We start from the raw sequence: 576,716 nt of genomic DNA, 5'->3' as shown, positions 1-576,716 counted from the left end.
ACACTGCCTCACACTCCAGCACTCAGTTTGCCCCGATGCATTGTAATAAATGCAGTGCATGATAACACTTTCTTCAGTGTCAGGCTTTAGTTTTTCACCCTTGTTGGTGCAGCTGTCTATCTCTAGTCATGTGTTTCAGGATAGTTGTCCTTCTTTAGTAGAGAGCAACACTTGTCTAGAGATAACAGCACTACCTGCAGCAACTTTGAAAGTAAGCGTACTGTATTTACCAGGATGCAATGGGGTGAACTGTGCTGGGATGAGCGGCAGTGTGCTCCCTCCCCCCCTGTGTTCAAAAGGCTCCCTTGAGCCAACGCGCTGACGAGCTCTCCTGGGATGCACCTGTGTGCCTGTGTTGAGGTACTGTGATAACTTGGGCACCATTTCAGCAACCCCTGATGACTTTTCTCTGCTAAACCCAGAAATACCTGTCTAGAGATAACAGCACTACCTGCAGCAACTTTGAAAGTAAGCGTACTGCATTTACCAGGATGCAATGAGGTGAACTGTGCTGGGATGAGAGGCAGTGTGCTCCCTCCCCCCCTGTGTTCAAAAGACTCCCTTGAGCCAACGAGCTGACGAGCTCTCCTGGGATGCACCTGTAGAGAGGTACCGTGACCTGTGAAGACTTGGGCACCATTTCAGCAACCCCTGATGACTTTTCTTTGCTCTTTACTACTCTTTGCTCTCTACTGATGACGGGCTAAACCCAGAAACACGTGTCTATAGATAACAGCACTACCTGAAGCAACTTTGAAAGTAAGCGTACTGCATTTACCAGGATGCAATCCGGTGAACTGTGCTGGGATGAGATGCAGTGTTCTCCCTCCCCCCATATGTTCAAAATTGGTGCACTGCCTAAGACACTGACAGGATCACTGAGGGCATTTGCCCTGGGCGGTGACTGCCCTATCCTGAAAGAAAAAATGTTTCCCTTGAAACTGGGCTGTGATTCTTGAGTTGCGAGTGCAGCTCCACCGTGGAAACAACAAGAGCCTGCCTGTGAGGCTCAAACCGACACAGGGAGAAGACTCCCCTCTGGCTGGTTGTACAGCGGCTTCAATTTCCCCAAAGACTTATTTTTTGTTAATAGTGTACCTTTTTGGTCGTCCCATTTTCGAGGAGGAGCAGCCCTTTGCGGCTCCTCATCCTAATTCCTATGACCCTGTGTGGTCCTCCTGGTCCTTTGGAGCCAGGATTTTTTTGTAATAATCTGTCTGACTTCCTTAATATTTGCATTTCTTATAATGTATATTCTACACGAAAAACGTTTTTCTGAGCAATTGAAAAATGTTACTTTGCCCTTTCCTTGAATATGATTGATGTTCTAGCCCTCATGAAGGAAACACTGGAACAGTCTATTGAAAACATTTATTTTTTCTGTTTATGATAATAGTCATTACTCTCTCCTGTATGTTAATTATGATCCAATGCTCTGTTCCCTTTGTACTCCTGCTTATACCTTATATATACCCGCTTACTGAAATGTTTAGAATGAAAAATGCCCAACCTAGCAATTAATTAGGATATTGATAAAGTTAGGAAAATAAATGTGGAAATATTTTCTATGTTCCTACTGGATCATAGGAATGTCTGTAGCTCATGCTAAAAGTACCATCTGCCAAAGATTGCAGGGATCTGTTAGCATGAGCTGAAAGCCATTTTGTACTTGGCAGCCATTTTAGTTAGCCATGTGCTCGCCATGTGCTTTCTCCCTTTTCCAGAGCCTTGCACATGCTCAGAGAGGCCTAGCTATTAGAATGCACCTGCTCCTAGTATAAAACTGACAGGCTATTCTTACTGATGTTCTCAGTTTGGTCTCTCCTCCCACTTTGTTGAGCAAGCAAATCTTCTATACCCATATTAGTCAGTAAGCATGCTGTTATGAGCCAAGACCTCCTCTTGGTTTTATGCTGACTATGTAAACCTATGCATTTATAAGGTCCCTGTTCTCTGTACTCCTTAGAATGCCGCCTACAGTTATCTGAGGGTACTGTGTGACGTAGTCTCCCTCATCTGAAGTCAATAAATATATTACAGCTTCTGTGCCAATCTCTTCTTTGTTGGTTTAAAAGAACCAGGTGTATTCTGTGAACCCCTTAGGAGGTTTATACTACTTCAAGCGCATGTCGCCGTGAGTGATGGAGAGCCCCGCATGTGGCGGCACGAAGAGCGGAGTCCCGAGCAAGAGAGGACCGGAACAGAGTCCAGCCCACAGCCCGGGAGTGGGGCTGGGTTGATGCCGCTGAGGCACTGCGAGTGCCAGTCTTTGTGTGGGCTTTCAGCTGCACCACAAGTGCTGGCATCTGCATCAAGGGGGCACTTTTGTTATCCCAAGCCCCAGAGCTGGGCCCCCGCATGCCAGGGCCTCTTTGTTATTTACAGCTGCACCGCACCAGCGCGGGTAGCTGCCACGTGGTCACAGTGCTTTGGAGGGCCCCAGTGGGGGCCCGAGTGTACCGTGGGGGCAAATTTATTTATTTATTTATTTATTTTATTTTTGACATTTATTGAGCGCAACGAATACCCTAAGGCGTCTCGGCGCTAGACCATTCATTTGTTTCCTAGTTGTGCAGATAATTTCATTGGTTGAACAGCCATGTCTTTACTTGTTTCCTAAACTGAAGGAGAGAGGAACTCATCTTAATGTAATGAGGAAGTGCATTCCATAGCTTGGGTGCGGCTACAAGAAAACGACGATCTCCCCATGACACCGTCTTTGAACGTGGAACAACCAATTGATACTGCTCCGATGATCACAGATGTCTGCGGGGAATGTAAGGTTTTAATTGATCCTTAAGGGTATGGGGTCCTTGGTTGAGAAGGGTTTTGTAGACTATACATAAGGACTTGAACTTTATTCGATTTTTAATGGTGAGCCAGTGATATCGCCTTATTGTTTCTGCGATGGGGTGAAACTTGGCAGTCCCAGAAAGCAGGCGTGCCGCCGCATTCTGTATGGACTGAAGCTTGTTTATGACTCTAACCTGGGCGTCAAGAAAGAGTCCATTGCAATAGTCCAATGAGGACAGGACCAAGGAACAAACCAGTGTTTTAATTAATGCTTCTGGTAGGAAAGGTCTGATCTTCCTTATAATTTTTAATTTAAAATGAGCTGTTGTCGCAACTTTATTTGCATGGTCCATAAAGCTGAGCCCATTGTCAAAAATGACTCCCAAATTCCTGACCTTTGCAATTGGGATGGGGGGTAATCCAAGGTCCAGAGGCCACCAGCAAGATGGCCATTCTGGGAGAAGGGGACCGAAGATGACTACCTCGGTCTTCTCCGAGTTGAGTTTTAAACAATTTGTGGCCATCCATGCACTTATTTCCGTCATTCCGTTTTTGAAATTGTGGGCTACCTGTCTTCCATCCCCTTTAATGGCCAGGACCAGCTGCGTGTCATCCGCGTATGATGTTAGGCTCATCCCATATGCTCTGATGACATTTGCAAGGTCCGACACGTAGATATTAAATAGTGTCGGACTAAGGGATGAGCCTTGGGGGACACCACATGGCAGCGTGAATTGAGCAGACTGAAATGGTCCGAGGGAGACCGCTTGGGTTCTCTCGACAAGAAAAGAGGCAAGCAGGTCTTTAGCAGAATGACCGATGCCTAGCCTTCCGACACGATCGATCAAGGTGTTGTGATCGACCGTGTCGAAAGCTGCTGACAGATCAAGTAGGACTAAGATCGCAGTCCCACCTTGATCCCTTATGGCTCTAACGTCGTCAGCAGCCTTAATAAAGGCAGTCTCTGTCCCATGAAATCTCCTAAAACCATATTGCGAGTCATCCAGCAATCGATGTTTCTCGATGTAGTCTGAGAGTTGGGTATTCATCGCCTTTTCGGTCAGTTTGGCCAGAAACGGTAGGCTCGCTATAGGTCTGTAGTTTTTAAGTTCCTTTTTGTCGAGGCCAGGTTTTTTTAATAGGGGCTTCAGTAAAGTTTTCTTTAATAAATTGGGGTAGTTCCCTGAGGACAGGATGGCATTGCAAACTTGTGTCAGCGTTGGCATAATCGAATCCCAGACTGGTGGTAGCACTGACAGAGGGCAAGGGTCCAAAGCAGAGCCTGATTTAATTGTAGAGACTATGCTCGTTGTAAGGTCATCTGACAATTCCTGAAAGTTAGAGAAAGCGATAGTCTGATGTGGACCTGATAGCGCGCCATTCGTCCTAGATGATTTAGTTGTGAAGGCTTGAAAGATATCGTCCACCTTGGTAAAAAAAACAATTTGCCAAGTCCTCGCAGAGGGCTTGGGAAGGAGGGGGAATAATGTCAGGGGCGTTTCCTGCCAATGTCTTGGTGATTTCATACAGTCGTCTACTGGAGTTTTTTGCTTGCTCAATTTGGTTGGTATAGTATATCTTTTTTGCTTTAATGATCATGTCTTTATAAAGTCCTAGAGCATCTTTATAAACTTTCTTGCTTGCTGTATCATATGTTTTTCTCCAGCATCTTTCCAAGTTCCTATTAATTTGTTTTTGTTGTCTTAGCTCAATGGAGTACCATGGGGCAGTTTGTTTTGACCTATTCTTAGACACAGTTTTAATGGGGGCTGTATTCTCGGTGGCCTGAGCAATCCATGTGTAAAATTGTTGTGTGGCCACATTCGGGTCGGTGGAAATTACTGGACTGGTTTTGTCCAGTTGTATTTTCAGTTCAGTAGGATTAATATTCTTCCAGTCTTTAAAAGGAGCATGGGTTATTGTGGCAGAGTTCCTGTTTTGTAGGGAATTAGTGGTAATTTTACCGAAAATGGCGTAGTGATCAGTCCACGGCATTGGGCAGATGTCCGTTATTTGGAGGTCGTCCAGATTGGAAAATATGGCGTCTAAAGTATGACCAGCTACATGCGTGGCCTTAGCAACTAATTGTTTCAACCCCAAGGTTGCCATGTCCGCTATGAGAAAGGCTGTATCTGTCTGATCAGCCTGGTCTAGATGAAAGTTAAAGTCTCCTAAGACCGTTAGCGTTTGTTCTATAGCTAACGTTTCCATCATTGTAGTGAGATTGGCAAGGAAGCCAGTTTTTGTCCCAGGGGGGCGATAAATCAATAATCCCTTAAAACTGGATAGTGAGCAGAGCTTTATTCTGAACTGTAGGGCTTCACAATGGATAGAAGGAATGGGAGTAATTGTAACAGTAAGGCGGTCTCTAGCTATAATCGCTAGACCACCTCCTTTTTTCCTGGCTCTATCCTGCCGATAGGCTTTATAACCGCGGCAAATTCTGTTTTGAGTCCCGGGGGGGCTCCCCCAAGGCACATTGTCGGTGCCTGGAGACCTTGGATGCTCCATAGGGCACCGAGGTGCCCGTGCCTGTTCTTTGTGTACTCCCAGCTGCCTCGCCTGATAGAGGGCAGCTGAAATGTTTGGCACAGGTTTGAATAAGAGTCCCTGAGTGCGACAGGAGAGGGCACAGTGGTGCCAGGCCTTCTTTGCTTCACAGCTGTATGGCTAGTAGCATCAGCTGCAACGTTTAGGCTAAAATTTCTTTGGGGGAATTTTGAAGGAGATAGGAGTGAAATACGGGGGCGTGGCTTGGCGCCCGTCGGTGATGGCGGTATCTGTGTGAGGCTCCGTGAGGCTCCGGGAATTGCTTCGGACCTGTGTCGTCTCTCCCTGCGGAAACCCCGTGTCCTTGTGCTGTAAAGGCTTCTGATGCTTCCTCTCTAACTTCGGACCCTTCTCCTTCTTAAAATTAAGGATTTTTCCGATGTAATACGCTGAGAGCAGAGCGCCGGCGGCGCAGCCGCCATTTTGGATGCTGATTCCGAGCGCTCATTTCTCACATAAAAGCGCCGCTCAGACTCTTTTATGCATAAGAAGATTACCAAAGGTTTTTAGTGAACTTGGCAACTTGTTCTGTAATATTGGGATGTCATACTCTACCACCCAAGCATTTTGGTGAGTTTGTTCTTCATTCAACCGCCATTTTGTGCCCTACAGAGCTTATCCTCCTTCATTAACGCGTCAATTGTTTTTCTGACCTCATAGCTCGCATCTTACGACCTTTCCATCACCTCATAGGATAAATCTCTTCTTATGACTTTCTAGCCCTAAAGTTTCACTTATGCCCTAAGGTTGCAGCAGATTACTTGTTGTTACTACATTGGGTATTTCGTTATGGCTGACTTACCTGCATTACCTCTGCCCTGACTGGTTGTTCTCCTGTTCTTCATCTACTTATCACTCCTACGTTCACTGACGCTTGTTGGCCTTGTTCTGCTGGCATGGTCACGTTGTTTTTCAGTCATTAACCAATACTAAATGGTCACGTTTTTTCATTTTGGCATCTTTCTAGACTAATTTTAGTTACCTTCAGCAGTACCTCATTGGACTATTTTCTTCTCCTTCTCTATATGCTCTTGCGCATCCACCTACCCTGGAGCCCACTTGTTTTGGCAGGTACTGCATGTTCTGTGGGTTGTCATAGTTTCCTATATTTTATATGGGACGACTTAAATCTGTGTCACGCATGCATTCCAAATCTACGACGAAGGTGGCCTTTGTAAAGAATTCCAAACTATTCTCAGCTCTTTCTAAACTAGAGGATTCTCTTACCTCATCTGGCTCGGACACTGTCATGGATTCATCCCAGTCAGCATCGGGGAAAACCAACACCAAGAGACTCAAGAAAGACCCTCCTTCACCTCTCAAGTCTCCTACACCTGTTTCAATGGAACTCTTGCTGGAGGAAATTAGATCCTTCCGCCCTTTTCTGGAGGAGATCCGCACTCTGCGTCCTTTCATGGAGGAAACCAATGTCAAGCTTCAGACCCTTACGGATAATTGGTCGCAAATTGACGCCAGAGTCTCTTCAGTCGAGCAGTCTGTCACCTCATTTCAGGAGACAAAATCTGCGGCTTCCCATTTAACTTCACAAGTTGGTGTCCTCCAGAGGCAGGTGGAGGAGTTGGAAAACAGAAACAGACGTAACAACCTTCGTATTTACGGCTTGGTTGAAGGCCTTGAGGGCTCGGATGCAGTTACTTTCTTCAGATCCTTTCTTCCCAAGCTGCTTCACTTGCCAGAAGGTACAACCCTCAACATTCAGCGTGCACACCGTTTGGGTCGCTTACCTACATCTCCTTCTATGTCACAGCGACCAAGAGGCGTCATTCTCTACTTTCTGGAATATACTGACCTCCTGAAGGTTCTTGCAGCTGCCAAAGCTTCACCAAAATTAGCATGGTCTGGCTCCCCATTGTTCTTTGCTCAGGACTATGCTAAGGCGACTGCTAATCGTCGAAAGGCCTTTTTAGGCAAGAGAGATGTTCTACGTTCTATGGGGGCCAGATATGGCTCGTACCATCCCTGCTTGTTTAAAGTCACCTATAATAACAAGACGACCACATATGAAGATCCAGTGCGTCTACAGAGTTTCATCAATGCGAACAAGACCACCGCCATGGACTCATCCGGATCCTCTTCGTCTCATCCTGGCTGAACAGTGTCCTTTCTTGTTTATGCTCTCCTGATGTTTTTGCTTGGGTCATGTCTTTGCCTGTTTATCTCGCTTTGTTCCCTTAATTAGTCTAGTTGTTGTTTGCTGTTGTTTGTTTTCGAATTTATTTTGTTCCCCTACTAATCTTTGTTCCTCCTCTCCACTTCCGCAGGAATTTTTCCTCGTCTGCTGTTGTCTCCCCGGTTCCCCGCCTGGCCGACCTAAGATGTTTCGCCTCACCCGTGTGGTTCCATCCCTCCCCAGTTCCTCTTCATCATCCTCCTTTTTGTCTTCTCCTTTTGTAGGTATGTTCTCCCCCTATTTCCTTTTGTTTCTTTTTTCCCCTTTTTTCATGCTTCCCTTACTGTATTTTAGCTTTCATGTTGATATTGCCGTTATGACCTCTCTCTTTCAACGTTGTAGTTCTCTCCTTTCTTCCTCTTTCCTTTCATCAATTCTTTTATATTGCCTGCTATTTCTACCCTTGCTTTTTTTCCTTACAAGTTCATTAATTTTCGCTAATTCCTTTTTTCCCTCTCCTTTCTTCTTCTATATTGCTTCTCTTTCTCCTACTTCTTCCTTCTTAATCTTGGGTCTTTCTCCTATTGCTACATATGTCTTTAATGCACACTGTTCTCTTCTTGTTCCCTCTTCCTTCTCGCACTTTTTATCTCTTCTTTCTTCTCTCTTGACTTCCTCACTCTTATTGATTCCTTTATGGGTTTCTTACGTAACAAACTTGTTGCTTTAATGTACAAAGTATGTCTTTAAACATAACTTCCTGGAATGTTAAGGGTATTAATTCCCCAATTAAGCGACAGCGCATTTTATCCCACCTAGCTAAACTAAATGTTGACATTGCATTCCTTCAGGAAACTCACCTTTCTGACATATAATCTGCTAAGCTTAAAAGAGGTTGGGTGGGTGAAGTTTTCTACTCACAAGGTGATGGTAAGCGCAATGGTGTTGCTATTTTATGTCGTAGGTCCCTCCCCTTTACAGTTCTTTCGCAAGAATCAGATACTAACGGCAGATGGACACATGTCAGACTATCGCTTAGAGGTGTTCCAATCTCTCTTCTTAATGTTTATGGTCCCACCAACGGTGAACCCCTTTTTTGGGCTGAGTTTTCTCCACGCATTACCCAATTCATGGATGATAATTTCATCCTTGCGGGAGACTGTAACCACCCTCTTGAACCTTTTTTGGATAGGAAGTCTGATGCCACTTATATTCCCCCAAAATCACATAAACTTTTTACCCAAGCCATATCCCAACATAAGCTGATTGACTCCTGGCGTTTATGTAACCCGACTTTGCAAGAATTTACTTGTTATTCACCCTATCACCGTTCCCAATCACGACTTGACTATATTTTTGTTTCCCACGATCTTGCTCAATCACTCACTGTGGCGGAAATTGGTCCGATATTGCTCTCCGATCATGCCCCTGTAGTAGTTAGCCTTGAGGTTATCCCTAAAGTTGATGGACCCAGAAGATGGCGTTTTAATAATGCCCTCCTTTTAGATCCCAAGTTTTCCACTTCCTTCAAAACCTTTTTTGATGATTTTTTTCTTTTCAATGATGTCCCACCCATTTCAAAACACAATCTCTGGGATGCTTTTAAAGCAGCTGCACGCGACTTCATTATTAATTTTGTCACTAAAAATTGCAAGACTGCCCGCCAATTTACTAAATCCCTCCTTCATGACATTAAGCGATTGGAACACGCCTATTTCACTTCACACTCCTCAGATAGTCTGACAGCTCTGGTCGCTGCTAAGCTCAAATTTAACGAAAAGTCTACTGAAAATGCCTCTTTGTATTTGCTAAAGTCAAGTGCCAAGTTTTATGGTGGTAGGAATAAAGCTGGGAAAATCCTTGCTAATTACTTAAAGGTTAAGCACAATAAGGTGAACATTGAATCGGTTTATGACACTAATGCACACTTAGAAGAACGGTGTTCCCACAATGGCTACAATATTTCAGTACTGGTATGAATCCTATTCTTCATATAATATAGGTGACAGAGACACAACAATCCTTTTTAATTTTTTGAAAATATATAAAGCTTTTTATTTTCAATTTATCAATTCTTTAATATTTTTATATTTTTTCATTTACTTCATAAAAGAAACATTTTACTACATATTCATTCCATAAATATTTTCATGGTTCATACAATAAGAAAGACATGATCTAACAATAGATATATACATAAAACAACAATTTACCCAAATAATTATAACCCTGGAATCATACAATCAAGCACAACATACCAACACAATCATACTCATACTTCATTCAAAACCACAGTATCTGAAAAAAGGAGGACTGAATCTTAATTGGCAGGACTGCCCTGCCAATTAATAGGTCTCAAGGCTCAGTATGAGACCCCGCACTTGGTCGACGCGTGTTTCGGCGGCACAAGGTCACCTTCCTCAGGACCTCTTTCAGACAATCAAGCCCAAATATCCAGGGGACCTAGAATACATATAAAAAATATATTCTGTCATCATATACACTCTCAAGAGGAGAGAGAAAGCATCACAATATACATTATTAAATAACATTGCCCAAAGTGACACTGCAACTCATCACATGACCAAACACGAGCGAATCTTCAGTAAGTGTAAATGGACCATAATTTTGAGGAAGACAATCAAGAATTAATAGAGTACTGGAAGTATGATTAATGGTATATACATCTCATAAATGTCTATGACTATCTATACACTTTTCTAACAATAATACTGCCATCCATATGTCTGGACGTAATCTACATAAGATTCTGATAAGAAACATATTTCAGATTCATATTCGATGCACATCTACTTACGATTAAAACCAGTGTACTACTCTCAATCCTTGGGGGACGACATCACAAGGATGAACCATGTAAGGTAAAAAATCAGGAGAAAAGTGCTGCAGTTTCCTAAAGGACAAAGAATGACTCAGCTATAGGTGGTCAATAATAAGGCATGATTTATTGCAATGGAAGTGCGCTTCTCAATCATAAGTCCATCTTACCACACTGTTGAAAGTGGAGAAGAAATTTCCTAGACGTCAAATTGATTTATGGGTGAGCGTGCCGAGTATTCAACGATTCAATGTGCAATATTGTTAGCCACTGAAACAGAAATATACCACCACTTAGTGTAATCTGGACTATGCATAGTATTTAAAGTCTCTCTCATCTACATTGTAACATCCTTCGACAGGGAACCCACCTTAAGGTCAGGTCAGTGTATCCTGCTCTTCTATGGGATACTTCTTACTGTTATCCTGTAGTATTTTTGTACAGGCGACAATTTCCAATATTCACCAATTACCTACGATGTGAAGAAACCAACATCTCATTACCTATGTGTTTCTGTTACAATGGAGTTACTCGAGTACCTAACAATCTCGTACAGACCGATGATAATTCCGCAATCTATATATATGTAAGCCTAAATAAACGATTTACTACACTCAATCTACGGTCATAACGTTCAAAGTGACTCATGTTTAGTGGTTAAAGAAAATCGAGGGAAAAGAAACCGAGTTACGTTATCTGCATTTAAGTGTGCATTAATGCAATGACAGAGTTACATGCATGTATATTTAACGGTGCGTCCCTCCGGCTAAGCTCTACTTACTTCGATGCGGTACAAGATGTGAACCGACACGCTCCCCGACTGAGTGTTGTTTTTCCAAACGGCAAACACTGCTCGTGGCCATGTTTTTGAGTCCTACGAGAATGACGTAATTCTCGCGATGTTAGAAAGAAATGCCGGAAGTGAATCTCGAGCGGCAGAAGGGAACTAAAAATAAAAAGCGGACTGCGCTTGCAATTGCTAAACTAGCGGTGTAAATATCAAGTGCCTTAAATCAATAAAAAGTGATACCCATTGCGATACTTCCCCTTAGACAAATAAAAATAGTATTCTATGTAGAAAAAAGGGGAAAATATATATCCACATATTAGAATCTACACATATAGTGCATTCGAATAATAGAATTACGGGCAATGTATATAAAGCCAAATTTGACTAAAATTTTCATTGGTATTATGAGATGGAGGATCCTATAAAGGCATCTCCCATTAGATGCCAGAGTTACAATGTAGGAGAGGAACGAGATTGCTTATGTTATGCGATGAATTCTCGTATCCTCACACGGTACAATGCTCACAGCAACCTATAGAGTGTAATAAGAAGAAAATTATTTAGCATACAAAATGCATCAAGGAGCGAGGTATCTCAGATATAATGGATCAATGTCAGAACAGGTAATGGTCCACAGAAGAGCAAAATGGCATGACCGTTGATGTACACATAGCTCAAAGACTGGAATGACAGATGATAGCTACGTGTGGTAAAAGAGCATCTATTTCGTAACATACCAAGCTATTTCTTCATTAAGGCCATGTTTTACGCTATCAAGGTGATAAATCCAAAAAGTCTCACGTTTCTTACGTGTAATCTCAATTGGTTGGCCTGATCTAAGTTGCACTTTTTCTAAAATTGACCATTTAATTTCCTGTTCACTGTGATTCATATTCAAATAATGTTGGACTAGCGGTGCCATCAACTTTTTGGTCCTGATGGCGGACTTATGTTCGCTGAAACGAAGGCGGAATTCCCGGCCTGTTTCTCCTACATAAGCCAGCCCACAGTCACAGAACAGAATGTAAACGATGTTGCTACTACGACAGTTTGTTAAATGACGTAGTTTGATCTCTTTGTCATTATATTTAATAACCTCAGATATGATTGCTGAATCACAGGCATGGCAGGAGCCACATCTGTGATTGCCCAGGATGGCAGGTAAACCTGTAATAGAACTTTGGCCATCTAGGGGAGATCTTTTCACCTGACGAGTATGCACCAACATATCTTTAAGGTTTCTATTTCGTCTGTAGGCTAACAGGGGTAGTGGTATAGGAGGAACATTATCGTCTGAATTCAAAATTCTCCAGTTTTTATTTATAATGTTCCTAATTTTGAAATTCAAAGTTGAATGATTTATCACACATGTTATCCGATTTTGTTTTGGACGCTTCGACCCTTGTATTAGCGCAGCTCTGTTATAATATTTCGCTCTTTTATAAGCGTGCCGCACAAGTCGATGGGGGAAACCCTGCTTAAGGAGTCTATCTTTTAACGCATCTCCATGCAGTGGACGGCAGCCATATCCGGACAGTTACAGCGAATTCGTAAGAATTCCCCAAAGGGGATGGATTCCCTTTGATAATTAGGGTGGTAACTGTCAAACTTCAAAATGGTATTTTTGGCTGTAGTTTTCCTAAAGAGACTCACTTTTAATTGTCCGCTGGTACCCTCAAAGCTGATGTCCAAAAAGTCAACTTTGTGGTTGTTGTAGTTTACTGTGAATTTGAGATTTGTGTCGCTAGCATTGAGCCAAAGAACAAATCCTTGCAACATATCTACTGGTCCACTCCAAATAAAGAAAATATAATCTATGAATCTCTTCCAAATAGAGATATTTTCAAAGAACGGGGCCATGTCATTGTAAATGTGATGTAATTCCCACTCACCCATGAAGGCATTTGCCACACTTGGGGCGCAAGATGCCCCCATTGAGGTGCTCTTGATCTGTTTATAGAAAGAGCTAATGCACACTTACAACATAAGGATGCTGATATTCTTGCTACATTTTCCCATTTCTACGAGACCTTATATACTTCTGACACCCAATCTTCTCCTCAGTCTCTCACTCATTTCTTCTCCACCATTCAAACACCTACACTTTTCCCTCCTGATCTTTCCTCATTAGAATCTGACATCTCACAGAAAGAATTACTTACTGCCCTCCAACGTCTTAAACTCAACAAAGCCCCTGGCCCGGATGGTTTTACCGTTGAGTTTTATCTCCACTTCTCCAAATTATTGATTCCAAAGCTCCATTCCCTTCTCCACTCCTTTGCTGAATTAGGTACTTCCTCAGGAACCTTTTCAGACGCACATATTTGTTTAATACCCAAACCCGGAAAAGATGTCCAATATTGCAAAAACTACAGACCCATCTCCTTGGTCAATATTGACTATAAAATCTTTGCCAAATCATTAGCGATGCGAATGGATCATTTGCTCCCTGACCTCTTAGGTGACGAACAATCAGGCTTTGTTAAAGGTCGTTACATTACTGATAATACCAGACTCTTATTTAACATATTAACAAAATCCTCCCATCTTCAACATCCCCTCGCGGCGATAGCCCTGGACGCTGAGAAAGCGTTTGACAGGGTCGAGTGGCCTTATCTCTTTCATACTCTTAGATGGTTCGGGTTTGGCCCTAAATTTACCTCCCTCATCTCACTATTGTATTCTCGTCCACGAGCTGCAGTTTATGCTAACGGCCAAATTTCTTCTTATTTTGACCTTGGTAAAGGTGTTCGCCAGGGGTGTCCCCTCTCACCTTTTCCTTTCAACCTTGCTCTAGAACCCTTTTTGTCTAGATTACGCCAAAATCCCAATATCCATGGCTTTCAGACCAGGGATCTCTCCATTAAACTTGCTGCTTATGCAGATGACATTTTACTTTTCATTTCGAACCCTAAGGTCTCCATCCCAGCTTTCTTGGAGGTAGTACAGACTTATTCCTCAATTTCTGGTTATAAACTCAACCATGATAAATGCGAGATCCTTCCCTTGACGAAATTCACCTTTAAACCTGATTTCAGCGCCTCCAATTTCACCTGGAGCTCTTCCCATATTAAGTATTTGGGACTGCATATCACCCCTTCCATCCCTGATACTGTTTCCCTTTGTCTTACTAAATGCTTTCAGAAATTATCCGACCTCACAGCTAAGTGGCATCCTCTCTACCTGTCTTGGTGGGGTAGCTTGGATACTATTAAAATGATGCTTTCCCCTATTGTTCTTTATACCCTCTCCAATATTCCCGTTTCTATTCCAGCTAAGTTTTTAAAGAAAATTAACTCCGTCTTGTCTTCCTTTTTATGGCATAATAATAAACCCAGAATGCCCCTTGCTAAACTCATTCGCCCCGCTTCTGAAGGTGGAGTCAATTTTCCAGACTTCCCAGCTTATCACAAGGCTTTTTTGTTGCGTCAATCTTCTTTTTGGCTACAGGATCCCGACTCCCCTTGCCCTCTGTGGACTAAGGTTGAACGCCTTTTCCTTTCCCCTTTCTCCTTTGCTGAGTATATTTCCTTTTCGCGCAAGCCTTCCTCAATTCCTACTGCTATCCATAAATTCACTCTTAAACTCCTCCTATCCTCTAATCCTCCCCCTCCTGTAAGTGTTGCCGATTTCCTTTCATCCACTATTTGGCAAAATAAATACCTTTTACTCCGGGGTAAGCCCTTTTACTGGAAATCTTGGAGAACCAAAGGTTTGCTTTGGATATCACAGTTATTTTCACAATCTACCTTTTTGCCTTTCCACACTCTTTGTTCCACTTTTGATTTGCCCCTCTCCTTTGCTCCCAAATACCTCCTCCTTAAAGCAACGGTCATGGAAACTTATAATAGACTTTCCAAGTCGATCCCTTCTCCCATCTCACCTGATCCCACCATTCACCTTCATTCTATTTTACAAACCCTTCCTAAAGCCTCTGTCATTTATAAACACCTTCATGCGCATACACTTCCCAGATCCAAATCCAAGGTGGAGGAGCATTGGGAGAATGATTTTTCCATATCATGGCCGATATCTCTTTGGGATAAGATTTAGACAAAGATTCGTAAAACTTCTAGGGCTGCATCTTTAACACAATCTATATTTTATATATATAACTGCTTGCTTCACACTCCTTCTACCCTTCACAAGCGTTTCCCTGCCACCTCAGATACGTGCTGGTCTTGCTCTTCACCTAATGCCACTTTATTTCATTTGCTGTTCCTTTGCAAGAATGTACGCGCCTTCTGGTTACAAGTTGGGGCACAACTTAATGTTATTTTTTGCACCAGTATTCCATTCTCCCCTACTCATATCTTTTTGGGAAGTCTCTCCCCTTGTTGGGACAAGACTGATCTTCATGTTCGTATTATTGACTTATTGTTGGCTGTTGCATTTCAACAAATTACTATTAATTGGAAGTCTTCATCTACTATTACTTTCAAAGCATGGTGGTATAATGTTTGTCACAATCATAGACTTGATACTGCTTTTGTTTTTCCTGCCCAGTTGGCAGCTAAGCGTGCTGATTTATGGCTTCCTGTTACGATGTATTTAGATAACTGTACAACTCGTTCCTTTCGTCCACGACCTGCCCAGCAAGAGGTTTCCAAACCTCCTTGATGCCCTTTCTCATTCCTCATTCTCTGCTAAGATGTTTAACTGCATTATTGTAATTACATTTGCTATTATTGTATAAATACTGTACCCTTTCTATTTATTTTCCGATGCCCATGATTAGTTTATTATGTTTCTTATTGCTCATTTCACTCTGCAATGTATTTTGATTATCATTCTTATGATTTCCCTTCCTTACTCCCTTTTCCCCTATTGTTTTTCCTCATAACTCTTTAATTATATTTTGTATTCCTACCTTGCAATACAATTAATAAACTTATTTTGAACTGAAAAAGGAGTGAAATACACTCCTACGCCCCAGCGCAATGGCGCGCTTTTGGATTCTGCTGCATTGGAGGCCGCCCTGACATTTGGGACATAGTGCATTTAAGCCATTTGAGAAGGCCAGTTGGACAGGGGGACTGTGTGAGATTGATAAGACGCCAGGCCCTACTGCGATTTATGTGGTGCTAGGAAATATGATTTACGCACTATGATTTATGCCTCTAGTATTTATGTTTAGGAGGTTATTCCATAATCTAAGAGGTCTGCTTATGAGGGTACAGCATAATGTATTTATGCTTGTGAGGTTATTGTCTAATGTGTTTAGACTTATGAGATGATTGTATAATGTATTGATGCTTGTAAGGTTATTGTCTAATGCGTTTAGACTTATGAGGTGATTGCATAATGTGTTTATGCTGGTGAGGTTGGCTCAGAATGTATTTCATGACTAATGTGATGCTGCTTGCATAAAATGATTGATGTTGCAGAGATGATGCCAAGTACAGCATTTTGCCAGTAGTTACTGGTTGTGTTCTACATTTATTATTGGTTCTACATTTATTATGTGTACTTGTGATGGTGCTGACAGTGGCCCAATTGGCCCTGTTAGGTGTATAGGATGCCCTGTAGAGATTGCCCAGTGCCAGTTGGCACAGTTTAAATGTGTGATTAATATTCTATGTGTTTATGATAATACAAAGGCTATTTTTTATATAACCTTGTGTGGAGTTCCTTTTGTAGTGTGCCTAGTGGGTTGCTGCTGTGTGTGTGGTACGCAAACTCTTTACACATTGCCTCCGGGATAAGCCTGACTGCTCATGCCAAGCTACCAAGGGGGTGAGCAGGGGTTATCTTTGGCGTGTAACTCCCTTGCCCTGACTAGAGTTGTGGTCTCTGCCTGGCTTTGGCGCAAGCCTTAGCCAACCAGAGATTCCATTTCTAACACTGTGCATGATTCCCACCCTCTGAAACTCTCCCAACACACTTGTCAACACCCCCATAGACTGTGTGTTGTCGAGTGGATGCTTGGAACTGCCCAACCTAGTTCCCCAACTACCCTCCCACATCACCAACCCCAACTTGCCGTGCATGGTTCCCTCCCTCTTAACCCCTCCCAAAGTAGCTATGAAAACCCACACAATCTGCGTCACCGGTGACTCGAGTGGGCAATGCACCATCGATGCTGTGGATTACATAGCAGCAACAACATTGTGACATGCTTGTACAGTGACATGTAGACGCTAACAATAAGATGAGCAAATAGCGTTCGGGTCCCAGGGTCGCTGGTAACAGTTTCCTTAAATGTACCCAACAGACAGCAAAGGAGGCAACATCCTCAGAGTAAGATCCCCAATGATGGGGGGAAGGGGAGCACCCACGGAGACGTGTGCCCCAAGTGGCGTGGCGGCGCCTCCTGCACCATCGTTCCAAGCAGGAGGGGACCCCGAAATGCAAGTAATAGATCTTACAGGGTTCTCACTGTTCATATTCAATCTGACAATAGTTCCCGAGGTCAAACAATGACAAAATGTAATATCACCTGCTGCTCGGAGCTTGCGGCTATAACTGCAATGTCCGCAGTCAAACCTGCAGAGGGTGTTACAAATATGGTGCTTGCCATCACAGGTGAGCCAGAGACGTGCGGGATAGAGCATGGCATATACCACTCCTTCTTGCTGTAGCTTCTTTTTGATCGGCACACATTTCTTATGCGCCTCCTGGACATTGAGAGTGAATATAGTGATAGAGCATTGTTCTAAAAAAATTAACGTCTTTCATCTACCTTGCTTTACGTAGCACTGGTCCCGATAGTTGAGCAGTCTTGCAACTATGGACCTGGGCGGCGCACTCGGTGGGAGTTTCGGTGCAATCGTGCAATGCGCCCGTTCGACGATCAGCATTCTTGAAAAGATCTCCTTACCGAAGCATGTGGTGAGCAGCCGTTCTACGTAGTCTTCTAGCCGTCCTGGTTTGGTCATCTCAGGGACGCCAGTGATGCAGATATTGTTCCCCCTGGAGCGGGCTTTGATGTCGCGGCAATCACCTTCAGCAGCTTATCGATGTCTGTGAGCTGCCCAGCCGCCTGTACGTGGTCATCTTCGAGAGTGGAGATTCGCATTTCCACCTCTTTAATTCTGCCATCTTGCTTTTCGATCTTTTGGGTGATCTGGTCCATTCTGGTGCACATGGAGTCCATTTTTCCCTCAATGGAGGCGAAGCTAGCTTTCTTTGTGTAAAGTAGTGTCTTCATGTCCACTTCATCGGCGACTCTATTCATCTGGCCCACGCCATCTTGTTCCGACTCAGGTGGTTGTCCTCTGGGCGTCCTGCATGAGTTGAAAGTGAGCTTGGGTTTTTTACCGTCTGGCTTCCCCATTATGGCACCGATCTTAGCTGGGGTAGAGTCCCAGGTGGCTGCTGTACTGACGCACTAGGCGCCGATAAGTGCGCGCATGTTTCGGCAGCTTCAGAGGCTATGTCACTTACCAGGTGGGTTTGGGTACTGATCAAGCGGGCAGAGGCTTGTGAAATCCCTCTGGGACAAGTGCTACAGGCTCTCCAGCCTCCAAGTGGGGCTTACGTGCAGCTCTCTGTGCGGACCCAAGGATGTTGGGCCTCATAGTAGCCCCTGAGTGGCTCGAGTCGCCCAGTTTGGTGCCAGGCCTGGGTGTCGCCGGCCCACTCCCTCCGGGTTCTTGCTACTTTGGCTGGGATGGCGCCTGGGGGCATATTACCAACAACTAGCGATAATTATCGCTATGTTGGTTTAGCGGCGATATTTTTTTCGCCGAGCTGCGGCGATTTTTATCGCTTAGGAACCTTGCTATTATCAAGGTATATCTCCTAAGCAATAAAAATCGGCCGAAATGCATGAATATCGCTGAAAAGTCAGCGATATTCATGCATTACTGAGCTAATGCTCTTAGCCATGTTATCCACCTACCATTGGATAACATGGCTAAGAACTGCTCAGGGGCAGGTGTTAGCTTTTGGAGATATTCGCGCTTAGCGCGAATATCTCCAAAAGTTGGTAATAGGAGATAGCGATGTTAGCGACTGTTTCCAGTCGCTAACATCTTGGCACACCCACTTTGCATGTCATTAGTGATAAATATCACTGACATGCAAAGCGGGGCCCCAGATGGTCGTTATCTCCTACTAGCTGTCGCTAACTGGTGTTAGCGACAGCTAGGTAATACGGAGATAATTTTATCTACGCTTTCTTGGCTTTTAAAGCCAAAAAAGCAGAGATAAACCCCCTTGATAATATGCCCCCTAGTTTTGTCGCCACTTCACTGCCTCAGCCGCCCGATTTGTGCGGCATCAGTATATTTCTTGTACATACAACAAGACTTGTTCTCCGGCTCCACGCAGCCCGGGCGAGGGTAAGTGGCGCCTAGGAGCACCAGGGATGCCGATCAATGGGCATTGGGCACGGCACCATGGTGCTAGCTTTCCAGGCCTCCTTATTGTTGGAAGTGTCTGCCTGGCGGCAGAAGGCGCAGGGTCAACGTAGGAGCTACTCCTCCCGGACCCTGAGGCGAAGTGTCAACAAAGTCTCTGTTTGGGTGTGGCACTGTGGCTCTGGGTGCACCTTCAGCAAACTTTCAGATGTTTGAGAGAGGGTAGGCCCATAATGCACGCTGAGTGAGCAGTTCTGGGCACAGCGAGGGGCCAATCTAATTTCCAGTAATCGCACTCCCTCCCGCCGCACTGGTGCCAGAAGTCAGGGGGATCCAGCCAATAGCATCTGGGGCCCGGTGTGCCAGAAGCATGCAGCGTAGGTTGAGCATGCCTTACAGTGATTCACAGTGTTGGTAGCCAGTCGGCGAGGGGCTTGGGATACCGTGGCACAAACAGTGAGGCCTCAACCTCCTGATTCCGTACTCGGGAAGTGTAGGTATTTTCTTACCCGCCAGGGATGGTGCGTCTGCTGGATGTTGTAGCAGATGCTCCACCACTCCATTGACATATAATGAAAACAGAGTGGGAGCTAGCACACAGCCCTGACGGACACCTCTATTTACAGGAATTCGTGATGTTCTCTGACCCTGATTACCCCACCTGATCTGTGCAGTTATTTGCGTGGAATCTTATCAGCATGTCCAGTAAATATGGGGGAATGCCTAACGCATCGAGAACACTCCAGAGGTGGTTACGTGGGACGAGGTCAAAGGCAGTCCTTAGATCTATAAATGCAAGGTACAGACTGCCTTTGCCCAGTACAACCACTTTCCAAAAAAGCATCATCAACCGGAATGCTTGCTCGATTGTTCCCATGGCAGGTCTAAATCCAGCTTGGAAGTCTGATAAAATATTGCTCTCTTCAACCCACTGCAAAACCCTACCTAGAACCACTTTGCCTGCCACTTTCTGCGAAGAATCCAGGAGGCTTATAGGACGGTAATTGGCAGGGTCGTCCCGACTCCCTTTCTTAAAGATAGGGACGACCTCTGCACCCCTCCATGAATCCGGTAGGGCCGCACCAGCCAAACCACCATTCAATACGGAGGCAATAAGTCTCCCCCACTCAGCTAAGTTGACACGGAGCAAATCCCCCGGTAGGCCATCAGGGCCCGCTGCCTTGTTGGGAACCAGGCACTTAATCGCCCCTTCTACTTCTTTACAGGTGAATAAAACTTCCTCACTGGGCTCAAAGTTGCCCGAGGAATACTGTCCCAACTCGGTAATCTTGGGGTCCACGGCCACTGTATAAAGCTTGGTAAAGTGATCAAACCATACTCCCTCAGTTATGTTACATGTTATGAGAGAGTCCGTGGGTTTGTCCCTAGTTCTTCTTAGGTCCCAAAAACCCTTGGAATCCTTCCTCGAGCTAGCCACCAATAAATCTTGCCAAAACTGGTTCTCATGCTCGGCCTTCGCCTTTGCTAGGGTCTTTCTATAGCTACGCCTAGCGAAGCTAATCTGGGCCCCATCCTTAGCTTTCACCGCCCTGACCAGCTCCCTCTTGGCAACACTGCAGGCCGGGGAGAACCAACCTGCGTTACGCATGCGTCTACCATTAGGATTACCCCTAGGACCTGAGGAATGAGCGACGAACAGATCCCCTAATGCTTTTGTTGTTTCAGAGAACAATTTGGAAACCTCAAGATTGGTGGCTCCCAGGGAGTCTAACCGTGACGTGATATTAGACATATTAGATTATCTTATCTTGATCTTGATCTTATCTTCATTAGCCGCAAAGGTATTCCATTTTAGGCGTCTACCGCAATTAGTAGGGATTACTTCATGCGTTGATTTCCAGACATGAGGGATTTGGTCTGTGGAAGCGCCCGTCCAAAGGGAGGACAGGGACAGAAATAAAGGGTTGTGATCACTAACAGAAGTCTGAAGGACCTCCATATCTATTAAGTGGGCCCAAAGGCTATAGTTCAATAGAATAAAGTCAATACGTGAAGAGTGACCTACTCTATTGAACGTGTGCGCTCCTGCTGAATCTGAAACAGATCTACCATTGGTGGCCCTAAGGCCATGTTCCAGACAGAGGGCATTAAGATCGATGGCAGTTTGGGACCAACTTCTAATGGGGGCCAGTGAGAGAGAAGGAATGCCTCTCCTGGCATCATCCTCCATAGTACCCAGTATATCCTCCCTAGCAAGGGGTTCAAATGTGCAGTTAAAATCCCCGGCTAGTATAACAAGGGAGTCCGGCGCACAAGAACTGAGGCCCTCCTCAATGCCCGTAAGAGACAGTGTGGAGGACCCGCCCCTTGAACCTCTGATATAAATGTTAAAAATGTCAAGCCTCCTCCCCCCATGTGGCCCTCTAACTGAGAATCTCTGTAAGTCAGGTGATTTATTAACAATAGGCCTAAAAGAGAGACCCAGCGAGATGCTGGCCCAAATTAATAGGCCGCCGGAAGGACAGCCTTTCCCTCCTGGTGCTTGTATCGCAGGAACAAAGTAGGTGGTAAAACCCACCTTGTGGTATGGTTCCAAGCACCAGGTTTCCTAAAAAAGACACAACCCGAAGGAGTCAACAAATGTATTCCAATAGGGTAAGTCTACATTCCGTGCAAGGCCAGCTATGTTCCAGCTAAGCACCTTAATCCTTCACCACCAATTCCCTCTAGTCCCAACACACGATCATTAGTAGAAGGGACAGAAACAATACTAGAGGCCTCAGCCGGGGTCAAAGATAGCAGTTCCCTCCCAGAAACGACCGCAGGGGACCAGGCAAACTCCCCCCCCCCCGTAACCAACGGCGACTGTGAAATATGGCTGCTAGCCGGAAGACCCTCACCTCGGGTGGCTACTTCAGATGAAGGTGGCTCCGGGCCAGCCAATCCTTCTGGCGGCAACAAACATATTCCAAGCGGCTCCCTAAGAAGGGGACTACCCTTAGTGTTATGATCGACTGGTATTACATAACCAATTTTATCATTTAAAAGCTCAGGGACTATTTCACCAACTCGAAGTTCAGCCACATCACCCTCTATGTACAAGGCCATATTTACCAATAAATTGCAATTTTCAGGGGTACATGGGGATAGCACAGGGACAGGGCGGGATGAGGGGAAGATAAGTCATCAGGGCAAGATGTGCAAGGAGCCTTACAGATAAGTCAATCAACTTCCTCAAGACACCCAAACATGTTATAAGTGGGTGCCCCATTCCACCTGCCTTGAGTATCCTGCCAGCAATCAGCTGACCCACCCCGTCCACAATTTCTGGCCGGAATCCAATTCCAGTTCCCCCCGTTGTTGGAGCATGAAAGCGGGGGATAGAAGTAGGTTAGAGGTCTAGGTACTATGGGCGAGTTCCCCCCATAATTGTTCCATGAACATATGTAATGTGCAGTATTGGGGTCTTCAAAGGAAACAATAATGCAATCGCCTGAGATAGATTTGTGCGAGGTACCTATCCAAGGTACCCGTCGCACCATAAGGATTTTACTTCTCAGGTGATTGGCTAACGGCCTGTTTACATTAAGCCAATGTGTTACCTTGTTTTTCAATGACCCGAAATTTTCCTGCTGGTGGTATGCAATTTCCGGAACTCCTGTCAACACAACTACGTAGGGCCTTGCATCCAGGGGGAGATCAATGTAGCCCCTACGCTGATTTTCATTAAATTTTACCCTCTGCGGGATGGGATGATGAATCTTATGTTCTTGGACCCTAGGGACTGCCGTGACTTTCGGGGCTGGAAGAGATTGGACAGGCAATTGATTTGGAGCCTCCACCACTGCGTTAATAGTATTACTTGTAGCGGCCTTAGACCGGGGTTTGGGAATGGGTTTAGTCGCAGGAGTTATTGATGGACTATCAGCAGGTGCTGGTAAGGTATGAATTGTGCCAAGTGTACTATTCGGCTTATTTTCGACTATACTCATGGTTGCCAAAGTTAGGATACTTTTTTCTGTCTCCAGCAGCTGATTTTCTATACGCGATAGTCTGAGTTCCAAGGGGGTTAAAAGTTTTTTTAAGGTTTCCCAGACAGTCGACAAAAATTCCACATCCTTTCCCTCTATCACACAGAGTGGTGCCCCATCATTCTCACCTTCTATTACCAAGTTATCATGATCCCCCGCCGATTTTGCCAGGCTAGTTTCTACTGCAATAGGACAGTTAATTTCAGTAGGTGGGGGTACACGGGGGGGTAAATGAAGGGTTGTGCCACCCACCCCCTCATCAATAGGCTTAACCCCCGTGAAAAACTGGGCCTTCGCTACCTTCGCCTTCTTCCTAGAGTAGGCAGATGTGTTATTACGCTTTCGTTTTTGAATAGCTCCCTTTTGGGAGGTATACGAAATCCTCCCACTCACCCCCTTAGCATTAGGGGCTATCTCCGATGGGGCCCCCTCAACCCCAACTGCCCCACCCAAGGATGGACTAAGGGTGGGAGATGATGAACGGGGTAGCCCCACCATCGGGGCTGGGGCTGGAAAGAGGGAGTCTAATGACTGATGAACGACTGCCTGCGCCCAGATAGAAACAGGACCTAGCGGACGCTCAGGGGTTTTAGCGGAGGCAAAATAACCTAGGGAAGATTTTTTAGCCATAGTCAACTCCTGGGAAAGCCTTCTAGCTGCGTCAAGTTCCATGGAGACTCTGTGCTGCATTTTATTAATCTCCACGTCTATAGCAGTGTTAGTCCTGGTAATAAAGTCATCAAGGGTCCCAGTTTGCTGATTCCCTTTAACAGCCCTGCTTCTGTATTCACGCATGGCCATTGTCCCTTGGCTTCAGCAAGGGGCTAGTGAAACAAGGATTAGGATGACAAAGTTAGAGCCAAGGGGGGTAGCCCGGTCCGGTCTCTAACGGCCTCAAACGGCCCGCCCTTTGCCCGGGCTTCGCCCCGGGCGCTCCCGCGCGCTTCTGCGCTGCGGTCTAGCCAGTTATTAAAATAGAGCTAAGGCGGGGGGCGTGGCCGGCAGGGAGAGCGGCCCAGGTGTTGCTGGCTAATCAAGCAGGGACTCCTGGGAAGTTGAGTCCCTGCTGCACTGCTCGCAGCCCTGCCGGTGCGATGCTGCTTCCCCCGACGATGCTATAACCTGCAGCCCCTTTCAAAGTGCCGCGATGCCGTCCCTCCCGCAGGCACAGGAGAGGATGCGGGACCCGCGCAGCGGGTCCGGCGAGGCGTAGGTGTGCAACCAGGCACACGAAGAACAGACCAGCAGCCAAACCAAACAGCCCGTCCAGCGTCCACAAGGCGTATCCACAGCAAAAGGTGTCCCACAAGCAGGTGGAGTTGAGGCCAATTTGAATTCAAGGCGGGGGCGTGGCCGGCAGGGAGAGCGGCCCAGGTGTTGCGGGCTAATCAAGCAGGGACTCCTGGGAAGTTGAGTCCCTGCTACACTGCTCGCAGCCCTGCCGGTGCGATGCTGCTTCCCCCGACGATGCTATAACCTGCAGCCCCTTTCAAAGTGCCGCGATACCGTCCCTCCCGCAGGCACAGGAGACGATGCGGGACCCGCGCAGCGGGTCCGGCGAGGCATAGGTGTGCAACCAGGCACACGAAGAACAGACCAGCAGCCAAACCAAACAGCCCGTCCAGCATCCACAAGGCGTATCCACAGCAAAAGGTGTCGTTGAGGTAGTCCGCGGTGACAGCGCCCAGTGTCCGTCGCGCAACTTAACTTTCCCCCAGCCTCACCGTCTCATCTTTTAGGAGTGCGCTTGGTAACTCTTAGGTTTCTTGTGGCAAGAGGGATGGGCCCTCGGAGTTATATCAGCCCGGCCCGAAATCCCAGTGGTGGGCCCTCTCTTTATGCAGCCTGGGCAATTGCAGCCCGACATGCAGGCCCTTGCTGGTTCTCTTGAGTTCCTCAATGCGCAGCAATTGCCTCAACTCGAGGCACACCCGTGGCAGTCAGGTGTTGTGTGGGGGGGTGACTCGATGCATAGGCCGCGAGCTACACCCAGCGCTCTGATGGACTTCTGTGGCCGGTTCTGCGTCCAAGCAGGCGTGCTGCTTCCGCTGACCTTCCACTTTGGTGTGGGGGGGTCACACAGTGATATTGCTATGATTACGTATGGTAATCCCCATTACTCTTAGTCCTACTCGTCCTCGACCCAGTCATCACACATGAGGTATTCCACACGACAGGAAACAAAACAGGAAACGCTTTTAGACTCCACCCACCCTCCTGTCAGGTGCTATAACACACCTCACCACCAAAAGCAAATCCTGATGTACCAAGCACCAAAGGCCTGGAAAGGGAGGGCGGGCGGGTTGTATGACTGGGTCGAGGACGAGTAGGACTAAGAGTAATGGGGATTACCATACGTAATCATAGCATTACCTCTACGTCCCTCGTCCTCGACCCAGTCATCACACATGAGGCATACCAAAGCAACGCCCAAACAGGCCTTTGGCAACCCACACACAACAAGACACAGACCAGACACAAAGGAGTGCAGCAAGACAATGTTGCAAGAAACAACAGAATCACAGCGGAGGGGAAAACCCCCCCACAGCCAGCAACACCCCACGACCAAAAACCGGTCCGGTCGGACAAGGCACAACCCCACCAATAGTGCCGCACGAATGCGGACTCGGAGGCCCAGGACCCAGCCTGACAAATCCACGAATAGACACATCCAGGTAAACAGCCCAGGAGGCAGACACGCCCCGAGCGGAACGCGCCAAGAGACCCGTCGGACAGGGCAAACCAGCACCAAGATAGGCAAGAGTAAAGACCGCCATAAACCAGCGATCCAAAGAGAGCCAGGAAGCAGCCGCAGCCAAACCAGCCAAGCCAAAGGACACGGAGAGAGAGTCAGAAGAGCGAAACACCCCAGAACGAGCCACAGAAATGTACAAGGCACGGTCGAGGCCAAAAGAAAGAACAGAAAGCCACCAGCCATGACATAAATGCAAGGTCCACAGACTCCAAAGGGACAAAAGGGGAAGACTGCAAAACCCCCAACACCAAGGAGAGACCCCAAGGGGGCAGCGAACAGAAGGAGAAGAGAGAAACTCCAAAAAAAAAGGCGAGAAACCCAACAAGCCATCAGACGGAAGAAAGGAACCCGGGACCCGGAAGGCACGGATAGCAGCCTAAAGGCCCAACAAGGAAACCAGAGGAGGAACACCACCTCGAAAAGAAGACCAGCGCTCCGAATAGGAAGACAAGGCAGACAACCTACGAGAAGCCCGCAACACCAAACCAAGAGGGCGGGCAGACCACGGGATCCAAGAGACACCCGAACAACCCCCAAACCGCCAAGGAGAGGAGAACCAGAAAGAGGGATGGAGACCTCAGAGGAGAGGGGTGACGGGGCAGAAGCCAAGGAGGCCCCACCGTCAGGGCCAGCAGCAGAGGAAACCAGGACCTCCACGGCCAGCGAGGCAGCACTGCCACCACCAGAGCCTCCACCCGCAGAACCAGCAACAGAAAAGGAGGAATCAAGGGAAAGGGAGGAAAGGCAAAGAAAAACCAGGGAGGCCAAAGGAGAGACAAGGCAAACACCCCCCCATGCGCCCACCTCCGGAGACCTGGAGCAGAACAGGGGCACCAGGGCAAAGAACCCCGAGGCAAACAAGGCCAGAGCCGGAGTCCCGAACCTCAGGCAAAGCATCCGAAAGACCCGGGAGCCACACACAGGGACAGAGAAGAGGGAAACCACCGACTCAGGGAGTCCACCACCACATAGTCCACACCCTCAATGTGTGGAGCAGACAGGGCTAGAAGATGAAGCACCGCCCAAGCCGAGACGGAACAGGCCACCAGAATCAGGGATGAAAGGCGGGACCCCCCCCAGGCGAATCAGATACGCCACAGTCACCGTGATGTCCAAGCACACCAGGACATGGCAACCCTCCAGACGAAGACGGAAAGAGCGAAGCGCCCTCTCCACCGCAGACAACACCCTCCAGTTGGACGACCTGCGAGACTCCGACGGGAGCCAACGCGCCAGCACCACCCAACGGGCCAGAATCGCGCCCCAGCCCGAGGCGCTGGCATCCGTTGTCATAACCAGAGGAGGAGGGAGACGAAACAACACCCCCACGGAAAGCGGGATGGGACCAGCCACCACAGGAGAGCAGACACAACATCCAGAGACACAGGAACAAGAACCGCAAAATCCCGGACAGGAAAGAGGACCCACCGCTGCACAAGCCACAGCAGAGGCCCCAGATGAACCCAGGCTCAGGGCACGGTGAAAACAGAAGCAGCCATGAGGCCACGAACCCCCAGCCACTGAAGCAGGGGAGCCAAGGCTCGAGACAACAACTACCTCAGCAAGGACTGCAGGCGACGACTCCGGGCGTCCGGCAGGAACACCCTGCCCAACACAGAATCGAACACGGGTCCGAAGAAGGCCCTCCGGGCCGCAGGCTCCAGTAGACAAGAGCCAAGGAGATCAAAACCCCATGGTCCCTGAGCGTAGACATGGTCAAGTGAAGGTGGTGAGACATGACCTCCAGGGACGGAGCCCGAACCATCCAGTCGTCCAAATACGGGAACACAGACACCCCCAGGAGATGGAGATGGGCCACCAAGGGAGCCACCACCTTGGCGAACACCCGGGGGGCGGACTGAAGACCAAAAGGAAGGACGCAGAACCACCAGTGCCGACACACCAGGCAGAACCGCAGGAAACGCTGATCCGACACAGCCATCGGGACGAGCAGATACGCATCTTGGGGGTCGAGCGCGGAGAACACCCAACCCGACTGGATCAACGGAATAACCATCTGGAGGGCCACCATCAGGAACGGGAACTTCCGTACGAACAGGTCCAGACCCCGTACAACAAGGCCAGGTGGCGGGAACAGCGAGAACGTCCTCAAGGGCGGCCCAGGCAGGAACGCCGTGGACCAGACCCGGCACCCCTCTGGGAACATGAGAGAAAAACCGGAGGAAAGAATGTCCAGCGCCACGATGAGTCCGAAAGGAGGACATCCGAGTAGAAACGGCATCCAGTGAGACACCAAACAGACGGGCACCAGCGAAAGGCAGCCGCAAATCCATGGAACGCGGGGCCGTGGCCGAAATCCAATCCCGCAGTAATAGGACACGGTGGGCAGCAACAGAGGAACCACAGGACACAGCAGAAGTCTCCCATACAGAAACAAAGGCGACGGCCGACAGAAAGTCCAACAGGCGCTCCATAGACTCCAGCAACTCCGGACAACAGGCACCTGCCTGCATGGACGAAAACAGGGACTCGAAAACGGCCAGCAAAGACCGGTCAACGTACTCCCCAGAAATGCTAGAACGAACAGCCAGATGAGAAGCGGCAGAAGAAATCCACAGGGCAGAAACCACCCACTCGCCCACACCGTCCCTCAGAATGCGACCAGCAGCCATGGAAGGACGACCCACAAGACAGGCCACCTCAGAGTCCACAGGAACGGAAAAGGCAAAGCGACAGCCAAACCCATAACGGAGAAAGCAAGAACACAAACCAGGGCAAGGAGAAAGATCCGGGTCCTTCCACACCTGCAACAGAACCGAGGACACAAAAGATGCACCAGCAGAGAAGAGGCAACAGGCCCCCAGAAGTGCAGCAAGAGAATCTCCAGAAACGAGATGGGCACAAAACCCTCAGGAAACCCCACGGCAATCCACACATGGGAAAGGAGGAAAGGCAAGTGCACCCTGGAAAGGACATGCCCGGCAGCGCAACCGTAGGAAGCGAAGACCCACTAGATACATCAGAGGAAGAAATCCGACGAAAAGGCAGAAACCCCAACAGATAACAAAAGGACAACAAGAAGCCGGTCCCAGCACAAGAAAGGAAATAAATCCAGCATGAGCAATAGGCGTCAAGGCGCAGGTGTTCGGCAGGAAGAGTAAGCAAGCAAAAGCCCAGAGTCACATGGCGCTGAAGTAACCTGCGGCCAGCGCCGGGGAACGAACCATGAACCTCCAGGCCCGGAGGCAGGCGCCCAGGCCACTGCGCCACACCCCTCCCTCAAGCAAAAGATGAGCCCCAACAACAGAAAGACCCCAGAAGAAGACGCCCAATCCGGGCATCAGCACACCTCCAGGCACGCACCACAGGAGAGGGGAGGGGCCCCACCGGAAAAAGGGGATATGGAGGTACAGGAGAGAAACACCTTCCCTCATGACGGAGAATGCACACGACCAGGGTTCCAAGCGGAACCAACAGAAGAGTGGTGGCCAAACAGCCGGCGTGCAACTACCCCAGTAAAAAACATCAGAGGGCAGTACATAGCACAGTGAACAAAGTGCAAATCCACTCACTTCCAGTAAAAAGGGCACCATCAAGGGACAATGCGGATGCGGGGCAGGCGAGCAACGAACCGTGAATCCCAGCACCAAAGTCGGAAGCGCTAACAGCAAGGCCACATCCACATCCTCGGAAGAGCGCAGGCTTCGCATGGAAGAGGCCCCGGATGCAATCCCCGGCAGCTCCAGGAGTCTCCGCACAGGCACAAGGCTGAGGCTTCTGCAATGTCAAATCTTCAGAGCCACACAACCGAGAACAAACACGGAACAGGCATTGCACCGCCCAGCGAGGAAAGGCCCCAAGAACCGGAGCACCCGAGCCCACCCGGGCGCCCGCCCACACCAGCACCCGGCACACCGAACACTGCCGACGGGTGGAAAAGAGGACAAAGCGCATGCGTGCAAACCCAGGAGGACGCCGCCAAGACAGCCGGCAAAGCACCGCCGCCGGCCGCCCCAGTGCAGCAGGGAGAACAACTCGTCCCGCAAGCACACTCAGGAGCTAACGCCAGGGCCCCCACAAAACAAAGAGGCACTGGCGAGAACGGGGAATCCAAAGGGGAGGAGCGCGCTCCACAACAGCCCAGCGCTCACAGCCCCAAACCCCTACCTGCACTCCAGGAACCAGGCAGGAAAAGACATCGAGTAGCAGGAAATCCGGAAGATCCACAGCACATCCAGCAGCAGGAACAGAGACCAGGGCAGGAAACGAAACAGGAAGACCCATGAAGCCAAGCAGCACAGGTCACCTGAGCCCAGGAGGAGAAAGGGAAGCCCAGCAGCCCCACTCCAAGGAATCCCACGACGGTCCATGGGAGTCCCCCCAGAGCCCAGCAGTGGAGGATCCACAGGACAAACGAAGCAGGTAAGCGCCCGGCACTCACCCCAGCGTCTCCCATCAAGTAAACCACCGACAGGAAACAAAACAGGATTTGCTTCTGGTGGTGAGGTGTGTTATAGCACCTGACAGGAGGGTGGGTGGAGTCTAAAAGCGTTTCCTGTTTTGTTTCCTGTCGTGTGGAATACCTCATGTGTGATGACTGGGTCGAGGACGAGGGACGTAGAGGTAATGCCCCCGTGATTATAGGATAATTGCTCGATTGTGCCTCTGGGGCTGATGGAGCCTCACTACAGAGCGGCCATTTTGTCTGAACACCCCCTAGCGTCCCCAAGGCAGTGTTAATATATTTAAAAGCACAAATTAGCAAATCATTTAAGAGGCACCACGCAGCAGCTCATTTTTATTGGCAAACCGGCATAGTCAAACAGTTTCTCTCATTGTGCCATACGCGTTTCAGACCTCCTGGTCCTTGGTCACAGGCTGAGTGAGAACCACCTCTGCAGAGCAAAACGATTTGCTTCATTTTACACTCCAGTGGGGCCTCGCAGGTGAGTCCAATTAGTATTTCATTTTGGGACATGTAGTGTTCCCACTTATGGTGAAACCTTGCTTCATTTTGCACCGATGTTCCCAAAATTACAATTATGTATCCAGTGGGCCTCTGAATGTCAATGCCAGTTTTTACAATTATTTACCGCCCGTCCACTGCTCCGAAGAGAGGCTGGGAAAGTTCCATGCCCCTGCAGCTCCTCACATTGTAATGGGATGGTGCTGTCTTCGTAGCAGGAGAGACCGTGTTAATTGTTTTTTTTTAAATATTTTTTATTGCATTTCTTATTTAGATTGCATAACATATCAAATTATCTTCTATGAAAACATATCTTGACAAGTTGTAATCATACAAAAGTATACTATAGAGACAACAGTTCGCTGCGATGGTATTACTTATGTTCCTTATTTTACAAATCAAATGCGTAGCCTATGGCACTTATACCTATAAGTCAGTCTTCCAAGAAGAGGCGGGTTCATATAAAAGTAATAAGGAAGATACAATTAAAAAAAAAACAGTGCCACATCGTCTAAGGTGCCGAGAGGCGCAGAGGACACAGGAAACAAAGGAAGTGCGAGGTACATATGGCATCGCGATCCATCTAGTCATATGTTCCAGTGGCCAATGATTTTGTTTCAAAAGTGTATTCTCATTCATGCGCCTCTAGTAATGTGCATCTCCATATAGCTATAGAATCAGTGTAACGGAATCCACTCATATAGTCATCGGGACGAGCCCAAAGGAGTACTTGTACTATTCAATATTCAGAACATTATAACTTTCTTCGAAACTGCAACAATAACATGTTAAATGATAACAACATAAAATGCAAGAAATCAAAGGGAAAGAACAAAAAAAAGAGGCTGGTTGTCAGTGTTGCGCTATCGCTAATGTAAAGCATCCAGTGCGCGTTGTGGCTTTCCTGGGAGACAGGGGGATACGCAGGCGGCGCGGTCCGAGGGAGGGAGGGGGGGCCCAGCGGGGAGGCGCGAAGGGTCAACAACGGCCTCCGCGTCCGCAGCAGGATTCCAGCATGCCAGGAACCGGGCTATCGAGATGCAATGTGTGGGTACGTCAATATTGCTCCGTTTTTCCCCTTGACGGGATCCAGGCGCAAGACGATAGCACTGAACCACTTCTTGTGATAGTGTCTTGCTCGAAGGGTGGGTCAAAGGGAGTGCATCAATGTGATGGAGAGACCGTGTTAATATATTCAAAACAAAAAAATGCCCAAAACATTTAAGACACACTCCGCAGCAGATTATTTTTATTGGTGAACCGGCATAGTCAAACAGTTTCATTTATCGTGCCTTACTCGTTTCAGACGTCCTTTTCCTTGGGCACAGACTGAGTACCACCTTTGCAGAGCAAAGAGATTTTCTTCAGTTTACCCCCTTTTGGGGCCCTGCAGGTGAGTATGATTAGTATTGCATTTTGGGACATGTAGTGTTCCCATTTATGTTGGGCCCCAGGGGCACTTGGCAAAGCCAATGTCCCCCTGGGGCATTTCGCGCGAGGGACGACCTCACGCGACCTGATTGGGTGGTGGGAGGGACTAGGTCCAAAGGAAGGGAGGGGAGGGAGGGCTGACGTCACTCTGAGCGAGTGAGAGGAACGGTGGTGTCGCTTTTTGAGGCGGCGCTCGTGAGGCAATTTTCTGTCAGTGCTGACAGGAGATTTGGTGAGGAATTTCGACGTGTTTTTCCTCATTCATTGTTAGAATGGCGGCGGAGAATATTGCCATAGAGGCAGTGCGAGCATTGGTGGCGGTGGGACGGAGTGACCTGCTGAGGCCCGGCGCAGTGCTAGATACTTCAGTAGCTGTCAAGCGTCCGCGTCGCTTGGCGGCAGAAGGAGTTTCTAGAGCGGTGGCTGCCTGTCAGCCGGTTCAACATACTCTACATGAGGATGAAGGTGGAGCGAGGTTGACAGCGGCAAGAGCCAGGAGAGCGAGGTCCACGAGCAGAGGAGGTCGGGGTAAGAAGCTGCCACCCCCGCGCTCGTCATCGGCCCCCAGTGAGTTACAAAGGGGTTGTCATTTAATGAAGGCACCGGCAAGACGTAGGGCGGGTAGGCGCGGCGTCAGTGCTGGTGGTGTATTTGACACGCGCGTGTCTATGATTCAGCTGTCGGAAGGAGTGGCTGACAGGGAGTTTGATGAGCAGATGGCCAGCACGTCTCAGGAGCAGGGCAGTATAGCGCCACGACCCAGTAAGAAGGTGTCAGGATTGCAAATGAGGTCAGAAGGGCAGCTGGTGAGCAACAAGAGAATTGACATAGCACCAGAAGTGGATGCTGACAGGAGGAGTCAGATTTTAGTGAGCTACTCCAGTGACAGTGATTCTGAGGAGTATGACCAGTCAGGAGTTGAGGAAGGCGAGGATGTCAGGGGCGGTGCGATATTACTTGAGGAGCAACCTCAGCAGGATGACTTTATGGACTGCCAGAACATTCTTGTCCCTCAGTCTAGAGTCCCCACAAAACAATTTGTTGAGGAGGAGGCTAATGTGGATTTAACACATGATTTTCAATTTTTACAGGATGAACAGCAGCTGTGGGGTGTTATGTGTACACCTCGTGATAAGCATTTCAGGAGTGGGAGGTGGGGGGAAGTGGGTGGTAGGTGTGGGGGCCGACAGGTGAGGGATTCTAGTGCGATGTTTCCAGAAGAAAGGCCTCCGCCTGGGCGTCCCGAGGTAGTTTCTAACATGGGGTCTGTGATTCCGCAAGGTCAATGGGTGTGGGTGGAGCACACGGAGTTGCCAATGGCACAAAGGGCTGGTACCTCAGCTTCAAAGTTATCGGGTAAGTATGGTACGGGTCCTTGCTCGAGCGGTGAGTACCTTCAGGATGCTGCTGGTCTGGTACCAGATGAGCAGTTCAATTTCTCTCAGACGGCGCCGCAGATTGTGGTGCTTGGGAGGGGGGCGAGTTCGAGACGTGGATCTGGTGCGGATTTCACAAAGGCGACTGGGTGCTTTTCGCGGAGGCCTGAGTCAGATTTTCAAAATACACTTCTTAACTTGGCGCCTGGCTCTAGGCCAGGTATGAGTTTTACTATGTCAGGCAATGAACAACAGTTTGTTAGTAATGTTGATGAAGCAGATAAAGAAAATGAGTATTCTGCTAGACGTGGACTGTCCCATGGTGGGAGGCTAGGGGCTGGGAGGGGTGGGAGTCGTATAACTTCTGCCAGTGTATTTCAGAGTTCAGGAGCGGTTCTCTCACCGGCACGTATGACTCCGAGCGGACATCATCGGCGTGATGGTCTGGAGGATTTTCGGCGACGGGCTGCGCAGCTACCAGCAGGTAAGCCAGACTGGTGGGCTGCTTGGACACGGCCGTTGGCTGGGGGTTCAGGTGGGGCGCCTGCGGAGGGTGGTCAAGGAATGGGGGAGGCGGGGGACGGATTGGGGTCAAAACAAAGTGAAAGTGTGAAAACGGTGGCAGGGCATGGGGGGAGGTTGGGGAATGACAGTCCATGTTCATCGGTTACTAGTTCAGAACAGAGTGAGGTGACTACAGTGAGGGGTACGAAATTGCCTTTTATGGGGGTGTCCATGCCATTAGGCATACATTTGTCAAATAGAACTAGGCAGCGGATTTGGGACCATGAGTACGTGGATGTGTTCAGGCTCCTTCATAGGGAACTGCAAGCAAAGGAAGGTTCTAAGGAGGAGGAGGTTGAATTGTCCCGCCGTCCCAAAGTCCCGAAAACAATAGAGAACTGGACAGCGGCCTTTCTGATCTATGCCAGTGTCTATTGTGAACGCTACCCAGAGAGAGCAGTTTCGCTTTTCAAGTATGTAGATGTCATTAGACGGGCTCACTTGCAAGCAGGGGGTTATGCGTGGCTGAACTACGATGAAGAGTTTCGGGCGAGAATGAGTTTATTCCACGATAAGCCATGGGGTGAGGTTGATCAAGAGCTGTGGTTACAGTGGATGTCGGGTCATTCTTCTGCCAACACGATCCATACAGCAAGTGGGTTGCCGATTCCTTACCGGCCCTTTTCTCAGCGTCCCGCCACACAGGGGGCGGGTGGCGTTGGGCGGGGACAGTTGCCCGCAACTGGAGCATGTTGGAGCTTTAACCGAGGTTCCTGTGTGCGCCAGTACTGTAAATTTAAGCATGAATGCTCTCAATGCGGGGGCAGGCATGCTGTCTTTCAGTGCTTTCCCAACCAATACCCGGGAGAACATGTTAGGGGGCAGAGGGGGGGGAGAGGATCTGTACCACCTCTTATGCCAAAGGGCGCCTACTCCAATTAAATTACAGGCCATGTTGAGCGCATTGGAGGTGTATCCTGATGTTGGAGGAGCGGCTAAGTTGTTTTGGGGGTTTCGTCTAGGCTTTCGGATTGGTTACCAAGGACCCAGGGTTTCACGCTGGGCTGATAACTTGAAGTCAGCAAAGGAGATGGCGTCAGTGGTAAGGGTGAAATTGCAAAAGGAGGTGGATTTAGGCAGAGTAGTTGGCCCTTTTGAGTTTTGCCCCTTGCCAAACCTCATTGTATCGCCCCTTGGTGTCATCCCAAAGAAGGCAAAAGGTGAGTTTCGGCTGATACATCACCTATCTTGGCCGGAAGGGCAGTCAGTTAATGACTTTATTTCTACTTCTGATTCAGCAGTGACTTATGCGTCAGTGGACGACGCTTTGGAATTGGTGCGCAAGGCGGGGATGGGAGCTGAGCTGGCTAAATGTGACATACAGGCCGCTTTTCGCCTGTTACCTATTCACCCGGCGGATTTTGGTTTGCTGGGCATGTATTTTGAAGGAGAATTTTATGTGGATCGGGTGTTACCCATGGGCTGTGCTATCTCTTGTTCACTTTTCGAAACTTTTAGTACGTTTGTGGAGTGGTGTGTGGTCCAGCGTTCAGATCATGTGGCTGTATGTCATTATCTGGATGATTTTTTGTTTGTGGGCAAAGCAGGGACGGAGCAATGTGCTAAAGTTTTGGCCTGCTTTCAGGACATGGCGGAGGAATTTGGTATCCCCTTGGCGGAGGACAAAACGGAAGGTCCAACGGCCAGTTTGACATTTCTAGGCATAGAAATAGACACAAAAGAGATGGTGGCTCGTTTGCCCAGGCAGAAAGTGCAGGAGATCAGGTCTTTTTTACAAGAAATTTTGGGAGCTAAGCGTGTGCAGCTGAGACAAGTCCAGAGGCTTTTGGGCTATTTGAATTTTGCTTGTCGAGTTGTCAGGGCAGGCAGGACTTTTTGCAGGCGGCTGGGATTTGCGCTGGCTGGGGCGAGTTTGCCGCACCATCACATACGGATGACAGCAAAAATTAAGGAGGATTTGAACATTTGGTTGCGATTTTTGGATGAGTTCAATGGAGTGTCCATTAACTTCGTATCGGAAGACACTGTCTGGCCAGTGCAGATCTTCTCTGATGCGGCCGGGGCTTTAGGCTTCGGCTTATTTTGGGATGGACGGTGGTGTGCGGAGCAATGGCCTGCACAGTGGTTACATCAGGGTCGCAGCATTGCTTTTTTAGAATTTTTTTTCCCTTGTTGGTGGCGCTGCAGATTTGGGGTGAGGAGTTCAGAGACCGATGTGTGTTGTTTCATATCGACAACATGGCGGTGGTTTATCTGGTGAATGGGCAGCGGGCAAAGGATCTGAAAGTATTGCAGTTGTTGCGGGCTTACATGTTACGGGTGCTGCAGCTGAATATTGTATTTAAAGCGCAACACATCCCTGGTGTCAACAATTCAATTGCCGACGCTTTGTCTCGTTGTCAGTGGCAGAGGTTTCGGGATTTGGCACCGGGAGCAGACCATTACAAGACACCGATTCCGCCGAACATATGGGACCTGGGGAATTGAGAATGGCTGAGTTTGTCGAGCAATCCTTGTCAGAATCTACACGACGCAGCTATCAGCTGGCATGGTCTGGTTTTTTGGGTTATACGGCTCAACATGGCAGGGAGGGTACAGCGGTGAGAGATGAAAAATTTATGTTGGGCTTTGTGCTGAGTTTAATAGACAGAGGTTTGTCTCCGTCCACCATTGTGGGCAAGTTAGCAGGCATTTCTTTTTATAGCCAACTGGAATTGGGGTGTGAGGTTCAAAAAGGTTTTCGTTTACAGAAAATGCTGAAGGGTTTTGGGAGGTCTTTTGGTCAAGCATCAAGGTTGAGGGACCCTATTACTTTTGACTTATTACATAAATTGTTGGGTGTGTTGCCTTCATGCTGCTATGATGAATGGGAATGTTACAGGTTCAGGTTAGGCATGATATGGTTGTTTTTCGGTGCCTTTAGGATATCAGAATTACTGGGATTACGGAATCTGGGTGGGATACGTTCGTCTGATATTGTTCTTTTGGATAATGATATATTGCAGATCAAGTTGAGAAGGTCAAAGACGGATCAAGCAGGTAAAGGGTCATTGGTGCGTCTTGGCAGGAGCGGGGTGATGGGTTGCTGTCCAGTGGGGGAATGGGAGGCATTTGTGAGTTCAAAGGTTTTTCGGGATGGTGATATATTCTGCCATGGAAATAAAACGCAGTTAACTTGTTTTCAATTCTTAGCAGTTTTGCGGAAAGCATTAACGTTAGCAGGGGAAAATCCACATTGTTTTGGGACACATTCATTCAGAATAGGTGCGGCTACCGAAGCTGCGAGGTTGGGTTGGGGGGCAGAGGAGTTACAGCGCATTGGCCGATGGAAGTCCAATTGTTGTTTTAAATATGTTAGGTTTTAAAAAAAAAAAAAAATAAATAAAAAAAACACGGCAATGCCATCCGCTTTATATGGCCAGTTAGTTATAGTGTTTTTTCCATCACAGGTCGAGTGGCAGATTTTCCTCGAAAAAAGAGGACGTGGATCGTCGGCCATTCCATCGTGAAGTGGGCGGCGAACTTTGCCGAACAACAGCTATGTGGTAGAGGTTTGGGGTTGTATGGTAATGACCATGAGGTGATTTGGAGGGGTTTAGGGGGGATGAAATGGGGGGAGTTGTTTTCGGTCTTAAATAAAATGGCAGAGGTGTGGGGCATTCCAGACTTGTTGATCCTGCATTTAGGGGAAAATGACTTGTTGGAATGTTCAGGGCTGGCTTTAATCAAGCAGATGAAACTGGATTTGGCTGTCATCAAAGACAGATGGGAAGGGACCAGGGTAGTTTGGACTGAATTTCTTTACAGGAGCCAATGGAAAGGAGCCAGAGTTCAGACAGCTGTTGAGAGGGCCCGCAAAAAGGTTAATAAAGCAATGAAGTCATACTGCGTGGCAATGGGCATTACGGTCATTGCACACGAACATTTTAATGGTGACATGCTGCATTTGTTACGGAGCGACGGGGTGCATCTGTCACAGATGGGTCAGTCCTATTATTTAATGGAACTAAGAGATACTTTGGCAAACCTTTGGTGTGTTGACTTGTGGTGCTCCAAACCGGCAAAATGAGTTGCAATGGAACAGTTTTTCCTTCACAGTTATTCTTTATTGACTTGAGCAGTCCGTTTTTTCTAGATTTGGGAGGGATTTTTTGGGTGGGGCAGGAAAACTCAAGGGTTTTCCTGGGTGGCGTGTGTGATGGGGATTGGATAATCTAGAGCGGATTCATCCTTTCTCTAAGGGGGAGGGCTTGGGAGGGTAGGTGGGGAAGAGATGGAAAGAAGAAGGAAAACACAAGGATGGTATTAAAACAAGTTATGGTTATTGGAAATAGAAAGAATTGGAAAACGTTATGGTTTATATGTAAAAGGTTTGGAGAAGAAATAAAGATAAAGTTTGGTTGGAAAAGTTATGTTGCGGGTCTGTCTCTGGCTGTCCTGTAATAAAGGTGACCTTTTATACTATATTCAGAGTTGTGTGAGAGTCCTTATTTGCGCGATGGGCCCCCAGGGGCACTTGGCAAAGCCAATGTCCCCCTGGGGCATTTCGCGCGAGGGACGACCTCACGCGACCTGATTGGGTGGTGGGAGGGACTAGGTCCAAAGGAAGGGAGGGGAGGGAGGGCTGACGTCACTCTGAGCGAGTGAGAGGAACGGTGGTGTCGCTTTTTGACCCACCCACCCACCCTGGTTGCAAAATCAAAGGGGGGGTTGGTTTTTGTCGTCTGTCATGTCTTCATGTTAAAAAAAAAAAAAAAAAAAAAAAAAAAAGTATAAATAAAAAAAAAAAAAAAAACTAAAAAAATAAAAAAAACTAGGCAAGCATATATACATCTTGCTACAGGTCGAGATGTCAGGATGTCACCTCAGGACTACTCAGGCAGATTTTTTTTTGTTGTCTTCGTTGGCGTGTGTGATGGGGATTGGATAATCTAGAGCGGATTCATCCTTTCTCTAAGGGGGAGGGCTTGGGAGGGTAGGTGGGGAAGAGATGGAAAGAAGAAGGAAAACACAAGGATGGTATTAAAACAAGTTATGGTTATTGGAAATAGAAAGAATTGGAAAACGTTATGGTTTATATGTAAAAGGTTTGGAGAAGAAATAAAGATAAAGTTTGGTTGGAAAAGTTATGTTGCGGGTCTGTCTCTGGCTGTCCTGTAATAAAGGTGACCTTTTATACTATATTCAGAGTTGTGTGAGAGTCCTTATTTGCGCGATGAACCCTTGCTTCATTCTGCTCTGATGTTCCCAAAATTAAAATTATTGATATATTCCCTCCAGTGGGCCTTTAAATGACAACACCAGTTTTTACAATTATTTACTGCCAATCCGCTGCTCGATAGAGAAGCTCGCAAAGTTCCATGCCGCTGTGTCTCCTCACATAGTAATGGGATGGTGCTGTCTTTACTGCAGGGCAGTTATGGTAATATATACAAAACCGGAAATGCCCAAAGCATTTAAGAGGCACTCCGCAGCAGATTCTTTTTATTGGCATACCGGTGTAGTCAAAACAGTTTCATTCATCGCCTTACGCATTTCAGACCTCCTGGTACTTGATCACGGGCTCAGTACCACCTTTGCAGAGCAACGAGATTTGCTTCATTTACCCCGTGGGGCCTCGCAGGTGAGTGCAATTAGTATTGTATTTTGGGACATGTAGTGTTCCCACTCATGTTGAAACCTTGCTTCATTCTGTACCGATGTTCCCAAAATTACAGTTATTGTTATTTGCCCTCCAGTGAGCCTCTGAATGTCAATGCCAGAGTCCAGGTTCCTTCCAACCGGTCCCAACCGCAATGTACCCAGCTTTTCATGTCTTTCCGGTGCTGTACCTGATACACTACCAGCAACTCATGCACCATCGCGGACGACGTCACAGGTATGGAAACACACAATCCTGCCCACATCCACAACACACAACTCCAGGACTGATATGGTGTCCCTGGCCACACCAGACACCCTGGTCGGGACAGGAACACATCCACAAGTGTACTAACACATGTCCTACCTGTCACCAAATCACCCCTCCGCATTCGGGTCACCAAGCCACTCCGTTCTTGAAATAATGTCCCGGTCACGTCACTGCAGCGGTGAATCCGCGTGAAAACATGCACACAATGCAGAAGGCATGGCCGCCGCCAGGCTTGGGCAGTGCACAAAGACCACAGGGCCACACCTCCACCTTCCAGACACTAGCCCCCCCACATGAAGGGACATGCCATGTGCACCTCCAGTGCTCCCCCATGCACAAGTACTAGCCAGGTGAGCCCACACCCTGCACCACACACAAAACAACTAGGGAGACAGCCACAGTAGGAGTGGTTGAAGAGGAATACACAGCACAGAAGGACAGGGCAGGGCAACCCACAAACCACAACAACACTACACTCATGACAAGGAAACTGAGTCCAAGCACAAAATTAACAAACACACAGAAATTGAACATACACCCAACTGGACACACACCCTGCCAAGTCACACAGACATACCCCACATTGACACACAGCCACATACACAGCAGCAATGGAGGACAACAAATATGAAAGCCAAAGTGAGGTGCAAACAAATGGAAGGCCAACGAGACAACCACCATCACATGCAAGACAAGGAACTTATAACAACACCCTCAGCCCATTAAATCCCACATGGCTGGCACAGTGAGTGAAGTCAAACTACAGTCACCTCAGTACAACAACTCAGGGAGACAGCAAGGCAACCCATGTATATTCACAGGGATGAAAGGAAGGGAATGAAGTCAAACAGCGGACGGCCACACATTTGTATCCAACCACTTAACAGGAGTATGATTGATTGATTTTAGATCTTATATAGCGCGCACTGTCACCCTACGGTTATCCTGGTGCTTCTGACTAAAAACTACTAAGACCAGAGTGAAAGCAGGTCGCAGCAGAGAAAGGAGAGGTGCAGGAACTTAGGTCTTGGGATAGACCCAGGTTTTTAGGTTCCTATGAAACTCTAGCAGAGAGTTGACTAGTCTGAGGTTCTGAGGGAGCTCATTCCATAGACGGGCGCCAGCCATGCTGAAAGCCCTTCCTCCTAACCTGGCCCGTTTTAACCGGGGAAACGTCAGCAGGCCATCGCTAGAAGAACAGAGCTGCCTTGTGGGGTGATACCACATGAACCTTTCCTGTAAGGAAACGGGACCTAGCTTGTGCACAGCACGAAAAACCATACACAGAGCTTTAAAATGGACCCTTTCCCTAATGGGTAGCCAGTGTAGTTCTCACAGAGCCAGGGTAGTAGAGGAGCTCCGCGGCCTACCAAGGGTCTATTTGGTTGCTGCCGACTGGATTCTTTGCAGTCCCTGGAAGATGTACCCAGGGGCCCCCAGATATAGGGAGTTGCAGTAATCCATCCTGCTTCCCACAGTGCTACTTACCACCAGAGGGCGTCCCTCTTTAGGTAGTAAAGGGAGTATTTTCCGTAGCATGCGAATAAGGGCGAAGCATACGCTAGCGGTCTTATTTGCCTGTGATTCCATCTGAAGGTCGTCATCAAACATCAGCCCCAGATTACGAACTTTCCCGACCGCGGTTAGAGGTTCCTCCTCTGGTAAGAGTCTGAAGTCAGAAGGCAGTTGTCTGGACATCCTACCTAAAGAGCAGTACATTACCTCCGTCTTTCCGCTAATAAATTGCAGTGAGTTCCTTCAGTCGTCTGCCGCATGCATTGCTGGAACATGTCCATAGATAATGCATGGTCCCCTTCCAAGGAAAAGGCTAGTTGCTTGTCGTCGGCGTGATTGACTAAGTAGACTCCAGAGGACTTTATGATGGAAAACAGGGGCTGCAAGTAGACATTAAATAGGATGGGGCTGATCGCAGATCCCTGCGGCACCCCATGGGCGACTAAGGATTTACCAGAAGAGAAAGGTGCTAAAGTTACCACCTGCTTTCGACCTTCCAGATAGGACTGTAGCCATTGTAGTGCCCGGCCTTTCACTCCTATCTTCTTCAATCTTTCCATTAGTAAAAGATGGTTCACCGTATCGAATGCGGCCGACATATCGAGAAGCACTAGAACAGTGACATTCCCGTTGTCGGCATGCATACGTAGATTATCCATCATCGTGATCAAGGCCGTCTCGGTCCCGTGCCCAGAGCGAAAACCAAACTGGTCTTTATCCAGTAAGTGGTTCTCCTCCAGAAAGCACGACAAAGACCTACTGACTGCTTTCTCTAGAATCTTCACCGGATAGGGAAGAAGAGAAATAGGCCTAAAATTTGCTGGAATTGACTGGTCCAAGGAGGGCTTTTTAATCAGTAGGGTCACCACCACACATTTCCAGCATTCCGGGACCATTCCTTCCTCCAGAGACTGATTGCATATCTGCCTCAGCCATGGAAATGTATTTCGCCCAAAAGATTTCCACATTTTATGGGGAAAAAAATCAAGGGGAGAGCCAGAGGATACATTATCTCCCAAGCTGTCAAAAGCCACTTCTGTTAATGCCTGAAAGTTATCCAGGAATACAGGCTGTTGTGAGTCTGCCTCAATCCATTGTTCAGTGTTAAGTTGTTCGCCATTATCATTAGCGTGCAGAGTATTCACAATATTTGCAATCTTATCCTGAAAATGTAGATCAATTTCATCACATAACTTTTGGGATGCTGCCACTTTATTCTCCATACATATGGGGGAGGAGAGGTCCTTGATAATTCTAAACAGTGCTTTAGACCCATTAGGCGCATGTATAATAGAGCTGGCGTAGAAATCTGCCTTGGCCCTGAGGATTTCCTCTTTATATTGCAGTTGTATCCGTCTAAGGACTTTCTTGTCTTCCTCATCATACCATTTCCTCCATTTCCTTTCCGCCTTCTTGCGGAGCACGCAGAGCTGTTTCAGCTCCTCACTATACCACGGAGCCGAGATTTTGCTTCTGTTTTTTATTTCTTTTCTAGGGATTACTTGGTCCAAAAGGTCAGCTATGTGTTTAGTAAACACGTTGTAGTTTTCTTCTACGGTCATCGTGGGTGCAAAGTGAGTGGCACCCAGGTCAAGTGTAGGAGTTCCGATCTTATCCAACTTTGCCTATTCCCTGCCTCTCCTGTAGGACCTTTGCTGACCAGTCCTATCTCCAGTGTTTAGCATCCCAATGCTGAATTGGATAAGGTAATGGTCAGACCAAGTCTGAGGTGTTATATTTAATATCCTTGTAGTGGACTGGTTGGAAAATACAGATCAAGGGTATGCCCCCCTCGATGTGTTGAATCTTCCACCAGCTGGGAAAGATTTAGATTTGTGCATGTATGCCTAAGATCACGCAATTGGCTACTGACATTTCCATCTTTCCAGAGATTAAAGTCTCCTAAAATGACCATGTTGGAATGTGCCAGTGCCAAATTGTCAGCAGCACAACACACAGGGCCCATTGCAACACTCCATGACTGTCAGACACAAGTATGAGCCTTCACACTCACCCCTTCACACCTGCAGCACACAACACCAGTGTCAAACAAACAGAAGGGTGCCAATAATGTCCAGTCAATATACTGACAAACAATCACACTCCCTGGGGGTATCCACAAACATCACACCCACACAGGGAAGCCTGAACCAATGTGTGCATAAAAACAAAAGCCAAACACATAACCCAATAAAAACATACACACAACCACAACAAGACCAGATATGACCTGTGCGGCAAAACTGTGGAAAGGCAATGGGAGCACAGACACAACAGGAGTACAAAACCTCATTAGTCAGGAAAAATGCACAGACAACATACCACAACACAGACACGAAGCGCATCTACCCAAAACAATCATAGACACAAACTGGGAGAAATGGGCCTACAATGACACACAGATATACATACCTCACAATCCATAAAGTCAACATGGTGTCATAGTGTACCACATGCATACACATGCACAAGAATGACAAGAGACAGCTCAAATATGAAAGGAGGAAACACCATGGACGCACCAAACACAACCACAGGAACTCGAATAGATCGACGTACATGTGACAGACACACAAGTAAGGCACAACACACTGGCAAAAGATATCTGACTCAAACACACCAACAAAACACACACACCTGCATGCAAATACAACACCACACACAGAGCACCTGTCAACTGCAAGAGACAACACAGGCCAAACACTGCACACAGCCACATCAGACACACAACAGATGCACATGCCAAGAAATCCCATAGCAAACACAGCAGCACATCAGGGGATGCACATCAGGCAAGACAAGGCTACATACACTCACAGCACTGCACGCAGAACAAGCAGTGTGTGCACAACAAACATACCAGTTCCACACAGATATGAGTGACACACCATGAACACCCACGGCAACAAGCAAAACAGCACACAAACAACATCACACCCAGGAAGTCAAGCAGTCCTTCAGCAAACACACATACAGCTAACCCACCACCCGCAGATGCACAAGTCTAGAACCCCAAAGTGGATAAAACCGGATCAGAGGAAACAAGCCATAGGCAATGGTGAAGTGGCATATACTGCAAGTGTTACAGTAAACCATACCCACACAGAAAACCTTTTATTTAGCAAGGACACTGACAAGGCAGACAAATGGATTAACTTCTTTTTATTCACACCCAACACAGATAGGCACCAAATGTTGACAAATTTCCAGGGCAAAGTGCAGTTGATGTCCATGAGATCCTACACATGAAAGAGGCAAACAGCAGTGAACAACAAGGCCAGTGGCCAGGGCAAGGTGCCGTTGAGGTACATGAGAACCTGCACAGACAAGTGTCAAACAGCAGTGAACAAGGCCTGTGGGCAGGGCAAAGTGCAGAGTATGTCCATGAGAAGCTGCACAGGCAAGTGACAAACAGCAGTGAACAAGTAGGCCAGTAGCCAGGGCAAAGTGCAGAGTATGTCAATGAGAAGCTCCACAGGCAAGTGTCAAACATCAGTGAACAACAAGGCCAGTTGTCAGGGCAAAGTGCAGCGTATGTCTATGAGAAGCTGCACAGGTAAGGGGCACACATCAAGGCCAGTAGCCAGTCCAATGCACAGAGTAGTTGCATGAGATCCTGCACAGGGAATGTGTGTGACTGTACCCTGCCATGGTCAGCAACACAGTCAGGGTGGTAACAATGGGCAGCACAGGCACAGCTGTGGGCAAGCCAGGTGTGTGATGGGGACTTCCACTCATACCTGCCTGTCGGTCGGACTGGGAGTTGGCTGTGTGTCGGGGAAAGTTAGAGGATTGGACCCGAAAGAGAGGAAGCTGGAGGGCTGCTTGAACCAGGTGGTGTAGTGGCAAGTGGAGGTGGAGTCATGCTGCCATGAGACACAGTGTGGGTGGGAGATTGTGGAGGCGTGCCTTTACACTTCTTTGGGAGTCTAAATGGCTTCACTGTCTGGGGATTGATGGAAAGCGGTGTGGACACAACAGGCAAACTCACCACCAAAGCTGCATCTGGTGCAGCCAGTGCCCCTCCCTCTGGGGACATGCTGGATCCAGCAGGACGCTTTGCCTTGCCTTGCCTATGCCCCTCCATCCCCTGTTTACCAGGTGTACCCCCTATAGTGCCCTCCTTTCCCTGCTTCACAGGGCTTTGGATGGGAGTAGAACTTGTGGGTGAATCTGCCTTGGAGCTCTTCTTATGTGTACTCTTAGCAGACACCACCTTCTCAGCTGGCACGGAAACTGTCTGCTTGCCTCTGCGAGACGATTTTAGGACAGGAGAGTCCTGGGCTGGGGATGCCTCTGAGGCATGTGACCCTGAGGCCTGCTTCTTGCCTTTCTGGCCCTTGGTATCGCCTGACAGGCTTTTGCCTTTGCACTCTGGGGTGGGTTTGTTTTTCTGTGGGGGTGGTGTCTGTGCCCTGGACCTCTTGGGCTGCTGCTGCTGTGTGCTGTGTGTACTGTATCGAGCCCTTGAGGTCTGTGGTGTGTGGTCACTATTGTCAGATGTGGCCACCAGCAGGAGGGTGGACAAAGGGACTGGAGCTGGACCCTGAGATTGTGCCAGTTGAAGGACTGCCGTCACAGTGGAGGACAAAGACTGGACAGTCCGGTGTAGCCCACTCACGTCTGAATGAATGCCCTCCATGAAAGCAACCACCTGTGCCAACTTTTTTTCGTGGTCTAGAAAGGCATTGAGGAGGGCTGTCTGGCCAACACACACCTGGCGCAAAAGGTCCAGAGACTCAGCACTGATGGCAGCAGGGGGGACAGGGGCAGCGGTGCCTGGGGTGAAGGACACTCTTCCCTTCTTACTGGTGTGAACACGGTCATCACTAGTGGATGTAGGTGAGAGGGGGGCACAGTACACTGTGTGGTGGAAGAGGAGGCAGATTCCTAGTTCCCTGTGCCCGCCAACATAGATGAATCACCGCTGGCATCTGGCGATTTGAATTTACATTTCGACGACCCCAAGGATAACTCTGCGGTTGAATTGATTTCCAACCTCAACTCCTTCGACCTGGAGCTGGCAAATAAGGAAGCCACCCACAACAAAGGCCATCTGTTGGATCCGATCTTTTCCAACATCCCCCAGCTCGCAGCCAAACCCCCGCTGCCCCTATTATGGTCAGATCATTTCCTAGTACCTTTTTCGTGGGAATTTTAAAATGAAAAAACTAAGATCCCCTGTCCCCGCACACTTCAAAGGCCATGGCCAAGGCTGTCAGTAGAAAATTTGATAACTGCTCTCGAACAATCGACTCCCCCTGCAGAATCCGACGTCCTACAGGCAGATACAAATTTTCAAGACTGGCTGACCAAGTCCCTGGATTCGGTTCTGCCTCTTAAAGATTGCACTAAAAAGAGCAATACTTTTAAATCCCCCTGGTTCTCCCCAGAACTAAGAGAACTCAGAAAAGACTGTAAAAGAGCGGACCGCGTATGGCGGAAAGACTGGGCACCGATTAATAAATCTGCATATAAAGCTGCCCTAAAACTCTACAAATCAGCACGGCAAAAATCCAAAGCTGCTTTTTTTGAAGAAAAAATTCGTCTTTCTTCTAATTCTGCCAGAGAAACATTTAAAATTGTTAACCTGCTCCTTAAAGTCCCAGCCCCCACTCTGGTCCATAATGACCCGGTACTGAAATGCAATCAGTTAGCAGAATTTTTCGACACCAAAATTCGGAAAATCCTAGACAGCCTCCCTCAATCCTCTGCCACTGGTCCCACCGAGAGCCCTTCTCCTGACCCTGCCTGCCCTCAATTTGAGGCATTCAGTCTTATATCCAAGGAAGACTTTTGTGACATCTTCTCCTCTATAAAAAGTGGCTCCCCCTCAGACCCAGTCCCGATGCACATTCTAAAACAAACCCTTAACACCATTGCCCCTGTAGCCACCGAGCTACTCAATACGTCACTATCCTCGGGCATAGTGCCCCCGAGCTGGAAACAGGCCAGAGTCAAAACGCTCTTGAAGAAACCGGGATTAGACACCTCCGACCTGGCCAACTTTCGCCCAATCTCTCTTCTACCTGGATTGAGCAAAGTGGCCGAAAAAGTGGTGAATAGGCAGATTTCAGAGTATCTGGAGTCTAACCACCTCCTCAGTGATTCTCAGACTGGCTTTCGCCCGGGTCAGGGCACAGACACCGCCCTTTTGGCGGTGACTGAAGAGGTGAGATGCATCTTGGATTCAGGGGGATCGGTAGCTCTGATCCTCCTGGATCTGAGTGCTGCATTCGATACCGTAGATCATGCAGTCCTGGCCCAACGCTTGGCCTTGCTGGGCTTTACAGGATCAGCCCTCAATTGGTTGCAGTCTTACCTGGAGGAGAGATCCTTCAGGATCTGGGAAAATGGGTCCATGTCTAAGGCCATCCCTCTCCAGTGTGGGGTGGCGCAGGGCTCCTCCCTCAGCCCCACACTGTTTAATGTCTACATGGCCCCGTTAGAGAAGGTGGTAGCCCCATTCGGGATTAAATCCATTAGCTACGCAGACGACACCCAGCTCGTCGTCTCGCTGTCACAACAAGGGGGCCGCCCGGCCGACCTCCCGGACTGTCTCACAGCCATTTCCTCCTGGATGTCTAGCTCGAAACTTAAGCTAAATGGAACTAGGACTGAGATCATGTTCCTAGGCAATCAATTCACCTCTCTGCCCCCTGAGATGTGGCCCGCTTGTATGGGAGATCTTCCTCCCCCCAAGCAACAAATCAAAAGCCTAGGGATCTGGTTCAAACCCCAACTGACCTTCAAGACCCATGCGCAGAAGGTTGTAGGAGGGTGCTTCGGCCTGTTACGTGCAGCTCGGAAGGTTCTCCCCCTCCTTCCATTTCAATCCAGAAGGCTGCTAATCCAGGGTCTGATCCTGTCTAAACTGGATTATGGCAACTCCCTTTTCCTTGCTGCCCCCCGTGCCACTATTAATACTCTTCAGCGAGCCCAGAACGCCGCAGCCAGGCTGCTGATGGGGGCGCCGAGACGGGCCTCAGCCAAACCACTGCTGAAAGCCCTGCACTGGCTCCCCATCCAAGAGCGGATCACTTTTAAGTCACTCTGCATCGCCCATAAAACTCTGCAGGGCAAAGGCCCTCCGGCCTTGAGAGGACTGATCCGCCCCTACAAGTCGACCAGGGCCCTTCGCTCAGATAGAGAAAATCTGGCCATCATTCCAAGAGTGAGGAAGGCACGCACAGGAGGCCGCCGGTTCTCACTGAATGTGTCAAACAAATGGAATTCCCTTCCTAGAGAACTCCGAATGGAACCGGGTTACCTGAAATTCAGAAGAGCACTCAAAACCTTTCTCTTCCCTACCATCCCTTAACTCTGCCTCTCGCTTCAGTTCATTAAGTTCAGATTAGGATCAGCGCTGGGACGCTCCAGGGCAGCCATGCGCTCTATAAGTCCAAATCAAATCAAATCAAATCAATCTGATTACGCTGTGCTCTGCGTCTCTGGCTGTGATTCCTCAAGCAGACTACGGTCCCCCTCCGAGGCGCTGGTCACATCTGTGTCACTTTGCTCGTGTGCAGCAGTTGTGCTTGATGCCTCACCACTGGTGTCCATCCCCTGTCCTTCCGTGATCATGGGAGATGCTGCATGAGAGAGAGAGATGTAGGGTCAGTTCATTGGCATCAACAGAACATTCATATGCAAGCAAAGCATCACTAAAGATGATGAGATTTCCATGTTACACACCACCCTGTGCAAAAACATTATGTGACCTCAATTTTTGACTACAACCTTTGCATGTAAACGAGCTAATGGGGTACAAGTCAGCCATGTGATGGCCACACAACTCACTTCCCTTTCTAGGGCTGCATTCAATCAGACACACAAATAGCACTGTGCACACCTAGGGCCCTCAAGTGGGCAAAGATGTACCCCACCACATGTTGCCACTGCCATATCTGGGTCCTTCGGAAGGGGACAACACGGATAGAGATGACAAAATGACAGTCCACACTTGCCATGAGCTTATGTCATACACCATGTTGTACTGTGGGGAACAACTACTGTTGCACATTGGTGTCAGATGTCTAAACATCAACATACTGAGGTCAGGCAATGCACGCATTGATAAAAGCACACTCAGAATCTGCACACTGCCGTGCCCTTACATGGGATTTCCCACACTGACCCAATGCTGACGAGGCCTGAAGCCCATGACTATCAATGCAATGTCAATGCCCATTACTCAAAGGACATTAGGAAGTACAGGTAGTGCAAATGCATGCCAGCTGCACCCAACACTGAGGCCACTTACAAGATCCTGCATCACACTACCAACATCGCATTGACCAGCACTGGCACAGGATGTGAACACATGCAGAAACACCCAGCCAAAGTCACTCTTCCAAGAGTACCCACCCCTAGCTTGCTGCTGATGCTCCTTCAAACATGCCTCCAGCTCAGGCTGTGTCACGGCCAGGATGCGGGCCATTAGTGGTGTCAAGCTCTGCCGTGCCAACCTGCCAGTCTGAGGGAGCAGCCCTAGCGTCATCTCAGCCACGTTCTTGCTCAGCCGGCAGATGTCATCCCACCTCTTGTGACAGTGGGTGCGACGTCAGTTGGAGATACCCAGAGCCCGTACCTTGCAAGCAATGGCCCTCCACATAGCCTTACGCTGGTGTACTTTGAGCTGCAGCTATGGGAGACAAGAGGTGGAAAACATCAGTTACACAGTGTTATGTACCAAAAGCTCTCTGTACGAGAGCATGATACAGACTGATCCCAAATCCCCAGATATGTATTTCAGACACAAGAATGCTTCTCACGTGGTTCATCATCATGGGAGAAGCACACGTAAATGCATGCAGGTGTGAGGGGGGACACAGTACATGCCCATCTCATGCACATGTAGGATGCCAGCACAGAAAGCCATGGGTAGTCTGCTCACATCTACTGTCCATTTTTAGGTAGAGCAAGACATACATTGCAAATAAAACTGTGTTGAGGGCTAGACTCATTGTGTCCAACACCGTGAAGCTCTAAATGTCCTTGCCCTGTGATTGGCTCACTGTGTCATGGATGTCACACTGAGGGACATGATCTCACAAACCCACACCCTTCTCACAGGGCCTGTCATGTGCAATCTACAGAGCTCAGATTGCTCATTGATGGAGAGTAATGACAAAAGACACATGTGACACTCTGTACGTTCAGTGATGTGTCCTTGTCATTTTGGGCATTGACTGTGCAGGCCAGGTGGGCTCACCCTGAGGTGGACAACGGGGACCCACACAGCAGGCAACCACCATCTGGTGAAGGGACTGGCACGGATCTTCTCAGTCCTCGACATCACTGTGGCCAGGTGACAGCAGCAGTGGCAGTGGGTAGTGAGGGTTCTCAGGCAGCAGCCCCTGGAGGCAGAAGCAGGTGAGGGGTCACAGGCAGAAGGCACTGGGAGCTGTGGAAATGTGGGGTCCTTTCCCACACATATATAGCCCCCTGGGGTCATTTCAGTGGTTCTAAGCTGCTGCAATTGGTGGTCCAGGTCAGCCTTTTTCAAATGCATCCAATGACCGGCTCCGCAGTGGCAGAGCCCGCCTACCACGATTTTCAAAATTGCATTAGTCTACCGGGATTACGGTTCCCATTGGCTGTGAGGGCATTCCCCATGGCGGTGACACACCGCAGGGGCCAGGTGGTCGCTACCGCGGTGGTGCATCTTTCAAATGCATCCAATGACCAGCTCCACGGTGGCGGAGCATGCCTACTGGGATTTTAAAAATTGCATTTCGTTACCGTGAATGCAGTTCCCACTGGCTGTGAGGGCATGCTCCATGGCGGTGACACACCCCAGGGGCCAGGCTGCAGCTACCGCAATATGTGTGCCATACATTCACATGAGTTACCACGATTTGGGTGGCGGAGCATGCCAACCACCATTTGGGCATGTCTCTATGGCTATCACTACCGCACTTGTGTTTTGGGGATTGGCGGTGTCACACCGCTGGTGCCAGGCGGTAGCTACCATGATTTGTGTGCCACTGGATTCAAGCAAGCCCGGCTGAAGATGGCTGTAATGCCAGAAACCGGTCCTGGGAAGCTTGGTTTGGCAGTTCGGGCTGGACTGTTCCCATGAGGCACAGGGTCAGACTGATTTGGTGATGGATTAAACCCAGATCAGTTGACTGGGGTGAGTGTTTGTATTGTCAACGCTCCGTCCATCATCCCCTTTGGTTTTTCTTTGTTCGCCCTAAGTTGGCAGGGTATGCTCAGACGTGAGTCCCTTGCTCACTTTGCCACTGGATTCAAGCAAGCCCGGCTGAAGACGGCTGTAATGCCAGAAACCGGTCCTGGGAAGCTTGCTTCCGGTCCAGGGAAGACATGGCTTGGCAGTTCGGGCTGGACTGTTCCCATGAGGCACAGGGTCAGACTGATTTGCATATGGCCATGTCTGAACTGGAGTGGCGGAGTGAGCTAAAGAACGGTGATGGATTAAACCCAGATCAGTTGACTGGGGTGAGTGTTTGTATTGTCAACGCTCCGTCCATCATCCCCTTTGGTTTTTCTTTGTTCGCCCTAAGTTGGCAGGGTATGCTCAGACGTGAGTCCCTTGCTCACTTTGCCCCTGGATGCAAGCAAGCCCGGCTGAAGACGGCTGTAATGCCAGAACCGGTCCTGGGAAGCTTGCTTCCGGTCCAGGGAAGACATGGCTTGGCAGTTCGGGCTGGACTGTTCCCATGAGGCACAGGGTCAGACTGATTTGCATATGGCCATGTCTGAACTGGGGTGGCGGAGTGAGCTAAAGAACGGTGATGGATTAAACCCAGATCAGTTGACTGGGAGTGAGTGTTTGCATTGTCAACGCTCCGTCCATCATCCCCTTTGGTTTTTCTTTGTTCGCCCTAAGTTGGCAGGGTATGCTCAGACGTGAGTCCCTTGCTCACTTTGCCACTGGATTCAAGCAAGCCCGGCTGAAGACGGCTGTAATGCCAGAAACCGGTCCTGGGAAGCTTGGTTCCGGTCCAGGGAAGACATGGCTTGGCAGTTCGGGTTGGACTGTTCCCATGAGGCACAGGGTCAGACTGATTTGCATATGGCCATGTCAGAACTGGGGTGGCGGAGTGAGCTAAAGAACGGTGATGGATTAAACCCAGATCAGTTGACTGGGGGTGAGTGTTTGTATTGTCAACGCTCCGTCCATCATCCCCTTTGGTTTTTCTACATTCACATGAGTCACTGCGATTTGGGTGGCGGAGCATGCCAACCACCATTTGGGCATGTCTCTATGGCTATCACTACCGCACTTCTGTTTTGGGGATTGGCGGTGATACACCGCTGGTGCCAGGCGGTAGCTACAGCGATTTTTGTGCCATACACTCACATGAGTCACTGCGATTTGGGTGGCGGAGCATGCCAACCACCATTTGGGCATGTCTCTATGGCTATCACTACCGCACTTGTGCTTTGGGGATTGGCGGTGTCACACTGCTGGTGCCAGGCGGTAGCTACCACGATTTATGTGCCATGCATTTACATGAGTCACTGCGATTTGGGTGGTGGAGCATGTCAACCACCATTTGGGCATGTTGAGATTTGCTATCACTACCGCACTGCTGTTTTGGGGATTGCCGGTGACACACCGCTGATGCCAGGCGGTAGCTACAGCGATTTGTGTGCCATACATTCACATGAGTTACCGCGATTTGGGTGGCGGAGCATGCCAACCGCCATTTGGGCATGTCGAGATTGCTATGAATACCGCACTTGTGTTTTGGGGCTTGGCGGTGACACACCGCTGGTGCTGGTCGGTAGTTACCACGATTTGTGTGCAATACATCCACATGGGTGACCAGGTTTTGGGTGGCAGTTCACTTTGACAGCACATATGGACACATCATCCTGTGTCAATGTCCAATGTGCAGTTTTCAACAGTGCAGTGACCACATGATTAATGGAACGTCATTGTGCACACAATGCCAATGGGACCTTTTGCCCACTGCTGACTACACATGCCATGTTTGTGTATGTGATCTTGAACATTGCCATGTACTCCCTCACAAGTCACTTGTGATATTGATGGCCATTGATACTGAACAGTGTTGTGATGTACTCTGCAATGGGTACACAGTGCAATGTGTGAAAGGGCTGACAAAATCCCAGTGATGTATGTGTCAATGGACAATGAGCAGATTTGACTATCTACTTTTCGTGGCTCATGCACACACTTGTGGTTTGGGCACAGACTGTGCTCATTGTGTTGTTGATGTGTGCCCTGTGCAACCTACACATGAAGAAGTGGCAGGCACAGCAGCTATGTATGTGACAGTGGTGTTGCCATTTCACACATATGCTGTATGAATTACTCTCAGGGCTGCTCATGCTAGATGTGGCCATGTCCCTTTGTGTGTTTACTGGCCAGATTTAGTTTTGGAGATACTTGCTGGGTGAAAGGGGACAAGTGTACGAGTAGTGTAGCAGAGGGTGTCCCTACATGTAAGGTGGTCCATGACTCAATTGTGATGACAGTCATTGTTGGAGTTGTGTCACTCAAAACATGGGATGTTTATGTGGGGTTTGTATTGTGTTTCCTTTATTTTATTTATTTTATTTTAGTTTCTTCTATAGCGCAGGAATCAATCCCGTAAGGGTATCTCCGCGCTTTGCCAGCTATAGAGTTGTCAGGTAGTGCATCCCTGGAAGTTACATGGAGAGAAATGCTTCTTGATAAAGAAGGGTTTTTAATGTCTTTCTGAAGGATAGGTGATTGGTGGTTGTTCTTACATCAAAGGGAAGTTTGTTCCACAGGGCAGGTCCAACTGAGGAGAAGGCCCGGTCTCCTTGTCTAGACTTCGTTGTGGCCGGGGGTTTTAAAAGGGCTAGGTTGCTTGAGCGAAGAGACCTGCTGGGCTGATACAGCTCCAAGGATTGAGATAGATATTTAGGAGTTGCTCCATAAAGGCATCTATGAACCGTGCAGCAGATTTTGAAGTTAATGCGCTGTCGTATGGGAAGCCAGTGCAGTTCTTTCAGCAAGGGCTTAGAGGGGGTCCTGGCTGGTGCACCCATGACCAGTCTAGCTGCCGTGTTCTGGACTACCTGCAAACGACCTACTACATCAGCATTTGCTAGTGTCAGCAGGCCGTTACAGTAGTCCAGGCGGCTGGTCACCAAGGCCTGTACAAGTGTCTTTCTATAGGTGGCAGGAAGATATGGGAAAACCCGTCTCAGTAGGCCAATGGTGTGGAAACACAACCCTGCGATGTAGTTGGTGTGTTCCTTCAGGGTCAGCTTTTGGTCCAACTTCACCCCAAGGTTCTTTACATGAGGTTTGGATGTGGGTACTGGGCCGAGATCTATTGGCCACCAGTCAGGAGACCAAAGGATGCTTGCCTTGCCAAAGAGCATGACCTCTGTTTTTGTCACATTGCATTGGAGGCAGTTCACCATCATCCAATGTGACACCGCCCTCATACCCTCAGCGAAGTTCTCCTTGACTTTGGGGCCAAGGGAGCTGAAAGGGTAGAGGAGCTGGGTGTCATCGGCGTAGGAAACCGGTATGAACCCATATTTCCGCACAATCTCAGCAAGGGGGGCCACATATACATTGAACAATGTAGGGCTAAGGCATGAGCCCTGTGGCACCCCCTTCGTGAGCCCCCTTGAGATGGAACGAAAGGGGCCCAGGCTGATAGATTGCGATCTTCTGGAAAGGAAACTCTCCAACCATGATAGTGCTAAGCCTCCGATTCATACTCCCTGCAAACGGCTGAGAAGGATGTTGTGAGACACGGTATCAAAGGCTGCTGACAGGTCCAACAGCACTAGAATCATGGAGCCACCTCTATCCTGTGACATTTTGATCTGATCTGTCACAGAAAGAAGGGCCGATTCAGTGCTGTGGTTGGGCCTGAACCCAGATTGTGATTGGTCCAGGCCCCCTGTCGCCTCGATAAAGCTGGAGAGGATGGTATTGACGTGTTTCTCTGCCAGTTTGCTGATGAAAGGAAGGAGAGAAATCGGGCGGAGGTTGGAGAGCTCTGACCAGGGCAAGGTGGAATTTTTACGTATGGGGTTCACTACCGCTTCCTTCCAGGCTAGTGGGAGTTGACCCTCAGCATAGGAGAGATTAAGCAATTTCTGAATAGGAGGTCCTAATATCTCATTTAAAGGGGAGATTAGTTTGGCGGGTATCAGGTCAGTAGGAGAGCCAGTCTTTATTTGGTTGATGAGTGTAGTCAGGTCCTTGATGGTTATTTCTGGAATTGCCTGAAGAGTTTTTCCAGAGGTCAACATAGGGGAAATTTCAGGGGCCTCAGTTTTCAAGGGATCTGAAACTACAGTGATTTTTTTGTATATCCCTTCTATTTTGTCCTCAAAAAACTGAGATATTTCATCACATAGGACTTGGGTGAAGGTGTCTGGACTCTCACACACTTCAGGGTTATTGCCTGAAACTCAATAAAACAACGTTAACAAAAAAAAATGAGAGGTATACATGTCATGTTGTATTGCATTGATGCGTCCCCTTTCATCTCAAATAGGAGGAGACCAAATATACATCGTCCCTTCACAGTGCTGGCAGACATGGAGAAGGAGGAGATCTTCTGGAAATTCCGTCTGGATAGAGCCACCCTACAGGACCTATGTACTATGTTGAAGCCCCACCGCCAGCCTCAAAGAACAAATCCAACTGCTGTCACCCCAACATCGAAGGTGATGGGGGCCATGCATTTTTTTGCCAAAGGATCATTCCAGCACACGGTGTCCAGCACAGGTGGAATGACGCAACCCATGTTCAGCATGGTGCTACGTGATCTCCTGTCCGCTATGATGATCTACAGAGACAGATATATACATTTCCCCAGGAGTCATGAATTGGCGGCTGTTAAGGGTGATTTTTATCCCCTTGGGCACATCCCCCATGTTGCTCGTTCCATTGATTGCACACATGTTGGGGTGGTTCCACCACAAGCATGTGAGCACCTCTACAGGAATAAGAAACATTTCCATTCCATCAATGTGCAGGTGGTGTGCCAGGCTAATATGATAATTTCACGCGTGTGTGGCAAGTTTCCAGGCTCGGCCCATCACTCATACATCATGTGTAACAGCATCGTGACCCAGCTGATGGCTAATTTGCTTCCGGAGCGTGCATGGATTGTGGGTGAGTATGCAGAGTCAACTGGTGTGCTGTGTGTGTGACATGCTGTCCTCTGCCATAGATGTATTCTACAGTAGCTCTGTGTATCTCACACCTAGGTGACTCTGCATATCCCAACCATCCTTGGTTGCTGAGACCACTGCGCCATCCCCAGACACCGGCTGAAGTCTGCTACAACGATGCCCATGGGAGGACCCGTCATGTGGTGGAGCGTACTTTTGGTCTCCTGAAGTCACGGTTTCGCTGCCTGGACAAGACCGTAGGTGCCCTGATGTACCCACCCCAAAAGGTGTGGCAGATGGTGGTTGCCTGCTGCATGCTCCACAACCTGGCCTTGCGCAAAGAGATCCCACTGCTTCTGGACGGTGATGATCAGCCGAGACCCCCACCTGCATACCACCCCATGTCCAGTGACGAGGATAGTGGAAAGGAGGAAGGTGTTGACCTGCGTCGACAGCTCATCAACCACTACTTCACTCAAAGGTGAGTGACAGGGTGCAACAGGGCCATTGTCTGCTGATGTTGTTGGTGGTGAAAAGGTTGATGTGATCTTTGTGACAGCAAGCTGCTTTTGCCTCAGTGCTGGCAGTCAATGTTTAGGGGACACTGTAGTCATGCACAGCTATAGGATGTCTATGTCGGTTCTGTTGGTCATTGTTATGTGTGCAGATTGGTGTACCTTGATGACAACTGTTTTGTGTTGGCTGTGATGTCACCGCCTGACTAGTTACTATTGTTCTGTTGTGTTTTCCTAGGTCCCTTCAGCCCATCCTTGACTATAGACAATCCGTGGTCCGGTGACATTGTGATCATGGTTAACATTGCATATACTGTGATCAACATGGAGCAGACACAACAACATTTGTGTGTAAGAAGTGTTTAGTTACAAGGGATAGATGTGACAGGGGAGTGAATATTTACAGAAATGTGAAGGGTGAAGCAATGATTTCTCTGTGATGGTAGATGAGACAATTGGTTCCTCACCACACTGTTGTGGGACCCAGTCCAACAGACAGATGCCATTAACATGGCAATTATTGGGAAGGATAGTTGACATAGTCAATGGAAGTGTGGAGAGGTGTGCCATCATGGCTGGCCCCTTGGATTGCGTTTAGCAGGTGCTTTGCCATTTCTTTGGTCGACCCCTTGTTTTTTTGGCCGGGGGACACAGCTGCAGGGCCAGTGGGGTCTTGGGATTTAGCCCTCTCTGTGTCCGCAGTGGAGGATGGGGAACTGGCATCATGTAGGACACCGGAGGGAGGTGGAGCTGTTGTCTATGCCGCTGGCCTGATCCTCAGTTCTGCCACCAGCTGGCCCAGGTGGTCCACAATTTGGCTTGTGCAGTGGTCCATGGACCTCACCCCCTGTTGGAGCTCACAGGCATCTTGGTGGGCCTGGTCTGTTTGTCCCTGGACCTGTTCGTAGGCCCCAATGACTCTGGTGATGTTTGACAGGGCTTCGGTCCCATGGTGCTGTTCTCTCTGTGTGTCCCTTGGCCTTGCCCATGCCCTGCTGTCACAGGCCTGTTGGCTCACCACTGTCTGTACATGCCTACTCCCCCTGGCCTCTGCAGTTGTTGGGGTGGGGTGGACAGCATCTATAGCTGGGCGGGTGTTGCAGCCAGCACTGGGGGTGGTGGCCACAGGGGTTGCTCCAGCAAGGCTCGGCGTTGTAGTTGTTGTACTTGTTGCTGAGGGGGCGGATGGCTGTGGTGTCTTGGGACTGGTTGCACCCTGGCATACCAGATGGGCCGGCTTCCAGGTTAAAATCATCTGAATCCAGTGAGTCTGGCCCAGAGAGTCCATGTGCCGTGGGAGGAGACTGGCTCCGCAGGTTAGTATTATCGTCCTCCGCAGTAATTTCTTGGTCAGCTGTGGGACAGAGGGGAGATGGTCATTGATGTGCACACCTCAAGCTTGCTGTTCACTGCCTCTAATTTACAGGTAATGCAATGCACAGTTGACTATTTCACACATTGTAAGTTTGCAGAGTGATTAACATCATGACATCATGTGGGGGTACATACATTTTTTGGGCATGGGGTGACATGTCAATGGATACCATGTCCCACATGCATATGTCATGATTTTGATGAAAGGTTGTCATCTGACAACTGGCGGATACACAAATTGGTGGGAAGCATCTTTTCTGATTGCTCTGCCTGGCAGCCATTACACCTTTGCATGAACTAGCCATTGTCGTCTCATTCCTTCCTTTGTCCTGTCCTGTGCTTTGATTTCTTTGTTCAACAGACCATGCTTGTTTACTTTTCCTTTGGTCCTTCAGGGTCAGCCCCCATGGAAGTTACAGAGAGAATTCGTTGATGTGCATGTTGGTGCCCTGATTTGCTTCAACATTGGATTTTGTGAGTCACACTCCTGTTTCTGTCACAGTTACATACGCTTAGCTGTTTGCACACTGTATATTGAGATTGTATCTGTGTCAATTTTTGTGTGATGTGAGGCCTTGTGTTGTCATCTGTCTCCATGCTTTTCTGGATGTATGCTGAGGTGCATGCACTGACTGATTACCTGTCCTGTTGTCACATTGTTGTGTACTTTCTGGAACACAGTTCTGGGTGGGGGTGGAGTGCTCCATCCTGCTCAGGAATGGGGCAGGGGGCCTGGTGGGAGTCACAGTGCAGGCCTCACACCCCAAACAGCCCTCCCAAGGGAGATGGCTACCTACCTGTTAGTTTGAACTCAACAATGTAATGGCTGCCACATGCATCTGAGTGGGAAGGAGTGCTCCATATTGATGAGGATGGGGAAACAAGGGGGCATGGTGTGAGTTGTAGTGAAGTCTTCCCACCCACATACAACCCTCCCTGTGAAGATGATGACCTACCTGTTAGTTTGTTTGTGGTGAGGCAATGGCTTCCAACTGCTTCTGGGTATGTAGTGCTTTATCCTGCTCTGGTGTGTGCCTGGGGGCATATTGGGAGTTGTGGTGCAGTCTTCCCACCCCTAAACAGCCCTCCCAGGGAAGATGGCTACCTACCTGTTAGGTCAGGATGAACTATGCAATGGCTGCCACATGGATTTGGGTGGGGGTGGAGTGCTCCATCCTGCTCAGGGGTGGAACAGGGGACCTACTGGGAGTAGTAGTACAGGCCTCCCACCCACAGACAGAACAACCTTGGTAAATCGCTACCTACCTGTAAGTTTGAAGTAAACAATGCATTGGCTGCCACGTGCATCTGGGTGGGAGGGAGTTCTCCATCTTGATGAGCTGGGGAACAAGGGGGTATGGTGGGAGTAGTAGTACAGGCCTTCCACCCACAAACTGAACAACCTTGGTAATTGGTTACCTACCTGTTAGTTTGAAGTGAACAATGCAATGGCTGCCACATGCATCTGGGTGGGAAGGAGTGCTCCATCTTGATGAGCTGAGGAACAAAGGGGCATGGTGGGAGTTGTAGTGCAGTCTTCCCACCCACATACACCCCTCCCTGTGAAGATGGCTACCTACCTGTTTGTTTGTGGTGAGGGAACGGCTTCCAACCGCTTCTGGGTGTGAAGTGTTCCATTCTGCTCAGGTGTGTGCCTAGGGGCATGTTGGGAGTTGTGGTGCAGCCTTCCCACCCCCAAACAGCCCTCCCAGGGAAAATGGCTACCTACCTGTTAGGTGAGGGTGAACCATACAATGTCTGCCACATGCTTCTGGGGGGGGAGTGCTACATCCTTCTCAGGGGTGGGACAGGGGTCTGGTGGGAGCCGTAGTGCAGGCCTCATACCCCCAAACAGCCCTCCCAAGGAAGATGGCTACCTACCAGGTTGTTTGATGTGGGTAATATAATGGCTGTGACATGCTTCTGGGTGGGGTGGAGTGCTCCATACTGCTCAGGGGTACCTGGTGGGAGTTGTGGTGCTGGTTGCCTGTACACATGCCACCCTGTGAATGTTGTGTGGCTTTGGGGTGAATCAGATGGAGTGCATGTTACATCTGTGAGACCTGTGTTGGGTGTTGTGGTGCTGATGACTGGAATTGTGCCTAGGAGGTTGTGGTAAATAATTTAATATTACCTTATCTTAGAATTTCTATATTAGTAAAATACTTTAAATTAAGTAAAGAGAGGAGTCATTGGTATTCGAGTAAAGAAGGGTTTATTCAATAACTCGAGTTAAGGGAGAGCTCCAGCACCAAGCGGGTACAGGAGTGGTCTGATGTTTTATTCATACAGCAGGTTATTTATACAGTTCAGGCAGTAGGCAAAAAGAAGAAGAATAAGGAAGTGACAAACAGTAATTTCCAAACAGATGTGTCAAGGTATGGGCGTCTCTTGTGTCTCGTGAGAGTGCATGCAGTGTGTCGAAATGTGCTCCCTTCAGTTGAGGGTCCTTCCTCAGTGTCGAAATGCTATTTTCAGTTGAAGGCCCTTTCTCAACCGGGGATTATTTCTGGCTTAGAGTCAAGAACAGGAACGGTCTCTTAAAACAGGAACTATCTTGTTGGTTCTCGGAATTGGCAGAGCCACAAGAATGTGTGGTCAATGAACAGAGGGGCCAGGTGCAGGGTGTCTTGCTAGTGGGTTTGGAGACAAAATGGATGACACACGAAAAAACGAAAATGGTGCTGTCTGAATCAAAATGGCGGACAGGCGGAGAAGGGAAACGATGGGGCACAATTTCCAATTTTATTTCCTCATTCCCTCCTTGCCCCAGAGTGTACCTGTATCTATATCTCAATTTGCATGAGATTGTCTATGCATTCCTGTAGCATTATTGTCTCGTTTTCTTTCTGCTGGATATGTGGTTTAGGAATGCAGCTTGCGGCGCATAGCCCGCACAGGGCAGGGCCACATTGAATGCAAAGGCAGCATCCAGTTATTACCAGGAATATTATGCCTGCTGCTGACAGCAGTTTCCATCCCCATGATGATATTATTGTCCAAAACCAGTCAGACAATGTCCAAGTGCCAGGTTCTTGATGCAGGCTGGCAGCTGTCTTGTGTAATTTTGTTATAGCTGGATATACAGACGGAGAGTTATCAGGGATGAAAATACAGCAGCTAGAGCCGATAATTATACAGGCTCCGCCTCTGTCAGGCAGGATGACGTCAAGGACAAGACGGTTTTGGAGGGCAACCAATCTTATGGCAGACTGTTCCTGGGTCAAGTTCCCCAGGGCAGACGCCGTCTGATTTACAACAGCCTCCAAGGTCCTTGTCAACTTGCGTATGAGCTTGCTGTTCAGCACAGGGCCGATAAAGAAAAATAATCCTTTGTTGAAGTCTGTATACTGGTCTAAGGTAGTTTCCGTGTGATCAATCCCTGAGATATCGATCATTCTCTTATGTCTAACATGGGGCACTAGGAGGTCTCGGTGGTACGTGGATGGGGCCACAAAGACAGGAGGTAGCAGAAATGCTATATAGCACGTTCCTCCCCCAGTTCAAGGGCAGCCTCACATAGACAGTTTGCCCGCAGATGAAATAAGTATGGCAGGATGCTGGAAATGATGATTTTCCCCTGTCTTCAAAACTCACAGTGGTATGGCAGTTACTGTGTCCTAATGGGACAGAGCCATTTTTCCGGACGCACAGGTGCCCCTTTACTGTTGAGACCGAGATAGAAGGGGGTCCAGCATTCTTTTTAGGTTTGGTATTTAATATCCTGTAGGACATGCTCACGTTCCCCTGTTTGTACTCTTTGCTTTCTAGGACCGTACCTGTCGCCTGAGGATCTCCATCCTCATTCGGGTAGCAGACAGCATTAAGGACCCTATTTAAGTCCCCCCAAGGCATTCCTCCCTCCTTTTGATGAGGTGTGAGGCGGCCACATATCCAACAGTTTGTGATATTGCTGACCGGATGCGTATAGTGTAGCATCTGTATAAAGGTATTGTTTTGGAGAGCTAGCCTATGAGCTTGTTCATGAGGGGGCAGGTCGAGGTATGTGTGCTCTTGGGTGTTGTTAGGTGCAGGAGAGGAATGTGGTGCTGGTGGGAAAGCAATGTGGAGGGCCCAACCAAGACACGTCATGATTGTCATCAGGAAAAACAGTATGATCAAACATATGATAGGTCCGCTATGCAACTCCTTAACATTCTTCTTCAGGCGCCTCATTTTCTCTTTTTCCCACATAGTCAGAGTGTCTGAGTCGGCCCCCATGCTCCAACCGCTTTACCACGAGACCTGTGTCCGTGGGCTTAATCAGCCAGAACCCGGGTGGCGGACCTCAGTTTTGATTTATATTCTTGTTGTGGGGTCTGTTCCAAGGGCAATGAGGATTGTTCAGTCACAGTGTCACTGGATTTGGCGATCTCGCTGGCAAAAGAGTCTATTTCTACAAAGTATCTCTTACAATGGCTGGCATGCAGCCAGCCTTTTCGGCCCTCGATTTTGACGGCAGTCCGCGTAGTTAAGAGGACCAACTTCGGTTCCTTCCACCTGGGCTGGAGGGGATTTGTCCTGTCGAAGTTCCAGACTGAGACCCAGTCCCCGGGTCGGATGGTATGTTCTTCCGGGTTGGCTTTGTCTGGGAAGGCTGCAGCCACCTGTGAACGACAAGAATGGAGTGCAGACATCAAGGAAGCCAGGTAATCAGTCAATATTCTGCTATCTACATCAGTAATAGATTTTGGTCTAGGAACCCCCCACATGTTTGGTGGTCGGCCAAAGACCATCTCGAATGGGGCTAATCCTATTCGGGAGTGTGGTACCATTCGCATATAGAACAGGGCTACTGGTAAGGCAGTCATCCAATCTACGCCCTTTTCTGCTGTAATTTTGGCTAACTTAGTTTTAAGGGTTTGATTGTGTCTTTCTACCAATCCTGCTGTTTGGGGGTGTCTCACGCAATGAAATTTCCAAGTGTATCCTAATAGAAGGGAGACATGTTTCATTAGCTCGGAAGAGAAAGGTTGGCCATTGTCTGAATATATGACTCTTGGCAACCCATAGCGTGGGAAGTACTCTCTTACTAGAACCTTAGCAGTTGTTGTGGCGGTATAGTTAGAGACGGGGTAAGCTTCAGTCCACCTTGTTAATGCGCACACCACCACCAGTACATACTTGTAACCTCTACATCTCTCCATCTGAATATAGTCCATCTGGAGAGCTTCAAATGGATGGTCAGGGGGTTGGAATCCACCCTGCTCCACCTTTGTGCCTTTACCTGGGTTGAACTGGTTACAAATCATTCATGTTTTTACTTTTTGTTTGGCTGCAGCTCTCAAATGTTTGTTATGCCATATGTTCTGTATGCTATCTAACATTGCTTTTTCTCCCAGATGCGCTGGTCCATGTATGGTGTTTATTATAACCTGAACCATAGCATCTGGCAGTAGCCATACTGCTCTCTCAGGTGTCATCCAACCCTGGTCTGTAAGGACCCCTCCTTTTTCCTTCCATTCTAGCAGTTCCTGTGGTGTGGTGTGACTTTGGACATCCTGGATGTCAGAAAAGGGGTCTCGTATTGCGTATTGGCGGTGTAGTGTATTCAATTCTGTGTTCGCCGCCATTTTGACTGCATTGTCTGCGAAATCATTTCCTTTTGATATTTCATCTGTTCCTTTTGTATGTGCCTTATATTTCAGCACCGCTATTTTGGTTGGTAACTGGATAGCCTCCAAGAGGGCAGTTATGAGGGCTGCATGTTGTATTATGGACCCATGTGATGTGAGAAATCCCCTCTCCCTCCATAATGTGCCGAAATTGTGTACAACCCCGAAAGCGTATTGTGAGTCGGTGTAGATGTTAACTGATTTTCCTTTTGCCAAGTGACATGCTCGTGTTAGTGCTACTAGTTCGGCTGCTTGTGCTGACAGTATCTCTATTTTATGTGCTTCCAAAGTGCTTATACCATTTGTGACGGCATAGGCTGCTGCTAATTCTCCAGTGGGGAGTCTCATGCAAGACCCATCAACAAAGAGTGTCATCTCTGTCTCAGAAAGGGGTGTATCTTGTAAATCTGGTCTGGGTTTGGTCACTAAATCAATTGTATCAATACAATCGTGAAGGTGTTCAGCAGGGGAGGTAAGTGGCAACAGTGTGGCTGGGTTTAAAATGTTGCATCTTCGGATCTCAATGTGTGGCTGAAAAAGTGTCATCTCGTATCCTGTGAGTCTGGCTATTGTCAGATGTTGTGTTTGCGTTCTGTTTAGGAGAAGTTCAACAGCATGTGGAACCTGGACTACCAGATGGTGTCCTAGTACGATAGTGTCACTTTGTCTAATGGCTTGTGCTGTGGCAGCCACTGATTTGAGGCATGCAGGGAGTGCTTGGGCCACTGGATCTAATGTGCCTGGAAAAATAACCACATGGTCTATGCCTGTCTACCTGAAGTTGGATCAGGACTGACAGGGCTGTACCTGAGCTTTCGGTTACAAATAAGGTAAAATCTTTGGTGTAATCAGGTGTTGCCAACACTGGGGCTTGACACATAGCCTTCTTAAGAGACTGAAAAGCTTGTGTGTGTTCATCCGTCCAGGGTAACTTTGGGGTAGCGCCAGCTTCAAGTGTTGTCAGCTGCACTAATGGTTTTGCAATGAGGGCAAATTGTGGGATCCACTGTCTACAATATGAGGTAAGGCCAACAAAAGCTCGGACTTGTTTCTGTGTTGTTGGTTGTGGCATTTGTTGTATAAGTTGGATGCGTTCCTGTGTAAGCTGCCTACCCTCCTTTGACAGCAAGTGCCCTAAGTATGCCACTTGCTGCAAACAGAATTGGAGCTTACCAGGGGAAACTTTATGGCCATTCTCAGCTAAGAATTTTAGTACCAGCAATGATGCTTCAGCGCAGGCTGGGTCAGATCTTGCCGTAATGAGGATATCATCAACATACTGCAACAATGCAGTGTCAGGGGGCATTTCAATAGTATCCAATTGTCTTTTCAACGCTTGGCTATATACACTTGGGCTTTCGGTGAAACCTTGGGGAGCTCTTGTAAATTGGAAGCTTCGTCCTTGTAGGGAGAAGCCGAAAAGGTATTGGCTGTCTGGGTGAATGGGTATACTGAAAAATGCATTTTTTAAATCAATTACAGTAAAGTGTGTCACTTCTGCATCTATGGCTGTGAGTAACGTGGAGATGTCTGGGACCACGGGGTGTTGGGGAATGACACATTTATTAAGTTCTCTTAAATCCACCACTAGTCTATAGACAGGGGGTGTTCCCAGTTCCACTTTTTATGAACTGCTAAAACTGGGGAATTACAAGTATTAGAAATTGTTTCTTTAACCACACCTGACCGTATTAGATCCTGAATAATTAACATTAACGCCTGTTCAGCTTGAGGTGGAATTTTTTATTGTCTTATGCGTGGCAGTTGGGCTCCCTCCTTCAGTGTAACCTTGTGAGGTGTTATTTCCATACACCCTACTGTGGTGGAATCAGTGGCCCAAAGGGTATGTGGCAAATCTTTCAAACATTCGTCTAATTCTCTACTGGTGTAGTGGCCTTTAAAATCTCATAGGAATAATCTAACATCCTTAGGTGAGCAAACAATAACAGCTCCCAATTCTTTCAAGGTCTTGATACCAAGCAAATTTTCTGGACATAATTTTGTCAATATAAGATCTGTAGTTGACGTGAGGGGACCAACCTGTAAGGGCAGTGGTTTTGACGTGACGTTTGTCACAGGCTGTCCGGAGAAACCCAGAGAAATACTTTTTGAACCCGAGAGAGGAGCCTCTGGGACCTCTTGATGGCTTATTGTTGTTTTACTGGCCCCAGTGTCTAGTAGAAACTTTCTATCCTCCCCAAGAAGTCGGACCTCTACAAATGGGCCTTTCTGATCTACTGGGATGGGGATTAGGGGCAGTTTGTCATCTTCTCTCCCTGGGCAACATCATGAAAAATCTGGGTAGTATTCAGTACAGCCGTCATCTCCAATGTACATTTGGGTCATTTGTGTTGTGGGTGGGACTGGAGATGCGGTAGTGCCTTGTGTGGCATTCTGTTTTGGCTGATATGGATGGGGCTATGTCTTACCAGTGGCCAAATTGTGTTTTAAGACAGGACAGTCTTTAACGAAGTGTCCCGACTTTTTGCAATAATTGCAAGTACTCTTCGCGTTTGTCTGGCTACCTAGTGTCTGTTGGCGCTGGGGTGCCGGCTGGGCCACTAATGCTTTCATCTTTGTGTCTTTCATGCGCTTCTTATAATTTTCTTCTTCATCCCTAATGCGTTTTTGATGGTATTGTAGCATTTGTAACACCTGTGGCGGCGTATGGGCTTGCCAGGTACTTTCTACCTTCAGTACTCTTTCCCTTATAGCTGGCAAGGCGTTGTCTACTAATTTGGAAACAAACAGATGTGGGTAAGCTTCGCTTGTCGGCGTAAGACCGCTATTTACCGCACAACACTTTTCAAGTCTCGTATAATAATCTCCTATGTCTTCACCATGTTTCTGTTTGCAGGAGGAAATGGCATCCCAGTCCTCCTTTTTCACTGTCAATAACTGTGGTAACACCTTCAAAATAGTGCCAGGGAGTGCCTTGAGTTTGTCTCCGATACCTTGACCTGCTACCCTAGTATTTTCGTCATTCTGAAGTTCAGTCCATCTAATGTGTTCGCCTGCCACCTCCCAATCTTTTTCTCGTAATTTGTCATATATACCCGAGGGCAACAATAATTTCAGAATTGCTGTGATATCGGAAAGGGTATATGTTCCCATCATTAATATGTCTCCTAATTCCTTGAAAAATCCAGCAGGGTCTTTTGAGTGAGGGGGAACCATCTCTTTCATTCTTAGTAATTCGAGTTTTGTCAAGGTTACATAAACGAAGACGTGTTGTAACGCGCCATTTGCGCCAGCTCTGGGGTGAACCTCCCTCATGGGGAAGTGCCGTGTTTGAGGAAGTCTATTAACCGGTCCACAAGTATCAGTGAAAGATCTATTTTCAACCGCTTTCTGATATTCCTGTCTAAAGTCTATGAATCTGTTGAGAAAAACTGAAGCATTGCGGAGGAATATGTTATCAGCGAAGTCAGACAAAAATTCTTCTAGTCTTGGATCATGTTTTAATAAAGTGTCATTGAGAGTGATGAGATGCTGTACCATGTAGAGACTCGCTAATCTTTGATGTGGGCGTGGTAATGCTAGAAAAAGTTGGGCTATGAGATCATTGTCATATATCTTATATTGAGAGACCCATAGGGTCGCAGTTCTGGCTATTTCCTCCTCCTCAGATGTAAGCGGGGGTTCCTGGTCTAGCCAGTCGTCTAATGCTACTACCGTGGCTTGAAACAGTTCATCTGGAGACGGCCGCTCTGGATGGCCCTGGAGGAATGGGCGGGATGTGGGTTGTGACGTGGAAATGGAGTGTCTTACTGGTAGAGCCTTTACAACCGGTGGTGTTATGTTTTCCTCACCTCTGTTCTCTTCTTCCTCGGCCTGTACTTTTTGTCAAGTACGTGTCACCTTACGGGTGAACCTATCAAGTGCGTCATTTACCAAACCTACATCGGTATGGTCAGAAGTTGAGTCCAATAACTCATAAAATGACGTGGGTACATCTTTTCCTCCCACTTGTAGGTGTTTAATAAAACAACAAATAAGGAACCTATACATGTGTACCTTGATAGCGTAAAGTCTGCTTTTGGTTAATCTGTTAACAGCCTTAGAGTCTTCCCCGGTACGGAGAAACTCGGAAGCAGCCTCAAGGAGTGGGCTTATATCAGGTAAACCCTTGATCTCTATCCATGAATCGTGAAGTATTTTTGTTATTCGGCCCGCCTCCCCAGTGGTACTTGGGGCCGGACCATAGGGGCACTCGAGAATCGTGTTCCCTTTGGCTAGTCTGCACCTTCGTTATCTCCAGGTCGTGGTTGGACTTGTTTGGCATTCAAGGGCTGTTGTGGAGGTGCCTGAACTATTGGGGTGTCATATGGAGGCGGGGTGTCCAAGAGGAAAGTGGTGAAAGTATCCTCTGGAAATGGGGTGGTGGGTTGTGGTTTAGGTGGGACGGTCTCCATCTGCGAGGAAGTATTGGGTAATACAGGATAGAGACCGGTGGAAATGGCTAGTTGTTCCCTATTATTCCTTTCATTTTCTAGTTCTCGTCCTATTTCTTGTAATCGTTCATTCCGGACCTGTTCTGACATTCTCTTACTCTTTTCGACTTTGTTCAATGCTTTCTCCTGCCTCCTATAGGCTTCTTTTCTCCATAGTTTGACTGTGTCACTTTGTGACTGTCGGACCTTTCTTTTCCACAACTGTTCTTCTAGTTTCAGTACACATTCCATCTCAAAAGTCCCTGTCTCGGGCCACCTATATTTATATTCGAAATCTTTAGTGTAATCTACTCATAAATCACAATAAACAATTGCACCAATGCCATGTTTTGTATACATGAAATGTCCTAGAGTATCCTGAGGAGGGAGGGGAATCTCCTTCTCGAGAATACTTTTTCGAGTTCCCATCTTACGTATTTTCGAAAAAATAGGCATGATGGCAGACTTTTTATTAAAAATAGAAATGAGAAACAACAAACATATATCTTTACCGTACCCACAAAAGTTGTGGGTCCGTCCTTATACTTTCAGCAGTACTCACCGAGAAGCAAACTAGAAGGCCTGTTGATCTTGAAATGCGCGCAGCTTCTGAAACGGGGCTCACAAGACCTCGGACTCGTCTTCTTCACGGGTTGGGCTCTGGGTCTGGACGTTCCACAATCTTCCTAACCGCCTCGTGTGAATGACGGGCCGCAGTCGGCACCCCTCTTCATCTCGTGGGAGTTAGCAGGAATTCTGTGCACTTTGAAGTCCGTCGAAGGTCAGGAGGAGGCAGTACCGGGTCCGACATCGCGGGCGCGTGGGGGAGAGGGAACGTCCCTGTTCAGGCGCCAGAAATGTGGTAAATAATTTAATATTACCTTATCTTAGAATTTCTATATTAGTAAAATACTTTAAATTAAGTAAAGAGAGGAGTACATGGTATTCGAGTAAAGAAGGGTTTATTCAATAACTCGAGTTAAGGGAGAGCTCCAGCACCAAGCGGGTACAGGAGTGGTCTGATGTTTTATTCATACAGCGGGTTATTTATACAGTTCAGGCAGTAGGCAAAAAGAAGAAGAATAAGGAAGTGACAAACAGTAATTTCCAAACAGATGTGTCAAGGTATGGGCGTCTCTTGTGTCTCGTGAGAGTGCATGCAGTGTGTCGAAATGTGCTCCCTTCAGTTGAGGGTCCTTCCTCAGTGTCGAAATGCTCTTTTCAGTTGAAGGCCCTTTCTCAACCGGGGATTATTTCTGGCTTAGAGTCAAGAACAGGAACGGTCTCTTAAAACAGGAACTATCTTGTTGGTTCTCGGAATTGGCAGAGCCACAAGAATGTGTGGTCAATGAACAGAGGGGCCAGGTGCAGGGTGTCTTGCTCGTGGGTTTGGAGACAAAATGGATGACACACAAAAAAACGAAAAGGGTGCTGTCTGAATCAAAATGGCGGACAGGCGGAGAAGGGAAACGATGGAGCACAATTTCCAATTTTATTTCCTCAAGGTGTAGCTTTGTAGTTTTACAAGCCAGTACATATCAGTGTGATGGTATACATTTGTTTGTACTTACCAGCCTGCATTCCCCGGGCTATTCCTGTGAGACTCTCTGGATGCAGTATGGCGAGCACCTTCTCCTCCCATTCAGTGAATGTTTTTTGTGGAAGGGGAGGGCCACCACCAGTCCCTGTAGCCAGCTCACGGTTCTTGTTCCTATTTTCTTTCACAACCCTCTTCAAGTCACGCCACCGCTTCTCGATTTCCTGTTTGGAACGCAGGGTGGTCCCTACTGCATTGACCATGTCAACTATCCTTGCCCACATTTGTGTCTTGGTGGCTAAAGGTGTCTGTTGGACCAGGTTACCATACAATTGTGGTTCAACTCTGATTATCTCAACTACCATTACCCTCAACTCACTCTCAGTACATGTTTGCATTTTCTGTGGTGCCTTGGTGTGTGATGTGCCAAGGGGTTTGAGGTGTGGGCGTGGAAGTGGTGGTTGTGGTGGTGATGTGTATGTTGTGTGACGTGCAAAGTAGTTAGAGGTACAGGTGTGGAAGTCGTGGTGGTGATGTGTGTGTGGTATAATGTTTTGCCTCTCCTTTCTGATATGGTTTTAGGCCCTTCTCTTCTGGAGTGTTGCAAAGGATTGTAGTCAGAGATGGGGCTGGTTTTATACTCAGCTATGTGGGTTTGTCAAAATGAGGTAGTGCTGTCAAGTGTGTTGTGTGGGTTGTCCTGGGATTTCTAATTTTTGAATTTGCCATGGGGGTTTGTCTTTGGGATGTGTTAGGTGTTTTTGGGGGCAGGACTAGTTTGCTGTGTGCACTTGGTGGCCTTGTTGTGTATTTTTCTTTCAACCACCTTTTTTTTAACGGAGCGTTTGTAGTGATGGCTATGCTCCAGCCCTTCCGTCGTCTCTCCCATTCATCACTGTTTTCAACCACGGCGATCGGACACAGCGGAAGGCACCTCAGTCATATCGGGGATATGCTAATTTCAATGCCGGTGTCTCCGCTGTCCTGGTGGCGGGTTGGTGTGTTTCCGCTGCAAATCCGACCGCCGCGGACGGGTTTTCGCCTTATCCGCACGCGTCGTGCATTTTTTTTGTGGCTTTTTCAGCCGCAGTCGGATTTGGCGATGGATCCTAACCAGACCGCCGGTTTTGCAGCAGTGCCGGCGGACTGTGGTTTTCCACTATCATGACGGTCAGGGTGGTTTTCCGACCGCCATCCTAATAGGGTCCATAGTGTTCACACTTGTGTTGAAACCTTGCTTCATTCGGCGCCGGTGTTCCCAAAGTTACAATTATTGTTATTTGCCCTCCAGCAGGCCTCTGAATGTCAACACCAGTTTTTACAAATATGTACTGCCCAACCGCTGCTCCAAAGAGAGGCTCAGAAAGCTCCATGCCCCTGGGGCTCATCACATAGTAAAGGGATGGTGCTGTCTTCACGGCAGAACCGGCGTGTTAATATATTCAAAACCAAAAATGCCCAAAGCATTTAAGACGCACTCTGCAGCAGATTATTTTTATTGGCATACCGGCATAGACAAACAGTTTGATTCATCGTACCTGATGCGTTTCAGACCTCCTGGTCCTTGGTCACAGGCTAAGAAACACCATTGCAAAGCAACGAGATTTGCTTCATTTTGTCCCCCAGTTGGGCCTCACAGATGAGTGCAATTAGTATTCAATTTTGGGACATGTAGTGTTCCCCCTTACGTTGAAACCTTGCTTCATTCTGCGCCGATGTTCCCAAAATTACAATCATTATTATTTGCTCTCCGGTGTGCCTCTGAATGTTATCGCCAGTTTTTAACATTATTTACTAGACATACGCTGCTCCAAAGAGAAGCTCGGAAAGTTCCATCCCCCTGTGGCTCCTTACATAGTAATGGGATGGTGCTGTCTTCACAGCAGGATTGCAATTTTAATATATTAAATATCAAAAATGACCAAAGCATTTAAGACACACTCGGCAGCAGATTATTTTTATTAGCAGACCGGCATAGTCAAACATTTTCATTCATCGTGCCTTACACTTTCATACCTCCTGGTCCTTGGTCACAGCCTGAGAACCACCTTTGCAGAGCAACAAGATTTGCTTCATTACCCCACCCCCCAGTGGGGCCTCCCAGGTGAGTGCAATTAGTATTGCATTTTGGGATAAGTAGTGTTCCCACTTATGTTGAAACCTTGCTTCATTCTTTGCCGATAATCCCAAAATTACAATTATTGTTATTTGCACTCCAGTGGGCCTCTGAATGTCAATGCCAGTTTTTACAATTATTTACTGCCCATCCGCTGCTCCGAAGAGAGGCTCGGAAAGCTTCATGCCCCTGCGGTTCCTCACAGAGTAATAGAATGGTGCTGTCTTCACGGCACAACGGGCAAGTTAATATATTCAAAACCAAAAATGCCCAAAGCATTTAAGCCGCACTCCACGGCAAATAATTTTAATTGGCATACCGGCATAGTCAAACAGTTTCATTCATCGTGCCTGGCGCGTTTCAGACCTCCTGGTTCTTTGTCACAGGCTCAGTACCACCTTTGCAGAGCAACGAGATTTCCTTCATTTTGCCCCCCAGTGGGTCCTCGCAGGTGAGTACAATTAGTATTGCATTTTGGGACATGTAGTGTTCCCATTTATGATGAAACCTTCCTTCATTCTGCACCGATGTTCCCAAAATTACAATTATTGTTATTTGCACTCCAGTGAGCCTCTAAATGTCAATGTCTATTTTTTTTTTAAGTTTGAGTTTATTGAAGTATAAAGAAGCAAAGACAGAAAATGAAGAAACAGTCAAAAGTTTTTTTTTTTAAATGAAATTTATCTCTTACATAAAATATACATGGTTAATAAAACATAATAAAGAACAATATTAAGCAATAATGGCATAGACAAGGAAATAAATGAAGTCAGGACCTGGAAAGAAATTCATGTAATTGATATGAAAAACAATAAATGCAATTGAGAGAAAATCAAGGTGGTTTTTGGACCTCAGCAGTTCGAACTTGGGAAAGAGGTGGGAGAGAAGCAACCAAAGATAAATAATTGGTAAGAGGAAGCCATAAAAGATCGCGTTTGATTGCGAGGGAAATGGGGGAGACAAAATTGGTATCTAGACGGTGGTTAAAACAGACTGCGTTCCACCAAGCACGGAACGTGATTTCATTGGCTTGTTTCCAATTAGAGGTAATATGGTGGAGAGCAATAGCTATTAAAAGGTCAATTAATTTATATTGGTGCGGGGAACTGGTAAAAATGGGGGAGAGAGAACCGAGAAAAATGTTGACAATGGAGAAAGAAAACTAAAAATTGAAAATCTTCTGAAATTGGGACCAGACCAAGTGCCAGAACTGTGAAATGGGTGGGCAATCAAACAGCATATGCTTCAAGTCAGCTGAAGGGCAGGGACAGGACCAACAAGTAGAAGGAGTGTCTGGGGAAAATAACGATAAAATTAATGGAGTAAATAAAGTACGGTTATAAATAAAAAAATAAGGTTTGAGTAGTGTTAGCAGCTCTAGAGGTACTATGAATTTTTTACCAAATTTGATCCCATAAAGGGAGTGACCAAGTCTGGGAAAAATCATTTTCCCAAGCCAACTCAACCTTGGACTTGACTCTATCAGCAGTGAATTGAATTGATTTATAGAGAAAAGAAGCAGAGGGCGAATGATCGAGCGCATTAGATATGGGAAGACACACAGTAGGGATAGAATTTGCAGTAGGGAGCGAATGTAAGTATTGGGTAAGACTAGGGAGAAGTGAAATATATTGTGTACGAGAAGAGGAAGGTAAGGAGAATTGCTTCTGGAGATCAGGAAAGGGGAGAGGTTGATTACACGAAAGAAGTTGAGAAATCCATTTTAAACCATGAGAATGCCAGGTTTTCCAAAATAAAGAGCGATTACGAATTTTAAGGTGTTTATTATTCCAAATAGGTTGTACATGAGTGGAGGAAATAGATGGGTAAGAAGAAGATAAATATGGCTGAAGAAGAGCAGGGAGAATGAGAAATGATGGGAGAACGAAGAGAAGCCACATTAGAAGAAAAAGAGAGTACCTCACGAAAATCAAAAGGAGTGAGGAAGGAAGATTCTAGTTTAAGCCAGAGAGGAGGATAAAAGGGAAGGTCAGAAGAGAGCCAGCGCAAAGCTTGTTTCAGGAAAAAGCGCTATGATAAGTTTTAAAATTAGGAAACGTAACCCCTCCATGTGATTTATCCTTTTTCAAAGCAGCAAGAGCTATTCGGGATTTTTTACCCTTCCACAAAAATTTAAGCAGAATAGAGTCTATCGTTTTGAAGTAATAACCGGGAATAGGAATTGGGATCATGGAGATGGAGTATAGCACAAGGGGAGCTAACATCATTTTAATGGAGTCGAGACGCCCCCACCAGGAAAGGTAAAGTGGGTTCCAGCGGACGATGGCCTTATTTAATTGTGTAGAAAGATGATTGAAATTGAACTTAAGAGTATCTGAGAGACGAGGAGCAACCCAAACTCCCAGGTATTTAATCCTAGATGGTTGCCAGGAAAAGCCAGAAGAGTCAAAGAGGTGTTTTTGACAAAGAGCGTTCAGGGGTAAAATTTCACATTTGTCAATATTGAGACGATAACCGGAGACACTAGAAAATGAGGAGACTTGTTTCAAAAAGAAGGGGAGGGTGGATTGTGGGTCAGAACAGTACAACAAAATGTCATCGGCATAAACTGATAATTTAACTTGCTGGGAACCAAAATGGAAAACAGAAATGTTGTCATCAAGTCTAATTTTCGTCAAAAAGGGTTCTAAAGCTAAAACAAATAAAGGAGGGGGTAAGGGGCAGCCCTGTTGCATGCCTCTTTGTAGAGGAAAATAGTCTGACACCATACCATTTGCGAAAATTGATGCATGAGGACTGGAGTAAAGTAAAGAAATAAGAGAAATACATTTAGGAGAAAAGCCCATCCATCGAAGAGCTTGAAACATAAAGTCCCATCCTATCCTATCAAACGCCTTTTCGGCGTCAAGGGAAATAGCGGTCAAAGGATAGGAGAGTGAGGGAGCCCTACTTAAAATATCAAAGAAAACACGAGAATTATCGGACAAAAGGCGACCTTTAACGAAACCTGATTGTTCTGGACCAATTAATTCGGGTAAAAGGGGGTCTAATCTAAGGGCTACAATTTTGGCGAAAATCTTATAATCTGTATTTACATGGGAAATGGCGCGATAATTTTTACACAAAGTATGATCCTTGTCGGTCTTAGGAATTAAGCGGATTAGCGCTTCCTGAAAGGTTCCACGGGATGAGCCAGAGTCAGAAAAAGATTGGAATAATAGGAGTAGTTTAGGAAGGAGAAGAGAAGAAAAGTGATTGTAAAATTCAATAGTGAAACCGTCAGGTCCAGGCGCCTTACCACGCCGGAGCACGGAGACGGCATGCGAAATTTCAGTAATGGTGATGTCCGAATGAAGTGAGTGAAAATCAACATGAGAAGAGGGGGGGGCAGGAATGTTTTGAAAATAAGCGAAAAGATCAGCGGAATCAGGACAGGATTCGGGAGTATATAGATTTTGATAGAAAGAGACAAATTCATGTAGTATATCCTTATCTTTAAACAAATATATCCCAGCAGGGCCTTGGATAGAATCAATCTTTGTCCTGTCTTTCCGTATCTTAAGGTAATTAGCCAGTAACTTCCCCATTTTATTGTGGCCACCATAGTAGCGGGAATTGCATTTTAGTAAAGAATTGGAAGCAGCGGTTGTGGTGAATTTATTAAAAGTGAATTTAGCTCCGATGAGTTCTCGGAGGGAAGATTCAGAACCAGAATTATAATAAGTGTATACCAATTGTTTAATTTTATCCAGAAGTTGGGTTGACTTGGATATTGATTCTTTTTTCTTTTGGGAAACATAATTAATGACAAAGCCTCTGACAGCTGCTTTAAAAGAGTCCCACACCATCACAAAGGATGAATCAGGGAGGTGGTTAAGTGTCAAAAATTAAGTGGCAAAGACATTAAACTGTGTACAAGAAACAGAGTCAAGGAGTAAAGAGTTTTTAAATCTCCAGCGGCCAGGGTGAGGAGAAAAGGGAATGAGGTCAAGATCAACAAAAACGGGAGCGTGATCTGAGATTATTATTATTATTATTATTAAAAAAGTTTATAAAGCGGGTAGTCCCCCTGAGGTATCCCAGCGCTGAAAAATCCCTACAACTGTGGTTCCGGGCGAAGAACAGGGGGGGGGAGTGAAGACAGTAGAATCAGGGAATGCGAACGTGGCATTTAAGGGAACAAGTGAGCTTTCAGCCGTTTCCTGAAGCGAAGGTAGCTCGGTTCTGTTCTCAGGTCACGGGGGAGAGCATTCCAGAGACGAGCGGTGTGGACCGCGAAGCGTCTTCCCCCCGTGCGAGCTTTCTTGAATCTGGGAAGGATGATGAAGTTCTCTTTATCCGATCGGAGAGATCTTGGGGCCTTATATGGTTTTATAAACTTCCTGAGAATCGGGGGGCCTAGGTTCTGCAGTAGTTTGTGCGCCAGGCAAAGAGCTTTGAATATTACTCGTTCCCTCACAGGGAGCCAGTGAAGGAGCTTCAGTGCAGGTTTGACTGAGGCTCTGGCGGGGGTATCGGTCAGAATTCGTGCGGCGGCGTTTTGTATTCTCTGTAATTTATTCAGAGTTACTTCGGGGGCTCCCAGGTAGACGATGTTGCTATAGTCTAGCCTGGAAAGTATAAGTCCTTGGATGAGCAGTCTCTGCGACGTACGGGGAAGTAGGTGCAGGATCTTTCTCATTGATTTCAGTAACCCGAAGCAAGTACCGGCTACTCTTTTTGCTTGTGTAGTGAATGAGAGGTCGGATTCAATCCATACACCCAGGCTTTTTACTTCCTGTTTTGGGTCAGGGAGGGGGCCCAGACAGGGTGGCCAGATGTTCTGAGGGAGGGTGAGTCCTTTCTGACCCAGCAGGAGAATATCCGTCTTTGAGCCATTCAGTTTTAGGACTGAGCTATTCATCCACCCTTGTATCTGCGTCAAACAATTGAATAAATCCGCAGGTTGTTGGATAGGGTGGGAAAGGGAGACCACTAGCTGAGTGTCGTCCGCGTAGCTAACGATGCTCACTCCGAACGGGGTCACAACCTCCTCCAATGGGGACATATAGATGTTAAACAATGTGGGGCTCAGGGAGGAGCCCTGAGGGACCCCACATTGGAGGGGTGTTTCGGAGGAGCAGGTGTTATTTTCCCAAACTTGAAAGGATCGTTGGGCCAGAAAGGAGGAGAGCCAAGATAGAGCTGTGCCCTCCACTCCTACCCTCTTGAGCCGTTTAATCAGAAGTTGGTGGTTAACGGTATCAAAGGCCGCACTCAGGTCGAGGAGGATCACTGCCACTGATCCCCCTTCGTCCAAGAGTGCTCTGGCCTCCTCCACCGCCGCCAGGAGGGCGATGTCAGTGCCCTGTCCTGGACGGAACCCTGTCTGCGAATTTTTTAACAGCTTGTTAGATTCAAGATACTGGGAGAGTTTCTTGTTCACCAGTTTCTCCGCAATCTTGCTGGTCCCGGGGAGAAGGGAAATTGGTCGATAATTGGCCAGTTCCCCCGGGTCCAAGGAAGGTTTTTTTAAGAGTGCTTTGACAGCTGCCGCTTTCCAGCTAGTAGGGACGACTCCTTGTTGTAATGACACATTTATCAAGTGGGTGAGGGGAGGAATGATGACGGAGGCTACTTCCTTGAGGGTGCGTAGCGGGGCGGGGTCCCTGGGAGATCCGCTTTTGATGACTTTTAGCGTATCCTCAACTTCTTTGATGGTTACTTGCCCCCAAGAGGATAAGAGGAAAATGGATCCGATGTCCGAATGAAGGACGAGTTGAGCTAAGGATTTACTAAAGAAAAGGTAGTCGATGCGAGACTGGGATTGGTGAGAGGGGGAATAGAAAGTGTATTCTCTGAGGTCGGGGTTGCAAATTCTCCAAATATCCACTAATGCATTGTTATGAATAGATGCAGTGAATTGGGAGTGCATTTTGGAGGTAACAAATTTGACTTTGGAGTTCCTGTCCAAAATAGGATCAAATACTTGGTTGCAGTCACCACCGAAAATAACATATTTCTCATCAAGTGTAACTAATTTATCTGAAATAGCAGGCAAAACAATTTATCAACACCAGTAGGAGCGTAAACATTAAAAATAACTACAGGTATCTTATCTATATTTAGTTTAACAAGTACCCAACGTCCATGAACGTCACATTCTTGAGATACAACAGAAACATTTAACTTTTTATGGCACAATATCACGGTTCCATTTTTCTTACCCATAGCTGGAGAATGGAAAACATAACCCACCCAGCAACGTTTTGGCTTCAAAGCCTCAGTTTCCGAAAGGTGGGATTCTTGGAGGAGAGCTACATCAGCTTTAAGGCTAGTAAGATGCGTTAAAACTCATTGTCGTTTAATAGGGTTGTTCAAACCCTTAACGTTCCAAGTAACTACTCGGAATTTAAATCAAGAAAGGAATGATATAGGAAATTAGATAAAATAGAAAAAGGAGATGATGAAAAGAGATGAGAATAAGAGAAGTAGAGATAAAAAGGCAGGTAAGAGAAACAAAATGAAGAGAATAAGGTGTGGACCAAAGAAAAAGAAGAAAGAAGTAGAGAAAAAGAGGGAAAAAAGAGAGAAAAAAGTAAGAGATAATGGACAGAACAGAGCAAAAGAAGACATCTAAGAAACATACCAATGGATACAGAACGAAGAACGGGGATGATGACGCCAGAAGATGACGACATCAACAACAGAACAGACACCATCGAACATCCGAAAATCCAGCATAGAACAAAATGAATGGATAACACTGGGGTGAAGAGGAGGGGAGCATATCTGGAAAGAAAATGAAAAGACAAAGGATTAATAGAGAAAACAAGACATACTAGTGCAGGACAATATCAGCAAATAAAGAAAGAACAATAAAGTAACATGATGGGATGAGGAAAACAAATAATTAAATTAGACAAAATCAAACAGCTCTTGCAGTGTCCATGACATCAGCTCCATATTGGTGAAGAAAGTCTTGAAGGACAAGTGGATCCTCAAACGTCGTGGTTTTGTCCTTGTAGGTTACCTTAAAGAGACATGGGTGAAGTAAACCAAACGTGGCATTCAGAGCCCGCAATTGTGGTCTCAAATCCAAAAATTGTTTCCGACGGTCAGCTGTCACCTTGGCCACATCCTAGGAAAGATACAACCGATGGCCCTCCCACATAATTTGCTTTTTAGCCTTGGCAGCTGAAAGTACTTGAAGGAGATCGGTGTATTGCAGGAACAGCATGATGACGCCGCGAGGTTTGGCAGAAATTTTAGGACCCAGTCTATGTGCGCGATGAATGTTGAGCATAGAGGAGGGAGGAAGATCCAAAATTTTAGGCAGAAAAGATTGAAAAAATGCAGTAGGGTTGGATCCCTCTGTATGTTCAGGAAGTCCATAAATTCTTAGATTGTTTCTGCGATTTCGGTTTTCCAACTCCTCCGTCTGCCTCCTTAGAAGTGAAATGTCATTTTCCAGAACTGAAATCCGAGAACATGAGGCCTGAAGGGACTCCGTTGATTGTTCCACCAAGAGAACACTCGATTCAAGAGAGGACCATTTATCATGAAGGAATTGTAGTGTCTTTGTAGTTTCAGCCATGAAGGGCTTTAGCGCACGAATTTCCTCAAGAATGAGTTCCATTGAGGCAGAATGTGAAGAAGAACCTGGGGAGGGAGGATCTTTCTTTAGGCGTTTTGTCGAAGCAGATTGTGAAAGTTTACTGGAAGAAATCGTTTTCGGAATCGCCCCAGGAGTTAAGTCAGGTTTGTGAGGAGCAGGATCCTCCATATTTGGGATTGCTGAGTCAGAATCTGAGAAATTGCGTAGTTTGGCCGAAGACGAGAGCTTGAGGTTACGCAATTTCCCCATGTAGGAAGTGAACAACCAATGACACAGCTACAGTCCTCAGAAAATATTTCCGTGAAATTAGTGCCCAAAGAAGAGACTGAGGAATTCAAAAAGTTAATGTTCACACTGAAACGCGGTCAAAAAGGAGCCAAACAGTCATAGCGATGTCGAAGAAGTGCAATTCCATTCATTCAAGTGACAAAATGGCAGCCATCAGAAAACAGGAAATGAGGAAAAAATACGATGCTGACTGGAAATGCACCATATAGAATCCTGGTTATGGCAAAAGAAGGAAGCAGATGGCATGAACGACGGTAGAAAGCATAAATGGAAGCATTGTACTTGAAAAATCGGCATTCGCACAAAAATAGATGAAAAAGAAAATGGCGGCCGCAGTAAAAGCGGTCCGCGTCGCGGCAAAATTTACAGCATAGCCGCGAGTTGAAGAGAAAAGGAGCAGAGCGACTGGCTCACCTCATGCTCCCCCAAGTGGTGCTGGGCTTTGTTGTCGAAGTGCACCGGTAAAAACGGGTGAAATTTGCCGGAATCGGCGCTCGAGAAGCGGAGCTCCGCCGCTAAGCCGCCATCTTGTGCGGCGCTCAAGCCACACCCCTCAATGTCTATTTTTACAATTAATTACTGCCCATCCGCTGCTCCGAAGAGAGGCTCGGAAAGTTCCATGCCCCTGCGGCACGTCAAATAGTAATGAGATAGTGCTGTCTTCATGGAAAGACGGCTGTGTTAATATATTCAAAACCAAAAATTCCCAAAGCATTTAAGAGGCACTCCAAAGTAGATTTACTTTATTGTCACACTGGCATAGTCAAATAGTTTCATTCATCGTGTGGTAAGCATTTCAGACCACCTGGTCCTTCATCACAAGCTGAGAACCACAGTTGCAGATCAACGAGATTTGCTTCATATTACTCCCTAGTGGGGCCACAAAGGTGATTCCAATGAGTATTGCATATTGGGACATGTAGTGTTCCCACTTATGATGAAACCTTGCTTCATTCTGCGCCGATGTTCCCAAATATACAAATGTTGTTATTTGCACTCCAATGGGCCTCTGAATGTGAACGTCAGTTTTTACAATTATTTACTGCCCATCCGCTGCTCTGTAGAGAGGCTCAGAAAGTTCTATGCCGCTGCGGCTCCTCACATGGTAATGGGATGGTGATGTCTTTACTGCAGGACGGCTGTGTTAATATATACAAAACCAAAAATGACCAAAGGATTTAAGACGCACTCTGCAGCAGATTATTTTTATTGGCAAACCGGCATAGTCAAACAGTTTGATCCATCATACAGTACGCATTTTAACACCTATTGGTCCTTGGTCACAGGCCAAGAGCCACCTTGGCAGAGCACCGAGATTTGCTTCATTTTTCTCCCCAGTGGGCCTTGCAGGTGAGTGCAATTACTATTGCATTTTGGGACAACTAGTGTTCCCACTTATGTTGAAACCTTGCTTCATTCTGCGCTGATGTTCCCAAAATTACAATTATTGTTATTTGCACCCCAGTGGGCCTCTGAATGTCAACGCCAGTTTTTAAAATTATTTACTAGACATACGCTAATCCAAAGAGAGGCTTGGAGAGTTCCATGCCCCTGTGGCTCCTCACATAGTAATGGAATGGTGCTGTTTTCACGGCTGGACAGCCGCGTTAATATATTCAAAACCAAAAATGCCCAAACATTTAAGGCGCACTCCATAGCAGGTTATTTTTATTGGCACGCCGGCATAGTCAAACAATTTCATTCATTGTGCCTTACACGTTTCATACCTTTTGGTCCTTGGTCACAGCCTGAGAACCTCATTTGCAGAGCAACGAGATTTGCTTAATTTTACTCCCCAGTTGGGCCTCACAGGTGAGTGCAATAAGTATTGCATTTTGGGACATCAAGGACAGTGCATGGTGAATTTATAAGTGCTTGTGTTTTGGCGGAGTGATTGGATGAGTACATGGAACTGGCAGGTTGTTTGGAAGAGTGCATGGGTAGTGACAGGAGATGGCTGAACTGTGTTAGTAGTGCTCTGGGGATTGTAGCATTGCATGTTTGAGTGCCTGGGCCATTTCATGAGTACATGGGTGGTAAATGGATGATTACAGTAGTGCAAGGAGAGTGCATGGTCAATCTATAAGTGCTTCTATTTTGGGGAGCTGATTGGATAAGTACATGGTGGTGTCTGGGTGATTGGAGGAGTGTATTGGTAGTGACAAGGAGATGGCTCGACTGCATCGGTAGTGCTCAGGGGATTGCTGCAGTGCATGTGTGAGTGCCTGGGTCATTGAATGAGTACATGGGTTGTGACTGGATGATTAGAGTACTTCAAGGAGAGTGCATGGTGAATTTATAAGTGCTTGGGTTTTGTCAGAGTGATTGGTTAAGCGCATGGAACTGGCTGGGTGATTGGAGAAGTGCATGGGTAGTGACAAAGAGATGCCTGGACTGCATCAGTAGTCCTAAGGGGATTGTAGCAGTGCATGTGTTAGTACTGGGCAATTGCATAAGTACATGGGTACTGACTAGATAATTAGAGTACTGCAATGAGAGTGCATGCTGAATTTATAAGTGCTTGGATTTTGGCGCAGTGATTAGATAAGTAAATGTTGCTGGCTGAGTGATTGGAGAAGTGTATAGGTAGTGACAAGGAGATGGCTGGACTGCATCAGTAGTGCTCAGGGGAGTGTAGCTGTGCCTGTGTTAGTGCGTGGGTAATTGCATAAGTACATAGGTTCTGACTAGATGATTAGAGTACTGCAAGGAGAATGCATGGTGAATTTATAAGTGCTTGGGTTTTGGTGGAGTGATTGGATAAGCACATGGTGCTGGCTCGGTGATTGGAGGAGTTAACGGGTAGTAACTGGATGATTACAGTACTGCAAGGAGAGTGCATGGTGAATCTAGAGGTGCTTAGGGTTTGGTGCAGTTATAAGATAAGGACATGGAACTAGCTGGGTGATTGGAGGAGTGCGTGGGTAGTGACAAGGAGATGGCTGGACTGCATCAGTAGTGCTCAGGGGAGTGTAGCCGTGCATGTCTTAGTGCCTGGGCCATTGCATAAGTACATGGGTAATGACTGGATGATTAGAGTACTGCAAGGAGAGTGCCTGGTGAATTTATAAGTTCTTGGGTTGTGGCGGATTTATTGGATAAGCACATTGTGCTGGCTGGATGATTGGAGTAGTTCATGAGTAGTAACAAGGAGATGGCTGGACTGCATCAGCAGTGCTCAGGGGATGGTAGCAGTGAATGTGTTAGTGACTGGTCATTGAATGAGTACATGGGTAGTGACTGGATGATTAGAGTACTGCAAGGACAGTGCATGGTGAATTTATAAGTGATTGTGTTTTGGCAAAGTGATTGGATAAGTACATGGAACTGGCTAGTTGATTGGAGGAGTGTGTGGTTTGTGACGAGGAGATGGCTGGACTGCATCAGTAGTGCTCAGGGTATTGTAGCAGTGTGTGTGTTTGGTGCCTGGTCACATGCATAAGTACATGGGTACTGATTGGATGATTAGAGTAATGCTAGTAGAGTGCATGGTCAATTTATAAGTGCTTGGGTTTTGGCAGAGTGATTGGATAAGTACATTGTGCTTGCTGGGTGATTGGAGGAGTGCATGGGTAGTAACAGGAGATGTCTGGACTGTATCAGTATGCTCTCGGGATTGTAGCATTGCCTGTGTGAGTGCCTGGGCCATTGCATGAGTACATGGGTAGTGAAAGTATGATTACAGTACTGCAAGGAGAGTGCTTGGTGAAATTAAAAGTGCTTCTGATTTGGCGAGGTGATTGGATAAGTACATGGTACTGTCTGGGTTATTGGGGGATTGCATGGGTAGTGACAAGGAGATGGCTGACTTGTATCAGTAGTGCTAAGGGGATTGTAGCAGTGCATGTGTTTGGTGCCTCGGCAAATGCATAAGTACATGGGTACTGACTGGATGATTAGAGTACTACAAGGAGAGTGCCTGGGGAAGTTATAAGTGCTTGTGTTTTGGTGCAGTGATTAGATAAGGAAATGGATCTGGCTGAGTGATTGGAGGAGTGCATGGGTAGTGACAAGGAGATGGCTGGACGGCATCAGTAGTGGTCAGGGGATTGTAGCAGTGCATGTGTTAGTGTCTGGGTCATTGCCTGTTACATGGGCAGTTTTTGGATGATTACAGTACTGCAAGGAGAGTACATGGCGACTTTATAAGTGCTTATGTTTTGGCGCAGTGATTAGATAAGGACATGGAAATGGCTGGGTGATTGGAGGAGTGCATGGGTGCAATGAGATGGCTAGACTGCATCAGTAGTGCTCAGGGGATTGTAGCAGTGCATGTGTTAGTGTCTGAGTCATTGCATGAGTACATTGGTATTGACTGGATGATTAGAGTACCGCAAGGAGAGTGCATGGTGAATTTATAAGTGCTTGGGTTTTGGCGGAGTGATTGGATAAGCACATGGTGCTGGCTGGGTGGATAGAGGAGTTAACGGGTAGTGACTAGATGATTACAGTACTGCAAGGAGAGTGCATGGTCAATTTAGATGTGCTTGGGTTTTGGCAGCATGATTGGATAAGTACATGGCGCTGGCTGGGTGATTGGAGAAGTGCATGGGTACTGTCAGGAAATGGCTGAACTGTATCAGTAGTGTTCTGGGGATTCTAGCATTGCATGTGTGAGTGCCTGGGCCATTGTATGAGTGCATGGGTAGTGAGTGGATGATTGCAGTACTGCAAAGAGAGTGCATGGTGAATTTATAAGTACTTCTATATTGGCGAGGTGATCGGATAATTACATGGTGCTGTCTGGGCGATTGCAGGAGTGCATGGGTAAATCGTAAATCATAAATCATACGTTCTTATATAGCGCCTTTTCACCATAAGGTCTCAAGGCGCTTGCTTTGGGAACCCGTCCTGGCCTTTCCCTGCGAGACTACCTCCTACTGGGCATCCCCAAGGTGAAGACCAGGCATCCCATCGCGGTGGGGCCGTAGTGGAGATTAAGCAAGCTATTGCCCAGAGTTGCAGAGTGTGAACCCACGATTCGAGTAGGCACCGAGGCGAGAATTATTGAGTCCATGGACATTTTGAGCTCAAGACCCTGCCGCGTCGGGGATTGAACCGTGGTCCCGGGTCTGACCTCTGCATCAGGGACTGCCTCCTCTAACCGGTGAGCCACACTTCTGGCTGGACTGGACTGGAGATGGAGATGGCTGGACTGCATCAGTAGTGCTCAGTGGATTGTAGCAGTGCATGTGTTAGTGCCTGGGTCATTGCATGAGTACATGGGTAGTTACTGGATGATTACTTTACTGAAAGGAGAGTAAATAGTAAATTTATAAGTGCTTGGGTTTTGGCGGAGTGATTGGATAAGTAAATCGTGTTGGCTGGGTGATTGGAAGAGTGCATGGGTATGGACAAGGAGATGGTTGGATTGCATCAGTAGTGCCCAGGAGATTATAGCAGTGCATTTGTTAGTGCCTGGGCCATTGCATACGTACATGGGTACTGACTGGATGATTAGAGTACTGCAAGGAGAGTGCATGGTGAATTTATAAGTGCTTGGGTTTTGGCGCAGTGGTTGGATAAGCACATGGTGCTGGCTGGGTGATTGGAGGGGGTCATGGGTAGTGACTGGATCATTAGAGTACTGCAAGGAGAGTGTGTGGTGAATCTATAAGTGCTTAGGTTTTGGTGCAGTTATTAGATAAGTACATGGTGCTGTCTGGGTGATTGGAAGAGTGCATGGGTATTGACAAGGAGATGGCTGGACTGCATCAGTAGTGCTCAGCTGATTGTTGCAGTGCATGTGTGAGTGCCTGGGTCCTTGCATGAGTACATAAGTAGTGACTGGATGATTAGAGTACTGCAAGGAGAGTGCATGGGGAATTTATGATTGCTTGTGTTTTGGCGCAGTGATTAGATAAGGAAATGGAACTGGCTGAGTGATTGGAGGAGTGCATAGGTAGTGACTAGGAGATGGCTGGACTGCATCAGTAGTGGTCAGGGGATTGTAGCAGTGCATGTGTTAGTACCTGGGTCATTGCATGAGTACATGGGTAGTGACTGGATGATTACAGTACTGCAAGGGGAGTGCATGGGGAATTTATAATTGCTTGTGTTTTGGCGCCGTGATTAGATAAGGAAATGGAACTGGCTGAGTGATTAGAGGAGTGAATGGGTAGTGACAAGGAGTGGCTGGACGGCATCAGTAGTGGTCAGGGGTTTGTAGTAGTGCATGTGTTGGTGCCTGGGTCATTGCATAAGTACATGAATACTGACTGGATGATTAGAGTACTGCAAGGAGAGTGCATGGTGAATTATCAGTGCTTGGGTTTTGGCGCAGTGGTTGGATAAGCACATGGTGCTGGCTGGGTGATTGGAGGGGGTCATGGGTAGTGACTGGATCATTAGAGTACTGCAAGGAGAGTGTGTGGTGAATCTATAAGTGCTTAGGTTTTGGTGCAGTTATTAGTTAAGTACGTGGTGCTGTCTGGGTGATTGGAGGAGTGCACGGGTAGTGACAAGGAGATGGCTGGACTGCATCTGTAGTGCTAAGCTGATTGTTGCAGTGCATGTGTGAGTGCCTGGGTCATTGTGTGAGTAAATGGGTAGTGACTGGATGATTAGAGTACTGCAATGAGAGTGCACAGGGAATTTATAAATGCTTGTGTTTTGGCGCAGTGATTAGATAAAGAAATGCAACTGGCTGAGTGATTGGAGGAGTGCATGGGTAGTGACATCCTATCACAAGGACTATCGACTGTTTAATGACATTTCCAAGAACAGATACAAAAGAACAATAGGTAATGATGAGGTGGATCAGGCGGACACCGCACTGCAGCAATATGTTGATTTTAAGTTGGGGCTGTTCTTATTTGTTGGTGCTGAACTGTAAAGTAGGAAAATTAGTTTTTTGACCCGTGTCGTAGAAGCTGTGGCACTTGGAAACATCACAGAGGAACTACAGATTGCGAGGATTGTGGTGCTCCAAAACCGTATGGTCCTGGACGTAGTCCTGGCTGATCAAAGTGGTGCATGTCGCATCATCAGAAGAAGCTGCTGCGTGTACATTCCAGATCATGCCCCTTCAGTTTTTGATGCGATCTCTAAGTTGCATAGAATTGTTGCTGAGATTCACCCTGATACTGGCACATGGAATTTGGCAAGCTGGTTTTGGACATTATTTACAACCTGGGACTGGAAACTATTGTCAGTGCTGTGTATATTAGTTGCAATTCTACTGACATGCTGCAGATGTATACAATGTGGTCCAATGCTTTGCTCCATCTGTATCACTGCTTGTACACCTACCAGACGTTATGTTAAACAAATGAATGCCCAGCGTATACCAGACAAAGAAGTTGATGAAATAATGCAAATTGATGTACATGATATATACTTAGATTCTTCTAGCTTATAGATGTCTTCAGCTAACGCTAAAAGAGTCGTCTGTAGGAATTTGGCAGAGATCGCTGTTAGCATTTAGCTGAAGCCATCTTGTTTTCAGCAGCCATCTTGTCTAACCATGTGCTCACCATGTGCTTTTTCCTTCTTCGCTGTTGCTTGCCCTTGTGCTGTGCTCATGTAATGGCTATACTTAGCCTCTGCTACTCTGCACATGCTCAGAAGAGTCTGTAGCTGCCCATGCACCTGCTTAGGTTTGTCACTGTCAGGATGTCTTTACTAAAGTCAGCAACTGTTGGCTCCTCCTTTACTGTTGACTGTGCATTCTCTGTATGGCCATTTATGTAAGTACCTCTTCCTATGTGTGCTTCTACCGCCTTCTTTTGAGCTCCTGTGTGGGTATAAAAGACCCATGGTTCTTCTACTCCTTGTGCTACTTCATACACTGCCGAAGGGTATTGTGTGAATGTAGTTCCACCTCATTTCAGTTTCCGTGCCAACTTCTATCTGCTGGTCTGAGGACTTGTGTGCAGAGAAGGGAGAACCCCTAGCACTGTTAGGCCTTTCTGAGGTCTACTTCTACATACCCACACCAGTGAGGTACCATTTCTATCGGGAGACTTAAGGTAACACAGAATTCGAGAGCAACTGTTATTACCTATTGATTTTCGATGCATTTCTGCCTTACAAATGAAAGACGATGTGTAAAAAAGAAGTCACTTTGAAAAATGTCCCATTTTCCTGACTTCACTACATTGATACAGAGAAAATAGTTAGATTAATATCAACCCACCATACATTTATGCCAGGTGTGGCAAGGAAGAAATCTAGGTGGGCTTCTGTAGTAAATCTGGCACTTCTAGAGCTGTTCTGTCTTAATCTGGGATGTTTATCCCATCATATCTCAATTTAGTTATGAACTCATATCAGTTCCTGTATGCGTTTCTTAATCCTTTCTTTAAGAAATTAGTTTGCTCCTGGGCGACAGAGTAATCTGGCTCAGACTGAGTAACATTCAAATCTTCCACTGAAATGACACTTGCTGGATTTGCCACAAGGATAGTACTCATTCCTATTAAAGGAGTGGGAGCATCCACCATGGGTCAATAATATATTGTCAATGTTAAGTAATCTCTTTGTATTTTGATATGAGCGTCAATTACTTTATACATTTGATTCACATTGTATAAACTGAAAAATAATAACTGTAACCGCCGCCTCTTTCCTTTGAAGTCCTTTTGGTTTTGTCACCTTCTCCCTGACACACAGCTCCAGTGCTCCGTATATTGGGAAATACCGACCTCAGAACAGCTCCAGCTATAATTGTGAATTATCACAACTGCCACGATGGCAGGGCGTCTCTGCAGCCAGTTCAGCTCACAGACACTCGATACCTGGACTTCACCGAGCTCATGGTAATAGCAGGGCCCAGCCTTCTTAAAGCAATAACCAGTCCATGACAAGACACTAAACGAAACCCCACCCAACACCCCACATCTCGCCTGCTTTGAAAGGGACCCCAAGCAGGCGCTTAGCACCCCCAAGGACCTCATTCACTAACTTCAGTGTAAATACGGACACGGTTGTCTGGGAGAACCCTTGACAGCAGGGGACAAGGCTCTGCGGCTTCCAGCTCCAGCAACGCCGTCTCCTGCTGCGAAGAGGAGAATAAGATGCACCATCTGAAGCCAGCGAGGCACACAGAGCAGTGCCCTCTAGCGGTTGCAGAGCATACCACGTTTATTGAAACGGTCCCTGGCCGCATTAGCGGTCCCATAGCCAGATTACGGCTCTGAAAAGGAAATAAAACTGTAACAACCGTACCGCCCAGAGGCGGAGTACATAACATTCTAAGTCCCACGATATTAATGCATTAAACATAGTCTGAAAAAAAAACAACCAAGGAGAATAAAACACCTCTAAAGAAATAGCAAGGGCACTTAACTGGCAGCTGATCAGCCAAGAAAGAGGGAGTTTAGGCAGTGAGGAAAGACTATATGGGACCCTGAGTTATGTACAATAAAGAAGGACTAATAATCTGTTGATGTTTTCCCTGGTGTTCATGGGAAAATAGTTTTTGGGGAATGTTAAAATGACTGCTGTTTTGAGAAATTATATGAAAGCGAAAGCAGATCAACCATAATCCTCACCTCCAGTCCTGACATAGAATTTAATTTAGTTTTTCTGTTTACTATAAAGTTAGGGAGGCTGCTCCTAGGAACAGAGAAAAACATATTTAAACACTAACAGCGTTAAATATACAGTACAATTGTGTTGTATCCCCTTGTGATCAGTTACCATTGTTGTAATTCTGCAGGGTTACACTTAAAGGCCTCAAACTGAAATTTCAGAGAGGGAATCTGCCCTTTCCTATTACAATGAATGCAAAAAGAACAAATGATGGACAGAAGGCTGAACAATGCACACATTCACTACCACTCACAAAGATCTGGGTTTAAACCATCATGCTTTTGCTCACCACACCTCCCTAGTTTGGACACAGCCATATTCAAATCAGTCTTGACCCTGTTCCTCATGTGAACAGTCCAGCCCAAACTACTACGCCAGGTCCTCCCTGGACCCGAAACAAGCCTCATAGGACCAGTTTCGGGGTATCACCCCTCATCAACCAGACTGGATTAAATCCAGTGGCGCAGTGAGCATGGACTCACGTCTGGGCATACACTTCCCACTTAGGGCAACAAAAGAAAAAAGAATAAATGATGGACTTAATGCTGAACAATGCAAACATTCACCTTCACTAACAACAATATGGGTTTAATCCATTGCTCTTTTGCTCACCCCACCACCCCAGTTCAGACCCAGCCAGTGGTGCAGTGAGCATGGGACCCAAAGGAGACCTGGGAAAACAATGGATTTAGGCTCCGATCTCTGTACTGGGTGAATGTTTGACATTGTTCGGCATTTTGTCCATCAATTGTTATTTTTGTATTTGTCACCAAGAGTGGGACGGGTATGCCCAGACGTGGGTCCCGTGCTCTTCATGCCACTTGAGTCTATCTAGCCAGGATGCTTGTTTCCAATCCAGGGAGGACCTGGCCTGGCAGTTAGGGCTGGACTGTTCTCATGGGGAGCTGAGTCAAGACTGAATTGCATATGGCAGGTTTTAAAATGGAATGGCACGGGGAGCAGAAAAACTATAGATTTAGGCCCAGATCTCTATATTCAGGTGAATGTTTGACATTGTCCAGCATTCTGTCCATCAATTGTTCTTTTTGCTATTACAATGAACTACAGCTTCCCATATAGAAATAAAAAAGGGAAAAGGTGCTTGGTACATGTTAGGATGGCCTGCTGAATGAGGGAATTATCACAGTAGATATAGTGGTCTCCCCCTGGGCTTATGCTAGAAAAGAGTCCATTTGTAATCAATCAATCAATCAGAGCATTTGTAAAGCATGCTACTCACCCGGGAGGGTCTCAAGGCACTTGGGGGAAGGGGGTGCTGCTACTGCTTGAAAATCCAGGTCTTGAGTAGTCTTTCGAAGGTTAGCAGGTCCTGGGTCTGCCGTAGGAGGATGAGGAGGGTGTGCCAGGTCTTGGCGGCAAGGTGGGAGAATGATCTACCGCCGGAGGTCGTTCCTCGGATGCGGAGGACGGTGGTGAGGGCACGGTCGGCGGAGCGGAGCTGGCGGTCGGGGGGGTAGAAGGTGAGTCGCCTGTTGAGGTATGCTGGTCCGGTGTTGTTGAGTGCCTTGTGTGCATGGGTGAGGAGCTTGAAGGTGATCCCCTTGTTGAGGGGTTGCCAGTGCAGGTTTCTCAGTTAGGGTGTGATGTGGTTGTGGCGAGGGATGTCGAGGATCAGGCGTGCGGAGGCGTTCTGAATGCATTGTACTTGTTTCAGGACTTTTGGCCGAGGCTCCCACGTAGAGGGCATTTCTGTAGTCCAGCCTGCTGCTGACGAGGGCCTGGGTGACCGATCTTCTTGTTTTGGTGGGGATCCACCTATAGATCTGGCGGAGCATGCGGAGAGTTTTGAAGCAGGAGGACGAGACGGCGTTGGCCTGCTTTGTAATAGAGAGGGTGGAGTCATTACCTTTTCAATCCTACCTCATCACAGACCTTTCTTTAATGAGGTGGTAACACCTCTCAGGCACACACGTGTTTAAGTTTGAAAACTCTGTATCCATAAAATATCTCCCTTGTTTCCTCTCATATTCCACCCTTTCATGTGGAGTCAAAAGAGGAGAGAGACAGCACCAGGTCCTGTTTTTTATTTTTGCTTCCTATAATCAGACATCACCGTAGGCCATAGCAAAGCCAGATTCAGCCCAAGACAACATTGGTAGAGTCGGGCTACATTTAATGGGTTGGGGTGGCAGGTTAGGCAGAAAAGTGTTTTTTGGACTAGCAGGCAACATTTTAGAGAAGGGTATGCAGTGACTGGTAGCGTGAAGTAGGCAGGGCTGTTTTTAGGGCCATGCAGGCATTGGAGGCAAGCTGTGGAGGGATGGCAGACCCATGAGTCCTGGAAGCCATCCGTCTGTTACGGGCAGCGGCCCGGGTGGATCTGCTGATGGACAGTGCAGAGGCGTGGTAGTTGAGCGTGCACAGGATTTGGCTGGCAAGGAGGGACTCAGGTGGGTTAGCAACTGCAGTGTTTGAGGGCTCCTCCACCACCAGAGCCAGGGCTAAAATGTCAAAGAAGGGTGCATTTGGGGGGTAGGGCACCCGTGGTGGGAGCAGGACTGCACGGCGTGCATAGAATGAGAAAGTTTCCCTGATCAACAGAGACGTTGCGGTTGAAGTAGTTTAGCGGCATTATCAGGCATTGCTTGCTGACTCCCGCATTTTGAAGCTAGAGGGACGGAGCGTAAAACTGTTATCAAGTACCGTTTGCAGGGGCAATAAACCAAAAAATCAGCCCTCTACATATCGGAACTTAAAAACGAAAGGGAATGAAGAAACTAAACGCCGCGGTGATCAAAAAAGATTTAGGAACTTAATCAGGAACTGTTGGCTGAATCCCGCGTTTTAAATAATACAGGCGGATCTAAAACCTTTGTGCATTATCGTTTGCAGCGGCTATAAGCTTGAAACCAGGAGTCCATTTTCAGAAAACAATTTCCCGTCTTCCCTACCTACCCAGGACCAATATCCACTGTGTATCCATGTACTTTGTCGATCGGGTGTTATAATCTATATAAAGATTTTGTCGTGGCTTTTTCCTGAAGAAGGCGTGTCAAAACGCCGAAACACTCGTCGAAAAGAATATAACTGTATTATTGCCACTTTTTAAGTTTGAAACTGTTATGAAGTATATCTAACATAGTGACACTTCTCTCTTTTTATTTTTCTGTTTACATGTTTTGTATTGATGAATATATTATATGTATCCTTGTTTAAGGACTTTTAAATAACCCACTTAAAATTAAAAATTGTAAACCTTTCCTTTTTTGATAATCTGTTTTTATTATTATGACTGCCTTTTCTCTTCAATAATTGTTTTTCTATGGTAACTGATAATTTATAGTTATTCTAATTTTGATATAGATTGGTGCTATATTATTTTAATTAATCTGTAGATTGCCTAGGAATGATAAAGCGCAATTGATATATCCCTGTCCTAGGAATCATTGCATACATGGTTCAGGGGGTCCTTGTTACTCACACAAAAAATAGGATGAGAAAGTAACCAATGCAATGAGGGGCCAGGCAGATCTAAGGCACAGTGATGTGAGGGGGAGAGGCAGAGTGGTGCGGGCTCCATTTTGGAATTTTTATCTGAAGACTCGGTCCAAGGTTCAGAGACAATGGCAGGGGAAAGGCTTACCTCAGTTACAAGGGGGGGGGGGTCAGGCACAGATGGAGGTCAAAATGGTAGGGCATAATGAAATGTCCAGAAGTGCTTCTCCACTAGCAGAGTACTCTAGGGGACCAGGACAGCAAGGGGGACAGAGCCTGCACGCACTTTGGGTAATGCGCAGCCACAAGGGGGGCAGGAGTGGACAGGACAATGGGGGAGCTGGCAGGGGAGCAAGACGGATGGACCCAAACAGCGCTAGCCCCAGCACGGTTAGTTTGGAGTAAAGAAGAGAGATCAGATAAAGAAGTAGAAGAGAATGTGGATGTTGGGGATGGTTTTGAGGAGCTATTTGTGCCAAAGGCAATGATTGGGAAACCTGTGAAGGTTTTCCCAAAGCAAAGTAGAGGCACTGCAGCAGCCACAAGGGGAAAACATGACCCAGGGGCACTGCATACCACAGGCAGTTCGCAGGCAGGTGTAAGGGAAGAATAGGGGAAGGCAGTTACCTGGAGGGATCATTAAGAGGATGGGGACGGCTGTGTTTTAGACGAGATGTGAGATGTGGTTTTGGCGGGGAGAACAGGTGTGGGAAGGGCAGGTGGGAATGAATACCAGGTGGGATGTCAGATGCTCTCTTCAGGTAAGAACAGACTGCGAGACAGCTCCAGGGAAAACTTGAACAGGCTTTATTGATTTTTCATGCTCAGCGTGCAGAGTCCAAAGAAATGCTCGGCAGACACGTTTCTGCTTTAAGATAGCTTCATCAGTGCCCATTTCTCTGGCTATTCTCTTTCCTGGGGGTCACTTAAACTATAGGTGTTCACTGTGACCACTTCCTGCCAGATGGTTTCTTGCCCCTCCTCTGCAGTAAGTACTGCTAGCCACCTCGTATTCCCTACCCAGGCAACTGCATTCTGGGTGATGAAGTCCTCTGTGAGAGCCATACAGTTATGGGGCCTCTCATACACAATGTGATGTCCCAATCGTGGTGGCTGCTAACTTCCCACTTTCTGCAGTTCTCTGCAGGAATTCAATCCCATTCCAATCTCCCATTATCAGGCAATAGAATATTGCCTCCTCTCTCCCCATGTGCCAGATACCTTCTTATTGAAATGTGTAGCACTGGGGGAGCGATGCGTTGCAGACAGTGCTCCAATCCAACGTTGCAGGTGTCCCACGTAGCACCAGAACAAGAGGTGGTCTCGCTAGCCAGTACCTGCTTACTGGCAACACACAACAACCAGGCTCTCTTCAGGTAAGAACAGAGTGCGAGACAGCTCCGGGGAAAACTTGAACAGGCTTTATTGATTTTTCGCTCTAAGTGTGCAGAGTCCAAAGAATTGCTCGGCAGACGTGTTTCTGATTTAAAATTGCTTCATCAGTGCCCGTTTCTCTGGCTATTCTCTTTCCTGGGGTCACTTCAATTATAGGTGTTCACTGTGACCACTTCCTTTCAGATGATTTCTTGCCCCTCCTCCGCCGTAAGGACTGCTAGCCACCTCATTTTCCCTTTCCAGGCAACTGCATTCTTGGTTATGAAGTCCTCTGTGAGAGCCCATACAGTTACGGGCCTCTCATACATCATGTGATGTCCCAATCATGTTGGCAGCTAACTTCCCACTTTCCGCAGTTGTCTGCAGGAATTCAAGCCCATTCCGGTCTCCCCTTACAGGCAACAGAATATTGCCTCCTCTCTCTCCATGTGCCATATACCTCCTCGTGGAAATGTGTAGCACCGGGGGGGGGGGGGGGGGGCGACGCGTTGCAGACAGTGTTCCAATCCAACATTGCAGGTGTCCCACGTAGCACCAGAACGGGAGGGCGTCTCGCTTGTCATTACCTGCTCACTGGCAACACACAACAACCAGGCTCTCTTCAGGTAAGAACAGAGTGCGAGACAGCTCCGGTGAAAACTTGAACAGGCTTTATTGATTTTTCGCTCTCAGTGTGCAGACTCCAAAGAAACACTCGGCAGACCCGTTTCTGCTTTAAAATAGCTTCACCAGGGCCCGTATCTCTGGCTATTATTTTTCCTGGGGGTCACTTCAATTATAGATGTTCGCTGTGACCACTTCCTGTCAGATGGTTTCTTGCCCCTCCTCTGCAGTAAGGACTGTTAGCCACCTCGTATTCTCTTCCCAGGCAACTGCATTCTAGGTGATGAAATCCTCTGTGAGAGCTCATACAGTTACGGAACCTCTCAATCACCATGTGATGTCCCAATCGTGTTGGTAGCTAACTTCCGACTTTCTGCAGTTGTCTGCAGGAATTCAAGTCCATTCTGGCCTCCGCCTACTCTCTCCCCATGTGCCAGATACCTCCTCGTTGAAATGTGTAGCACCGGGGTGGCGACGCGTTGCAGACAGTGCTCCAATCCAACAGAACAAGAGGACGTCTCGCTAGTCAGTACCTGCTCACTGGCAACACACAACAACCAGGCTCTCTTCAGGTAAGAACAGAGTGTGAGACAGCTCCGGGGAAAACTTGAACAGGCTTTATTGATATTTCAGAGTACAAAGAAACGCTCGGCAGACGCGTTTCTGCTTATATATATATATATATATATATATATATATTACCTACTGGCGGTCGCCAGTAGGTATATATAGTTAGGATTTTTTCTCTATGGGTTTTTTGAAAATTCTATGTCTAATAACTTTGGCGTTTGTGGACGGAATTGGCTGAAATTTTCAGGAAAATGGCACATTTTGTTTCTGAGCAGCCCCTGAAAATTTTGGGGGGGTTCGTCAAGGGGGGGCCGAGAAAAAAGGGGGGTCCCAAAACGCGTTTTTCCCATGTTAATTTCCATAGGGCGGTTGGCCTCACTTTTAGCCCGAACGGCTGAATGGATTTGCACGAAACTTGGCAAAATTGTAGGGACTGGTAGCCCGATGTGCCTTTTGTAGGTCTCAATATATGTGCTGCAGTGGATTTTGAGAAATTAACGTTTAAAAAAAGATATATATCTGTAACAGCGGACTGGGCAGCGGCCCAGGACGCGGACTTTTCGCGCAACGGAGCTTTGTGAAGCGAAGCTGATTGGTTCTCCGGCGTCTGTCAACATTCCAAATAGTCCGTAGCGGCCGCCATCTTGTCTCTCGGTAGGATCGAGAGACAAGAGGAGGCGAAAGCGAAGGGGCAAATGACCATAAGGGGGAATAGTAGATCCTCGCTGACCCCCTAGGTTTGATGTGGAGGTTTTAAAAGGGCCCCGCGGGGCAAAAAAAAAAAATAATAATAATAATCGAACGGCTGAATGGATTTGCACGAAACTTGGTAAAATATTAGGGACTGGTAGCCCGATGTGCCTTTGCTAGGTCTCAATATATGTGCTCCAGTGGATTTTGAGAAATTAACGTTCAAAAAAAGATATATATCTGTAACAGCGCTCCGCTTCGCGTACTTTTCGCGTTACGGAGCTTTGCGAAGCTGATTGGTTCTCCGGCGTCTGTCAACATTCCAAACAGTCCGTAGCGGCCGCCATCTTGTCTCTCGGTAGGATTGAGAGACAAGAGGAGGCCAAAGCGAAGGGGGAAATGACCATAAGGGGGCATAGTAGATCCTTCCTGACCTCTTAGGTTTGATGTACCATTTTGCCAAGTTTGGTGTAATTCCGTTCAGCCATTCAGGCTGTAGACGTATGTAAATGTCCTATGGAAAATTGCATGGGGAAAACACATTTGAAAGTGTTGAAATTTAGAACCAATTAAAATGTTACTTTGGTTTTGTATTTGTGTGTGATGAAAGTTAATTGGTTATGTATATATGTCAAATGAGAGGAAACCACAGCCATTTTGTGATACTACTGTCTGAGGTACATTTGTGAGGAATTTTTGGTGGTGAATTTCTGGTGTTTGATTTACACAGTACTAACACTTTTCCTACTTTTGAAAAGGTGAGTTGTTAATTTGTAAGGGGAACTATGTTGTACCCCCGAAGATAATTTGAAAAATGTTTTCTGTTATTTATTTGCAGTCCTTCTGTTATACTAAATACTTGATAAAGTTAGTTTTATATTATGTATTACTAAAAACGATAAATGAAAGTGATTATTTTTTTCTGCAATTTACAGCAAGCAATTTCAAAATAAAATGGCTCACAATGAAGAGACCGTGGCAATTTCTTTTGAATTGTCCACTACATTGATTGAAATTGAGAGCACCAATAATGAAACATTGTCACAAGGAGGACATGACTTGTATGATTCCATTAGATTGATTGAAATGGACAGCACCAAGAATGAAATATTGTCACAAGGAGATGACTTGAATGATTCCACTACGTTGATTGAAATTGAGAGCAGCAATAATGAAATATTGTCACAAGGAGGAGATGACTTGTATGATTCCATTAGATTGATTGAAATGGACAGCACCAATAATGAAATATTGTCACAAGGAGGAGATGACTTGAATGATTCCACTACATTGATTGAAATTGAGAGCACCAATAATGAAATATTGTCACGAGGAGATGACTTGAATGATTCCACTACATTGATTGAAATTGACAGCACCAATAATGAAATATTGTCAGAAGGAGGAGATGACTTGAATGATTTTTTTGATCAATCTCTTGATGGCGAATTTATCGAGTGTTTGGAGACGATAGAGTTACAAGAATCATTATTGCAGACTTTTCATGAGGACATTGCTGATGAGGACATGTTACTAGTTCTTTCAAATTTAGAAAATTCTGAAGAATAAATTTATATTTAGAAATCAAAAATTGTTTGAGACATTATTCATTTTTATTTTTAATTTATGAGGTTGTAGCGAAGTGATTGTAGTATAAAATGAGACTTATAGTATAGAGTGCAACATTTTTATGTTACATGGTAAGTTTACTCATATTTACTTCCCTTCTGCCACTATATTATCTCCAATGTGTATTTGACATCTCTTCTTCATCTCCGGCCTCCTTTCTCTCACTGTGTGTCTCCGATGCATCTTATCGGTGCTATTTTGTGTAATTACAGAAGAGAGTAAAATAAAATAGTTCGGAACGTGAAAAGGGGGCAAAGTAGAGTACCCCTCACCCCCTAGGCCTTTTTAGGCGGTCCCAAAAGGATCAGTTTCTGCTTTCCTGAGAGATTATGGTATGAGTTCCATATACCACAATAACTTGCATTACAACATGCAAGATATCTATCTCCTATTACCAACTTTTGGAGATATTCGCGCTAAGCGCGAATATCTCCAAAAAGTAACACCTGCCCTGAGCAGTTCTTAGCCATGTTCTCCAATGGGAGGTGGATAACATGGCTAAGAGCATTAGCTCGGTAATGTATGAATATCGCTGAGTTTTTAGCGATATTCATGCATTGCGGCCGTTTATTATCGCATTTGTGATAAACTTTGATAATAGCAAGGTTTATCTTTGATAATTTCTGACGATGCTTAGCGGTAAAAAATTCGTTGGTAAGCATCGTTAGCGATAAATATCGCTTAACTTTGGTAATATGCCCCAACGTCTGTTAACGTTCGATTCGAAGGAAATGAGGAAGTGTTGAAAAACATTGTCTGCGCCATCTTGCCTTTTTTGAAATGCCACACTTTTGTCGTGCACGGCAGCCATTTTAGATGTCTTGACCAGACCCACTCTCTGCACGCTGTCGATTCGTAGCATGGCTCCTCACCCTCGCAAGCATCTTCCCCAGGCACTGGTCACCCCCGCTCTCTGTCTTATGCATGGGCAATAAACCTCCCCTCATCTGCGCTGCTCTTCCCTGAGAATCACACTCTGTGCCCGCCCGACACCTCCCTTTCGCCCTATTCACTACCGCACCCTCTGACACTCCTCTTCCTCTGTGTCCGATTGTCCAGGCTATCAGCTAGCCCTGCAGATGTAGTTTATGGCCTCAGCTGTAAAGAATCACCCCTCTTCAAAGGAGTTATAGTAGATCAAGGCCCACACCCGATGAGATCCGTCACACCACACGTGTTCCTACTATCTGAAAACTATCCTGTATTGTGATTGGGGAGGGGATCGAGCCTGAAGCGGAAGATTCCAGGAATGACTCTTTGTACATCAAAGTTTTTACAATTATGTCTCACATTAAAAATATATAGCACTCCAACAAAGTAGTAGGAATATAAAACTTTAATAACATATAAATATATACAACAAAACAAAAACAGTAAAAACATTTAAACAACGAAGAGACCGTGGCAATTTCTTTTGAATTATCCAATAGATTTATTGAAATTGACAGCACCAATAATGAAATATTCTTGTCAGTAGCGGTCTGTTGTGCGAATAGTTCCAAGGCAGCAGAACGCGCTGAAATCTAGATGGCACTAAAGTGATGTCTAGCAAGTTGCCGCCCAGCACATAACGGCGTGGGGCGCCGCGGGGGTGAGTGAGTCCAGTAGGCACCACAGCTATTCTTACCGGCATTGCAGAATTACTGCTGGGGACAATGCCTGTGCTGTAGCAGGGTCACAGCAGAAACAAAAAGGATTCTGTTGAAGATGTTGTTGGTTTTCAATTTGAAAACAGTTCTGGTGTCAACTGCTATGCTAATGTAGTGGTTAATGTTTTGTTTTCTCTAGAAAATGTAAAAGAGGGGGAGGCAGTCCAAAGTTCCGTTAAAAGGGCAAAGGAAAGGATCGGTGGTTTGAACTATCAGTCAAAAAGGGGAGGGGGTGCAACAATTTTTCCTACCGGGTCACACTGTGCTTTTACCGGAAGTGAGGTCTGCAGGATTCTAGTAATTCAAAGTGAGGCTGGCGCCGACGTCCCGCGAATACAGTTTCGTCACTCCACGGGTGATCATGGCAGTCATTCCCCATCGGGGGTCGGAGACTCCCGCGGCTCCTCTAGAATCTTCAAGGTCGTGGAGGACTACGGTGGTGGAGTCAACCAGTGACCGGGCCATTTCTTTATGCTGGGCCCGCTCTTGCCAGGTCGACCGCCATTTTGAGAGTTCGGTAGCTACTGGCGATCGCGGGGTCAAATGAGCGGACGGGCTCCAACCTGCCGGGCGAGGCGTTGCAGCATGGCCACAGTGGAAGAACTCTTTTCCGGGCGCCTGGAGCGCTGAGGGTGCAGCTGGGAAGCCTCCACTGGGGAGGCGGGAGAGGCCTGTTCGCACCGTCTCTCCCTCCCAGTGCACCCCACGGCGTCTCGCTTGATATTTGTTATGGCCGGACCAGGCGATGAGGACGAGGGGGGGGGGTCGGAGGCATGTGCAAGACATCCCCCCCCCCAGGGTTGTTGCAGCAATTATACAAGAAAGAAGAAGTGTCCCGTCCGTCTTCGGGCCGGGCTTCCGGTAGATGTCGGCCGGACGCCCCTGGCTCTGGCCCCATGAACGGGTTTCTTGGTTTATCGGCTGCAGCCGGATCCCGTCGGCCTCGGCCCCCCGACCGTTGGTGGCCGGACCGGAAGAGCATGTGGCGGGACTACCTGCAACTCTCAAGGGCCACCGCGGCCGGACTGGGAGAGAGAGGGGAGGGTCGAGGAGACATTCCCCCCCCCCCCCTGCAACTGTTCAGCGTTGTAAAGGCAATCCCCTGGCCGGGTCCCGCTGGTCTCGGCCTCTCCTCCGGCTACACCCTACGTTAGGATCTCCTGGCCGAGGCGTGGCAGCAGGACCTGCCTTATATGGGCTGCTCCCGGCTGGGCGTAGCCGGAACCCTGCTCCACCTTGGAAGTTTCCAGAGTGGGGGCGGATGTTCTACTGACTTGCATTTTCCCTAGTCTATCGATTTTTTTGGCGTGGCAGGCGGTGGGACAGCGAGGGGTGATTTGGTTTCTCTTACTGTTTTTCTGGTCTCTCACCAATGGCATATTTTAACGTTTTCTTGTTTCTAGGACATTAACAGGTTTTATCATTACGTTATGTTATCGTTTCTTTGTTCGTTGTTTAATAAAAGTTCATGTTCATCAGTGGCCTACTGATTTTCGTTTTCCTATTCTTTTCTTTCCAGGTTGTTTCATGCTAAAGTTTCTGTTAACAGGATACAGTGATCACTTCGTTATTATTGCATATGTCCTTTTCACTAGGGGTGCTCTCTGGTCGGGCCAGATGACGTATGTCTAGTAAATGGTCCGGGTGAAACAGGTGCATCAATCAGTGGGGAGTAGATAGGCATGACAGATTACAACGGGGGAGAAAGGTCCGCATTACGTACCCTTTCACTACTTGCAAAGATTTTCCTACGTTTATTTGCAAACAGGGAATACCTCCAAAAAGAACTAATTCCCAAACAGTCAATGTTCGGACAATCAATCAATCAATGAGGAATTAAATAGGTACGACGTGTTAAAGGCTTGCGTTACCTACCCTTCACTATCTGCAAAGGGAGAGAGAATATTCCTATTCTTCCTCGTTTGCAGGCAGAGAAGATCCTTAAGAGAACCAACTTCGAACAATTCAATGCTCGATTCAAACAATCAACAAGGGGTACTGTGAACACAAATGAACGCCGCTTATGTACATACGCATTGCTATTTTCAACAGGTTGTTCCTAATGTTTCTATTTTAGCGAGGTCAAAAAGAGATCCCATTAGTGGCCTACTGATTTTGCTCGATTCCTTTTGTTTTTTTACACGGTTTTTCGCTATCTGCAAAGACTAAACAGAGTATTGCGACTCTGTGCTTGTTTGTAAATAGAGAATGAACCAAAGAGAACAATCAATCAAATGGAGAGAGAAGCAGGCACGACGGATTACAAAGGGGGCAAAGGGCTGCGTTAACTACCCTTCACTATCTGCAAAGAGAGAGTACTCCTAATAGAAATGAGGGGTGGGGGGCAGCATTCAAAGCAGATCAGTGTGCATAAACACGAAAATGTTTTTACTTACCACGTACTTGACATTCGACAGCTTATGATATTTGCTATTAAAAAACCATTGAAATTCACTGAAAAAACCATAGGTTATAGACCATATATAGTTAGGAATTAGCATTTACAAAACCTTGAAAATTCACTGAAAAAACCATAGGTTATAGACCATATATAGTTAGGAATTAGCATTTACAAAACCTTGAAAATTCACTGAAAAAACCATAGGTTAGAGACCATATATAGTTAGCTGGACATTTTATTGACATAAAACCAATGAAATTCCATATATAGTTAGTTGCACTAACTATATATCGCGCACCCGCAATCCACTGCTGATGTCACATATTACATCATTCATGACATGGTCAGTGACATCACTGATGACATCACTGATGACATCTCAAATGACATCACTGATGACATCACTGATGACATCTCATTTGACATCAATGACCACATCACTGATGATATCATTCATGTGACAATACAATGCATCTCCTCACATTTTAATATAACCTCTGTTTCACCCAGTGTTAAAAAGAGTATAATTTTTGAAACCATTGACACACCAATACTAGTTACTACATACGCACTCACTGATTGCTACGTCTACACACACCTTCACTCATTCACCCATACAATCATTCATACATACAATCACTCATCTTTACAACACTATCATATGCACTCATACACCTATACAGACACTCACAGTCTGCCACTCATCCATGGAGTTACTTACACACCTAGTCAGTCCTGTAAAGAATCAATGAGACTTCCATTTTCTTGTCTATACAGTTAAACATAGAGCACCTTACATTTTCAAACATGTACTAACACATACTTAGTTTCTTATACAATCATTGATACAAGTACAGATTGATCTGCACAGAGTCACACACCTCCCAGCTAGCCACACACACACTCAGTCTCCCATACAAATACTTGGGCAATCAATCAATAACCCATATAGTTACTCATATAGCTACTGATCAACACATGCAGCAGTTTACAGAACAACAGACATAATGATGCACAAATTAAGACAGTTTAGTCACTAACCCATGCACTCAGTGAGACACATTTAATCACTCACTCATACATTCAGTCATGCACCTACTAAATCCTTCGTCCAGACACTTATACATCCACTAATTCTTCAATATGTAAGACATATTTTAACTTTACAGACTTATACAGTCACTGGATGTAGTCATCAGTGATGTCATTTGAGATGTCATCAGTGATGTCATCAGTGATGTCATTTGAGATGTCATCAGTGATGTCATCAGTGATGTCTCTGACCATGTCATGAATGATGTAATATGTGACATCATCAGCAGTGGATTGCGGGTGCGCGATATATAGTTAGTGCAACTAACTATATATGGAATTTCATTGGTTTTATGTCAATAAAATGTCCAGCTAACTATATATGGTCTCTAACCTATGGTTTTTTCAGTGAATATATATATATATAGCCAGTAAAGTAAATCTGCGTTTACAGACACCGTGCAGTGCAAGTCTTCTTTTCGTAAAGAAACAACCTATGATGGAGAATTTCTTTCATTTACATATACATATATATATAAAAGAACTCCTGGCCGCCAAATGCAAGGCGGGCAAAATGCAGGTGCGGACCTCTTCAGAAGTCCTTTTAATCACGGACCACCACACAAGATGAAAGTGCAATCAGTGTAGCTCATTTATTAGGCATAATGAGACAAGTGTCTTCCTTGACGCGTTTCACTCCACAAAGGAGCTTGGTCACATGATACATATATATATATGTGTATAGTCACTGAAAAAACCATAGGTTTCAGGGACGTTATAGTTAGTTGGACATTTCACTCATACAAAACCATAGAAATGCCCTTGTTATTGTTAGTTGCGCTAACTATAACTCGCGCCCCGCAATGCACTACTGATGACGTCACAACTTGCTGAGTAATAACAGTTGATTTACAAATCTGAATTACCCTAAGTCTCCTGATAAAAACGGTACCTCACTTGTGTGGTTCAGCCTTGAGCCTGCGACAGGAAACGGGGCAAAATGCAATGTGGTCATACCTCAATTTCGCAGTTAAAAATGTACCCTTTTTTGGCAAAGTGCCTACCTGTAGTTTTTGCACCCTAGCTCTGCTGGCACCTAGGGAAACCTAGCAAACCTATACATTTTTGAAAAATAGACACCCTGGGAAATCCATGATGGGGTGACTCCACTGCCTCCCACCAGGTTCTGTTACTCAGAATCCCTTGCAAACCTAAAAAATTGAAAAAAAAAGCATTTTCCTCACATTTCTGTGGTGGAAAGTTCTGGAATCTGCGTGGATCAAAAATTTCCACCCACCCCGCGTTCCCCAAAGTCTTATGAGAAAAATGGTACCTCACTTGCCTGGGTATGCCTAGTGCCTGCGACAGGAAACGGCGCAAAACGCAACGTGGCCGCACCTCAATTTCACAGTGAAAACTGGCCCTTTTTTGGCAAAGTGCCTACCTGTAGTCTTTGAACCCTAGCTCTGCAGGCACCTAGGGAAACCTAGCAACCCTATACATTTTTGAAAACTAGACACCCAGGGAAATTCAGGATGGGGTGACTCCACTGCCTCCCACCAGGTTCTGTTACCCAGAATCCCTTTCAAACCTAAAGAATTAGGGGAAAACGCATTTTCCTCACATTTCTGTGGTGGAAAGTACTAGAATCTGCGTGGATACTCCAATTTCCTCCCACCCAGCATTTCCCCTTGTCTCCCGATAAAAATGGTACCTCACTTGTGTGGGTAGGCATAGTGGCTGCAACAGGAAAAGGCCCAAATTGTACGGTGGCGACTTAAAAATATCCTATAGCAAAACTACCTTATTTTGGGGGGGCACCTGAGGTTTTGGCCCGGGGCTCGGTGGCCAACTTGGGAAACTACCAAACCCAAACAGTTCTGAAAACCAGACACCCTGGGGAGTCCAGGGAGGTATGGCATGCGTGGGCCCCCCAACGTTTTCCTACCCAGAATTCCCTGCAAACCTTAAAATTAGGTTAAAAAAACGCTTTTCCATACATTTTTACATTTCCTGTTGCAGCCACTATGCCTACCCACACAAGTGAGGTACCATTTTTATCGGGAGACCTGGGGGAACGCTGGGTGGGAGGAAATTTGAGGATCCACACAGATTCCACAACTTTACCACACAAAAATGTGAGACAAAACTTTTTTGGGGTAATATTTTAGCTTTGCAGTGGATTCTGGGTAGGAGAATGATGAGGGACCCACGCAAGCCATACCTCGCAGGAGCCCCCCGGGTGTCTAGTTTCCAGAAATGTATGGTTTAGGTAGGATTTCCCTACATGGCCGCCGAGCCCCGGGCCAAAAACTCATGGGAACCCACTTGCAAAACCAGATTGCTTTGTGATAGGTAATTTTGATGTTGCCTCATTAGGTTTTGGGCCCTTGCCTGTTGCGGGCCCTTGAATCACCCACGCAAGTGAGGTACCATTTTTATCGGGAGACCTGGGGGAACGCTGGTTGGGTGGAAATTTGTGTGAGCCCAGCGATGGCACACTTTTACACACAAAAATGTTTGAAAAAACTAATTTTTTCAGCTACATTTAAAGTTTGCTAGGGATTCTGGGAAAAGGAACGTTGGAGGATCCACACAAGCCATACTCCCTTGAAAGCCCCCGTGTGTCTACTTCCAGAAATGTGTGGGTTTGCTAGGTTTCCCTAGATGGCAACCGAGGAAGAAGTGAAAAACCCATGTGACCCCCCTAGCTAAACCAATTAGTTTCGACAAAATTAGTTGTTTACTTGAGCAGCGTGAAAATTTGGGCGCAATATTGCAAGGAAAATATGACGGACATTGCGACTTTTGCAGGATATTGTGGATAAAATTAATTGTTAGATTTCACCAGAGAGACATCACCATGTAGTCCCATGGGTTTTCAATAAGATCTACAATTGGCAGGTTATTCGTAGGCGGAATGTACACCTTGGCAGAGAGACAAAAAAAAACAAGATCCCTGCACAGCCATCTATTCCTCAAACACACACACATACTGGTTGGATTTGGCACGAGGGCGAGTGATGGTTCAGTATATATAATTTTATTAACGAGAGATTTTACAAAAATGAAATGCACTGTCAATTACATGGACAAAAAAACTGAACCAATGACTCGCAGCTCATGAGCGGTAAAGCCACTTCAAGGCACCAACCGCTTTATAGGCCATTCACACACCTTTCATACCTGACACACAAAAGACCATTCACACCACCAGGCACAAAAGCAACACATCACAACATTTACAAAAAAAGTGACAAGGTGCGTCCTGCTTCAAAAAAAAAAAAAAAAAATAAATAACTACACAGACATCAAGTCCTCAAACACACACACATACTGGTTGGATTTGGCACGATTGTGAGTGATGGTTCAGTATATACCATTGTATTAGCGAGTGATTTCTCAAAAAATGAAATACACTGTTAATAATGGAAAGGACGATCAACTGAACCATTGACTCACAGCTCGTGAGCTGTAAAGCCACGACAAGGCACCAACCACTTTACAGGCCATTCATACACGTTTCATACATGTGACAGATACAAAACATTACACCGCCAGCCGCGGACCCATCACATTACTACATTTCCACCAGCAGACAACGCCAAGCAAGGGCCCATCACTTTCACATGTCCACATTCCTGACACAGCAACTACACAAACTCATGGATTGCATGGAGTGGCTCTGTAGGAAGGTGGCTACCTGACTATGGTTACCCCAGATTTTTGCCCTGTGTTTAGCTGGTTTTTTTACTTAGTTGGCCTGGTTCCCTGCTAATCAGGGCCCCAGGCTATCTGCTCTCTCTGTAAAATGGATTCCATGTACCCTAGGTACATACCACAATTGGAAATGGACTCCTTGTCAGCCCCTGTACCATGCACTATAGGTGCTCAGGGCATAGGTGCAACCAAGGCCTACCAGGGGCTGCAGCATATCTTTTGCCACCCCTGGCTGGTTCTTAAACTGACACAACTGGCTGATCACTCAGCTGGGGCAAGGTGGTGTAATCACCCCTTGCTTAGATATAGTATACCTATATCTAAACCTATATCTGGACACATATAAACCTGTGAGCCACTCCTATGGAAGGCCTCATCAATCCTGGAGGCAGAGTGCGTGGTTTAATGTGAGATGGAGCTCTAGCATGAGCTGAGCCTGTCTGCAGCTGTCGGGAACAATTCCCTAAACTGTTTCAGGATAACGCCATACCATATACTCTTAAGTGCATTATAATCCTCGCGGTTATATAGCAACTTTGGTTTGGCTTTATCAAAACTGGTCGTGTAAGGTGTCATACGATTTGGAATACTATCCCCTCGCCAGTCCTGGCGACGGGGATAGCATTCCACCCCTCTAGAGGGTGAAGACATGTTACTTTACTTAAATGCGGTTAATTTCTAATAGTGCCTCAGATCCACAAAATGGATGCTTCTGCCACAGACACAAGTCTGACCCCCTGAAGCTGACCGAAACTCAGCCCAAGGGAGCCTGGACAAAGGGTTTCCTGTCGCAGGGAGGTGTCACACCCCCCCAGACAGGAGATAGTGGATTGTAGCAGGGAGGTTTGAAAGAAACCAGACACTGCTTGGGGCGCACAAGGCTGCCCCTTGCATAATCCGGCCAAACCGGTTCTTGGGCACACCAGCCCCCGTCCCAGCGCGGCCTGGATCAAAGGAAAGGGGTGTATCCACCCCCTTCCTGGGTCCCACCCATAGGAGGGGACCTAGCAGGTAATCCAGCCCCCTAGATTGGTATAAGAATGGGAGCAGTGCCAAAGCACTTGAGATTATCCTGATGAAACATAAGAAACAAAACTCTGGACCCTTCGACATCCTACTCGATGTAGAAGACTGAAGAATCTCCCTTGTGGTCAAGGAGTGACCACCCTGTGCAAACAGGCACCATCCAGCACCTCGACGTCTGCTTTGTTGCAGTTCCCGCCGGAACTCGAGCAACAAAGATCAACAAGATCACGCTTGCCTGCCTTCTAACAGCCCAATCCACAGTCCCTGCAGAGCTGAGACCCGTGGAGGCGACCGGAAGCGTGGGGCACGCCATCTTGGAAAGACCACGAGACGCTGACCGTGCAGCCCACGAGTGACCCTCGAAGCTGTACACCGGAGTTTGAGAAGCCCCAACCCTGAGCCACTCTTGCATCGAAGTTCAGCCCTTCACACTCGACGAGTGCTGCGTGGGGCCCTTCTGCTTCTTTTGGCTCAACGCGTTGGCCAGTCCCTTGCCACCCGGCTTGTGGCCCCTGTGCCGACGAAAAACGAAATACAACTTGTGATTCTGGTTGCTCCAGACTTGCACCAGCTCCCCTGAAAAGGAGCCCCCACTCTGACCCTCCTGGTCCGAGTGAGAAGCAATCTTCCGGTTCAGCGTGGATTGCTTTTGCCAAGTGTTGTTTGCTCTAATCTTGAAGCCGACAGCGCCGACGGCAAGAGCCTTTGTGGGACAGATCGTGTCCTGCTCTTGGACTTCGTAGATGCCCCAGAGCCCACGTGACAGCTGAGAGAAGCTCCTCGACAACCACCTGATTGCGCCCGACATTGCCTGGTTCCATCCTGGTTCCACCCTGGTCACTGCTGAGTGACCCAGACTCTGTCCCCTCTGCTTTCAGGTACTTTTCGACTTTGATCCACCCTTGGATCCCACCGGACACTTTTCCTTCCCAGCGCCTGCAGCCTCTTCAGCTTCAAGCACCAAGAACCAGCGTGACGAAACCCGACACTACTTCGACCTTGTGCACCCGCTTCCTGTGGGTGAGGTAACATTGCAACGCCGGTGTTCCCACACTGGTACACACCTCTAGGGTCTGTGTCTTAAGTTTTGTCTTTCTAGGTTCAGCGGAAGTGTCCTTAAACTCTATTTGTGTAACTTTTACGCACCATTGACTAACATTGGTGCATGCGTGCGCTTTCAGCGCTGCACCCGAATCCCGCGGGCTTTTCCCGACTTCAGCATTGCTTGTCCCGACTGCTCCAGCGATTCTCTAGGCCCTAGGCCTAACCACTGTTCGATTGGTATCTCTTATACCACTTGTTTAGTATATGGTTTGAGTGGCCCCCCGCCCTCATCCATAATTGTGCAACTTTGTATGTTATACTGTGCTTTTGATTTAACGGTTGTGCCCCTTTGTTCATAAAGAGTACTGGGGATTATTTTGAGTAATAAATACATATATTTTTATAATATATACTTGTGTGGTGTCCTTTCATTTGATATTACAGGACTGTGATTGGTAAAACAGCTCGCTTAACACGACCTCTTGAGTTGAGCCTTTAAGGCTGCTTAGTCTATGCTACCCTTAAGATAGCTTGTCTATAAGGTTGACTTACAACCAGACACCATAAGGAGATATTTGGACTGATACAAGGTGGTTCCAGAATTGGGAACATCATATATCAGGCCAACTTCTCACAGGCTCTCAGCTAGCACTATGTGTAGTAACCAGCATTAAGTCACTTCCCACACACTGCCAGCCAAGCACCAGTCCACGCACACCACCAGCCAAGCACCAGACCACACACACCGCCAGTCAAGCACCAGACCACGCACACCGCCAGCCAAGCACCAGTCCACACACACACTGCCAGGAAAGCACCAGTCCACAGATACCGCCAGCCAAGCACCAGTCCAGGCACACCACCAGCCAAGCACCAATCCAAACACACCACCAGGCAAGCGCAAGACCATGCACACCGCCAACCAAACACCAGACCACGCACACCGCCAGCCAAGCACCAGTCCACACACACCGCCAGGAAAGCACCACTCCACATACACTGCCAGCCAAGCACCAGTCCACAGACATCACCAGCCAAGCACCAGTCCAGGCACACCACCAGCCAAGCACCAATCCAAGCACACCACCAAGCAAGCGCAAGACCACGCACACCGCCAACCAAACACCAGACCACGCACACCACCAGCCAAGCACCAGTCCACACACACCACCAGGCAAGCGCCACTCCACACACACCGCCTGCCAAGCACCAGCCCAGGCACACCACCAGCCAAGCACCAATCCCAAAACACCACCAGGCATGGGCAAGACCATGCACAACGCCAACCAAGCACCAGACCACGCACACCGCCAGGCAAGCACCAGTCCACAGACACCGCCAGCCAAGCACAAGTCAACAGACACCGCCAGCCAAGTGCCAAACCATGCACACCGTCAGACAATCGACACTACACGCAAACCAACATCATATTTTAGTTTTTTTTTCAATATAAATAAAAAACAAAAACAAATTGCAAATTGATACAAATCTACTAACGCAACAACTAAATCTAAATACACTACACAAATGCCAACTTTGAAACTGAACAATAAGTTTTAAAGAATAGAGACCAGCCAGTTCACTTTACCACTCACGGATGCTCTCAAAAATTATTTTGCGTGTGGTACATTCTAAAACAAGCAGGTACACACAGCCCAGGGTTACAAGGACAGTCGGGGCAGTACATACGAACCTCCTTCCGCAAACCTCTTCGCCAACAGACTCTACATCTCCGACTGGGAAAGTCTTTTGAGTTTGTAGGAGGAATTTGATCAGGAAAGTGGCGATCTTTCAATCTGGCAACATCCTCCACCACTCCAACTCTAGGAACACTTGCCTGTTCCACTAAAACAAGGCTGCCTATTACAAACTCCTGAAACTTTACAAAAGTCATCTTTGACTGAGGACAAGATTGCTGGAACACAACAAAAGCATTAAAGGTTGCCAAGTGGAAAAGATGGATAGCCAACTTCTTGTACCAAATGTAAGCCTTACGAAGAGCAGCATACGGTTCCAACCTCTGATCTACTCTGTCAACACCACCCATGTGCCTATTATAGTCTAAAATGCACACAGGTTTGCGCGCTTCTACAACCTGACCCCAAACAGTCACCGGTTCAGTGCTTTCATCATGTATGGAAGTCAACATGTAGACATCTCTCCTGTCTGAAAACTTCACAGCTAGAAGCTCCTCACAACGCAATGCACTGCACTGTCCCCGAGCAAGCTTTTGACAAACAAGTTCTTTTGGGAAACCTTTACGGTTAGAGCGGATTGTGCCACAAGCAACAGTGTCCACTTTGGCCAATTCCCTGAACAACCGCACACCAGTGTAGAAGTTATCTACATATAAATGATGGCCTTTGTTAAAAAATCCTCTACCAAGTTCCCACACAATTTTCTCAGTCACTCCAAAAGTGGACAGACAACCAGGGGGGTTAATCCTGGATTCCTTACCGGTGTACACCCTGAAATTTGAGACATATCCAGTCCGACTGTCACACAGCATATAAAGCTTAATTCCATAGCTTTCCCTCTTACTAGGAATGTATTGCCTAAATACCAAGCGTCCCTTGAACAACACCAAAGACTCATCCACTGCAATTTCTTTCCCAGGAGCAAAGATCTCAGGAAATCGATCAACAATATGATCAATGACAGGCCGAATCTTGAAAAGACGGTCACAATCAGGGTGATCTCATGGCAAAGCTAAACCATTGTCAACAAAATGCATCATCCAAAGCAGAAGCAAATACCTATCACGACTCATGACTGCCGGAAATATAGCTGTTGCCATCAAGAGACTAGTAGATCAATATGAAGCCATTGATGGTTTCCTAAGCAAGCCCATCAAAAAAGTTAAACCCAAAAACTTTTTCATCTCCTCCAATTTGTTGGAGTCCACCGGGTAGCTCTAGCATGGGGCTTAAGGCTGACACTGTTCTCCCTCAAAAACTGTTCTGCATACAAATTAGTCTGCTCTACAATCTCTGCCAAAAACAACTAGAAATAATCAATTGGCAAAAAGTTTTCAGTGTTCGCCCTACACCCTGGAACACCAGTAAATTCAGGCAAGGCCGGCTGCACCATGCCTGGGGCAACCCAGAGGTCAGAACTTTCAACGACAAGTCTTGCAGCCTCAGGCTGCCGTCCAGCTGCCTCTTGTCTCACTACACCAACTGAAAAATCTAAAATAATTATTTTGCCCCCAGAAAGCAGCCCTTGCCCAAGGGGTCGCTTCCTTTTCAAGAACAAAACAATCCCTGGTGTCTAGTGGGCTTTTCTGCCCCCCCTGGGTCCAGATTTGGCAAAGAAACGCCCAATCTGCCCCCCGGGGGGGGGGGGCAGAAAAGTCTAAAACAATTATTTCGCCCCCAGGAAGCGACCCTTGCCCAAGGGGTCGCTTCCTTTGCAAAAAAAAGACAATCCCTGGTGTCAAGTAGACTTTTCTGCCCCCCCTGGGTCCAGATTCGGCAAAAAAACGCGCGATCTGCCCCCAGGGTGTGCAGAAAAGATTTAATTGATCCCCCTGGAAGCGACCCTTGCCCAAGGGGTCGCTTCCTTTTAAAAAAAAACATCCCTGGTGTCTAGTGGGGGCATTCCTGGTGCAGGATCGCGACGCTGTGCGCGATCCTGGACCAGGAATGCCCTGCATTGGGACATCAGGGGAGAGGAAACAGTGTTTCCTCCCCCCCGAAGCCTCAAGGCACCGAGAAATGGCCCCCGCCCCACCGGAGAGCAGAAACTTTACCTGCTCGCTGGACGCGCTGGAAAGAAATGGCTTCCAGTGCGTCCAGCACTTCCTGATGACCTCGGCGCGCGCTGACGTCACCAGGAAGCGTGGGGGGGCCCAGGGGTGGCAGTGGAAAGTCTTCCGCTGCCACCCCTGCTTACCAAACACAGATCCATGCCCCGGGGGGGGGAGCGCCAGCGCTCCCCCCGAGGGCTGTGCCGATGATGGAGCGGTTCCGTCATCAGCACAGCCCAACCGATGCTGATGACGGAACCGCTCCGTCATCAGCGTCGAAGGGGTTAAGATATTGCAAGGACTAGATACTTGTAAAGTGAGAAAATATACAAGATTGCAGGGTCTTTCTCTGGCTTGCTATGCAGAAGTTAGTAAAAAGATTGTACTATGTAGCAAAGTCACAGATTATGGTGGTGGGAAAATGCCCCAAGATCTTAAAGAGATGCTACATAACAAATGAAAAATTGTCTTATGTGTCGACCTTGTCATATTTAGGGATCTTGTTCGATCAGGGAAGTTCCTGGGGACATCTAGTTGAGGCCAAGATTAGGGGCTTCAACAAAAATGTGGAGGCCATTTTTAGGTTGACAAAATAATTAGGCTCCAGACCCATCAATGCAATCATCGATATCTATAAAGCCCGTACGCGTGCTGTCACTATGTATGGTGCTGAAGTTTGGGGCCCATGTAACATCAAAGGTCTACAGAGAGCAGAGAGCATGTTTATGAAACGACTTCTGACAGTTCCTACAAGTAGAGCTGCCACCATCTGCCATAGTAAATTGGGTGCGTTCCCATTGTCATTTTGTATATAATCGGCCCCTTTAATGTTATGGCATAGAATTTGGGCGAAAGAAGAAGCAGCCTTGAATTGTGCCCTTATTCTAGATTGTTTAAAATTGGATCATTTCAGGAAAATCCCTTGGATCTAATATATTAGTGATCTCCTGGAGAAACTGGGACTCCCAGACTGCTTCAAAAGCCCTAGTAATATAGGTAAAACACAGAGGGCTAGGTTGAAAATATACATTTTAACCCCCCTATACTTAGCTAGAGATAAATTGGAGAGGAATAAAAAAGGGTTGTCGACCACTCATTACTGATTTGCAAACCAGACATTGTGCCATACCTCTCCTTTCATTTTAGTCACACTAAAATGTTTTATTTGATAAGATTTAGGATGGGTACTTCCTACTTACTGGTGGCATACCAATGTGACGCACATTGTGATGCCAACTTGGAATTGTGCCCATGCGATTCAAAGTCAGTCCAGTGCACTTAGCATTTTTTTTGTAATCTTTATACAGAACCAAGATGTGCTTTTTTTAAACTGCTTTTACTATTTTTAAACATTTGCAAGTATTGGGCTGCGTTAAACCATCTTCAACCGCTAAATAATGAATTAATTTGTTTAATGGTGCACAAGTATATCTCCAAGGCTGTCCGGCAACTAAACATTGTTGGAAAATGATCATTTTGTATATGGATTATATTGATTAGATCATCATGCCCACCAATGATTTTTGCGTGGAAATATAGTCTGACATTGTCTCACATGTAATTTGTATTATTTTCAACCATCATTGTCACAGATTCACGATTATTTGCTGGTATTTTATTTTATCATGAATTGTCTGATGAAATGTTTTATTTTTTATGATGTTTTCTTTTATGGCTGGCTTTCAGCCGAATAAAGACTTTTAACTGACTGACTGCATGTTTCAGAATTGGATGTAAAAAAAGTTTCTGATGATATACAGTTTTGTTTCTTTGGTCCTCAAGAGGAGTGTAGAGGAAGTGAGAGTTTCACAAGTGTAGGTGTTGAAGAAGGGGTGGAAAATAGTACTACTGAGATGTTTGCAGAAGAAATTACAAAGTTTAAGGTAGTTTCTTGTGAAAAACCAAACTATGTTTGTATTTGTTGTTGACATACTCACTATAGAACTCAAACTAGGAATGTTGATGTGTATTTAAAAAGTGAAAAGGAAAACAATGATAAGTGGGAGCTATTTGGTGCTTATTTGTTGGTGGAAAGCTGTTTTTAGTTGGGTAGTGATCAACATATTTGTAAATATTGTTAAAAACAAATTAGAAGAGAACAAAATGCCAGCTAGAGCTGTACATAATATCCTAGAGTTGGTAGCTATTCCTTCGGAACTGGTAGATTTAAATACGTATGAGTCCATTCTTATTCAATCTGTGCACCCGTTTCAGGCTATAGTTCGTATAGATCCTAAAACAGGTAAGCTGCCTCCAACAGATTTACAAAGAGGTTTAAAAGGAAGAGTTGTGTATTTTCCTTTAAATTTTAAGAAAAATATTGAAACTGTTGGTGTAGAGAGAGAGGAAGGTTAACCTGTAGTTATTCTAGTTGATGGTGTACCAACAAAGAGTCGGAAAATATGGCAAGAGTTAGTAGATGTCTGTAAACTTCAAATGGCTACATTATATCTTATACAAATCAATATTTATTATAAAGATGTATATGTGGAAGGACAAGAAATATCTTTAGAAGATGATAGAGAAATTTCAACTTAACAAATTGAAAAAGTGGACAACTCCATGAGTGAAGACATTTACGAACATTACAGTATATATCCTCTACGTTCAAAAGAAGTGATTGGAAATACTATTGAATTATTCCAAATGAAGTGAGCGAAGGGAACTCCCATGAGTGTTTGGTAAAAAAGTTTAGAATCTTGTTGTTTTCCACACTGGAGAAGGTGGATGATATAATGAATGAGAGTACAGATTCCAGATTCAAAATACCGTACGACAAGATTGTACTCAGAAGATCCAAGATTTCGACAGTGTGTTCCATATTTATTTCATCTTCTGTTTGAAAGTGACTTGTTTAGACTTTCATATGCAGTGAACCAAATATTAAAAACAGGAGTTCATTTTACACATTTTTCTGAAAAGAAATTCTTGGACAAAGTTCAACAAAGAGATGATCAATTAGAATCTCAGTTAATTCATTTGATGGTGTGTCAACGTGATAGTAATGAGTATTTGTATTGTCATCACGGAGAACTTAAATGTATGTTAAGAAATTTAGGGACCCGTATATGGTTTGTTACACTTAGCTGTGCTGAATATGCATGGGACGATTTACTTGAATTTCTACGAGAAGCAAATTCAAATGTAAAAAACATTGATTTGAAGACAGCTGGAGAACTGTGTTCGTTGGATCCTGTAAATGGGTGCACATATTTTAATCATAGGTTTCAAGCTATGATGTCTTTATCTCAAATAAAAAGAATCCACCTATTGGAGAAGTTATTGATTTCTTTTGGAGAAAGGAATACCAAGCCAGAGGTGCTCCTCATATACACATGATATTATGGATCAAGAATGCACCTACATTTGGAACCAATTCTGATGAAGCTGTTTTGTCTTTCATTGAAGACTATGTTACCTGTACCATTCCATCGATGTAGAAACTATTATCAACGGAAATACAGATCAAAGGGAAAATTGTATACAAAATGTTGTTTTGGATTCCCACATCCAGTAATTTCAAAAGGAAGAGTCAACAGTTTCATGTCAGCAGTAAGTATTACTTTAGCTCGAAAATCTCTGAAGAATACTTACAACATAAAAAGAAATGAAGATGCAAAGTGTATTAATGACTACAATCCAGTCATGTTGACAATGTGGAATGCAAACATGGTTATCCAGTAAGTTGAAAATAATGTGATTGCTGTTGCTCATTATGTTACATCATATATAACCAAATCTGAAAAGACGGAGATGAAAGAAATGTGGGAAGATATTTCACAAAAGAAGACTCTTAGTAATAAATTATACATCTTTAGTTTAAAGATGCTTTTCCATTGTTAGATTGGCCCTACGAATGTTCGGATCAGTTGACATCTGCAAGTTTATATTCAAAGTCAAGAGGAATCATTTGGGTAAGTCTTGGTCTTGCTGAAACACAAAATCGAGTTTTGAAATCTCTATAAGAAATTGAATACTTACCTTTGAATGAGCCGGAAAGTACAGAAATTGTTAAAACAAATATGTTGGATACGTACTATCCCAAAAGGAGTCCACATCTGGAAAACATAATTCTCTATGAAGTACTGCAACATTATAGTTTTAAGCGATATGTTACAGAAAATATAAATGAAGAAACATGTGCCACAATTTGATGTGATGGACGTTCGGTAAAACATGCCATAGGAAATCCTATTAATCACAGGAAACTCAGTTGTGATACTCCAGATAAAAGGACATTTTTCTATTTAGCACTTCCGTAACTCTTCAAGCCTTGGCGTACTGAAATGGAATTATTTGGAGATTTTGCCTACTATGAAGATTCTTTTAATGCATGTAAAGATAGCATTGAATGTACAATTTTTCCAAATTATCTACAAATGTTGAATGTAGAGATTGAACAAGAAAGTACTATTGCAGCTTAAATAGCTAGAGACAATTCTCAAGAGAGCCAAAGTTCTGCTCCACTAAGTCAAGATCAATTAAGACAACCAATTCTTGAAAATGAAGCTGCTATAGCCATGAGTGAAATAGACACAGCAATGCAACACGCACAACAGAATATTATTGAGTTGGAAAAGTTAGAAGAACAACTAAATATTGAACAGAAAGAAATAGATCTACAACTGACACAACAGATACAGCCTGGTTTACTCCATGAAAAAAAAGATTGCCAATGCCCATCATTTAAACCTATTTGAATGTATATCAGTGGGCAAGCTGGAACAGGAAAATGTTTCTTAATTAAAGTGTTGACCAGTTATCTATACAAAACCACTGAGGGCCATATGTATCATACAAATTCGCATTCGCAAAGGCCGAAATTTGCAGAATTTCGGCCTTTGCGAATGCGAATTTGCTAAATGGGATGTATGAATGAAAATCCGGTGCAAAATAAGGAATCGCAAAATTTATGATTCCTTATTTTGCAATTGCATTTAAGGAATCGCAAATTGTGCGATTCCTTAAATGCAATGTATGAAGCTAAAATAAAATTGCAAATTGTCCCTAAGGAATCGCAAATTACCACCAACTTCAAGTTTGTGGTAATTTGCGAATTTCTTGAAAAATTCCCATTTTTGCATTTTTCAAAGTGCCATGTGATGCACATACAAGCCCTTAGGGCATGTATGTGCACCGCATGTGCACCCATGCTTATTTCAGGGGTGCAACAGGGTGTCCTTTGGACACCCCTGCACCCTTGAAATTATTCTCAATTTGCGATTCGCAAATTGCGAATCTCAAATTGAAAATAATTCCCATTCCTTCCTATGGGCCTCCTGGCCCATAGAAATGAATGGGAAAGTATTCCTTAATTGCGAATTCGCAATTTGCGAATTCGCAATTAAGGAATATCAAGAAATCACTAAAAAATTGCAATTTTCTAGATACATACCAATTTGCGATTCTGAATTAGCGATTTCTTAAAAATTGCTATTACAGAATCACAAATTGGTACCTTGATACATATGGCCCTGAATCACACTTATCTTGTTTTATAACCGCTCCAACTGGTTTAGCAGCACATAACATTACAGGGATTACATTACATCAATTAAGTTGATCATGAAAATAAGTTGGAATATCTCAAGCTATCTGGAGAAGCTTAATATGAAGTTTCAAAAGTACTCAAGAAAATGAAAGTTCTAATTATTGATGAGGTGAGCATAGTGGCAAACTTAATGCTTGCCTTTGTACATTTAAGAATGCAACAGATTTTAAAAACAGATTATGACGTTCTATTTGGAGAAAAACATGTAATTCTATTCTGTGACCTACTACAATTCACTCCTGTAAAAGGGCAATCTGTTTTTAAAACACTTGTCCATAAAGACACTAGGAAATCTTTGGGAAGTATTAGGAATGTCAACATGTTGTCTCATTTTGAATATAAAGAACGTATTAAGAATATGCGACAAGCAAGTGATGAACATTATGGAAACATTCTTCAAGATATAAGAATTGGTGTTTTGACAAAACATGGCAAAAAAGCTTTACAAAGTCGGCTACTAACGAACTTGTTTGCAAATGAAAACATAGCAACTGAAATAATGGGGAGAGGAGTTGGCCTAATGGCTAGGGCGGTCAACCTCAAATCTGAGGAACTGTGTTCAAATCTCAGCAAAGATGCTAAATATCCTGTGATTCTGGGCAAATCACTCAATCTCCTCGTGCCTAACAAAAATGAATGTGCCCTCATGTAACGCAACTGGTGCTATGTAAAGAGCTCTGATACCTTCGGGTCAAGTTCACACTATAAAAAACTCCGTTAAAAAAAAAGGAGAACAGAAGTCTATATTTTGCCTAATGCCAACACTGCAAGAGTGTTCTACATTCAATCAAGAATTTTTGAAATTGGAAAAACAACCAATAGTGAAAATGGAAGCTATTGATAAAATGGAACACGAAAGAGTTACTATTCTTCTCTCAGAGAAATTACAGTCACAATGGGATTCTTTGGAAAAGTAGGTGTCTAAGACTGCAGATTTAGAAAAGACTTTACATGTATGTTTAAATTGTCAGGTAATTTGACGGCGTAATTTGAATGTAGAAGAAGGTTTAGTAAATGGAGCAATGGGAAAAGTTGTTGGTTTTCAAAATTTTCAGAACAGAGATGGAATTGAATTTTTGAAGATTACATTTGATCAGATTGAAGAGGTAAAACAGATTGGACGTTGTGCTGTTCGTTTTTTGCTTGTAAAAGACTAGTATGTTCGTAGAAAACAGTTTCTTCTTTCTTTTGCATATGCGGTAACCATTCATAAATCTCAAGGTTAAAGTGTAGACGGCACTTTGGTAAATATTGGAAGTACAGTGTTTAAAGAGGGCATGGCATACGATGCATTATCTCGGGTAAAAACATTATCTGGTTTGTATTTGATTGATTTTGATAATTATTGTTTGTGCTAATTCTTATTGTATTTGTAAAATTCTGTTTGAAAAAAATTGTTTCTATATTTGATCTTTATATTATACGCGATGTAAATGAGAGTGTATATTTACAAAATTTACTTGGAAGAAGTAAAAGATTTAATGTAGTTTAAGAATGTAATTTACAAACTGTAGATAGGTAAACAGGTAGTTGCACTTGTAAATATTTTCAACGCAGATTTTAATTTTTTTTTACAATCTCATTGATTGAATTGTTTACCCCGCTGTTGATGATGATTTACATTGAAATCACTGAGTATGGTGAAATTCAGTATAATCTGAGAACAGCAAAAAAGGGAAACTGAATATGTTATGTAATTCTAAAATTATGTTGTGTTCTTAAAACTATAATATTATATGTCAATCAGTCAGTCAAATAACTTTATTTCGGCTGCACAGCCATGAAGGCACATACAATAATACAATTACATATAATACAAAGGACAAATACACAGAATAATAAAAAGTATACATAAAACCAAGGGTGGAAATACAAATGCAAATTTTACAATATTTTCTGACTGAGCATCGACTGGCCTCCCACTTATTAGCAACCTAAGATGTCTATTTTTGACTGGTAATCCATAAGCATAGTATTTAAAAGACATTAAAAAAACAATTAAGATATATGCATTAAAAGGAAGGAATAAGAAGATGGAGCAGCCCAAAGGGAAAAAATTCAGAACAGTATTTCTGGCTGAAATTTTGTGCAAACATGGCTTAGCAGCATGACTAATAAATACACACGATTATGTTTTTTCAAAGTTCTTTTTCTTTAAAATGGCCATGCGTATGCACCACATCGCAATTAGAAACCTGGAAATAGCAAACACAAATAATGGGTGTGGTTCATATTTAAGCAACCTTAAGGCCTTGGTGTGGTGCCTAATCCCCACATTTCTACAGAGCTGGAGCACCCACTTTGACCTTAGCCTTCTATATTCGGGACAAAAAAGAAGGACATGGAGTTCTGTTTCTTAGACCAAGTCACACCCTGGGCAATCTAATATTATGACTCCCTTCCATTTGTTTGTGAATGCTCATAGCGGGAGCACCCCATGTCTAAATTGGAGGAACAATTTATTTGCCAGTAAGGGTTTTATACTATCCAGAGCCGGCTCTATCTTATATTGCTGTTTGACATCCTGATACCTGGAGGTCAGACTGCTTGAGTTGATGCTCTGGCATAGTTGGGCAAATGTATGTTCCCTATAGGCAAGAAATAGTGACTTTTTGGGAATGGATGGACAGATCTCTTCGGGTCTTGTCCACATATTTGCCCTCCCCAACGCTTGGCATGTATTCCTAATGTGGGACAGCCATGGTATATTCCCTGCACCCAAGATAGTCACATCCTTCAGTTCCTCCCTATAATTGACTAGCTCAGGTGTGCTCCAAAGACGGTGCCCGAATAGGAGTGGTCGAGAGGCAAATATATCAGCAATGGGGCCAATCCCCAAATCCATCCTTAATGGTGTTAAAGGAGTGCTCATGGGAAGGCCCAACAGCTGCCTGAGGAACGTGTTCTCTGTCATGGATAATGTGTTAGATGGACAATGACCCCAGAGTTCTGCTCCATATAGTGATGCTCCCCTTGCCTGTATTTTGTATATTTCTGCTGGTTGGCCATTCACTTTCTGTGTGCAGTGTTGTATACTTTTATAATGCCCTCTGTAGACTGCGTCAATTTTAGGTTGGCTTTCTTTACTTGGGTCTCCCAATCCATCTTGCCATTAAGTGTAAGGCACTGCCTTCCATTTGGGGGTGTGGACAATTGGTAGTATTGGCATGGAAGATCATATATTTTGTTTTTTGGAGATTTATCTCCAAATCCCTCTCCCTACAGATGGTACAAAACTCCTCCAATACCCGCTGCATGCCCATGGGAGACTTAGAGAGTAGCGGTGTATAATCCGCAACAAGTTATCAGTTGTCTCAAGTGCCACCTCTGCTGCACAGTAGCTTGACAATGATCGGGACGAACAAAAAAATCTAGCCCCTTACCCTTTCTTTTTCGGTCTGGCCTCGCTAAATCATACAAGGCCTTGCCCGCCCAAAAATTATTTAAGCAAATTAATATAGCCCTAGGTTTCCCATCAGGTTGCCTAGTACTGTTTGACTTATGAAGGAAGTCAAACAGTACTAAGCAACCTGATGGGAAATATCATGCTTTTACAATATTATTTTATAATACTCTTCGTACTGTACGCTTTGTACTTTACCACAAGTATTAAGATTGCAGCAGTTCATTTCTTAGGCTTGAGAAAGAAGACTGTTCAATAAATACCTTCTAGTGAAAACGCCCATCTCTCTATTTCTCTGCACCTCTGGTGAAATGAAACATGCACGATTGACTGAGTGAAATAACTATCTATTGTTTCCGCGACTCTAGAGAAACATTCCTTATTCGTGTGGAACAAAATTGTCATGTTTTAAGCGGTTGTCAGAAATTAATCCCTTCTTGTTCATTCGAAAAAGTTTCTAGTGACCTGTGAGCTAGCTGGCACACACACAATTAAGTCTAGTATATTCGGTAGAGACCTAGTCGACTCCAGTCCTACGTCTAAACTACAGGATACACTATTCCAATGCGCAAAGCCTATTGGGAATATAGGAACTACACTACAGAATCTTGGGCCCCCCATGGAGCGATTCTGGCGAGACACCACGATCTGGCGCAACCTACCGCTGACACTGTTAGGGAAGGCAGCGTTGTTTAAAATGATGACGCCCCCACGATTTTTGTATGTTTTGGAGAATACTCTGTTTACTGTGCCATCGAGCTACTTCAGAACGATAGCTAAGGAAGTCTCCAGTCTATTATGGGGAAATAAACCAGCACACACTCAACAAGATAAATTGGTGAGGGGCTGGTATGATGGGGAATAGCTCTTCCAATTATACAGTTGTACTATTGGGCAGCTCAATTGAAAGTGGTGAATAGCTGGATACATGCCCCCCAGACTGACCCGGCATTCTGGGCGCATAGACAAGGATTGGGAGAGGAGGGGGACATGTCAGTGCTTTATAATACACGTATATCCAAACTATTGATGGGGCCAACGGCGCACACAGTGAGCATATGGTATGCGGCACATACCAAGCTGGGGTGGAGGGGGGTTATCACGCAAATGACAGCACTTTGGGATTCGCAGCGGCTAGGGCAACTCAGAAAGAGTAAAGGATTTAGCAAATGGGATGCAATAGGTATATCGGTGGTAGGTGATCTCGGAAAAAGGGCGAAATAGTCTTGTTTGAACACTTACGGGCACAGTATGAGCTGGCATCCTCAGAAAGTTTCAGATATATACAGATCAAACATGCAATACAGGCAGTTTTATCCCTAGGCACCAGCTTATCAGAAGCTACTCCTCTGGAAGATAGTTTGTTGACAGAGTATATGCAGAAAAGGGCCACATCCTCCACCTACTGTAAGCTGGTTAATAATTTACCTGATCCCATGGAAAAAACCTAGGCCAAAATGGTCCATGGATCTGGGAGACTTCGATGACTCAGATTGGCAGGGGGCACTTTCGTCCCCTCATGAGGTAGGGATACCGTCAAGATTAAGGTTTATACAACTCAAAATACTCCACCGCACATATTATACTAGAATGACCCTCTACAAAATAGGGACAGCTTCACACCAATTTTGTCTGCGAGAATGTGGGGAGGAGGGCACTTTCTATCATACTATATGGGAATGCCCAAAGGTTATGGCTTATTGGGTCAAGGTAATGAGGACGGTCTTGCAAACTGTGGGGGTGTCACTGCTTTCAGAGCCAAGGAGATGCTTACTTAATATGTGGGAGCCAAATGATTTGAGTCATCCTGCGCAGGATTGGGTAACGTTGGGACTAATGTTTGCTAAGCGAAATATTGCGAAGAAGTGGGGTCAGGAGAGTCACCTACACTGCAAGATTGGTGTAAAGACATGGATGAAGCCATGGTGGCGGAAAGGGCGGTGTAAGTACATCTGGGTGCCCTCAAAAATGGGGTGAAGTTTGGGGAGACTGGAACAAATTTAGAGGATATATTTGCGAACCACCTAAAGAGCCTCCAGGCGTGGAAATTGAGCAGTTGTCGGATTGAAGGGGGAGAGGGAGGAATGTAATTGTAGCATTGTTCCTGGGACCTTTTTTTGCTGCCACGGGTAAAAATGATGTAAGTGCTGTTACAGCTAAATGTGCCAAAGATTACTGAACACAATGTACCATATGTGATTTCATGATGCCCTAAGTTTACAATAAAAATATATATTAAAAAAAAGTGGCAGGCACGATTCTTAGGGGCCCTTTACCAGGCACTCCTAAAGTAGCGGAAGATTCCTCACTTCCGGTGTAAGCGATGCCTTCCCTCCACACAAACTGAACTTTCAGAGGTGACCCGGGGAATACGCAAGTGCACAGAGTAAGAGGTAAGCAGATTAGATAAAGTTAATGTGAGGGTAAAATGCAGCGAGAATAAAAACAATACTGATTAGAAGGTGGCAGGCACGATTCTCAGGGGCCCTTTACCAGGCGCTCCTAAAGGTTATACCTGGTGCTATGGCTGTTGTCTTCGCACGCGTCCACAGCACATTGCGACAGTTATCCGACTTTTAAGGGCAGGTATCAGCTGCTAGACTGCTGACCTGTGGAAAGTAACGGAAGATTCCTCACTTCCGGCGTATGCAATGCCTTCCCCCCACACAAACTGAACTTTCAGTGGTGGACCGAGGAATACGCAAGTGCACAGAGTAAGAGGTGTACAGTTGTCTTTGCGTGAGTCCGCGATTATGCAATCGCCCAGGCATTACCTATGCACTCCTTCTATCACTCAGACATTACTCGTACACTCATGCAATCACCCAGGTATCACCCATTCACTCCTCCAATCACCCAGACATTACCCATGCACTCATGCAATCACCTAGGCATTACCCATGCACCTTTTCAATCACTCAGGCAGTACCCATGCACTCCTCCAATCACCCAGACATTACTCCAGCACTCATAGAATCACCCAGGTACTAGCCATGCAATCATGCAATCACCAAGGCAGTACCCATGCACTCTTCCAATTACCCAGGCACTACCCATGCACTTATGGAATCACTCAGGCATTACCCATGCACTCCTTCAATCACTTAGGCGGTACCCGTGCACTCCTCCAATCACCCAGACATTACCTCTGCACTCATGCAATCATGCTGGCAGTACCCATGCACTTCTCCAATCACCTAGACACTACCCTTGCAGTCTTGCAATCACCCAGGCATTACCAATGCACTCCTTCAATCACTGAGGCAGTACCCATGTATTTCTCGAATCACCCAGACATTACTCCTGAACTTATGAAATTACCCAGGCACTACCCATGCACTTTTTCAATCACTCAGACAGCACCTATGCACTCCTACAATCACCCAGGCACTATCCATGACCCTATGCAATAACCCAGACATTACCCATCCACTCTTTCAATCATTCAGGCAGTACCCATGCACTCCTGCCAATACCCAGACATTACACCTGCACTCATGCAATCGCCCAGGCATTACGCATGCTCTCCTTCAATCGCTCAGGCAGTTCCCATGCACTCCTTCAACCATCCAGGCACTACCCATGCACTTATGCATTCACTCAGAAATGACCTATGCACTCTTTCAATCACTCAGGTAGTACCCATGCACTCCTCCAATCAACCAGACATTACTCCTGCACTCATGGAATTGCCCAGGCACTACCCAGGCACTTTGGCAATCACTTAGGCAGTGTCCATGCACTCTTCCAATCACCCAGGCACTTCCCCTGCACTTATGCAATCACCCAGGCATTAGTCCTGCACTCATGAAATCACCCAGGCATTACCCACGCACTCCTTCAATCATGCAGGCAAATCTCATGCACTCCTTCAATCACTCAGACATTGCCTCTGCCCTCATGCAATCACCCAGGCATTACCCATGCACTTACAAAATTACCCAGGCATTATTAATGCACTCCTTTAGTCACTCAGGCAGCGCCAATGCACTCCTCTAATCACCCAGACAGTACCCCTGCACTCATGCAATCACTCAGGCACTACCATGCACTTCTTTAGTCACTCAGGCAGTACCCATGCACTCCTCCAATCACCCAGGCACCACCCATGCAGTCTTGGAATAACCCAGACATTATCCTTGCACTTATGCAATTACTCAGGCACTACCAATATACTCCTTAAATCACTCAGGCAGTGTCCATGCACTCTTCCAATCACCCAGGCACTACCCATGCACTTATGCAAATACACAGGCATCACTGCTGCACTCACGAAATCTCCCAGGCATTACCATGCACTCCTTCAATCACTCATGCAGTACCCATGCACTCCTCCAATCACTCAGACATTACCTCTGCACTCATGCAATCACCCAGGCATTACCCATGTACTTACAAAATCTCCAAGTCATTACCCATGCACTTACAAAATCACCCAGGCATTATTGATGCACTCCTTTAATCATTCAGGCAGTACCCATGCACTCCTCCAATCACCCAGACATTACCCCTGCACTCATGCAACCATGCAGGCACTACCCATGCACTTCTTCAATCACTCAGGCAGTACCCATACACTCCTCCATTCACTCTGGCACTACCCAGATGTCTTGTAATCATGCAGCCATTACTCATGCACTTCTTCAATCACTGAGGCATTACCTATGCACTCCTTCAATCACTGAGGCAGAACCCATGCACTCCTCTAATAACCCAGACATTACCCCTGCACTTAAGCAATTACCCAGGCACTACTCATGCAATATTTTAATCACTCAAGCAGTGCCCATGGACTCCTCCAATCACCCAGGCACCGCCCATGCACTCATGCAATCATCCAGGCATTACCCATCCACTCCTTCAATCATTCACGCAGTACCCATGCACTCCTCCAATCACCCAGACATTACACCTGCACTCATACAATCACCCAAGCATTAAACAAACATGTATTCCTTCAATCACTCAGGCAGTTCCCATGCACTTCTTCAATCACCCAAGCACGATCCCTGCACTCATGCAATCACGCAGGCACTACCCATGCACTCCTTCACTCACTCAGGCAGTACCCATGCACTACTCCAATCACCCAGACAGTACTTATGCACTAAGCAATCACCCAGACATTATCCTTGCACTTATGCAATCACCCATACACTACCAATGCACTACTCAAATCACCCAGACACTACCTATGCACTTATGCAATCACCCAGACATTACCCCGCACTCATGCAATCAAGCAAGTACTACCCATGCACTTTTTCAATCACTCAAGAAGTATCCAAGCACTTCTCCAATCACCCAGGTACTACCCATGCAGTCTTGCAATCACCCGGGCATTGCTCATGCACTTCTTCAATCACTCAGGCATTACCCATGCACTCATGCAATGAACCAGGCACTACTCATGCAGTTTTTCAATCACTCAGGCATTACGCATACACTCCTCCAATCACCCAGGCAGTACCTCTGCACTCATGGACACCAGCAACACCAAAAACATTGACCTTGACATTCTTTGTGATTCTGCCTTGCTATCATTTTCAATATTAGACCCTAATTCGTATGTCAACGATCTTACCTCCCAATGCCTCTCCAGCCTTGCAGTCGAAATTGTTGCTCCACTTCAAAACAAAAATAAGAGGCCTATTCCTTCTGGTCCATGGTTCAATAAATCCCTTTATGCAGAAAGGAAGGACATAAGCCTCCAGGAGAAACAATGGAGACATTCACCATCCACCACTAATCTCTCTATTCTGCGCTCAGCAAGATCAAAATACCACAAACATGTAGTGTAGTTCCTATATTCCCAATAGGCTCTGCGCATTGGAATAACATAAACGATAGTTTAGACATAGGACTGAGGCCGACTAGATCTCTATTGAAAATGTTAGACTTAATTATGAATGCCAGCTATCTCAGAGGTCACTAGAAACTTTCTCGAGTGAACAGGAAGGAGTTAACTTTCCTGAATAGACAAGAAGGGATTAGTTTCTGACAACCGCATAAACATTACAACTTTGCTCCCTCCAGAATAAGGAATATATCTCCAGAGTCGTGTGAAAACAATAGATAGCTGTTTCACTCAGTCAATCGTGCATGCTTAGTTTCACCAGAGTGCAGAGAAATAGAGAGACGGGCGTTTTCAATAAAAGATGTTATTTATTGAGCAGTCCTCTTTCTCATGCAAGAGAAGTGAATTGCCACAATGGCAATACTTGTTATAAAGTAAAGTGCGTACAGTAAAAAGAGTATTATGAAATAATACTGGAAAAGCATTGATATGGTTTGAGCCATATGATACTTAAAATGGATAAAATGCATAAAATGCATACAATGATAAAAGGTTGACTAAACGTCATCAACTGGTGTTTCTAAAATACGCCTACCCCAGTGTACGTGACCTAAGCCTAATACGTGGGAAGGAGTAAGTAAATTAAGATAGTTTTGCCATGAATCTGCATCAAGAATTCTCCAAGGATCTAAGCAGCTCCGTACCTTGTTTATAGAATGAAGGAGGTCTTGTATCTCTCTCTCAGGACTCGATCTTCCAGAAACCTGCAAGGGTGACTGGAAACACTGGAGCTGGATTTCTCGGCAGGAGAAAAGACAGCGTCTCTCTCAGTGCGTCAAATGGGAGGGTCAGCTTCCTTCAGCACTCGCATCAGCTGGGCGTCGGGCAAGTAGATAGCCGCTCTGCTCCAAATCAACGTGTGTTTGCTTAAGGTATATTTATACCTGAAAGGTGCCGAGTTTGACGTAAGGTTGGACATAAGACGTCACTAAGAACTTACAGTTCTTTCTGGACTCCAGGAGTTCTTGGACAAATCAAAACAAAAGCAGGGGGGATTCCCGGGCTGCTGGAGGCTTGGGTTGTTTAAAGAATGCGTTTTACTTTCTAGGAGTCTAGGAGAGTATTTGGACTGCATTGGCTATGACTAAATATGGATATGATTCTTATGCCTTTATAAGGATATGATTCATTATGACCACATAAGGGCATAAATCAGGAATATTTAATTAGGGTCCTAGATACGTTCACAACACTCACTCCACGTATAATGTCCATCATTACTAAATACTAAGCAATATGTAAACATATAAGTATGCATGTGTTTTCCAGCCCACCCCAAAATACATCAAATGCATTTGAAATGGTATAGATACACAAAAAATGAGTATTATACTGTACGTTATTTAAGCAGTGGTATCATTCAGATAACATTTCTGTAGTGCATTATAATCTTCACTGAATGAATCACGAAATTTACATTTATGAAATGGCTCTTAATACAGAAGAGGTCGAGACCATTTCATCACATATTTATACCATACTGTACATGTGCTAGAGGCTAAGTCAGAATATTCAGGCACATGCATCATTATTGCATTTTGTGATTCCTTAATTGCGAAAAATAAGGAATCGCAATTAAGGAATTGCAAAATGCAATGCATCAAGAAATCGCTAAATAAATTGCGATTTCTTAATATTCCTTAATTGCGACTCGCAAATTGCGAGTCGCAATTAAGGAATACCTCCCCATCCATTCCTATGGGCCTAGAGGCCCATAGGAATGAATGGAAAGACATTCTTAATTTGCAATTCACCATTAAAAATTCGCAAATTAAGAATGCAATTTCAAGGGTGCAGGGGTGTCCAAAGGACACCCTGTTGCACCCCTGAAATCTGCTTAGAAGTACATTTTGCACACTCACATGCCCCAAGGGCATGTGTGTGTGTAAAATGGAACTTTGAAAAATGCACTTTAAAGTTTTTGCAAATTACCATGAAGGTCAACTTCATGGTAATTTGCTCCTCTTATTTGCGAATTCGCAAATTTTAAAAGTTTGATGCATTGCATTTAAGGAATCTCAGTTTGAGATTCCTTAAATGCAATCGCAATTTAAGAAATCGCAATTTTGCGATTTCTTAAATTGCGAAAATTACAAAATTGATAATTCATCTCAAAAACTGGAATTGCATTCGCAAACGGACGAATTTTGCGATTCGCACCATTTGCGAATGCAATTTTCTTTGATGCATGTGCCCATTAGTGCATTATCTTGTTCACTTTTTACTTGCACCTCACTCCATAACGCAGTATTCTTTTGTTGGCACCTGGAGAGATCTAGACCCTCCACAATGCTACTGATGAACATGTCCATTCAAGAAAAACATACTACAGGCATTGACAAGTGCAAAAATAGTTTATTAATTATCAAGCAGAAGATTAAAGGGGTGTTTGGGGCATGAGGTGACCGTCAGACTACACATGGAAAGGTGCCGGGGTATTTATCAAGCCTACTTATCGCCTTTTAAACAGAGTCTTTGTAGCCCAAGAAGACCAGTTCACATGGACACTTACCCTCTTATGTCATAAATAGCTGGCACATATCTGGCAAAGATGAGGGTAAGGCAGTTAATATCCATTAATGTTCACGAAAGATGGAAGCAGCAGTTAACAAATTCCTGGAGGGAATGACATAAGATTTCTGCTCACTGCGTAATGCAATCTACACATTGAATAATTAAGTCTTTGTGGTTGAGTGAAGATGCCCATGTCCTGTTTGTTTGATGCTTTCCACCTGAACTATGATCTTACCTTTTTGAGCAAGGGACCCCTACTGGTGGAGTGACCATTTCTTCCAATTTAGTCAATGGTTCTTCCTGTTTGCTTGAGCAAAGATCTCAACTTGTTAAGTGATGGTGACTTTCAGTTAGCGCCGATCTCTCGTCATTGATGTACGTTTCCTTACCTTTTTGAATAACAAGATGCCAACATAGAGTAGGGAGAGCCGAGAGAGGGAACACTGTTTTTGGCTTGTAAACGGTAGGCATAGGTTAAAAGCAGCTCGGAACAATCCAAACAACATTCAGTCTGTCGCCTAGCACTGGATGGCAAACTCAAGTGTGCACAGAAATAGCAGCTATTTACGCTTAAAAGTCTATTAAGATCTTCTGAGAAAAATTTCAAAGTGTATCCAAACAGATAGAGCATTTCACTGGGGCTTGGGCTTCCTCAGGCGAAACTGCAGTTCCTGCATCATCTGTGGGTGTGCAAAGCCAAACCTGGTGGAGAGAAATCAAGATTATTAGGAACGGTATTAATCAGACTGACTTAAACGTAACACTGGCCTAGCCTAATAGCTTGCCCTACAATACCACAGACCAAGCTCAAACACATGTCTTCATCATTACTTCAGAAGTTTGCATAGACATAAGTCAAATCTAGTCCTGCCCCAACATAACCCTCACTCTTTATTAATTCTGCACAACTTGAAACGTTCTAACTGTGACACAAATCTATTCAATCAATCAATCAATCAGGGGTTTATAAAGCGCGCTACTCACCCGTGAGGGTCTCAAGGCGCTGGGGGGGTGGGGCTGCAGCTTCGGATTAGTCGAAGAGCCAGGTCTTGAGGCTCTTCCTGAAGGTGTGCAGAGTGGGGGAGCATCTGATGTTGACTAGGAGCTTGTTCCAGGTCTTTGCTGCTACGTAGGAGAAGGTTCTCCGCCTGCTCTGGTTCTGCGGATGAGTAGGATCTCTGCCAGGGCGAGGTTGAGGTTCCTTTTGGGTACGTGGAAGGAGACTCTTTTGTTGAGGTATTTGGGTCCGATGTTGTGGAGGGATTTGTAAGCATGAGTGAGTAGCTTGAAGGTTACTCTCTTCTCGATGGGAAGCCAGTGGAGGTCTCGTAGGTGCTGGTTCATGTGCTCTTGTTGTGGGGTTCAGAGGACGAGTCTGGCTGAGGTGTTCTGGATGGTTTGGAGCTTGTGGTGCTTGTGGTGCAGGGTCTTGTTAATTCCGGCGTAGAGGGAGTTGCCGTAGTCCAGTCTGCTGGTTATGAGTGTGTGGGTGACGGTCTTTCTGCATTCAGGGGGGATCACTTGAAGGTCTTGTGGAGGATGCAGAGGGAGTTGAAGCAGGTGGAGACGACGGCGTTGATCTGGCGGGTCAAGGTGAGAGAGGAGTCTAGAATGATGCCGAGGTTCCGGGTGTGGACGGTCAGGGTGGGTGGGATTCTGAGGGCAGGGGACCACCAGGAGCTGTCTCACGCAGTGGGGGAGGGTCTGAGGACGAGGACCGCTGTCTTCTCTGAGTTCAGTTTTAGGCAGCTGTCGCTCATCCAGGCTGCGACGTCTTTCATTCATTCTTGGAAGCTGAGTCTGGTGTCTTCGGGGTTCTTCGTGAGAGAGAGGATGCGCTGAGTGTTGTTGGCGTAAGGTACTATGCTGAGCCCATGCTGCCTGAAGATGACAGTGTGGGGGGCCATGCAGATGTTGAAGATGTTGAATCCTTCCCAAACCAAATCTGACCTAACATTTATCCTTACCTAACCCAGAGAGATTTAATGACCATCTTTGACCTTGCTCCAAGCCCCTCTTCCCCCGCAAATGAGACCAGATTAAGGGATGTTACAGTGAGATTATGATAAAGCACTCTTGGTTTCATCTACAAGGATGCACCAATACTGATGACCATACACTCTTAGAAAAAAGATACACTTACTGGATGATGTCATCAGTGATGTCAGTGATGTCATTTGATATGTCATCAGTGATGTCACTGATCATGTCATGAGTGATGTAATACATGAGATCATAAGCCACAGGCAGTGTATTGCAGGGTCATAAGTTATAGTTAGCTCAGGTAACTATAACTTCTGAATTTCTCTGGTTTTGTATGAATGAAATATGAGCCTAACTATAACATTCCTGTAAGCTTTGTTTTTTCAGTGAATTTCTGAGGTTTTTTAAATTCTATTTCCTAACAAAAATGTCCTTGTAACCTTTGTTATTTCCAGTGAATTTCTACTGATATGTTAATTCTATCTCCTAGCTATAACGTCTCTGTAACCTTTGGTTTTTTCAGTGAATTTCAACAGCTTTTAAAATTGTATTTCCTAGTAACCTGTCACCTTTGAAAAAAGGTGTGTGAGTGGCTGTATAGGTAGGTTAGTGGGTGTGTGAGTCTCTGAGTGGATCTGTGAGTGGGTGCATGAGTGAGTAAGTCCGTGAATGGTAACTTGGGGTGGGTGGTAAACTTTGCTTCGCCGGCGGAGTGTCTGGAGTATAGCCACTCCACGCCCAGCTTGAAACACAGAGTTTGGCAAAAACTCCACCAACCCACCAGTGGAGTGGAGTTTAACGGTGCGCTCACCCCTCGTCACAAAAATCCTGCTGCAGGGTAGTTACTTGTGGCAACAAAAGGGGTTCCTGGATCCCAGCAACCCTCAGCAGCCAAGGGGACTTCATCACCCAACCAGTGATGCGCCATGAGGCCCCTTTGCAGAGTGGTTGAGACTCCAACGAGGTCTCAGCAATTCTCACCAAGCTTCGTTTTTAACTGTATTTTCTCTCTTTCTGCTAATTTCTGACCTTTATTCTGCCTCTTTCTGCTCGTTTCTGACCTTCATTTTGATATTTCTGCCAGTTTCTGACCTTTCTTTTGCCTCTTTCTGCTCGTCTCTCACCTTTATTTTTGCCTCTTTCTGCTAATTTCTGACCTTTGTCCACCCTCTTTTGCTCGTTTCTCAGCTTTATCTTGCCTCTTTCTGCTTGTTTCTGACATTTATTCTGCCTCTTGCTGCTTGTTTCTGACCACTATTTTGCCTTTTTCTGCATGGTTCTGACCTTTATTTGGCTTTTTTCTGCTAATTTCTCGTCTTTATTTTGCCTCTTTCTGCTCATTTCCGACCTCTATTCTGCCTCTTTCTGCTAGTTCTGACCTCTATTCTGCTCTTTCTGCTTGTTGCTGATCTTTATTTTGCCTCTTTCTGCTCATTGCTAACGTTTATTTTGCCTCTTTCTGCATGATGCTCACCTTAATTTTTCCTCTTGCTGATTGGTTTCTGACCTCTATTTTGCTTCTTTCTGCTCATTTCTGACCGTAAATCTGCTTTTTCTGCTTCCTTCTAACCTTTATTCTGCCTCTTTCTTCTCATTTTTTACTTTTATTTTGCCTCTGTCTGCTAATTTCTGACTTTATTCTGCCTCTTTCTGCTCATTTCTGACCTGTATTCTGCCTCTTGCTGCTCGGTTCTGACCTCTATAGTGCCTCTTTCTGCTAGTTTGTGACCTTTATTCTGCCTCTTTATGCTAATTTGTACCTTTACTTTGCCTCTTTCTGATTGTTTCTAACCTTTATTCTGCCTTTTCTGCTCATTTCTGACTTTTATTCTGTCTCTTGCTGCCCATTTCTGACCTCTATTCTGCCCCTTTCTGCTAGTTTCTGACCATTCTTCTGCCTTTTTTCTTCTCGTTTCTGACCTCTATTGTGCCTCTTTCTGCTAGTTTCTGACCTTTATTCTGCCTCTTTATGCTAATTTTTACCTTTATTTTGCCTCTTTCTGATCGTTTCGGACCTTTATTCTACCTTTTCTGCTCATTTCTGACCTTTATTTTGCCTCTTGCTGCTCATTTCTCACCTCTATTCTGCTTGTTCTGACCTTTATTCTGTCTCTTTCCGCTCGTTTAGAACCTCTATTCTGCCTCTTGCTGCTCGTTTCTGACCTTAGTTCTGCTTCCTTATGCTCATTTTGGACGTTTATTCTGCCTCTTGCTGCTCGTTTCTCACCTTTATGTAGCCTCTTTCTTATAGTTTCTCACCTTTATTCCGCCTCTTGATGCTCATTCCTGACTTTTCTTTCTGCTCATTTCTAACCTTTATCTTGCCTCCTTCTGACCCATATTCTGCCTCTTTCTGCTCGCTTTTTACCTTTATTTTGCCTCTTTCTGCTCTTCCTTTGGTTTTGAGGTTCCTCGCACGGTCCCAGCCGACTCCCCGCCTCCTGTGGGAGCTGGCATTGCTGGACTGAAGGGGCTGCTTGAAAGGCAGCTCCCTCTGTGCAAGAGCAAACAGTTACATCTCTTCACCTGCCTGTATGTCTGTGGGCAGGGAAAGAGATGAAACATCTGCTTCCAGAGGGTGGGAGCACTTTGACTGCTCCTGCCTGCTGAAACTGGAGTGTTTGCTTATGCTTGACGGGAGCTGTCAAAGCTCCTGCCAAGCATAAGCAAACAGCTATGTCTTGGGGGTGGGCACTCTGGACCATAGCAGGAGCTGGGCCCGGGGGGTAGCGGTCCACAGGGCCATGCATGGCTTCAGGAAGGGAGCCAATGAGGGGGTCTTGGCATTCCCCTCCTTTGTTGTGAATGGGCTGCCCCAGGTAGGTGGTGGTGCCTGGGGCCAAGAACGCAGAAGAGGGAGGCCTTGCAGCGCCTCTCCCATGCTTGGTAAATTGTATTTAGCCCCGGGGAGGGGTGGTTCCCGGGGCCCAGGAAGGACTGCAGGCCCCCAATTTTGTGTTATTTAGCTCCGCGGAGGTTTGGTCCCCAGGGCTCAGGAGGGCCACGTGACCCCCTAACAATGTGTGATTGCCCCTGGAAGGTGGTGGTCTCCAGCAATTATAGAGCTCATAGAGGGGGGCCCGTGAACCCCCCCTTTTCATTAATAAAGACCTGTGTAGGCGGTGTCCCTGGAGCTCAATGTGCCCTAAGAGGGGGGGCCTGTGCGCCCACCTCTGTTTTAAAAAAAATGCCCCCAGGGCCTGGCCCACCTGGGGGCCCTGTGCGCCCTCCTCCTATTAAAATAAAGGTGTCCAGGGCCCGACCCACCCAGGGGCCCCTTTGAAGATAAGCGAGTAAACACTGACTAATGTAATGTCATTTGTAATTTGTGCGCCTTACATTCCGGATGCTTTACCACTTCAAGAAAGTAAAGTTTCCAACACTGCTGTGCTGCACTCTGTTCACCTGATATGCCTATCTTGCTTCTCTCTTATAGGTCTGACTCTCATTTGAGAGGAATTGCTTCACTTCAACCATAGGCAAAAATCTGCTCTATTTTAGAGAAACATAGGAGAGTAAATGAGGCAACCCTGTATTTCATAGAACCTTGATATTTTTATAATCAAAAGTGGCTCCTTCACCATAACTTAGATCAAATTTCTATTTTGATTTAGCAGAACAGTTAGGGATAAACCCATGGCGCAAATGCAGTTTCTTAAGATACATGCATCGCTATGTTTTACATGGGAAAAATAGTATTGAAAGCTCAGACCGCAGACAGTATCATGATCATTTTTTAATATGAATTCATATATTTGTTAACATTGCACCTATAAAAAACAAGTGTTTGAAGATGTACAAATAAAAGATCCTGGGTGCTACAAAACAAATGGGTAACGGAGTAGTGCTTGTTTTTATTGCAATGTGAAATGAACAATGTATAAAACAGGAGTGTGCTGTATACAATATGACATTTCAGAGATATCTGAAAGGTAGTGTGTAGGAGAGTAGGGTCTGCTATACTATGGTCACCCCAAATTTTTGCTTTTTGCTTCACTGGTTTTCGACTACTGAGGCTGTGGGCCTGCTAATCAGACCCCCAGCCTGCTGTTCTCTCTCTAAATTAATGATATATGTGCTAAAGGTACATACCACAATTGGAAATGGACTCCTTGTCAGCCCCTGTACCATGCACTATAGGTGCTCAGGGCATAGGTAGCAAATGACAACAAGCGAACCGCTTGCCCTCTGCGCACTGTTGCAATCCACAGTGGATCTCTAAATTTTATACATCATAAATGAAACAAAATCATGTAAAAAAACTCTTAAGCCACAAAAGATTGCGTTTCATATCTGTTTTATATATGTTTTGTAATACTGATTTAATCTCAGTTTGATTTGATACTGGATCAGTACGTACAAATTAATAAATTCATTTGTTCATCTGAACACAAAAAGAACTCATGATTTATGAACAATATCATAAATTTTACATTCCTCTAGTTTCCTTTATCGAAATTGCCCTGCCCAATGCATTACGGGCCACATGGACCTTCGTCAGGGGCGATACCTGCAAGGATAAAAAAATGAATGGTTGTCCTTTTTTTTGACCGAACTAGAATGGTCTTCAAAATGCAAGGTACATAAACAAGCCACAGTTTTAACAAAAAACCTAACACAAAGGTTGTAGTGCAAAAAGACATATGTGACATACAAATAGTACTACTAACTCACTAATGAAAATAAACTCAGGGCAATTTCGATAAAGGAAACTAGAGGAATGTAAAATTTATGATATTGTTCATAAATCATGAGTTCTTTTTGTGTTCAGATGAACAAATGAATTTATTAATTTGTACGTACTGATCCAGTATCAAATCAAACTGAGATTAAATCAGTATTACAAAACATATATAAAACAGATATGAAACGCAATCTTTTGTGGCTTAAGAGTTTTTTTACATGATTTTGTTTCATTTATGATGTATAAAATGTAGAGATCCACTGTGGATTGCAACAGTGCGCAGAGGGCAAGCGGTTCGCTTGTTGTCATTTGCTACATATGTTTCTTATCGCAATTTGGACATTGCGTTATCCTCCGCAGCACGCTTATGTTTAAGTTTTCTAAAAAAGTGTTTTCACCAAATTGTTGATTGAGGTGTGCATCTCCCATTACTAACTATTGCTCAGGGCATAGGTGCCACCAAGGCCTACCAGGGGCTGCAGCATATCTTTTGCCACCCCTGGCTGGTTCTTAAATTGACACAACTGGCTGATCACTCAGCTGGGGCAAGGTGGTGTAATCACCCCTTGCTTAGATATAGTATACCTATATCTAAACCTATATCTGGACACATATAAACCTGTGAGCCACTCCTATGGAAGGCCTTATCAATCCTGGAGGCAGAGTGTGTGGTTTAATGTGAGATGGAGCTCTAGCATGAGCTGAGCCTGTCTTCAGCTGTCGGGAACAACTCCCTAAGCTGTTTCAGGATAAGGCCATACCATATACTCTTAAGTGCATTATAATCCTCGCGGTTATATAGCAACTTTGGTTTGGCTTTATCAAAACATGTCGTGTAAGGTGTCATACGATTTGGAAAACTATCCCCTCGCCAGTCCTGGCGATGGGGATAGCATTCCACCCCTCTAGAGGGAGAAGACATGTTACTTTACTTTACTGAAATGCGGTTAAATTCTAATAGGACCTCAGATCCACAAAATGGATGCTTCTGCCACAGACACAAGTCTGACCCCTGAAGCTGACCGAAACTCAGCCAAAGGGGCCTGGACAAAGGGTTTCCTGTCGCAGGGAGGTATCACACCCCCCCAGACAGGAGATAGTGGATTGTAGCAGGGAGGTTTGAAAGAAACCAGACACTGCTTGGGGCGCACAAGGCTGCCCCTTGCATAATCCGGCCAAACCGGTTCTGGGGCACCCCAGCCCCCGACCCAGCGCGGCCTGGATCAAAGGAAAGGGGTGTAACCACCCCCTTCCTGGGTCTCACCCATAGGAGGGGACCTAGCAGGTAATCCAGCCCCCTAGATTGGTATAAGAATGGGAGCAGTGCCAAAGCACTTCAGATTATCCTGATGAAACATAAGAAATGAAACTCTGGACCCTTCGACATCCTACTCAACGTAGAAGACTGAAGAATCTCCCTTGTGGTCAAGGAGTGACCACCCTATGCAAACAGGCACCATCCAGCCCTCGACGTCTGCTTTGTTGCAGTTCCCGCCGGAACTCGAGCGACAGAGATCGACGAGATCAAGCTTGCCTGCCTTCCTACAGCCCGATCCACAGTCCCTGCAGAGCTGAGACCCGTGGAGGCGACCGGAAGCGTGGGGCACGCCATCTTGGAAAGACCACAAGACGCTGACCGTGCAGCCCACGAGTGACCCTTGAAGCTGTACACCGGGGTTTGAAAAGCCTCAACCCTGAGCCACTCTTGCACTGAAGTTCACCCCTCTACACTCGACGACTGCTGCGTGGGGCCCTTCTGCTTCTTTTGGCCCAACGCATTGGCCCGGTCACTTGCCAGCCGGCTTGTGGCCCCTGTGCCGACGAAACGTGAAATACAACTTGTGATTCTGATTGCTCCAGATTTGCTCCAGCTCCCCTGAAAAGGAGCCCCCACTCTGACCCTCCTGGTCCGATTGAGAAGCAATCTTCCAGTTCCGCATGGATTGCTTTTGCCAAGTGTTGTTTGCTCCAATCTTGAAGCCGACAGCGCCGACGGCGAGAACCTACGTGGGACAGATCGTGACTTGCTCCTAGACGTCGCAGATGCCCCAGAGCCCACGTGACAGCGGAGAGAAGCTCCTCGACAACCAGCTGATTGCGCCCGACATTGCCTGGTTCCGTCCTGGTTCCACCCTGGTCACTGCTGAGTGACCCAGACTCTGTCCCCTCTGCTTTCAGGTACTTTTCAACTTCGATCCACCCTTGGATCCCACCGGACACTTCTCCTTCACAGCGCCTGCAGCATCTTCAGCTTCAAGCACCAAGAACCTGCGTGACGAAACCCGACGCCACTTCGACCCTGTGCACCCGCTTCCTGTGGGTGAGGTAACATTGCAACGCCGGTGTTCCCACACTGGTACACACCTCTAGGGTCTGTGTCTTAAGTTTTGTCTTTCTAGGTTCATCGGAAGTGTCCTAAAACTCTATTTGTGTAACTTTTACGCACCATTGACTTAACATTGGTGCATGCGTGTGCTTTCAGCGCTGCACCCGAATCCCGCGGGCTTTTCCCGACTTCAGCATTGCTTGTCCCGACTGCTCCCAGCGATTCCCTAGGCCCTAGGCCTAACCACTGATCGATTGGTATCTCTTATACCATTTTTTTAGTATATGGTCTGAGTGGCCCCCCGCCCTCATCCATAATTGTGCAACTTTGTATGTTATACTGTGCTTTTGATTTAACGCTTGTGCCCCTTTATTCATAACGAGTACTGGGGATTATTGTAAGTAATAAATACATATATTTTTATAATATATACTTGTGTGGTGTCCTTTCATTTGATATTACAGGACTGTGATTGGTAAAACAGCTCCCTTAACACGACCTCTTGTGTTGAGCCTTTAAGGCTGCTTAGTCTATGCTACCATTAAGATAGCTTGTCTACAAGGTTGACTTACAACCAGACACCATAAGGGGTTATTTGGACTGATACAAGGTGGTTCCAGAATTGGAAACATCATATATCAGGCCAACTTCTCACATAGTGCAAGCTCAAAAGATATGCAGTATTCAAAGTCTGCAGTGTTCCAATTTGTTATCCTTGTAGTATCTAAAGAATGTTGGTGTTTAATGTAGCAGCAGTATTATAAGAGGAACAAAAAGGATTGCCAACGCAAAGCCCACTCTCATTATTGCGTCTTCACATTGATGATACTTTAGTCCCACATTGATATGGTTTCTACATCAATCATTAAAATCCAATCCTGAGGAAGATGCATAAATAACCTATATGTACAGCGTGGACTAGTGCTTCTTAACCTGGGCTCCACAGACAATGGAAGTCCCCAACACCTATTCAGGGAATCTGTAACTATTTAATAAATGAAATAATTTTGGAAGATTAATACATTCTAGATATATAAAAAGAAAATATTACAGTGAAAACATTGGAAACCTCTGTAAATGTAATGGAATTTAAAACTGAAGGATTCAAATTAGGTTGCTACCCTTAGCTTAATTTATGGAAGCAGTGCACGTACAATAAACAGAATTTACTATGGAAATCTAGTGGCCTTAAATGAAGCACTCGTATGTGCCAACAAAAAGAGAAACTGCATTAAGAGAAAAAAATACTAAGTGGTATGCTACAGTCCAGCATATTGCTTTGTCTTTCAGATATAAAACCAAATATTTACATGATCCAACCTTTAACCTAAAATTCCAATGTTTGTATATATTTTCGTTTGTGAATTAAAAAAATAATAATCATACTTTGTAAATCTGTGTGATGTATACTTGTTTGTGCTTTTTGTGTACTGTTCTATGCTTCAAATCATATAAATTGCTTAGTTTGTGGTACCCAGCTTCCAGTAGAGATTCAGCGAGAATCCATAGAAGTCCACTGACACACTATCCAAATCATAGTTTGCAACTTCACAGTGAAGTATGAATTGTCCAACTTGTAGCTGCCCAATGCTATATGTGACACCTTCAGTTACGTCTGGCTTTTTAGTCAACTGAACGTTGCCTGCTGGGCATTTTTAGCTACACTTAAATACAAAAGTGAAACTACAATTGTCACAAAACAAAGAGTTGATGGCTAAAACACAAAAAACTGGCAGAAAGTGTGAAACATGATCTGGGGCCACTTAACAACTATGTTTACTTACGCACAGGTTGTTATACAAATAAATTACCAATTAATACAAATTAATTAACAATTAACAATTAATTACCAATAAATAAAAAATCAATACCAATAAACAAATAAAAATTATTTATTTAATTACAATTAAAGTACGTCCCACCCTATTCCCCTATAAACGCACAACCTGCTTCAGAAAATAAATTAATAAAATTAACATAATTATCAATTAATCAATTAATAAAAATTAATTACCAATTAAAAATTATTTAACAATTAATTCAAAATGAATACCAATAAATAAATAAAAATATTTAATTAATTACAATTAAATTACTTCCCACCCTATTCCCTATTTGTTTTCAAGACCTGCCAGGTTCCAGGATACGATCCGCAATCCACTGCCCTGTGCTCTGGTCCCTCTCAGTGCCTCAGAAACAGTGGTGTGGGAAGAAGGAGAATCACCTGAGATGGCCCCACAATGAATGTCGGATGCCCCAGCAGATCACCCTCCCTGTTTGTGCCACCCGGTGGGGTAGGGGGTGTGCCATCAGGGGCCCTTCTCTGCTGTATCCTAGCTCTGAGTGGGCAGGTCCACTGGGCGGTGACTAGGCTACTACCCCTGGGTGATTGCCTCCTGTTACACCCTTCTTCGCCCTGTTGGTCCTGTCACAACATTACTAGGTTCTCGCCTTAGGGTAAACCACCCCCCAGTCAGTCTACCCCCTCCAAGCTTTCATATCTATTGCTCACGGGATGTTGAATTGGGGGCACCTGATGTGTGCGCCCCAGCTTTCCTCGCATAGGGACCTTGGACCAATGGTTGGAATTGGAGGATAAAACACCACCTCTTGAGGTCAATTTTATTTTTAGGGTAGAAGAAGTACAAGGGTCGAAGACTAATTCCTGTTGGGACATTATGACAGTGGGTGGTAGAATTCAGTAGATTTCTAGCGGTGTTGTTTTTTTTTTTAAGTTGATAACTACACACTCCCCTGGTTCTGTTTTCTGACTATTTCCCACCCACCCTACTCTTCAGACCATGAAAATCTCCCCTGCTCTGGCATACTCAAAGTGTTTGTATCTTGCAAGCCAGAATAGACATTTGTTTCTAAGCTCAAGTTGGGTTTCCTCTGTGTTGGGTGTAATTGGAGGGGTTGCAGTCAGGATAGCTACATAAGGGGCGCAGACCAGGGGAAGGTTTATGTTGGGCAAGCATGTATTTATGCTCACATTCCTCTCTAAAATATAATCTTTCACTGGTTGCCTACCCTTTTTGCTTGTGGAATCCTGAACATGAGGGTTGGGATTGTCAAAACACCTGTTGTTGGGAGCTATGATCGCAGCGCTAGGCTCAAGGCCAGCACTCATGTTTCTCCCCTCCTTGTTGGAACTCAGTTCCCCTGCCTTGTGGCTAGTGGAGGGACCCTCGGGAATGCGCAGCCCCACCCCAAGTAATTGTGATATGCTTGGGATATCCACCTGACAACCTTTATCAATCCTTTCTCTTGGCTTACTGGTGGAGTGGTTTTGATGAAGTAATGTCCCTACATCCCCTGCTACCAGTGATTTCTCCAAATTGTCTAGCCGACTGGTTTGGGGAGCCAGTTCTTCTTTAATGATAGCTCTCAATTTATTGTGCAATTCTACCATCAGATTCAATGCCCACGGAGGGTAGGTTGTGTCTGCACTACCAGTTTGGGGACTACCCTGGTTTTGTTCTTGCTCAACGCACAACCCCCCCCTCCTTGATCGGCTGGGGTGCCCTCACAATATTTCTTTTTTTGGGACCAACCTAAGTTGTTGATTTACGTTTGCCACTCTTGGGGATATTGGTTGTAGTTCTGCCCTTGCGTGGTATTTTCTTTATTGGAACTTCCCGGGGTGGACGGGGGGGGGGGGGTGGACAGAATGGGATAAACTGGCTTTGATTGAGTCATGTTTGTCAGTGTGGGCGGGTTCACCGATGAAATGAATATATCTGGGGTGAGTGACAACCGCCTTTCCGTAAGCTCAATTTTGGTGTCCACCACCCCAATGGCCCTCTGTAACATCTTATCTATTGATATTGGGGGGAGAGAGGGAACACTTGTACTTTTGTTTCTGCCTGTACCTACCTTCTTTCCCATTTTTTTACCTGCAATCATTCTAGTATTCCTACGGTCTGCCCACAGGTGCTCAGCGTTCCTGTCCTACCTACACCGACGCAGTTGACTTAGAACTGGGCAAAGAGTCACCAAAACACCACTGTTAAACCGAGAGTCCGAGAGGCAGAACACCGTGTTCTCTCCCGATTTCAACATGCACGGTCTGTTCTGTCCTCGTTCTGTCTGTCCCCATTAATGGGGGTTAAGGCCAGTGCGTGGTTGAAATGTCCTAACAGAGATGAAAAGCCCGAGGAAGACTTACAAGGCAACCCGGAGAGAGTCTGGGGACCTGGAATTAATTCTTCTGAACCGGCAAGAGAGGAGAAATCTGCAATAGAGTGAAGTCAGTCAGGAAAGGGCTACAGGGATGCATCCAATTAGCTAGGATACCTGGGGGCCACTTACTTGAGAACCAGGATTAGTCAGGATTCTTGGAGAGTCAATCTGTCACGTCGGTGTAAACTTGAAAGTGAATCCGAAGGGTGCAAGTTGAAAGCGCCAGTCCTGGTTAAAAAGACGCGCGTGGGCGGCGCGCATGCGCAATGGAGAGCAGCTACGATATGGGACTGGAACCCAGAAGGAAAAGAAAACAGCCCCGTTGCGGCGGCCATGTTGGATGAGTGCATGGGGACAGAATAGTCATGGCAAGCTATGAATAAACCAGCTTTTCGGGCAAGAGGACTGTGGGAGTCAGAGGAGAGTCCCCAGGAGGGCATAAATAGTTTGTTTGAATAGTTTAAGAATACATATAGAAAGTTACCCCATGGTCACTTTGAAACAACACGACCCCTAAGGTATGCCCTGTGAAGGCCTTGAGCTCCCCACTAGTCAATATGCCAGGACAGAACTGCCTCATAAGTTATTATCCTTTTCTTTCCCAATGCAGTCTACTCACCACCGGGACGGGGGGTAGGGGGGGTGTTTTTGGGGGGTAGGTGGGAGGATGTTTAGAGGTCCGGTTCTAGGTTGCCGAACCTCTTCCGGGTTCTGTTTTCTCTAAATTCGCATCACTCATTTTGAGAGGGGTGTGTGGTAGAACCTGGGGCTATGTGAAGCTGAACCCAACACAGCTGACTGTTTTGCAACCCCGGAGCCTGCGCGCCCTCGGGTAGATTTGATGTCAACGCCCCTTTTGCTATGTTCTGCTTGATGCTCAATAAAAATAATTTTTGACAAAGAATACATATAGGGAAGATAATCAATTATATACAGGATAAAACCAGTGCATGTTATATACAGTGAGTTGGGCTATAGCAACTGGTGGGCTATTACAGACTCCTAATGAATCCATGTTGGATGAGTGCATAATAGTCATGAAGGTCGTGAATAAAGCAGATTTGGAAAGTAAGAGGACCGTTGGGAGCCAAAAGAGAGTCCCCAAGTGGGCATCAATAGTTAAATTGGATAGATAAAGGAAAAATATAGAGAGGATAAATAAATATATACAAAATAAAAACAGTATACATGCATGTTACATACAGTGGGCTATAGCAACTAGCAGGCTATTACAGAATCATGTTCCATTCGTCGAGCGTATTGAGACCGTTTTCAATGGAGCGACAATTAAACATCCATTTGCATTCTAGCCTATTGAGGATTACTTGAGGGTCGCCGCCTCTGCTGTGTGGACGAACAATGTCGATAATTTGCCAGCAAAGGTCTTGTTCTGAGTATCCTTTGTCCATGAAGTGCTCCACCAGCGGTGCAGTGATGACTTGGCAGCATATTCTGCTTTTATGTTGGCATATTCTTGCTTTTACCTTTTGGGTGGTCTGACCAACATATATGAGGTTACAGGGACATTGGATATAATAGTTTACATTAGACAAATTGCAGTTCGAAAAGAAATTCAGTTTGTGTGTGACAGTGCCAAATTCAAATATTTTTGTGTTTTTTGTTAAAGGGCATGCAGCACAATTTCCACATTTGAAATGGTCCACTACAGGTGGGAGACCTAGACATGACTGCAAAGTATTGTCATTGCGTGATGATTGTTGTGCTTTAACCAAATGATCCTTAATGTTGCGCCCTTATTTGAAGGAAAACAAGGGAGCCTCATTGGTAATGTTGATTGAGGTTGGGAGGGGTCAATGTTTTTTAATCAGTTTAGTTATTTTGTTGCTTGCAGGGCAGAACGTGGTGATGCAAGCAATGCGTGACATGGTTTTTTTTAGCTTCGGTTCCAGTAAGATTTCCCTATGTGAATACCATGCCCTTTTCATGGATCTTTTTACAAGGCGTCTGGGGTAACCTCTATTGTTAAGTTTTTCAGATAGTGTATCAGCTTCCCTTAGGTAATCCTCTTTGAGCTTACAATTTCTGCGTATCCTTACGTATTGGCCACAGGGGAGGCCATCCCTGAGTGCTCCTGGGTGGGCACTTTTGTATTGGAGTAGGGTGTTGCCTTCTGTGGGCTTCCTGTATAGAGTGGTATAGAGCCCTCCCTCAGCTGTTTTGACATTGACATCTAGATAGTGTATTTGTATGTTGCTTGAGCTGTAAGTGAATTTATGGTCAGGCTGGCAGCTGTTGAGCCAGGTGCAGAAGATGTCTAGTTGAGTCGTGGTACCTTGACAGATCATGAACACATCATCGATATATGGATGCCAGTTCTTGATTTTATTTCGATGTGGGTTGATCTGGTTAAGGACAAATACTTTCTCTATGTTGTCCACAAAGAGTATGGCAACATTCGGGGAAAAACTGCCCCCATGGGCGTTCCCCGTACACTGTTTATAAAACTTATCATTGAACAAAAAATAGTTTTTCGTCAAAGTCATCTCTAGGAGAGAGATGATAAATTCAGTGGGAACTTTATGTGGTCTGGGCCTGTTGTTGAGATGGGTATCAATGACTTTGGTACCCCTGTCCTGCGGAATGTTGGTATAAAGGGATTCTATGTTCAATGTGACCAGGAGTTCATGTGTGGGGGTCACATTTTTTGTGTTCCACCAAGTTGATAAAGTGTGTGGTGGCCTTGACATAGGCTATGGTGTCTGGTACCAGGTCATGTATACATGAGTCCACGTTCGAGGATGGAATCACATCCTGCAAGGATGGGTTAACCCAGAGGATTTTCAAGGTTTTTGTGAACCTTGGGCAGTGTATATACCACTGGTGTCCTTGGGTTTTGTTTATTGCGATAAAGGAACTCATTATGGCTAAGGTAGCTTAGTTCTTCAGCTGCTTTGGTGGTTGTCTGGATTAGATTTTTTATCTCAGCAAGGGGGTTTGTCTCAGTAGTTCATAGTGAGTTGTGTTACTCAGCTGGTGCATTATCTCGTTGTCATACGCTGTTATATCCTGAATGGCAATTCCCCCACTTTTGTCACAGGGCTTGATGAGGATTTTGTCTATGTTTTTCAATTTTAGGAGAGTCTTCTTCTCTTCTAGGCTGATGTTTTAAGGGATAACAATGTGCTTGTTTTTTAACTTTTCAATGTCTTTAAGGACTAAATTCTCAAAGGAGACTACTTCTGGGGGTAGAGAACCTGTGGGTGGATTAAAGGTAGATCTAAGGTGCAGTCCTGTGGTGTCATTGTTGGTGGGTGACTCTTTATTGAGAGAAAATCATTTTAGTCTTATTTTCCTAAAAAAATGGAAAATCTCTGTCTCTATTCTGAACCAATCAGGTTTTTCGTTGAGAACATAAGACAGTCTTTTACTGAGTAGGGAGATTTCAGTAGAGGATAGTTGATGGCTGGATAGGTTGAAAATAGAGATCTGTTCAGTATTGGGAGAGGAAAAAGTATCCTCTATCCCAATGGTGTTTAATATTGGTAACCCCATTGATAAAACTTCCATTGTGTCTGGCGCTCTCCTGGAGGGAAGATGTATTGTGGTTTTCCCCTCCCTCTCTCTGTTTGAAATGACTGACCTCTCCCTAAAAAATTAATGTTGTTGGGAGCAGAGGTGGGCCTCTGTATGAACCACGTGCATGCTGCCCCAGGAGATTGCCCAGGCAGCAGAGCAATAAACTACGCAACATGTGGCAGGCCGATGGGGCATTGCGCTGCTGGATAGGGTGGGTGCTCGTGGGGGCCTGGTGGAGTCCCTGGGCGCTGGCCTTACCAAGTGCAGTTGGCCCCCGGCAACCACCCCCCCATCGACACTCTCGATCCATAACAGCTTCAGACTCACCATAACAACCCAAGTGCAGCCTACTAGCTGGAACCGATTCATAAAGGGGGGGGTGGGGGTGATGGACAGAGCATCTGAATTAAGCAGAACACTCCTACCCAGTCAAGAGATCAGGGCTTGATCCATCACCGTTTTTTTAGCTCACTGAACCAACCCAGTTCAGAACCTGGCTACATGCAAATTAGTCTGTTCCTGGCCCAATGCATCATGGGAACAGGGCAGACCAAACTACCAAGCCAATTCTTTACTGGAAAGGAAACAAGCTTCCGGGGACCGGTTTCTGGCATTACAGCCGTCTTCGGCCCGGCTTGCTTGAATCCTGATGGTGCAGTGAGCTAGGGACTCATGTCTGAGCATACCCTTCCACTCCTATAGTGGCCAAAACGATTCATAAAGGGGGGGGGGTGATGGACAGAGCATCTGAATTAAGCAGAACACTCCTACCCAGTCAAGAGATCAGGGCTTGATCCATTACCGTTTTTTTAGCTCACTGAACCAACCCAGTTCAGAACCTGGCTACATGCAAATTAGTCTGTTCCTGGCCCAATGCATCATGGGAACAGGGCAGACCAAACTACCAAGCCAATTCTTTACTGGAAAGGAAACAAGCTTCTGGGGACCGGTTTCTGGCATTACAGCCGTCTTCGGCCCGGCTTGCTTGAATCCTGATGGTGCAGTGAGCTAGGGACTCATGTCTGAGCATACCCTTCCACTCCTATAGTGGCCAAAACGATTCATAAAGGGGGGGGTGATGGACAGAGCATCTGAATTAAGCAGAACACTCCTACCCAGTCAAGAGATCAGGGCTTGATCCATCACCGTTTTTTTAGCTCACTGAACCAACCCAGTTCAGAACCTGGCTACATGCAAATTAGTCTGTTCCTGGCCCAATGCATCATGGGAACAGGGCAGACCAAACTACCAAGCCAATTCTTTACTGGAAAGGAAACAAGCTTCCGGGGACCGGTTTCCGGCATTACAGCCGTCTTCGGCCCGGCTTGCTTGAATCCTGATGGTGCAGTGAGCTAGGGACTCATGTCTGAGCATACCCTTCCACTCCTATAGTGGCCAAAACAATTCATAAAGGGGGGGGTGATGGACAGAGCATCTGAATTAAGCAGAACACTCCTACCCAGTCAAGAGATCAGGGCTTGATCCATCACCGTTTTTTTAGCTCACTGAACCAACCCAGTTCAGAACCTGGCTACATGCAAATTACCACCCCCCTTTTTGAATCGTTTTGGCCACCACTACTGTGGAAGGGTATGCTCAGATGTGAGTCCCTTGCTCACTGCACCATCAGGATTCAAGCAAGCCGGGCCGAAGACGGCTGTAATGCCAGAAACCGGTCCCCGGAAGCTTGTTTCCTTTCCAGTAAAGAATTGGCTTGGTAGTTTGGTCTGCCCTGTTCCCATGATGCACTGGGCCAGGGACAGACTAATTTGCATTTAGCCAGGTTCTGAACTGGGATGGTGCAGTGAGCTAAAAAACGGTGATGGATCAAGCCCTGATCTTCTGACTGGGTAGGAGTGCTCTGCTTAATTCAGATACTCTGTCCATCACCACCCCCCTTGTTGAATCATTTTGGCCACCACAAGTGTGGAAGGGTATGCTCAGATGTGAGTCCCTTGCTCACTGCACCATCAGGATTCAAGCAAGCCGGGCCGAAGACGGCTGTAATGCCAGAAACCGGTCCCCGGAAGCTTGTTTCCTTTCCAGTAAAGAATTGGCTTGGTAGTTTGGTCTGCCCTGTTCCCATGATGCACTGGGCCAGGGACAGACTAATTTGCATTTAGCCAGGTTCTGAACTGGGATGGTGCAGTGAGCTAAAAAACGGTGATGGATCAAGCCCTGATCTTCTGACTGGGTAGGAGTGCTCTGCTTAACTCAGATACTCTGTCCATCACCACCCCCCTTTTTGAATCGTTTTGGCCACCACAAGTGTGGAAGGGTATGCTCAGATGTGAGTCCCTTGCTCACTGCACCATCAGGATTCAAGCAAGCCGGGCCAAAGACAGCTGTAATGCCAGAAACCGGTCCCCGGAAGCTTGTTTCCTTTCCAGTAAAGAATTGGCTTGGTAGTTTGGTCTGCCCTGTTCCCATGATGCACTGGGCCAGGGACAGACTAATTTGCATTTAGCCAGGTTCTGAACTGGGATGGTGCAGTGAGCTAAAAAACGGTGATGGATCAAGCCCTGATCTTCTGACTGGGTAGGAGTGCTCTGCTTAATTCAGATACTCTGTCCATCACCACCCCCCTTTTTGAATCGTTTTGGCCACCACAAGTGTGGAAGGGTATGCTCAGATGTGAGTCCCTTGCTCACTGCACCATCAGGATTCAAGCAAGCCGGGCCGAAGACGGCTGTAATGCCAGAAACCGGTCCCCGGAAGCTTGTTTCCTTTCCAGTAAAGAATTGGCTTGGTAGTTTGGTCTGCCCTGTTCCCATGATGCACTGGGCCAGGAACAGACTAATTTGCATTTAGCCAGGTTCTGAACTGGGATGGTGCAGTGAGCTAAAAAACGGTGATGGATCAAGCCCTGATCTTCTGACTGGGTAGGAGTGCTCTGCTTAATTCAGATACTCTGTCCATCACCACCCCCCTTTTTGAATCGTTTTGGCCACCACAAGTGTGGAAGGGTATGCTCAGATGTGAGTCCCTTGCTCACTGCACCATCAGGATTCAAGCAAGCCGGGCCGAAGACGGCTGTAATGCCAGAAACCGGTCCCCGGAAGCTTGTTTCCTTTCCAGTAAAGAATTGGCTTGGTAGTTTGGTCTGCCCTGTTCCCATGATGCACTGGGCCAGGAACAGACTCATTTGCATTGAGCCAGGTTCTGAACTGGGATGGTGCAGTGAGCTAAAAAACGGTGATGGATCAAGCCCTGATCTTCTGACTGGGTAGGAGTGCTCTGCTTAATTCAGATACTCTGTCCATCACCACCCCCCTTTTTGAATCGTTTTGGCCACCACAAGTGTGGAAGGGTATGCTCAGATGTGAGTCCCTTGCTCACTGCACCATCAGGATTCAAGCAAGCCGGGCCGAAGACGGCTGTAATGCCAGAAACCGGTCCCCGGAAGCTTGTTTCCTTTCCAGTAAAGAATTGGCTTGGTAGTTTGGTCTGCCCTGTTCCCATGATGCACTGGGCCAGGGACAGACTAATTTGCATTTAGCCAGGTTCTGAACTGGGATGGTGCAGTGAGCTAAAAAACGGTGATGGATCAAGCCCTGATCTTCTGACTGGGTAGGAGTGCTCTGCTTAACTCAGATACTCTGTCCATCACCACCCCCCAGGGACAGACTAATTTGCATTTAGCCAGGTTCTGAACTGGGATGGTGCAGTGAGCTAAAAAACGGTGATGGATCAAGCCCTGATCTTCTGACTGGGAAGGAGTGCTCTCTAACTCCCCCACCCCTTTTGAATTTGGCCACCCAGTGTGGAAGGGTATGTCGGGAGTCCTTGCTCACTCACACAGCAAGGCCAACGAGTATCAGGGACAGACTAATTTGCATTTAGCCAGGTTCTGAACTGGGATGGTGCAATGAGCTAAAAAACGGTGATGGATCAAGCCCTGATCTTCTGACTGGGTAGGAGTGCTCTGCTTAATTCAGATACTCTGTCCATCACCACCCCCCTTTTTGAATCGTTTTGGCCACCACAAGTGTGGAAGGGTATGCTCAGATATGAGTCCCTTGCTCACTGCACCATCAGGATTCAAGCAAGCCGGGCCGAAGACGGCTGTAATGCCAGAAACCGGTCCCCGGAAGCTTGTTTCCTTTCCAGTAAAGAATTGGCTTGGTAGTTTGGTCTGCCCTGTTCCCATGATGCACTGGGCCAGGAACAGACTAATTTGCATTTAGCCAGGTTCTGAACTGGGATGGTGCAGTGAGCTAAAAAACGGTGATGGATCAAGCCCTGATCTTCTGACTGGGTAGAAGTGCTCTGCTTAATTCAGATACTCTGTCCATCACCACCCCCCTTTTTGAATCGTTTTGGCCACCACAAGTGTGGAAGGGTATGCTCAGATGTGAGTCCCTTGCTCACTGCACCATCAGGATTCAAGCAAGCCGGGCCGAAGACGGCTGTAATGCCAGAAACCGGTCCCCGGAAGCTTGTTTCCTTTCCAGTAAAGAATTGGCTTGGTAGTTTGGTCTGCCCTGTTCCCATGATGCACTGGGCCAGGGACAGACTAATTTGCATTTAGCCAGGTTCTGAACTGGGATGGTGCAGTGAGCTCAAAAACGGTGATGGATCAAGCCCTGATCTTCTGACTAGGTAGGAGTGCTCTGCTTAATTCAGATACTCTGTCCATCACCACCCCCCTTTTTGAATCGTTTTGGCCACCACAAGTGTGGAAGGGTATGCTCAGATGTGAGTCCCTTGCTCACTGCACCATCAGGATTCAATCAAGCCGGGCCGAAGACGGCTGTAATGCCAGAAACCGGTCCCCGGAAGCTTGTTTCCTTTCCAGTAAAGAATTGGCTTGGTAGTTTGGTCTGCCCTGTTCCCATGATGCACTGGGCCAGGGACAGACTAATTTGCATTTAGCCAGGTTCTGAACTGGGATGGTGCAGTGAGCTAAAAAACGGTGATGGATCAAGCCCTGATCTTCTGACTAGGTAGGAGTGCTCTGCTTAATTCAGATACTCTGTCCATCACCACCCCCTTTTTGAATCGTTTTGGCCACCACAAGTGTGGAAGGGTATGCTCAGATGTGAGTCCCTTGCTCACTGCACCATCAGGATTCAAGCAAGCCGGGCCGAAGACGGCTGTAATGCCAGAAACCGGTCCCCGGAAGCTTGTTTCCTTTCCAGTAAAGAATTGGCTTGGTAGTTTGGTCTGCCCTGTTCCCATGATGCACTGGGCCAGGGACAGACTAATTTGCATTTAGCCAGGTTCTGAACTGGAATGGTGCAGTGAGCTAAAAAACGGTGATGGATCAAGCCCTGATCTTCTGACTGGGTAGGAGTGCTCTGCTTAATTCAGATACTCTGTCCATCACCACCCCCCTTTTTGAATCGTTTTGGCCACCACAAGTGTGGAAGGGTATGCTCAGATGTGAGTCCCTTGCTCAATGCACCATCAGGATTCAAGCAAGCCGGGCCGAAGACGGCTGTAATGCCAGAAACCGGTCCCCGGAAGCTTGTTTCCTTTCCAGTAAAGAATTGGCTTGGTAGTTTGGTCTGCCCTGTTCCCATGATGCACTGGGCCAGGGACAGACTAATTTGCATTTAGCCAGGTTCTGAACTGGGATGGTGCAGTGAGCTAAAAAACGGTGATGGATCAAGCCCTGATCTTCTGACTGGGTAGGAGTGCTCTGCTTAATTCAGATACTCTGTCCATCACCACCCCCCTTTTTGAATCGTTTTGGCCACCACAAGTGTGGAAGGGTATGCTCAGATGTGAGTCCATTGCTCACTGCACCATCAGGATTCAAGCAAGCAGGGCCGAAGACGGCTGTAATGCCAGAAACCGGTCCCCGGAAGCTTGTTTCCTTTCCAGTAAAGAATTGGTTTGGTAGTTTGGTCTGCCCTGTTCCCATGATGCACTGGGCCAAGGACAGACTAATTTGCATTTAGCCAGGTTCTGAACTGGGATGGTGCAGTGAGCTAAAAAATGGTGATGGATCAAGCCCTGATCTTCTGACTGGGTAGGAGTGCTCTGCTTAATTCAGATACTCTGTCCATCACCACCCCCCTTTTTGAATCGTTTTGGCCACCACAAGTGTGGAAGGGTATGCTCAGATGTGAGTCCCTTGCTCACTGCACCATCAGGATTCAAGCAAGCCGGGCCGAAGACGGCTGTAATGCCAGAAACCGGTCCCCGGAAGCTTGTTTCCTTTCCAGTAAAGAATTGGCTTGGTAGTTTGGTCTGCCCTGTTCCCATGATGCACTGGGCCAGGGACAGACTAATTTGCATTTAGCCAGGTTCTGAACTGGGATGGTGCAGTGAGCTAAAAAACGGTGATGGATCAAGCCCTGATCTTCTGACTGGGTAGGAGTGCTCTGCTTAATTCAGATACTCTGTCCATCACCACCCCCCTTTTTGAATCGTTTTGGCCACCACAAGTGTGGAAGGGTATGCTCAGATGTGAGTCCCTTGCTCACTGCACCATCAGGATTCAAGCAAGCCGGGCCGAAGACGGCTGTAATGCCAGAAACCGGTCCCCGGAAGCTTGTTTCCTTTCCAGTAAAGAATTGGCTTGGTAGTTTGGTCTGCCCTGTTCCCATGATGCACTGGGCCAGGGACAGACTAATTTGCATTTAGCCAGGTTCTGAACTGGGATGGTGCAGTGAGCTAAAAAACGTGATGGATCAAGCCCTGATCTTCTGACTGGGTAGGAGTGCTCTGCTTAATTCAGATACTCTGTCCATCACCACCCCCCTTTTTGAATCGTTTTGGCCACCACAAGTGTGGAAGGGTATGCTCAGATGTGAGTCCCTTGCTCACTGCACCATCAGGATTCAAGCAAGCCGGGCCGAAGACGGCTGTAATGCCAGAAACCGGTCCCCGGAAGCTTGTTTCCTTTCCAGTAAAGAATTGGCTTGGTAGTTTGGTCTGCCCTGTTCCCATGATGCACTGGGCCAGGGACAGACTAATTTGCATTTAGCCAGGTTCTGAACTGGGATGGTGCAGTGAGCTAAAAAACGGTGATGGATCAAGCCCTGATCTTCTGACTGGGTAGGAGTGCTCTGCTTAATTCAGATACTCTGTCCATCACCACCCCCCTTTTTGAATCGTTTTGGCCACCACAAGTGTGGAAGGGTATGCTCAGATGTAAGTCCCTTGCTCACTGCACCATCAGGATTCAAGCAAGCCGGGCCGAAGACGGCTGTAATGCCAGAAACCGGTCCCCGGAAGCTTGTTTCCTTTCCAGTAAAGAATTGGCTTGGTAGTTTGGTCTGCCCTGTTCCCATGATGCACTGGGCCAGGGACAGACTAATTTGCATTTAGCCAGGTTCTGAACTGGGATGGTGCAGTGAGCTAAAAAACGGTGATGGATCAAGCCCTGATCTTCTGACTGGGTAGGAGTGCTCTGCTTAATTCAGATACTCTGTCCATCACCACCCCCCTTTTTGAATCGTTTTGGCCACCACAAGTGTGGAAGGGTATGCTCAGATGTGAGTCCCTTGCTCACTGCACCATCAGGATTCAAGCAAGCCGGGCCGAAGACGGCTGTAATGCCAGAAACCGGTCCCCGGAAGCTTGTTTCCTTTCCAGTAAAGAATTGGCTTGGTAGTTTGGTCTGCCCTGTTCCCATGATGCACTGGGCCAGGGACAGACTAATTAGCATTTAGCCAGGTTCTGAACTGGGATGGTGCAGTGAGCTAAAAAACGGTGATGGATCAAGCCCTGATCTTCTGACTGGGTAGGAGTGCTCTGCTTAATTCAGATACTCTGTCCATCACCACCCCCCTTTTTGAATCGTTTTGGCCACCACAAGTGTGGAAGGGTATGCTCAGATGTGAGTCCCTTGCTCACTGCACCATCAGGATTCAAGCAAGCCGGGCCGAAGACGGCTGTAATGCCAGAAACCGGTCCCCGGAAGCTTGTTTCCTTTCCAGTAAAGAATTGGCTTGGTAGTTTGGTCTGCCCTGTTCCCATGATGCACTGGGCCAGGGACAGACTAATTTACATTTAGCCAGGTTCTGAACTGGGATGGTGCAGTGAGCTAAAAAACGGTGATGGATCAAGCCCTGATCTTCTGACTGGGTAGGAGTGCTCTGCTTAATTCAGATACTCTGTCCATCACCACCCCCCTTTTTGAATCGTACTAGCTGGAACCAACACGGGACGCCGGGGTAACGCGGAATTGTCATCTAGCACAACATACAGGAGTTATATCGCGTAGTCATCCTCTCCAAAGAGTAATATATTGCCACACCTCACAACACGGGAAAACCTGACAAACAGCAGTCTAAATTATCATTTGACACGCGTCGCACGCCCAAGAGTACACATGCAATTTTGGATACCGAGCTTGACTTAAACCGTACCAGAGACCCTAAAATGGAAGCTACCCTTAGTGCCATCCAACAAAGCTTGCAAACAATCGATGTTAAAATCGACAATCTCACGCTGCGAGTAGACCACATGGCATTGAAACTGGACAAACAAGGCGAACGCCTTGATGCAGTGGAGTTGCGTATCTCATCGGTGAATGAATGAATGAATGAATGAAAATAAATTTGTAGAGCGCAACCAAACCCGAAGGCATCAAGGCGCTTAAGATGGTAAACTGTTTGTTCAGAAGAGGAGTGGGAGCGGGTTTTTGGTAAGCTTCCTGAAAGAGCCAGGTCTTAAGTGCTTTGCGAAATAGGGCATGGGAAGCAAGCCCCTTGAGGTCATCGGGGAGGGTGTTCCAGAGTCTGGGGGCGAGAGCTCGGAAGGCCCTTCCGCCCCATCTGGCCTTGGAGACTCGAGGAACAGCGAGCAGATTTTTGTTGGAGGAGCGAAGTGCTCTGCCCGGGACGTAAGGGAACACAAGTGACCGAATGTCTTCGGGCCCAGTGCCATTCAAGGCACAGTGCGTAAGGCAGAGAGCCTTAAAGTTTATCCTAGCCTGCATGGGGAGCCAATGCAGGTTCTTCCTGATGGCCGCACCCGAGGAGTGTTTCGGGGCATCCATGACAAACCGGGCGGCTGCATTTTGCACAATCTGGAAGGAGTTGGACCAAGCCGATGTTAATGCCTAGATAAAGTGCATTGCAGTAGTCCAACCTGGAGGTGATTTTTCTTAAAATCCTCAGAGCACCACAGCAGGTGGAGACTGTCCTGCTAACCTGTTTCTCGAGGGAAAGAGTGGTGTCCAGGATAACACCCAGATTACGGGCGGAGGAAGAGGGTGTGGGGCAGATGCCAAGGGCAGGGGGCCACCAGCCCATTGACCAGGTCTCATGTTTGGCTCAAAAGATGAGGACCTCGGTTTTTTCCTCATTCAATTTAAGGAAGTTCTTGACCATCCAGTCAGCGACCGCCTCCATACAGTTTTTTAAATTAAGAGCTGTAATATCCACAGATTGTGTTATGGAGACCATGATCTGTGTGTCGTCGGCATAGGAATGAACTTCTAGGCCAAAGGACCTTACAAGCCTGGCGAGTGGGGCCACATAAATGTTAAAAAGCGTAGGGCTCAAAGAGGAGCCCTGGGGGACCCCACACTTCACAGGTTTGATTGGTGAGATGAAGTCGCCAAGCTTTACCCTTTGCTGCCGTTGGTCAAGGAAGGATGTGAGGAGGCTGAGTGCGGGGCCATCTACACCCATCCTGCTAAGGCGGCTAGCAAGGATAGATGGAGAAAGGGTATCAAAAGCCGCCGTTAAGTCAAGCAGCACCAGTAGAGTCGTTTGGCCTCTATCAACCTTGGCCCGAATGCTGTCGACGACAACAGTGAGTGCCGACTCGGTGCTGTGTGCCCTTCGGAAGCCATGCTGAGAGGGGTCTAAAGAACTGGAACTGTCGAGGAAGGCACTCAAGTGGTGGTTAAGGTGTGCCTCCAGAAGCTTAGCGGGGGCAGGGAGAAGGGAGATGGGACGAAAGTTTTTTAAAGTCCCCAGGTCCAGTGTGGGCTTTTTCAGAAGGGGTTTGACAATGGCCGTTTTCCACGTCGAGAATAAACCCCTTCAGAAATAGCTAGATTCTTGACCTCCGCAAGAGGGGGCATGAGTACCTGCCTGCATTCTTTTACAGGACAGGGATCAAGCGGGTATCCGGACTTAAGCCTGTCCAAGAGCACACTAAGGTGGTCGGGGGTAAGAGGGGGAAAATGGGTGAGCCGAGTGGAGAGCTCGGTAGCTTGATTTTCCGGAGTTAAGGCAGATGAGGGAGGGATCACGGGGTTGAGATTGAGGTTAAGGGTTTCCAAGTCAGTGTAAATATCCAAGATTTTTGTGTGGAAATAGGTGGAAAACCGATCTCATAGATCTTGGGAGGCTATTATGGGGTCGGGGGCCTGAAGAAGGGTTAAAGTGTTAACTATATTAAACAGGTCTCTGGGGGAGGTGAGTGAGCCAGTTAGTTTGGTAAAGTGCGCCTTCTTTACAGCCAGAACTGCCGCTTTATAGCCCTTGAGGAGGGTTTTATGTTTATCCTTCTCTATGGGGTCCAAGTGTGATCTTCATAGTCTTTCTTGCCTCCTAGAGCCCTGTCTAAGGGTCCTAAGGGAGTCCGAGAACCAGGGGGCCGAAGGTCGCTTCCTGGCTGAATAGTGTTGGCGAGCCGGGGCGAGAGATTCGACGGCCTCCGCTAAGGTGTTAGAGAGCTCGAGAGCCACAGCTTCGGCATCTTTTATAGGCAGTGTTGTGCATTTGTATAGAAAGGAAGTAAGGGTCTCATTACTTATCTTCCTAAAATTCCTCCTCAAATCCCACTTGTTGCGGTCCGGCTGGGGTCCAATGGGAATGGGAGTTACAAATTCAAGGGGAACGGACAGATGGTCAGACCAAGACAGGGGGAGGGCGGATCCAGTCTGGAGCCAGGGGTCATTAGAAAATACCCCATCCAGGGTATGACCAGCTAAGTGGGTCGGACTGCCCACTAGCTGCAGCAGACCGCAGGAGGCTAGGGACTCCAACAAATGGACGGTGTCAGGGGACTTGCGGTTTTCTAAATGTAAATTAAAATCCCCGAGGATGGTAAAATTAGGGGTTCTAGAATTTTAAGAAGTTCAAGACAAAAAGCGGACCTGGGGCCAGGGGGTCTATAGATCAGAATCCCTGAAAAGGAGACCGTAGGGGAAGGATTTAAAATAAAATGCATAGCCTGAAAGGGGTCGTTCGGGGGAGGACAGATAAGAGGTTCGGCATTTTATCGAGCTACGGTAAGGTATCCCGAGGCCCCCTGCCACGCGCCCGATTCTATCCATTCTGGCCAAAGCATAGCCTTCAGGGATGGCGTTTACTAGGTCAGATTCAGAGGAGTCCATGGCCCAGGTTTCAGTGATAAAGACCCACGGGGGTTGCTTGTCGGAGGTGAATTCCTTGAAAGTGATATTGTTTTTAACAAGCGAGCGGGTATTGATGAGGAAACCGGTGTAGATAGGCGTAGGAGGAGGACCTGGCCATAAGGAGGGGGGCAGATATTTACCGGTATCCGGGGCCTGCTGATGGTTAGCTGTCTTAATCCAGCAGCACTCGGGAGTCATTGAGAGCGTTTCCGGAGTGATGGTATGATGGCAAGGTAGGCGAGGGGGTTTGAGGGCTCGTAGGGTGCTAAAGATTTAAAGGGGTTCCACTATGGTAGGAGGGAGAGGGGGACAGCGTTCCTGGCCCCTGGCACCTCCTTGTCGCTGACGGGCACAGACGGGCAGGACTCTGGCGTGCCTCCGGCGATGGTCCGGCGCGTCCGCTGAGCGCGTCCGCTGAGCGGAGGCATCACCCTTTCTTTTAAGGGCGCAAAGACTAGAGCGCTGCAGGAGAATCCTCCCACCCACCTAAGATGACGGCCGCTCGAGTGAAGGTCCGAGTGCCTCAGCCGTAAATCGGCTGGGCACCAGAAAGCGATTAGGTGAGCTGGCGAATGGGGATGCCAGGTGAACAAAAGCAGGTCAGAAAAGTAATCAGCTTTCCAATTACGATTTTGAATTAATTATTAAAATCTCGACGAAGTTTTAAAATGGTATTTGCCTATTCAATCAGGCTAAATAACACAAGAAAGCGAAATAACACAAGAAAGCAAGATTAGCTTGGCACACAACACACCAACCTCCCGGCTTCCGCCTCAGGAGGGAACAACAGTCAGCAAGACTCACGCCTGCTTGTGGAGCTCTTTTAAGGGCGAAATGACTAGAGCGCTGCAGGAGAATCCTCCCACCCACCTAAGATGGCCACCGCTCGAGTGAAGGTCCGAGTGCCTCAGCCCTAAATCGGCTGGGCACCAGAAAGCGATTAGGTGAGCTGGCGAATGGGGATGCCAGGTGAACAAAAGCAGGTCAGAAAAGTAATCAGCTTTCCAATTACGATTTTGAATTAATTAATCGGTGGAGGATGAATCTAATGCTACAGCAACAAAATATGTCACCATGGAAAAACTTCTGGAAATAATTAAAAATAAGAATGAGGACTTGGATGCAAGATCGCAATGTAACAACGTACGTATAATGGGCATACCAGATAGCACCAACACTGGGCACCTAGAAACGTATGTAGAGAACATGCTGAAGATTGTTTCAGAGCGGAAAACTTCTCCCCACTACTTATCATTGAACGAGCACACCATTCTTTGGTACCACCACCGCCCCCGGGAGACCCAGCACAACCAATAATCGCCTGGGTATTAAATTATAGAGACAGAAACACCAACCATATTCTGTCTTGCCCGTGAAAAGCAACGGATCACGTATCATAACTATGAAGTCTCATTCTACCCGGACTTTACTCAGGCAGTGCAGACAGCCCGCAGGGAATTCACGGCGCTCAAGAAAAAACTCAGAGACTTGGGCATACACTATGCAATGCTCTATCCCGCGAGGCTGCGGGTAATCCATGACGGATGATCACAAATATTACTTACACCGAAGGCAGTCCAAGACTTCATAAAGCAAGCCTCCACTAAACAGAAGCATAGGGAACGGTCCTCCTCCGCCTAGCAGTCTGAAGGTGGTGGTAGCTAGCTGTGCACAGAATATGCATCAAACTGTAAGACTGTGACATTTCAGACAAACTGTTAATAGACAGTCTGTGCTATCCATCACAAGACGAACTCGGAACGATGGTAAGCTCTGCAAACTGGAAAGACTACGATGTAGGCATATATAGAACCTGAGACAATATACGCATTCGCTTGTAGGAACTGTACAAATAACTGACATTCACAGTCATGAATATTGGATAATGTTGTTGTTTCCATTACTAATTTACGATATGAAGAGGCGGGTGGTAACTCCTAGACATGTTTGATCATGGCCCAATGAGCTGGGTCTGGCAACGCAATATTTGTGGGTTGTAGCAATGCTTATATACTGTTGATGCTGATACGGGTGCAAGACGCGCCTCATGATGTAGCACTATATTATATATGCTAATCCACGGATGGCGACTAGGACGTTTTTGCTAGCCGAACTGCCTCAAATGGGAGATCAGATATGTGACTTGTAGCATCTGCATTGCCGACAAATGTGGACATTGGGACCATATATTCGCCCGCATAAGAACTGAGTTAAAAGTCCTACGAGAGGATATATATATTGGAGGGAGTTAAACTGGCTGCTAGAGCAAATTGATCCAGAGTTTGAAACTATATTTAGGCCTGTACATTCATGCTTCCTGGGTTCTGTGATGTGCTCGAAGGTAGGATGCTTTCAAACGACTGCTCTATAAGGTATGATTTCCGTGTAGCTTTAAAAATGGGCTGCTATGGGGCACGAAGGTTCACGGGCACAGAAACATCAATGGATTTTTAATGCACCACCCACCGGAGGGTTTTGAAATACACTGTTTACTAGTACTACAGGTCCCAGCATGACGTTAATTGACAACCCTGCCCACCAGAGGGTTAAAGCCCACCAGAGGGTCAAAGAACACAAATGATGGCAATCGCTGTAGGAAACCAAACAGGGAAAAGTGTGGGTGGATTACCTTTGAAAAAGTTCACTTTTGAGCGAAACGCCTCAGGACTGCCATTTCCAGCGTGAAATCAATAAAGCATGTGAAGTGAAGTGCGACTCCGGTTCTTCATTTGATGGAGAGTTTGCTACAATATATATATATATCACGGATGTTAAGACAGGACAAATGACATAATGTTAGTCTTTGAATTGTTGTGAATAAGGTAGCCGACTACCCTAAACATGCTCCGGCCGCATCCTCCACGCAGATGTTAAAGTGTACACTTGGCGGCCCCCCCAGTGGTTGTTCCCCGACAAAGCGATATGTTATGTTTTTGGTTTACAGGGTTATGTCTTTGGCATGATTGGGATGCTAAAGTGGGAGGGGGGACAATGGGTTGTTTGTTTTTCCAGACACAGGCACAGCTAGTAGTAAATATAACACATGCACGAGGAATATTGAATGATGTAGAGTTACCTATAAACATGCACCACTGTGCATGTACAATGCCCTGCACATGGAACGTTGTACTACAACTAGATACTCATTCTAAAATAGACAATAGGAAAGACGAGTCCATGTTGCGCATACTAACATGGAATGTCCGCGGACTTAATAACCACAGGAAGATAAGACAAGTATTTATATACTTAGATAGGAACCGAATTGAAATTGCATTACTACAAGAAACCCTCTTGACGAAAGATATTAAATGCTCACTGGGCAGTAGATAAGCGGAAGCAGCACTGACATCCTCCTATTCATCCTACGCTAAGGTGTTCTCATACTTGTTAAAAAAGAGACACATTTTATCATAGACCACACCATTTCTGATGAGCAAGGCAGATATATTATATAGTCACGGGACATATACAAGGTACCAGAATAGGTCTGGTTAATACATATGGTCCCAATACGGATGACCCTGCTTTCTTCAGAAACATCTGGAGCCAGCTGATAAATTTGCCACAAATGGAAGTACTCTGGGGCGGGGATCTCAATCTATCGCCTACTGAGGAACAGGACAGATCAGGCAGGATGAGAAAGCCTCATCAACAGGCAATGAGAGTAGTGAAAGATGGTATGTCCGAATTCAGAATGTTAGATATCTGGAGAGTCCATAACCCATGTAAACTCGAAGGCACGCATGCATCTGTGTATCATAATAGCTGGGCGTGTATAGATTATTGACTGGCAAAGAAATTGCCAGCACGTGGATATGGGATATATAGCATCTCCCCAAGACATTGTCGTATCACAAACCCGTAATGATCTCATTGGATCTCCCGCAGTGCGCCTCTCCACCATTTATCTGGTGCTTTAACGCTAAGGCACTACTAGACCTCCTTTACAACTCGACAATACACAAGGCCGTTGAAGAGTATTTTGACATTAACAAAATCTTTGTGGGAGACGCTGGTACATAATAGGAGGCCTTTAAAGCCACCATATGTGGCGTGTGCATTAGTACTAACGCTGGCATCCTGCGCGACATACGCACCCAATTGACTAAATGAGAAAATAAAATAGGATAACTTGAAGATGAATTTGAGCGTACACAAAATGTTGCAACACTAGGAGATATAAAAGAATACTTAATCGAATATCGAGAATTAGCAGACAGTGCACAATATCTATCGTATCTCCAGACTGCACAAATGTACGGGAGGGAGGCAGACCAGGTTGCATTCTAGCACAGAAAATGTGCCAACCACGTACCACACATGTTATCACTAGTATTAGAGATGCGCAGGGAGTACAACAGCATGCCACGACGGACATCCTTAAAGCCTCCATGGCAACATATGGGGACCTCTACGCGCCACGTGCCACTGCCAACAGTCAGGAAATTTTAGACTACCTAGAGGATATAGCCATCCCTTGGCTATCTGACAATCAGAGAAAGTATCTAGCACAACCGATTGAAGTTGAAGAAGTCAAAGACGCTATAAAATCACTCCCCTATTTCAAGTCCTGACGGGTTTACTGGAGAGTTCTACAAAGCCAATGCAGACTTACTATGCCCATACTTGGTGGGAATGTATGGGGATGCACACTACCAGCGAATTTTACCACCCATGCTGCGGGAAGCCCTTATAATAGCGCTCCTAAAGCATGTTAAAGACCCCACTGGTTGTGACTCATATCGCCATTATCGTTAATAAATACAGACTCAAAAATGTTGGCGAAAATAAAAGTTAATATTACCTGACCAATCTGGTTTTATGTCCCAACGATCCACCTCTCATAACATATGCACATCATTCGCACTATCTCACCAACTCACCCCAGAGCTGAAGGCGGCAGCAGTATTACTAGATGCTGCAAAGGCATTTGATTTGGTTGAATGGAGATATCTATTCACGGTCATACAGAAGATGGGCTTCCCCCCTTGCGCACTGGCATGGATACGACTCCTATACAGCAAACCAGTGGCACGAATAAAAGTAAATCTGCTTGTCTCAGATACCTTCCAAATACAGCGAGGTACGAGACAGGGATGCCCACTCTCGCCGTTATTATTTGCCATAGCGCTTGAACCATTGGCATGCAAAATACGCCAAAACATGCGGCCACAGTCTTGCAGTTCCCTCAACGACCAATAAGCATATCACTGTATGCAGACGATATGGTGCTATATATATGTGAACCCCACATTCACTTATCCCCTCTTCTGAGGGAATATATCGAGTTTGGCAGACAATCAGGCCTGCAAATAAATTGGAGTAAATCCACAATCCTCCCTCTTACAGACATTACCAAACCAAGCCCAGTAGAATTCCAGTTGGAATGGCAGGCGGATCCAGCCAAATTATTGGGAATTTGGTTTCATAGAGCTCCTGAAGTAGTAATCCGAGAAAATTATGGTACGGTACTGACTAAAATTGAAGAAAAAATAGATAGATGGATTTGTCTGCCACTGTCATTGGCTGATAGAATGGCCATTGTAAAAATGGTTATTCTCGCTAAAATACTATATCTATTCAACAATATCCCAATACCTCCTCCTGCAACAGTATTTAAGAGTCTAACCAAAAGTATAACACAGCTCATCTGGGCAGGGAAACTAGCTCGTATAGAACTGCGCACACTGCCACTGCCATATCCCAAAGGTGAATTTGCTGTACCGGATTTACCGCTGTATTATTTATGTGCACAAGCGCAATACGCGCAGTATTGGTTCTTTCTGGTACTATATCTACCGCACACAGCTGTGGAAGATGGGGATGCCCATCCGATTCCATTACGATGCATCCTACCACATCCAAGTCCCCATATTAATGGAAATGAAATGAACACAATAAAAACCACAAACTTAGCATGGCAACGTATGGGGAAACTGACACAGAAATTGACACTTTACTCGCCAGCTCTGGCACTCCAACACCACCCTGCACTGTCAGTGACACATACTGGAAACGGCATGTCAATATTGCAGCAAGTTGGTATAACTACCATGGGTGACCTATACACAGAGGGCAAGCTCATTGCAGATACTGTTCTCAACTACATCTGTAACCAAACGCTACTCTTCAAGTTCACTTACCACAGGCTAAAGGGTGCCATTAAAGACCTATATGACACATTTCCTACAGAGCCCCCAACGTTGGCAGCACTACAAATGATCATCACCAATCCGAGCAATGTACATATGGTATCCAAATGATATAAATTACTACAAAATAATATTGCAGGAAACATCAATAAAGCCAGGGACCGATAGGGCGCCCATTTAGAGACACCACTGCAGGAGGAGGAATAGCACAATTGCTGTGCATTAACCACACTGCTTACGCCAAACGGCAGCCTGTGCATCATTCATTACAAGTACATACATCAAATATACCACACCCCACTCAAATTGCTAAAATGTGGTTTGAGGGCGGATGCAAGATGCGCCCGTTGTGGAGAAGATAATGCCGATGTCATGCACTTGCCATGGAAATGTACAAAAATAAATCAGTACTGGGAAGAAGTCACAACAACATTAAGTCAAATGTTAGAAACATGGATAGATTAAACAGTGAAAGTCTGCCTATTGGGTATAGTTGAAAAATTTAAATCGACTAAATGCAAACTTTGCATTAAAGCATTGCTGATGGCTAAAAGGCGTGTGTCCATGTACTGGGGAGGTAGGAGATCACCTAGTAAGAAACAATGGTTAACCGACCTTGTATACTGTCAAGATACTCTTAAAACATATGAAGAAGAACTACCACCAGCTGCCAGACCAAAAGAATACTGGATGCCGTTGTACCAATATCTGAGATCTAACCCGGATATGTTGCCCAAGGTTACTGAGTAATTAATTATATTGTATGGTGGGGTGAAAATGTAAAGTATTCAGGTACAATATGCATTGCAAACATGCTATTCATGTGTGCTAATCATATTGCATTACTGTGACCTGGCATGTTTTCTTTGTGATTGATTTGTTTTCGTTTACATAATCGTGATATCATTTGTATGTATACACTGAAAACTTTAATATAAATAAATAAAACAGTAATACACTCATACCACCCAACTGACCATAAACCATCGCCAACCGCCCATGCTCGTCTGTTTCAGAGCAAAGGACAGTAAATGGGACTCTCTTTTTAACAAGGATCATCACCTCCTGTGAATAAGTAGAGTAAGAGGACACAATTCTCGCACCTACCCAGCATGCACCCACATTTTGCTCCGAGGCCTTAGTAAGGTGCATCTCTTGAAGAAAGACCACTTGCACATCCATCCTATCCAGATATGCCAGTACTGATCGGATTTTTGGAGGGTAATAAGCCCTTGCACATTCCAGGTCAGGAACTTTACTCTACCACTCATTCAGTTTGTACCATGGTGAGCTGATACTAATACAATATTACCCAACACATGTGTCTATTATTCAATGATGCAACTCAGAGTCATAGTCATGATAACAAGATAATGCCGGCCTGCCCCCATAACCACAACTCCCCCACGCACTTCAGCTTCCCCAACTCGCTAAAGCCATCCCATTTTAGTGCAACTTTCCCCAAACAAAGACAAAAATGAGAAACTTGCATGCGGGGTACACCCATTTGGTGGGCGTCGGAGCGCTACTAGCTTCCCAACGAGTAGGAGGTGGCTGAGCAGGTCTATTAACTGTGCCAACATTACTACCCCCAGCAATCCCAGAGAGTGTTCTGATATAAGCCATTGTCACTAGGGAGCACACAAGTGAGCATATAGATACCATTTCAATAAGGAGTGCTCAGAATAACAATGAATAATAGGACAGAGTTTCGGTACACCAGATAGCCGACACATTCCACTACCGCTCTTCATCATCTTGTGCCGCGCTGGACTCCCGCCATCTCCATTTCAGCTGCTTAGGGTGCTCAAGGGCTGCCTTGGGATTGGAGAAAATTCTGGAGTCTCCGTTGAGGCCAATCCGCAAATGAGTGGGATACAACACTGCATAAGGGAGCTCCTCGGATTGCAGGAATTTTTTCACAGCTCCAAATTCCCGTCTTGCGGCCTGCACAGCAACAGTGATGTCAGGGACGAAGGAAAGTGCGTTACCTTGATGTTCAATGTTATCCTTGTCTCTGGCCATCCGAGGAATGGCCTTGCGGTCCCTGTAATTTAACAGTCTCGCTATTATGGGAAGAGGAGGGGCTCCCGGGACTGGCCTCGCCGTGAGACAGCGGTGAGCACGCTCTATGATAAAGACATTGGACAGCTGCTTGGTGCCAAAAATGTCTTTAATTCGATTTTCTACGTAAGCCTTGAAAAAAAAAAAAAACTTGATAAAAAACTTGAGACGAAAGTCTCTATCTTTCCCACATTGGTGATTCCGACAGTCCCATGATTCTGATGTTGTTGCACCGGGACCGCGCTTCTAAATCCTCATTCTTGGCCTGAATGAGGGCCAGGACCTTCTCCATATTAAGTGCCTTCCCAGTGACTTCACTCAGGCCATCTTCTGTCGCAGATACCCATTATTCAACCTCCCCCATGTGAGGGTTTTGTTTTTCCAACTGCGCAGGCATGTGATCCAGGCGGTGGTTCACCACCGCCATTATGCCCTCAATAGATTGGAGGCTGTGCTGCATTGCCAACAGTGTAGTCTTGAGTGTAGGTGGAGCATCACTAAGGGCATCCGCTTCTGAGTCAGAGGCCGCTTTCTGTGCTGTTTTTGCAGGTTTTCGGGCCTCAAACGTGAGGCGCGGTTGGGATTTATCCGTTCTCCCCATATCGGCCACTATTGTATACGCAACTTAGCTCGTTGGTAAAAAAAGTACAAAAGCACTGAAATAAAGTGCATAATGCAGTCCTGTTTTAGATATGGAGCAGATAGAGAGAAAGATCCAGGCAACTGGCTCCCCGGACCTCCGGGCCCAGAGGAGCCACACACACAGGTGGTGCCAGAAGGAGAAAAGATCAGCGTAGGCCAGGGATCCTCAGTAGCCACACAATAGTCCAGAGTCTCGACCCCAGGGACCCCGCAGAGTTCTCCTCGCAGTGCATCCAGAATACGTGAAGGCCAACTGGGAGACACCAGGCATTCAACCCCACAATCCACGATCCGGGGGCATCAGGCCCGACGAGCGGCCCAGCTCTGTAATAATATGCAGCACAGTACCATATGCACAGGGATCAGCCCCCACGAACGACCATGCATAACGTATTAGCCCCCAGTGTGTGTGTATGGCCAGTCACAAAGTTAATTTAGAGTCGGTCAGTCGATGCAGCTATCCCTATCTGTATCTGCAGCATCTCCATCAGCAGGTAGGGTCCCGGGCTTTAAGGCGTTTCTACAGGCCCCAACATTCGTCCAATACCACAGTCAGCATCAGCTGGCTATTTGCCGCCCGATCCCACATGCGCCATCCAGTGGCATCAGCCCCGCCACCAGCCACAGCTCGCAGGGCGCGACCCCCACCAAAGGCCCATACCCGCCTCCGCAGTAACGGGCCCAGACAAGGCCACACCCCACTCATCCCAGCCAGAGCCAGGATCGGTATATTCAGCAGCCAGCCTCCACCAATCCAGAAAATGGCTTGGGAAACTCAGTCTGGGCCCCCACTCCTGTCAGTGCATATTTCAGGGCTGCTAGCCCTCACAGCCGGTGCCCGGTGCTCTTGCGGCCACGACCTCTGTAGAGAGTGAGCATGGACTCAGAATGCAACGTGGCAGACCGGCTCTACTCACCAAACAGCGACCCGCGGCTTATCCAGCCTCCTCTCCGCTCACTCGTGAAACGTTCCGGCGGGTGAGTCGCGCCTCAGGGCCGCGCAGCAGTTGCCATGTTTGCGAGCACACGCCTGCGCAGCAGCGGCAGGATTTCACGCATTGTGCTGATCCAATGCGCCCCTCAGTGCTCCCAAATCAGGCAGAAGAGCAACACAATGCAGCCCACACCAGGCAGGGGTGCAGATGCAATGTTTTGTAGGCAGATGATTCTAGGTGGATGTAGGTTCAGGCGGGCAGAGCTACACTAGGGTGCTGCCATCAAGACGCGCGCCCTCTAGCACCCCCCTGTGTTTGCTTGATGTATAAATAAATTCAATTCTTTCCATTTGGATACATATCCACACAGCTCTAATTGCAGTTCGGTGTTTATGAATGTATGTTGTCTTGGTAGGGATCACTGTCTCTTATAAAATATTTGTCACCCTTGGTCCCTCTTTACTTACAGGTTTCCCTTGTTCCTTGATTACTCAAAACAACATGGCAGAATTCCTACTCTTAGCAGAGTTCTTGTATGACAACTCTCCTACCTCTGCTACCAAGGTCTCTCCATTCTATTGCATTCGGGGTTTCCATACTCATTCCTTTCCATCTTCTGCGCTGTTCATTCCTGTTGTGTCTGCTGCAGCTGATTTACTAGAGACACATGACTCTAAAAAAAGTGTTTGCCCGGAATGTGCGAGTTTCTAAAACTGTTATGAAGGCTAGAACCAATACATTTAGAAGATCGATCTCAAACTTTAAAGTGGGTAGGAAGGCTTGGCTGTCTTCCACGTTCTTGCCCACTGGAAAAATGCCAGTCTGGCTTTGTCCTTGATCTTCTGGTCACTTTGTAATAACCAAACAAATCAAAATTGTTGCCTTTAGGTCTGCGTTCCAAACTCTTGGAAGATTCATCCTACTTTTCATGCATGCCAGGTGAAGCCCTTTGTGCCTGATCATTTTCATTAGAGTTCTCCTCCCCGTCCTGTTTTGGAATATGGTGAGCCAGTGTTTGATCATATTGCCCAGATTGTCTGAGGCTGCTCACAGTTGTTCACAGTTACACTCACTAACAGGGTTATCTTGATAATGAGAGCTTGAGGGTTCCTGCCTGATTAGTCCATGCCTCTAGATTGGTTTGTCATTTTCTTCCGGCTGCCCCTGACAAGCCTAGGCCTCAGGAGGGGAGTATATTGTTGAGACCATGGTGTCTTGGCTGCCTGGGCACCCAAGAACCACACTACCTTTGCATGGCCCAGGGGTTTACAGGTCTCAGGAAACACCACTTTAATCCCACAGCCGCTGTCTGTAAGTTTCACTCACCTAGGGCTGCCAGGGCTGCCTTCCTCCATGGTCCTGGGTTCCTAACTGCTGCTCACTGCTCCTTCAGCTCCAAAATGGCAATCAGCTGTTTGAGGGTTCGCAATTGCCTTTTAAAGTTGATCCACAGATAGTCCATATCAGGAAAGTGGTGTCATATGGTGTGGTTGTGCTAACTCACCGTGTGATACACTCACAATACCAACTTAGGTCCAGTCAGGCTTGTTTGTTAAACTACAGCTAACCCTGGGTAGCTGTGTCCTAGAGCAGTCAGGCTTAAACAGACAATCAACTGTGAAGCATTTAGAAACACCAAAACAATAAAATGAGGTCACACAACATGAAAGAAATCTGACACTAATTTTTAAAAATAGATCTTGGGTTGTAGGCAACATGCTGTGTTCAAATGACCTTTCTACTGCTTCTTCATATTCGTAGAGACTCTCCTACAAAACACGGCCAGCCCTAAATAGGGTTGTGGGCCTCACGTTGTGTACAACTGGACCTGTGTTTTATTCCTTATTCAAAAAATAAAACAGATTTTCAACAAAAAAATAGATCTTATTTATATGAATGTTTAGACACCAAAATGAACAGAATCGGCCTGAGGATTCTGGAGATATACATATTTAAGTAAATTGAAAATCACAGCAAAATTCCACCAAGCACTGGTAAATACAAACTTTGGAAACTTTGCAAAACTTTTAAAGCATTGTATTCAACTACAATGACCCGCTTTGGGTGACCAAGTCCAGCAGGGGGAAGGTCAAGGGGACCAGTAAGAAGTTATAGGGCAGTTACCTTGTCACCAAGGCAGTCCCAAGTCCATTCTTTAAGAAAGAACCACCATAGACTTTAACAAAGTTGTCCTGATGCAAGGGATACAGGACGCTTAAGATGATGTAGGATGTAGGATGCTGACGATGATGTACGGTCGACTGGAGTCTTCCTCGGGCTACTCTTTGGTCCATGGTGTAGGTTGGACAACTTTGGTCACAGGGGTCAATGTCCCTCGAAGTCCTCTTTGGTCCAACAAAAGTCCAGTTAACAGGAAATTACTGCATTACTGCAGTCACAGCAAAACCAGCAGTTCCCGTTGGTGAAAGCTAATGTTGGTCCTAGGCAACCAAACTGCACTCAGATGATGGCTTTCCGGGCGGCACATCAGCTGCCAGAACCATTGTGGCTACTGCCTGGCCAGAACTAGCTTCTTCAGATTTAGTGGCCCTGGAGCTGTAATAGGAAGTCAGCCAACTAACTCTTGGCGTTCACTGCATCTGTCTGGTAACCGGGAGTGACTTTTCCATGAGCCCGGCACAACAAGCACAGTTCTCTCTTTGCCAGCCCAAGAATCAGGTGGTGTAGTCCAGCGCTTGGTGCAGCCTCTCTTGCCAAGGCCTGGGAAAGGCAAGGCAGTCTTTTTTGGGCGATCTGACCATCCCAGATATGGCCTGGGTTCCAGGGATGCCACATTTATGCCCAGAAAGTGCCCTTTGAAGAGGACTGTGTGGCATCTAGCTATCCCACAGAGTGCACTCTTTTGCCCACTCCCAAAATGGCAGAACCCCTTTCTCGTTGTGGGTAGCTACTAAAAGGACTTCACTCCCATGGAAAAAACTGTTTGGCAACTAGTGTCCCATCTCCATCCCCAACACGAATTTCTCTACCTCAACAAAAGAGCAGCCCCTCTCGTGTGTGTCCACCATTTGTCCTACAAAGACAGCTTCCCCTTTGAAGCTGGCCTTTTATGCTTACACCCTGTGTGGCTTCCTGCCAGGGAGAGGTGACACCTCTTCCAATGGCTGGCCTTGAATGTTCCTGCTCTTAGACGTCAGTTACACTACTCCCTAGGAGGACAGATACTGTCTTGTGGCCAGTATTTGAGAGTTGGGATTGGAAAACTTGGGCAACAGAGTGGCAACTTTATAAAAGGAGCATTTCTTAAAAAGTTATATTAACTTTGACTTGGACATCAAGTCCGGTTTAATATAACAATTATTTTCATACCTTGAAGTATTAACTTTAGTAGTCCCATTCAGAAATCAGCACAGCTGAGTTGTCAGTGGGTAACCCTGTACTCACCAATGGGGATAGTAGCTTTTCGGCAGTAAATAAAAGACAATTGGGAGTTTTTACTGTTGGGATATATAAAATACATGTACTACTTTTTAATATGCAGCATCCAAGCTTAGGACTTGATAGACCTGCTGTAGGGGTGATCTATATAAATTAAAAAGGGAGGTTTGGGTCTAGCCATTAGTTTGAATTATAAAGTCAAGTTAGCAGTTTAAATCTGTTCTGCCAGCCTGCAGTAGCAGACTGGGAGACATGTTTTCATATTGTCACATCCAGGGTGGCATAATAGGTGCTGCATCCTTGGTGGCACCCTTTAACTTACAGGCCCTGGGTACTAGGGACTTATAAGTAAGTAAAAGTATGCCATTAGGTGTAAGCCAATTAAACATTTACCTTGTCAAAGTACTGGCAATGAGCTCTGGGTAGCAAGCCTCAGTGCACTCTCAGAGTCGAAAAAACCAACAACATCAGTCCAAAACCTTGGAAGTGATCATGCAAAAAGAATAATTACCTTACAGTTGGGTTCAGGTTTTCATTCTTGTTTCTTTCCTGTTTCCATCAAGGCTGTTTCTTCCTTGAGTTCTTTCTGGTTTTCAAAATCCTTTAAGTTTTATTTCATGTTAAGATTGATATCATTTCCTTTTCCTGTTCTCTAACTATATAAATACTTCAGTCTGCTTGGAGGGTGTATCACCACAAAGCACACCATCACTTGCTTCCTTACTAACTAATTAAGCAAATTTATTCGCATTCCCTCAAAGTCCTAGAATGCTCGCGCAAATTATCTGATCCAGCTGAGAGTGAGTTTCTCTAACTCTTTGATTGCAGCCTCTTCTACGTTTACGTTTCTCCCAGTGAAGTGTATTGGTGGCCCAGCCTCCAAGTGTGCCTGGGGCCTGATTGGGTGTAGGAGAGTAGGGTCTGCTATCCTATGGTCACCCCAAATTTTTGCTTTTTGCTTCACTGGTTTTAGACTACTGAGGCTGTGGGCCTGCTAATCAGACCCCCAGCCTGCTGTTCTCTCTCTAAATTATTAATACATGTGCTATAGGTACATACCACAATTGGAAATGGACTCCTTGTCAGCCCCTGTACCATGCACTATAGGTGCTTAGGGCATAGGTGCCACCAAGGCCTACCAGGGGCTGCAGCATATCTTTTGCCACCCCTGGCTGGTTCTTAAATTGACACAACTGGCTGATCACTCAGCTGGGGCAAGGTGGTGTAATCACCCCTTGCTTAGATATAGTATACCTATATCTAAACCTATATCTGGACACATATAAACCTGTGAGCCACTCCTATGGAAGGCCTCATCAATCCTGGAGGCAGAGTGCGTGGTCTAATGTGAGATGGAGCTCTAGCATGAGCTGAGCCTGTCTGCAGCCGTCGGGAACAACTCCCTAAGCTGTTTCAGGATAATGCCATACCATATACTCTTAAGTGCATTGTAATCCTCGCGGTTATATAGCAACTTTGGTTTGGCTTTATCAAAACTTGTCGTGTAAGGTGTCATACGATTTGGAATACTATCCCCTCGCCAGTTCTGGCGACGGGGATAGGATTCCACCCCTCTAGAAGGGTAAGACATGTTACTTTACTTAAATGCGGTTAATTTCTAAAAGGGCCTCAGATCCACAAAATGGATGCTTCTGCCACAGACACAAGTCTGACCCCCTGAAGCTGACCGAAACTCAGCCAAAGGGGCCTGGATAAAGGGTTTCCTGTCGCAGGGAGGTGTCACACCCCCCCAGACAGGAGATAGTGGATTGTAGCAGGGAGGTTCGAAAGAAACCAGACACTGCCTGGGGAGCACAAGGCTGCCCCTTGCATAATCCGGTCAAACCGGTTCTGGGGCACACCAGCCCCAGTCCCAGCACGGCCTGGATCAAAGGAAAGGGGTGTATCCACCCCCTTCCTGGGTCCCACCCATAGGAGGGGACCTAGCAGGTAATCCAGCCCCCTAGATTGGTATAAGAATGGGAGCAGTGCCAAAGCACTTCAGATTATCCTGATGAAACATAAGAAACAAAACTCTGGACCCTTCGACATCCTACTCAACGTAGAAGACTGAAGAATCTCCCTTGTGGTCAAGGAGTGACCACCCTGTGCAAACAGGCACCATCCAGCCCTCGACGTCTGCTTTGTTGCAGTTCCCGCCGGAACTCGAGTGACAGAGATTGACGAGATCAAGCTTGCCTGCCTTCTAACAGCCAGATCCATAGTCCCTGCAGAGCTGAGACCCGTGGAGGCGACCGGAAGCGTGGGGCATGCCATCTTGGAAAGACCAAGAGACGCTGACCGTGCAGCCCACGAGTGACCCTCGAAGCTGTACAACGGGGTTTGAGAAGCCCCAACCCTGAGCCACTCTTGCACCGAAGTTCAGCCCTCCACACTCGACGAGTGCTGTGTGGGGCCCTTCTGCTTCTTTTGGCTCAACGCGTTGGTCCGGTCACTTGCCAGCTGGCTTGTGGCCCCTGTGCTGACGAAACTTGAAATTCGACTTGTGATTCTGGTTGCTCCAGATTTGCACCAGCTCCCCTGAAAAGGAGCCCCCACTCTGACCTTCCTGGTCCGAGTGAGAAGCAATCTTCCAGTTCTGCGTGGATTGCTTTTGCCCAGTGTTGTTTGCTTCAATCTTAAAGCCGACAGCGCAGACGGCGAGAGCCTGCATGGGACAAATCGTGACCTGCTCCTGGCCTTCGTAGATGCCCCAGAGCCCACGTGACAGCAGAGAGAAGCTCCTCGACAACCACCTGATTGCACCCGACATTGCCTGGTTCCATCCTGGTTCCACCCTGGTCACTGCTGAGTGACCCAGACTCTGTCCCCTCTGCTTTCAGGTACTTTTCGACTTGAGTCCACCCTTGGACTCCACCGGACACTTCTCCTTCACCTCGCCTGCAGCCCTTTCAGCTTCAAGCACCAAGAACCTGCGTGACGAAACCCGACTCAACTTCGATCCTGTGCACCCACTTCCTGTGGGTGAGGTAACATTGCAACGCCGGTGTTCCCACACTGGTACACATCTCTAGGGTCTGTGTCTTAAGTTTTGTGCCTCTAGGTTCAGAGGAAGTGTCCTTAAACTCTATTTGTGTAACTTTTACGCACCATTGACTTAACATTGATGCATGCTTGTGCTTTCAGCACTGCACCCGAATCCCGCGGGCTTTTCCCGACTTCAGCATTGCTTGTCCCGACTGCTCCCAGCGATTCCCTAGGCCCTAGGCCTAACCACTGATCAAATGGTCTCTCTTATACCATTTTTTTAGTATATGGTTTGAGTGGCCCCTTGGCCTCATCCAAAATTGTGCAACTTTGTATGTTATACTGTGCTTTTGATTTAACGCTTGTGCCCCTTTATTCATAAAGAATACTGGGGATTGTTTTTAGTAATAAATACATATATTTTTATAATATATACTTGTGTGGTGTCCTTTCATTTGGTATTACAGGATTGTATGTGGTAAAACAGCTCGCTTAACACGACCTCTTAAGTTAAGCCTTTAAGGCTGCTTAGTCCATGCTACCCCTAGGATAGCTTGTCTAATAAGGTTGACTTACAACCAGACACCATAAGGGATTGTTTGGACTGATACAAGGTGGTTCCAGAATTGGAAACATCATATATCAGGCCAACTTCTCACATTGGTGAGCAGCAGTGCGGATTTGAGCTTGCTGTTTGTTTTACCATTGCAATCTTTTTATCAAATTGAAAGATCACATCAAGTACCTTTAGGTACATATAAATCAAAAGCTTAGCATATTTAAGTTCTACTGAACTTAGTAGTTGTAGATTAAAGGGAGTAGCACACCCTGACTACAACTCACTAGCAAGGTACAGTAGGGAAACACTTAGTGTAGGTAGGTGCATCACTTACACCACACTAGAGTCATGTCTGACACAGGAAAAGCCTCAGTGTCTGTTCCTGTGACAGTTGACCTTACCCAGGCAACTTCCAGCTATGACAAACTAACCCACAAAAACGTGGTTGCCTTGTGCATCTCAACAGGGTTAAAAAGGGGCAGAAGTCCAACCAGTCCTTCCCTGATAGCCATTCTAGAACAGGATGACTTGGAAAAGGCAAATGCAGTTCCCTTAGAATCAGGAGATGGAGTGAACCCCCCAGCCACTGAGACCACCCCAGAGGAGGAAGATGAGGAGGAAGAAGAGGAGGAGGACTCAGAGGTAGAGGACCCTGAAGATCAGGATCAAGGGGTTAACCAGGTTGTAGTTGCCAGGCTTAACCAGGCCAACTTAAACCTACTGGGAAATGGAGAGGGCCAGCACCTCCCCAGATCCCACCAGATCATTCTCCCAGGCAACAGAAGAGTGAGATCTCCATCAGGGGACTCTCATATTTCTAGTGCCTCAAGAGAATCTCAGAGAGGTATGACTGCCTCTCAGAAGATAGAGCATAAGGCCAGGATGAGAGCTGTCAAACTCCAAATAGAGAGGGAGGAGGTAGCCCTGGCTCAAGCTAGACTTGCCTTGGCAAGAGAGCAGAAATTGTGTGGCTTAGATGTCACTGGTGGCAGCAATATTCCTAGAGCAAAAGAAAGGAGCTATGATAATAGAAACCTGACAAAAATTGTGGCCCCCTACAAGGAAGGGGATGACATCCACAAATGGATGACTGCTCTTGAGAGAGCCTGCATGGTACAGCAGGTTCCTCAGGATCAGTGGGCTGCAATTTTATGGTACTCCTTTTCAGAGAAAGGGAGGGACAGGCTCCTCACAGTTAGACCTGAGGATGCCAAAAACTACTCTGTCTTGAAGAGTGCTCTTATTGAAGGGTTTGGCCTAACCACTGAGAAATACAGGTTGTTTGTTGTTCAGAGACACCCAAAAAGCACAGACTCAAGACTGGACTGATTTTGTAGATTGTGCCACTAAGGCTCTGGAGGGTTGGTTGCAGGGAAGTAAAGTTTCAGACTATACAGGATTGTACAATCTTATCATGAGAGAACAGATCCTTCATAACTGTACAAACCAGCTGTTGCATCAATACCTTATTGACTCTGATCTGACCTCTCCCCAAGAATTGGGAAAGAAGGCAGACAAATGGGTCAGAACAAGGATTAAGCAGAAACCCCTGAACCAAGGTGGTGACCAGAAGAAAACGGACCAGAAGGGTGGAAATCAGAAAGATAAAGAAAAAGACCAGAAGTCTTCAGGCCCCCAAAATAGTAATAAGGAGGGTGGTTCCCAAAATGGAAAAAAGAAAAAGAAGAATGATGGCCCAAAGAAGCCTTGGTGTAATACCTGCAAATCAGTTTCACACTGGGGCAGTGAATGCACCAAGACAAATCCAGTCCCCACCACTGCAGCTCCTAAAGCACCTGCACCCCCTAGTTCAGTAAGCAGTGGTGGAACACAGCCTAAGGGTGTAGTAGGGTTAACCCTGGGTACTGAAGTAGGATCTGGCCTAGTCAGAATCCCTACTCAGGCAGTTCTCCTATATGATGTGGACTTAGCTTTGTCCACCACAGTGAGTCCCAGTAACCTAGGCAAATATAGGCAGACGCCTTTAATCAATGAGAAACTGGCTCAGGCCTACAGGGACACATGTGCCAGTGTCACAATGGTGACACCTGACTTTGTGGACCCTGGACAGATTGTACTAGGTGAAAGTTACCTAGTGACCAATGCAAGCAACTCCACTACTTCCCATAGTGTGGCAGTTGTGAACTTCTCCTGGGGAGGGGTAGATGGCCTAAAGAAAGTTGTTGTGAGTGCAGACCTCCCAGTAGACTGTCTGTTAGGCAATGATCTTGAAAGCTCAGTTTGGTCAGAAGTGGAGTACAGGACTCATGCAGAAATGCTAGGGATTTCAGCTCATGTCCTTGCAGTGACAAGGTCTCAGGCTAAGAAGTGCCTTCCTGAACCAGTGGTGGATCTTGAAACAATAGACCAACCACAACCCAAGAGAAGGAGCAAGAGAGGAAAGGCTGAGCCTTCCACCTTGCCCCAGGTTGAGGATCAGGTTTCACAGGAAACTGATTCTGCAGTCCAAGAGGAGACTGTCTCTGAGGAACTTGAACCTGACCAGGTTGAGTTTCTGGGGACAGGGGGACCCTCAAGGGCAGACCTGAGGCAGGCTCAATTAGATTGCCCTTCACTTGAACCCCTCAGACAGCAGGCTGCTGCTGAGGCTGCAGGGGATGCCCAAGGTACCCATACTGTGTATTGGGATGATGGACTCCTTTACTCAGAGGCTAGAGACCCCAAGCCTGGTACAACCAGGAGGTTGGTCATACCTCTGAAGTTTAGGGGTTTCCTTCTTACCTTGGCCCATGATATTCCCCTTGCAGGACACTTAGGCCAGAACAAAACGTGGGGCAGGCTTGTTTCACACTTTCACTGGCCTCATATGTCAGAAAATGTCAAGGAGTTTTGTCGCTCCTGTGTCACTTGCCAAGCCAGTGGTAAGTCAGGTGGCACAACAAAGGCCCCCCTCATACCACTACCTGTGGTGGGGTTACCCTTTGAAAGAGTTGGAATAGATATTGTGGGTCCCATGGATCCTCAAACAGCATCTGGGAACAGATTTATACTGGTGGTAGTGGATCATGCCACCAGGTATCCAGAAGCTATTCCCCTGAGGACCACCACAGCACCTGTGGTGGCAAAAGCCCTAATTGCAGTTTTCTCAAGAGTGGGCTTCCCAAAGGAGGTATTATCAGACAGAGGTACTAACTTCATGTCTAGCTATTTGAAAGCAATGTGGAAGGAATGTGGAGTAAACTACAAGTTTACCACACCCTATCACCCACAGTGCAATGGGCTTGTGGAGAGATTCAACAAGACCCTCAAGGGAATGATAAAAGGATTACCAGAGAAGCTTAGGCGGAAATGGGACATTCTTTTACCCTGCTTGCTCTTTGCTTACAGAGAGATCCCACAGAAGGGGGTTGGCTACAGCCCTTTTGAACTTGTGTTTGGCCACCCTGTGAGGGGTCCACTATGTTTGATGAAGGAAGGATGGGAGTTACCTCTCAAAAAGCCTAAGCTAGATGTAGTGGACTATGTACTTGGTCTCCGCTCCAGGATGGCTGAGTATATGGAAAGAGCATCCAAAAACCTGGAGGCCAGTCAAGAATTACAGAAAGCTTGGCATGACCAAAAGGCTGTTCTGGTTGAGTTCCAGCCAGGGCAGAAGGTGTGGGTGTTGGAGCCAGTGGCCCCAGCAGCACTCCAGGACAAATGGACTGGACCCTACCCTATCATTGAGAAAAAGGGAGAAGTCACCTACCTGGTTGACTTTGGAACCCCTAGGAGCCCCCACAGGGTGCTCCATGTGAATCGTTTGAAAGCATTTGTGGACAGAGAGGACATGAGCTTGCTCATGGCCACAGATGGGGAACAGGAGGAAGAGAGTGACCCTCTCCCAGACCTGCTTTCTCAGAACCCTGATGATGGTTCAGTTGATGGAGTAGCCTTGGCAGGCAGCCTCACTGACCAGCAACAGATGGACTGCAGACAGGTTTTGCAGGCCCACAGACACTTGTTTTCACTCACACCCAGCCAGACAAACTGGTGCACCCATGAGGTGGACACTGGTGACAGTCTGCCTGTCAAGAATAAGATCTACAGGCAACCTGACCATGTCTGGGATTGTATCAAGGCTGAGGTGCAAAAGATGTTGGAGCTTGGAGTGATTGAGCCATCAGAGAGCCCATGGGCCAGCCCAGTAGTCCTTGTGCCAAAACCTCATACCCAAGATGGAAAGAGAGAAATGAGGTTTTGTGTGGACTACAGAGGTCTCAATGCTGTCACTAGGACAGATGCACATCCCATTCCAAGAGCAGATGAGCTCATTGACAGATTGGCTTCTGCCAAGTTTCTGAGCACATTTGATTTGACAGCTGGCTACTGGCAAATCAGACTAGCTGAGGAGTCAAAAGCCAAGACAGCATTCTCTACCCCCAGTGGACATTATCAGTTTGTGGTGATGCCCTTTGGTTTGAAGAATGCACCTGCCACCTTCCAAAGGTTGGTGAATCAAGTCCTTGCTGGGTTTGATGACTTTTGTGCAGCATATCTAGATGATATTGCTGTCTTTAGCTCCACCTGGGAGGATCACCTGATCCACCTGAAGAAGGTTCTGGAGGCCCTGCAAAAGGCAGGCCTGACTATCAAGGCTACCAAGTGCCAGATAGGGCAGAGTAAGGTTGTGTACCTGGGCCACCTAGTAGATGGAGGTCATGTTCAACCACTGGAGAGCAAAATCCAGACCATACAGGACTGGGCTCCTCCAGTTACCCAGACACAAGTCAGAGCCTTCTTGGGCTTGACTGGGTATTACAGAAAGTTTGTGAAAAACTATGGGTCCATTGTGACACCATTAAATGACTTGACATCCAAGAAGATGCCAAAAAAGGTTCAGTGGACAGTTAGCTGTCAGAAGGTATTTGATGACCTGAAGAAGGCCATGTGCTCTGCATCTATCCTGAAGAGTCCTGACTACTCCAAACAGTTCATTGTACAGACAGATGCTTCTGAGTTGGGGGTGGGAGCTGTGCTTTCACAACTTAATCAAGATGGTCAAGACCAGCCCATTGCTTTTATTAGCAGAAGGCTGACCCCCAGAGAGAAACGTTGGTCAGCCATTGAGAGGGAGGCCTTTGCTGTGGTTTGGGCCCTGAAGAAGTTGAGGTCCTACTTGTTTGGAACTCACTTCCTAGTTCAGACAGACCATAAGCCCCTCTTGTGGCTCAATCAGATGAAGGGTGAAAATCCCAAACTGCTCAGGTGGTCCATTTCCCTACAGGGGATGAACTTTACAGTGGAGCACCGCCCAGGGACTGACCATGGTAATGCAGATGGTCTCTCCAGGTACTTCCACTTAGAACATGAAGACTTATCTGGTCAAGGTTAGTTTAATGTCCCTGCGTTTGGGGGGGGGGGGGTTGTGTAGGAGAGCAGGGTCTGCTATCCTATGGTCACCCCAAATTTTTGCTTTTTGCTTCACTGGTTTTAGACTACTGAGGCTGTGGGCCTGCTAATCAGACCCCCAGCCTGCTGTTCTCTCTCTAAATTATTAATACATGTGCTATAGGTACATACCACAATTGGAAATGGACTCCTTGTCAGCCCCTGTACCATGCACTATAGGTGCTCAGGGCATAGGTGCCACCAAGGCCTACCAGGGGCTGCAGCATATCTTTTGCCACCCCTGGCTGGTTCTTAAATTGACACAACTGGCTAATCACTCAGCTGGGGCAAGGTGGTGTAATCACCCCTTGCTTAGATATAGTATACCTATATCTAAACCTATATCTGGACACATATAAACCTGTGAGCCACTCCTATGGAAGGCCTCATCAATCCTGGAGGCAGAGTGCGTGGTCTAATGTGAGATGGAGCTCTAGCATGAGCTGAGCCTGTCTGCAGCCGTCGGGAACAACTCCCTAAGCTGTTTCAGGATAATGCCATACCATATACTCTTAAGTGCATTATAATCCTCGCGGTTATATAGCAACTTTGGTTTGGCTTTATCAAAACATGTCGTGTAAGGTGTCATACGATTTGGAATACTATCCCCTCACCAGTTCTGGCGACGGGGATAGCATTCCACCCCTCTAGAGGGGTAAGACATGTTACTCTACTTAAATGCGGTTAATTTCTAAAAGGGCCTCAGATCCACAAAATGGATGCTTCTGCCACAGACACAAGTCTGACCCCCTGAAGCTGACCAAAACTCAGCCAAAGGGGCCTGGACAAAGGGTTTCCTGTCGCAGGGAGGTGTCACACCCCCCCAGACAGGAGATAGTGGATTGTAGCAGAGAGATTTGAAAGAAACCAGACACTGCCTGGGGAGCACAAGGCTGCCCCTTGCATAATCCGGTCAAACCGGTTCTGGGGCACACCAGCCCCAGTCCCAGCGCGGCCTGGATCAAAGGAAAGGGGTGTATCCACCCCCTTCCTGGGTCCCACCCATAGGAGGGGACCTAGCAGGTAATCCAGCCCCCTAGATTGGTATAAGAATGGGAGCAGTGCCAAAGCACTTCAGATTATCCTGATGAAACATAAGAAACGAAACTGTGGACCCTTCAACATCCTACTCAACGTAGAAGACTGAAGAATCTCCCTTGTGGTCAAGGAGTGACCACCCTGTGCAAACAGGCACCATCCAGCCCTCGACGTCTGCTTTGTTGCAGTTCCCGCCGGAACTTGAGTGACAGAGATCGACGAGATCAAGCTTGCCTGCCTTCTAACAGCCCGATCCACAGTCCCTGCAGAGCTGAGACCCATGGAGGCGACCGGAAGCGTGGGGCACGCCATCTTGGAAAGACCACGAGACGCTGACCGTGCAGCCCACGAGTGACCCTCGAAGCTGTACAATGGGGTTTGAAAAGCCCCAACCCTGAGCCACTCTTGTACCGAAGTTCAGCCCTCCACACTCGACGAGTGCTGCGTGGGGCCCTTCTGCTTCTTTTGGCTCAATGCGTTGGTCCGGTCACTTGTCAGCTGGCTTGTGGCCCCTGTGCCAACGAAACTTGAAATTCGACTTGTGATTCTGGTTGCTCCAGATTTGCACCAGCTCCCCTGAAAAGGAGCCCCCACTCTGACCTTCCTGGTCCGAGTGAGAAGCAATCTTCCAGTTCCGCGTGGATTGCTTTTGCCAAGTGTTGTTTGCTCCAATCTTGAAGCAGACAGCGCCGACTGCGAGAACTTGCGTGGGACAGATCGTGACCTGCTCCTGGACTTCGTAGATGCCCCAGAGCCCACGTGACAGTGGAGAGAAGCTCCTCAACAACCACCTGATTGCGCCCGACATTGCCTGGTTCCCTCCTGGTTCCACCCTGGTCACTGCTGAGTGACCCAGACTCTGTCCCCTCTGCTTTCAGGTACTTTTCGACTTGAGTCCACCCTTGGACTCCACCGGACACTTTTCCTTCACCTCGCCTGCAGCCCTTTCAGCTTCAAGCACCAAGAACCTGCGTGACGAAACCCGACTCAACTTCGTCCCTGTGCACCCACTTCCTGTGGGTGAGGTAACATTGCAACGCCGTTGTTCCCACACTGGTACACACCTCTAGGGTCTGTATCTTAAGTTTTGTTCCTCTAGGTTCAGCGGAAGTGTCCTTAAACTCTATTTGTGTAACTTTTACGCACCATTGACTTAACATTGATGCATGCTTGTGCTTTCAGCACTGCACCCGAATCCCGCGGGCTTTTCCTGACTTCAGCATTGCTTGTCCCAACTGCTCCCAGCGATTCCCTAGGCCCTAGGCCTAACCACTGATCGAATGGTCTCTCTTATACAATTGTTTTAGTATATGGTTTGAGTGGCCCCTTGGCCTCATCCAAAATTGTGCAACTTTGTATGTTATACTGTGCTTTTGATTTAACACTTGTGCCCCTTTATTCATAAAGAATACTGGGGAATGTTTTTAGTAATAAATACATATATTTTTATAATATATACTTGTGTGGTGTCCTTTCATTTGGTATTACAGGATTGTATGTGGTAAAACAGCTCGCTTAACACGACCTCTTAAGTTAAGCCTGTAAGGCTGCTTAGTCCATGCTACCCCTAGGATAGCTTGTCTAATAAGGTTGACTTACAACCAGACACCATAAGGGATTGTTTGACTGATACAAGGTGGTTCCAGAATTGGAAACATCATATATCAGGCCAACTTCTCACATTGGGCCTCTGCTGCATCTTCTCTGCCTTGAAAGCACTGTGAGTGCTGCCGTCTCAATTCATGCTAAGTGCTTGTGCAGCCTCTGTAGCTGTGTGCTTTCTCCAGGACCGTCAGTGGCTTCTGCTGAATTTCCATTGCTATCTTCTGAGTCATTCTAGAGACCTTGACCAGAAACTACTGAAAAAATGTAAAAAAAAGAACCTCACTATTGGCTCTCTACCCATCTGAAAAACATAGCTTACAGACAGCGGCGGGACGGTTACATTGCTTTGAAGTGCTGAGAGCATCAGTTTAGACAACACATGCAACAGGTGAGCCGTAAACATTGCCTGCTAGTATGCACCTCTTTCTCACCTCTCAGGCTGCCTTTTGTGCCTGACAGGCTGGTATTATGTATGGCCACCTGCCCGGGGAAATCCGTGAGTGGGTGGGTGGGTTTTCTGCCCAAATCGGTATTTGAGAGACAACACTTTCAGCAGCTACACAATTCAGAGTCAAAACTCTTGATGATCCCTGAAAAAAAACCTCTTGTATGCAAAAGTAACACTGAATTGTCGATGTATTAATTTGCCCTGCTGTTAAAGGTCTTTTGCTCAGCTCTTTTTAGTCGGAGGTTTGGCATCTGGTCTTTGAGGAGTGGAGCAGTCTTTGATTCCATCTCCAGAGGTGAGCTGTGGGAGGTGCTGAAGGAGATGGGCGTCCCGACAACCTTTTATCTGTTCTAATCAGGCTATATGTACATAATATGGCCAGGGTTAGATAGGACAATAATGGCAAACTCACTGACCATTTTAACATTGACTCTGGTGTTCACCAGGAATGTGTGCTGGCCACTACATTGTTCACACTTTACATTAATGACCTAGGGCTAGATGTAGGTAACTTGGAAATACCTATTCCTAAATACCGAATTTTACCGATTCGGTATTTAGGAATCTGTATTTCATATGTAGGTAATGATTCGGTAAAAAATACTGAATCGTTAACATTCCTTATTACCGAATCGGTAATACCGATTCGGTAATAAGGAATACCTACCAATTCATTCCTATGGGCCTGGAGGCCCATAGGAATGAATGTGAGGACATTCGGTATTACCGATTCGGTAGTACCGGGAGGTATTTCAAGGGTGCCAGGGTGTCCCAGGGTGTCCAAAGGACACCATGTTGCACCCCTGAAGTGTGACAGTGTGCACATGTGGCACACATGCATGCCCTAAGGGCATGGATGTGTGCCACATGGTACATTTCAAAAAGAAAAAAAGTGCTTTTTGAAAGGAAATCGCTATTTACCACCAACTTGGAGTTGGTGTTAAATCGTGAGTCCTTAAGGCTGAGGTGCACTGTTTTAAGTGCTACCTACATTGCATTTAAGGAATTGGTATTACCGATTCCTTAAATGCAAGGCCATAAGGAATCGGTATTAAGGAATCATTATTTACCGATTCCTTAATACCGAATCCCCCCTACATCTCAAATGCCTAAATACCGGTCGGTAACGCTGAAATTTACCGAATTTCGGCGTTACCGACCGGTAATTAGCCATCTACATCTAGCCCCTAGTTCGGGAACTCGATTTCCCAGGCAATGATGCACCTAAGTTTGGCTCCCATAAAATCGCTATGCAGCTTTTTGCAGATGACACATGCCTAATATCTAAAACTCTGCGTGGTCTGCAGGCAATTGTAGATCGTTTTAAACATTTTTGTAGCACATAAGGCTTTGAGCTCAACATCAATAAAACAAAATTCAATTATAAATCAGCCAGGGCCAAGATTGCCGCCCAGGGTGTTTCACTTGAACAAGTGCAGGATGTTTAACCCCTTAGACGCTCATGACGAGCTCAGCTCGTCATGAGTTATGCCTCTCGTGTGCTCATTTAGATAAACTCAGCGCACGGCGGTAAAACGCTTAGCGCGCATGAGGTTAACTCCTAAAATACGCCGGTCCAAACGCATAAGAAAAAAAGCACCCTGAAACTCCAACAAGAAGCTGGGGGTGTGCCTAAGCTGCGCAAGAAGGCCCATGCATGCTCTCTTGGCCCAGTGTTGGAGATTTACAATCTCAAAGTGAAAAACTCAGCCTTGTATGGTGCAGAGCTCAAGAAACACGCTTAGTCTGACGAACTCTGCAAAAGAGAAAATAGGTTTATGAGGATTTTCCTTAACCTTCTGCAGAGTGCCCCCAGTCTTCCCCAGCTCCTAGACATGGGTTTGTACCCTATTAATCCCACTATCATGGCTAGAAACATCAGGTACTGGCATAGACTTTGGTCTACAGAGGAACTATAATCCTACCGAGCTTGGATCAAGGCACTGTTTAAGTTCCGGGGCTATGAGGAGATCACCTGGCTTGCTTATATCAAGCCCATGCTTTACGAACTAGGTATAACCTCTTTTTGGGATACATCGGTGACAGCTAAGTCTCTTTCACGCTCCTTGATTAAAAAATCGCTTAAAGGAGCATTTGTAGTTGAGGGAACTGAAAAGCATCAAATCAGGGGGTTTGACTGATTTGGTTTTGGATATAAATATTAAACCTGCATGAATCGTTTTTTGACACTCGCCCTGGCTCTGCCCCATTACAACTCTATTTAAAATGGAGGTATGGGATTCTACAGGTGAACAGTTTTTGCGTGAAGCAGCACAAAAAGTACTGTACCTCAAGTATGTGCCACTCCTGTAACCTTGCGGAAGAATCCAGCCACCACTTTGCTTTTGTTGCCCCGCTTATGCCAAACCACTTAAGAAATGGCTCAAACCTTTGTGCAAACCTTTGGGCTTCTGACAATATGCGCCTGCACTTCGCATCCTGCGTTCTGATACCAGTGAGGTGACTGTGGTTGCAATGACCACGTTTTTGCGTGCTGCCTGGCTTTCCCGTATTTGTGGTGCTCAGTAATGAAGTATTGATTATTGTATGTCTATTACCAGTGCATTTTTTATTGTACATGGGATCTAAGTTCTTATTTTATCTACTTTTATTGAGCCAAACGCTGTGCTGCTTTGTATTTTACATTTATGCACAAATGTACTTTTGTTGCATTGTCACCTTGCATGTAACGACTGCTATATACTGCTTTTAATCTTCTTAGTGTTTTATCCTGTTTTTATTCTCATACTTTGCTATTTTATACATGGTGTTTCATGGATTTTTTATATCCGAAATAAACAATGTTGATGATGGTATGTAAAATGTACTATGTTACAAGGCATTGTTTTGATAAGACAGTTTCTAAAACTGTAAAGTATTAATCACCATTTAAGGTTGTAAACAGACTTTTACATTTTGTAATGAAATGTCCTCAATATTAAATAACGTACAAAATTGATGTATTTCCAACACAAACCTAAAACAATAAATTACAATGAAATATTTCCGGTTATGCTCTTTATTTTTGTCCAGAGACTACTGTTATCAAGGAGCATTCTGTTTAGAGACCCAGATTGATTATTTCTCTGGGACATCAAATCTACAACCAATAACTTTTAATAAAAACAAGGGTCTCTTGCATAATTGGTCACTGGTAGACCCAGACTCTGTCCTCCAGAAGATTTTGACTATCAATAAGGCACAAGTATTGGCACAAATATTGGAGTGTCTAGAAAGTAGATTTAATCCCTCGTCCATGTTAAGGGCGTTCGTTGAAATAACCAAGACCATTAACACTGTTTTACGAGGTGAAAGGAGACCGAGACCCCAGAGGCGTCAGAAATGGTTTAAAAGTGACTGCTCACATTTCCACAGCAATCTTATTAAAGCATTGAAAAACAAGCATTGGCATTGCCAACAGGTCTCGCCTTTAGGGCCTTATAAGTATTTAGTTATGCAGCGCAAGATCTTTGGTGCAACAACATCAACTGTTGCATGGCTAAACACTTATAAGGTCCCAAAGGCGAGACCTATTGGCTACGCCAATGCTTGTTACTAAGGCCGCCCTACCTATCAGTGAGAGAGGGGGGGCCCTCCAGAACTGGTTCGAAGCTGTAAGCTCTTGTGTTATGCTTCTATTGTGATGTGCGAGTTTTTGTGTTAACTGGTCAATTGTGTTGTAATGCTCTCTTGTGCTTTAGGTGTGTTGTGTTCTATCTTGTGTTTCTGCTGCTCTTCGGGTGTTTGTGCTTTTTCTGTCGTCGTGTTTTGATTGTATTATCTTTTGCTATTGTGGTCTTGGTGTCGCAATGAGGTACTGAGTGCATGTGCTGTGTTATTTGTCCTTGTGCACTGAGTTGCTCTGTGTTGGGATGTGTTATAGTGAATATTTGTTTTTTCCGTTGGTGTATTATTGAATTGTATTGTGTGTCCTTATTGTGTTCTTTTATTGTACTATTGTGTTGCATGATGTTATCTTGTAATTGCAGTTGTGGTGTGGTGGTGTTCTATGGAGTGTCTGCCGTGTTCATGTGATGTTATTTTAGCTTAAATCAAACCCATCAAATGTAAAAGGGAAAATTTGAGCTACCCGTAGTTATTTTAATATTGATATCAAAGAAAGGGTCAGCTTCACCAGTGGCACCATGTTAGCATTATCAAACATTGAGAAGGGAAGGAGCTTGAGGAACGCCACATATGATGAAGGTAAGTATGAAACTGTGTGGTTGCAGCGTTGTGTGATGGATGTGAAAGAAACAATATTACAAGACGACCCATAACTGGTCGGTAATTTCAAAATCAGGGTTCTGACTCTCTAATCACATCTTCATCCCAGGGTAACATGGGTTGGATGCAGTGGCCTACTCGTGTTCCAAGGTCAGTCTATTTTTAATACACATAGAAAATGGTGTGGTTGGTGCACATTCAGTGACAGTTGCAGTAAGGGCAGATGGTGGCACTTTCAGCCCAGCATGTAACTGCAAATGCTGCATATTCAGCGAGAGCCACAACGAGTGACTTGCGGTGCTGTCATTTTGTTCTCCTATTGTGTCAGTCACAGCTGCATTGGATGTTATAGTCGTATTTAAACAGGTCAGTACTTTCCGTGTTACACTGGTCGATGTGACATATGTTCATTGCGAGGTGTGCTCTTTTTTGTTATCTTTGAGCATTTGTCTCTTCCATTGGTGGTATTTTTGTTCAACTTGTAGGAGTGGTCTCTTTCTCCTTTTACATGCAGCCTGTGAAAGTGGCCTGTAATTTGTTATGTATGGTCTGTGTTTCTTTGGGGAATGTGAAATGTGCATTCGTTCTGGATGCAGTCTGTGCACATTGTTATTGAGCTCTGTGTTCCATTGGTAGAGTTGATCTGTTCCATGAGTGTGCTTTATTTTTCATTGTTAGGTGGTGTCTGTGGCTGCAGTCTGTGTTCAATGTTTGGAGCAGTCCAGGTTTCAGTCTTCAGTATGCGTGGGGGGAAGCTGGGCAAATTTAGCGCACACGAACGATTATATGAAGTAATTCAACAAATTAGTCTGAGTCCAGCAGAAAGAATAACTATAATCTCTGCTGGGTAGTATTTTCTGTCTGTTCTGTAAGAAATCCAATGAAAACGATGGGCACATTCATACCCGCTGTCTTTGGGTCCTATAAGTTTGGCAGCATTGGGCCAAGGAAAGTCTAGAGCCTACGTCACAACCTCTCCCCACTCTAGCAGGGCGCGCCGTGCTCACCTGACAGAGGTCACCTGATCATCCAGCATGGTAGCTGTTTATGTGCTCTCTTCGTGAGAGACAGGGGCACATTACAACGGGCAGGCTGTTTGCTTTCCTCATTCACTTGAAAGTCAGGCAAGAAGGGACCAACACAGATCTGCCTCACAATCTCAGAGGCCTGGTACTTGCTTGCACTGGCACAATTAATCTGATTTGTAATGGGATGGCTGCTGGTGTAGTTATCCAATTAAAATACAGACCAGTTCATTTAAAAAAAGAGCAGCAACCCACCCCGTACATTTGAAGTAGATGACACGGAAAGATTAAATGATTTTTTTTTTGTAAGAAAAAGCAAAATACGACACGTTTGTAATCTGCTGTAATTAACATGCATTACTATTTACACAGATTACATGCTTACGTATTTAAAGGGATAAGATGGGATTCGAAACAGTTACTTAGAAATCAACACCATTAGACTGAAGGACGCTCCGTAGCTGAGCAGTACAATTGTCAGCTATTAATATGAGGCGCCACATTTTACTCTTGCTGCCTATCTCTTACACAATATTTTCGACTAAAGTGTGCACTGGCAGTGGCGTCACTGGGGTTGGTGTCACCCGGTGCAGGTAACTCATGGTGTCACCCCCTCACGACTTACCACATGGACCACCTCTGTCGGAAATGTACGGCGCTAGGTACTGTCTTACTCCCTCTAGCTCCCTCTCTCTGTCTAGCTCCCTCTAGCTCCCTCTCTCTGTCTTACTCCCTCTAGCTCCCTCTAGTTACCTCTCTCTCAGTCTTACTCACTCTAGCTCCCTCTTTCTTTGTCTTACTCCCTCTAGCTCCCTCTCCCTCTGTCTTACTCCCTCTAGCTCCCTTTCTCTGTCTTACTCCCTCTAGCTCCCTGTCTTACTCCCTCTAGCTCCTTCTCTCTGTCTTACTCCCTCTAGCTCCCGCTCTCTCTCTCCTACTCCCTCTAGCTCCCGCTCTCTCTCTTACTCCCTCTAGCTCCCTCTCTCTCTATTACTCCCTCTAGCTCCCTCTCTCTCTGTCTTGCTCCCTCTCTCTGTTTTACTCCCTCTAGCTCCCTCTCTCTCTCTGTCTTGCTCCCTCTAGCTCCCTCTCTCTGTCTTACTCCCTCTAGCTTCCTCTCTCTCTGTCTTACTCCCTCTAGCCCCCTCTCTCTTACTCCCTCTAGCTCCCTCTCTCTCTCTTACTCCCTCTAGCCCCCTCTCTCTCTGTCTTGCTCCCTCTAGCTCCCTCTCTCTATCGTAATCCCTCTAGCTCCTTCTCTCTGTCTAGCTCCCTCTCTCCCTGTCTTGCTCCCTCTAGCTCCCTCTCTCACTTTTACTCCCTCTAGCTACCTCTCTCTGTCTAGCGCCCTCTAGATCACTCTCTCTGTCTTACTCCTCTAGCTCCCTCTCTCTGTCTAGCTCCCTCTCTCTCTGTCTTGCTACCTCTTGCTCCCTCTGTCTCCCTCTCTCTGTCTTACTCCCTCTAGCTCCCTCTCTCTCTGTCTTACTCCCTCTAGCTCCCTCTCTCTCTGTGTTACTCCCTCTAGCTCCCTCTCTCTGTCTAGCTCACTCTAGCTCCCTCTCTCTGTCTTACTCCCTCTAGCTCCCTCTGGTTCCCTCTCTGTCTGTCTTACTCCCTCTAGCTGCCTCTCTCTCTGTCTTACTCCCTCTAGCTCCCTCTCCCTCTGTCTTACTCCCTCTAGCTCCTTCTCTCTGTCTTGCTCCCTCTACCTCTCTCTCTTACTCCTTCTAGCTCCCTCTCTCGCTGTCTTACTCCCTCTAGCTCCCTCTCTCTCTGTCTTACTCCCTTAGCTCCCTCTCTCTGTCTTACTCCCTCTACCTCCCGCTCTCTCCCTTACTCCCTCTAGCTCCCGCTCTCTCTCTTACTCCCTCTAACTCCCTCTCTCTCTGTCTTGCTCCCTCTCTCTGTTTTACTCCCTCTAGCTCCCTCTCTCTCTCTGTCTTGCTCCCTCTCTCAGTTTTACTCCCTCTAGCTCCCTCTCTCTCTCTGTCTTGCTCCCTCTAGCTCCCTCTCTCTGTCTTACTCCCTCGAGCTTCCTCTCTCTCTGTCTTGCTCCCTCTAGCTCCCTCTCTCTGTCTTACTCCCTCTAGCTTCCTCTCTCTCTGTCTTACTCCCTCTAGCTCCCTCTCTCTGTTTTACTCCCTCTAGCTCCCTCTCTCTCTCTGTCTTGCTCCCTCTAGCTCCCGCTCTCTCTCTTACTCCCTCTAGCTCCCTCTCTCTCTATTACTCCCTCTAGCTCCCTCTCTCTCTGTCTTGCTCCCTCTAGCTCCCTCTCTCTGTTTTACTCCCTCTAGCTCCCTCTCTCTCTCTGTCTTGCTCCCTCTCTCAGTTTTACTCCCTCTAGCTCCCTCTCTCTCTGTCTTGCTCCCTCTAGCTCCCTCTCTCTGTCTTACTCCCTCTAGCTTCCTCTCTCTCTGTCTTACTCCCTCTAGCCCCCTCTCTCTTACTCCCTCTAGCTCCCTCTCTCTCTCTTACTCCCTCTAGCCCTCTCTCTCTCTCTCTCTGTCCTACTCCCTCTAGCTCCCTCTCACTCTGTCTTGCTCCCTCTAGCTCCCTCTCTCTCTCTTACTCTCTCTAGCTCCCTCTCTCGGTCTAGCGCCCTCTAGCTCACTCTCTCTCTGTCTTAATCCCTCTAGCTCCCTCTCTCTGTCTAGCTCCCTCTCTCTCTGTCTTGCTCCCTCTAGCTCCCTCTGTCTCCCTCTCTCTGTCTTACTCCCTCTAGCTCCCTCTCTCTCTGTCTTACTCCCTCTAGCTCCCTCTCTCTCTTACTCCCTCTAGCTCCCTCTCTCTGTCTAGCTCCCTCTCTCCCTCTCTCACTCCCTCTAGCTCCCTCTCCCTCTGTCTTGCTCCCTCTAGCTCCCTCTCTGTATCATAATCCCTCTAGCTCCCTCTCTCTGTCTTGCTCCATCTAGCTCCCTGTCTCTCTCTTACACCCTCTAGCTCCCCCTCTCTCTGTCTTACTCCCTCTAGCTCCCTCTCTCTCTCTTACTCTCTCTAGCTCCCTCTCTCGGTCTAGCGCCCTCTAGCTCACTCTCTCTCTGTCTTAATCCCTCTAGCTCCCTCTCTCTGTCTAGCTCCCTCTCTCTCTGTCTTGCTCCCTCTAGCTCCCTCTGTCTCCCTCTCTCTGTCTTACTCCCTCTAGCTCCCTCTCTCTCTGTATTACTCCCTCTAGCTCCCTCTCTCTCTTACTCCCTCTAGCTCCCTCTCTCTGTCTAGCTCCCTCTCTCCCTCTCTCACTCCCTCTAGCTCCCTCTCCCTCTGTCTTGCTCCCTCTAGCTCCCTCTCTGTATCATAATCCCTCTAGCTCCCTCTCTCTGTCTTGCTCCATCTAGCTCCCTCTCTCTCTCTTACACCCTCTAGCTCCCCCTCTCTCTGTCTTACTCCCTCTAGCTCCCTCTCTCTCTGTCTTACTCCCTCTAGCTCCCTCTCTCTCTGTCTTGCTCCCTCTAGCTCCCTCTCTCTCTGTCTTACTCCCTCTAGCTCACTCTCTCACCGTATTAGTCCCTCTAGCTCCCTCTCTCTGTCTTGCTCCCAGTAGCTCCCTCTCTCTCTCTACTCCCTCTAGCTCGCTCTCTCTCTGTCTTGCTCGCTCTAGCTCCCTCTCTCTCTATCTTACTACCTCTAGCTCCCTCTCTCTCTGTCTTGCTCGCTCTAGCTCCCTCTCTCTCTCTTACTCCCTCTAGCTCCCTCTCTCTGTCTTGCTCCCTCTCTCTCTCTTACTCCCTCTAGCTCCCTCTCTCTCTGTCTTGCTCGCTCTAGCTCTCTCTCTCTCTCTCTATCTTACTCCCTCTAGCTCCCGCTCTCTGTCTAGCTCCCTCTCTCTCTATCTTACTCCCTCTAGTTCCCTCTAGCTCCCTTGCTCTCTGTCTTACTCTCTCTAGCTCCCTCTCTCTCTGTCTTACTCCCTCTAGCTCCCTCTCTCTGTCTAGCTCCCTCTAGCTCCCTCTCTCTTGCTCCCTCTAGCTCCCTCTGTCTCCCTCTCTCTCTGTCTTACTCCCTCTAGCTCTCTCTGTCTTACTCCCTCTAGCTCCCTCTCTCTCTGTCGTACTCCCTCTAGCTCCCTCTCTCTCTGTCTTCCTCTCTCTAGCTCCCTCTCTCTCTCTTACTCCCTCTAGCTCCCTCTCTCTCTGTCTTCCTCCCTCTAGCTCCCTCTCTCTCTATCTTACTCCCTCTAGCTCCCTCTCTCTGTCTAGCTCCCTCTAGCTCCCTCTGTCTCCCTCTCTCTCTGTCTTACTCCCTCTATCGTCCTCTCTTTGTCTAGCTCCCTATAGCTCCCTCTCTCCCTGTCTTGCTCCCTCTAGCTCCCTCTCTCTGTCTTACTCCCTCTAGCGTCCTCTCTTTGTCTAGCTCCCTATAGCTCCCTCTCTCTCTGTCTTGCTCCCTCTAGCTCCCTCTCTCTTATTCCCTCTAGCTCCCTCTCTCTCTGTCGTGCTCCCTCTAGCTCCCTCTCTCTCTATCTTACTCCCTCTAGCTCCCTCTCTCTGTCTTACTCCCTCTAGCTCCCTCTCTCTCTGTCCTGCTCCCTCTAGCTCCCTCTCTCTCTATCTTACTCCCTCTAGCTCCCTCTCTCTGTCTAGCTCCCTCTCTCTCTGTCTTACTTCCTCTAGCTACCTCTGTGTCCCTCTCTCTGTCTTGCTCCCTCTAGCTCCCTCTCTCTCTGTCTTACTCCCTCTAGCTCACTCTCTCACCGTATTAGTCCCTCTAGCTCCCTCTCTCTGTCTTACTCCCTCTAGCGTCCTCTCTTTGTCTAGCTCCCTATAGCTCCCTCTCTCTCTGTCTTGCTCCCTCTAGCTCCCTCTCTCTTATTCCCTCTAGCTCCCTCTCTCTCTGTCGTGCTCCCTCTAGCTCCCTCTCTCTCTATCTTACTCCCTCTAGCTCCCTCTCTCTGTCTTACTCCCTCTAGCTCCCTCTCTCTCTGTCCTGCTCCCTCTAGCTCCCTCTCTCTCTATCTTACTCCCTCTAGCTCCCTCTCTCTGTTTAGCTCCCTCTCTCTCTGTCTTACTTCCTCTAGCTACCTCTGTGTCCCTCTCTCTGTCTTGCTCCCAGTAGCTCCCTCTCTCTCTCTACTCCCTCTAGCTCGCTCTCTCTCTGTCTTGCTCGCTCTAGCTCCCTCTCTCTCTATCTTACTACCTCTAGCTCCCTCTCTCTCTGTCTTGCTCGCTCTAGCTCCCTCTCTCTCTCCTACTCCCTCTAGCTCCCTCTCTCTGTCTTGCTCCCTCTCTCTCTCTTACTCCCTCTAGCTCCCTCTCTCTCTGTCTTGCTCGCTCTAGCTCTCTCTCTCTCTCTCTATCTTACTCCCTCTAGCTCCCGCTCTCTGTCTAGCTCCCTCTCTCTCTATCTTACTCCCTCTAGTTCCCTCTAGCTCCCTCGCTCTCTGTCTTACTCTCTCTAGCTCCCTCTCTCTCTGTCTTACTCCCTCTAGCTCCCTCTCTCTGTCTAGCTCCCTCTAGCTCCCTCTCTCTTGCTCCCTCTAGCTCCCTCTGTCTCCCTCTCTCTCTGTCTTACTCCCTCTAGCTCCCTCTGTCTTACTCCCTCTAGCTCCCTCTCTCTCTGTCGTACTCCCTCTAGCTCCCTCTCTCTCTGTCTTCCTCTCTCTAGCTCCCTCTCTCTCTCTTACTCCCTCTAGCTCCCTCTCTCTCTGTCTTCCTCCCTCTAGCTCCCTCTCTCTCTATCTTACTCCCTCTAGCTCCCTCTCTCTGTCTATCTCCCTCTAGCTCCCTCTGTCTCCCTCTCTCTCTGTCTTACTCCCTCTATCGTCCTCTCTTTGTCTAGCTCCCTATAGCTCCCTCTCTCCCTGTCTTGCTCCCTCTAGCTCCCTCTCTCTGTCTTACTCCCTGTAGCGTCCTCTCTTTGTCTAGCTCCCTAGAGCTCCCTCTCTCTCTGTCTTGCTCCCTCTAGCTCCCTCTCTCTTATTCCCTCTAGCTCCCTCTCTCTCTGTCGTGCTCCCTCTAGCTCCCTCTCTCTCTATCTTACTCCCTCTAGCTCCCTCTCTCTGTCTTACTCCCTCTAGCTCCCTCTCTCTCTGTCTTGCTCCCTCTAGCTCCCTCTCTCTCTATCTTACTCCCTCTAGCTCCCTCTCTCTGTCTAGCTCCCTCTCTCTCTGTCTTACTTCCTCTAGCTACCTCTGTGTCCCTCTCTCTGTCTTACTCCCTCTAGCTCCCTCTCTCTCTGTCATTCTCACTCTAGCTCCCTCTCCCTCTCTCTCTGTCTTTCTCACTCTAGCTCTCTCTCTCTGTCTTACTCTCTCTAGCTCCCTCTCTCCCTTTGTTACTCCCTCTTGCTCCCTCTCTCTCTGTCTTGCTCTCTCTAGCTCCCTCTCTCTGTATTACTCACTCTAGCTCCCTCTGTCTCCCTCTCTCTCTTACTCCTTCTGTCTTCCCTGGATTTGTATAAACAAGAGTGCGAGCAACAGGTGTCACTGTAGTGAAGAGCAAGCTGAAATTTGGAACTGGTTCACTGGAAAACTGAAGACTGCAAGATACTGAAAGGTAGGAAACCATGCACCCTCAGATGAGCTAGGCTGCTATAGAGTTGCCTTGCGAGCAAAGAAAATTGCAGTCAACCATTGAAGATCTCCTGCGAGACGCTGGCGAGTGTGAACAGCATGAGGAACAAGCAAGCTTGCACAGGGAGCGACAGTAAAGGTGAGAGCAGAGGCGAGGCTGCAGTGCAGATTGGTGTCACCCCATGTGTTGGTGTCACCCGGTGCGGGCTGCACCCCCCGCACCCCCCTAGTGACGCCACTGTGCACTGGAAGCTACTTTTCCTACCCAGGTGCTCTTCTGTGACCAGAATATTCTATCCAACAAGTCTGCGCATTGAACCCGAATGCTCTTTGCAACGTACAGCCGAGCAGTAGATGCTAAGCAGCGCCCAGAGGAGCCGAGCTGCACAGGAGCAAAAGTATGACACCCGGTTCGCCCACACGCAGAGCAGGCAAACAGCCACGGGTCGCTTGAAATCATTGGGGGCTCCCCACTGGGGCTCTCACGACACAGCATGCTTCTCGCAAACCACGAACACAGTAGCATTTTACAGAACTGCGGCTCCCACCACTACTCTCCCTCAAGGTTTCCAGTGCACAAACTCAACAATATTAAGATTGTGTGTGAACTGCAAACTATGTATGAAACTACGCGTACACAAAGCAGATACACTAATGCAAGTACAAAGTGGGAGTTGCTGCTGGGGTGAGCTCATCTGCCGCAGCCTTCATATATAGCCAGGGCCAACTGCAGGGAAGTTAATAACAGCTAGATTCTTCAATGTTCCAATGTGCGATTCCTAATTTGCGAGAAAATGTGAATCACAATTTAGAAATCGCCGATCGGCATTCATGAATGTTAGCGAGAAAAAAAAGCGATTCGCAATCGGGCGCAATCGGCGAGTGCGAGTCCCCGAAAATCGGTAAATAATCGCATAATCGGCCGATACCCGTGTTGAAATTGCGATCTCGCAATTACCGAAATGGCAAATTGTGAATTTGCTAACTGCGAGATCGCAAAAACAGGAAGTCGAATCCTGAGCACTGTGATGACATCACAACCAGGAAGTAGGCAGGTTCCACCCTCATTCAGCAGTGAGAGCCTGAACTGGAAGCAGCATCATCAGAGGTCCCCTCCAGTGTGCCTACAGGAGTAAAACAGGAGACACCCCAGTGGCAAGCATGTCACAAGAAGCTGCAGGTGGATCTTCCAGTGGGAGAAAGAGGAAAATAAAATTCTCTGAGCAGGAGCTCGAATTTCTGATAGAAGGAGTCTCCAAGGACTACAATCGCCTGTTTGGGAAAGACTCCAGAAGGGTACCCGAGGCAGATAAAAGGCGGCTATGGTTGCGCATCCGCGCTAAAGTTAACTCTGTGGGGGTGACCCAGCGCTCTGTGGACGAGCTAAAAAAACGCTGGTATGACCTCAGAGGGCGGTCAAAGGAGAAGATTGCGGAGAGGCTGGGGGAACGTGTGGCGACAGGTGGAGGGGAGCCCACTGTCCCACCGAACACACCACTGGAGGACCGAGTGGAGGACACCATAAATCCGCAGGCATGCGTAGGTGTGACCCAGCTGGACTCCTCCCGACCCACCCAAGACACACCAGGTAAGTGCCATGCGACTGCGACCCCCTGTCCCCTAACAATGTCCATGACTCCAGAGCATCCCATATCAACCCCCAGTCATGCTGCCAAAGCACACCACTAAAGCGCTATTGCATTGTGGGACATGTAGTCTGACCACAATTACCATCTTGCCCCATTAAGCCAGACATGTTCAATGAGAGTCAATCCTGCAGCCAGTCAGGGAATGGTAGTCTGCATGCATGCAGGAAGCCTAAATGGGTGAGAAACATGTCACTAATCAATGTCCACTTTACATCACAGGTGGCGCAGAAGTCCCCAGCACAGACAGCGATGCCCTGGTAATCGAGGACATCATGGAGGACACAGAGGGGGACACACATCCATCCACACAGCCCGGACCATCAGGGCAAGCTGCCGCACCAGCGGCCATTACAACACCTGCCCCTGTGGCCAGTGCCACCCCTCAGCCACCAGGCGCTGCAGTACCACTGCGCGTCACACAACCACCAGTGGGGCCTGCAACACCAGCAGCAGTTCGCCAACCAACCCGCCGCCCTGCGGCTGTGAGGAGCCAGTCAAGCGGACTGGTGAGGGTGCAGCGCACTAACATTTCCCGCGCTGGCAGGGGACAAAACGTGCAAACAGGTGGGCTCTCCATTGAGCGCCGTATGCTACATGTGCATCAGACCCAGGCCTGTCATCTTGCGGCTATCCACCTGCAACTAAACAAGACCGCACGAAATGTAGCACTGATGTCTGACCGCATGGAGGGGATGACAGCTGCGATGTCAGACCGCATGGGGAGGATGAGAGCTGCCATGGAGGCCAATACACAGGTCATCTCCAGCCACCAGAATCTGAACCACCGCAGACACCGCCAGCTGCTGACCCGCCTGTCAGCATACACGCGGTCAAACTATATAATTGGGAACGCTACCTCCCAGCTCTCGCGACGCTCCTTGGCCATGCAGGTCCAAATGGTCCAGTGCTGCCAGGACGTCGCCAGAGCTCTGGAGCATGTGTCAACAGCAGTGCAGGGCATGCTGGCTAACGGCCATGGCCAGGCGGGGGGGGGCTGACGACACTAGTGAGGCTACATCCAGCCATAGCAGCCAGTCCATTCCACCGGTGGTAGCACCCCGCCGCAGCAGCAGGCCCTCTGCTGCCTCACGGCCTAATCAGGAGGAAGATGTAGAAAGGAGGTTGGGAGCATCTGCCCGGAGGCGGAATTGAACAATCGAACATTTAAAAGAGGGGCCATGCTGCTGCTACAAGCATCCCCTCCTGAAGAACAGACATATGACGCAATATGTCATTCATGTACAAGTTAGCAGAATGCCAAGTTTATTGTGCTGTAACAAATACAAATGTCCTGACTACCTTAATCTGACTCATGTCATTATTAATGTTCTCATGCATGAGTCAAGTAATGGGTGTGGGGAGTGGGTGCATTAGAAATGGTTCATGCAGATTTCGTTACGGCGCCTGTGTCCTTTTGCAGGATTCTCCCCGCGTGCGTGACGCATATGAGCAGGTGGTTGGTTGTCCCCTTCCGACTCACTGCCAGAGATGTCAACAGGGATCCTGCGCTTGGTAGCAATGTTGTGAAGGATAGCACACACGGCCACGATGCGGCAGCAGACCTCAGGATCGTATTTCATGGCCCCACCTGTCTTGTGCAGTATGCGGAACCTGCTTTTCAACAGGCCAAATGTCCTCTCAATACAATTCCTTGTGCGTATGTGTGATGCATTAAATCGCCGTTGCTGTGGTGTTGCAGGGTTGAGGTATGGGGTGAGGAGGTACTCACGGAGAGCATAGCCGCTGTCACCTGAATGACAGGAGCAGAGGGTGAGTGCCTGTTCTGCGCAGCTTCATGATCACAGTGTACAATTTTGGGGCATGTGTACTTACCTAGTAGGTGTCCTTCCCCAAAGTCTCCCCTGGCCAGTCATGTGTGGATGCCGCTGTGCCTGAAGATGAAGGAGTCATGTGTGCTCCCCGGGTACTGTGCCACAATGTCCGTGATGAATGTTTTTGCATTGCACACCATCTGGATGTTGAGGGAGTGGTAGCTTTTTCGGTTGCGGTACATGTACTCAGTTTCAGCAGGTGGGCAAATGTGGATGTGCGTACAGTCAATACATCCAATGACGTGTGGGAATTGAGCTACATTGTAAAATTGCAGCTTGGTCTCATTGAGGTCCTGTTGGCTGGTGGGGAATGATATATAGTGGTGTAGCCGGGTCAGCATAGCCTCCAGGAAACTCCTTAGGCAGCGGGACATGGTGGGCTGGGATATCCCCCCTGCTACAGCGACCATCCCCTGGAAGCTTCCGGAGGCCAGGAGGTGCAGGCAGCACAATACCTGCACATGTGTGGGCATGGCATTGGTCCTCCTTGTAGGGTGCTGCATCAGGGGGTCTAGGTCCCGGATGAGCTTGATTATCATAGCCCCACTCAGGCGGTACTTAGCATAGATTTTCTCCCTGGTTTGGCCCAGAAGGGTGACCCGCTGGCGGAATATCCGCTCCTGTATCCTCCGTCTGTTGCATGCAGCTCGCTGCAGCCTACGCCGCCTCACCAGCATGTATAGTCCAGGCATTGTGGGAATCCCCAGGCTCCAGCTGCATGTCCTTAAATGTGTTTGGTCAGCCCTGCACCTGTTGGGAGTAACTTAACTGTTTTTTTAAATTAATTTTTTTTCGGTACTGGTTACCACCTGATTTGAGTTCTTCTTAATGTGCGCGTCGCTATTTGCGATTCTCTCGTTTTTCGCATTTAGCGATTTTTCATGAATGGAGATTGCGACTGTTTTGCGACTTCACAAATGATTTCGCAGAATCCATGGTTTCTCGCTATTTCAGAATCGCAAATGCCCATCCTCCAGGATTCTGCGAATTTATTTGCGAAGTCGCAATTTTTATTTAGCGATTTCTCAATTTTGGAATTTTCTGTTTCTTGAATTCCTTTCCGTCAAATTGCGATCGCAATTGTGAATTCGCAGCTATTGCGATCGCAATTTGGCTTCATGAATCTAGCTGTAAGTCTCTACTCGTGATGATGTTATATGAACTTACACAAAAGGACTTGAGGTCACAGTGCTCTAAATGTGATATCATTTACAAATATAGCCAGGCCTCGAACAACAAAGTTGATAATATGACTTGAGAACAAATATTTGTTAAAATATTTTATGTTTCTAAATGTGCACAAAATATACATACACCTGGCCTCTTTAGTCCAAAATGATCAATAAGCGACATACACATCTGTAAATCCTGTTAATGAGAAATAACAAAAACATTTTTTCAATCTATTCTTTCTTGAGAGGATTAGCACTTGGATGTCAAGGTCAGCGTAGAAGACACTCTAAAGATTTGGGGTAGCATATTGCTGAGTTGGTAAAACATTTCTTCCGAGATACTCTGGAAACAAGTGCATCCCGATAACGAAAAAAAAAAAAAAGAGGATCGCGCCGGAGCTTATCTTTATGGGGTCATGTGTTTGAAACACATGGCCCCATAAAGATAACCAACCTTTTGCGACCAACGTAAATCAGACGAGCCCATCCAAGTGGGTCGTCTAAAAAAGAGAAAACTCTTCCTCACAAAGTGCTCTTTCCCAATGGCTGGCCACCGTTTAGCATAAACAGTGACGCTGGCCAATGGGAAAGAGGGGCAGGGATTAAAACCCGCTAGTGAATCTCCCTCTAAATCATTAAATTTAGCGAGCGAGACTGCGCATGTGCGCAGTCCATGCCAGCTCGACCTAAAAAGGGATACTCTAGTGGTAAAACATCTTCAAAATTAATTTAAGCTGGATATTGTGAAATGTAAACTGGACATACGAAGAGAGGCATGGGAAAAAGTGCATGAAGCAAGTCTCGATAACGATTCTAGATTTTTCTGGAAAACTGTTAATTCAACTTTTTTCCAAAGCTCCCACAATAGCAGTGCTGATAGCGCAATTTTGCCCGATGCCTGGATTCAAGATTTTTCTAGCCCATATAGCAATAATGGTGAGCACTGTTCTCCCTCAACTATAGGGACACAAAAATTGGTCAGGGAATTCTTGAGCAGGCATGTTCCACGCTTGACGAAGTTGAAAAAGCCTTAAATCAAACTATAAAGAACAAGGCATCTGGCCCAGATGGCGTCCCTGCCGATCTCTTCCTGGCCAATCCTCACCTGCTAACCAATAATCTAAGCTGCATAGCCTCTCAGAGCCCTCAAAATCTTGAGCCACAGTGATCATAGTTCCCATCTTTAAAAAAGGGGACAGGTCAGACCCAGGATGCTACCGCCCACTCTCATTAGTTGATTGTACTTGTAAATTGATGGGCAGTATCATTTTAGATCGACTGGAGACTTGGGTAACTGAAAGTGGGAAGTTCTCTTATATACAATATGGCTTCCGAAGGGGCCTGGGAACTGTCGAACAGTGTCTCAACCTCCAGCTGGTCATAAGTACACATTAGCCAAGAATGGTTCCCTCTTTCTTGGGTTTATGGGTCTTAATGCCTTTAACTGGGGACAGAGAGGGAAACTATGGGAAAAAATGCTTGCCCTAGGTATTGATCCAATAGTTCATTTTTTATCTCAGATGCACCAGGATGTGACTGAGAGGGTCAGGTACAGGGTGGACCTGGAACTCCCTGCACCCATTAAAATGAATCATGGGGTCAGTCAAGGGTGGGTCCTTGCCCCCTTTTTTGTCTTTATGTTAATGATTTAGACAGCTATATTGATCAATGGCATGTTGACATTCCCAAAATAGGCACTAGAAATCTTCTGGCATTACTCTATGCAGATGATTGTGTGTTAATGTTCAGAACCAGTGTGGGCCTGCAAAAACTAATCACCAAATTCAATGATTTTATGACTGATCTGGGGTTAAAGACTAAGACGGCCAAGTCATAACCTATGGTGGCTGGCAGATCTCCCCCCCCCCCTTTTAAAATCATGTTTTATTAATAATGAAAGGTTGTCCTATGTTCCAACTTTCTCTTATCTGGGAATCCCTTTTGACCAGAAAAGTACTTGGCATCATTAAGTTGAAACAAGGGTCAGTAGTTTTAACCAAAATTTGGAGACCGTGTTCAGGTTTACAAAGGAATTAGGTTCAAGACCTATTGAACCAATAATTAATATTTACAAGGCTCACTCGTGTTCTGTAATTTTGTATGGGGCTGAGTGCGGGGCTTTTGTAACCCAGCACATCTCCAGACAGCTGAGAATAATTTTCTTAGACACCTATTAACAGTTTTCAAGCAGTCTCCCCATTATCTTTTGTCATAATGAACTTGGATTGACTCCCCTAACCCATTGTATACAAATTGCACCAATCTTATTATGGCATTCAGTATGGGCAAAAATTGAGCCAGCCCTTTATCGCGCAATCATATTGGATTGTTTTAGACTTGATCATATGCAGAAGATACCATGGCTCAAATATATTTAAAAAAATCAGTTGGAGACAGTGTGGTTGGGGAATTGCTCTTACAACTCAGAACGTATTGTTTAAATCGCACAAATTCAGCTAAAAAAAGGCCTTTTATCTTTTTTAAAGTCGACCAGTGAGCACCTGGAGTTATGGAAAAAGAGAGTTATGGAATATTTGCCTCTAGTACACTCCCCAAGTGTTGAGCCCTACCTCTCTTTTTATTTTTGTCATGCAAAAATGTTTATATTATTAGATTTAGGTTTTAACTTTGGTTCCATGGCTAACAAAATTAAGTAGCCCAAATTACACATTCTTCGCTAAATACTGGGCCAACCTTTGCTTGGGGGAACTGGGCCCAGTTTCAGAGTATCAAGGGGAGCGTGGATCTGTCTGCATTAAGGCCTTGAAAGCATCAGCATCCCTCTCACTTGGCTCCAGCCCTTCAGTTTAAATTACTTGTAATCATTTTTAACATGCTTAAAGTACCATTGGTTGTTGTGTGGTAGGTGGTTGTGGGTTCATGACTCTTTTTTGAGTGGTGGGTGGTCTATTCATGAGCTTTCAGTTAACATTATGACTCCTTAAGGTTACTGTAGTGTTGGTTCCCTTCAATTGGAGCCTTCAAGTACCTGATTAAAATAGGTTTGTGGGTAATACATCTATGTTTGCAAGAATAAAATTAACACAACAATTTGTAGTGTTTGAAACTGTGTGTGCACGTGTAAGCGAGGAGTAACGGGGCCACGGGGAGCCTATGGCACAGCTATCAAGTGGCCTGTGTGATGGGTACATGGGGCCTCATTTATGAAAAGTGACGCATCGCTGCGTGAAAACAGCGATGCGTCACTTTTCACTGCGCCCTCCTTGCGAGACCAATGATGCGTCATATTTACAGTATGACGCATCATGGCGCAAGGAGTTACAGATACGTCAGTATTTCTGACGTATCTGTCAGCGCAAAAGTCACGCATTGCTGGAATGTGTCACGAAAGTGACGCAACTCCAGCAATGCGTCCTTTCCCATGGGGAAATCCCCATGTGAAAGGGCTTGCGTCAGTCTTACGCCTGCTGTGAGGCAGGCGCACGATTTTGACGCAACAGCGTCCTAAAAGTGACGCAGTAAAATCTCATAGATTTCACTGCGTCACTATTACGAGGCTTTTTGTGGGGGAACGGCCCCTCTGCATACATTATACCTGACGCAGGTATAATGTAGCGCAGGGGTTTACAAAGTGACGCATCTGCTTAGATGCGTCACTTTCTAAATAGTGCGTAACAGGAGACATGTTTTACGCCGCCGATGCGTCACAAAAAGTGACGCATCGGAATCGCAAAACTGACGCAAGGCCTCATAAATGAGGCCCATGGTATTTTATCCAAACTCACTTCTTGTTTTAGGATTGTGTCTCAACGAAATTACATTGCCAAAAAGATGCAACTGCCAATATTGCAATAAAATGCTCTCTAGACTGTAATACATAAGGGTGAAAACATTGAAATGTCGAACATAGGCAAACTGAAAACTTGGACCAGAGTTCCTCAAGGGAAGAACACGAATATCAGAACACATCGAACAGCTCTTATGTGAAGAAAGGAAACTTAGGACGCACCATGAGCAGGTGTCAGCTTTTAAAAACACTTTTGTTTCTACCTTGTCTGGGAAAATCAATGCAAATGGGAAGGTCGACAATTAAGCGTGAGAAATGTAAAACAAGCAAAACTTCAGGCAGCACTGGGCACAGGACAGTATAAAGTTAGTAGAAAGTGCACTTGTGAGAGCAGCATAAGGCCAGACTCTGGAGGGTGCAGGGGTGCGGTGCACAGAGGATAATAAGTTCAGAATGCGGGTGAGTTCTGTGTGGTAGAGGATTTGCTTTCACGGTCGTGGTGCTTGTAATGTCGCGGGGCCCTAGGCCCACATGGTGGAAAGACTGCGACACAGACGCCAGTTAGTTAGATGGTTGGTGAGCCAAGAGTACGTGCGCTCCGCCCTATTTATTATCTGTGTCACGTGGTTCGTGACATCAGTGGTGGGTGGGTGTTAAGTGTAGCATTACAGGTTTAACAACTAGACTGTGTCTGCTAGGACACAACATTCCTCCCAAAGTTTGATAAAAATTAAGGAAAGACAAAAGTCCGACTCTGTGGGAGGAAATCCACAAATATACAATAATTACAAATTTACATTGAGTCTCTTCAGCTGCTTGCTTGATGATGGTGGTGGAAATTGCTGCTGAAACTTTATTTCTTCTTGGCTTGACGTCCTGGTTGTCGGTGGGTGTGCTCTTCTTTGCTTGCGCCGTGGATGTGTGTTGGTCAGTCCACTGAGATCTTGCTTTTGAGGATGACATCAAACAGGATGACCAGATGTTAGACTTGGATGATGTTGTCTTCAGCTGGTCCGTCGGTTTCTTCACTGTAGGCAGCTTGGCTTTACTTTACAAAGGATGGAGTGTTCGAAGGACATTCTTCTCACTAGGACGCCCCTCTCGCGGGTGTTCTCCTGCCACGAGATGTCCCGGAGGCCCTTTTCACCAGGTTTCCACTGGGCCGGGTATTATTCCACAGCGTTGCTCCAACTCCACAGTCTGCGTATGAATGGAGGAGACGATGGGGGTACTACCTCACAAAGTCCGTAGCTCCACCTGAAGGGTAGTTGTTGACTCTTGCCTTTGCGCACAAGTTCCTCATCTTCCTGGGACGCGCAGGTTAGACGGCGATGGATTCATCTCTCGTGTCGGGACCCTCTGCCACCGGTGTCCCTGAGGCCTTTGCCCCTTGGATCCCCACGGGCTGGTGTGGAATGGTCAGTTCTCCTTATTCAGGCCATCTGAGCTCCCTCCGCTTCCAGACTTCCGCTCGATCCCAAAGGTGGGTGTTACCAATGATCCGGCCTGTGCTCTCCTGCAGTCCACGGGTCGTCGTGGTCTTGTGAATAGGTGCCTGTTCTGTTCTTGGTGTTATCAGTTTTCTCCTGGACGTGCCGGTCACTGTACATGATGTTGTGGTGTGTCACCTCTTCTTCTTCTTGTAGGTGTGTGGATTTGTTACACCGTAGGTGTGTGGACTTGTTACACCTCTCTTCACCTTTTCCAGAAGTTGTTGATGATGGCGTCGTGCCACATGACTTCTTGCTTCAGTTCTTTTCTCGACACGATGCGGTCACCTTTCTTTCTTTGTCTTGCTGACCAGGCTTCTTCAAGCAGCGTGCACTCCGCCTGTTTCCGTCTGGTCTTGTCCTGTCTTTAGGACACTGTCTTCTCTCCGCTCTTCGGTGACTGGACCGGTCATTATGATCTTCTCTCTTGCCTCCTACTACTTCTAGTTATTGTTGGTGTTGCATCCGTCTCTCCGGGTCTTCTGATCTCTCAGTCCACGGACGTCTTCTGGCAGGACATATTCCTCCTGACTTGGCAGAATTTCTTCTTTCTTCTCTGGCGACCATTTCGGGTGATTGGCTTTTGTTTGGGCGCCCCTCTGGCTTGTCGGATCATCCTTTTCTTCTTGGGCGATCTTCTTTGCTACCAGATGGGGTGGACAGCTCACTCTTTGTGAGTCTTCTCGCTATCCGTGATCATTAGGATCACCATGTGCTTCTGCTGCAGTGCTTTTTGCGTTGGCGCAGTATCTCCTGCGCTCTTCGTGTGCTCTGCTTTTCCGGAGGGTTAACTTCACCTCTCCATGGACCTTCTCCGGTGGGTGCACTTCTCGTGCGCGCTTCCGGTGAGGCTCTATAGCTTCTTGGGGCGTTCACCTTGCCATGTTGTTTCGCCTCCTTTTGGCTGCGGGGTAACTTTGCGTTACTCTTCCGGTGCACGTCAGGGTGCATTGTAGTGGCAAGTTCTTGCTTCACTTGGTACCGTCGTGATACATCTTCAGTGTAGCTTTGTTCCTTGCGGTTCATTTGATTCTTTGGCATCGTCTTTCTTCCACGGCGTATCGCACTTTTCTTCTTCACACTTGGGTACTTGCCTCGCACGTCTTCTGGTGCTTTGGGGTGTGGCTTCCTTGCTTTCAGGCACTGTCCTGTAATGTCCGCGTCCGGGGTACACTTGCGCTCTTCCATCAGTTGCCTTTGGATCTTGCTGCTTGCGGTAGACGTTTCTGACTCTCCCTCGACGTCCAGCGTGAGGTTGTCTGCTTCTGCGATTGCGGTGAGCACCTGTGGCCACAGGCGTCACTTCTGCAGTGGTGATGGGTCTCTGTCTATGTTCGCGTCGCTGCAAGCTTGCTTTACCTCTGTAGGCTTTCCCTTGTGCTGTCTTGTGCTTGTTTCCTTCTTTCTTACTTTTGGTGCAATTCTCCCCAGTGTCCAGTAGATGGCAGTGTAGTCTGTGGGTTTCCTTCTGCAGCAGATTCCTGCTCTTGGTAACTGTCTTTTCGTGTTGCCTCTCCTGCTGTTACAGCTTGTAGGTCCAGCTGTCCATGGAGTGTGCAGGAGAGGGGGCTGGAGTCACCGCTGAGTAGAGGTAAGTCCCATCTCTTTTCTTTCATTTATTTTTTTGCTCTCCTTTGATCCAGGAGGTGGGGGCACATTGATTCTTTAAGCTGCGGGGGCCACCGCGTTTCTTTTCTTCCTTGCCCTTCCCTCCGCCGCTGCAGCTCCACTTGCCTCACACTTCACGGCGGGGGAGGGTGTTGGCGCTACTTTCCTGCCACACACTGAGCAATCGCCTTCCTCACCCTCAGCTGCTGGGCATGTTCCTATCGGCGCGCGGGGCGAGGGAGGTCCGCTCTATTTTTGGGAAAAGGCTCCAGGCACTCTTCGGGGTGTTGTTTCGGCAGCTCTTCACATGCTGCTAGCGCTCTGTTCACCCCCGCCGCCCCAGCAGATCGTCGTTACACCGGCGGCGGGGTCGAGGGACACTGCAGGCCGCGGGTAAGCTCCGCCGGCTTAGCTCCACTGCATTCCTCCCTCCGGCTGCATCGCGCTCGGCAGGGCGCCCTCAGGTTTAAGCTGCTGGCTTGCCACCATGCCCGGCGGGGCGTCGCTGTGATCGACGGTGGGCTCCGCTTGTTACTTTCACTTTCCCCGCCCGCGGCAGCTCCTCGCTTCACACGCTGCGCTGGGCGGGGGATAGGGGACACTTCAGGCAGGGCGTGGGTGGGCTCCGCTGGCGCTGCTTTACTTTTGGCTCACCTTCGGCCGGCTGGCCTTCTTCCTCCACGCGGGTGGGCTCCTCGCGGAGGTCGGATCATTGTTGGGGCAGTCGCGGTCGACGCGGGTGGGCTCCGGTCGATCCGCGTTGTCACAGTCTCAGTTGCGGCCGGTGCAGGTGGGCTCTGCACGGTCCGCTTCATCCGGTGGGCCACCTGGTTGCGACTACCGCGGGTGGGCTCCGCGTGGTCAGCACTTCCTCACCAGGCACGGGCGCATGAGGTGCGGGCTCGGCTCCCGGTCACCTCGTTCATGGTCGTGTCAGCCCGGGGCTTAGCACACGCCCAGCGGGCCTCCGCTGAAGGTCACTTGCTGTTGGGGGGATTGCTCATGGCACGAGCAGCATTCTCCTTCTTTTTCCCCCCAACGTTTATGCTGGTGCACGCATGGGCACCGGCTCCGCCTCGTCGCCAATGTAATGTCGCGGGGCCCTAGGCCCACATGGTGGAAAGACTGCGACACAGACACCAGTTAGTTAGATGGTTAGTGAGCCAAGAGCACGTGCGCTCCGCCCTATTTATTATCTGTGTCACGTGGTTCGTGACATCAGTGGTGGGTGGGTGTTAAGTGTAGCATTACAGGTTTAACAACTAGACTGTGTCTGCTAGGACACAACAGTGCTCAGAACATCAGAATAAAATATGATGTCTGCAGGGAAGATAGAAGAGCAATGTTGCGAAGAAGGGCGCATTCATTACGTTGGTTCTTTCACTATCGTTGAATTTAGCAAGGCGATGAAGGCTATCGAGTGTGGCTTGGAGCACAGATAATATAAAACATATTTTTTCACAACTGGGGCAGCGTCAGAGGCAGTGGCATCGGTATGGCAAGGGGAGAATTGATCATTTTGTGTTCAGATGATACCTATCCCCTCACTGATATTAGAAAAGTAGAAAAGCCTGGAAGGCCCCATAACAGAGGAGGTGATCGCTGTGGCTATAATAATGCCCCAGGGGATAACTGCTGCCCAGTATAATTTAATAAATGTGCCAAATCACAGATTGGCCTCTGTGTTCCAAGAAATACTTGAGGAAGATTATCTCCAGGGAGACTTCACAAAAGCCAGAATCTCCCTGCTTCCTAAGCCTTTTAGGAACCTCCTGGACTGTCAACTACAGGCCAATATTGGTCATTATTACGGATGTTAAAATCATGGCAATGGTCCTGGCCAATCCTCTTAAAATGGTCATCAACCTGTTAATACCTTCCACTCAAATAGGGTTCGTACCAGGTCATTCGTCGATGAATCATCACTGTACTCTCTCCCCCAAATTCTGGCAAGAACTTGATGTCCTTCACGGGGGAGTCAATCTTTCATTGGATGATGAAAAGGCCTTTGGCAGAATAGAATGGGGGTATAGGTTTAGAACTCTGGAACGGATGGGTAATTTTCTTAGATTCTTTAACAGTATATGCCACATTCCCTCTGCATTGGTTACCTGAGGAGGTCATAGCGCCCCTGTACTTTGCAGTTCACTGTGGCATGAGACCCAGATGTCCCTTCTCCCCTCTACTTTTCATTCTAGCCTTGGAACCAAAGGCCATAGCCATGAGACATAACATGCAGATTAAAGGGATACTGACACTTGCGGGAGAACTTAAAGCATTCTATTATGTTGAGAACATCTTGCTAACATTATTTCTCCCACCAGAATCGGCTACCGCACTGCTGAACCAGATTGATCTCTTCTTGAGTTTCTCTGGGTATAAAATAAAGATCTCCTAATGTGAGGCTCTGCCACTCACTGTCACCACCACCCGTGCTTCCCTGGGTTCCCAAAAAGTTCGTGAAAAACGGAGAATCTTAAATAATTAGTCTTACTCGTTAACAGAGGCCTGCAGAACATGGTTCATGACAACATCATGCTGCTGCTAGACAAAGGGGATTTCCAGAAATATATCAATCATTAAAATTACTATAACTCCCTGCTTTAACTAGATCTTTGGGATGCTCTCACTGCTAATATCTCGTCAACTACTTAAAGATATTGTCAAACTGAATCTCCAATTAATAAGGAGCATCACAGAATCAATACTACGGAGCTCTAAACTATATGTTGCAACTACTACTAAAAGGGGGCTCCTCCTGCCCCATATGGAAAGCTACTGGTTGGCCAATCTACTGTATTGGTCAATTTGCACAATTAAAACACACTGGGAAACGCCAGACTGGGTAGTTATGGAGAACTATGCATTAATAGTTAGGAAAGACCTGGCTGCATATTACTCAAACAGACCCCAGGAATTAGCACTCTCAAATCCCATGAATTCTGCCTCCAACTATGTGTGGAAGAGAACACGCACATTTCTGAAAGTGCCTTAATACCTTCATGCTGACACCCCTATATGGCACAATGCAGCACTTATTATGGACAAGGAAGAGATAATCTGGGCTTTATGAAGACTGGCTTGACTCTTAAGTCTAGCTGACCTGATGACAGACAGACACTTGAAAACCCTCCTGGAACTCCAACAGGAATACGATTTACTGCACTCCTAGGAGATATGCACAATAATCACGTGCTTTCCACAATCTCTTAAGCTCCACAATATAGCGTTGCCATGTTCACCTATAGTTCTCTCCCTGTGGGTGTGGAAGGCTTTTAAAGGTACAAAAAGAGGCCTCTACTCACTACTGATTGATGTCCAGTTCTCTATTCCCTCAACTAATTAGCTACATACATGTTGGGAAGAACGCCTGCAGTTTCAATTTGTGGTTGAGACTGAGAGGCAATACTAGCTCACTATAACAAGGAGCCACGACTCTGGCCTGCAATATGGCTTTTGTAAACTGATACATAGATGGCAATTGTCCCATACCAAACTTCAGAGGGCCAACTTAAGTCCTGACTCAGACTGCAACATAGTACATATCATCTGGAACAGTTCCCACGTATGCTAGCATTGGGCTCCACTATGGACCTGTATGGAAAAAGGCCTCTTGGTCCAACAGGACCCAAGTGTCTCTTCTCTTTGACATGAGTAACTATCCTGACCTACCGCCTCACTTAGCACGATAGATGGCTACTGCACTTGAGGGTGCTAAAATGTGGATTTTGAGATATTTAAAATCAAACTTATTCCCACTTACGTTGAGTGGACATGTTTACAAAGGCATCTTTTGGAAACTAAAATTAATGATAGGCTCTCACGAATTGAAGAGATATGAGGTAGGTTCCTCAACACAATGGGGCACTAAGGCGGGGACTCAGTGGTCCTTGGTGAAGTCCTATCCCCTTCATTGAGTATAGAAAGATTCGAGGAAGACTACTTGCCAGGACACTCATTGATGTAATTAAACTGTCCCCCTTACCCTATGTCAGGATGTATTGTGATAAGAGACTTTCTATTTCTGTGCTGTAGTGTAGTCGACGAAAACAAGAATGTCTCCCGGTTGACCATTCTGTTACTGTTCAGATACGATATGGAACACTTCCTCATATTTAGCTAACATTTCGTTTGGTTGTTTCTTGTTATATACTGTGCTTTTCTCAGTATTTACTCCGGTACTATGCTCTCCTTTAAACATCTGTCATATATGCCTATTTTCATCAAAATAACCCCTTGGTACCTAGACTCATGTTCGCCACTGTGTTGTTTGTGCTACTGTGGTCCTTTGGTACTGTCTTTGTCACCTCTGGTGATTATATATGCTGTTCTCCTACATCAACCCCCCCCCAATATTGAGATACATGCTGTTCATATATCTGTTATGGCCTGATATGTTATTTTACTGCACATTGTTTAGATCTTGTGTTTTTCTTAATAAAGAAATGCGAGGCAAGATCACAAACCACTGAGTCTGACAAACCAATCTGTCAAAGGCATATTCCTTAACCCTTCTCACAGCACATCTGCAAACACCTAGTCAGACTCCAGTCTGTGATTGGAAACATTTGCAGTCATAAAGGCACCCCCTAATGTTTTGTGAGGCCATACGACTCACATTGTTTACTATAAAAATGCCACATAACACTAACAAGGGTTAGCTAGGTGTTGATAGGTCACCCTCCTTGCCATCTGGGATGACCTGAAGAACACCGTTGACCGCAATGGGGTTGCTGTACTACTTCTCTTGGACCCCTCTGCTGCCTTTGACATGGTTGACAATGACATTCTCCTACAAAGACTCTACGAAGCCGGCACAGAGGGGACTGCTCTATACTGGATCACATCCTACCTTCGCAACAGAACTAATGTCATCCATACCCCACCTTTCTCATCCAAACCGCACTTCACAAAAGCAGGGGTCCCTCAAGGCTCTATAATCTCGCCCATGCTTTTCAACATCTACAAGAAGTCATTATCGGGACTGATCAATCAATTTCACCTCAGGTGCTATAACTATGCAGATAACACGCAAATACTCCTTCAACTGGAATGCTCAAAAGACATTGGAAGCTCACCAAATTTCAGTTGTCTCAGAGCTGTAGATCAATGGATGTCGTGGAGCCATCTCCAATTGAATGCTTCCAAAACAGAAATACTCACTTGTGTCGATTGTAAACATTATGAATGGCTCGCCATCTGGTCTGATGATGTGGAAACACTGCCTAAAGTATTGAAGGAAGTAGTAAACCTCGGAATGAGCACGGACTTCAAGCTATCAATGAATGCCCAAATGGACAAACTAGCAAGATCAAGCTTTGTTACTATAAAAACTCTGCGACAAATCTTCCCCCATTCGAGATTTCCACACAAGGCCCAGGTTACCATCTCCCTTGTTCTGCCCAAACTCAATTATGCCAATAGCCGATACCACGGATCACCTTTAACAACCATGAAAAGACTATAACTGATTCAGAACTCGGCTGCCAGACCACTCTTACATACAAGACTGCCAAGAAAGCCCTGCATTGGTTACCGGTTGCCAGAAAATCCACGTTCATGCTGATTTGTATTATACACAAAGCGATACATGGAACAGGATCGCTATTCATCAGAATTAAAATCACCAACCACGTTCAACAAAGGACCTTCTGCTGTAGAGTGGCACCTTGCCTCAAAATCCCAATATACAAGAAAAAAGCCACGAGTGACACATTCTTCTCTGTTCAAGCAGCCAAACTATGGAACTCTTTACACCCCAACATAAGATCCATGAATAACCCCCTCATCTTCAGAAAACTACTCAAGAATTCGCGCTTCCCCACACAACCACCATAAGTAAACAGAACTATACAACACATCGCTCTGTATATCAGAAATTATTTGTACTATAGATAGGTACCTATATATGTGTATTGCTTTTTATAAACATGTAGAATAATTATGTTTTATATTTTTTTTATAGATATTCATTAGTTCTGCTTAACGAATGCATATATCACTGACAGTTACATTATTCGATGATTTCAATATGTATATAAGTGACTGCATAAATAAATACATCTTGTATCATAACTATTTATCAACAATTGCTTTACTATTGATTTACCTATATATATATATATATAAATATATATATATATATATATATATAAATGAATATATATATATATATATATATATATATATATATATATATATATATATATATAAATGAATATATATTACCTACTGGCGGTCGCCAGTAGGTATATATAGTTAGGATTTTTTCCCTATGGGATTTTTGAAAATTCTATGTCTAATAACTTTGGCGTTTGTGGACGGAATTGGCTGAAATTTTCTGGAAAATGGAACATTTTGTTTCTGAGCAGCCACTGGAAATTTGGGGGGAGTTGGTCCAGGGGGGGCCGAGAAAAAAGGGGGGTCCCAAAACGTGTTTTTAACATTGAGTTTTCCATAGGGCGGTTAGCCTCACTTTTAGCCCGAACGGCTGAATGGATTTGCACGAAACTTGGCAAAATTGTAGGGACTGGTAGCCCGATGTGCCTTTTGTAGGTCTCAATATATGTGCTGCAGTGGATTTTGAGAAAATAACGTTCAAAAAAAGATATATATCTGTAAGCGCGGACCAGGCAGCGCCCCGGTACGCGTACTTGACGCGTAACGGAACTTCGCGTAGCGAAGTTGATTGGCTCTCCGGTGTCTGTCAACATTCTAAACAGTCCGGAGCGGCCGCCATCTTGTCTCTCGGTAGGATCGAGAGACAAGAGGAGGTCAAAAGCGAAGGGGCAAATGACCTTAAGGGGGCATAGTAGATACTCCCTGACCCCCTAGGTTTGATGTGGAGGCTTTAAAGGGGCCCCGCTAAGCAAAAAAAAAAATAATTTTTTTTGTTTTTTTTCGTGGTTAGCGCCCGGTACGCGAACCGGGAAGCGTACTGGGGAGCGTATTGTAGGTAACAGTATCCTTAGTTTACTCCCTAGAGCTGTCTTTCTTTTAACATAACTGTGTATTTCCTTCCCTTATAGTTACTGTTCTTTTTTAAAAAATATTTTTTTGGTTAGCTTCCGGTACGCGTACCGGGTAGCGCTCCGGGAGCGAACTAAGAGAAATACAGGTTGGCAGAGTTCCAAATATTCTACCAATTTTTTTATAATGGGGAGTTAGTTCTGAAAAGAACTTTTTTTTTTATGTTTTTGTTGTTTTATATTTTTTTTTGTATTTTTTGAACATTTTTTTACTTTTTTTGTATTTTCTGAACGTTTTTAAAATTTTTGGGGTTTTTTTGGGGGGGGGGGAAACAAAAACGATCCATTATAAAGGGCTCAACAGGAGCAAAAAAAAAAAAAGAATTTATTTTTTGGTGCGTCTTGTGCAAACATTAATATGACTTTGAATTGCTCGCAAAATCAAAGTGATGCTACTTTCTCTGTAGCAGATGAAAGCGCCACATTCCATGCACACTTGTTTTACGTGCCCAAACAACATTTGGATGTTTGCAATCACCTCCCTCGCCTCTGGTCCCGACACCTCTGGAACCACCGATCTTCTTGCCATTTGGAGGGGATTTTGTTGTTGGTCACGTAGCTGGGCAGCACTATAATTATTTGGGTGCCACCTACTCATATGCCGATGCATAGTATGATTGCCATAACTATATTTTTTATCAGTGCCCCTTGACAATCTGTCACCGCATATGCGGCAAAACACGTAACGAGCATTCACTTTCTTTTGCCCCTCAGGAATTCTGTAGAATTGCCAGATATAATTCTCCTGTCGATTGTACCTCCTGGGCTCCTCTGGCAAAAACTCATGCTCTTCCTCCTCTTCCTCCTCTTCCTGTTCTTCCTCTTCTTGCAGAATTACTTCTGCAGGTGGTCCTCTCTTTCTTGGATTTGGTGGAGGTGGTGGGCTAGCACCAGCTGAAGCTACTAATGAAGCCATCACAAAGTCTCAATAAAGGGTCTTTCTCTCACCAAGATGAAAGTCAGAGTGATGAAAGAAGGAGGGGTTTTCATCATTTGGGAAAAACAAAAGTTCTAAACCAATGAAAAGTGTCCATTTTAGATCACATGACCTTGTATTACATCATTAGGAAACCAAAAGTGAAATGAACCAATGAAAAGTGTTATTATCGAGTCACATGACCTGCTATGTTTACATTACGCGGTCGGCGCCGCGCCGCGGATCGCTTCCGGTTCGCGTACCGCTGCGCTTCCGGGTACGCGAACGTAGCACGTAATATGACGTATTACGCGAGAACGCGAAACGTCATGCTGACGCGAAGCGTCGCGATGTTGTTTTGTAACGCGAGAGGTGCGCTAAAGGAACGTTTACCAGTTCGCGTACCGGGTCGCGCCTCCGGATTGAGCTAACGGGAAGCTAACCGGTACGCGTACTGGGAGCGAAACAAAAAAAATACAAAAAAAATTGTATAAAAAACATGTAAAAAATATTTTTCTTTTTAAAGAATAATACATTGTAAAGGTTTTGATATTAGCTATTAAAAAACCAATGAAATTCACTGAAAAAACCATAGGTTATAGACCATATATAGTTAGGAATTAGCATTTACAAAACCTTAAAAATTCACTGAAAAAACCATAGGTTATAGACCATATATAGTTAGGGATTAGCATTTAAAAAACCTTATTTTACTCACACAAAACCATTGAAATTCCATATATAGTTAGTTGTACTAACTATATATCACGCACCCGCAATCCACTGCTGATGATGTCACATATTACATCATTCATGACATGGTCAGTGACATCACTGATGACATCACTGATGACATCTCAAATGACATCACTGATGACATCACTGATGACATCTCAAATGACATCACTGATGACATCACTGATGACATCTCAAATGACATCACTGATGACATCACTGATGACATCTCAAATGACATTACTGATGACATCACTGTTGTGATAATACGATGAACCTCTTCAGACTCTAATATAACCTTAGATACACTCAGTGTAAACACAGACTCACAGATTGTCACTCATCCATGAAGTTACACACACACCTAGACAGTCATGCAAACAATCAATCACACCTCCATTTCCTTAACTATACAGTTAAACACACCTTACTTACTTATTCAAACAAATACTAAAACATATTTACTCACTTATACAATCCTGGATACAAGTTCACAATGATCCATACAGCCACTCACACATTCACTGGCTCTTATGCACAGTTATTTATATATGTCAACTCTCACATGTACTGTATTTTACATATGTACTTAATTTGACATGTAGCACTGAGATATCTATTCACTCACCAATACAGTCATGCACACAGTCAACCGCCCATACAGCTGTTTCCAACATGCACTTTTGAACCCATACATCTATGCACAGAGTCATACACTTCCCAGCCACTCACACACACACTCAGTCTCCCATACAAATGCTTGGGCAACCAATCAATAACCTATATAGCCTCTCGTATAGCTAATGATCAACACATGCAGCAGTTTACAGAACAACAGACATAATGATGCACAAATTAAGACAGTTTAGTCACTAACCCATGCACTCAGTGAGACACATTTAATCACTCACTCATACAGTCAGTCACGCACCTACTAAATCCTTCATCCAGACACTTCTACATCTACTCATTCTTCAATATGTAAAACATATTTAAACTTTACAGAAACACACAGTCACTGGATGATGTCATCAGTGATGTCATCAGTGATGTCATTTGAGATGTCATCAGTGATGTCATCAGTGATGTCACTGACCATGTCATGAATGATGTAATATGTGACATCATCAGCAGTGGATTGCGGGTGCGTGATATATAGTTAGTACAACTAACTATATATGGAATTTCAATGGTTTTGTGTGAGTAAAATAAGGTTTTTTAAATGCTAATCCCTAACTATATATGGTCTATAACCTATGGTTTTTTCAGTGAATTTTTAAGGTTTTGTAAATGCTAATTCCTAACTATATATGGTCTATAACCTATGGTTTTTTCAGTGAATATATATATATATATATATATATATATATATATATATATATATATATATATATATATATATATATATATATATATATATATATATAGAGAGAGAGTTAGGACCTATTATCCATAGGAAAACCACAACATTCTATTGCCAATATCTTTGGCCCCGACTGATGAATCTTCTTGAAATTTTCCAAACTTTTGGCCAGCTCAGTTCCGCTCCTTCCCTGAAAATTTGGGTGTGATTGGTCAAGCTGGGGGCCAAGAAAAAAGGGGGGTCCCAAAACATGCTTTCCCCATGCAATTTCCCATAGGACCTTTAGCCACGGCTACAGCCCAAATGGCTGAACGGATTTACACCAAATTTGGCAGAGAGGTAGTCGTCAGTTCCGACTTGTGCCTTTTGCTGATCTGGTGTCAATCTGTTCAGTAGTTTTTGAGAAAATCATGGTTAAATTCATTTATATATCTATTGACGCAGTGGATCCGCGGACCTATCTGCGTACCCTAAGCGCAGCCTGCAAGCACCCTGCCCTGCATGAACTGCATGCTGATTGGCTGTCAACAGTCAAAATCAGAAAGCCGCAAAACGCGAAAAGGGGGCAGGATAGACACACCCTGAACCCCTAGGCCTGCTCAGGGGGTCCCACAAGGACCCCCAGGGCCCAAAAAAAATAATATTTTTTTTAAAATCGCGGGATGCTCGTAGGATCCGCGCATCCTAGCGAAAGAAAAAAAAAAAGAAAAACAGAAACGCCTCCTGGCGCGTTTGCAGAGGGGGAACAAATTCCCATTGAATACTGGGGGTCCCTGGGGCCAACTAGACCACCAGGTACCTCCAGTATGCCCCAGGGAGCTCTGTTTCAGAGAGGTGTTCTGAGGCCACACCCCTTTTTACACCTCTCTGCAATCCCCCAACTTAAAAAGTGCCATGGCGCGCGTTTGCATAGTGGTGAAGGGAGGGGGGGCCTGAGTTCACATGTATGCAAACACACCCTGTGGCGCAGTTTAAGTTGGGGAATTAATTCCTTGTCAATACTGAGGGTCCCTGGAGGCCAACTAGCCCACCAGGTACCTCCAGTAAGCGCCACGGAGCTGCATTGCAGAGTGTTGTAGAAAGGGCAGTGGCCTCTGAACACCTCTCTGCAACGCAGCCCCCTGGCACATACTAGAGGTACCTGGTGGGCTACTTGGCCCCCAGGGGACCTCAGGATTCAAGGGCACACAACTTAAATTGTGCCGCAGGGCGTGATTGCACACGTCACCTCAGGCCCCGCCCCCTTCCTTCACCATTGTACAAATATTCCTCAAAAATCAGCCGAACTACGAATTCCCATTTCTCACCTGTTATCAGGAGAGAACCCAGTGTGGCATTTTTTAGCCCAGCACTGACCCTGAAAAGTAATTCTAAGCGTACTTACAGTAACTTGTATTTCTTGGAAATTCTTCTAAGTGTGGAGTTTTGAAACTTTATAATATTAATCTAAAATCAGCCGAACAACGAATTCCAATTTACTCACCTGTTATCAGGAGAGACCTCAGTGCTGCATCTTTGAGCTCAGTCCTGATCTTTAAAAGTAATTGTAAACATACTTACAAGTAACTTGAATTTCATTCCATAGACTAACATTGACTGGTTTCACTTGGAAATTCTTCTAATTGTGGAGTTTTGGAACTTTTAAATATTCACCTAAAATCATCTGAATAACTAATTCCGATTTACTCACCTGTTATCAGGAGAGAACTCAGTGCTGCATCTTTTAGCCCAGCACTGACGCTGACAAGTAATTTTAACCATACTTACCAGTAACTTGTATTTCATTCCATAGGAATCCATTGTCTGGATTTCACCAGAAAAGTTTCTAAGTGTCTATTTTCGCAAACTACAAATATTCCTTAAAAATTGCCTGTATGACTTAAACGCATTCTTTCAACTGTTTACAGGAGATGCACCAGTGCTGGATCAAGGATCTACCACGGAGTAAGAAAAAGTAACGATAACACTACTTACTTGCTAAGTGAATTTCCTCCCATAGGATAACATTGGTGATTTTATGTCAACTTTTAAAATACAATAATATTCCTTAAAAATCACTACTGTAACCAAAACGCTTTTACTCAACTGATAAACAAAGATTCCTCCAAGCACTCCGATACCAGTAGTAAATTGTCCCAAATAAATCCTTCTTCTTGATATGTAAAGGTTCAGTCGGCACAGTTAGGTACGTTTCATCTTCCAAAATGTTTTATTAATTGTTCCAATTTAAGATCCAAAGAACACAGCTCCAATTCAATATATGAGCAGCCAACACGTGTTTCGTCTTGCTTAAATTTAGCACATGACATCTTCAGGGCTGCAACCCAAAATAACAATACATAAGAATAACTCAAAAAGTTCTCACTAACACATTTCTAAAATTATAATTATTCCTAATTCCAAGACTCCAAGACAGTTAAACAACCACAAGCCAAAGACCCGTGTCGCAAGAAAAAGAGGGCAAGAACCAAGTTCCCAACAAGATATCACCCAAGGTATGTGTCATACAGTGATTATTACTATAGTCTAAAGCCTCCAATAACAAGGGCTTTTACCAATCTCGTATAATATCTGGTCTTCAGTACAATGTTCCTTCACATTATATATTCAATCTAAATCATAATAAATTCTTCCTATGTCAATTGCACAAATAAGTCCCTGGGAAAAATATAAAGTACGTCAACTTTATTTTACCATAAGTGATCCATCCAGATAAGTCAAAATAGTAATACCACAGAAATCTAAGTGCATCATAATATATATATATATATAACCCACCATAACCATTGTCCCTTACTCCTCAATACATTACACTATATAACCCGGTTCAATCTCTAAGTCTTATATAATTTGCAGCTTAAGCGCTTGATCCAAAAGTTCCTCATGTCGTAAAAGTCCGCAGCAAAATCTCTCAGCAACATTTCCCAAGTATGCCAACTGTCCTACAACCGTATTAATGCCTAGCTTCGTAGTTTATCTCATAAGCGTGTCAAGTGCTCACCTGATTATCTCGTCCTGGTTAGTACATAAATAGTGCAGTATCCTCACTCCCCGTCTAATTTCCAAAGACACGTCCCCTAAAGTACACCCAAAAAAACGTGTCATTATACAACCCAGTTTACCCTCCTCTAAGGTTTAAACAAGTGTTTCATCCCAATTACATTCCTGCACTCACCTTCAGAAAAGCCCGCTACGTGACACTTGAGTAATATCCGCGTGTCCCATTGCATCCAAATTGAGTCACAAAGTTTCACGAGTACGTGATCTAAAAGTTACAAATAATGTATTAAGTTACTTCTCACCTAACCATTCTTGACAAATCTACCCTAAAGCACCCATAGCATGATTAACTCACCGAATATCCTCAGCACTTTCCCTGCATACTGACGCCGACGTGCATCCCCAGCGCCATCTTACCGGCTATTTACACTGTCTTTCCGTGGGCGCCATCTTAACCTAGTGTTTAAGTCGGGCAAGTGTAAGTCAACTATAAGTATTCTCCCTGATCAACTCTCACACTTTACACCTCATGAAAATCAGTTACTATATCACTATCTCAACCAACAGTTGTTGTCTGGGATATATCTAAGTATACTGCCCAACTGCCGAGATATCGCGATTCCCCGTTTCAGCCCGTACCAAATCTCGTCACGTAGTTCATTCACTGGACCACTAGATATCAATATACCTCATCTTTAGAGTTGTCAGAATCAATGATAACATTACAAAAGAAGGGAATGGGGTTCTGTCCGATGGCACGAGCGGATTGTTATATGACTAAGATTGATTTGTATAAGTTTGTTAGACGGTTGAAACTAAAAAAGTTTTTGGTGAATGTACCAGAGAAGGTTGAACATGTGGAAATAAAAGATGTGAGCAACTTAACCAAACAAGAAATTAAGGATACACAATTACTTATGTCATTAACGGCGAAAGAGGATGATCCTGTGACTATTTTTAAATGACTTGAAGATTTTGAGGTCAATCGCTTCCAGAGTGAATGTAGTGGGTTGCGTATGAAGTCAAAGTGGACACCACAGCTTGCAACAGGTAACATTATTGATGTATTTTATAGATCAGTCAACCATGACTTGGATAGGTTGATTGATAGAACTTGTAAGAATAAATCTAATACAAGAGGAGATAACCTGACAAAGGGAGAGAGAGTAGCCTTAAAAGAACTGAGGGCAGACATGTCAGGTAGATTTTTGGCTAGGGGCTACGAGAAGAGTGTGATTGATAAGGCTGTGACTAGAGCAAGAAGCCTCAAGCGTATGAACACTCTAGAAATTAAGACACCTGGTGCAAAGGGTTGAGATGAGGGTATAGTACGGTTAGTTACTAACTATAGCTCTGACAGTGAGAAATTATATTCAATTCTTAACAAACATTGGTACCTGTTGAGAAAAGACAATGATCTATTGCCTTACATTACTGAGAAGCCCAGTTTGACGTTTAGGTGAGGTGTGACACTGGCAAACCTAGTGAGCCCTAGCTACCCGAACAGACCAGACCAAGCAACGTGGTTGATGAATAAATTGAAGGGCTTCTACAAATGTGGGAGATGTAGCTCATGTAGATGGGCTATGAATAGAGTGACCAACTTTAATTACAATGATACAGGGAACCATACCATTAACATGTTTATAAATTGTGACACAACTTATGTGATATATGATATAGTATGTTCCTGTAAAATGATCTATGTGGGAAGTACGATCAGAAGACTTAGAGACAAGATGATGGAACATTTTGGAACTCTTAAAATGGTAATACTTTTTAACCAATTGCGTGCCATGCAGTACGAAATTATGAGAATAAGAACCGACATATATTCAGTTTTCATGGCATTGATCATGTGAAGCATGATTCTAGAGGAGGCAATAGACAACTGAGACTGAGGAGACGGGAAGTTCTCTGGCTGATGAAACTTACAGCTGTGGAGCATGGAATGAACATAGATAATGAATTTCAGTATTTCTTAGGTCAGGATTAAATGAATCTCCTGGTAATGCACTGATTTTCTGTATTATGTATTAAGTGTGTGAGTAACTCTGTTGCCACACCATGAAAGGAATTAGAATGATGATTTGATATGTATATGATAATTCATGTCGTCTATGAGATGTATTGAATATGAGAATGTGAACTTGTTTGATAATTTTTGATTTGGAAGGATACCTGTAACTAAAGATAGGAAGGGATAGGTAATGTTAGTACTGTGTAGGCGAAGTGACTTCTCCACTCTTTTATCATCCTCTACTGTTCTCTCTTTTTGTAATCTTCCATTCCGCTTTATCTTATCGATCCTGACTATCCTGTCAACATAGTCACTAATGATAGGGGTATGCTGGTTATTTTATCTAGGTGACAGTACAAGAGGATAATAGTTTGACTTGAGTGCGGGTTATATACATGTGACCCACCAAAATACGTTTGGGAGTAGTATACGGTACGAATCGAATTAATATGCGATGGCTGCGATTGTGACTGAAATTATTGCTCACCTCCTTAATGACTCGCCCACGTTTACTTTATTTTATTTTATTTTATTTATCTTCCACATTTTGAGTTCTTATTTATTGTGTTTGATATGCATTATGTATAGTACTATTTGAGTATATTTCATCAGTAATGGATGGCTGAGATTGTGACCCGAGAATGGCTCACCGCAGTGATGACTAGTCCGAATTTATTGAGTGAACTTTGCATTTTGAATTAGAATGTGGGAGATACGAATGAGGTATATTGATATCTAGTGGTCCAGTGAATGAACTACGTGGCGAGATTTGGTACGGGCTGAAACGGGGTATCACGATATCTCGGCAGTTGGCCAGTATACTTAGATATATCCCAGACAACAACTGTTGGTTGAGATAGTGATATAGTAACTGATTTTCATGAGGTACACAGCGTGAGAGGTGATCAGGGAGAATACTTATACTTGACTTACACTAGGTTAAGAAGGTGCCCACGGAAAGACAGTGTAAATAGCCGGTCTAACATGGCGCTGGGGATGCACGCCGGCGTCAGTATGCAGGGAAAGTGCTGAGGATATTCGGTGAGTTAATCATGCTGCGGGTGCTTTAGGGTAGATTTGTCAAGAATTAGTTAGGTGAGATGTAACTTAATACATTATTTGTAACTTTTAGATCACGTACTCGTGAAACTTTGTGACTCAATTAGGATGCGATGGGACAGGCGGATATTACTCAAGTGTCACGTAGCGGGCTTTTCTGAAGGTGAGTGCAGGAATGTAATTGGGATGAGACACTTGTTTAAACCTTATAGGAGTGTAACCTGGGTACTATAATGACACATTTGTTTGGGTGTACTTTAGGAGACGTGTCTTTGGAAACTAGATGGGGAGTGAGGATACTGCACTATTTATGTACTAAACAGGAGAAGATAATCAGGTGAGCACTTGACACGCTTGTGAGATAAACTACGGAGCTAAGCATTAATACGGTTGTAGGACAGTTGGCATACTTGGGAAATGTTGGTGAGAGATTTTGCTCCGGACTTTTACGACATGAGGAACTTTTGGATCAAGTGCTTAAGCGGCAAATTATAAGACTTAGAGATTGAACAGGGTTATATAGTGTAATGTATTGAGGAGTAAGGGACAATGGTTAAGGTGGGTTATATATATATATTAGCACCGGGATGCCTCTTCGATGAAGCATCTGTTGCGTCATATAAGTGTTCCAAATAAATATTATGATGCACTTAGATTGCTGTGGTATTACTATTTTGACTTATCTGGATGGATCACTTATGGTAAAATAAGGTTGACGTACTTTATATTTTTCCCAGGGACTTATTTGTGCAATTGACATAGGAAGAATTTATTATGATTTGGATTGAATATATAATGTGAAGGAACATTGTACTGAAGACCAGATATTATACGAGGTTGGTAATAGCCCTTGTTATTGGAGGCTTTAGACTATAGTAATAATCACTGTATGACACATACCTTGGGTGATATCTAGTTGGGAACTTGGTTCTTTCCCTCTTTTTCTTGCGACACGGGTCTTTGGCTTGTGGTTATTTAACTTTCTTGGAGTCTTGGAATTAGGACTAATAATAATTTTGGAAATGTGTTAGTGAGAACTTTTTGAGTTATTCTTATGTATTGTTATTTTGGGTTGCAGCCCTGAAGAAGTCATGTGCTAAATTTAAGCAAGACGAAACACGTGTTGGCTGCTCATATATTGAATTGGAGCTGTGTTCTTTGGATCTTAAATTGGAACAATTAATAAACATTTTGGAAGATGAAACGTACCTAACTGTGCCGGCTGAACCTTTACATATCAAGAAGAATGATTTATTTGGGACAATTTACCACTGGTATCAGAGTGCTCGGGGGAATCTCTGTGTATCTATTGTTTTCCGCATGTGTGGATAATATTGGGGTTGTGGTAACCAACCTCGTGTCCTCCTCGAGCACCATTATTGTACTATTTGCCACACTTTCACTGAATTTGCAGAGCGCCCTTAGTGTATAACTGGTTACCTCATTTTCATTCATTACTTTTACTCAACTGTTTACAGGTGATGTCCCAGGACTGAATCTAGGATCCAGTCCTATGGCTAGAAAAGTAATCCATAAATTAACTAATTTCATTTAACTAGAAATTCCCATTTTGTTCAATGTTGCATTGTGTTTGAAATTGTGTTATCTATTGCAACAACTGTAACTACTGTACTTAAAACTCTATTGCCTATCTGCAAAGTATTTAAATTAAAGTGAATCATTCTGTGAAAGTATATTTTGTAAAGTAATGTATAATGTAATTATAATGTAATTTAAAAAATAAAATATCTAAAAATAAATAGTTTAAAAAAATTTTGTAAATCAGTATCAACAAAAAAAATAAGAATAAATACATTTAAAAATTGTCATTTACAAAAACCTTTGAAAATCTCTGATAAAACCATAGGTTGCCGACATGTTATAGTTAGGAATTATCATTTAAAATACCTTAGAAATTCACAGAAAAAAACATAGGTTTTTCAGAGTGTTATAGTTAGCTGGACATTTCACTCGTACAAAACCATTGAAATTCATCCGTTATAGTTAGTTGTACTAACTATAACTGGCGCGCCCGCAATCCAGTGCAGATGATGTCACATATTACATCATTCATGACATGGTCAGTGACATGTACCACAATGAGCCGCTCCCAGTCTTAGTGTTGCTAGTGTAAGTTTACAGTGTTAAAATGTGAGTGCAGGCATCTCACAAAAAGTGAAGGACTGGTCTCACACACCACCGGGTGTGATGCTTCATCATTGACCAGTCCTCACCCTCTAAAAACTCGGTTTGATAGAGGGTGGGCATACACCTGACGACAGGGATGCACTTCTAAACTAAGTGGGGGCCCAAATAATATATAAAGTGATTTAAAAGGCCATTATGGATGTCAGCTTAAATTTTAATAATGCCGGTATCCATATGGTAGTTAAAATAAGGTGATCGATGTCATAGGGAAATTAGTGTCCCCACACCGCTCTGAGTGAGGTCTGACCTCATGGCTACTTCCACTAGTTCCGAAAATCCACAACGATTTCTTGGAAAAACTCACCTTCAGCAGTTAGGGACTTCCCCTTGCTTGAATATTGATTTGTCCGAGAGCTCATGGAGTTTTCTAAGAACTGAGACTCTTTGATGACGTTATTATGTCCAACCTTACGTCAAACTCGGCACCTTCAAGGTATAAATATGCCCACACTTGCCTAGCAAACACAAAGTGGTTTGGAGCAGTTTGACTATCTACTTGCCGTAGGAGCCGACCCTCCAGCAGACGCACTGAGAGAGACACTGTCTTTTCACTTGCCGAGAAATCCAGCTCCAGTGTTTCCAAGCTCCCCTTGTGGGGTGTTGGTAAATCGAGTCCCGAGAGAGAGATACCAGACCTCCTTCATTCTGAAGCCAAGGTACGGAGCTGATTAGACCCTAAGAAAAATGTTGCATAGATTTTTGGCAAAAATACTAAACCAATGCTACACCTCACTTACTTCTTCCCTCGTACTAGACCTAGGTTAGGTACATTGGGGTAGGCGTATTTTAGAAGCACCAGTTGAGTACTTTTAGTCATTGTTATTTATGTATTTATTTTATGGCTTAGAAACCATACCATGCTTTTACAGTATTATTTTATAATACTCTTCTTGCTGTACGCATTATACTTTACAGCCAGTATTACAATTGTAGCAGTTCATTTCATCTGCATGAGAAGGATGACTGTTCAATAAATACTTTTTATTGAAAACGCCCGTCTCTCTATTTCTCTGCACCTCTGGTGAAACGAAGCATGCACGATTGACTGAGTGAAATATCTATCTATTGTTTCCACGACTCTATAGATACGTTTTATCTTGGGCAAACAAAGTTGTCATGTTTATGCGGTTGTCAGAATCCCTTCTTGTGTATTCGAGAAAGTTTCTAGTGACCTCTGAGCTAGCTGGCATTCGCAATTAAGTTTAATATATTCAATAGAGACGTAGTCGACCTAAGTCCTACTTCAATTGTATAGTATTTATTATTCCAATGCACAGAGCCTGTTGGGAATATAGGAACTACACTACATGGCGCTCAACGTGGGGCAAGGCACTAATTTAACACTATACACTAGAGTAACTCAGTCGTGCTTTTCACACAGACCCCTTTTTCCCGTAAAAATTCCAATAGACGTCTGGAGTGGGTGAAAGGATAATATCCGCCATAACTGAGTAGGACGAAAAATCCTATGTATTCGTTTTTGGTTTCTTCAACGTTGAAGGATACAGTGTTCCAAAATATTGTGCACCTTATCTTTGTTTCCTTGAAACTTGCTCCGCAAACTTTCGGTCAAAATGACTGAAAACAGAACCAGTGGAGCTGCAGCAGCAGATCAACCAGGTTATGACACAACAGGCTTTAGTAAAGCCGACGAGGATGCTATAATCATCCCGATAAATGTAAGGAAAGCCATCACTATAAAGCTTATAACAAATGGCGTATCATCGAGAGGTGGTAAGGTAATATTTGTCATAGAGGCACATGAATATGGGCAGACAGATGTATTCTATTCATGGATTCTGCTTCCAACAGCAAATCCAGTAACACACAAGTTCCACTACTACAAAGTAGAGGAACCTCCAGTAGAATACGTTCCTTTCGAGGACATTGAAATTCCACTAACTTACCAAGAGCATCAGCTCTGGTTTAAAGGCGCCCTACAACATCAAAATCACATTACCATGCTCGATCCACTAGGTAGACCAGGAGCAACATGGCCTGTCTTAGCCAGCTATACACCACATCCTGACATTGAAAGAATGACAGGTCGGAACTATTAGTTCAGCTAAAACAGTTAATTAAAATCCATAGACAATTGGTACAATATGTCATGCAGACTTTAACAGTCCAACCTGCTATACGGATTCCACAGCACATTCCTCAACAGGGGAACACAAACAAAATTACACCAACGTCTATACAATCAGTCATTGGTAAATTACCTGCAAAAAGGGAACAAATTCAGTTCTGGTTAGCTCAAAAAATTACTCAAATAGAGGCAGTATTTCCTGATAGTACACCTCATGAGAAACACAGGATTCTAACAATCTGTTTACCAATGGGGATCGCACCACACGTGGAGGACTGTAACACTTGGGGTCCAGTCTTTCTTTCGATCTACACAAAAAGACATGGTGTTCGGTCTATGGCAGTGATACCAGACGTCCTGAAACAGATTCAAAATGAATATGGACCAGAACCTGCCTTGAATCTTAGTATGAAACTACTAAAAGAATTCAAACAGGTCTCGGCTATATTATTAGCTAACATTAAAGGTGAAGCAGCATCCGTGGCGATCCGTCAAAAATGAAAAGAAATGGATATTACTGACCAACCATATGAATTAGCCAGAATTATTGAAAAATAATATGAAAAATTAGGCAGAGACAGTTTGAAGGGAAACCAGTAAAACCTGAACTGACTGACAATCCTGAAAAGGTATTTATTAAAAATAATCTCACAACTCCTAAAAAGAAATGGGAAAACACTAAACAGACACTTCCTAAAGAAAAGCATTCTAAGTCAAGAGGAAGGTCTCCTCAACGGGATGCCCTCTGAGAAGAGGTATAACCTCAGAAATAGGGATCATTTGAGAAAACCTGATAATAATCAAGATACTGATACACGTTCCTCTCGTACCTTTCAGACTTCCTCACAGAAATCCAAAAGAAGAGGTCGATCAGAACACAAGGAAGAACGCGTGAAGTCCAAAGACGATCAGCACTTTCAGAAAAATAAGAAAATTCAATTCACCAAAAAGAAGGTAGCAGGTCTAAAAATCAGACATGCCGAGGATCTTGAGAACACAACTCAAGAACGGGGAGTGGGCCCAGACAGTGCTAGACAACACAGCTGAAGTAAGGATAGCTCGCAAGATCCTGATGGATCATCTGGAGACAGTGGACTTGAATGAATGCATTCAGGTTGAAACTGCTGACACCAGGGTTAGTGTACCCCATAAGTTATATGAAGTAACACTCCGGATGGAGGGGGACATAACTAGGAAAATAAAAGCTCTCGTTTGGGAGAAGCTATCAAAGGGTTATGATATTCTTCTAGCTGAACAAGACTGGCCGCCTGAATTTGTCAGGGAGGGCCCACATGGCAAAGAGATCATTATGCCAGCCTTCTCAAATCATGTTGTAATTCATAGAAAATACAGTTATGCCAGAAAATGGGCAGTGGCCCAGGCTCCAGCACCATATAAAAATCATGTCGGTTGGGATGAGGATTCTCCTCATCATAAAATCCAGTTAAAAACTCAACCAACTGCTCAAAGGCCGTATCCAGTAAAGCAAGAAGCTGAAAAACAGGTCAGGGAGATCTTAGACCAACTTGAATACCAAGGGGTGATTGAAACATGCACCTCGTCCATGAACAATCCTTTGTTTCCTGTCTCCAAACCAGACAATACATATTGTCTAGTCTTGGACTACAGACATTTAAACACCTGTTGCAAAACTTTTGCAGTACAAAATGCACACAGTGCAGCACGGATGAACAACATTGTGCGCAAAAAATACAAAACCACATTAGATATTTCAAACGGTTTCTTCTGTCAAAACATTGCACCTGAAAGCCGGTACTTGACCGCTTTCACAACAATGGGGACACATCGTCAATTTTGTCGTCTCCCCCAGATATTCAAGAATAGTCCAGGGTTATTTTCAGCAAGAGTACAGAGTTACTACAAATGTATGATGATGAGGCATTATCTTATGTCGATGACATTTATCTTACAGAAGATGATTTGGACAGACACTTGAACAGAGTGAACACCATCATACTTGGATTCGCTTCTGAAGGGTACAAATTCAATTTTAAGAAATCACAAATTGCCCACCTCAACAACCTATTCTTAGGATAGGAACTTTCAAGTGAGCCTGGCAGCTAACTTTTTAGAAAAGTGTGCACTGCTCCAACCTCCAAAAACACTGAAAAACTTACAGTCAATTCTAGGTTTCCTGAATTTCGGAAGAACTTACATTTTAAATTACGCAGAAAGGGTTAAACTTCTCTACGAACTAATCAAACCTCATTTCAAACTAACTGATTGGACTAAAAAACACACAGAAATTTTGTGTTCATTGCAAAAAGACATGTTAGCAAAAACACAGTTACAGACACGCGGCAACATACGCAATCTTGTAATCCCAATCATCCCAGGGAGATGCGGATTCACATACCTAACCTTTAATGAAGGTGAAAAGGTACCAATAGCTTATAAACCACACTTGTACACACAAGCTGAAATAAAATTCACTTCAACAGAAAAGATTCTGATGGCGGTTCAAACTGCAGTAGCAAAAGAGAGAGCACTCGCACAGGGAAAACGCATTATGGTCGTTACACCTGTACCTGCCCTAGAGGCAGTGACGAAAGCGAGCATTCTGAATGCTAAGGCTTTACATCCTAGATGGATACAATGGGTTAATTTTCTTGTTGCAACAGATGTTGAATATGTTTTTGACCCCTACTTGAAAACACAAGAATTTCTACAATACGAACACGAATGTCCTCTGCCTATTGAGATTCTGCCGCTAGAACATTACGGATGTATAATTTATACAGACGGATCAGCCCAGCCCGCAATTGGGGGTAAAAAGGCTTATAGTGCTGCATGTGCGATTGTAAAAGGTCGCTGGCGCAATGGTAAATTCCGACCAATGGTCACAAAAACTCAATCTCTAGGAGATTGTAAAGATCAGCGAGCTGAATTCCAAGCATTTAAGATGGCGCTTGATAATACTGATCGCGAATTCCCCACACTCATAGTGTGCGATTCGTATTACTGCGTTCAGTCTTACAATTAATATTTGCAGAACTGGTTACAAAACGGTTTCAAAGACGCAAAAGGTGGCCCAATCAAGCATAAAATGCTTTGGGACCAAGTAGTTCTATTACAGAAAGAACTACAAAAAACATCCGTGATTCATACACTGAGTCATCAGCGTGATGGCATTCACGTTGCAGGGAATTCATTGGCTGATGAAGCCACGAAGGCAGATGTGCAAACGGCTTCCGTAGCTGCAATCACTCGTTCAAAAACAAAAATAGACAGTGAAATAATGCAAGCTGTCACTGCCTCAGTAAAAGACAGTGGTAAAACACTTCCAAAAGGCTTTCCACTCAAGTACTCTTATATAACTGATGCAAATAATGTTCCTTTTGCTCGAATTCCTGGAGTGGGGGATAGGGTAATTCCAAACATGGAACATAGATTAGGACTAATCTTAGCAGCACATGAAGGGCTCGCCTCTGCACATGCAGGTGTTACAACCACAGTGTCATTATTAAAACCGAGATACTGGTGGCCACGCATGAGGAAACAAACTAGAAACTATGCTCTGGAATGTGAAATCTGTCAGAAAATGAAGGTTTCAACAGTGAAACATCCGGCGCAGACGCCCCTTCTTATTTCAGATAAACCATTAGCGTGTGTTTACCTGGAGCACTGTGGTCCCTTACAGAGGGATGGTAACTATAAATATATCATGGTAGCAGTGGATTCTTGCACAAGATTCATTTGGTTATGGCCCGAGTGCTCGGCTGACGCCAGAACTGTTATAAAAGATTTGCGAGTCTATATCGGCACATACGGAATCGGCACGCTACATTCTGACCAGGGTCCCGCGTTTAGTTCAAAGGCTTACAAAGAGGTCATGGCCAGTTTGGGAGTTGTATTGCGGTATTCTAGTCCCTTCCATCCTGAGGGTAATGCGGTTGTGGAAAGAAAAAACTATCTACATTAGGTTTTGACCTTTGGAAAGACAAGATTGAGACAAAAACTGTCTCGGGCACAAAAGACTGGCAGGTGCAAGGTTTAGAAGCCTTGTTTAGAGCCTGCATCATCCCAGAACAAATAATGTTTTTAAATGACATTGTTCAACAGACATCTTGTCTTGGCCTGGCTAAGATAAAAGATTTAAACAAACCGTCCATACCTAAACCAACACCTGATAGTAACATCACTACAGATGAGGAGGTAGACGTTAAATATATTTTACAACAAAACAGAGCTAATCCTGATTGGAAAAATTGGTTCATCTGGCCCACAGACATGAATAACTGTCAAGATAGATTTCTGAACAAGACACAAGGTTTTACAGTAACTAGGCCAGGTCCAAGATATGTCCAGAGACAACATCCAGGGATAATAACAACTTACAGTGTAGGAAAACTATGCCTTGAGTGGCTACAGAAATCCACACTACCAGAAATTAAACAACACTTAACTTTACTTAAAGATGGCGTTGATTTGAGAGACTTCTTACTAGGACCTCGTAAACCACGTCATAAACGTTTCACATACCCCGGTATATACGCTGCTTATAATGAAGCATGGAAAGTCACCCAAATGGAAACTGCAGAAAGAATACGTGAAATTGAACGTATTAATTTAGAGAAAGCTCTCTCTGTAGTGGACAATGGGTTAACGACTCCAGAATTTATCCTTTGGACAGCATTGTATCCTCTGCCATAGATATAATAGAACAGGACTTGCTCATGTTACAAAATGGACCATCTCAATTGCGTTCTATAATGCTGCTAGGCTGGACGTTACAAAACCTTTGTTCAGGCTACGTGCCATGGCGTCTAATCAACACCACGTCATTGTTTTCTGCATTTAACCTTACAGATAAACAAATCTCTTTGGCACAGAGGGGAGCAGACCATACGGTGCTGAGCATTGAAAAACTGGAAAGATTACCATTAACTGTTTCTGAGAAACCAGTCTTGGAATGGATAATACATGGCACCATCACGATACCATTGACGATTTTCCAGTTTTAGTGTTGCTTGAAACACATACCAGCAAGCCTGTATGAAATGTTGGGTAAAGAATACATTAGGTCGACCTGGGATTTACCATACACACACAAATGTTGGAGTGGGGGAAAGGAAGTATTTCTTAGTGGTGAAAATTGCAAAAACTCACTAAGCGGTACACTTTTACGTCAAGGTATTCATTTACATGGAGCCTGCGATGGTTCTGCTAACAATTTATCTTGTTCTCCAGCAGCAGTGATAGATCCAGTTTTTAGGCAGTTATCCAACGGTAGCTACATGATGTTGAATGATCACAGCTGTTGTGGCATGCTGCCAGGAAAAGCCTCTCTCGTAACTGTGTCAGCCAGGGTCACTTGTTGTATGCAAGTATTGTTTCCTAAAAGTAAGTCAGACGGGGAGTCGCCACTATGGCCTTCACTGAACATCTCTTCTATACGAATTGATACTTTAAGCAGGAGGAAAGCCATTCTTTTACAAAAAACTGTGCCACTGACCTCGTCCAAAGAGACGTATGATCTGCAAGTCGCAAGGTCCCCTGCGGAGATACATAAACTATTATCAAGGAACTGCCCCATACATTTCGCAGAAATGTTAGGTCGTATCTTAAACATGTCTGATACCAGTGGTATTGTACATGTATTTAAGACAATTTTTTCGGGACTGTTTGCACACTTTGAAGCAGTCCTGAGAATTTTTCCAAACTTCGTGCACTCTGTGTTCGGCGGCCTGCCTCTCATTTTGGGACTCGTAGCAGGAATTCTATTTTTGTTCCTTCTACTCTGATATGGCAAGTCCAGTCACCAGCGATACCCAGATTACACGCTCCTGGCAATGCAGTATTGTGACCGAATAACACAAATTCTTGGCTTGGCTTGTTTGAGAGATCTGAATACCACATGGTTCCTTTCGTTCAGACCAATCTGGTAAGATTGCATCTTACCTGTTCTACGATGCCTGCTTTGCGGAGAGGAATGCGTGTTAGATGTCTGTCTGACACTTCCATCAGCACTGCCAACGGATGTTGACGCTTTGCTTGGTTCGGTAACGGCTTATGCATCGTGTTGTCCCCAGCGGCTACCAATTCTGATGACTGCATTCATTGAGGTCTCACCGGCAATTTCAGCTGAGGTTGAGATACGTGGACCAACAGGCACACAGGTACCATCTACTGTGAACATTGCTAATGCGGATGACGCTGACGGCGATGCTTCTCATCTGTGTACAATTGATCTACTTAATGAAGTAGTCCAACTTTCACCTACTGTGGTAGACGATTTCTTTGCCAGCTTAGAAGATTTAATGTTTTCTCCTGACAACGAGAATAACTTTTGAAATTAGCACACAGCGTTCTCTGAACTCTGAATTCGACCTTTGCTTTTTTAAAACAAAGCTTCTAACTTTGGAACTCTATATTTTTTTTCTTTTCTCTATGATTTGACTTTTTCCGAAATTGATTTTTTTTTGGGGCACAAAGTAATCTGCTTAAAGTAGAACTATTCTTAGAGAACAAGAATTCTTTGAATACTTCCTAGAGACAATATTTGGCCTTGTCCTCTTACAGAAAACAGTATTATATAATCTGCTATGGAGTGGTCTCGACCTTTTCTTCTGTATCTAAGAGCCATTTCATGAATGTAATTTTCATAATTAATTCAGTTAGCATTGCCAATGTCAAATTATATGCTTTGAATGTGTCCATTGCCTTTACAAATGTGTACACTAGAAATGCTCTTTTTTTTTCGTGTACTACCATTTTAAGATGCATTTTTATGTATTTTGGCTGGGATTGTAAACACATGCTTTAGATATGTTTTTAATGCTTATAATTTAGTAATGTTGAACATATTAAAGTGGAGTGGGTGTTGCGTAGCATTTTAGGACCCTAGTGTAAAATTCCCGATTCATGCCCTTATATAGGTAGAAAGCACCCTATCCCAAAATAGGCATAGAAATCATAACCATATTTAGACTTAATCCATGCAGTCCAAATACGGCATGGCTACCTCTACTAGTTCCGAAAATCCACAACGATTTCTTGGAAAAACTCGCCTTCAGCAGATAGGGACTTCCCCTTGCTTGAATATTGATTTGACCAAGAACTCATGGAGTTTTCAGGGAACTGAGACTCTTTGATGACGTTATTATGTCCAAACTTACGTCAAACTCGGCACCTTCAAGGTATAAATATACCCACACTTGCCCTAGCAAACACACGGTGGTTTGGAGCAGTTCGACTATCTACTTACCCTCCAGCAGAAGCACTGAGAGATACGCTATCCTTTCTCTTGCCGAGAAATTCAGCTCCAGTGTTTCCTAGATCCCCTTGCAGGGTGTTGGGAAATCGAGTCCTGAGAGAGAGATACCAGACCTCCTTCATTCTGAAACCAAGGTACGGAGCTGATGAGACCCTAAGAGAAATCTTGGATAGATTTTTGGCAAAAATACTAAACCTATGCTACACCTCACTTACTTCTTCCCTTGTACTAGACCTAGGTTAGGTACATTGGGGTAGATGTATTTTAGAAGCACCAGTTGAGTACTTTTAGTCATTGTTATTTATGTATGTATTTTATGGCTTAGAAACCATACCATGCTTTTACAGTATTATTATATAATACTCTTCTTGCTGTACGCATTATACTTTACAGCCAGTATTACAATTGTAGCAGTTCATTTCTTCTGCATGAGAAAGAAGACTGTTCAATAAATACTTTTTGTTGAAAACGCCTGTCTCTCTATTTCTCTGCACCTCTGGTGAAACGAAGCATGCACGATTGACTGAGTGAAATATCTATCTATTGTTTCCACGATTCTAGAGATACGTTTTATCTTGGGGAAACAAAGTTGTCATGTTTATGCGGTTGTCAGAAACTAAGCCTTTCTTGTGTATTCAAGAAAGTTTCTAGTGACCTCTGAGCTAGCTGGCACTCACAATTAAGTTTTATATATTCAATAGAGACATAGTCGACCTAAGTCCTACGTCAATTCTATAGTATATATTATTCCAATGCGCAGAGCCTATTGGGAATATAGGAACTACACTACAGCATCACTGATGACATCTCAAATAACATCACTGATGACATCACTGATGACATCATCCACGTGACAATGTGATACACCTCATCATACACTAGTATAACCTTTCAACACTCATTATAAAATATGGTGTACCATATTTGAAACCATTGACACACCAATACAAGTTTCTAAAAACCCACTCACTGATTTGTAGATCTACACACACATCTAAACACTTACCTATAGATTCACATATACATGCTGACAAAGATCAATAGAACACTATTAAATATACTTATACACCTATATTGACATTACACACCAGCACACAACCTATTCAGTTATGCAGCAAACATTCGCACTTATGCAAACAATTGATCATACTTACATTTACTTAGCTACACACTTATACAAACACTACTTTATTTATTTACATACATAGAAAGTCATACTTAGTGTGTTATAAAATTACTATTACAAGTATACAGTTTTCTATGCAGCACTTATACAATCACTGAGTCTTATATATACCTATTTAAACCAAAGAACTGTCACATACACTGCCTTTTACATTTCTACTTTATTGGACATGTATCATTCAGCAATATATTTACTAATCATCTCACGCATAAAGATATTCACTCACCCAAACAACTGTTTCCACATGCAGTCATAACCTCATATACCAACTACATTAACTATTTACAAATCTATGGACACGCCTTCTACCCAACCACAGATACATTCACTCTCCCATACAAATACTCAGTTAACTAATTAAAAACTAATATAGAGTTTAACATAGGTAGTAATCAACTTATGCAGTAGTTTACACAACAAGAGACAGAATGATACACATATTCACACACTTTAATCAGTATCTCATATATTTAATGAGACAATTTAAATTAGTCATTTAGACAGTCAAACACACTACTAGTAAATCCTTCATCCAAACACATACTTCCAATCATTCTTCAATGCAGATTCCTATATAGCTAATACTTTTTTAAATACCGAACAAAACCACATTCACTGGATGATGTCATCAGTGATGTCATTTGAGATGTCATCAGTGGTGTCATCAGTGATGTCACTGACCATGTCATAAATGATGTAATATGTGACATCATCTGCATTGGATTGCGGGTGCGCGCAAGGAATTTCAATGGTTTTGTACGAGTGAAAAATACTCATCGGTTTCCACGGCAAGATTAATCAGTCAGTCAGTCAGAATATCTTTATTCGACTTATTCAAAGTCATACAAAGAAGCAAAAGCAATAAAACATGACATAAAAAGCATAATTACATTTCCTAACATCTAAAAAGCATCATACTCGATGTACATTATAAATACTATTTACACAATTTAAAAAGATACATTTATATATAAAACGATACACATAATCTCATTACGATAAATAATCTTTTAGGGCGGAGATTGGCCAACAGCTTTCGCCCTCGCAGCGGCGACTAAAAAATTTGCAAGACTAAACGCTGTGCGTGGGTTTGTCATAAGATGTAAATAGAGCAGCGCGGGGCGCACCTGTGTGAACCCTGCTTCTTTAAGTATGGGGAGCAAATATTTTTTCCTCTGCTCATGGTATAAACTACAAAACATGACAAAATGCATTGTGTCCTGCACAGAGAAATGGTCGCAACTGCAGGGGGCGGCTAATTCTGGCTTCTGCCATCCCTTAAAAGAGCCTAGGTGAAAATGAATAAGATTAAACCTAAGTTTCGTTAATAAAAACCTATGGTAAGGGATTGTTACAAAGCGGAGATAAGGTGCCAAATAAGGATCGCTAACCAATAGATAGTGAGCCCTAACTGCTGGTTTCTGCAGCTCAACTACCTCGCGGCATGCTTCCTTCCTTTCTTTGAAGGCCTTTTTTATATAAGCTATATCCAGAGCCCTAATTTTCTCTGGACAGCGAAAAAGTTCTGGGCGACCCAAATCTTTAAAAGATTTACTTAGGTAGGCCAGCCTTGGGATTTTACTATAGTTATCCAATGATTGGACGTCCCTCAAAATTTTGTGATTCAGTGGAAGTTCGACGTTTAACCACATTTTCAACCACAAGATCAGGGGTGCTACGCTTAATAAATCCGACAGATATGGCAAGCCCACCTCCTTGTGGATGGAATAGGTTGGGGTTGACTGGGGCACAGAAAGGAGAGATCTTATGAATCTGTTTTCTGCTCTCTGAATGGGGTCAAGGTTTACATACCCCCACAGAGGAGATCCATATGAGGCGATGGCAACAGGTTTACTCTTATATATCTTCAACATCGCTTCCATGGGCCTGGCACCCAGCTTGCCAGCAAAACCCAAGAGTGCAGAAGCAGATCTAGTAACTGCCAGCCTCTTTGCGCTTATCTGTGGACCCCAGGTGCCTTTTTGATCAAACAGCACTCCCAAATAAAGAAATGTGGTTACCTCGGAAACAGGGATCCCACTACAAAAGAATGATTTATGTCTTCTCTTCATGCACTCTCGGCCCATAACCATTGTGTGGGGTTTGGACGCGTTGACCTTAAGGTCCAGGTTTTCCATAAAGGAACCAAAGGAATTAAGAAGAACCTGCAGGCCAACACCCGTACGGGCGATCAACACGGCGTCGTCCGCGTACAGGAGTGCCGGAATATGGGCATCCCCTGCACGTGGGACGTCCGTGCCCAGGCCTCGCAGGTGCGCCCCCAGGCCATTAATGTAGATGGTAAAAAGCGTGGGGGCCAAAATGCAACCTTGCCGTACCCCTTTCAGGGATTTAAATAAAGGGGTACGCCTGCCATTGTTGGACACTCGAACGGCTGCAAAAAGCTCCTGGTGCAGTGTGGCCATAAACATAACCAGGGCTTCATCGATTCCCAAATCCAGCAGAGTCGACCATAGTTTGGACCTATTAACGAGGTCGAAGGCCGAGGAAAGGTCCATAAATGCCAGATACACTGAACCCTCCTTAGCCAACGTGTACTTAGAGATGAGTAGATACAAATTAATGCATTGCTCGATCGTACCTTTACTCTCTCTAAAACCGTATTGCAGTTCGCACAGCCCACCACACCCCTCAACATTCTCCCTCAACCTAGATAAAAGGACTCTCCCCAGGATTTTTACGGTTGAGTCCAGAAGGGATATAGGCCTGTAGAATGCTGGGTCGTCCCGCTGACCTTTATTTTTGTAAATGGGGACGATGTTGGATATAGCCCAAGATGCAGGCGCTGAATTGCCATTAACTGCATTAAACACGTTGGACAACACCCTCGACCACATTTTAGGTGAAAACATAAAAAAGTCGGCCGGAACTCCGTCCGGGCCAGGTGCCTTGTGTTTGGTGGTTTCCGCAAGTGCCTTTTCTACTTCTTGGGGATTAAAGACAATAGGATGTACAGTCCCACTAGGCAATAAGCCCCTGTTAATGTCCTCATCAACTACGTCACCCCCATATACATTTTTGAAGAAAGACAACCATTTTTCCTCAGTAATCACACAATCCATTGGTAAATTACTATCCTCCGAGAAAAGGGGCTGCTTGATGATTTCCCAGAATCTCCTGCTGTCCTTCAGCACCGCCGCTGAGAGAAGGTCATCCCATGTTTCACGTTTAATGGATTCTTTGCGACTCTTTACGGCAGTCTTATAAATTTTCCTTAGCCTCGCAATTTCCTCTTTTACTCTCGGAACAATTTTTAGAGCCACCAGCAAATCTCTGTGGGCCTTCGAACATGCAGAATCAAACCATCGCTTGAGTCCCTGAGCTCCCTGAAGGGGTTTAGCTAAAAGTTCGTTGGAAACCTGAACACATAGTTCCTCATAGGCTGATACCATGAGGCTCCCTTGGGTGTCAGGGTTCTGACAAAGCTCAACCTGGGTTTTGATCTTAGGGAAGCATTTTTTGTAGAAGTTTTCCGGGATCACGTTCGCCCATTTTACTCTTCTATCTTGATCTGTGGTCCTCAAGGAATGGGCTGATTTTACAATTGATGGTGATGCTCCCATCTGACTGCCCCACGCCACTTCAAGTAGTACTGGATTGTGGTCACTGAAGTGGGTTGCTACCGTACTATATGCGGTGGTCAGAGTTAAGATGCCAAGAGAAACAAAGATATAATCTATCACAGACCCATGGTGGCCGCCGGTGAAAGTTGGCGTTCTCAGACCGAAATTGGGTTCATAAAGGTTGTAGTTAGCAAGTAGGTCTTCAAGCTCCTGACCCTCTGCTGAATGTTCGAAGTGAGGCACTACTGGAGCAGCATCGTCATCTTCACTAGCTCCTCTTCCCTTACAGGCTAAATTGCATGAATGTATATTAAAATCACCTAGTAAAATTGACTCAGATGCAAATGAGATATTCTGTAAGACTGAATTTAAAATACTATCCAAACTGGCGATATTACAACCGTCATAGACGCTGTTCCCAGAGTTATAGAAATTAACATATAAGGTCCTACTAGTTTTATTGATGACCCTTTCGACAATCAATATATTATCAGATTCGGACCTGATCTGCCTATAACTTCCTTTTAAGTCCAAGGCGAATAAGAGCGCCAAACCGCCTTTGGCCCTACCCATTCTACTAGGGACAGCAGGTCTTATGAAGCTAGTATACCCGTCCCACCAGATATTACTAGATGTGTCCCAAGTTTCTTGCAGCGCAATGATGTGGTGCTTTGAGATGAAGCTCCACCATACAGGGTCCTGGCGTTTGGTGTTTAAACCTGCCACGTTCCAGCTTATGATCTTACATGACTCCATAATAGTCCTTGGCTTGCTACCACTCTCTGAGTCTCCTTCCGCTGTTACTTGCGCTATTGGAGCCTCGGTAGTATTCGCGTGACAGCAACGCTGTATCACCTCTCTAGTCAAACCCTTGTTAGGGCCAGCCTCAATCCCAGATGAGATTGTTTGCTGACCTGGGGTAGTAGATGGTTGGGGCTCAGTGGCTACGTTAGGCATAGGAAAACTAGGGGGATCATCGGTACTAAAGCCATCGCTGCACGAAATTAAATTGATCAAACCCACATTATTTTGGTCAATTCCTGGTTCAAGTCAATCGCAGGTATTAAGGTCAGATAGGGGGCCAAACCTATTACCTGTAGTGAAGCCCCAAGCAGATGGGGTAGCTAACTGAACCTGACCGGTGTGAGCTAAGTTCCACAGGGGGTGTGGGGTAATTGGGTGGACCAGAGACGGGTCCATTCTCTGCCACCGTGTTGGCCTGATGCCCCGTACACTATGATCATACCCCGGTACGCCATGCCCCCACCCGTTTGTTCCTATCACCTGCGGGTGAACCGGCTGAATATTTTGCTCATACGAGTAAATGGGTCTTCCTGACTCTCGCTGTACTACGGGCAGGAACCGGTCATTTGCGTATCGCGAGCCCATGGCCCCTCCCCAACTACTATTATTCCTATACTTATTATGCCTATTAGTATTAGGTAAGGTAGCGGGTTGAGACTCGTTATAGAAAAATCTGAGAGTTAATGGGACTATAGAGCCATTGCGCCGCTGAGGTGGAAAAACATTGTTCAAGATTTCAGGAAGGACCTCGGCGTTAGTAAAATTTAAAATAACACAATCGCCTTGGAACTTTTTCGGCTTGCTGCCAATCCAGGGTACCCTCCTAGTCGAAACTATGTCTCCTGCCAATTTATCAAACCCTTCTTGAGCCATGTACATATTATTTGAAAGCCAGTGTAAGGCTTTATCTTTGAGACCCTGATTAGACTCTATTTTGTCTTTTGGCAGAACTGGAACATTAGCCAGCACCAAGACTACCGGTGAGGCTTCCACGATAAATTGAACTGGGCTGTCCTCTTGGTGACTTACCACTGCTGCATCAGTGGAGATGGTATGAGGGTCCCCAGTTACGACGTTCTGATCCGGGACAGTTAATGTTAGTGGTGAGGGTGGGGGTAACAACCCTTGTTGAGTGGTCTGTGCGTTACTATCGGTAGAAGGGGCCTCCTCATCCGTGGATATTAAATCTGCGACGAGGGAAGATAAATTCTCTAGCTCCTTGGTCAAGTTACTATGAACCCCACCCAACTTCCTGACTTCGGCAGTTAGTTTGTCCACTTTCCCGATCAGAGGTTTAATAATGGTCTTAATTTTAATATCTATCATATCTTGGATCCTGTTGAAGAGGTCATCATCAATAATGCGCTTGGACTCAAGATCAGCCTCGGAATCTGCATGTTTGCCCATCCGTCTGGAAGGAGGGGTGGCAGGCTTCTTCCTTCCCAGTTGTTTCCCCCCTCGTTTTGCAGCTGGTTTCCTACATGCTCTAACAGCACGAATAGGTGGAGACTGGGGCTGAAGGTCCTCGTTTATGGCTTCTATCTGAATGCTTGTCTCAGTGAAGGCATTGTCAGATAGATCGATGAGATCTGCTCTATCCATGACAGGATCAGAGTCTTCGGTGGCCTCCATGTGGTTGGCTAAAGAATTAAAGTCAGAATCTGCTAGGTTAGGCTGTGCATTTCCTGTCAGGGAATCGGACATGGCTATGCTTACAGTACTTGTAGATGGACTTTCTGCAAGCAACACCGGTGATTGGCTTAGGCCCAAGGATTGCCTTCGCTTGTTGTTAATACTGCTTACCACTTGGACAAGATATGAATCAAGAGTATTCACAGTCTCGATAGGAGGGGGAACCGGTTTTTTCCCCATGCTTTGGACTCTTACTCTAAAAGATCACACAATCAAAGCTAGTCTTTGGCCGGGTAAAAAGCTGATCATAACAAGAAATGCTATAGGATTTGGCCGGCTAAAAGGTGATAGTTGATAACTGTCTTAATAACTGATGTTAAATGCCAAATGACAAACCGGAAACAGTACCTCAAATCCACGCGGTTGTTTTCAGGGGGATAGCCTTGCCTGGCCTTTCCGTGCCTCGGAGGGCCTCAGAGGGCCCGCCCTTTGCCCGGGCTTAGCCCCGGGCGTCCCGCTCGCGTCCCGTGACGCGGGGATGCTCCTCCTTTTCTGCGCCTCTGTTGTCGCTCACTGGTCGCAGCCGCGTCACTCAGACGCGCCGCCGCGGTGCCTGCCGGGATTTGGAGTCTCCCGGAGCGGCGGCGCGGAGTCTGATAGCCCTTGACTCTTGGCGGTGGCGGCGGCGTGGGCAATGGCTTCAGCCTTCCTCGGGCGTGTGAGAGGTAAGTAAGTCTGACTCTCGGCAGTGGCGGCGGTTTTAGAATGCTCTCCCCCGCTCTGCCGGGGTGCTCCTCCTTTTCTGCGCCTCTGTTGTCGCTCACTGGTCGCAGCCGCGTCACTCAGACGCGCCGCCGCGGTGCCTGCCGGGATTTGGAGTCTCCCGGAGCGGCGGCGCGGAGTCTGATAGCCCTTGACTCTTGGCGGTGGCGGCGGCGTGGGCAATGGCTTCAGCCTTCCTCGGGCGTGTGAGAGGTAAGTAAGTCTGACTCTCGGCAGTGGCGGCGGTTTTAGAATGCTCTCCCCCGCTCTGCCGGGGTGCTCCTCCTTTTCTGCGCCTCTGTTGTCGCTCACTGGTCGCAGCCGCGTCACTCAGACGCGCCGCCGCGGTGCCTGCCGGGATTTGGAGTCTCCCGGAGCGGCGGCGCGGAGTCTGATAGCCCTTGACTCTTGGCGGTGGCGGCGGCGTGGGCAATGGCTTCAGCCTTCCTCGGGCGTGTGAGAGGTAAGTAAGTCTGACTCTCGGCAGTGGCGGCGGTTTTAGAATGCTCTCCCCCGCTCTGCCGGGGTGCTCCTCCTTTTCTGCGCCTCTGTTGTCGCTCACTGGTCGCAGCCGCGTCACTCAGACGCGCCGCCGCGGTGCCTGCCGGGATTTGGAGTCTCCCGGAGCGGCGGCGCGGAGTCTGATAGCCCTTGACTCTTGGCGGCGGCGTGGGCAATGGCTTCAGCCTTCCTCGGGCGTGTGAGAGGTAAGTAAGTCTGACTCTCGGCAGTGGCGGCGGTTTTAGAATGCTCAAGATTAATCAATTTGGAGGACACAATGTGATTTCTCTGAATATCGGAAGAAATGGCATGCGCCCGTAATGATTCAGCCGCATATACTGAGAGACAGTAATATATTCTGTTTAAGCATTACATATGCTTGCGGTTGAAACTGATACACGGCGAATCACGGAAGGAATATATGTTGCTTTGATAAAGTGCTGTGTATTGTAGGCATTTTGATAGGTGTATATAAGGGGTTCCTCCGATGGATGAGTATTTGAACTATGAGGAAGCAATGTAAATAAACGCTACAATTGCACATTCCAATATGGCGCGTCAGGCACAGTTAATGGTTTTGTCCCTCTTCAGTTTTGAGTAATATGTAAATAATTAAAAATAATGGCGACTTCCCGGGGTGTAGACGAACATCGAGGAAGGCAGGACGAATAAAGGACCAAAAGTAAACGTCCCCCGTGAGTGTTGACCTTCTTTTGAAATACGGAGAATGTGAGCTGAATGTTTATGTGGAGGGTACCGCCACACAAAGGAGCACCTGTCCAAGAGTGCTTTTCATGAAGGTGCAACGAGAGCGGTAATCTAATCTGAAAAGCACCGCCGCAAGCACAAACTGCAAAAAGGAAGAGACACCGGCGAGCCGAAGCGGACATCCCGCAGTGATCGGGTAAGAAGCAGTATCGTTTGGGCTGATTCCGACGGCGTATGCAGGAGGTACATTAGCATATAAATAACAAAAGAGGGAGGGAGAGAAACAGTGGATTCAGTCTCCCTGAGCGTTATAAGTAAACAAAGTGGAATCCACTTGGGGGTGGTGGTGGTCCCTACTGTGGTGGGGAGCTCACCGTGTTGTTTAAATACCGCTCACACACCAACAGGCCCCTTGGTGTCATGCTTCATCATTGGGGTCTTCGCACCCCTCTACGAGATGCGGCGTGCTACGACCGACGACTACGTGGGAGCACTTTCTGTGGACTATGTGTGGATGTGTGTGGGGTTCTAAATGTGAGTGGTGGAGTGGTGAAAGTGATATCTTAAAAAATACCTGGCTCGTGGGGAAAAAAAAGACTTTAATTAAGCCCCGGGCTGGTATTGTTAAAAAGGGTGCAGTTACTGGTGTATAATAATGTACATTAACCTCTTTTTAGTGCGTCGACATGAACATGTTTCGGAGTGCGAAACTCCTTCTTCAGGACGGGAAATGCACAAAATTCCCCACCTTACTCACATGAATGTATATATAAAAGTGTATTATACAAAAATAGTGAACTATAGGTGTTTATGTACCTAAATTGTAGTTCAACACGTAGTCTCTGCGCCCAGTTGGCGTTTTTATCACGACCTGGAGGGAGAGAAGTACATAATCAATTCCTTTCTCATTATGCATTCGTAAATGTGATGTAGGTTTCAGTGACCTTAAGGACAAAGAACATGCATATATATAGGGTTGTAGATTTCTTCCAAAGATCATACACCCTGTGGATAAAAGTGACAAAAAGGACATGGACACACATGTAAACACAGACATAACACACATGTTTGGATTGCTGTTGGTTCCAAAAAATCCTTCAAGTATGGGGATAAAAACGTATTATGGCAGTAATTGTCTTACTTAGTGTTTTTGGTTTCAATGCCTCATGAGCCTTTAGCGCAATTTTGAGGGTTCCATCATGCTTGATTCAGCGATCTGTAGGCATTAGGAAACGTGATTTAGGATCCATTACTTACATCCACTGGTAAACCTGCTTTCTGGCTTGTTAGTAACTCACGGTTTTACAGGAGACGATCCGCCCTCTTCCCCTCAGCGCTGCTCCGACAATAGTGCCGGTGTGGGGAGGGCTTGTACTATTTATTCCTTGGTGTCCAGAGTTAATTGCCAAATTGCGGGGTAATTCAAGTCGGATGTAGGCCAAAACATGGACTGTTTTTACCGTTTCCCTTCTGTTTCCCGGTTCCGCGCTAGTGAGCAGGGTTGTAACCTTCGCGCATGCTCCGATTTGGGGGATGTTAGTGCGCATGCGCCGTAGTCAGAGACTAGGTGCGTGCACATGCACGGATCGTGTGGGCCGGCTGCTTGATTATACCGATGTCAGTGCAGCTGCTTGGTAATAACATTTCTTAAGGCATGTAAGTTTTCATAACATTGGTGCTGCCAGTAAAAACCTCATTTTTCCCCACAACATCTTTATTGCTAAACGGACCCGTTTTAGACTTTATGCACCAATATCGAAGTTACTGATAGACCATGCTGCCAGTATACTTCATTTTGCCCCATAGAGGCCTTTTCTAAAAGGCCTCTCTGCACCGATATCGGTATAATCAACCAGCTGCACTGACATCGGTATAATCAAGCAGCCGGCCCACACGATCCGTGCATGTGCACGCACCTAGTCTCCGACTACGGCGCATGCGCACTAACATCCCCCGAATTGGAGCATGCGCGAAGGTTACAACACTGCTCACTAGCGCGGAACCGGGAAACAGAAGGGAAACGGTAAAAACAGCCCATGTTTGGGCCTACATCCGACTTGAATTAGCCCGCAATTTGGCAATTAACTCTGGACACCAAGGTATAAATAGTACAAGCCCTCCCCACACCGGCACTATCGTCGGAGCAGCGCTGAGGATATAATACACTTTTATATATACATTCATGTGAGTAAGGTGGGGAATTTTGTGCATTTCCCGTCCTGAAGAAGGAGTTTTGCACTCCGAAACATGTTCATGTCGACGCACTAAAAAGAGGTTAATGTACATTATTATACACCAGTAACCTCACACTGCACCCTTTTTAACAATACCAGCCCGGGGCTTAATTAAAGTATTTTTTTCCCCACGAGCCAGGTATTTTTTAAGATATCACTTTCACCACTCCACCACTCACATTTAGAACCCCACACACATCCACACATAGTCCACAGAAAGTGCTCCCACGTTGTCGTCGGTGGTAGCACGCCGCATCCCGTAGAGGGGTGCTAAGACCCCAATGATGAAGCATGACACCAAGGGGCCTGTTGGTGTGTGAGGGGTATTTAAACAACACGGTGTGCTCCCCACCACAGTAGGTACCACCACCACCCCCAAGTGGATTCCACTTTGTTTACTTATAACGGAGGTACATTAGCAGCAGGGCGAGGGAGACAAGAACGGCGCCAATATTCAGCAGACACTCACTGACAGCAACGATGTTCAGTGATTCGGCGCACCGCGATGCGGCAAAAGGCATGTTTAGTAATAAAAAGCAGTCAACAACAGCAAATTCAGAGGCATCATTACATCCAAAATTAACAAGTAACCTCAGTCGCATCTTGGTTAAATTAGAAAGACTCTACGAGCGAAAGACAAGCAAAAGGTGGGAAGCCACCTCTCTCCAGAGCTACATTGAGGTGAACAGTGTGCCCAGAGGGTTGAGAGTATTTACAGTACCATCATATGAAACCCGGACCCAGAAGTACTAAAGGAATGGGCAGATCATACTGCATATTACTGCCAGGGCACATTGGGCATATTAGTGAAGTATGCATAGAGTGATCGTGAAAAAGCACTCCAAGAAATCAAGGCGTTGGAAGAAGTTCTGTCAAAGGAGGAAGATAAGAATAAAGTTGAAGAATTATTGGGGCAAATGAAAGCGCGTTTGATGAAATATGAAAATAAAATAAAGATGCGCAAGCAGGAAATATATGATCGAGATGAGCAGGATTTTTCTCAAGGCAGGGTGCTAACATTTGCCCACAAATTTGACGGTCCTAGAAGGGAACTATCACAAAAAATTTGAAAATGACGACTCCAAGAGTAGAGACATCAGAATCAGACATAACTGAGAATGAGCCTGGAGATGAACATCCTAGGAGTTCGGCAACTGGTGTAAAATCAATTACTCCTTTTCACGATGAGTTCCAGATCATAAGGCAGTCCTGGCTACACGGAGGAAAGAACAAACCACCCGAACCAGTAAACGAAGAAAGCGGAGAGCAAAGTGGGGCCGGAAGGGGAAGAGCACCCACATGGGGGTCACGCAAGAAACGATACAACAAGAAGCAATAGAAACCACCAACCTGACAGTGGTGAATCTAACCAAAGTACTATCTAACAATGAGATTAAAGTACTTGAATTAGGACTAACCTTTTGCCCCACCAGTCATCTTGAATTTACTGAGACGAGAATTGATTTGTTCTGTGTTATACGGAAATTGAAACTACATAAATATTTCAAATTGAGACCAGCCATGAAGAAGACCAAATTAACAGCATTAAGGATAACGGCAACGGATCAGCTGACATGTAATGATTTACATGCAGTTGAACTTCCACAGAATCTGAATACGGCATCTGAAATTCAAGAAAGTCCAGTCATGGATATAGCACAACGGGCAGTGTGTGCAGGAATTGAACAAGGGATACAAGAAAGTCCTTTTAAACCAAAATCAATTTTTGTACCACAAATGCCCTATGATTCCATTGATGTGTTTTCGGAAGCAATGCTAAAGGATTTACTAAACTTCAGAGGCAAGAACAGATTTAACAACAAAAAAGAGAATTTGATGGAAAAAGATAAGGATGCTTTAAAAAATCCATTGGACGACAGATCGGTCATCATAAAGCCTTCTGATAAAGGCGGTAATGTGTTACTGCAAACTAGAACACAGTACTGTGAGGAAGCCCTATGACAATTGTCCGAAAGGAAATATTATGTAGAGACCACGCGTGAGATATATCAAAAAAGTGTGAGTGACTATGAAACTCTTATTAAGTTTTGGAATAACAAATCCCTGTTGGGTGCAGAAGAACATCTTTTTCTGAGAAGCAATAATCCAGTAGTGGCAACATTTTACCATATACTGAAACTATATAAAGATGCAGTACATCCGCCAGGTAGGCCCATAGTTTCATCGTAGGGGAGCCTCACCAAACACATGTCCATGTTTATTGATTATTTTCTTTTTCCTTTTGTGCGGGACTTAAAATCTTACATGAAAGACACAAAGGACTTCTTAACTAAAATTTCAGATTTGGTTTGGGACTCTACATATTTATTATTGGTGCTGGACATTACAAGTTTATACACTTGCATTGATCATTACAATGGAAAAAGGGCCTTGACATACTTTTTGAACAAGAGACAGCTAAGATTTGCAGAACATAATGCGATGATTGTCGAGATTACCAAATTCTGTTTAACAAACAATATCTTTCTATTTGAGGATAGGTATTTCAAACAAGAGTCTGGGACTGAGATGGGCACCTGCTTCGCGCGCAGATATGCGAACCTTTTCGTTGGCTGGTGGGAGGAGCAGGTGTCCCAAACATGTGAGCATGACAGCACAATAGGAAGAGTCATCAAATGGTATTGTTATAGTGACGATCTGTTCATAGTATGGCAAGGAAATTTAGAGACAGCAGAAATGTATATAAATGAATTAAATCAAAACGATCTGAACTTGCACTTTTCGGGGACATTGAGTCCAGTGGCAGTGGACAACCTGGACCTGAAGGTGTTTGTGACAGATGGCCAAATAAATACATCCCTTTACAGGAAGGTCATTGCAAGGAATTCAACTCTATACGCAACCAGCACTCACCCATCTAAACTGGTTCAAAGTATCCCATATGGGGAATTGCTGCGTTGAAAACGCAATAGCTCACATACATGTGATTTTGAGAAGTCTGCCCAAGAGTGCTTACAGAGATTTAGGAAAAGAGGGTATAATCCAGAACTTTTAGAGAACACACTGAAAAGAGTAGGAGGAATCCGGAGACAAAATCTATTAAAAGACAAGACAGTAGTTAAACAAAATTCGAAAGGCATACATGAAGGCAAGTTCAGATTGGTGACAACTTTTTCAGCAGAGGCGAATTATTTAAAACGCATGCTGAAGAAGAAGACAGCGCTGGACCGGACATCGACTTCCCCGCCCGCCCGCTGCCGGACTATGTCGACCGTGACATAGATTGGTCTCCACAAGCCCTCAGGGAACGTACTCAATCGACGAGCATCTGACAACACAAAACGGAGCTTGCTCAGTACGAAGCCATAAGGTGGATGCCCTACAATTCCACCACCACCACGAAGAGGGTCGCCACCCCCGCCGACCCTGGGCGGTTAACAATTGCTTATTACGTGATTTTGACAGGCAAATACTTCAAATTTGTCAGTCCTGATGATGGTCCCAATTAACTGAGCACTAGGGATCGAAACGTCGACTATTTTAATTGCCTCACAACCTAAACCATTGTGTAAAATTTGTTGTGTTTTGGCAATTGTTTGGCATACCTTGAATGTAACACTGATTTTAAAAGTGGCCAACATTTGCTCGTTCTTTTGCCTGTTTTCTCAAAAATTCTTCATTTTTCTTGTGTTTCCTTTTTGTGTGGTACAGGATTGTGCCTTGTTATCCCTCTTTACAAGAATTACATTGTTAAAAATAAAACGTCCTGTCCGGCTGGACAGTGACAAAATATAGTCCCCAATCATGGCCTATATTTCATTATTTTTGAGTTTTATCTAAAATGCTAAGGACCCTTGTTCTTATATAATAGTATTTACCCACGGTCCACAGCAAACTGGTTGGGTTACCTTGTTACTAAAAAAGTGCTGAAGAAAATCTGGCATATACTTAAGACAGACAATGTCATAAGTGAGGATGTTCCCAAATATTCCGCTGGTACCATTCAGGAAAGCGCGCTCACTGAAAGATAAGTTAGTGAAAAACCATTTTGACAAGGAAGCTTGTGTTATATAGGTAGCACTATACACCCTTTGAAAGTGAGAATATTAGAACACTAAAGGGCAATAGTGAAAAAAGATGTCTCCTACCCAGTGGCAAGACACTATGCAGAGAAGCACTTAAGTGACAGAAATTTGCTGCAGTTCTACGGATTAGATCATGTTCCAGAAAATGTGCGAGGGGGTGACAGGCTGAAGAAGTTAAGGAGATTAGAATCACAATATATAATAGACTGTCAAACCAAGTTCCCGAAAGGTTTAAATAGTGGAGAAGAACTGGCATCACATTTAGAAATATGATAAACTATGAAAAAAGAACAGCTAAAAGGTGTAAAACTGCATTGATAAAATGTAATGCATATAATCAGATATGAAATAGTAGTTGAACTTTGAATTTTGTGAATTTTGTTAATCTTCTTTGAAACTTTCTTGAATCTTATTAATATTTGTGGATGATTTTGGATTTTTACAGCCTCTGTCTTAAAACGTTATTCATTTTTTGAATCTGGAAACTGATAGACTCAGAATGCGAATATATGAATTTGACATGCCGGTATGATCTAATAAATGTTTTGTGTTAGACTGAGAGGGACAAAGGCAGATCCACAGCAAGATTAATCAATTTGGAGGACACAATGTAATTTCTCCGAATATCGGAAGAAATGGCATGCGCCTGTAATGATTCAGCCGCATATACTGAGAGACAGGAATATATTCTGTTTAAGCATTATGTAGGCTTGCGGATGAAACTGATACACGGCAAATCATGGAAGGAATATATGTTGCTTTGATGAAGTGCTGTGTATTGTAGGCATTTTGATAAGTGTATATAAGGGGTTCCTCCAATGGATGAGTATTTGAACTATGAGGAAGCAATGTAAATGAACGCTACAATTGCACATTCCAATATGGCGCTTCAGGCGCAGTTAATGGTTTTGTCCCTCTTCAGTTTTGAGTAATATGTAAATCATTTCAAATAATGGCAGCTTCCCGGGTGTCGACGAACACCGAGGAAGGTAGGATGCTGAAACGCGTTTGTTTGTTCCGAATAAAAGACCCCAAGTAAACGTCTCCCGTGAGTGCTGACTTTCTTTTGAAATACGGAGAATGTGAGCTGAATGTTTATGTGGAGGGTACCGCCACACAAGGGAGCACCCGTCCAAGAGTGCTTTTCATGAAGGTGCAACGAGAGCGGTAATATATATATATTTGTCGTTTTTTGGGCAAATAAAAAACCTTTGATCTTCATCCATGGAGTCGGTGCCTGTTCTTTCTTATGCCAAACCAGGATTGGATGTATATATATATATATATATTACCGCTCCGTTTTCCGCGTCGGGACAACCCTCCTGGCCCCGCGGACAAAAAAGCACTCTCGGGGGGTGGTTTCAGGAATTTATTCAAACTCCCAAATGCTGCAAAACGAACAGACGCGTTTCGGTACTAGACCTTAATCTTTGTTTACCGAAGCGCTTCGGTAAACAAAGATTAAGGTCTAGTACCGAAACGCGTCTGTTCGTCTTGCAGCATTTGGGAGTTTGAATAAATTCCTGAAACCACCCCCCGAGAGTGCTTTTTTGTCCGCGGGGCCAGGAGGGTTGTCCCGACGCGGAAAACGGAGCGGTAATTTATCGAGTGGGTGCACCCCCACTACGAGGAGCACCCGCCTATGAGTGCGAGCCAGTGGTGTGTCACAGGAGCGTTAATATATATATATATATATATATATATATATATCTATATATATATAAACAGCTCACGGTTTCCAGGTTTCCACCAAGCTTCAGCTAAAGAAACCACGCACTCCGGGGGTAGTTCTAAGATGTTTTATTTTAAAGTTCGCAACAGACGCGTTTCGGCGCTCCGCCTTTCTCAATGTTACAAACATTGATGGTGGGCGCCATGTTTTTAACAGCGTGCACATGTGATGTGGTGACAAAAACAAACAAGGGACTAAAATTAATTCACCATATTGAGTGTTGTTCACAGTGTACGTCACATGTTGTTTCAGTACATATCGTGGTGGCTTGACTACTTAGTTCAGCCTATCTAATGCTCCAATTCATCACGAGCACAACAAAAATAAATTCAGCTTATTATGCGCAAAAATGTAAGATTTTTTTCAGTTTGCGCACACAATTTAACTGACACGTTATTACGCCGTGTATCGGCTAAAATATAAAGGCATATATTAGGGTTTACACAATTACACATTTGTGTTCGGCAATTCATTTCATCCCCGGGCATTGGAGGCTAAACTGACAAAACCTTCTCTGAATGACAATTTATCCGCCATCTTGGAATTGCAGACCCGTTCCTATATCCCATTATTGTGTCTCATGAAAACAAAACCACTGTACTGTTACACAACCAGTGACTAGTCAAACTGATACCGCCGTGGATCGGCAATTTTCCCTCGACTTACAATTGCTTTGCCATAATCATAGTTTATCACTTTACATATTATCCAAAAAGAATTTTCAAAAATTCAAGAATTCACACTGTGGAAGGATTACATAAGTGTCATACTTCAAATGACCAAATACTTGAAAATATATGACGATATCTGCAAATGACTGCACATTTTGTTCACACCCCCGCAATTTTCTTTACCCAAATGTCTCACTTGATTACTTTTCATAAGGCTTATTGGTTACACAGTCCTATATTCTGTATGAGGTTTAATTTCGTTATTTTCACAATGATGTTTATATTGGGATGTAAACCTACATAAATCCCTTGTCCCTCTGTAAATTTTATATACTCGGAGTGTCTCATGTCTTAAAATCCAATGTGAGATGCCAATTCTTCCCCTGCATTCAAACCATTGGGATGTTTGGTCATTAACTCTATGATATATTGAGACTCAAGTCTTCTTAGCCTGTGTAATCTGTCTCCGCCCCTGGGATTTTCTGGTATATGATCTATTCCAAAATATTGCAGTTGATGTCTACTGCTTGAATGTTTGTCCTGGAAATGTCGAGCAACAGGATACGACTGATCATTTTTGTCAATTGCTCTTAAGTGTTCTAAAATCCTTAATTTCAAGGGTTTGATGGTGCTTCCGATGTACATTAGTCCACACGGACATTTGAGACAGTATACCGCATATGAAGTGTTGCAGGTAAGGTACTTATTAATAGTTTTCACTATACCCGTGTTTGGTATCTCATAGTTTTTCACTCTCTTGCTGTGTGCACAGGCCTTGCAGTGATGACATGGATGGAAGCCCTTTAGGTCAGCAAGTGTGTTGGATTTTCTTTCAATTTTTTTCAAATGACTTTGAACCAACATGTCCTTGAGAGATTTGGATTTCTTGAAAGTTACCAAGGGGTAATCAGGAATGTCATCTTTGATGCAACTGTCAGTCTTTAATATATGCCAGTTTTTTCTAAGCATACGTTTCAGAAAATTTGCTTCCGCCGAATAAGGAGTTACCAACTGGAACTTTCCCATTTCGATATTTTCATTAGTGGAAGAGCAATTCTTGTCCACCAGTAGATTAGATCTCTGTAATGCATTGACCTTATGTAGTGCACTTTGTAACGTGGCCATCGCATAACCTCTCTTTTGAAATCTACTGATGCATGCTGATGCTGCAATTTTAAAATCTGAATCTCTAGAGCTATTGCGTCTGAGCCTGAGTAGCTCTCCATAGGGAATGCTCTGAATCAGTGCAGTCGGATGATTGCTTGTAGCATATAGTACTGAGTTCCCCGCTGTACTTTTACGGAAAAGAGATGTCTCTATGTTGTTATCCGCTATGAATACTTTTAAATCCGAAACTTGCAGGGGACTGAGCTGGATATATATATATATATATATATATATATATATATATATATATATATATATATATATATATATATATATATATATATATATAATTAATTTAAAATACAACAACACTTGAAAGCCGGAGTCTGTTTAATGTATCCTTAATCTACATATACTACCTTCCTTTATACTGCTATATATTTTCCATGTACTTATGGATCTATATATTTATTACTTTTCGTCTAATTCAGCATATACAATGCATTACTCTATTTCTCACCCTACACCGTTCTTCGTATATCCTATACCTCAGCTCTCCAATTCATCCCACACCTTTTTCTACTACTCTTTCCAATGCACTACCCTATTTCCCACACTATACCTCTATCACTATATCCTCTACCTCAACTCTCTCATTCATCCCAAACCCAATACCAGTACTATGATCCCAAAAATATCTTTTTCTAGACTCTTCCCTACTCTACCTCTCATTGCATTATCTCACACCTCTTTTACAATTCCAGTCCCCCAAAGCAAGCCTTTCTAAACCCTTCCCTATGACTCTCCCCCCTCCACCTCCCTTTTACTCATCCCAAGCCTCCTCCTACTGCTATTTGCGCCAAAACAAACAAAAAAATAAAATTAAAATATTTATAAATCCTTCTCTCCTCTATCCTTCCACTATCCTTTTCAATCCAAATAAAACACTAACATGTCCATCACTCAAATTAATTTCATACTCACTTTACTGATTCACCACTAATCCTTTATGGGTTCCTGAGTAGTGTGCTACTCACCAAAAAAGCACTTCAACACCTAATCAGGGGTAGCAAGCGCTATATAAATGCAAACCTCTTTCCCTCTTCTATCCCTCCTCTATCCTTCTCAATCCAAATAACTGACTAACATATCCATCACTCATATTACTTTCACATTTCACTATACGAATTCACCACTAATCTTTTATGGGTGCCGGAGTAGTGTGGTACATGCCGAAAATGTGCTTAAACGCCTCGGCAGGGGTCGTAGGCACTATTTAAATGCAATTACAACACAATAATTGGGAATTGGTGCTCGATATGTTAGGCGCGGTACACTGGACCACCTAACAGTACATTGGGCATGTACAGAATATGGATGCTCAAGAGTTAGCTATAAGGAACTGGATAGCAGCCAAGGCTGTGCTGCAATGGTCAAAACAACAGAACAGGGTCCCTGAAAGTCTAAATGTAGGGAGAGGCAGACAGGGAAAAAACATAACAATAACAACAAACCTCCCCCTATCAATTAATTAATGTGTAGGTAATACAGCCAAAAATAAGAGAAACATCATTGTCCCACAGACAGAATTCTTTTCTTCATTTATTTCATCAAGTAATATTTTTTTTTATAAAGCAGTTGTAGATATACATTCAATTATGACAAATCTAATCATTTCTATACATAAAATCACTAAAGCAGCCCCACCAAGACATAATACAAGAAGGATCACACATCATGGCCATACCACAACTCACAGGCACACCAGACACACCAGCCATATCTAAATAAAGAAAAAAGAACAGTGTATGAAACAGACCATACATACAAAAATCACACATAAAAATATTTCACAACATCAATATAAGGTAACAAAATATGGAAAACGGGAAGCACCGATACGCGTTTCGGAGTGGACTATGAGACCAACAGTTCCTTTGTCAGGGCGCAGGAGGTATAGTTCATGAGGTGGTCAGATTCCATCCGAAGTTTATTAGATATATATATATATATATATATATATATATACATATATATATATATATATATATATATATATATATATATATATATATATTCACTGAAAAAACCATAGGTTATAGACCATATATAGTTAGGAATTAGCATTTAAAAAACCTTATTTTACTCACACAAAACCATTGAAATTCCATATATAGTTAGTTGCACTAACTATATATTGCGCACCCGCAATCCACTGCTGATCATGTCACATATTACATCATTCATGACATGGTCAGTGACATCACTGATGACATCACTGATGACATCTCAAATGACATCACTGATGACATCACTGATGACAACATCCAGTGACTATGTTTCTGTAAAGTTAAAATATGTCTTACATATTGAAGAATGAGTGGATGTATAAGTGTCTGGACGAAGGATTTAGTAGGTGCATGACTGAATGTATGAGTGAGTGATTAAATGTGTCTCACTGAGTGCATGGGTTAGTGACTAAACTGTCTTAATTTGTGCATCATTATGTCTGTTGTTCTGTAAACTGCTGCATGTGTTGATCAGTAGCTATATGAGTAACTATATGGGTTATTGATTGATTGCCCAAGTATTTGCATGGGAGACTGAGTGTGTGTGTGGCTGGATGGGAGGTGTGTGACTCTGTACAGATCAATGTGTACTTGTATCAATGATTGTATAAGAGAGTAAGTATGTGTTAGTATATGGTTGAAAACGTAAGGTGCTCTATGTTTAACTGTATAGAGTAGAAAATGGAAGTGTGATTGATTCTTTACAGGACTGACTAGGTGTGTGAGTAACTCCATGGATGAGTGGCAGAGTGTGAGTGTCTGTATAGGTGTATGAGTGCATATGATTGTGTTGTAAACATGAGTGATTGTATGTATGAATGATTGTATGGGTGAATGAGTGAATGTGTGTGTAGACGTAGGAATCAGTGAGTACGTATGTAGTAACTAGTATTGGTGTGTCAATGGTTTCAAAAATTATACTCTGTTTTTAACACTGGGTGAAACAGAGGTTATATTAAAATGTGAAGAGATGCATTGTATTGTCACATGAATAATATCATCAGTGATGTGGTCATTGATGTCAAATGAGATGTCATCAGTGATGTCATCAGTGATGTCATTTGAGATGTCATCAGTGATGTCATCAGTGATGTCACTGACCATGTCATGAATGATGTAATATGTGACATGATCAGCAGTGGATTGCGGGTGCGCAATATATAGTTAGTGCAACTAACTATATATGGAATTTCAATGGTTTTGTGTGAGTAAAATAAGGTTTTTTAAATGCTAATTCCTAACTATATATGGTCTATAACCTATGGTTTTTTCAGTGAATTTTCAAGGTTTTGTAAATGCTAATTCCTAACTATATATGGTCTATAACCTATGGTTTTTTCAGTGAATTTCAATGGTTTTTTAATAGCAAATATCATAAGCTGTCGAATGTCAAGTACGTGGTAAGTGAAAACATTTTCGTGTTTATGCACACTGATCTGCTTTGAATGGTGCCCCCCCCCCTCATTTCTATTAGGAGTACTCTCTCTTTGCAGATAGTGAAAGGTAGTTAACGCAGGCCTTTGCCCCCGTTGTAATCCGTCGTGCCTGCTTCTCTCTCCATTTGATTGATTGTTATCCAAGTATTTACTGTTTTAGAATTAGTTCTCTTTGGTTCATTCTCTATTTACAAACAAACACAGAGTCGCAATACTCTGTTTAGTCTTTGCAGATAACGAAAAATCGTGTAAAAAAAAGAAAAGGAATCGAGCAAAATCAGTAGGCCACTAATGGGATCTCTTTTTGACCTCGCTAAAATAGAAACATTAGGAACAACCCCTCATGACAAATACAAAACTAGTGAGATGAACTGAACTCCACACAATGATGGCTGCAAAACAGCTCGGCTCCGCCACCCACCCCGCCCAAAATAACGATAAAGAGCGGCTGCCATGATTGGTTGCGGAATGGCCACGACGGAGCTACGAAATGATGCTGCTCTCATGCTAACCCCAGCTTCAGTCTGAAACATCCAGAAACACTGTAGACTACCAATTCGATCAGTTCCGGTAGCGCCCCAATGTAACCCGGTAGAGAAGAACTAGCCCTCCCCTCTTTGACTGATGGTTCTTGTTGCCTGTCCCTTCTGTTGTCATTTAACAGAACTATTTAGCCTGCTGAAAGGGGTTGTGTTCCGACCGCTGGTTGGTGGAGACATTTTGACTATATTCTGGACCTGCGTTGTCGCGTAATGCGTCATATGACGCACCGCGTTAGCGCATCCGGAAGTCATCCGGGGCGCGCAGCGCGTAACGTAAGCATAACAAGTCATGTGACTTGTTAATAAAACTTTTCATTGGTTCATTTTACTTTTCTTATTGTAATGATGAAAGGCTTGGTCATATGACCTAAAAATTACGCTTTTCATTACTTCCGAACATTATTTTTTCTTAAATATATGTTATAATGTTCCAGACTAATGTACTTTCCCGGAAATTTTACAACTGTCCTGCAAGTAAAATATATTATTTTTTCGAGAAAAAGAGCGTTTCTTCGTCCCATGATGGAGCCGTTGAGCAAAAGAGGGTCGACCTGCTGTCTTAGTCGCCGATACGCCTGAATATGAGATTCTTATCGATCACTTTATGTTGCAGGAATAGAAAACACAACAGCCCTTGACCATTTATCTTTACTGCGTTCCTTCGTATTATACCTTTTACCCTTCATGTAATTGGTCTGCTTTATTTCACTTGCCTTTTAATGATTCTAAAACAGTGACTATTATTACAAACTTTACCAATGTATATACTACTACCATGTTTTCTTTTAAAAACCTTTATTGTGAAAATTTCATTATACAAATACGAGCCTATAACCACGTGGGCCGGCCACGGAGCAAACTGTAATCGTATGTGATGAGTAGACATTTACACTGTAGAGGAACGTAACGGGCGGGCCATTAGGTTGCAAGAACTAAGGTGTCTAACAGTTACGGAATCGGTGGACGTACATTTTATAATTAAAATACGACAGGGCCAGTTACAATAAAATTATCTAGATATACATTTGCGGGCAAGTACCATGGGTGACGTTAATTCGAACTTTCAACAGTACAGTAATCAATAACACATCAGAACTTAATATCAATAGGGATGTCGAAATATTCAATCAATTCTCGTCCCCGCCCGCCATGTGCTTCAAAACTGCATACGTATCTCGTGATTTCAAGGTTCTGCAACCAGTACACAACAAGGAGTTACGAGTCCCATTTATTCCGGCGCCATTTTGGGCGAGGACGGGCAGGTCCAGGATATAGTCAAAATGTCTCTACCAACCATCGACTATGATGATGTTCATATGCTGTATTTATTAGAGTAACACTCATCTGTCCACATGAAATTAATTTGCCACAATCTAAACATGTCATTTTAATCTTTCCAAAGTTCTTCTAAAAATTTGGGACCGTTTCCCTTGCCTCTGAAGCTCTCAGTGCCACTTCTTTGATGAATGTACTAGCAGGTCAGGGGTTCTCCTCCAAATCTCTCTTTTATGCAGCACTATAATTAATTGGTGCCACCTCTCCATATGACGATGCATGGTATAGTTACCACAACTATATTTTTTTTCGGTTCCTCTGGAGAGTTCATCGTGGCAGATGAAGCGTGTAACGTACCGGGCATTTACCTTTTTTTGCATGTACAGGAAAGGAAAAAAAAATCGAGCGTCCGAGTTCTAATGTGTCCCAGGGCCATTTTAGTGGAGGACATGATACAGCGATAATGCCCTGGATAAGGACACTTCCTTCGGGCACCCCACGCCGTCTTTCGGCGCAGCATTGTAGGATGGCCACACCAGTGCGGCAACTTGCTAGACACCACCTCGGTGCCATCCGGATCTCGGCGCCCCACTGCAGATGAACTGCCTCCACATGGAGAAGCGGGAGAGGCTCGTTTGCGCCGCCCCCCCCCCCCCTTCGGGCACCCCACGCCGACTTTCGGCGCAGCATTGTAGGATGGCCACACCAGTGCGGCAACTTGCTGGACACCACCTCGGTGCCAACCGAATCTCAGCGCCTTGTGTTGTCTTCCATTCCGAAAATATTGTTGGCAGCATTTTGAAAGGAAAGACAAACAGCCGTTTGTGGCCCTCACTACACCGTTCTCCTAGTGAGTCTCACATTGTTACATTTAGGAAGAATGTTGAAGAGTAGTATGTTGAAAATCTGAAGCCATTGTTATACAAACTCTCAACCAGCCTTGGATGGAAAAATCCTGAAGAATGTACAAACTGAAAACCAGTTTTTCTCTGTATAGCATCAGCAGCAACGCTTGAGTCAGCTTTGTGTGAAGCCGCCATTTTGATTCAATCAATAGCGTCCCCCTGCACACATTCAGGGACCTGGTCGTGTCTTCAGGTCAAACGGATTGTGGGACAAGATGCACAAAGGAAAAGGAAAAAAGTTCCGCCGGACCCCGGGAGGTGGCCGCCTATGTCATGGGCGATCTTAGGCCACACCAGGGCAATAGTGAAGCTGCAGCAGGTGCAAATAAGCTTCAGACAGTGTTACAAGCGCTGCTCAGAACTCTCAACTATGACACCACCTCGGTGCCATCCGGATCTTGGCGCCTTGTGCTGGTTCCGGCCTATTCACACATCGGTCCGCTACTGACGCCACCTCACAGGCCAACGGGGCACCCCACGCCGACTTTCGGCGCAGCATTGTAGGATGGCCACACCAGTGCGGCAAATTGCTGGACACCACCTCGGTGCCATCCAGATCTCGGCGCGTTGTGCTGCCTTCGGCCTATTCGCCACAAGTGCGCACGCAACTCAGCTGCATAGCGAGTGAAACACCAAGGGGCGCCCCACTGCAGCCGAGGAACCTCCATCTTGGGGGCGACGCACAGCATCACATTGCTTTCCAATGCAGTCAGATCCTCAAACAGCCCCCACTGACTGACGCGAACTCACAGGCCAACGGGGCGCCCCACGCCGACTTTCGGCGCAGCATTGTAGGATGGCCACACCAGTGCGGCAAGTTGCTGGACACCACCTCGGTGCCATCCGGATCTTGGCGCGTTGTGCTGCCTTTGGCCCCATTCGCACATCAGTCCGCTACTGACGCCATCTCACAGGCTAATGGGGCGCCCCACGCCGACTTTCAGCATTGTAGGATGACCACACCAGTACAGCAACTTGCTAGACATCACCTCGGTGCCATCCGGATCTCGGCGCCCCACTGCAGATGAAGTGCCTCTCAACTATGAAACCACCACTGTGACATCCGGATCTTGGCGCGTTGTGCTGCCTTCGGCCTATTCGCACATCGGTCCGCTACTGACGCCATCTCACAGGCTAATGGGGCGACCCACGCCGAGTTTCAGCATTGTAGGATGACCACACCAGTGCAGCAACTTGCTAGACATCACCTCGGTGCCATCCGAATCTTGGCATCTCAACGCCTAGTGGTATCTTCCATACAGAAAATATTGTTACGCTACCTTTGGCCCCATTCGCACATCAGTCCGCAACTTAGACATCACCTCGGTGCCATCCGGATCTTGGCATCTCAGCGCCTTGTGGTGTCAGTCAGAAAATATTGTTGCGCTGCCTTTGGCCCCATTCGCACATCAGTCCGCTACTGACACCATCTCACAGGCCAACAGGGCGCCCCACGCCGACTTTCAGCATTGTAGGATGGCCACACCAGTGCGGCAACTTACTAGACACCACCTCGGTGCCATCCGGATCTTGGCGCGTTGTGCTGCCTTCGGCCTATTCGCACATCGGTCCGCTACTGACGCAAACTCACAGGCCAACGGGGCGCCCCACGCCGACTTTCAACATTGTAGGATGGCCACACCAGTGCTGCAACTTGCTGGACACCACCTCGGTGCCATCCGGATCTTGGCGCGCTGTGTTGCCTTCGGCCTATTCGCACATCGGTCCGCTACTGACGCCGCCTCACGTGCCAACGTATTTTCTCCGCATTTTATACCCTATGCCGCATAACAGGTCATGTGACTTGTTTATAAAACTTTTCATTGGTTCATTTTACTTTTGGTTTCCTAATGATGGAAGGCTTGATCATATGACCTAAAAACAACACTTTTCATTGGATGAAAACTTTTTTTTTTTCCAAACGATGAAAGCCCCACCTTGTTTCTGGATGTTTCAGACTGAAGCTGGCGTCAGCATGAGAGCACCACCATCTCGTAGCTCCGTCGTAGTCATTCCGCGAGCAATCATGGCAGCCGCTCCCCACCAGAAGCCTGCAGGAGTCGGGGCCCCCAAAACTTTCGATGAATTCTCAAGGCGGAGGGGACGCTTTCGAGAATGGGGTCCAAGACCTAGCAGACAAGCGTCCGATTTCCAAGGTGTCCCAGGGCCATTTCAGTGGACCAGGCCCAAAAAGGAAAGAGCCTGCCGCCATTTTGAGAGTCCTGTGACAGCCGCCTATCGCTGCACCGCAAGAGTGGGCGCAACTCAGCTGAATTGCGGCTTTTGACACAGTGGACCAAAAACGGACGGAATGGCAACTGAAACGGTAAAGGGGCGCCCCACTACAACAGATGACACTCCACCTGGAGAGGCCCGTTCACGCCGCCTCCCCCGGGGCGCCCCACGCCGTTATTCGGAGCAGCATTGTAGGATACCAAAACCAGTGCGGCAACTTACTGGACATCACCTTGGTGCCATCGTTCTGCTGCCTTGGAACTATTCGCACAACAGTTTGCTACTGAAGACCCACCCCCCGCGACGCCCCACGCCGTTATTTGCTGGGTGGCAACTTACTAGACATCACTTTCGTGTCATCTAGATTTCAGCGCGTTCTGCTGCCTTGGAACTATTCGCACAACAGTTTGCTACTGATGACCCGCCCCACGCCGGAAATCTGGACGTTGTGCTGCGTTGGGACTATTCGCACAGCCGACCGCTACTTCGTTGTTTTTCCCTAAAAATGTTTATATGTTATTACTATTTTTGTTTTCTTGTATATATTTATAAATTATTAAAGTTTTATAATCTTACTACTTTGTCGGAGTGCTATATATTTTTAATGTGACACATAATTGTAAAAACTTTGATGTACAAAGAGTCATCCCTGGAATCTTCCGCTTCACGCTCGGTCCCCTCCCCAATCACAATACAGGATGGTTTTCAGATAATAGCAACGCTTCTGCTGTGACGGATCTCATCGAGTGTGGGCCTTGATCTACTATAACTCCTTTGAAGAGGGGTGAATCTTTACAGCTGTGGCCATAAACTACATCTGCAGGGCTAGCTGATACCCTAGGACCAGCCTGGACAATCGGACACAGAGGAAAAGGAGTGTCAGAGGGTGCAGTAGTGAATAGGGCGAAAGGGAGGTGTCGGGCGGGCACAGGGTGTGATTCTCAGGAAAGAGCAGCGCAGATGGGGGGAGGTTTATTACCCATGCATAAGACAGAGAGCGGGGGTGACCACTGCCTGGGGGAGATGCTTGCGAGGGTGGGGAGCCATGCTAAGGATCGACAGCGTGCACAGAGTGGGTCTGGTCAAGGCATCTAAAATGGCTGCCGTGCACGACAAAAGTGTGGCATTTGAAAAAAGACAAGATGGCGCAGACAATGTTTTTCAACACTTCCTGATTTCCTTCGAATCGAACGTTAACAGACGTTGGGGCATATTACCAAAGTTAAGCGATATTTATCCCTAACGATGCATTGCAAAGATTTTTTTACCGTCAGAAATTATCGCAGATAAACCTTGCTATTATCAAAGTTTATCGCAAATACGATAAAAACCGACCGCAATGCATTAATATCGCTGAAAACTCAGCGATATTCATGCATTACCGAGCTAATCCTCTTAGCCATGTTATCCACCTCCCATAGGATAACATGGCTAAGAACTGCTCAGGGCAGCTGTTACTTTTTGGAGATATTCGCGCTTATCTCGAATATTTCCAAAAGTTGATAATAGGAGATAGCGATGTTAGCGACTGTTTCCAGTCGCTAACATCTTGGCATGCCCACTTTGCATGTCATTAGTGATAAATATCACTCACATGCAAAGTGGGGCCCAAGATGGTCGCTATCTCCTACTAGCCGTCGCTAACTGGTGTTAGCAACAGCTAGGTAATACAGATATAATTTTATCTCCGCGAAGCGGAGCGCTGTTACAGATATATATCTTGTTTTTGAACGTTAATTTCTCAAAATGCACTGAAGCACATATATTGAGACCTAGCAAAGGCACATCGGGCTACCAGTCCCTAATATTTTACCAAGTTTCGTACAAATCCATTCAGCCGTTCGATTATTATTATTATTTATTTTTTTTGCCCCGCGGGGCCCTTTTAAAACCTCCACATCAAACCTAGGGGATCAGCGAGGATCTACTATGCCCCCTTATGGTCATTTGCCCCTTCGCTTTGGCCTCCTCTTGTCTCTCGATCCTACCGAGAGACAAGATGGCGGCCGCTACGGACTGTTTGGAATGTTTACAGACACCGGAGAGCCAATCAGCTTCGCTTCGCAAAGCTCCGTAACGCGAAAAGTACGCGAAGCGGTGCGCTGTTACAGATATATATCTTTTTTTGAACGTTAATTTCTCAAAATCCACTGAAGCACATATATTGAGACCTAGCAAAGGCACATCGGGCTACCAGTCCCTACAATTTTGCCAAGTTTCGTGCAAATCCATTCAGCCGTAAGATTATTATTATAATTTTTTTTTTTTGCCCCGCGGGGCCCTTTTAAAACCTCCACATCAAACCTAGGGGGTCAGCGAGGATCTACTATTCCCCCTTATGGTCATTTGCCCCTTCGCTTTGGCCTCCTCTTGTCTCTCGATCCTACCGAGAGACAAGATGGCGGCCACTACGGACTGTTTGCGGCCACTACGGACTGTTTGGAATGTTGACAGACGCCGGAGAACCAATCAGCTTCGCTTCACAAAGCTCCGTTGCGCGAAAAGTACGCGTCCTAGGCCGCTGCCCGGTCCGCGCTTACAGATATATATCTTTTTTTAAACGTTAATTTCTCAAAATCCACTGGAGCACATATATTGAGACCTACAAAAGGCACATCGGGCTACCAGTCCCTACAATTTTGCCAAGTTTCGTGCAAATCCATTCAGCCGTTCGGGCTAAAAGTGAGGCCAACCGCCCTATGGAAATTAACATGGGAAAAACGCGTTTTGGGACCCCCCTTTTTTCTCGGCCCCCCCTTGACGAACCCCCCCCAAATTTTCAAAGGCTGCTCAGAAACAAAATGTGCCATTTTCCTGAAAATTTCAGCCAATTCCGTCCACAAACGGCAAAGTTATTAGACATAGAATTTTCAAAAATCCCATAGAGAAAAAATCCTAACTATATATACCTACTGGCGACCGCCAGTAGGTAATATATATATATATATATATATATATTCCTTTAAACCAAACTCGTGCGATTGAAGAAGGCGCTGACTCCGTGGGTCTGAATCCATATATATATATATATATAAAGTGTTGTCGGGAGCTCCTTTAACACACTATATATAAATGCACATAAACATAATTAGAATGGCACAGGCTGGCAGATAGAGGCCACTAGGTTCAGTGATGCATCAGGATAGGCTTCCCACGGGTCAGACGAGCCAAAAAATCATGAATATAAAGGAATGTATGATGTTACTTAGCATGCCATTACTTAGCATGCTTTTTTGCAAAGTTTTTACTTCGCAAGTGCCTTTATTAGCAGCATTTTATAACGCATGCCATTACTTCGCATAAACATTGAAAACCATTGAAGTGGCACTACTTAGCAGTACATTACTTCGCAGAGTTTTACTACGCAGACGGATTCTAATTTTTTTTAAAATAGCTTTTGGATAAGAATTACATGTCTGATAATACAGTAACCCTCAAACACTACTCTACCCTACACTACTCTAACAACACTACACTACCCTAAACCTTAAAACTCTACCCCTACACAACCGTCCTCCTTCCCCCGTCCGTGCACTTCACTCTAACACTACTCTGTACGACCCCCCGACACTACCCTAAACCCTAAAACACTACCCCCTACACTACAACACTACACTAAACCCTAAAACACTACCCTACACTACACATACACTACAACACTACCCTAAACCCTAAAACACTACCCCCTATACTACACATACACCACAGCACTGCTCTAAACCCTAAAAGGACTGTAAAAACAATAAATTTGCCTGAATAAATCATTAAGCCTGTTTGTGGGAGGAACAGGGGGAAAAAAAGAACAATAAAGTTTTACACGAATCAAAGCCTGAGTAGTCATCAGTTTTAACATTATGCACACATGTACAATTATTAGGAACCGCGGTGAACTCTGCAGGTGCAAGTGCACAGGTAAGTTTAGAGACAAGAGGTGTTTTTCACACGTGAATCCGGGCGGTCGGGCGTGAGCTGTGTGAGTGCTTACACGGGACTGATCGCGTTTATTTGGGATAGTTGCGCGTCAAGGATCTCATTTCAGGCCCCGATGTGAGCGGTACATACGAAGGAGTAAGGAAGTGAGGGCATGCGCGCTAGGTGAGGGGTATCTTTTCAAGCACAGATGCAAGCACAGATGTGAGTGGTAAGGGAACGAAGGAACACGGAAGTGAGGGCATGCGGACTAAGGGGAATAATGGTGAAGTCGAGCTGTGGTCGTTGGCCTCACCTCCTTCAATTTGCTAAGCGTATTAAAATCGGGTTCAGGACCCAGATCGGGCGATGGCGTTATGGATACGGCTTACGCTGTGGATAAAAAAACAGATTTAGGACATAAACGGAAATAGAGTACTTTGGTGCGCGGCGGCGCCGGAATCGAGGAACATGCCAGGGTAGATTCGGCTGATTAGGAATCAAAAGGGCGCTTGATGGCGATTTCCTTCAAAAAACTATCTGAGCAATGGATCAAAACGTCGACTTTTTTAAGTGGACATACATGTAACCAATGTGTATTAAATTGTATGGTCCACTCTGGAGAACACTGTTTACACTGATTCAAAAGTGTCCAGTCTGCTCGCTTTTTCTTCTTTGCCTGTGAACTTTACTGCTCTAATTCTTGCTTCTATTTTCTTCTCTTTCTCACTAGTTCGGTACAGGATTGTGCCCCTTACTAGTAACTATTTGTTGTATTCCACTTATTTGCTTTGATTGTAACAAAATAAAAATCCTGGTCCGGCTGGACAGGTTAAGTATATAGTCCCTATTGTGCTCTATATAAAATTGCTTATATTTCTAATTATGCTCAGGACCTTTGTTCATGCAAAATAGGCATTGGGTGAGATAGCAGATACGTAGTGAGCCCTGATTGGTGGGTTGGTGTGAATCGTGCTGGTATTGGACGAGCGCTAGCAAATTGAACAAGTAGAATTACGGAAGAATTTTGATTTTGTTTGCTGAGATATTTAGTGTATAAGTGTTAAAAAATGAAGAAGGTAAACAGAATAAAAGATTTCTTTAAAAAGGACAAGCTGATAGTTACTAGAGAGGGACTTCCTATACCTCCTCCGAGAACACCCGCTTCTTCCATGATGTTGGAATGTGAGTATCATACGTGTACAAGGTTAGAGAACTGGGTGAGTTATACAGAAGATGATGGAGTTTTAGCTTTTCCTGAGCATGGTACATTTAATGTAAGGATTTTGGAGAACTTGAGAGGACAAATGAATTCATTGAAACCAAATCCTAGGCTTTGCAGTATGAAGCGCTTGAGGAATGAGTACACTAGGCATATAAACGAGATATAGACAGGAATGGAATAAAATAAGGGAATATAATATCGAGGTGTTCTGAGGCTAGATTGGATGATCAAAAGTAAAGATGGAGGAGAGATGTGAGTGCAGATGGAATATATCCAGTAATAGTTGCTGAAGATCAGACTGGAGTCAAATGTAAAGAGAAAAAGAATAACCAAGAGACTTTGGACTTGGATATAGATGCAAATGAAATTGATGATAAGTTAATGTATGAAATATTGTTAAAGAGACCTCCACCATATCAGGAAAGTTCAGAGGAAACAATTCCAAATGTGCCACTGATTGAAATACAAGTTCCTCAGGTTACACAGATTTCACAAGTTCCAGTAGCTTCACAAGTTTCATAAGGTACTCAAGTGTTCTAGGAGAATGAGATTGACATGTTGAATAAAGCAAGAGAGGAGTTAACTCAGAGGATTAGTCAAATGAGTCTGAATGCAGAAGCATTATCTGTACCAGTAACAATTGGTCCTATAATTCCATTGTATGGTGAGAGTCAGAATATATCGAGAGTACATGCATTGAAAATTCAAATGAATAATGTCAGGAATGTTAGTGGGTCGGAACAAGTTGCAATGAATACTTCATTGATTGATCTTCCAGTTAGTGAGAATGTGATCAAAACACCCAATAGAAGTGCACAGATGGATCCTAGGAAGATAGTACAAGATGTTAGAAGGACAACTCAAGTGTCAGGGAGTTCAGTGGGTCCTTCGCCAGAGGAGTTAGATGATTGGATAAGAGGAATGGAAAATAATAAGTCTCAATTGAGAATAGATGTAGGTAGACTGAGAGTGGATCTGGTAGAAATGATTATTTGTACAATAAGTCCAGAGAGATTGAGCAAGTACCGAGATGAAGAGTTGTTGTTTTTATGTAAGAATATAACATAGAAAGCAAGGAACTTGCATGAGAAATTGTCAGAAGCTGCACAAGAATATGGAGTTGACGTTGAGAAGGCTAAGGTTTTGCAGAAAACATATAGGCTGGATTTTACTGATAAAGATTTTGAGAGTTTGAATATGTCTGGCAAACGACTGCAAATAAAAGAATTAATGAATACTTTGAAGAAATGGGGTGATTTAGAATGATGGAAAGGTAGATTGGCGAAAAAGGACGAGATGCTGTAGGAGAGTAGGATCTGCTTCATATGGTTACCCCCACTGTTTGCTGTGTTTCACTGGTTTATCGACTTTAGTCTGGCTGTGGCCCTGCTAATCAGGACCACAGCCTAGCTGTTCTCTCTCTAAACTGATATCCTGTACATTAGGTACCCACCAGATTGGCTACTGGGTTACCCTTGTGAGTCCCTAGTATATGGTACCTTAGGTACCAAGGGCACAGGTACCCCAGAAGCCTACCAGGGGCTGAAGCATGTATTATGCCACCCCTGGGATGCCTTCCAAAATGGCACCACAGGTCTGCACTTGCAGCCTGGGCAAGGTGGTGTAATCACCCCTTACTTAGATATAGTATACCTATATCTACCTCTTAAAACAGACACATATTAACCTATAAGTAACTCCTATGGCAGGCCTTGACAATCCTGGAGGCAAACTGTTTGGTTTTGTGTGTGAAGGTGCCCTAGCATGAGCTGAGCCTCTCTGCAGCTTTCGGAATCCCTTCCTTATAGCTGTTATGAGATATGGCCATACCATATACTCTTAAGTGTATTATAATCCTCGCGGTTAATGCTAACTTTGGTTTGGCTTTATCAAAACATGTCATGTTTGGTGTCAAACACTTTTGGAATACTACCCCCCACCAGTTCTGGCGGCGGGGGTAGCATTCCACCCTTCTAGAGGGAGAAGACATGTACACACTTACTTTCCCGGTAAGAGTTTTAAAAGAGCCTCAGCATCACAAAATAGATGCAGCTGCCACAGACACGGGTCAGACCTCCTGCTGCTGGACGAAACTCCGGCAGGGGAGGCCTGGACAATAGGTTTCCTGTCTTCCCCAGACAGGCTTTAAATGTTTGTATTGGGGCAGGGTGGGTTGCATTCCATGAATGCTTTTCAGATATTGCCTGGGGCACACAAGGTGCTCCATGCATTTCCCAGTTCAAACTGGTTGCTGGGGCACTCAGCCCCAGCTCTGGCACGAAACTGGACAAAGGGGAAGGGGTGTACTCACCCCCTCCCCAGGTCCTCCCATAGGTGGGACCCTAGAATTAGTCCAACCCCTAAACTTAGTATAAGTATAGGAACCCAGTCCCTAGGACTTTAGATTACCTGGATGAAACTCTGAAAAAGAAATCTTGGACCTTCGACATCCCATATCGACTGGAAGACAGAAGAAATCTCCCTTGGCGTCAAGGAGTGACCTCCCTGTTCAAACAGGCACCAAAGAAGCATCTTGCCAGTCTGCATTTTTGAGGCTCTCGACGGATCCCGAAGAATCTGTGACACAGGACGCAGACTTCCAGTCAATCTCCGAGGCTGACACGAGTCCCCAGCAGAGCTGAGACCTGTAGCTATCACGAGAGATATGGGACCTTAAGTCATGGACATCCTGCAAGTTTGCAAGTGCACCTACTTCCCGAAGTTTCCCAAAGTTGTGCATTGGGGTATTTGAAGCCCCTGCCCTGAGCACTTTTTGCACTGAATATTGTGGGCCTGCTCTCAGCATTTCCGCATGAGGCTCCTTCATGATCTCTAGTCCATTGGCTAGTGGGTCCCCACGAAGGACAATCCTTTGTTTCTTGGGCTTTCCTGGTTGCAATAGATGTGCCCTGACTCCCTTCCAGAGGGTGAGTCCCTCAGACCTTGCTGGTCTGCACCAAAGCCAATCTTGTCATCTTGCGTTGGTTGCAGTTGCCAAGGCTTGTTGGATCCAACCCGGATTCCGACGCTGCAGCACTCGAAATCCTTTGTGGGACAGCTCCAATCCAGCTCCTGGTCATCGTCCACACGTCCTGGTCCTCGTGGCTGAAGAGTCAAGCTTCACCTACTTCACCTTAAAGCTCCCGACATCAGCTGGCATCCTCTCCTGCCATCCTGGTCACTGGCTAGTGACCCAGACTCTGTCCCCTCTGCTTTCAGGTTCTTCAGATCTCCAATCCACCCTTGGATCCATCTGGACACTTTTCCTCTGGTCGCCTGCAGCACTTTCTTTGCAGCTCGCCTCTGGAAGCGACGACAAAACCTGACACGAAAAGACAACTATGCACCCGGCTTCCCTGGGTGAGGTAACACGAGTATTCCGGTGCTCCTGTGGGTCTAGACTCTCGAAGTGTCTGGTTCTGAAAGGGTTCCATCGTAGTCCACTTCTAAGTGTCCCTAAACTGTAAAATTGTAACTTTAGCTTTCGCCATAGAAGTCAATGGTGATTCGCGGCTGTGTTTAGACACTGCACACGTCCACGTGGGTCTCCTGCGTCCCTACCTTAGGTGGTTCCTGGTTGCCCCAGCGGTTCTACAGGCCCTAGGCCTTGCTTCTATCCCTCACATGGTTCTTATACCACTTTCTTAGTACATGGTTTGTGAGGCCCCTAGGGCAAAACATATACTGTGCTATTTACTGTGTGCTATTTAAGTTCTTGTATTGTACTTTTGCCTCTAGCCTCATAAAGAGACTAGAGGGGTTGTGATTAGAATAAATACATACATATTTGATATATACCTGGTGTGGCTCTCCTTTCATTTGATTATTCAAGGGATTATAACTGGTAAAACAAGCTGATTTACATTCCTTCCACAACTACCACTAGGATAGCTTTCGATAAAGGTTGTCTTAAACCTACCATCAGTAAGGGTCGTTTGGACTGGTGCAAGGTGCTCACTAGAATAGTGGACATCATATGCCAGGCCAACTTCTCACAGATGCTAGCAAGTAAAAATGTGTCATTATTTCCATTAAGAGAATCAGGACAGGCTGAAATGGTTTCTCCAATGAGAGAAGCTCCGGGTGGCAGATATTTGCATGTTCCTTTGTCAAGACAGGATATATTATCCTTTATGAATGACTTTCCCAGGTTGCGGGAGAAACCTGTAGAGTGGTACAAACAGGTAGAGAGGTTTGTAAAAGTTTCAAAAGTGTTGTTGAAAGATTTAGATGGTTTGTTTGAGATGGTAGGTCCAGATGACTTATGGACTGAGTGTAAAATTACTGTTGATTGGCCTAGGGACGAATATCCCAGAGACGTGAAAACAGGAGCACCTTCAGGAGAAGTGATAAAAAAATATAATGAAGTAATCACTTTTATTGAAAAGTAAGATTCCTCCTAAGGAAGCAGATTGAGTTAAAGTTAACAGGACAACCCTGGAACCCAAAGAATCGGTACATGCTTAATATGAAAGGTTGTTACAGGTGTTTAAACAGAACAGTGGTTTTGAGAGTATAGGTGATAAAGATATGGGACATTTTGTATATAAATTTGTAAAACAGTTGATAAGATTGTGAGATATGCTAAATATTGTAGTGACTACATTGAGTCAAGACATAAAAAGTTGAAAGAGAAAATGATGTGGGCACAGGTAAAAGTGGTAGAACAGAAAGATGGAAACAATGGTTCTCAAATAGATTTTCAAAAGAAAGGCCAAAATCAAAATGGTCAGGAATCGAATGGAGGTAGAGGTAAAACGAATAGAGAAGAAACGAAAAAGAAATATCCTTGTCATGCGTGCAAAAAATTGGACATTTGGAGGAATGAGTGTAGATCTTTACTGAAAAGTAATGGAATGAATCAAAATTTAAATCTGCAGATGCAGAATGAGGTGGTTGTGAATCAACAACAGGAACAATAGCAGGAAGGTAGTTACACCACAGACACAACAAGTACAGGTGCCTCAAGCTCCTATGCCAAATAATGTGAATGCTCAAGTACGGAGATACAGTGCGAATATTGGATGTCACTCAGGTGAACAGGTTTGTAAGAATCAAAATGTATAAGTGGTTTGGCAATATTTGTTGCAATGTTCAGAGAGTGATTCAGACTCATCTCAATGACGGTGCCTGGGAGGGGGGAGAGTGCGTGCTTGGCGCATCTCTAGAGGTAGATCAGTCAGGTCCTTTTATTGATGGAAAAGTGGAAGGTAATGGTATTACATTCCTAGTGGACACTGGTGCTACCCATTCTACTGTGAGAGCCGCAGAAATTCCAAACCTACACCTCTCGAGAAAAACTATCCAAGCTGTGGGAGTCTCAAATAAATATATTAAGACTCCAATAACAAGACGAATAGAAGTTCATATTGGAAAATCCAGAGACATGCATCGGTTTGTGGTATGTGATACAAGCCCAGTGAACCTTTTAGGAAGGGACTTGTTATGCAAGATGAACTGCACCATCTATTGTACGCCAGATGGTATTGCTTTTCAAACACCAGACGAGGATGTTGCTTTTAAAATGATGTTAGCGAAGCAAGGGACAGAAGTGAATAATTTGTATTCATTGCTGCCAAAAGAGGATTTACCTGTAGAATTGTGAAGTTCAGTAAGACCTGACATTTGGGATTTTACAGGAAAAGACATTAGCTTCATGAAGGGTGTGGGTCCTGTTAAAGTTTCAGTTAAACCAGGTGCAATATATCCAAACACACCTCAGTGCAGGATGAGTCCTGAGATCACAGCAGGAGTGATTCCTGTGATTGTTCAAATGATTGAGCAAGGTATTCTAAAAGAAATACTAAGTAGTCCTTGTAATTCACCTATTATGGAGATTAAGAAACCAAGCCAGGCACAGGGTCAGGCTGATTTCCATATGGCCATGTCTGAACTGGGGTGGCAGAGTGGGCTAAAGAACGGTGATGGATCAAACCCAGATCTTTTGACTGGGTGTGAGTGTTAGATTGGTTCAGATGCTCCGTCCATCACCACCACCTTTTGTACCGCATTGGCCGCCATTAGTGTGGCAGGGTATGCTCAGACGTGAGTGCTTTGCTCACTTTGCCACTGGATTCAAGCAAGCCGGGCTGAAGACGGCTGTAATGCCAGAAACCAGTCCTCGGAATCTTGTTTCCGGTCCAGGGAAGGCATGGCTTGGCGGTTCGGGCTGGACTGTTCCCATGAGGCACAGGGTCAGACTGATTTGCATATGGCCATGTCTGAACTGGGGTGGCAGAGTGGGCTAAAGAACGGTGATGGATCAAACCCAGATCTTTTGACTGGGTGTGAGTGTTTGATTGGTTCAGATGCTCCGTCCATCACCACCCCCTTTTGTACCGCTTTGGCCGCCATAAGTGTGGCAGGGAATGCTCAGACGTGAGTCCCTTGCTCACTTTGCCACGGGATTCAAGCAAGCCGGGCTGAAGACGGCTGTAATGCCAGAAACTGGTCCTCGGAAGCTTGTTTCCGGTCCAGGGAAGGCATGACTTGGCGTTTCGGGCTGGACTGGTTCCGTGAGGCACAGGGTCAGACTGATTTGCATATGGCCATGTCTGAACTGGGGTGGCAGAGTGAGCTAAAGAACGGTGCCGGATCACTCCCAGATCTTTTGACTGGGTGTGAGTGTTTGATTGCTTCAGATGCTCCGTCCATCACCACCCCCTTTTGTACCGCTTTGGCCACCATAAGTGTGGCAGGGTATGCTCAGACGTGAGTCCCTTGCTCACTTTGCCACTGGATTCAAGCAGGCCGGGCTGAAGACGGCTGTAATGCCAGAAACCAGTCCTCGGAAGCTTGTTTCCGGTCCAGGGAAGGCATGGCTTGGCGGTTTGGGCTGGACTGTTCCCATGAGGCACAGGGTCAGACGGATTTGCATATGGCCATGTCTGAACTGGGGTGGCAGAGTGGGCTAAAGAACGGTGATGGATCAAACCCAGATCTTTTGACTGGGTGTGAGTTTTGATTGGTTCAGATGCTCCGTCCATCACCACCCCCTTTTGTACTGGCATCATGCCTAGTTCCTCAAGGGTATACAGAGAGTCCTTCAATTTTTAATCAGATTTTGAAAAATAGTTTGGAGTCCTTGATCATACCAGAAAATTCAGTGTTAGTGCAGTATATTGAGGACCTGCTTGTGGCATCAAAAACGAGAGAGGCATGTGTGACAGATACAATTGCCGTACAAAATTATTTGGCAGAAGGTGGGCATAAAGTGTCACCGGCAAAATTAGAGTTTTGTCAAAAAGAGGTACAATATTTGAGACACAAAATTGGGAAAGGAGTTAGAAAAGTGGTGCAAGACTGAATCAATGTGATTTTGCAAATGAGTCCTCCAACGACTCAGAAGGAAATTCAAATGTTTCTGGTAATGGTTGGATACTGCAGACAATAGATCAGTGGGGCTTCACTGATTGCACAACCTTTTCAGAGGTTGACGCATAAAGATGTGGTTGATCCGATTGAGTTGGAGGAGGAGAGTATGAAAGCTTCCTTTGAATTGCAAGATAGTCTTTGTCCAACACCTGCATTGGGAATTATACGAAATATTTTGCATTGTTAGGTTGTGAAAGTGGTGGGTGTGCAATTTCAGTCTTAACACAAAAACATGGAATGGCACAACGTCCAGTAGCTTATTTTTCTGCTACTTTGGATTAAGTGGCAGCAGCACTACCAGGCTATTTGGAAACAGTGGCTGCTACTTGTGTGAGCCTTGAGCAGAGTGAATCAATTGTTATGGGACATCCAGTGAAAGTATATGTGCCACACTCTGAAAGAGATTCTTTTAACAAGAACTCAAACTCAACACATTATGAATAGTCGGCTGACTAGATACGAGAGAGTGATTTTGAGTTCTGAAAATGTGACAATAACAAGGTGTACAACAATGAACCCAGTTACTTTGTTGCCGAGTTCAAATTGTGAAGAAGTGAAGGATGAAGCAAATCATGATTGTTTGGATGTGACAGAATTGTGCACAAAACCAAGGCCTGACATAAAGGATACACCATTGGAACAATCAGATAGTGTGATGTTTGTGGATGGATCTTGTCTGACAGATGAAAAGGGTGTATTGAGTGCTGCTTATGCAGTATGTACAGTGTCTATGGTCCTTGAAGCATCTTGTCTGAAGGGGATAAATTCTGCTCAAATTTCTGAGCTAATTGCTTTTACAAGAGCATGTAAAATTTGCAAAATTCTGAGAGTAACCATATTCACTGATAGTTAATATGGTTTTGGGGTGGTGCTTGATTTTGGACAGTTGTGGATGCAAAGAGAATTCTTGACTTTTTCAGGATTCCCAATCTGGAACAGTAAAAATGTGAAGGATTTATTGGATGCATTACAATTGCCCAAAACGATTGCTGTAGTTAAATGTCTGCACACAAGTCAGGAAATTACTACGTGACAAATGGAAACAGATACGCACTCCAAGTGGCTCGTTTCTGTGCACAAAATTCTATTTCAATCAACAGAGGGCTGGAGAAAAAATATACAAATTGCGACTTGATGTTTTCCTCTTTAGAAACATGGGATGAAATTAGACAGTTACAGGGAGAAAAAAATGAGGAAGAGAAAGAAATTTGGATAAAATCAGGTTGTGAAAAGAGAGCAGCAGATGAAGTGTGGGTATTTGTTGATGGAAGACCAGTGATGGCAGATTGTTTACTTTCTCAGATGGCATGGAATTGCACATGCTGGAAGAGATGCTATGATCAGACTCTTCAAGCAGTCATGGTATAATCCAAAGTTTAGGGTCATTGCAGAGAGTCTATGCCAGAGATGTATAGTCTGCCAGCAGCAAAATCCAGGTAGGAAGACAGTTGTTAGTTGGGGGCGAATTGGAAAAGCACCAGGCCCATTTACCATGCTACAGTTGGATTATATAGAACTTCTCCCTTGTAATGGACTGAAATATTTGTTGGTCGTTATTTGCTTGTTTTCTTGTTGGGTAGAGGCTTATCCAACAAGAAGGAATGATAGCCTGACTGTTGCTAAACTGCTTTTGAGGGAGATAATTCCTAGGTTCGGATATCCAGTCTCTTTAGAAACAGATAGGGGAACACACTTCAACAATGAAATCATTTGGATGATTTGTGCAGCATTACAAATTGAACAATAGTTGCATTGCGTCGATCGACCAGAAGCATCTGGAGTGGTCGAGCAAATTAATGGCACTATAAAGTCCAGACAGTTGAAAGTGTGTGCGTCTTCAACACTGAAATAGCCAGACGCTTTTCCCCTGATATTGATGAGTCTTAGAAGTATTCCTGATAAAAAGAATGGATTGAGTCTTTATGAAATTCTGATGGGGAGAGCAATGAGACAAGCAATTGTGCCAGCAAACAAACTGATGAATATTATTGATGATCTAGTGCTTGATTATTGCAAAGGATTGGCTGATCTTATGTGTTCTGTGTCTTATCAGGTTGGAGAAATTGCAACCACAACACAGCCGTTTGAAGCTCATGCCTTAAGTCCAGACGAGTGGGTTCTGGTAAAAAGCACATGAGGAAGTCGTGTTTAGAACCCAGATGGCATGGACCATACCAGAATATTTTGGTGACAACAACAGCAGTGAAGTGTGGTTGCTTGCCTAATTGGATTCACGCAAGTCATACACGAAGAGTCCCAAGTCCACTTGACAGACAAGAAGAAGAAAAGCAACTGGTAAAGTAAAGAAAAGAACAAGAAGCTGAAGGTCATGAAGCTACAGAATCTAGTGAGACAGATTCTGAAAAAACTAAAGAAGAACCAAGTACAAGTCGAATGAAATGGGCACCAGCTAATGGGTCTCAAGAGACTGTTGTTGAGGAAGAAAATGAGAAAGTGACTGATGAAAATCAAGAGCAAGTACAACACAGAAAAGAACTGAATAAAAGAACTTGCGAACTACTCAACAAAGGGACATATAAAACTTAAAAGTATATGCCAAACCATTTAAATACACTGCACTCAGCATAGGGCACCCTGGAGAAAGGAAAGAGCGCAAGCACTTTAGCACAGGGTTAGCGGTAGTAAAGTGCATTAAGCCCTAAGAGCCAACAAAAATGGCCTTTTGATGTAATAAAGCAGATCAAACCTGCATTTAATTTGGAGGAATCTGAGGCCGACAAGGACTTATCAGACCATGTCTCAGCTGTCAGTAGGAGCAATATGTATATAAGAAACACTTCTCTCTGTCCATGTAATTTCATTGTCATCTGCTTCTCTTTTGGTGTCTTTCTGTCTTCCTTATTCGTCTTGCTATTGTTTTTGACTTTCTGCTATTTTTCACCTCTTTTCTGTTATTTTTCTTTCACCTTGTGTGCAGTTTTCTGCTCTTTCTGCTCCTTCCTCCAACCCCTCGTTTGATCCAATAGGAACGCATTCATATTTATACTGACTGCAAATTATCTTTTGCACTGGTTGGTCCATGCAAACGGTACAAAAAGGGCTTGTCGACAATAAGTACTCAGTCCCAGGTGCTATGCGTATAACCCAGTCCCTACATTTTATTTGTTGATAAAAGACCCTCAACCTGTTAGTGATCTTATTTCCAGTGGATTCCAGTCCCAGGTTTTAGACTGTAAGGTGCAGCGGTAATCACCTCATTGTCTTGCTTGAGGCCTCTGAGTTGGCAATAATTTTCGGCACTACAGATCTAGAAGTATAAATTGGCTTATAAAAGATCACATTTTATTTTATTTAGGGCGTGTGCCTAGAAGTGCATCTTGAGTTAAAAATAACGTAAGTAATGCTTTTCTCTGGGAGACAAAAGAAAAAGCAGTCTACTACCGAATGATGGGGTGACATGATCAAATTGTCTCAAATCCCTCTCACTCTAGAAGGCAGGTCCCGCCTGGAGCGATGATATCTAGTACTAGGAGAGGCCAGGACACACATCAAAATCGATATATATTATTAGGCGTCATCGTCATCTTAGTCCTAATATTGATAACAAAGTAGCAATATTCTGAAACACATACAGACAAAAACAGATTTCACCAGTCAGACTTGACGGCCAAACTGTATGGGGAAGTTTGGAAAATGGCTTTAGGTACATTTGTTACTTCTGTGCTCTGGATTACTTTACTCATCACCCGCAAGCGTAAAAAGTGCAAATGCCTACAAATCTGACTGCGTCACTACCTGTGCGCATCTAAGAACGTGCACTATTAGAGAGAGGATTCCAAAACAGGCATGACAACCAGAGCATGGGTAGGAGGAAAACAAGCCTTGTTGACTCCTTAAAATTAGCCTAATGGTGCAAAAATTAGGCCGGCACAAGCACATGGAGCCCCCCTCCCCCCAAAACAGATCACCTCGCTCCTCTCACTCACAATCAGGGTCGTGGTCACCTGGCTACAATAAATAAAAAATTGTAATCATGATGATTGTCGCGGTGATAATCATCATTATTACAATTTTTGATTTATCCTGTCCACGGCCCATGCTGTGCCACAGCAATGCCCCCCAACATTCTCCCTGGGAGCTCATAGGTTCTTTGAGCTCACTACATTCCCCAAGTGAGGGTAAGTGAGGGTGAGTGAGGGTGAGTGAGGGTGAGTGAGGGTGAGTGAGGGTGAGTGAGGGTGAGGGTGAGTGAGGGTGAGGGTGAGTGAGGGTGAGGGGTTGAGGGTGAGGGGTTGAGGGTGAGGGGTTGAGGGTGAGGGTGAGTGAGGGTGAGGGGTTGAGGGTGAGTTAGGGTGAGGGTGAGTCTGGGTGAGTGAGGGGTTGAGGGTGAGTGAGGGTGAGTGAGGGGTTGAGGGTGAGTGAGGGGTTGAGGGTGAGTGAGGGTGAGGGTGAGTGAGGGTGAGGGTGAGTGAGGGTGAGGGTGAGTGAGGGTGAGTGTGAGTGAGGGTGAGGGTGAGTGAGGGTGAGGGTGAGTGAGGGTGGGTGAGGGTGAGTGAGGGTGAGGGTGGGTGAGGGTGAGTGAGGGTGAGGGTGGGTGAGGGTGAGTGAGGGTGAGGGTGAGTGAGGGTGAGTGAGGGTGAGTGAGGGTGAGTGAGGGTTAGGGGTTGAGGGTGAGTGAGGGTGAGGGTGAGGGGTTGAGGGTGAGGGGTTGAGGGTGAGGGGGTGAGGGTTGAGGGTGAGTGAGGGTGAGTGAGGGTTGAGTGAGGGTGAGTGAGGGTGAGTGAGGTTGAGGGGCTGAGGGTGAGTGAGGGTGAGGGGTTGAGGGTGAGGGGTTGAGGGTGAGTGAGGGTGAGGGGTTGAGGGTGAGGGTGAGTGAGGGTGAGGGGTTGAGGGTGAGTGAGGGTGAGGGTTGAGGGTAAGTGAGGGTGAGTGAGGGTGAGGGTGAGTGAGGGTGAGGGTTGAGGGTGAGTGAGGGTGAGGGGTTGAGGGTGAGGGGTTGAGGGTGAGGGGTTGAGGGTGAGTGAGGGTGAGTGAGGGTGAGTGAGGGTGAGTGAGGGTGAGTGAGGGTGAGGGGTTGAGGGTGAGTGAGGGTGAGTGAGGGTGAGTGAGGGTGAGGGGTTGAGGGTGAGTGAGGGTGAGGGGTTGAGGGTGAGTGAGGGTGAGTGAGTGAGGGTGAGTGAGGGTAAGTGAGGGTGAGTGAGGGTAAGTGAGGGTGAGTGAGGGTGAGTGAGGGTGAGTGAGGGTGAGTGAGGGTGAGTGAGGTGAGGTGAGGGTGAGTGAGGGTGAGGGGTTGAGGGTGAGGGGTTGAGGGTGAGGGGTTGAGGGTGAGGGGTTGAGGGTGAGTGAGGGTGAGTGAGGGTGAGTGAGGGTGAGTGAGGGTGAGTGAGTGAGGGTGAGGGTGAGGGTTGAGGGTGAGTGAGGGTGAGGGTGAGTGAGGGTGAGGGGTTGAGGGTGAGTGAGGGTGAGGGTGAGTCAGGGTGAGTGAGGGGTTGAGGGTAAGTGAGGGTGAGTGAGGGTTGAGGGTGAGTGAGGGTTGAGGGTTGAGTGAGGGTGAGGTGAGTGAGGGTGAGGGTGAGTGAGGGTGAGTGTGAGTGAGGGTGAGGGTGAGTGAGGGTGAGGGTGAGTGAGGTGGGTGAGGGTGAGTGAGGGTGAGGGTGGGTGAGTGAGGGTGAGTGAGGGTGAGTGAGGAGTGAGGGGTTTGAGGGTGAGTGAGGGTGAGTGAGGGTGAGTGAGGGTGAGGGGTTGAGGGTGAGTGAGGGTGAGGGGTTGAGGGTGAGTGAGGGTGAGTGAGGGTAAGTGAGGGTGATTGAGGGTGAGTGAGGGTGAGTGAGGGTGAGTGAGGGTGAGTGAGGGTGAGTGAGGGTGAGGGTGAGTGAGGGTGAGGGGTTAAGGGTGAGGGGTTGAGGGTGAGGGGTTGAGGGTGAGGGGTTGAGGGTGAGTGAGGGTGAGTGAGGGTGAGTGAGGGTGAGTGAGGGTGAGTGAGGGTGAGGGGTTGAGGGTGAGTGAGGGTGAGGGTGAGTGAGGGTGAGGGGTTGAGGGTGAGTGAGGGTGAGGGTGAGTCAGGGTGAGTGAGGGGTTGAGGGTGAGTGAGGGTGAGTGAGGGGTTGAGGGTGAGTGAGGGGTTGAGGGTGAGTGAGGGTGAGGTGAGTGAGGGTGAGGGTGAGTGAAGGTGAGGGTGAGTGAGGGTGAGGGTGAGTGAGGGTGAGGGTGAGTGAGGGTGAGGGTGAGTGAGGGTGGGTGAGGGTGAGTGACGGTGAGGGTGGTGAGGGTGAGTGAGGGTGGGTGAGGGTGAGTGAGGGTGAGGGTGAGTGAGGGTGAGTGAGGGTGAGTGAGGGTGAGGGGTTGAGGTGTGAGTGAGGGTGAGGGTGAGTGAGGGTGAGGGGTTGAGGGTGAGTGAGGGTGAGTGAGGGTGAGGGGTTGAGGGTGAGTTAGGGTGAGGGTGAGTCAGGGTGAGTGAGGGGTTGAGGGTGAGTGAGGGTGAGTGAGGGGTTGAGGGTGAGTGAGGGGTTGAGGGTGAGTGAGGGTGAGTGAGGGTGAGGGTGAGTGAGGGTGAGTGTGAGTGAGGGTGAGGGTGAGTGAGGGTGAGGGTGAGTGAGGGTGGGTGAGGTGAGTGAGGGTGAGGGTGGGTGAGGGTGAGTGAGGGTGAGGGTGGGTGAGGGTGAGTGAGGGTGAGGGTGAGTGAGGGTGAGTGAGGGTGAGTGAGGGTGAGTGAGGGTGAGGGGTTGAGGGTGAGTGAGGGTGAGGGTGAGGGGTTGAGGGTGAGGGGTTGAGGGTGAGGGGTTGAGGTGAGGGGTTGAGGGTGAGGGTTGAGGTGAGTGAGGGTGAGTGAGGGTGAGTGAGGGTGAGTGAGGGTGAGGGGCTGAGGGTGAGTGAGGGGGGAGTGAGGGTGAGTGAGGGTGAGGGGCTGAGGGTGAGTGAGGGTGAGGGGTTGAGGGTGAGTGAGGGTGAGTGAGGGTGAGTGAGGGTAAGTGAGGGTGAGTGAGGGTAAGTGAGGGTGAGTGAGGGTGAGTGAGGGTGAGTGAGGGTGAGTGAGGGTGAGTGAGGGTGAGGGTGAGTGAGGGTGAGGGTGAGTGAGGGTGAGGGGTTGAGGGTGAGGGGTTGAGGGTGAGGGGTTGAGGGTGAGGGGTTGAGGGTGAGTGAGGGTGAGTGAGGGTGAGTGAGGGTGAGGGGTTGAGGGTGAGTGAGGGTGAGGGTGAGTGAGGGTGAGGGGTTGAGGGTGAGTGAGGGTGAGGGTGAGTCAGGGTGAGTGAGGGGTTGAGGGTGAGTGAGGGTGAGTGAGGGTGAGGGTGAGTGAGGGTGAGTGTGAGTGAGGGTGAGGGTGAGTGAGGGTGAGGGTGAGTGAGGGTGGGTGAGGGTGAGTGAGGGTGAGGGTGGGTGAGGGTGAGTGAGGGTGAGGGTGGGTGAGGGTGAGTGAGGGTGAGGGTGAGTGAGGGTGAGTGAGGGTGAGTGAGGGTGAGTGAGGGTGGGTGAGGGTGAGTGAGGGTGAGGGTGAGTGAGGGTGAGGGTGAGTGAGGGTGAGTGAGGGTGAGTGAGGGTGAGGGTGAGTGAGGGTGAGGGTGAGTGAGGGTGAGTGAGGGTGAGTGAGGGTGAGGGTGAGTGAGGGTGGGTGAGGGTGAGTGAGGGTGAGTGAGGGGGAGTGGGGGGGAGTGAGGGTGAGTGAGGGTGAGGAGTTGAGGGTGAGTGAGGGTGAGTGAGGGTGAGGGGTTGAGGGTGAGGGGTTGAGGGTGATTGAGGGTGAGTGAGGGTGAGGGGTTGAGGGTGAGGGGTTGAGGGTGAGTGAGGGTGAGTGAGGGTGAGGGGTTGAGGGTAAGTGAGGGTGAGGGTGAGTGAGGGTGAGGGGTTGAGGGTGGGTGAGGGGTTGAGGGTGAGTGAGGGTGAGGGTAAGTGAGGGTGAGGGTGAGTGAGGGTGAGGGTTGAGGGTGAGTGAGGGTGAGGAGTTGAGGGTGAGTGAGGGTTAGGGGTTGAGGGTGAGGGGTTGAGGGTGAGGCATCCTGATTGTGATACAAAAAAACCATAGTGATGTACTAGTAAACGCCACGCACCTGAGTGCACAATGAAACCAGACTGATGTACTAGTGAGAATAATAGGACATGACGGGATGCTGGTAGCGGGCCACATTGAGTTAAGATGGCACTGACCCATGACCAGGTTTTAAGATGGCGGATGAGGGCCCCTTGTTCGGTTCTGCAGGGGTGACGAGTTTAAAACTCCCCACTTCCCTGTTGCTCCAAGGGAGACCTGGTTCACTAAATTCAAAATTGTACCACTATATTACGAGGAAGTTGACAAAAATAACACAAAGAAATATACAAACAGCGTCTTTCAGTGATATCACAGGACAGTCAGACGGCCTGACCTCTGACCCGCGCCCTGCCGGACACGTGGCTCTTGGCTTCACGTTCGTAGCCCGCGGCCGATAAAGAGTTAAAAAAAAAAATCAAAATATATATATATGGGCAACACATTGTGTCCAAATGGGTGCCAATGAGTTCCAGATGTGAGAAGCTGCGCTCCCAACCCCTGGCTGCTCCTAAATAAAGGAAAGTATTCCTGCAATTCAGCTGCAGCCGCCGCTGCCAAGAACAACTCCCAGATAGGGTGGGGAGAGTGTTAGGGAACACGGGGGGGGCTGCAGAGATGCGTCTGTGAGTGGAGACAGAGAGAGAACGAGACAGCGGGCAGAATGAGAGTGGAGATAGGTAGAGCATTGGGGGGGGGGCGAGGGGTGAGGTTAAAAAGCACGTGAGATGTGTGAACCCCTGAAGGGGCTAGGGTAGAAGGGTGTTCTGGGGATATCGGGGTTGGGGGCGGGGGAATCTCGCGGGTGCAAAGTTGAAACTGCATAGCTGTGTGTGTGCAGGGGGAGGCTGAAGTATGGAGTAAGGGTGAGGGGGGGGGGGGTGTCAGATCCATGGGATAGCGGAGAAGGGAGCGTGAGAACAGGAGCAGAGAGGAAAAGGGGTGAAAAGCATTGCTGGTGAGAAGTTATGGGAAAACACAGGCGGGGGAGGGAAGTGAATGGCAGGGCCCGAGAGTGCAGGAGGGGTCACACAAGTGTGAGAAACAAAGGAACGCAGCTAAAGCTAGAGGCGATCCTGTGTGTGAGAGGAGCGGGTTGTAGTGAATCGTTGACCAACGAGAAGCGGAAAGGAGAGAGAAAAGGAGAGAGAGAAACAGATGGTCGAGAGGAGAGAGAGAACCCGAAGGGAGATGAACTCTACACACAAGGGAGAAGCTTAAGAGAGAGAAATCATTGCAAGATTGGAGGAGGAGAGGGAAACAGGAGACGAGGGAACCTATAGCGGCGCCACTGGCATGCGCTGACATCAATTCTCTTTTTTTCCTCACCACTAGACATGGATCCAAATATCCCTCTTATCTCTTTGAGGTTCCGATTACCTCTTCAAATTGTAAAACAGACGGAGGGCATTGCTGTGGGGAGGGGGTGTAGGAGAAATGCACACGGCGGGCAGGGGAGGGGGCGGAGCGGGGAGAGCGGCATGTGGGTGTGAAGAAGCCGGGGCCTTTGAAGTGAAGCTAAGCTTCACTTCAAAAGGTGTCGGAGGAATGCGGCTGAGGGAACAGACGGCGATTGCGGCTGAGGGAACTGATGTGCACGCGCTTTTAAGCTCAATGCACATGCGCATTGAGCTTAAAAGTCACGGGCACTGCAAGGAATCGCCACGATTCCTTGCTTGTTAGTTAAAGAGTGGTTAAGCCGCAATAGTCTCGCAAGCTCGATGCGCATGCGCATCGACAGGCGAGACCTAAAAATGGCCCCCACACGATCCGGCCTTTTGGGGGATTGCCCGGTGCCCGGAATCACCAGTCAGGCCCTGAGTCTTATTAATATAGAGCTATAATAACACGTATTTAGTAAATAAGCATGTGTGTTTATGCAGTTAGAGAGTAAATATATGCTGTCGCAAAGAAAATAAAATACATTTGGTAAGTAAAATGATGATTTACGTTTGCTTATGCTAGGTAATACCTAACTGGGAACATTAGAATGGTGGGAGGTAAACACAAGGGCTATATTTCTAAATCTAACTTCTGTTGTGTTTGTTTTACGTTAGTTCTCAATTGAGGTCTACGCAGCTTGCTTGCGGGTATGCTGAAAATGGCTGATGACTGAAACATTGGCATTAGTCCGTGAATAAAGCCTCTACGCATGCGCGAGAAAGGAAAGCCGAGTAAGCGGAATGGCTTGAGCACGAAGCGAGTGATGTCAAGGCCAGCTTGGCCTAAAGTCTGAACTGTGACAATGGATGTTTGCCTCTGTGACATCGTGAGAACGGAACAGTGATGGAAATAAAATAACGGATTATGAAACAAAGTGACAAGCATAATTTTGGCATTGAATGTCTTGGGAACCTGATGAGTATGACTTTGATAAAAATGAACTGGTTTGAGCAAAAATGAATGAGGTGATCTTCACCACCCCTCGATTGGACCAATCAGAATGAACTGTGGACCCTAAAAAGTGAAAAGTGAATTAGATAGTTAGAGAAAAAGGGTATAAAAGAGTGTGCTCAAAAAGTGAAAAAAGGCGCTTGCTCCACGGACTTAATTGCACCACGACATGCTATCGGTTTGAACTCTTTTATGGTGCTAAAGACTTTGAATTTTTACGGAGCAAAATTTAGATGACTGAATGCAGAGTTTTGAATTTTGATGGGAGGCTTTGAGCAGAATAGAGAGACAGATTGAGAACCTGTTTGTTTCTGTTGTTTCTGTTGTTTCTATAGAACAGAGGGTAATGTACTTTTCTTAATCTTCCTTTACTTTTAACATGTATTAAATAAATGTTATTCTTGCTTCTCTAAATAAATCGTGAATTTCTTTCCGTAAATGAGCTAGATAAATTCAATATAAAAATGTAAACTCGAGTTTTGGTTTTATTTTAAGAAATGTCATGACATATTAAAATGCTAAACTTATAGGTTTACTACAATTAAGCTGGTCTTAGTCTCCATCAACTACGCTTCTACTAGATGATCCATTGACCAAATAGTGGAGTACCTTGATGTAGAGTTTTCAGATAACATGATAGCATTTTTTTGGGCAAATGTATATAATGTATATATATGGTATTAGAATATAGGTACCCTGCTAACCAGCAGCTTGCCTTCTTTGTCACTGAATTCAGGAGTAATTGTGTGAATGTGTGTGTGACTCACGGTGTTATGGGCTCCACCGATGAGTAAAGTGGTATTGCTCCTGGGTTGGGTGAGATGAGTATTAAAGGCTGTTGGTAAGCTTTGCTGGATCACAACGCAAGAGGACAACTGACTACAGAATGTGGTGGGCGTGCTGCAGAAGCACACATGGAAAATGTTCTTTCAGGATCCTCATCAGTGGGGCCAGTCAATAAAACAAGGTTTAAACAGCTCTGGAAAGTCAAAGAGGAATGCAATGGAGGATCGAATAGTAATCTCACAACACCTACAGGTGAGTATAGGTGAAATAGCTGATGATGGCCACCAAGGAGTTGAGAAAAGGAAATCTAGCATTCGTGAGAAAGTGTGGGTTCCAGGGCTCGATGTGTTTGTGGGAGAGGCGATAAAAGAGTACCGCTGGGCCACCATTGTCTCCAAAGAAACCAACAACTCACTGTGGACCAAGATTAGCCTTGGCTTTCAGAGTTTTCCTGTGGGAGGTTTACCATGTTAATGGTCGATGGATACCTGATTGTAGAAGTATTGACCTAGTTGGCCTTCCATAAGATACCACCTTTAGAGAAGACCTTTGCGACAATTTGTCCCCCCCCTGAAGTTATACAGACCGACAACACCATCCAAGGGGCAGTATTCAAGGGGTACCTAAAGAGTCTATGGAGTCACCATCGAAGCACAACACAGTTGGCCCTAGGCTAAAGGCGACGTAAAGCGTTTTATGCGCACTTTAAGCAAAGCACTCAGGATTGCAGTCAAACAGGGAGAAGACCAAGAATGGAGCATGCACCAAATTCTGCACAACTATTGGAACACTCCAGGTTTTCACAAAACAGTGTGAACCCATCACCATGATGCTTTTGAGGCTGGCGGCCCGAGACAGCATTCCAGGGGGACCTGGCTGGGAATCATGCCGTTTTCACCCCATTGGCACCTAACGGTGAAGGCGACCAACCAACCAGCAATGCAGTAAAGCCCGTAAGGCCAAGGAGACAGACTTAATATAAAGAGACCAAGAAATAACTAGGGATTACCACCCAGGCTGGAAGATTTGTACAGCATATGAGAAGGAACTGTGGCTCGTGACAGGGTTAAAAGGAATCATGGTGTTTGTCCGGTGGGCAGGAGAAACAGCCATGAAAACCATATTTTAAAAGAGTGCTAGCCCCACAGGCCATGCCAGTGACTGAGGAATTGGAGGATCTGATGCTAGAACCAGGGAACCTGGAGGAAGGGAGGGCCAGTGTGAGACTGGAGCCTCCAGGCATGCTTCTGCAGCTGGGATGGCTCTGCTGGCAAACACCAGTCTCTATACTGTACGGAGCAACCGAAGCACGCACCTCTTCAGCCAGGCACAGCCGAAGGGGGTTAAAGAAAGGAGAGCTGTGCCACTGGGGGTCAGTTCTCTTGAAGCACTCATTTCTACAGAGGTACATCTGAATCAGACAGCATAAACAACTAGTGCATAGTGATAGCTGCATCAAAGATTTAAACTGGATTGTTTTTGTTTCTGTGAAAGTGAGAAACATACCTAACAACCTGTCTTATCTCAGTAGCGTTCTGCAACTTCCACCTGGGCCTTCTTAATGACAGCAGGATAATCACCTGCACCAGCACTGAAAAAATTGCTCATCAAGAATTGACGCATGTACAGAATCCCTTGAACTGGCATTTGAGTCAACATTTTCACTCGCCCACCCACTATGACACATCTATCCAAACTGCACTGGCATCCACAGGAGCACTGTGCTTTCCAGTACCTAACACACCTTACACCCGTGCTCACTGGCACAACAACTGCAGTCACTAAGACCTGAAAAGGTACCGTGCCCTCTGGTATAACAGCATAATATTGTCCAGGAACCAGAGCCAGCACTACACCTTCAATAATATCAACAATGGTCCACAAATTAGAACAGACACCATTATAAGGAAAACTAAAATATCAAGAATTGTCAAAGCCTATACTTCTCGCCTATGGGACTTATTGGCTTTGCTAATGTTGATAGCCATGCTTTAGAGCATAGAATTAAAACTTAGTTAAAAAGGCGCTATGACGCGGCTATCATATTTTTTTTGTAGGCACCATGCATGAGCATGTAAATTAAAAATGATGCTAGCAATTTTTTTTTTTTTTAGCAATTTGGATCTGGAAACAAAAAACAAACAGTAGTGCAAAATAGTTTTTTTTGTAGCACAATTGTAGATAGGAGCAACACAGAGGGTTGGTGTGGGGGAAGGCAACACAAGGGGCTGGGATGGAGGTGCAACACAGAAGGCCTGGATGGGGGGAAGCAATGCGGGTAGGAAGCAGAAGCAAATGGTTAGACAGAAGGAGGGTGTTCCTCACAGACAGCCGAGTGGGGAGGAAAAGCAATGGGCAAGCGAGGAGGGGACAGGAGGGGAAAGCAACATGGAGGGCAGAAGGAGCAGCAAAATATGCAAGAGAAGAAGGGCAAGGATGGGGAAAGCAACACAGAGGGTCGGGATAGGGAGGAGAAGCAACAGGCGAAAGACCATCATGGAGAAGGCAAAGGAGAAGTACACAGGAGAGAAAGCAATGGAGGAGGGAAGTACTCACGGGCAAGTGAAACATGAACAGTGCATTGCAAAGCACACCGGCCAGGGTGGCAACACTGAGTGCAGGGGGAGAAAAGTACATTAGGAAGTCAGTTGGAAAACACATGAATGTCTATGGTGCTCTTAACCCAAAAGAACAAATAGAGCTTGAAAAGCAAGCAGTGAAAGCTTCGAAGCCAGACAATCAAAAGAGATGGTAAAGAGGCCATGTTCCATGGGACGAACAAAGATAAGATTACCAAGCTGGGACACAAATAAGAAGTATTCAAATGAGAGTGACAGGAACATCAGCCAATGGTAAGCAATGGGTGAGCTCAAAACCCTTGTATGTCCTTGGGGGCATATTCTCAAGAAGCTATCGCCGAGTTAACGGAACTTTATCACAGCCAAAGTCGCAATAAAGTTATCACCCCATTCACAAGCTGGTGCTAACAGCCCATAGCACCAGTTAACCCGCGATAGCAGCCGCAAAAAACATCGCCACAGACTAACCCGGCAACTATCGCTTGAGATGCAGAGAAGGCGTTCCTGTGTCAAAAGCCGCAAAAACCCCACTCCGCAACAATCTCATCGACCAGCCAGATCGGGTAAAAGACCATGGAACATGCGATAAGGCGCATTAGCAGCAGGAAACTAACACCTGCTCTGATCTGGTGCTAAGTCGGGACACAGCCTGCACCAGAAAAGGGAGGCCATCCCAGAGCCACACCTGAAGAACAACAGATGCTGTGGAGCCACTGAACATGCGGGCTGGACACCCAATAGGGCCACAACACCCACTGCCACCACCCCCAGGAAAGACCCCCCCAGACCAACACTGAGGTAGCGCAGACAAAGACATCGACCCTCAGAAAATGCACCAGCCTCACAGACCCAACACCAGAGAATGTCATTGCCCACTACATGCTCAAAGGGTCAACCATCCTCCGCATCCTGACCACCATTGTACACAGGCTAATGGTACCAACACAGTGGACAACCAACATCCCACCTCAGACCAAGCTGCTGCCCGTGATGCACCTGTTGGCCACTGGTACCCTCCAACCAACATCCGCACGAGTCGGAGGAGTCACCCAGCCAGGTCAATCCAAGTCCCTCACAACGTTCATGGATGACACCATCCGCTTGCTACCCCACTATCTATACTTCCCCCACACTGCGCAGGGACAGCTGGAGACCAAGCAAGCCATCTACCCCATAGCTGGCTTCCCGCACGGGTTGGAGCAATTGACTGCACACATGCCCTACTTGTGCCCCCTGCCGACACTGCACACAATAAGTGCAACAGAAAGCGCACATATCCCACCAATGTGCAGGCACTAGTGGACCACTGGGGAATCTCCACCAATGTCGCTGCCAACCACCCAGGCAGTGTGCATGATTCTTACACCTCCGACAGTCCATCATCAACCAGCGCTTCCAGGATGGCACCCACGGAAATGTACTGCTCGTTAGCTAATACCAGATGCACACACCTCAACTCCACAATCATGCAACTCACAACACAGGAAATGCACACGTCACAAGCTCACAAATAACATGCACACCCACCACACATGACAGCATAACTCACTGTGGGCATGTGTGCCCAGCCATGGACATTAGCCATCAACGGCATGGCACCTCAGCCACACATTAGCAGAATGTCAGAAGAGGTGAGGACCAGACATGTGCGAAGGAGGCAAGTGACTGATGAAGGTGGAAGTACACAATGCCAAGTGGGGTGTAATGTGATGGCCAGACTGTGGTACGCAGACCACACACACATATCCATGTCAACACACACCGCTGGTGTTTGGAGTGTAGTCGACAGTGGATGCAACCATGTCACCCCAGACAGTGGGGAAGATCGCAGGACAGTAGCTTGTTACGTTTCCCCGTAAGCGTGAGCGTAGTGGGCTGGCCCGGAGTATTCCAGGCCAGCGTAGGGGTGTGAATAAAAGGCACGTAACTCTGGGCGTGGTCCTCTTCTGGAATGCCCAATGTCTCTTCCAGGGCAGCACCTCTCACCCCGCCATGAGGCCAACACCTTCAGCGGGGTCGCCTGCGATCCTGTGCGCCAGCTGCACCCCAGCCGCTGGTCCCCGAACCTGTCTTACCCACCCCTGCACACCCAGGCCTCAATGCCCACCTGCCGACACCGGCGTGTGTCGAAGAGGGCCCACCACATGCCGGTGCAAGCTCCAAGTCTGAGGCCCGCAACCCTGTCAACCTGCTACGACCGTCACGGCCTCCGCAGACAAGGTGTGCAGTACACCTTTCTCGTTTACATACTCTACCGGCTGACACAGCGGACTAGTAGGTCACACATTTGGAACTGAATCTTGATTACACCATGGCCGAGCACATTAATTATGGCTGAGCTTATGTCACTATACTCCCTTCGACGTGGTGCCACCAGGTCTTAGTAGTGCATCACAAATGTAAGATTCTGTGGGCCCACGCGGACTACTGTTCTCGGCCTACGCTGTGCTCGAGTAGGTCACACATTTGGAACTGAGCATCGATTTTTCTAAGGCAGAGTACATATCATTGCACGCAAGGAGAGGCGTAAGAGGATGACGCATTTTGGAGGGAAAAAGGATCTTCGTTACGGGGTGATCAAACACTACCAACAACTGCCCTGGTGTCACTAACTCTGTGCATCGCGAGCCTACGACACGTGGTTGTGGGCCACTGCTGACCACTGCCTCCGGCCTACACTGCGGTCCAGTAGGTCACACATTTGGAACTGAGTCTTGATTTAGAAATGGCGAAGTACATATCAGTGTACCGGCATTATCGCAGACTGCAAACCCTCTCAGCCCCGGTGCTAATAAGTCTGTTCCCCGACATTCATGGACACTTTCTGGTCGTACATTAGTGGCGTCTGAGTCCATGGACTAGGGGGTAGTTTTCATCCTCATGTACCTGATACTAAATTAGTGGTGGCAACGAGGCTATCGCTTTCCACTCCCCCATTTTTCTGCTTCTGGATTACATGAGACCTCTGCATCATGCCCTGGAGGACACCTTACACTGTCCCCCACAACCCTCCGCCACATTCACCTTCGACATCGACGAGGACACGCTAAGTCTGCGTGGCCCTACCTCAGTGGTGCGGTGCCTGTGCCAGCCGCTGTTCATCCGGGGCCACTAACTCTGTGCTGGTCATGTCAGGGACCCTTTCCTCTGTTATACTGGATGACCTCTGAATCGGGGATCTTGGGGTCTTCGACGCCATGTGTATGTGGCCATGCGCTGTCCGCTGCCTCCAGCCTCAACTGCGGTCTACCAGGGCTCACACATCCAATCAAGTCCTCACGAACCCGGACGTGGCATCACTGCAGGAGACACACGCCACCATTGCCAGGATCATCTCCAACCGCCATCTGCCACAGTCGAAACAGTGGTACTGGCAGACTGACGTAGTTGCTCACACCTGTCGTGGATGCCATCATCTTCCTGATCCCCTGCTCAGCACTCCACATGCCACTGATGCAGTGCACCGCAACCCATGGACACTTCTGTTTGCATGTTGGGTGACCTCTGTACTTGCTCCGGCTCCCTCCATGTTGCTCAGCAGTTGACTCTGTTATGCAGGTGTTTTCAGTTTCCGTTGAACTGGTGTCCACTGTTCAAGTTGTTGCCCACACCAAGCACTCCGTGCAGGCTGGCTTACACTCACCCCACACACATCCAGCACAGGCATCACTGTACATGTGACCCTGCTAATAAAGGGGCCAGGTGCACGTGCCCATAGCCAGTTCAACATAATATCTGCATATCTCCCTGTGGTCTTGTTGTATACATGAGGGCCTTGGGCCCTACGACATTACATTGTGCAGTTTACATTGGGCGCAGACATGTCACCCAAGGCAGTGGGTTGGAGCTTGGACATGTAGCTTTGTTGTCACCCACTCAATACATAAGGGGAGTGGCCTGGGCCGTCCTACGCAGAGCCAACGTGGGTGAGTGACTGCTATTTGCGTGTCCCTGGGTGTGATTGTGTACTGTGAATGTGCATCTGCATGTTTCTCTATGGCAGTGTGGGTCTACCTTGTGGTGTGTAGGTAGACCCGGAAGGTTAATAGACACCCACGTATGTGACCTAATTCACCTTCCATGGGTTCGGACCCCACCCGCACCTGTTCGGCCACCTCCATTTGGCATTCTGATACCTGGCATTGGAATGCCATGTGTGGGTCGGTGAAGTGTCGTGACCCAGCCGTGCTTGCGGGTGCTTCCTGCTGTGTGGTCTGTTGCAGGGTCTGTGTTCTCCTCTTAGTAGCTTGGCTGCCCGGGTCCTGGTGGTGGGTTGCGTGGGATGTCAATGGGCTGTTGTAGGGCGTCAGTTTCGAAGGTGTGGTGGTCCTCTCCGGCATCACAGATGTGTGGTCTTCTGTGCTCTGCTGGAGGTGTTGTGTGTCCCTCTGCAATGTGAAGGGGAGATGCATGTTGACATTGTGTTGACATGTAGTTGGCGCACTGTCCTTGTTTACATGCAGACTGTATGACAATGTGCAATGTGATGTTTGGGAGGTGCAGGATTTGGATGCGGGACTGTGTACATTTGGACTACATGACGGATGTGAGGTTGTACGTGTACATTTCCATTTCACAGTTTCCGGCACTGTCAGATGTAGTAGGCATGTTTCTGCGTGTGTGTGGAGCCAGTTGTGTCCTCTGTTCTGCAGTGTCTGGTTTGCGCATTACCGCATTGTCGAAAATGTGGATGTGCTGTTCTTGCGCTGTGTGTGTGCTGCTGTGTGCCATGGGGATCAGGGACATGATCCAGGGTCATTGTGGGTGTGCAGTGTGCTACACCACGTTGTGCATGTGTGCCATTGTGCCTATCTCCCCCGTCCCCCCGTCCTTGGTTGTTACTCACCCTGTTGATGGTGTGTCAGGTACTCTCGAGCTGTGTCCGTACTCCCTACTCCTTGCACCGTCTCCCCACTGATCACTGTGGCCTCGGTTTCTTTGAGCTCCTCCTGTGGCGCAGGGCTCCCACCTCCTGTCGCCGTTGCTGCCTTCTTGTTGGCAGCGGGTTTGTGCCTGGTTTAGATTATCATATCATGCCAGCGCCTCTTGGCCTCCTCCATTGGCGCCCTCGACACTCCGACTGCATTCCCGGTGGTCTACTTGTGGATCAGTTGATGGTAGAGTTCTGTCACCTCTGTGATGCAGATCTGCTTTTGCTGCAGACAGCACCCCGTCTTCCTCTCCATCTTCTACTTGGCCGTCCCCATCCCCATTGTTCCTTGCTGGTGGTCTGTGGGGGTTGTGGGGTTCGCGTTGGGCTCTGCACTCAGTCAGGGTGCATCCCTTTTGCTACGCGCTTTGGATTATTTTTGGTGTGTTGTTTCGGTAGTTTTTATAGTGCATTTTCCCATCAGACGCGTGGGATTTGCTGGCCTGTCTCTGCTTTTCGCTGCTTTTTGTACAGCGATTGGCCTCATCGCAAGAATTTTTTAGTTCGCGTTTCGCAATTTTGCGGCGTGGCATGGATTTTAAAACGGACATTTGATGCATTATCTGGAGACTATTGCATGGTACAGCTGTGTTGAGAATGCTTCGTTAACACGGTGTACTTTTCCAGTGATAGGCTGTGATGTTGGAAGTTGCAGTAAGTTACTTTTGCGATGGTTATCACACGTTCTTGAGAATATGCCCCTTGGTAAGCGAGCAATATGTCTCACAACAGACAGCACATGCACTGTCTATTAGGCTTGACCAAAAAATCACACAGGAAGGTACAGACACTCACATATGGAACCTTTGGAATTAGAAGTAGAAGACATAGGCACAGAAATAGTGACACATATAATGGGACGAGGGGACAAGAACAGTGTAAGCAAGAGACATACGCACTTGAACATGGAGATGTAAACATTGGAACAAGGAAACAATTATACAGGGTGAGGGAAAAATGGACAGTTGGGCAGGGAAACACGTCTTGGAACAGGGAGTTACTGAAATTTGAGGCAGGAGACACAAACACTAGGAATGGGAAAAAAGGTCACTTAAATAGTGACTGCATCAGGCAACATAGGCACTCGGACACAAACAAAGAGAGACCACGACAGAGAGACCCATACAAGGGGAAAATAAGACAAAGACCCAAGAAGATACAGACACATTGTACATATCGAAACACCAACAAGCAGACAATTAAATACAGGGGCTGGGAAATAAGGACACTGGGACATAGTGCACTAATATTGTGAAACTGAAAAACTGACATTTTACAAAAACATAGCCACTGCTGCAGGGAGGTAAAAGTAGCAAGGGAGGGAAACCTGGACTCTAGATTAATCAACAAAGATCCTGTGACCAGGACGCAGGCCAGGAAAACAGCAACAACAGGCAGGGAGGCATGGTCAATGGGACACGGTTTACTAGACTGCTATACTCACACACTAGTCACAACCACAACAAATATGGCAGGTTGTATATCCATATACTCAGTATGGCATGATGTGACTCTATCTACGGATCAAGAAACAAAGCAGAGATTTTGATGAAAAGGCCTCAACCACACTTTGTGGCATGCTTCATCAGTGCCAGTCCATCTCACCATGTAAGAGGCTACCAACATGGTGGTCTCAACCTTCTTGTTAAAGAAATGTAGGGGTCCAGATTTTTTGTAAAACAATCTATGTGTAAACCCAAGGGTTCCCTTTATGTCGGGTACACAGGGCTGGATTAAAAACAAACAGGGGGATGTTACTGGGAGCCCATAACTCGAACATCCTTTCTACTTGTAAAATGCCAGCATGTTTCAGCCTCCATAGGATCCCTTGGGAAGATGGTCCAGGGCCTATGTCAGGGCAGTCAAAGTTACCCCTACTGTATGTCCTTAAGGTCTAGTTTGTACATTCAGATACAATTAAGTCTTACCTGCTTGTCCTGCATGTTTAACCTGTAGAAAAGCAGACCAAAATAAACTTGAAAACTCGAATTTTCTGTCCTTTTCATTGCATTTTGTCTTGTTGTTCCATGCACTACTAGTATGTCTATTTCTCCTACTTGTGCACTCAATGTGGTACACGCTTGAAAATCACAGCACGCTAGACACACGTGAAAAGCACACTGGTGAGCATGCACAACTAGTGCACCTACTTACCCTGATTTTGTTGGGTTCTAACACTAGCAGTCACACATGTGAGGAACACTTGTGTGGAATAAAACAGGGGTTTAGAATGTAATTCTTGGGAGCACAACATGTCTCGAACTAGGACAGGTCTCATTCATATATTTAGACGTTATTACATCAGGTCCATAATTGGAGAAAACTTCCCTGATTCCTGGCACTGTTATAATGAAGCAAGGCATGCATATAATCATCACGTAACATGAGCCCCAGAGTGGGCCCCACTACATATGCAAATTCTGAGGCGATGAATGTTCGGGTAAATACTTCGGGCATTTTTTGTGGTTATGAATTTTGTTGTGGAGGTTGCACGGCAAGACGACCTGTAGCTCTCTTGTTGTGTGAGTAAATGCTAACACCCTGGGACAGGTAGGCATTGGAGTATGGGCAGGTCAACAGTCTTATGAGCACTGGGACGTCACAACTATAACTGACGCATAGACAATGGGATAGGATGGCTTAGGAACTGTGACAGGGAGACAAGAGCACTGGGACCCGGGTAAAAAGAAACTGGTAAGGGAGGAAGCAGATACTAGGGCAGGAAAATACGAACACCGGGGCAGTAACATGGGTGCCCAGAGAGGGAGTCATGCATGCTGGGCCTTGGAGATATGGACTCATAGTGCATAATTAAAGACACGTGGAAATATTTGGTGAATAAGGGGCAGGGAAACAATGACTGTTGGATGGGGAAGGACAAGCACTGAGACTGAGAAACACTGGGAAAGGGGAAAATGTCTAGATAGAGAAGCATAGGAACTTGGCCATTGAAAAACATATAGTGAATCAGGGAAACACAGGAAACAGGGTAAGGAAACCGACACTTCTACAAGGACACACAGGTACATTAAAGCACCAACATTGGGACAAGGAAACGACAACACTAGGTTAGGTAGACACAGATCCAACTGCAAGGAGACAAGAACTGTAACAGAGTAAGGTACTGTGTCTGGAAGACACTGACACTAAGATGGGAAGACATCCATACTCGGAAAGAAAGATGTTGACACTGAGACGGGGAGTCACAGACGCAGGAGAAGTGGAACTGCATCTCATCAATCAAACTCTGGTTTGCAGGATAAATAGCCATGTCTGAAACATTACACCCCAAACTACCCACTTCACTTCCATGCCCTACCGACGAGCAAAGTGTGCTATTCCAATAGCAAGAAACACAACATAACGAAACCCGGCTGTCGTGTCGTAATGGCAGGACAGTGTGAATGGGACACAGCTTCAAGCCACTGGGGGCAGACACCTGACACACCACATCATTCTTTTGAAATAACCATGAACTTTGAGGCAAACAGGCAAAATGGCTGCAAAAGACTCTCACACATCACCCTCGTTAAAAATAAATTAAAGGAAAACGGTATTTAAAACAATCTGTTTAAGAATGATTCAAGGTCATCAGGGCAAGACTCTCTGCAGAACAGAGCTGGCTCTAGCAGATGGCCTCATGAATAGCTGGGGCCCTGGGCCAGAACACACTTTGCCCAAGCCTTAAAATGTGTCTGCCTGAGGCCCAGAAGACATATATACTTGGGCAGGGGATACACTAACTTTAGAGCAGAGAATACTCGCACATTGGGGCAGGGAAACAATTAAGACCTGATTGTGAGAGGCTCAGTTAATTCCGACCTGCATTTAAACCCTTGTTTACACATGGGTCAAGGGTTACAACAAGTTGAGTATTATTTATCTTTATCGGATGTGTTAAATATCCCAACCTTTGTTAAATTTCGTCAGGCCATATCTGCCGAAATGTAAAAGAGGGAATCCAGACAGCAATTACCGTATAATGCGGATATTGGTGCATTAAACACCAAAATCCGCATGCTGTTCCCTAGATACTCGTAATTGGTACAATTCATTGCATCTGATAAATAACGAACCCCTTGGTAACGTTATTTACTGGGGGCCTGATTACAAGTCGCTCGTAATATTTCGACAAATTCATGAATCCCTGTTATGGATGGGTCGGAAAATACTATTTTGAAGGTATTTAATGCATCCAATATTTATCGCCTGCGTTAAGTAACTCAACCTTCATTACATTTTGGTAGGTCAAACCTGCCGAAATTCAACAGAGGGAAACATACGGTATGTACCGTATGATGCGGATTTTGGTGAGTTATACACCAAAAATCTGCATGTTATTCCCCATAAACTCTTAATAGGTGTTATTTATCACACCTGATAAATAACTTACCCTGGTATCGGGACCAGGGGCCATAAGTAACACCTAAACTGGTAACCAGGCCACAGGTGCAATAAATAGCGCCTATACTTGTAATCATGCCCTTGTTAGGCTAAGGGCCTTCTTACAAGTATACCTGCTATTTATCGCACTTGGTAAATAATGATACCACAAGATTTGTTATTTATCAGATGTAAAAAGCACTTATCATGAGTTTCTGGGGAACAATATGCAGATTTTGATGTTTAACGCACCAAAATCCGAATGGTACGGTAATTACCGTTTGATTTATCCCTGTTAAATTTCGGCAGGTTTGACTTGCAGAAATTTAAAGAAGGTTGAGGTATTTAACGCATCAGACAATCCTCGAATGCTTTAAATCACTAAACCTGTCATTCTAACCCATGCATAAACAGGGGTTTATGCATCGTTCGGAATTAACCAAAGAACTCTTAATGAGGGCCTAAGAGTTATAAAGGGGATAGTGTGGTTTGTTCACTTGTATTACGGTTTAATAAGTGCATTTACGTTTTTTGATGATGAACTAATGTTTACAGACATGATATGTTTGACAGAGTTAGTGATTCCAAATAATCTTATATGATGATGGTGACTTATTCTCGTATGCTTAGCAGCACTGCCACTGGAATCGAACATCATTCACCTGCACATGTGCATTGTAAGGACACATCAGACATCCTGGTGACTGGAAGAAAAACGCACTGACGCTATGGACGTGACATGTGTACGCTGGTAGAGGCAGACATACACCAAGGCTGAGAAGACTCTCAGTGGATTGGAAAACATGCACTTCAAATCAGGGACAAGTCCTGGAAAGTATATCTGAGCCAGGAAATGCAGGGACACAGGGACACCAGTCACACACACAGAGAAAGGCAAAACAGTCACTCTTGGACAGACACCCTCCTTTTATATGGATGTTTGAGTTGTTTCGGACAGAAACACATATATATGGGACAGAGAATGCATTGAGACAGGGAAACACTCTTGAGATGGATAATACACTTACAATGGATCCAGTACTCAAACCTTTCTCAACCTACATCAATTAAATGCCATGCGTCACTATTCGCTGTCAGTGTTATAATAATCCCACAAAGGCACAAGACTACTCCATACCCGAAATTGTGCAGGTCATTTCTGCCATCAATATCTATTAATTTATACGTTTTTCAAAATGATAACACACAAGCAAAGGCAGAGCTGAAGATCAAGGGCTTGATTACGAGTTGGGCGGTTAATTCCAACACGTGCTTACAGCCCTGTTTACGCATGGCTGGAATTATGAGTTGTTAGATATATTTAAAGCATACGATAATTATCGATGCATTAAATAACTCAACCTTCGTTAAATATGGAGGGGGTCAAAACTGTCGAAATATAATGGGGACAAAATGTACGGTATTTACTGCATCATGTGGATTTTGGTGCGATAAACAGCAAAATCCGATGTTATTCCCCAACACCTCGCAATAGGTGGTATGTCAAAAGATAAAAGAGAGGTGTAGCCAAAAGAGGCAAGCGATGGGTGGGTTGTGTGGAGTCCAAGGTCTAGGTATGCATTTTGGAAAACTCTGGCTACATCCCAACCCGTATATACTGTGCCTGTTCTTTATGTGAGGATTTGTTGCTGCTATACATGTTCTGTGTGCAAGGGAGGCTTGTGATGTTGAGTCATATGTATGAGGTACGATTGTACTATTGGCACACTGCCATCATTCACACACCTCCCTCCTCCCACCAGGTCCCATATTACCCAGCGTGTCCAGGAATCTTTTTCTTGGGTGCAATCGCTTCTGCCGGCATCGAGCCATCAGTAACTAAGTTTTCTTTGGCTGAAGATCCAGGTATCAGCTGGGGATGCGGCGGTCTCACCATTCCAGGCATCATTATTGGCACCGTGCCTGGTATCAACTGTGGCTTTGGTAGTACCATTGGTGGTGGGGGGAAGCCTTCCCCAGGAGCAATCCACTGCGCCGGCTTTATGTGGGTCTGAAGGACAGGCAGTGGCATAGGTTGGTCCTCCACTAATTTGGAAGGAGGTTCCAGGGAGGGCAGTGCACGCTCTTTCGGTTCAGTAGAAGTGTCATGGTCAGTGTGGGGACACAGGTCAGGAACCTGCCGGCGCCATATAGATACTTTTCTGCGCAGGTGAATCCTGCTCTTCTGGGCACTGACGTCCAGGGTTTGAACCTCCTCCTGTAGGATAGAAAGAAACATCTCACTCATGGCAGAGGACAGTCCTTACAGCACTAAAACCAGTAATTGTGATCCCTCCCTCTGGGCTCCTGTGATGAGGTGCCGTCCGCTCCCCACTCCTCTCCTGCTGTATAATATTCTCCCAAGAGGCTAGATTAGCATATAGTTTTTTGTTACAATTAGTTACAATGATGCCCAACGGAAGATTTAAAACAGTCATCGCACAGCTTCTTTATGTAGGCTATCATTTGGGCATCATGCAAAAAAGTGCCCATTTAGAAGGGCAGTTTGGTAGTCAATCTTGTTTGTTTCCGTGTCCCATGCTTTGGAACTCTCTCAATGTCCCAATTCCGAGTGAAGCAGTCCATTTCCTGTCCACAAAATGCTAAAGAGCTTCTTCCTAGCTTTACTGGTGGACAGGGAACTCTGCCACAAACCTTTCGCAGTACCCTGTCTGCCCCCTCTATTTAGAGTGGAGTGGACCATCATGGTTCCAACAGCGGTTCCCCCGCTGGTTTTACTTGTAGAAATCCTACAACAACGGCCTGGTAGAGGTGGTCTAATGCACATTTTTTTCAGTTTGGTACAGCCATGGTTCCCGAACAGGAAAGACATATAAAAAATGACCCCCACACCCTGAAAGAAGGGTGTAAGGGTCATTAGCTCTTAGCTTTTAAAAACAAACTCTGCTTTGGTAGTTTGTTTATGCAAAGCAAAAAGGTTCGCCGAGCAGCCACTTTAAACATATCTGCCACTCAGCAACCTTTCAGTGTCTTCTGAAGGCAAAGAGATCCCTACAGGTCCTGCAGGGATCTCTAAATATGGTGGTCTGTGGTCTGACCAGAGTGGTGAAGGTAATTGCCTGTGCCACCCTGATGTACGGTGGGGGAACAGTCATATTGTAAATGAGGTCTCAAGTACCAATCTGCATCATACTTGTGCTACAAAGTTCACCCCGCTCCGAAATATCTTTCAAAAATACACTTTATAAGCATCAGATGGCTTAACGCCGAACAGTTTTCTTTGGATGTTGTACCATGGACTGGGTGGTTTTCAGTTAGTGCTACCTGGCATAAATGAGCAAAGATAAACTGGGCAAAACACAATAAAACAAAGGGTAGATCTGCGATCCACTTACAATTGGAGAGGCTTTGAATAGATGGGCTCTGGTGTAATAAAACGGTGTTACACGGCTGTGCTGTGCTTGGGGTTCAATCGTACCAGGTTTCAAAAGGCGCATAAGAGTTCTTAACTGTGAATATGTACAGGTACACCTGTGCCTAAGTAACTGTGTGCACTGCAGTGAAGGTAAACAACTGTAAACTTCACTGCAGTGCACACAGTTTCTCAGGGACAGGTGTACCTGAACGTATTCACAGTTAATTTAGTATGAGGTACTGGCAGCCCTCAAATACTGTGTAGCGCGCAAAAGATAGTTAAGTTCATTAAACAATTCTTCTAATTGAGAAATTTACAAGAATAAAGGTGTGCGCCTCTGGGGCTTTGATTTGTTTCTTCACAAAGAGTTCCTACCAGATTAAACAGACCTTCTAGCGCATCTTCCTTCTTTTTATCCTTTTCAACTGCTGTATCGACTGTCTGTCCGTCAGATGCCTCCTTCTCATGTGACTGGCTCGTTGTGTCTTTCATTTTGCCTACTGATTGCTGACGGGGTTCTCTCTTGAATATATCTCCCTTTTTAAGATCCTGAGTTGACTCATCTACTTTTCTTGTTCCTATAATTGGAGGAAGGACACGTATCTTTGTGAATGCCATTTTCTGCACAGCCTTTTCTTCACCAGGATGAGTAATGAATTCTTGCACTTGAGTGTTTTCTCCAATATCCAAATATCTGGGATTAAGGGTTGGCAGTACCATCAGGTCTTCTCTTTGGTGTTGCATTGGACCATCTGTTTGCCCAAGAAGCCTTTTCTCCAGAGAGTATACTGATTGCATTTTCTCCAGAAGAGTCCTTTTATCTTTGCTAAAGTGTCCTTTGGCTTTGTCCATGTGATATTTCTCACTGGCCAGGTCTGATGGACACTCACTTTCTTGTAAAAGAATGACATCCTGCTCCCTCTCCTTATGGCTGTTCAGAGTTATCTGCCCCTCCTGTACCAGGGGTGGACAGAATGTTTCTGCCAGAGAAAAAGTGTCTGTCTCCAAACTTACAGGATAGGTTGCTTTTTTCAAAGACTTGTCCCCTTCCAATACTGAGGCTGACAGTGACGCCTGTGTTCATATCAATATAGCCTCCTGAAATAAATATTCACTTTTACTTGGACTTCTATGCGTCTCTTCAACTACCAATTGGTGTTTGAAATAAGGTTGGTCAACTGAAATTGTTTTTACTTCCTGTTCCAGTTCTTGTGGTGGCAAGTCTGGTTCACTGAGTGATTGACAGAGCTCCTCTTCCTCTCCTTTTGGTGGATGACAGGATTGTTTCAGATGTCTTTCTTCTTCCAATCCTACTTCTTCTAACTCTGGCTCTCCCATAACTAAGTTTTCCACACCTCTGCTTTCTTGTGACACTGGATTTCCCAGAAATGTTTCTCTTTCCAGTATCCCTTTTTCTGATGCAGACTCTTCCATAGATATCTCTCCCTCCATGCTCCCCTCTGCTACTGGTCCTTCAATATATCTCTAACTTCATACTCCCTTGTACTGGTTCTCCCAGAGATGCTTCTTCCTCCACTCTTCCTTTTATCTGACACCGGTTTAACTAAAGACATCTCATCTTCCACCCTCTTGTTATACAAACTCGTCTCCCACAGAGTTGTGTCTCCCTCCACTATCCAACTTTCAAATGATGGCCCTTGCAGAGACGCCTCTTCCTCTACTCTTCCTTGTTTTAAAACTAGTTCTCCCAGATACATGTTTCTCTTCTCTCCTCTGTCTCCTTTTGAATCTGGCTCTCTCATATATGCCCCTCCCTCCACTCTCCGTTCTTCTGATCCTACACATCCTTGAGATGTCTCTCCCTCCACCCTTAGCTCTTCTAATAATGTTGTCTTCTCAGATGTCTCTATCCCTACTTTCCTATCTTCTAGTACTTGCTCTCCGAGAGAGTTTTCTTTCTGCAATTTCCATTCTTTGCATATTGGTTCTTCTAGAGCTCTCTCCATGTTCACTATGTCTGAGTCTGGTTTTTCCTGCTGCCCCTCTTCCTCTTCTCTCCTGTCATCTGATATTGGTTCTCTAACATATGTCTCTCCCTTACCTTTCTCAGCTTCTGTTACTGGTTACACCTGCTATACCTCTCCATCCACTCTCCCCTCTTCCGACACTTCCTCCTTCAGAGATGTCTCTGTCTCCCCTCACCAGTCTTTGCATACTGGGTCTCGTTGAACTGCATTTCCTACTATGGTTACTTCTTCTTTAGCCACTTCTCCCTGAGATCTCTCTCCCTGGGAAGTCTTTTTCTCCTCTTGTCGTTCTTCTGATAATGGTTCTCTGGTATATATCTCTTCCTTAACTCTCCCATCTTCTAGCACTAATTGCCTCAAATAGCTATACATTTGCTTTCCCACCTTCTAACTCTTGCATCAGCAGAATCATCTCTGTCTTCACTCTCAAATCTTGGGATACTGGCTTATGTAGATATGTGCCTTTCTTTATGTTTACTTCTTCTCCCAAATATATCTCCCTTTCTTCTCTTCCATCTTCTAATAATGTTTCCCTCTGAAATGTCTCTTCCCCCTATTTTCCGATCTGATTGTGGTTCTCCCAGAAATGTCTCTTTCTCATCTCTTCTGTCTTCCCCAGATACACTTCCCCCATGTGATGGCTCTACCCCCACTCTCTATTTTTCTGATACAGATTCACCAGAATATAGCTCTCCCTTGACTCTTTCTGATTTTGGTTCCTCCCAAGATATATCTCCTTCCTCTTCTTTATCTGATTCTTGCTCTCCCAGAAAAGCCCCTCCCCTATGTCGTGGTTCTCTCAGAAATATCTTTGTCACCAACCTCTCTTCTCCTGACAATGGTTCTCCCAAGAATGTCTTTCCTGACTCTCTTCGTTTTGTTTCATACTCGGATTCTTGCAGAGGCTCTTCTCTCTTCTTTCTTGCTGTTGATACTGATTCCCTGATAAAGGGCTCTTCCTCCACTCTCCCTTTTTCTTCTTCTGATACTAACTCTCCCCCAGATGACTCTCCCTCCAGTCGTTCTTCTTCTGATACTGCCTCTCTCTGAAATGCTGCACCCTCATCTATTTATTCTATTTATTTCTTTTCTAATACCAATTCAACCAGAGATGCCTCTAGATTCTCTGTACTTCTTTTGATACTGTTTCTCTCAGATATAGCTCTTCAATTCCCCCTACGTTTTCTAATATGAATTCTCCTAGTAATGTCTTTCTCACCACCCCCCCCTTCATCTTCTGATGCTACTTCTCCCAGGGGTGTCCCTCCCCCTTCACTTCCATCTATTTCTAATAATGATTCTCCACTAGTTGCATCTGGATCATCTCTTATTGCTTTTGATATTGGCTCTCCCAGAGATGGCTCTCCCTCTATTTTCCTTTCTTTTTCCGATGTTGATTCCATTAGAGATGCTGCTTCCTCTATTACAACTTCTTTGGATACTGATTCTCCAAAAGATATCTCTTTCTCTTCCACCCATTTGTCTATAACTGGTTCTTCCAGAGATGTCCATTGCTCCACGCTCTCATCTTCTGGTACCAGTTCTCTTAGAGAAATCTCACCGTCTGTGCTCCATCTTGTTGCTAGTTGCTCAAGGAAATTCTTCTCATCCTCTCTTCCATCTGAATGAGAGCTCTCTTCCCCCGGTTTTACTTCTTTTAATGCAAGTTCTCTAAGGCATATCTCTCCCTCAACTCTCTCTGTTTCTGATCTTGGTTCTGCCAGACATGTGTCTTCTTCCTCTCCTCCTAATTTTTCAGATACATGTTCCATCAATAATTTATTCCCCACCTCTATTTCTTCTTTATCTGATCGTGGTGCTCCCACATATGTCTCTCCCTCAAATATCCCTTTTTCTGATATTGTTTCTCTTAAGAATAGCTCCCACTGTACACGTGTGTCTTCTTCTGAAACTGGTGTTCCTAGAGATGCATCTCCCTCCAGGCCTTTTCCCAAAGATACTGGTTGTCCCAGAGATGTCACTCTTCCTTCTCTTCCTTCTTCTTCCGACTTTGGTTTTCCCAGAGAAATAACTCCCTCAATTCTCTCTTCCTCTAATACTTGTTTTTTCACATGTGTCTCTTCTTCCACACTCCATATTTTTGTCACTGATTTCTTATGAGACATGATGTCTTCCTTGTCAAATTAGTCAACTTTTTCCTTTTCCTCCTGACAGGTTCCCTCCCTTTTCCCACTTTCTCCCTCTTGTAAATCACCATTACCCATCTTAGATGCTTCATCTTTTCCACTCTCCTGCTCCTTGTGTAGGTCAACTTGGTCCCGTTGAACTGTTCTTTTTTCATGTGTTGGTCACTGTGTTCCCTGTGAGTGGCTTTTGCCTCTTCCATTTCTCTTACCTTCAGATTATCCCCCATGTCGCCTTGAGTTCTTACCAATTCTTCATTTTCTTCTCCCTCTTCCTGTAGGTCTCCATTTTCCATCATAGATGTTTTTTCTTTGTCCTCCCCTTTCTTCAGGTCTAGGTCACCATGTTCCATCTGAAACTGGGAAATGTATGTCTCCTCCGTGTGTCACCTGGTACCCACTCAGGTGTTCTCTGTTCCTTCGGTACTTCAGTTTGTTCCATCTGAAAGGCTTCCACCACACCTTCCTTCAAATGTATGTCAGTATATACCTTCTTAGACATTTTTTTCTCCTCTTTCTCTTTTTTTTCACCTGTAGATCACCTGATTGCTTTTGATGTATTGTCGTCTCTTCTTCCTCTCTTTCGCTGAGTTGTAGGTCACACAAATTCTTCAGAAACAATGCCCCTTCTTCGTCTACTTCTTGTACCTGTTGGATACCTAATTCTTTTTGAGATGTTTCCTTGTTGCCCCCCACTAATTCCTCCAATTTGTCCTCCTGTTGGTAACAGGGTCCATGGTGAGTTATATTGTCTAACTCTTGATGGTCATCTTGTTCCCCTGGATAGAGTTCCTCCTTCCCTTCATGTTGTGGATCTGCTCCTTTTTTTGTGAGAAAGTTTCATTTTATCATCCAAACAACTCTACACATTCTCAAAGTCATCTATCGTTACCCACAAGTTACTCACCCATGCCCCGCTATCTTCCTCGTTTTTTAGCAAGATTCCCACTTCCTGCAGGTTATCTGGTTCTCTTTGAGATGCAGCATCATCTCTATCACAATGTATGTCACCCTGTTGCTTTTAGACGATGATTCTTCTTTCGAAGTGGTCTTCATTTACCTGCTCAGGGAAATGGTTTGCCATTGTCTTCTCTTTTCGCTCGGTCATTGTTAGTGGCTCCTGTTTTGTGACAAATGCTCTTGAATGGTCTAATATCAAACCTATCATCCTGACCTCTTCATCTACATTAATTTCCTCCCTGTCCCTCTCCTCACTACCCTGCTCCAGTGTGGCACTGCCTCTCTGACTATGTTCTTTCTCATCTGTCTTCTGTTCAAGTCTATCCATGGCCTTTCCCTCCATGTTCTGCTCCCTCATTGCAGAATTGGATGTCTGTGGAGGTTCTTCTTCCTCGTTCTTTCCGCCCAGGGACCCAGCCTCTCTAGCTACCACTCTGCCATCACGATACAGTGTGGTAATTACCCAGCTGTCACATTCATCCACACCCTTCTCCTCGAGCATTAGCCTCTCTGATCTCACCTCATCCTGCAGTGTAAGAGTTGAACCCACATTCCCTTCTTCCTCCACATTCTCAATAAACCTCTCCTTCCTGATCTGCTCCTGCAGTATGACAGTGACTTTCTGTTGAAATTCCTCTCTCTTCTCATCCTCTTCTTCCATAGATCTCTCTGATGTCAAATCATACTGATGTGTGAGAGTTGAACTCGCATGAGATTTTTCTACTTTATTCACCACAAAACGTCCTCTCTGTGGCCTGCCTGAACAGTCTGACAGTGACTTTCCATTGAGTTTTTTCTGTCTCTTCCATCTCTTCATTCATGGGCCTCTCAGTTTTGTCTCCTTTAATGCCCCTTTGCAGCCGTATGAAGGTGGACCTATCCTGAGGTTCTTCTTCACTCTCCAGGCTCTTACGCTTCCTAGATATTTCCTCCTCTCCCTCTACCACCATGACCTCTTCCTGCTCTGTTTCAGCAGCTTTCTCATCAGGTACCTTCTCCCTCTTTTCCTCACCCACAGACTCCTCTTCCCTACCACCCTCCTTCCAAGTGACAGTGGTTCGTCTTTGAAGATCTTCCACTGTATTCTCATGCTCTTCATCATTCTTTGAGCTCACTTTTCTTTCTTCCTCCTTGTCCTTCATGCGCAGTGTGGCATTAGTTCTCCAAAGGTATTCTTCATTCTCATTTGCCACACTCTTAGGCCTCTCTTCACTGTTTTTCTCTCTGTCCTCCTCTTGCACCCCACCCTCCCCTTTCCCAAACACATTCAGTGATAGAGAAGAGTATAGTAAAGAGTTTGAGTGTTGAGTGAATTAGATCTGCAGTTTCAGCAGAGCGTGTTTGTCTCATGAGTAATCCGTGGTATCCTGTGTTCTTTGAAGGAATCTGGAACACACTGCGTGTGAGCCAGATTCCACAGATGGACAGTTGGCTCAGGCTTCATTACATGACATCTATCTTGTTCCTTCTCATTAATAAAATAAGAGAACCTACCTCATCATCTTGTCTTCATTCAAGAGGAAACGTAACACTGGCGACGAGGATGGGATTGTAGAAAAATTGATAAGAGTGTTGAAAGAACATAACCCAGAGGATACACGCCTGAAGCCCTGCATCGTATGCAGATCAAGAGACGGTTGGCGTTGGTAAGTGAATAATTCGGCTGACATTTATGCCGAGTACTCGTCTCGCAACCCCAGAGGCAAAGCTGGAAATCCCGAATTCCGACCTTCATGCGGTGAGACTTTATTGATTTTAAATGTAAATCATCTTTGGGAGTGTGCTGAGACTCGCGCTCTGGAACCCTTATGCTCGCGTTGTCTCACGAGCGCCTTTTACGTAATTCACGCATGAGCAGAGACTGATAATGGGAGTCTTCACACTTGTGATGTCAGACAAGTGTTTCTAGGTAACAGAACGTTTATGGCGCTTAGCGCTGAAGGCAACTCATTCACATGTTGCTTAGCGCTGATGTCATAATTAGTGTTGCCTAGTACCGATTGACTGCCTGTTTTTTTTAGGATTATTCCTGACACAGAGAAACAATTCAACACGTGTGTATATGCATTTTTTTCTCTGATAGCACAAGCAACTTTATTTCTAGGTGGTTTTAACTGGAAATTTTTGCTGATACACACTTCAGTGCGTCATTTAATTGTGTGTCAACAATATTTAACGCTGACATACACAGCACGGGCAATAATATTTTTTTATTTTTTTTAACATAGCATTTTTATCTTTATTTTCCACAAAATCTCAATACATAGATGGAAAGCTTCAATGCTCATCCTCCATTTTTAGCTTCGCCAGGAGAACCTCCTTTAGAATGGAAACAATGGAAGGAAGGTTTCGAAGCTTATAAGGAAGCAATTGGAGGTGATGATTACACCGATAAACGCAAACTTGCCATTTTGAAACATTCTCTATGACCTGAAGGCAGACACGTTTTAAGTCATCTGCCTCCAATACCAACTGATAATTCCAGTGATGAATATACGGATGTTTATGAAAATGCTATTAAACAACTTGACAAACAATATATAAAAGAAATGAATGAAGTGGTTGCTCGACATACATTTTTAAGTAGACAGCAACTATCCAATGAACCCATTGACACGTTTGTCAAAGACTTAAGAATTTTGGCTGCAAAATGTAAGTATCAAAATTTTCATGATCAAATGGTAAGAGATCAAATGGTACATAATGTTGCGGATGCCAAATTACAAGAAAAGTTACTCTCTGCACAAGATTTAACTTTGTCCAAAGCCCTTGATATTGCTCATCGTTTTGAAGACATGAAGTTAGGTATGAAGGAGTTGTCAGAAAAAAAGAATCTTACGTCTGGAATACATTCTGTTAAAAATAAATGTTGAAAATTACACCAACAAACCTGCTACTTCTGGGGGGACGTGGCCAGCCAGCTAACATGGCGGAAGCGAACTAACAACGCTCCGTCATGCGACCCTTAACCCCTTCGACGCTCATGACGAGCTGGGCTCGTCATGGCGTAGCCTCCTCGCACGCTCATGACGAGCCCAGCTCGTCACGTAACATGCGATTTTTAAAAACCCAGAGTACGGGCGGAATTCCGCCCGCACGCATGCGGTTAATTATCCTGGCATTTATCCGACAGAGAGGTCTCCTGTGCTCGAAACCAGCGGGTGCGGAGGGGAAAAGCAGTGAGGAGCCTGTGGTGCCCGATGGTTATTGTCTGGACGGTTTAGGCGAGGCGGCAGCGGTCCGGCTGGAGAGCAGCGGCGCCGGTGGCGAAAGGCGCGAAAGCGCCCTGGGACCTAACAGCTGTCGGAGAAGCCTGCGACGGCGCTGGGGCACCCCTCTAGGCGCCGCGACCTGCCCCTGCACTGCCCTGAAAGTCGATGGCGTCCTGGAGAGACTGATTGGGAGAGGTGCACGTAAGGACCAGCAGGCCCCGTAACCATCAGCCGCTGGTGAGGAGGATAGCGGCCCGGGACGAGAGGCGGGCGCGCGCGGGTGGCGGGCACCAGCGAAGAGGCATCGTCCTGTGGCCCGCAGACGGCACTGGGGGCTAGGGAGCCTGAGAGCGGTGAAATAGTGGAGGCTGGCGGAGCGGGACCCGAGCAGGAGTGGGGAGCCTGGTACTTGTGGGGCGGCAGACTGCCCCTGGGGCTCGCAGAGGAGGTGCTGCGGACCGGGCCCTGCACCGCCTGAACACAGAGGCCTGACAAGTGCCGCCGGGCCCCCACCTCACCGGCCGTTGTGACTGTTTGCCCGCCAAGGTGAGAAGTGAGGCCTGGGGCGGATGGGAGGCCGCGATGGTGCCGTAGTGCTGAGGGAGACGGCCTCACCTGGGGTCCGTGCTGGAGAGACTCGGGGCTCAAGTGCAGTGCAGGCAGAGGAAAACAGCATGGGGGGCCACTGGAGGCATCAGCTACCCCTGCGCTTGGTGATCACAAGGCCAGCACGCCTGGGTGGGCCTGAGCCCGGGCCCTGAACTGGCTGGCCGTGAAGTTGAGGCCTAGGAGGAGGACTATGCAAGGAGGTGAGGGTCCCTGAAACCGGTGCTGTCCTGGGACCCGTGGAGCTGACTCGCTTGGCAGACAGTGAGGCGACGCCTGAGGTGTGAGGCCCGGCTGGGGCTCTGGGCTGGCCCACACGTCACGTGAGAGCGGTGAGGAACATGGGGCAAGAGGGGGCCCCATTTGTCCGTGAGTAGGAGGGGAATCACACTGCGCCTGAGGGTACTACAGGGGCGCAGGCCTCTGCTGAGGGGCTTGCATACTCACTGTGACTGGAAATATCCGGCAGCGCTGGGAGGAAGCCCACTGGCAGGGCCTGCGAGGCTACAGCTGGCAGCGCAGGGGTTTTGGCTGCCATTTTGGGAGCTGCGCCATTTTGAGCGGGACTGAGGCTGAGGTGGTGTGCCCTCGAAGCTGGAGTTGCATGAGCACTGGGTGGCTAGAAGCACCATAGGAGTGCTACGCCTGTCCTGTCGCGGTGCTGCAACAGTTATTGGTTGCAAGAGCCTGGTGGAGCCATGTTGTGTTTGGCGGAGTGGTGAGAACGACAATGGGGCACCTGGCGTAATAGATTGGGAAGGTGTGCGGCAGACTGACAGGCATCAGTGCCGGTGGGCAGCGCAACGCGACTGGCTCCCTGACAGAGACGGTGGTCACCCAGGAGGGAGCTCCCCACTTGCTGACAGCGCAGCCGTGGGACATTTGCAATAGGCCTTCTTCTCGGCACGGAAGATAAGGAGGGGCCTGGGCCCTGGCGGCCTGCAGCTGATCAAGCTCGCCCGACTCAACGACCGCCTGTGGATGCCAACGGCACAACAACTAGTCATGGGCAGGCTGCGGGACAAAGCGCAAAATGGACAGCCAAGGGCTGACAGTTTGGGACCTTCACTGGGGCGCCAGAGTGGAAGCATGGAGCCCCAGGCTGCGAATCTTGCGGACAAAATGGACAGTGTGCTGGCAGCGGTGGAAAGGATTGGCACCACCCTGGAGCAAACAAAGGAATCCCTAGAGTCAAGGCTTGACAAAGTCACGTCTTACTTTACCCTCCTCCATGCTGACCACCGTTAGGGGAGTCGTTTGCCCAGCAAAAGCAGACACTCCAGGAGATCCAACCTGTGGTGCAAAATCACACCATAGCCCTCCAGGATATGATCGATCGGGTCCATGCACTGGAGGACCGCATAGAAGATGTGCAAGGACGCTCTTGACACAACAATGTCCACGTGGTGGGCCTTCCAGAGGGTGAGGAAGGCAGAACTCCAGAGCAGTATGTCGAGACCTGGCTGCGTGACCTCTTGCCCCGGGGGGGTGCTATCACCACAGTTTGTGGTTGAGAGGGCGCACAGAGTGCCAGCGCAGAAGCCCAAGCCGGGAGCCCGACCCTGGCCATTCCTCTTCAAACTCCTTAACTACCGCGACAGGGACGTGGTACTCCGCGAAACCAGGAAGCTGGGTGACCTCACTGTGGGAAATGGTCAGGTGATGTTCTTCCCAGACTACACAGCAGCAGTCCAGAAACGGAAAAGCACCTACATGGCAGTGAAGCGTCAACTGAGGGAACTGGAGTTGCCTTACTCCCGGTTGTTCCCGTCCCGCCTCAGGGTGGTCTCGAAAGAGGGGACCCGCTTCTTTGATGCCCCGTTGGACGTCTGGGATTGGTTAGAAGAGCCGGGGCAGTGGAAAGGACCGAGGCCCTCAGGCCCGGAAGATGGTGGCTGGCAGGAGAGGAGATCGAGAAGGCGCAGGCGGAGAGGAACCCGCCGAGACACAGGGCCAAGACCAGCTGCACCCAACCCAGAGAAGATGAGGCTGGAACGTCAGGAAGCTCTGGAGGCGGTGGCAACCCTTGGTACAGCGAGCAGCCATGGCCGCATGGAGACTCACGGATGCAGCGACCCGGGAACCAGTGGATCATCATCCCCATCCACTGTGTTCTCTGAGGACCTGAGTATGTCAGTGGTGACACCTCAGACGGCTGACCAGCTCATGTGATTGAACGATGCTGAGTGGTACATCTCTATGACCCACAAACATGTGTATACCACACACTGTTCTTCCCTCCTCTTGCCCACCCCTCCCCCTCTCCTTATATGCTCACATGCATGTTATTGGAATGTGCTATGTGCTAGCAATGTTTTTGTCATCTAATGCAATTTATGTGCGCGTAAGTGAGTTGCCTTGCTAGCCAGGGGACAGGGTGCGCTGCGCAGGGGATGCGGTCACCAGTCTATATCGCGATGTCCCACGCTGCTCCGGCGAGATGGTCTAACCAGTGACTCATCACACACTTCCTACGAGTACAGGAGACCCGAGACAGGGTCGTAGAGTAGACTAAATGCTGACATACCACACACCCCACTAGCCACTTCACTGGACTAGCTCTTTACCATGCATGTTCCGCTCAAAGTTTGGACGTAGCCCTTCCGGGGATTCGCCCTTTCAGTTACATTGTTTGAGATTGTTACTATGTTCAAGTTGCAGCACATTGACACAACCCCCCTGAAGCATGACTCGGCCCACCCTAAGCGACTCCAATGTTCCGCCCTGAGACGACGTACCCAGCCACATGACACACACCAATGTAGTGACTTGGAACATACGTGGCATGCATACACCATCGAAACGCTACTCCATCTTCTCCTACTTGCAGAGACACGCTGTGGGGTTCGCCCTTCTGCAAGAGACCCATATGACCCAGGCAGAGCTTGACAAACTCTGCAGGAGCTGGAGGGGACGCATTTATGGCACTGTCTTCTCGGCACATGCACGAGGAACCCTGGTTTGGGTGAGGGCGGGAATCCCTTTCATATGTGAAGAAGCGAAGGTGGATCGAGAGGGTAGGTACTCGATAGTGCGGGGGAAACTGAATGGTCAGGAGGTATTGCTAGGATCCCTTTATGCCCCGAATGTAGATCAGCAACCCTTCCTAGCTCAGATGTCCAAGGTTCTCTACCCTTATGCTGGGCTCCCTTGGCTGCTTGGTGGGGATTTGAACATGGTGTTAGACGTACACCTGAACAGGTCTTTCCCCCCCCTCCGTGCTGCGGCGGTAGCGTCAAATGCGCAGGCATTCAGGGACTGGCTTTCGCACTGGGCGTTGCATAGCCTGTGGCGCACACTGCACCCAGAAGACAGGCTGTACTCTTACTATTCCACAGTCCACGACTTGCATGTCCGGTTGGACAGGAGGGTGGGTTCCCAATCCCTGCTCCCACTTATTACGCAATCAGAGTACCTGGGGAGAACACACTCCGACCATAATCCCCTGTGGATCCAAATCAGCTGGGAAGTGCAACGCCCACCCGTCCCTACGTGGAGGCTACAACCTACTGCGCTAGAGGACTCAGAGTTTTGCCTGTCTCTGGGCACGGCCATCCTCGGGTACTTTGATAGCAATGAAGGGACAGCGAGCAATGCCGTGGTAGAATGGGATGCACACAAAGTGGCTGTCCGGGGGCACTGCATGGGAGCCACATGGAACATACGCAAGACGTTTTCTGCCTCCCTGACGCGCCTGGAGGCTGAACTTCTGCGATACGAGCGGGAAGGGGAAGGGGGGTAGGTACGCACACAAGCTAGGAGACCTCCGCACTAAGCACGCGGAGCTCCCGGAGAAGCTGAGGTGCCACAACTATGCTGCGCACACGGCCAGAACGCATGCCAAAGCAGACCGAGCGGGCAGATTGCTGGCCTGGTTAATTAAGCAGAAAGGACGGGGTGCCCCGATAGGAGCCCTCTGCACAGCAGGGGGGGAGATGGTGTATACACAGCGTGAATTTCATCACGCCCTCACAGACCACTATGCGCAGCTGTACAGGGCCCAGGGCATCGGCCCCAGGCACATCCTAGAGGGGTTCTTTGACTCTGTCCAATTGCCCACGGCCTCTGAGGAGCAGAAGGAGATGCTCAATGCGCCCCTCTCACTGGAGGAAGTTGGGGAAGCAATGAAGTCCATGGCATTTGGGTAGACCCCGGGGCCGGAAGGCCTGCCCGCCGAATATTATAAAGCGTACCGGGAAACCCTGACGCCATTGCTGCATAAGTTATACACCACAGCGGTGGAGGAAGGGTCACTGCCACCCTCTATGCTAGAGGCGTTCCTGGTCTCCCTGCCTAAACCGGATAGGGACCCCATGGCCCTGGGTTCATATAGGCCCCTGGCGATGATCAACGCAGACTACAAGGTCCTTGCTAAGGTGCTAGCGGACATATTGGCTGAGGTGGTCCCCCACTTAATCCACACAGATCAGAACGGGTTTGTCCCAGCGAGGTCCACGTCTCTGAACCTCCGGAGATACTTTAGAGTGGCAGCTGAGGCTGCGCGGGAGTGGCCTAGGGCAGGTTGCCTTATGCTAAATTTGGAGAAGGCGTTTGATTTCCTAGAATGGGGTTACTTATTGGCGGTGTTAGCGAGATATGGGCTAGGCATGGGATTCCTGCACATGATTAGCTTATTATACAGGAACCCTGTGGTTCGGGTGCGATTGGGCCCATACATTTCAGAACCGGTGGTGGTGGGCCGAGGCACCCGGCAGGGGTGCCCTCTGTCCCTGCTACTGTTCGCGCTAGCAATCGAGCCCCTGGCTGTAGCTATCCGAGAGACCCTGGGTGATGGTATCCTGATGGGAGACGCAACCCACCAGGTATCGCTCTACGCCGACGACCTGTTGGTGTTTGTGAGGGATGTGAGACGCATACCCATGCAGCTGGCACAGCTACTACACACATTTGCTGCCGTCTCAGGGCTCAGGGTAAATGCGGGTAAATCCTGCTTCTACGCTTTCAGGGAAGGAACTGAAGACCCGGGATACCATCTGGAGGGTACAAGAGTCCAATGGAAAGAGGACACTTTCTGTTATCTGGGGATACAAATATACCGTAGCCCGGCCGACTTGTTCGACGGGAATCTTGGGAGGGCTGTTGCGGCCATTAGATCGCAGGTACGCTTCTGGAGCGCGCTCCCGCTGACCATCACAGGTAGGGTGGGACTTGCTAAAATGGTCATGCTTCCCTGCCTCTTGTACCACTTTGTCAACCTACCGCTGTTTATTCCGGATTCCTTCTGTGCCATGCTCCATAAGCTATTGCGGGACTTCATCTGGGGCACCTCTAGGCACCGACTGGCGCTGGCGAAGTTGTTCTTGCCAACAGATCAGGAGGGTTTGGCTGCCCCCTGTTTTGAGCACTACTATCTGGCCGTGCATCTGCAATGGGTTGTTCGTTGGCTGGCAGATAGAGGTAGAGAGGACACAGCCACGGCAATGCTGCCATATTCCCTAGAGTGTATCACCAGACTCTCCCGCCCCATGGCAAAGGTCGAACGCCAGGGCCCACTCCCCTTGGAAGTGGCATGCAAGTGCTATCGAAGATCCTTGTACCTCACCCGCGGCACGATCCCTTATTCGCTCGCCATACCCTTGGAGGGCTCACCCAGTGGCGAGGGGGTGCTCACGTCCTCCATGCTTGCAGAGTGGTGGGAGGCCGACATTCACACGCTCGGTGACCTATACAGGTAAGGGGAGCTCACGACATATGAGACGTTGGTGACCGAGGAAGGGCTACCCCCTGGGGGGTTCTTGATGCACAGATCCCTGATAGCGCAGCTGTCGGCCAGATGGGGGGACGTAGTTACGGAGCCCCGGCAGCATTTAACAATGCAGTACCTCCACGTCATGGGGAGGGGCAGACATTTGGTCCGCTGGTTTGGGGCGTCACTAAGGGAGCACGTGGCAATCAGTTTAGACCCCCTTAGAGGAAGGTGGGAGCTGGACCTGGGGCAGTCGCTAACAGATAAGGAATGGGAAAGGGTGCTTAAGGGTCCGGTCCGAATCCCCAGAAACATGTGATTCCGCCAGATTCAGCTCTTCATTGTCCATAGGGCCTACCTCACGCCAGAGTTGATTGACAAGTACTTCTGTCCTGCAGACGCCCTTTGCCCCAGGTGTAGTGAGCAGGGGGCGGGATTCCTGCACATGTTCTGGAGCTGCCCAGGGCTGGGTACCTATTGGCGAACAGTCAGAGAGATGTTGCGGAACTGCACGGGTCGAATCATACCCTTTGACTGGCCCAAGTACATCCTACACCATTTCAAGAGATCCCCCAAAGATAAGGTGACATCCCGCTTTCTAGACCTGGGGCTGGTGGTGGCAAAGCGCCTCCTCACAAGGAGGTGGAAGGCACATGGCCCGCCATGCGCACGTGCATGGACTTCCTCATTCCAGGCGTGGGCCAGGGCAGAGTGGACCGCCATACGCAGAGAGGAAATGATGGGGCTCAGGAAGGAACCCATAGCGGCACATTGGGAGCGAATGTTGGGTACATTACAGCAACCAGACAGGGAGGGGAACACAAGGGATGTGAAAAGGATGGGAAAGGCACGTGAGGGCGGATGCCGATATGTTCAACTCCTACCCCTCTGAGACATAACGATAGACACATCAGGGTAGCCGTACTTGAGGAGCATTCACAAAACAAGGGCGGGGGCAGAGGGTTGGGGCTGGGAAAGTGGGAAGGGGGAGGAAGGGAGTTGGAGTCTTTGTGAGGTTTCTGCTGCCAAAGTTAACGTTTATTGTTTCATATATAACATCTGTTTCCAAGCTCAAGATGAAAGGCCAGCCCCGAACTGTACGGACCATTGAGCGGACTACACTCCGGTCCCTGGAAGGGCTCGGAGTCGACACGCAGGCAGGCGAGCTGTTGTTATTCTGGACAAACATCTGTTGTATCACCCAGTAACAGCTGGTATACTTGTTCCATGATATGTCATATGCTAATGTACCTATGAAAGCTGTATATCTGCCATCAAATGTTATGAGGAAAGTGTACAATGTACTGAGTGACTCTTAAATAACAATAAAAACAGATTTGACACAAAAAAAACTGCTACTTCTGGAACTAATACTGAAAGAAAAGAATATATTTGCTTTAAGTGTGGATTTCCAGGACATTTAGCTACTAATATAGGCTATAAGTCAAGTATGTAGATATTGCAGATCTAAAGGTCATTATGCGAGAATGTGCAGAAATAGAAATACATTTAGAAACAAAAATGTAGAAGTTAGAAATTCAAAGTCAGAAAATGTTAATGGAGATAACAGTGACACTGATGAATCTGAATATTTATTGACTGTATACGAAATTGATGATACCAATAAGGATGCACCATTTTGTATGTTACAAATAGGCAACAGAAGTATAAAAGTTATGGCCAACTCTGGCGCAAGACACACTTTAATTGGTGATGAACGGCTAAAGGAATTTCCTGACATATCTCTGCTTCCACCTGACATCAAATTAGTAGGGTATGGCAAGAAACCAATTGACATTTTGGGTTATTTTACCTCTGATCTTTCTTTTAAGGGTAAAACCATATTGGCTAAAGTTTACGTGGCTAAAGAGGGATCATGTCTTTTGGGTTGGTCACAACAACAAGACTTGATGATTACTTTAGATCCCAATCATCCTGAGCAAGTTTTTGGCTATTCTGATCTGATTAGTCAGGTTACTAACGATGTCAAAACAGATTGGGAAAAATTGTTTCCAAAGGTATTTTCCTCCCAGTTAGGTTTATCAAAAAGGTTTGTGAACAAAATTATATTAAAACACAATGCCATCCCTAAAGTTCATAAGGTCAGAAACATTCCATTGTTGTTGAGAGATGCTGTTAAAAAGGAATTGGAAAGACTTTGTCAATTAGATGTTATAGAGGAAATTGTATCTTCCGAATGGCTTTCGCCAGTGGTTGTAGTACATAAACCCAATGTTAAAGTTAGACTGTGTGGATATGAGAGATCTGAATTCCAATATTTGGGTTGACAGACATCCACTACCGAATATTGGAGAGATGTTCGCTAAGCTTAAAGATGCTGCCATATTCACAACATTAGACTTATCTAATGCATACCATCAAATTGCATTACATGAGGATAGCAAACATCTTACATCTTTTATCACATCTGAAGGTGCCCTTCGGGCTAGTTTCAGCTTCCTCAGTATTTCAGAGGGTAATGCATAAGTTGTTTAAAGACATAAATAATGTTTTGTATTTTCAGGACAACATCTTAGTTTTTGGTAAGGATGTGAAAGAACACACGGACATTCTACACAAAGTTTTGTCTAATTTACAAGACAATGGTTTAACCTTAACTAAAGAGAAATGTAAATTTGGTATGGATTCTGTTGACTACTTAGGCCATTTTATTAGTAAGAACGGTATTTCTCCTAAACAAAATTTAGTGAAAGCAATTGAAGATGCTCCAGAACCTCTGAACAAAGATCAGCTGAGGTCTTTCTTAGGCTTAGCAGAGTATTATGCTAAATTTATTCCATCATTTGCAGACCAAACAATGCATATGAGAAGTTTAATGAAAAAACATCAAATGTTTGTTTGGGATTCCAATTGAAAGGAAGAATTTGTTTTTCTTAAAAAATGTATAGCTTCAGCACCTGCTTTGTCCCCATTTGACACATCTTGTGAATCAATTATCATGTCTGATGCAAGCAATGTTGGAATTGGTGCAGTGCTTATGCAGAATCAAAAAGGACATCTTGTCACTATAGCATTTGCATCAAGACCCCTAAGAGGTGCAGAAGATAAGTACTCCACCCTTGAAAAAGAAACGCTTGCTTGTTGGCAGGGCATTGAATATTTTCGTAAATATGTGTATGGTACAATATTCAGAGTCAGGACAGATCATCGTCCATTGGAAATCGGGATCTCCATCCGATCCGTTGAGGCCAGCGCAGTTTCTGGAGTCTATTGACCTTGTCCAGAAGCCTCTAATGCAGATACTTAATTTATCCTTTGCCACAGCTACAGTTCCGTCGGCCTGGAAACAGGCTCTGGTCTATCATTAAAAAGTCCACACTTGATCCCTCTCTGCCTGAGAATTTTAGGCCGATCTCTCTGCTTCCATGGCTTGCTAAAATAGCTGAGGCTCATGTGAACAAGATGCTGGCTCGACATTTGACCCTTAACAACATTCTGGACCCGTCTCAAAACGGTTTCAGATCGGGTCATAGTACCGAGTCGGCCTTGTTGGCTTTTAACGGAGTACCTAAGAACTACCCTAGACGCCGGTCAGAGTGCAGCGCTTATATTATTAGATCTTAGCGCTGCCTTTGATACGGTGTCTCATGACATTCTGATGTACCGTCTGGAGGCAATTGGGATCACGGATCAGGCCCTGGAATGGTTTTGTGCATTCCTGACGGGTAGATCCTTCTGGGTCTCGGCACCACCTTTTCTGTCTCAAGCCCATTCCATCTGCCAAGGGGTTCCGCAGGGCTCTGCGTTGAGCCCGACGTTGTTCAATCTGTATGTTCAACCTTTCGCGGCTGTGGCAAGAGAGTGGGGCCTAACGTTAGTTTCGTATGCGGACGATACTCAGCTGATTGTCACCTTGGCTGAAGGTCCCTCTGCCGCTGCCACTAGGTTCAGAGATGGGATGGCTGCAGTCGCCCAATGGATGGCGGAAAACTGCCTTCAACTGAATGCCACTAAAACCGAGGTGATGCTGGTAGGGAAAAACACCTCCCTTTGGAACGAACACTGGTGGCCAGCTTCCTTAGGCATTATGCCTGCAGCCAAGCCAGTGGTTAAGAACTTGGGAGTGTGGCTGGACGCAGATCTCAATTTTCAGTGCCACACGAAGAAGGTGGCAGCGACATGTGTGGGCTTGTTGAGAGGCCTTCGCCCTATTCTGAAGTTCTTTAGTGCGCCTGTTCAGCAGCTTATCATCCAGGCCACCATTCTATCGCGCTTGGATTACGCTAGCGCGCTACTTTTAGGCGCAAATAAAGCTGAGATTCTGCGTCTACAGCGAGTTCAGAACTCGGCAGCCCAAGCTCTTGTCGGACTGCCTCGCAGATGTTCTGCTAGAGCCACTATTAGAGCCTTACATTGGCTTCCGATTCAAGCTAGAATCCAGTTTAAGTCACTTTGCCTAGCATTTAAAATTCTGAAAGGTACCAGCCCTGAGTTACTCCGCCCACTGTTAACTTCGTATACTCCTCAGCGCAATCTGCGCTCCTTGGGTCAACATCTGGCAAATACACCCAAGTTCAGACTTTGTCATGCTGAAGGTCGTTCCTTTCGACTGTTGGCGGCCAAACTGTGGAACTCCTTGCCTGTATCTATCCGTAGTATCGATGAGCTTTTCCCTTTTCGGAAAGCCATTAAAACCTATCTCTTCCCTGTGATCTAGATTTCTCTCTCTCAGTTTCACTTTTTCGGTACATTGATACGGTTCAGCGCCGGGACGCCCCTTAGCTGGGGCAGCTGTGCGCTCAAACAAACTTTTAACATAACATAACATAACATACCATTGGTAGATTTATTTACGACTAAAGGATGTGGAAAAGCAACAGCTAGAATTGCCAGATGGCAATATAAATTACAAGATTTTCACTTTAAAGTGGAATACATTCCAGGAATAAAAAATGTTCTAGCTGACTGATTATCAAGACTACCGATTAAGGATGATAATGTTGTCATTGATGATGTTGATCATGAAAAAGTTGTATCCATATGTGAAGTCTCTAATGGGTGTATAAAAGAAGATCAATGGAGAACTGCATGAGATAATGATGAAGACTACAAGAAAGTTATATCTTTTGTCAAAACTGAGTGGCCCAAGAGAGCCGATATATCTCAAAACTTTTTACCTTTTCTTCAGGTTGCACAAGAATTATCCATTCAGGATGATATTTTGATGAGAGGATTACAGCTAGTCGTACCTCGTGATTTTAGGGAAATAGTTTTAGACATGGCCCATGAGGGACATCCGGGTATGTCTAGTATGAAGAGAAGAATTAGGTGTGAATTCTGGTGGCCTGCTATTGATAGATGCATTGAAAGGAGAGTTAGATCATGTGTAGAATGCAGCGTTAGTGACACATCGCAGAAAACATTGGTTTATCATCATGATCCCATTTCTAGACCTACAAAAGTGTGGGAATGTGTGTCACTGGATTTTGCTGGACTGATGTGTTTCGGTCATAATCCAGTTTATGCTATTATCTTAATTGATCAATTATCTCAATGGCCTGAAGTTAAATTTGTGTCTCAGGTTACTTCAAAGGTTGTTATTCAATTTTTAAACAATGTTTTTGAGAAGGAAGGTTTTCCGGTGTCAATTCTAACTGACAATGGTGTGCAATCAACTTCGGTGGAAATGAAGTCATTGCTTGAAAATCATGGTATCATACATAAGCGTTCTTCTGTATATTATCCTCAAAGCAATGGGATTGTAGAACGATGGATAAGAGTGTTGAAAGAAGGTTTACAACTTGCCCTAAGCAATGGGAAGAATGTATTTATTTATAAAGTTGTTATGATGCTGTGAATAAATTACTTTGGAATTACAGGAATACCCCTAGAGGTGAAGGCGACTTATCACCGTTTGAAAAAATGAGAGGTAGGAAGAGTTTAAGCAATTTGAGTCAACAATGGATGAGGGATTTAGTGGACAAAGGAAATGGTATTATCAAAACATTTTTAAATCAATCACATGTTATGGACAATCTTCCAAACAAAATTATCTCTTGTCCTGTAAATGTTGGTGATTGGGTACGTGTAAAAAAGGGTAGAATTGTCAGAACAGGTGAATCTCGATTTTCTGATCCTATGAAAGTGGTCAGGGTTGGTAGACAAGTTGTGGAGTTAACTGATGGAAATGTTTAGAGTTTTTCAAAAGTTGTGAAAGTCTCTAATGGAGATAATTGTCGTGTGCCTTTTTACAAAGCAAAAAAGTCTTGCATAAAAATCTGAACTGGCGAAAAGGTTGTCAACGTTCTTCCAATTTTGGGAGAAGCCAGGTGAATGTGAGACAGAGACATGCACCAGCATGGTGTAAAGATTATGTTATGAGTAGATAACTTTCCTTGTTACCGTGGTTAATTTTGTGTTATTAAATATCTATTTATTTCCGTTTTGCCATTTAAATGTTTTGTAATTTTAGCTAATGCAAAAGATTATATATTAGTCCAACATTGTGTTTTAGTTAAATTGTACCAATATTTTTTTTTATTTTATAAAGGAGGGAGATGTATGGTATCCTGTGTTCTTTGGTGGAATCTGGAACACACTGCGTGTGAGCCAGATTCCACAGAAGGACAGTTGGCTCAGGCTTGATTACATGACATCTAACTTGTTCGTTCTTATTAATAAAATAAGAGAACCTACCTCGTCATCTTGTCTTCTTTCAAGAGGAAACGTAACATAATGCCCAGGGGTTACTCTGAAAAGAAAACCCCAGTGGGTTCAAGGCAGAAAGAAATTGTATTTCAGCTACTGTTCCTACCGTGAAGGCCATGAACAGCGTGGGGTTCTCTGTCTGGGGGGGATGGCCAACCCTCCACCATGCAAGGCCAAAGGCTGTGCACGGTGGGGAGTTGGCTTTACGTATGGTAATAAGATATTACTGTATGTTAAAAAAAACAGAGAAATTCACTGAAAAAAACCAGAGGTTAAAGTAACATTATAGTTAGGTGTGATATAAAGATCTGCTTTTGTTGAAAAAAACCTTAGAAATAGACTGAAAAAACAAAGGTTAAAGTGACATTATAATTAGGTGAATATGTCAGTGACAACATTAAAATTTGGAACTAAAAAAAACACAGAAATTCATCAGTTATAGTTAGTTGAGCTAACTATAATGTTCGCCTCCGTCAAGCACTGCATATGACCTCACATATAACATAACTCATGACATGTTCTATGTTATAATTTATGCATCACTGATGACATCTCCTCCCCATTGAAATAGATTTTACAGTGGAGGAAGTTATAGAGCCAATCAAATCAAGTAAGGGAAGGAAAGCTCCTGGGCCAGATAGTGTTCCAATGGATTTATATAAATCCAATCTATTCCTATGGGGTTCACTCTTAACGTCTGTTTTAAAAGCCTGTTGTAAGCAGGGATTTATTCCCACTTGGTCTCAGTCAATCCTCAAAGCATGGGGGTTCAATCATATCAGATTTCAAAAGGCGCATAAGAGTTCTTAACTGTGAATATGTACAGGTACACCTGTGCCTGAGTAACTGTGTGCACTGCAGTGAAGGTAAACAACTGTAAACTTCACTGCAGTGCACACAGTTTCTCAGGGACAGGTGTACCTTAACATATTCACTGTTAATTTAGTATGAGGTACTGGCAGCCCTCAAATACTGTGTAGCGCGCAAAAGATGGTTAAGTTCATTAAACAATTCTTCTAATTGAGAAATTTACAAGAATAAAGGTGTGCGCCTCTGGGGCTTTGATTTGTTTCTTCACAAAGAGTTCTTACCAGATTGAACAGACCTTCTAGCGCATCTTCCTTCTTTTTATCCTTTTCAACTGCTGTATCGACTGTCTGTCCGTCAGATGCCTCCTTCTCATGTGACTGGCTCGTTGTGTCTTTCATTTTGCCTACTGATTGCTGACGGGGTTCTCTCTTGAATATATCTCCCTTTTTAAGATCCTGAGTTGACTCATCTACTTTTCTTGTTCCTATAATTGGAGGAAGGACACGTATCTTTGTGAATGCCATTTTCTGCACAGCCTTTTCTTCGCCAGAATGAGTAATGAATTCTTGCACTTGAGTGTTTTCTCTAATATCCAAATGTCTGGGATTAAGGGTTGGCAGTACCATCAGGTCTTCTCTTTGGTGTTGCATTGGACCATCTGTTTGCCCAAGAGGCCTTTTCTCCAGAGAGTATACTGATTGCATTTTCTCCAGAAGAGTCCTTTTATCTTTACTAAAGTGTCCTTTGGCTTTGTCCATGTGATATTTTTCACTGGCCAGGTCTGATGGACACTCACTTTCTTGTAAAAGAATGACATCCTGCTCCCTCTCCTTATGGCTGTTCAGAGTTATCTGCCCCTCCTGTACCAGGGGTGGACAGAATGTTTCTGCCAGAGAAAAAGTGTCTGTCTCCAAACTTACAGGATAGGTTGCTTTTTTCAAAGACTTGTCCCCTTCCAATACTGAGGCTGACAGTGACACCTGTGTTGATATCAATATATCCCCCTGAAATAAATATTCACTTTTATTTGGACTTCTATGCGTCTCTTCAACTACCAATTGGTGTTTGAAATAAGGTTGGTCAACTGAAATTGTTTTTACTTCCTGTTCCAGTTCTTGTGGTGGCAAGTCTGGTTCACTGAGTGATTGACAGAGCTCCTCTTCCTCTCCTTTTGGTGGATGACAGGATTGTTTCAGATGTCTTTCTTCTTCCAATCCTACTTCTTCTAACTCTGGCTCTCCCATAACTAAGTTTTCCACACCTCTGCTTTCTTGTGACACTGGATTTCCAAGAAATGTTTCTCTTTCCAGTTTCCCTTTTTCTGATGCAGACTCTTCCATAGATATCTCTCCCTCTATGCTCCCCTCAGCTACTGGTCCTTCAATATATGTCTCTAACGTCATACTCCCTTGTACTGGTTCTCCCAGAGATGCTTCTTCCTCCACTCTTCCTTTTTCTGACACCGGTTTAACTAAAGACATCTCATCTTCCACCCTCTTGTTATACAAACTCGTCTCCCACAGAGTTGTGTCTCCCTCCACTAGCCAACTTTCAAATGATGGCCCTTGCAGAGACACCTCTTCCTCTACTCTTTCTTGTTTTAAAACTAGTTCTCCCAGAGACATGTTTCTCTTCTTTCCTCTGTCTTCTTTTGAATCTGGCTCTATCATATATGCCCCTCCCTCCACTCTCCATTCTTCTGATCCTGGATATCCTAGAGATGTCTCTCCCTCCACCCTTAGCTCTTCTAATAATGTTGTCTTCTCAGATGTCTCTATCCCTACTTTCCTATCTTCTAGTACTTGCTCTCCCAGAGAGTTTCCTTTCTGCACTTTCCATTCTTTGCATATTGGTTCTTCTAGAGCTCTCTCCATGTTCTCTATTTCTGAGACTAATTTTTCCTGCTGCCCCTCTTCCTCTTCTCTCCTGTCATCTGATATTGGTTCTCTAACATAAGTCTCTCCCTTACCTTTCTCCGCTTCTGTTACTGGTTTCACCTGATATACCTCTCCATCTACTCTCCCCTCTTCCAACACTTCCTTCTTCAGAGATGTCTCTGTCTCCCCTCGCCAGTCTTTGCATACTGGGTCTCGTTGAACTGCATCTCCTGCTATGGTTACTTCTTCTTTAGCCACTTCTCCCTGAGATCTCTCTCCCTGGGAAGCCTTTTTCTCCTCTTGTCTTTCTTCTGATACTGGTTCTCTGGTATATATCTCTTCCTTAACTCTCCCATCTTCTAGCACTAGTTCTGCCTGAAATAGCTCTACATTTGCTATCCCACCTTCTAACTCTTGCATCAGCAGAAACATCTCTGTCTTCACTCTCAAATCTTGGGATACTGGCTTATGTAGATATGTGCCTTTCTTTATGTTTACTTCTTCTCCCAAATATATCTCCCTTTCTTCTCTTCCATCTTCTAATAATGTTTCCCTCTGAAATGTCTCTTCCACCATTTTCCCATCTGATTGTGGTTCTCCCAGAAATGTCTCCTTCTCATCTCTTCTGTCTTCCCCTGATACACTTCCCCCATGTGATGGCTTTACCTCCACTCTCTCTTTTTCTGATACAGATTCACCAGAATATAGCTCTCCCTTGACTATTTCTCTTTCTGATATTGGTTGTTCCCAATATGTATCTCCTTCCTCTTCTTCATCTGATTCATGCTCTCCCAGAAAAGCCTCTCTCTTATATCCTGGTTCTCCTAGAAATATATTTGTCACCAACCTCTCTTCTCCTGACAATGGTTCTCCCAAGAACGTCTTTCCTTCCTCTCTTCGTTTTGTTTCATACTCGGATTCTTGCAGAGGCTCTTCTCTCTTCTTTCTTGCTGTTGATACTGATTCCCTGATAAAGGGCTCTTCCTCCACTCTCCCTTTTTCTTCTTCTGATACTGATTCTCTCCCAGATGACTCTCCCTCCAGTCCTTCTTCTACTGATACTGCGTCTCTCTGAAAAGCTGCTCCCTCATCTATTTCTTTCTTTTCCAATATCAATTCAACCAGAGATGCCTCTGGATTCTCTTGTACTTCTTTTGATACTGGTTCTCTCAGATATAGCTCTTCCATTCCCCCTACGTTTTCTAATATGAACTCTCCTAGTAGTGTCTTTCTCACCATCCCCCCTTCATCTTCTGATGCTACTTCTCCCAGGGGTGGCCCTCCCCCTTCACTTCCATCTATTTCTAATAATGATTCTCCACAAGTTGCATCTGGATCATCTCTTATTGCTTTTGATATTGGTTCTCCCAGAGATAGCTCTCCCTCTATTTTCCTTTCTGCTTCTGATGTTGATTCCATTAGAGATGCTGCTTCCTCTATTACAACCTCTTCAAATACTGTTTCTCCAAAATATATCTCTTTATCTTCTACCCATTTATCTATAACTGGTTCTTCCAGAGATATCCATTGCTCCACGCTCTCATGTTCTGGTACCAGTTCTCTTAGAGAAATCTCACCGTCTGTGCTCCATCTTGTTGCTAGTTGCTCAGGGAAATTCTTCTCATCCTCTCTTCCATCTGAATGAGAGCTCTCTTCCCCCAGTTTTACTTCTTTTAATGCAAATTCTCTAAGGCATATCTCTCCCTCAACTCTCTCTGTTTCTGATCTTGGTTCTGCCAGACATGTGTCTTCTTCCTCTCCTCCTAATTTTTCAGATACATGTTCCATCAATAATTTATTCCCCACCTCTATTTCTTCTTTATCTGATTGTGGTGCTCCCACATATGTCTCTCCCTCAAATATCCCTTTTTCTGATATTGTTTCTCTTAAGAAAAGCTCCCACTGTACACATGTGTCTTCTTCTGAAACTGGTGTTCCTAGAGATGCATCTCCCTCCAGGCCTTTTTCCAAAGATACTGGTTGTCCCAGAGATGTCTCTCTTCCTTCTCTTCCTTCTTTTTCCGACTTTGGTTTTTCCAGAGAAATATCTCCCTCAATTCTCTCTTCCTCTAATACTTGTTCTTTTACATGTGTCTCTTCTTCCACACTCCATTTTTCTGTCACTGATTTCTTATGAGACATGCGGTCTTCCTTGTCAAATTGGTCAACTTTTTCCTCCTGACAGGTTCCCTCCTTTTTCCCACTTTCTACCACTTGTAAATCACCATTACCTATCTTAGATGCTTCATCTTTTCCACTCTCCTGCTCCTTGTGTAGGTCAACTTGGTCCCGTTGAACTGTTCTTTTTTTCATGTGTTGGTCACTGTGTTCCCTGTGAGTGCCTTTTGCCTCTTCCATTTCTCTTGCCTTCAGATTATCCCTCATGTCACCTTGAGTTCTTACCAATTCTTCATTTTCTTCTCCCTCTTCCTGTAGGTCTCCATTTTCCATCATAGATGTTTTTTCTTTGTCCTCCCCTTTCTTCCGGTCTAGGTCACCGTGTTCCATCTGGAACTGGGAAATGTATGTCTCCTCCTTCTGTTTGTCACCTGGTACCCACTCAGGTGTTCTCTGTTCCTTCGGCACTTCAGTTTGTTCCATCTGAAAGGCTTCCACCACACCTTCCTTCAAATGTATGTCAGTATGTTCCTTCTTAGACATTTTTTCCTCCTCTTTCACCTGTAGATCACCTGATTGCTTTTGATGTATTGTCGTCTCTTCTTCCTCTCTTTCGCTGAGTTGTAGGTCACACAAATTCTTCAGAAACAATGCCCCTTCTTCGTCTACTTCTTGTACCTGTTGGATACCTAATTCTTTTTGAGATGTTTCCTTGTTGCCCCCCACTAATTCCTCCAATTTTTCCTCCTGTTGGTAACAGGGTCCATGGTGAGTTATATTGTCTAACTCTTGATGGTCATCTTGTTCCCCTGGATAGAGTTCCTCCTTCCCTTCATGTTGTGGATCTGCTCCTCTCTTGTGAGTAAGTTTCATTTCATCATCCAAACTACCCTGCACATTCTCAAAGCCATCTATTGTTACCCACGAGTTACTCACCCATGCCCCGATATCTTCCTTGTTTTTTAGCAAGATTTCCACTTCCTGCAGGTTATCTGGTTCTCCTTGAGATGCAGCGTCATCTCCATCATAATGTATGTCACCCTGTTGCTTTTGGACGATGATTCTTCTTTCGAAGTGGTCTTCATTTACCTGCTCAGGGAAATGGTTTGCCATTGGCTTCTCTTTTCGCTCGGTCATTGTTAGTGGCTCCTGTTTTGTGACAAATGCTCTTGAATGGTCCACTATCAAACCTCTCATCCTGACCTCTTCATCTACATTAATTTCTTCCCTGTCCCTCTCTACACTACCCTGCTCCAGTGTGACACTGCCTCTCTGACTATGTTCTTTCTCATCTGTCTTCTGTTCAAGTCTATCCATGGCCTTTCCCTCCATGTTCTGCTCCCTCATTGCAGAATTGGATATCTGTGGAGGTTCTTCTTCCTCGTTCTTTCCGCCCAGGGGCCCAGCCTCTCTAGCTACCACCCTGCCATCACTATCCAGCGTGGTAATTACCCAGCTGTCACATTCATCCACACCCTTCTCCACGAGCATTAGCCTCTCTGATCTCACCTCATTCTGCAGTGTAAGAGTTGAACCCACATTACCTTCTTCTTCCATATTCTCCATAAACCTCTCCTTCCTGATCTGATCCTGCAGTATGACAGTGACTTTCTGTTGAAATTCCTCTCTCTTCTCATCCTCTTCTTCCATGCATCTCTCTGATGTCAAATCATCCTGATGTGTGAGAGTTGAACTTGCATGAGATTTTTCTTCTTTATTCACCACAAACGTCCTCTCTGTGGCCTGCTCGAACAGTCTGACAGTGAGTTTCCATTGAGTTTTTTCTGTCTCTTCCATCTCTTCATTCAAGAGCCTCCCGGTTTTGTATTCTTTAATGCCCCTCTGCAGCCGTGTGAAGGTGGACCTATCTTGAGGTTCTTCTTCACTCTCCAGGCTCTTACGATTTCTAGATATTTCCTCTTCTCCCTCTACCACCATGACCTCTTCCTGCTCTGTTTCAGCAGCTTTCTCATCAGGTACTTTCTCCCTCTTTTCCTCACCCACAGACTCCTCTTCCCTACCACCCTCTTTCCATGTGACAGTGGTTCGTCTTTGAAGATCTTCCACTGTATTCTCATGCTCTTCTTCGCTCTTTGAGCTCACTTTTCTTTCTTCCTCCTTGTCCTTCATGCGCAGTGTGGCATTAGATCTCCAAAGGTATTCTTTATTCTCATTTGCCACACTCTTAGCCCTCTCTTTACTGTTTTTCTCTCTGTCCTCCTCTTGCTCTGCTACAGTAGGTGTGCCTTGATACTCTCTCCCCTCATTCTCCTCATCAACCAACCTCTCCTCTCTCCATTCCTCCTGACCCAGGGGTGTAGCTCTCCGAGTTGGTTTTTCCTCCTCCATCTGATCTTTCTCACATGTGGGCTGCTCCTCTCTTTTGTATCCTTGCAGTCGATCATCTTCTTCCCCCATGGAGTTTGCACCCTCATGCTCATTGAAGGAGCTCTCCTTCACTCCCCAGGAAGGTACCATCGGAGCTCGCAGATACTCTTCGATCTCGTTCAGGAGGATTCCAGTCAGATTCAGGGCTTCCTTTTCCTCTGCCTCCTCCTTCCCTTCATCCTTTTTTTCATTTTCATTCCCCTGCGATAGTGGACTCCACCCAGACGTACGTTCTGTGACTGCAAACAACAACAGAACATTACTCAAAAAATATCCAGTAACTGTAAGAAAACCAGTGTGCAAAATGTCATTGATTCATCAAATGCCACATCAGTAACCCAAGATGAACCTTGGTGCTGATATTCACATAGAAATAATTATGATTTGCCCATTACACACTCTAGATGAAAACACAGAGTCGGTGGCAGATGTCTGAAGGGTTAATGAGGGACTCACTCTTAAGAGGTTCCACTGTTGCTTTGAATATCTAATAATAGGTAAGGGTTCGGTGTGTCTTGGTGAGATGGCAGACCTGAGTACTTAAATTTTGCACTTATTTGTCTACCTTCAATTATCATTAACTTGCACCCCACCCTCCCCTTTCCCAAACACATTCAGTAATAGAGAAGAGTATAGTAAAGAGTTTGAGTGTTGAGTGAATTAGATCTGCAGTTTCAGCAGAGTGTGTTTGTCTCATGAGTAATCCCCAGGGATTACTTTAAAAAGAAAATGCCAGTGGGTGCAAGGCAGAAAGAAATGCCTGGTTACTCACCGGTAATATTCATTACTTCGAGTCCTGGTCTTCCCGTCCCATTCCTGAACAGTGAGCCCATACCCAATCACACGGTGATTGTAGGAACAAAGACACGAATAAAACCAAAACAGGTCAAGCAACTCAAATGAAAGCGGTACAAAACAAACATCATGTACAGCAGACAAAACATGAGAGCCAAAGGCCGCCAAGGCCGCCAACCCCAACTGAAGAGAAAAATGCATGGGGAGAGGCCCAAGAGGCAGCATCACAAAAGCCACGCAAGGAGGCACCCACGAACAAGGCCCATGAGGGGGATACACCCCGGGCAGACCGACCGCGTACCGAAGAAGGGAGAGGACAGGGAGCCGATCCACAAGTAGAAACCACAGCAGAGAACACCCATGTGACAAGGCGGACAAGGAAGGAAGAAGTCCCACCCAAAGGTCCCGCAGGCAACAAGCAACGAAACAAACCACGAAAGGCACCGAAGAGAACCAAAGAGATGCGGAGAGCCCTCAACACATCCAAAGAACGCAAAACCACCCCCTCCAGAGAGGAGGGGCCTGGAAAAAAAGACAGGGAGGACAAAACCCACCTGACAGATGAAAGTAGACAAAACTGCGGGAAGAAAGAACCGACAAGGACGAAGAATAACATCGTCCAAGCAGAAACGCAAAAAAGGGGGAAGAAGCCAACAAGGCACCAAACCCACCAATCCACCGTCCAGAAGAAATTGCCACCAAAAAAACAACCGCAGCCGTAAGGAACTCAAGGACCACAGAAAGCAAAGGCACAAAGGGGGTCCCAGGCAAGACCTGCAGAACAAGGGGAAGATCCCCGGCCTGGACAGGAGAGCGAGAAAACAGGATGCTGAATCAAAAACCACGAAGAAGGAGGGCCACCAAAGGGGAGACAGAAGACACAGCAGAACCCCTAAAACCAAGAATGGCAGCCCATCGCGCACGGAGTGACGAAACAGCGAGCCCCAGGACAAACTCATCACGCAAGAAGTCCAGCACCCCTACAGCCGCACAAGACGAGGGAAAAAACCCTTCCCATGGCACCAGGAGAAGGCACTCCAACGACGATCAAAAGACCACAAGGAGGAAGGGCGGACAGACAACCAGAAACTCCGTGCCACTTCGACAGAACAACCCTGTCCCAACAAAGAGCAAGTGCCACACCCCCAGCCGGAGGCGGTGCAGAGAGAACACCCGGAGCAGAGGTGTCAGCAGAGGGGACGGCCACAAAGGAAACAGCCAAAAAAGGGCAAACCGAGGACAACAGAAGGCGAAACCAAGGCCGCTGGAACCAACTAAAGTTCCTGGAGGACCCGGGGGATCAAAGCAAAAGGCGGGAAGGCCAGCAGAAGACCCAGGGACCAAGGAACTGTGAAGGTGTTGAACGCCCAGGCCAGCCAAGAATGAACCAGGCCGTAAAAAGGGAAAAAGGGTTGACACCCCCCGAGGCAAACAGACCCAGCCCGGGAAGGCTGAACCGGAGGAAAATCCAATGGAACAGAAGAGAGGACAGACAAAGCGCCCCGGAGGAAGGGAACACCCTGCCCAGAGAGTCCGCAGGCCCATCCTCCATCCTCGGAAGAGACACGGCCGACAGAGACAACAGACAGCGCTCGGCCCAAAGACCGACCACCCTGGAGAGGAGCCACAGAGACCGGCACAAGCCCTCTAGGTGATTGACATTAGCCCGAACAACCTGGTAGACGAACTGCACCGAGACAGCATAACCCAGAAGAACAGGAGCAAACCACAGGAAAGCCAACCAAACCGCCCACAAGTCCCTCCAGAACGATGATTGGCAGTACACGAACGGGGACCGCAGACCTCGAGCTTCGGAAGGACCCAAGACCGCCTCCCAACCAACTGCACTGGCATCCACTGACAAAACAACCACAGTCGGAGGTGGAAGAATGTCAAAGCCCCGGGAGAGAGACTGAGGGGACAACCACCACTGGAGGGCAACGCGAATCCCTGGAGTGACAGGGATAAGGAGCCTCGTAAACCAGAGAGGCAGGATCCCAGTGGGCCAGAACGTGATGCGGGAGAGGATACAAACGCAGCCGGGCCCAAGGGAGGAGACGCACAGTGGAAGCCAACGTCCCCAGATCCCGCACCCAGAGTTGGGCAGACACCTGGGAATGAGATTGAACCGAGGAAAGGTGACGGTACAAAGTCAACTGACGTGCCCTGGAAAGGAACACCAACTCCAGATCCATGCTGGAAAGAGCCCCCAGGCACTACAGAGACCGGGAGGGCATCAGGGAGAACCACCGGAGGAGGACGAGGAACCCAAAGGAACCCAGAAGAAGACACACCAGGCCACAACCAACCGTCAAGAGAGGGAGAAATCCGAAGACCTCTGGAAAGGAGAAAAACCACCAGAGGGGCCAAGACAAAAACAAAAAACCCCGGTGGGGATGAAAGGAAGAGAGGAAGCACCCGGAAATGGAAATGCTGGGAAACAACCGCAAATCGGAGAAACACCCGATCCACAGGACGGACGGGGACGTGTAGAAAAGCAGTCATCAGGCTCAGGTATGCAAGGAAGCATCCCTGATGCACGTCCGGGAAAGAAGAGAACGGACCTTCGGAGACCTAAAACAAGGCATAGAACTGAAGCAGCCAGCCCGTAGACCAGGAAAAGGAACGAATAACAACCCTCGCCCCAGTCCAGAGAAGGAACCCCCATGACAGCCGCCTACCACAACTGAAGGCGCACACCCCCCAGCAAGGCCACCCCCGAAGAGGACGACGGGGCAGGGAGACACCCAGAAGACGGGGGGGAGAGGAGAACCCAAACCAAGAATTCACGGACACCGGATGCAAGGTCCCGGCAGTCGGAACCTGCAACCACCGGGGCAGGCAAAAAACAAAGGCGACCACCAGCCGGGGTCCGACGCACCAGGACCCCACAAAGGGCCACCGAAGGCGGACCGATGTCCGAGATGACCGAGCCATCCAGACAGGACACCAGGAAAAGAAGAGCCAGGGCTTGGAATCCAGTAGCAGGAACAGGACCACGCAGATGGAAAAGGACGCAGCCCAACTGCAAAGAGGCAGTGCACGAATGCTCAACCGCCCCCTCCACCTCCGAGCCACAGCATCAGAGGGAAGGGCATCATGGAGAATAAAAGCCCACAGCACCTGGTATTGCCAGGCTGTCACCCATTCAGGTACAAACCAGGCCAGAAGCACCTCAACTTCTGAGACCAGACGAGAACAGGCACTTACAGGCAGGCACTGTTGCAGGCATTCCAAAGGAATGCGTCCAAGAGAGAACAGATGAGCCATATTGATGAAAGGCTGAGCCGACCCACCATGAGCAGAAAAAATCCACAGCATCTGGCACACCCAGGCAGATTCCCAACCAGTGACCAGAAACAGGCTAGAACCACTAGGCCACCGTGACATATGCAAATGAAACCAGGAGTTATCAGGGTGTCACGGCTGCAGCCCTGTGACCATGAGGCCTAAAACATAACATAACATGTGTATAAGTAAAGTGCACGAACACCCATTGTACACATGGCGCTGAAGAACAGATGACTATTGTCACCCAACTCAACGGAACTCATTCCATCGACCACCGATGGATGAATGGCCGAGTGGACCCATCGAGACTAGTACCTGAGACCATGAGGTCGAACACAGGTCCCCGCAGTGGAGGCATTAGCCCACTGATCCATCAGAACCGCGCACAGTGCCTTGCAAGGGCAAGGTCCGACACAGGAGGAGTGAAGCAAACCACTCAGAGAGCACTTGCAATCTGAATAAAGCGCCACACAAACACCCCCGATGCCCCCACCACAGCAGCAGAAGGGTCAGGCCAAACAAGAGGCCCCCAGGCACCATGGCCGGAGGGCCGACCGCTTCCAGAGAACAGGAAGAAGGAGGTAGCAGGGCAGCCAGTAGAGGAGATGCCGGGGACTGAACCCGGGGCCTCATACATGCAAAACATGCCCCCTCCCACTGAGACACAAACCCAAGGGGAGGCAAGAAACCCAAAGGACGCTTCGCGCCGCAGGGAAAGAACAGAGGGCCCCCGCCCGCTAAAGCAGGGCATGATGGGAGCCCCGGTGAGAGGAGCGGCCGCCAAAGCAGGCCGTGCACAAGAAGGCGAGGGGCCGGGAAAGGAACAAGCACAAACGGCCGCTACAGTAGGCCGCGAGAAGGCAAACAAACAAAAATGCACATTTCCCAGCACCAACACCAAACATAAGAAAAAAAGCGGCCGCTACAGCAGGCTGCCAAAACAAAGAAATGAAAAACAGAAGGTACACTTAGCCGACTCGCAGCTCCGCTATGCATAAACGCAACTGACGAAGACAGAAAAAAAGGAACAGGATGTTCTATGTCGCACTTCCCCCTTTATCCTCACCGGATTGGTGGCGCCATATTGTGAGAAGTGCTGAAAAGCTCTGCTAGGTTTTAGGTTTCTGGGGAGCAGACTAGCTGCTCACTGTTCAGGAATGGGACGGGAAGACAGGACGAGGAGGTAATTGTATTTCAGCTACTGTTCCTACCGTGAAGGCCATGAACAGCGTGGGGTTGTCTGTCTGTGGGGGGATGGCCAACCCTCCACCATGCAAGGCCAAAGGCTGTGCACGGTGGGGAGTTGGTTTTACGTATGGTAATAAGAGATTACTGTATGTTAAAAATAACAGAGAAATTCACTGGAAAAAAACAGAGGCTATAGTAACATTATAGTTAGGTGTGATATAAAGATCTGCTTTTGTTGAAAAAACACCTTAGAAATAGACTGAAAAAACAAAGGTTAAAATGACATTATAATTAGGTGAATATGTCAGTGACAACATTAAAATTTGGAACTAAAAAAACACAGGAATTCATCAGTTATAGTTAGGTGAGCAAACTATTATGTTCGCCCCCGCCATGCACTGCATATGACCTCACATATTATATAACTCATGACATGTTCTATGTCATAATTTATGCATCACTGATGACATCTCCTCCTCATTGACATAGATTTTACAGTTGGGGAAGTTATAGAGGCAATCAACGCAAGTAAGGGAAAGAAAGATCCCGGGCCAGATAGTGTTCCCAAGGATTTATATAAATCCAATCTATTCCTATGGGGTCCACTCTTAACGTCTGTTTTAAAAGCCTGTTGTAAGCAGGGATTTATTCCCACTTGGTCTCAGTCAATCCTTGTACCCATTTTTTAAAAAGGAGACCGAAACGATCCAGCATATTACAGGGCAATTTCGCTTTTGGATGCATTTGTGAAAGTGGCCGGCTGTATTATTTGAAATAGATTGCAGACATGGGCTGAGGAGATGGACATAATTACGGAACTGCAATACGGTTCCAGACAAGGCCTAGGTACCATTGAACAAGGCCTAAATTTAAATCTAATTTGGGGCAAATGTATACAGTCCAAACGTGGGAATCTTTTTCTGGCTTTTGGCGACTTGAGTTCGGCATTTGATTGCGTTAGCCATCCCAAGCTCTGGTGCCTCCAAGAATGCATGGGTGTGGATTTACAACGTATTAATTTTCTAAGGCAATTGTACCATGATGCGCAGGCCAGTGTTCGTTATGGTACAGCGGTAGGGGTGCAGTCAGAATTTCCCTGTTAGAAAGGGGGTAAGCCAGGGGTGCGTGCTAGCCCCCTTTCTTTTTACATTTTACATAAATGGCCTGGGCGCAGCATTAACTAAGGAATGTCAGGATACCCCTCGAATTGGCGACCGTCGAATTGTAGCGTCATTATATGTGGACAATGCCGTCCTACTATCCCGTAGGCAAATAAGGCTGCAATAAAGTTGTTACTAGCTTTGCAACCTTCATGTGAAATCTGGATCTCCAGGTTAATATTATTAAAACATATGTAATGAAATGTGTCGAGAACAGTGTAAAGTGTCAAGATGTTTTTATTAACAATAAAAAGCTGGAATTTACTAACTATTTCTCATACCTGGGAATAGTTTTTGAAAAAAGGGGCTTGTGAGTAAATGCTGTAAGAGCGAGGAAACTATTATTTGCAAAATCTATGGCAGCTCTGGTGAATTTTGCCAGGAAGCTGGGCAAACGACCTATTGTTGCATTGATAAAAATCTATAATGCCAAATGTATTTTAACAGCCATTTATGGATCCAGTATTTGGGGCATTACAGACGTACAACCTTTACAATCAGTGGAGAATTTATTTATAATATATCTCCTAGCGGTTTCTAATATTATGGCTACTTACATCTGCCATGCAGAACTTGGAGTGCCATATTTATCAGATAAAATCAAAATACAGCCGGTCCTAATATGGCACAAGATCTGGTCTAGTCCCGCCACTGACCTTAATTGTGACATGATTAATGATTGTCTTAAATTGGAAGGGGAGTCACATATACCATGGCTTAATTATGTTAAAAATGTTGTGATTAACCTGGGATGCCCAGAGTACTTTTTTAACCCGTCCAGTATTGCTACTGTTCCAAGGAAAGTACTAAAGACAATTTGCATGGAATTCCTGGGGAATTACAGACTATCTCAAGAAATAGTCAAATCGCCTGTTAGAGAGAACCAATTGTTATTATTACAACCAGGGATTCAACCCTATCTTGCAATTGTGCAGGGAAGTTACGATAGGATGTTGTTAACTTGTTTCCATTTTGGCAGTTTTAATAGAATGATTGCGTTTCCTAATATGAACGAATGGTCTTAACTTCTAGACCTGTGTCCTTGTGATGACATTTCCTCTCAGTCCACTATACATGTTTTGTTCTTCTGCAAATTTTATTATTTCTTGCTCAGAAGATGGATTTTGCCAATATTAAAAAGGTTAGGTCTGAGACAATGTCGGCCTATTTTTTTTTTATATTACAACTTTTGGATAAAAGACATTTTTACTTAATGTTTAGCAAAATATTTGAAGGGTGTGATCAGCACCCTAAAAACTATGTTATCCCCTTAGTTTTAATTGGTACATGAATTTTATTAATCCTTGTGTATGTATGGCTTTTTAAGGGAATTTATTCTGATGTGATTAGATTAATGATCTATCAACGATTTTGATATTGACATTCTCAATCCGCCAAATCAATGGACATGTAACACATGACTTTTATTCTTTTATGTACGATACCTTTATGATTTAAGTGTTTAAATCGAATAAAGCTTGTTTTGATTTGATTTGACATCTCAAATGACATCAGCCAATCTTTTTTTGTACACATTACTTTATGAACGGGTATGTCATTAGAGCTATGAAATAGCAAAATAGCTCACAATAATATAAAGCATCATTAATGCTATCATACAGACAATCCCTATATGTAAAACCAGCTTCTGGTATCTGCAACATTGGCCCTATACCATAAACTTCAAAGGTAGCCTAGTTCATGTTGAGTAACAACCACAGATAAAAGGGTACCCTCTACTGCACACGGTGTTCAATCTGTATACAACTGTTCAGAGAAAACCAAATTCCTCTAGATACTAAAACTCTGTTACATAACAAATCCCCTACTTCGGACAATTTTTACCCCTATCAAACCCCTCTCAGTTACCAAACCTACATTCAGAAATGAAGTGGGTATCAGTAGAAAAGTGGGTACTGTAAACAGTGTTTACACTATTGAGATGTTTAAGCTATACCACACTTTTTGCAGGCAGTCAAATACACAACAGAGTATTAAAAAGTACCTACTAAGAACAGTCCACACTCTTTGCATAACTTGTCCAAAGACAGACTATTCACTAAAAATAACACTGGACAGCAGTGCTAAAGTGCCCAGAGGCCTAAAACCACCAACATCATGTCAGACAAAAGTCTAGGAGAAAGGCAAAAAGTTTAGGGATGACCCTGCAAAAAGGGCCATGTCCAACACAACCCCCTTCCAACCAAAACGCAGGGTAGACCAATCACCACCTTGATGAGCTTCCCTGCCTTGGGCGATAGAACACGGACACTGGCCCGCAACTGCAGGGACACCCTCCAGTTCCACGCTACTCTGAACCCACGTGGTTCCCTCTGTCAAAGCTCTCCGGACCAACTATGCTACCCCACTGGTACTATCTAGCTGTCCAGGGTCAGGACCAGGCCCTAGGACACCCAGATGTCACAGGTCTTGCCAATCCACAGAGTGGGGGCAGGTAACCCCAGGCACATAGTACCCATTCTCCACTCTACTCGTCATCAAGGCAGTTCTAAACTGCCACTGATCCTCCAGCCCATAGTCCGCTCCCTCAAGCTGACCAGAAGTCACGGGCGAGGCTCTCCTGCCCCTACCTCTCCTTCTAGGCTCCACACTCTCCTCCTTTGAGAGGCACCCTCAGAACACAACTCTCACCAGCTGAAACTCCCTAACAGGATGCCAGCTCACTCAGACCCTCTGAGACTCTTGTCTTCAGAAAAACAAAGCACACAGCACAGTTCCTCCTCAAGCTGGGGGGACACAGCAAACAGCAAAGTCCCCTTAGTCCTCTTCCTCAGCAGAAACAGCAAAATGCAGGCCAGCCCTAGACACACTCGGGCAGTACTTCTCCTCAGTCTCTTCAGCTGATCTTTTGTGGCAGGGATTCCCCCTCGGTCACAAAGATTCCAAGTCTCCCAACCTAGGGTCTCAAACCTCAGGTTGCACCAGGGTACATATCACACCAGTAGCTACTATGTGGCATGCACCATTTCGAGAGATACCATTCCTTGTCTACAGCAGTAGGCCTTGTGCTGCAGACAGCTGTGAAGCTACCAGGCCTGGCTGGTATTTAACTTTTTCGTAATCACTTACCTCCGGGGTCTCTGATGTGTGAATTCCACCTGAGTCTGTAGACTGGGGCACCTATGCTTTGGCTTCTCTGAATGGTATTTCTCGAAATGGTGCACGCCACATAGTAGCTATGCAATGCCAATAGCTCAAACTTTCAGTAATGTGAGAGCTATTGTATTTCAAAGCAATAGCGGCACACGCGCTTTAGGTTAGGATGTTTACAGCTGAAACACGAATCCCGCGATTGAAAAAAAATAAAATAAAAACAAGCGGTTGCGAGTGTCCCAGCAGCTCCAAAAGTGAAATCGTGCTGAATGTAAACAAAGCACATCATCCTGCCTCAAGTAGGACAAACTCACTAAAGATTATAATGCTTACTGTGTAGGAACTGAAGTAAAGAGGCCAGTAGCCATAGGAGGATACAAATGACAACATGGCAGTACTAAGGAGGGACCAACAAGCCTATTCAGGCATCAGACAGCAGCATTTACGATGGACAAAGACATAAGCTAATGAAAAATATGGGCGGGCTTCTCCTCCGTACTGTACCTACAACAGATCGCCAGAGCAGCGCTTGCGCATTGCCTCAGGCTCGACCTAAAAAGTTAGGTAGAAAAGTAATATGATAGTTACCCGCCACTATGTAAACTATAAAACAAACTAACTCACTCATTGGATGATGCCAATAGTGATGTCTACAGTGCTGTCATAAATGATGCCATAGAACATGTCATGACTGATGTTATGTGTGAGGTGATAATCAGTGCATGGTGGCGGCACAAGTTAAAGTGAGCACGGCTAACTATTACTGGTGTTTTTTTAGTTCACAACATTAATGTTGTCACTGACACATACATATAACTATAATGTCACTTTAACCTTCGTTTTTTCGGTGTGTGTATATATTTTTTTACACATTTATATGTAATAATTCTAAGATAAATATTTGTTTTCTAAAGTTATAATTTTGAATACTTTTAAATACATAATATTACCTATGTAATCTTGATATACAGGGTCATGATATTTTGCAAATTATATTTTTGCAATTTACACTGTAAGTATGTAAACTAAATATTTAGGACCACAATATTTTTGTATTTTGGAGAAAAAAAAACAGGAGCTGTTGTGGAAATGTTAATGCTTAAAATACTGGGATGTAAAGGTTCTTCAAATCCCCATTATAATGTGTTTTGTTTGAGGCAGGTCTAAACAACTCCTAATTAACATACACGCATGACAAGATCAGTGTTGGGGGGCAAGCGATCTAAAGGAAATGTATTTGTTGGACCATAGGGGATTGCAACGATGGGAGAGCCCTGCCCCAGGGGAACAGGGAAAAAACATATTTCAGTTTGGTAACTTTGATTACAGTGGCAAATGGCATGGCTCGAGGGTTGCAGGGCTGGCGTGTGGAGGAGGTGGGGTGCAGGGGCAAGGGGGGCAGGATGGGTCGCAATGTAATTTTTTTTTTAAATAAGTACTTACCTTGCCGCTGGGTCCCACTTCTCTGCTCCTGCTCTCCTGTGTCAGACTCCAGGAACAGGAAGCACAACCAGGCTCCCCTGACCAATCACAATACTGCAATGCAGCGTTGCATTTGGTCTGAATGCTGTAATTCAGCCATGGACGGGCGGACCTGGACATGTTCTCCAAGCAGGCTGTAATGCAGTCTGCATGGGGAACACATACTGTTTTGGGTGGCCTGAGAGGGCTGGACAAACAGTCACTGTGCACTTAGGAGGGTTCTCCTACTTCTCCACTGCTCTGCAGCCTCGCCCCCTCATGCAAAGCTGCCGCAGCAGGAGATCAAAATAAAATGATAATAACATTGTTATTATCATTTTATTTTTACCTTTCTTTTACTGCTTCAAGGCAGTGGGGCGACGCTCCTCTGCCTTAGCAGAGGAGCGGGCCCCTGTTTGATTGACAAATCTTAGGTATCTGCTACTTTTGTGTCTCACCAAGAAACAACCAGAGGACCGCTTCAGTGCTTGGTGTGAAAACAAAAGGGTGTAACAGTGCGGACTTTTGCATTGCTTTTTCATAACTCAGAATGAGAGGTGATCTGAGAGGACCGCTTCAGTGCTTGGTGTGAAAACAAAAGGGTGTAACAGTGCAGACTTTTGCATTGCTTTTTCATAACTCAGAATGAGAGGTGATCTGTGGATATTTATGAGCCTGTGCATGAGATGGTCTGGTCTCTTGAGCTTAGCATCTCACATAAATAACTGATCCTTGATAGAGATGATGGTTAGCTGATGCATTACGCTGAGAAGGGGCTCTCCTTTGGTCACAATGGGGATTTGGGGGGCAGCCTAGTGGAGGGAGGTCTTCCCCCCCCGGGTCTTTGGGGAAGTGGTGCAGTCCAGAGGACTGCACTGTGGGTTTGGGCTACCTTTGGGCTATGGTATAGCCCAAATATAAAGATCCTCCGTGGTAGCATGGTGGCTGGCAGCTAGCATTAGCTTTTGTTCCCCTCCAGCCCGTTCCTTCAGTTAGGGTTCCAAACGAACTTATTTGAGGGTCTTTATATACAGGTGCACAAGGAGAGATGTGTTTCGGTTGTGATTTGATTCAGGTGCACTAATGGTTAGCTGAGAAGTTGCCATGATTTACAGAAGTTTATTGTTTGTGAGCTGAAGTTCAGCTGAAAGGGAACGGGTAGGAAGTTCACGCCTGGACGACATAGGAAGTTAAAAGATTAGGTAAGAAGTTCAATAAGGTTCAAAGGGTGGTTGAGGTAGGAAAATTGAATGGTTTTTGGAGGTCCCACTCTCCGTTGAGCAGCTCAGATGCAAGTATGTTATTCAAGATTGAAGATGTTATCGGGGGAGGGTTAATTTAGGGGTGGGGTAGTTTATCGTGGATGAGTAAAGATGTATAGTGAGGCAATAGTTTTGTATGGCAAAGGCCCACGTTATGTTGTAATGTGCACCTGTTTCAATAAAGCAGCCTTTTTCACATAACCCAGTTGTCAGTGGTCTGTGATGCCCCTCTTCCCCAAATAGTCAGTGCTAAAGTGGTGGTTATTGTAAGGTGTAAGGACAAATTCAGGCTCCTTACTTGGGTAATAAAATGTGGACATGGAGAACCCTTTAGAGGCCCCGGGGAGTGAATTGTCCTCCAAAGAACCATCCCCTGCGCCTGCAGGCTGCTGTCTTTCTGCACTTCGCCTCTGGGTACCTACAGCCAAGGTTAAATCTTCGATGCAGGTTTTATGGATGCTCCTGGGTTGTGCTCCGTCAGAGATTTGACTGTTAGAGGAAGGATGTTGGAGTGAGTCTTCGAGGCAAACCTCATTCATCGCTCCAGGCTGTGATCGTCCCAAACCTCGTCGTTGGGAGAGCAGGCAGGGAGATGCTTCTTCCCCAGAGGCATCACTGACGCTTCCATGTTGCAGCCCTCCCGAACTTCGTCTTTTTAAGGATGATACCCTCCGCAAGGTGACCCGGCTCCACTGCACGCTGAGATCCAAGGTGTTCGTAGATACCTAGAACAAGGTAAATTCATTGAAGAGGAGAGACTGAGCAACAGTACAAAATACCTCCTCACTTGCTATTTCCCACCTTAATGGTTTGCCTCTCTGTCCCTGTTCTGGCTTCCTTTGGTGCCTGCATGCTTCTGATTAAATGCTATCTATTCACTCAGGGTTTTGGGAGGATGGGCAGTCACATGACATTGTGTTTTATGAGACATATATTAGGTGCATGTACATAAGGACTGTCAATGGTGTACTGATTGAGTGTAAGTGGTGTGTCTTAGGTTGTGGTAATGTGCGAATCCTAAAACTAGCTATTCTCAATGGCAGTCACTTTGTAAGTGTGATATATAGCAGGGATTCCTGAAGAGATTAGGTCTGAGCCATAGTCTCTGTATGGTTTTGTGATTCGAGGTAGTATGTCGTTGCAGGGGATAAGAACAAGAACATTACGGGTGCCTTCTTGGGTTTTGTTATAGTAGTTAATGGGGAGTTGCTGTGACAGTTATTTTAAACTAGTTTTCTGTGGCTGGTGTTATATTAAGTATCATGATCTGTGTGTTACACAGGTGGTGTCAAAGGCGAGAAATTTGTAAATTTCGGTCTGTTCTGTGAACTGTTCTCAAAGCAATGATGTCATTGCCACTCTCTTAAATGTAAGAACACAGAAACAAATCTTGATCTGAAACAAACTGTAGTATTCTGTGTATTGTGCCTCTCAGGCACTTGTAGAAAGAACCTTGTTCTATGTACATTCTGTGCTCTGTTTTAGAATGTAAGCTTCCTGGCAGTTGACTGTTACTCCTGGCTGATGTCGCTGTTATTCTCTTGAGTAGAATAAACTCTTATTCTTACTACAATCTTGTTCACTTCCTTGAACAAATACTACAAAAATATTGGCGACGATGCTCAAGAGAAGATAAGGAACCAGCCTTCCTTTTCTTGTCACACCTGGAATGAAAATAGGCAATTTCGAAGTATTGCTGATCTTTAAAGCTAGTTTGAGGGCCTCCTCCTCAGTCAAGACTCTGCACATACACATAGATGTCAGGAGGCCAAGCCCAGATTACCACCTTAGGTAGAAGGAGCAAACACCTTGCTGCTGGGAAAGGCTCAATGTGCATGTCAGCCTATATTTAGTGCAGGAGGTGGGAGCGAAGCATGCATTAGGGTGATCGAAGCAAGAGATTGTGGGAACACATAAAGTGTCGTTTGTAAACCTTTCCGGAAAATATCCTGGAATGGTAACTCACTTGCACCTCAGAAGATGGAGATAGTCAGTTGACAGTTCTCCATGAAAAGCAAGATGGATTGCTGCCTTTATTTTCTGGAAGAAATATGTGAACTTGTGAAACCCCACTGAAAGGAATAGACAATCTGAAGAGAGTACATTAACCTCTCATCTCATCAATAAAGTATATCAGTTCACGGTTGGTAGACAACAGGTGATACCTTTCCAGCTCAGGATACATTTGATTAAGGCAGGGACAGGGAGTTAGGGATGTGGAAAATGATGTATGCTTTGTATTGGATGGGTGGCACTATAATTTCAAACCCTTTAATGGCACCAAGTCGCCATAAACTTGCGATAACGCCGGAGCGTAACCAAGCGCTTTATAAAATCCCAAAATAAAAAAATAACGTCAACTCTAGAGATGAGCAGGAATGGTGAAGAATGTGAAGGGTCTGGTCGCTGCCCTTCTGGGAGACCACAAACTAGTCCACGGGCTCGTCAAATGAGGAGCCTTCATTGTGTGCCCTCTCCTGCTAGAACGTCCTTATTTTCGTATCCTCAGCGTTCACATTCCTGCCCCCATATATTTCTGCACTATCCCACACTGCCAACCTCCCTCCTTGGGACACACTTCCTTAGGGTACCTCGATGCAGGAGAAGCTATCCTTTTCCAGGTCAGAGTCAGTGATGTCAGGTGAGCTCTTCGAAGGCACCTCCACTTCTTCCCTGTAACAGAAATACAACACTCAGCAACATGAGGTGCAACTAGACAAGACGCCGGTCGTGTAGTAAAGAATATTTTATGGTTGAGAAGCTAGTAGATTTGAAAGAGACTTCTATGGTAGGAAGATATTAGAATGGTTGGGAGAAATATATCTGGAGGTCGTGGGTGGTGTGATGGCTAATGGGAAGATAAAGGGAATCGAAAAATCCACAGACTCACTCTGAAGGCACACCTGTTCGAATTGGAGTCCTGCAGATGGCACCCAGTTTGCAAAGTTGTGGTCTCTGACGTGGTTATGTCTTAGGTTCACTGATGAGGCCCAGCGACGCTAAACCCAGTATGGGTTGGGAAACATCCTTTACAATGCAACTTTTACAACGCAGTGCCTTTACAACGCAACTTTTACAACGCAAACCATTACAACGCATTGCGCTGGGGGGCGCTCTAGGTTAGGGAATAGGTTTAATTTACTGTCCAACACCTTCCCTACTATCCACGGGGACTGGAGTTGGAATAGTAAATTAAACTATTCACTATCCAGCGCCCCAAAGCACTATGCGTTGTAATGGTATGCGTTGTAAAAACTGCGTTGTAAAAGCATGCGATGTAAAAGCATGTGTTGTAATGTCATACATCCGTCTGGGTTGCTTGTGTGCTGATTCAGAAGGGTTTGGCTTAGCAGTTCGAGCTAAACTATTCATATAGGAGCAGGGTCGAGACTGGTTTTGGATGCTCTCTGAATTAAAAATAATGGACCTGAATGAGGACCAAAGGACTGTCTGCGGCTGAGATCTGTTTGAAGAGATTTGACCTTTTGTGTCTTTTAAGGCATCCTGCCAACGGGCACTTACTGGCAGTGTACCCACACTTTAGCCGTACATTTCCACTGTCCACAATTTTAAAGGACATTCAACCCACATTTTACAGATAATTGTAGGTTGTACCCCAGAGTGTTTCTCTTTTAACTGGCTGCACCAGTTTGACACAGACAGCCACTCAGGTGGGGAAACCTCTTCTGTCTTGGAAGAGAACTCTAAATGCTCAGGATTTTTCCCTGCTATCTTAGCTACGGAAATAATTCAGTTGTAAATACTGTAATTATAGAGGGAAGAGCAGATGACAGCTTCCCAACACATACAAAATCTTTGCGCCTGCCAGGTTGCCTGTTTGGATGTGGGCTTTGATAGATTTCTGCTAATAGATGATAATACATTTCTCTCATGTACTTGAGAAAAGTTATTGGCTTTGAATAAAATCAATATGAAAAGATCTCTAGCTATCACCGTGGTCACTAGTACCTCAGCCTCTTGTATTCATCAAACCTTGCTGCGGGCTGACACTTGTAATGGCTTACAATGTCTTGCAATGCTGTTCACTGAATGTGTGTTCCCCAATGAATCATACAATGGTATAGTTGGGAAAAACTTGATGTACTTTTTAGCACGGAAACCTGGACTTGGAGGAGTCTGCACCTGATATAGTCTCTGCTTGTACACCAGCTACCAAGTTTTCCATCAGCCTCGACCTATGAGAAGAGCTTAGAGGGCTAGAGATGTTTTCTGATGTGTCATTTCACATAAAATCATTAAAGTTAAGGACCTTTTGCCAGGCAGACTAGCTCAGCTTCTCTATTATACTCTCCTTCAAGGATTCCCGTTGGTGGTAGTCCTCTAAACTCAAGAATTGACCTCACTGATACCTTTGGACATGTTGCTGTTTCTTCACTGCTACTTTTTAGCAGTAAGAGGGGCCGATTCACAGAACTATTCTGAGATAAAACCCTAAACTTACTACTTTTGGTAGTCACAGAAGGCATTTAGTAGTAGTAAAGTTAGGATTCCTAACTTTACTACTAGTAAACTGAGACAAAATCCTAACTTTATGACTCTCGGTATTCACAAAAGGCATTAATCCTAACTTTACTACTAGTAAACTGAGACAAAATCCTAACTTTATGACTCTCGGTATTCACAAAAGGCCTTTAGTAGTCGTAAAGTTAGGAATCCTAACTTTACTACTACCTAAATGCCTTCTGTGAATACCGAAAGTAGTACATTTAGGATTTTATTTCAGATTAGTGCTGTGATTCGGCCCCAGTGATTTTAACGTGTGGCTGATGGTTGATAGTAATGCTCCTGCAGCTGAACTGATTCATTCATTATTTGCACATAATTTAGTTCAATTTGCACATAAAAGTTCCATCAGCTTGATCTGATCTTCGTCCCTGAAATATCTGTGACATGTGGAAATATTGTTCCTCTACCCTGGACCAAACATCTTTTGATATATTTTATGTTTTTTATCCTGAGGTCAGCTGTAAATTCAGTACATCCTAGTAATACTTCACAACTGTGCAAATTTCGTTGGTGGGCAAAATTACCTTATGATGAGTTTACCAACCTCTTGTCTAAGAAAAAACTCTCTCTTAAGGAGAGTACTCCACAGGAGGACCTTGAAAATCTAGTCACTGTGATCTCATTCACATTGGGCGTGGTTTGACATCTTTCACCAAATTGTTCAAATCAAATTCACCTTTATGCTTGTTGATATAACACCCCCCATAAGAGACACCCAGATTGTTTGCACAAAACTAGAAAGACATTGGAGGGTGAACTATTCTATGAGGTCAAACTAAACCTACAGGCAGCGATGAAAAATTATAAAAATTTGAATCAAACATTTAAAACCAACCACTTCGCCACTAAGGCCTTTTCATCAAAGAATTTGGTTAAAAAGGCTTTCTTCTTCTTTTGTACTTTTACTTTCTGTCTATCTCAGAAGGATGAAAATAAGCAAAAATTGTGTAGTATGCTCTTTAATTTCCTTTAACCCCTTCCACACTCATGACGAGCTGGGCTCGTCATGAAGTAGCCTCCTGCTACGCTCATGACGAGCCCAGCTCGTCATGTAACATGTGTTTTTGTTGATTCCAGCACACAGCGGGAAAATGCATAGCATCGATGTGGTTAAGAGGGGAGCGTGGCCGAGATGATGGATGGATGAGACATGTTTCCCAGTCTCTCCGACCCTCGCTGCCGATCCGATCTGTGTCTACAGCCAAAACTAGGGTAATGTGAGCACACCATGGCCCCCACCCAAGCCCCCACCTCTCAGGTGTGTTCAGCTAGGGCAGCGACTGTGCATCACAGAGACGAATTTTGAGGTGAGCGGCCCAGCGACACCGCCACTGAGAGCAGGGGAGCATGAAGAAAGCAGCACGGCCTGATCGTGATGGAGCTGCACCCGTTGTGATCCCGCAAAGGGAGTGTGAGAAAGTGGCTCTGTATATACTGGACTAGGATGAAGTACAGTATGTATAGAGTCCACCAACCCCAGAGGTATAACAGAGGTTAAAGTCAGAACTGACCATCCTCTCCAAAGTGGTAGCTTGGTCAAGCAGTAAGGCAGTACCAGATGACAGTGTAAAGCATTTGTTGTACACACTCAGTCAGCAAAAGGGTTCACACACTCATGAACTGAACTCCAGGCCAATTGTTGTGATATCCTCAGATATAGTTGTTTTATTTTTAGAACCAACAGTTATAAAAATATACTTTTCAAGTTATGAGTACCCTCATGTAGATACTTTGCAAAAGAGCAATAAAGTTTGTGCACACAATAATTACAGGATAGATAGTAAGCAACACAGTTCTGAAACACACTCTAGCATTGAGTTCAAAGGGTTTTTCACAGATAAGTAAAGTTGATTACTTTATGGATTACTTTGGTAGTTCCAGGACTAGATCTTAGATTCAGTCCTGGGGTCTAAGCTGAAACCAGATTAGCAAAAACGTTTTAGTTACTGTGATGAATTTTCATAAATATAAAGCTGTTTTAAAAGTTCACACTTAGAAACTTTTCAATGTAAATCTGACAATGTTCTTCAATGGGAAGGAATTTAGGTTGCAGGTAAAGTATGATCACGTTACTTTTGTAACCCAGCACTGGTCTCCTAGGGCCAGCACTGGGGGCTTAACTCAAAACAGGTAGGTAATTGCGTTTCAGTATTTCGTACGATTTTTAAAGAATATTTGCAGTTTTCAAAAGTAGACACTTAGAAGAACTTTCATAGAAAAGCAGACAATGGGTTCTTATGAAGAAAATACAGATTACTAGTAAACCCACGAGGGATTACTTTTGCATTTCAGTACTGGGCTGAAAGGTACAGTGCTGGCTTCTCCCCTGATCACAGGTGAGTAGTTTGGATTTCGGACTTTGTTGATTTTATAGGAATATTTTCAGTTTTCAAAACTTCACACTGAATATTTTCGAGTCAAAAATGGATCAATGTTATCCAATGGCAGGTAAGTGAGTTACCGGTTTCCAGGTGAGTACTTGGTTGGTGAAGTTAAGGTTCTGGGTATAGAGTCAGGGGTCCCCCAGGGTCAGGTGAGTACAGTTAGTTCAGTCCCAGCGGCACAGGGGCGGCCGGGTGCAGACGTAGGTAGGCCAATGATATCCAATGAGGGAAAGGGGGCCTTCGGTTGGTGGCTGATGGCTAGCAGGCCATGGGGCTCTGGGAGCTGGGCTCCTGGTCACTTGCTCAGAGCAAGGGGGGAAGTAGGATAGGACAAAGGGATCACAGGCAGCTGCACTCGGACGGCTGGCTGCAGGGTGCTTTTGAGCCGTCGGGTGCTCAATTTTATCCAATGAGAATCTTGAAGAGGGAACAAAGGCTGCAGGCTCGGGACGGAGACTCTCCAGGGGCGACCAGCACTTTGAGAGGTAAGTTGGGATGTTGGAGCACAGGTTGGTGGTACCCCAAAGGGAGGCACAGGGGGCCGCGGGGCGCCGAGTGCAGGGGTGTCTTTAGTGGTCGGAAAAGCTTACCCTCGGCTGGTCGCGGTTGGGTTGGCCCCTGGTTCTGAGTCTGCAGGCGTCGGCTGGTTCGTCGAGGAGGGTCTTTGGGCACTGGACTTCGGGTCCCAGTCGCTGGGGGGACGTCCTCGTGGTCTTGGTTCGGGTTGGCCCGGCCCGGGCTCGGCTGGTGCAGAGTGGGCTGGTCCGGAGCTTCCTGGTGAGCACCAGGTGGGTTGTTGCAGCAGAGCCTCTGCTGATGGGAGTCCCAATCTTCGAGAGGGTCAAGGCAGGCAGGTCTTCTGGGTGTCCCAAGGTTGCTGTCCGCGGAGGTCGCCAGGATTAGGCAGGAGCAGGTTCCAGGAACAACAGGCTGGTAGGGCTGGGGCCAAGTCAGTTGATGTTGTCCTGTTAGCAGCTGCGCGGCGGGTCTTCTTGTCTTGATCTTCTTTCTTCTTTTTGATATCGGGATCTAAGGAAGGAAGGTTCAGGGAGCCCCTAACTACTAAATTTAGGGGTGTTACAGGTAGGGCAAGACAGGGACCAATGGGTCCCTGTCCGGTGGTGAGTACACCCCCTAGCCTGCTCCTGTCCTGTGGGAGGGGGGCAGACGCCTAGCTGGGATTGGGCAGGGCTCCCCATCTACAAGATGGCCGGGGCCCGGGGTCGTGCTTCACCTCGCCTCCCCCACCTGAGGGGTGGGGTTGGCACAGGCTGGCACACCCCCCTTCCTGACATAGTTTTTCCCTCCAGTCTTCCCGCCAGAGAGGGGGTCAGGACGGTTGGGGCTGGTTGCTGGGCACAGCAAATGGTCTGGAGATGCTCACAGAGGCGGTATGCCTTTGAAACTTCCCCCTGCCCATCCTGGGGGAGGAGACCTAGCACCTTGCCCAGGATGTGCATTGTTGCAGGCCCAGGAGAGCGGGGCTCTCCTACCCAGGGGTACAGCAACATGTCTGCTGTGTGGCAGCCTCTGCAGCCACTCAGCCAGACGTGGATTGTAGGTTAGGTTTTCAGGGGGGCATCTCTAAGATGCCCTCTGGTGCATTTTACATTAAATCTCACACTGGCATCAGTGTGGGTTTAATGTTCTGAGAAGTTTGGTACCAAACTTGTCAGTCTTCAGTGTAGCCATTATGGTGCTGTGGAGTTCGTAATGACAACCTCCAAGCACCATATGCTCTTAATGGCATCACTGCACTTACAGTGCCCAAGAATGGTCCTGGGTACTGTAGGGGCACAGGGCTCATGCACCTGTGCCCACACCACTGGCATAGGGCACCCAGCTAGAGGGGTGACTGATGTATGCCAGGGCAGTGGGTCTTAGGGCATGGCACACAGGGATGTGTGCCATGTCGACTCTTTGTTTAGTTCTGTACCAAGGCACTCACCCTGCAAAGGCAGTGTGTGGGTACCAAGGTACAGGGCCCCTAAGGGTGGCACAATAAGTGCTGCAGCCCTTAGGGGTCTTCTCTGGTCACCATGCCCTGGGTACGTAGGGTACCATTTACTAGGGGCGGATAGGTGGCCAGAGATGCAAATTGGGTTGTGTTTCAACACAGTTTTTAGGTAAGGAACACAGGCCCTGGGTACCTGGTTGGCAGGAGCCCAGGGCACACTCAGTCAAAGAACATAAGCAGTTCAGAAAAAAGTGGGGGCATACCAATGCAAGAAAGATGGCACTTTCTCACACAACCCCCCCCCCCCCCAAATGAAAGGTGATGAGACTAACCTTGCCCTAGGGAGTCTTCATTGTCTAAGTGGAAGAACCTGGAAAGTCCATCTGCATTGGCATGGGCAGTCCCTGGTCGGTGTTCCACTTCAAAGTCCATTCCCTTTAGGGAGATGGACCATCTCAGTAGTTTTAGATTTTCCCCTTTCATCTGAATTAGCCATCTGAGAAGTCTGTGGTCTGTTTGAACCAGGAAGTGAGTTCCAAACAGGTAGGGCCTCAACTTCTTCAGGGACCAAACCACAGCAAAGGGCTCCCTCTCAATGGCACTCCAACGCTGCTCTCTGGGGAGTAGCCTCCTGCTTATAAAAGCAACAGGTTGGTCTTGGCCTTCCTCATTGGCCTGGGAGAGGACCGCTCCTATCCCCAGCTCTGAGGCATCAGTCTGCACTATAAACTGCTTGGAGTAGTCTGGTGCTTTTAGAATGGGTGCTGAGCACATTGCTTCTTTCAGGGTGTCAAAAGCCTTTTGGCAGCTAACAGTCCAGTTCACTTTCTTGGGCATTTTATTGGAGGTGAGTTCTGTGAAGGGGGTCACAATGGACCCATATCCCTTCACAAACTTTCTGTAGTACCCAGTCAAGCCAAGGAATGCCATGACTTGGGTCTGGGTGGTTGGAGCTGCCCAGTCCAGAATGCTCTGGATCTTGGGCTGTAAGGGCTGGGCCTGGCCTCCACCAACAAGGTGGCCCAAGTACACCACAGTGCCCTGCCCTATCTGGCATTTGGATGCCTTGATAGTCAGTCCTGCAGATTGCAGGGCTTGTAGAGCATTCCCAAGGTGGATCAGGTGATCCTGCCAGGTGGAGCTGAAGACAGCAATATCATCAAGATAGGCTGCACTAAAGGATTCCAACCCAGTCAGGACTTGGTTCACCAACCTCTGGAAGGTGGCAGGGGCATTCTTTAACCCAAAAGGCATTACAGTAAACTGATAGTGCCCATCAGGGGTGGAGAATGCCGTTTTCTCTTTTGCTCCTGGGGCCATGCCAATTTGCCAGTACCCTGCAGTTAAGTCAAAGGTGCTTAGGAAGTTGGCTGCCCCTAGTTTGTCTATCAACTCATCTGCTCTTTGAATAGGGTGAGCATCTGTCTTGGTGACAGAGTTGAGCCCTCTGTAGTCCACACAGAACCTCATCTCTCTCTTTCCACCCTGTTGATGAGGTTCAGGGACCAGCACCACTGGGCTAGCACAGGGGCTCTCAGGAGGTTCAATCACCCCTAGTTCCAGCATCTTGCTGACTTCATTTTTTATGCTTTCCTTGACTTGGTCTGATTGTCGATAGATTTTGTTTTTGGCAGGGTTACTGTCATCAGTGTCCACATCATGGGTACACCAGCTAGTCTCACCAGGGGTCAAGGAAAAGAGGCTAGCAAACTGTTGTAAGACTTGCTTGCAGTCAGCCTGCTGTTGGGGAGTGAGGGTGTCTGAAAAGACTACTCCATCCACTGACCCATCTTTTGGGCTGGAAGAGAGAGATCAGGGAGAGGCTCACTCTCTGCTTCCTGTTCCTCATCAGTTACCATCAGCATGGTGAGGTCAGCCCTGTCATTGTAGAGTTTGAGGCGGTTTACATGGATAATCCTTTTGGGTGTCCTGCTAATGCCCAGGTCCACTAAGTAAGTGACCTCACTCTTTTTTCTCCAGGATAGGGTAAGGGCCACTCCATCTGTCTTGGAGAACCCTTGGTGCCACTGGCTCCAAGCCTCACACCTGTTGCCCAGGTTGAAATTCAACCATGACAGCTTTTTGGTCATACCAGTGCTTCTGCAGCTCCTGGCTGGCCTCAGGATTTTTGGATGCCTTATCCATGTACTCAGCCATTCTGGACCTTAGGCCAAGCACATAGTCCATAATGCTTTGTTTGGGCTCTTGGAGAGGCCTCTCCCAACCCTCTTTCACACGACAAAGTGGTCCCCTCACAGGGTAGCCAAACAGAAGCTCAAAGGGTGAAAACCCCACTCCCTTCTGAGGCACTTCCCTATAAGCGAAAAGCAGGCATGGCAACAGGACATCCCATCTCCTTTCGAGTATTTCAGGGAGTCACATAATCATACCTTTCAATGTCTTGTTGAACCTCTCAACAAGACTATTGGTTTGTGGGTGGTAGGGGGTCGTGAACTTGTACTGGACCTCACACTCCTTCCACATATGTTTCAGGTAAGCAGATATGAAGTGGGTACCCCTGTCTGAAACCACCTCCTTAGGAAACCCTACCCTGGTGAAGAAACCCAGGCGGGCTTTAGCAACTGCAGGAACTGCAGTCACCCTAAGGGGAATTGCCTCAGGGTACCTAGTGTGATGATCCACTACCACTAGAATTAATTTGTTCCCTGAGGCTGTGGGAGGTTCCAGTGGACCCACAATGTCCACACCTTCCCTTTCAAAGTGTATCCCCACCACTGGTAGTAGTATCAGGGGGGGCTTTGGTTTGCCACCTGTCTTGCCACTGGCCTGACAGGTAACACAAGAGCTCAAAAACTCGTTTACTTTTTGATTCATCTGGGGCCAGGAGAAATGACTAACTAGTCTTTCCCAAGTCTTGGTCCAGCTAGGGGAATGTCATGAGCTAAAGTTAGGAGGAACTCCCTGTACTTCTGTGGCACTACCACCCTCCTGGTCGCTCCAGGTTTGGGGTCTCTTGCCTCAGCATACAGTAATCCCTCTTCCCAATAGGCTCTGTGGGCACCACTGACATCTCCCTTGGCTTCTGAAACAGCTTACTTGCTCAGGCTCTCAAGAGTAGAGCATTCTCGCTGGCCCGGGCACAGCTCTTCCCTAGTGGGTCCCCCTGGGCCTAGGAGTCCAACCTGGTAAGGCTCAAGCTCCATGGGCTCAGTTCCCTCTAGGGTTTCCAAGTCCTCTCCCTGAGGAGGGGGGTCTTGAGAGGTATGCTGTGTAGAAGCTGGTTCCCCAGTCTTCTTGCTTTTTCTCTTGGTTGGTTGGGCCATATTTTCAGGCTCCAAACCTACTTGTTCACCTGGCTTTTTGCTCTGTGCTCTGGTTTGCACACACACCAGTCTAGGGATACCCAGCATGGCTGCATGGGTTACTTGCTCAACCTCAGTCCAGGCTGAGGTCTCCAGATTCCAGATCATTTCCAAGCAGACAGTCAGCTGGTAGTTGTGGAGAGACCACTACTAGTTTTAGGCCAGAAACCTCCCCCCAATTCAATGTCACCATAGCCATAGGGCGTTGGGTGGTAATGCTGTCAGCATTGGTGACTGGGTAGGTTTTCCCAATCAGGTATTTCTCTGGGGAAACCAGCATTTCCTTCACCATAGTGATGCTGGCACCTGTATCACTCAGGGCTTCTACTTTAGTTCCATTAATGGAGGGATATTGTAAATACGTTTTACAGTTGGGTGGCCACCCAGCTACACTGGCAAACTCCATATCCCCCAAGGAGACTAGACTAGCTTGAGTGTATTCCCAGACTTGCTCTGGACACTCCTCTGATCCCATCTGTAGATTTACTGTCCCTGGAGTAGCTGGAGTGGGTGCCTTAGGGGCTTTGTTGTAGGGGCAGTTCTTATTTGCAGTTAAATGTCCCAATGTCTTACAGTTGTTACAATAGGCCTTGTTAGGATCAAAGTTTCTTCTACGGTAGGGCTGAGGCACATAGGGAGTAGTTTGGGACCCACCCACCTGCACAGGTTTTTGGTGCCCTTTGGAAGACTCAGACTTTTTATCTTGGGGATTCTAGCCACCTTTCCCCTGGGGAGGTTTTGTGACTACTTTCTTTTGGTCACCCCCAGTGGTTGTCCTTGTCACCCGAGTCTTGACCCAGTGGTCTGCCCCCTTTTCCAATTCTTGGGGAGAAATTAGACCGAGGTCTACCAAATGCTGATGAAACTTTTCATTTGTGCAATTACTCAAAATGTGTTCCTTCATAAACAAATTATAAAGTCCAGTAAAATCATGCACATTGTGTCCAGTTAACCGACCATCCAGTGTCTTTGCTGAGTAGTCTACAAAATCTATCCAGGATTGGGTCTGGGTTTTGTGAGCCCCCCTGAACCTAATTATATACTCCTCAGTAGTAGTTCCAAAGCCCTCAATCAGAGTTTTCTTCATGAGGTCATAGGACCCTGCATCTGGCCCAGAGAGGGTCAGAAGTCTGTCTCTGCAATTACCAGAGAACAGTTCCCAGAGGAGTGCCCCCCAGAGATTTCTTTAGTTGTCTGATATCACAAGCCCTCTCAAAGGCTGTGAACCACTTGGTGATGTCATCACCTTCCTCAAATTTAGGGACAATGCCTTTGGGGATTTTAGGATCATAAGATTGCTCTCTATCCTTGTTATTGGTATTGCTGCCACCAGAGATGGGGGCTAGGCCCATCTCTTTTCTTTATTTTTCTAGAGCCAGGAGTCTGGTCTCTAGGTCTAATCTCTTGGCCAACTTTGCTAGGAAGTTGTCCTCTTCACTGGTGCTTTCCCCAATGTATTCCCTGGGGCCTAGTCCACCTGTGTGGTTCCTAGGCTCCCAGAGGCTGACTCTTGGAATCAAGGGTACAGGGACCCCCTCTTCCCTAGGAGTGATGGGGGGATCCTCAGTGTTATCCTCCTCATCCACTACTTCTTCCACTGGCTGGGTGACACCCTGCTCAGAGGGGTGGTCTTTTGCATACTCAGCCAGTGTTTGGTTGGATGCAGACCTACAGTTATTTTCTTTACTTTGCATAGGGCCTTCAATTCCTTGAAGTCCAGGTGCAAGTAGGGTGTAAGGTGGAGTTCCTCCACCAGATTTGTATTATCTTCACTAATAGCTGTTTTTTTTTTTAGACATTGTAACCTGATAGTTCTAACCCTCTACCCTAGCTTGTAGTGACTTTTATTTTTTGAAAAATTCTAATGGAACTTAAGAAAGGCCCTATTAGACTTTTAGTATTTTTGGAAAAAGACCAATTTCAGAATTCTAAAGGCAACTTATGTGTTCTGTCGTGTGATCAGATGGTAACCAAGTAGTCCAACAAATGCAAGTTTGTATCCCACCGCTGATCCACCAATGTGAGAAAGTGGCTCTGTATATACTGGACTAGGATGAAGTACAGTATGTATAGAGACCACCAACCCCAGAGGTATAAGAGAGGTTAAAGTCAGAACTGACCTTACTCTCCAAAGTGGTAGCTTGGTCGAGCAGTAAGGCAGTACCAGAGGACAGTGTAAAGCATTTGTTGTACACACTCAGTCAACAAAAGGTTTCATACACTCAAGAAATGAACTCCAGGCCAATTGTTGTTATATCCTCAGATATAGTTGTTTTATTTTTAGAACCAACAGTTATAAAAATATACTTTTCAAGTTATGAGTACTCTCATGTAGATACTTTGCAAAAGAGCAATAAAGTTTGTGCACACTATAATTACAGGATAGATAGTAAGCAACACAGTTCTGAAACACATTCTAGCATTGAGCTAAATGGGTTTTCCACAGATAAGTACAGTTGATTACTTTATGGATTACTTTGGTAGTTCCAGGACCAGATCTTAGATTTAGTCCTGGGGTCTAAGCTGAAACCAGATTAGCAAAAACGTTTTAGTTACTGTGATGAATTTTCATGAATATAAAGCTGTTTTAAAAGTTCACACTTAGAAACTTTTCAATGTAAATCTGACGATGCTATTCAATGGGAAGAAATTCAGGTTGCAGGTAAACTATGATCGCGTTACTTTTGTAACCCAGTACTGGTCTCCTAGGGCCAGCACTGGGGGCTTAACTCAAAACAGGTAGGTAATTGCGCTTCAGTATTCCGTACGATTTTTAAAGAATATTGCAGTTTTCAGAAGTAGACACTTAGAAGAAATTTCATTGAAAAGCAGACAATGGGTTCCTATGGAGAAAATACAGATTACTAGTAAACCCACTAGGGATTACTTTTGCGGTTCAGTACTGGGCTGAAAGGTACAGTACTGGCTTCTCCCCTGATCACAGGTGAGTACTTTGGATTTCGGACTTTGTTGATTTTATAGCAATATTTTCAGTTTTCAAAACTTCACACTGAAAATTTTCGAGTCAAAAATGGGTCAATGTTATCCAATGGCAGGTAAGTGAGTTACCGGTTTCCAGGTGAGTACTTGGTTGGTGAAATTAAGGTTCTGGGTATAGACTCAGGGGTCCCACAGGGTCAGGTGAGTACAGTTAGTTCAGTCCCAGTGGCACAGGGGCGGCCGGGTGCAGAGGTAGATAGGCCCAATAATATCCAATGAGGGAAAGGGGGCCTTCGGTTGGTGGCTGATGGCTAGCAGGCCATGGGGCTCTGGGAGCTGGGCTCCTGGTCACTTGCTCAGAGCATGGGGAAGTAGGATAGGACAAAGGGGTCACAGCCATAGGCACTCGGGCGGCTGGGTGCAGGGTGCTTTTGAGCCGTCGGGCGCTCTATGTTATCCAATGAGGATCTTGAAGAGGGAACAAAGGCTGCAGGCTCGGGGATGGAGACTATCCAGGGGCAACCAGCACTTCCAAAGGTAAGTTGGGATGTTGGAGCACAGGTAGGTACCCCAAAGTGAGGCACAGGGGGCCGCGGGGCGCCGGGTGCAAGGGTGTCTTTGTTGGTCGGAAAAGCTTACCCTCGGCTGGTCGCAGTTGGGGTGGCCCCTGGTTCTGAGTCTGCAGGCTTCGGCTGGTTCATCGAGGAGGGTCTTTGGGCACTGGACTTAGGGTCCCAGTCGCCGGGGGACGTCCTCGTGGTCTGGGTTTGGGTTGGCCCGGCCCGGGCTCGGCAGGTGCAAAGTGGGCTGGTCCGGAGCTTCCTGGTGAGCACCAGGTGGGTTGTTGCAGCAGAGCCTCTGCTGATGGGAGTCCCAATCTTCGAGAGGGTCAAGGCAGGCAGGTCCTCTGGGTGTCTCAAGGTTGCGGACCGCGGAGGTCGCCGGGATTAGGCAGGAGCAGGTTCCAGGATCAACAGGCTGGGGGGCTTGGGCCAAGTCAGTTGTTGTTGTCCTGTTGTTAGCAGCTGCTCGGCGGGTCTTCTTCTTCTTGATCTTCTTTCTTCTTTTTGATATCGGGATCTGAGGAAGGTAGGTTCAGGGAGCCCCTAAAAACTAAATTTAGGGGCGTTACAGGTAGGGCAAGGACAGGGACCAATAGGTCCCTGTCCTGGGTTAAGTACACCCCCTAGCCTGCTCCTCTCCTGTGGGAGGGGGGCAGGAGCCTAGCTGGGATTGGGCAGGGCTCCCCATCGACAAGATGGCCGGGGCCCGGGGTCGTGCTTCACCTCGCCTCCCCCACCTGAGGGGTGGGGTTGGCACAGGCTGGCACCCCCCCCTTCCTGACATAGTTTTTCCCTCCAGTCTTCCCGCCAGAGTGGGGGTCAGGACTGTTGGGGGCTGGTTGCTGGGTACAGCAAATGGTCTGGAGAAGCTCACAGAGGTGGTATGCCTTTGAAGCTTCCCCCTGCCCATCCTGGGGGAGGAACCTAGCAACTCGCCCAGGATGTGCATTAAATCTCACACAGGCATCAGTGTGGGTGTAATTTGCTGAGAAGTTTGGTACCAAACTTGTCAGTCTTCAGGGGAGCCATTATGGTGCTGTGGAGTTCGTAATGACAACCTCCAAACACCATATTCTCTTAATGGCATCACTGCACTTACAGTGCCCAGGAATGGCCCTGGGTACTGTAGGGGCACAGGGCTCTTGCACATGTGCCCACACCACTGGCACAGGGCACCCAGCTAGAGGGGTGACTGATGTATGCCAGGGCAGTGGGTCTGTGGACAGGGATGTGTGCCATGTCGACTCTTTGTTTAGTTCTGTACCTAGGCACTCACCCTGAAAAGGCAGTGTGTGGGTACCAAGGTACAGGGCCCCTAAGGGTGGCAGAATAAGTGCTGCAGCCCTTAGGGGTCCTCTCTAGTCACCATGCCCTGGGTACCTAGGGTACCATTTACCAGGAGCTGATAGGTGGCCAGAGATGCCAATTAGGTTTTGTTTCAACACAGTTTTTAGGGAAGGAACACAGGCCCTGCGTACCTGGTTGGCAGGAGCCCAGGGCACACTCAGTCAAACCACATCAGCAGTTTAGAAAAAAGTGGGGGCATACCTATGCAAGAAAGATGGCACTTTCTCACAAGGAGATACTCCCATACCCCACACATACCTGGCTACGCCACCAAGGTGAGCTGAGGGAGGCCTCGCCATGTTGAACACACACCTGGGAGCAGAGAGTGTGTGCAGCGTCCTGACACCAACGACCAGCCTGTATTCCCTGTTTGGCACTCATGGCCTGCCCGGGCCGAAGAACACGAGAGGAACCGCAGGCAATCCTCCTGCAGGCTGGAGCAGGAGGAACCCAGGCCCTGCCTGCAGACATCACAGAGATCGCCTTTAGAGGCAAGCTACCTGTGGTGTAGGGAGCTGCACCCTCCCCTCCAGTGATGACCAGGACACAAGGGTGTGTTACAGATGCTTTTTCTTTCTTTATTTATTTCCTCCAAGGGGACAGCCGACATGGGGGCCCTTGCTCAGCGATCGGGAATGCCGTTCGCGTCACGTTACTCCCACAATCCTTTGCGGTGAGTCAAGTGACACGGAACGACTAGACCAAGACACTACACATCTTCCCCCTTAACAACAATGGTAAATAGAACTGTGGCAGAAGAGAAAGAGAGAGAGAGAGAGATAGGGAGAGAGAGAGAGAGAGAGAGAGAGATAGGGAGAACGAGAGAGATAAAAAATTTTCACAACTGGAATTCGCTGAATCGTTTCGGGTACTTCACTGTACGGCCCTTGCGGGTGTGCTTGACGGATGCCTGGTTGCCTTGCTCTCGTCCTCCACAGCCTCCATCTGTCTTCATACTCTCCTCCGGTTCTATGGTTTGGGTATCAGAAGTCTCTTGCGGGTTGCTCACGACATCAGTGTCCTGGCTGGGCAGGCCCCGTGCATGTCGCTCGGATGTCTGTACTTCTGCATTTGCTATGGAGCTGTTCTCGTTCCTGCTGGTAGCCTCCATGTCTTCACCCACTGGTTCTGTGGTCAGTGTTGCAGACCCGGTAGTGCTGTTGCTTTGTTCAGGATCACTGTTGCTACTGTCCATGCACCACTGAAGGATTTTATTGCACCTGACCATTCTGGATTGTGACCACACCTTGCAGTCGCTCAACAAAGCTGAACGTGTGTATGACTCCACTACCTGTATTGGTTCACTGAATTTGCTGTCTCCTTTTTGTCCTGGGTGACCCTTCTTGATTCAAACCCAATCGCCCTCAGTAAGTGTGGCTTCTTGTACATTATGTCTCTTATCATAGTGTGCCCTGTAGATGTGTTGGGCCTTCTCAATGTTGCTTCGGACGATAGCCGGGGACCATTTGCTCTGGAGACACATGTTCATCAAGGCTGTATTGTCCCTGGTAAATAGTTCTCTGCCTCTCAGAATTTTAAACGAGCTGTATCCTGTGAGGGTGCGTGTGATACAGTACGCCCACACTGTGCTTTTGATTTCAGTCTCCCAGTTCTTCCTGGCACCGATTGCTGCCTGGACTGAGCCCATGATCACCGTGTTGATGCGTTCCACTTGGCCATTGTCAGCCGGGTGGTAGACAGGTGTGTGTTTTGTCTGGATACCGTTGGGACTGGTGAAGGCTGTCCACTTGGCGGATGTAAACTTGGGTCCGTTGTCACTGGTGATGGTTTTGGCAATGCACCCTAGCACATGTAAAGTTAATGCAGTCAAATTCAGACAAAGTCGATATGCGTGGATGAGAGGCAACGCGTACTGGGCGTGTGTCAGATCATAAACAGATTTTGGAGTGCTGATATTGGGCCAGTGAATATCATCTCAGCATCCTACAACAATTAAGTTTTTACATGCCACGGGACCATGTGGCCTGGAACTATCGCCACATGAAAGAAATACATCAAAGACCTTATTTTCAGCCGTGAACAAGTCGCATGTTCTAATGTGTACAAGAAGCGACGAAACACGTGTTGGATTGGCTTGAAAATACATCTACTCCGAACTCCGGGATGTGGGATTAAACAAAAAAGAAGAGAAATGAATAAGACTCATCGCTTTTTGTTGTATCGACTTTGTCTGAATTTGACTGCATTAACTTTACCTGTGCTAGAGTACATGAAATGTGCTTTGTTCTGTTGGTTCTCCAATCAGAGGTTTTGGGAGTCAGGTGGTTCTCCTCTACCTTATAGCACTGTCAATAAATAGTATCAGAACACAAGAATAACGATTAGTGTACTGCCCTTCAGCGCCTAGCAACCTATCAAGAATACCACCCATTTCCACCATATTTAACTTGGTTTTGGCAATGCCTTTCCTCAGGAAGATGCTGGTAGGGAAGGCGATGACATTGTCGGAGTCCACAGATTCGCAGATTTTGACCTCTGGCCACTTCGAGTATCTATCCACTAAGACAATGAGGTGTTTAGGTGTGCCCCAGGAATCCAGGATGGGGCCTGTGATGTCCATGGAGACGTCTTCCCATGGGTTGTTGGGTGTGTTGAACTCTCCCATGGGTGGTCTCATGGTAGTGAGTGTTTTGTCAGCCCTATTGCAATGCTTGCATGCTCTCACAAACCTCTCCACTTGGTTGACCATGGCTGGCCACCAGTACAGCAGTTTTATTCGTCTTTTGGCTTTGAAGATGCCCAGGTGGCCGTTGTGGTTGATGTGGAGTGTGCGGTTGAGTAGCTCCTTCGGGGACACAACTCTGTCGCCTCGTAGTAGAAATACTGATTTGTCGCTAATAGAAAGTTTGTTGCAGACTTCCCAGTATTTTCTGAAGTTGTCCTTTGTGAGCTTCTTCTCTGGCCAGTCGTGTGTAACATATAGTTTGACCTGTGACAGTTATGTGTCTTGTGCATAGGCCTCTGCCCAATCCTGGGCACTGATGGTCTGTTCGTGATCCGTCATAAATGCAACGCTGTACTCGTCCCAGTCCAACTGTGTGATGGTTCCTTCCATGGCTGCTGCTCTGCTAAGGAAGTCTGCGACCTTGTTCTGTGGGCCGGGGATGTATTCCACGTCGTACACGGCGTCCAAGAGACGCAGTGTCATCTTCGCGATGCATGATGTGGCTGTCACATTGCCACTTGATGTGAGGACCTTGATTAGGGGTTTGTGGTCAGTGCGGAGGGCGAATCTGGATCCCCACAGATATTGCCGGAACTTTTCCATCGCCCAGATGGATGCAAGCATTTCCTTTTCGATCACGCTGTACTTCTCTTCGCTGGGGGTGAGGGATCGCGAGGCAAACCCCATGGTGGTCTCCGTGCCGTCCGTAGCCCTCTGGGAGAGAACCGCTCCCAATTCTTTGTCACTGACGTCTGTGGTGAGGATGCTGGGAGCGGAACTGTCAAACCAGTGTAAGGGATTCGCTCCGCAAATGTCACTCTTGATGGCGGAGAATTCTGCTTCTGACTCTTCGGACCAGGAAAAGACGGTCTTGTCTTTCAGCAGTTGATGTAAGCTGTGTGTTTTGGTCGCGAAGTTCCTTACAAATTTGCTATAAAACTCCACCATCCCCAGGAATTAGGGGACTTCTTCTTTGTTTTGGGCGAGGGTGCAGACTTGATGGCTTCTACATTGGCCGTTTTTGGAGAGATGCTTGTGTCCCTGATCTCATGTCCTAGATAGGTCACTTTGTGTAGGCCGATTTTGCATTTTTCAAGTTCCGCCATGAGACCGTTTGCCACCAGCGTATGCAGGATCGTGTGCAGGATGTCATCGTGTTCGGTCTTAGTCTTTGCCAAGACTAGGATGTCATCCTGGAAGTAGAGGACTCCATGGACGTCCTTGAAGAGTGTGTGCATGAGTTTTTGGAAGACAGACGGCGCAGATGCAAGGCCAAAGGGTAGCCATCGGAACCTGTAGCAGCCGGAGGGAATGATGAAAGCCTCCCCCCGTTCCGTTCCGAAGCCTCCGAGATCATCTGCAGCGTACCCCAAGGATCCTCCCTCAGCCTGACACTGTTCAACATTTACATGGCCCCGCTCGCACACGTCGCCCGACAGCACGACCTCAACATACTCTCCTACGCCGACGACACTCAACTGATCGGCTCCTCACCAAGGACCCCCATCACCGCCAAAGCCAACCTCCATGAAGGAATGAAGGCCGTCGCTGACTGGATGAAGATCAGCTGTCTGAAGCTGAACTCGGACAAGACGGAGGTCCTCATCCTCGGCTCCAACCCATTAGCCTGGGACGACTCCTGGTGGCCAACGGCACTGGGGGCAGCCCCGACCCCCATCGACCACGCACGCAACCTGGGAATCATCCTCGACTCAACGCTCTCAATGACCAAGCAAGTCAACGCCGTCTCCTCCTCTTGCATTAACACCCTCCGCATGCTCCGCAAGATCTACAGATGGATCCCGACAGATACAAGAAAGACAGTCACCCAGGCCCTCGTCAGCAGCAGACTCGACTACGGAAACGCCCTCTATGCAGGAGCCCTGACCAAGCTCATCAATCGACTACAACGCATCCAAAACGCCTTGGCAAGACTGATCTTCGATGTACCTCGACACGGCCACATCAACCCCACCTGAGAAACCTGCACTGGCTCCCCGTCAACAAGGATATCCTTCAAGCTCCTCATCCACGTACACAAGGCACTCCACAAGACTGGCCCAGCCTACCTCAACTTACGGCTCTCCTTCTACACCCCCAACCACCAGATACGCTACGCCGACCTCTTACTCGCCACCGTCCCGTGCATCGAAGAACAACCACCGGCGGGAGATCCTTCTCCCACCTCGCCGCCAAGTCATAGAACACCTTCCCACTGAGCCTACGACAGACCCAAGACCTGCTGACTTTCAGGAGGATACTAAAGACCTGGCTGTTCGATCAGTAGCGGCCCCCACCTCCCCCCCCCAGAGCCTTGAGCCCCTCGCGGGTATATAGTGCGCTTAACAAATGACTGATTGATGAAAGAGATGAGATTCCGGCACAATAGATGGAGCGATACCTGATGGTAAGCGGCTTTAAGATCGATGGTGGAAAACCATTTGACCCCCTTGGTCTGGGCTAGAAGCTCATTGATTTTGGGCAGCGGCAACTTGTCAATGATGATGTTTTTGTTAAGTTTGCAGCAATCAATGCAAAGGCGCATCTTCCCGCTCTGTTTGCTCGCCACCATCAAGGGCGCCAGCCATTCGTCGCACTCTATCGGTTCAATGATGTCATTGTCTTCCAGCCGTTTGAGCTGAAGCTGAACTGCCTCCCTGCAGTTGAACGGGATGTTCCTGACTTTGAGGGAGACGGGCACCGCTCCCTCTTTAAGCATGATTTTATGGATGAACTTGACATCTTCCAAATGTGGTCGCTGAAGACTGCTGGAAAGTTTGCTTTCCACGAGGCTGGCGTGGGTGAGTCGTCCATCGACAACACTTACGAGTCCCCGCCTGGGTTGAGCTGGATGCCCAATTCTCCCTGGTCCGCCCACCCCCAGACCGAGGGGCCTTTCTGTGCGACGTACAACTTTGCGGTCGTGTGGCTGCCCTTGAACTCGAACAGGAGCCGCCAGTATCCCACCATGGGGATTCGTTCCCCAGTGAATGTGACTGGGTGGTTGTCGGTGTGGTGAAGATGGTTCCCCACCATCTGAGCAAAGTCTTCGTCACATATTTTTCGATGATGGTGTATGGCGGACCGGGGTCCGCCACCATGACTATCTGGACACCTCCTATCAATAGCGTGCATGATGGCTTCTTCTTGGAGATACCGCCGATTCCTAGGATTTGGTCCTCGAAGCACAGTATGCAATCTTGGTCAGATTGGTCTGCCCCCTCTTGGTCGTCGGAGTCATCTTGGACATATTTGACTGCGGCACTTCTGGGCCTCTGCCGGCAGACCTTGCCGAAATGACCTGTGACACCGCAGAAGGAGCATTTGACGTGGAATGCTGGGCACTTCTTGTCGTTTGCCATGTGGGATTGGCTGCCGCATCTGTAGCAGGTTCCTTGCTTAACCATGGGAGCGCGACTGGGCCCTTTGGATCTGGAAGTAGATTGTCTGTTGGAGGTATCGCCAGAATGGGTCGCAGGTTTTGCGGTCGAGGCTCTCCGGTCGGACACTTTGCACACCACGGGCTGTTGGGGAGGTTCCTTCTTGGCGGCGAGTGCGTACCTTTTAGATAATTTGGCTCTTTTGACTATTGCGATGATCTCTGGGAGGGACGCTTCACCACTAACCCATAACTTCTCCTGGACGCTGGAGTGGGTAGTGTGCATTATGATCTGGTCTCGGATGAGGTCATCATGTAGAGTGCCAAACTTGCAGTTGATGGCTAGCTTCTTGAGGGCTGCCACGTAGTGCTCCACTGATTCCGACTCGGTCTGCTTCCGCTGGAAAAAATCATACCGGTCGATGGCTGTGCATATTACCGGCTGGTAATTGTTGTCCAGGTCTTCCAGGGCATGTTGGAACACATCATCATCTGTAGAAGCCCTGGTCTTCTTCACCATGTTCTCGTAGACGTGCAGGCCTTCCAGACTCAGATTATGTAGGAGTATTTTCTTCCGGCGTTTGCTCAAGAACGCCTCCTCGCCCTCATCTTCCAGCCCCGATAAGTAGCTCAGGAAATACCCCTTTCAGTCGGCCCACTTCATGGCTAGTTCTCCTGGCTTAGGTAGGAAGGGTACTGGGTTAGTGAGTGAAAAGGTTTGGGTGCCCATGATGCGGGCAGCGTGGAAGGCGGAACGCCTTGATGTGGTGCTGAGGCGCTAAGAGGACGTTAATGGTCCTGTAATTGGCTTGCCCGGTTGGGAGCAGGAAGGCCTTATGTCCTCTCGCCCGTAGCGTTGTGCTTTTGAGCAGGGAGCCCTTGTGCCTTCTCGCTTGAAGCGCTGTGCTCCAGCGTACTGTGGTAGTGTGGTGGTGCCACGCGGTCCAGTGGGCTGCGTGCTCTTCGTGGTGGCTGGCGAGTGGCCAGGATACTTGGCTTGTGGTGCAGTTGTGCCATACCTGGTGGGAGGAGGCTTAGGCTTGATGGTCGAGGGTAGGGTTGGGTGTGAGGCGTAACGCCGATGTACGCACCGAGGCCTTGGGGACCCCTCTTCCTGTAAATGCGCCTGGCTGGATGCGGCGAGCAGGCCGCACCCACATTTGCGATCGCCAGCTCTCCCCTTCCTTGATGGTCGCCTGGGTGCACTGGGCGGTTCTGCCGCCTCGTCGTCACTGTGGTGTAGGGAGCTGCACCCTCCCCTCCAGTGATGACCAGAACACGAGGGTGCATTACAGATGCTTTTTCTTTCTTTCTTTATTTCCTCCAAGGAGCTAGCCGACATCGGGGTCCTCGCACCGCGATCGCGAATGCAGTTCGCATCACGTCACTCCCACAATCCTTTGCGGTGAGTCACGGGACACGGAACGTCTAGGCCACAACGCTACACTACCCACAACACCGCGGTGGAACGCTGGTGCCTGTGAGGAGAGCAACGTGGACTACTCATGACAGCCCCACAGTGGCACGGCACCTCTGGAGTGGGATCTCTCTGTGCCTGGCCATTGTTCCCGAGAGATGCTGCCGCCAAAGCGAGCAGAGGGCAGCCCTGATCTGCTGGAGGCGCTACCAGGGGCGGTGAGTGCTGCTGTGTCCTGAGATTCTCGTCCAGCTGGCCCTTCCTGCTTGGTCCTCATGGCCTCCCCGGCCCAACTAGTGTGGAGTGTTTCGACAGCCTGCTTTCGTGGGGACGGTACAAAGAAACTGGGCCCACTACTGCACATTTCTGAAAGCCCCCCGACTACATTTAAAGCTTCCCCAAGCCCCCAAAACCCTAGGCTTGGGCTCTGGCCCAGACTGTCCATAGGAACCAGCGCCAATTCCTTTTTGCTAGCTGGGGCTGTTTACTAGGGTGGGGAGACCAGAACCACGCGAGAATGGAGGCCTCCCATTCACGAAAGGCACAGACAGCCTGGGGAATGCACCTCCTCCAGAACACCCAGCAATCTGATTTGCTAGCCCCAGCTAGACACAGCACTCTTGAGGGGACCCCTTTTTGTCTTGACTAGTCAGGAGTGAGTTTGAAGCCCAGGCCATTCTCTGTCTGATGCCGGACAATGGTAGAGCCCGCCTGACCTGGGCCCTGCCCGTTGAGGGAACCTGCTTGCAGCCCTACTGCAGATGACACCCCTCAACTAACCTAAACTATAACCTCGCAGCCTGGAGGCTTCTCTAGGTAACAGTGGTGAGGTGGCCTTCATCTTTGCAACTCTCAGCACAACTGCAGTGATTTATTGAGGCATTGGGTCTACACCCTGGGTGCCTGCTGCAGACCGAACCTACCGCTCTCAACCTCACTACCGGGAACCTGGATTGCCCGGTTCGGACCACACACCTTCCTGTAAGAAGACGCAGGTTACAACAAAGACACCTTACTGTTGAGACACAGCTCCTTGCTGGACGGGGGCTCTTCCACCACCAACCTGCTTGTACTCACAAGGGAATAAGGCCACTCACTATCAACCATTGAACTTGAAGTCATCTGCATATTAAGACTGCGCCATATAGAAGCTGAGCCCTTCATCACTCCACTACTCTCCACTGACTCCAGCCACTTTTCAACCCTTGAGCTGGGAAGCACAAGGGAAATATTCGTCCCTCGATTCAGCCTATTCCTCATCATCACTAGGAGTAATTGCTACGGGGAGGAGGAAAATGGACCGATCACTAAAGGACATGCTCACTAAACCCATTGGGCCCTGGGGTGGAGGCCCCCCATCCCTCCCAGCAACTGAACCCACACTAGATAGTGCTGACACAGACGCTCCAGTAACTCACTTCTACTTGGAGGCACTTTTTGCTCTCCTCAGGGTGGATCTCCAAACCCTCAAGAGGACCTCTATAGGGATATCAGGGCAGTCTGGTAAGACCTGGAGAGACTGGGCGACAGAGTTACCTCCTTGAAGGACCACAACGTAAGCTGAGATGAAGAGACTGATCAGTTGCAACAGGAGGTTATCTGCCTAAAAGATCAACAGCTCAACTGCAAGCACATGCTGAGGAGTTAGAAAATATGTCCAGATGCGACAACATACGCATAAAAGGCATATCGACTGGAGCTGAAGGAACTGACATAACTCTGTTTGTTACAGACCTCTTCAGATTGATTCTGGCAGCATCACCGAAGCTTGATATCAATGTGGATAGAGCACACAGGGTAGGCCCCAAACAACCTGACTCTGCGCCACCAGTGAAAGTTACTAGTTTGTGTCCTCAGCGCAGCCAGAGACCAGTACCCAATACAGTTTAGAGGGCAAGCGCCAGTGCTGTACCTGGACTTAGTGGCTTCCACACTTCAGAAACGCTGGGAGTTTTGCCCAGTCATGACCCATCTCCAGAGTCAAAACATACCATACTCATGGAGAGCACACTTTACGGAGCATCTTCTGCTTAAATGGAAAGATTGACTAACTCCAGCCAGTTGCTTGGCATTGACAAACCCCTCAGTCCAGCTGGTGACAAGGGGGAGTCCTGCAACACCAGAGGGGGCGACAACCCAGAACGTCCCCTACAAGACTCCATCCTGATCCGTTGACAATGGCCAAAGAGAGGCAAGCAGTGTTAGAGACGCTCTCAGATGACACCTCTGGTATAGATGAGACATAAGCCTAGCTGCAATGCTGTTTTTCAATTCTTCAGGTGGATGGATTGGTTGGGGGGAACAGACAGAATTTCTAGGTCACTAAACACTGCCAACCATTTCATCCAAACTGGTGCTGACCCTGAAAATTTACTCCATTGGACTATGTCTCACTTGTTGTTTGTCTTGTTTTTCTTTCTTCTACAGTTGTTTGGTAGGGAACCAGTAGAAAGTGGACACTTTTTGGTGCATCAACCGGTTATGCTCTCAGTAATCCAAGACTTCAGTCCTGTGCACCTAGCGCAGACATATACCCCTGTCTCAAGCAGATTCACAGATCACTCATTCCCCCTTTACAAAGCACCATAATCTACAAATTCTTACCCTTAATGTGATGTGTTTTAATAGCAGAGGTCAGCTCCAGGCTATATTGTCCTACAATGAGAACTCCAGTGCGCATATCTCTCTTCTCATCTGTGACTTGAACTATTAAACTTGTGTATAAGTATTTTCATATCCTGAGTAGAGTGCTTTAATTGTGTGTATATATGTGAGTGGTTGTCCCGGTATGCAGATGGATGACTGAATCGGGTAAAAAGAGCTGTTTCAGTTCCTAATAAGAATACCCAAGTGGTTCCAAAGGGAAATTTAGTGTTTAACTTCTTTGATACCACACCACCAATGCAGCAATAATACAAAACATATTTTGCATCTAATTGAGAAAGCCCAACATTCGGATCGGGAGTGGATGCTTATGGCCATTGATACTGAGAAGGCATTCGACCGGGTCCATTTGCCTTACCTAAAAGCCAGGCTTCAACACTTTGGGGTCAGGGGAGATTTCATTTATGGTTTCCCAGCAACTATGGGCATCCCAGGGGGGCGAGGCTTAGCTGCAGACTGGGACAGCCACTCTGAGCTGAGGCTCTCCCGGCCGTGGTAACAATCCATTCATTTCCCGGACTCAAATGTGGCGCATAATACATTGAGAGCCAGCGGAACAGTGTGGGACATCCTGGTGGTGGTGGTAACCAGCGGGCGAGCCGCACGAGAGAGAGCTGGGGAAACAACTGCGCCGTATCTGCAAAAGCGCTACCCAAGATGGCAACGTAACAAAAACACCCGACTGAGGCGCTGTCGATCGATCGGAGAGACAAGCGGAGGCCCAAGCGGGGGTGGTGCGGTGAGTGGCGGCGTCAGCTTTGTGGTGCCCAGACCACACAGACCTGCACCGAGCGTCCCACGATCCGGGGGGTCTGTTAGACATCCCGAGCGGAGTGCACACATTGCCCCGGGAGCCGCGAGCATCCGAGATTGTGGGGGAGGGGCCTGCGCCGTAGCTTCAGGGCAGGCCCAAGCCATGGCCTCCAGTAATGAATTCCTCCGGGGCTCCTGGAGGGGCTCAACTGCAACTGTGGTCCGGCGCCTGGTTCTATACTGGGCCGCCCCCCCTGCTCCCCTGGCCTAGGACTTTCCACATAAAGCGCAGGAACCCTCTCCCCTACCGAGCTGCACCGGAATGACATGAGGGATATAATAAAACCATGCAGCGCAGACCTGAAATCAGCAAGCACATTGCCTATCCTGCTGTCATTAAGGACTCCCAGCACACAGAGACTCGACCTCATGCTACCCTGACCACTGACCACATCCGGTCTTTTCACATTGTTATTTAAGACACAGTCCTGATCACTCAGTGGGGGAGAAATTATCTAATGCTGTAATACATCAGCCGGCAAGTTGGTCCAGTTTAAGGGGCGCCACTGATCACGTCTTAAACAGCGGTTTACAATAAGGGCTGTCCTTGCCCTTCAGTGGTATCGCGGCATGGGCCGCAAATACCCTAAGCAGCACCTACTCCCCTTTGAAAAACGAGTGGAAACTACTCGCGACCCGCCTAGTGACATGACGGCAGGTGGACAACTACCCACCGATCCGGTGGGCGAAGCTAGCCAGTTGAATCTGCTGCTACTAGAAATGATGGCAGGATTCAAAGCACTGGATGTTCGCTTTGACACCTTGGACAAACATGTGGCAGACCTGGGGGCGAAGATCCAAGTGCACGACCGGCGTCTCGATGTGGCAGAGTCCCGCACATTGGATCTGGAGGATGGGATGGCGCAATCACTGAAAAGAATCGATCGCATGGAACGGATCCTGAAAGATGTTGCGATAAAAAATGAGGATTTGGAAGTTAGAAGTCGCCGTAACAATATTCGCCTTATGGGCGTACCCGAATCCATAGCCAGTGGTCGCATGGACAATATGGTGGAAACGATCCTGACTGACCTGTTTGGCAAAGAGGCGTTTACTCCTGGATTCGGGGTGGAACGTGCCCACAGGTCACTTGGCCCAAGACCCAACCCAGGCTGTCCCCCCAGGCCCATTATTGCACGAATAATGAACTTTAGAGACAGAGATACAGCATTGCATCTGGCTCGTGAACGGGGTGAACTCTCCTGGCAGGGCTCCAGACTATCTCTTTACCCCTATTTCACCGCCATGGTGCAGGATGCTAGAAGAAAATACCTAGGTGTTAAAGCAACACTCAAGAACCTGGGATTAAAGTATGGCATGCTCTATCCTGCCAGACTACAGGTGGAAGTCAACAGCCGATCCCGAATCTTTGAGAACCCAACGGAGGTGCAGGAATTCTGCCACACCTACAAACTTAACAGCAAGCACCCCCCAGACTCAGATACCGCTTCTCCCCCACATAGTGTTTCGGTCGCCAGTGCAGACCTGTTCTCGAGCTCTGGCCTTGGCTAAAAGTTTAAGTTTCTTAAATTTCCGCACATTTGCTTGCTTGAAGGAAATACCGGGATTCGACTTATACAGTATAACATTTTGTACAGGTTACTAGGCCATGGGATAGTACAAGTCCCGCCTTTGGTGTACACCTAGCGATAATTGTGGTGATGATAGAATGTACCCAAATTGTTTATTCTTCATTGCATTATGGGTTCCACTGGTACCTTGCACTGTTTTCGGAAAATTGGTACTGCCTCTCTGAATGGGCAGGAAGGCTGGGTGGGCAGTGGTGGGCGGGGAAGGGTTGTTATTGCTTTGCACTGAGTTTATGGTATGTTTGATCACAGATGCACTGGATAGGTGCAAATATTGGTTATTCTTCAGACCTCCAATCAAGAAGCTGTTATGGCGCAGTTAGGACACAATATTGGCCCTTCGACTGTGACTCTAGCCACATGGAATATTCGGGGCTTGAATGACACCCGCAAACAAAGACGGGTGATCCACTATTTGATACGGCACAGGGTCGACATCGCATTTTACAAGAGACACATCTCCCACCCAGTAATCAGACTCGGTTTGCATCCTCATGGGGCACGAACAGATTTTTCGCCAACTATAGCAACTACGCTAGGGGCACACCATTCTCATACACAAACGGCTCCCCTTCAAGTCCCACTCAGTAACCTGTGACAATGAAGGTAGATTTGTAATAATAGTGGGCACATTGTTTAGTTACAAGGTGGCATTGGTATGCATATACGGTCCAAATATAGACTCCCCTGATTTTTACCATGCACTACTCTCTAGGCTGCTACAGCTTGGGGGTGATTTTAACATTGCTCTTAATCCCAACACCGATAGCACTTCACCTGCCCCGGATCCTAAACCTAGGGCACGCAAAGCCTTACAATCTCTGTGCGAACACTTCTCTCTTCTAGACTTAGGCCGCGTCCATGACCCAGTCCACACTACATATACGCATTTTACTGGCTCCCATGACACGTGGTCTCTGCTTGATTATTGGTTGTCCTCCCCAGAAGTATCTCGCTGGTTCCATGAGCTACAAACATTGCCCAGATCCTATTCTGGCCACTCCCCGGTTCTATTATTGCTAAAGATCCCTTTGAAAGGCAGTGGAGATTCCCAAGCCGTGCTTTAGATGATGAGGTGTTCAGACAGGAACTTCTGGAAGCTATAGAAGACTACTTCAAACTAAACGCAGGGTCTGTGGACTCCGAGTCAGTGTTGTGGGAGGGGTTTAATGCCTACATGAGGGGTGTATGCATCTCTAAGAGTTCTGGAGTGCTTTGTGATCTCCGTGGCACGCTTACCCGGCTGGAAAAAGAGCTGGGATCATTGGACGCCAGTCAGATGGTAGCTGCGGACCGAGTTAAGCCACAAACAGGGCAGCTCTTGGAGTACAGAGAGGTGGCTGACAGCGAAATACTTTACATGGGGAAGTACCACAACGCTAAGGTTTATGGGGAAGGGGACAGCCCTGGATGAGTGCTAGTGCAAATGATCAGACCCTCTTACACCAAGGCATACATCACAGAGTTGCGGTCCACACTAGGGCACCAAATCACAGATCCACTGGAAATCCAGAAGGAGTTTCTATCTTACTTCAAAACACTTTACACTTCAAAATTAGGCCCGGATAGAACTGACCAGGAGTCCTATCTATCTGAAAACGCATTAGTATACTTAGAAAGATTCATGCAAGATTTTTTAGCAGAACCAATCACGTAAGATAATGTAGATGAAGCCATTACAGCTCTCAATGGGTCCGCCGCCACTGGACTGGATGGGTTTACAGGCGAGTTTTACAAAGCCGACAAAGACCTCTTGATCCCCCGATTGCTAGACGTCTATGCCGAAGCCCTAGAGAAACAGATACCCACCCCCCTCAGTCTACGAGAGGCAGTTATCATCCTGCTCCCTAAACTGGGTAGAGACCACCTACTGTGTGGTTCGTATCGCCCCCTGTCACTCCTAAATTTAGATTACAAAATCCTCGCTAAGGCACTAGCTTGCCGCCTCTCACTGCTCATGGAATCTATAATTTCCCCAGCCCAATATGGTTTTGTTCCGCACCGGTCCACTGCCTTCAATCTCCGCACCCTATTTAACACATTGCACAGAATAAACCCCGAGATCCCTGCAGCAGCTATCCTTCTAGACACCGAGAAGGCTTTTGACTCCCTGGAATGATCCTTTTTACTTTCCATAATGCAGCTCATGGGGATGACACAGGGATTCATTGCCACCACAGCTCTGTTATATAGTCAACCTACAGCTAGGCTCAAGGTAAATGGCACTCTGTCTGCACCCTTTCCCTTACCGTGGGGAATGAGACAAGGGTGCCCGCTATCCCTTTTAATATTTATTTTAGCGATGGACCCCTTGATTAGACACTTCCAGGAAAAACACCTACACAGAGGTTTGCAATTCAACACAGGCCCGTTACTGGTTTCTTTATATGCAGATGACACAATCTTATATGTCCGGGACCCCCAAACAAACCTGGATCCACTCATCAGAGAGATCCTATGTTTTGGCACTTTTTCAGGATTAATTGGCGTAAATCAGTTATCTTCCCTCTCACAGCAGGAACGGCCTGCTGGGATCCGGAATTCCCATTGGAATGGTGTACGGATTCTGTAAAGTACCTAGGGGTGCACATCCGCCTCGATTCTGACCAGATCATTAGACGCAATTATGGAGCGGCGATCTCCAAACTCGAGGCGCAAATAGACTCCTGGCTCAGGCTCCAACTCTCCATGGCGGGTCGAGTGGCCCTTATTAAAATGATTGTACTCCCGAAGTTTTTATATTTATTTCACAACATACCAATCTCACTTACGAAAAAATTCTTCAGCACTCTGCGATCACACTTAATCAGGCTAGTTTGGGGCAACAGGACACCCAGGGTGAGATGGCAGATAATGACGCTCCCCTGTGATAGAGGAGGGTACGGGGTCCCTGATCTACAATTGTACTTTCTGGCAGCACAATGTAGTTTCGCACAGACATGGTACCACCCAGATGCCAGGATTACATACCTACGTCCGGAATCAGATTTCGTCTTACCGCACACCCTGGCCACCGTTTTGCCTTCAGGTATCTCTAAAGACCCCACAGACATTCAGCCGGTGTCCACTACCAGCTGGGCATGGACTAATTTGAGTCATATTACAAACACCACAACACTGTACTCTTCGTCTCTCCCACTCCCCAACGCCAAACTGTTACCCATAACTGGCGAAAAGTTGGTGAAAAGACCTGCACTGAATTTAATATTATCACAGTGGGGGATCTGTTCCCTGTGGGCCACATATTCAACCCAGATGATATATCCATGTTCCCAGATGCCACATTTATGGACAGAATTGTCTTAGCTAGACTGCATTCAGCTCTGCGGGCTAAGCTCCCAGACTATCCACTAGAGCCTCCATCATTTCGCCCCCTTACAATGGTGATAGGTAGCAAAAAAGGAATCCATCTTATATCTCAACTGTACAAGACATGTGCCGACCTAGTCCCAGTTAATGATGAAAGGGTACGTAACGCATGGGAGACGGATTTAGGCAACCCAATCACTGATGAGCAATGGGTGGCCTGTTGCAAGGTGACTAAAACGGTATCTCTCAATAGCAGACATAAATTGATCCACTTCAAGTTTTTGCGTGGAATTTATATTACACCTGCCCGAGTACACAAGATAGATCCCACTAGACCACATCACTGCCAGCGGTGCCAGTCTCCTCAAGCAGACTTCGCGCACCTTGCCTGGACGTGCCCACGCATCCACACCTTTTGGGTTGAAGTACACAAACCTTTAAGTAAAATGATACAGGTGCCGATTGAACCCTTACCTGAAATTGCCCTTTTGGGATATGTTGTCCAGTTCCCTCCTAAAACACGCAGATTTGCTGCCATCTCTCTACTCTTGGCTAAAAGGGAAGTCACAATCCACTGGGGCGGCAAGAGGGCTCCGACTATACACAGCTGGATCCAAAGTTTAGCAACCTCTTCTATGAGAAGTGACTTGTATGCTAAAACTATCCCTCCTTCCTCTCGACCTAAAGACATCTGGGGCCCCTTCAGATCTTTCCTTTCGCAGCAACAGCAAGACCCACCCACCCAACAGGAGCAGGGTATGGTGCCGACTGGGGTGGGCAAGAGAGATTCAAATTATGCATGAATGACCTCTAATATGCTATGCCCACTCATTGTAACAGGATTCTATGTTTCCCTGTGTATCTGTCATCGAAGGGGAGATAAGGATGTTTGGATGGTCTGATTAACGGAAGCAACGCTTAAAGGGGGTCTTGTGCGTGTTATATGCGTTATTTTAAGCAATTGTATAGCCTACTGTGCTTTGGAGAAAATGTCATCAGTAATGTATTGCGATTGTACCCTATCGGTCACTCAACTGAACTCAGAGCTTCGCATTGTCTTTACCAAAATGCTAAATAAAGTAAAAAATAAAAACTATGGGCATCCCAATGTGACTGTTTGCAATGAATGGACAGACCTTGGTACCATTCCCCGTCTGTGGAGGCACACGTCAGGGGTGTCCCCTCTCGCCCCTACTTTTTGCGCTCTATGCAGAGCCTTTAGAACAGCGGGTTCAAGTTAATACCAGCATTAAAGGGATCTGCTTCGGAGGGCAGGAGCATACTATAAGTCTCTATGCTGATGATGTCCTGGAAGCCGTGGAGGAGCAGTATACCTCTCTCCTGGCTTTTCTTGAGGAATTGTAGGCCTTCGGGCAAGCAGCAGCATGCCGGGTCAACATTTACAAATCACATGCTATGAATCTCTCACTCTGGACGGCCACTGAGACGAGCCTTTCAGATAGATATCCTTTACAGTGGATGACCAGCTCCAACACCTACCTGGGTATTCAACTTGCCCGTACGGTTTAAGCAACTGCATCACTCAATTACAAGGCCCTATGCCAACCGGTTAAAGCAGACCTGTCCATATGGAGGCCGCACCACCTATCCTGACTAGGTCGTGTAGCTGCCCTGAAAATATCATTTCTGCCTATGATTTTGTTCCTATTTCAGGGCTTACCACTTGAGCTGCCCCTTGGGACTATTTAGGTTCTTCAACAAGACATGTATTGGCCGACGGTCGCTCCCAAATGTAGAAGGCGCAGAGCTATAGACCACTGGGGTGGGGAGATTGGGTGATCGGGAGGAAGTGGAAAAGCACTGGCTTTTCATGGCTAGAGCAGGCTGGTGACTAAGATGTCAGACAGACGCCTGATCACTGAACTATATGGCCTCTTGCTCCCTTCCCTACATTGACTAACTCGGCAGGCCAGGCTTTGGGAACTGGAGCTGGGTCACTCACTGACCCAAAAGGAGTAGGACTAACAGCCTGATTCATCAAGCCGAAATCGTCTCGCAAAGGGCCAGATTCTGAGAATCTGGCCCTTTGCAAGCGCTATTTTTGCATTTGGGATTCATCATCCCAAATGCAAAAATCGGTAATAGCGATTTCGCTATTTTGCGAGGAATTACATTTAAGGAATCTCTATTTGAGATACCTTAAATGCAATTCATCATCCATTTAAAAATTGTGAATTCGCAATTTCGGCCCGCTATTTACCGCGAGGTCAAACCTCGTGGTAAATAGCGAAAACTTAGAAAAATGCTTTTAAAAGCATTTTTCTAAGTTGCATGTTGCACACACACATGTCGTGTGCGCAACACCTGTTTCAATTTGCATTTAAGGGATGCTACAGGGTGTCCTTTGGACACCCCTGCACCCTTTAAATCGCTATCTTATTTGCGATTAGCTAATTGCTAATCGCAAATAAGGAATACTCCCCATTCATTTCTATGGGTCTTTTGGCCCATAGGAATGAATGGGGAGTTATTCCTTATTTGCGATTAGCAATTTGCTAATCGCAAATAAGGAAATGTGTAGGAATCGCATTTCTTTATGCAATTTCTTGAATCCCGTTTTGCAAGTCCTTAATAGCGATTCCTTATGAATCGCTATTAGGGGCTCGCAAAACGGGAGAATGATGAATCAGGCTGTTAGTATTTTACCGGGCGCAACACAGTAATTGTAAATGTCACAGTATTTGTAAAGCGCAAACAATTACCGAGGGCGTCAAGGCGCTGGGGGCAGTCGGGAAGATTAAGCGAGCTATTGCCCGGAGTTACATGGTGCTGGGCTGATCTGCCGCCGCGGATTGAACCGTGAGCTCCCAGGTTCCGGAGTCAGCCGCCCCGGCCGCTGCGCCACACGTCTTACAGTGAGTATCAAAACAACTACAAAAATATCTACATATTAGTACCTCACGCCTATGCGCATATATAAGGGCAATCCCAGTAGATTGCGGGTCCGGCTGCGGATCCCCGGGGACTTTGTTCCACCATCTGTGGGAATGTCTGATGCTCACTGGCTGTTAGACACAACTGCTGTATTACATAGCCACTCACTTCAACACCCAGCTACCCCAATTCCTGGCTTAAACAGTTCTGGGACGGCCCAATGAGCTCACCTTTCCCCTTAAATCACGCAGAGGATGGCAGATTACATTAGCTCTGGGGGCAGCCCTGCAGGTCATTCGAACTCATTGGGGCATGGCCCAGATTTCCACGCACTTAGGCTGGCTTCACCGCCTCTGGTAAATATTAGGGGCCTTATTTATGAAGGCCTTGCGCCGCCGGTGCGTCACTTTTAAAATGGGAAAAAGTGACGCACCGGTGGCGCAAGGCCTTCATAAATAAGGCCCTAGGGAAGGAGAGGCTGACTCTGACTCTTTCAGCACAAGGCACCTCATATGCTGAACTCTGGCGCCCCTTCATCGCTTTACTATCCACGGAGTTCTGCACATTAACCCGTCCCAAATAGCTCTGCCTTCTTCGCTTGACAGTCACTGATACTGATCCCCACCACCAGAGCTTTCTTTAGATAGATGCGTCATGACATATTAGGACCTAATATATATTTTATCACTTAGCACTGTAGTTCCAGGGGTTTGGGTGAGGGGGAGTTAGGGGACTATAGTGTTTGCTCATAGCTATGGTAAGTGTGATGCACTCTGTCGGCAATGCTTTGTTTTTACTGTATTTTGAAAGTTAATTTCTTTTCTGAAAAAAATTACAAAATTTGTCAGAGTATTTGCCCTTCAGCTGATAAATTCATCAGTCTGGCATCTGCTTCAGAGACTATTTCACCTTGTCTCTACAATTTCCAGGAATTAATTCAAGAGGATTTTGGGGAAATCGCCATCTTTATCAACTCTGGCTCTTCACTAGACCTTTTGCTGCCTGACGTCTGGAAGAGGGCATTGGCATGCTTGACCTCCCCCTCTCCTAAGCTGTACAATAAGTCGATCTCCACTGCTCAGGAATCAAATGTATGGAAGATGTCCGGGTCGCCCCAGTTATTTAAAAAAAACGTAATGCAGTCCAAGATAACATGAGCAATTTCCTTCCAATCTCCCTTTTGTCTTTTCATATCAATCTATTTTGGGGGGGGGGTGAGGGGGGGACATCAACAGGCAAATTTTCACAGTTTCTGGAATTGCATTCCATCTTACACCAGGCTCAGTAATGGTTGCGTCTAGGACATGGGATACAGACTGTACTAATATCTATTCTCGAAACCTGGACGACCAGAGTAATTTGTTGGAAGAACATGGCCATTCAATAAAGCATGTGCTGGTAAAGGTGTCTGCCATGTTCGATAGAAACTCGCTTGAAAGACTACTATTTAGGCTTACTGAGATTAGTATACAAGGGGAGGTACTGCAATGGTTTCAATCCTACTTGGAGTCTAGATGCCGTGCCATCCATGCACAGCCTTTTTGCTCTGAGTTTAAGACAATATGGAGGGGAGTCACTCAGTCCAACTCTTTTCAATGTCTAATCATGGCCTTTGGCTCAGTTGCACCGTTCATATGGGGTCAAGTTTCTCAACTATGTTGATGACACTGAGGTTCTGATATCATTTGACAAAACAGATCCACACTCAAGCAGTCAGTTCCTGAACTGTATGCTACGTATCTGGTGGATTACTCACTCAAATTTAGTGCAGACACAACTGGGATATTGTTTTTTCCTTCCCACCAATTTTTGCCCAGCCTCGTGGGGCTCAGCTCCCACTCCACCCAGAGGAGTGCAAAGCCTAAGCTTTCTTTTGGACAACAGCTTGCTCCTGTCTGTAGGGGTCAATCAACTTTCTTATATCTCTGTGTGTATGTGCTTACTCTGCAAGATGTTGCATCTTTTGTCTGTGCAGAATCATCCTTTTGTGGCCCAGGCCCCAATTCTTAATTGCCTGGACTACTGCAACCCCATATTCCTAGGCTGCACTGGTGGACAGTTAAGGTGTCTTCAGCTCATTCAGAATGAGGATGGCAGATTATCTGTTCAGAGTCATAGGGTTCTTTTATCACCTCTGCACTGCGCACTTCCTATTGGATATCAAAGGCCAGATAAGTCATTTTTAAAGATCGCTGGTTCATCAAGCTTTAAATTGCTGAGGTCCACGGTATCTCCAACACACATTTCATATCTAAATGCCTTCAAGATAACTGCTTTCTGCAGATGCTTTTTGGTTAACATCCCCAAATTTCAATATGTAAACTTGGCAGCATGTCTTTTTGATACAAGCCGCCTGATTGTTGTATTCTTTGCCACCATCTTTGAGGAAAACATATAAGTTACTGACTTTTCATAAGGCTTTTCAAGACCTGGCTTTACACTCAGTAATACAACAGTCTACATTAGCTTCCACCTCCAGAACGTTTGAAATGTAATGCATATGGCTAATGGAGTGAATACATTGAAAAGAGTTTAAAAAAAACTACGATGTGAACCCCGGCTGGGGTCGAGGATAATTCATCAGAACACGGAATGTATGTTGGTTTGATTAAGAACATTGGAAGGCTGTCCCTGTTTTTGTTTATTGTAGTCCTGAGGAGGTGCCCTCTTGATGTGTAGTTAATAACACATTACCATAGGGCCGAAACGTTCGACGACAAGGTTCAATGTCCTGGGTAAGTTATCCTAAAATAGACAACCAGGATAAAAGGATGTTCTGAACTTTGAAATCTGGACATTTTACACTATATGTTTTTTTCATTGTTTCATGTATTGTGCATATCCTTGCACACTGCGATCTGTACATTCTCGCCATGTGTATGTTATTTTTCTATATGTAATATATGTGTTTTTGGCAGCAAGTCGGAAAACAAAAAAAAAGAAAATTGCTTGATTGGAAGTACAGTTGGGTAAATGAGAATGAATATACCGAACTAAAATAGTCTTTTGTGTTGTGTGTGATTGTTTTGTTGTTTACACGTTTTTTCAAAACAATCTAGCACACTAGTGGTTGCATTCAGTGCCAGGGGGCATAATTGTTAAGATAGTCCCCATTTGTAAAAGGGATCATATTGTGACACTTCTGTATAAATGTTGATTGTTTAATATTCTCTCGCAATTTTGGGCTGAGAATTGTGTTACCCAACATAACACCTTGTAACCTTTAAATTATATATCCAGGTTCTGAGGGACACGGGCAACCCCATTATAGTTAATGGTTCGTATACGTAACACAGCATAACTCCTGCTTTTTCTCTATTATTGTTATCAAATGATTAATGCAATAAAATATTTTACTACTAAAAAAAAACTCCTAATGTCAATCCAAAACTTTAACAAATGAGAAGTGGGAGAGATTGTGTTCTCTGTTAACCACTTCGGTGCTCATGACGAGCTCAGCTCGTCATGAGTTACACCGCTCGCACGCTGATGACGAGCTGAGCTCGTCATGTAACGCGGCTTTTTAAAAAACGCAGCGCGCAGCGGGAAAACCGCTAGCGTGCATGCGGTTAAACCAGACAATCTGTGAAACAGCCTTCCAATGCACCATTGTACCATCCATGATCACCTAGCCTTCAGGAAGATGGTTAAAACCTGCCACTTCCTGAAACCACAATAGTAGCGCCGAATCCAGTATAGCAAATAGAGTTAACCTATAAAGCCCTCTACTAATTCAGATCCTCGCCACGTTACAACTAGTGTAAGTGTTCGAGAGACATAACAAAATATCAACCTCTCACAAAATTGGAACCCCGGATGCTAAAGAAAGAGAGATAAATCGTTACTGGCCACGTGACAATATTCTTAGGCAATGACTAAGTCTGGAAACTGTCACTCAAAGCCACCCATGATGGTGAGAGACAGACAATAAGGACAAGAATGCTGATGCTTTGACCCCAATAGGTGTCTGAACATGGTACAAAGAATGTGTTAGGTAGCAACTCTGCTGGGAGGTTGTTTAAGCAATTTCTGTTCATTATTGTCAGATGACATCAGAACATCAAAACAATGAATAGGAGCCTCTTCTGAATTGTTCTCATTGAAGAAGAAGAACATTTGCAGAGCGGCCTTGCCAAATTATACAGTAAGGCCCTCAAACAAACCTAATTATCGCACTAACCAAATGCCCAATTGCCACCCCAAATTAGAGAAACATGCTACATACGAAAAGCAGTCAATGTCGTAAGACGCCTTTAAGAATCCAAACGGATTAATGATATAGTGCAAGCTCTCCCAAGAAGTTGTTTCACATAGGGTGCGTTTATGCCAGGATGTTGGTATATATGCATGTATCAGAAAACGACCCCACGGCTTCCTCCTTCCTTGAGCCATCAAGCATGTTCTAAGAATGTTGTGGTACCACGCCCTCAACAGTACACTGCATTCTCAGTTGGGGTGCACCTGCAACCAACCTAGGAGCCTTCAGGTGCTTTACAGAAAAAGGCACAGCTGTTTAACATATGCACCTCATTGGGGATTCGGAACCTGATTTCATGTTTTTGTCAGAATCACAAGCTACCACAACTGAACAAGCTGTCCACAAGAGGGCACCAGCATTTTCCTGTGAGCAGGGAGGGTCTGTTGGGGCAAGAGCAGCATTACTACACAGAATGGCACTGCTCTCCGTTGTTTGCCATCGTTCCTTCTGTGCATCCTTTTACCATATTTTTCGAACAGCTATTGGGATGTAGGAAACTGATGTAGGAGCACACTGCTTCACCTCCCAGCAGGTTCGTCCCTAGGCATCATGGTAGATGCAGTTCGCCAAGTGTGTATACTTGCAAAGTCTCTCGAGTGTTTCACCAGGTGGGTGCAGATTAGTGCTGGCCATCTCTGGACACGTGTTTCTGGATTATTATCCGTCATCAGCAGAGATTAGGCATAAGATTATTTGGGGTTGCTGAGCAGGCTGCCATATTCTTAGGTCACAGTACCTCTCCAGGCGCGCAGGTGACTCTATACGAGCTCGTCAGCTCAAAGCGGCTTGAGGGAGCCTTTAAACAGGAAACTGATGTGGGAGCACACTGCTTCACCTCCCAGCAGGTTCTCCCCTAGGCATCATGGTAGATGCAGTTCGCCATGTGTGTATACTTGCAAAGTCTCTCGAGTGTTTCACCAGGTGGGTGCAGATTAGTGCTTGCCATCTCTGAACACGTGTTTCTGGATTATTATCCGTCATCAGCAGAGATTAGGCATAAGATTATTTGGGGTTGCTGAGCAGGCTGCCATATTCTTGGGTCACAGTACCTCTCCAGGCGCGCAGGTACCTCTCCACGAGCTCGTCAGCTCACAGCGGCTCGAGGGAGCCTTTAAACAGGAAACTGATGTGGGAGCACACTGCTTCACCTCCCAGCAGGTTCGCCCCTAGGCATCATGGTAGATGCAGTTCGCCAAGTGTGTATACTTGCAAAGTCTCTCGATTGTTTCACCAGGTGGGTGCAGATTAGTGCTGGCCATCTCTGGACACGTGTTTCTGGACTATTATCCGTCATCAGCAGAGATTAGGCATAAGATTATTTGGGGTTGCTGAGCAGGCTGCCATATTCTTGGGTCACAGTACCTCTCCAGGCGCGCAGGTGCCTCTCCATGAGCTCGTCAGCTCAAAGCGGCTCGAGGGAGCCTTTAAACAGGAAACTGATGTGGGATCACACTGCTTCACCTCCCAGCAGGTTGGCCCCTAGGCATCATGGTAGCTGCAGTTCGCCAAGTGTGTATACTTGCAAAGTCTCTCGATTGTTTCACCAGGTGGGTGCATATTAGTGCTGGTCATCTCTGGACACGTGTTTCTGGATTATTATCCGTCATCAGCAGAGATTAGGGATAAGATTATTGGGGGATAATATTATGACGGATAATAATCCAGAAACAAGTGTCCAGAGATGGCCAGCACTAATCTGCACCCACCTGGTGAAACACTTGAGAGACTTTGCAAGTATACACACTTGGCAAACTGCATCTACCATGATGCCCAGGGGCGAACCTGCTGGGAGGTGAAGCAGTGTGCTCCCACATCAGTTTCCTGTTTAAAGGCTCCCTCGAGCCGCTTTGAGCTGACAAGCTCGTGGAGAGGCACCTGCGCACCTGGAGAGGTACTGTGACCCAAGAATACGGCAGCCTGCTCAGCAACCCCAAATAATCTTATGCCTAATCTCTGCTGATGACGGATAATAATCCAGAAACACGTGTCCAGAGATGGCCAGCACTAATCTGCACACACCTGGTGAAACACTCGAGAGACTTTGCAAGTATACACACTTGGCGAACTGCATCTACCATGATGCCTAGGGGCAACCTGCTGGGAGGTGAAGCAGTGTGCTCCCACATCAGTTTCCTGTTTAAAGGCTCCCTCGAGCCGCTTTGAGCTGACGAGCTTGTGGAGAGGCACCTGCGAGCCTGGAGAGGTACTGTGACCCGAGAATACGACAGCCTGCTCAGCAACCCCAAATAATCTTATGCCTAATCTCTGCTGATGACGGATAATAATCCAGAAACACGTGTCCAGAGATGGGCAGCATTAATCTGCACCCACCTGGTGAAACACTCGAGAGACTTTGCAAGTATACACACTTGGCGAACTGCATCTACCATGATGCCTATGGGCGAACCTGCTGGGAGGTGAAGCAGTGTGCTCCCACATCAGTTTTCTGTTTAAAGGCTCCCTCGAGCCGCTTTGAGCTGACGAGCTCGTGGAGAGGCACCTGTGCGCCTGGAGAGGTACTGTGACCCAAGAATACGGCAGCCTGCTCAGCAACTGCAAATAATCTTATGCCTAATCTCTGCTGATGACGGATAATAATCCAGAAATACGTGTCCAGAGATGGCCAGCATTAATCTGCACCCACCTGTTGAAACACTCGAGAGACTTTGCAAGTATACACACATGGCGAACTGCATCTACCATGATGCCTAGGGGCGAACCTGCTGGGAGGTGAAGCAGTGTGCTCCCACATCAGTTTCCAGCTATTGGGATGTAGATTAAATTCGGCCCTTTTATGTATTATTTTTTAAAACACAATAGTTGTAAAGGAAATTAACAACAATATCTTTGCAAATAAAAATACTGCATTTTTACGCCTTTTGATTTGATAGTATGCTACTGTGTTATAATGTATCTCATTCCACCCCAGCAATGTTAACCTTCTCATTGAAGCACATCACCAAGGATGAACCAGACTCCTCAGAGACCCGACTTGATGTACATAGAAGATGGGCCAATGGGATGTGTGGCACCTTGAGTTATGCCACATTTGGGACATTGCAGTTATGCATTTATAGCATGCATGGACACACAACAGTGATGCACACTGGACTAGAGAGGGGGGGTAGTAGCTTAAAGGCTAACAGCTTGGGTAAAACACAAACATGGTAGGGATCGTACTGTGTCAAGAAGGCAAGAAAACAGTAGTGTGAATGGAGAATTGTATGGTGAGTGAAAAGATGTTTCCTGTGAAAAGATTGCCATAGTGGGAGAGAGGCTTGTCACTAGAGTGAAGGCAGGTAACTTGAATGAGAGGCAGGTCAACAACTTGACAAATGAGGTCATGTTCTAGTTGGGTACCTGACAGGTTGGTGGGATGCCAGGTATGAGAGGCTGGTATTTTAGGAAGAGAGGGTGATTATGTGGTTATGAGGCTAGTGAAGAGGGAGATGATGTGATAGGGCCAGTAGAAGTCTGGAGAGGTGCCAAGCAACGTGTAGGGAGTAAAAGAAATTACTAAAGTAGATACCAGTCTGGTAGTATGGACGAGAACCTGGAAAGATGATTAGTAGCCTGGCAGGTGAGGCAAGGGAGATTAATGTGGATGGATTAAAGCCTGCAATGGTGAGAAAGACTTTACTATAGAGGTTAGTGATTAGTAAAGCTGTCACAGGGCTATTATGGTTAGTCAGAGCTTGGGAGGATGCAGCGGTGCACAGAGAGTGGTGATAGGCCTGTGGGTAAAGGTCTGGCAAGAAAGGGTTCAAGGTGGCAGCCTCTGGAGGCTGGTCAGGTAGACAAGACATGTGTTGGGTGGTAAATTAGATAGGGTGGGGAGATGTCATTACTACTTACATAATACCCCCATGTTACCTACCTGTTTTCAGTGAGGTCTCCAGCTCTGGGCAAAGTTGATGAGCCAGCATCCTGATCTGGTGATGGTGGTGGTGTGTCACCAAAAACCAGGTTGGCCACAGCACCAAGATATTCCTAGTGAAAGGAAATGAGGTAAGAAGATGTGAGGAACCAATGAGCGAGTCATAGGGAAAGAATGTCTAAGACTCCCTTGCTGTGACAGCAGTGCAAACGACATTGAGTGGTGCATTATGTAAAGTGGGTAAAAGTGTACCTGAAAGTGATGTCCCATTATAGAGCTTGTGGGGATCCCTGGGCAGTATGCGGGTAATAAAGGGGTAAAGACTCTTATTGAAGTACCTGCACAGTGAGTGTACGTGGTTCTCTTTTCGGACCATCTAGCAAGGAATTAGAAACGTATAGAGAGTTACCAAAACCATGGAGATTCACAATGAGGTCTGTTGAGGGTAGGTCTTAAAAAGTGTGTCTCAAAGAAAGCACTCTACTGGAGGTAGTTTTTCAGATTGCATTGGCCATTGTGTTTTTGGGAGGGTTTCAAATTCGTGCATGTACCAGAATGTCCTTTGTAATGATCATTTTATGGGAATTTTCCCAGAATGCACTCCGTTGGGTTAGTTTTCCAAGAGTTCACATCGTCCGCTTCAGAGTACACTCTGGGCCCGATTCACAGAACTAACTTAAGACAAAATCCTAAACTTACTACTTTTGGTATTCACAGAAGTTAGGATTTTGTCTTAAGTTTGTCTTAAAACAGACTTAAGACAAAATCCTAACTTAAGTCAGTCTTAAGTCTGTCTTAAGACAAACTTAAGACAAAATTTCCCTTAAACAGTTTAGATTAAATGGTTTCTCGGTAATGGTACTCCATGAAATAGTTTTTTCTCTGAAATCACATACAACCGGTAAAGGCATGTATTGTGAAAAATGTGTGGTAAAGGCATGCATTGTAAAGTCGTACAACCGGTTAGCAGTGGTATAGTGCATAGAGTCCTAAGGCCAGCAAAAATGAGATCAGCAAAAATGGAGGAGGAAGGCAAGAAGTATGGAGGAAGACCACCCTAAGTCTCACAGGTCTAAGAGGATTCTAGAGGACCACTGTGGAATCTGGATCAATATTGTCTCCCAGAAGGTAAGTAGGGGCAGGGTATGTCTGAAGATGAAGGTATCTGCATGTCTGAGCGAGTGAGAGTATATGTGGCACATGTGAATGTGTGATTGAGTGATCCTCTGTGTGCGGGTGTGTGTTTTTGGTCATGGCAAGGAGGCAGACACTGTGTGGGAATTCTTAATTACATCCTTGCTTGCCCAGGCGTTATAGAGCCCCAATAGTGACAAATTGTGGTCATTATTAATGACCTTGCTAGCCCTTCTTGTGACACATTAGTGCATATTTTGAGCTTTTAAACAACATGGTGGCTACCCCAGGCATAATGGTGGCCCAGCAGTGACATGTTGCAAAAGATCTGTGGCAAAATTGTTACTCTTTCTCTCTGCCATAACAGCAACCCATCTTTGATTTCGTGACATTTTTGCGACTAGCTAGCCCTGGCAGAATAGTGTGAACTCCCTAAATATCATGGTCATATCTGGTACTTGATTATGCGAAATGAACATGAAAAGCATAATCTGTACACGTGTGAGTATATCATTTATGAGTGCGTAAAGGAAGTGACAAATAATTGTGGTTTGGAAATAAATATTTTTTAAATTCTTGTAGTGGGGCGGCCGAAAGAAACACCCATCGGGAGGTCGCACTTTCCCATTTTGCTCGCTCCTTTTCAAGTAAGGTATTTGCTCCCTTACACTTTAAATTCACCTACACACACTGCCGGAAACCATTTTACATCATTCCAATCCCTGCACTTTATAAGAGATTGTTTCTCTAAAATGCATACTATAGAGTGCACATTGTTATAAAGTGCTTTGCAGCAGTAGACCCTGAAGAGGCACTACATCTGAGGATAATTTGCCTGCTAGCAGGAATGCATCCCCACAGGCGCTATATTGTTGACCCTTAAGCAGGGAATAGTTTCCCAGAAAACATTCCGTTGGGGACCACTCTGCAGGAATACACTTAATGAGAGGCAGTTGTCCAGCAAGTAGGTGCTCTCCTACGCTGCTTCACGGCAGAGCACCAGCCCTCCGAATACACTTTGTTGGTGAACACACTTTTCGGTAGCTCATCTCGAGGATGTGTCAGGGGCGTAGCTTCCATTGGTGCACCAGGTGCAGTGCACAGGAGCCCAGAGACTTGAGGGCCTCACCCCTCCTGGCTGTTGCTGTATTTTACAATTCGAACAGCAGTCAGGGGACCCATTTCCTTCCTAGCATCATAACTTACTACGCCACTGGAATGGCTGCACTCTATTGGAGATCGTTTGGGTGCCTTTTCATTGCCCAAAACTAACTCTGCTGGGGGTTCATTTGTAAAACCCCATCCCGCGGAATAACCTTATTTCCGGACTATGTAACAAGAGAACAATTACACGATCCGCAAGGCTAGGTCTCGAGGGGAAAGGCCTGCCTCGCGTGCTCTAGACCTGGTTCTGGGGGGGGGGGGGGGGGGGGGCATAAATAGTTGTTTAGATACAATTACAGTACAACGCATGCCAAATTGTCCTTTTTATGGTCGAACTGTTTCCCTAGATTGGCTCTTTGGCGTTCTGGTTATTCTCTAACCTGGCCTGGTTGAGGTAGGTTGGGGGTACTAACCCTAGCTCCTTGTATATCCAAATGAGCCCTCCTGACTTCGATATTTGACTCACCAAGGCGCTCTGCAGTGCCTCGAAGACGCGGGGGAGACGGCGCTGTAGGAGGTCCATGACCCCGGTACTTAGGAAGACAGGCGTTGGTAGCTCCTACCGGCCTGGGTTCACGAGGTCAGTGGCTGTGAACCCACCCGGGGCTTTTCGGGGTCTTCTTGTCCCCTCTGCTTGGTCGTTCTCGGCGAGGCCGGTGGTTCCTTCTGCTTCTCACCGCTCGGCACTGGATGGGAAGTGGTGAGTTCGTCAGAAGTGACCACAGAGCGCGACCTGTGGGCGTAGGGGAACTTGAGTCACGCACAAAGATGTTAGATGTACCCAGTGTGCACTTACAACTATACTGCGCCACTGTGCAGGTGGACTTCAGGATTCCGCCCACACTCAATGTAATGTGCGAGAAACCTGTAACTTTGCTAACCTAATGCTACAGGCATCTGCCCCTGCCAAACCGTTCCGACTCTTCCATACTCTGTGCCAGATTTACTTCATATTCAGCCTGTGTGCTAATCCTCCAGCCCGATATCCTACACATGCTCTACAGTGCCCGGCCCCAGGCCACCTGTCCCTCCCATACCGTGTACCACGCCCCCACTCCTTCAGTCTTGTAAACAGCCATTAGTACAAACAGCCTCCGGCATGAGTCAGGTTCTTTTCACAGGAAGGAGGCGATGTGAAAGGGGAAACTGTGGTTTTATGTGTAATGAACAAGAGTGGGGCCTGCTCATAACTCAACCCAGGGGGGGTGCTAGATCTGTCCTCTAGTTCTACTTTTGATCCTCCAATCAGGGACCTGCAACCTTTTCTGAAAAGGAGTTACTTATTTTCAATGAAAATCATCCCTAGCTACTAATATTAATAGTATTGTCATAGTGACAACATATAATTACACTAGCGGCAATCATGCACACCTCCCTGTTCTCTTGCAGGCTGCATCACAGCCTGCATGGAGAATATGCCCACCCCTCCAGCCCCTGGCTGAGCGCAATGTTATGGCGCTCAGACTAATCACAATGCTGCTTTGCAGTGTTGTGATTGGCTTAGGGGTGCCTGGCTGTCTGCTCCCCCTGGAGTGGGGCACAGGTAAGCAGAAGAGAAGACGGAAGCAGTGGCAAGTTACGTTTTTTGCCTGCCCGCCCCCACACCTGCGAGCCATGCCAGTGCCCCTGTTAGGAAGGGTTGTCAGCAGCAAAGATTTGTCAATTTAGAGTGCTTCTACATGAGTAATACATGACATCCCGAGCCACAAAGGCCCCGGCACCAAAGTAATAATATTGGTAATAAATCTTCCAAATACCACATGATTTACCACTCCAAAATCGGTTTTAAATATATTTTAGAAATAGTAATTTTCTATAACGTATGAAGTTTAAAAATACAAACATTCTTGTCTCCAATTCACACTCTCAGTGTTGGTATACATATTAATTGAACAAAACGAGTGCTTCTGATATAGCAGGCTAAGGTGCACACAGGAGAGCTACTTGCAGGTAGATGGAGAGCTACTAGTAGCTCGTGAGCTACTTGTTAGAGAAGCATGAGGTAGGTATTTTTTTTTAACTGTTTCGTCTGTGCTGAGTAATTTCTCTGCACCTCCTCATTAGCACTGGTGACGATGTGCTAGACTGGTACTTGAGCATTGTAGGGGGTTACTCTATATTTGTCCTTTTCAGTTGGGGCAGTGTGTTTCCAGACTTTGACCTTAAGTTTGAGGGGTATTTCTTTATGTTGCCCCTTAAGTTCCTCAGATATTTTTTAGATTGGCTTTTTTGTGACTTGTTACACTGACAGTTTAGTGACATAGTATTTATTTAATCAGTCCCTTATATTCAAGGCCACTGAAATTGTGTGTTTCTGCAGTTGCCACATTTTCCGCATAGTTGTAGATTTGCCACACTTGCCACATGATTTATCATCTGCTGCACAATCTGCAGATTTGAACAAAACAAGTTGTTTCTAGTTCAAATGGAACAAAAGTTACTAAAATCACAGAGACACGTTTTGATGTGCAGTGGAAGGCCATATGCAAAGGCTGACTGACTACTTTTCAGTTGCTTATTCCTGTATTTGATTTGGATCTTAAACTGGTGCTGACCAAGTAAAGCCTATGGGCAGACAGTGTTAATGTGTAAAAATAGGAAAATTAAAAAGTAATATTATCAATTATCAGAATATGTGCTGCATTACGTTGCATAATTTGCGATTTCTTGCCGCACAATTTAGTCAACAATGTTGTATAATTTGGACCTACTGTGCCTCACAATTCCAGTGGCCCAGCTAATTTATATTTCTGAACTGATTGTCTTGCCTGCCACCACTGTGACATGTACATTTCTGCAGACCTTCAGTTTATTGGAAAATAGATTTTATCTCTAGGTGGACTTTAGAAGTTGTGTAGTGTTCCAGATTATGAGTGTATTGAATATTTTTTGTAAACTGAACCTTTTATTGCTAGGACGACTGGGGGCGCAGGAATAACTGGTCATCGATGGGAAGCGTGTTAGAGCAGCTCGTATTCCCCGAGTGTTGCTTTAAGCTGGCCTTTCAGGGCAATAGATACTTCTCTTAACTGACCTAGTTGTGCTGAGGCGATGTATTAATTATCTCTAGGCAGTCACTGGTGTCTCCTCTTCTGATATAATGCATTATCTATGTCAGTGTTCAGTGTCTGTTGATTTTAGGAGTTTTAGGATTTTTTGGATTTTCTATTTACTTTCTGAGAATAACCCACCGAATCTCTTGGCCTCACCCAGAAGACTCCAGGTTCCTGCAATTCCTAACCTCAAATATCTGTGAGGTTCTAGAGTAGAAGTCATGGGAAAGAGACAGAGTCGGACTGGAAATAAAATCATCCCGACCATAAAGGTTCAAACCAGCCCCAAACTGTAGGATTACACAATTAAAACGGGTCCATGTGCCATGGCAGTCCACAACCTGGTGGTCACTGGGGATTTTAATATTCACCTTGAGGATGTCGCTTTTCGCATGGCCTCTACACTTGTAGAGGACCATGACATCCTCTAATTATCTCAACGGGTTATGTGCCCAAAGCACATTTTAGGATATTTGCTCGACCCAGTCTTTTCCAATTCACCAGCTTTAATTGTTGGCACACCAATCCCCATTTTGCGGTCAGACCACTACATTGGCCCTTTCTAGCTTGGGCTTTATAGTCAGCCCATGGCTCGCAAGTTATGCATAAATTATAAGATCAGGAAATGGGTAAAGGTCACCCCAGAGTCTCTTGATGAGGCAATGCAGACCAAAGAACTTGTGTTTGGCAAGGCTAGTCATCAGCTAACCAGTTTTGGGATATGTGGATCACTGGGTCCCTAGTATCTTTCTAGCTTCACCTGTCCCTTTCCGGAGGAACTGCAGGTTTTGGTCACTAGAGTAAAATCTGGATCTCCAGAGGAACCTGCTCCCCCAGAATCTATCTTGAGGCAGGTCATGGAATCCATTATGTGTGGTCTGGGAAATCTTATGAGTACCTCATTCTCCTTTGTCCTGCTACATAAAAAGTGGATGATTTAACCCAGATCTTTTGACTGGGGGATAATGTTTGCATTGTCAGCATTCCGTCCATCATTTGTTTGCTGTAACATAAAAAGTGGAAACATGATATCGATAGCCACTTCTCAAAAAACCTACCCTGCCTCAACGGAAAATTTTAGACCTATCTCACTGCTTCCTTCCTTTGCCAAAGTAGCAGAGAAACATGTCAATGCCCAATTGATATGCTTTATAGAATCTAATAACTTCCTTCACGAGTCCCAATCCAGTTTCCTGGCCCATACAGCACCAAGTCAGCATTATTGCTGGCCTCAGAGTCTCTTAGATCTGCTGCGGACCAGGGCTACACTGATCATGTTGGACTTAAGAGCAGCATTTGATACCATCTCCCACGGCCTACTCCTGCAGCGGCTCTGTAATGGGGGTGTGCGCTTCTCTTCATTGAACACACTTTCCAAGTAGTTCAGACACATTTTGCTTTGGAAATGTTGCTACTGTCCCAGGGGGTGCACCAGAGCTCAAAACTAAGCCCCAAGCTATTTAACTTCTATATGCGCCTCCTGGCAAATGTCATTGACAAACACAATGTCACCATGGTGTCTTATGTCTATGACTCTGTTGATCATCACTCTTGATCAGGACGAAGAAACAGCGGCAACGCATTTTAGGTCCTGCCTGGTAGAATTGGCTCAGTGGATGAACTCTAGCTGCCTAAAGCTTGATGCCAACAAAACAGAGGTTCCCATAGTTGGCAAGCAACCCTCTGTGTGGTCCTCAGCGTGGTGGTAGAGGGCATTAGACCCCACTCCTAGCTCAAAGCCTAAGGTAAAAAATGCAGGAATATAGTTTGATGCAAACCTCTTTCGATGGCCAAATAGCCTGCCTGGCCGGAAGATGTTTCACCATTCTTAAGATGTCAGTCAAGATCTGTGATCTTTTTCCCTTGGCAGCTACAAAATCTGTAGTGCAGGCCCTTGTGATCTCAAAACAAGATTACTGTAACAGCCTCTACATCAGAGCCACCCAGGACAGGATCTAGAAGCTTCAAAAAATGCAAAATAGAACTGCCTGACTTCTTTTGAAGCTCCTGAGACAGGCACATGTGTCTCCGGCCTTAGCTGAACTACTCTGGCTCCCACTGGCTCACAGAACACTGAACACATGCCGGTTCTCTCACTCTTCAGGCTTATCAGGGCTTTGTGATCGGTCGGCCACTGTGATATTTCACCGGTGGCACCGACAATATATTTGGTTGTCTGCACTCAGGCATGTTTCTACTGCCTACGGTATTTAAATATAACAGGTTTGGGATATACATTCCCACCAGGTGATTACAGGACACAGTGCTCGTCAAACTTTATTCTGTGAGGGATGTCTACGTTACATTGTGATTTCCTGCAGGTACGGTCATCTTTTGTTGGAGCTACAAGTCAGAGATTGACTCAACGTCCGATCTTCACGCTACATTGTGTTTATCTGCAGGTACAGGTTTTCTTTGTTGGAACAACGGGCCACAGACCTATTTGTGAATGGTTGGAGAGTATTCCAAACACAATTTGTGTGATCCGGCATATATTGGGAAGGAATGTATGACTGCTTTCTCAATATTTGATGACTTATACAGACATTCAGAATCTTCGCTTACGCATTTACTACCAGTATGCTGTGCTTTGGGGTGCCAGGTTTCTTTGCCTATACCTCCTAGCCTTGAAAAAGTCAGTTGGGCGAAACACGTGTTGGCTGCAGGTGTGTTTTTTTATATGAATCGCGAAAAAAAGAATAAGAGAATAAAGAAAAAGAAAATGTCTGCACGGTCTCCCTGTGATTACTGCATTGGTTACAGCCTATTGTTACAATATGGGTTACATTTTGTGTGCCTCAGTAAATGTGCATGGAAAAACGTATCATATTTAGGGCTATGTCCTCTGTCAAAAAATTCTAAACTCTTAATTCTTAGAGGGCCACACTATCTTTCCAGCTTGGTGAAACCCTACTCACCTGGCCACAGCCTCAGATCCTCTAGAACAGCACTTTCAGTGGTTCCTTGTGCTAAGAAAGCCCCTATAAGAGGTTGTTTCTTTGGGTTCCGAGCCTCTGAGCTCTGGAACACCCTTCCCCCTACCTGGGACTAGAACTTGCTGAGACAACCTTCAGAAAAAAAAGAAAAACATGGCTGTATAGACGGAGTTAAATCCCTATATTTCTCACTGTGGTTTGGCATCGGTTTTATGCCTTGGATGCCTTATTCCTTTTAGGGTCTCTGCTAGCTTCTTGCATTGTTGTTTCCTATTCCTATAGGGTAGCAATCCTAGTGCAGGGACGGTCTAGCTAGAGTAATCTGAGCCCCTTAAAAAACTGCTAACATAACATAACATCCTGCTCTGAAAGCAGCCCCCTACTAGTAGCCCACTGGAAACATGTCAGAGTGGCAGAGTGGCCAAGCCAGCCCTGGAAAGAGAAAGTAACGCCTAGCGGGGCACCAGTAATTAATATGTCTCCTGTATTAAGTGCTCCGAGGAGGAATATCGAGATAGGGACTAGGATACTTAGCTGGAACATCGCTCGGCTAAGTAACAAGGCTAATGATACCAAATGGAGGGATTGTCTCATTGAGTGCGACATTATTGGGCTGCAGGAAACTTGGGACATTAAAAACACATTTCTCCTGGATGGTTATGCAGCATTCTGGTCACCTGCTATTGCTTCCTCAATGGGGAGGGCAAAGGGAGGGTTACTGACCTTGATCTCTCTAAGAATTGAGGGTACTTATACCAAAGTGGAGACTAGTACCCCTTATTGTTTAGCTGTGCAAATTCAATCCAAGGATGCTGGTATTTGGCTTATTGTCAATTTTTATAATTCTTTTGATAAAGATTTTCTTAATGAATATTTAGTCAGGCTATATGATTTTTTGGAATCTTATAGTAAAAAAATCATAGATTGCTATTCGGTTATTGTGCTGGGCGATTTTAACCTTCACTGTTGTAAGGGAAACTGTTATGTTTTGGACAGTCTAGGACCGATTGATCTAGAGAATACACATTTTGAGCACTCGCCACAGGGATCCTATCTGGAGGAACTGCTGGCAGAAAATGATCTGACTTACCCAAATCATAATGAGGGGGAAGTACCCACATTTAAAGGCAAGGGTCTTGGATCAACCATTGACTACATTTTTGTTAGCTCGACAGTGGCCAATAGAGTAAGTGGATATAGTGTTTCGTGGTCTACCTTTAGTGATTACAACCCTGTCACACTGACTTTGATAGATGACTTAAAGAAAAAGGAAAAAAGTAATAAAACAGTGGGTAATTTGGATATAAGGCCCACAGAGCATTGAAATCTACCCCTCCGGATAAACCAGCTATAGCCGGCTAAGGCACACATATAAGATGGCCCTAAGGAACAGGAAGAGGGAAATCAGGGAGGAGTAATGGAATGAGCTCTTCTCCATCGATTTTGTCAGAAATAGTGCCAAATTTTGGGCGGTGGTCAATAGGCCCTTTTTCCACGAAACACACAACAGCGAACTTGACTGTGGTATTCAGGAACAGGGTTGGCATAGTAATTTTAAACAAGTTTATGGGGGGGGAAGACATGCGTGCCAACCTGGAACTTAATATCGAACAATACAACGTATCCCTTACTGATTCAGAGGTATCGGAGGCAATAATCCAAATGACGAGCAATAAGGCCCCTAGACTGGACGGAGTGCCAGCAGACCTTTTTAAATCTGACATTAAGACATGGTCAAAGATATTGTATAATGTCTTTGTCAATGCCTGTCAATTGGGTCTGCCTAATACATGGGCAAAATCCGTCATAGTCCCAGTTTTTAAAAAAGGCAACAGAGAGGATCCTAGCTGCAACCGCCCGATATCTCTTATTGATTCTTCAGTTAAGGTCTTAGGAAGGGTAGTTTTAAGTCAACTAACCGGCTGGCTGGAGGAGACGGGAACACTCTCTGTTATGCAGTATGGCTTCAGAAAGGGGATGGGCACAATAGACCAATGCCTTAATCTGCCATTATTGATTGGGAAATATACAGTTGCAAAGAAGGGTGCACTTTTTCTGGCTTTTATGGACCTGTCCTCGGCCTTTGACCGAGTGAACAGGTCAAAACTGTGGACTATACTTCTGACCTTAGGAGTTGATAAAAACATTGTCCACTTCCTAGCGGATTTGCATAGGGATCCAACTGCTAATGTGAGGTATGATAAACTGGGCAATTGTACAGAAGGAATACCTATTGTTAATGGTTATAGGCAGGGGTGTATTTTGGTGCACCTGCTCTTCACACTTTACATTAACAATTTGGATTCCACTTTATGTGCCTCATGTAAAGATATTCCCTGTGCTGGGAAACGTATGATCCCGGCACTCCTCTATGCGGATGATGCCGCTCTCTTAGCTAGAACTGCGGTAGCACTCCAATTACTTTTAAACTCCTTTGCGGCGTTCATGAGATCATTAGACCTGAGTGTTCATTTCTCCAAATCTCATGTAATGGCCATTGGCCAGAGAACCGCAAGGGTCAAAACTCTTCATTGTGAGGGGAATATTTTAACCCGGGTCTCGACATTTCCATATCTAGAAGTTCTATTTGATGACCAGGGATCCTGGGGATCTAAAATTCTAGCTAAAAAACTGTTTTGATCAGAGCTACATCGGCTGTTTTAGGTTTTGCTCGCACATTGGGAGCTAGGCCTATGAAGGCCCTTCTTCAAATATACAGAGCCAAATGTGTTTCCCTTGCAATGTATGGGGCAGATCTATGGGGCATCAAGAATGTGAAGATCGTACAAATGGTCGAAGACAGGTTCCTCAGGAATATTTTATCTATCCCGCAATCAACAGCCAATTACATTGTCCATCAGGAATGTGGAATTGGCTTTGTTGAAGACTCAATTGCTGTGGCACCTTTGTTAAAATGGATTGTGACTTGGCTGAACCCTGAACTAGTGCTAAACCATGAAATTCTGAAAGATTGTATGGCACTTGATCATGCGCACTGTATCCCTTGGCTTAAATATGTCCAAAGTCTATCGGAAAAGTTGGGCAGGCCTGAAAAATGGACGAAAGAAACTTATCTGTAAATACCCTTTATGGGTAGAGAAGAAAGGGAGTTGGAAAAGGCGACAGTAAGGGCTCACCTATTACAAAAAACTACCCTGTCCATGGAACCATATCTGGACATTGTCACTAATCCAAATCACCGTTTTTTATTGATTAGATTTAGATTAGATCAATTTCATTTTCTCCTTGGTGATTCCCCAGGTTGGAACAGGGTTGAAGACCTTGGAGTTTGTACCTGTGACAATTTCTCTGGCCAGGACATTACGCACTTTATGTTTTTCTGTGAACATCTTACTGGTATACGGAAGCCCTTTATTCTCCTGATTTTCGGTAATAAGGGTATTGTGCAAGTCATGCCAGCACTACTATATTTGCAAATGCTTACAAATGTATGGGAAATTTTTAACATTGCTAACTTCCTCTCTGCAGCTGTTAGCATCATAAGGAGAACAAGTTAAGCTCAAATTATATATGTATTAGCTCATTGTCGTGTCCTGATGTAATCTACCCAAACTGCATTTTCCGGCTGTTTTTTATGTATGTAAATATCTGCATAATTTTTAACTAATCTTTTATTTGTAAAATTGTAGTTTTATATCTCTTTCCGACATTACATGTCTTTTTAGTATGCTTTTATGGTTTTGTGGTATATAAATAAATAATACCGGATCTATTTTTGAATGAATGAATGAATAACAGATAGCTCAATAAAATAAGAGTCAAGATTCGAGGTAGTAGGAGTTTCTGCAGGTTTATTACAGCATAAGGACAGGATCGGGACAACCTGCATAGGATGACCCAGCAGCTGCTGGGGCCGGGTCTGGGATGAGCGCGCTAACTTTTAATAACAATACATCAACTTATATACATAGCGCAAACACATAGCATTACATTGCAGTAGGCGTAACAGTGGGTGGAGCAGAAGGCGTGACGCGTAGCAGTCGCGAGAGATAACAGTAAAAGTAGGTGTAACTGGGAGTATACATGGACATGTGATGCAAACGTAACAGAATATGTCATGAATGGGCGGAATCATTGGAGGGGGCTACCTAAGGAGCCGGGACCTCTAACCTAATGGTGCGCGTAAACTGGCAATGACGTGTTACTAGGAGAAGCTGGGGGCTACGAACTCTGTGCTAGGAGCAGAGACTTGAGTCTGGAGGGTCGGAGCGACATGTGCCTGAACCCTATCTGGTATCTGATGTTTAGGGAACATGTTGATATAAACTAGAAGTCATGAGGGGAAAAGCTAACTTGATTCTAAGACTGGACCATGCATTATTCTACATGTAGTGCGTGATGAAGAATATTAAATGACCATTAATACAGTATTTCTCTAACGTGGAGCCGAATAGGCTAGACAATGACGGAAACTATTGATGCAGTTCAGTAGCTTAGGAATGCAGAGAAGAAGGACTGAACTGATAGCTGGAATCATAACATACTCTTGGCAGACTCAGAGGCAGAGCCAAGCTGCACCGGGCACTGCGAGGCAGGAAGTAAGTGAAGGGTCGAGGATACAGGTGGGGGCTGTATCGCTCCTCAGCGAGGCTTTCAGGAGACAGGAGCTGAATCTGTTGTCCGGGCCCTTTTGAGGCCTGGAAACGGGGACTTTATAATGAAATAACGTGCACACTGAGAAACGTGGCAATATAACTTTACATAGGCCTGATATTCGTAGTATTCACGAGGACTGGAAACTGACATACCAGAGGTGGACACAACTGTAATTGCGTCATTAATCAGACATGGGGAATAACATATGCATATTGGTCATGCACACATAACATATGATGGATGAGGCGTAGGGACACAGAACATGGCAAAATTTACTTTTCCACATTCCCTCCTTGTCACTACGTTTCCATCAGGAAACATCAATATTCATGATACCATCTATCATTTCATACAGTACCATTTGCTCGTCTCGAATTGTCTTGGAACGGGATTTAGAACGGGGCTTGGGACTAGGAATACAAGAGGTAGCACACATGCTGCAAATCGCAGGGCCACATTGTATACAGAGGCAGCAGCTGAATATGATCGCTACTGCAATACCTAGAAAGGACAGGACTTTCCATCCCCATGCGGAAATTATATTCCAGAACCAACCGGACCATGTCCAGGTGCCTGGATCTTGGTGTAACAGATGGGCAATTTTATGGAGTCTGGTTATAGCTGAATAAACAGACGGCGCGTTATTTGGAATGAAAATGCAGCAACTAGATCCGATGACTCTACAGGCCCCGCCCCTATCGGCCAGTATGACGTCAAGGACGAGACGATTTTGCAAAACGACAAATCTCATAGCAGATTGTTCTTCGGTTAGGTTACCTAGAGCAGAGGCAGTCTCATTTACTACAGCTTCAAGGGTTCTTGTTAACCTACGGATCAGTTTACTATTCTGGACAGGTCCTACAAAGAAGAAGAAGCCTTTATTGAAATCTGTATACTGTTCTAGAGTAGTTTCAGTATAATCGACAATTGGGGACTCCCTTCTATGTCTAATGTGTACTAGATGTGTGTTTCTGTGATAATCAGATGGGGCTAGGAAAACAGGTGGCAGTAGGAAGGCAATGTAACAGGTTCCCTCCCAATCGAGGGGCAGACGGACATATGCGGTCTGACCACAAATAAAATAAGAATGACGTGAAGCTTTGAAAACAGATTTCCCACTGTCACTATACTGGATAACAGTAGTACATTCACTATGTCCTACATGTACAGAACCATGACTACGGACACATAATTCGCCTTTGACAGGTAGTACTGAAATAGCAGGTAAGCCTGGAGTAGTATCAGACTGAACATTCAGGACCATAAAATTCGACGAATAATTACCTAAATTATATACTTCATTTTCTAGATCTAAACCTGTTCTGTGGGGGAAACCTTGCTTGTCTGAAAAACATGTACTGTTAAGAAAAGACATATCTGTTGAGGATGGCGTTAACGTGGACCATGCTCCACACGAACCATTATGTGAGAATGGATAAGGAAAGAGTGGCAGAACTCCCTTCGGTGTCTGGAAAGGGGGGAGTCGACCACACACCCAACAATTAGTGGCATTGCTGGTCTGGTGTGAGTAATGTAACATACGGATAAATGTGTTGTTGCGCATAGCGAGGCGGTATGAATATTCGTGAGGAGGCAGATCACTAAACGTGTGCTCTACTGTAGTATTAGCAGACATATTTACATGAGGAACTGGAAAATACAGATAGAACGCATAGCTGGTGCAGGAAATCAAGATGCTAATGAATAATACGAAACTCAGAAAAACGATACATTGAATTGAACTTCGACTGACTCTCTCACTATGGGGGTCTATTTTATACATGTCAGAAACAGTCTAACCGTTTCACCTAGGGGAGGACTTATACAATCAAACTGACTGACTTATTAGACCTGAGCTTTTGCTTATACTCCTGCTGCGGAGTTTTCTCTAACCAGGGAGGGGTTGTAGTAATGTCTTTTGCAGGACAGTCCTTTAACACAATGTTCTGGCAATCTTTCGAATCCTGGGAAATGTTTTTAGAAACGGATTTCAATCCTTTAAAAAGTTTAATATGAGAAAGGTGGATCCATCCTTTTCTGCCTTCCAACTTGACGGCTGTACGGGTGGTGAGGAGGACCTGACGGGGCTCCTTCCAACGAGGCTCCAGCGGACTTGATCGGTCAAAATTCCGGACCATCACTAGGGAACCTGGAACGATTTCATGCGGTGCCACCTCGGTATTGTCTGGAAATGCGGCAGCAACCTGTGAACGACATGAGTTGAGGGCAGACATCAAGGAAGCTAGGTAATCTGTCAGCATATTACATGAAACATCGGTAATACTTCGGGGTCTAGGAGTACCCCACATATTAGGGGGGCGGCCGAATACGACCTCATACGGGGACAGACCTGATCTGGAATGTGCGACCATGCGCATATAAAACAAAGCAACTGGCAGAGCTACTAGCCAGTCCACACCTTTTTCTTTACAAACTTTGGCAATACGGATTTTCAGGGTTTGATTATGTCTCTCGACTAGACCGGCTGCTTCAGGATGGCGTACACAATGGAACTTCCACTGGTACCCTAACAACAGGGAAACGTGCTTCATCAATTCAGAGGAGAATGGCTGGCCGTTATCAGAATACACGACTCTAGGGAGTCCGTATCTAGGGAAGAATTCACGAACCAACTGCTTGGCAGTGGTCGCGGCTGTGTAATCTGGGACTGGATATGCTTCTGTCCACCTGGACAAAGCGCATACAACTACAAGGACATACTTGAAACCTCGACATCGCTCCATTTGAATATAATCCATCTGGAGGACCTCAAAAGGGTGGTCAGGGGGCTGGAAACCACCTTGTTCCACCGGGACACTTTTACCTGGATTAAACTGACAACATATCATACAGGTACGGACTTTCTGCTTGGCTGCAGCTCGTAAATGTTTGTTGAACCAAATGTTCTGGATACTGTCTAACATAGCTTTTTCTCCTAAATGTGCTGGACTATGTGCGGTATTGATAATGACTTGAACCATAGAATCGGGGAGAAACCATGTGGCTCTACCCTTCGTTAACCATCCTTGATCTGTCTGGACCCCTCCTTGTTCAGACCATTTCTTGATTTCGTCGGGAGTAGCACGTAACTGGATATCTATGACATCTTGTGTAGGGTCCTTAACTGTCATGCATGTAATCGGATCTGGAGTATGTATTATGTTAACTGGAATGTCTGGATTCTGTGCTGTAAGCTTGGCTGTGCGATCTGCTAGATCATTACCTTGGGAAATAATGTCAGTAACTTTCGTATGTGCTTTGCATTTCATGATGGCAATGGATGTCGGTAAATGTATGGCATCTAACAGGGCTTGAATAAGGAGACCATGCTGAATCTTGGTTCCATGAGAAGTCATAAAACCTCTCTCCTGCCAGAGCACTCCGAAGTCGTGTACAACTCCGAATGCGTAACGTGAATCTGTGTAAACATTAACTTTCAGGTTCTTGGCATGTATACAGGCTTGTGTCAGAGCGACTAGCTCTGCTGCTTGAGCGGACAGGGTATCAATACGGTGTGTTTCAATAACTTCAGTGTCAGTAGTCACTGCATACGCGGCGACTAGTTCTCCTGTACTAGTTCTCATACATGAACCATCCACATAAAGTGTCAGGTCGGGGTCTGGTAACGGAATGTCTGTCAGGTCTTGTCTTGGCTTTGTCGTAATGTTAACTACTTCCACACAGTCATGTGTGGCTGGATTTGAATTAACTGATGGTAACAGTGTAGCAGGATTCAGGACGTTGCAGCGTCTAATTTCTATGTGTGGCTGGAACAGTGTCAATTCATAACCTGTTAAACGTGCAATTGTCAAGTGCTGAGTTTGTGTTCGGTTTAAAAGAACTTCTACGGAGTGTGGAACTTGTACTGTCAGGGAGTGTCCTAAAACTATGGAATCACTTTGTCTGATAGCTAGTGCTGTGGCTGCAACTGACTTGAGGCACGCAGGCAACGCCTGGGCGACTGGATCTAATGTGCTCGAAAAATAAGCACAGGGCTTGTATTGTCCTGCTTGATCTTGTGTGAGAACAGATAATGCTGTACCTTCGCGTTCAGTAACAAAAAGTGTAAAAGGCTTACTGTAGTTCGGTGTAGCTAGAACTGGAGCTTGGCATAAAGCTTTCTTTAACTCGTTGAAACTCAGTGTATGTTCAGATGTCCAAGGGAGGACAGTCGATACGGCTGCCTCCTGTGTCGTTAACTGTATCAGTGGCTTGGCTAGAAATGCATACTGGGGAATCCATTGTCTGCAATAAGAAGTAAGGCCGATAAAGGCACGTACCTCCTTCTGGGTTCTGGGCTGGGGAAGACTCGCTATTAACTGGATACGGTCTGGTGTCAACTGCCTACCCCTCTTGGACAGCAAGTGTCCTAAGTATACCACTCGCTGGACACAGAATTGAAGCTTCGAAGGTGACACCTTGTGCCCCATCTCGGCTAGGAAATACAAAACTGTAAGTGATGCTCGCTCGCAGTCACGTTCAGAACGGGCTGTGATCAGTAGATCATCGACATACTGGAGTAGGGCAGTGTCAGTTGGCATGTGAATGTTGTCTAGTTGTCTCTTGAGTGCTTGACTGTAAATACTAGGGCTTTCTGTGAAACCTTGAGGAGCGCGTGTGAACATATAGCTCCTTCCATTTAAACAAAATCCGAAAAGAAACTGGCTGTCTGGATGAATTGGAACACTGAAAAATGCATTCTTGAGGTCTATGACAGTGAAAAACGTGGCTTCGGAATCAATAGCTGTTAACAGGGAAGAAATGTCTGGGACAACTGGGTACTGAGGAATAATACATTTGTTAAGCTCTCGTAAATCAATCACTAATCGATATACTGGAGGTGCATTAGGATCAGTACGTTTCATGACTGGAATGATCGGAGAATTGCATACATTGGAGTCAGTTTCTACAACTACTCCTTGAGCCATGAGCTCGTCAATAATTTTGGATAAGGCTGCTACAGCCTCAGGTGGCAATCTGTACTGTCTGATTCGGGGTAACACTACACCTGGTTTGAGAGTCACACGATGGGGTGTGATTTGCATGTAACCTACATCAGTTGGACCTTGCGCCCATAAATGCTGCGGAACTTTAGACAATCTTGAATCAAAATCTCGTAATACATAGTGACCCTTGAAGTCACGTAGGAACAGACGTATTCCCTCTGGGGAACAGCAAATAACTGCACCTAATTCTTTCAGTGTCTTAATGCCTAATAGATTTTCTGGACATGACTTAGTAAGTAACAGATCAGTAGTACGGGACAATGGACCTACTTCTAGAGTAACTGGCTTTGATATCTCGTTAACGATAGGTTTTCCTGAAAATCCAAGGGAAACATTTCTTGAGCCTGAGAGCGGAGCCCCTGGAACTTCGGCATGACTAATTGTGGTCCTACTTGCCCCTGTATCAATCAAAAACTTTCTGTCTTTCCCTAATACTTGACTGTGAACATAGGGACCTTCTTGATCTACAGGTATCTCGATGAGAGGCAAGCCTACCTCCCTCTCTAGGCTGTTTCATGAATATGGCTGGTACTCTGGATACTCAGACTGTGCATACTGGTACATCTGCGATGTAACGTGCTGTGTTGCAGCAATAGGCTGCGGTACTGTAACTGTCTGTGGTGCATTCTGTGACTGAGGAATCTGTGAAACTTGTTCTTGTCTAGGCGGACGTGGTCTTTCTTTAGTCTTACCAGTAGCTATGTTATGTTTCAGAACTGCACACTCGTTTATAAAATGACCTGGCTGTTTACAATAATTGCAGTTCCCTTTAACGGGAGCGGCAGGATGACTGGCTTGATTCGGACCCCTCTTCTGACTGTCTTGAGGAATAGATTGTGCAACTAGCACTTTCATTTTCGTGTCTTTCATACGTTTTCTTTCGTGTTCTTGCTCTTCCCTGATTCTATTCTGGTGATACTGGAGCATCTGGAGCATCTGGGACGGGGTGTTTGCTTGCCAGGTGCTTTCGACTTTCAGAACTCGGTTTTTAATTTGTGGACTTGAATTCTCGACTAATTTGGTAACAAAAAGGTGAGGGTATGACTCACTACTTGTCTTGAGACCACTGTTAATACTGAAACATTTCTCAAATCTAGAATAAAAATCACTAATATCTTCATCTTGTTTCTGTTTACAGGCTGAGATTGCATCCCAGTCTTCCTTCCTAGTTGTCAATAATCTGGGTAAAACTTGAATCAGTAATTCTGGTAATTCTTTACATTTATCTCCAAGACCGGTACCTGGTACTCGTGCCTTGTCTTCAGCTTCTAGAACTGCCCAATCGATCTTTTTCTCTCCCACCTCCCATTCCTTTTCCTTTAGCTTTTCATACACCCCTGCGGGTAGCAGGACCTTTAACATTTTAACGATATCTGGATAAGTGTATTCTCCCATACGGAGCATGTCTTTTAATTCTCTATGGAACCCTGCTGGATCTTTGTCATGACAGGGAATTAACTTCTTCATTTCAAGAAGTTCCATCTTTGAAATCGGAGTGTATACAAACACTCGTTGCATTTCGCCACCCGCCCCTTGGACTGGGTGGACTTCTCGTAACGGATTCTGTCTGTCTATGTAGAATGATTTGCTTTCTGGGGGTGAAACATGAACAAAATGCGGATTCAGAAACGTTCTATACTTGTGACGCTGTTCTAGAATGACACTAACTAAATCGGTACCTAGACCTCTCCATCTATACTGGAGTAACTCGTTCAGGATATCGTGTAACGGACCTGGATCAGAGTGTTGACCCTCATACAGAGTAATGAGGTACTGGATCATATACATACCCACCAGTCGTTGCTCGGCTGGGGGCAGTTTCAGAAACATTTGTGCCACTATTTCGTCTGGAAAAGTGGTAGAATCAGTAATCCATCGGACTGCTGATCGGGCTAGTTCTTGTTCGTGCATAGTACTTAATTCACTGTAACCGACTCGTGATTTCAGAATGTGATCGGTAGCTTGGAATACTTGTTCTAGAGAACCTTGTTCTGGTGCTGGATGATGAACAATAGACTTGTGTTCTAGACGTAAATGGCGATCTGGAAATCTAGATTTTCCTACATACGCTATTCTGGCGGGATTCTCGTTCTCTTCCTCTTCAGGATCAGAGATACTTTCTTTCTCGCTTACTAGTGCTGCTTTACGCTGTTCGTGTATCTTTATTATTTCTTTACGGATTTTCTTGTACATACTCTCCATAGCACTGACGGTCTTGTGCTTACCCTCGGCTATATTATCACTCCACCTTGTCAGAATTTTCATCTCGGCGGAATCTTTAGACGGGTAATCTTGTTCTCTTATTAGACAATTGATCAGGAACTTTAATATCATGAGCTGGATCTCGGCTTTCCTTTGAGACATAATCTCGCCAATACTTTCTGGATCATCCCCTGTACGGATGAAACGATATATTCTGTCTAGATCTTCTTTCATATTCGGTAAGGTGACTAGATACTCGGTCACTCTCCTTACACGTAAGGAATATAAAACCATATTATATTCGCCTGGAACTGGATCATAGACACATTCGTTAAGGGTTTGCCTGATTTCTGTAACAGACTGATGTTTAGGCGTGCGCTGTAACGCTTGAGCATGTAATTCGAGTAATGTTAAACGCTTGTGTGGCGGCGGGGTTTGAGGAAGACCTCCTCCTGCGGCCCCTAGACTAGAATCGTCGACTGACATTCTTCGTCCTGGCAGGGTCGGTAATTGTAACGTGGGCTGGACTTGTATGGCGGGCTGGACCGGGGAAGCTGTTAAGGGCACCCCGGTGTCTGGAGGAGCATGAACTACCTGGTTTACAGGGACTGGCGGAGCGCGAACAGGATTTGCATATTCGGGGACTGTGTCGTCCAGATAGGACGAAATAAAAATATCAGCTGCGGTCGGTTTGTGACGTAGCTTGGTCGGAACTAATGGTGGCGGGAAATTACTAGATGCCTCTGGGGTCGCTTTTGGCAAACCTTCGGCAAGAAGAGGATACATACCCTTATTAAGGGCATGCCTCTGTCTGTCTGATTGCTCAGTTCTAACTCGTTCACCTATCTCGATTAATTCTCTTTCTAGGGCTCGTTCTTGGGATTCTCTACTTAGCTCTGACTTTCTGATTTCTTTTTCGGTTCTTTTATGAGCTTCTTTGCGCCATAACTCGATGGCATCTTTCTGTGACTGTCTGGCTTTCTTTTTCCATAATGCTTCTTCTACTCGCATGATACATTCGGCATCCCATGTACCCGATACGGGCCATCTATACTTTTCTTCTAACTGTTTGGTGTAATCTACCCATAAATCTAGATACAATATGGCACTTATGCCATGTTTCTGATACATAAAGTGACCTGGACTGTCCCTAGGCGGAACAGGAACTGCTTCTTCTAACAAACCCTTTCTAGTTTTTAACTGACGTAATCTCGAAAAGAGAGACATTGTAAACTTGAATCGGAACACAATACAATAGACGAGGAACAATAACAATTGGGAAAACAATTCAGGCATACCACGACATTGGAAATACATTGAACAACATCATAACATTACAGTTCGGACAGAAATATTACCTGGAATACTGAGAACAGAAACACAAGAATTTCTCGAGAACGGAACAGACTAGAGTTACTGGATGCACTGCTATAACAGTACGGAACATACCGGTCCCATAAAGGGACGCATCAAGACCCGTATCCACCTAGGTGAACACTTCGTTTGTGAGTCTGGGCACCACCAACCCACGGACCAGGAGTCAATTTAGATTGGTCCTGTCTAGATACTACCCCAGCAATGGTACTCACCGGGCAGCAAGAACGGAAAGGCCTCGGACTGGACTGGACGACGGACGACGAACTTCGGACTTCAGTTACGGGTGGGCCTCCGGATACCTCGGACCTTGGACTCTTGGCTTGGGCTCTGGTCGGGACTCGCCGCGTTCCTCCACCGTCTCGTTCGGATGCTGGACCGCCTCCTCCGTCTCCTCCGTGGGCCTGAGGGATACTTGAGGCAGAAATATCTGCACGTGGCCGGTATGGTTCCGTCACGGCTGCAGAGGGTCAGGGGGTCGGCGTGGCTTCACCGACGCGTGGGGAAAGGGCAAGTCCCTATTCGGGCGCCATTATGTGGTAGATAAATAAATAATACCGGATCTATTTTTGAATGAATGAATGAATAACAGATAGCTCAATAAAATAAGAGTCAAGATTCGAGGTAGTAGGAGTTTCTGCAGGTTTATTACAGCATAAGGACAGGATCGGGACAACCTGCATAGGATGACCCAGCAGCTGCTGGGGCCGGGTCTGGGATGAGCGCGCTAACTTTTAATAACAATACATCAACTTATATACATAGCGCAAACACATAGCATTACATTGCAGTAGGCGTAACAGTGGGTGGAGCAGAAGGCGTGACGCGTAGCAGTCGCGAGAGATAACAGTAAAAGTAGGTGTAACTGGGAGTATACATGGACATGTGATGCAAACGTAACAGAATATGTCATGAATGGGCGGAATCATTGGAGGGGGCTACCTAAGGAGCCGGGACCTCTAACCTAATGGTGCGCGTAAACTGGCAATGACGTGTTACTAGGAGAAGCTGGGGGCTACGAACTCTGTGCTAGGAGCAGAGACTTGAGTCTGGAGGGTCGGAGCGACATGTGCCTGAACCCTATCTGGTATCTGATGTTTAGGGAACATGTTGATATAAACTAGAAGTCATGAGGGGAAAAGCTAACTTGATTCTAAGACTGGACCATGCATTATTCTACATGTAGTGCGTGATGAAGAATATTAAATGACCATTAATACAGTATTTCTCTAACGTGGAGCCGAATAGGCTAGACAATGACGGAAACTATTGATGCAGTTCAGTAGCTTAGGAATGCAGAGAAGAAGGACTGAACTGATAGCTGGAATCATAACATACTCTTGGCAGACTCAGAGGCAGAGCCAAGCTGCACCGGGCACTGCGAGGCAGGAAGTAAGTGAAGGGTCGAGGATACAGGTGGGGGCTGTATCGCTCCTCAGCGAGGCTTTCAGGAGACAGGAGCTGAATCTGTTGTCCGGGCCCTTTTGAGGCCTGGAAACGGGGACTTTATAATGAAATAACGTGCACACTGAGAAACGTGGCAATATAACTTTACATAGGCCTGATATTCGTAGTATTCACGAGGACTGGAAACTGACATACCAGAGGTGGACACAACTGTAATTGCGTCATTAATCAGACATGGGGAATAACATATGCATATTGGTCATGCACACATAACATATGATGGATGAGGCGTAGGGACACAGAACATGGCAAAATTTACTTTTCCACAGTTTGCACATAAACCGAATAAAGTAAATTTGACTGACTGACTGACTGACTGAAAGCAACGTTCTACAATCAGGATTTGTCCACGGATTTTCAGCGCACTAGGCAAAAAAATGTTTTGACATTGGAGCATTCCCTGTTTCTTTCTAAATCGGGGACTTTTTCAGGCACTTTCTTGTAATTTGGCACCGCTTGTCAGTTGGTTCAGCCTGGCCGAGCACGGTCCCTGTCCTCGTTTTCACAAGAGGTATGAGGGCAGAAAAGGCTTTTTATGGAAAGAAAAATTTAAAAATATAGTTTTCAAATGTTTAGTTTCCAAATTCTATGCATTACTATAAGTGCACTGAGTCCCTTATTTGGGGCTGATTAAAAGGACAGTAATGGGACTTCTGTCAAAAATCAGAGGGAGTCTCATCCACACATCTTAGTGCTCCCCCCATCTTGAGGTCGGCAGAAGTCAGTCTTTCAGGGGGCAGAGCTTGCTATTGGCTCCATCATCAGGAATGTCATATGTGCAGTGGAGATACTGCCACAAATTGTGCGTGTCAGCTGGGAAATTTTAACTCAGACTCTACCCCTATTTGCAGTTGCTCCTACAAACTTGTCAATACATCTTATGTAATCAACTAAAAAAGCTATCAGAGCTCTATTGAGAGAGGGGCTTAGGTGCCACCCGCATGTTGGTTACCCTGAGTACAGGATTCAGCCGAAGTTGTGCACTTCCACTAAAAAGAGCGTTTGTATTTCAATTTTGGGTTTTTAGCAAAGCTTACACTCAATATTGTAAGACCGAGTTGGTTATTATGGCATAACAATGGTCATGGCTATAGGCCTGATCTGTTTATCATAAAATGTTGTGATAAAGTCAATAGGTCTGATTTATGTAGTTTGAAAATCAAATGTTGACATCATTCCATTTAAGTGTGGATTGTCATTACTCTGTAATGAAAGCATACAGAGAATCTCCCAGATTGCTGTAGTGAGCAAGAGGAGTGTGGCAAACTGTAGATGTAGAAAATTTGTTAGACCCTTTTTAGGCCTTCTTAGTGACTCTTAATCATTAAAGATATAACCATGATATGTTAAGGTGATTTGTAAAGTGCACTATTACCAGGGAGGGTATCCTTGCACTCAGCAGGTGGGAGTCTAGTCAGCCTAGGGCTAAGAGTAACCATTCGAAAAACCAGGTCTTCAGCTTCTTGCAGAATTTAAGAACTGAGGATGAGTCTCAGATGTGTAGCTGCAGGTTCAAGTTACAGGTTGCAAACTTTAGGATCAACGTAGGAGAAGGCTCAACTCCCAGATCTGTTTTTCTAAGGGCGTGGGATGTGTGCAAGTAAGAGTCCGGCAGCCAAATGAAAGTGTTTGGAAAGTTTGTTAAAGTAGATGCAATTTTTGAGGGATGCTGGGCCAGGTTTATGTAGTTATTTGAAAATGTGGGCGAGGAGTTGGGAATGTGTTTGTTTATGTATGGGTTGCCAGTGTATGCTGTTGAGGTGAGCTGAGATGTGTTTGCGGCATACAGTGATTCTGGCTGCTGAATTCTGAATGGTGTGCAGCCTCCTCGTGAGTTGCTTGTTGATGCCCGGCATAAAGGGTGTTTCCGTAGTTCAGTTTGCTTGTGAGTAGGACGTGGGTGAAGATTTTATGGGTGTTTATTGGGAGCCGTTTGAAAATCTTTCTCAGTACCTTCAGGGTGTGGAACCATTTATTTATTTATTTTATTTATTTATTTGGAAGGTTTTATATAGCGCGGGCTGGACCCGGGGGTATCATAGTACTTTACATGTGCAAAAAACAAGATAACAGTACAACAGGACAAAGAAAGGATTGTTCAATAGCAGAGTATGAAAGCAAGTTAAATCAAAACTAAAATGAACCGAGGGCAATATACATGAAAAGGTAATCCACGGATGTCTATAAACATAGAAACAACAGTAGCAGATAAATTTACATAGGGAGAGACAGAGGGAGAAAGAAAGTGGGGTCTGGGATGGTGTTGGACTTGGCCCTTTTTGCAGGGTCATCCCTGAACTTTTTGCCTTCCTCCTATATGTTTTCTGACCTGTTGTTGCCTGTTTTATGACTTTGGGCACTTTACCACTGCTGATCAGTGCTAAAGTGCCTATGCTCTCCCTATGGTAAATTGATGTATGGATTAGCGACTCCATGATTGGCTGGTTTGGTTTACTTGTCAGACCCTAGTACAGTGCGCTGAGTGTGCCCAGGGCTTGTAAACCAAATGCTGCTGGTGGGCTTGAAGCACTGGTTGTGCCACCCACAGAAGCAGCTTGTAAAAGTGTGTCTCAGGTCTGTCATTGCAGAGCCTGTGAGCAGTCTGGTACTGCCATGCTGACTGGGCAAGTGCACCCACCTGCTAGTCCCTAAACCTTCCCTTTTCTTCATATCAGACACCCCTATGGGTTTTTTTTTTTATTATATATATATATTATTATATATATATATATAATATAAATTATATAATATATATATATAAAAAATATAATATATAATAAAAATATATATAAAAAAAATAATATAAAAAATTATAAAAAAATATCTACCCCTTACACCCCAAGGGCAGGATGCATTGTAAGTATAAGGTAGGACATGCCCTGGAGTGTGTGGCATGTCCTAATAGTGAATTACAGACATTTTCATTTTTCACTATTGCAAGGCTAGCTGTTCTCCATAGGCCAGAATAGGCAGTTTGATTATTACAGCTTATATCCTAACTGACTCAGGTAACATGGTAGAAATTCAAGTTTAGTATGGCTGAACTCAGAATGATAAAATACCGTTTTTTAGTGAAGTTGGTTTTAACATTCTGTGTTTGAAAATACCACTTTTAGAAAGTAGGTATTTTCTTGCCTAACTATCCAAGCCTGCCTCTGCTAGGTTGTGTATTCCTTGTCTGAAGTTTGAGTGACAGGGGCTGGGGGATTCCAGGAGACAGGGTGAGTCAGCCAAGTGGTGAATAGAGAAATCTGCATCTAGATGGGAGGGAGGAGTTGCATCTGGGACCTGAATAGGGCTGTGCCTTCCCTCCACAATGCTGGCTCCACCTCCTGTGGTGCATCTGATGTCTCTGCCCTGCACTGTGAAAGGAAAGAAGGAGTCATGTAAACAAAGTGCTCCAGGACTGACCACAATCTGGTTTGGACTAGGCAAAGGCCTCTCTGCCTTCAGAGAACAAAGAGAAAAGTAGTATAAATATTGGGACCCATACCCAAGAACTTTAGATCACTTTTAGACAAACAAGAAGAAACGTTTGCTGAGGAGAGGAACCTGAAGAAACTGAGGATAGACTATCCCTAAGCTGAAATGCTGCTTGGGGGATTGCCCTGCAGTGGTTGCTTGACTGCCAAAGGGAGGAGAAAGGGACTTTGTGTACTTTCATCAACTTTTAAGGATCTCCATGGGCTTGGAACAGAGCTTGCCTTCTGCTGAAGTCTCAGGGACAACAGACTTCAACCCCCAGCTCCCCAGAGTTTCTTGGGAAGTGCCTGCTGCTGTTTTGGGCTTTCTGAGGGACTGCGTGTCGCAATGAGCTGGAAGCGCAACTCAAGAGGAAGAAGCATGTCGCCGTCGCTGCTGCTGCCGTCGCATCTTGGATGTCCCCTCTGTAGCTGTCGTATTGCACTGCATCAAGAGAAGCGTCTCGCAACGAAGAAGAAGCGTGTCGCCGTAGCTGCTGCTGCTGTCGCATCTTGAATGTCGCCGCTGTAGCTGTTGTATTGCACCTTATCGAGAGAAGCGTCTCGCAACGAAGAGGAAGTGCGTCGCCGTCACTGCTGCTGCCGTCGCATCTTGAATGTTGCCACTGTAGCTGTCGTATTGCACCGCATCGAGAGAAGCGTCTCGCAACGAAGAAGAAGCGTTTCACCATCGCTGCTGCTGCCGTTGCATCTTGAATGTCGCCGCTGTAGCTGTCGTATTGCACCGCATCGAGAGAAGTGTCTCGCAATGAAGAGGAAGCGTGTCGCCGTCGCTGCTGCTGCCGTCGCATCTTGAATGTCGCCGCTGTAGCTGTCGTATTGCACCTCATCAAGAAAAGTGCCTCGCATCCACGGAGAAGCGTGCTGCCGTCGGAGCTGCTGCGGTTGCATCTTGGATGTCGCCGCTGTAGTTGTCGCATTGTGTGGAAGCGTCTCGCAACATCGGAGAAGAGTGTCGCAGCCAAAGCCGCTGTCGTTGTATCACTGGACAAGGGTGCCACAGCTGTAGCTGACGCATCGAGCCGAGACTTCTCGCATCATCGGAGAGGCGTGCCGCATCTGGAAGATCTTCACATCTTGATTTCTTTGCACTGGAACTTTGCCGCATTTCCATCGCTGCAACACTTTTGTTGTGGAAGCGTAACGCATCGCAAGGTACATTGACTTAAAGTGTCGCATTTTAAGAACTGAACAGAGCTAAACTAAAACTACCATTTTATAAGTACAGTATTGTGGATGTTTGTCATTTGTGGTCTTGTGATAAGTCTATATAAGAATACTTATTTTTGATATAAAACCTGTGTGGTGTCCATCTGTAGTGTTGTCACTTGATTACTGTATGTGGTCACAAATGCTTTGCATACTGCCTCTGAGATAAGCCTGTCTGCTCGTGCCAAGCTACCAAGGGGGTGAGCAGGGGTTATTTTAGGAGTGTACCCCTTACCCTGACCAGAGGCAAGGGTCCCTATTTGTCACAAGTACCTATCTGTGCCAACTAGAGACCCCCAAATCTAACAGATGGTAAGTACAGGGGAGGCCAAGTGAGGGGTCAAAGACCAGATTAGAGACCCCAGTATTTATTGAGAAGGTGCAGTTTGAGTTCTTTTTTAAAGCCGAGGTAGGAGGTGTTACAACGCAATTCCTTGGGGAGGGCTTTCAAGATGTTCAGGGCGTTGCCTGAGAAGGAGCGAGATTGAGGGGTTTTCTTTTTGCTTAAGGGGGGGACGAGGAGGAAAGTGTTTGTGCTCCTTATCGCTCTAGAGCCACCAGCTTTTTTGAGTTTGTTTGTGATGTCCAGCGGGGTATTCTGGTGTAAAGCTTAATGCGTAATGCATGCTGTCTTGTAGAAGGATCTACCTTCTACAGGAAGCCAGTTAAGGGACTTAAGGGCTGGCCAGATGTGGTCAAAATGCTTATAGTTAGTGATGAGCCTGGCTGCTAAGTGGAGCATGGATCTGAGAGAGGCTAAGTGCACTTTGGGGGTTCCTGTGAGGATAGCGTTGCCATAGTCAATTTTGGAGAGAACCAATGATTGGACCAGTAATTGGACAACCCATTTGAAGTCTTCAGGTGGGATGAATGGTTTGATTTTCTTCAGATGGCGGAGAGTGATGATGGGATCTAAATTATTGGCCTAGTATACACAATATAACCTCATGTCTGTATAATTATATGATTAGAGTTCATTGTAGTAGCATAGTAACAATTGATTCACTTTTAGCTCGACTGCTCCTATTGGTATGACCGGAGCCATTTTGTTTCGTTTCTCTGTGTACGAGTACCGTTTCCCTGAAATCACGTGATCACGCTTTCTGCTCGAAACCACGATGGCCAGTCAAGCCGTCTACTCTATTCATTAGCTTGTAGCTCAAGGAAACCCAAGGTCACACCTGCCTTTCTTGTGGGATGCGCACATTCTAGCAGAGCCCGTTCCTGTACTCCCCGGGCTACAGATAGACTGACCTGCCCCCGGAATAGCTAAGGCCTAGGCTATTCGCAATCAATTGTGCCATATATGGGTATTCCTTTTGGTTCACTGACAAGTTGTATCTTTCCTTGTAAGGTGGCATTGTGGGATGTATAAAACATATATATGCTTTGTATCTTATGCACGTAGTCAGTCTCCTCTGCGCACCTCTGAGGGTCGTGTAGACTGAGGCTCCCCTGTCAGGGCTTGTATTTGAAGAATAAACGACTGAACCTTCTCCATTGCCGACTGAATTATTATTACTTATATTGGTGTATGGGCTATTGGTGAGTATAGTCCATCGGTAATAAATTTGAATCCTTCAGTTGGCGACTCCGCCGGGACTCCGCAATAGGGTCGTCCCCCCCCCCCTGTAAACAGGGGCGACGGGACAAGGAGGAGTTCTGGCCGAGTGGGTGGACAGAAAGAGGATCCTGATTTGAAACGCCTGTTTGTGGTAAGAAAACAAGCCGTTCCACTCTCGAGTCCAGTATCCCTCCCAGCTATCGAAGACCCTACGCTGGAGTCCTACGGGCTTAACCCGAGAGAAGAACAGACTGTGTCGGTCTGTCTAGGTGTCGGCAGTGGAGAATTCGCAATCGACCTGAGTGCACCAGGTGAGTGACATTTGTAATTGGATTGGATAAGGAACGCTCAAAGGAAGTGTTTCCCTTTTGACGACAGTTAACTGTTTTTGAAGGTGGGAAGCCGGACCACGAGGGAATCTGAGGATCTACCGTTGTGGCGAAGGGGCTGCACGGGTGGATACCTCACGGACTTGTTTGGTGAATATTTGAGATTACACCTGATGCCTTAGCGGTGTACGGCGTTACTCGCTTGGCCGAACCCTGTCCGGGAAAGCCCTGGGAGCAACTGGGTAAGCGAGGGTTCTGGAGCTGCGTGCCCAGATGCCCGGCCCAACCAGCACAGGACCATGGGATGGCCTGTGAGAGGGTTTGTGGTTCGCCTATCAGGTGCTCTCAGAACAGTCTGACGACTGTTCCCTTTGGTGAGATTTTGTTGGTCTGGAATTCTTTTGAATCGATTCCCCAAACAGGAGTCGACGGGCTCTGTTCGTATTTGAAGACGTCATTTGCATAGAATAGATTCTGAGAAGTATTTACCTTGCACTGTTTTACAGCACTTTATTGTGACAATTGAATGAAGAGTGTATGAGTGGCTGATGAAAAAAGACGCGTCTGAGTGTGTGTGCGTTTTGAAATTTTCGTGAAGGAAGACAGCCGGCCCCTCCCGAGGGCAGTCCCAGTATCGATATGTATGTCAAACATGGTCTACAGCCAATTTTATTTAATACCCTTTGGAACAAGTATACTAAAGATAATTTGGATTTACAATGGTCTCTTACGGGGGCTTTTGAGAAGAAAAAGATTAATTATATACAAAATAAATTGTTTATGAAGAAAAGCCATCAGTCGATGTTTGATTCCTTGAACTTATGGTTGAAGGAAGCAAAAAGACGACGAATTAGAGAGGAGAAGTTGGGTAAATTGAAATCGGGGCAAACCATTACTCAGAAAGCAGTGGCATATGATAAGGGAAAGGTGGAGGAAAATATTGAACGAATGGATAGACAGTTTCGGTTACAAACAGATAAAAGCTATGTGGCGAGACCAGAGACCGGTGATGAATTAGAGGATCTGTTAGAAGCCCGTCCACCACCACCTTATGCCCCTTAGGGCTTGTACCCAGCCGTACCCTTGATACGAGCTGACCAGCTGGGGGCCGCATCGGCCGTCAAAGCACCGATAGGGGCGGTCACCACGGCCCCCACTGGCGGATCGAGACAGGACGCCCCGCTTATCCCTCCTTCTCTACGACAAACTACCTCACCCTTAATATCCCTTCAGCCGGACGCGGCTGTCCCTTCTCCCTTGCACCCTGTGTTTCTCTCCCCTCCGACTCAGACTACTTTAGATCTCCGAAATACAATTAGTCCAGGTGCCACGCCCAAACGACCATTGTCTGACTTGAGTGATCAACGAGCTTTCACTTGGTCGCTGTTGGGACTGGAGGAGAGGAGGGCTATTATAATCCAGGCACCCCAGTGGATGCGGAATCCTATTTATACTTTGGAGGATATTTGGAGTACCATGAAGGATTTTGAACCCGTTGCACAGCAGCTGGCTCTAGAGAGCATGGCGATCCTATTGATTTCATTATGGGAACAGTGCTTTGAGGAAGGATTGCCTCCTCAAATACTGCGTGATATCAGGGATCATGCTCATAAATTTCATCTCCAAATTGAGGCAGTATATCAGAATGTGATAACGCTTTTGCATTATCGGGAACGGATGCACCGAAAGAGTGCCGAATGGGGAGCGCAGCACCCCATGAGAGAGGTGCATCCTCTCTTTTTCCCGGAACTACCTGAAATAAGGGATAACGGGGGCAATGTCACAAGAGCACGAGTGGACGCTAGACGTCAGGAACAATGGGTTTACACCCCTTGGAAACGAAGCGAGGTCCTTACGTTAAAAGCCCAGCTCCCTGACCCCCGTAAAAATCCTACAGCTTATTATAAAGAATTGACCGAAGCCACCAATTCCGCCATCATGACTATTGCTGATTTCGAGCTATTTTTTGGTGTCCTGATTCCGGTAGATATTTGGAGACAGATACATGATACGGACCATGTCCCCGAATTAGAAGGAACATGGGATCAATTGAAAAATTGGGATAAGGAATGAAAGCCAGGTGAAAAACCCCGGGATGAAATATTAGGAGTACCGGAAAAAATTGTCACCTCCATGAAGACTCTTCTCCCTCCTAGAAAAGTAGATTGGGATACACTGACTGCATGTAAACAGAAAAAGGACGAGAGTGTGTCAGATTTCTTTACTAAGTTCGAGAAAGTTTTCATAGATTTTAGCGTCCAGGACCTCTCTACCGAGGGAGGAGTACGCTTATTTGTGAATAGATTTGGTACAAATTTACTCCCGGAAGTTATGTCCCGTCTCCAGTCGGCTGAGAGTACCTGGACTACGACGGCTCCTTCCGTCATCCTCAGCATGGCCCAATATTATGAGCATCGTGAAAATGAGAGTAAGGAAAAGTCAGAAAAGAAGACTAAGGATCTAAAAACGAGAGTGCTACTTCAGCAAGTAAGCCGAGGGCAAAATTCAGGGCGAGGAGTGCGAGGCTCCTTTCAGAGAGGTACAATGGCGGGTAGAGGTAGAGGAGGTCCTCCGTATATTGGGATAAATCAATATTCCTATTGTAAACAGGAAGGACACTGGAGGGCGGATTGCCCTCTGTTGCAGGCAAGGAACGGATCCAGTAGAGGACGAGGAAGGGGTCGAGGGAACATAGACCGAAATAGTATGCGACGAGAGGACTCGCAGTATGAGGGTCCGCGGAAGAATTATTTCGATGACCCCCAGAACAGACAGTACTACAATGAGACTTATCAGGAAGACAGGTATGATGGACAGGATTATGCATGAGACAGCCAAGGACAGAGCGGGGGCCATATTACAGTACCAGTTGACCAAGAAGGACCATATGTAGAAGGGGAATTGTTGGGTACATCGGGAACGTTTTTAGTGGATACTGGGGCGATGAATAGTTCGGTTGCCCACACACTGGTCCCAGGGGCTGCTTGTCTGGCCAAAACAATGTATCAGTAGGATTCTCTGGAATACCGGTGGTAAGCCCCGTTTCGAAACCTCTGCCTTTTACCATAGGCCCTATTTCTATGCATACGCCTTTTCTCTTGACCTCTAATTGTGGTGAAAACCTTTTGGGTTTAGATATTTTGAAGAAATTACATGCACGCATTTATTGTTCCCCTGATGGTGTTTTTCTGACTATGCAGAAACCACCTGTGAAAATTGCTCAGTACTTTGCTAAAAATGAAACACTACCCCCTGAGTTTTCTACGATTCCCCTGTGGGCTACAGGGGACACTGATGTTGGTCTGTTAAGAATAGCCCCTGTGTCAATAACCTTGAAACCAAATGCCCAGCTGCCTCGCATTCCGTAGTATAAGATTTCACCAGAAGGTGAACAGGCCTTGATGCACATTATTCGTGACCTCGTTGAAAGAGGGGTGGTGAAAGAAACAGCAGCTAATGTTTGTAATAGCCCAATTTTGCCGATTCTGAAAAAGACACCGATTGATGGTGCCCCAGATTATAAAACTGCATATCGTTTTGTAATTGACCTTCGAGAGGTCAACAAAATAGTGGTCCCACAGTATCCAGTGGTACCAGATATTACGGCGATTCTTACAATGATTCCTCCCACAGCAAAGTACTTTTCAGTGATTGACCTGAAGAATGCTTTTTTCAGCATTCCGATTCATCCTGATAGCAGACATATCTTCGGATTCTCATTAGGAAGCCGAAGCTTCAGATTTACGCGTGCTCCCCAAGGCTATACAGAAAGTCCTAGCATATATAGTCAGGACTTAAAAGCAGTCCTTGATTAATTAATTTTGCCAGCAGGAAATTCGATTATCCAGTATGTGGATGACATTTTGGTAGCCTCCGATACGGAGGAGGGTTGTAAAAAAGCAACAGTTATGTTGTTGAATCATTTGGCTGATAAAGGGAATAAAGTCTCCCTTTCTAAATTTCAATATCGTCGACAGGAAGTGACCTACCTTGGCCTCTTACTGTCGAAAGCGGGGAGAAGATTGACTCCAGAGAGAATATCTGTAATTACTAATATGTCTGTACCTTGGACCCAACGTGATGTTTGTGCTTTTTTTGGCATAACCTCTTACTGTCGCCAATGGATTCCTAACTATTCACTCCTCTCTAAACCCTTGTTGTATTTGACTACCAAAGATGTGCATGAACCCCTACCCTGGACAGATGAGTGTCAGGAAGCCTTTGACTCTTTGAAAGCTGCTTTATGTTCTGCACCTGTCTTGGGTACCCCGGATTACCGGAAGCCTTTTTCACTTTCCGTGCACGAGGTGGACGGTTGTTCGCTTTCAGTATTAACACAGGGTTTCGGCGGAAAACAGAGACCCTGTGCATTCTTTTCATCGGTCCTGGATAACGTTGCACGAGCCCTACCAAGTTGTCTGAGGGCCACTGCGGCAGTAGTGGTGGCCATCCGACAATCGGAGGGTATAGTCTTGAACACGGATCTCACAGTCATGGTACCGCATGCTGTGGATATTTTGTTAAATAGAACTAAAACCCAACACCTTACGAGTGCTCGTTTGACGGGATATGAGTTAACATTGTTTGCACCACATATTACGATTAAAAGATGCGCTACATTGAATCCAGCAACTTTACTGCCTCTCCCTTCTAATGATAAAAAGGATGACACCCATGATTGTATATTTAGAACTGAAGAAGAGACCAAAGGGCGTGTAGATCTCACTGACACCCCTTTACCAGAACCCCAAGGAGAGCTGTATGTAGATGGTTCTTGTTTTAAATTGCCAGATGGTACTGCAACAGCTGCATATGCAATTACAACGTTGAAAACAGTGGTGGAAACCGCTAGGATTACCCATCACTCAGCCCAAGCAGCTGAACTAATAGCCTTGTTACGAGCATGTGAATTGAGCGAAGGACTAAGGGTAAATATTTTCACAGACAGCCAGTACGCCTTTGGCGTTGCCCATAATTTCTCGAGGCTGTGGAGGGAGAGGGGTTTCTTTACCACACATGGTCAGAAAATTCAACATGTTCCTTTAATTGATCGACTGTTGTTTGCCTTGACACTACCAGAAAAGGTAGCCATCATTAAATGCAGTGCTCACAAAAAAGTCATTGATTCTACTGGGGAGGGAAATGCTTTTGCTGACTCAATAGCTAAAGAAACAGCTCAAACTAAAATGACTCCCATGTTTCCTAGTGCTTCAGCTCGGTGGGTGGCGGAAACATCTGTGTTCGATAATACCATTGAAAGTGTAAAAGAATTGCAAAAAGAAGCTACAATAGATGAGATGCAGAGATGGGAGCAGGAAGTAGGGAGATTAGACAAAAATGAGTGTTGGATAGATCGAACTGAGAAGCAGCGATGGTTACTCCCTAATGCATTGGTATATGCAGTAGTGACCATGGCTCATGGCCCAGCCCACATAGGAGCAAAAGGTATTTGTGCCGTGTTGGACCCAGTCTGGAATAATCCCAATATTGCTAAGACTGCGGGACATGTAGTCAAATATTGTCCTGTGTGTTTACGTTACAACCCCGGGGGTAGAGAATCTGTCCTGAGTGGAAATTTTGCACCACCGTCCCTGCCTTTGGAAGTTATACAAATCGATTATATACAAATGGAGCAAGTGAATAATTTGAAAATGTGCTGGTGGTGGTTTGCGCTTTCAGTAAATGGGTTGAAGCCTACCCCACCAAAGAAGCGACTGCGGTTGCAACTGCCAAGGCCCTGGTTAAAGAATATTTCCCACGTTATTGTTTGCCCCGGATTATCTGGTCTGATAATGGGACACACTTTAACTCTTTGTTGGTTCAGAGTGTTTGTGATGGTTTACAGATCAAGCAAAAATTTCATGCAGCTAGGCACCCCCAGTCAGCGGGTCTAGTTGAAAAATACAACGGCACCTTGAAATTAAAGATGGCCAAGATTTGTGCGAGTACTGGATTGAAATGGCCTGGTGCACTCCCTCTAGCGTTATTGTCTTGAAGAACAACGCCCCACACGAGAACTGGGTTATCCCCTTATGAAGTAATTTTTGGCCGTCCTGCCAATGTGTGGGGAGTCCCCAGACCCAGGTCTTCCAGAGATATTGATTATTCTTTGATGACAGATTATTGGTATACTTTGACTAAAGATCTGCGTTCTATTCATCAACAGGTATCCGAGACATTGCGGCCGCTACCAGAGGGTCCTAGACATCGGTTGAAACCAGGTCAGTGGGTCCTGGTGAATAATTATCAACGGAAATCGAGTTTGGAACCGAAGTGGTCCGAACCCTACCAGATCATCCTTGCAACGAGGTCGGCGGTGAAAGTGCATGGACGCAAGCACTGGATCCACATCAGCCACCTGAAACGCCTGCCGCTCCCTTTGCTCTTTGATTTGCGAAACCACGAAGGAATCCCGAGCCAAGAAGGAGAATTGCTGCAAAGCTTTGTTCCCTTTTCAGACACCCAAGAAAAGGGGCAGCCGAGCGAAGTGTTGCCCCCAGGTGAAAGGGTACCGGCTCAACCAGCGGAGGCCGTTGTTTCAGGTGCGTCACAGGATTCGAATGCATCTGATGTCCTTGCAACAGAGTTGTTTTCTGATCAAGAGCAGCCTGGACGTTGTAAATACGACCTGCGGCCCCGAAAATGGTGCGGTACCCCAGATTCAACTGGTAGGAGATAGGGAAAGACTTGAGTTGAGACACATCGGATAGATTTGCTGGGATACTGAGCGAGACACTGGACTGAACACGTTGAGAGCTTGGGACATTGTGCTAAGTAGCTCTGTTCAGAAAGAAAGACTGAGATAAGGGCTGCGGTCGTTCTATAACAGGAGAAGAATTGTTTCTTTTTGGATGAATAAATAGGAGTCTACCTGTGAGGCTCTAAAACGGACACAGGGAAGAAGATCCCCTAGTGGGAAGAAGAACCCCTCTGGTGGTGTGCGTGCTTTGTGGATACAAAGATAGATTTGGACTTATAGCAAGGGACCGAGTTAGATTTGGACTTATAGAGAGCATGGTTCCTTTTGCCCGATTTGCAATGGAGGATGAAAGGCCACTAGCTCCTCGACGATATGTGGATAATATGCATTTGTTTTCCGGATGGCCCACCAGAGTGAAGGTGGCATTCGTTGTTTTCATTATGATAATCACAGTAATTTTAATGTGTGTATTCGTATATTTAGAATTTCAGCATCCTGTACAGAAATTATTAGGAACTACTGTTGCTCCGAAAGAACACCTCTTTTATTCTATGCCCCCTCATAAGGCGAGACATAGAGAAACCTATATGAAAAATGCTTTTATTGAAATGTTACATCAAACTCACAGTACCACAAACAATACACATTGTTGGGTATGTGGGTTACTTCCCTCTGTAATGCACCAGCATGAATTATTCATTTCCTTGCCAATGTCTTATTTAGCTAGCTGTGAAGCCTGGTTTCAATTATTATCATTGATGTATTCTCATTATGTAGCTGAACCAAAGATATATACTGAAAGAGATTATGAGCCATTCTGAAGTATATAGAACAACATCAAGGATTTGATGCAGAAGGAAATGAAGGAGAAGGATCTCTAGATCCCAAGGCTTGCATAAATGTGTATACAGATTATAAGAATATGACTTGGTTACCAGAGGAAATGCAGGATTTTGAACTTTTCAATTATACTAGGTATTTTCAGCATTTTAAAGAACGCAATGTCACGAATGACTAAGCCTTGCCGATCCCCATTATTAATACCACCTCCCCCTTTTGCATACAAGGTCGGGGCCATGTCATGGTAGGAAAGAGTAGATGTAATTACACTTACACCCTGCAGGTATATAGTACACCACCTATGATTACCCCTCCAGACGTGTATTTTGTATGTGGTGGGAATGCGTATACATGGCTCCCACGTAGATGGGCAGGACGTTGCTGTCTTTCGTTCCTCTACCCCCCAGTTTATATTGCCCCACCTGACTATCATAGAACACATCAGTTGGTCCGGAGGGGGGTAGTGGTTAACTGAAATATTAGGAGTTTTGATACTGACAGTACCTGTCAAACAGATACCTCCCTGCAGCAATTTGAGGATTTTGCCAAAGGTCTCACCCCCTTTTGGGGACCTATATTCAATAGCCGTAGTATAAGAAGCTTATCTAGAATAGTCGAGAACGTGGTCCAGACCACACCTGGGATCTTAATGAACATTACTGTGGAGCTTCAGGCGACGAGGCTTGTTTCGCTTCAGAACCGGATGGTTCTTGACGTCATCCTCGCAGATAGGGGCGGAGCTTGTCATGTGATCGGCAGCTCTTGCTGTGTGTTTATTCCTGATTCGGCCCCTACCATTCATCTTGCAATACAGAAACTTCATCGATTAGCCAGCGAAGCACATGTGGATAACGGTACCTGGTCCCTTACTAGTTGGTTTTGGGGTCTTTTAGCTACTTGGGGTTGGAAAGTATTTATGGTGCTTGCTGGAGCTTTTGGAGTAATATTTACCTGTTGCCTATGTCTCCAATGTGGCCCGGCTTGCTGCTATTTCTGTGCTACACGGATAACGTCTGCTTTAAACTTTTCTCGTCAGACCAAAGTCGAAAAGCAAATGATTCAGAAGGAGGTTTCAGATCTTAAGCAGATCGATGAGGGAGTCTTTGTAGAATGAATGTAGTTATATTGGCTATGATAGGCCAAAAGGGCCATCTGATGGGATCTAAATTCGATAAACAATATATTATTGGCCTAGTATACACAATATAACCTCGTGTCTGTATAATTATATGATTAGAGTTCATTGTAGTAGCATAGTAACAATTGATTCACTTTTAGCTCGACTGCTCCTATTGGTATGACCGGAGCCATTTTGTTTCGTTTCTCTGTGTACGAGTACCGTTTCCCTGAAATCACGTGATCACGCTTTCGCTCGAAACCACGATGGCCAGTCAAGCCGTCTACTCTATTCATTAGCTTGTAGCTCAAGGAAACCCAAGGTCACACCTGCCTTTCTTGTGGGATGCGCACATTCTAGCAGAGCCCGTTCCTGTAGTCCCCGGGCTACAGATAGACAGGGACGCACCTTACTGACCTGCCCCGGAATAGCTAAGGCCTAGGCTATTCGCAATCAATTGTGCCATATATGGGTATTCCTTTTGGTTCACTGACAAGTTGTATCTTTCCTTGTAAGGTGGCATTGTGGGATGTATGAAACGTATATATGCTTTGTATCTTATGCACGTAGTCAGTCTCCTCTGCGCACCTCTGAGGGTCGTGTAGACTGAGGCTCCCCTGTCAGGGCTTGTATTTGAAGAATAAACGATTGAACTTTCTCCATTGTCGACTGAATTATTATTACTTATATTGGTGTATGGGCTATTGGTGAGTATAGTCCATCGGTAATTAATTTGAATCCTTCAGTGAGGAGAGCTTCTTTAGCAGAGTTTTTTATGTGTTTGTTAAGGGTTAGGTTTTTGTCGATGATGAAACCAAGTGATTTCACTGAATTGGACAAAGAGAGCGAACAGTTGAGAGAATTGAGATCAGAGATCCAGGATTGGATCGGTGGCCCGTTGTTTTTAGGTGAGAAGAGGATTACTCCAGTTTTTCGTAAGGTTAACTTTGAGATGGTTGGTATAGAACCAGGATTGGATCTTGTTCAAGGGGACCTAATCTTATAGTAAAGTTGGGTGTCATCCGCATAGAGGTGATAGTTTATTCATTTATTTTTATTTTAAAAGTTTTATATACCGGTAGCTTGACCCGTAGGTATCGGAGTGCTTTACATACACACTGTAAAGAAAAAAAACTACGGAAATTGCATTACATAGTAGGCAGGCAGTAAGGAAGCAAACCAGAGACAAAAAAATACAGCATGAAAAATAAGGTGGTTAACACAGTCCGGTCACCAACTATCCTTGAATGTCAAGAGAGAGGAGTAAACTCGGATATTGAAGTCTAGGTTAGTTGACGTTGGTCAGGAAAGTATTTGTTAAGGAGATGGAGTTTCAGGTCCCTTTTGCAACAGGAGAAGAAGGGGTTGCATTGAGGACTCTAGGGAGAGCGTTCCACAACCTGGGAGCGTTGCCAGAAAACGATCGGTATTGTGTGGTTTTCTTTTTCAGTTTCGGAGGAATAAGAAGGAGTGAGTTGGAGCTTCTCAGAGTTCTGGATTGACCTGCTCTTACCAGTTTGTTGTTCAGGTAGTTGGGGGCCGGAGAGTGGAGGGTTTTGTGTGTGATGCAGGCCAGCTTGTAAATACACCTCCCTTCCATGGGAAGCCAGTTGAGGGAGTTGAGAACTGGAGTGATGTGTCCAAATCTTTTTACTCCAGATACGAATCGAGCGGCCATGTTCAGCCCTGCCCTTAGAGGGGCTAGGTGAGCTTTTGGGGTCCCTGTTAGGATGGTGTTCCCATAGTCGAGTTTAGAGAGAACTAGGGATTGGACTACTGTCTTGACGTTTTCATGGGGAAGAAAAGGGTTCAATTTCTTGAGGTGTTTTAGAGAAAAAAGAGCACTTTTTGCAGAGTTTTTGATGTGGGCCTCCATAGATAAGTTCTTGTCAAGGGTGATGCCTAGAGACTTAACTGAGTCGGATAGGACGATAGGGCAGTTTAGGGCAACCAGATTCTTGAGCCACTCTTGGATTGGACGATGGTTGCTTTTTGGAGACAATAGGATTCGTTCCGTTTTATCTGGGTTGAGCTTTAAGTGGTTAGCGTTGATTCAAGTTTGGATCTCAGTTAGAGTAGCATTGAGGTGTCGGATGTCACTGGGAGACTTGATTTTGAAATAAATTTGGGTGTCATCAGAGTAAAGGTGGTAATTCACTCCAGTTTTCATGATGATTGTGAGGGGCTCCATGAAGAGATTGAAGAGGGACTGGGAGATGATTAGGCCTTGCGGGACCCCAAGTGTGACTTTTGTTGACTTCGAGAGACAGGAGTTGATTTTAATTTGTTGCGAGCGGTGTTGAAGGAAGTAGGTGAACCATTTTAGTACTGTGCCATTGATGCCGTTTTGACAAGGTCTCCAGAAGCGCTGGATGATTTACTGTGTCGAATGCCGCAGATAGGTCAATAAGGATGAGTAGGCAGGCATCACTTTCATCTAAAGCCTTGTGAATATCGTCAGAGACGTTGAGCATAGCTGTTTCCGTGCTGCAGCCTTTCTTGAATCCTGATTAAAAGGTGTCGAGGAGGTTGAACTCATCAATGTGTTTGTTGAGTTGGTGGAGAATGCATTTCTCCATTGTTTTTGCAAGGAATGGGAGGTTGGAGATAGGTCTGAGGTTGTTAAGATCATTAGGGTCGGCCCCTGGTTTATTGAGAATGGGTGTGATTTGTCCTAGTTGAAGGGAGTCTGGGACATAGCCTGAGGTGAGAGAGGCGTTGATGATTTTTGTCCAGAAAGGTGAAATGGTGTGGTTGAGTTATTTTATAATTGTGGATGGGGTCCATAGTGTGGGAGGAAGGTTCTAGGTTAGAAATTATACTGAAGACCTAATTTTCCGACATTAGCTCAAAGTCGGACCAATGTGCATTGTTTTTTAGCTGGAGGCCGGCCTGATTGTCCTTGTTAAGAACTCTTTCTGAATGGTCAAGGGTGGTTAAAGGGGGGCAGGTTAAGAGGGAAGGAGGGTTAGGGAAGGAGGGTTAGCAGTTTGGATGAAGGATTGATCAATTTTTGAGACTTTATTAGTGAAGAAGGTGGCAATTTCTTCACATCGTTCATTGGTGGCTTTGATTTCTTGAGAGGGAGTGCGGTTTGTTTGGCTTTTGACAATGTTGAAGAGTTCTCTCGGTCTGTTTTCGCCAGATCTAGTTGGCTGTGGAAGAAAGACGCCTTTTCACTGAAAATGTGTTTTTCATATGCCTGCCGAGCAGATCTAAGTTGCGCTAGGTGTAAGGTTGAGGGGTTTAGTCTCCAAGACCTTTCCATTTGTCTAAGTTGATGCCTTTCATCATTCGAATCCACGTTAAACCAGGGTTTAGATTTGGTTCGCCTCAATTGTTTGAGTTTGAGTGGAGCTACTTGGTCTAAACCCTCTGTCATTTTTGAGTTAAAGGGTGTAGTGAAGTCATCGGCCGTCCATGATGAGGGTTGGAGTTGAAGATGGGCATGAATCCTGGATTCAAGTTTGGATAAAGGGACTTCTTTGATGTTTCTGGTCCAGTGTTCAGGTTTGTTTTCACGAATAGGTTGATAGCTGAGAAGTGCATCAATCTTGAACAGAATATGTATTCAAACAATAGGTATTCTGAAGGTTTAAGTTTGGTAATCTGTATTCCAGCTTTGTGAATGATGGCTAGTCCCCCCTCAGTTTTAATCGGTCTGTCTTGTCTGATGATGGTGTACCCTGGAACAGCGAGAATCTCAACAATGGGGGTGGAGTGGACATTGAGCCAGGATTCATGAGGAAAGCGATGTCAATTTCTTTCGCGAGTACAGCTTCAGCAATGTCTGTGGTGTGTTGTGCTGCTGATCTGCAGTTGAGGAGCATGCAAGAGGGAGGACGGGGAGCCTCGATGATGGGGGAGTTAGGTGGATAGAGGAGTATTGAGCAGAAGGTCTGGGCAAGTGGACAGTTTTAGGGATTCTGTTAGTGCCGATAATAATAGGGATGGGGAAAGAGGCTGACTTCTGGCTCAAAGCGAGGTAAGAGTTGTTGATCTCATCAGGTTTCGGTATTGAAAAGTTTTGGCGATCCTGGTTGGGTGGAAGTGCCTGACTCGCTGATTGACTGGAGGGTCGAGGGGTGCTCTGTGGGGCCAAGTGAGAGGTATTGAGTGGGGGGGAGCAAATTTACCCGGGGAGAGGGAGCACGGTGGCATGGTCCTGTGAGAAGGTCTTATTTTAAGTATAGGAAATCAGCAGCAAGGGAGTTAATTTTCAGCTCCATTCTGTTAAGTTGCTGTGCTATTGAGCTGAAAAAGGTTACGGTTTTAGGCAGGGACCGAGAATGACTTGAGTCTATAAATGGAGAATGAACCGGGGTCAGGGATTGGACGGAATCAGTGGGAGGAGAGGGGAGAGGTTGGACGCGGGGAGCCGGATTAGTAATGCTCCCATTCAAGGAGGTTAGAGCAGGAGTAGAGGGTCTACTGTCCAAGTGAGGAGGGAGAGAAATTCTAGGTAGGAAGTCAGAGTTCTGGGGAATGTCAATGAGATTAGCGATGTAGGCAGGTTGTGTATGTGGGTGTGCAACGGTGGAGGGGGAGTGTGCAGTGATTATGGAGGGAACGTGTCTGCTGGATTGGTGATGACGTTGGACATGGGGATGTCACGGGGTTGTCAGTGAGGTAAGCGGTGGAGACCGGTTGTGCCTGTGGATGTGGGACATCAGAAATGGAGTGTGCAGTGGTAGTAGGGGGAGAGTGACCACTGGATTCGAGATGACGTTGGACAAGGGGGAAGTAAGGGTCGGGGAAAAAGGGTCTGTGTTGGGGAAGAGGTAGTTTGTGAGGAAGGGTTCAGATCATCAGGGGTCGAGCGGGGAGTACCTGTAGGGATTTCAGTCACAGGAGGGCAGAGGTTAGAGTCCGAGCTGTCAAGATCGAGATCGGCTTTGCGGTGTTTGTTAATTGTGAGTTTGTTGTTCCTGATATGATCAGTTGATGTAATATGGTGGGTGTTTGGCGGCGGAGAGTAATGATAGGGGTAGTGTGATTGTAGTGAGTGATGGTGGATGTCCATGAGTTGAAGAGAGGATCTTCAGGGCAGGGAGATTGGATCAGTTCTACCTTATTAGTGAGGGTGATGGGGGTAGGGGAGATATGGTTTGATGACTCAGTTGAGTTAACGAGGAGAGAAGTGTGGGGAAGTGGCAGTCAAAAGTGGTGAGGTGCGAGTCGGTGGCCTGTATGAGAATGGTTCCAGTTCTATAGATGGAAATGGTGAGTTCCCCTTTGAAGGTTGGGGAGATGGTAATGGAGATTTTTTCACCATAGGGAATGATTACTGACTTGGCGACTTGAAGGTGAAGAGAGAAGGTGGTTTTCCATTTAGTCGGGTGATTAGTGTAGAAAATGAAGTTAGTTTTCGTGTTGCCATTGGCCGCTGTGTGGTAGTTATCTACAATCAGTGTTTCCTGGTGTTGTTTTAGAGTACTATGCTTGAAGTTCTTTTTTGCATTACTGGTCATTTTGTCTGGATAGGTAATGGACCAGGAGTTGGGTCCGTAGCACACTAGATTTGAGTTCCGGGTGGGGTTAGGTGGGCGCATGGTTGAATGGTAGAAATTCCGAGACACAATCAGGACTCAAGCCGAAGAAGAAATGCCGAGTCACAGTCCGGAATAAAGCAGAAGGAAGGGTGGTAGTTATCATACAATTATATGCAGTATATACAATAAACTCTAAAGGGCCATATTAACTTCAGTATAAAACATGTATAGCAGTGTATATCTAAACTCACAAGAAGTCAGGGACCCACCAACCATGTTATTTACAATAATCCTTATTTGGCCCAATCCAGGAGGACATCCAGGTAGATTCCAAGCAGGCCAAGATCCTAGTGTGCAAGGGGGAAAACCCACATTTCCTACTCTTCACAGACTGAAAGGAGACTAGGAATGCCCTATTGTAGTTAGACAGTTCCAAAATGGCCGCCCCACCATATTGCCAGTGAAGTGACCTACCTTTCTGTTCATAGTCCAGAAAAGGTCTTGAAGTGAGGGGTCCTTTAACTACTCAGTCCTGTTTCACTGTTTACTGTAATGATGTTATAAAGTCTTTGATAAATACTTGAATAAAGAAAAATAATAAAATCAATTGCTTCAAAGATCAATAGCGGGCATTTTGGGGATAAACCATGCTAAATAAAAATAGAATTCCATGACCCGTGTGTGGAAGCCATGTTGAGGTCAGGTACGCCGAGTGTATGAGTCACTTTAGTCACGGTGTGGCTTCCAGTTTAAGGTCAGGCACGCAGAATGAATATGAGACACTCTTCCAATGCCCCCCCAGATGCCTCAATCAGTCTGTTTTGATGCAGTTTCGATGACCGAGAGTGTTAAAAATAAAGTACAGTAATATAAGTAAAAAATTATGTACACATATAGTACAGTATGTAACAATCCAGTAAAATGTAAATGCCAGTCCGTGAATGCAACTACGGTGTGCGGCAACTGCCATATGCTCCTTGTGTGTGCTGAGTGATCCCCGCTCATGCGGTCTGCCTGCCTGCAGGAAAAGGAAAGGACGCGGACAATCAGGCAGTGGATGTTAGCGGTAAAGGGCTGTTGATGTCTGCAGTTCCAATGCAGTTGGAGGGCCCCAGGGGGAGGAGTGCAGCTGCATCCGGACTGAAGGGGATGAGAGGCCTCCCCCTTGCAGGGTCACAGCAGAAAGGTAGCAAAACGGGTTCGGGATGTCTCGGGACAGATGATTCCTCCGTTTTTTATCGTCTCTAGTGGCAGCACTCGGGGTGAAGAGCCCATCCGCTCCCGGGATGCAAGGGAAGAACGGCTCCTCCCCAGCAGGTTGGAAGCAGCGGTCGTTTGAAAGCAAGCCAGGGACGCGGCTCGAACCCGGTGACCCCGCTGTAAAGCTTAGCGTTTTTGCATCGGACTCAGGAGCCACCACCCATCGGGTAGCAATGCGGGTGACCACGAGGGTCGCGGCAGAAGCAAGCCAGGGACGCTAAGCCCAGCGTCAGGTCTTCGGGTACAGGAGCCAGTCCCCTACGCACACCAATGCGGGAGACCAGGCATCGTGTGGTCTGCAATCAGAGGACTCACCGGGGTCTCAGAGATCCCGGCGTAAGCCCAGCGCCAGGATTTCGGGCTCAGGAACTAACCCTCAACGCACACCTACGCTGGAGACTAGGCGGCATGTAGACTGTGATCTGCAGCCTCACCAGGGTCTTGGTTCTCTGCGGGCAGTGATAGGGGAGCACCCGGACAAGCCAGGGTTGGCGCATGGATTTAGGCGAACGGAGCCAGTAGTGTTCGATGGGAGCTTCGACAGTATCTTGGCAGTCAGCTGAAGCGCTGCGATCAACGGGTTCAGCAAGAGGCAAGCAGTCAGCCCAGCAGTCTAATGGCCAGCGGTCCCGTGTAAGGTGAGTAGGGTCAGTACACGAATGTCGGTGGCTCTGGGACTGCTGTGTGTGAATGGCAGTAGGCAGTAGGGCGATGGATGACAGGGTTGACTAGGGATATCAACCGATTCGGCTATCCCCAACCCGGAGCTCACTGGTGGAGCTCCTGTCCCGTGGCCATCTTGGATCCTTCTTCCAGCTTGTTTCAGAATGAGGGTAAGGGGTTCCATGAAGAGGTTAAAGAGAGAGGGGGAGAGAATAGAGCCTTGTGGGACACCTAGGGTTACAGGTGAGGGGTGAGACACGCAGTCATTAATTTTGATTTGTTGAGTTCTGTGTTGAAGAAAAGAGGTAAACCAGTTAAGGACCTGACCGCTAAGGCCAAAGCGGGTCTTGATCGAGTTGAGTAAGGAATTGTGGTTGACTGTATCGAAGGCCACTGAGAGGTCAAGGAGAATTAGAAGGCAGGATTCACAGTTGTCAAGGCTAGAATGGATGTCGTCAACTATCTTTAGCATGGCGGTTTCAGTGGTGCAGCCTTTCCTGAAACCGGATTGTAAGGGGTCCATGAGGTTGCAATTGTTAATGTGATTATCCAATTGAAGCAAGACACATTTTTGAAGGGCTTTGGAGAGAAGTGGTAGGTTCAAGATAGGGCGAAGATTGTTTGGGTCATTAGGGTCAGATGTGAGATTTTTAGGACTAGGCATGATTTGACTGAGTTGAAGGGAGTTTGGGGCACATCCTGTGGAGAGGGAGGTGTTGATGATCATGGTCCAATAAGGGACAAAAATGTGGTTAAGATTCTAGCTAAGACTAGATGGGAGAAGAACTTTGGTGTGTGAGGATGGTTTAAGTTTGGAGATGACGTTGAAGACTCAGTCACCGGGTGGAGTTAGTCCAGGATGCATTGTTTTTGAGTTGCATGAGTGGAAGGCTGGAATCTGTGTGGGTTGTAGCGTGAGGGAGAGTGGAAGAGGAAGGAGGCAGAGTCGAGAGGGAAGGATCATCTAATGAAGTATCTGCAGCTAATGGTGGATTCGGTGGGGTCTGAGTTAGATGGAAGGACTGATCCATTTTGGCGATCTTCTCTGAGAAGAAGTTGGCAATTTCTTTGCATCTATTAGTTGAGGCGGACAGTTTAAGGGGGGCTGTGGATGTTTAGTTGCGAACAATGTTAAATAGTTCTCTGGATCTATTTTTGGCCCGGTCTAGTTGAGTTCTGAAGAAGGGGGCCTTTTCTTTGAAAATGTGCTTTTTCTAAGTGGCCCTAGCAGCCCGAAGACAAGCAAGGTTTGCAGGGGAGGGGTGTTGCCTCCATGTTCTTTCAGTCAGTCGAAGTGAACGTAATTCGTAATTGAGGTCAGAGGTAAACCACATTTTGGATGGAATGGTTCTTTGTTTCTTTAGTTTGGGAGGGGCTAGATGGTCTACGACCTCCTTGAAGGCCTTGTTGAAAAGCTCAGTAAGCTCATTGGAGTCTTGGGAGAGAGGGGTGAGAAGGAGTTGAGCTTGGAGCTGAGACTCGAGTTCACCAAGAGGGATTTCATTAAGATTTCTGGGCCATTTCATGGGTTTGACGGTTTTGATAGGAGGGGGCACGGGAGAGGATTCGATCTTGAACATGATGAGGTGATGGTCAGATCAGTCAATAAGGAGGATGCTGGAGAGGGAGGCCAAGTCGTTGTTGGAAATGATGGCATCAATAGTGGCACCTTTGGTGTGGGTGGGTGAGTGGCATAGTTGAACCTGGCCATTGATCTCTAGGAGATTGATGAGATGGCTGACTGTGGGGTCAGTAACATTGTTCCAGGGGATGTTAAAATCTCCTAGGAAGAGATTTTTGGAGTTGGAGAGTGATATTTGGGAGAGAAGGTCAGATAGTTCCTCAGCGAAGGGTATAGGATCACCCGGGGGTGGTAGATGTAATGTAGGTGAATTGTGGGAGTGCCCTGTATTGTGAGTTCCGCGCCACGATATTAAAACGTTAGGTGTTCAGAATTTTTAACACAGGAAAGTTGGAGTTTATTTTTATAGATGATAACTAAGAAGCCTCCTATTCTGTCTGGTCTGTCTTTACTGATGCTAGAGTAGCCAGGGGGGTCAGCAAGTCAAGGATGGCCGCCGAGCGGTTCTTAAACCAGGCTTATGTAAGATAGGCAATGTCGATTGTTTCACTGAGGTTGGTTTCAGAAGTTTCCGTAGCGTGTCTGACAGCTGAGCGGCAATTAACGAGCATGCATGAGAGGGGCTTAGGGTTGGCTTTGGTGGTGGGGCACAAGTGTATGGTGGTAAGTTGGACTGGGGGTCTAGGTGAGATGGGAGAGGAGGGGGTTCTGTTCGTTCCCAAATCCACTGGGATGTAGGCATAATGGAGGGAATGATTAGGGATTAGAGGTTTGGGAAGGTAAGAGTTGCATAAGTCCTTGATGGCAGAAGAGGAGAGGCTGTTCCTAGCGTTGCGTGGCCTAAACGATCTGTTGCGAAGAGGAGTAGATTTCCAGTGGTTAAGTTGGGCAGTGTAAGTGAGGTACGGGCAGGTGGAGTTCTTATGATTGATGGGGGTCTTTGTGTTCAGGGTGTTAAAATCTTTTCTGGGTCTTATAAGTTCTGTCTGCATGGTTGAGAGCTTAAGTTCAATGTTAGAAAGTGTCTGAGCGTTGGCTCGGGCGACGGGGAGGGTGAGGAGAACGAGGGTTCAGTGTTGACCAGCGATGATAGCCTGATGGGTGTGGGGGAGGTGCCGCTGGGGTGGAGTTGGAGGAGAGTTATGGATATTGGACGTGAGGGAGACGGGGTCAGTCATGAAGATAGGTTGAAAGGTCATAGGAGAAGTTATGATGGCGAGAGGGATGAGGGGGAAGTTACAGCACTATGAGGGGGGAGAGAAAGTCAGCGGTGGAGAGATGGGTGTAGGGGTGGAAAGGGCCGGAAGCACTAGTTGGAGGGACTGGGATTTAAATTCAACAACTTGCGTGGGGAGAGTGTAGTTCAGAGAGGGAGATATAGGCACAAGGGGGGGTGAGGGTGGAAGTCCAGGGTGAAGGGGTCCGGGAGTAGTAGAGCGGCTAGGGGGGAAAGATGGGTTTGAGGGTGTTGGTCTTTAGATAAGGTGAGGGTTTGGGTGGTGGTATGCACATTAGGGGAGTCTTGGGGAAGTGGGCTCAGCGCTGGGGGGTGGAATCATGATGGTGTCCGACAATTGGGAGGAAGAGGGGTAGGGGTCAGATTTGGATAGGTGGGTTGCCAGGATACTGAAGTGGCGGTCGAAGATGTTGAGGTGTAGTTCGCTAGCTTGGATGAGAATGTTACCGGTTTTGAATATGGAGATGTTAATTTCTCTGAGAAAGGCTGGGGATGGGAAGGTAGATCATTTGAAACCATATGGGATATTCCTGGATTTAGTGACTGTAAGATGGCCTAGGAAGATACTTTTCCATTTGGAGGGGCGTTTTGGAATAGAAAATAAGGTTGGTTTTTATAGGAGAGGTGAGGCCATGGTAGGTATCAACTATGAGAGTTTTAGGGTGGCGAGTCAATAATTTATGTTTAAAGTTTTCTTGGCATTTTTGGACAGATTGGATGGGTATATGATGTTCCAGGAATTGGGACCATGCTGGAGTGGGCAGGATCTGGGGGGGGGCAGGATCTGGATGTGATATGTGGGGAACATTATAGGTCGTGAGAAGGGGGCTAGCGCTGGAGAGATAGGAGGGGGGAGGGACCAGAAAGAGATGAGAAATAGGCAGCGGGAGCTGGAAACCATAGGGGAGAATCCCAAGAGAGAGAGGGGGGTAAGTGGTAAGAAGGGGTGTTGTTAACCAGAGGGGAGAAATGTAAGAGGTGTTAAGGGTGTTAGAGATAGCGTAGAAGTTGAGTAGAGAGGGTGTCAGGGTATGACAGAGTATATGTAGATAACAAAAATATATCAGAGGGGGAGAAATGTCAGAGGTTTTAGGGGTGGTAGAGGTAGAGTAGAGGTATATGAAAATTGGGGAGAGGTAGTGAGGAGAAGTAATTGAGATGGAAAAAACAATGTTAATACTAAAATCTGCTACTTTTTCCGCAATTTCATAGGTAATATCCTCTGTATATAGTTTACTATACAATTCACAAAAAATCTCTAATATTTCAGCAGGTTTATCATGCAATTGCCCCGACTCATCCATAATACTATCTATCCTTGCCGCACTGAACTTAAGAACTACCGCCCCATCTCGCTCCTCCCATTCCCTGCCAAAGTCATTGAGAAAGCCGTCAACAGTCAGCTCGCCGCCTTCCTCGAATCCAACAAATCCCTCGACCCCTCACAGTCCGGCTTCTGAGCCAAACACAGCACCGAAACCGCCCTCATCGCAGCAACAGACGACATTCGAACATTACTGGACAACGGAGAAACAGTTGCCCACATACTACTTTACCTCTCCGCAGCCTTCGACACAGTCTGTCATAGCACCCTCATACAACGCCTCAGCAACGTCGGAATACAAGGAAAAGCATTGGACTGGATCATCTCATTCCTCGCCGGAAGAACCCAGAGAGTCCGCCTCCCCCCTTTTAGATCAGAGGCCACCGAAGTCATCTGCGGCGTACCACAAGGATCATCACTCAGTCCCACCCTCTTCAACATATACATGAGTCCCCTCGCATTCATCGCGCGCAAACACAACCTCAACATCATCTCCTACGCAGACGACACCCAGCTGATCCTCTCCCTCACCAAAGACCCAAACACCGCCAAAACCAACTTACACGAAGGAATGAAAGATGTAGCCGAGTGGATGAAGAACAGCCGCCTAAAACTGAACTCGGATAAAACGGAAGTCCTCATCTTAGGCTCATCCCCCTCTGCTTGGGACGACTCATGGTGGCCACCGGCCCTGGGAACCGCACCCATACCAACGGACCACGCACGCAACCTAGGCTTCATCCTGGACTCCTCCCACTCGATGACCAGACAAGTCAACGCCGTCTCATCATCATGCTTCAACATCCTACGCATGCTCAAAAAAATCTTCCGTTGGATCCCCACCGAAACAAGAAAAACGGTCACCCACGCACTGGTCACAAGCAGACTGGATTACGGAAACACGCTTTACGCCGGAACCACAGCCAAACTACAGAAAAAACTCCAAAACATCATCTCCTACGCAGACGACACCCAGCTGATCCTCTCCCTCACCAAAGACCCAAACACCGCCAAAACCAACTTACACGAAGGAATGAAAGATGTAGCCGAGTGGATGAAGAACAGCCGCCTAAAACTGAACTCGGATAAAACGGAAGTCCTCATCTTAGGCTCATCCCCCTCTGCTTGGGACGACTCATGGTGGCCACCGGCCCTGGGAACCGCACCCATACCAACGGACCACGCACGCAACCTAGGCTTCATACTGGACTCCTCCCTCTCGATGACCAGACAAGTCAACGCCGTCTCATCATCATGCTTCAACATCCTACGCATGCTCAAAAAAATCTTCCGTTGGATCCCCACCGAAACAAGAAAAACGGTCACCCACGCACTGGTCACAAGCAGACTGGATTACGGAAACACCCTTTACGCCGGAACTACAGCCAAACTACAGAAAAAACTCCAACGCATCCAAAACGCCTCAGCCAGGCTCATACTAGACATCCCCCGCCAAGCCCACATTTCCGGTCACCTGAAAGACCTCCACTGGCTCCCCGTCAACAAGAGAATAACGTTCCGTCTCCTCACCCACGCACACAAAGCCCTCTACGACCTAGGACCCGAATGCCTCAACACGCGCCTGTCCTTTACCACCCCCACCCGCCAACTACGATCGTCCAACCAAGCCCTCGCCGCAATTCCGGACATCCAAAGATCCACCATGGGGGGAAGATCCTTCTCCTACTTAGCGGCGAAAACGTGGAATTCTCTCCCCACCCACCTCCGCCTCACACAAAACCACCTCTCCTTCAGAAAGCAACTAAAAACTTGGATATTCGATAAGTAAAGTGCCCCCCCTCTCTCAAGCGCCTTGAGACCCTCTGGGTGAGTAGTGTGCTATACAAATTTTGATCTTGAACTTGAACTTGAACCTCCTTCTGCCGAAGTCTTTTGGCCAATATACGTCCTGCATTTTCTCTCACCTCATACATCTCAGATCTGTACGCTGCAAACTGTAGAGCTAATTTTGTAGCAAAATTCGGATACAATATCGCTTTCTACATAGCTAGGTCTTTTAGGATTTGATCAGTGCTCGCCCCTCTACCACATGCTGTCATCAGTTGGATTTCAATATCTCTTAATTTTCCCATCTCAGTATCATATGCCTTCCACATTTCGCGCTGTTTGTTAATTGTAAAACTTAATGTTTCTCCCTGAACTCCCGATTTAAATGCATCCCATACCACCAGAACCGATGCAGATCCATGATTAGTCTTAAAGAACTCAGATATCCATTTCCCCATCTGCTCGACATAAAGAGGATCAAATAATAGTTTACATTCGAAGGTCCAGGTTCTCGGGGAGGATCTGTAATTCGTGTCTAGCTCTAAGATAATAGGGTTGTGGTCAGAAATTATTTTGGGAACAATATCAAACCTAACATCATTAGCATTAATAAAGAATACAGCAGTTATAAAGAAATAATCTAGGCAAAAGTGTTTTTGATGGGGGGCAGAATAATAAGTATGCCCTGGGGCACCCAATCCCTTTAAATAGCCTACATCTACTAGCCCAAAATCTTAAATGATCCCTTTGGTAGCCCTGAGGACTTTGTTTTTCTTTCCCCGATAAAGATAATTACCAGCTATATCATCCTTTCCATCCAAATGAAGATTAAAATCCCCACACAAGACTAGAGGGGAATGCCACATTGCTAACTCTACACTAAGCTGATTCAACATATCAGGATCATCCAAATTAGGACCGTAAATAGTGCAGAGAGTCAAAGATAAGCCTTCCATAAACACTTCACAAATTACCCAGCGACCAAAGGGATCTTCTTTCACCCGCTTACATGCCCCTGACCCAAATCTTTTCAACACCGCCACACCTCTTGTAGTTGTACCCTGCCGCGTACAGTCTACTAGTTCAAGGCCTAGATCTTTAAGCCAGTTCCTGTTATTCCATGGTATATGAGTCTATTGTATGCATAATACATCTATTTTCATAGATTTAAGCATTGAGACATTATTCCCCTTTTACTTCTATCATTTAGCCCACAGATATTCCACGAACATATCGTTAATTTACCCATTCTTAAAATGAATTAGACCAGAGTTAGTAAGAAATTCAGTCATGTCATTACATAAAAAGACCAGATCGAGGAATTAGATACACCAATCACATGGAAAGAGATTGAGTTATCATTGACATCATTAGCATTGGGCAAAGCAGTTGGCCCGGATGCTATTCCTCTGAAATTTTTTAGGACCTTTCGATCAGCTTTAAAAAAAGAACTAACAGCAGTTTTTTTAGAAGCTCAAAAGGGGAATGCACCTCTCTCTTGGAGGAATTCAATAATTACTATTTTTCTTAAAAAGGACAAGCCTTCTTCATACAGGCCTATATCGCTTATTAACGCTGATAGTAAGCTATGTTCTAAGATCTTACCGTCACGTCTTTCTCGTATAATTGCACCTCTTGTTTCAAAATTTCAGCATGGTTTTCTTCCTGGACGTGACACGGCCGACCATGTCCGGCGGCTAATTGCATTTCTGGATTGGGCACAAGCAACTGGCTCCACAATGGGAGTAACCCTGTTGGATGCTGAAAAAGCATTCAACAGGGTTTCTCGGCCCTATATGTGGGAGTCTTTAGCTAGAAAAGGTTTTGGCCTAGGTATTGTAACCGCTTAAAAAGCTCTCTATCGTTCCCCTACTGCCTGTATACGTTTGGCTGGCCAAACAACCTCTTCGTTTTCAATTTCTCGCGGAACATGGCAAGGGTGCGCGTGTTCACCACTTTTGTTTGCCTGTTATATTGACCCTTTTTGAATACGTTAAATTCTGCTGAAAATATCAAACCTTTCCGCTTCGGTCATATAGATTATTGCGCCCTTGCCTATGCGGACGATATAGTCGTGGTCACAACCGATATCGGTACCACAATGCCTGCTATTAATGAATTAGCTGCCCAGTTTGGATTAGTTTCTGGTTATAAGTTGAATATTTCCAAAACTCAGGTTCTTTATGTTGGAGGAGACCCCCCCTTAAATATAGTCACGGTTATTTAGGAATTAAGATCTCGTTACCAGTCTCTAACATCCCAGAATCAAACATCAATCCTGCTTTGACTAAAATAAATGTAATTTTAGAGAGGCTAGATCACCTTCATCTGTCTTTGTATGGTAGATCCAACGTCCTAAAAATGCTGATTTTACCTAAACTTTTATATATGTTCCGCACCATCCTGATTGAATTCCCGGCTGATTATTTTAAAAGATTAGAGAGGATCTCCTCCAGATTTTTGTGGGGCTACACACGACAACGAAGAGCTCATAAAAAGATGGTGTTGCCTAAAGAACAGGGGGCTGGGGAATTCCCCATTTCTTTTTTTATTATGTTGCCGCAACTTTACAATATATTAGTCCATTGGTAGTTGGGGATAGAGCACGGATTTTGCAGTACAACACCCCCTCTATTTATGAGCTTGGAATGGGTGAAGAGATAAAGGGTTGCCTGGTCAGAGTTGTTGAACCCACTATTACAAAAAGACAACATTTTAAATTTTAAAAGCCGCATATATGGTGTGGAAATTAGTTAAGCGTCAGATGGGAATACCAAAAATAAATGTGTATACACCGTTTACAGCTTCTGATTTATTACCCTTTATTTTTCGTGATCAAATTGCCAATAGGTGGGGTATCAGAGGAATTTATTGTTTAGGGGACCTGATCCAAGAGGGACATTTAGCTTCTTTTAAAGAGCTGCAAAATAATTTTGGGTTACCAAAAAATGAATTTTTTAAATATCTTCAAATTTGCAGCTTTCTGCAGACCTTAGGCCCTGGGATACAGCATCAATTGTTGAAATTTTCTCTCATTGAGTGCATGGGGAAAAAACATCAATAGGGCAATTTTATTCTTATCTCGTTAATAAATTCCCAGACGATTTGGAAAGCTGTCAAGCGAAATGGGTAACCAAGCTGGAGATAGCTGAAATTAACATTACCGAAACTTTTATGTTGGCTAGCCGGGTTTTGATTACTGGAATGATGCGCTCACAGCATTTTATGACTATCCATGATCTATACTATACTCCTAGGAAGATCTCTAAATGGAGTACAACTACAGGGACCAAATGCAATCGCTGTGGACAATTTGCTGCTGATGCTGTGCATATGTTCTTTTCTTGCCCCAAACTTTCAGAATTTTTTTTATCACTTGAACAGTTTTTTAATCTAATTCTGGGATGATCGATTAGTATAACCGGTGAACTAGTCCTGACTGGTCTAAGTCTGGCAATATCTGGGCAAATAAGATCTAAGGCTACGATATGCTTTATCTTTATTTGTATGGCTGTAGTGCGAGCATATATTACAAAAGACTGGATCAATCCCGATCCGCCCTCTTTTTTTAGTTGGCGTGAAAGACTTTTAATAATGTATGATTTTGAACTTGCTATTTACAAAACTAAAGGAAGCAGGAAGAGGGCTATGGGAGTGAAGATATGGGCACGTATAACGGATTGGATTTAGGAAATGCTACAGATTCTATATATTTTTTTTCTTTTTTTCTTTATGAATTGACTTTCTTTTGGTGCAATGTTTGTATAATGTGTAATCTATACTCTGTATTCCTTGCATAAAATGGGTTTGAAAATCAATTAAAAATGAAGAGATGGGAAATAACATGGGGTGGGTGAATATTATTGAGCGAGAGCATAAGGAGATATATGAGAAATGAGGGGTGGGAAGAAGGGGGTAAGAGAGTCTGAATATAGGATGAAGAGCGTGAAAAAGCCAGGTAGCAACAAAGTAGTCAAATCAAAACCTAGGTTGCCATAGTTACCATAATAGAACCGCAGTAGAGCTAAGTTCTGTTGCGACTCAAAGATTTGTAGTTGAACATCAACACTCAAATTAAGCACAGATTACAATTGTCATAGTGATAGCACATCAACATACATATCAACACAGGTTAAAATAATTCTAGTGATAGTCCATCATCGAATAGAGTTTGAGACAGCACAGTCCGAGGACAAAAGTTAGTAGTGGGACCATATTGAGACTTTGGGAGAGCTCAGGCCGAGTACAAAGTTTGGAAGTGGGACTATATCAGGATCAGCCGCGGGTTAGGAGGGACAATAGCATAAGACAGTGACAGTATTGACTTGGCTGTCATGTCAAGTTTGCTGTCAATGATGATCTCAAGGTTCTTGGGGTGGGTAGTGGGTGTTGGTCCTAGCTCTGTCAGCTACCAGGTGGAGTACCAAGGAGATGGGCCTTTGCTGAAGATTATGACTTCAGTCTTGTTGGTGTGCAGTTTCAGACAGTTGGTTGCACCCAGTCAATTATTTTGGTCATGCATGTAGTGAACTTGTTTTGGGTTCTGGCTTTTTCAACATGAGGAAGAGAATAACCTGCATGTTGTGATGTTGTGTAAGGTGATGATGTCAACGAGGGGTATTATTTAAGCATTGAAGAGAGTTGGGTTTTGGAAGATTCCTTGTGCGAATATGCAGATGAGACCTCGAGGGTCCGTGGTGAAAGGGTCCGAGGTGAAAGGTGCCAGGCTGACTGACTGGGTCCTGCCAGTCATGAAGGTGCAGATCCATCAGAGTGCGGGTCCTTGGACTGTGATGTTGTGCAGGCGTTGGATGAGGATAGACTGGGAGAGAGTGTCAAAAGTTGTAGGAGAAATCCAGGAGAATAAGGGTCGCCATGTCTCCTCTGTCTAGGATTATGCAGATTTTGTCTGTGGTAGCAATGAGGTCAGTTCCTGTACTGTGGTTGGGTCTGAATCCCAACTAAATGGTATTGAGGAGCTGATAGTTTTTGAGGTTTTCAGTGGGGCGTCTGTTGATGATTGTGGAATAGAAGATTTGCACTGTGAAAATATTTGTTAGGCTCTCTTAGGCTCTTAGGAGAGAAAATATTTAGCTTTGCCAAATATCTTTTTTAATTCATGACATTTTATGACAGTATGCCTCACGGTTGCCTTGTGGAAAAGCTTGAGCTCAGTATAACTCAGTCCCTGAGTTGGTTATAGTGACAAGCTAACAATAACAGCTACTGGACTAATTGGTGCGCTGGGAAAATTTATGTCAGATGCCATAAATCTGTTCTATTTATTATGAAAAGTCATGATAAAGAATCTAGGCATATATTATTTATTGCGAAAAATATTTGTTACAGCCTATAGGCCTCCAACAGTGCCTTGTTACCACACTATGGTATGGTGGTAGACAGATATTTTGTTACATGTAATCTCACAGATTACCATATTAGGTTAGGATTTTGGTGTTGGTCACCCAATCTGATGAACCCTGGGAGCAGAAGATTTTCATTGTGATTACTTTTATTAGGCCCTGTTGAGAGGGTTTGTATATTGTTTTGCCAACTGTAATTATCTACATATTTTCAATGTTATAACTCTATGCATGATAGCTGCCAATTTACACACACTTCAGTAGGCCAATGTTGGTTATAGTGTCAAACCAATGGTAAAGACAATCGGCTAACAGGGGTAAACTTTTGTCAAATTCTTACATGCAACCTTTTCATACTGAATAGTTATGACAAAGGAAGTAGGCCTGATTAATTGTGAAAAGCATAAGTTAAAGGCAATGTGCTTTTAATAGTTGATATTTATTACACTGTGGTAAAGCCTATAGGCATGTGCTTTGTTCCATGGAATCTCACAGATTACTGAAGTAAGCAAGAGTTTTAGTATTGGTAACCAACCAGAGCAAACCATGGGGTAAAAGGTTATTATGCTCTATTAGGAGGGCTTTTATATTGTTTTAATAACTGTAAATGTGTGCTTCTTGCTGGAATATATTTGGCAGGCCTGATTGCCTTAGATGATCCACTAAGCAATTTGTAGTTTATGATGCTGTTTAATTGTTACTTTAAAACTTGATGTATATATTTGATGATTATTACCGACTATTTTTCAGTGCACTAGGGGATTACACGGATAATAAACAGCATCATCAAATCTGTGTATTCTTTTGCACAGCAATCTTTGTTGCACTCGTACAGCTGCCTGGCACAGATATATGACAACATTTTTTATGATCAAATTGCAAGCTAATTCGTTGAGTTTGTTTTATGAATATTTTATGAAAAGTTTTATCTATTACTCCGAAATGTTCTGTCCTTTTTCAACTTTTTTCTTCTGTGTCACATTTTTATGTACATTGTATTTGTTTGTTATCTTCCAATATTTTGAAGTTTATTAAATCAGATAATTTCTACATTCATTCTTTATCACTTTCCGATGCATTTTGAGCTAAGCTGCGCTTCGTCTGGGGTAAGTCTGAAACAAATTGCAAAGTTCAATAAATGTATATGATTATTCATACACATTTTGTCTCCCATCGCATCTATTTCCTAGTTCATTTAATCCACAAGCACGTGGTTATACAAGGATCATCTTGTTCTTTTGTAATAGACATTTTGGCAAATCGGCAGATCAGAATGCAATCTGGAAATCACATTTAGAAAACTCCTCAAACTAGGGTAAGTACCTCATCTCTACCACGTCAAACCTTCTTTTAACTAGAAACGACATGCTTTACCACCTTATACTTGGTAATAACTTATGGCATATGCTGTCAAACATATCAAACTGATTTCTGAGCCTATTAACAATACGCCACAGTTATTTCCATCCCATCCTCAAATTCTCAGTTGTGCTTTAATTTTGAGAGACCTCACCCTCGGCTACTCCAATCTCTAAGGACTGTGAGGTCTATTAGATTACTTTCAAGATTTACATATTATTAGAACTGCTAGGTCTCCCTTTTTACTGTCATCAAGTTTACTTTAGTTGCACTTGTGCCATTATACTGTCCAAAGTGGTCCTCAAAATAACATTTTGTGCTGTTTGACTAATAAATAACTGATTATAGATCGTAATCACCAAAATCGGAAGTCAACACATGAAATGAGCTCTTAGATGACTTAGGGCCCAATTTATATCTTGGCGGATGATTGAAAATCGAAGGTTTAGCTGTTCACCATCGTACCTGTCTCCCCGCTAGATTGAGATGATAGCAGTACGAAGAGCGAAACGCCATATGAGGAGCGAAACTCCATCAAACTTCCTCCATTTCCGTTGGCTTCCAACACCTCCATCAATAGAGTATTGGCCTAATAGAGCTGATGAAGCCTTTTTTGGCAGATATCCCCCCCACCGAATTACAATTTTCCTTACAGTCAGCATATCCATGGCAGCAAACCCTCCACACCCGAACTGGCAGTCTTGCATTTATAAATGTTTGAAACAACCCCCTCTTACCTTTTCCACTCGCTCTTTCATCATGGATCTTATGCTGCTTGCCTAAGGTTACCTGATACTTGATATGGAAGACCAGTCACAACTTCGATGACAAAAAGTCAGGGTTGATATTTTATAATTTAAATTTCTTATGCTTACCCATTTCCAAATGTCATTGTGTTGTTCAAACATAACTAATTGACAGCACAACATAATTTATACTTTTGTTTTCCTTTTATAATATGTGTGATATATTTATTTATTTTTAAGTAAAAAATGTAATGAAACATAAATCTTGTCTCTTTTAGTCGCTCAAATTTCATTAAGAATAGGCTTTATAATGAAAATAGTTTTTGAAACAGCAATCAATATCCCTTGTTTGCCCCCTTTTAAAATCAGTTGTCACTTTGACATATGTCTCCATCAATATGACGGAAGCACATGTCAAACAAGCAATCTTTACTTTTTAAAATTAGTTTTTGCTTATCCCGTAAATAAAATTGACACCATACTTTATAAAAATGTAGGATCCCTTTGCAGACAAGTGTACGTGATAGGAACAAAATTTACCAAATAAAAAAAAACATTCTCAGGTTTACTCAGACTATCTTAGAATATAGAAGCATATGTTTATTTAGTTATATATCAAAATATTATGGTAAACTACTTTCTTCAAGATTGTCTCCTTAACTTAACTTTAAATTTATTTTTTCTTTAGTATTTTTGTTTTTTGTCATCATACGGATTGAAATACGTTTAAAGCACATGCACATACTTATTCTTTTAAACTAATTTTCATATTTCAAAAAGCTTGGCCTCATAATAAATTATTTAGTATTTTGTAAAAGTTATTTTGCATCTAAAAATATAAAAGAAACCAAGAGTATTGAAGCAAGGTTTACAATGTCTATTTGTCATACTTTTATAAGGAGAAACAACCTAACTTGCTTACCAATCTGGTAACAAAATAAAATGGTTCTTAATAAAAGGTAGCATAAAAGATAACTATTTACAAGAATTGTTACACTCTTCTTTTTGCCTCCTTTAAAGCATTGTGCTAAAAGTATTTCTCATAAAGGGGATTGTCACACTTATAACGCTGTTGTTGCTGAGGTACCTCAAAGAATTTAAGAGGGAAAGGGGTGGGTCTTTTCTGATGGGTTTAGGAGTGGAAGAGTCTGGGGTAGGTGTAAGGGCAGATTGGGTGGGTGATGGTGTTGTGTGGGAAGTACTGGGTGTTGGGATGGGTGTGGTTGGTTGTGGTGGTTGTGTGTTTTGTTGTGAGGGTGTTTATGTGATGTGCTGTGCTCAATGGTGGTGCTGATACTTTGTTTTGTTTGTGTGTGCGTCTGTGTGTGATAGTGGCTTGTTGTGTGTCTTTTGCTTTGATGTTTGTGTGGGTTTAGAGTGTTTTTAGGCTGTATGCTTGGGGAGGGAGTGCTTTAGGCTCCTTGCTTGGATGAGAGTATGGATTCTGAAGGTTGTTTGGGTGTGTGGGATGTTTTTGGGTTTGTGCTGAGGTGTGTTGTACTGGTGTCTGTGGTTGTGGAGGTGGAGCTGGGGTATGGTAGAATCTTAAAGTCATTCAAGCTCTGGATGACAATTGCCCCACCCTTATCGGCTGGTTTGATTGCTATGTCTGCATTATTTTTCAGGGATTCCAACGCTAGGCCTTCTTGCCTGGAAGTGTTGTACTTGACGTACTGTCTTTCTTTTAAGATTTTATTGACATCCCTCATGACCACCTACTCAGAGGCCAAAATCCTATGACATGAGTTGGGATGGAGGTGTAAAGGTCGAAGGTGGTCATAGCCCTGTGCTAGAGAAAGTGGGTTTATAAGGTACCTTGTTGAAATAATGCTTAAGGCGTACCTGCCTGAAAAACTGGTGTAACTCAATCTTCAGATTGAAGCTGTTAGGTAGAGTGGTGGGCACGAATGATAAACCTTTTTCCAGCACCATTATCTCCTCTGATTTTAAGACATAGTCAGATACATTAATCAAGGGGCTATCCGGCCTCACCGGAGGTTGTTTTCCCACCTGCAGTGTCGCCGTCTGGTCTGGATTTCTCCATGTGTTTCCTGTGGGAAGTGTCCCTGCTTCTTCGCTCGGCCCCTGCCCCTGAACCCAATCGTTAATCGCCACTGGCATCTAGTGGCGGATGAGATAGGAGTATTGGAACCCCCTATGCATACCTTTAAGAAAGTCAGGAATGTGAGGGACTACGTGGTTAAATCCTTACTACCTGCCAAATCCAGAAACAACAAACAAACACTCTGTAACATTCCACCCATCAAGCGGCATTACAAATGCGGGCAATGCAAGGCATGTCCCCTGACAAAGGCACCCAAACAATGCACCTATAACAACTACACACACACACTACAGGAACACACCAACTGGAACTCCATGGGAGTCATCTATGTCATAATTTGTCCATGCGACTTCATGTACATTGGCCAAACACTACAAAAGGTTAAGGCTTGCATCCTACAACATTGCAGCCGAATACGTTGCAATGTGCAGGGAGCACCCCTTGTGGAACATTTCACCACATTAGGACACTCGGCTGAGAGTCTGAGGTGGTGGGTAATCGAAAAAGTGTGAGTCAACCCAAGGGGCGGTAACTTTGCCAACATCTTGAGTATCTGTGACTGTAAATAGATACATATCTTTGACACTGTGGTGAAGGGCCTGATTGAATATGAGGAAATCACCAAAACAATCGCAAAATTGAACATTGGCTAGACACTCCACCATGTAAGCCTCATTCAAGTAATTGTGTAATTTACTTTTTAAGAAACTCACTGCAAGTCACTCTTCCACTATACATGTATAAGAGATGTGGCGCAGCGGCCAGGGTTCCTGTTTTCGGACCACAGGGTTCACAGTTCGATCCCCAGCTCTGGAGGCAGGTTAGCCCAGCACCATGTGACTCTGGGCAATAGCTTGCTTAATCTTCCCGATGACCCCCAGCACCGGGATACCTCTCCAGAGATAGCTGTGGGCTTTACAAATGCTGGCATTTACATTTATTTATTTTATTCCTGTACATACTGTATGAATCTGCTTTCTTTTTATTTTTACATTCGAACAGTATGGTCTTTGTCTTTTCAAAAACCTATATTTAGGCATGAGTTTGGATATAGAACTCCTGAATCTCAACTTAATTGATGATGATGCACTGTCTTGTATTACTGTATAATTGTTTGTAGTGTCTGCAATATTGTCCTTATTTATTGGTCTTTTAGTGCATAATTGTTTGTTTGCAACATTGCATGTACACTGTCTTTAAAAGTCCAGTATTCATTACTCATTGCCCAACTTAGTCTTTCCTCCATTGCCGGTAAGCACACAAGCGTCCGCCAGCCGCAGCGCGTCTTGCGGCAACGTGCATGCGCCTCCCGGCGTCTTCTTTCCCTTACGGAGCTGAGGGAAAACCAGTGTCTGTCTTGTCTCAACTGAGCGAGTACGGACGATGCTGATCAGCAGTCAACAATCTGTAAATCAAGGTACTTATTCTCTTTGAAGGGCCGCTGACTCCTTCCCATTTCAGACAACAACTTTAATTAATGTTAAAATACCTTTTATTACTCCAGATTAATTGGGCGATGCATTCACCCTGTGATGATGTATTTTTGGAACATGTGTTGACTGCATCCATTTACTTACTGCGCTACACCGCAACTTTTATGTGGGTAAGTTTTAGACTCATTTCTCCCATTTTTGGACTCAGGTCTCCTATTTAAGAGACGTATAGACTCATGATGCGCACTTGTCCTCCACAGACTACCCACCAAGTGGGGGCATTGACCGGATTAATTCAACTGACACCCACGCATAGGTCAGTACCGGTAGCATTAATTAGCTGTTTACTTAATTTATGAATTTATGAGGCACCTGTTTCTGATTATATGGTTACTTTTAGGTTGTCTCCCCTTACTCCTGTCCTGAGGAAGACCTGTGAGTTGAGGACGCGAACTACCCTCGATATACTAGGTTCGAAACATCGACATTCTTTCCCCCAGTGGGCCTGCACCCAGTACCACCCCCACCCTGTCCAACCCACAGATGACATATCTCTGTGCACCATTTAAAAAAAATCATAAACAACAAAGACAACAGATTGCAAGGTCAGGCTCCGAAGAAAAGCTGGTCTCACTGTAAATTTATAGCCAGTGTTTTCATTATGTACAAGAAGTGTAATTGATTCTCCTTACTCCAGAGGTTGCCTCAGGCTTGAGGCTGGCATGTAGCACACTAGATCACCCAATGATAAATGTCACAACGTCTATGTGGGGCGGAAAATCAACATAAATCGTACAATACTAAACATAGCGTTTATGAGGGTTATCTAGAGAACCTATAGTAACGTAGTTACAAGTGTCCTAGTCTAATTTTGATATACGCATCTAACCTGGGGAAATGACTGGACACCAATTCCTCCTCCCTACTTTGATTAATAATGTATTTTTTAGATGATCACCCCTTGAAAGATTTGTTTGGCAAATTTTACAGGTTACTTTTGGAGCATTAACCTTTGTTTCCCCTTCTGGAAAAGTAAAAAAACTTTCAAATTACAGCTTCTTTCCTCTTCTTTGGAGGTTCTTCAGGAATGAAATCTCCATCTGAAGAATGGCTGGAATATGAATCCATTGCCGATATTATGGTGATCTTCCTTGTATTTTACAGGATTCTCAGAAGAAATCCTTGTTCTTAAAAAGTCAAAGTAAAATGATTAAAATGGGATGGAACTTGGCTTTCCGTATGCTTGCGCTGAGCTTACTGTGCTCTTACGATGCGAGTATGCATAACGTTCCACCACGATTTGTATAATTGCTTTTAACAGTAATACACGATTGTCCAAAGTTTAAAAAAACAATTTTCATAACTACTCTAGATAATATATTCTATTAGTATGTTCATTAAATATATAAATATATCTTTTTAAACAATTAAAAACATTTGTGCCTTTCGCGTACGGGGCGCCGTACATGACATCACACAGAAACTTTGATGCAACACGTAACGTCCAACCGTATTCGTAGCGAATGCTCGGGTACGCGCTGAGAATGATTACCAGTACAAACTATGGTGCGATCACTCTCTCACTGTCAAATCAGAGCACAGGGCGCGCTACGAGAATAGTTACAAGTGGTCACTCATTGGTGATCCGATACTGGCATTGCCTCTGCGCACATGAAAACCCCTCCCATGTCTCTCTCTGTTGTTAATTATTGGTGCACACACTCACACTTGCACATGCGCGATGCAGTCCTGCCCACACTTTCCCAGATATCACCACGTAGCTTTCTTGCTATTACTAAGCCTGGAAGCCAATACATTAGCCCATAGGAGGTCCCCCAGGGTCGTCATTCTTCTAGACCGTGAAAACGCCACCATTGACGACCCTGGACTTAGTTTGGTCAGCCCCTGCGGTTCCCATATAAAGAGGATACTGACGTAAGCACGCTCTCTTTTGCCTGCGCTGCAGTGACAGACAGACTCTCATCGTCATCGATTGTACTATGAACTGTTTGCTCGAGAGCAGAACGACTCATGACACTCGACGTGGTGTCACTGCTGCTGCGGTCCAGCCAGGCCACCATAGCTGCAGTGACGGCGTCGCCCGCGCCCACCCACCCAGGCCCACCCAAAGCCCCAGCCTTTGAAGACAAGTCAAGAGAGAACAGAAGCAAAGGTAGCAGAAGCCGTCATAACATCAGCCTCCTCTGTAAATTGTACCTGCATCATATATATATATATATATGTTTTTTTACTGTCACGTGGCCCACCAAGCTCTGCTTTGCTTTACTTTTCTGCAGCACATGCTTTGTGCATCATCGTACTTGCTCCCTCCTAATCCTCCCATCACTTTTAATATTTATTGCTGCCTCACGTGGGCTTCCAACGCCTCTATTGTTATTGATCGTATATGGCTGATCACGGGGCCCAACTAGGCCTTTTCTAAATAAATTATGTGTGCATGAATTTCTGTGTCGTATTTTTGAATTGTGCCCCGTGCTTTAGCCTGTATTGGTCCAAATTGTGCATTCATATTAGTATTATGTTTTTTACTGCGTCACGTGCCCCTCCCAGCCGTTTTGCTTTACTTTTCTGCGGCACATGCTCTGTGCTTCATTGTATTTGCTCCCTCCTACTCGTCCGTGACTTTTAATGTTTATTGCTACCTCACGTGGCCTTCCCAGGCCTCTATTCTTATTGATCATATATCGTTTATCATGATTAACCCGTTTACTGCGACCGTTCTTTCGGTGCAGTGCGGGCGTTCTGAAGAATGGGCAGGGCCGCGTCGGATGTTGAACGTTTGCAGCACCAGCCAGGTAGTGCTCCGAATGTTCAGCGGCCGACGGCAGCATCAATGGTTAAATAAATTGTGCGTGCATGAATTTCTGTGTTGTATTTTTGAATTGTGCCCCGTGTTTTAGCCTGTATTGGTCGAATTTGTGCATTCATATTGGTATTATTTTTTTACTGCGTCACGTGGCCCTCCCAGCTCTATTTTCCTTTTTTTTCTCCCATGATTTTTAATATTTATTACTGTCTCACATGGCCTTCCCAAGCCTGTTTTCTTATTGTACTTTCATAAATATGTATGTTCCATTTTTGTGCTACCCCACATGCTTTGTGTTTCAACATATGTACTCTCTCTTAATCATCATATTTGCTTCCTTTTAATCCTCCCCAGACTTAAAATTTCTTGCTTCCTCACGTGACCTATAGTTGTTTTTTTCTGTGCTCTAGTTGGCCTACGAAAGTTTTGCCTCCTCAGACTAGCATACATTTAATTCATAATAATTGTTGGATTTATAACTTTGACACTACAGTCTTGTACTAGCCCTTTATTTGGCTTAGGTTACCTAACCATATTTCCCTCTATCATACATCTTTCATGACATGTTTTCTCCAAAATACATGTTTTCGACACTTCACCACTTCATGATCAGTCTTTAAGTGCAATTGCTCCCTTTTTTGAAACTGTAACGGTAATTGTTTCTCTATGATTCAAATGTTAATCTTGATAGTTGCGTATACCAAGGCTGCTCATGTAAATGCCACTACTGGGCCTACAGCAGTAATTGTGCCAGCCACACAAGAAACTCTAAATATAAAAATCACGCCTATCACTGCACGGCCTGAGCGCCCTTTGTTAAACTGTTATGTTTTGAAACTGCATCCATTTCACAGGCCTTACCTCTGTATTTGTGTAGACTGTACTCTATATCCCTCGCTTAAACTTTTTGCACACCACATATTTTTCAAACTACATTCATATAAAAGGTTATTTTGCATTAACTTTTTGTGTTTAAGAAACGATTGTGTTAGGTAGTTAAACTAATTTCTTCTTTAACAAATGTTACTTCTTCAAAATTAATTTGCAGGAAGCATGACCAGTGATAATTCACCAGCAACTGATCAATCTTCACAACGTGATCCATCTTCACAATGTGATCAATCTTCACAACCTGTACCAGGTACACCACGTTCTGCTACTTGTACATTGTGTATACTATAGCTAATAGCGCATGATGTACATATTGGTTCCTCTTTGGAAGCTTGTGTGCTTTCACATATTTTTACAACTAATCGATGCCTTCCTCTCAAACATATGTCTCTCAGCACCAAATATATGTATATATTTATTCCTATTACAGTTACTTATTTTTAAGTAATAATTTCCCAAAAATGGATGTACAGAAATTCTCTACTCTGAAACCTATGATTGGTTTAACAGTCAGGTTCGACTGTTGCTCAACATATACATTTGTTATTATGTTCTCAGTTTGCAGAATACTACCCAACTCAGCAGCCAGTAGCCCATATTTTTACTAATGTAATATTTCTGAAGAATTATGGACTGAAAATTGCAATGAACCTAATGGAGTCATCACGTTTGACTTTAAACAATAATATGACACAAGTTGTGGGTTTGCTGTATGGTCTCCACATCTTGGGACATTCTAAGTCTATATATCCAGTGTATAATCCTATTGGTTGGAGGTGCTCAAAAGATGGTGTTTACGTGTCCACCCACCAGGGTAACGCTAATATTCAAGACCAAAGAAGGCCCAGAACGCAAAATTATTACAGCTACACCAGAGCACACTCTATCATTATATCTGTAATCCTAAACACAACCCAGGTCAGTCCAGAGAACAGACATCACTGTGGGGCAGTCTCCCACCAGAAGTATACTGGTGGGAGACTGGCCCACAGTGATCTCTGTTCTGTGGACTGACCTGGGTTGTATTTAGGATTACAAATATATTTATTGTGTCCTCTGCAATCCTCGCCTCCGTGTCCTTCATAGAATTGAAAATTCTTGCTACAAATGTTGATTTTTTTAAAATTCAAATGCATGGACTACAATAATTTTGTCTCTCAGCAAAATAATTCCCGTTTTTGGAAATATAGCTATTTTGGGAAACAATACCAAGCTTAACCGTTTAGCTGAATACATTCAAATGCCTTCAAACAAAAGAAAGCAATTATCATGGAAAAATATTTTTGGCATGTCACACCAACTTTTAATAGTTGGATATACACCTTTTGCCCTCAAACTTCTGTGTTTCATTAAGTACTTAAATGCAGGAAGATATTCCTTCTTAAAAGCCCATGTATCACCATAAAATGACAAGATTATCCATCATGTGCCAATTATAACTCAAGGGTAGGCAACATCATGTCTTGTACGCCCACAGTAAGCAAAGAGTTACCAACATTGAGCCAGGGCAGGATTATGCAAGGGGTAGGCATTGTCATTCCATAGATTATACCAACATGCATGCAATTCTTAGCATTATGCTGGTATTATACCATGTATGTCTGGGTAATGCTAAGAATTACTGCCATTATATAATGGGTGGAAATCATCACGTCGATGATAGCAACAACATTCAAAGGAAAATTACATTTAAATAGAACCAGCATTAGCTAGAGTATCATCAAACCATGGATGCCCATATTTTGCCTAGAATTACCACTGTAAAACCAGCTAAAAATTATGGCAAAAGTTGGTACCCTCATACCATGAGTATCCACAGTATGCAAAAAATTAGCTTTTTTAAGTCGCGGCCAACATAATGCTTGGAATGATCACCATTATGCCATGGATGTCCACATATGCCAAAAATTATCACAATTATGCCACAGTTATCACCATTACACATGGACCAGCACTACACCACAAGTGGGTGAGATATCCATGGTATAACCAGAACTGCTATCATTATGATAGGGTTTGGCACAATCGCACCACAAACATGCACATTAAGCCAAGAAGTATCACCTTTATGCCAGTGGTGGACCCTATCATGCTAGCGATGGCTCCAGTATGTTTTTTGGAAGGTGGATCACCAAATGCTACATGTGGCCTAAGATAAATAGGTACATATGCGCATTCTCAAAAAACGCAAAAGGCACCCAGTAAATTTGCAGCAGAAAGGACTAATGTATTCCTATACTTTAAACACTCATAACATGAATAGATTGCTACATTAAGTAATAACAACACGAAACTCTGTACCCATTTTGTGGAAACTGGCCATAGAGCAGAAGATTTGAAATGGACAGTAATTGAAATGTTAAGATACAAGACAGGTAATGCTGAACAAGTTCTATATGAGAAGGAACAAAGATGGGTAGACAGACTCAAAACCTACCAATATGGTCTGAATGATAATATTCCATAGCACCATTTTGCACAATAAACCCTGAACACCATATCCTTGACATATAGAGACCCAGGTAAATTCAATTGTTAATAACATGAACTACGTTCAATAATTCTGTGTAGGAGTCATTGTTTTGATGAACGATCTATAGAGAGTTGTAAACAATAGTTTACAAACAATCGGTGATATTTCATCACAACACTTGCAGGAATGCTGAATATCATTGTTGAGATATTGTCACGTGAGTTACATGTACTCCCACCCTTTTAATTCATATTTAGATTATGTGTAAGCATATCATACCACAACAAAATAATTGACTACACAAATGTTAACTATAATTAGTGGTTATTAATGTGGCAGGTAATATTGGGAGATAATAATACACAATCGCCATTTGTCCGATTTAAAACTTTAATGCAGCGTCCCATCGACACCCTAACGCTGTCCGCTTTCTACCACCATGATTCTAATACTAGAAATGCAGCATTTTGATGACGTTTCTGCGTCCGGGGGCAGAGCCAGCACCAGACGTGGAATTCGCCTCATACTGCGGGTGAGAAACTGAACACGGTAAAAACTCCACATTACGCTGTAAGGAACGAAGGCCTGATTAATGGTAACGTTTTGTAACCCCTGTTTGCAGCCTGGGACTATTCTGTCCAATACCCCCGAGGACGTACACATCGCCTACTGATAAGGTAAACGCTGTGAACCCTTTTTCATGTGGTGTCTTATAATACATGTTGCTTTCGGTAAATCTACAGGGTTTCTAGCGTCAACATGAAGAACATTTGTACAAACAGTAAGCCTATATTGTGCTTTTTCTGAACATGAGAGATGTTTGTTTACAATAGAGGGAACTCCTTGTGACATAATATTGGTCCCTCTACTCGTGGTATTGTTTCAAGGTATATCGTGATTATTAGTGATGTATCTTTTACTACCAAACGAAAACAGGGCCCTAGACACAGGGACTATAACTCCAGTCCCACACCATTATTGAATAACACGCTCTTTTGACCTTACCAAAACAGGGTCCTTGACACATGGACAATAACTCCAGTCCCATACCATTATTGATTAACGCGCCCCCTTGACCTCACTGAGAGATTCTTCATTGTGATTCGCCAGAAAAGTCTACCCAGAATGCTATACTAAGTGTCACAGATAAATAGTATCTGTAAGAATAATTGTGAACAATGGCCCACCAAATGGTGCCATGATAGAAAAGTGTGTACATGCAGAGGTACATTTAGAATTGTTATAATATTTGATTTTTATTACAGGTAAATTGAACCTTGCAATAAAACTACAGTGGGTAAATTTAAGACCCCAAAATACGACACAAAAGGTGTGAGTATAACATTTTAACCTGTTTGTCCTGACAAATGCTCCATAGACCCGGCTGGGCAACAAGGAGCTGAAACATGTTGACTGTTTGTTTAAAGTGATATGCGAGGATCCAGTGACTTGATCCAAAAGTATACCGGTCTGTTTCTTTTAATAACGAATCACATCCGTTTATAATTAAAATAGTTGCTTGGATGGTGATTTGCTTTTTAAGAATAACCTTCTTTTTGTGGTGGTACCTACACACATCTCTGGACACTACTATGCTACTCCAGAGGTTGCCTCAGGCTTGAGGCTGGCATGTAGCACACTAGATCACCCAATGATAAATGCCACAACGTCTATGTGGGGCGGAAAATCAACATAAACCGCACAATACTACACATAGCGTTTATGAGGGTTATCTAGAGAACCTATAGTAACGTAGTTACAAGTGTCCTAGTCTAATTTTGATATATGCATCTAAAAAATACTCCTTTGGCACAGCAAATATGGTGCGACACGTGAAGAACTTGCATCCAAACAACTTTGCTCGAGCTGTAAGACGGAGCTTGCAGGACAACCAACCTGCTACTGCACCAAGCACATCAACTGCTGCAGCAGCATTTCCAGCAAGCAGTCCACACCCAAAATTGATCTTGATTTTGCTAATGTTAAAATTCTATGCATTTATTGTGATAAACTTTTGTGTTATGGGGAACAGTCTATTGACCTGATGAAACGCAGGATGCAGGAGCATCGCTGTCCTCGACATTAGTTCTTTTTTTTTTTTTTATTCTTTTGTTCGTGTTGGATACTTTTTGAGTTTCAGTTCCATTTTTTTGGTTTCCAAAAAAACTTGTTGAGAAAACACAAAAAAAATTGAAAACTAAAAACACAAAAAAACAGTTCTTTTTAGAACTACCTTCACTGGTCAAAGAAAGAACTATATTTCTATGTTAGTGTATAAAAGTTTCTCAGAATGAATGTGAAGTTTATAAATGAATGAAATAATACATTGCTAGTGTATGGTGAATGTGAAACTGCAGAGCTATAAGGAAGTGCTACAGCATAAATCTATAAGCTGTTTACCTATAGTATACTGTAGTACGTCCGAAACACTTGAATGTAACATATGCACATAAATATGTTACAAGTCTATGCTTCAATTTGCACTGCTGGTGAAACTGTCTGGATAAATTTGTATGTGTTAGGGGTGGATTTACAACCCCCTTATGTCTCTTTTACACAGCTGTTGCGTCACTTTTGTGACGCACTGGTGGTGTAAAAGATGTGCCATGATATGTGGTATTTACAATGTAACACATCTGGAAGGTGCATCACATTATAAAGCCCTGCGCTACAAGGAGGTGATGTCACAGTATACAATAACTGGCATATCTCTGGGGATGTAGCACTTATTGTACATCTGCTGATTAGTGTTTTAATGTAGTAAATGGGTTCTTTTAGAACAATGTATAGATAAACACATAGTGTTGTATGGTCACTACAATACTGAAACAGAAGTATGATAGTGTTTACTTGAAGTGTAAGAATACAGATTGGGTAATTGAAGGTATAAAAGACAAGTTTGTGGGTGCATAGAACACTGGATGCATAGTCTATAGGTGTTTGAAGTAGTTCATGCCCTAAGGCACACTTTCACCATGAGTACTTGGGTAGGGGCTGAATGATTACAATTCTGCAAGGAGAGTTTAACGTCAAAGCGCATCTGTAACGTGTGCGCGCGTATGTGCAGAGGACGATTTATTGTACAATGGACGGTGCGATCATTGTATGCGTATGGTACAAATACTGGGAAAAAAAGAATGAAAAAGGAATTATATAGAATTGAATTTTAATATATTGGGAAAAAAATTAATTAATGAAAAAATTCTTTTTTAATTTAGTTTTGTTATTATTTTACATTAAGAATATGAAATATAATGTAAAAAATAAAATAAGTATCAATATTTATAATACAAATTTAGGAAATTAGTATAAAAAGAAAGAAATATAATAATTAATGCATTTAAGAATTATCATTCACAAAACCTTTGAAATTCACTAAAAAAAACACAGGTTTCACACACGTTATAGTTAGGAATTAGCATTTAAAAAACCTTGCAAATTCACTGAAAACAAACAGAGGTTTCACACACGTTATAGTTAGGAAATAGCATTTAAAAAACCCTAGGAATTCACTGAAAAAAACATAGGTTTCACACATGTTATAGTTAGCTGGACATTTCACTCATACAAAACCTTTGAAATTCCCCCGTTATAGTTAGTTCAGCTCATGACATGACATCACTGATAATGATATCACTGATGACATCACTGATAACATCATCCTTGTGACAGAGTGGCAGACCGCTCTCAGCGTAATATAACCGTTGATACACACATTCTAAAACAGAAACTAAAATTAAGAAAAAAAAGGAGATACCAATACTACTTACAACAACCTATACAGTAATTCTACCTTCTACATACACATCCACTCATTCACCAACACTTCTATATAGTCACTCATACATGTAATCACTCATCATATGTAATCATACACCTATACATGCTGTTACACACCGACACTCATCCATAGAATTACTCACACACATACTCACACATGCAAATAAACTATCAAACATCCATTTGCTTGCATATACAGCTATACACAAACCACTACACTTACTTTTACAGAAACATACACATACTTACTCTCTTAAACAATCACTTATAGAAACACATACTTATTTATACAGGAAATCTTCCAATCACTCACTCTCACATATACTCACTTACATACATCCATACTCACATATACGAGATTAAAGCATATGTACTTACTCATAAAGACACTATTGAGACAGTCATTCACTCACTAACACACCCATACACACACTCATCCACCTATACAGTCCTGTACACATGCTGTCTTCAAAGCACATACAAACAGCGAGTCACTCATTCATGCATCTATGTGCTAAGTAATATTCCCCACGAACCATACAGACACTCAGACACTCATACTGATACTCAAAAAAAACAACTAATAACCTATATAGACACTCATGAAGCTACTCACCAAGCCATGCAGCCACTTATACACAAAGTAAGACACTGATACAGATATTTAAATATTTAAACATTACTCATTAATACATGTATTCACTAAGATACACTTAATAAGTCAGTTATACAATCAACTTTACACAAAAAAATCATGTGTTTGGACATTTATATACCCATTTATTCTTCCATCGACCTTGAGATATACATATATAAAACATATTTAATTTTCAGAAAAACACACATTCACTGGATGATGTCATCAGTGATGTCATCAGTGATATAATTTGAGATGTAATCAGTGATGTCATGAGTGATGTCACTGACCATGTCATGAGTGATGTAATATGTGACGTCATCAGCAGTGCATTGCAGGCGCGCAAGTTATAGTTAGCTGAACTAACAATAACAGGGGAATTTCAAAGGTTTTGTATGAGTGAAATGTCCAGCTAACTATAACATGTGTGAAACCTATGGTTTTTTCAGTGAATTTCTAAGGTTTTTTAAATGCTAATTCCTAACTATAACATGTGGGAAACCTGTTTTTTTTGTGAAAATATATACAGAACACTCATCACCAACAACATGGTCCAGCTTACGGAGGGGATTTGTTGGTATATAAAGATATATTCCCTTTTATATATAGATATAGCTATAGATATAGATATAGATATACACAGACATATGGATGGATGTATTATTTATTATTTTTTTACAAGCTTGTGGCAGACATCGAAGAAAATATTCTAGAATTATTACAGTTTAGATATTCATCCCCTAGGGTTTGTCAGGGGCACTAACCAACACCATAAGTGAAATCCCTACAAGTGAAATCTGGCATTTAGTTTATCAAAATGCCTATCTGTAGACACCAATACTGAGCAATTTCAATCTACCCTTAAATGCCTGTTGATTTCAAAATATGCTTTTCACAATCTATATGTCAAGCCTAATATGTTCATCATAACTTTCAACAGTAAGCCGGTCTCTATTGGAGTTCCACACGGACCTGCACTCTCACCCACTCTCTTCAACCTCTAATTGGAACCTCTCACCGAGAGTCTGAAACAATCTCACATTCAATATCACATGTACGTGGATGATACTCAACTGTATATGAAAATCTCCTCACCGGATGTCATAACTACTCTCAACCATGTTCTTTTGAAAACTCGACAGTGGTTATCTCACAACCACCTTATGTTAAATACACTCAAAACAGAATCCCTCCTGATTGGCCCCCCACAGTAACACTGCACCCATTCAGTACTGGCTCAAACAATTAACAGCCCTCGATTGCACCCCTCATGTCTCCACTAGATCACTTGGCTTAATCCTGGACAAATGCCTGAATATGCAAGATCACATCAGTGCAACAAGAGGAGCCAATCACCAACTATGGGCACTAAGGAAAATCAAACCGTTCCTGCTGCCTACTGACCTGAAACAAGCTGTCCAATCCCTAGTTATCTCCTGTTTAAATTACTAAATTGCTACTCTGGCAAGGCTCCCCAAAGCTAAACTGGCACCTTTAAGGGCCACCTCGAACTCTGCTGCCAGACTCATCACCGGCTCAAGAAAGCATGACCACATCACACCAGACCCACTCCATCTCAACTGGCTCTTCATCGATATAAGGATCAGGTATGAGTTAGCCTGCCTAACGCACAAAGTGCTCCATCAGAACACACCCGCTTACCTGGCAAATAAACTTGAGTTATCGGGTGGGAATCGCGCACTAAGAAGTTCACACACTCTACCGCCTGAACCACCCAAGTTCAAAAAGAAGAGAGCTTACAGCCGTGCCTTCTCAGGTCTTGCTCCGAGAATTTGAAATGCTCTCCTGCCAGAATTCAGAATGAACCCCTCGACCTATGCATTTAAAAAAGAAGTCAAAGGTTTGCTCTAGAATAGTTACTTGTGACATTAGTTCCTTAGCCTTGCAAACTAATGGCGTTGATAAGTTTAGCTATCTATTATGTCCTCCTGTACCAGCCTACCAGCTGGCTTCGTTGTACAGCGCTCTGATACCCAGCCAGGTCTTGTTTGCGCTCTATAAAACTTTTCAAATAAAATAAATACAAATAATATACAGATCAGACCTAAGGCAACAGAAATATTTTTCCTAGCAAACCAATCATGCCTTTAGCTTATCTTCATAACCAACTGAGATGTCCTATATAAGCTTTCCCACAAAGCAACCATCAAGCATACAGTCATCAAATTACATAGTATACAAAATTGGCAAAATCCTATCACTCTTGAGAAGCCTAACAAGAATTCTGACAGTACAAATCTTCTATACCCACAGTTTGTCAGAGGGGGTAACCAGCACGAACATGCTTGCCTACTATGGGAATCTGTGAGATTCCAAGTAACAAAATACCTATCTTTAAGCTTTAATAATAAACTAACTTGAATATGTATTCACTCTAACATATGCTTTTCAAAATCAATACATCAGGCCTACTAATTTTATGGTCAATCAATCCTACAACAATAATCATTGGCTTACCGAACGCAACTCAGACATACTGTGTTGGTTTAGAAGCCTTTATACAAGTCAACCATCAGTTAAAGCATATTAACCTTTTCAAATATGTACACAATACACTTGTCAAGGAAACAGGCTCCTCTGGGGGTGAGGTGCAGCGATGGCAGGCTGCGGGGAGAGGATCTTTCCGCCTCCTGTGATCTCGGTGGCAGAGGCCCTGGGATCTCTTCCCCCATGGGTGCGGAGGGGCTGCCTGAGGGTGCTGCCGAGGGCAGCAGCCCGAACAACAAATGACCGGTCTGGCCTGCTGCCTTCCTCAGGGCCTGTGCTGGTGAGGAGCCGAAGCCCCCCCTCCCCTTGTGCTAAGAAACTGTGCGATTGTGAGTGACCCGGCCTGCGTGAGAAGCGGAGGCCTACAGTGAAGTACGAGGCAGCTGGAGAGTTCCAAGCCCTACAAGACACACCAGGAACTGAGGTGAGCGGTGGAGGGCCCTGGCCTATGAATATCAGACTGCTGTGCCTGCATCCTGGGGCTCCCCTTCCTACTTTGAAGAAGCCAGTGCTGTAGAGATGAATAAAATACTGGAGGCCTCTGGGGAATCAATGAGACCTCCCTGACTGTGGGAAGGGGCGGGCACAAAGCGTGATCCTTGGGATACAGGCCTACGGACCCAGGCATGGACTTTCCTCCCCTCCTTGGTGTATGCTGGGAGCCAGACAGCAGTGTATAGAGTCTGGGAAGCATCTCAAGCCCTCTAACACACTGGCAGTTAAGGAGAACACCCGTCGGTAAGGCCACTAAAAATCTGACACCAGAGAAATTACAGGCTGACCGCTAAATTGCCGGCCGGGACTGTGAAGCCATCCCTGACCCCTCAGACATGAACAATGAGTGGCAAAGCACTGTCAGTCAGGAATAGCTCTCGAAGAGGTGCTGGAGTAGTGGGGATATATTACTGGCATGGCAAAGCTCACTGCTGAGGTTTGTGGAGGGGCCTGGGGAGACTGAGGCGGACGAAACGTACGCAGGGAAGATTCTATGCATCTGATCCCCGCCTGCCTCTGCCTGGCTGGCTTGCATCCCTGTTGCCGCACTGTGGGGCAAACACCAGTAACACTTTCCCCATGCTGCCCTGGGGCTCCCAGCTATGAACTAGAGGCGGTACAGTTCCCCTGCTCTGAAGTGAACTGGCAGCAGGCAAATATATGAGCCCATATACTGATCCTCCTGGACCCTGTAGAAGATCCTGCCTTGCGACAGTAACTTCTTCGGGTCTGGGGCACAACCCTTGCCCAGTTAGAATGCCCAACTGTATGCTAACAGCATATTGTACACTACTACCGAATGGGGCGCACCAAAGGCAAACCCTGAGGGCACATGCTGGAATTTCACTCACTGATTTAAGTAACAGATGGCCTGTGGACCTGGAAAGTGATCTACCAGATAGGGAATGGACGCCCTGCTAGAGTGCCCTAAAAAGGTATCACGTAATGTCAAATTTAAATGTATCCAGTATATGATCCCCCACAGAGCTTATCTCACTCCACACTGATTGCAGGGTATGTTTCCGCACACACAACAATATTGCCCCAGATGTAAGATGGAGGATGGTGACATTCTACACATGTTGTGGTCCTGCCCTGTGCTAGCGGACTTTTGGGTGGGTGTCGTCTAGAGCGGCAGAACGGTGACGGGCATTCCTACAGAGGAGACAACTGGAAACTTCATACTTGGGATGCATCGGCGATCAAAGTCGCAGAAGCAACACTCGCGGTTCACTGATCTAGCACTTCTACTTGCAAAGCGTGCAAGAACCATGAGGTGGAAATCAGCAAGGGGTCCGTCAATGTATCTGTGGAACAGGGAGATGGTACGATGGGGCAGTGCAGAGAGTGCTGCTATTAGGCGCAAAACCTTGATTTCAATGGACTGGGACTTGATGCTGGAAGCATTTAAAGCACTATAGACTGCGCCTATCCCAGTGGTAAATGACATATAGAGGTACAATTGCAAACAGTCCCCCGATGGTACGACTTCGACCCAAAAATGCTACATGCGTAACGCTGCCATATGCAAACAACATATTAAATATGCCAACATAAATGGAAGTAGGAACCAGAAGGGAACCGGGCACCATAGGCACTAACCACAGCGGAGCCAAAGAAGGGGGGGGGGGTTCGCAATTTTGGAAAAGTTATTCTAAGTGCACTTGTAAGAGTATCCTGTTACTACCTTGGTATCATCTAAATAAGGTTTCTTTAAAGTATATTATAAAAACTGGTACGAAATACTTGTAAACACTGCAATACTGCGGATTACACCTGACGTTATCTATACTACTATAATAAAGGAAGAACTTTCAGCCTTTGAGGCGGGTAAACTCCAGAACCACAGCGCCAATCCACACACCCGATACACCGTTGGAATCGTCAGGGTGTGTAGATGGTTATAGGCTATATAAATAAATAAAAAAACTTTATTTAAAAACTTTACAGTAAAAAAAAAAGTAGTCCCTCCGAAGTAGCGCCGGCCGCGACGTGCATGCTCACGTCAGGAGCGCGGGGAGGAGCGTCCAGGAGCACGACGAGGAGCAGCGGACATGGCGCGGGGGAGGAGCGGTGACGTGAGGAGCAGCGGACAGGCCAGCGGCGGTGCGAGCTGCGGACACAGGGGACAGGTCAGCGGCGGTGCGAGTTGCTGACAGACGAGAGGAGCGGCGGCTCAAGTAAGGGGACCCATGTCGGGGCAGGCGGGGGTCGGGGCAGGCGGGGGCCGGGCCGGGCGGGGTCCCGGGCTGCTGCACAATGTCGGGGTGGGCGGGGGTCAGGGAAGCCGGTTGCACCCGGACAAGGTCGGGACGGGCTTCTAGTGAATGATAAAATACTGCATCTGTGCCTACCAAAGGCCATAACATAATGCATGCTTTGTGAAACCAAGAAAATCCATATAGTGTGTTTAAAAACAAATACATGCTTTCATACAGTGTCATAACAATTCACCATAAGAATCTGTTTGCCATTAAGGAATACTTTTCATACAAAGTAAGTTAGGCCTCCTTGCTTTGTCATGACTTCTCATTATATACAGATTACTCCTAAGGAATCTGACATAACTTTTCCCAGTGTATTGGTAAGGCCTCTACCCTTTACAATTGGCTTGACAATATATGCAAAGCAAACACAAGGAGATGGTGGATGGAGAGCTGAAACTTTTCAGACACTAACCCCCGTCACAGATCTGGGTTGAATCCATCATCATTCTTCAGCTTACTACGCCACCCCAGTTCAGAGCCAGCCATATGCAAATCAGTCTTGACCATTTTCCTCATGGAACCAGTCCAGCTCGAACTGCCAAGCCAGGTCTTCACTGGACCGGAAACAAGCATCCTGGGACTGGTTTCGGGGTAACACCCCTCATCATTCAGGCTAGCTTGGATCCAGTGGCAAAGTCAGGAAGGGACCCATATCTGGGCATACCATGCCAACTTAGGGCAAACAAAGCAAGCACAAGGAGATGGTGACAGAGCGCTGAAACTTTTCAAACACTCACCCCCAGTCACAGATCTGGGTTGAATCCATCATCGTTCTTTAGCTCACTTCACCACCCCAGTTAAGACCCAGCTATATGCAAATCAGTCTTGACTCTATTCCTCATGGGAAAGGTTCAGCCTGAACTGCCAAGCCAGGTCTTCCCTGGACCGGAAACAAGCATCCAGGGACCGGTTTCGGGGTAATACCCCTCATCAGCTAGGGTAGCTTGAATGCAGTGGCGAAGTGAGGAAGGGACCCACGTCTGGGCATACACTGCCAAATTAGGGCGAACAAAGCAAACACAAGGAGAGATGGACGGAGCGCTGAACTTTTCAGACACTCAGCCCCAGTCACAGATCTGGGTTAAATCCATCATCTTTCTTTGGCTCAGTTCGCCACCAAAGTTCAGACCTAGCCATATGCAAATCAATCTTGATCCTGTGTCTCTTGGGAACAGCCCAGCCTGAACTGCCAAGCCAGGTCTTCCCCGGACCGAAAACAAGCATCCTGGGACTGGTTCCGGGGTAATGCCACTCATCAACCAGGCTAGCTTGAATCCAGTGGCAGAATGACCAAGGGACCCACATCTGGGCATACCTTGCCAACTCATAAGCAAATCAATCTTAACTCTATTCCTCATGGGAATAGTCCAGCCCAAACTGCCAAGCCGGGTCTTCCCTGGACCAGAAACAAGCATACTGGGACTGGTTTTGGGGCGATGGAGCAAGGACTCATATAAATGAGACTTGTTTGGAAATAATCCTCTCATATAAACCCGTAGCGAAGTATTAATAATGTATTGTGATACTAATATGCAACACATTTCATATATTTCATAGATAGAGGAAGATTGCCTATGTGTTCTACAAACGAGTAACCGGAGTATGACTTAAAATGGCTGCTAACGTAGGAATCTGTATTGCGCATGCGTCGGCTGCATTTATGCAGAATGGCGTCTTTACACTTGGAGGGAAATTATCTGCTTCTGCGAAAATGCATCTAAAATGGCCGCTTGGAAACTCGCATGCTAAGCATCTGCTTTGCTGAAACTAAAATTAGATATATACTAAATGCTAATGCTTGGAGACTCTTTATAAGTAAATGGGATTAGAGTAGAGATAGGTGGTATACAGTCAAATCATTTTGTTTTGAAATTAATACTTTTTCTCTTGACCTCTCTATTAGTTTGTATTTGGGCCTCTGAATGATGCTAAAGCCTGCACCCCACGTGGTTCCTCATGCATGCGCAAAGATGGCAAACCAGAAACAGTTATATCAAATCTTGAAACTCATCCAAGGACTTTCTCGGTACATGTCCTGGGAACCAGCTGAACATCCTGAAGAATCAGTGGACAACTGTAAATTGTATACATTGTTGTCGATTAAATTGAAAATATGGGTGGGAAATAAAGCTTGGGAGAACAAATTAGTGGGCGGGAACTTAAAACAATGAACTAAGAAAAATTATTAAAACTTACTGTGGTGTGATGATCATCCCCTCAGCCTGGCAATCAGAAATAGTAGTTGTATAAAGTTGAAACATTTTGGGGTGGTACATGCCATTAAGAAAGTATAATTGAAGTAGTTAGTTAGCACAGTTAGAGCAGTCGCATTAAGAAACGCTGAGAAACCAAGATGCTGTCCGAATCCTGATTGCCTATTTGAAGAAGCAGACTTGGAAATTCTAAGCCAAATTATTAGAAGAAGATCGCAGAAGAATCGAGGAGGTAAATTATTAGCAGAAGATTGCGGAAGAATCGAGGAGGAAGTTAGTGTCAGACAGGGGTGAGACGCAGGTGTCGAATCCAGAAGAGGTCATCTATCCTTTCCTGAATCCTGTCCTGACGTCCCTGTCACCTGTTCCTTCCAAGAGGACCCATTAAACTCTCTGACAGAGGGGTTTGATTTTCACACCACCCTAGGTAAATATATCTCCATGTATTGTGTCAATGTACTTCTCTCTCTCTATCCTCTTTTTCCTGAGGTACTTTTGTTGGGTTAATCTCATTGAAATAGACTACTAAATTTTGATAAAGAGATCTTACTTCCTCGGAAAGATGAGACTGTGGTCATTTAATAAATAGGCGGAAAATGAACCTATGTCACATCACCATTTACTATTTCAACTAAATAGGTCCATTGACTAAAAGAAAGGCTTTATGATCGGTGAAAGATTAGGGAATTGATAGGTAACTGATTTAAATTAAAGCATTTATAAACCTTGACCCCCCCAGCGGTGTTAGCCAGCCTATATGAGTGAATGTGTATATGGGCCCAGATGAATGTATGTTGATAGATTTCCGAAGGTTGGTAGCCCGCTGAATCAGTTTGCTGGTAGCAGAGATATTGTTTTTATTGATTAGTTTGGTGATTATTGGTTATCCATTTATGTTTGTATATTGTTTTATGGTGTCTGGAAATTCCCGGGAAGTGTATAGCGGGTGGTGAAAGGAAGCCACACTGCAGTGAGGTTACTCGTCTGTTTTTTAAATAGTTTTGTGAATAAGTGAGAGTGATTGTTAGCAAAGAGTTCGCTGGTGAAACTTTGGGGTTATATCACCTAGAAGGGTAACACTAGAGGAGTAGCAGGTTCTTCTGAGCTTGGGTGAAGAGTAAGGGGAAAGATTTACTCGCAGTGTATGAAGAGTACACGGAAGGTTTTACTAGTAGTAAAATAAATCTACCATTCTTTAGTTCAATGAAACAGACAGAGTAGCAAATGTTTTCATATTGTTATTAATGAAAATTTGATGAAAGGTTAAAAGAAAATACGTTTTCGTATTACATTGTGAAGGGAGGGTCAGCTGCCGGAGTTGCACAGACATCACAGAGTGCCGGGCTGGGATTGGTTGAAACAGCAGGTGTGTGATTCACAAGGGTTTGTAAAGGAGGGGTCAGTATTAAGGAGTGATACTGACATCACAATAGAGCTGCGCTAGTATTGGCTGAGTAAGATTTGTAAATTTGAGCTGGATTGTATAAAGGAATAAAAGCTGCAACAGGATTGGAGAAACCTGAGCGTAAACAAAAGGACTAATTGGTTAATAAAATAGAAGCAGTAAAAATATTAGACATTGGAACTTGTATGTGGAAACACGATGCTACATTAATAGGGAATCGCCCAGATAGGAGATATTTAGGTTTTGTAAGAGAAGAGTATATAAAAAAGACCTTGTCCTAAAATGTACGGAGAGAAAAGGAAAATGTTGTTTATGCAGAAAATCAAAACTACTTCAAGAAAGATAAACTCATTAAAACTAGAGAAGGAATTCTTATTCCCCCACCTAAGACTCCTGCCTCATTTATGATGATGGAAAGAGGCGATCATACCTGTGTGTGGTTAGAAAATTGGATGGAGTATAGTAAAGGTGACGGAATATTAGCTTTCCCAGAAAATGAAATGGCACATTCAATGGGAGAATTCTTCAGAATTTAAGGACAAGGATGAATGAATTAGAGTCCAGACCCAGGCTAACTCAATATGAAGCTCTAGAAGAATGGGAAACAGAGGCATTTGAATGAGACAGATCTAGAAGTACTAGGAGTTATAGAGGATTCTATCCTAAACGAGTGAGTGAATCACATGATGATCAGATGAAACAGTGGAGACAAGCAATGGTTACAGAAGGACTGTATCCTGTATCAATGTTAGAGGAACAGTCGGGAGGCAAGTGTACCGGAAAAACTAAGCATTTAACAGTGACAGGTTGTGGGGAATCAGAAGATGAGTTTATGGAAGATATCTTAACAAAGAATTCTCCGCCATACCAGGAGGAACCTAATAGAACTACCCCAAGTGCACCTGCTTTAGAAACACCATTGGTTCCTCAGATTATGCATATTACTTAAATAGAGATCAGGGGGTATGCCGTCAGGTCCAGGTGCTTTATTTTTAGTTAGCCCCAAAATTGCCAATTCCAATTCTGCCATAGAAAAATCTAACCGTGCAGTCAGTTTTAACCTCTGCCCTTCATCGTAGTTTATTAAATGGAAGGATACTTCAGGAAAAAGAAGGAGAAGCAATAAACAAACATAGAGAAGAATTAATACAGAAAATAACCCAATTAGGTGCACACCCTGAAGATTTAACTATACCAGTGACTATAGGTCCTGTTGTCCCATTGTATAGGGATACGGGGAGTTATCCAAAACCACCAGTCATGGCCACTCCTATAATAGAACCTAGAAAGGCGAATATAATAATTGAAGATCAAGTCAGTGAATGCGAATCGATAATATCTCTAATGGATTTACCAATAAGTGAACAAGTAAGTGAAACTCCGAAAAGATTTGTTCCCAGTTGTTCAAAAGAAATATGATTAGAAACAGCAACCGTAACTAAAAGTGCCACAATAGTATCACCAGAAGAATTAGAAAGGTGGGCACAGGGAATAAACAAACCGAATCCACAGCCTAGGATATTGGACATCTTTAAATTAAAAGTAGAACTGGAAGAGATGATAGCTGGAAATGTGGTAATAGACAGGCTAAATATGTACAGTGAAGAAGAATTGTTGTTCATATGCAGGAGTATAACTAGAAACGTAAAATTATTCCATGAAAAATTGACCGAGCTTGCCTCTGAGATGAGAATTGAAATAGGGAGATCGAAGGTATTACAGAAACCATACAGAGCAGATTATAATGAGAAAGACTTGGAAAATATGAATATGTCCAGAAGAAAATTACAGATTAAGGAATTAATGACACTTTTACAGAAATGGAGAAAATTGGAAAGGTGGGAAACTAGGTGGGTAAAGAAAAAGGAAGAAGCACAGGCAAATAGGACCGCATCCAAATATGTGTTAATAGAATCTAAAAAGACAGAAAAATTATGCCCAATGAGAGAAGTACCAGGAGGGGGATATGTACATGTCCCATAGACTCAACAAGATATTTTGTCATTTACTAATGACTTCCCGACATTAAGAGAAAAGCCAGTGGAATGGTATCGACGGGTTGAAAGGTTTGTGAAAGTTTCTAAAGTTTTGTTGAAGGATTTAGATGTTCTGTTTGATATAGTAGTGGCTACAGATTTATGGACTGAATGTAAAATTACAGTTGATTGGACTAGTGATGAATACCCAAGAGATGAGAAAACATGAGCACCCTCAGAGGAGGTAATGATGAAATATCACCAGGTGATCACCTTCTTGAAAGGGAAAATTCCTCCAAAGGAAACAAATTGGATACAAATAGACAGAACAACTCAAGAAATAAATGAGACTGGACATGCTTATTATGAACGCCTGCTACAGGTGTTCAAGCAGTATAGTGGATTTGAGAATATTGGCGATAAAGGTATGGGACATTTTGTGTATCATTTTGTATCTAGACTAAGACCTGAAATTTCACAGATGATTCAGCAGCACATGTTGTGTTGGCAGAGAAAACCAATAGATGAAATACTTAATTATGAAAAGTATTGTGGAGATGATATTGAAAATAGACACAAAAAGTTGGAAGAAAAAGTAATGTGGGCACAAGTAAAATTGGCAGAACAGCAAGAGATTAAATTAAATAGTCAGACTAATGATCAAGCAAAAGGATATGGACAAAATGAAAACAATGGGGGAAAACCAAAAGGGAAAATGAGTAGAAAGGAAGCAAAGAAGACATTTTCTTGTCATGGGTGCAGAAAATTGGGGCATTGGAAAAACGAGTGTAAAAATATTCAAATAATAATGGCCCAAATAAAAATGTACATCCACAGACTCAGAATGAGGTGATAATGAGTCAACTGCAACAGGTTATAAATCAACAAAGTTAGTTACCACCTGCCCCTATGCCAAATGTTATGAACAGAGCAAATTACAGTGCGGACGCCGGATTTCTGTAACTTCACAATTTCTTTTGCAGAACAGTTGTTCTTTTGAAGATGATCAATGACAGTGCCTGAGGGGGGGGAAGGGGAGTGTGTACTTGGCGCTCCGTTACCGGTAGATCAATCAAGTCCATATATTGATGGGAAGGTAGAAGGAAAAGATATCACCTTTTTATTGAATACTGGTGCTACCCGCTCTACTGTGAGAACAGCAGAGGTCCCAAACCGACCCCTCTCGGGAGAAGCCAGCCAAGTAGTAGATGTTTTCAAACAAACAGATTAGAACTCCAATAACAGAACCCATGGAGGAACGCATTGGAAATTTTAGGGAAATGCACAAATTTGTAGTGTGCGATAAAAGCCAGTAAATTTGTTAGGAAGAGACTTATTGTGCAGGATGAATTGTACAATTTATTGCACACCGGATGGTGTTGTGATTCAGACCCCTGATGAAGATGGTATTTACAAAATAATGCTAGCAAAACAAGGTACAGAAGTAGATGAGATGTATTCAATGATGACAAAAGATGACTTACCTGATGAATTGAAATTAACAGTAAATCCAGAAGTGTGGGACTTCACTGGAAAGAAGTAGGGTTAATGGCAGATGTAGATCCAGTGAAAGTGACTGTAAAGGAAGGTGCTGTCTACCCAAACATGAGACAATACAAAATGAGCCCCGAAATTAAAGCAGGTGTCATGACAGAAATAGAACGAATGATTGAAGGGCATTTTGAAAGAAATAACGAACAGTCTTTGTAATTCACCTATAATTGGCATTAAGAAACCTAACGGGAAATATCGGATAGAGCAAGAGGTAATAAAAATGTATAAAATTGTGGTGCCTTGTTGCCCTGTAGTACCGAACCCAGCAGTAATCCTGTATCAAATACCATGGAATGCAGGATGGTTTACCGTAATTGATTTATGTCATGCATTTTTCTCCATCCCATTGCACCCAGACAGCCAGGATCTTTTTTCATTCAAATTCGAAAATCGTATTTTTGTGTGGAATCGGGTTCCTCAAGGGTACACAGAAAGCCCTTCAATATTTAATCAGATTTTTAAAAAAGTGTTTAGAAACACTAGTAATGCCCAGGAATTCAGTTTTGGTACAATATATAGACAATTTGCTTGTTGCATCAAAGTCACAAGATGATTGTATCATTGACTCCATTGCTTTATTAAATCATTTGGCGGATGGAGAACACAAGGTGTCACCAGAGAAATTACAATTTTGTCAGACTAGAGTTAAATATTTGGGACATCAATTAGAAACAGGAGCGAGAAGAATGACACCTGTAAGAATAAAAATATTAAAACAAATGCAGTTACCACAAACCCAGAGAGAAATCAGAATGTTTCTTAGTGTGGTAAGGTTTTGTAGACAGTGGATTGTAGGTATTTCCTCACTGGCCAAACCACAAGCGAGCAAAGGACCCGAAAGTCTGGGATGATGAAGGCATGGGGGCTTTTGTGAAATAACAAAAATTGTTTACGTGAAGCTACTGCCCTAGGTATGCCAGTCTATACAAAAGAATTTGCATTATTTTTCAGCAACATGGTTTGATGCGACATCCGGTAGCATATTTCTCTGCTACTTTGGACCCTGTAGCGACAGTGTTAGACATGGGATTTCTGGTTGGCTAGGGCTTGCGCCTAAGCCAGGCAGAAACCACCACTCTAGTCAGGGCGAGGGAGTTACATGCCGAAGATAACCCCTGCCCACCCCCTTGGTAGCTTGGCACGAGCAGTCAGGCTTATCCCGGAGGCAATGTGTAAAGCGTTTGCGCAACACGCACACTGCAACAACATACCAGGCACACTACAAAAGGAACTCCACACAAGGTTATATTAAAAATAGCCTTTGAATTCTCATAACACATTAGAATAGTAATTACATAATATAAATTGTGCCAAATGGCACTAGGCAATATACACAGGGGACTATTTACACCTGACAGGGCCAATCGGGCCACTGTCAGAACCATCAGAACAGGTAGGTAAAATGCAAATATAAAACACAACCAGTAACTACTGGTACCATAAAGACCTAAGCATTATCCTGTTAGCATTAGACACCCTCCAAAGCATAAATACATTACGCAAATAGGTACTACCCCAAAACATCATAGCATGACATTAGGCATCAGCATAACCACATTATGCACTAGAACGCAGTGCACCATAGCCCACTGAAGAGGTGCATACATCACATGTGGCAATAACTTTCACAAGCATAAAGACATTATGCAATAATCATATCAGGCATTACCATCATAAACACAGTGTGCAATAACTCAAGGTGCACAACAGGACCCCCGAGTCAACTAGCCTGTCACTGTGGCTCCAATGCCCTCTGACCCAAAATGTCACAACTGGCTGCCAATGTAGCATAATCCCAAAAGTGTGCAAATGCGTGGGGGCAGGGCAGGAGTTTTCCTAACTCCTTTCTCATCACAGGAACAACAATGCCCCCAAAGATATAGTGATGCTGGCACTATGGTGCCTTCTGGGTCCTCCACTGGGACTGTGTCGCAACAAATGGCCTAAACGGTGCAGCTGCCACTAACTGCGGTGCAGCTATAAAAATGATTGTAGGCACTGGCACTCACTCTGTCTCGTTAGCCCCACTGGGGCTTCACCAATCATTGTGCCCAAAAAGAACCAACACCGGGACCACCGTGCCATGGGGTAGTAGAGAGAATAGCACACACGGAGGGCCGGAACAGCGCTGACGCCAACTGTGCTCTGGAAGTCCCCTCTGGGGCTTTGCATAACCACTGGCTCCCAACTTGCAGCTGCCCACTGGCTGGCAGGGCAGCTGTAAGAAAAAGGGCCTGGCACCACTCCGGGACTATCAACAAGTGGCCCCCAAGCCCCACTCCGGGACTTTGTTAACACAACCTGGCGGAGAACCAAAATCGCCCCAGAACTACATCAGCTGTGACACCCCGGTGCCACCTGGAGCGCCAACGCTGCTCTGCTAAGCCCCTACTCACCGGGGCTGCTCAGGCCTCCTACCGCCTTGGGGGCCATGCTGCTCTTCACCTGGTCTCACTCCTCACTTCACCTGGGCCTCAGCAATTCCGCTCTTCACCCGGTCCCTCTTCTGGGACTGAGACTTCCAAGTGGAGTCCACAGGGTCCGGACTTCCGTTCTACGGCCCTGCCCACAACCAGGCAGGGCCGCCTGACTTCTGCGTTGGGCTGTGGCGGTGATTTTCTTGTGTCTCGGGCTGCGGCGGTGATGCGTGGTGGGCTCCCGCTCTTAATTAAAACAAGAAGTGGGGTGGGTACCCGCTATCTCAGGCCTAGGGTGGGCACCCCCTGTTTCACTAGGCATAAAGCGGGGTGGCCTCCTGCTCGTCTCAGCAGCATATGTGGGCATCCGCTCTGCTGCCAAAGTATCCTCTATGAGGGGTAGGTACCCGCTCCTCTCAGGAAACTCGGGGGAATCCCTACGTCCCTCTCTGCAGCAGCATGCTGCTAGGCACCGGCGCTCCCCTTGGCAGGTAATTCAAAAGATATCACTCCAGCACATAAGATTCCAGCGCTCCCAAGGCGCTAAAGCAAATGTTCAGGGGGCAAAGGCTGGGCTCAGAGAGGCAAGCCCTCATGTCGGTTCCTCCTGGGCCCCAGCAGAAGTCAGCCCCCCAGCAAGTCAAGAACAGCTCCCAAGTACAGAACTGAACAACCTTATGGGGGGTCACATACCCTTCTTTTATACACCCTTTCTTCTTTTAATCACAGCACAGGGCTTGGGGATACCAGTCAAAACTGGTTTAGGGGGCATTTGGAGCACTATGTTTGCCAAGCTCCTCTTCCCCTTTGACAGATGTGGGCTCGCCATCAGACACTCCACAGGGGGCGGAGCCAGCATTCACGAGGGCAGGCACTATCCTATTCAGAGTCAGGGGATTACCCCTCCCACTACTCTTACTCCAGGTGTCCCATTCAGCCTAGCGCTGACTCACTCTTCCCCTCCTGGAGCCACCCACACCTCCCAGCTCCTGTCAATTACAAGCCAGACATGCAATTCACATCAGGCAGGCAGACACATAGCACACAGAAATGCCAACTTCTAAAAGGGGCATTTCCCCACCAGTCACCATTCATCTGCGCACACCATTGTGCAGCATTTATCCTCACAAGTTCATACATACTAAACTCGACCCTGCACTCCCCTCATACCAGGAATTACCATGGACACACTTATCCCCAATGCATTCCTATGGGAGGGCAGGCCAATCTCACCACAAGTACACAGAGAGTGCACACACTTTACACTGGACCATAGTGCTAAAGTGCCCAGAGGCCTAAAACCAGTACCACCATGTCAGAGCTTAAGGCAAAAAGTTCAGGGGTGAACCTGCCAAAAAGGGCCAAGTCCAACAGTCAGCATTACCTGGCTGCTTAAAAGCAGTAGCTGCTGCGTGCATGAGTCTTGAACAAAGTGAGTCCATTGTGATGGGACACTCCGTAAAGGTGTATGTCCCACATTCAGTGGAAATTCTATTAACTAGAACAAGAACTCAGTACCTTACTCCAAGTCAAATGACTAAGCACAAAAGAATAATTTTGGGAGCAGAAAATGTGACAGTGATCAGGTGTACTATCTTAAACCCGGCTACTCTATTACCTGATGTACATGGGGAAGAAGTGAGAGATGAAGTTGAGCATGACTGTCTAGATGTTACTGAATATTGTACCAAACCTCACCCAGACATACAGGAAGAGCCCCTGAAGGAATGCGAAAATGAGCTGTTTGTAGATGGCTCGTGCATGAGGCATAAGAAAGGAGGATTAAGTAATGCTTATGCTGTCTGTACATTGGCTGGAATAGTCGAAGCATTCTATTTACCAGGAGTCAGGTCTGCACAAGTAGCCAAATGAAGAGCCTTGATTAAGGCATGTAAAATTGGGAAAAATTGGAGAGTAACCATTTACACTGATAGTATGGTTACAGGGTTGAGCAAGACTTTGGCCAACTTTGGATGCAGAGGGATTTCATGACTTCTGCAGGAACCCCTAATAAAAATGGAAATTTTGTGAAAGAGCTTTTAGAAGAAATAAAATTGCTGAAAGAAGTGTCAGTGGTCAAGTGGTATGAACATCAGTCTGGAGATGACAATGTGACTGCTGGTAATCGATACGCTGACCAAGTTGCCCAGTACTGTGCCAAAACCAAAATGGCAGTAAACAATAAAATTCAAACGAGTGGAATCAGATGCCAATTTATGCTAATCTCAGCATTAGGAACATGGGATGAAGTCAGACATTTACAGGATGAGGTGGAAGTGAGTGAAAAGGAAGGTTGGATAAAAACGGGATGTCAAAGTAAAGCAGAAGATAATGTCTGGATTTATCCTGATGGTAGACCGGTTATGCCAGACTGCTTGCTCTCACAAATGGCCAGGATGTACCATGGAGATACACATATAGGGAGAGATGCCATGATCAGACTCTTTTAACAAAATTGGTATAATCCGAAGTTTAGGACTGTCGTAGAGAATCTTTGCCAGAGATTTTTAATTTGTCAACTGAATAACCCAGGCAGGAAAACAGTGGTCAGTTGGGGAAGAATTGGAAAGGCAGAGGGACCATTTATGAGGTTGCTGATTGATTTTATTCAGTCACCACCATGTAGAGGATTAAAGTACATTCTTGTCATAGTATGTTTGTTCTCACGATGGGTGGAGGCATATCCTCCTAGAAGTAATTACAGCATAACAGTTGCCAAATTACTGGTGAGAGAACTGATTCCACGTTTCAGTTTTCCAGTTACTGTAGAATCAGATAGAGGATTTCACTTTAATAATGAAATAATTTGTTTGATCTGTGAAGCATTTAAAATTGAACAGAAATTGCACTATGCTTACCGTCAAGAGGCTTCTGGGGTTGTAGAACAATTGAATGGCACAAATAAATTAAGATTGGCAAGGGTGTACTCATCTACATCACTGTGTTGGCCAGATGCACTACCTCTTGTTCTGATGAGACTCAGAAACAATCCCGACAGAAACACTGGATTGAGTTTTCATGAAATACTCATGGGAAGAACAATGAGATTAGCCTTTATACCAGGACATAAACTGTTAAGTATAACTGATGATCTGGTATTAGGCTATTGTAAAAGATTGGCTGACCTGGTGCGTTCTGCCTCTCATCAGGTTGGAGAAGAGGCAGTTGCCAGGCAGCCGGATCAAGCACATGATCTCAATCCTGGAGACTGGGTGGTGGTGAAGAATCACACCCGAGAGGCGTGCCGAGCACCCAGGTGGGATACACCAAAACAGGTCATACTGGTTACAACAACAGCAGTGAAATTTGCAGGTTTGCCTAACTGGATACACGCCAGTCATACCAAGAGAGTACCAGCTCCTGAAGAAGAAAATCCACAACAGATACCAGCAGTTTGGGGGGCTGAAGGTTGTGCAGCTGAATAGTCTAGAATAACAGACTCTGAAGTAGCTGATCAAGTACAACCAAGCACAAGTCAGGAGGATTGGATACCAGTGATTGACGTACCTGATGTGAATATCAAAACAAGAAATAGAACAAGATTAGAAAAGTGAGAAATTAGAGAGGACCAGACAGGTATAGAAGAACAAGCTCGGGAAATTGAATTTGAGATTGTTGGAGACCATGAGCAAGAATGCATAAGGAAAGAGAAATATACTCAGAGGTGAACTAAAATATTCACAAATCTGAGAAGGGACAGATATGATTAGAAAAACACGTTTAGGCTGCAAACAAGCAAAGTGCAGTAAGACCTGAGCAGGACCAGTTAGGAAAAGAAGAACAAGTTCAGGAAGAAGAAGAAAGGGTTGAAGCAAAACCTGAAAATGATCAGATAGAAGAGGAAGAACACGTTCAGGTGAATGGTGCCACAAAAATAATCCCTGAACCAGGATAGATAGAGAGGGACTCAGAAGACGAAGAAAATCAAATTGTGCCACAACTTAACAAAAATAAAAGGACTCTTTAGAGAGATGAAGACAGTGAAAGTACAGTGCAAGGTAAAGGGTTAAAAAAGGTGATAACTGGCTATTAGACCTGTCAGCCCTAGGGTGGTCTTTCCCTGTTTTTTTCGCCCTTGCCTCATTTTTCCCACCCTCTTTTTCGTTGGCCTTAGGTCTCCGAGCGCCTTCCCATTGCTAATCAATGCTAAGGTGCAGGTGCTCTCTTCTTCCAACATGGCTGCCACAGGCCCCTGCTACTGCAGAGTGGTCTTTTAGTAGCACCCTAGTTGCCAGGAGCTGGCTGGGACCCTTAAACATTGTTGCAACACCAGCCCGCCTTTTTCTCCCACAGCTAAAGTAGGGAAGCTCCTGGCACCTTCCAGAACAGGGGAGGGGTTTGCTGTTTGCCGCCTTAGAGCGTGGTCACCTGACCTGGGCAGATATAAGGAAAGGAGGGAAACTTTTTAGTCAGTTGGGACAACACTGACCTGAGGGAACCTACGCAGGAGACTTAGGGGGTAGGGCCTAGTCAGGGACATATACCACTGGGAGTGACAGGGCTTAGGTGCTGCCTTCCAAGCTGAGTGAGGAACACTGATCTAGCCCACTGATCTGGCCCGGCGGGAGGGGAACCCAGGGACCACCTGCAGTGACCTGCTGAAACTATCCTGTCTCCAGCCTCCAACCATACCCCTGCCTTTTTCAAGAAACCACCTACCAAGGGTGCTAGAACCACCAAGCGCTGAGAAGACCACTTTCCTGTGCCACCAGGACCACTGGGGATCAACCAGGTATCAGCGCGGTGTCACCCCCTGCGCCCCCTCGCTCCACCTGGGTCCTCTTTGCTGATCTGCCACAGTCGAGTGGCCTCTCCTGCTGGAACTGCCTGCCCTGCCTACCCAGCGCCCTCCTACTGTGCCTAGAGAAGCGCTGTTGGCCCCAGCGCCGTGGTGCCCTTGCTAGAGTTGTGACTTTCACCCAGGCGCCAGGCTCCTCGAGCTAACTGAGCCCCTGCATTGCCCCTGGCTCCCACGCGCTGACTGCCGCTTCGCGCGGGAGCTCCAAGGACTGTTGGGCCCGAAGTGCCGCTTGTGCTCCCCTGCGTGCCCCGAGAAGTGCTGTGCGTGGGAGGGCTGTTGACCGCCCCGCGCTGTGGCTGCTAAAGCGCTGCTGTCCCGGAGAAGGAGAGAGGGGGGAGATAAAAAGAAGGAGTTCTCACGAGGTCCACAAACTAGACAGTTTGGGAGAGGAGTAGGTACCCCACCTCAGTCCAGTTCCCCAAAGCCCACTTACCCTGACAATAGTCAGCAGCCAAGAACTGTCCGGTGCTACGAATGTGGGGAGGTTGGATACTACAAGGGGGGTACCCAGTGTCCCAAGAGACCCCCAGCCCCCACAGGAGGCAAAAGTCCCGGGGTGGCTAGTGTAGCGCTTGGGATGGAGCTGCCCCTAGATAGGGAAAGGGAGTGGACAGGCCTGACCCTGGCTTCACTCGGGGATAGAGAGATGGCCCCAGTGACGACCTTACCATCGAACACTGCTAAGTATCAGCAGAGGGTGAAGGTTAACGGGGAGGAGGTGGAGGCTCTGAGGGACACAGGTGCCAGCATGACCACTGTGGTGAGGCTGCTGGTGTCCCCTGAGCAAGTGATCCCTGACGTATTCCATCCGGCCGTGTTGGCTGACGGCAGCCTGAATCACTATCCTGTGGCTCAGGTTCCCTTTGAATGGGGAGGAGTTAAAGGCCTGTTGAGAGTTGCTGTGAGCCCTGCCTTGCCTGTAAAGTGTCTGCTAGGAAACGATCTGGAACATACCGCCTGGAAGGAAGTGAAGTTTAAGGCCCACACTGAGATGCTGGAGTTACCAGGGTGGACTTGCATGGTCACGAGGTCCATGGCTGCCCGGCAAGGAACTCAACCCGGGTTGGAGCCTGAAACTATGGCCCAACCACGAGGACCTACCTGACACGCAGTACCAGGGGAAAAGCTGCTGCTGACACCATCACCGCTGGGCCTCTTACGTTGTTTGTTCCTCCCGCCGCCGGTGCTCACCACCTGCACGGCCGCTGTGGGGAGGAACTACAGCTCCCAGCAGGCCGAGGGACCCTCCGTCCAACCATTTCCTGCCACCATGCGCCCGGAGGCGCTGATAAGGAGGAGGCTCCCTCCGCCTCGCGGACGCGCGCGGCGGCGCCGGGGTCCGGGGCCAGAGGAGGCCAGGCCACTTCCATAACTTGCAAGTATGGGTGAGCGAAAACAGATGGGTTCTGAGGGTGATGGTATTAAAAACGCTAAAGTCCCACGCAAGGCTGACACCATTATATCCTATCTAACCTCAGCAGTGGGGGCTATAAACGAAAAGATTGCAAATGCTGAGAAGGTTTTGGAACTGGAAAGGACAAATGGCACTGCCAACAAAACTCCTACCTCTTCTGTACTGTCGAAGCCTCTACGTGAGCACACAATCCCTGTTCCCGACACACCCCAAGACATTGTTATCAATACACGTGTATCGCTACCGGAGGAGGAGACCAGTCATGGGAATCCTTTAGCCCTGGAACAGTCAAAACCCAAGAAATGCGCTCACAAAACAAAACATTCGCAACAAGATCAAGACCAAATTACGACTCCTTTTTTGGGGGATAAACTGGAGGAATTAATTAACTCACGAATAGAACCATTACTCGTGGGCATTGCAAAAGATATCGTGGACTCACTAAATGCTTGTGTAGCTGGTCTATTACAAAGGTGCGAAATCATAGACGATTTCATAAAAGATTACCTATCGCACTCTCGGGAAGGGAAGACCGTCCTTAAGCTCGCACCCCCCATAGTTTCGGAGGCTATGGAATGTTCAGGGCCAAGTGTAATTACACCTGACACACGTGTAAAAGCTAATGACAAACAAGTAGGTGAACTTAACAAATTGACCCTTAGCAAAGAAAACACCTTCACACATACCGGTGCACCCGCCATAAATACCGACACTCAGAAGCATAATACATCACAGTCAAACATCACTACTACCAGCCATAAACCTAGCAACTTTAGGTTGCATCTTCCCCCCGATGCCGCCCCTTTCGTGGCTGTATTAACTGGGATTCCACCCTTAGCACAAGAGGCCACAGAGTCTACAGTGGAACTTTTAGGAAAAACTAGAGATTGGTGTAGACACTACTCTAGCGGGGATTATGACTTACCCGCCTCCATTAGTATGGTTAGGAGAGTGGGGTGGGTAGGTAAAGGTCTAAAGTCAATTCAAGGGGACTGCATTGTTGTAAATTTCCGCGGGAAAAACGTCGCTGAAAGACGGTTTTGGGACGGTTCTGAGATTACTACATCTGGGGTTAGACCATTTCCATTGGGCTTTTTCTATCAATCTTTAAATGCCCAGAACGGTAGGCGGCCCCTATTATTATCACACAGCCAACCCCGCCCGGGAATACTTACTTATGATGGAATCCCTAGATCTAGGGCATCTTGTACCCCTCCTCAGCAACTTATCATATTATCCAAGGTCCCCAAAAATAAGGTTAACACACCATGTGGGGGTATACCTCTATCAAACCGCTTTTTGCCACTTGTTGGGATGGAGGAGCTAGATTGACAACCAAACCATTGTGGCAAAAAAGATTTGATTGTTGCTAAGTCACTTTAAAAAAACACATGTAGTATTCTGAGCTGGAACATAGCCTGTATCAGATCAAAAAGTAAGGATGAAAATTGGTTGGGCATGATTAGAGCCCATGAAATTCTAGCACTGCAAGAAACTTGGGATACGAGAAATAGCCTGGCAGTGGACGGTTATACCCATTTTAGCATTCCAGCTGAATCAAGTACGGCTGGAAGGGCGAAGGGAGGACTAGCCACACTTATTTCATTAAACATAAAAGGCATAACAAAACAGATTCAATCTGGTTCTAAAAATTGTTTAGTCGTTGAACTGAAGATAACTAACTCCCCCACCCTATTGCTTATAAATTTTTATAATTCTGCAGTCAGTCATACCCCGAACGAGCATCTAGACTCCCTAGGGGAGTTTTTGGACAAGTACAGGGAGTCCAGTAATTATGGGTTCGAGGTCATACTCCTGGGAGACTTTAATATTCACCCATGTAGTTTAGAGTGCCTTCGGGAAGATAGTGAGGGCTTCCCCCACTCGCTCCCGATGCATTTTGAACATACAAAACTGGGGGAGGCTTTGGAGCTTCTCCTGGCATCAATGAATCTCTATGAATCTGGATGCTGCGAGATTGGGCCCAGGTCGAACACATATGTAGGAAATCACACAGGCACATTTATTGATTTTATTTTTCTATCCTCCTATGTTTTGTCGCAAGTCATAAACTACAGGGTAGAATATTCTGTTTTTAGCGACCATAATCCCGTAATCCTGGAGGTCACCCGAGGGGGATTACTGGGATGTATTGAGACCCAGGCTCTTTGCGCCACTGAGCTGGCCCCTAAAGACCAGAATCGGAGGCTAAAATGGGGCAAAGTAATCCCAATGACCTTCCTACAAGACACCCTGGCTAAGGTCGAGGTAGAGGTGGGCATCTGCCTGGATAACATTGCTCCGAATGCAATAATAGTTGAGGCTTTTAATGCTATATGCCATCAAGTTAATACCGAGTTAATGGTCAAAACAAAACCAGGTAGGAATTTGGGGCCAAAATGGTTTGACTCCAATTGTTCAAAAGCCCACTCAGTTCTCCTTAAAGCGCTAAAGGAAAAACCTAGGGACAGTGTACTTATTGCATCTCTTAGAAAACAATATAAACAGGCCACCCAGGCCGTAAATCAAAGATCAAAGATGAGGCCTGGAATGATTTGCTATCAGTTGAGGCTCAGCGGGATAGTGCCAAATTCTGGTGAATCATAAACCATCCCTATTTCTTGGGCGTAGAGAACCATGGAGTAGAATGTATTATTCCGGATGAACAGTGGGTGGCTCATTTTGGAATCATATACAGTCATCCAGCCCACACTACCATACATGAGATAACGCCACCCCGAAATGTAGCAATGGTCCCGGCTTTCAGGGTTGAGGAAGTGGAGAAAGCCATAAATGACACACTAAAGAATAAAGCCCCGGGCCCAGATGGGGTCCCCGCTGATTTCTTCAAGTGCGCACTGATTTTTTGGGCTAAAATCCCCAGTAACGTTTTTAATGCCACAAAAGACAATAACTTCCCCGAGTCTTGGGCAAAGTCTATAATTATCCCAATTTTTAAAAAAGGTGTGAGAGGAGATCCGGCCTGTTACAGGCCGATCTCGCTAATAGACTCCAGTGTAAAAATCCTGGGCAGAGTATTATTGGGGAGATTGACAACATGGCTTGATGGGAAAGGGATTATGTCAAATGCACAATATGGTTTCAGGGCTAACAGGAGCACACTGGATCAGTGTCTTAACCTCAAACTCCTTATAAATAAGTATTCAATTGCCAAGGGGGGGTCACTGTACATGGCCTTTATGGACCTCTCCTCAGCCTTCGACCTTGTTAACAGGGCGAGGCTGTGGGGGGTCCTTTTGGACATGGACTTTGATCCCCAACTGGTTAGCTACATGGCTGAACTTCACCGCGATCTTTCGGCCTCGGTTAGAGTCACCAAGGAGGGGAGGTGTACCTGTCACTTTAAATCAGAGAGGGGGGGTAGGCAAGGTTGTATCCTTGCTCCCCTCCTCTTCACACTTTATATTAACGCCCTTGAGCCAGCTCTGGCTGATTCATCTTTGGACATCCCGCGTGCAGGAGAGACAAAGATCCCTGTCCTCCTGTACGCGGACGATGCTGTCCTATTGGTACGTTCTGGGGTGGCTCTTAACCGATTATTGGCTTCCTTTGGTAAATTTATAGCCTCTCTAGACCTGAAAATTAACACTCAGAAATCACAGATTATGATCGCAGGAGCTGCAAGCAGGAAAAAGAAAACAAAAACTTTTTTTGCACTGGGCAGGAGATAAAGAGAGTGCCATTCTTCCCATACTTAGGGGTCATCTTTGATGACAGAGAAACCTGGGGTCCCCAGCAAACTTCAAAAAGTAATGCTGCAGCAAGAGCGGCTGCAGCATTACTTGGATTTACAAAAAGGCTGGGAGCACGGCCCATGGAGGCTATTTTAAAAGTATATAAAGCCAAGTGTTTGGCTATAGCCTACTATGGCTCTGCCATCTGGGGTCACATGAACCATGACAAGATTCAAAAGGTGGAAAATACATTTTTAAGATCTTTGCTCTCTGTTCCCCAATCCACCCCTACATACTCACTACACGTAGAACTGGGCTTGGGCTATGTAACAGATGCATTAAAGTTAGCCCCAGTCATTTGTTGGCTAAAAACCTGGCTCAATAAGGAGATATCATTAAATCATATAATCCTTAAAGAATGTTTAGCCCTGGATAGAGCCTTAAATATCCCTTGGGTGAGATATGTTAAGTCACAGCTTACACAAGCGGGACGCCCTGAGCTTTTTCTCACCCCAGAACGTATTACAAAAGAGGATGTTAACACAGTAAAATGTACCCTGGCTAATATGTATATATCAGAAAGGTAAGAAATTGAATTAAAGAAGCCACTTGTCAGAAAGAACTACACGCTAATGACTGTCCCGTGCATCGAACCTTACCTTATCTTAGTAACCAGACCATTTCATCGATTCCTTTTAATCAGATTTCGTTTTAACCTTATCCATCTAATGCTTGGTCATTATCTTAATTGGGATATACCAGAAAATGCAAAACCCTGTGACTGTGATCATTTTTCTACCCAGGACACGTTACATTTTATCATGTTCTGCGATCACTACACCGAGATCAGGAAAAAATATTTGCTACCAATTTTGCGTGAGGCAGGCTTTATACAGGTTAGGCCAGCACTCAGGTTCTTGCAACTTTTACCTAGCGCAAGAGTAACATTTCACGTAGCAAATGTTTTAGTCGCAGGAGTTCGCATTAATAAGAATCGCCTAAACTTATAGTTTACACCAACTAATATCTGACCATTTTTAGCATATATGGTGTTTTTATAATTTTTTATAATTTTTAGATACATTTTATATGTATTAATTACATGAAATGTGACTGTATGATCTTTTTTTATGTGGAAACTTTTTTATAAATTTGCAACTAATAGATGATGTACTGTGCGTGAAATGATGAAATGTATTATGTGTCCACCTTTTTTGATTTTTATTAATCGAATAAAGAAATTTGACTGACTGACTGACTGACTATGGCCCAACCCCATGCTGGTCGTGAAGAAGAGGATGTTGTGGAGGACACACCCCTTGAGATGGATGGGGAGCCCGCGGATGTAACCCCGGAGTCCGCGGAGGTGGAGGTTGTTCCCGTGGAGGACTTGCCGACCCTTGCCGAGTGGCATGTGGAAGGAGGGCCTACCCGGGAGGAATTCTGTCGGGCGCAGAGAGAGTGCCCCACGCTTGAAGGCATGCGGCGGCAGGCAGCAGCCCAAGCGACCAACCAAGAGACCGGCAGTTATCATGTGTACTGGGAGGATGGCCTCCTCTACAGTGAGCCTAAGGTTCTGGTGCATGGATCCTCAAGGGCCTTAGTGGTCCCCCAATGCTACCGGGCCTTCCTACCGGAATTGGCGCATGAAATACCATTGGCTGGACACTTGGGCCAGTACAAGACCTTTGCGCGGCTAGTTATGCATTTCTATTGGCCCAGGATGAGAGTTGCCTCTGACACCTATTGCAAGACCTGCAAGTCTTGCCAGGTGAGTGGCAAGACTGGGAATAAGGTGAGGGTCCCTCTGGAACCGCTCCCGGTTGTCAGGAACACTTTTGAGCGGGTAGGAATTGGCATTGTTGGGCCGTTGGACCCTCCGACCTCTTCGGGACACCGGTTCATTTTGGTGTTAGTGGACCACGCCACTCGGTACCCGGAGGCTATTCCTCTGAGGACCATCACTGCACCTGTGGTGGCGCGGGTTATGATGGGGATTTTTACCCGAGTGGGATTCCCCAAGGTCGTGATGTCAGATAGGGGCACGAACTTAATGTCGGCCTACATACAGGCCATGTGGAAGGAGTGCGGAGTGACCTATCGGTTCTCCACTCCTTACCACCCTCAGACTAACAGGCTCTTAGAGCGCTTTAATAAGACTCTGAAGGGGATGATCCGGAGCCTGCCAGAGGACTTGAGGCGGAAGTGGGATGTCCTCCTCCCTTGCCTGCTGTTTTCATACCGCGAGGTGCCACAGAAGGGAGTCGGGTTCAGCCCTTTCGAGCTGCTCTATGGCCACCCCATTAGGGGGCCCCTCAGCCTGGTGAAGGAGGGGTGGGAGAAGACTTTGAATAAGCTTCCCCAAGATGTCATCAGCTACATGCTGGCATTCCACAGCCAGATGGCCAAGCTGTGGAAGGAAGCCTCAGACAACCTGGAGGCTAGTCAAGCCATCATGAAGGAGTGGTATGACCGCAACGCTCGGATGGTGGAGTTGGACGCTGGACAGAAGGTGTGGGTCATGGAGCCTGGGGAGCTTAGTACCCTCCAGGACCGGTGGACTGGTCCATACGAAATTGTGGAGCGATGAGACCAGACCACCTATGTCGTTGATTTGAAGACCCCCGACAGCCCCATCGGGTGCTCCACGTCAACCGCCTGAAGCCACACCATGAGCGATCTGAGCTTGCTCTCCTCATGGTGACGGATGGGAGCGAGGAGGAGGAGAGTGAGCCTCTTCCTGACCTTCTGGCGGCCCAGGAGAAGGATGGATCGGTGGGGGGAGTGGTCCTACCCCCATCCTTGATGCCAGAGCAACAGAGGGACTGCCGCCAGGTGTTGGAGCAGTACGCCTCGTTGTACTCCCTCACGCCTGGAATCACACATCTGTGTACCCATGATGTGGACACAGGGGACAACCCACCTGTAAAAACCAAGTCTTACCAGCTGATCGATAAATTCAAGAACAGCATCCAGGGTGAGGTGGCCAAAATGCTGGAACTGGGGGTGATCGAGCCTTCCAGCAGCCCTTGGGCTAGTCCGGTCGTGTTGGTGCCGAAAGCAGCCCCACCGGGCACCACACCAGAACTTCGGTTCTGTGTGGACTATCAGGGATTGAACAAAGGAGAAAACAGCATTCTCCATCCCGAGGGCCACTCAATTTAGGGTGGTGCCCTTCGGGCTCAAGAATGCTCTGGCCCTTTCCAGCGGTTGGTGAACCAGGTGCTGTCTGGCCTGGAGTCCTTCTCAGTGGCGTACCTGGACGACATAGCTGTCTTCAGTAGCACCTGGGAGGACCCTCTGCAGCATCTCCAGGAGGTGCTGCAGGCCCTGCAATGCACTGGCCTCACCATCAAGGCCAGTAAGTGCCAGATTGGACAGGGATCTGTCGTCTACCTGGGACACCTGGTGGGCGGGGCTAAGGTGCAACCCCTCCAGGTCAAAATTGAGACCATCATGGCCTGGGAGTCCCCCAAAACCCAAACTGAGGTCCGAGCTTTCCTCTGCCTCACTGGATATTACCACCGGTTTGCCTTGACTGAGTTGACGTCCAAAAAGCAACCACGAAAAGTGATCTGGACAGCTGCTTGCCAAGAGGCATTCGAGACACTGAAGCACGCAATGTGCACCGCTACGGTGCTTGCAACACCTGACTTTACGAAAGAATTCATCGTACAGATGGATGCATCTGAGCACGGTATAGGCGCTGTGCTTTCGTAACTGAACAACGACGGCCAAGACGAACCTGTGGCCTTTATCTCTAGAAGACTCCTCCCTCGGGAACAACAGTGGAGTACCATCAAGCGAGAAGCCTTCGCTGTGGTCTGGGCTCTGAAGAAGTTGAGGCCATACCTTTTTTGGCTCTCACTTACTGATTCAGACAGACCACCGACCCCTTCGCTGGCTCATGCAGATGAGAGGCGAAAATCCCAAGTTACTAAATTAGTCCATTTCCCTACAGGCGATGGACTTTCAGGTGGAACATCGGCCCGGAGTTGACCACGCCAATGCTGACGGTCTCTCCAGATTTTTACGCCTTAGTGACGAGAACTCCCTAGAGGTTGGGTAGCTCTCCCCACTTTCGGCTGGGGGGGGACGCGTGTTAGACCAGAAGAAGAAAGGGTTGAAGCAAAACCTGAAAATGATCAGATAGAAGAGGAAGAACACGTTCAGGTGAATGGTGCCACAAAAATAATCCCTGAACCAGGATAGATAGAGAGGGACTCAGAAGACGAAGAAAATCAAATTGTGCCAAAACTTAACAAAAATAAAAGGACTCTTTAGAGAGATGAAGACAGTGAAAGTACAGTGCAAGGTAAAGGGTTAAAAAAGGTGATAACTGGCTATTAGACCTGTCAGCCCTAGGGTGGCCTTTCCCTCTTTTTTTCGCCCTTGACTCATTTTTCCCACCCTCTTTTTCGTTGGCCTTAGGTCTCCGAGCGTTTTCCTATTGCTAATCAATGCTAAGGTGCAGGTGCTCTCTTCTTCCAACATGGCTGCCACAGGCCCCTGCTACTGCAGAGTGGTCTTTTTAGTAGCACCCTAGTTGCCAGGAGCTGGCTGGGACCCTTAAACATTGCTGCAACTCCAGCCCGCCTTTTTCACCCATAGCTAAAGTAGGGAAGCTCATGGAACCTTCCAGAACAGGGGAGGAGTCTGCTGTTTGCCACCTTAGAGCGTGGTCACCTGACCTGGGCAGAAATAAGGAAAGGAGGGAAACTTTTTAGTCAGTTGGTACAACACTGACCTGGGGGAACCTACACAGGAGACTTAGGCGGTAGGGCCTAGTCAGGGACCTATACCACTGGGAGTGACAGGGCTTAGGTGCTGCCTTCCAAGCTGAGTGAGGAACACTGATCTAGCCCACTGATCTGGCCCGGTGGGAGGGGAACCCAGGGACCACCTGCAGTGACCTGCTGAGACTATCCTGCCTCCAGCCTCCAACTCAACCCCCCCTCCTTTTTCAAGAAACAACCTACCAAGGGCGCTAGAACCACCAAGCGCCAAGAAGACCACTTTCCTGTGCCACCAGGACCACTGTGGATCAACCAGGTATCCGCACTGTGTCACCCCCTGTGCCCCCTGGCTCCACCTGGGTCCACTTTGCTGATCTGCCACAGTCGAGTGGCCTGTGTTGCTGGAACTGCCTGCCCTGCTACCCAGCGCCCTCCTACTGTGCCTAGAGAAGTGCTGTTGGCCCCAGCACCGTGGTGCTCTTGCTAGCGCTGTGACTTTCACCCAGGCGCCAGGCTCCTCGAGCTTACTGAGCCCCTGCATTGCCCATGGCTCCCACGCGCTGACTGCCACTTCGCGCGGGAGCCCCAGAGACTGTTGGGCCCGAAGGGCCGCTTTTGCTCCCATGCCTGCCCCCAAGAAGCGCTGTGCGTGGGAGCGCTGTTGACCGCCCCGCGCTGTGGCCGCTGAAGAGCTGCTGTCCCCGACAACACACCGTCGCGGCCCGGCGCCGCTGGAGAGGAGTGCCGCTGTCACCCACGGGGCCTCTGAGGGGTTCGGGGCCTCGTCGTCGCGACCTTGGCGCTTTTCCCCCCAAGTGGGCCCAGCTGCTGCTCGTGCCCCCGCGGCGGCCCCCGGTGTCAGGAGAGGGCTGCCGGAATCCAAGGTAGGCCCCACTAGGCCTCGCTAGGCCGCCGAAGTCTTGCCCGCATCACGTGACGGGGGATGCGGCGTCCCCGGCCCGGCCCCCCATCCGGCGCCGCGCAGCGATAGGCTGAGGCTGCCGCGCCCACCAGAACTGCCCGCTAATTGGCCGCTGTGGCTGAGCCCCCTTTTGCGCCTCGCACCTGATTGGTTCCCTGGCCGCCCACATCATCACGGGCCCGAGAACAGGACACCACATCACCGGAGGGTTCGGGGAAGACCGAGAGCCCTCCCCACCAGGAGACGCCGTCGCAAGGGGCCCGGAGCGGCCCGAAGACCAAGGTAACCCCTGGGGAAGAGGGCGGAAGGCCGGAGGAGGCCTGAGTTCGCTCCTCCCCTGGGGAAGACTGTTACTGGGCCCCGTTGGCCCCAATTGGCCTGTTAATGTACTGGAACTGGGCCGGAGCCTATCAGAGACTTAACCCCCCATTGGGGGTCTGGTTGTTCTTACCTGCCCCTAGGCAGGACTTATAAGGTAGCACTGGTATTGGGCTGATTTAGTGGTCCCAAGGCCCACAGTTTTATATACCTACAGAGAAGTGTTCTATGCCTAAGCAAAGTTTTATATGCCTACAGAGAAGTATTCTATGCCTAAGCACAGTTGTATATGCCTACAGAGAAGTTTTCTATGCCTAAGCAAAGTTTTATATGCCTTCAGAGAAGTGTTCTATGCCTAAGCAAAGTTTTATATGCCTACAGAGAAGTGTTCTATGCCTAAGCAAGGTTTTATATGCCTAAGGAAATGGTTTACCTCTACCTGATGATATGGTTATGCTTGATTAATACGGGTAACACACTGCTTGTCCCTGCATATGGAAAGGTTAACTAAATGCCTACAGTTTTATGATGTCATGGTTGCTTTACCGAATGAGATGTTGCCTGATCTATCATGAACTGTTTTGCTCCTGCCTAGTGAAGTGTCTGATGCTCTGGCCTAATGCAGTGTTCCCTGAAATGCTTTAGTATGCAATGAAATGTTTCCCTTGCTCCCTTGATTAGTAATTGCCCTGAATGACTTGCCAAACCTGAACTCTTCTAGATAAAGCTTATTGATTTTAATCACCCTAACTGGTGTGGTGTCAGTCATTGTGTGGATCAGTGGATGTGTGTGCTGTATGGTCATTTTACACCTAAGCTTTCGGGTGCCTACCTGCTCGCGCCAAGCTACCCCCTGTGGGATTGGAGACCCCAGTTCCTACACTGGCCTAGTTATGTCAAAAGATTAAAATATCACCTAAAGACAATAGATGAAGAACCTGAAAAACTGAATGTAGTTACTAGTAAGTCAGGACAATCAAATGAGAAACCCCGGAGAAGAAGTCCAAGACTAAAAATACTGAATAATAAATTCAAAGGCCCTGAATGAACCTATGTGATTATTGAAGAACTTGAGAATTTAGATTTAAATGAAGAAAGTGATGAAGAATTAAATGTAGAACAGATTGACAAAGGAGAAGTGAGACCCCTTAGAACTAACAAAAGAAAAGTAAAATGACGAAAATAAAGTAAAAGAAAGAAGAGAAATCTTCTCAAAATGGCTAGAGATTGAGTTACTGAAAGACCGAAACAAAATTTCTCAAAGAAATGTTGTAGATTATGTAGATGTAGCATTTTATTAGTGAATGTAGTTTGGTTATTTCTGACAATAGCAGTACCATATTTGATGAAAGTAGAAGAGAAAAATAATATTGACACCAATGGAAAGTTAGCTAACATAAAAGGAGATGGAGTAGAATTAGAAGCATCAGATGAGTTAGAAATACATCACACAGTAACAGATAATAACACTGCTTTAAATGTATTCACCAAGTTATTGTTCCAATATGTAGACACTATGGAAATTAGTGATTGTTATGTATGTATGAAATTACCAGCTTTAGTTGCAGAAGGTGTTACATATCACCATTTGCCGCTAACATATGGAATATCATGTAGTGTATTAACAAGTCTGTTTTATAGAACAGGAAAGATACAATATTATTATTCAAATTTAGATGTGGTATTTCCAGAGGTTCCTATATGAAAGAGTATGAATCCAGTACTTAGTAATCAAGCTGCACAGTTTATGGGTGAATTTTTCCTAACACAAAAGATAATAGATTTAGCAGAAGCTAATAAGAAAAATTTAACTTTCTCATTAAGAGGAGAGAAAATCTTTTTGAATTTAGTAGAAGAAAGGAGACAGGATTTTCAGAAGAAGGCAATTGAACAGAAAAGTCATATTCCACCATGGGATGAGAGAGAAGGGATTTATACACATTGCAAGATTCATGCTCTAGACTTCGAAAAGAAAGAAAAGATCAGTCTCCATAGATTAAAAACTGACTATAATAATGTATTTATTGGTTCCAGTGAATGTGAACATAACTTCCTGATTCTTGGAGGTTGGGGACTAAAAGGGGGAACTGATCCAGTATTTCCTCGAATTTATTATGCATGTGGAGATGAAGTTTATTTCGAGCTACCCGCAAGATGGTATGGGTGTTGCTATTTTGGAATAGTATTCCCTAAAGTTTATCATGTGAAAAGAATCACTGGAAGCAATGAAAACAATAACGAACTAATACGTAATAAAAGAGCCAGTTTTTCTGAAATAGTAGGTGACATATTTAGTGCATTGATACCTTCAGTGGGAGTAATTCTGAATTCACAAATAATTTGTCAATTATCGACAGTAGTTGATCGCTTATCGACTGATACTACAGGAGGATTTCTCCTGATCAATACTGAAATGATTGCGATCAGATCATTGGCTTTACAAAATCAACTTGCCCTTGATATATTACTGGCAAAAGAGGGTGGAGTCTGTAAAATGCTGAAATCGCAACATTGTTGCACTTATATTCCGGATAAGAGTGTAGAAATTAGAGGGTATATTAAAAATATTAGAAAATTGGAAGAAGATTTGAAATCACTGGAAGTTGATAATGTATGGAAGAAATTAACAAATAGCCTAACATCAATAGGGTCTTGGTTTGCTAACCTAGGTAAAAGAGTTGTAGCTCAAATAATACTACCTATACTTGGAATAACAATAATAGCTCTAATAATAATGATATGGTGCAAATGTTGTAGAAGGAGAAGAAAGTATTAAATAAATGCACAAAGAAAGAAAAGGAAATATGAAGAAATTAAACTTGAAGAAATGTAAGGAGATTTGTACAGGAAGGTGAAAAACATGAAAGATAAAGATGAAATGGAAATTGAAAAGACAGGGAAGGGAATTGAGATGTGCTAAAGTTGGCATTTGGTTGGGTATAAGTAGTTTATGATGGCATAAATGCCATCAGAGAGGGGATTGAAGGAGCAAGGACTGGTATAAAAGAGACTTGTTCGGACGCAATCCTCTCATATAAATCCGTAACGAAGTAATAATAATGTATTGTGATACTAATATGCACCACATTTCATATATTTCATAGATAGAGGAAGCTTACCTATGTGTTCTACAAATGAGTAACCGGAGTGTGACTTAAAATGGCTGCTAACGCGGGAATCTATATTGCGCATGCGTCGGCTGCATCTACGCAGAATGATGTCTTTACAATTTTCTGCTTCTGCACAAATGCATCTAAAATGGCCGCTTGGAAACTCGCATGCTAAGCATCTGCTTTGCTGAAACTAAAATGAGATATATACTAAATGCTAATGCTTGGAGACTCTTTATAAGTAAATGGGATTAGAGTAGAGATAGGTGGTATACAGTGAAATCATTTTGTTTTGAAATTAATACTTTTTCTCTTGACCTCTCTATTAGTTCGTATTTGGGCCTCTGAATGATGCTAAAGCCTGCACCCCACGTGGTTCCTCATGCATGCGCAAAGATGGCAAACCAGAAACAGTGATATCAAATCTTGAAACTCATCCAAGGACTTTCTCGGTAAATGTCCTGGGAACCAGCTGAACATCCTGAAGAATCAATGGGCAACTGTAAATTGTATACATTGTTGTCGATGAAATTGAAAATATGGGTGGGAAATAAAGCTTGGGAGAACAAATTAATGGGCGGGAACTTAAAACAATGAACTAAAGAAAATTATTAAAACTTAGTGTGGTGTGATGATCATCCCCTCAGCCTGCCAATCAGAAATAGTAGTTGTATAAAGTAGAAATATTTAGGGGTGGTACATGCCATTTGGAAAGTATAATAGAGGTAGTTCTTTAGCACAGTTAGAGCAGTTGCATTAAAAAATGCAGAGAGACCAAGATGCTGTCCGAATGCTGATTGAATATTTGAAGAAGCATACTTAGAAATTCTAAGCCAAATTATTAGCAGAAGATTGTGGAAGAATCGAGGAGGAGGTTAGTGTCAGAGAGGGGTGAGATGCAGGCGTCGAATCCAGAAGAGGTCATCTATCCTGTCCTGAATCCTGTCCTGGCGTCCATGTCACCTGTTCCTTCCCAGAGGACCCATTAAACTCTCTGCCAGAGGGGTCTGATTTTCACACCACCCTAGGTAAATATATATCTCCGTGTATTGTGTCAATGTACTTCTCTCTCTCTATCCTCTTTTTCCTGAGGTACTTTTTTGTTGGGTTATTCTCATTGAAATAGAATACTAAATTTTGGTAAAGAGATCTTACTTTCTCGGAAAGATGAAGTTAACACTGTAATTCGTTTGCTCATATGATATAATTAGATAAAACATTTAAAACTTTCTCGAGTCTGTGGTCATTTAATAAATAGGCGGTAAATGAACCTATGTCATATCACCAATTACTATTTCAACTAAATAGGTCCATTGACTAAAAGAAAGGCTTTATGATCAGTGAAAAATTAGGGAAATGATAGGTAACTGATTTAAATTAAAGCATTTATAAACCTTGACCCCCCCAGCGGTGTTAGCCAGCCTATATGAGTGAATGTGTATATGGGCCCAGATGAATGTATGGTCAATTTTCGAAGGTTGGTAGCCCGCTGGATCAGTTTGCTGGTAGCACGGATATGTTTTTTTTTTATTAGTTTGGTGATTATTGGTTATCGATTTATGTTTTAGCGACCCATTTGTATATTGTTTTATGGTGTACAATCACTAAGTTAGTGGGCGGAGCACGAGCGCGAGTTTGGCGTTTGGTGCGTTTGGTGCTTGGAGCCGGAGGGGAGTGCGGCATTCGAGTGGTGTCCGCACAGAGAGGAGAGTTGTTGGGCGCTGCGGTGCTGGTGCCGGTGCCGTGGCATCTGCTGAGTAGCGGCACTTGCAGGACGGTCGGCTCACTCGGACCCGGACTTTGACTCGGCATCGGTCGTGTCACCGCCGCAGAGGCTCCAGGTGAGAGCGGCAAGGGAAGCCACCCCTCCGCCCCGCCACACCGCACTGCCCCGACTCGCCTCACTTTTGCTTCGCCAAGCTCGCAAGCAGTAACCCCCCTCGGCCAGCGCAACCAGCCCCCCCACCCCCTGACCGCAGAGAAAGGTGAATGAAGGAGGAGGCGGAGGGGGGTGGGTGATTAACGAGCAGTAAGGCTGGGCTGTGCTAAGGAATCCCATCAACAGCTCTGCTTCTGCTCCTGCTCCTGCCCCAATTAATTACTTCAAGAAACCATTTTAATCATTCTAAACATTCAGCATTTACCATTCTACCACTGCCAGATTGGATCTTTTAGATGGAGATAAGTGGTAATCACTGTGGCATCTTATGAACGAAGTTGTCCCAGCTGCCATCACTGGATAATTATTCCGAACGGACAGCACCGGAGTAAGACACAAGGCGCGGAGGGCGGAGAGACGCTAGAGGCGGCCGCGAAGTAAGAGCCCGGGGGGTTGACCGACAGGCAGTCCGACTAGGTCTGATTGACCTGCATCCCCCCCTGTGTGCTCCGCTCGCAGCCAGTCCCCCCGTGAGCTCCACCCACCGCTGACCGCCGACTGCCCACTCCGTCAGCAGCTGTGGGGGTACAGGTTCCCAGACTGCCCCTTTCTCCCTCACCTCATTCACATCCATGGCCAGTTTTGGCCAGCCTCAGAGACACAGTCCGGAGGTTCATCACCTGTGCCCCACCTTACTGCATCCCGCCCTTGCAGTCAACAGGAATAACAGAAAAGCAAGGAAAAGTATAGAAAAACTGCAGGAAAAAACGGCAAAAAATCGCAGTAGCCTGATAAATCCAACAGAACTGATAAACGGACAATACCGGCTACTACGAGAATTCTGGGCGCACCAATTAGGAGTTAGGCCTTAAATGCTTTCTGCATGACTTTACAAGCTTTCCAGTTTTAATCTGCTATTTTTGACAAAAAACCCTTTGAAACAGCAGAAAGAGACCGCGATGAGCCTCCACGAGTTGAGGGGCTGCTAACCCTGCGTGACCCCTCCTGTCTTCATTGGCCGGGAAAGGCGTAGTTGTGGGCAAAGGTAAGGGCAAAATGGTGGCATAATGGGGTATATGGTAAGGAGATAAAGGAAGCCTGCGTACTTGGCTCTACCTGGTGGCAAGTAGCCAGACCGACGAGGGCAGACAACTCAGGGAGATGAGATCGGGGAGAGTAAGACAGACCCCCACTCAGAAAACCAAGAGTGACAGGCAGAATAAGAAAAAGAAAAAACAAGGCGCAAAATCAGAAGCAGACAGCTGTGTCACCAAGCAAAAAAGCCCTCTAATATCACCGATTGGTACAATGTTTAGAAACAGAAAGGAAGGCGCCAGATTGCTAATGTTGAAAGATCCTGGTGCAGCCATTAACTCAACTACAGCGGAGATCCCAGGCCTTATGACTCCTCTAGCTCCTCAGACACTTTCTTTGCCTTGGAATGGAAAAAACAAGCCACAAAAGGAAGCGGGACAAAACTCAACCCGTACCATCAAACAGTGGCTTCTACGAAAACCAAGCCTGGAAGAGGAAAAGATCGTTCAGTCAGCGTCAGAAAGGGAGGAGTTGATAAACGGTACCAGCACAGGAACGGCACTTAAAGAGGATTTAAGCCTGAGCTCTGACACAGCACAGGCATGCAGGACAAATAATGAGGGCACTATATACAATATCACTGAATACAACACAGAACTAACTAACCCCACAGACCGCCTGAATCAGACAGTAGGCTTAACAATCTCCGACCAAAGGGCACTAAGTCTCAGTGAAAAATCCTACTCACCAACAACAATACTCAAAACAACCCAAGGTGACCTGTCATCGTCCACCCCGAAGCCCGTAATAAACAACGCCAGACCAACAAGGCTTCACATAGCCTCTCAGGTGCACCAGCTGGACCAAGACGATCAAGAAGGTATTGATAATTTCCGTCAAATTGTAAGAATGTCACCACCAAACAAAGACATTATGCAAATAACTGTGTCCGAAATGCCTGCTCAAGCGAGCGGAAATCATCATGCTAATTCCCCAAAAAATACAACGCCACAGGAATTCACCCTGGAAAATAAAAGCTATCAAAGGTATACCAACAATAGCTTCAGTAGGGAGATTGATGCCAAAACCCACCAGCTTAACCAAGATCAAAACCCAAAGGAGTCCAAAAATTTAAAATCACAGCTCCAACAAGGAGAAACAGCCAGTAACCATAGTTTTTTTTCGGAGACATCTAAATCTTTATTGAATACACTACAGACAACAATAACAGCGTTTACCATGCAAAACGATAAGATGGATATCCGAATAGACCTGATGAACATTATAGCAACACAAATAGCAGGGATCAATACCAAACTGGAGAGTATGAACAATCTTATTTTTAGAGCCCAGGCAAAATTCTCCGTCCAGTGCACATGCAGCCCAATAATAGACAAACTAAGCCTGTTGCCAACACTCCTAGATCATATAATTCAAATCAATAAATCCAGCTTGGGCGTGAAGGACATAACAAAAGAAAAGGAATCGACAAAAATTAAAACAGAAAACAATCAAGTTGTTTCAAGCCCAGAGCATCACAACGACAAAAAAACAGACAAACAGACAGACAATCAGGACAGATCAAGCAATAAAGGTCAGGAAAGATCAAGCAACAAAGATCGAAAATTATCACGTAAACAAAAAAAACGCGATAGGAAAGCACGCAATAAATTGTCCCTGCCTTTAGAGCAGCATACAACAAAGATCTATCCAATGTTTCGCTTACCAGAGATTGGTTATACAACAACAGCCTTGGTTAGTTCAACAGATGATCTCACCGATAGTGTTATTTGCTTAGATCCAGCAGCAATTGAAAAACAAGCAGAAGGAAAGGGAGATAATAAACAAGGCCCAAATAAAGAGGTGACCCGAGTTGGGGACTTTATAGGAACCCAACAAATAATGAAGAGCAAGTGCTCAAAAAACAAAAAAAAAGGGAAAGGAATGGAAACCATCATTGAAGACGCGAGAAGTCACGGCGAACAACGAGCTACGACTAGTAACCTGAGAGCTCAAAATTGCCCTGAAGAAAAATGCTGTGGAAACAAAGTTGCAAATAATCAAGGACAACACAAATCAGAATCGGACCATGACACCAATAGAGATTGTGCAGATGGACGAAGAGAAACATGGAAACTCCCTGACAATCAAGAAACTCCAAACATGGGGAACTGAAAGTACGGTGACAGCATGAAAGCTGCCCAGAAAACGGAAATTCCAAAGTTCCAAATGCTTAGTCTGGGGGGAACCAATGGATTGGTGGAAAACCAAAAGAGACCACAACCGAAACAAGAAGCCAACTCAATCTTAAGGAGTACGGCACTGGAAGCAGAAACTGCCTCATGCGCAGGACGCCGTGTGGACGACCTTCTGGTCGATCAGTCTGCGATGAATCTCAAGACCCACCAGGTCAACATAAAAATCGAAATCACAGGTGGCTTAAAGCAAATTATACTCGGAAATAAGGAACAACACCCAACGCCCCAGGCAGGCCATTGCAACGCACCAACAGAATGGAAATTATTGTTAATCCCAGAATACGATTCAAAAGGGCCCATGATATATTGAATAGAAGGAACATATTGCAGCTAACATCAAACATTCCGGCGTTAAAATACTTAACATCGGCGAATCTATTGGCAGTAGAATTCATAGGAATGGAACATCAAAAAGACGGCCAGTCCTTCAGGCCGCAATTAGCCGGAGACTTAGCTGACCCAGAAGACGAGCAGGAGACCCAGCGTTCCATGTGAGCGACGGGCTGAGGCTCCCCCACCTGATACCCTTGGGGGGACTAGGAACCGAAAATCCATCCTCCGGATTGCGAGTGGGACCCGAGACTAGTGGTGCCTCGTGATCCGCCCGAGATATTTGATCGGACCCGGCAAATCATGGGGAAAAGAGACATCCCGCCTAAAGTGCCCAAGCAGGGGACAATGGACAACTTCACAGCTCCGCGCACGGTCACAGTTGGCCCCAACGACACGTCTGGTGCGCGCTCGGACACCGCACTACTGATGGAAGCCATTCAGGCGTCCCAAACAGACATCCAGGAGTCCAGGGCTGCCTTGGAAGTGAAAATAGGAGAAGTATGTTCGGAGGTGACACTTCTGCGGCAGGACTTTCGGAACCTCTCCGACAGGGTCAACTCTGCAGAGACATGAATGGGTGAGGCGGAAGACTCGATCACCACCCTACGCAAGGACATGGCGGAACTGCAGGCATCTTACCGCCAACTTCTATGGAAGGTCGACGATGCTGAAAATAGAGCGTGACGGAACAACCTCCGCTTTGTTGGCTTTCGGGAGGGAATCGAGAAAATGGACATGGTGTCCTTCCTACGCACGTGGCTCCTGGAGACCTTCCCTGTGGTGTACTTCTCCCCCTGCTTCATCATTGAGAGGGCGCATAGGGCTCTCCTGGCGAAACCTCCGGAGGGAGCTAGACCACGACCAGTCATCGCACGCTTTCTCAATTTCGCCGACAGGGACCTCATCCTCAGGGAGGCAAGGAAGTTGGGCGAGATACGACTGGAAAATGCTCATATCATGGTCTTTCCGGACTACAGCCAGGAGGTGCAAAAACAACGCCGCGCCTTGGACTCCGTTAAAGCGAAGCTCAGAGACTTAAAGATCACATATATGCTCCTTTTCCCAGCCAAGCTCAAGGTGATCTATAAAGACCAGTCACTTTTCTTCACCCACCCAGAGGACGCTTGGCAATGGCTGGAGGAACGCCCGATCCTGAACAGCAGGGAAAGAACCAGTAGAGACACATTGGAGAGATCCCTACATAGCGCAACCCACTGGGACCTTCCGAAGGCACAAAGGCAGTGAACTTCGAGGAGGTCGAGGAGACAATTCCGGGCGACACCCTACCACGGCCGTGATCTAGGACCCACGCGGAAAGGACGTTCGGCCTCGCCGACGGGAACAGCTGGAACAGGCTCCCGATCTGCTAGACTACGATCGCATGCTCGCTCGGAGGACGGAGATGGGGATGACCTGACGGGCCGCACATCTGGAGAAGAGGAATTAGGGGAAGGAAGCCAATCTGTGCACCCGTGGAAGAGATTCGGGTGATGGAGCAGGACTTCTCGGGACAACTGAGTGCGCCGGAATCAGAGACACAAGACTCCAAATCATAACCCGTAGGGACATGGACCACTGAATGTCATTAGTGAGGCGCAGAGGTCCCCTCTACGACACGCTCTTTGAACGATGGTGTACATGGGCCATGGGAATGGCAGCCAGACAGAGGAGTGGAGAGCACGTAAGTTGACATGCTTCCTTGTTTCACAAGTTTGATTGTTCTTTGAATTTTTGTTACCTGGGTGCTTGACAGGGAGGGTGTTTGTGGGTGGGCGACAGGCCTACTCCTGCGGAAAGTTATGTCCTATGTAAGGATAATACTGGAAGGGGAGGGAGGTGGGGAGGGGGGGGAGAGGGAGTTCTCCAGTTTGTTCGGACGACGGTCCAGAGAGGGAAAGTTGGGGGGGATACGATTTCACTGAACTCATGCGGCAGCACACACTGAACTCGCGCTTCACCCACACATGCCGGGGCCAGGACGAAGGCAGATACCATGTTCTCCAATGGCAGGTACCGTAGTCACTCCACAATGGGGAGATAGGAGATTGAGTATCCTGACGTGGAACGTCAATGGTTTGGTCTCTTAAATCAAAAGAGGCCTGGTAAATGCCTACATTAAGAGGGTGGACCCAGACTTTACCTTCTTGCAAGAAACACACCTCAAGGGTACTCTGTGCGCCTTTATCGCTCGGGGGAGACACAGGGTTTTAGCGCATGCGGGATACACCTCGAACTCTAGAGGGGTGGCAGTCATTGTTAAAAAAACATCCCCATTCTGCATCACACGCACTTGGCTAGACCCTCAAGGAACATACGCTGGAGTGCAGGGCACCTGAAACAGATGCACCTACACGCTTGTCTCGGTCTATGCACCGCCCAAACTACAATCCCGTACACTCACAGCCCTTACCCATATACTCTTAGAGACCTCTGATACGATACAAGTAGTGGGAGGGGACTTTAACGATGTCATGCACACCGGCCGCGACAGATCTGGAGGCGTGGCGAGAAGCGGACACCAGACCACACTCTGCAGTACGATGTCCGCCATAGGTCTTACAGACATCTGGCGATGGCTTCACCCGACACACCAGGCGTACTCATACTATTCTGAGGCACATGGGGTGTTTTCGCGACTCGACTAAATTTTTATGTCCCGTCAATACTTGAAGGCAGACGATGTTGCAGAATACAAAGCCAGGGGCATATCAGACCACTCGCCACTGTATGTTAGGGTAGGGCAGGCTCAGGGTAGGCACCCCGGGTCGTGGCGCCTGGCAGCCTGGGACTTACAAAACACGACCATACTTAGAGGCATCCGGGCTGACATTAAAGTGTACCTGGCCGAAAATGAGGGCACGGTTGCCTCAAGCGTTACTCTCTGGGAAGCCATGAAGCCGGTACTTAGGGACAGGATAAACTCCAGGTTAGGTGAGGAAAGACGGAAACTCCAGGCTGACGTAGCCACCCTGGAACAGGGTATCCTAGAGAGGGAAAGGGACTATTTGGCCCAGGCAAACACCGAGACCCTTAGAAGGCTTCTAGATACTCAGAAACAATACAGGGAACTGGTAACGGACAAAGCGAAGACCCAATCCCTTGCCACCCTACACAGGCTATACGATGTGGGGGACAAGTCAGGGAAGCTACTGGCGTGGCTCAGCAGGAAAGAATGGGCGGCGAGGTGGATTGACAGTATTAAAGCCATCGGAGGCGATACGTCAACACCGATGCGGAGATAGCCGAAACTTTCGCTACGCATTTTGAGGCTTTCTATGCAGCCCGCGACCTTGCCACACCAGAAGAGGCGTTACAGTATTTAGATGCAACAGTCCTACCGACCTTGCCGCCGGAATCTATGGAAGCCCTAGAAGCGGACGTATCGGTAGATGACATCACTGAGGCCATTGCTAGCTTGAGACCAGGCAAAACGCCGGGTCCTAACGGCTTCCCGGCGGAGCTCTTTAAGCGAACAGGGGACCTACTGTCGCGGCACCTTCAGGGCCTCTTTACCGGTGCCCTTGGAGAGGGGGAGCTACCACCAGACTTGGCTAAGGCCACGATTGTCCCAATATACAAAGAGGGCAGACCCCGAGAGGATTGCGCCTCATACCGACCCATCTCCCTACTGAACACGGAAGTGAAAGTGCTAGCTACCATCTTGGCAGCCCGCTTGAGAACAGTTGTTACAGGTCTGGTGCATCTGGACCAGTCGGGTTTTTTACCAGACAGAGTCACTAAACTGAATCTTAGAAGAACCCATAATTGGCTGCAAGAAGTTCGGGACCGCAGCGACCCCCATTGGTTCCTCTCCCTGGACGCTGAAAAGGCGTTCGATGCAGTGCACTGGCCCTTTCTCTTTGCAGTTTTATGTAAGTTCGGTTTTGGGCCGAATTTCATCCAGTGGTTGCGGCTCCTCTACACTGCCCCGAAAGCCAGGGTACGGGTGAACGGGACTCTATCGCGCGAGTTCCAAATTAAGAGAGGTACTCGACAAGGGTGCCCCCTGTCCCCTCTCTTGTTTACGCTCACGATAGAGGTGCTCGCCGCTAGGATCCGACAGAACATTGACATTCACCGTTTTATGAGCAGTGCCACGGGCCCGCTGTCTGAAAAAATCTCATTATATGCAGACGATGTCCTGCTTTATGTAACCGAGCCGGACACCTCGATCCCAGAGCTCTTCCGTGAAATAGAAAGATATGGCAGGATGGCCGGACACAAAATAAACTGGCACAAATCGGTACTTTACGACCCTAGGGGTCGGTATCAATGGGGTGATATACCAGACGATCTCCTGACAACCTCCGAGGGCTTCCAATATCTCGGGGTCTATATTACCGCGAATAAGACTCTCTCCTTCGGTAAGAATTTAGAACAAATTATACTTAACGCGGTGGCAGATATGAACCGGTGGAGGCAGCTCCCGCTGACGCTCTTAGGCAGGGCGGCCATGTTTAAAATGGTCACACTGCCGAAATACCTATATGCTCTACAAAATGAGTATTATCCGATATCAGCATCGGTCTTCCACAGGATCCATGCGGACCTGCGATCCTTCCTCTGGCTGGGCAAGCATGCCAGGGTGGCTCTGTCAATGCTCCAGAGACATCAATATAGTGGTGGGATCTCACTTCCTAACCTAGAGGCCTACTACTGGGCTGAACATCTAACACCTATCAATGACTGGCTCCATGCCCCGGCAGATCACCCGACATACGTTTTGGAAAGAGCAAAAATGTCGTCCAAAAACTTGCTATACTATCTTTATGGACCCTCTCGAAGGACTTCCCTCCTCCCGGCGACAGCCATAACAGTAGATGCATGGACGAAGGCCAACCGTCGTATGGGATGGGATAAAAGACCTACACGACAGACGCCATTGTGGCACTGTCAGTGGTTGGTGGAACTCCACAAACTGCGAGGCTTTCAGAGGTGGAACGACATAGCCATCTCCACGATAGGGGATATAACTGCCAAGGGAGAGCTCAAATCGTTCCAGGTACTTAAGTCAGACTTCGGGCTCCATAACACACAACACTTTAAATATATACAACTACGTCATGCCTGGAAGGTCCAAAACATTACACTCACGGATATTGCCGAGTATGCTCCTCTGGAGGGGCGGCTCCTTCAGGAGCAGATGACGAGAAAGGCTGTCTCCCTGACATATAAAACGTTCACCAACCATATGCTGGGTGACCTGGCAAAGCTACGGGCCACGTGGGAGGCGGAGGTGGGTGTGATGGAGGATTTGGACTGGGACACGGTACTGATGCATCCCCGGGAGGTGGCGGTCAAGTCCCGACTGCGACTGATTCAGTTCAATGTACTCCATAGAACCTACTATGACAGACAGCGGCTTTGTAGAATGGGGAAAATAGAGGACTCAGGTTGCCTTAGTGTCATCAAGGGGTGGGCGACTTTTTCCACACGATATGGTCCTGCGGTGTCATACAGGCATATTGGACACAGATATTCAAAGAAATGGAGGAGGTCCTAGAGGCCTCGATCCTATCAGATCCCAAGCTAGCGTTATTGGGCATGACCAATGAAGTAGATCTGACACGTCCCCTTCTTATATTTTTGGTCCTAGCACTGGTTGTGGCGAAAAGGGACATTGCAAAGCACTGGGGGGCGCCGGACCCCCCGGCCCTGGAGGAATGGAGAAGAGGGCTTGATCTCTACATGGCAGCTGAAAGGGTGACTTATAAGGCCAGGGGATGTCCCAAAAAGTTCCGCAGAGTTTGGTCCAAGTGGAGACAATACCATGGGCTGGACGGGGGGTTGTGAGGGTGGGCTTCCCTTACCGGGCGCGGGATGGGCTGCCGGGGTGAATGGGATACTGATATTGAAAGGATGTAAATCGCTACCGTGCTAATGGGCTGGCATGGGGCAACTGCGATTGGTGACTCGAAACTATGAAGTGTGCCCCTGGCGCTGGTGAGGGGGGAGCGGGTGGGAAAGTGTGGCTGCTGCAGTGTTTTTTGTAAGTAATCTAATGGATGAAAATAACCTGTGTTTTTTTACTGTTCATGGGGGGGGGGGGAGTTCAGCAAAAGTAAAAATGCAGAGGCTTGGAATACTCTTTGATTGCTCAGAGAAATGTGTGTTGGATACGTCAATGGCACCCTATCAAACCTTGCCGCCCAACCTCCGGGATGTGGGCTGAATGGCCGTGTGTCCACCTGCTGACAGTGAGAGGCACTGTGTGTGTCTCTCGTCAGAAGTATCTGAGTGTTAGCCACTGAACCACTGTGAATCTGCAATAAAAAAAAATAAAAAAAAAAATAAGAAAAATCCAATGGAGGAAAATGTCTCCCCGATTCCAGCCATAAGTTACTCGTCCCCTTCGATTGAAGGAGTTAGACGTATAATTAAGAAAGGCAGAAACGACGGTGCACCAGGCCCCAACGGAATCCCCCAAGCAATCTTCAAATATGATATTCCGTTTTGGGGCAAACACCTTTCCAACTTATATCAAGAAATAGAGAAACTAAACATCATACCAGTAAACTGGCAAGGTTCGATTCTGACACCTTTATTTAAAGGAGGAGACAGAGCAAATCCGGCGCACTACAGATTGTTGGCCCTGCTGGACGTAGAGGCCAAATATTATGCCTCCCTGGTATTAGAAGAGCTTAAGGCTTGGTCTGACGACCTTAACCTGATTCTGGAAAACCAGACGGGCTTTAGACAAGGCCTTGGAACGATGACGAACATTTTAGGTCTTTCGCTAATTACAAACAAGTGTAAGCAGAGGAAACTGCAACGTTACCTCTGCTTTATTGACCTAAAAGCAGCCTTCGACAGTGTTCATCGCCATCTTTTGTGGAAAAAGCTGCGAGCCTGGGGTATCCCTGAAAGGCTCTTAAAAGGCATCCTGTTATTCTATTCAAACACCTGGCTAAGGATTAAGATAGGTGATGGGTCCAGACTATCAAGGAAGCTGACAACCACCAGAGGCTTAAAACAAGGGTGTGTTCTGGCCGCCCATCTTTTTAATTTGTTTTCATCTGACCTCTCTCAAAGGCTGGACTGTACCAACTCCCATCCACCAAAGTTTGGCGAACTGAGACTTTCGCATCTCTCATACGCGGATGACGTGGTACTAATGAGCCAAACAAAGATCGGCCTGCAAAGATGCCTGAATGAAATGTCAGTTTACATTTCAGAAAACAAACTTGAAATAAACACATCCAAAACAAAAACTATGGTGATTGGAAAAAAACAGTTAAGAAAACAGACAATCTGGCTTAATGGAATCCAACTCGAGGAGGTAAAAAAATACAAATACTTAGGCCTTTATATCGACAACTCAAGAAATCTTACGGAGCATAAAAAATATATGTCTCAGAGATCAAGTGCACTAACATTTGCTTTCAGCCTATTAGCTAAAAAGCTGAAGGGCCTCTCCTACAAACCTTTGCTCGCCGTAATGAAGGCAAAAATCCTGCCAACTCTAACATATGCCAGCGCGGCCTTCTATGGCGAGGATGGAGAGCTCCTAAACCAACTAATAGCTTCCATCTACAAAAAAGTATTCCAGATTCCAAGGTCAGCTTCCCCAGCCCAGGTTTGCCTGGAATTCGGTCTTACAAATGAAGAAGTTGGCAGAATGTACACGACGGTGAAAACCTGGTATTGCTTCAAGCTAAACGCTGCTACATCAAAAATCAACGAGGCCATTTGGTCTGAACTAAACCAAGACAAATCTTCTCCTTTCAATCAATACCTTTGCAAATCCCTTTCGGCCACATGTACGACGGAAATATGGAACAAAAACTTGCCGTACCAATCGTTTAAACAAGTTATAAATATAGCATTAAAAACCCATTCACTGCTACTGGACAAAAATATCCTAAGATCAAGGTCGCACGCCTGGATGGTGATAAACCACTATAAGTCCTTTGCACCGGCGGCTTATTTATCCGAAACTTACTCAATTAACGTAAGAAAACAATTTATGGCACTGCGTTTTGGAACACTACCATCCCAGGCTGAGCAGCCAGTTTGGCTGCACACAGGCCCTAAATCGTGCCGGCTGTGCAATCATCACAAAGAAGACTTTATCCATATAATTTGCACATGTAAAAAACTGCGGGCTGAACGTGCAATCTTCCTAAAGACAAGTTTCAACGAAAGAGGTGTTAGATCCTGCAGAGCCGCAATAATGGCGTGCCTAAGCCCCTCAGACCCCCCACTGCATGGCAGACGGATAACATTTCTTAAAGCCTTTAAAAAGCTTTGTTAAGAGGGTCGAAAGCTGGGCAAACGAGGTCTAACTTTCTGCATTGAACTTTTAAGAAACAAAATGATTTTATACTTAAATTTCTACTTTTAACTGCTTATCGTAATATTGTGCTTTTGCTACTTGTTTTAAATTGTTATGGTTTTAACTAACTAAATAATAAACATTACTTACCGTTACTTACTTACTTACCGTTTTATGGTGTCTGGAAATTACCGGGAAGTGTATAGCGGGTGGTGAAAGGAAGCCACACTGCAGTGAGGTTACTCGTCTGTTTTTTAAATAGTTTTGTGAATAAGTGAGAGTGATTGTTAGCAAAGAGTTCGCTGGTGAAACTTTGGGGTTATATCACCTAGAAGGGTAACACTAGAGGAGTAGCAGGTTCTTCTGAGCTTGGGTGAAGAGTAAGGGGAAATGTTTACTCGCAGTGTATGAAGAGTATGCGGAAGGTTTTACTAGTAGTAAAATAAATCTACCATTCTTTAGTTCAATGAAACAGACAGAGTAGCGAATGTTTTTATATTGTTATTAATGAAAATTTGATGAAAGGTTAAAAGAAAATATGTTTTCGTATTACCTTGTGAAGGGAGGGTCAGCTGCCGAAGTTGCGTGGACGTCACAGAGTGCCGCGCTGGGATTGGTTGAAACAGCAGGTGTGTGATTTACAAGGTTTTGTAAAGGAGGGGTCAGTATTAAGGAGTGATACTGACGTCACAATAAAGCTGCGCTAGTTTTGGATGAGTAAGATTTGTAAATTTGAGCTGGATTGGATAAAAGAATAAAAGCTGCAACAGGATTAGAGAAACCTGAGCGTAAACAAAAGGACTAATTGGTTAATAAAATAGAAGCAGTAAAAATAATAGACAGTGGAACTTGTATGTGGAAACACGATCCAACATTAATAGGTAATCACCCAGATAGGAGATATTTAGGTTTTGTAGGAGAAGAGTATATAAAAAGACCTTGTCCTAAAATGTATGGAGAGAAAAGAGTTGTTTATGCAGAATATCAAAAATTACTTCAAGAAAGAAAAACCCATTAAAACTAGAGAGGGAATTCTTATTCCCCCACCTAAGACTCCTGCCTCATTTATGATGATGAAAAGAGGTGATCATACCTGTGTGTGGTTAGAAAATTGGATTGACTATAGTAAAGGTGAAAGAATATTAGCTCTTCCGGAAAATGGCACATTCAATGGGAGAATTCTTCAGAATGTTAGGACATGGATGAATGAATTAGAGTCCAGACCCAGGCTAACTCAATATGAAGCTCTAGAAGAATGGGAAACAGAGGCATTTGAATGAGACAGATCTAGAAGTACTAGGAGTTATAGAGGATTCTATCGTAAACAAATGTGTGAATCACATGACGATCAGATGAAACAATGGAGACAAGCAATGGTTACAGAAGGACTGTATCCTGTATTAATGTTAGAGGAACAGTTGGGAGGCAAGTGTACCGGAAAAACTAAGCATTTAACAGTGACAGGTTGTGGGGAATCAGAAGATGAGTTCATGGAAGATATCTTAACAAAAAATCCTCCGCCATACCAGGAGGAACCTACTAGAACTACCCCAAGTGCCCCTGCTTTAGAAACATCATTAATTCCTCATATTATGCATGACTCAATAAATGGAAGGATACTTCAGGAAAAAGAAAGAGAAGCAATAAACAAAAATAGAGAAGAATTAATAGAAAAAATAACCCAATTAAGTGCACACCCTGAAGCTTTAACAATACCAGTGACTATAGGTCCTGTTGTCCCACTGTATAGGCATAAGGGAAGTTATCCAAAACCACCAGTCATGGCCACTCCTATAATAGAACCTAGAAAGGAGAAAATAATAATTGAAGATCAAGTCAGTGAATGCGAATCGGTAATATCTCTAATGGATTTACCAATAAGAGAACAAGTAAGTGAAACTCAGAAAAGAGTTGTTCCCAGTTGTTCAAAAGAAATATGATTAGAAACAGCTACCGTAACTAAAATTGCCACAATAGTATTGCTAAAAGAATTAGAAAGGTGGGCACAGGGAATAGACAAACCGAATCAACAGCATAGGATATTGGACATCTTTAAATTAAAAGTAGAACTGGAAGAGATGATAGCTGGAAATGTGGGAATAGACAGGCTAAATATGTACAGTGAAGAAGAATTGTTGTTCATATGCAGGAGTATAACTAGAAGCGTAAAATTATTCCATGAAAAATTGACCGAGCTTGCCTCTGAGATGGGAATTGAATTAGGGAGATCGAAGGTATTACAGAAACCATACGGAGCAGATTATACTGAGAAAGACTTGGATAATATGAATATGTCCAGAAGAAAATTACAGATTAAGGTATTAATGAAAATTTTACAGAAATGGGGAGAATTGGACAGGTGGAAAACTAGGTGGGCAAAGAAAAAGGAAGAAGCACAGGCAAATAGGACCGCATCCTAATATGTATTAAGAGAATCTAAAAAGAAAGAAAAATTATGCCCAATGAGAGAGGTACCAGGAGGGGGATATGTACATGTCCCATAGACTCAACAAGATATTTTGTCATTTACTAATGACTTCCCGAAATTAGGAGAAAAGCCAGTGGAATGGTATCGACAGGTTGAAAGGTTTGTGAAAGTTTCTAAAGTTTTGTTGAAGGATTTAGATGTTCTGTTTGATATAGTAGTGCCTACAGATTTATGGACTGAATATAAAATTACAGTTTATTGGACTAGTGATGAATACCCAAGAGATGAGAAAACGGGAGCACCCTCAGAGGTGGTAATGAAGAAATATCACCAGGTGATCACCTTCTGGAAAGGGAAAATTCCTCCAAAGGAAACAAATTGGATAAAAATAGACAGAACAACTCAAGAAATAAATGAGACTGGACATGCTTATTATGAACGCCTGATACAGGTGTTCAAGTAGTATAGTGGATTTGAGAATATTGGAGATAAAGGTATGGGACATTTTGTGTATCATTTTGCATCTAGACTAAGACCTGAAATTTCACAGACGATTCAGCAGCACATGTTGTGTTGGCAGAGAAAACCAATAGATGAAATACTTAACCGCTTCCGTGCGGCGCCGATTCCGCCCCTGTGCTGGACATTCCAGAACAGGGTGCGGTCGTGACGGAACCGTTCCGTCATCAGCACAGCTCAGCCATGACTGATGACGGAACGGTTCCGTCACAAGCATCGAAGGGGTTAAATATGCAAAGTACTGCGGAGATGATATTGAAAATAAAATTGGCAGAACAGCAAGAGATTAAATTAAATAGTCAGACTAATGATCAAGCAAAAGGATATGGACAAAATGAAAACAAGGGGGGTAACCAAAAGGGAAAATGAGTAGAAAGGAAGCAAAGAAGACATTTTCTTGTCATGGGTGCAGAAAATTGGGGCATTGGAAAAACGAGAGTAAAAATATTCAAAATAATAATGGCCCAAATAAAAATGTATATCCAGACTCAGAATGAGGTGATAATGAGTCAACTGCAACAGGTGATAAATCAACAAAGTTAGTTACCACCTGCCCCTATGCCAAATGGTATGAACAGAGCAAAGTACAGTGAGGACGCCGGATTTCCAGGTGAATGTGGTAAGATAAATTCTGTAACTTCACAATTTCTTTTGCAGAACAGTTGTTCTTTTGAAGATGATCAATGACAGTGCCTGAGGGGTGAGGAAGGGGAGAGTGTACTTGGCGCTTCCTTACTGGTAGATCAATCAAGTCCATATATTGATGAGAAGGTAGAAGGAAAAGATATTACCTTTTTATTGGATAATGGTGCTACCCGCTCTACTGTGAGAACAGCAGAGGTCCCAAACCGACCCCTCTCGGGAGAAGCCATCTAAGTAGTAGACGTTTTCAAACAAACAGATTAGAACTCCAATCACAGAACCCATGGAGGTACGCATTGGAAATTTTAGGGAAATGCACAAATTTGTAGTGTGAGATTCAAGTCCAGTAAATTTGTTAGGAAGAGACTTATTGTGCAGGATGAATTGTACAATTTATTGCACACCGGATGGTGTTGCGATTCAGACCCCTGATGAAGATGGTATTTACAAAATAATCCTAGCAAAACAAGGTACAGAAGTAGATGAGATGTATTCAATGATGACAAAAGATGACTTACCTGATGAATTAAAATTAACAGTAAATCCAGAAGTGTGGGACTTCACTGGAAAGAAGTAGGGTTAATGGCAGATGTAGATCCAGTGAAAGTGACTGTAAAGGAAGGTGATGTCTACCCAAACATGAGACAATACAAAATAAGCCCCTATATTAAAGCAGGTGTCATGACAGAAATAGAACGAATGATTGAAGGGCATTCTAAAAGAAATAACAAGCAGTCGTTGTAATTCACCTATAATTGGCATTAAGAAACCTAACGGGAAATATCAGATAGAGCAAGATGTAAGAAAAATTTATAAAATTGTGGTGCCTTGTTGCCCTGTAGTACCAAACCCAGCAGTAATCCTGTATCAAATACCATGGAATGCAGGATGGTTTACCGTAATTGATTCATGTCATGCATTTTTCTCCATCCCATTGCACCCAGATAGCCAGTATCTTTTTCCATTCAAATTCGAAAATCATATTTTTGTGTGGAATCGGGTTCCTCAAGGGTACACAGAAAGCCCTTCAATATTTAATCAGATTTTTAAAAAGTGTTTAGAAACACTAGTAATGCCCAGGAATTCAATTTTGGTGCAATATATAGACAATTTGCTTGTTGCATCAAAGTCACAAGATGATTGTGTCATTGAATCCATTGCTTTATTAAATCATTTGGCGGATGGAGGACACAAGGTGTCACCAGAGAAATAACAGTTTTGTCAGACTAGAGTTAAATAGTTGGGACATCAATTAGAACGAGGAGCGAGAAGAATGACACCTAAAAGAATAAAAAGATTAAAACAAATGCAGTGACCATCAACCCAGAGAGAAATCAGAATGTTTCTTAGTGTGGTAGGGTTTTGTAGACAATGGATTGTAGGTATTTCCTTACTGGCCAAACCACAAGCGAGCAAAGGACCCAATAGTCTGGGATGATGAAAGCATGGAGGCTTTGTGAAATTACAAAATTGTTTATGTGAAGCTCCTGCCCTAGGTATACCAGTCTATACAAAAGAATTTGCAGTATTTTGTTGTGAACGAGAAAATTGTGATTTATCAGTATTAACTCAGCAACATGGTTTGATGCGACGTCTGGTAGCATATTTTTCTGCTACTTTGGACCCTGTAGCGTCAGTGTTAGAAATGGGATTTCTGGTTGGCTAGGGCTTGCGCCTAAGCCAGGCAGAAACCACCACTCTAATCAGGGCGAGGGAGTAACACGCCGAAGATAACCCCTGCTCACCCCCTTGGTAGCTTGGCACGAGCAGTCAGGCTTATCCCGGAGGCAATGTGTAAAGCGTTTGTGCAACACGCACACTGCAACAACATACCAGGCACACTACAAAAGGAACTCCACACAAGGTTATATTAAAATAGCCTTTGAATTCTCATAACACATTATAATAGTAATCACATAATATACATTGTGCCAAATGGCACTAGGCAATATTCACAGGGGCCTATTTACAACTGACAGGGCCAATCGGGCCACTGTCAGAACCATCAGAACAGGTAGATAAAATGCAAATATAAAACACAACCAGTAACTACTGGTACCATAATGACCTAAGCATTATCCTATTAGCATTAGGCACCCTCCTAAGCATAAACACATTACGCAAATAGGTACTACCCCAAAACATCATAGGATGACATTAGGCATCAGCATAACCACATTATGCACTAGAACGCAGTGCACCATAGCCCACTGACCAGGTGCATACATCACATGTGGCAATAACTTTCACAAGCATAAAGACATTATGCAATAATCATATCAGGCATTGCCATCATAAACACAGTGTGCAATAACGCAAGGTGCACAACAGGACCCCCAAGCCAACTAGCCTGTCGCTGGGGCTCCAATGCCCTCTGTCCCAAAATGTCACAACTGGCTGCCAATGTAGCAGAATCCCAAAAGTGCGCAAATGCGCTGGGGCAGGGCAGGAGTTTTCTTAACTCCTCTCCCGCCACAAGGAACAAAAATGCCCCAAAGACATAGTGGCGCTGGCACTATGGTCCCTCCTGGGTCCTCCACTGGGACTGTGTTGCAACAAATGGCCTAATCGGTGCAGCTGCCACTAACTGCGGTGCAGCTATAAAAATGATTGTAGGAACGGGCACTCACTCTGTCTCGTTAGCCCCACTGGGGTTTCACCAACTATTGCGCCCAAAAAGAACCAACACCGGCACCACCGTGCCATGGGGTAGTAGAGAGAATGGCACACACAGAGGGCCGGAACAGCGCTGACGCCAACTGTGCTCTGGAAGTCCCCTCTGGGGCTTTGCATTACCACTGGCTCTCATGTTGCAGCTGCCACTGACCAGCAGGGCAGCTGTGAGAAAAGGGGCCTGGCACCACTCCGGGACTATCAACAAGTGGCCCCCAAGGCCCACTCCGGGACTTTGTTAACACAGCCTGGCGGAGAACCAAAATCGCCCCAGAACTACATCAGCTGTGACACCCCGGTGCCACCAATGCTGCTCCGCTAAGCCCCTACTCACCGGGGCTGCTCAGGACTCCAACCGCCTTGGGGGCAATGCTGCTCTTCACCCGGTCTCCCTCCTCACTTCACCTGGGCCTCAGCAACTCCGCTCTTCACCCGGTCCCTCTTCTGGGACTGGGACTTCCAAGTGGAGTCCGCGGGGCCCGGACTTCCGTTCTGCGGCCCACCCACAACCAGGCAGGGCCTCCTGACATCCGCGTATGGCTGCGGCAGTGATTTTCTTGTGTCTCGGGCTGCGGCAGTGATGGGTGGTGGGCTCCCGCTCTTAATTAAAACAAGAAGTGGGGTGGGCATCCACTATCTCAGGCCTAGGGTGGGACCCCCCGTTTCACTAGGCATAAAGTGGGGTGGCCTCCCACTCTTCTCGGCAGGGCGGGTGGGCTACCGCTCTGCTGCCAAGTATCCACTATGCGGGGTAGGTACCCTCTCCTCTCAGAAAACTCGGGGGGATCCCTACGTCCCTCTCTGCAGCAGCATGCTGCTAGGCACCGGCTCTCCCCTTGGCAGGTAATTCAAAAGATATCGCTCCACCACATAAGATTTCAGCGCTCCCAAGGCGCTAAAGCAAAAGTTCAGGGGGCAAAGGCTCGGCTCAGGTAGGCAAGCCCTCATGGCAGTTCCTCCTGGGCCCCAGCAGAAGTCAGCCCCCCAGCAAGTCAGGAAGAGCTCCCAAGTATAGAACTGAACAACCTTATGGGGGTCACATCCCCTTCTTTTATACACCCTTTCTTCTTTGTGTCACAGCACAGGGCTTGGGGATACCAGTCAGAACTGGTTTAGGGCGGATTTGGAGCACTTTGTTTGCCAAGCTACTCTTCCCCTTCAACAGGTGGGGGCTCGCCATCAGACACACCACAGGGGGCGGAGCCAGCATTCACTAGGGCAGGCAATATCCTATTCAGAGTCTGGAGATTACCCCTCCCACTACTCTTACTCGAGCCTCTCTGCCCCTCCTGGAGCCACCCACACCTCTCAGCTCCTGTCAATTACAATCCAGACATGCAATTCACATCAGGCAGGCAGACACATAGCACACAGAAATGCCAACTTCTAAAAGGGGAATTTTCCCACCTCTTCATAAATCTGTGCACACCATTGTGCAGCATTTATCCTCACAAGTTCATACATACTAAACTCAACCCTGCACTCCCCTCATACCAGGAATTACCATAGACACACTGAGGTACTGGGTTTTTCAGAACCGGTACCGAACCGGTAACCCAGTGGTGTCAGGGTACACACCCAAAGACCTCGAGTACTTTCCTGATTCAGACCACAGAAACTCAGAGTCTTCTAGGTGAAGTCAAGGATCGATTTTATTGGCTGCAACCAAGTAACAGGCGTCCTAGAAGTACAACAACACAGGATGTATATTCTCAGGAGACTGCTCAATCTTACAAAGTCAGGCTTCTCTTTTTATACGAAATATTATGCTTTAGGCAAACATTCTTGGATATACAGTATACCATTCAAATATTTTCACTACAAAGGAAAAGCAGAGTCATGATGACAAGCTCACATTTCAGTTCGTTCAGCCCACAATAAATCATCCGGCAAGGCCCAGCATTTCCATCAGATACCGGTGGACTCCCAATAAAAACGGGCACCTCCCCATCATAAAGCAAGTGAGAGAGAAAAGAGCAGGGACAGGTGTGAGCAAGATTCGGCAGGGTGTGTGTGCGATGAAAAGGGTTTATGGCCTGTTGTGCCTTGATGCTATCTCGTTCGGCCACTGGGAGAGGAACTGACCAAACAGGTTTGGCCTGGGGCAATGGTTCCAGCTTGCCCAGGTCAGAGAAAAGTCAATTAAGGTGTACGTGTCCTTTGGAATCGAATTTGGCTTCATTCGTCTGCCTATGTGAGGGCAACTCACAAAATGGATGCCGTACACAAAATGGAAGCCAAGGGTTCAAGACGAAAATGACGATTTTGAGGTGAAATCGTCACTTGAGCAAGACGAAAATACTTGTACATAGTGTACTAGCCATTCTAGGTCTTTTGATATAAAAATCGTCATGCTACGACGAAGTTTTATTCAAGAGTCCAGAATTTTCAGAACTACAAACCCTCCTTTTGCCCTTACATAGGCAATTTAACCTAATCTCATGCTAATCTGAGTCCAGGTCTATATTCCTAAAGTCACTGAGATGTTGCTGTAACATCATTCTATTACTTAGTTCGTCCTTTGATACAGGTTTCCTTACACATGATGTAGCATAGAGGCCACATATTGCAGGAGCACACTGCACGCACAGACAGAACAGGAAAAGAATGGCTACGACCATCCCAATGACCATCAGAATTTTCCATCCCCAGGTGGATATCAGTTCCCAGAACCATCCCATTAATGACCAATCTCCTTTATCTACATGAATAGATTCGGAAATCTTATGCAGTTTAGAGATGGCCTGGTACACTGTTGGAGCGTTATCTGGAATGTAAACACAGCAACTCGATTGGATCAATTTACATACCCCACCTCGGTCTCCAAGTATGACATCTAATGCGACCCTGTTCTGAAGGGTCATAAGACGATCCGACTGGAGCTAAGCAGTCAAGTTACTAAGGGCACCAGCAGTTTCAATCACGGTGGATTCAACCACCCTTGTCAATTGCCTTATGTTCCTGCTGTTAGCCATCGGTCCCCAGAACGGCAGAAAACCCTTTACGAAGTCCCCAAATTCTTGTCCTGCAGTGTCTTCTTTGCTCAAGACACCTCTAACTATCTTTGTCTTGTGGTAATCTGCCGCTGCTGTGTAGGTGGGAGGCAACAGGAACGAAACAAAACATGTGCCCGAAAAGTCAGGGGGCAACCATGTATAGGCTCTATCATGGCAGATGAAATAGGTACCCTTAGCTGCTAGAAACGGAGGGGAAGTCTGAGATGCAAAAACATATGTTTCAGTGCGAATGCTTTTCCCTAGCTGAGCTCTGGGATTCTTGCCAATACCTTGCAGACACAGGTGACCTTAATGGGGTACAATCCAAATCGGGGAAGATCTCTGTTCCTGCTGTTTCTCACTCAGAGTAGCTCCATATCCGGTCACGTTCCATCCTATGTATACTAGTGTCTCATCTCTAGGGATAGTCTCGTAGGAAATATCTTCCTTAATCATGTCTACTATACCCTTAACTAGAGCACTATTCTTAGGATTGTCTTCCACAGAACGTAGGGGTTAGATTTCATGTGTATATATGAACATTGTTCTGTATGCCCAAGCAGAACCATTGTGGCTGAAAGGCAGGACCAGATAAGGGATACCTTTATCCGTTGTGTGAGGCATAAGACCACACACCCAACAGTTAGTCGTGTTCATTACTAGTTGGTGTTGGTGCAAGAGCTGAACAAAGGAGTTATTAATAAACTCTAATCTCCTAGCGGATTCATGTTCAGGAAGGGGTTGAAAAGAATGAGGGGAAACAGTAGAAAGAGGAGGTATAGGTGATGTAGTGGGTGCAAATGTTACTCGAAAAGAGAATAAAACATATCCTATTAAAAACATTATCATACTGAATAACATGAAAATGCACAATATCAAAAAGCTTTTCTTTGTCATCATTTTACATATTCTGGCTTTAAAGTTCATGGTTTTGGCAGGTCTCTCCATCTCGAAAAACTCCATCCTCTCTAAAGTGCTGCCCGCGATGGGAGGTTGTTTCTGCTAAGGGATGCTTCTGTCAGTCTAGGGCAACTCCCTTGGACCAACCAGAACTGCCGACCTAACGTCGCCAGCTGCACCCCAAAGACTTTGGGCAATCGCGGTCCTAGCAGCGGAACCCGGATGGCGGTTCGAAAAACAAAAATAAGCAAGTTTCTCAGATGGGAGAGCTGCGCTTTCAAAAATAGTACTGGGGAAGAAAAAAGATTTTATTTGTCCATAGGTCTCGGCCTCAAATTATAGCGCTTCTTTCCAGGTACTGTCTGGTCCTGAAACAGGAGTTCAGGCTCTGTAGTGTCCAATCGAACTGATGGTGATACAGCTGGTTGCAAAATGTTATCACTCTCTTGTTCAGTAATTGTTCCTTTTACACGTGCATCACTGAAAGGCAGAAAACGTGGCACAGTTTCAGTTGCTGAGTCGGCGACACCCTTCTGGACCCACCGGTCATAGGGCAGAGGTAAAGGTACCCTCTTGCAGTGGACTCCGTGGATCCAGTACTTCATCCCTTCCACTCGAACAGCTGATCTCGTGGAAAGAAGGACGAGGTGCGGTCCGGTCCACCTGGGCTGGTCGTTCTTGGTTCGCTGGAAATTCTTTACGAGGACCCAGCTTCCAGGGTCGATGGGGTGACCTGGAGTTTCAGAGACCGGAGGCAGGGTGTCATGGACCTGTTGATGCAAAACACGCAATTTAGCCGTCAATTCGTACAAATAGTCAAGCAAAACAGGGTGTTCTATTTCACTGAACTTGGTGGGCCTTGGCACTCCCCATATGTTGGCCGGGCGGCCAAAAACTATTTCATAGGGACTAAGTTTCACTCGCGAATGCACAGTCATTCTGGTGGATAGGAGTGCTAAGGGTAGAGCGTCAGGCCATTTAAGACCTGTGCTCGCTTGTATTTTGGCCAATTTTAACTTAAGCGTGCCATTGTAACATTCTACTAGTCCAGCTGATTGGGGGTTATTTGCAGCATGGAACTTTTGCTGAATGCCTAGCCCTTCACATACTTTCTTCATCACATGACCCACAAATTCACTCCCATTGTCACTCCAGACCATTCTAGGCATTCCGAACCTGGGGAAGAACTCTTTCACAAGGGCTTTAGCTGTGGATAAGGCAGTGTTGTCTTTTAGGGGATAGGCTTCCACCCATCTTGAAAAGGCACAAACAACAACGAGTACGTATTTTAAATTGTTGCACCTCTCCATGTGGATGAAATCTAGCTGCAAAACCTCAAACGGATACGTAGGAGGTGCAAAATGACCAGCTGGAGTTGGGGTTCCCCTACCAGGATTGTGTTTCAGACACACCATGCAATTCTTGACCACATTCTCTGCACACTTGGGAATTCCTGAATTTTGCCACACTGGAGCCAACAACTTGCAAATCCCTTTCACGGTGATATGAGCCATTCCATGAGCCATTGTAACCACTGCAAGCACGTACGCATCGGGTAGCAACCATCTCTGATGCTCTGACAATTCAATCCAACAACCATTTGCATCCATCCTACCCGTACTTTCTCTCCACATGTTCAATTCTTTTTCTGTAGCCTCAGCTTGAATAGACTTTACACTCTCTATCGTGTCTTCACACATTCCAACATCACCAACCCATCTTGCAGGGCCTGCAACATACATTCGGCTCATCACATTCCTTGCAGTGCGATCTCGTCAGCAAATGCATTTCCACGACCAACATCATCAGTCACCTTCTTGTGAGCACTACATTTCACAATCGCAACTTGCATAGGCAAGGTCAGTGATTCAAGAAGCTCATTCACCAACTGACCATGCTGAATCTTAGCTCCATGCGAAGTCAGGAACCCACGTTCTTTCCACAATCGTCCAAAACTGTGAGCCACACCAAATGCATACTGACTGTCAGTATAGATAGTCACTTTCATTCCTTTTGACAACACACATGCTCTTGTAAGTGCAATCAATTCTGCTGCTTGAGCTGAATAATGTGGAATACGTGCAGCTTCAACAATTGTATGCAAAGTCGTGTCAGCATATGCTGCAGTCGTGTCACCATTCGGAAGCTTGAAGCATGAACCATCCACCCACAATGTACCGTCACATTCAGCAAGAGGAGTGTCCTGGAGGTCTATTCTCCCTTTTGTTTCTTCTTCTGTTCTAAGAAAACAATCATGCTGTTCAGAAGCATCTAACTCCTCTACAATCGGCAACAACGTAGCTGGGTTGAGAGTGTTGCACCTTTTTATGTGCACATGACTTGCTAACAAGGTTAATTCGTAACCTGACAATCGAGCACTAGTTAAGTGCTGTGTCTTGGTTCTGTTTAACAACGTGTCCACTGCTTGTGGAACCATCACAACTAGCGTGTTATTCATCACCAAACCAGCAGACTGTCGAATAGAAACAGCTGCTGCCGCTGTGGCTCTTAAACAACTTGGCAACGCTTTAGCTACCGGATCCAAAGTTGATGAAAAATACGCACATGGACGCTGCTTGTCTCCAAACAACTGTGTCAACACTGATAATGCGCAACCTTCTTTCTCATGGACATACAATGTAAAGGGCTTACTGTAGTTGGGGGTACCCAACACAGGAGCTGAACACAATGCTGTGCGCAATTCAGAAAAACTTTTCTGACACTCTTCAGACCAAGAAACGGGATTGGGTGTATCTTTACACGTTAATGCCACCAAAGGTTTGGCCAGTAAAGAAAAATTTGGAATCCACTGTCTACAGTACGATGTAATACCCAAGAAAGCACGCACTTCTCTCTGTGTTCTTGGCACACTCAATTTTGCTATTGCCTGAATTCTTTCTGGGGTCAGTTTCCTTCCCTCCTTCGATAAGAGATGACCTAAGTAGGTCACTTCTTGTCGATAATATTGCAATTTGGAAAGTGACACTTTGTGATGCAAATCACACAGATGACGCAACAATGACAACGTGGCTTTCTTACATATTTCCTCAGTATCTGCAGCAACAAGCAAATCATCAACATACTGAATGAGGGTAGCGCCATCAGGTAAAACAATCGTATCAAGCAGTGATTTTAGAGCTTGACTATATATTGATGGACTTTCACAGTAGCCCTGGGGAGCGCATTTAAAGCGGAAGCTTCGACCTCCTAAACTGAAGCCAAAAATATCCCTACTCTCCTCAGCAATCGGGATGCTGAAGAAAGCATTCTTCAAGTCAATCACCGAAAACCAGGTGGCAGAAGCAGGAATCATAGTCAATAGGGCAGTAATGTCAGGAACAACTGGAAATTGTGGCACAACTATTTTATTCACCTCTCTAAGATCAATTACAAATCTGTAAACAGGTGGCTGGGAAGGGTCAGTTCGCTTCAAAACAGGCAGAACAGGACTATTGCAAACGTTGCCTCTTGTTTCTTCAATCACATCTTTTTCAATCAGATCGTAAATGATCGCTAGTAAAGCTCTTTCACCTTCACTAGAAATTTTATATTGGGGAATGCGTGGCATTTTAACATTGGCTTTTAATGTTACAACATATGGCGGTATTTCCAAAACACCCACATCATTAGGACCAGTAGCCCAAAGAATATGAGGAAGAAACGACAATTCTGTTGGAAGTTTATCCCTTGACAAATACATTGGAGAAACCACTTTCTTACCCAGTGTAAGTTGTACTCCCGAAGGAGAACAGTACAAAGTCGCATACAATCTTTTTAACAGATCTAATCCTAACAAGTTTTCACCACAACCTGTTGTCAGAATAAGGGGTGCTTCGAATTCACAAGGACCAACAGAAAGAGACAAAGGGTCAGAAATCGCATTTCTAACCGGGGCGCCAGAAAAACCTACTGAAACATTCATTTCGCCAGACAAAGGTGCGCCAGGGAGTTTGGAGTGCATAATAGAACTCTTTGTAGCACCAGTATCCAACAGAAAAGGCTCTGACACACCTGATGTAATCACCTCAACGTATGGTCCACTCTGATCTACTGGAACTGAAACAACTCCCTCTCTTTGTCTATGGCTGTCCTAGCAATCATTACCTTCCATATGCTCATCTTCTGCATAGTAATCATCAGCATAGTACTGAGCTGTCCTACCAGATGCGTTATTCTGTTGATCAAACCTATTCATTGAATTCTGAGGTGGAAGGGAACGAGCATTCTGGGGGAAATTTCCACGTCCTCTACCTCTAGGTGCTTTTTGAACACCTCGACCTCTGGAGCCAGAAACACCATTTGCGAGCTGTAACAAGACAGGGCAACTATATTTAAAATGACCCTCTTCCTTACAATATGAACACTGATTGGGGCCTACAGGGACACGTGGTTGAGTATACTCGACTCTTTGCGAGTTCCTCTGATACTGTTGAGGCTGCTGATAATTACTCTGATAGTTACTCTGACCACCATTATTCTGGCCACCACCACCACGTGGCGGATATGCTTGCTGTAACAGGACCTTCGTTTTCAACTCTTTAGTTTTCTTTTCTGCTCTATCTTTCTCATCTTTGTCTCGATTTCGTAGTACTGTGCAGTAGCCAATATCTGTGCTGAAGAGGAAACTGCCCAAGAACTCTCTGAATCTTTCAACTTTTTACATAACTCGGGAAGCAGATTGTGCACAAATTTATCGACGAACAATCGCTGACCACCTTCTGTGCTCATATCTTGACCACTGTGGTCGACAAACGTTTCCTCAAACCTGGTGAAGAAATCTGAGACCATTTCATCTTTCTTCTGCTTACACGCAGACTACTTATCCCAATTTACTCGCATCGCAGGCATTAAAGTTTTCATGTAATTAATAATCCTACCAGGGAGGTCTGCTACTAAAGGTTCGGGTTTAGCACCACCAATTTGTAGGGCATCTGCAGCAGTAATATTAGCCCATGAGTCACCTAATTCCTGATCATGATCTGCATGACGAATCAGGCAATGTCTGTTTAAGGGCTAAAACTTCTGCTCGCTTCCATGGGACATGTACCCACACACGCTGAAAATGAGGCTGAATAGGTGGGTTAGCTTGTAGGTCCCCTTCCCTCCATTGTGGGGGAACTTCTCTCATGGGATATTGTCTCCCCTTCTTCTTAACAGAAGAATCTGACTCAAACAACGATTTAGAAACACCCTCAGTCCTAAGCGACAACAACGTCGCAACTGCCTTCTTAACATCTGAGCCCACAATTGCGCCTTTTGAAAACTCAAACCGTACATGGCTCAACTCAGGCGGATTAGAGTCCAAATCATTTTCCTCTAAATCTTCACACAGAAAATCACACATTTTCTCAAAAACGTATCTCTGCTTCGATGTTTCCCACTGGTTAAAGACATCCATAACACATTCTAAATCATATTTTTCCGGGTCAGCAACCCATTTATGTGCCAAACAATTCAACGTCTCCTTCTCCCTAGAATCAGGCAGTTGACTACGCAACTGCTTGCGCTCTGTGTCAGGACTTACACTCGTTGCACCAAAGAAAGGATACAGAATACTAGTAACAGTACTAGCCACTCTCTGACGAACAGAAGGAGAAGTCGATGAAAAGACAAGAGGGAAGGCAGAGTGAGGCGAGGCAGATGTAGAGGCAGTGTCAGGAGAAGTTCCAGGAGTGGTAGTCGATATAATAGTTAAAGTTGTAAGAGGTAAAGGCAGAGCAGATGTAAAAGTCGGTGGCCCTTGGGGAGGCTGCGCCGGAGGAGCTGGAGCCAGCTGAAGAGTAGCTGGTGGGTGCTGTAGAGGAGCAGGAGGCAATGCAATCACAGGTTGCGCAACTAAAGGTTGCGGAGGTGCCGTAGCGTTTTGCGCATAGGGGGGTGGCGAACTTAACAAATGCGCCATTAACGGATCTTTTTCAAGCTCTTTTGCTGCATCTTCCAGAAGAGGCGGCAAAACTGGATAACATTTATCTATTACCATTTTACGTTGCCTGTGCAACTGCTCACTCATCTGTTCTTCTTCATTGTCTTTAAACTGCATAGCAGCTTGCATTATCGAAATACCCCTTTCTCTCTTATTTTTTTTCGCTAATTTAATTTCCTTCTGTTTGGCCTCCTTACGCCATAGGCGGAAAGAGTCAAACATCGCCGGCCGGGCTTTCTTCTTAAAAAGTTTAACTTCAAGATTATCTAAGATTTCCATGTAAAAGCTACCGTATTGGGGCCATTTTAAAACACCATCTTTTCTGGTGTATTTGATCCACACTTCATTATATGTGATGGGCACATACAGTTCATAAGTTGGAGTTCCAACCGGAGGAATTGGACACGAGTCCTCCAATCGGGAGTCCCTATTATTACAACCAAGACAAAACAAATTTCCAAGTCTGCTAAGACCAGGCATCTTCGCTCTCTAGTCTAGCTCCAAACTTCAAAGGATTATCGATTACGATATTTCTCGTGAATACACGAGTCCTTCGGTTTTGGCACTTGCAAGTTCCAAACAAAGTGATCCCAAGGGGATACCCAAACTAAGACCAACTAAGGACTGGGAGACGCTCCACTTATACTTAACTGAGATATAGATGACGTCACCAGAAGACTCGTCTATCGTTTCGCTCTACCAAACTTCAAGGGTCCAAATCAGGGCGATAGCCAGGGCAGCAGTCCTTCGTAGCCGTCGGGAAGCAGGGAACCTCGCAGCAAAGACTTTCGGACCACGTCGACATGCAGGGGTCGATGAAGTGGTTGGCCTTCCTCCAGGATTTTCACACGAAGCTCCTCACGAACCTCTGGCTGGACCGGTACCGCTGGTATCGCCCCACGTTGGGCGCCAACTGAGGTACTGGGTTTTTCAGAACCGGTACCGAACCGGTAACCCAGTGGTGTCAGGGTACACACCCAAAGACCTCGAGTACTTTCCTGATTCAGACCACAGAAACTCAGAGTCTTCTAGGTGAAGTCAAGGATCGATTTTATTGGCTGCAACCAAGTAACAGGCGTCCTAGAAGTACAACAAAACGGGATGTATATTCTCAGGAGACTGCTCAATCTTACAGAGTCAGGCTTCTCTTTTTATACGAAATATTGTGCTTTAGGCAAACATTCTTGGATTTACAGTATACCATTCAAATATTTTCACTACAAAGGAAAAGCAGAGTCATGATGACAAGCTCACATTTCAGTTCGTTCAGCCCACAATAAATCATCCGGCAAGGCCCAGCATTTCCATCAGATACCGGTGGACCCCCAATAAAAACGGGCACCTCCCCATCATAAAGCAAGTGAGAGAGAAAAGAGCAGGGACAGGTGTGAGCAAGATTCGGCAGGGTGTGTGTGCGATGAAAAGGGTTTATGGCCTGTTGTGCCTTGATGCTATCTCGTTCGGCCACTGGGAGAGGAACTGACCAAACAGGTTTGGCCTGGGGCAATGGTTCCAGCTTGCCCAGGTCAGAGAAAAGTCAATTAAGGTGTACGTGTCCTTTGGAATCGAATTTGGCTTCATTCGTCTGCCTATGTGAGGGCAACTCACAAAATGGCTGCCGTACACAAAATGGAAGCCAAGGGTTTCAAGACGAAAATGACGATTTCGAGGTGAAATTGTCACTTGAGCAAGACGAAAATACTTGTACATAGTGTACTAGCCATTCTCGGTCTTTTGATATAAAAATCGTCATGCTACGACGAAGTTTTATTCACGAGTCCAGAATTTTCAGAACTACAACACTTATCCCCAATGCATTCCTACGGGAGGACAGGCCAATCTCACCACAAATACACAGAGAGCACACACACTTTACACTGGACCATAGTGCTAAAGTGCCCAGAGGCCTAAAACCACTACCACCATGTCAGAGTTTAAGGCAAAAAGTTCAGGGGTGAACCTGCCAAAAAGGGCCAAGTCAGTCAGTCAGCATTACCTAGCTGCTTAAAAGCAGTAGCTGCTGCGTGCATGAACAAAGTGAGTCCATTGTGATGGGACACTCCGTAAAGGTGTATGTCCCACATTCAGTGGAATTTTTTTTAACCAGAACAAGAACTCAGTACCTTACTCCAAGTCAAATGACTAAGTACAAAAGAATAATTTGGGGAGCGGAAAATGTGACAGTGATCAGGTGTACTATCTTAAACCCGGCTACTCTATTGCCTGATGTACATGGGGAAGAAGTGAGAGATGAAGTTGAGCATGACTGTCTAGATGTTACTGAATATTGTGCCAAACCTCGCCCAGACATACAGGAAAAGCCCCTGAAAGAATGCGAAAACGAGCTGTTTGTAGATGGATCGTACATGAGGCATGAGAAAGGAGGATTAAGTGCTGCTTATGCTGTCTGTACATTGGCTGGAATAGTTGAAGCATTCTATTTACCAGGAGTCAAGTCTGCACAAGTAGCCAAATTAATAGCCTTGATTAAGGCATGTAAAATTGGGAAAAATTGGAGAGTAACCATTTACACTGATAGTATGGTTGCAGGGTTGTGCAAGACTTTGGCCAACTTTGGATGCAGAGGGATTTCATGACTTCTTCAGGAATCCCTAAAAAAAATGGAAATTTTGTGAAAGAGCTTTTAGAAGCAATACAATTGCTGAAAGAAGTGGCAGTGGTCAAGTGGCATGCACATCAGTCTGGAGATGACTATGTGACTGCTGGTAATCGATACGCTGACCAAGTTGCCCAGTATTGTGCCAAACCCAAAATGGCAGTAAACAATAAAATTGAAACGAGTGGAATCAGATGCCAGCTGATGCTAATCTCAGCATTAGGAACATGGGATGAAGTCAGACATTTATAGGATGAGGTGGAAGTGAGTGAAAAGGAAGGTTGGATAAAAACGGGATGTCAAAGGAAAGCAGAAGATAATGTCTGGATTTATCCTGATGGTAGACCGGTTATGCCAGACTGCTTGCTCTCACAAATGGCCAGGATGTACCATGGAGATACACATATAGGGAGAGATGCCATGATCAGACTCCTTAGATAAAACTGGTATAATCCGAAGTTTAGGACTGTCGTAGAGAATCTTTGCCAGAGATTTTTAATTTGTTAACTTAATAACCCAGGCCGGAAAACAGTGGTCAGTTGGGGAAGAATTGGAAAGGCAGAGGGACCATTTGTGAGGTTGCTGATTGATTTTATTCAGTTACCACCATGTAGAGGATTAAAGTACATTCTTGTCATAGTATGTTTGTTCTCATGATGGGTGGAGGCATATCCTACTAGACGTAATGACAGCATAACAGTTGCAATTACTGGTGAGAAAACTGATTCCACATTTCAGTTTTCCAGTTACTGTGGAATCAGATAGAGGATCTCACTTTAATAATGAAATAATTTGTTTGATCTGTGAAGCATTTAAAATTGAACAAAATTGCACTACGCTTACTGTCAACAGGCTTCTGCGGTGGTAGAACAATTGAATGACACTAATAAATTAAGATTGGCAAGGGTGTGCACATCTACATCACTGTGTTGTCCAGATGCCCTACCTCTTGTTCTGATGAGACTCGGAAACAATCCTGACAGAAACACTGGATTGAGTTCCCATGAAATACTCATGGGAAGAACAATGAGATTAGCCTTTATACCAGGACATAAACTGTTAAGTATAACTGATGATCTGGTATTAGGCTATTGTAAAAGATTGACTAACCTGGTGCGTTCTGCCTCTCATCAGGTTGGAGAAGACGCAGTTGCCAGGCAGCCGGATCAAGCACATGATCTCATTCCTGGAGACTGGGTGGTGGTGAAGAATCACACCCGAGAGACGTGCCTAGCACCCAGGTGGGATACACCAAAACAGGTCATACTGGTTCCAACAACAGCAGTGAAATGTGCAGGTTTGCCTAACTGGATACACGCCAGTCATACCAATCAATCAATCAATCAATCATTTGTAAAGCACGCTACATACCTGTGGGGGTCTCAAGGCGCTGGGTGGGTGGGACGAGGGGGGCTGCTACTGATCGAAAAGCCAGGTCTTGAGAAGTCTTCTGAAGGCAAGCAGGTCCTGGGTCTGTCGCAGGCTGGTAAGGAGAGTGTTCCAAGTCTTGGCGGCAAGGTAGGAGAAGGATCTGCCGCCGGCGGTGGTTTTCCAGATGTGTGGACTGTGGCGGGGGCGAGGTTGGTAGAGTGGAGGCTGCGGGTGGGGGTGTAGAAGCTGAGTCGGTCGTTGAGGTATGCTGGTCCGGCGTTGTGTAGGGCTTTGTGTGCGTGTATGAGGAGCTTGAAAGTGATCCTGTTGTTGACGGGGAGCCAATGCAGGCCTCTCAGGTATGGTGTGATGTGGCTGCGTCGGGGGACATCGAGGATCAGTCGTGCCGAGGCGTTCTGGATGCGTTGCAACCGTCTCAGGAGCTTGGTTGTTGTCCTGCGTAGAGGGCATTCCCGTAGTCCAGTCTGCTGGTGATGTGGGCCTGAGTGACTGTTTTTCTCGTGTCGGAGGGGATCCATTTGAAGATCCTGCGGAGCATTCGGAGGGTGTTGAAGCGGAGTCGGCGTTGACCTGCTTGGTCATGGAGAGGGCGGAGTCGAGGATGACCCCCAGGTTGTGTGCATGGTCCGTGGGTTCTGGGGCTGTTCCTAGCGATGTTGGCCACCAGGAGTCATCCCGGGCTGAGTAGGGTGGGGCCGAGGATGAGGACCTCTGTCTTGTCAGAATTCAGCTTCAGCCTGCTGTCCTTCATCCATTCGGCGACGGCCTTCATTCCTCTGTGGAGGTTGGCTTTGGCGGTGTGGGGGTCTTCGGTGAGGGACATGATCAGCTGGGTGTCGTCGGCATAGGAGATGATGTTGAGGCTATGTTGTCCTGCGACGTGGGCAAGTGGTGCCATATAGATATTGAACAGCGTCGGGCTGAGGGATGATCCCTGTGGAACGCCGCAGATGATCTTGGTGGTCTTGGAGCGGAAGGGTGGGAGGCGGACACTCTGGGTTCTGCCGGAGAGGATGGATGTGGTCCAGGCCAGGGCCTTCTCTTGGATTCTGGCCTCATGGAGGCGTGCTGTTAGGGTGCTGTGGCAGACTGTGTCGAAGGCTATATATATATATATATATATATATATATATATATATATATATATATATATATATATAATAGGTCCAGAAGGATGAGGGCGGCTGTTTCTGTTTTGTCCATAAGGATTCTGATGTCGTCAGTGGCAGCGATGAGGACGGTCTCGGTGCTGTGGTCGCTGCGGGAGCCGGACAGGGATGGGTCCAGGATGTTGTTGTCTTCGAGGTAGCGGGTCAGCTGTCTGTTGACGATCTTCTCCCTGACCTTTGCCGGGAAAGGGAGCAGGGAGATGGCCGGAACTTCTTCAGGTCGTTGGGGTCCGCCTTGGGTTTCTTCAGTAGGGCGTTGATCTCGGCGTGCTTCCAGCTCTCTCAGAAGGTTGCTGTCTCGAAGGAGATGTTGATTTTTTTTCGGAGATGGGGTGCGATGGCTGTGCTGGCTTTGTTGAAAACGTGGTGATGGCATGGGTCAGATGGGGATCCGGAGTGGATGGAGTTCATGGTCTTGATGTAGTCTTCGTTGCTGACATTGGACCAAGCGGTCAGGCGACTGGTGCGGGTGGCGGTCACCGGGGGGGTGGTCTCAGCCGTGGATGTGGGGGTGGCGGGGTCGAAGCTGTCGTGGATGTCGGGGATCTTGCGGTGAAAGAAGGTGGCCAGTGAGTTGCACAGGTCTTGTGATGGTGGAATGTCGTAGGTGTTGGAGCTGGGGTTGGAGAGTTCTTTCACGATGCTGAAGAGCTCTTTGCTGTTGTGTGCGTTGCTGTCTAGGTGGTCTTGAAGGCGGCCCTCTTGGCGGTCCTGATGAGTTGGTGGTGTCTGCGGGTGGCGTTATTGTGGGCTGTGTAGCTGTCTGGTGTTCGCTCGCGGAACCAGTTTTTCTCCAGCTTCCGACATGTGTGCTTGGAGGTCCTGAGGTCTTCGGTGAACCAGGCGGCTTTCTTGTTGGTATGATTGGTGGCGGAGGTCTTGAGTGGGGCGAGGGTGTTGACGCAGTCATTGATCCACTGTTTGAGGTTGATGGTAGCGGTGTCGGTGGGGTCGGCGGGTGGTCCCAGGGCGAGGGTGGTGATCAGTTGATCATCGGTGACCTTGCCCCAGCAGCGGCGTGGCATCTGTTGGGTGCGGTGGTATGTGGTGGGTTTTCTGAAGGTGAAGTGGACGCATCTGTGGTCTGTCCAGTGGGTTCGGTGGTGTGGTTGAAGGAGACGTCAGGACTTGCGGAGAAGATGGGGTCAAGTGTGTGTCCAGCGGCGTGTGTGGGTGTCGTCACGAGTTCTTTGAGTCCGAGGTTGGCGAGGTTGTCGATCAGGGCAGTGGAGTTGGCGTCGTTGTTATTCTCGAGGTGGAAGTTCAGGTCCCCGAGGAGGATGTAGTCCATGGAGGCAAGGGGGTGCGTGCTGATGAGGTCGGCCATGGAGTCGCTGAACTGTGGGTGGTCTGTAAACGAGTGTTCCTCTGAGGGTGGTGTTAGGGTCGGTGTGGATCTGGAAGTGCATGTGCTCGGCGGTGGTGAGGGTGTCGTCAGTCTTGGTCGAGACACTGAGGGTGTCCTTGTGGATGATGGCGATTCCCACTCCTACTCCGTTGGTGCAGTCTCTGCAGAAGATCTTGTAGCCAAGAAAGTACCAGCTCCCGAGGAAGAAAATCCACAACTGATACCAGCAGTTGGGGGAGCTGAAGGTTGTGCAGCTGAAAAGTCTAGAATAACAGACTCTGAAGTAGCTGATCAAGTAAAACCAAGCACAAGTCAGGAGTATTGGATACCAGTGGTTGACGTACCTGATGTGAATATCAAAACAAGAAATAGAACAAGATTAGAAAAGTGAGAAATTAGAGAGGACCAGACAGGTATAGAAGAACAAACTCAGGAGACTGAATTTGAGATTGTTAGAGACCCTGAGCAGGAACACATAAGGAAAGAAAAATATACTCAAAGGTGATCTAAACTATTCACAAATCTGAGAAGGGACAGATAGGATTAGAAAAACATGTTTAGGCTGCAAACAAGCAAAGTACAGTAAGACCGGAGAAGGACCAGTTAGGAAAAGAATAACAAGTTCAGGAAGAAGAAGAAAGGGTTGAAGCAAAACCTGAACAGGATCAGATAGAAGAAGAAGAACACGTTCAGGTGACTGGTGCCACAAAAATAATCCCTGAACCAAGACAGATAAAGAGGGACTCAGAAGACGAAGAAAATCAAATTGTGCTGCAACTTAACAAAACTAAAAGGACTCTTTAGAGAGATGAAGACAGTGAAAGTACAGTGCAAGGTAAAGGGTTAAAAAAGGTGATAACTGGCCTAGTTATGTCAAAAGATTAAAATATCACCTAAAGACAATAGATGAAGAACCTGAACAACTGAATGTAGTTACTAGTCAGTCAGGACAATCAATTGACAAACACCGGAGAAGAAGTCCAAGACTAAAAATACTGAATAATAAATTCAAAGGCCCTGAATGAACCTATGTTATTCTTGAAGAATTTGAGAATTTAGATTTAAATGAAGAAAGTGATGAAGAATTAAATGTAGAACAGATTGACAAAGGAAAAGTGAGACCCCCTTGAAAAAAGAAAAGTAAAATTACGAAAATAAAGTAAAAGAAAGAAGAGAAATCTTCTTAAAATGGCTAGAGATTGAGTTACTGAAAGAACGAAACAAAATTTCTCAAAGAAATGTTGTAGATTATGTAGATGTAGCATTTTATTAGTGAATGTAGTTTGGTTATTTCTGACAATAGCAGTACCATATTTGATGAAAGTAGAAGAGAAAAATAATATTGACACCAATGGAAAGTTAGCTAACATAAAAGGAGATGGAGTAGAATTAGAAGCATCAGATGAGTTAGAAATACATCACACAGTAACAGATAATAACACTGCTTTAAATGTATTCACCAAGTTATTGTTCCAATATGTAGACACTATGGAAATTAGTGATTGTTATGTATGTATGAAATTACCAGCTTTAGTAGCAGAAGGTGTTACATATCACCATTTGCCGCTAACATATGGAATATCATGTAGTGTATTAACAAGTCTGTTTTATAGAACAGGAAAGATACAATATTATTATTCAAATTTAGATGTGGTATTTCCAGAGGTTCCTATATGAAAGAGTATGAATCCAGTACTTAGTAATCAAGCTGCACAGTTTATGGGTGAATTTTTCCTAACACAAAAGATAATAGATTTAGCAGAAGCTAATAAGAAAAATTTAACTTTCTCATTAAGAGGAGAGAAAATCTTTTTGAATTTAGTAGAAGAAAGGAGACAGGATTTTCAGAAGAAGGCAATTGAACAGAAAAGTCATATTCCACCATGGGATGAGAGAGAAGGGATTTATACACATTGCAAGATTCATGCTCTAGACTTCGAAAAGAAAGGAAAGATCTGTCTCCATAGATTTAAAACTGACTATAATAATGTATTTATTGGTTCCAGTGAATGTGAACATAACTTTCTGATTCTTGGAGGCTGGGGACTAAAAGGGGGAACTGATCCAGTATTTCCTGGAATTTATTATGTATGTGGAGATAAAGTTTATTTCAAGCTACCCGCAAGATGGTATGGGAGTTGCTATTTTGGAATAGTATTCCCTAAAGTTTATCATGTGAAAAGAATCACTGGAAGCAATGAAAACAATAACGAACTAATACGTTTTTCTGAAATAGTAGGTATCATATTTAGTGCATTGATACCTTCAGTGGGAGCAATTCTGAATTCACAAAGAATTTGTCAATTATCGACAATACTTGATCGCTTATCGACTGATACTGTTGGAGGATTTCTCATGATCAATACTGAAATGATTGCGATCAGATCAATGGTTTTACAAAATCGACTTGCCCTTGATATAATACTGGCAAAAGAGGGTGGAGTCTGTAAAATACTGAAAGCGCAACATTGTTGCACTTATATTCCGGATAAGAGTGTAGAAATTAGAGGGTATATTAAAAATATTAGAAAATTGGAAGAAGATTTGAAACCACTGGAAGTTGATAATGTATGGAAGAAATTAACAAATAGCCTAACATCAATAGGGTCTTGGTTTGCTAACCTAGGTAAAAGAGTTGTAGCTCAAATAATACTACCTATACTTGGAATAACAATAATAGCTCTAATAATAATGATATGGTGCAAATGTTGTAGAAGGAGAAGAACGTACGAAGTAAATGCACAAAGAAAGAAAAGGAAATATGAAGAAATTAATCTTGAAGAAATGAAAGGAAATTTGTACACGAAGATGAAAAACATGAAAGATAAAGATAAAATGGAAATTGAAAAGACAGGGAAGGGAATTGAATTTGGTTGGGTATAAGTAGTTGGCATTTGGTTGGGTATAAGTAGTTTATGATGGCATAAATGCCATCAGAGAGGGGATTGAAGGAGCAAGGACTGGTATAAAAGAGACTTGTTCGACGCAATCCTCTCATATAAATCCGTAACGAAGTATTAATAATGTATTGTGATACTAATATGCACCACATTTCATTTATTTCATAGATAGAGTAAGCTTGCCTATGTGTTCCACAAACGAGTAACCGGAATATGACTTAAAATGGCTGCTAATGTAGGAATCTGTATTGCGCATGCGTCGGCTGCATCTACGTAGGCTGACGTCTTTACACGTGGAGGGAAATGTTCTGCTTCTGCGCAAATGCATCTAAAATGGCCGCTAAGCATCTGCTTTGCTGAAATTAAAATGATATGTATACTAAATGCTAATGCTTGGAGACTCTTTATAAGTAAATGGGATTAGAGTAGAGATAGGTGGTATACAGTGAAATCATTTTGTTTTGAAATTAATTCTTTTTCTCTTGACCTCTCTATTAGTTCGTATTTGGGCCTCTGAATGATGCTAAAGCCTGCACCCCACGTGGTTCCTCATGCATGTGCAAAGATGGCAAACCAGATACAGTGAAATCAAATCTTGAAACTCATCCAAGGACTTTCTCGGTACATGTCCTGGGAACCAGCTGAACATCCTGAAGAATCAATGGACAACTGTAAATTGTATACTTGTTGTCGATGAAAGTGAAAATATGGGTGGGAAATAAAGCTTGGGAGAACAAATTAATGGGCGGGAACTTAAAACAATGAACTAAAGAAAATTATTAAAACTTAGTGTGGTGTGATGATCATCCCCTCAGCCTGCCAATCAGAAATAGTAGTTGCATGAAGTTGAACCATTTAGGGGTGGTACATGCCATTAGGAAAGTATAATTGAGGTAGTTAGTTAGCACAGTTAGAGCAGTCACATTAAGAAACGCTGAGAGACCGAGATGCTGTCCGAATGCTGATTGAATATTTGAAGAAGCAGACTTAGAAATTCTAAGCCAAATTATTAGAAGAAGATCGCAGAAGGAAAATTATTAGCAGAAGATTGCAGAAGAATCGAGGCGGAAGTTAGTGTCAGAGAGGGGTGAGACGCAGGCGTCGAATCCAGAAGAGGTCATCTATCCTGTCCTGAATCCTGTCTTGACGTCCCTGTCACCTGTTCCTTCCCAGAGGACCCATTAAACTCTCTGCCAGAGGGGTCTGATTTTCACACCACCCTAAGTAAATATATCTCCGTGTATTGTGTCAATGTTCTTCTCTCTCTCTATCCTCTTTTTCCTGAGGTACTTTTGTTGGGTTAATCTCATTGAAATAGAATACTAAATTTTAGTAAAGAGATCTTACTTCCTCGGAAAGATGAAGTTAACACTGTAATTTGTTTGCTCATATGATATAATTAGATAAAAACATTTAAAACTTTCCTGAGATTGTGGTCATTTAATAAATAGGCGGTAAATGAACCTATGTCATATCACCAATTACTATTTCAAAAAAATAGGTCCATTGACTAAAAGAAAGACTTTATGATCAGTGAAAGATTAGGGAAATGATAGGTAACTGATTTAAATTAAAGTATTTATAAACCTTGACACCCCCCAGCGGTGTTAGCCAGCCTATATGAGTGAATGTGTATATGGGCCCATATGAATGTATGGTGATAGATTTTCGAAGGTTGGGAGCCTGCTGGATCAGTTTGCTGGTAGCAGAGATATGGTTTTTATTGATTAGTTTGGTGATTATTGGTTATCAATTTATGTTTTAGCAAACCCATTTGTATATTGTTTTATGGAAATTCCCGGGAAGTGTATAGCAGGTGGTGAAAGGAAGACACACTGCAGTGAGCTACTCATCTGTTTTTTAAATACTTTTGCGAATAAGTGAGAGTGATTGTTAGCAAAGAGTTCGCTGGTGAAACTTTGGGGTTATATCACCTAGAAGGTTCACACGAGAGGAGTAGCAGGTTCCTCTGAGCTTGGGTGACGAGTAAGGGGAAAGGTTTACGCACAGTATATGAAGAGTACACGGAAGGTTTTACTAGTAGTAAAATCAATCTATCATTCTTTAGTTCAATGAAACAGACAGAGTAGCGAATGTTTTTATATTGTTATTAATGAAAATTTTATGAAAGGTTAAAAGAAAATACACTTTCGTATTACCTTGTGAAGGGAGGGTCAACTGCCAGAGTTGCGCGTACATCACAGAGTGCCGCGCTGGGATTGGTTGAAACAGCAGGTGTGTGATTTACAAGGTTTTGTAAAGGAGGGGTCAGTATTAAGAAGTGATACTGACATCACAATAGAGCTGTGCTAGTATTGGCTGAGTAAGATTTGTAAATTTGAGCTGGATTGGATAAAAGAATAAAAGCTGCAACAGGATTGGAGAAACCTGAGCGTAAACAAAAGGACTAATTGGTTAATAAAATAGAAGCAGTAAAAATAATAGACAGTGGAACTTGTATGTGGAAACACGATCCAACATAAATACAGAATCGGCCAGATAGGAGATATTTAGGTTTTGTAAGAGAAGAGTATATAAAAAGACCTTGTCCTAAAATGTATGGAGAGAAAAGGAAAATGTTTTTTATGCAGAAAATCAAAAATTACTTCAAGAAAGATAAACCCATTAAAACTAGAGAGGGAATTCTTATTCCCCCAACTAAGACTCCTGCCTCATTTATGATGATGGAAAGAGGCGATCATACCTGTGTGTGGTTAGAAAATTGGAATGAGTATAGTAAAGGTGACAGAATATTAGCTTTCCCAGAAAATGGCACATTCAATGGGAGAATTCTTCAGAATTTAAGGACAAGGATGAATGAATTAGAGTCCAGACCCAGGCTAACTCAATATGAAGCTCTAGAAGAATGGGAAACAGAGGCGTTTAAATGAGACAGATCTAGAAGTACTAGGAGTTATAGAGGATTCTATCCTAAACGTGTGTGTGAATCACATGACGGTCAGATGAAACAATGGAGACAAGCAATGGTTACAGAAGGACTGTATCCTGTATTAATGTTAGAGGAACAGTCGGGAGGCAAGTGTACCAGAAAAACTAAGCATTTAACAGTGACAGGTTGTGGGGAATCAGAAGGTGAGTTTATGGAAGATGTCTTAACAAAGAATCCTTCGCCATACTAGGAGGAACCTAATAGAACTACCCCAAGTGCCCCTGCTTTAGAATCACCATTGGTTCCTCAGATAATGTATGACTCAATAAATGGAGGGATACTTCAGGAAAAAGAAAGAGAAGCAATAAACAAAAATAGAGAAGAATTAATACAGAAAATAACCCAATTAAGTGCACACTCTGAAGCTTTAACTATACCAGTGACTATAGGCCATGTTGTCCCATTGTATAGGGATAAGGGAAGTTATCCAAAACCACCAGTCATGGCCACTCCTATAATAGAACCTAGAAAGGAGAATATAATAATTGAAGATCAAGTCAGTGAATGCGAATCAGTAATATCTCTAATGGATTTACCAATAAGAGAACAAGTAAGTAAAACTCTGAAAAGAGTTGTTCCCAGTTGTTCAAAAGAAATATGATTAGAAACAGCTACCGTAACTAAAAGTGCCACAATAGTATTGCCAGAAGAATTAGAAAGGTGGGCACAGGGAATAGACAAACCGAATCAACAGCCTAGGATATTGGACATATTTAAATTAAATGTAGAACTGGAAGAGATGATAGCTGGAAATGTGGGAATAGACAGGCTAAATATGTACAGTGAAGAAGAATTGTTGTTCATATGCAGCAGTTTAACTAGAAATGTAAAATTATTCCATGAAAAATTGACCGAGCTTGCCTCTGAGATGGGAATTGAAATAGGGAGATCGAAGGTATTACAGAAAACAAACAGAGCAGATGATATTGAGAAAGACTTGGAAAATATGAATATGTCCAGAAGAAAATTACAGATTAAGGAATTAATGACAATTTTACAAAAATGGGGAGAATTGGACAGGTGGAAAACTAGGTGGGCAAAGAAAAAGGAAGAAGCCCAGGCAAATAGGTCCGCATCCGAATATGTGTTAAGAGAATCTAAAAAGACAGAAAAATTATGCCCAATGAGAGAGGTACCAGGAGGGGGATATGTACATGTCCCGTAGACTCAACAAGATATCTTGTCATTTACTAATGACTTCCCGAAATTAAGAGAAAAGCCAGTGGAATGGTATCGACAAGTTGAAAGGTTTGTGAAAGTTTCTAAAGTTTTGTTGAAGGATTAAGATGTTCTGTTTGATATAGTAGTGCCTACATATTTATGGACTGAATGTAAAATTACAGTTGATTAGACTAGTGATGAATACCCAAGACATGAGATAACGGGAGCACCCTCAGAGGAGGTAATGAAGAAATATCACCAGGTGATCACCTTCTTGAAAGGGAAAATTCCTCCAAAGGAAACAAATTGGATAAAAATAGACAGAACAACTCAAGAAATAAATGGGACTGGACATGCTTATTATGAACGCCTGCTAAAGGTGTTCAAGCAGTATAGTGGATTTGAGAATATTGGAGCTGAAGGTATGGGACATTTTGTGTATCATTTTGTATTTAGACTAAGACCTGAAATTTCACAGATGATTCAGCAGCACATGTTGTGTTGGCAGAGAAAACCAATAGATGAAATACTTAAATATGCAAAGTACTGCGGAGATGATATTGAAAATAGACGCAAAAAGTTGGAAGAAAAAGTAATGTGGGCACAAGTAAAATTGGCAGAACAGCAAGAGATTAAATTAAATAGTCAGATTTATGATCAAGCAAAAGGATATGGACAAAATGAAAACAATGAAGGAAAACTAAAAGGGAAAATGAGTAGAGAGGAAGCAAAGAAGAAATGTTCTTGTCATGGGTGCAGAAAATTGGGGCATTGGAAAAACGAGGGTAAAAATATTCAAAATAATAACGGCCCAAATAAAAATGTACATCCACAGACTCGGAATGAGGTGATAATTACTCAACTGCAATAGGTTATAAATCAACAAAGTTAGTTACCACCTGCCCCTATGCCAAATGTTATGAACAGAGCAAAGTACAGTGCGGACGCCGGATTTCCAGGTGAATGTGGTAAGATAAATTCTGTAACTTCACAATTTCTTTTGCAGAACAGTTGTTCTTTTGAAGATGATCAATTACAGTGCCTGAGGGGGGAGGAAGGGGAGTGTGTACTTGGCGCTTCCTTACCGGTAGATCAATCAAGTCCATATATTGATGGGAAGGTAGGCATGGTACTTTCGTGGAGACTGGAGCAGTGGGCCTCCGACAATTCTATTCTTTCAGAGGACCAGTAAGGTTTCAGAAGGGGTGCTGAGGACAATGGAGCAGTGTCAGGATAGATTATACTTGGGATCAGATCGATGCTCTGAATGGTCCACCTCCGGACAACTCCAAAGTCTGACTACTGTAATAGGACAGACAGTTGAAGGGAATCAGGCAAGGGAAGGAAAGGAAGGAAACAGCAGGGAGGGAGACCTGGAGATTGCAAATAAACTATAATTACTATCTGAAGTGTAAAAATACCTGCTTGGAGAATTTCTTTTGAATCTCTATATATACCTGTAAATAATAAGAAGAGGGGCTTTAACCAGACACCTTCAGAATCATTGATAAAGCTATATCTATCTAGGTCTGAACCTTTGATGCAGTAACATGAAAAAAACAAAACCAACATTGATCGAAAAGCATTCTCTCACTTGGCTATACATCCACTATAACAAGCGTAATATTCTACCTACCCTCTAAGTCATGCTGTCGCGACTCACAGGGGAGAATAACCCAAGAATGCAGGAACTACTTCCACCCCCTGTTAAAAAGGCAAAACAAAACAGCGCAGCAAAACAAGTATATTCAATTTCTGTGCATATTACACTTCATAGCACAATCGAATGCAGAGCCACAGTGACAAGTTTGTAATCACTACTGTAGCTCTAAAATCCTATAGCCAGAGTTTGGAGGATAAGGTTGAGGAATATTTGGGGGCCATGGCTTGGCGCGTGGAGAAATGGCTGCGTTGTAGTGCAGCTCGCGGGCCAGCCTGTAATAATCCTACATTATCCTGTCATCCACAACCCATACCTTGAGTGGTACTGCGGTCTCTTGCTGTGGGGCACTCGGTGGCAGCAGTTATAAGGGTGTGAGGCCTTCTGGGACACCTTCCACGCTGCTGTGAAAGCGGCGGACCGGATGAGTGCGGCAGCCATGACAGGGCCCCACCGTCGCTGACTTCAGGGCCGCGCAGCGCGAGAGTCTTTTCTGAGGAGTCGTAGAGCCGCTGGTGTTCACGGAATCCGCAAGGAATGCTGCCCTGCACAGCGGCCCACAACGGGTGATAAGGGTTCTGCTGAGAAGGCAGCAGGATAGAGAACCGGCACCCGGGCCCTCAGCCTAGGACACTTAGAGGCTGCGGTGTCCACGTACATTACCTGTGGGAGTCGGCAGATTGGGGTAAGAAACTGCTTGTTAAATCTTCGTGCCCTCCCTCCTTCCCGCACGTGACCTGTGGTGTACATAGTGGCGTGGCGCCTGGCTGAGGGGATCCACGGGCGAACAACACATCGTTAATCTGGCTGCTGGCTGATACTTTTGCGCCCTGCACTCAGGCCTCTGCACCATCTCGGCGCACAACGCGGAGGTGCATGATAGGGACGGGGGAGTTCACGGAATCCGCAAGGAATGCTGCCCTGCACAGCGGCCCACAACGGGTGATCAGGGTTCTGCTGAGAAGGCAGCAGGATAGAGAACCGGCACCCGGGCCCTCAGCCTAGGACACTTAGAGGCTGCGGTGTCCACGTACATTACCTGTGGGAGTAAATCTGGCTGCTGGCTGATACTTTTGCGCCCTGCACTCAGGCCTCTGCACCATCTCGGCGCACAACGCGGAGGTGCATGATAGACGACGGGGGAGTGAGGAGGAGCCTAGGAGACATGTGAGGCCTGGACGCCTGAGTGCGACATTTATGAACTGGGTCTTTGGTACTATCTGCATATAGACTTCCCCCCCCCCCCCCCAGGATTAACCAAGTTTCCCGCTGGAGATGAGACGAGCACTGCATTGCTGATTCAGAACCGCTTGGGCCAGTGTTTGTGAGGGTGCATAATGCTGCATTTCTGGAGCCGGTTGCGGCCTGTTAGGCCTCTACAGATTTGCGCACGCACCACACTCTCCCGCCGCACTTGAACTGCTGGGCTGGTGCACGACTGCTCTTTTCTCTGATATTTGGGCCTTCTCCCCTGTCCCTCTTCGTCATCTTCTGCTGCTGTCTGAGAGGCACTTGAGCTAGGCACTGCCTCATACTGATTGAGATCTGTTGCGGCAACGATAATAGGGTCATTTTCAGCATTTGACTTGTCGGGCTGCCACTTTGAATAGATGTATGGAACGACCCCGACTAATATTTGAACTGCTGTTAATTGTGAAACGTGTACCTTGTCTCGCGGACTGAGGCCTGGGACCCTTAGCTGGGTAGGTGGACTTGATGGAATTGGTGTAATTTGTCTACTTACCTGGCCGCAGACCCATAGAGTATTGACCTGGCCGTGTGGTAACAATCTCTGATAAAGGCTAACATTGACTTTATCTGCTGCTGGGTCGGGGTTGCCTTCAGTGATGGGGAACCCTGAAAAAAGCCACCGGAAGCCTGGCAAACCGCCGCGCGGTGCAACATCGGATTCAGAGCTCGACACTCCAGCTGAATCGTCAACTATGATGGAAAAAACATTAGTGACGATCCAGGCCAGTCTTCAATCCATAGACAGTAAGATTGCGGCCCTGAACGGTCACATGGACCACATCTCTGCTAAGTTGGACAAGCAGGCTGCGTGCATAGGAGAGGCCGAACAACACATCTCTGTTGCGGAAGATGGCATCCAACAGGTTACGTCCAAAACACAGGAAATGGAAAAGATTCTGGCTGTCATCCAGGCAAAGAATGGAGACCTTGAAGCGAGGTCACGTCGCAATACCCTGCGCATCACCGGCCTACCGGAGTCAAACAATGTAGGCAGGCTGGAGACATACATCGAAAACATGCTTTGTGATGTCTGTGGGGCTGAACAGCTGCCCCAGCTTCTCATCGTGGAGCGAGCGCATCGGTCTTTGACTGTTCACCCCACCCAGGGGCCCTGCCCAGGCCGATAATTGCACAGCTGCTTAATTAGTGGGATTGAGACACCGTTCTGCGTGTGACTCATCAAAAAGGCACAGTTACATATGAGGGAAATACATTGTCATTCTATCCGGACTTCACAGCCACCATCCAGGCGGCCAGGAAAGAATATAAGGCAGTGAAAAAGATTCTACTTGCTGAACATTTTCCGTATGCCATGCTGTACTCAGGGCGGCTGCACATTGGCACAGATGACAAAGCAAGAATTTTCGCAAAATCCGAAGCAGGCATTGGACTTTGCAAAAGCTCTTAGCCGCAAGAAAAAGACTGCACCTTCCGACTCATATGAAGAAGGTTACAATGTAAAGGTTGTGAATAGCTATCTCTTTCAATTCTGATCTGATGATTGATATTGTAATTTAGTACACTGATTGCCAAGATATATGTGACAGATATGGACGACCCCTATTGGCACCATGTTCGTTAGGTTGTTCTGTAGTTCTTCAGTGCTTCTGATGTTTCTTTTTATTAACATGAGTACACTCTACAATATTGTAGCGGTTTACTGCTGGTGGATTGAGGGAGCACGTAAAATGGTGGTCGGCCACCTCCCTTATCACCTAGGGAGCTGAAGCGTCACAGCGTCCCCACAATGGGTAATCCCCAACTTTTATTTTTTTCTATGCTTAACTATGTGGGGTTCTATTTGAGTTTAAGGGATGGCTTTGGCAGATTGGGTATGCTAAAGAGGGTGGGGGGGTTTATTGTTATTCGAATGGGGTTGTTCAAGGTGATTGTCCTGATACCTGGATGGCGGTATGCATATGGTAATGTGGAAATATATGGAGGGACACTTCCTATTATTATGGCTATTTCTATCAATGACTCACTGAGGGGATAGGATGACTTGTTTAACATGGAATGTCCGAGGGTTTAATTCCCCCAAGAAAATTCAGCAAGTCTTTGCATATTTAGACAGACATGGGATCCAGATCGCTCTCCTTCAGGAGACGCAGCTAACCAAACAAACCGAGGCTAAGATTGCTGTTAAATGAGCTGGATATAAACTTGCCTCGTCTTATTCCTCCTATGCTTGAGGTGTCCTTATCCTGTTAAAGCATGGTCTGCCCTTTACGCCTATAAAAACACACAAGGATATGGAGGGGCGGTACTCTCATGTACATGGTCAGCTAGGGACCACATTGCTAACACTTGTTAATGTAAACAGCCCCATCCCAGATGAACCAGAGGTGTTTATGCGCATCATTAGTGTACTGCAGGATTGGCCTGCTGCTAAGGTATTATGGGGGGAGATTTTAATGCACATTTGGATCCACAGCAAGATAAATCTAGCCATCAGGGTAGCCGCACCCCTAAAGCAGCTAAATGCATAAGAGATGCTATGTCTGAGCGGGTTTACTAGATGCATGGCGCCTTAAAAATTGTGACACTAGAGAGGGTAAACATGCCACACAGGCACATAGCAGTTGGTCCTGATTGGACTATTGGTTACTAAGGGGCTGATTAGCATGCCCGCCATAGCCCCGGGAAATGGGACCGCCTGCAATGCATGCGGCGATCCCGCACATATGTCTTTCCATCCGCCGGGGTCCCTCCCACCATAGTAATATGGCGGGGGGAAATGACATGCGGGCAGGAGAGAATGTCGGGCAGATCGCCACCGCCATGCAGGCGGTGGCGATCCGCCCGGCATTCTAATGGGCCCCTAAGTGAGGTGGCAAATGATTGGGTTACGGCAATAGCATCTCTCCCACGCACATTGTCTGATCATAATCCAGTCAAACTTAATATCACTATACTCACCAACATGCATCGTTCGTTTACCTGGAGGTTCCTATCGGAGTCACTATTGGACCCTGTCTATGCTGACACCATTAGTGACGGCATTGAACAGTTTTTTAGCTAAATATGGGCACAGAAGACAGTGCCTCCATCTTGTGGGAAGCCTTTAAGGTTACTATCAGAGGCACATGCATTAGTACAACAGCAGCCATTCTTAAGGACATTAGGGGGCAGCTAGCAAAAATAGAGAAGACTCTGACACAACTAGAAAAAGACTATACGGCTGACCCTTGTGTCACTATACTATCACTTATCCACGAAGCGATTTGAGAATACGATAAGATGGCAGAGACGGAAACCCGGTACCTCTCTAAAAGACACGTTGCCAGGGCCTTTGGGGAGGTGGGTCAGCCTGGTCGTAACCTGGCAACTAAGCTAAAAATTTAGAGCTGATCATCATCACATCACTAAAATTGTCGATGAGCAAGACAGGGAACACTTCACGCCGCAAGATATAGTTGAGCAATTTCGCGCTTAATATGCCACAATGTAAACATCCAGGGGTGGCGGGGATTCCCATGATCTCGCTGAGTATTTATCGGAAGTCGCATGTGCATGGTTGTCAGATGGTCACCGTGAATACTTGAGTCAACGATTGAAGAATCTGATATCAAAGTGGCAATACGGTCGCTGGCAAATAAAAAAGCACCTGGACCGGACGGCCTAATGGCTGAGTTCTTATAAAGCATATACTGACCTCCTGGCCCCTCATTTACTTGAAGTTTAAGCCGAGGCGCATGAAGCTGCCCGTCTCCCTCCCTCGCCTAGACAAGCCTTGATCATTACAATACTAACGAAAGACAAGCTCTATCCTTAATCAATATGGATGCTAAAATACTGGCCAAGATTCTTGCTGACCGGTTACAACCCCTGATGCCCTGTCTTGTCTTACCGGACCAGTCAGGGTTTATACCGGAGCGATCCACATCACTTAACCTCCGCACCATCTTTGCTATGTTGCGTGTACATGACCGCACCCTTCCTGCGGCTGCAGTACTACAAGACGCTGCAAAGACCTTCGATTTTATCAAATGGAGATACTTGTTTCACATACTGCGACATATGGGGTCTCTGAGATTTTTCTAGGCTGGGTAAGGCTTTTTTATTCTGATCCATCTGCACGAATACGGGTAGGAGGGTTGACCTCGGAGCCCCTGCGTATAGAGAGAGGTACACGTCAGGGTTGCCCTTTGTCCCTGCTGCTTTTTTCGCTCATGCTGGAGCCGCTGGTATGCATTGTTCATCAGTGACAGCTCTGAACTTTATGCATCGCCCGGTGGGTATATCCATGTATGCCAATGACATGGTGTTGTTCATCAAAAGGCTTCAGCAGTATCTAGCTCCTGTATAGCATGAATACATACGATTTGGTGTATTCTCGGGCCTAACTATCAACTGGAATAAATCAGTCATAATACCACTGACTGAGATAACGACCTCACCAGATATTGAATACCCACTACTATGGTCTACTGACCCCATTAAATATATAGGTATTTGGGTACACCGCGATCCTGAGGGTGTGATTCGTGAAAATTACGGAGAAGCATGTGTGGCCTTGGAACATCAAGTGGAAAGGTGGACGAAGTTACTGCTGTCCTTGGCGGACCATATAGCGGTAATAAAAATGATAATTCTGCCGCGTTTTTATATCGTCTCGGTAACATTCCAATTGTACTCACCAAACATTTTTTCATGACGCTTCGTTCATCACTGCTGCGACACATATGGGAAAATAAGCATGCTAGGGTGAGTTGGGACACGCTGATGCTGGATTATGACAGGAGTGGTTTCTGTGCACCAGACTTTTATATTTATTACCGGTGTGCACAAGCGCAATATGCCTTTTATTGGTTTAACCCTCATGCCTTCACTCCTCATGTTGCGTTGGAGGATGGTGACGCACATCCCATCCCACTCGCAGGCAGTATCACGCCCTCGAAGAGGATTACTCCCAAATATGAAATTAACATGCTGGATACCACTATGGCTGCCTGGCATGCCATTGGTAAGCTAGCCAACAAATTACCGCTGTATACTCCAGCATTACCACTGTTGCATCATGCGCCACTTTCGGTGGCTCAAGAGGAAGGCCCACTACGCTCTCTGAGGGAAGCTGGCACAGACCACATGCGTGATATTTACCCTGAAGGAACTTTTATCACATCGGAAGAGCTTAGCTACATTACCAATCCAACGATTCTATTTCAGTTCACTATGCACAGATTGAAAATAGCCATCAAAGGGCACTATACTACGTTCCCTACAGAGACACCCTCGTTGAAATCCTTCCGGCTGGTATTGGTTACCCCCACAAAGTGTAAGCTAGTAACTAAGTTGTATATGACAATGCGAAAAGAGAAAATTGCAACCCCAGACAAAAGTCTTGCCAGGGTATGCCCAGACGTGGTTCCCTTACTCACTTTGCCACTGGATTCAAGCTAGCCTGGCTGATGACGGCTGATTGGCCAGAAACCGGTCCCAGTATGCTTGTTTCCGGTCCAGGGAAGACATGGCTTGGCAGTTCGGGCTGGACTGTTCCCATGGGGCACAGGGTCAGATTGATTTGCAAATGGCCATGTCTGAACTGGAGTGGTGGAGTGAGCTAAATAATGATGATGGATTAAACACCCAGATCAGTTGACTGGGGGTGAGTGCTTGCAATGTTCAACACCCTGTCCATCATCCCCTTTGGTTTTGCGCTGTAACAAGCAGATTACTCCTCCGCTGTCCCCCACTGATTGGGCTCAGGTCTGTAAACTTACTGGCTCCATCACACCAAATGGCAGTTTGAGAATTAGACACTTCAAATATATTCATCAAGTTTACCATAACCCTTATAAATTGCATAAATTTGGTCTTTGAGACTCCAGTGCCTGCAAGCGCTGTGGTCAGTTGGAGGCTGATTTCCTACATTTAGTGTGGGATTTCAGTCTGGTACACACTTATTGGGAGACTGTAGAACAGCGCATATAGGCTATGGCCAGGGTACTTCTGCAATGTGCACCGCATATTTGCCTATTGTGTTATGTGCCTCACCTAAAGGGTATAATCGGCAGGTTTGTTCGAATAGCTCTACTTAAGGCTAAGCGACATGTGGCGCTGACATGGGAAAGCGCATTAGCCCCCCGGGCAGACCACTGGATTAAAGATCTAGTATATTGCAAAGAAAACCTTGAAATCTATGCAGAAGAACTTCCATCTATCTCAAAGGCCAAGGAAATTTGGCAACCTCTGCGACAATACCTCTGTGCACAGGCACAAGCGCAGTCAATATCTGACGAAGAGTAATGCTGACATGCTTTTTCTTCTTTTTTCTTTCTCTCTCCTCTATGCAGACTTCTACTCACCTATTACCAATGTATAATACAATTTCAATTTCAAAGCTTTTATTCGACTTGTAAATACAAATCATACAAGCAAAATTTATAAAACATTACATAACATTAAAATTATTGAGAGGTGCAAGGTTATACATGGGAGATACAAAAGAGATCCTTAATATTTCATATGGGCAGGGGACATAAACGAGCAAGCATTAGGCATCAATCATAAATAAGAGTAAACTAAGGAGTGCGAAGCTCAAACACGTACTAACAGACATATATAAATTAACACATAAAATACTTATCATGACAATTGTACGTTTTTTAGAATAAACCCAAAACAAAAACGCGGAACATTATGAGTTACGAAGTAAATTTAAAAACTAATAGGTACAGACAGGATAGTGTCAAAATAAAGCAGGACTAAACACTTCCTGGCAGCTGTACCATTAAAGATGCTAAAAATCAGGGAAGCATACATGTACAGACAGGATAAAAGAAGGTATCGCACGATGTGCCCATCCTAGCAGCTGTACATTGTACATTAAACCCACAATAAACGGCATTTTGCGTAATTAATTGTTGTATGCTATAAGAGAAACAATAAGTACAGACAGGAATATATAAAATCATGGCAATACAATACATTTCCTGGCAGCTGTACATTTCAAGATAAAAGTAGCAACAAAAAAGCAGATGTCCACGTTTTCTAGGGTTGATAGTAACACAAGGGCATTCTTAAAAGACCTTATATTGTATTTATTAAAAATGGGTTTTAAGTACCTTAATCTTAAGAAGTGATAAAATTTGCAGAAAAGTAAAAAATGGCAGCAACTCTGGCGTGAAATGTTGTCACAGGGGCAGAGGGTATCTGATTTATGTTTCTGTACTGGGAACGCTACAAGATGATGTACAGTACCCATCCTGACACGAGTTAAGACAAATTGATGGGATGGGCGGCTAACTTTTAAAAGGTAAGCTTGAAACCCCGATGGTAAATTAAGTTCCTTATAGAACTTCACAGTGGCCAGCTTACCATAAACCTCATCACGCCCTTTCTTTTTGTACATTAAAAAGGTTTGTTTGATTTCTTTTTTTGGGATTTCAACCACCAAGTCAGGTTAAGAAAAACATCAATATTGAACAGGGTTTTGTACCAAAAGTGGATGTAATTCAGCCATAGGATGCGTGTTGAAAAGTCCAATCCTATACAGTCAAGAATAATTTCTTGAGTAAATCGAGTCTCTGACTTAGCCCAAATGGAGCGCCACAATAAAAGTGGGCGAACGGCTGCTAAGTCGGAAATAAACTCGACCCCAACCTCATCATGGATTAATTGGGCAGAAGCAGAATGGGGGACACATAACACTCTTTTTAAAAATTTATTTTCATCTTTTTGAAGGAGGGTACCATCTATGTGACCCCACACACCCGCCCCGTACAATGCCGAGGGAACACAGCGTATGTTGTAGATATGAATCATATCTCGGATGCTTCTCGATCCGAGCTTGGAGGCAAAACGAAATATGCTACTAGTAGTTCGCAGCATTTTCATCCTGATATTATCAAGCTCGGATTTCCAAGACCCATCGTTGGCATAAGTAATTCCTAAATAGCAAAATGTTTTAACTTGTAGCATTTTGTCTCTATCTAGGTAGAAACTGGACTTCAATTTATTGGCTGACTGACCACACGACATGACATAAGTCTTAGATTTATTTACACAGAGTCTCCTGTTTTGTATAAACTGCATAAAACTGTCAATGAGACGCTGTAAACCTAACTGAGTACGGGATAAAAGAACGGCGTCATCCGCATATAATAGGATTGTGACAGGTTTGCCTCCAATCAGCGGAGCATCTGCCGATATAGTGGCTAAGGTGCGATCAACACAATTAATAAAAAGGGAAAATAAAAGGGGGGCTAATACGCATCCTTGACGGATGCCCCTTGACACTTTGAAAAACGGTGTACATTCACCTAGGGTACCGTATCGGACTTTACAAGAAAGTTTCATGTAGAGCCTTGCCAAAAAGTGAACTATCTCTTTCGGTGCCCCTAACTCCAGTAAAACCTGCCAAAGAATACCGTGATCAACTAAATCAAATGCGCTGCTAAGGTCAGCAAAACATAAAAATAAATTGCCCTTTTTAGCTACTGTATATTTATTAATTAAAAGATCCAGATTAACGCATTGCTCTAAAGTACCCATGCCTTTCCTAAAGCCATATTGCGCTTTAGTTAGAATGTTCATATCTTCAGCCCAGGTTTCTAGTCTATTGAGCAGAATTCTGCTCATAACCTTCACTGAGGCGTCCAGCAAGGAAATAGGTCGGTAATTGGAGGCCTCGGATTTACTACCTTTTTTAAATAAGGGGATAATAACTGACTGACCCCAGGACGGGGGAATGTTACCTTCGGCTGCACAATTAAAGGTCCTAACCAAGATGGGGGCCCATAGGTTAGGTTCAGCTTTTAATAAATCTATAGGCACCCCATCGGGTCCCGGGGCTTTCCCCCCCTTGCTGTTTGCAAGGCCCTCAAGTCCCTCTACCAGGGTTATTCCCAAAGGTATTGATGACCATGTAGATGAATCTGCAGGGAGTAAAGTTAATAGCAACCCTTCAGGGTTAAAGATATTAGTGAAGTGGGTAATCCACTCCTCACATGAGACATAGGAAGTAATTTCCGGGATACCTTCTGTATTTAAAAATGGGCTGTTGACTATTTCCCAATAGAGTTTACTATTTTTGGTCTCAACAGCTTCGTTCAACTTATCCCATGCATCTCTCATTAAGACCTTTTTCCTGTTGGAAATAGCCATTTTATAGTTGGCCCTAGTATGTTTAATTCTGTTACCATCTCGGGGTTTAGACCCTAAGGCAAGCTTTAGTTCCTGCAAAGCTACTGTACAAGAATTATCAAACCATCCCAATTTTATGGTTTTGTTGTTTATTGATTTCTTGCTAAAAATACCTTCAATAGCGATATTGATGTTAATAAATTGTAATAGCAAGAGATCAGGATTGATAACATCATTTAGACAATAACTGATCTCAGTTTTACAGCTAACTATGACCTCCCTTTGTTTGGCGACAGAGTTGACCCCTGTCCATTTAATCCTCGGGCCATTAGGTCTGCTTGAAACTATATTAGTGGTACAGATTTCCCCGGTTGCTGATGAGGCAACCCTTCCGGGGAGGGTGACACAGACGCTGTTATGGTCACTAAGACTTTCTTCTCTCACATACAGGTTTAGATAGTCCCCATTACTGGAGAACAGAATGTGATCGATGAATGTCCCAGCATCCCTCCCTGTAAAAGTAGGGCAGATGACATTCTGATTGTTCTTATTACAGTTTAACAGGACAAGATCTAATTTGAATAACAATTTGTTTAAAATAGAGCCATAATGGCAATGTGGAAAATGAGGAAAATCCTCACTACTGCCCTCCCCCCCGCCTAAATTATCCGTCTCAAACCCAAAACCACATGAATTCCCCTTAGATAGCAGGCATGGCTGCAAGTTAAAGTCCCCAGCCCATAGGATATCCGTCTTCTTATTTGAGATGCCCATTACCTTATTGATTTCTTTTTCCAGAGGGTACAGAATATTCCCTCTGGTGGCATCAAAAATATTATTATAAAAGTTAATAAGAACCAAATCATTCCCGTTACCACATTCAATCCTTAAAACCTGGCTATGGGCTCCCACACTTGAGCTACTTCTGACTTTGTAATTACTCAGTCTGTTAGAAAGAAGTATCAGAAGTCCACCCTTTGCCCTGCCTGGGCCAGATTTAATGGCATTAAGGCAATAGGATGAGTAACCTTCTACATTTATATCCTCCTGACTCCAGGTCTCCTGGAGGAGGACTAAATCAATCCCTTTTTCTATGAACCTGGACCAGAAAGGGGTGTTAAGTTTTCCTGCGATACCTGCAATATTCCAGGAAATCAAAGTGAGATCGGCAGACTTAGTTGCCTGGACAGTTATTTTAGGTAGACTAGTTACTGGTCTCCCAACGGGAGATTCGGCACTAGAGGGTTGGTAACTGAGAGGAAGGGATTGGGTGGAAATACCTTCCTGTGCAGAGGCCCTCTGTAAAGCCAAATGTCCATGAGGAGACGCTGGGGCCGCAATAGAAACTATTTGAGTACTGGTGAGGGCAGGTTGTACACTTGAACCAGATCCTGGCTGCCTATTGACTGGCTGAATTGATGGTGATGGGACATGATGTCAGTCAACCATCTCCAGGCAGTCAAATCTGTTGGATGTCTGAATACCTTGCCACCCACCACCAGCAAAATGATTATTGCTGGGATACCAGGGGCGAGGTGCCCATTCCCTGCCCCTATTCTGTTGAGTTTGCCATGGGTCGCCATAACTACCATAATGCCATTGATTTTCTTGGGGCACAGCCCAGTTTGGCGGTGGAATTGGGTAGTGATAGTTAAACGTGGGGGGATAGAAAAAGGAGAGTCGATGGGTGTCGATGCCCCCTTTCTTCTCCAGGTCTGGCCATGAACAAATGTGATTCACAGTTGAGGCGTCATCGCAAGTAACGATGACGCAGTCCCCCGGAATACTCTTGGTGGACTTCCCCACCCATGGTACCCTACGTACTGAGGATATTCTACAAATGGTCGGAGACTTCAGGGGCCTGTTAATACTAAGCCACTGAAGGATTTTATTCCGAAGAGACCAATGGGGTTCATCTGTTCCTGCTATAAGTTCGGGTACTCCTGTTAAGATGACAGTAAATGGAGATACCTCGGGAGCCAGATGGATTGGGCGTTTAGATCTAGGCCCCTTATTATCTACATAGGGGTTACTTTTAGGCGGAGCCTGAGGTTTACTATTAGATTGCTGAACATTAGTCATAGTGTGGTTAGCAGCAGTTAACATAACTTGGGGAGTCTGCGCCACAGAAGTTTGCTGACTGGATAGAGGTGTCTGGGGTACAGATTTGGCTTTGGGCTTAGGTTTCATGCGATTTGCACTGGTGATGGGAGCAGATACTGTAGAAATTGTAGCGTCTTTAGTTTTGGGTCGTGCGTTAAGCATAACAGAGGGGCTATCTGTGCTAGCAAGTGGGACCCCCGGACATAACACTGCGGAAACCCCCCCAGGTTTGTCGGTTCCTGCCCTCGACTGATTAGATGTTTTGTCAAGAAGTGTGGCAAGCTGTTTTTCAATTGCCATAATACTCTTTTCCAGTGGCTGGAGATGATGTTTAAGGAGGTCCCTGAATCTATCAAAAAGGTGGAAAAGATCGTACTCTGGCTGACAAGAGACTCCCTCCTGAACGCTACCCAAAGTGATGCAATGTAAATTAGGCAACACAGATGATACAGAATTAATGCCATTAGTAATGGGAGCAGTTGTTGAACCTTTCTTTTTCTTGTTTTTGGAGAGTTGGTTGGTCTTGTTGGCCTTGTTCCCTTTATTGAAGAGTGCTCGATGCTTAGGAACAGCACCCTCTCTCGCCCCCTCTACCCGAGTACCTTGCGCCGAATCTTCAGCCACAATCTTTTCAAGATCCGGTGTGGTTTCAAGGTTCCCGGTAGTGTCTAAATCCAGTGACAGGTTCGTGGCCGATAAGTCAACAGCATTAGGGATAGAGTGGACTTGCGCTGTGACATTTCCAGGCCTAATTAGAATAGGAATAGGTGCAGTTGTTGGAAGCGGGGTTAAAGCCGCGGCTATGGGGCCCAAAGAAGATCTCCTGGCAATCGCAAGGTCCTGGGATACCCTGCGCTCCAGGAGGGAAATGTTAAGATTAATGGCCTCGGTAGTAGTAGATATAAATTTGTCAATAGGACCTGTAAACTGCGCAGTTCTAAGGGCAGTCTTACTTCTAGATCCCCTTGTTACAGACATTGGAGCAGAAGTACGGATTTCGGGGGACTGAATCCAAAATCACAAGTGTCAAAACAGAAAGTACCTTTTCAGGAGTAAGGATCAACTGACAGATGAAACCAAGGGGGTAGGCCCAGCCCAGCCTGGCTCAGTCTGGAACGGGCTGAAACGGGCCCGCCCTTGGCCCGGGCTTCGCCCGGCGTCCCGCGAGGGAGGGTAGGCGCGGCTTTATGCGCCTCCTGGCGCTCCTTGCAGGTGGTGCTGGCGCAGGGCTTGTTGGGGGATGTAGTTCCCCAGGCCCCCCCTCTCCGCTCTGCGGCAGTCTCCCAGGACCAGCGGGAGTCGTGCGGCGGAAGGCGGGGGTGAATCTATGGTACTCCGGCGGTTTGGCGGTGGGTCGCTTTAGCGTCCAAACTGCTGCAGGGTAAGCGAAGGTTTCCCCCGCTCTGCAGGGTAGGCGCGGCTTTATGCGCCTCCTGGCGCTCCTTGCAGGTGGTGCTGGCGCAGGGCTTGTTGGGGGATGTAGTTCCCCAGGCCCCCGCTCTCCGCTCTGCGGCAGTCTCCCAGGACCAGCGGGAGTCGTGCGGCGGAAGGCGGGGGTGAATCTATGGTACTCCGGCGGTTTGGCGGTGGGTCGCTTTAGCGTCCAAACTGCTGCAGGGTAAGCGAAGGTTTCCCCCGCTCTGCAGGGTAGGCGCGGCTTTATGCGCCTCCTGGCGCTCCTTGCAGGTGGTGCTGGCGCAGGGCTTGTTGGGGGATGTAGTTCCCCAGGCCCCCGCTCTCCGCTCTGCGGCAGTCTCCCAAGACCAGCGGGAGTCGTGCGGCGGAAGGCGGGGGTGAATCTATGGTACTCCGGCGGTTTGGCGGTGGGTCGCTTTAGCGTCCAAACTGCTGCAGGGTAAGCGAAGGTTTCCCCCGCTCTGCAGGGTAGGCGCGGCTTTATGCGCCTCCTGGCGCTCCTTGCAGGTGGTGCTGGCGCAGGGCTTGTTGGGGGATGTAGTTCCCCAGGCCCCCGCTCTCCGCTCTGCGGCAGTCTCCCAGGACCAGCGGGAGTCGTGCGGCGGAAGGCGGGGGTGAATCTATGGTACTCCGGCGGTTTGGCGGTGGGTCGCTTTAGCGTCCAAACTGCTGCAGGGTAAGCGAAGGTTTCCCCCGCTCTGCAGGGTAGGCGCGGCTTTATGCGCCTCCTGGCGCTCCTTGCAGGTGGTGCTGGCGCAGGGCTTGTTGGGGGATGTAGTTCCCCAGGCCCCCGCTCTCCGCTCTGCGGCAGTCTCCCAGGACCAGCGGGAGTCGTGCGGCGGAAGGCGGGGGTGAATCTATGGTACTCCGGCGGTTTGGCGGTGGGTCGCTTTAGCGTCCAAACTGCTGCAGGGTAAGCGAAGGTTTCCCCCGCTCTGCAGGGTAGGCGCGGCTTTATGCGCCTCCTGGCGCTCCTTGCAGGTGGTGCTGGCGCAGGGCTTGTTGGGGGATGTAGTTCCCCAGGCCCCCGCTCTCCGCTCTGCGGCAGTCTCCCAGGACCAGTGGGAGTCGTGCGGCGGAAGGCGGGGGTGAATCTATGGTACTCCGGCGGTTTGGCGGTGGGTCGCTTTAGCGTCCAAACTGCTGCAGGGTAATCGAAGGTTTCCCCCGCTCTGCAGGGTAGGCGCGGCTTTATGCGCCTCCTGGCGCTCCTTGCAGGTGGTGCTGGCGCAGGGCTTGTTGGGGGATGTAGTTCCCCAGGCCCCCGCTCTCCGCTCTGCGGCAGTCTCCCAAGACCAGCGGGAGTCGTGCGGCGGAAGGCGGGGGTGAATCTATGGTACTCCGGCGGTTTGGCGGTGGGTCGCTTTAGCGTCCAAACTGCTGCAGGGTAAGCGAAGGTTTCCCCCGCTCTGCAGGGTAGGCGCGGCTTTATGTGCCTCCTGGCGCTCCTTGCAGGTGGTGCTGGCGCAGGGCTTGTTGGGGGATGTAGTTCCCCAGGCCCCCGCTCTCCGCTCTGCGGCAGTCTCCCAGGACCAGCGGGAGTCGTGCGGCGGAAGGCGGGGGTGAATCTATGGTACTCCGGCGGTTTGGCGGTGGGTCGCTTTAGCGTCCAAACTGCTGCAGGGTAAGCGAAGGTTACAAAATGTAATACAAAATGTACATGTTCAACTTTACAACAAGAACAGCCAATCACCTGTTGTTTAATATTGTTATTTTTGTTTTTTTGAATGTACTGTTCTGCGAGACACTGATGTACATTATGACCTTTAAAAATCAAATAAAAAGATTTGAAGAAAAAAAAAAGGTTGAGGAATGTTTAAATAGCTCACATTGTTCAAAGTATGCTATTTCACTATAAATGTATATTTACAGGCAGATATTTCTGGCTCTCTTTCCAGAACTCAATGCCAAATGTCAAGTTTCATGTATCTCCCTCCCCGCATGAGACACACCCTTGGTCTCGCCAACGGAGAGGAAAATTGTTGGAGGAATAAGCCCTAAAATATTTCCTGCCGCTACAACCCCAGACTCCAATTAAGCCACCGTAGGAACGCCCAAGAGAGGGAGGGCAAAAAGAGCCGCTCGTCCTGCGGCCTTTGCCACGGGCCGCGAAACACACTGGCCATGTGCTTAAATGAGGGAAAGGTTCCTTCCGCAAGAGGCACAAGGACTCGGGCCTCGCCAACGGAGGAGTCTCACAAAAAAGCTGCGTAGCTTCTGACACAAGCCGAGAATTTCAAAGGCGGAATCAGAAGCGCATAGCTGCCAAGGTTTCAGATTGCTATGTGTGACATTTTTATAATTTCAGTGTAATTATGCGTGACATTTTAACCACTATGAGTGACACTTTCAAGCGAGCAAAGTCAGGCAGTAAAGCTGAAGGAAACATGTACATTTCAGAAATGACACCCATTTGAGCAAGAAGAAACTAAGAAAATCTTAAAATTGCTACAAATCACAGAAATGGAAGGGCACTAAGCTGATCGTAATTTTGGAAATATGCAGTGTAGCATTGGTACAGTCAAGTGCTTTCAACGGGGTTATCGAACATCTACGGTGTGATATATCCCTGCAGTAGCATTCATTTAATAACGACTTACCTTTTATCTAGTAAAGTCATAACACTACACGGCACAAGCTAGGTAAGGAAACATTTAAAAAAAAATAATGTAGCTGATGCTGTCCTTGAGAAGTGCCTCTTCTCTATGTGTGTTACACTCATTGGCTCAGCCGCCAGCATGCCCTCTCAGCTGCTGTACAATAGAAAAGTCAGTCTTTCCCTAGTCGTAACGCTGGTGAAGACCTCTGAATGCAAAACTGGTCAGTAGAATGCATATTTGTATTCTGTTAAAAATTGCTCTAATTAGATATGCAGTCCCTTGCTAGAGCCGTGTTTGAGAGAGGCGTGCCTGCCCTAAAAATCACCTGCTCAGCCTCTCCTGGACTTGGAGCACGGGTTGAAGGAGAGTTTTAGTGTTGCCCGGCCACTGCAACAATTATTTGGGGCCGGGCTGGTGCACGGGCTGAGGGAGGAAATAAACGTCGGAATGCACTAGAAATGAAAGTGCACATAGTCAGGACTGGAACAGCAACTTATATATATGGCAGTTACAGAGAAGTATTTTTAAAAAGATGTAATGATGATTTTTAGTAAAACATTACCTGCTTTCTCAGGCACTGATCATTATTCATCGTGTCACTGGCTCGTGGCGCCGCGACCTAGTCGGCTGGGTAAAAGTCGTGTGAGATATTACCGCCCGCTGTGCCTTTAACATCCTGCAACCAAAGTATCAGCTTGCTGCACCCACCCTCAATGTGATTGGCGCCTGTGTACCATCGTTTTGATCTCCCCATCTGAATGATCTCCCCTTAGCATCTGGGCATGCATACTTCAGTGCTCTTGCCCATTTGCAACAAAATAACTTTCCCCTGTCTTTCTGATCTCCCCTTGAATCTTGAAATCAATTTCATTTTTTCTCTTGCCGACTTGCAACAATCTAACTTTCTCCTGTCTTTCTGAGATCCCCCTAAAAATCAATTTCATTTTTCCTCTCACCCCTCTCAAAACTTTTCCAAGCTGCAATCACACCGTGCTCACTCATGTCTGCAAAACGATCAGTAAAATTAATATTAGTTTCTTATTTTGGTTTAGTTGCCAGGTGAGTTTTTATTCTTTTATTTGTTTTAATGTTCAAAATGTTAGCCTTTCTGTTGCTTGAAATCACGATCTGTGAAACAAATATTACTTTCTTATTTTGCTTTAGTTGCAAGGTGAGTTTTTATTATTTCATTTGTTTTAATGTTCAAAATGTTAGCCTTTCTGTCGCTTCAATTTCTAGATTATACCTGGCGCTTTTTGTCTGATGTTGCCAGTAATGTGAGCTTATTTATACTTTTTAGTCATGTCGCATTTTAGACAGGTGACTTAGGGGGGTCCCTCTAATTGGACTTTGGCTGCACCATTGATCTTGGCCCGTTGGCCCCCCTTGCGCTACCCCATAACCCCCCCTTTTCTGCAGAGGACATATGGTGCCCCATACGGTTGGGCAGAGCTCAAGTGGAGGGATGGGCATTGTGCTGACTACCCTGGTGTGCTGGTTGGCGGCCCAGGTCAACGTCGATGCACTCTAGTTCGAGTGGCGCCTTATGCTCTGGAGTGACAGAGGTCTACAGAGCCTGTGACTGCTACTACGAGGCTTGCCCACACCTTACTGGACTGATGCCTCTGCTGTGTGGACTCTGATTGGGATAGTGCGTGAGTACTGTGTGTGACAGCCCTGATGGGTTTCGTGCGGACTGCGCTGCAACAGTGAGGCCTGGGCATTCTTCCTTGTTTGGCCCCTTTGCTGCCCTGTGTAGTGCTTCACATGTTGGTGCCTACCTTCTAAACCACGGTCAAATATCGCTGCTTTAAATGGGCCCGGAGAGTGTGGGCAGAGAGAGGACCCCCCTCCCCACTACCACTGGTGCCACTCTGCCTGGTGGATACCCAGGCTGGCTGCTGGGCTTTCCCCTGTGAACAGGTTTGAGGAGCTGCTTGGGGCCATTAAGGACGTTAAGGCTACACTGGTCCAGAAACTGGGTGCCCCAACAATCAAAATGTGTTTTCTTCGGGCTGACTAGGCAAAGTTGAGAGATGGCATTGAATCTAATGTATCTACGTTGGCTGGTCTGCGTCCTTCAATGATTTACATGCAATTTCAGTTGAAGGCACTCCCGGCGGAGCTGGCTGTTTGAAGCTGGGCGAATGATGTTAATGGTCGCTAGAGGTGCAATAATATCCGCATAATTGTGTAAGGGCCCCAACATGGGCCTTTTTCTTGAGGACTGGCTGCTTAATAAAGTGCTGGATGAACGGAGGTCCACTTTCTTCTCAGTGGAGCGTGGACAGAGTCCCCGGTCGGTCGCCTTCTCCCATGGCTTTGCCTCAAACAGTGGTGGTGTGCCTCTTCAATAATCTGTACCACATCCTACAGGTTGAGCACGTGAAGGGCCCATTGCAGGTGGGGAGCAGTCCCAGCGCCTGATAAGCTGGTTTGGGCCCCTCAGCAACTGATCACTTCTCTGCATAGCCCAGGGAGTCTCTTAACCTCTCCTAAGCTCCTTTCCACAGTCCTCTATTCATCCCTGCTGCCAATACAGCCCTGCCCTGACAGGGGTTTCCGACCTGACGACCCGGTGTCTCGAAGCACATGAAGGGCCCATTGCAGGTGGAGAGCAGTCCCAGCGCCTGATAAGCTGGTTCGGGCCCCTCAGCAACTGAACACTTTTCTGCATAGCCCAGCGAGTCTCTTAACCTCTCCTAAGCTCCTTTCCACAGTCCTCTATTCATCCCTGCTGCCAATACAGCCCCGCCCTGCCAGGGGTTTCCGACCTGACGACCCGGTGTCACAAACAGCACCCAACACCAGCCTGCTTCTGTTGCTGCCCAGAGCCCTTCTTCCTGAATGTACAGGCCATGAGCATGGGTCACCTAACAAGCCCCATCGCACAGGTTTTGAGGAACGATCTAGTCTCTCGCTCCAACTCTGAACCCAGTTTGTCTTCCAGAGTAACTCAAGATATGTCTAAGCTTCCCATGATGGGGAGGTTCTGGGCCCAGACTAGAACAGTTTCCTTATGTGTTGTGGCTGTTATCTTGGTGGTTATGATATGCCCCTTGTGGAAAAGTAAATTTTGCCATGTTCTGTGTCCCTACGCCTCATCCATCATATGTTATGTGTGCATGACCAATATGCATATGTTATTCCCCATGTCCGATTAATGACGCAATTCCAGTTGTGTCCACCTTTAGTATGCTAGTTTCCAGTCTTCGTGAATACTACGAATATCAGGCATATGTAAAGTAATGTTGCCACGTTTCCCAGTGTGCACGTTATTCCATTATAAAGTCCCCGTTTCCAGGCCTCAAAAGGGCCCGGACCCTGGATTCAGCTCCTGTCTCCTGAAAGCCTCGCTGAGGAGCGGTACAGCCCCCACCTGTATCCTCGACCCTTCACTTACTTCCTGCCTCGCAGTGCCCGGTGCAGCTTGGCTCTGCCTCTGAGTCTGCCAAGAGTATATTATGATTCCAGCTATCAGTTCAGTCCTTCTTCTCTGCATTCCTAAGCTACTGAACTGCATCAATAGTTTCCGTCATTGTCTAGCCTATTCGGCTCCACGTTAGAGAAATACTGTATTAATGGTCATTTAATATTCTTCATCACGCACTACATGTAGAATAATGCATGGTCCAGTCTTAGAATCAAGTTAGCTTTTCCCCTCATGACTTCTAGTTTATATCAACATGTTCCCTAAACATCAGATACCAGATAGGGTTTAGGTACATGTCGCTCCGACCCTCCAGACTCTAGTCTCTGCTCCTAGCACAGAGTTCGTAGCCCCAGCTTCTCCTAGTAACACGTCATTGCCAATTTTCGCGCACCATTAGGTTAGAGGTCCCGGCTCCTTAGGTAGCCCCCTCCAATGTTTCCGCCCATTCATGACATATTCTGTTACGTTTGCACCACATGTCTATGTATACGCCCAGTTACACCTCTTTTTACTGTTATCTTTCGCGACTGCTACGCGTCACGCCTTCTGCTCCACCCACTGTTACGCCTACTGCAATGTAATGCTATGTGTTTGCGCTATGTATATAAGTCAATGTATTGTTATTAAAAGTTAGCGCGCTCATCCCAGATCAAGCCCCGGCAGCTGCTGGGCCCCAGTTGTCCTGCTGGGCCCTGTCACTCTGTTCCCATGCAGGTTGTCCTGATCCTGTCCTTATGCTGTAATAAACCTGCAGAAACTCCTACTACCTCGAATCTTGACTCTTATTTATTGAGCTATCTGTTATACTATATGCTTAGTCAAAGATAGGGTATTATTTATTTATTTACCACATAATGGCGCCCGAATAGGGACTTGCCCTTTCCCCACGCGTCGGTGAAGCCACGCCGACCCCCTGACCCTCTGCAGCCGTGACGGAACCATACCGGCCGCGTGCAGATATTTCTGCTTCAAGTATCCCTCAGGCCCACGGAGGAGACGGAGGAGGCGGTCCAGCATCCAAACGAGACGGTGGAGGAACGCGGCGAGTCCCGACCAGAGCCCAAGCCGAGAGTCCAAGGTCCGAGGTATCCGGAGGCCCACCCGTAACTGAAGTCCGAAGTCCGAAGTCCGTCGTCGTAGCAGTCCAGTCCCGTCCGAGGCTTTCCGTTCCATGCTGCCCGGTGAGTACCATTGCTGGGGTAGTATCTAGACAGGACCAATCTAAATTGACTCCTGGTCCGTGGGTTGGTGGTGCCCAGACTCACAAACGAAGTGTTCACCTAGGTGGATACGGGTCTTGATGCGTCCCTTTATGGGACCGGTATGTTCCGTACTGTTACAGCAGTGCATCCAGTAATTCTAGTCTGTTCCGTTCTCGAGAAAATTCTTGTATTTCTGTTCTCAGTATTTTCAGGTAATATTCTGTTCGAACTGTTATGTTATGATATTGTTTAATGTATTTCCAATGTCGTGGTATGCCTGAATTGTTTTCCCAATTGTTATTGTTCTTCGTGTATTGTATTGTGTTCCGATTCAAGTTTACAATGCCGCTCTTTTCAAGATTACGACAGTTAAAAACTAGAAAGGGTCTGTTAGAGGAAGCGGTTCCTGTCCCACCTAGGGACAGTCCAGGTCATTTTATGTATCAGAAACATGGCATAAGCGCCATACTGTATCTAGATTTATGGGTAGAGTATACCAAACAGTTAGAAGAAAAGTATAGATGGCCCGTATCGGGTACATGGGATGCCGAATGTATCATGCGAGTAGAAGAAGCATTATGGAAAAAGAAAGCCAGACAGTCACAGAAAGATGCCATCGAGTTATGGCGTAAAGAAGCTCATAAAAGAACCGAAAAGGAAGTCAGAAAGTCAGAGTTAAGTAGAGAATCCCAAGAACGAGCCCAAGAAAGAGAATTAATCGAGATAGGTGAACAAGTCAAAGCCGAACAGTCAGACAGACAGAGGCATGCCCTTATTAAAGGTATGTATCCTCTTCTCGCCGAGGGCTTGCTAAAAGCGACCCCAGAGGCATCTAGTAATCTCCCGCCACCATTAGTTCCGACCAAGCTACGTCACAAACCGACCGCAGCTGATATTTTTATTTCGTCCTATCTGGACGACACAGTCCCAGAATATGCAAATCCTGTTCGCGCTCCGCCAGTCCCTGCAAATCAGGCACTTCCCGCTCCTCCAGACACCGGAGTACCTGTTACGGTACCCCCGGTCCAGCCTACAGTTCCATTTCCCACTCTGCCAGGACGTAGAGCCTCAGTAGACGACTCCAGTCTAGGGGCCGCAGGAGGAGCTACTCCTCAAACCCCGCCGCCACACAAGCGTTTATCAGCACTCGAATTACATGCTCAAGCATCACAGCGTACTCCTAAAAGTAATAAGTCTGTCACAGAAATCAGACAAGCCCTTAACGAATGTGTCTATGATCCAGTTCCAGGCGAATATAATATGGTTTTATATTCCTTACGTGTAAGGAGAGTGACCGAGTATCTAGTCACCTTACCGAATATGAAAGAAGATCTAGACAGAATATATCGTTTCATCCGTACAGGGGATGATCCAGAAAGTATTGGCGAGATTATGTCTCAAAGGAAAGCCGAGATCCAGCTCATGATATTAAAGTTCCTGATCAATTGTTTAATAAGAGAACACGATTACCCGTCTAAAGATCCCGCCGAAATGAGAATCCTGACAAGGTGGAGTGATAATATAGCCGAGGGTAAGCACAAGACCGTCGGTGCCATGGAGAGTATGTACAAGAAAATTCGTAAAGAAATAATAAGGTTACACGAACAGCGTAAAGCAGCACAAGTAAGCGAGAAAGAAAGTATCTCTGATCCTGAAGAGGAAGACGAGAATTCCGACAGAATAGCGTATGTAGGAAAATCTAGATTTCCAGATCGCCATTTACGTCTAGAACACAAGTCTATTTTTCATCATCCAGCACCAGAACAAGGTTCTCTAGAGCAAGTATTTCAAGCTACCGATCACATTCTGAAATCACGAATCGGTTATAGCGAATTAAGTACTATGCATGAACAAGAACTAGCCCGATCAGCAGTCCGATGGATTACTGATTCTACCACTTTTCCAGACGAAATAGTGGCACAAATGTTTCTGAAACTGCCCCCAGCCGAGCAACGACTGGTGGGTATGTATATGATCCAGTACCTCATTACTCTGTATGAGGGTCAGTACTCTGATCCAGGCCCGTTACACGATGTCCTGAACGAGTTACTCCAGTATAGATGGAGAGGTCTAGGTACCGATTTAATCAGTATCATTCTAGAACAGCGCCACAAATATAGAACGTTCCTGAATCCGCATTTTGTTCATGTCTCACCCCCAGAAAATAAGCCATTCTACATAGACAGACAGAATCCGTTACGAGAAGTCCACCCAGTCCAAGGGGCGGGTGGCGAAATGCAACGAGTGTTTGTATACACTCCGATTTCAAAGATGGAACTTCTTGAAATGAAGAAATTAATTCCCTGTCATGACAAAGATCCAGCAGGGTTCCATAGAGAATTAAAAGACATGCTCCGTATGGGAGAATACACTTACCCAGATATCATTAAAATGTTAAAGGTCCTGTTACCCGCAGGGGTGTATGAAAAGTTAAAGGAAAAAGAATGGGAGGTGGGAGAGAAAAAGATCGATTGGACAGCTCTAGAAGCTGAAGACAAGGCACGAGTACCAGGTACCGGTCTTGGAGATAAATGTAAAGAATTACCAGAATTATTGATTCAAGTTTTACCCAGATTATTGACAACGAGAAAAGAAGACTGGGATGCAATCTCAGCCTGTAAACAGAAACAAGATGAAGATATTAGTGATTATTATTCTAGATTTGAGAAATGTTTCAGTATCAATAGTGGTCTCAAGACAAGTAGTGAGTCATACCCTCACTTATTCGTTACCAAATTAGTCGAGAATTCAAGTCCACAAATTAAAAATCGAGTTTTGAAAGTCGAAAGCACCTGGCAAGCAAATACTCCGTCCCAGATGCTCCAGATGCTCCAGTACCACCAGAATAGAATCAGAGAAGAGCAAGAGCACGAAAGAAAACGTATGAAAGACACGAAAATGAAAGTGCTAGTTGCACAATCTGTTCCTCAAGACAGTCAGAAGAGGGGTCCGAATCAAGCCAGTCATCCTGCAGCTCCCGTTAAAGGGAACTGCAATTATTGTAAACAGCCAGGTCATTTTATAAATGAGTGTGCAGTTCTGAAACATAACATAGCTACTGGTAAGACTAAAGAAAGACCACGTCCGCCTAGACAAGAACAAGTTTCACAGATTCCTCAGTCACAGAATGCACAACAGACAGTTCCCGCACCGCAGCCTATAGCTGCAACACAGCACGTTACATCGCAGATGTACCAGTATGCACAGTCCGAGTATCCAGAGTACCAGCAGTATTCATGAAACAGCCTAGAGAGGGAGGTAGGCTTGCCTCTCATCGAGATACCTGTAGATCAAGAAGGTCCCTATGTTCACAGTCAAGTATTAGGGAAAGACAGAAAGTTTTTGATTGATACAGGGGCAAGTAGGACCACAATTAGTCATGCCGAAGTTCCAGGGGCTCCGCTCTCAGGCTCAAGAAATGTTTCCCTTGGATTTTCAGGAAAACCAATAGTTAACGAGATATCAAAGCCAGTTACTCTAGAAGTAGGTCCATTGTCCCGTACTACTGATCTGTTACTTACTAAGTCATGTCCAGAAAACCTGTTAGGCATTAAGACACTGAAAGAATTAGGTGCAGTTATTTGCTGTTCCCCAGAGGGAATACGTCTGTTCCTACGTGACTTTAAGGGTCACTATGTATTACGAGATTTTGATTCAAGATTGTCTAATGTTCCGCAGCACTTATGGGCGCGAGGTCCAACTGATGTAGGTTACATGCAAATCACACCCTATCGTGTGACTCTCAAGCCAGGTGTAGTGTTACCCCGAATCAGACAGTACAGATTGCCACCAGAGGCTGTAGCAGCCTTATCCAAAATTATTGACGAGCTCATGGCTCAAGGAGTAGTTGTAGAAACTGACTCCAATGTATGCAATTCTCCGATCATTCCAGTCATGAAACGTACTGATCCAAATGCACCCCCAGTATATCGATTAGTGATTGATTTACGAGAGCTTAATAAATGTATTATTCCTCAGTACCCAGTTGTCCCAGATATTTCTTCCCTGTTAACAGCTATTGATTACGAAGCCATGTTTTTCACTGTCATAGACCTTAAGAATGCATTTTTTAGTGTTCCAATTCATCCAGACAGCCAGTTTCTTTTCGGATTTTGTTTAAATGGAAGGAGCTATATGTTCACACGCGCTCCTCAAGGTTTCACAGAAAGTCCTAGTATTTATAGTCAAGCACTTAAGAGACAACTAGACAACATTCACATGCCAACTGACACTGCCCTGCTCCAGTATGTCGATGATCTACTGATCACAGCCCGTTCTGAACGTGCTTGCGAGCGAGCATCCCTTACAGTTCTGTATTTTCTAGCCGAGATGGGGCACAAGGTGTCACCTTCGAAGCTTCAATTCTGTGTCCAGCAAGTGGTATACTTAGGACACTTGCTGTCCAAGAGGGGTAGGCAGTTGACACCTGACCGTATCCAGTTAATAGCGAGTCTTCCCCAGCCCAGAACCCAGAAGGAGGTACGTGCCTTTATCGGCCTTACTTCTTATTGTAGACAATGGATTCCCCAGTATGCATTTCTAGCCAAGCCACTGATACAGTTAACGACACAGGAGGCAGCCGTATCGACTGTCCTCCCTTGGACATCTGAACATACACTTAGTTTCAACGAGTTAAAGAAAGCCCTATGTCAAGCTCCAGTTCTAGCTAGACCGAACTACAGTAAGCCTTTTACACTTTTCGTTACTGAACGTGAAGGTACAGCATTATCTGTTCTCACACAAGATCAAGCAGGACAATACAAGCCCTGTGCTTATTTTTCGAGCACATTAGATCCAGTCGCCCAGGCGTTGCCTGCGTGCCTCAAGTCAGTTGCAGCTACAGCACTAGCTATCAGACAAAGTGATTCCATAGTTTTAGGACATTCCCTGACAATACAAGTCCCACATTCAGTAGAAGTTCTTTTAAACCGAACACAAACTCAGCACTTGACAATTGCACGTTTAACGGGTTATGAATTGACACTGTTCCAGCCACACATAGAAATTAGACGCTGCAACGTCCTGAATCCTGCTACACTGTTACCATCAGTTAGTTCAAATTCTGACCCACATGACTGTGTGGAAGTAGTTAATATTACGACAAAGCCAAGACAAGACCTGACAGACATTCCGTTACCAGATCCTGACCTGACACTTTATGTGGATGGTTCATGTATGAGAACTAGTACAGGAGAACTAGTCGCCGCGTATGCAGTGACTACTGACACTGAAGTTATTGAAACACACCGTATTGATACCCTGTCCGCTCAAGCAGCAGAGCTAGTTGCTCTGACACAAGCCTGTATACACGCCAAAAACCTGAAAGTTAATGTTTACACAGATTCACGTTACGCATTCGGAGTTGTACACGACTTCGGAGTGCTCTGGCAGGAGAGAGGTTTCATGACTTCTCATGGAACCAAGATTCAGCATGGTCTCCTTATTCAAGCCCTGTTAGATGCCATACATTTACCGACATCCATTGCTATCATGAAATGCAAAGCACATACGAAAGTTACAGACATTATTTCTCAAGGTAATGATCTAGCAGACCGCACAGCCAAGCTTACAGCACAGACTCCAGACATTCCAGTTAACATGACACATACTCCAGATCCGATTACATGCATGACAGTTAAGGACCCTACACAAGATGTCATAGATATCCAGTTACATGCTACCCCCGATGAAATCAAGAAATGGTCTGAACAAGGAGGGGTCCAGACAGATCAAGGATGGTTAACGAAGGGTAGAGCCATATGGTTTCTCCCCGACTCTATGGTTCAAGTCATTATCAATACCGCACATAGTCCAGCACATTTAGGAGAAAAAGCTATGTTAGACAGTATCCAGAACATTTGGTTCAACAAGCATTTACGAGCTGCAGCCAAGCAGAAAGTCCGTACCTGTATGATATGTTGTCAGTTTAATCCAGGTAAAAGTGTCCCGGTGGAACAAGGTGGTTTCCAGCCCCCTGACCACCCTTTTGAGGTCCTCCAGATGGATTATATTCAAATGGAGCGATGTCGAGGTTTCAAGTATGTCCTTGTAGTAGTATGCGCTTTGTCCAGGTGGACAGAAGCATATCCAGTCCCAGATTACACAGCCGCGACCACTGCCAAACAGTTGGTTCGTGAATTTTTCCCTAGATACGGACTCCCTAGAGTCGTATATTCTGATAACGGTCAGCCATTCTCATCTGAACTCATGAAGCACGTTTCCCTTTTGTTAGGGTACCAGTGGAAGTTTCATTGTGTACGCCATCCTGAAGCAGCCGGTCTCGTAGAGAGACATAATCAGACTCTGAAAATCCGCATTGCAAAAGTCTGTAAGGAAAAAGGTGTGGACTGGCTAGTAGCTCTGCCAGTCGCTTTATTTTATATGCGCATGGTTGCACATTCCAGATCAGGTCTGTCCCCGTATGAGGTCGTATTCGGCCGCCCCCCTAACATGTGGGGTACTCCTAGACCCCGAAGTATTACCGATGTTTCATGTAATATGCTGACAGATTACCTAGCTTCCTTGATGTCTGCCCTCAACTCATGTCGTTCACAGGTTGCCGCCGCATTTCCAGACAATACCGAGGTGGCACCGCACGAAATCGTTCCAGGCTCCCTAGTGATGGTCCGGAATTTCGACAGATCAAGTCCGCTGGAACCACGTTGGAAGGAGCCACGTCAGGTCCTCTTGACCACCCGTACTGCCGTCAAGTTGGAAGGCAGGAAGGGGTGGGTCCACCTTTCTCATGTAAAACTTTTCAATGGATTGAAACCCGTCTCCAAGAACATTTCCCAGGATTCCCAGGATTTTAAAAACTGTCAAGACATTGTTTTAAAGGACTGTCCCGCAAAAGACATTATTACAACCCCTCCCTTGTTAGAGAAAACTCCGCAACAGGAGTATAAGTTAAAGCTCAGGTCTAGTAAAATAAGTCAGTCAGTTTGATTGTATAAGTCCTCCCCTAGGTGAAACGGTTAGATTGTTTCTGACATGTATAAAATAGACCCCCATAGTGAGAGAGTCAGTCAAAATTCAATCAGATGTATCGTTTTTCTGAGTTTCGTATTATTCATCAGTATTATGATTTCCTGCACCAGCTATGCATTCTATCTGTATTTTCCAGTTCCTCATGTAAATATGTCTGCTAATACTACAGTAGAGCACACGTTTAGTGATCTGCCTCCTCACGAATATTCTTACCGCCTTGCTATGCGCAACAATTCTTTCATCCGTATGTTACATTACTCACACCAGACCAGCAATGCCACTAATTGTTGGGTGTGTGGTCGACTCCCCCCTTTCCAGACACCGAAGGGAGTTCTGCCACTCTTTCCTTATCCATTCTCACATAATGGTTCGTGTGGAGCATGGTCCACGTTAACGTCATCCTCAACAGATATGTCTTTTCTTAACAGTACATGTTTCCCAGACAAGCAAGGTCTTCCCCACAGAACAGGTTTAGATCTAGAAAACGAAGTATATAATTTAGGTAATTATTCGTCGAATTTCATGGTCCTGAATGTTCAGTCTGATACTACTCCAGACTTACCTGCTATTTCAGTATTACCTGTCAAAGGCGAATTATGTGTCCGTAGTTATGGTTCCATACATGTAGGTCATAGTGACTGTACTACTGTTATCCAGTATAGTGACAGTGGGAAATCTGTTTTCAAAGCTTCACGTCATTCTTATTTTATTTGTGGTCAAACTGCATATGTCCGTCTGCCCCTCGATTGGGAGGGAACCTGTTACATTGCTTTCCTACTGCCACCTGTTTTCCTAGCCCCATCTGATTATCACAGAAACACACATCTAGTACACATTAGACATAGAAGGGAGTCCCCAATTGTCGATTATACTGAAACTACTCTAGAACAGTATACAGATTTCAATAAAGGTTTCTTCTTCTTTGTAGGACCTGTCCAGAATAGTAAACTGATCCGTAGGTTAACAAGAACCCTTGAAGCTGTAGTAAATGAGACTGCCTCTGCTCTAGGTAACCTAACCGAAGAACAATCTGCTATGAGATTTGTCGTTTTGCAAAATCGTCTCGTCCTTGACGTCATACTGGCCGATAGGGGCGGGGCCTGTAGAGTCATCGGATCTAGTTGCTGCATTTTCATTCCAAATAACGCGCCGTCTGTTTATTCAGCTATAACCAGACTCCATAAAATTGCCCATCTGTTACACCAAGATCCAGGCACCTGGACATGGTCCGGTTGGTTCTGGAATATAATTTCCGCCTGGGGATGGAAAGTCCTGTCCTTTCTAAGTATAGCAGTAGCGATCATATTTAGCTGCTGCCTCTGTATACAATGTGGCCCTGCGATTTGCAGCATGTGTGCTACCTCTTGTATTCCTAGTCCCAAGCCCCGTTCTAAATCCCGTTCCAAGACAATTCGAGACGAGCAAATGGTACTGTATGAAATGATAGACGGTATCATGAATATTGATGTTTCCTGATGGAAACGTAGTGACAAGGAGGGAATGTGGAAAAGTAAATTTTGCCATGTTCTGTGTCCCTACGCCTCATCCATCATATGTTATGTGTGCATGACCAATATGCATATGTTATTCCCCATGTCCGATTAATGACGCAATTCCAGTTGTGTCCACCTTTAGTATGCTAGTTTCCAGTCTTCGTGAATACTACGAATATCAGGCATATGTAAAGTAATGTTGCCACGTTTCCCAGTGTGCACGTTATTCCATTATAAAGTCCCCGTTTCCAGGCCTCAAAAGGGCCCGGACCCTGGATTCAGCTCCTGTCTCCTGAAAGCCTCGCTGAGGAGCGGTACAGCCCCCACCTGTATCCTCGACCCTTCACTTACTTCCTGCCTCGCAGTGCCCGGTGCAGCTTGGCTCTGCCTCTGAGTCTGCCAAGAGTATATTATGATTCCAGCTATCAGTTCAGTCCTTCTTCTCTGCATTCCTAAGCTACTGAACTGCATCAATAGTTTCCGTCATTGTCTAGCCTATTCGGCTCCACGTTAGAGAAATACTGTATTAATGGTCATTTAATATTCTTCATCACGCACTACATGTAGAATAATGCATGGTCCAGTCTTAGAATCAAGTTAGCTTTTCCCCTCATGACTTCTAGTTTATATCAACATGTTCCCTAAACATCAGATACCAGATAGGGTTTAGGTACATGTCGCTCCGACCCTCCAGACTCTAGTCTCTGCTCCTAGCACAGAGTTCGTAGCCCCAGCTTCTCCTAGTAACACGTCATTGCCAATTTTCGCGCACCATTAGGTTAGAGGTCCCGGCTCCTTAGGTAGCCCCCTCCAATGTTTCCGCCCATTCATGACATATTCTGTTACGTTTGCACCACATGTCTATGTATACGCCCAGTTACACCTCTTTTTACTGTTATCTTTCGCGACTGCTACGCGTCACGCCTTCTGCTCCACCCACTGTTACGCCTACTGCAATGTAATGCTATGTGTTTGCGCTATGTATATAAGTCAATGTATTGTTATTAAAAGTTAGCGCGCTCATCCCAGATCAAGCCCCGGCAGCTGCTGGGCCCCAGTTGTCCTGCTGGGCCCTGTCACTCTGTTCCCATGCAGGTTGTCCTGATCCTGTCCTTATGCTGTAATAAACCTGCAGAAACTCCTACTACCTCGAATCTTGACTCTTATTTATTGAGCTATCTGTTATACTATATGCTTAGTCAAAAATAGGGTATTATTTATTTATTTACCACACCCTCTGTATGATTATTTAGTGTACAAAGAATACACTCTCCTGCCCTTAGCAAACGTCTCTGCATCCTGGTGCTCGGGCCCTCTGCTTCTGTTGGTTACATAAATAGTCTGCCTGACTTAGGTTTGTGAAGCTCCTTTCCCGCCGCTGCCTTCCCTGCGGCCCCGCCCCCATCCTCTCCCATTCGCCACCTGCCTCCTAGCTGCTGCTCCTCCCTCACTCCACCCTTCTTAATGCAGGCCCCTGCGCGGCCGCGCAGGGGACGCGTGCAGCGGGCACACGCTGGCGCGCCAGAGGCACGCCAGAGGCAAGCCCGTCTGCGCCCGTCCGCGTCTGGACCGCGCCCAGCGCCAGGATCCCTGGCCCCCGACGATGCCAGCCCACACGACGGACTTACGACGCCGCCACCCTCAACGCACTCAAACCCGGCCGGAACCCCGCCTGCTACCGAGCCACCCCAAAACGCACCCACGGACCCTTCACCTGCCAAGCCTGCAATTTCACCTGCCTCTGAACCTGTACCGCACCTGAAAGGCCAGGCTCCAGCAACAACCACCTCAAGTGCATCCTGCTCAACACCCGCTCCGTCCACAGACACGCCGTCGAACTCTGGAACCTGCTCGACACAACATCACCAGACATTGCCTTCCTAACGGAAACCTGGATGAACGCCTCCTCAGCCCCCGACATCGCCATAGCCATCCCGGACGGATACAAGATCACCCGGAGGGATCGCGTCAACCAGACCGGAAGAGGCATCGCCATTGTCCACAGGAACACCATCCGCATCACGACCAACTCCGACGACACACTCACCGCCGCCGAGCACCTCCACTTCCAGATACACACCGACTTCAAGACCACCCTCAGAGGCACTCTCATCTACAGATCCCTGGGACCATGTACACAATTCAGCGAAGCCATCGCAGACTTCATCAGCCCGCACGCCCTCACCTCCTCTGACTACATCCTCCTAGGGGACCTCAACTTCCACTTGGAAAACAACAATGACAGCAACACCACCACCCTGCTGGACAACCTCCCCAACCTCGGACTCAAGCAACTGGTGAACACCCCCACCCACTACGCCGGCCACACGTTTGACCCCGTCTTCTCCTCCAGCAAGCACATCTCCTTCAGCCACTCCACCGGACTTCATTGGACTGATCACAGCTGCGTCCACTTCAACTTCAGGAGAACCACGACCCACCACCACCCGCAACAGGCTCCCCGGAGGAGCTGGAACAAGATCACCGCCGACCAGCTCACCACCTCCCTCAGCCAGAACCCTCCCGCTAGCGCAACGGACCCCAACGAAGCAGCCCGCAACTTCACATAGTGGCTCACCACCTGCGCCGACGACCTCGCACCTCTGAAGAACCCACCCAGCAGCAAGAAAGCCTCGTGGTTCACCAACGAACTCAAAACATCCAAGAAAAACTGCCGCACCCTCGAAAAAGCCTGGCGCCACGACCAGACCACAGAAAACATGACAGCCCTCAAGAACGCCACCCGCATACACCACCAGCTGATCCGCACCACCAAAAGAACAACATTCAAAGATTGACTGGACAACAACACCCACAACAGCAAGGAATTCTTCAGCATCGTCAAAGAGATCTCCAACCCCAGCGCCGGAAACAACGACATCACACCCTCGCAAGACCTCTGCGACTCACTTGCCTCATTCTTCCACTGCAAGATCGCTGACATACACACCAGCTTCGGCGCACAGACCACGCACCCAATCAACGAACCAACGCCCCCCACCACCACCCTCTGCAACTGGACCCCGGTCAACACCAAAGCCACCACCCGCACGATGAACACCATCCACTCCGGATCCACTACTGACCCCTGCCCCCACCACGTCTTCAACAAGGCCGACTCCATCATCGCAACCCAACTCCGGGACATCATCAACATCTCCTTCACCACCGCCACCTTCCCGGACATCTGGAAGCATGCCGAGCTCAGCGCCCTCCTGAAGAAACCGACAGCGGACCCCACCGACCTCAAGAACATCCGCCCCATCTCGCTCCTCCCTTTTCCTGCCAAAGTCATCGAGAAGACCGTCAACAAACATCTCGCCGCCTTCCTCGAGACGAACGGATCCCTCGACCCCTCACAGTCCGGTTTCCGAGCCAACCACAGCACCGAGACCACCCTCATCGCAGCAACCGACAACATCAAATCCCTGCTCGACAACGGGGAAACAGCTGCCCTCATCCTCCTGGACCTCTCTGCAGCGTTCGACACAGTTTGCCACCGCACACTAATACAGCGCCTCAGCAACTCCGGAATCCAAGAGAAGGCACTGGAGTGGATCATCTCGTTCCTCGCCGGAACAACCCAGAGAGTCCGCCTCCCCCCGTTCCGATCCGCAGCAATCGAAGTCATCTGCGGCGTACCTCAAGGATCCTCACTCAGCCCCACCCTCTTCAACGTCTACATGAGCCCCCTCGCGGCCATCGCACGCCAACACAACCTTAACATCATTTCCTACGCCGACGACACCCAGCTGATCCTCTCCCTCACCAACGACCCCGCCTCCGCCAGAGCCAGCCTACACGAAAGAATGAAAGACGTCGCCGAGTGGATGAAGAACAGCCGCCTGAAACTGAACTCAGACAAAACGGAAGTCCTCATCCTGGGATCATCACCCTCCGCCTGGGATGACTCCTGGTAGCCCCCTGCCCTGGGCACCACCCCCAAGCCAACGGACCATGCACGAAACCTGGGCTTTATCCTTGACTCCTCAATCTCGATGACCAAACAAGTCAACGCCGTCTCGTCATCCTGTTTCAACACCCTGTGCATGCTCCGAAAGATCTTTCGATGGATCCCCACCGAAACCAGGAAGACGGTCACCCAGGCATTCGTCACCAGCCGACTGGACTATGGGAACACCCTCTACGCGGGAACCACAGCCAAACTACAGAAAAGACTCCAGCGCATACAGAACGCCTCCACACGACTCGTCCTGGACATCCCCCGCCACAACCACATCTCCGCCCACCTGAGAGACCTGCACTGGCTCCCCGTCAGCAGGAGGATCCCGGTCTGACTCCTCACCCACGCACACAAGGCTCTCCACGACCTGGGCCCCAAGTACCTCAACAACTGCCTCACTTTCTACACGCCCACCCGCCAGCTGCGATCGACCAGCCTCGCCCTCGCCACCGTACCACGCATTCGCAGAGCCACCGCCGGAGGAAGATCCTTCTCCTACCTGGCGGCCAAGACTTGGAACTCCCTCCCCATCCACCTACAGCTGACCCAGGACCATCTCTCCGTCAGGAAGCAACTCAAGACCTGGCTTTTCGAGCAGTAACGGACCCCTCCCCCCCCCAGCGCCTTGAGACCCTAGTGGGTGAGTAGCACGCTATATAAATTGATTGATTGATTGATTTATTGATTGATTGACTGGTATATCACAGCTAAGGAGCTTTGGCAATTGGTTGAAAATTGCCAACATCTGTAAGCTTCATATTTTGTTCCAAACCAAAGCTGCCACATTATCTGCACAGTAAGTTAGCGTTGCTCTTTTAACACTTTTTCTGAAGCTGTCTTCAGATCCAAAGTGGACAAAATACACCTCAAGTTTAGAGCAGTGAATTCTGTACAAGAAGAGAATAGGGCGTAATTGCCAAAGCTGCTTACTTTGTAGCTGGGGAACCAGGTTTGAGTCTCAGCGTTGGCTCAACATCCTGTGATTCTGCTCAAATAACTAATCTCCCGCGGATACAAAAAAACAACTCTGGGCCCGCAGTAGGGTTTGAATTTGATCGCTAGATTTTGGTCTGTTGTACCTTGTGTGTAGAGCAATGATATGTCACGCAGTCTCATGACTCTCTTCAGAAGGACGCACGGTGGAAGGTATTAAAAAGGAATCTTTGATATGTTCCTGATCCACGTGGAACCACAAGGAAGGTCTACTGAAAGGGCAATATTAAAACTATTTTGTGTTGGTTACAGATATGTTTTGCCAAGTGTCTAATTCACAGAGAACATGTAGATTATCGGCTACATAGCAACATTTTTGAGAAATCCTTGGTTAAGTTCTTTAGAAAACTCTTCCAAGCCTCAAAGGTTTACATTTTCTTTACATATACATATAAATGATGTTAAAGTTGAGAGGAGACAAGTAAGTAACCCCCAAAGAACTGTGGGGAAAATCTCTGATCTAGCCTATAAAAGGTACCTAGGCACTTTCTGGCAAATATTGTTTACTTCTTTTTCTTACTGTTTAACCCTAAATGAAATTATTGGTAATTCCCTTGCCCACAGCTTACACTCTGCAGTAATATTGCTGCAGTGACCCAGCTGGGGAGAGTGGGGAGGAGTTGTCCTAATGGCTAGGGCGGTCGACCAGGAATCTGGGGAACTGGGTTCGAGTCTCGGCAATAAAACTGAACATCATGTGATACTGGGCAAATTACTTAATTTCCCCATGCCTAATCAAAATAAATGTGTCCTAATGTAACGCAACGAATGCTATGTAAAGCGCTCTGATACCCGATTCGGGTCAAGTTCGCGCTATCTAAAACTCCGTAAAATAACAAATAATAAATTTTTTAAATCTATGTTTTACATCTTTTTTCCTGTCAACCGCACTACTTCACCTATCACGGAATCATGTCTGTAGACCTGGCTGGACGTGAGGAAGGTAGTGAAAAAGAACATGGTTCCCTGGATTAATTCAGTGTTTGCAGAGTGTAGTCAGAGGTCGCATATCAGAGTAGGTAATCAGAGGTTCAATGTCACCTTAGGATATAATGCTTATCGTTATTATACTTGCTGCAGGCAATCTAGTACAAACCCATACTACCTAATTTCTAATTTATGTCAATTGGTGCAGTTCCTGCTTAGTAAAATGTAAAATCCCCAGTGTCTTCATGTTTACAGCACACTACCAATTGTCAGGCTATTGGTTGTTGGTATGCAGTTACATCCTGGACTAATAAATCTAAGCTGTTTACCTTTTGTGAGGCTAATTATTACCTCCCCAATACTTTGTGTTCACTAAATATACCAAAAGCACAAAACATGCTGTCTGCCATCACACTGTCTGCTTTTGGGCTGAGGGTGTTTTAGGGTGGGAGGGGGGTGAACAGCTGGGAGCAGCTAGTTTGTGATTATTTGAAGTGCAAGGTCTTGAGGTCCTTTTTGAACTGGTGTAGTTTTTTGCTTTGGTGTAGTTGGAGTTCATTCCAACTCTTGGCTGCGAGGTAGGCAGGGCCGGACTGGCTACCGGGCAGTTGTGTATGCTGCCGTGCTGGGGGCTAATTTCGTTGATGGGGACCTGCGTGTGCAAAACGAAATTCGTTTTGCTTTTTTTATTTCAAATCTTACGCAGGTCCCCATCAACGAAATAAGCCCCCACCACAGAGAAATTAGCTCCTAGCTCGGCAGCACACACAACTGCCTGGTAGCCAGTCCGGCCCTGGAGGTAGGAGAAGGATCTTCCCCTTGCTCTTGTCCTGTAGAAACTAGGGACAGTGGTTACTTCAAGGTCAGTTGAGCGGATGTCTTTTTGGGAGGGGTTGATGGAGGTTCGCTGATTCAGCTATTGTGGTCTGTTGTTATGAAAGGCTTTGTAGGCATGAGTGAGCACCTTGAAGGTTAGTCTTCTTTCTATGGGGAGCCAGTGGATGTTTTGGAGGAGTTGGGTAATGTGTTTGTGTCGTGAAATGTCGATGATGAGTCTACCTGTGGCGTTTTAGAGAGTCTGGAGTTTGCGAAGACCGTTGCTGTAGTCCATTCTGCTTGAGATGAGTGTATGGGTGATATCTTTTTCAGGAGTCAGCGTTATCCACTTGAATGTTTTGCAAAGTATGCCGAGGTGTTTGAAGCATGCTGAGGATACAGTGTTGATCTGGCTATTCATTGTTAATGAGGAGTCAAGTATGATGCCAAAGTTGCATGCCTGGTCTGTTTGGTACGGTGGTTTTCCAAAGGTGGATGGCCACCAGGTGTTGTCCCATGTGTAGGAGGTGTAGCAGAGTATGATGACTTCTGTTTTCTCTGCATTAACCTTCAGCCAGCTGCTGCTCATCCAGGTTGGAATGGCTTTCATCCATTCTTGGAAATTGCTCCTGGTTATGTTGTCTTCCTTGGTGAGTGTGAGGATGAGCTTTGTGTCATTTTTGTATGAGACAATTTTTATTTTTTTATTTTATTTTTTCTGAGGATGGTTGTGAAGATGTTGAAGAGTGTGGGGCTGACGGAGGATCCTTGTGGTACTCTGCATCTGATATCTGTCGTTTCTGAGACAAAGGGCAGGAGTCGGATTCTCTGTGTTCTGCATGAGAGGAAAGATCTTATCCAGTCTAATGCTACTTGTCAGATGCCGGCGTAATGGAGCCTGTTGACTAGTGTGTGGTCCGAGATGGGGTTTTAAGCCTTCTGAGAGGTCCAGAATGATGGGGGCTGCCGTGTGGCTTTGGTCAAAGATCCTGCTTATGTCATTAGTGTCAGTGATGAGGCTGTTTTTGGTGCTGTGGTTGTTGCTGACTCTGGATTTAGAGGTGTCTCTGATGTTTTTATCTATATAATGTACTAGCTGGGTGTTGATGTCATTTTCGATTAATTTTGCAGTGAAAGTGAGCATAAACATGGGCCTCATGTTTTTGTGATTTGTTGGTTCTGCTGCGGGCTTCTTTTAGTATGGTGTTCACTTTGGGATTCTTCCTGTAGACAGTGAATGTGCGGTCTTCAGGCAGCAGTTCCTATTTCTGCAAAGTTCTGGTTCGAAAGCAGTGTATGCTCTGTCTAAAATGTGTGTCTGGCAGGGAACAGTAGGTGCTCCGGACTGCATGCTCTTCATTGTCTTTAAGTTGTATTCTGTGGTGAGAACTCTTCAGGTGAGAATGGTCTGGTGGATGGCATTGTTTGTGGTGTGGATTGAGGCGGTGTTGTCGTCTTTTTTCTCAAGGTTGTCTTAGAGCATTTTGATCTTCTGGTGAAAGAAGAACCTTACTTTGTTGCAGCGTTCTTGCTATGAAGGGATGTCGGTTCTTTTGCTATTGTTGTTTTTGTATTCCTGTATAATGGCGAAGATTTCCTTTGAGTTGTGGGCGTTGGAGAGGATTCTGTCTTGGGTGAAGTTTTGTTTGTCCATTTGATGAGTGCTGACTTGGTGGTGTGCTGTGATACCTGCTTTGTAGGCGGGTGTCATTCTGGTGTTTTTTATGTTTCTCCTCTTCTTCTCCAGTCTTTGGCATGAGTGCTTGGATTCTCCTTGATCCATTTTGAACCATTTTGCATTCATGTTGTGTCGTCTCTTGCTGTTCTACATGGTGGGCGAGGGTGTTGGCACATTTGGCGATCCATTGGTAGAGTTTGCTTGCCGCTGTATTGCACTCTGTTGTAGTTGGTGAAGGAGTGCAGACTTTGTTACTGTTTCTGCATGGGGGTGGAACGTGCGGTTTGACATCGAATCGATATGTGCTGGACTGTCCATTTGCGTAGTAAGTTAGAAAGCATTCTCTTATGCCTGATTATATTTTGATAACTCCATAGTGCTTGTCACGTTATTTCAATAATAATAAAGAAGAGTTAAAAATGTTACTAGGTTTTGCATGGACAAATGCTATTGTGTATACCAATTTGTTACCCACTTTTTTGTAAATTTTTTGGGAGCGAGCTTTTGTCCATATTTTTTAAATACAATACGATTGGGAGTTTCCTGGCCTGTATCCTTTATGGTGGTTTGCTGGACAGTTATTAAGTTTAGATCCCCTGTTCACTTTTTTGCCTTGCTAGATTCATTTTCCTTTTTTTCTATCATTGAAATACTTTATTAGTCAATTTAAACCACAAATTTAGCAAAGGACGTACATAATCGAACACATTAATTAAATAGAAATTCTAAAAAATGTTTGCCATCAAGCTCCAACCATATCATTTCTTTCATAGCAAACAAATATAAAATGTTAATACCACTCCTGTTAGTTTGTTTTTCTTAAAAAGTACCATTATTTAATGTTTTGTCAATACTCCCAAAAATCTTTAAAAATCCATTATAACCATAACCCTTGCAATAGACATACATAATACGAATGTCTGACAAAATATTGAAAGACAAAAAATCGACATACAAAAATATTCGGAGCAATAATATCAGTCAAAAAATATGGAAAACCTATATAAAGCATGGTAAGTACAAAAATGTCGGGTAAAGAAATCGATGTAAAAAAATACCGTTCTAAAAAGTATTGTTTTTTGATTAGAAAAATATGTAAAATAATTTAAATAATACTTATAAATATAAAAAAAAACAGAGTTACAAATATCTTATAATATTTAAAATTAATAAGTAATATGCCTAGTTTAATCAAAAATGTACTAAACATATACATATAATATATATACTAACTTAGTAATCAGTTTTCATAATTATTTATTTTAATAACATAAATAATTAAACATAATATAAAATACAAATGCATCTATACACATAAAATAATAACATAAATGAAAATTAAATAATTATGTAAAACAAATTAAATTTACTTTTAATATTCTTAAAAATA

At 45.8% G+C, this 576,716-nt stretch overlaps 1 protein-coding gene and 1 pseudogene across 1 annotated transcript; both read right to left on the bottom strand.

Moving 5' to 3' along the window:
- Positions 1-130,028: 130,028 nt before the first annotated feature.
- On the bottom strand, positions 130,029-388,370 carry LOC144768557 (uncharacterized). The gene is made up of 7 exons (XM_078652330.1): positions 388,138-388,370; positions 385,374-385,486; positions 344,037-344,118; positions 341,744-342,170; positions 323,073-329,413; positions 299,095-299,537; positions 130,029-130,909 (listed from the first exon to the last, which is right to left on the bottom strand). The coding sequence occupies exons 1-7, from the start codon at positions 388,192-388,194 to the stop codon at positions 130,840-130,842; spliced, it is 7,533 nt and encodes a 2,510-aa protein (XP_078508456.1). The 5' UTR covers positions 388,195-388,370; the 3' UTR covers positions 130,029-130,839.
- On the bottom strand, positions 305,849-310,143 carry LOC144767007 (uncharacterized; annotated as a pseudogene).
- Positions 388,371-576,716: the final 188,346 nt, after the last annotated feature.

Source organism: Lissotriton helveticus, chromosome 7, assembly GCF_964261635.1.
Source record: "Lissotriton helveticus chromosome 7, aLisHel1.1, whole genome shotgun sequence".
NCBI lineage: Eukaryota > Metazoa > Chordata > Amphibia > Caudata > Salamandridae > Lissotriton > Lissotriton helveticus.
Note: the sequence above shows the minus strand (reverse complement) of the source record. Positions and strands in the feature narration are given on the sequence as shown.

Excerpts from the sequence above, each read along its gene's own strand:
- LOC144768557 (XM_078652330.1), bottom strand. The coding sequence starts at position 388,194 with ATGGACCTCCTACAGCGCCGTCTCCCCCGCGTCTTCGAGGCACTGCAG. Across the intron at positions 385,487-388,137 it reads AGGCACTGCAGAGCGCCTTG|GAATATCTTGGTGCTGTGGC; the intron begins GTGAGTCAAATA and ends TCCTTTCACTAG. Across the intron at positions 130,910-299,094 it reads AAGATTCCTGGACACGCTGG|GTTTGGCTTTGCACACCCAC; the intron begins GTAATATGGGAC and ends TCTCTCCACCAG.